Source organism: Leptosomus discolor, chromosome 26 (genome assembly GCF_034619465.1).
Source record: "Leptosomus discolor isolate bLepDis1 chromosome 26, bLepDis1.hap2, whole genome shotgun sequence".
Taxonomy (NCBI): Eukaryota; Metazoa; Chordata; class Aves; order Leptosomiformes; family Leptosomidae; genus Leptosomus; species Leptosomus discolor.
The window spans coordinates 4,200,444-4,777,159 of NC_141416.1; positions in this window are offsets into that span (position 1 = coordinate 4,200,444).

Sequence of the window (576,716 nt, forward strand, 5' to 3'; positions counted from 1 at the left end):
CTAGTCCTACAGACCAATGTCTGCAGGTAAAGCCCAACTTACAGAGGTGAAGGCAAACATCTAGATGTAAAACCCAAAATCTAGAGGTAAAGCCGAACATCATGAGGAAAAGCCAAATATATAGATTTAAAACCCAAAATCTGGAGATAAAGCCGAACATCTAAATGTAAAGCAAAATATCTAGATGTAAACCCCTATATCTAGAGGTAAAGTCCAATATATCGACTTAAAGACCAACATCTAGAGATAAAGCCCAACATCTAGAGGTAATGACCAACTTCTAGAGGAAAAGCCAGAAATCTAGTTTTAAACCCCAAAATCTGGAGGTAAAGCCCAAAATCTAGAGCTAAATCCCAAAATCTAGATGTAAAGCCCAACACCTGGAGGTAAATCCCAAAATCTAGATAGAAAGAACCACCTCTAGATATAAAGCCCTACATCTAGAGATAAATCCCAACTTCTAGAAGTAAAGCCTAACATCTAGATGTAAAACCCCACATCTAGAGTTAAAGCCCAATATTAGAGTAAAAGCGCATCGTCTAGAGTTAAAGCCCAACATCTAGAGGTAAAGCCCAACATCTAAATGTAAAGCAAAACATCTCGATGTAAAACCCTACATCTAGAGGTAAAGTCCATTATCTAGACTTAAAGACCAACATCTAGAGGTAAAACCCAACATCCAGAGGTAAGGCCCAACGTCTGGAGGTAAAGCCCAGATTCTAGAGAGAAGCCAAAAATCCAGATGTAAAACCCAAAATCTAGAGGTAAAGCCCAACATCTAGAGGTAAAGCCAAATATATAAATTTAAAACCCAAAATCTAGAGGTAAAGCCCAATATCTAGACATAAAGCCCAAAATCTATATGTAAAGCCCAACTTCTAGATCTAACGCCCAAAATCTAGAGATAAAGACCACTATCTAGAGGTAAATCCCAAAATCTAGAGGAAAGGCACAACTTCTAGATCTAAATCCCAACATCTAGAGGTAAAGACCAATATCTAGACGTTAAGCCCAAAATCTAGATGTAAAGCCCAACTTCTTGATCTAAAGCCCAAAATCTAGATGTAAAGCCCAACTTCTAGATCGAACGCTCAAAATCTAGAGAAAAGACCAATATCTAGAGGTAACTCCCAACATCTAGAGGTGAAGCCAGATATCTAGAGGTAAAGCCCAACATCTAGAGGAAAAGCAAAATATATAGATTTCAAACCCAAATTCTAGAGTTAAATCCCAACATCTAGAGGTAAAGCCCAAAGTCTAGATGTAAAGCCCAACTTCCAGATTTAAAGTCAAAAATCTAAATGTAAATACCAATACCTAGTGGTAGAGCCCAAAATGTAGAGTTAAAGCCCAAGATCTAGAGATAAAGCCAGATATCTAGAGGTAAAGCCAAACATCTACAGGTGAAGCCCAATATCTAGACGTAAAGCCCAAGATCTAGATGTAAAGCCCAACTTCTAGATCTAAAGCCCAAAATCTAGATGTAAAGCCCAACTTCTAAATCTAAACCCCAACATCTAGAGGTAAAGCCCAATTTTTAGAGGTTAAGCGCTTCATTTAGAGGTAAAGCCCAAAATCTAGATGTAAAGCCCAACTTCTAGAGGTAAAGCCCATCATCTAGTCCTACAGCCCAATGTCTGCAGGTAAAGCCCAACTTACAGAGCTGAAGTCAAACATCTAGATGTAAAACCCCAAATCTAGATGTAAAGCCCAACATCTAGAGGAAAAGTCATATATATATATTTAAAACCCAAAATCTAGAGGTAAAGCCCAATATCTAGGCCTAACGCCCAAAATCTAGATGTAAAGCCCAACTTCTAGATCTAAAGCCCAAAACCTACATGTAAAGCCCAAATTCTAGATCTAACACCCAAAATCAAGAGGTAAAGACCAATATCTAGAGGTACAACGCAACATCTAGAGGTAAAGTCAGATATCTAGAGGTAAAGCCCAACATCTAGAGGAAAAGCAGAATATATAGTTTTCAAACCCATATTCTAGAGTTAAATCCCAACATCTAGAGGTAAAGCCCAACTTCCAGAGTTAAAGTCCAAAATCTAGAGGTAAACACCAATACCTAGAGTTAGAGCCCAAAATCTAGAGATAAAGCCCAACATCTAGAGATAAAGACAGATATATAGATTTAAAATCCAAAATCTGGAGGTAAAGCCCAACATCTAGAGCTAAAGCCCCAAATCTAGATGTAAAGCCCAATTGCTAGATCTAAAGCCAAATAACCTAGAGGTAAAGCCCAACATGTAGAGGTAAAGACTAAGATCTAGAGGTGAATTCCAATATCTAGTGTTAAAGCCCGACACCTACAGTTAAAGCCAAACATCTAGATGTAAAACCCAACTTCTAGAGGGAAAGCCGAATATCTAGAGTTAAAGCGCATCCTTTAGAGTAAAGCCCAAAATCTAGAGTTAAAGCCCAACATCTAGAGGGAAAGCCCAGAATCTAGATGTAAAGCCTAACATCTAGAGGTGAATTCCAAAATCAAGTGTTAAGGCCTGACATCTACAGTTAAATACAACCATATAGATATAACCCCCAACTTCTAGAGGTAAGGCCCAAAATCTAGAGGTAAAGCCCAACAGCTAGAGTTAAAGCCGAACGTCTTGAGGTAAAGCCCAAAGTCTAGAGTTAAAGCCCAACTTCAAGAGGTAAAGCCCAAAATCTAGAGGTAAAGACCGAGACCTATTGGTAGAGCCCAAAATCTAGAGGTAAAGCCCAATATCTAGACATAAAGCCAGATATCTGACGGTAAATCCCAACATCTAGAGGAAAAGCCAAATATATAGATTTAAAACCCAAAATCTAGAGATAAAGCCCAACATCTAAATGTAAAGCAAAACATCTAGATGTAAAACCCTACGTCTAGAGGTAAAGTCCAATATCTAGACTTAAAGACCAACATCTAGAGGTAAATTCCAACATCTAGTGGTAAAGCACAACGTCTGGAGGTAAAGCCCATATATCTAGGGGTAAAGCCCAACATCTAGAGGAAAAGCCAAATATATAGATATAAAACACAAAATCTAGAGGTAAAGCCCAATATCTAGACGTAAAGCCCAAAGTCTAGATATAAAGCACAACTTCTAGATTTAAAGCCCAACATCTAGAGGTAAAGACCAATATCTAGAGGTAAAACCCAACATCTAGAGGTAAAGCCAGATATCTAGAGGTAAAGCCCAACGTCTGGAGGTAAAGCAAAATATATAGATTTCAAACCCAAATTCTAGAGTTAGATCCCAACATCTAGAGGTAAAGGCCAAAGTCTAGATGTAAAGCCAAATATCTAGATTTAAATCCCAATGTCTAGAGGTAAAGCCCAAATTCTAGTGGTAAAGCCAAATATCTAGATTTAAATCCCAAAATCTAGAGGTAAAGCCCAACATCTAGAGGTAAAGCCAGATATCTAGAGGTAAAGCCCAACATCTAGAGGAAAAGCCAAATATATATATTTAAAACCCAAAATCTAGAGATAAAGCCCAACATCTAGAGGAAAAGCCAAATATATAGATTTAAAACCCAAAATCTAGAGATAAAGGCCAACATCTAAATGTAAAGCAAAACATCTAGACATAAAACCCTACATCTAGAGGTTAAGTCCAATATTTAGACGTAAAGACCAACATCTAGAGGTAAACCCCAACATCTAGAGGTAAAGCCCAACGTCTGGAGCTGAAGCCAAGATTCTAGAGAGAAGCCAACAATCCAAATTGAAAACCCAAAAGCTAGAGTTAAATCCCAACATCTAGAGGGAAAGCCCAGAATCCACATGTAAAGCCTAACATGTAGAGGTGAATTCCAAAAACTAGTGTTGAGGCCCAACATCTACAGCTAAAGGCAAACATATAGATGTAACCCCCAACTTCTAGAGGTAAAGTCCAAAATATAGAGGTAAAGCCCAAGACCTAGTGGTAGAGCCCAAAATCTAGAGGTAAAGCCCAACATCTAGACGTAAAGCCAGATATCCAGAGGTAAAGCCCAACATCTAGAGGAAATGTCATATATATAGATTTAAAACCCAAAATCTAGAGGTAAAGCCCAATATCTAGACGTAAAGACCAAAATCTAGATGTAAAGCTCAACTTCCAGATTTAAATTCAAAAATCTAAATGTAAATACCAATACCTAGAGGTAGAGCCCAAAATGTAGAGGTAAAGCCCAACATCTAGAGATAAAGCCAGATATATAGATTTAAAATCCCAAATCTGGAGGTAAAGCCCAACATCTAGCGCTAAAGCCCCAAATCTAGATGTAAAGCCCAATTGCTAGATCTAAAGCCAAATACTCTAGAGGTAAAGCCCAACATGTAGAGGTAAAGACTAAGATCTAGAGGTGAATTCCAATATCTAGTGTTAAAGCCTGACACCTACAGTTAAAGCCAAACATCTAGATGTAAAACCCAACTTCTAGAGGTAAAGCCGAATATCTAGAGTTAAAGTGCATCCTTTAGAGTAAAGCCCAAAATCTAGAGTTAAAGCCCAACATCTAGAGGGAAAGCCCAGAATCTAGATGTAAAGCCTAACATCTAGAGGTGAATTCCAAAATCAAGTGTTAAGGCCTGACATATACAGTTAAATCCAACCATATAGATATAACCCCCAACTTCTAGAGGTAAGGCCCAAAATCTAGAGGTAAAGCCCAACAGCTAGAGTTAAAGGCGAACGTCTTGAGGTAATACGCAAAGTCTAGAGTTAAAGCCCAACTTCTACAGGTAAAGCCCAACATCTAGAGGTAAAGCCAGATATCTAGGGGTAAAGCCCAACATCTAGAGAAAAAGCCAAATATATAGATTTAAAACCCAAAATCTAGAGGTAAAGCCCAATATCAAGACGTAAAGCCCAAAATCTAGATGTAAAGCCCAAATTCTAGATCTAACGCCCAAAATCTAGAGATAAAGACCAATATCTAGAGGTAAAACCCAACATCTAGAGGTAAAGCCAGATATCTAGAGGTAAAGCCCAACATCTAGAGGAAAAGCAAAATATATAGATTTCAAACCCAAATTCTAGAGTTAAATCCCAACACCTAGAGGTAAATCCCAAAGTCTAGATGTAAAGCTCAACTTCCAGATTTAAAGTCAAAAATCTAAACGTAAATACCAATACCTAGAGGTAGAGCCCAAAATGTAGAGTTAAAGCCCAACATCTAGAGATAAAGCCAGATATATAGATCTAAAACCCAAAATCTAGACGTGAACCCCAATATCTAGACGTAAAGCCCAAAATCTAGATGTAAAGCCCAACTTCTAGATCTAAAGCCCAAAATCTAGACGTAAAGCCCAACTTCTAAATCTAAAGCCCAACATCTAGAGGTAAAGCCCAATATCTAGACGTAAAGCCCAAAATCTAGATGAAAAGCACAACTTCTAGATCTAAAGCCCAACATCTAGAGGTAAAGATCAATATCTAGAGGTAAAACCCAACATCTAGAGGTAAAGCCAGATATCTAGAGGTAAAGCCCAACGTCTGGAGGTAAAGCCCATCATCTAGTCCTACAGCCCAATGTCTGCAGGTAAAGCCAAACTTACAGAGGTGAAGGCAAACATCTAGATGTAAAACACCAAATCTAGAGGTAAAGCCCAACATCTAGAGGAAAAGCCAAATATAAATATATTTAAAACCCAAAATCTAGAGGTAAAGCCCAACATCTACAGGTAAATCCAGATACCTAGGGGTAAAGCCCAACATCTAGAGGAAAAGCCAAATATATAGATATAAAACCCAAAAGCTAGAGGTAAAGCCCAATATCTAGACGTAAAGCCCAAAATCTAGATATAAAGCACAACTTCTAGATTTAAAGCCCAACATCTAGAGGTAAAGACCAATATCTAGAGGTAAAACCCAACATCTAGAGGTAAAGCCCAAATTCTAGTGGTAAAGCCAAATATCTAGATTTAAATCCCAAAATCTAGAGGTAAAGCCCAACATCTAGAGGTAAAGCCAGATATCTAGAGGTAAAGCCCAACATCTAGAGGAAAAGCCAAATATATAGATTTAAAACCCAAAATCTAGAGATAAAGGCCAACATCTAAATGTAAAGCAAAACATCTAGACATAAAACCCTACATCTAGAGGTTAAGTCCAATATTTACACTTAAAGACCAACATCTAGAGGTAAACCCCAACATCTAGAGGTAAAGCCCAACGTCTGGAGCTGAAGCCAAGATTCTAGAGAGAAGCCAACAATCCAAATTGAAATCCCAAAAGCTAGAGGTAAATCCCAACATCTAGAGGGAAAGCCCAGAATCCAGATGTAAGCCTAACATGTAGAGGTGAATTCCAATAACTAGTGTTGAGGCCCAACATCTACAGCTAAAGGCAAACATATAGATGTAACCCCCAACTTCTAGAGGTAAAGTCCAAAATCTAGAGGTAAAGCCCAAGACCTAGTGGTAGAGCCCAAAATGTAGAGGTAAAGCCCAACATCTAGAGATAAAGCCAGATATATAGATCTAAACCCCAAAATCTAGAGGTGAAGCCCAATATCTAGACGTAAAGCCCAAAATCTAGATGTAAAGCCCAACTTCTAGATCTAAAGCCCAAAATATAGATGTAAATCCCAACTTCTAAATCTAAAGCCCAACATCTAGAGGTAAAGCCCAATATTTAGAGTTTAAGCACATCATTTAGAGGTAAAGCCCAAAATCTAGATGTAAAGCCCAAAATCTAGAGATAAAGACCAATATCTAGAGGTAAAAAGCAACATCTAGAGGAAAAGCCAGATATATAGATTTCAAACCCAAATTCTAGAGTTAAATCCCAACATCTAGAGGTACAGCCCAACTTCCAGAGTTAAAGTCCAAAATCTAGAGGTAAACACCAATACCTAGAGGTAGAGCCCAAAATCTAGAGATAAAGCCCAACATCTAGAGATAAAGCCCAACATCTAGAAATAAAGCCAGATATATAGATTTAAAATCCAAAATCTGGAGGTAAAGCCCAACATCTAGATCCCAATTGCTAGATCTAAAGCCAAATACTCTAGAGATAAAGCCCAACATATAGAGGTAAAGACTAAGATCTAGAGGTGAATTCCAATATCTAGTGTTAAAACCCGACACCTATAGTTAAAGCCAAACCTCTAGATGTAAAACCCAACTTCTAGAGGTAAAGCCGAATATCTAGAGCTAAAGCGAATCCTTTAGAGTAAAGCCCAAAATCTAGAGTTAAAGCCCAACATCTAGAGGGAAAGCCCAGAATCTAGATGTAAAGCCTAACATCTAGAGGTGATTCCAAAATCAAGTGTTAAGGCCTGACATCTACAGTTAAATCCAACCATATAGATATAACCCCCAACTTCTAGAGGTAAGGCCCAAAATCTAGAGGTAAAGCCCAACAGCTAGAGTTAAAGCCGAACGTCTTGAGGTAAAGCCCAAAGTCGAGAGTTAAAGCCCAACTTCTAGAGGTAAAGCCCAACATCTAGTGGTAAAGCCAGATATCTAGGGGTAAAGCCCAACATCTAGAGGAAAAGCCAAATATATATATATTTAAAACCCAAAATCTAAAGGTAAAGCTCAACATCTAGAGGTAAAGCCAGATATCTGACGGTAAAGCCCAACATCTAGAGGAAAAGCCAAATATATAGATTTAAAAACCAAAATCTAGAGGTAAAGCCCAATATCAAGACGTAAAGCTCAAAATCTAGATGTAAAGCCCAACTTCTAGATGTAAAGCCCAACGTCTAGATCTAAAGCCCAAAATCTAGATCTAAAGCCCAAATTCTAGATCTAACGCCCAACATCTAGAGATAAAGACCAATATCTAGACGTAAAGCCCAAAATCTAGATGAAAAGCACAACTTCTAGATCTAAAGCCCAACATCTGGAGATAAAGACCAATATCTAGAGGTTAAACCCAACATCTAGAGGTAAAGCCAGATATCTAGAGGTAAAGCCCAACATCTAGAGGAAAAGACAAATATATAGATTTAAAAACCAAAATCTAGAGGTAAAGCCCAATATCTAGACGTAAAGCCCAAAATCTAGATGTAAACCCCAATTTCTGGATCTAAAGCCCAAAATCTAGATGTAAAGCCCAAATTCTAGATCTAACGCCCAACATCAAGAGATAAAGACCAATATCTAGAGGTTAAACCCAACATCTAGAGGTAAAACAAGATATCTAGAGGTAAAGCCCAACATATAGAGGAAAAGCCAAATATATATACATTTAAAACCCAAAATCTAGAGGTAAAGCCCAATATCTAGACGTAAAGACCAAAATCTAGATGTAAAGCTCAACTTCCAGATTTAAAGTCAAAAATCTAAATGTAAATACCAATACCTAGAGGTAGAGCCCAAAATGTAGAGGTAAAGCCCAACATCTAGAGATAAAGCCAGATATATAGATTTAAACCACAAAATCTCAAGGTGAAGCCCAATATCTAGACGTAAAGCCCAAAATCTAGATGTAAAGTCCAACTTCTAGATCTAAAGCCCAAAATATAGATGTAAATCCCAACTTCTAAATCTAAAGCCCAACATCTAGAGGTAAAGCCCAATATTTAGAGTTTAAGCGCATCATTTAGAGGTAAAGCCCATAATCTAGATGTAAAGCCCAACTTCTAGAGGTAAAGCCCATCATCTAGTCCTACAGCCCAATGTCTGTAGGTAAAGCCCAACTTACAGAGCAGAAGTCAAACATCTAGATGTAAAACCCAAAATCTAGAGGTAAAGCCCAACATCTAGACGTAAAGCCCAAAGTCTAGATGTAAAGCCCAACTTCTAGATCTAAAGCCCAAAATCTAGATCTAACACCCAAAATCTAGAGGTAAAGACCAATATCTAGAGGTACAACCCAACATCTAGAGGTAAAGCCAGATATCTAGAGGTAAAGCCCAACATCTAGAGGAAAAGCCAAATATATAGATTTCAAACCCAAATTCTAGAGTTAAATCCCAACATCTAGAGGTACAGCCCAACTTCCAGAGTTAAAGTCCAAAATCTAGAGGTAAACACCAATACCTAGAGGTAGAGCCCAAAATCTAGAGATAAAGCCCAACATCTAGAGATAAAGCCCAACATCTAGAAATAAAGCCAGATATATAGATTTAAAATCCAAAATCTGGAGGTAAAGCCCAACATCTAGATCCCAATCGCTAGATCTAAAGCCAAATACTCGAGAGATAAAGCCCAACATATAGAGGTAAAGACTAAGATCTAGAGGTGAATTCCAATATCTAGTGTTAAAACCCGACACCTATAGTTAAAGCCAAACCTCTAGATGTAAAACCCAACTTCTAGAGGTAAAGCTGAATATCTAGAGTTAAAGCGCATCCTTTAGAGTAAAGCCCAAACTCTAGAGGTAAAGCCCAACATCTAGAGGGAAAGCCCAGAATCTAGATGTAAAGCCTAACATCTAGAGGTGAATTCCAAAATCAAGTGTTAAGGCCTGATAACTACAGTTAAATCCAACCATATAGATATAACCCCCAACTTCTAGAGGTAAGGCCCAAAATCTAGAGGTAAAGCCCAACAGCTAGAGTTAAAGCCGAACGTCTTGAGGTAAAGCCCAAAGTCTAGAGTTAAAGCCCAACTTCTAGAGGTAAAGCCCAACATCTAGAGGTAAAGCCCGATATCTGACGGTAAAGCACAACATCTAGAGGAAAAGCCAAATATATAGATTTAAAACCCAAAATCTAGAGGTAAAGCCCAATATCTAGACGTAAAGCCCAAAATCTAGATGTAAACCCCAAATTCTAGAGGTAAAGCCCATCATCTAGTCCTACAGCCCAATGTCTGCAGGTAAAGCCCAACTTACAGAGCTGAAGTCAAACATCTAGATGTAAAGCCCAAAATCTAGAGGTAAAGCCCAACAGCTAGAGTTAAAGCCGAACGTCTTGAGGTAAAGCCCAAAGTCTAGATTTAAAGCCCAACTTCTAGATCTAAAGCCCAAAATCTAGATCTAACACCCAAAATCTAGAGGTAAAGACCAATATCTAGAGGTACAACCCAACATCTAGAGGTAAAGCCAGATATCTAGAGGTAAAGCCAGATATCTAGAGGTAAAGCCCAACATCTAGAGGAAAAGCAAAATATATAGATTTCAAACCCAAATTCTAGAGTTAAATCCCAACATCTAGAGTTACAGCCCAACTTCCAGAGTTAAAGTCCAAAATCTAGAGGTAAACACCAATACCTAGAGGTAGAGCCCAAAATCTAGAGATAAAGCCCAACATCTAGAGATAAAGCCAGATATATAGATCTAAACCCCAAAATCTAGAGGTGAAGCCCAATATCTAGACATAAAGCCCAAAATCTAGATGTAAAGCCCGACTTCTAGATCTAAAGCCCAAAATCTAGATGTAAAGCCCAAATTCTAGATCTAACGCCCAACATCTAGAGATAAAGACCAATATCTAGAGGTTAAACCCAACATCTAGAGGTAAAGCCAGATATCTAGAGGTAAAGCCCAACGTCTGGAGGTAAAGCAAAATATATAGATTTCAAACCCAAATTCTAGAGTTAGATCCCAACATCTAGAGGTAAAGGCCAAAGTCTAGATGTAAAGCCAAATATCTAGATTTAAATCCCAATGTCTAGAGGTAAAGCCCAAATTCTAGTGGTAAAGCCAAATATCTAGATTTAAATCCCAAAATCTAGAGGTAAAGCCCAACATCTAGAGGTAAAGCCAGATATCTAGAGGTAAAGCCCAACATCTAGAGGAAAAGCCAAATATATATATTTAAAACCCAAAATCTAGAGATAAAGCCCAACATCTAGAGGAAAAGCCAAATATATAGATTTAAAACCCAAAATCTAGAGATAAAGGCCAACATCTAAATGTAAAGCAAAACATCTAGACATAAAACCCTACATCTAGAGGTTAAGTCCAATATTTAGACGTAAAGACCAACATCTAGAGGTAAACCCCAACATCTAGAGGTAAAGCCCAACGTCTGGAGCTGAAGCCAAGATTCTAGAGAGAAGCCAACAATCCAAATTGAAAACCCAAAAGCTAGAGTTAAATCCCAACATCTAGAGGGAAAGCCCAGAATCCACATGTAAAGCCTAACATGTAGAGGTGAATTCCAAAAACTAGTGTTGAGGCCCAACATCTACAGCTAAAGGCAAACATATAGATGTAACCCCCAACTTCTAGAGGTAAAGTCCAAAATATAGAGGTAAAGCCCAAGACCTAGTGGTAGAGCCCAAAATCTAGAGGTAAAGCCCAACATCTAGACGTAAAGCCAGATATCCAGAGGTAAAGCCCAACATCTAGAGGAAATGTCATATATATAGATTTAAAACCCAAAATCTAGAGGTAAAGCCCAATATCTAGACGTAAAGACCAAAATCTAGATGTAAAGCTCAACTTCCAGATTTAAAGTCAAAAATCTAAATGTAAATACCAATACCTAGAGGTAGAGCCCAAAATGTAGAGGTAAAGCCCAACATCTAGAGATAAAGCCAGATATATAGATTTAAACCACAAAATCTCAAGGTGAAGCCCAATATCTAGACGTAAAGCCCAAAATCTAGATGTAAAGTCCAACTTCTAGATCTAAAGCCCAAAATATAGATGTAAATCCCAACTTCTAAATCTAAAGCCCAACATCTAGAGGTAAAGCCCAATATTTAGAGTTTAAGCGCATCATTTAGAGGTAAAGCCCATAATCTAGATGTAAAGCCCAACTTCTAGAGGTAAAGCCCATCATCTAGTCCTACAGCCCAATGTCTGTAGGTAAAGCCCAACTTACAGAGCAGAAGTCAAACATCTAGATGTAAAACCCAAAATCTAGAGGTAAAGCCCAACATCTAGACGTAAAGCCCAAAGTCTAGATGTAAAGCCCAACTTCTAGATCTAAAGCCCAAAATCTAGATCTAACACCCAAAATCTAGAGGTAAAGACCAATATCTAGAGGTACAACCCAACATCTAGAGGTAAAGCCAGATATCTAGAGGTAAAGCCCAACATCTAGAGGAAAAGCCAAATATATAGATTTCAAACCCAAATTCTAGAGTTAAATCCCAACATCTAGAGGTACAGCCCAACTTCCAGAGTTAAAGTCCAAAATCTAGAGGTAAACACCAATACCTAGAGGTAGAGCCCAAAATCTAGAGATAAAGCCCAACATCTAGAGATAAAGCCCAACATCTAGAAATAAAGCCAGATATATAGATTTAAAATCCAAAATCTGGAGGTAAAGCCCAACATCTAGATCCCAATCGCTAGATCTAAAGCCAAATACTCGAGAGATAAAGCCCAACATATAGAGGTAAAGACTAAGATCTAGAGGTGAATTCCAATATCTAGTGTTAAAACCCGACACCTATAGTTAAAGCCAAACCTCTAGATGTAAAACCCAACTTCTAGAGGTAAAGCTGAATATCTAGAGTTAAAGCGCATCCTTTAGAGTAAAGCCCAAACTCTAGAGGTAAAGCCCAACATCTAGAGGGAAAGCCCAGAATCTAGATGTAAAGCCTAACATCTAGAGGTGAATTCCAAAATCAAGTGTTAAGGCCTGATAACTACAGTTAAATCCAACCATATAGATATAACCCCCAACTTCTAGAGGTAAGGCCCAAAATCTAGAGGTAAAGCCCAACAGCTAGAGTTAAAGCCGAACGTCTTGAGGTAAAGCCCAAAGTCTAGAGTTAAAGCCCAACTTCTAGAGGTAAAGCCCAACATCTAGAGGTAAAGCCCGATATCTGACGGTAAAGCACAACATCTAGAGGAAAAGCCAAATATATAGATTTAAAACCCAAAATCTAGAGGTAAAGCCCAATATCTAGACGTAAAGCCCAAAATCTAGATGTAAACCCCAAATTCTAGAGGTAAAGCCCATCATCTAGTCCTACAGCCCAATGTCTGCAGGTAAAGCCCAACTTACAGAGCTGAAGTCAAACATCTAGATGTAAAGCCCAAAATCTAGAGGTAAAGCCCAACAGCTAGAGTTAAAGCCGAACGTCTTGAGGTAAAGCCCAAAGTCTAGATTTAAAGCCCAACTTCTAGATCTAAAGCCCAAAATCTAGATCTAACACCCAAAATCTAGAGGTAAAGACCAATATCTAGAGGTACAACCCAACATCTAGAGGTAAAGCCAGATATCTAGAGGTAAAGCCAGATATCTAGAGGTAAAGCCCAACATCTAGAGGAAAAGCAAAATATATAGATTTCAAACCCAAATTCTAGAGTTAAATCCCAACATCTAGAGTTACAGCCCAACTTCCAGAGTTAAAGTCCAAAATCTAGAGGTAAACACCAATACCTAGAGGTAGAGCCCAAAATCTAGAGATAAAGCCCAACATCTAGAGATAAAGCCAGATATATAGATCTAAACCCCAAAATCTAGAGGTGAAGCCCAATATCTAGACATAAAGCCCAAAATCTAGATGTAAAGCCCGACTTCTAGATCTAAAGCCCAAAATCTAGATGTAAAGCCCAAATTCTAGATCTAACGCCCAACATCTAGAGATAAAGACCAATATCTAGAGGTTAAACCCAACATCTAGAGGTAAAGCCAGATATCTAGAGGTAAAGCCCAACGTCTGGAGGTAAAGCAAAATATATAGATTTCAAACCCAAATTCTAGAGTTAGATCCCAACATCTAGAGGTAAAGGCCAAAGTCTAGATGTAAAGCCAAATATCTAGATTTAAATCCCAATGTCTAGAGGTAAAGCCCAAATTCTAGTGGTAAAGCCAAATATCTAGATTTAAATCCCAAAATCTAGAGGTAAAGCCCAACATCTAGAGGTAAAGCCAGATATCTAGAGGTAAAGCCCAACATCTAGAGGAAAAGCCAAATATATATATTTAAAACCCAAAATCTAGAGATAAAGCCCAACATCTAGAGGAAAAGCCAAATATATAGATTTAAAACCCAAAATCTAGAGATAAAGGCCAACATCTAAATGTAAAGCAAAACATCTAGACATAAAACCCTACATCTAGAGGTTAAGTCCAATATTTAGACGTAAAGACCAACATCTAGAGGTAAACCCCAACATCTAGAGGTAAAGCCCAACGTCTGGAGCTGAAGCCAAGATTCTAGAGAGAAGCCAACAATCCAAATTGAAAACCCAAAAGCTAGAGTTAAATCCCAACATCTAGAGGGAAAGCCCAGAATCCACATGTAAAGCCTAACATGTAGAGGTGAATTCCAAAAACTAGTGTTGAGGCCCAACATCTACAGCTAAAGGCAAACATATAGATGTAACCCCCAACTTCTAGAGGTAAAGTCCAAAATATAGAGGTAAAGCCCAAGACCTAGTGGTAGAGCCCAAAATCTAGAGGTAAAGCCCAACATCTAGACGTAAAGCCAGATATCCAGAGGTAAAGCCCAACATCTAGAGGAAATGTCATATATATAGATTTAAAACCCAAAATCTAGAGGTAAAGCCCAATATCTAGACGTAAAGACCAAAATCTAGATGTAAAGCTCAACTTCCAGATTTAAATTCAAAAATCTAAATGTAAATACCAATACCTAGAGGTAGAGCCCAAAATGTAGAGGTAAAGCCCAACATCTAGAGATAAAGCCAGATATATAGATTTAAAATCCCAAATCTGGAGGTAAAGCCCAACATCTAGCGCTAAAGCCCCAAATCTAGATGTAAAGCCCAATTGCTAGATCTAAAGCCAAATACTCTAGAGGTAAAGCCCAACATGTAGAGGTAAAGACTAAGATCTAGAGGTGAATTCCAATATCTAGTGTTAAAGCCTGACACCTACAGTTAAAGCCAAACATCTAGATGTAAAACCCAACTTCTAGAGGTAAAGCCGAATATCTAGAGTTAAAGTGCATCCTTTAGAGTAAAGCCCAAAATCTAGAGTTAAAGCCCAACATCTAGAGGGAAAGCCCAGAATCTAGATGTAAAGCCTAACATCTAGAGGTGAATTCCAAAATCAAGTGTTAAGGCCTGACATATACAGTTAAATCCAACCATATAGATATAACCCCCAACTTCTAGAGGTAAGGCCCAAAATCTAGAGGTAAAGCCCAACAGCTAGAGTTAAAGGCGAACGTCTTGAGGTAATACGCAAAGTCTAGAGTTAAAGCCCAACTTCTACAGGTAAAGCCCAACATCTAGAGGTAAAGCCAGATATCTAGGGGTAAAGCCCAACATCTAGAGAAAAAGCCAAATATATAGATTTAAAACCCAAAATCTAGAGGTAAAGCCCAATATCAAGACGTAAAGCCCAAAATCTAGATGTAAAGCCCAAATTCTAGATCTAACGCCCAAAATCTAGAGATAAAGACCAATATCTAGAGGTAAAACCCAACATCTAGAGGTAAAGCCAGATATCTAGAGGTAAAGCCCAACATCTAGAGGAAAAGCAAAATATATAGATTTCAAACCCAAATTCTAGAGTTAAATCCCAACACCTAGAGGTAAATCCCAAAGTCTAGATGTAAAGCTCAACTTCCAGATTTAAAGTCAAAAATCTAAACGTAAATACCAATACCTAGAGGTAGAGCCCAAAATGTAGAGTTAAAGCCCAACATCTAGAGATAAAGCCAGATATATAGATCTAAAACCCAAAATCTAGACGTGAACCCCAATATCTAGACGTAAAGCCCAAAATCTAGATGTAAAGCCCAACTTCTAGATCTAAAGCCCAAAATCTAGACGTAAAGCCCAACTTCTAAATCTAAAGCCCAACATCTAGAGGTAAAGCCCAATATCTAGACGTAAAGCCCAAAATCTAGATGAAAAGCACAACTTCTAGATCTAAAGCCCAACATCTAGAGGTAAAGATCAATATCTAGAGGAAAAGCCAAATATATAGATTTAAAACCCAAAATCTAGAGATAAAGGCCAACATCTAAATGTAAAGCAAAACATCTAGACATAAAACCCTACATCTAGAGGTTAAGTCCAATATTTAGACTTAAAGACCAACATCTAGAGGTAAACCCCAACATCTAGAGGTAAAGCCCAACGTCTGGAGCTGAAGCCAAGATTCTAGAGAGAAGCCAACAATCCAAATTGAAATCCCAAAAGCTAGAGGTAAATCCCAACATCTAGAGGGAAAGCCCAGAATCCAGATGTAAGCCTAACATGTAGAGGTGAATTCCAATAACTAGTGTTGAGGCCCAACATCTACAGCTAAAGGCAAACATATAGATGTAACCCCCAACTTCTAGAGGTAAAGTCCAAAATCTAGAGGTAAAGCCCAAGACCTAGTGGTAGAGCCCAAAATGTAGAGGTAAAGCCCAACATCTAGACGTAAAGCCAGATATCCAGAGGTAAAGCCCAACATCTAGAGGAAATGTCATATATATAGATTTAAAACCCAAAATCTAGAGGTAAAGCCCAATATCTAGACGTAAAGACCAAAATCTAGATGTAAAGCTCAACTTCCAGATTTAAAGTCAAAAATCTAAATGTAAATACCAATACCTAGAGTTAGAGCCCAAAATGTAGAGGTAAAGCCCAACATCTAGAGATAAAGCCAGATATATAGATCTAAACCCCAAAATCTAGAGGTGAAGCCCAATATCTAGACGTAAAGCCCAAAATCTAGATGTAAAGCCCAACTTCTAGATCTAAAGCCCAAAATATAGATGTAAATCCCAACTTCTAAATCTAAAGCCCAACATCTAGAGGTAAAGCCCAATATTTAGAGTTTAAGCACATCATTTAGAGGTAAAGCCCAAAATCTAGATGTAAAGCCCAAAATCTAGAGATAAAGACCAATATCTAGAGGTAAAAAGCAACATCTAGAGGAAAAGCCAGATATATAGATTTCAAACCCAAATTCTAGAGTTAAATCCCAACATCTAGAGGTACAGCCCAACTTCCAGAGTTAAAGTCCAAAATCTAGAGGTAAACACCAATACCTAGAGGTAGAGCCCAAAATCTAGAGATAAAGCCCAACATCTAGAGATAAAGCCCAACATCTAGAAATAAAGCCAGATATATAAATTTAAAATCCAAAATCTGGAGGTAAAGCCCAACATCTAGATCCCAATTGCTAGATCTAAAGCCAAATACTCTAGAGATAAAGCCCAACATATAGAGGTAAAGACTAAGATCTAGAGGTGAATTCCAATATCTAGTGTTAAAACCCGACACCTATAGTTAAAGCCAAACCTCTAGATGTAAAACCCAACTTCTAGAGGTAAAGCCGAATATCTAGAGCTAAAGCGAATCCTTTAGAGTAAAGCCCAAAATCTAGAGTTAAAGCCCAACATCTAGAGGGAAAGCCCAGAATCTAGATGTAAAGCCTAACATCTAGAGGTGATTCCAAAATCAAGTGTTAAGGCCTGACATCTACAGTTAAATCCAACCATATAGATATAACCCCCAACTTCTAGAGGTAAGGCCCAAAATCTAGAGGTAAAGCCCAACAGCTAGAGTTAAAGCCGAACGTCTTGAGGTAAAGCCCAAAGTCGAGAGTTAAAGCCCAACTTCTAGAGGTAAAGCCCAACATCTAGTGGTAAAGCCAGATATCTAGGGGTAAAGCCCAACATCTAGAGGAAAAGCCAAATATATATATATTTAAAACCCAAAATCTAAAGGTAAAGCTCAACATCTAGAGGTAAAGCCAGATATCTGACGGTAAAGCCCAACATCTAGAGGAAAAGCCAAATATATAGATTTAAAAACCAAAATCTAGAGGTAAAGCCCAATATCAAGACGTAAAGCTCAAAATCTAGATGTAAAGCCCAACTTCTAGATGTAAAGCCCAACGTCTAGATCTAAAGCCCAAAATCTAGATCTAAAGCCCAAATTCTAGATCTAACGCCCAACATCTAGAGATAAAGACCAATATCTAGACGTAAAGCCCAAAATCTAGATGTAAAGCCCAAATTCTAGATCTAACGCCCAACATCAAGAGATAAAGACCAATATCTAGAGGTTAAACCCAACATCTAGAGGTAAAACAAGATATCTAGAGGTAAAGCCCAACATATAGAGGAAAAGCCAAATATATATACATTTAAAACCCAAAATCTAGAGGTAAAGCCCAATATCTAGACGTAAAGACCAAAATCTAGATGTAAAGCTCAACTTCCAGATTTAAAGTCAAAAATCTAAATGTAAATACCAATACCTAGAGGTAGAGCCCAAAATGTAGAGGTAAAGCCCAACATCTAGAGATAAAGCCAGATATATAGATTTAAACCACAAAATCTCAAGGTGAAGCCCAATATCTAGACGTAAAGCCCAAAATCTAGATGTAAAGTCCAACTTCTAGATCTAAAGCCCAAAATATAGATGTAAATCCCAACTTCTAAATCTAAAGCCCAACATCTAGAGGTAAAGCCCAATATTTAGAGTTTAAGCGCATCATTTAGAGGTAAAGCCCATAATCTAGATGTAAAGCCCAACTTCTAGAGGTAAAGCCCATCATCTAGTCCTACAGCCCAATGTCTGTAGGTAAAGCCCAACTTACAGAGCAGAAGTCAAACATCTAGATGTAAAACCCAAAATCTAGAGGTAAAGCCCAACATCTAGACGTAAAGCCCAAAGTCTAGATGTAAAGCCCAACTTCTAGATCTAAAGCCCAAAATCTAGATCTAACACCCAAAATCTAGAGGTAAAGACCAATATCTAGAGGTACAACCCAACATCTAGAGGTAAAGCCAGATATCTAGAGGTAAAGCCCAACATCTAGAGGAAAAGCCAAATATATAGATTTCAAACCCAAATTCTAGAGTTAAATCCCAACATCTAGAGGTACAGCCCAACTTCCAGAGTTAAAGTCCAAAATCTAGAGGTAAACACCAATACCTAGAGGTAGAGCCCAAAATCTAGAGATAAAGCCCAACATCTAGAGATAAAGCCCAACATCTAGAAATAAAGCCAGATATATAGATTTAAAATCCAAAATCTGGAGGTAAAGCCCAACATCTAGATCCCAATCGCTAGATCTAAAGCCAAATACTCGAGAGATAAAGCCCAACATATAGAGGTAAAGACTAAGATCTAGAGGTGAATTCCAATATCTAGTGTTAAAACCCGACACCTATAGTTAAAGCCAAACCTCTAGATGTAAAACCCAACTTCTAGAGGTAAAGCTGAATATCTAGAGTTAAAGCGCATCCTTTAGAGTAAAGCCCAAACTCTAGAGGTAAAGCCCAACATCTAGAGGGAAAGCCCAGAATCTAGATGTAAAGCCTAACATCTAGAGGTGAATTCCAAAATCAAGTGTTAAGGCCTGATAACTACAGTTAAATCCAACCATATAGATATAACCCCCAACTTCTAGAGGTAAGGCCCAAAATCTAGAGGTAAAGCCCAACAGCTAGAGTTAAAGCCGAACGTCTTGAGGTAAAGCCCAAAGTCTAGAGTTAAAGCCCAACTTCTAGAGGTAAAGCCCAACATCTAGAGGTAAAGCCCGATATCTGACGGTAAAGCACAACATCTAGAGGAAAAGCCAAATATATAGATTTAAAACCCAAAATCTAGAGGTAAAGCCCAATATCTAGACGTAAAGCCCAAAATCTAGATGTAAACCCCAAATTCTAGAGGTAAAGCCCATCATCTAGTCCTACAGCCCAATGTCTGCAGGTAAAGCCCAACTTACAGAGCTGAAGTCAAACATCTAGATGTAAAGCCCAAAATCTAGAGGTAAAGCCCAACAGCTAGAGTTAAAGCCGAACGTCTTGAGGTAAAGCCCAAAGTCTAGATTTAAAGCCCAACTTCTAGATCTAAAGCCCAAAATCTAGATCTAACACCCAAAATCTAGAGGTAAAGACCAATATCTAGAGGTACAACCCAACATCTAGAGGTAAAGCCAGATATCTAGAGGTAAAGCCAGATATCTAGAGGTAAAGCCCAACATCTAGAGGAAAAGCAAAATATATAGATTTCAAACCCAAATTCTAGAGTTAAATCCCAACATCTAGAGTTACAGCCCAACTTCCAGAGTTAAAGTCCAAAATCTAGAGGTAAACACCAATACCTAGAGGTAGAGCCCAAAATCTAGAGATAAAGCCCAACATCTAGAGATAAAGCCAGATATATAGATCTAAACCCCAAAATCTAGAGGTGAAGCCCAATATCTAGACATAAAGCCCAAAATCTAGATGTAAAGCCCGACTTCTAGATCTAAAGCCCAAAATCTAGATGTAAAGCCCAAATTCTAGATCTAACGCCCAACATCTAGAGATAAAGACCAATATCTAGAGGTTAAACCGAACATCTAGAGGTAAAGCCAGATATCTAGAGGTAAAGCCCAACGTCTGGAGGTAAAGCAAAATATATAGATTTCAAACCCAAATTCTAGAGTTAGATCCCAACATCTAGAGGTAAAGGCCAAAGTCTAGATGTAAAGCCAAATATCTAGATTTAAATCCCAATGTCTAGAGGTAAAGCCCAAATTCTAGTGGTAAAGCCAAATATCTAGATTTAAATCCCAAAATCTAGAGGTAAAGCCCAACATCTAGAGGTAAAGCCAGATATCTAGAGGTAAAGCCCAACATCTAGAGGAAAAGCCAAATATATATATTTAAAACCCAAAATCTAGAGATAAAGCCCAACATCTAGAGGAAAAGCCAAATATATAGATTTAAAACCCAAAATCTAGAGATAAAGGCCAACATCTAAATGTAAAGCAAAACATCTAGACATAAAACCCTACATCTAGAGGTTAAGTCCAATATTTAGACGTAAAGACCAACATCTAGAGGTAAACCCCAACATCTAGAGGTAAAGCCCAACGTCTGGAGCTGAAGCCAAGATTCTAGAGAGAAGCCAACAATCCAAATTGAAAACCCAAAAGCTAGAGTTAAATCCCAACATCTAGAGGGAAAGCCCAGAATCCACATGTAAAGCCTAACATGTAGAGGTGAATTCCAAAAACTAGTGTTGAGGCCCAACATCTACAGCTAAAGGCAAACATATAGATGTAACCCCCAACTTCTAGAGGTAAAGTCCAAAATATAGAGGTAAAGCCCAAGACCTAGTGGTAGAGCCCAAAATCTAGAGGTAAAGCCCAACATCTAGACGTAAAGCCAGATATCCAGAGGTAAAGCCCAACATCTAGAGGAAATGTCATATATATAGATTTAAAACCCAAAATCTAGAGGTAAAGCCCAATATCTAGACGTAAAGACCAAAATCTAGATGTAAAGCTCAACTTCCAGATTTAAATTCAAAAATCTAAATGTAAATACCAATACCTAGAGGTAGAGCCCAAAATGTAGAGGTAAAGCCCAACATCTAGAGATAAAGCCAGATATATAGATTTAAAATCCCAAATCTGGAGGTAAAGCCCAACATCTAGCGCTAAAGCCCCAAATCTAGATGTAAAGCCCAATTGCTAGATCTAAAGCCAAATACTCTAGAGGTAAAGCCCAACATGTAGAGGTAAAGACTAAGATCTAGAGGTGAATTCCAATATCTAGTGTTAAAGCCTGACACCTACAGTTAAAGCCAAACATCTAGATGTAAAACCCAACTTCTAGAGGTAAAGCCGAATATCTAGAGTTAAAGTGCATCCTTTAGAGTAAAGCCCAAAATCTAGAGTTAAAGCCCAACATCTAGAGGGAAAGCCCAGAATCTAGATGTAAAGCCTAACATCTAGAGGTGAATTCCAAAATCAAGTGTTAAGGCCTGACATATACAGTTAAATCCAACCATATAGATATAACCCCCAACTTCTAGAGGTAAGGCCCAAAATCTAGAGGTAAAGCCCAACAGCTAGAGTTAAAGGCGAACGTCTTGAGGTAATACGCAAAGTCTAGAGTTAAAGCCCAACTTCTACAGGTAAAGCCCAACATCTAGAGGTAAAGCCAGATATCTAGGGGTAAAGCCCAACATCTAGAGAAAAAGCCAAATATATAGATTTAAAACCCAAAATCTAGAGGTAAAGCCCAATATCAAGACGTAAAGCCCAAAATCTAGATGTAAAGCCCAAATTCTAGATCTAACGCCCAAAATCTAGAGATAAAGACCAATATCTAGAGGTAAAACCCAACATCTAGAGGTAAAGCCAGATATCTAGAGGTAAAGCCCAACATCTAGAGGAAAAGCAAAATATATAGATTTCAAACCCAAATTCTAGAGTTAAATCCCAACACCTAGAGGTAAATCCCAAAGTCTAGATGTAAAGCTCAACTTCCAGATTTAAAGTCAAAAATCTAAACGTAAATACCAATACCTAGAGGTAGAGCCCAAAATGTAGAGTTAAAGCCCAACATCTAGAGATAAAGCCAGATATATAGATCTAAAACCCAAAATCTAGACGTGAACCCCAATATCTAGACGTAAAGCCCAAAATCTAGATGTAAAGCCCAACTTCTAGATCTAAAGCCCAAAATCTAGACGTAAAGCCCAACTTCTAAATCTAAAGCCCAACATCTAGAGGTAAAGCCCAATATCTAGACGTAAAGCCCAAAATCTAGATGAAAAGCACAACTTCTAGATCTAAAGCCCAACATCTAGAGGTAAAGATCAATATCTAGAGGAAAAGCCAAATATATAGATTTAAAACCCAAAATCTAGAGATAAAGGCCAACATCTAAATGTAAAGCAAAACATCTAGACATAAAACCCTACATCTAGAGGTTAAGTCCAATATTTAGACTTAAAGACCAACATCTAGAGGTAAACCCCAACATCTAGAGGTAAAGCCCAACGTCTGGAGCTGAAGCCAAGATTCTAGAGAGAAGCCAACAATCCAAATTGAAATCCCAAAAGCTAGAGGTAAATCCCAACATCTAGAGGGAAAGCCCAGAATCCAGATGTAAGCCTAACATGTAGAGGTGAATTCCAATAACTAGTGTTGAGGCCCAACATCTACAGCTAAAGGCAAACATATAGATGTAACCCCCAACTTCTAGAGGTAAAGTCCAAAATCTAGAGGTAAAGCCCAAGACCTAGTGGTAGAGCCCAAAATGTAGAGGTAAAGCCCAACATCTAGACGTAAAGCCAGATATCCAGAGGTAAAGCCCAACATCTAGAGGAAATGTCATATATATAGATTTAAAACCCAAAATCTAGAGGTAAAGCCCAATATCTAGACGTAAAGACCAAAATCTAGATGTAAAGCTCAACTTCCAGATTTAAAGTCAAAAATCTAAATGTAAATACCAATACCTAGAGTTAGAGCCCAAAATGTAGAGGTAAAGCCCAACATCTAGAGATAAAGCCAGATATATAGATCTAAACCCCAAAATCTAGAGGTGAAGCCCAATATCTAGACGTAAAGCCCAAAATCTAGATGTAAAGCCCAACTTCTAGATCTAAAGCCCAAAATATAGATGTAAATCCCAACTTCTAAATCTAAAGCCCAACATCTAGAGGTAAAGCCCAATATTTAGAGTTTAAGCACATCATTTAGAGGTAAAGCCCAAAATCTAGATGTAAAGCCCAAAATCTAGAGATAAAGACCAATATCTAGAGGTAAAAAGCAACATCTAGAGGAAAAGCCAGATATATAGATTTCAAACCCAAATTCTAGAGTTAAATCCCAACATCTAGAGGTACAGCCCAACTTCCAGAGTTAAAGTCCAAAATCTAGAGGTAAACACCAATACCTAGAGGTAGAGCCCAAAATCTAGAGATAAAGCCCAACATCTAGAGATAAAGCCCAACATCTAGAAATAAAGCCAGATATATAAATTTAAAATCCAAAATCTGGAGGTAAAGCCCAACATCTAGATCCCAATTGCTAGATCTAAAGCCAAATACTCTAGAGATAAAGCCCAACATATAGAGGTAAAGACTAAGATCTAGAGGTGAATTCCAATATCTAGTGTTAAAACCCGACACCTATAGTTAAAGCCAAACCTCTAGATGTAAAACCCAACTTCTAGAGGTAAAGCCGAATATCTAGAGCTAAAGCGAATCCTTTAGAGTAAAGCCCAAAATCTAGAGTTAAAGCCCAACATCTAGAGGGAAAGCCCAGAATCTAGATGTAAAGCCTAACATCTAGAGGTGATTCCAAAATCAAGTGTTAAGGCCTGACATCTACAGTTAAATCCAACCATATAGATATAACCCCCAACTTCTAGAGGTAAGGCCCAAAATCTAGAGGTAAAGCCCAACAGCTAGAGTTAAAGCCGAACGTCTTGAGGTAAAGCCCAAAGTCGAGAGTTAAAGCCCAACTTCTAGAGGTAAAGCCCAACATCTAGTGGTAAAGCCAGATATCTAGGGGTAAAGCCCAACATCTAGAGGAAAAGCCAAATATATATATATTTAAAACCCAAAATCTAAAGGTAAAGCTCAACATCTAGAGGTAAAGCCAGATATCTGACGGTAAAGCCCAACATCTAGAGGAAAAGCCAAATATATAGATTTAAAAACCAAAATCTAGAGGTAAAGCCCAATATCAAGACGTAAAGCTCAAAATCTAGATGTAAAGCCCAACTTCTAGATGTAAAGCCCAACGTCTAGATCTAAAGCCCAAAATCTAGATCTAAAGCCCAAATTCTAGATCTAACGCCCAACATCTAGAGATAAAGACCAATATCTAGACGTAAAGCCCAAAATCTAGATGTAAAGCCCAAATTCTAGATCTAACGCCCAACATCAAGAGATAAAGACCAATATCTAGAGGTTAAACCCAACATCTAGAGGTAAAACAAGATATCTAGAGGTAAAGCCCAACATATAGAGGAAAAGCCAAATATATATACATTTAAAACCCAAAATCTAGAGGTAAAGCCCAATATCTAGACGTAAAGACCAAAATCTAGATGTAAAGCTCAACTTCCAGATTTAAAGTCAAAAATCTAAATGTAAATACCAATACCTAGAGGTAGAGCCCAAAATGTAGAGGTAAAGCCCAACATCTAGAGATAAAGCCAGATATATAGATTTAAACCACAAAATCTCAAGGTGAAGCCCAATATCTAGACGTAAAGCCCAAAATCTAGATGTAAAGTCCAACTTCTAGATCTAAAGCCCAAAATATAGATGTAAATCCCAACTTCTAAATCTAAAGCCCAACATCTAGAGGTAAAGCCCAATATTTAGAGTTTAAGCGCATCATTTAGAGGTAAAGCCCATAATCTAGATGTAAAGCCCAACTTCTAGAGGTAAAGCCCATCATCTAGTCCTACAGCCCAATGTCTGTAGGTAAAGCCCAACTTACAGAGCAGAAGTCAAACATCTAGATGTAAAACCCAAAATCTAGAGGTAAAGCCCAACATCTAGACGTAAAGCCCAAAGTCTAGATGTAAAGCCCAACTTCTAGATCTAAAGCCCAAAATCTAGATCTAACACCCAAAATCTAGAGGTAAAGACCAATATCTAGAGGTACAACCCAACATCTAGAGGTAAAGCCAGATATCTAGAGGTAAAGCCCAACATCTAGAGGAAAAGCCAAATATATAGATTTCAAACCCAAATTCTAGAGTTAAATCCCAACATCTAGAGGTACAGCCCAACTTCCAGAGTTAAAGTCCAAAATCTAGAGGTAAACACCAATACCTAGAGGTAGAGCCCAAAATCTAGAGATAAAGCCCAACATCTAGAGATAAAGCCCAACATCTAGAAATAAAGCCAGATATATAGATTTAAAATCCAAAATCTGGAGGTAAAGCCCAACATCTAGATCCCAATCGCTAGATCTAAAGCCAAATACTCGAGAGATAAAGCCCAACATATAGAGGTAAAGACTAAGATCTAGAGGTGAATTCCAATATCTAGTGTTAAAACCCGACACCTATAGTTAAAGCCAAACCTCTAGATGTAAAACCCAACTTCTAGAGGTAAAGCTGAATATCTAGAGTTAAAGCGCATCCTTTAGAGTAAAGCCCAAACTCTAGAGGTAAAGCCCAACATCTAGAGGGAAAGCCCAGAATCTAGATGTAAAGCCTAACATCTAGAGGTGAATTCCAAAATCAAGTGTTAAGGCCTGATAACTACAGTTAAATCCAACCATATAGATATAACCCCCAACTTCTAGAGGTAAGGCCCAAAATCTAGAGGTAAAGCCCAACAGCTAGAGTTAAAGCCGAACGTCTTGAGGTAAAGCCCAAAGTCTAGAGTTAAAGCCCAACTTCTAGAGGTAAAGCCCAACATCTAGAGGTAAAGCCCGATATCTGACGGTAAAGCACAACATCTAGAGGAAAAGCCAAATATATAGATTTAAAACCCAAAATCTAGAGGTAAAGCCCAATATCTAGACGTAAAGCCCAAAATCTAGATGTAAACCCCAAATTCTAGAGGTAAAGCCCATCATCTAGTCCTACAGCCCAATGTCTGCAGGTAAAGCCCAACTTACAGAGCTGAAGTCAAACATCTAGATGTAAAGCCCAAAATCTAGAGGTAAAGCCCAACAGCTAGAGTTAAAGCCGAACGTCTTGAGGTAAAGCCCAAAGTCTAGATTTAAAGCCCAACTTCTAGATCTAAAGCCCAAAATCTAGATCTAACACCCAAAATCTAGAGGTAAAGACCAATATCTAGAGGTACAACCCAACATCTAGAGGTAAAGCCAGATATCTAGAGGTAAAGCCCAACATCTAGAGGAAAAGCAAAATATATAGATTTCAAACCCAAATTCTAGAGTTAAATCCCAACATCTAGAGTTACAGCCCAACTTCCAGAGTTAAAGTCCAAAATCTAGAGGTAAACACCAATACCTAGAGGTAGAGCCCAAAATCTAGAGATAAAGCCCAACATCTAGAGATAAAGCCAGATATATAGATCTAAACCCCAAAATCTAGAGGTGAAGCCCAATATCTAGACATAAAGCCCAAAATCTAGATGTAAAGCCCGACTTCTAGATCTAAAGCCCAAAATCTAGATGTAAAGCCCAAATTCTAGATCTAACGCCCAACATCTAGAGATAAAGACCAATATCTAGAGGTTAAACCCAACATCTAGAGGTAAAGCCAGATATCTAGAGGTAAAGCCCAACGTCTGGAGGTAAAGCAAAATATATAGATTTCAAACCCAAATTCTAGAGTTAGATCCCAACATCTAGAGGTAAAGGCCAAAGTCTAGATGTAAAGCCAAATATCTAGATTTAAATCCCAATGTCTAGAGGTAAAGCCCAAATTCTAGTGGTAAAGCCAAATATCTAGATTTAAATCCCAAAATCTAGAGGTAAAGCCCAACATCTAGAGGTAAAGCCAGATATCTAGAGGTAAAGCCCAACATCTAGAGGAAAAGCCAAATATATATATTTAAAACCCAAAATCTAGAGATAAAGCCCAACATCTAGAGGAAAAGCCAAATATATAGATTTAAAACCCAAAATCTAGAGATAAAGGCCAACATCTAAATGTAAAGCAAAACATCTAGACATAAAACCCTACATCTAGAGGTTAAGTCCAATATTTAGACGTAAAGACCAACATCTAGAGGTAAACCCCAACATCTAGAGGTAAAGCCCAACGTCTGGAGCTGAAGCCAAGATTCTAGAGAGAAGCCAACAATCCAAATTGAAAACCCAAAAGCTAGAGTTAAATCCCAACATCTAGAGGGAAAGCCCAGAATCCACATGTAAAGCCTAACATGTAGAGGTGAATTCCAAAAACTAGTGTTGAGGCCCAACATCTACAGCTAAAGGCAAACATATAGATGTAACCCCCAACTTCTAGAGGTAAAGTCCAAAATATAGAGGTAAAGCCCAAGACCTAGTGGTAGAGCCCAAAATCTAGAGGTAAAGCCCAACATCTAGACGTAAAGCCAGATATCCAGAGGTAAAGCCCAACATCTAGAGGAAATGTCATATATATAGATTTAAAACCCAAAATCTAGAGGTAAAGCCCAATATCTAGACGTAAAGACCAAAATCTAGATGTAAAGCTCAACTTCCAGATTTAAATTCAAAAATCTAAATGTAAATACCAATACCTAGAGGTAGAGCCCAAAATGTAGAGGTAAAGCCCAACATCTAGAGATAAAGCCAGATATATAGATTTAAAATCCCAAATCTGGAGGTAAAGCCCAACATCTAGCGCTAAAGCCCCAAATCTAGATGTAAAGCCCAATTGCTGGATCTAAAGCCAAATACTCTAGAGGTAAAGCCCAACATGTAGAGGTAAAGACTAAGATCTAGAGGTGAATTCCAATATCTAGTGTTAAAGCCTGACACCTACAGTTAAAGCCAAACATCTAGATGTAAAACCCAACTTCTAGAGGTAAAGCCGAATATCTAGAGTTAAAGTGCATCCTTTAGAGTAAAGCCCAAAATCTAGAGTTAAAGCCCAACATCTAGAGGGAAAGCCCAGAATCTAGATGTAAAGCCTAACATCTAGAGGTGAATTCCAAAATCAAGTGTTAAGGCCTGACATATACAGTTAAATCCAACCATATAGATATAACCCCCAACTTCTAGAGGTAAGGCCCAAAATCTAGAGGTAAAGCCCAACAGCTAGAGTTAAAGGCGAACGTCTTGAGGTAATACGCAAAGTCTAGAGTTAAAGCCCAACTTCTACAGGTAAAGCCCAACATCTAGAGGTAAAGCCAGATATCTAGGGGTAAAGCCCAACATCTAGAGAAAAAGCCAAATATATAGATTTAAAACCCAAAATCTAGAGGTAAAGCCCAATATCAAGACGTAAAGCCCAAAATCTAGATGTAAAGCCCAAATTCTAGATCTAACGCCCAAAATCTAGAGATAAAGACCAATATCTAGAGGTAAAACCCAACATCTAGAGGTAAAGCCAGATATCTAGAGGTAAAGCCCAACATCTAGAGGAAAAGCAAAATATATAGATTTCAAACCCAAATTCTAGAGTTAAATCCCAACACCTAGAGGTAAATCCCAAAGTCTAGATGTAAAGCTCAACTTCCAGATTTAAAGTCAAAAATCTAAACGTAAATACCAATACCTAGAGGTAGAGCCCAAAATGTAGAGTTAAAGCCCAACATCTAGAGATAAAGCCAGATATATAGATCTAAAACCCAAAATCTAGACGTGAACCCCAATATCTAGACGTAAAGCCCAAAATCTAGATGTAAAGCCCAACTTCTAGATCTAAAGCCCAAAATCTAGACGTAAAGCCCAACTTCTAAATCTAAAGCCCAACATCTAGAGGTAAAGCCCAATATCTAGACGTAAAGCCCAAAATCTAGATGAAAAGCACAACTTCTAGATCTAAAGCCCAACATCTAGAGGTAAAGATCAATATCTAGAGGAAAAGCCAAATATATAGATTTAAAACCCAAAATCTAGAGATAAAGGCCAACATCTAAATGTAAAGCAAAACATCTAGACATAAAACCCTACATCTAGAGGTTAAGTCCAATATTTAGACTTAAAGACCAACATCTAGAGGTAAACCCCAACATCTAGAGGTAAAGCCCAACGTCTGGAGCTGAAGCCAAGATTCTAGAGAGAAGCCAACAATCCAAATTGAAATCCCAAAAGCTAGAGGTAAATCCCAACATCTAGAGGGAAAGCCCAGAATCCAGATGTAAGCCTAACATGTAGAGGTGAATTCCAATAACTAGTGTTGAGGCCCAACATCTACAGCTAAAGGCAAACATATAGATGTAACCCCCAACTTCTAGAGGTAAAGTCCAAAATCTAGAGGTAAAGCCCAAGACCTAGTGGTAGAGCCCAAAATGTAGAGGTAAAGCCCAACATCTAGACGTAAAGCCAGATATCCAGAGGTAAAGCCCAACATCTAGAGGAAATGTCATATATATAGATTTAAAACCCAAAATCTAGAGGTAAAGCCCAATATCTAGACGTAAAGACCAAAATCTAGATGTAAAGCTCAACTTCCAGATTTAAAGTCAAAAATCTAAATGTAAATACCAATACCTAGAGTTAGAGCCCAAAATGTAGAGGTAAAGCCCAACATCTAGAGATAAAGCCAGATATATAGATCTAAACCCCAAAATCTAGAGGTGAAGCCCAATATCTAGACGTAAAGCCCAAAATCTAGATGTAAAGCCCAACTTCTAGATCTAAAGCCCAAAATATAGATGTAAATCCCAACTTCTAAATCTAAAGCCCAACATCTAGAGGTAAAGCCCAATATTTAGAGTTTAAGCACATCATTTAGAGGTAAAGCCCAAAATCTAGATGTAAAGCCCAAAATCTAGAGATAAAGACCAATATCTAGAGGTAAAAAGCAACATCTAGAGGAAAAGCCAGATATATAGATTTCAAACCCAAATTCTAGAGTTAAATCCCAACATCTAGAGGTACAGCCCAACTTCCAGAGTTAAAGTCCAAAATCTAGAGGTAAACACCAATACCTAGAGGTAGAGCCCAAAATCTAGAGATAAAGCCCAACATCTAGAGATAAAGCCCAACATCTAGAAATAAAGCCAGATATATAGATTTAAAATCCAAAATCTGGAGGTAAAGCCCAACATCTAGATCCCAATCGCTAGATCTAAAGCCAAATACTCTAGAGATAAAGCCCAACATATAGAGGTAAAGACTAAGATCTAGAGGTGAATTCCAATATCTAGTGTTAAAACCCGACACCTATAGTTAAAGCCAAACCTCTAGATGTAAAACCCAACTTCTAGAGGTAAAGCTGAATATCTAGAGTTAAAGCGCATCCTTTAGAGTAAAGCCCAAACTCTAGAGGTAAAGCCCAACATCTAGAGGGAAAGCCCAGAATCTAGATGTAAAGCCTAACATCTAGAGGTGAATTCCAAAATCAAGTGTTAAGGCCTGATAACTACAGTTAAATCCAACCATATAGATATAACCCCCAACTTCTAGAGGTAAGGCCCAAAATCTAGAGGTAAAGCCCAACAGCTAGAGTTAAAGCCGAACGTCTTGAGGTAAAGCCCAAAGTCTAGAGTTAAAGCCCAACTTCTAGAGGTAAAGCCCAACATCTAGAGGTAAAGCCCGATATCTGACGGTAAAGCACAACATCTAGAGGAAAAGCCAAATATATAGATTTAAAACCCAAAATCTAGAGGTAAAGCCCAATATCTAGACGTAAAGCCCAAAATCTAGATGTAAACCCCAAATTCTAGAGGTAAAGCCCATCATCTAGTCCTACAGCCCAATGTCTGCAGGTAAAGCCCAACTTACAGAGCTGAAGTCAAACATCTAGATGTAAAGCCCAAAATCTAGAGGTAAAGCCCAACAGCTAGAGTTAAAGCCGAACGTCTTGAGGTAAAGCCCAAAGTCTAGATTTAAAGCCCAACTTCTAGATCTAAAGCCCAAAATCTAGATCTAACACCCAAAATCTAGAGGTAAAGACCAATATCTAGAGGTACAACCCAACATCTAGAGGTAAAGCCAGATATCTAGAGGTAAAGCCCAACATCTAGAGGAAAAGCAAAATATATAGATTTCAAACCCAAATTCTAGAGTTAAATCCCAACATCTAGAGTTACAGCCCAACTTCCAGAGTTAAAGTCCAAAATCTAGAGGTAAACACCAATACCTAGAGGTAGAGCCCAAAATCTAGAGATAAAGCCCAACATCTAGAGATAAAGCCAGATATATAGATCTAAACCCCAAAATCTAGAGGTGAAGCCCAATATCTAGACATAAAGCCCAAAATCTAGATGTAAAGCCCGACTTCTAGATCTAAAGCCCAAAATCTAGATGTAAAGCCCAAATTCTAGATCTAACGCCCAACATCTAGAGATAAAGACCAATATCTAGAGGTTAAACCGAACATCTAGAGGTAAAGCCAGATATCTAGAGGTAAAGCCCAACGTCTGGAGGTAAAGCAAAATATATAGATTTCAAACCCAAATTCTAGAGTTAGATCCCAACATCTAGAGGTAAAGGCCAAAGTCTAGATGTAAAGCCAAATATCTAGATTTAAATCCCAATGTCTAGAGGTAAAGCCCAAATTCTAGTGGTAAAGCCAAATATCTAGATTTAAATCCCAAAATCTAGAGGTAAAGCCCAACATCTAGAGGTAAAGCCAGATATCTAGAGGTAAAGCCCAACATCTAGAGGAAAAGCCAAATATATATATTTAAAACCCAAAATCTAGAGATAAAGCCCAACATCTAGAGGAAAAGCCAAATATATAGATTTAAAACCCAAAATCTAGAGATAAAGGCCAACATCTAAATGTAAAGCAAAACATCTAGACATAAAACCCTACATCTAGAGGTTAAGTCCAATATTTAGACGTAAAGACCAACATCTAGAGGTAAACCCCAACATCTAGAGGTAAAGCCCAACGTCTGGAGCTGAAGCCAAGATTCTAGAGAGAAGCCAACAATCCAAATTGAAAACCCAAAAGCTAGAGTTAAATCCCAACATCTAGAGGGAAAGCCCAGAATCCACATGTAAAGCCTAACATGTAGAGGTGAATTCCAAAAACTAGTGTTGAGGCCCAACATCTACAGCTAAAGGCAAACATATAGATGTAACCCCCAACTTCTAGAGGTAAAGTCCAAAATATAGAGGTAAAGCCCAAGACCTAGTGGTAGAGCCCAAAATCTAGAGGTAAAGCCCAACATCTAGACGTAAAGCCAGATATCCAGAGGTAAAGCCCAACATCTAGAGGAAATGTCATATATATAGATTTAAAACCCAAAATCTAGAGGTAAAGCCCAATATCTAGACGTAAAGACCAAAATCTAGATGTAAAGCTCAACTTCCAGATTTAAATTCAAAAATCTAAATGTAAATACCAATACCTAGAGGTAGAGCCCAAAATGTAGAGGTAAAGCCCAACATCTAGAGATAAAGCCAGATATATAGATTTAAAATCCCAAATCTGGAGGTAAAGCCCAACATCTAGCGCTAAAGCCCCAAATCTAGATGTAAAGCCCAATTGCTGGATCTAAAGCCAAATACTCTAGAGGTAAAGCCCAACATGTAGAGGTAAAGACTAAGATCTAGAGGTGAATTCCAATATCTAGTGTTAAAGCCTGACACCTACAGTTAAAGCCAAACATCTAGATGTAAAACCCAACTTCTAGAGGTAAAGCCGAATATCTAGAGTTAAAGTGCATCCTTTAGAGTAAAGCCCAAAATCTAGAGTTAAAGCCCAACATCTAGAGGGAAAGCCCAGAATCTAGATGTAAAGCCTAACATCTAGAGGTGAATTCCAAAATCAAGTGTTAAGGCCTGACATATACAGTTAAATCCAACCATATAGATATAACCCCCAACTTCTAGAGGTAAGGCCCAAAATCTAGAGGTAAAGCCCAACAGCTAGAGTTAAAGGCGAACGTCTTGAGGTAATACGCAAAGTCTAGAGTTAAAGCCCAACTTCTACAGGTAAAGCCCAACATCTAGAGGTAAAGCCAGATATCTAGGGGTAAAGCCCAACATCTAGAGAAAAAGCCAAATATATAGATTTAAAACCCAAAATCTAGAGGTAAAGCCCAATATCAAGACGTAAAGCCCAAAATCTAGATGTAAAGCCCAAATTCTAGATCTAACGCCCAAAATCTAGAGATAAAGACCAATATCTAGAGGTAAAACCCAACATCTAGAGGTAAAGCCAGATATCTAGAGGTAAAGCCCAACATCTAGAGGAAAAGCAAAATATATAGATTTCAAACCCAAATTCTAGAGTTAAATCCCAACACCTAGAGGTAAATCCCAAAGTCTAGATGTAAAGCTCAACTTCCAGATTTAAAGTCAAAAATCTAAACGTAAATACCAATACCTAGAGGTAGAGCCCAAAATGTAGAGTTAAAGCCCAACATCTAGAGATAAAGCCAGATATATAGATCTAAAACCCAAAATCTAGACGTGAACCCCAATATCTAGACGTAAAGCCCAAAATCTAGATGTAAAGCCCAACTTCTAGATCTAAAGCCCAAAATCTAGACGTAAAGCCCAACTTCTAAATCTAAAGCCCAACATCTAGAGGTAAAGCCCAATATCTAGACGTAAAGCCCAAAATCTAGATGAAAAGCACAACTTCTAGATCTAAAGCCCAACATCTAGAGGTAAAGATCAATATCTAGAGGAAAAGCCAAATATATAGATTTAAAACCCAAAATCTAGAGATAAAGGCCAACATCTAAATGTAAAGCAAAACATCTAGACATAAAACCCTACATCTAGAGGTTAAGTCCAATATTTAGACTTAAAGACCAACATCTAGAGGTAAACCCCAACATCTAGAGGTAAAGCCCAACGTCTGGAGCTGAAGCCAAGATTCTAGAGAGAAGCCAACAATCCAAATTGAAATCCCAAAAGCTAGAGGTAAATCCCAACATCTAGAGGGAAAGCCCAGAATCCAGATGTAAGCCTAACATGTAGAGGTGAATTCCAATAACTAGTGTTGAGGCCCAACATCTACAGCTAAAGGCAAACATATAGATGTAACCCCCAACTTCTAGAGGTAAAGTCCAAAATCTAGAGGTAAAGCCCAAGACCTAGTGGTAGAGCCCAAAATGTAGAGGTAAAGCCCAACATCTAGACGTAAAGCCAGATATCCAGAGGTAAAGCCCAACATCTAGAGGAAATGTCATATATATAGATTTAAAACCCAAAATCTAGAGGTAAAGCCCAATATCTAGACGTAAAGACCAAAATCTAGATGTAAAGCTCAACTTCCAGATTTAAAGTCAAAAATCTAAATGTAAATACCAATACCTAGAGTTAGAGCCCAAAATGTAGAGGTAAAGCCCAACATCTAGAGATAAAGCCAGATATATAGATCTAAACCCCAAAATCTAGAGGTGAAGCCCAATATCTAGACGTAAAGCCCAAAATCTAGATGTAAAGCCCAACTTCTAGATCTAAAGCCCAAAATATAGATGTAAATCCCAACTTCTAAATCTAAAGCCCAACATCTAGAGGTAAAGCCCAATATTTAGAGTTTAAGCACATCATTTAGAGGTAAAGCCCAAAATCTAGATGTAAAGCCCAAAATCTAGAGATAAAGACCAATATCTAGAGGTAAAAAGCAACATCTAGAGGAAAAGCCAGATATATAGATTTCAAACCCAAATTCTAGAGTTAAATCCCAACATCTAGAGGTACAGCCCAACTTCCAGAGTTAAAGTCCAAAATCTAGAGGTAAACACCAATACCTAGAGGTAGAGCCCAAAATCTAGAGATAAAGCCCAACATCTAGAGATAAAGCCCAACATCTAGAAATAAAGCCAGATATATAGATTTAAAATCCAAAATCTGGAGGTAAAGCCCAACATCTAGATCCCAATCGCTAGATCTAAAGCCAAATACTCTAGAGATAAAGCCCAACATATAGAGGTAAAGACTAAGATCTAGAGGTGAATTCCAATATCTAGTGTTAAAACCCGACACCTATAGTTAAAGCCAAACCTCTAGATGTAAAACCCAACTTCTAGAGGTAAAGCTGAATATCTAGAGTTAAAGCGCATCCTTTAGAGTAAAGCCCAAACTCTAGAGGTAAAGCCCAACATCTAGAGGGAAAGCCCAGAATCTAGATGTAAAGCCTAACATCTAGAGGTGAATTCCAAAATCAAGTGTTAAGGCCTGATAACTACAGTTAAATCCAACCATATAGATATAACCCCCAACTTCTAGAGGTAAGGCCCAAAATCTAGAGGTAAAGCCCAACAGCTAGAGTTAAAGCCGAACGTCTTGAGGTAAAGCCCAAAGTCTAGAGTTAAAGCCCAACTTCTAGAGGTAAAGCCCAACATCTAGAGGTAAAGCCCGATATCTGACGGTAAAGCACAACATCTAGAGGAAAAGCCAAATATATAGATTTAAAACCCAAAATCTAGAGGTAAAGCCCAATATCTAGACGTAAAGCCCAAAATCTAGATGTAAAGCCCAAATTCTAGAGGTAAAGCCCATCATCTAGTCCTACAGCCCAATGTCTGCAGGTAAAGCCCAACTTACAGAGCTGAAGTCAAACATCTAGATGTAAAGCCCAAAATCTAGAGGTAAAGCCCAACAGCTAGAGTTAAAGCCGAACGTCTTGAGGTAAAGCCCAAAGTCTAGATTTAAAGCCCAACTTCTAGATCTAAAGCCCAAAATCTAGATCTAACACCCAAAATCTAGAGGTAAAGACCAATATCTAGAGGTACAACCCAACATCTAGAGGTAAAGCCAGATATCTAGAGGTAAAGCCCAACATCTAGAGGAAAAGCAAAATATATAGATTTCAAACCCAAATTCTAGAGTTAAATCCCAACATCTAGAGTTACAGCCCAACTTCCAGAGTTAAAGTCCAAAATCTAGAGGTAAACACCAATACCTAGAGGTAGAGCCCAAAATCTAGAGATAAAGCCCAACATCTAGAGATAAAGCCAGATATATAGATCTAAACCCCAAAATCTAGAGGTGAAGCCCAATATCTAGACATAAAGCCCAAAATCTAGATGTAAAGCCCGACTTCTAGATCTAAAGCCCAAAATCTAGATGTAAAGCCCAAATTCTAGATCTAACGCCCAACATCTAGAGATAAAGACCAATATCTAGAGGTTAAACCCAACATCTAGAGGTAAAGCCAGATATCTAGAGGTAAAGCCCAACGTCTGGAGGTAAAGCAAAATATATAGATTTCAAACCCAAATTCTAGAGTTAGATCCCAACATCTAGAGGTAAAGGCCAAAGTCTAGATGTAAAGCCAAATATCTAGATTTAAATCCCAATGTCTAGAGGTAAAGCCCAAATTCTAGTGGTAAAGCCAAATATCTAGATTTAAATCCCAAAATCTAGAGGTAAAGCCCAACATCTAGAGGTAAAGCCAGATATCTAGAGGTAAAGCCCAACATCTAGAGGAAAAGCCAAATATATATATTTAAAACCCAAAATCTAGAGATAAAGCCCAACATCTAGAGGAAAAGCCAAATATATAGATTTAAAACCCAAAATCTAGAGATAAAGGCCAACATCTAAATGTAAAGCAAAACATCTAGACATAAAACCCTACATCTAGAGGTTAAGTCCAATATTTAGACGTAAAGACCAACATCTAGAGGTAAACCCCAACATCTAGAGGTAAAGCCCAACGTCTGGAGCTGAAGCCAAGATTCTAGAGAGAAGCCAACAATCCAAATTGAAAACCCAAAAGCTAGAGTTAAATCCCAACATCTAGAGGGAAAGCCCAGAATCCACATGTAAAGCCTAACATGTAGAGGTGAATTCCAAAAACTAGTGTTGAGGCCCAACATCTACAGCTAAAGGCAAACATATAGATGTAACCCCCAACTTCTAGAGGTAAAGTCCAAAATCTAGAGGTAAAGCCCAAGACCTAGTGGTAGAGCCCAAAATCTAGAGGTAAAGCCCAACATCTAGACGTAAAGCCAGATATCCAGAGGTAAAGCCCAACATCTAGAGGAAATGTCATATATATAGATTTAAAACCCAAAATCTAGAGGTAAAGCCCAATATCTAGACGTAAAGACCAAAATCTAGATGTAAAGCTCAACTTCCAGATTTAAATTCAAAAATCTAAATGTAAATACCAATACCTAGAGGTAGAGCCCAAAATGTAGAGGTAAAGCCCAACATCTAGAGATAAAGCCAGATATATAGATTTAAAATCCCAAATCTGGAGGTAAAGCCCAACATCTAGCGCTAAAGCCCCAAATCTAGATGTAAAGCCCAATTGCTAGATCTAAAGCCAAATACTCTAGAGGTAAAGCCCAACATGTAGAGGTAAAGACTAAGATCTAGAGGTGAATTCCAATATCTAGTGTTAAAGCCTGACACCTACAGTTAAAGCCAAACATCTAGATGTAAAACCCAACTTCTAGAGGTAAAGCCGAATATCTAGAGTTAAAGTGCATCCTTTAGAGTAAAGCCCAAAATCTAGAGTTAAAGCCCAACATCTAGAGGGAAAGCCCAGAATCTAGATGTAAAGCCTAACATCTAGAGGTGAATTCCAAAATCAAGTGTTAAGGCCTGACATATACAGTTAAATCCAACCATATAGATATAACCCCCAACTTCTAGAGGTAAGGCCCAAAATCTAGAGGTAAAGCCCAACAGCTAGAGTTAAAGGCGAACGTCTTGAGGTAATACGCAAAGTCTAGAGTTAAAGCCCAACTTCTACAGGTAAAGCCCAACATCTAGAGGTAAAGCCAGATATCTAGGGGTAAAGCCCAACATCTAGAGAAAAAGCCAAATATATAGATTTAAAACCCAAAATCTAGAGGTAAAGCCCAATATCAAGACGTAAAGCCCAAAATCTAGATGTAAAGCCCAAATTCTAGATCTAACGCCCAAAATCTAGAGATAAAGACCAATATCTAGAGGTAAAACCCAACATCTAGAGGTAAAGCCAGATATCTAGAGGTAAAGCCCAACATCTAGAGGAAAAGCAAAATATATAGATTTCAAACCCAAATTCTAGAGTTAAATCCCAACACCTAGAGGTAAATCCCAAAGTCTAGATGTAAAGCTCAACTTCCAGATTTAAAGTCAAAAATCTAAACGTAAATACCAATACCTAGAGGTAGAGCCCAAAATGTAGAGTTAAAGCCCAACATCTAGAGATAAAGCCAGATATATAGATCTAAAACCCAAAATCTAGACGTGAACCCCAATATCTAGACGTAAAGCCCAAAATCTAGATGTAAAGCCCAACTTCTAGATCTAAAGCCCAAAATCTAGACGTAAAGCCCAACTTCTAAATCTAAAGCCCAACATCTAGAGGTAAAGCCCAATATCTAGACGTAAAGCCCAAAATCTAGATGAAAAGCACAACTTCTAGATCTAAAGCCCAACATCTAGAGGTAAAGATCAATATCTAGAGGAAAAGCCAAATATATAGATTTAAAACCCAAAATCTAGAGATAAAGGCCAACATCTAAATGTAAAGCAAAACATCTAGACATAAAACCCTACATCTAGAGGTTAAGTCCAATATTTAGACTTAAAGACCAACATCTAGAGGTAAACCCCAACATCTAGAGGTAAAGCCCAACGTCTGGAGCTGAAGCCAAGATTCTAGAGAGAAGCCAACAATCCAAATTGAAATCCCAAAAGCTAGAGGTAAATCCCAACATCTAGAGGGAAAGCCCAGAATCCAGATGTAAGCCTAACATGTAGAGGTGAATTCCAATAACTAGTGTTGAGGCCCAACATCTACAGCTAAAGGCAAACATATAGATGTAACCCCCAACTTCTAGAGGTAAAGTCCAAAATCTAGAGGTAAAGCCCAAGACCTAGTGGTAGAGCCCAAAATGTAGAGGTAAAGCCCAACATCTAGACGTAAAGCCAGATATCCAGAGGTAAAGCCCAACATCTAGAGGAAATGTCATATATATAGATTTAAAACCCAAAATCTAGAGGTAAAGCCCAATATCTAGACGTAAAGACCAAAATCTAGATGTAAAGCTCAACTTCCAGATTTAAAGTCAAAAATCTAAATGTAAATACCAATACCTAGAGTTAGAGCCCAAAATGTAGAGGTAAAGCCCAACATCTAGAGATAAAGCCAGATATATAGATCTAAACCCCAAAATCTAGAGGTGAAGCCCAATATCTAGACGTAAAGCCCAAAATCTAGATGTAAAGCCCAACTTCTAGATCTAAAGCCCAAAATATAGATGTAAATCCCAACTTCTAAATCTAAAGCCCAACATCTAGAGGTAAAGCCCAATATTTAGAGTTTAAGCACATCATTTAGAGGTAAAGCCCAAAATCTAGATGTAAAGCCCAAAATCTAGAGATAAAGACCAATATCTAGAGGTAAAAAGCAACATCTAGAGGAAAAGCCAGATATATAGATTTCAAACCCAAATTCTAGAGTTAAATCCCAACATCTAGAGGTACAGCCCAACTTCCAGAGTTAAAGTCCAAAATCTAGAGGTAAACACCAATACCTAGAGGTAGAGCCCAAAATCTAGAGATAAAGCCCAACATCTAGAGATAAAGCCCAACATCTAGAAATAAAGCCAGATATATAGATTTAAAATCCAAAATCTGGAGGTAAAGCCCAACATCTAGATCCCAATTGCTAGATCTAAAGCCAAATACTCTAGAGATAAAGCCCAACATATAGAGGTAAAGACTAAGATCTAGAGGTGAATTCCAATATCTAGTGTTAAAACCCGACACCTATAGTTAAAGCCAAACCTCTAGATGTAAAACCCAACTTCTAGAGGTAAAGCCGAATATCTAGAGCTAAAGCGAATCCTTTAGAGTAAAGCCCAAAATCTAGAGTTAAAGCCCAACATCTAGAGGGAAAGCCCAGAATCTAGATGTAAAGCCTAACATCTAGAGGTGATTCCAAAATCAAGTGTTAAGGCCTGACATCTACAGTTAAATCCAACCATATAGATATAACCCCCAACTTCTAGAGGTAAGGCCCAAAATCTAGAGGTAAAGCCCAACAGCTAGAGTTAAAGCCGAACGTCTTGAGGTAAAGCCCAAAGTCGAGAGTTAAAGCCCAACTTCTAGAGGTAAAGCCCAACATCTAGTGGTAAAGCCAGATATCTAGGGGTAAAGCCCAACATCTAGAGGAAAAGCCAAATATATATATATTTAAAACCCAAAATCTAAAGGTAAAGCTCAACATCTAGAGGTAAAGCCAGATATCTGACGGTAAAGCCCAACATCTAGAGGAAAAGCCAAATATATAGATTTAAAAACCAAAATCTAGAGGTAAAGCCCAATATCAAGACGTAAAGCTCAAAATCTAGATGTAAAGCCCAACTTCTAGATGTAAAGCCCAACGTCTAGATCTAAAGCCCAAAATCTAGATCTAAAGCCCAAATTCTAGATCTAACGCCCAACATCTAGAGATAAAGACCAATATCTAGACGTAAAGCCCAAAATCTAGATGAAAAGCACAACTTCTAGATCTAAAGCCCAACATCTGGAGATAAAGACCAATATCTAGAGGTTAAACCCAACATCTAGAGGTAAAGCCAGATATCTAGAGGTAAAGCCCAACATCTAGAGGAAAAGACAAATATATAGATTTAAAAACCAAAATCTAGAGGTAAAGCCCAATATCTAGACGTAAAGCCCAAAATCTAGATGTAAACCCCAATTTCTGGATCTAAAGCCCAAAATCTAGATGTAAAGCCCAAATTCTAGATCTAACGCCCAACATCAAGAGATAAAGACCAATATCTAGAGGTTAAACCCAACATCTAGAGGTAAAACAAGATATCTAGAGGTAAAGCCCAACATATAGAGGAAAAGCCAAATATATATACATTTAAAACCCAAAATCTAGAGGTAAAGCCCAATATCTAGACGTAAAGACCAAAATCTAGATGTAAAGCTCAACTTCCAGATTTAAAGTCAAAAATCTAAATGTAAATACCAATACCTAGAGGTAGAGCCCAAAATGTAGAGGTAAAGCCCAACATCTAGAGATAAAGCCAGATATATAGATTTAAACCACAAAATCTCAAGGTGAAGCCCAATATCTAGACGTAAAGCCCAAAATCTAGATGTAAAGTCCAACTTCTAGATCTAAAGCCCAAAATATAGATGTAAATCCCAACTTCTAAATCTAAAGCCCAACATCTAGAGGTAAAGCCCAATATTTAGAGTTTAAGCGCATCATTTAGAGGTAAAGCCCATAATCTAGATGTAAAGCCCAACTTCTAGAGGTAAAGCCCATCATCTAGTCCTACAGCCCAATGTCTGTAGGTAAAGCCCAACTTACAGAGCAGAAGTCAAACATCTAGATGTAAAACCCAAAATCTAGAGGTAAAGCCCAACATCTAGACGTAAAGCCCAAAGTCTAGATGTAAAGCCCAACTTCTAGATCTAAAGCCCAAAATCTAGATCTAACACCCAAAATCTAGAGGTAAAGACCAATATCTAGAGGTACAACCCAACATCTAGAGGTAAAGCCAGATATCTAGAGGTAAAGCCCAACATCTAGAGGAAAAGCCAAATATATAGATTTCAAACCCAAATTCTAGAGTTAAATCCCAACATCTAGAGGTACAGCCCAACTTCCAGAGTTAAAGTCCAAAATCTAGAGGTAAACACCAATACCTAGAGGTAGAGCCCAAAATCTAGAGATAAAGCCCAACATCTAGAGATAAAGCCCAACATCTAGAAATAAAGCCAGATATATAGATTTAAAATCCAAAATCTGGAGGTAAAGCCCAACATCTAGATCCCAATCGCTAGATCTAAAGCCAAATACTCGAGAGATAAAGCCCAACATATAGAGGTAAAGACTAAGATCTAGAGGTGAATTCCAATATCTAGTGTTAAAACCCGACACCTATAGTTAAAGCCAAACCTCTAGATGTAAAACCCAACTTCTAGAGGTAAAGCCGAATATCTAGAGTTAAAGCGCATCCTTTAGAGTAAAGCCCAAACTCTAGAGGTAAAGCCCAACATCTAGAGGGAAAGCCCAGAATCTAGATGTAAAGCCTAACATCTAGAGGTGAATTCCAAAATCAAGTGTTAAGGCCTGATAACTACAGTTAAATCCAACCATATAGATATAACCCCCAACTTCTAGAGGTAAGGCCCAAAATCTAGAGGTAAAGCCCAACAGCTAGAGTTAAAGCCGAACGTCTTGAGGTAAAGCCCAAAGTCTAGAGTTAAAGCCCAACTTCTAGAGGTAAAGCCCAACATCTAGAGGTAAAGCCCGATATCTGACGGTAAAGCACAACATCTAGAGGAAAAGCCAAATATATATATATTTAAAACCCAAAATCTAGAGGTAAAGCCCAACATCTAGAGGTAAAGCCAGATATCTAGGGGTAAAGCCCAACATCTAGAGGAAAAGCCAAATATATATTTAAAACCCAAAATCTAGAGGTAAAGCCCAATATCTAGACGTAAAGCCCAAAATCTAGATGTAAAGCCCAACTTCTAGATCTAAAGCCCAAAATCTAGATGTAAAGCCCAAATTCTAGATCTAACGCCCAACATCTAGAGAGAAAGACCAATATCTAGAGGTAAAACCCAACATCTAGAGGTAAAGCCAGATATCTAGAGGTAAAGCCCAACATCTAGAGGAAAAGCCAAATATATATATATTTAAAACCCAAAATCTAGAGGTAAAGCCCAACATCTAGAGGTAAAGCCTGATATCTAGGTGTAAAGCCCAACATCTAGAGGAAAAGCCAAATATATAGATTTAAAACCCAAAATCTAGAGGTAAAGCCCAATAACTAGACGTAAAGCCCAAAATCTAGATGTAAAGCCCAACTTCTAGATCTAAAGCCCAAAATCTAGATGTAAAGCCCAAATTCTAGATCTAACGCCCAACATCTAGAGATAAAGACCAATATTTAGAGTTTAAGCGCATCATTTAGAGGTAAAGCCCAAAATCTAGATGTAAAGCCAAACTTCTAGAGGTAAAGCCCATCATCTAGTCCTACAGCCCAATGTCTGGAGGTAAAGCCCAACTTACAGAGGTGAAGGCAAACATCTAGATGTAAAACCCAAAATCTAGAGGTAACGCCCAACATCTAGAGGAAAAGCCAAATAACAGCCCAATGTCTGCAGGTAAAGCCCAACTTACAGAGGTGAAGTCAAACATCTAGATGTAAAACCCAAAATCTAGAGGTAAAGCCCAACATCTAGAGGTAAAGCCAGATATCTGACGGTAAAGCCCAACATCTAGAGGAAAAGCCAAATATATAAATTTAAAACCAAAAATCTAGAGGTAAAGCCCAATATCTAGACGTAAAGCCCAAAATCTTGATGTAAAGCCCAAATTCTAGAGGTAAAGCCCATCATCTAGTCCTACAGCCCAATGTCTGCAGGTAAAGCCCAACTTACAGAGGTGAAGTCAAACATCTAGATGTAAAACCCAAAATCTAGAGGTAAAGCCCAACATCTAGACTTAAAGCCCAAAGTCTAGATGTAAAGCCCAACTTCTAGATCTAAAACCCAAAATCTAGATCTAACACCCAAAATCTAGAGGTAAAGACCAATATCTAGAGGTACAACCCAACATCTAGAGGTAAAGCCAGATATCTAGAGGTAAAGCCCAACATCTAGAGGAAAAGCCAAATATATAGATTTCAAACCCAAATTCTAGAGTTAAATCCCAACATCTAGAGTTACAGCCCAACTTCCAGAGTTAAAGTCCAAAATCTAGAGGTAAACACCAATACCTAGAGGTAGAGCCCAAAATCTAGAGATAAAGCCCAACATCTAGAGATAAAGCCCAACATCTAGAAATAAAGCCAGATATATAGATTTAAAATCCAAAATCTGGAGGTAAAGCCCAACATCTAGATCCCAATCGCTAGATCTAAAGCCAAATACTCGAGAGATAAAGCCCAACATATAGAGGTAAAGACTAAGATCTAGAGGTGAATTCCAATATCTAGTGTTAAAACCCGACACCTATAGTTAAAGCCAAACCTCTAGATGTAAAACCCAACTTCTAGAGGTAAAGCCGAATATCTAGAGTTAAAGCGCATCCTTTAGAGTAAAGCCCAAACTCTAGAGGTAAAGCCCAACATCTAGAGGGAAAGCCCAGAATCTAGATGTAAAGCCTAACATCTAGAGGTGAATTCCAAAATCAAGTGTTAAGGCCTGATAACTACAGTTAAATCCAACCATATAGATATAACCCCCAACTTCTAGAGGTAAGGCCCAAAATCTAGAGGTAAAGCCCAACAGCTAGAGTTAAAGCCGAACGTCTTGAGGTAAAGCCCAAAGTCTAGAGTTAAAGCCCAACTTCTAGAGGTAAAGCCCAACATCTAGAGGTAAAGCCCGATATCTGACGGTAAAGCACAACATCTAGAGGAAAAGCCAAATATATAGATTTAAAACCCAAAATCTAGAGGTAAAGCCCAATATCTAGACGTAAAGCCCAAAATCTAGATGTAAAGCCCAACTTCTAGAGGTAAAGCCCATCATCTAGTCCTACAGCCCAATGTCTGCAGGTAAAGCCCAACTTACAGAGCTGAAGTCAAACATCTAGATGTAAAGCCCAAAATCTAGAGGTAAAGCCCAACAGCTAGAGTTAAAGCCGAACGTCTTGAGGTAAAGCCCAAAGTCTAGATTTAAAGCCCAACTTCTAGATCTAAAGCCCAAAATCTAGATCTAACACCCAAAATCTAGAGGTAAAGACCAATATCTAGAGGTACAACCCAACATCTAGAGGTAAAGCCAGATATCTAGAGGTAAAGCCCAACATCTAGAGGAAAAGCAAAATATATAGATTTCAAACCCAAATTCTAGAGTTAAATCCCAACATCTAGAGTTACAGCCCAACTTCCAGAGTTAAAGTCCAAAATCTAGAGGTAAACACCAATACCTAGAGGTAGAGCCCAAAATCTAGAGATAAAGCCCAACATCTAGAGATAAAGCCAGATATATAGATCTAAACCCCAAAATCTAGAGGTGAAGCCCAATATCTAGACATAAAGCCCAAAATCTAGATGTAAAGCCCGACTTCTAGATCTAAAGCCCAAAATCTAGATGTAAAGACCAAATTCTAGATCTAACGCCCAACATCTAGAGATAAAGACAAATATCTAGAGGTTAAACCCAACATCTAGAGGTAAAGCCAGATATCTAGAGGTAAAGCCCAACATCTAGAGGAAAAGCCAAATATATATATATTTAAAACCCAAAATCTAGAGGTAAAGCCCAACATCTAGAGGTAAAGCCTGATATCTAGGTGTAAAGCCCAACATCTAGAGGAAAAGCCAAATATATAGATTTAAAACCCAAAATCTAGAGGTAAAGCCCAATAACTAGACGTAAAGCCCAAAATCTAGATGTAAAGCCCAACTTCTAGATCTAAAGCCCAAAATCTAGATGTAAAGCCCAAATTCTAGATCTAACGCCCAACATCTAGAGATAAAGACCAATATTTAGAGTTTAAGCGCATCATTTAGAGGTAAAGCCCAAAATCTAGATGTAAAGCCAAACTTCTAGAGGTAAAGCCCATCATCTAGTCCTACAGCCCAATGTCTGGAGGTAAAGCCCAACTTACAGAGGTGAAGGCAAACATCTAGATGTAAAACCCAAAATCTAGAGGTAAAGCCCAACATCTAGAGGAAAAGCCAAATAACAGCCCAATGTCTGCAGGTAAAGCCCAACTTACAGAGGTGAAGTCAAACATCTAGATGTAAAACCCAAAATCTAGAGGTAAAGCCCAACATCTAGAGGTAAAGCCAGATATCTGACGGTAAAGCCCAACATCTAGAGGAAAAGCCAAATATATAGATTTAAAACCCAAAATCTCGAGGTAAAGCCCAATATCTAGACGTAAAGCCCAAAATCTAGATGTAAAGCCCAAATTCTAGAGGTAAAGCCCATCATCTAGTCCTACAGCCCAATGTCTGCAGGTAAAGCCCAACTTACAGAGGTGAAGTCAAACATCTAGATGTAAAACCCAAAATCTAGAGGTAAAGCCCAACATCTAGACTTAAAGCCCAAAGTCTAGATGTAAAGCCCAACTTCTAGATCTAAAGCCCAAAATCTAGATCTAACACCCAAAATCTAGAGGTAAAGACCAATATCTAGAGGTAAAACCCAACATCTAGAGGTAAAGCCAGATATCTAGAGGTAAAGCCCAACATCTAGAGGAAAAGCCAAATATATAGATTTCAAACCCAAATTCTAGAGTTAAATCCCAACATCTAGAGTTACAGCCCAACTTCCAGAGTTAAAGTCCAAAATCTAGAGGTAAACACCAATACCTAGAGGTAGAGCCCAAAATCTAGAGATAAAGCCCAACATCTAGAGATAAAGCCAGATATGTAGATTTAAAATCCAAAATCTGGAGGTAAAGCCCAACATCTAGAGCTAAAGCCCCAAATCTAGATGTAAAGCCCAATTGCAGGATCTAAAGCCAAATACTCTAGAGGTAAAGCCCAACATGTAGAGGTAAAGACTAAGATCTAGAGGTGAATTCCAATATCTAGTGTTAAAGGCCGACACCTATAGTTAAAGCCAAACCTCTAGATGTAAAACCCAACTTCTAGAGGTAAAGCCGAATATCTAGAGTTAAAGCGCATCCTTTAGAGTAAAGCCCAAAATCTAGAGTTAAAGCCCAACATCTAGAGGGAAAGCCCAGAACCTAGATGTAAAGCCTAACATCTAGAGGTGAATTCCAAAATCAAGTGTTAAGGCCTGACATCTACAGTTAAATCCAACCATATAGATATAACCCCCAACTTCTAGAGGTAAGGCCCAAAATCTAGAGGTAAAGCCCAACAGATAGAGTTAAAGCCGAACGTCTTGAGGTAAACCCAAAGTCTAGATTTAAAGCCCAACTTCTAGAGGTAAAGCCCAACATCTAGAGGTAAAGCCCGATATCTGACGGTAAAGCCCAACATCTAGAGGAAAAGCCAAATATATAGATTTAAAACCCAAAATCTAGAGGTAAAGCCCAAAATCTAGACGTAAAGCCCAAAATCTAGATGTAAAGCCCAACTTCTAGATCTAAAGCCCAAAATATAGATGTAAAGCCCAACTTCTAAATCTAAAGCCCAACATCTAGAGGTAAATCCCAATATCTAGATGTAAAGCCCAAAATCTAGATGAAAAGCACAACTTATAGATCTAAAACCCAACATCTAGAGTTAAAGCCAGATATCTAGAGGTAAAGCCCAACGTCTGGAGGTAAAGCCCATCATCTAGTCCTACAGCCCAATGTCTGCAGGTAAAGCCCAACTTACAGAGGTGAAGGCAAACATCTAGATGTAAAACCCCAAATCTAGAGGTAAAGCCCAACATCTAGAGGAAAAGCCAAATATATATATATTTAAAACCCAAAATCTAGAGGTAAAGCCCAACATCTAGAGGTAAAGCCAGATATCTAGGGGTAAAGCCCAACATCTAGAGGAAAAGCCAAATATATATTTAAAACCCAAAATCTAGAGGTAAAGCCCAATATCTAGACGTAAAGCCCAAAATCTAGATGTAAAGCCCAACTTCTAGATCTAAAGCCCAAAATCTAGATGTAAAGCCCAAATTCTAGATCTAACGCCCAACATCTAGAGATAAAGACCAATATCTAGAGGTAAAACCCAACATCTAGAGGTAAAGCCAGATATCTAGAGGTAAAGCCCAACATCTAGAGGGAAAGAAAAATAGATAGATTTCAAACCCAAATTCTAGAGTTAAATCCCAACATCTAGAGGTATATCCCAAAGTCTAGATGTAAAGCTCAACTTCCAGATTTAAAGTCAAAAATCTAAATGTAAATACCAATACCTAGAGGTAGAGCCCAAAATGTAGAGGTAAAGCCCAACATCTAGAGATAAAGCCAGATATATAGATTTAAACCACAAAATCTCAAGGTGAAGCCCAATATCTAGACGTAAAGCCCAAAATCTAGATGTAAAGTCCAACTTCTAGATCTAAAGCCCAAAATATAGATGTAAATCCCAACTTCTAAATCTAAAGCCCAACATCTAGAGGTAAAGCCCAATATTTAGAGTTTAAGCGCATCATTTAGAGGTAAAGCCCATAATCTAGATGTAAAGCCCAACTTCTAGAGGTAAAGCCCATCATCTAGTCCTACAGCCCAATGTCTGGAGGTAAAGCCCAACTTACAGAGCAGAAGTCAAACATCTAGATGTAAAACCCAAAATCTAGAGGTAAAGCCCAACATCTAGACGTAAAGCCCAAAGTCTAGATGTAAAGCCCAACTTCTAGATCTAAAGCCCAAAATCTAGATCTAACACCCAAAATCTAGAGGTAAAGACCAATATCTAGAGGTACAACCCAACATCTAGAGGTAAAGCCAGATATCTAGAGGTAAAGCCCAACATCTAGAGGAAAAGCCAAATATATAGATTTCAAACCCAAATTCTAGAGTTAAATCCCAACATCTAGAGGTACAGCCCAACTTCCAGAGTTAAAGTCCAAAATCTAGAGGTAAACACCAATACCTAGAGGTAGAGCCCAAAATCTAGAGATAAAGCCCAACATCTAGAGATAAAGACCAACATCTAGAAATAAAGCCAGATATATAGATTTAAAATCCAAAATCTGGAGGTAAAGCCCAACATCTAGATCCCAATTGCTAGATCTAAAGCCAAATACTCTAGAGATAAAGCCCAACATATAGAGGTAAAGACTAAGATCTAGAGGTGAATTCCAATATCTAGTGTTAAAACCCGACACCTATAGTTAAAGCCAAACCTCTAGATGTAAAACCCAACTTCTAGAGGTAAAGCCGAATATCTAGAGTTAAAGCGCATCCTTTAGAGTAAAGCCCAAACTCTAGAGGTAAAGCCCAACATCTAGAGGGAAAGCCCAGAATCTAGATGTAAAGCCTAACATCTAGAGGTGAATTCCAAAATCAAGTGTTAAGGCCTGATAACTAGAGTTAAATCCAACCATATAGATATAACCCCCAACTTCTAGAGGTAAGGCCCAAAATCTAGAGGTAAAGCCCAACAGCTAGAGTTAAAGCCGAACGTCTTGAGGTAAAGCCCAAAGTCTAGAGTTAAAGCCCAACTTCTAGAGGTAAAGCCCAACATCTAGACGTAAAGCCAGATATCTGACGGTAAAGCCCAACATCTAGAGGAAAAGCCAAATATATAGATTTAAAACCCAAAATCTCGAGGTAAAGCCCAATATCTAGACGTAAAGCCCAAAATCTAGATGTAAAGCCCAAATTCTAGAGGTAAAGCCCATCATCTAGTCCTACAGCCCAATGTCTGCAGGTAAAGCCCAACTTACAGAGGTGAAGTCAAACATCTAGATGTAAAACCCAAAATCTAGAGGTAAAGCCCAACATCTAGACTTAAAGCCCAAAGTCTAGATGTAAAGCCCAACTTCTAGATCTAAAGCCCAAAATCTAGATCTAACACCCAAAATCTAGAGGTAAAGACCAATATCTAGAGGTAAAACCCAACATCTAGAGGTAAAGCCAGATATCTAGAGGTAAAGCCCAACATCTAGAGGAAAAGCAAAATATATAGATTTCAAACCCAAATTCTAGAGTTAAATCCCAACATCTAGAGTTACAGCCCAACTTCCAGAGTTAAAGTCCAAAATCTAGAGGTAAACACCAATACCTAGATGTAGAGCCCAAAATCTAGAGATAAAGCCCAACATCTAGAGATAAAGCCAGATATATAGATCTAAACCCCAAAATCTAGAGGTGAAGCCCAATATCTAGACGTAAAGCCCAAAATCTAGATGTAAAGCCCGACTTCTAGATCTAAAGACCAAAATCTAGATGTAAAGCCCAAATTCTAGATCTAACGCCCAACATCTAGAGATAAAGACCAATATCTAGAGGTTAAACCGAACATCTAGAGGTAAAGCCAGATATCTAGAGGTAAAGCCCAACATCTAGAGGAAAAGCCTGATATCAAGGTGTAAAGCCCAACATCTAGAGGAAAAGCCAAATATATAGATTTAAAACCCAAAATCTAGAGGTGAAGCCCAATATCTAGACGTAAAGCCCAAAATCTAGATGTAAAGTCCAACTTCTAGATCTAAAGCCCAAAATATAGATGTAAATCCCAACTTCTAAATCTAAAGCCCAACATCTAGAGGTAAAGCCCAATATTTAGAGTTTAAGCGCATCATTTAGAGGTAAAGCCCAAAATCTAGATGTAAAGCCAAACTTCTAGAGGTAAAGCCCATCATCTAGTCCTACAGCCCAATGTCTGGAGGTAAAGCCCAACTTACAGAGGTGAAGGCAAACATCTAGATGTAAAACCCAAAATCTAGAGGTAAAGCCCAACATCTAGAGGAAAAGCCAAATAACAGCCCAATGTCTACAGGTAAAGCCCAACTTACAGAGGTGAAGTCAAACATCTAGATGTAAAACCCAAAATCTAGAGGTAAAGCCCAACATCTAGAGGTAAAGCCAGATATCTGACGGTAAAGCCCAACATCTAGAGGAAAAGCCAAATATATAGATTTAAAACCCAAAATCTAGAGGTAAAGCCCAATATCTAGACGTAAAGCCCAAAATCTAGATGTAAAGCCCAACTTCTAGAGGTAAAGCCCATCATCTAGTCCTACAGCCCAATGCCTGCAGGTAAAGCCCAACTTACAGAGGTGAAGTCAAACATCTAGATGTAAAACCCAAAATCTAGAGGTAAAGCCCAACATCTAGACTTAAAGCCCAAAGTCTAGATGTAAAGCCCAACTTCTAGATCTAAAGCCCAAAATCTAGATCTAACACCCAAAATCTAGAGATAAAAACCAATATCTAGAGGTAAAACCCAACATCTAGAGGTAAAGCCAGATATCTAGAGGTAAAGCCCAACATCTAGAGGAAAAGCCAAATATATAGATTTCAAACCCAAATTCTAGAGTTAAATCCCAACATCTAGAGTTACAGCCCAACTTCCAGAGTTAAAGTCCAAAATCTAGAGGTAAACACCAATACCTAGAGGTAGAGCCCAAAATCTAGAGATAAAGCCCAACATCTAGAGATAAAGCCAGATATGTAGATTTAAAATCCAAAATCTGGAGGTAAAGCCCAACATCTAGAGCTAAAGCCCCAAATCTAGATGTAAAGCCCAATTGCAGGATCTAAAGCCAAATACTCTAGAGGTAAAGCCCAACATGTAGAGGTAAAGACTAAGATCTAGAGGTGAATTCCAATATCTAGTGTTAAAGGCCGACACCTATAGTTAAAGCCAAACCTCTAGATGTAAAACCCAACTTCTAGAGGTAAAGCCGAATATCTAGAGTTAAAGCGCATCCTTTAGAGTAAAGCCCAAAATCTAGAGTTAAAGCCCAACATCTAGAGGGAAAGCCCAGAACCTAGATGTAAAGCCTAACATCTAGAGGTGAATTCCAAAATCAAGTGTTAAGGCCTGATATCTACAGTTAAATCCAACCATATAGATATAACCCCCAACTTCTAGAGGTAAGGCCCAAAATCTAGAGGTAAAGCCCAACAGATAGAGTTAAAGCCGAACGTCTTGAGGTAAACCCAAAGTCTAGATTTAAAGCCCAACTTCTAGAGGTAAAGCCCAACATCTAGAGGTAAAGCCCGATATCTGACGGTAAAGCCCAACATCTAGAGGAAAAGCCAAATATATAGATTTAAAACCCAAAATCTAGAGGTAAAGCCCAAAATCTAGACGTAAAGCCCAAAATCTAGATGTAAAGCCCAACTTCTAGATCTAAAGCCCAAAATATAGATGTAAAGCCCAACTTCTAAATCTAAAGCCCAACATCTAGAGGTAAATCCCAATATCTAGATGTAAAGCCCAAAATCTAGATGAAAAGCACAACTTATAGATCTAAAACCCAACATCTAGAGTTAAAGCCAGATATCTAGAGGTAAAGCCCAACGTCTGGAGGTAAAGCCCATCATCTAGTCCTACAGCCCAATGTCTGCAGGTAAAGCCCAACTTACAGAGGTGAAGGCAAACATCTAGATGTAAAACCCCAAATCTAGAGGTAAAGCCCAACATCTAGAGGAAAAGCCAAATATATATATATTTAAAACCCAAAATCTAGAGGTAAAGCCCAACATCTAGAGGTAAAGCCAGATATCTAGGGGTAAAGCCCAACATCTAGAGGAAAAGCCAAATATATATTTAAAACCCAAAATCTAGAGGTAAAGCCCAATATCTAGACGTAAAGCCCAAAATCTAGATGTAAAGCCCAACTTCTAGATCTAAAGCCCAAAATCTAGATGTAAAGCCCAAATTCTAGATCTAACGCCCAACATCTAGAGATAAAGACCAATATCTAGAGGTAAAACCCAACATCTAGAGGTAAAGCCAGATATCTAGAGGTAAAGCCCAACATCTAGAGGGAAAGAAAAATAGATAGATTTCAAACCCAAATTCTAGAGTTAAATCCCAACATCTAGAGGTATATCCCAAAGTCTAGATGTAAAGCTCAACTTCCAGATTTAAAGTCAAAAATCTAAATGTAAATACCAATACCTAGAGGTAGAGCCCAAAATGTAGAGGTAAAGCCCAACATCTAGAGATAAAGCCAGATATATAGATTTAAACCACAAAATCTCAAGGTGAAGCCCAATATCTAGACGTAAAGCCCAAAATCTAGATGTAAAGTCCAACTTCTAGATCTAAAGCCCAAAATATAGATGTAAATCCCAACTTCTAAATCTAAAGCCCAACATCTAGAGGTAAAGCCCAATATTTAGAGTTTAAGCGCATCATTTAGAGGTAAAGCCCATAATCTAGATGTAAAGCCCAACTTCTAGAGGTAAAGCCCATCATCTAGTCCTACAGCCCAATGTCTGGAGGTAAAGCCCAACTTACAGAGCAGAAGTCAAACATCTAGATGTAAAACCCAAAATCTAGAGGTAAAGCCCAACATCTAGACGTAAAGCCCAAAGTCTAGATGTAAAGCCCAACTTCTAGATCTAAAGCCCAAAATCTAGATCTAACACCCAAAATCTAGAGGTAAAGACCAATATCTAGAGGTACAACCCAACATCTAGAGGTAAAGCCAGATATCTAGAGGTAAAGCCCAACATCTAGAGGAAAAGCCAAATATATAGATTTCAAACCCAAATTCTAGAGTTAAATCCCAACATCTAGAGGTACAGCCCAACTTCCAGAGTTAAAGTCCAAAATCTAGAGGTAAACACCAATACCTAGAGGTAGAGCCCAAAATCTAGAGATAAAGCCCAACATCTAGAGATAAAGACCAACATCTAGAAATAAAGCCAGATATATAGATTTAAAATCCAAAATCTGGAGGTAAAGCCCAACATCTAGATCCCAATTGCTAGATCTAAAGCCAAATACTCTAGAGATAAAGCCCAACATATAGAGGTAAAGACTAAGATCTAGAGGTGAATTCCAATATCTAGTGTTAAAACCCGACACCTATAGTTAAAGCCAAACCTCTAGATGTAAAACCCAACTTCTAGAGGTAAAGCCGAATATCTAGAGTTAAAGCGCATCCTTTAGAGTAAAGCCCAAACTCTAGAGGTAAAGCCCAACATCTAGAGGGAAAGCCCAGAATCTAGATGTAAAGCCTAACATCTAGAGGTGAATTCCAAAATCAAGTGTTAAGGCCTGATAACTAGAGTTAAATCCAACCATATAGATATAACCCCCAACTTCTAGAGGTAAGGCCCAAAATCTAGAGGTAAAGCCCAACAGCTAGAGTTAAAGCCGAACGTCTTGAGGTAAAGCCCAAAGTCTAGAGTTAAAGCCCAACTTCTAGAGGTAAAGCCCAACATCTAGACGTAAAGCCAGATATCTGACGGTAAAGCCCAACATCTAGAGGAAAAGCCAAATATATAGATTTAAAACCCAAAATCTCGAGGTAAAGCCCAATATCTAGACGTAAAGCCCAAAATCTAGATGTAAAGCCCAAATTCTAGAGGTAAAGCCCATCATCTAGTCCTACAGCCCAATGTCTGCAGGTAAAGCCCAACTTACAGAGGTGAAGTCAAACATCTAGATGTAAAACCCAAAATCTAGAGGTAAAGCCCAACATCTAGACTTAAAGCCCAAAGTCTAGATGTAAAGCCCAACTTCTAGATCTAAAGCCCAAAATCTAGATCTAACACCCAAAATCTAGAGGTAAAGACCAATATCTAGAGGTAAAACCCAACATCTAGAGGTAAAGCCAGATATCTAGAGGTAAAGCCCAACATCTAGAGGAAAAGCAAAATATATAGATTTCAAACCCAAATTCTAGAGTTAAATCCCAACATCTAGAGTTACAGCCCAACTTCCAGAGTTAAAGTCCAAAATCTAGAGGTAAACACCAATACCTAGATGTAGAGCCCAAAATCTAGAGATAAAGCCCAACATCTAGAGATAAAGCCAGATATATAGATCTAAACCCCAAAATCTAGAGGTGAAGCCCAATATCTAGACGTAAAGCCCAAAATCTAGATGTAAAGCCCGACTTCTAGATCTAAAGACCAAAATCTAGATGTAAAGCCCAAATTCTAGATCTAACGCCCAACATCTAGAGATAAAGACCAATATCTAGAGGTTAAACCGAACATCTAGAGGTAAAGCCAGATATCTAGAGGTAAAGCCCAACATCTAGAGGAAAAGCCTGATATCAAGGTGTAAAGCCCAACATCTAGAGGAAAAGCCAAATATATAGATTTAAAACCCAAAATCTAGAGGTGAAGCCCAATATCTAGACGTAAAGCCCAAAATCTAGATGTAAAGTCCAACTTCTAGATCTAAAGCCCAAAATATAGATGTAAATCCCAACTTCTAAATCTAAAGCCCAACATCTAGAGGTAAAGCCCAATATTTAGAGTTTAAGCGCATCATTTAGAGGTAAAGCCCAAAATCTAGATGTAAAGCCAAACTTCTAGAGGTAAAGCCCATCATCTAGTCCTACAGCCCAATGTCTGGAGGTAAAGCCCAACTTACAGAGGTGAAGGCAAACATCTAGATGTAAAACCCAAAATCTAGAGGTAAAGCCCAACATCTAGAGGAAAAGCCAAATAACAGCCCAATGTCTGCAGGTAAAGCCCAACTTACAGAGGTGAAGTCAAACATCTAGATGTAAAACCCAAAATCTAGAGGTAAAGCCCAACATCTAGACGTAAAGCCAGATATCTGACGGTAAAGCCCAACATCTAGAGGAAAAGCCAAATATATAGATTTAAAACCCAAAATCTAGAGGTAAAGCCCAATATCTAGACGTAAAGCCCAAAATCTAGATGTAAAGCCCAACTTCTAGAGGTAAAGCCCATCATCTAGTCCTACAGCCCAATGCCTGCAGGTAAAGCCCAACTTACAGAGGTGAAGTCAAACATCTAGATGTAAAACCCAAAATCTAGAGGTAAAGCCCAACATCTAGACTTAAAGCCCAAAGTCTAGATGTAAAGCCCAACTTCTAGATCTAAAGCCCAAAATCTAGATCTAACACCCAAAATCTAGAGATAAAAACCAATATCTAGAGGTAAAACCCAACATCTAGAGGTAAAGCCAGATATCTAGAGGTAAAGCCCAACATCTAGAGGAAAAGCCAAATATATAGATTTCAAACCCAAATTCTAGAGTTAAATCCCAACATCTAGAGTTACAGCCCAACTTCCAGAGTTAAAGTCCAAAATCTAGAGGTAAACACCAATACCTAGAGGTAGAGCCCAAAATCTAGAGATAAAGCCCAACATCTAGAGATAAAGCCAGATATGTAGATTTAAAATCCAAAATCTGGAGGTAAAGCCCAACATCTAGAGCTAAAGCCCCAAATCTAGATGTAAAGCCCAATTGCAGGATCTAAAGCCAAATACTCTAGAGGTAAAGCCCAACATGTAGAGGTAAAGACTAAGATCTAGAGGTGAATTCCAATATCTAGTGTTAAAGGCCGACACCTATAGTTAAAGCCAAACCTCTAGATGTAAAACCCAACTTCTAGAGGTAAAGCCGAATATCTAGAGTTAAAGCGCATCCTTTAGAGTAAAGCCCAAAATCTAGAGTTAAAGCCCAACATCTAGAGGGAAAGCCCAGAACCTAGATGTAAAGCCTAACATCTAGAGGTGAATTCCAAAATCAAGTGTTAAGGCCTGACATCTACAGTTAAATCCAACCATATAGATATAACCCCCAACTTCTAGAGGTAAGGCCCAAAATCTAGAGGTAAAGCCCAACAGATAGAGTTAAAGCCGAACGTCTTGAGGTAAACCCAAAGTCTAGATTTAAAGCCCAACTTCTAGAGGTAAAGCCCAACATCTAGAGGTAAAGCCCGATATCTGACGGTAAAGCCCAACATCTAGAGGAAAAGCCAAATATATAGATTTAAAACCCAAAATCTAGAGGTAAAGCCCAAAATCTAGACGTAAAGCCCAAAATCTAGATGTAAAGCCCAACTTCTAGATCTAAAGCCCAAAATATAGATGTAAAGCCCAACTTCTAAATCTAAAGCCCAACATCTAGAGGTAAATCCCAATATCTAGATGTAAAGCCCAAAATCTAGATGAAAAGCACAACTTATAGATCTAAAACCCAACATCTAGAGTTAAAGCCAGATATCTAGAGGTAAAGCCCAACGTCTGGAGGTAAAGCCCATCATCTAGTCCTACAGCCCAATGTCTGCAGGTAAAGCCCAACTTACAGAGGTGAAGGCAAACATCTAGATGTAAAACCCCAAATCTAGAGGTAAAGCCCAACATCTAGAGGAAAAGCCAAATATATATATATTTAAAACCCAAAATCTAGAGGTAAAGCCCAACATCTAGAGGTAAAGCCAGATATCTATGGGTAAAGCCCAACATCTAGAGGAAAAGCCAAATATATATTTAAAACCCAAAATCTAGAGGTAAAGCCCAATATCTAGACGTAAAGCCCAAAATCTAGATGTAAAGCCCAACTTCTAGATCTAAAGCCCAAAATCTAGATGTAAAGCCCAAATTCTAGATCTAACGCCCAACATCTAGAGATAAAGACCAATATCTAGAGGTAAAACCCAACATCTAGAGGTAAAGCCAGATATCTAGAGGTAAAGCCCAACATCTAGAGGGAAAGAAAAATAGATAGATTTCAAACCCAAATTCTAGAGTTAAATCCCAACATCTAGAGGTATATCCCAAAGTCTAGATGTAAAGCTCAACTTCCAGATTTAAAGTCAAAAATCTAAATGTAAATACCAATACCTAGAGGTAGAGCCCAAAATGTAGAGGTAAAGCCCAACATCTAGAGATAAAGCCAGATATATAGATTTAAACCACAAAATCTCAAGGTGAAGCCCAATATCTAGACGTAAAGCCCAAAATCTAGATGTAAAGTCCAACTTCTAGATCTAAAGCCCAAAATATAGATGTAAATCCCAACTTCTAAATCTAAAGCCCAACATCTAGAGGTAAAGCCCAATATTTAGAGTTTAAGCGCATCATTTAGAGGTAAAGCCCATAATCTAGATGTAAAGCCCAACTTCTAGAGGTAAAGCCCATCATCTAGTCCTACAGCCCAATGTCTGTAGGTAAAGCCCAACTTACAGAGGTGAAGGCAAACATCTAGATGTAAAACCCAAAATCTAGAGGTAAAGCCCAACATCTAGACGTAAAGCCCAAAGTCTAGATGTAAAGCCCAACTTCTAGATCTAAAGCCCAAAATCTAGATCTAACACCCAAAATCTAGAGGTAAAGACCAATATCTAGAGGTACAACCCAACATCTAGAGGTAAAGCCAGATATCTAGAGGTAAAGCCCAACATCTAGAGGAAAAGCCAAATATATAGATTTCAAACCCAAATTCTAGAGTTAAATCCCAACATCTAGAGGTACAGCCCAACTTCCAGAGTTAAAGTCCAAAATCTAGAGGTAAACACCAATACCTAGAGGTAGAGCCCAAAATCTAGAGATAAAGCCCAACATCTAGAGATAAAGACCAACATCTAGAAATAAAGCCAGATATATAGATTTAAAATCCAAAATCTGGAGGTAAAGCCCAACATCTAGATCCCAATTGCTAGATCTAAAGCCAAATACTCTAGAGATAAAGCCCAACATATAGAGGTAAAGACTAAGATCTAGAGGTGAATTCCAATATCTAGTGTTAAAACCCGACACCTATAGTTAAAGCCAAACCTCTAGATGTAAAACCCAACTTCTAGAGGTAAAGCCGAATATCTAGAGTTAAAGCGCATCCTTTAGAGTAAAGCCCAAACTCTAGAGGTAAAGCCCAACATCTAGAGGGAAAGCCCAGAATCTAGATGTAAACCCTAACATCTAGAGGTGAATTCCAAAATCAAGTGTTAAGGCCTGATAACTACAGTTAAATCCAACCATATAGATATAACCCCCAACTTCTAGAGGTAAGGCCCAAAATCTAGAGGTAAAGCCCAACAGCTAGAGTTAAAGCCGAACGTCTTGAGGTAAAGCCCAAAGTCTAGAGTTAAAGCCCAACTTCTAGAGGTAAAGCCCAACATCTAGACGTAAAGCCAGATATCTGACGGTAAAGCCCAACATCTAGAGGAAAAGCCAAATATATAGATTTAAAACCCAAAATCTAGAGGTAAAGCCCAATATCTAGACGTAAAGCCCAAAATCTAGATGTAAACCCCAAATTCTAGAGGTAAAGCCCATCATCTAGTCCTACAGCCCAATGTCTGCAGGTAAAGCCCAACTTACAGAGGTGAAGTCAAACATCTAGATGTAAAACCCAAAATCTAGAGGTAAAGCCCAACATCTAGACTTAAAGCCCAAAGTCTAGATGTAAAGCCCAACTTCTAGATCTAAAGCCCAAAATCTAGATCTAACACCCAAAATCTAGAGGTAAAGACCAATATCTAGAGGTAAAACCCAACATCTAGAGGTAAAGCCAGATATCTAGAGGTAAAGCCCAACATCTAGAGGAAAAGCAAAATATATAGATTTCAAACCCAAATTCTAGAGTTAAATCCCAACATCTAGAGTTACAGCCAAACTTCCAGAGTTAAAGTCCAAAATCTAGAGGTAAACACCAATACCTAGATGTAGAGCCCAAAATCTAGAGATAAAGCCCAACATCTAGAGATAAAGCCAGATATATAGATCTAAACCCCAAAATCTAGAGGTGAAGCCCAATATCTAGACGTAAAGCCCAAAATCTAGATGTAAAGCCCGACTTCTAGATCTAAAGCCCAAAATCTAGATGTAAAGCCCAAATTCTAGATCTAACGCCCAACATCTAGAGATAAAGACCAATATCTAGAGGTTAAACCGAACATCTAGAGGTAAAGCCAGATATCTAGAGGTAAAGCCCAACATCTAGAGGAAAAGCCAAATATATATATATTTAAAACCCAAAATCTAGAGGTAAAGCCCAACATCTAGAGGTAAAGCCTGATATCTAGGTGTAAAGCCCAACATCTAGAGGAAAAGCCAAATATATAGATTTAAAACCCAAAATCTAGAGGTAAAGCCCAATATCTAGACGTAAAGCCCAAAATCTAGATATAAAGCCCAACTTCTAGATCTAGATCCCAAAATCTAGATGTAAAGCCCAAATTCTAGATCTAACGCCCAACATCTAGAGATAAAGACCAATATCTAGAGGTAAAACCCAACATCTAGAGGTAAAGCCAGATATCTAGAGGTAAAGCCCAACATCTAGAGGAAAAGCAAAATATATAGATTGCAAACCCAAATTCTAGAGTTAAATCCCAACATCTAGAGGTAAATCCCAAAGTCTAGATGTAAAGCTCAACTTCCAGATTTAAAGTCAAAAATCTAAATGTAAATACCAATACCTAGAGGTAGAGCCCAAAATGTAGAGGTAAAGCCCAACATCTAGAGATAAAGCCAGATATATAGATTTAAACCCCAAAATCTAGAGGTGAAGCCCAATATCTAGACGTAAAGCCCAAAATCTAGATGTAAAGTCCAACTTCTAGATCTAAAGCCCAAAATATAGATGTAAATCCCAACTTCTAAATCTAAAGCCCAACATCTAGAGGTAAAGCCCAATATTTAGAGTTTAAGCGCATCATTTAGAGGTAAAGCCCAAAATCTAGATGTAAAGCCAAACTTCTAGAGGTAAAGCCCATCATCTAGTCCTACAGCCCAATGTCTGGAGGTAAAGCCCAACTTACAGAGGTGAAGGCAAACATCTAGATGTAAAACCCAAAATCTAGAGGTAAAGCCCAACATCTAGAGGAAAAGCCAAATAACAGCCCAATGTCTGCAGGTAAAGCCCAACTTACAGAGGTGAAGTCAAACATCTAGATGTAAAACCCAAAATCTAGAGGTAAAGCCCAACATCTAGAGGTAAAGCCAGATATATAGATTTAAAACCCAAAATCTAGAGGTAAAGCCCAATATCTAGACGTAAAGCCCAAAATCTAGATGTAAAGCCCAACTTCTAGAGGTAAAGCCCATCATCTAGTCCTACAGCCCAATGTCTGCAGGTAAAGCCCAACTTACAGAGGTGAAGTCAAACATCTAGATGTAAAACCCAAAATCTAGAGGTAAAGCCCAACATCTAGACTTAAAGCCCAAAGTCTAGATGTAAAGCCCAACTTCTAGATCTAAAGCCCAAAATCTAGATCTAACACCCAAAATCTAGAGATAAAAACCAATATCTAGAGGTAAAACCCAACATCTAGAGGTAAAGCCAGATATCTAGAGGTAAAGCCCAACATCTAGAGGAAAAGCAAAATATATAGATTTCAAACCCAAATTCTAGAGTTAAATCCCAACATCTAGAGTTACAGCCCAACTTCCAGAGTTAAAGTCCAAAATCTAGAGGTAAACACCAATACCTAGAGGTAGAGCCCAAAATCTAGAGATAAAGCCCAACATGTAGAGATAAAGCCAGATATGTAGATTTAAAATCCAAAATCTGGAGGTAAAGCCCAACATCTAGAGCTAAAGCCCCAAATCTAGATGTAAAGCCCAATTGCTAGATCTAAAGCCAAATACTCTAGAGGTAAAGCCCAACATGTAGAGGTAAAGACTGAGATCTAGAGGTGAATTCCAATATCTAGTGTTAAAGGCCGACACCTATAGTTAAAGCCAAACCTCTAGATGTAAAACCCAACTTCTAGAGGTAAAGCCGAATATCTAGAGTTAAAGCGCATCCTTTAGAGTAAAGCCCAAAATCTAGAGTTAAAGCCCAACATCTAGAGGGAAAGCCCAGAACCTAGATGTAAAGCCTAACATCTAGAGGTGAATTCCAAAATCAAGTGTTAAGGCCTGACATCTACAGTTAAATCCAACCATATAGATATAACCCCCAACTTCTAGAGGTAAGGCCCAAAATCTAGAGGTAAAGCCCAACAGATAGAGTTAAAGCCGAACGTCTTGAGGTAAACCCAAAGTCTAGAGCTAAAGCCCAACTTCTAGAGGTAAAGCCCAACATCTAGAGGTAAAGCCCGATATCTGACGGTAAAGCCCAACATCTAGAGGAAAAGCCAAATATATAGATTTAAAACCCAAAATCTAGAGGTAAAGCCCAAAATCTAGACGTAAAGCCCAAAATCTAGATGTAAAGCCCAACTTCTAGATCTAAAGCCCAAAATATAGATGTAAAGCCCAACTTCTAAATCTAAAGCCCAACATCTAGAGGTAAATCCCAATATCTAGATGTAAAGCCCAAAATCTAGATGAAAAGCACAACTTCTAGATCTAAAGCCCAACATCTAGAGGTAAAGACCAATATCTAGAGGTAAAACCCAACATCTAGAGGTAAAGGCAGATATCTAGAGGTAAAGCCCAACGTCTGGAGGTAAAGCCCATCATCTAGTCCTACAGCCCAATGTCTGCAGGTAAAGCCCAACTTACAGAGGTGAAGGCAAACATCTAGATGTAAAACCCCAAATCTAGAGGTAAAGCCCAACATCTAGAGGAAAAGCCAAATATATATATATTTAAAACCCAAAATCTAGAGGTAAAGCCCAACATCTAGAGGTAAAGCCAGATATCTAGGGGTAAAGCCCAACATCTAGAGGAAAAGCCAAATATATATTTAAAACCCAAAATCTAGAGGTAAAGCCCAATATCTAGACGTAAAGCCCAAAATCTAGATGTAAAGCCCAACTTCTAGATCTAAAGCCCAAAATCTAGATGTAAAGCCCAAATTCTAGATCTAACGCCCAACATCTAGAGAGAAAGACCAATATCTAGAGGTAAAACCCAACATCTAGAGGTAAAGCCAGATATCTAGAGGTAAAGCCCAACATCTAGAGGGAAAGAAAAATATATAGATTTCAAACCCAAATTCTAGAGTTAAATCCCAACATCTAGAGGTATATCCCAAAGTCTAGATGTAAAGCTCAACTTCCAGATTTAAAGTCAAAAATCTAAATGTAAATACCAATACCTAGAGGTAGAGCCCAAAATGTAGAGGTAAAGCCCAACATCTAGAGATAAAGCCAGATATATAGATTTAAACCACAAAATCTCAAGGTGAAGCCCAATATCTAGACGTAAAGCCCAAAATCTAGATGTAAAGTCCAACTTCTAGATCTAAAGCCCAAAATATAGATGTAAATCCCAACTTCTAAATCTAAAGCCCAACATCTAGAGGTAAAGCCCAATATTTAGAGTTTAAGCGCATCATTTTAGAGGTAAAGCCCAAAATCTACATGTAAAGCCCAACTTCTAGAGGTAAAGCCCATCATCTAGTCCTACAGCCCAATGTCTGTAGGTAAAGCCCAACTTACAGAGGTGAAGGCAAACATCTAGATGTAAAACCCAAAATATAGAGGTAAAGCCCAACATCTAGACGTAAAGCCCAAAGTCTAGATGTAAAGCCCAACTTCTAGATCTAAAGCCCAAAATCTAGATCTAACACCCAAAATCTAGAGGTAAAGACCAATATCTAGAGGTACAACCCAACATCTAGAGGTAAAGCCAGATATCTAGAGGTAAAGCCCAACATCTAGAGGAAAAGCCAAATATATAGATTTGAAACCCAAATTCTAGAGTTAAATCCCAACATCTAGAGGTACAGCCCAACTTCCAGAGTTAAAGTCCAAAATCTAGAGGTAAACACCAATACCTAGAGGTAGAGCCCAAAATCTAGAGATAAAGCCCAACATCTAGAGATAAAGACCAACATCTAGAAATAAAGCCAGATATATAGATTTAAAATCCAAAATCTGGAGGTAAAGCCCAACATCTAGATCCCAATTGCTAGATCTAAATCCAAATACTCTAGAGATAAAGCCCAACATATAGAGGTAAAGACTAAGATCTAGAGGTGAATTCCAATATCTAGTGTTAAAACCCGACACCTATAGTTAAAGCCAAACCTCTAGATGTAAAACCCAACTTCTAGAGGTAAAGCCGAATATCTAGAGTTAAAGCGCATCCTTTAGAGTAAAGCCCAAACTCTAGAGGTAAAGCCCAACATCTAGAGGGAAAGCCCAGAATCTAGATGTAAAGCCTAACATCTAGAGGTGAATTCCAAAATCAAGTGTTAAGGCCTGATAACTAGAGTTAAATCCAACCATATAGATATAACCCCCAACTTCTAGAGGTAAGGCCCAAAATCTAGAGGTAAAGCCCAACAGCTAGAGTTAAAGCCGAACGTCTTGAGGTAAAGCCCAAAGTCTAGAGTTAAAGCCCAACTTCTAGAGGTAAAGCCCAACATCTAGACGTAAAGCCAGATATCTGACGGTAAAGACCAACATCTAGAGGAAAAGCCAAATATATAGATTTAAAACCCAAAATCTAGAGGTAAAGCCCAATATCTAGACGTAAAGCCCAAAATCTAGATGTAAAGCCAAACTTCTAGAGGTAAAGCCCATCATCTAGTCCTACAGCCCAATGTCTGGAGGTAAAGCCCAACTTACAGAGGTGAAGGCAAACATCTAGATGTAAAACCCAAAATCTAGAGGTAAAGCCCAACATCTAGAGGAAAAGCCAAATAACAGCCCAATGTCTGCAGGTAAAGCCCAACTTACAGAGGTGAAGTCAAACATCTAGATGTAAAACCCAAAATCTAGAGGTAAAGCCCAACATCTAGAGGTAAAGCCAGATATATAGATTTAAAACCCAAAATCTAGAGGTAAAGCCCAATATCTAGACGTAAAGCCCAAAATCTAGATGTAAAGCCCAACTTCTAGAGGTAAAGCCCATCATCTAGTCCTACAGCCCAATGTCTGCAGGTAAAGCCCAACTTACAGAGGTGAAGTCAAACATCTAGATGTAAAACCCAAAATCTAGAGGTAAAGCCCAACATCTAGACTTAAAGCCCAAAGTCTAGATGTAAAGCCCAACTTCTAGATCTAAAGCCCAAAATCTAGATCTAACACCCAAAATCTAGAGATAAAAACCAATATCTAGAGGTAAAACCCAACATCTAGAGGTAAAGCCAGATATCTAGAGGTAAAGCCCAACATCTAGAGGAAAAGCAAAATATATAGATTTCAAACCCAAATTCTAGAGTTAAATCCCAACATCTAGAGTTACAGCCCAACTTCCAGAGTTAAAGTCCAAAATCTAGAGGTAAACACCAATACCTAGAGGTAGAGCCCAAAATCTAGAGATAAAGCCCAACATGTAGAGATAAAGCCAGATATGTAGATTTAAAATCCAAAATCTGGAGGTAAAGCCCAACATCTAGAGCTAAAGCCCCAAATCTAGATGTAAAGCCCAATTGCTAGATCTAAAGCCAAATACTCTAGAGGTAAAGCCCAACATGTAGAGGTAAAGACTGAGATCTAGAGGTGAATTCCAATATCTAGTGTTAAAGGCCGACACCTATAGTTAAAGCCAAACCTCTAGATGTAAAACCCAACTTCTAGAGGGAAAGCCGAATATCTAGAGTTAAAGCGCATCCTTTAGAGTAAAGCCCAAAATCTAGAGTTAAAGCCCAACATCTAGAGGGAAAGCCCAGAACCTAGATGTAAAGCCTAACATCTAGAGGTGAATTCCAAAATCAAGTGTTAAGGCCTGACATCTACAGTTAAATCCAACCATATAGATATAACCCCCAACTTCTAGAGGTAAGGCCCAAAATCTAGAGGTAAAGCCCAACAGATAGAGTTAAAGCCGAACGTCTTGAGGTAAACCCAAAGTCTAGAGCTAAAGCCCAACTTCTAGAGGTAAAGCCCAACATCTAGAGGTAAAGCCCGATATCTGACGGTAAAGCCCAACATCTAGAGGAAAAGCCAAATATATAGATTTAAAACCCAAAATCTAGAGGTAAAGCCCAAAATCTAGACGTAAAGCCCAAAATCTAGATGTAAAGCCCAACTTCTAGATCTAAAGCCCAAAATATAGATGTAAAGCCCAACTTCTAAATCTAAAGCCCAACATCTAGAGGTAAATCCCAATATCTAGATGTAAAGCCCAAAATCTAGATGAAAAGCACAACTTCTAGATCTAAAGCCCAACATCTAGAGGTAAAGACCAATATCTAGAGGTAAAACCCAACATCTAGAGGTAAAGGCAGATATCTAGAGGTAAAGCCCAACGTCTGGAGGTAAAGCCCATCATCTAGTCCTACAGCCCAATGTCTGCAGGTAAAGCCCAACTTACAGAGGTGAAGGCAAACATCTAGATGTAAAACCCCAAATCTAGAGGTAAAGCCCAACATCTAGAGGAAAAGCCAAATATATATATATTTAAAACCCAAAATCTAGAGGTAAAGCCCAACATCTAGAGGTAAAGCCAGATATCTAGGGGTAAAGCCCAACATCTAGAGGAAAAGCCAAATATATATTTAAAACCCAAAATCTAGAGGTAAAGCCCAATATCTAGACGTAAAGCCCAAAATCTAGATGTAAAGCCCAACTTCTAGATCTAAAGCCCAAAATCTAGATGTAAAGCCCAAATTCTAGATCTAACGCCCAACATCTAGAGAGAAAGACCAATATCTAGAGGTAAAACCCAACATCTAGAGGTAAAGCCAGATATCTAGAGGTAAAGCCCAACATCTAGAGGGAAAGAAAAATATATAGATTTCAAACCCAAATTCTAGAGTTAAATCCCAACATCTAGAGGTATATCCCAAAGTCTAGATGTAAAGCTCAACTTCCAGATTTAAAGTCAAAAATCTAAATGTAAATACCAATACCTAGAGGTAGAGCCCAAAATGTAGAGGTAAAGCCCAACATCTAGAGATAAAGCCAGATATATAGATTTAAACCCCAAAATCTAGAGGTGAAGCCCAATATCTAGACGTAAAGCCCAAAATCTAGATGTAAAGTCCAACTTCTAGATCTAAAGCCCAAAATATAGATGTAAATCCCAACTTCTAAATCTAAAGCCCAACATCTAGAGGTAAAGCCCAATATTTAGAGTTTAAGCGCATCATTTAGAGGTAAAGCCCAAAATCTACATGTAAAGCCCAACTTCTAGAGGTAAAGCCCATCATCTAGTCCTACAGCCCAATGTCTGTAGGTAAAGCCCAACTTACAGAGGTGAAGGCAAACATCTAGATGTAAAACCCAAAATCTAGAGGTAAAGCCCAACATCTAGACGTAAAGCCCAAAGTCTAGATGTAAAGCCCAACTTCTAGATCTAAAGCCCAAAATCTAGATCTAACACCCAAAATCTAGAGATAAAAACCAATATCTAGAGGTACAACCCAACATCTAGAGGTAAAGCCAGATATCTAGAGGTAAAGCCCAACATCTAGAGGAAAAGCCAAATATATAGATTTGAAACCCAAATTCTAGAGTTAAATCCCAACATCTAGAGGTACAGCCCAACTTCCAGAGTTAAAGTCCAAAATCTAGAGGTAAACACCAATACCTAGAGGTAGAGCCCAAAATCTAGAGATAAAGCCCAACATCTAGAGATAAAGACCAACATCTAGAAATAAAGCCAGATATATAGATTTAAAATCCAAAATCTGGAGGTAAAGCCCAACATCTAGATCCCAATTGCTAGATCTAAAGCCAAATACTCTAGAGATAAAGCCCAACATATAGAGGTAAAGACTAAGATCTAGAGGTGAATTCCAATATCTAGTGTTAAAACCCGACACCTATAGTTAAAGCCAAACCTCTAGATGTAAAACCCAACTTCTAGAGGTAAAGCCGAATATCTAGAGTTAAAGCGCATCCTTTAGAGTAAAGCCCAAACTCTAGAGGTAAAGCCCAACATCTAGAGAGAAAGCCCAGAATCTAGATGTAAAGCCTAACATCTAGAGGTGAATTCCAAAATCAAGTGTTAAGGCCTGATAACTAGAGTTAAATCCAACCATATAGATATAACCCCCAACTTCTAGAGGTAAGGCCCAAAATCTAGAGGTAAAGCCCAACAGCTAGAGTTAAAGCCGAACGTCTTGAGGTAAAGCCCAAAGTCTAGAGTTAAAGCCCAACTTCTAGAGGTAAAGCCCAACATCTAGACGTAAAGCCAGATATCTGACGGTAAAGACCAACATCTAGAGGAAAAGCCAAATATATAGATTTAAAACCCAAAATCTAGAGGTAAAGCCCAATATCTAGACGTAAAGCCCAAAATCTAGATGTAAAGCCCAAATTCTAGAGGTAAAGCCCATCATCTAGTCCTACAGCCCAATGTCTGCAGGTAAAGCCCAACTTACAGAGGTGAAGTCAAACATCTAGATGTAAAACCCAAAATCTAGAGGTAAAGCCCAACATCTAGACTTAAAGCCCAAAGTCTAGATGTAAAGCCCAACTTCTAGATCTAAAGCCCAAAATCTAGATCTAACACCCAAAATCTAGAGGTAAAGACCAATATCTAGAGGTAAAACCCAACATCTAGAGGTAAAGCCAGATATCTAGAGGTAAAGCCCAACATCTAGAGGAAAAGCAAAATATATAGATTTCAAACCCAAATTCTAGAGTTAAATCCCAACATCTAGAGTTACAGCCCACTTCCAGAGTTAAAGTCCAAAATCTAGATGTAAACACCAATACCTAGAGGTAGAGCCCAAAATCTAGAGATAAAGCCCAACATCTAGAGAGAAAGCCAGATATATAGATCTAAACACCAAAATCTAGAGGTGAAGCCCAATATCTAGACGTAAAGCCCAAAATCTAGATGTAAAGCCCGACTTCTAGATCTAAAGCCCAAAATCTAGATGTAAAGCCCAAATTCTAGATCTAACGCCCAACATCTAGAGATAAAGACCAATATCTAGAGGTTAAACCGAACATCTAGAGGTAAAGCCAGATATCTAGAGGTAAAGCCCAACATCTAGAGGAAAAGCCAAATATATATATATTTAAAACCCAAAATCTAGAGGTAAAGCCCAACATCTAGAGGTAAAGCCTGATATCTAGGTGTAAAGCCCAACATCTAGAGGAAAAGCCAAATATATAGATTTAAAACCCAAAATCTAGAGGTAAAGCCCAATATCTAGACGTAAAGCCCAAAATCTAGATATAAAGCTCAACTTCTAGATCTAGATCCCAAAATCTAGATGTAAAGCCCAAATTCTAGATCTAACACCCAAAATCTAGAGGTAAAGACCAATATCTAGAGGTAAAACCCAACATCTAGAGGTAAAGCCAGATATCTAGAGGTAAAGCCCAACATCTAGAGGAAAAGCAAAATATATAGATTTCAAACCCAAATTCTAGAGTTAAATCCCAACATCTAGAGTTACAGCCCAACTTCCAGAGTTAAAGTCCAAAATCTAGAGGTAAACACCAATACCTAGATGTAGAGCCCAAAATCTAGAGATAAAGCCCAACATCTAGAGATAAAGCCAGATATATAGATCTAAACCCCAAAATTTAGAGGTAAAGCCCGACTTCTAGATCTAAAGCCCAAAATCTAGATGTAAAGCCCAAATTCTAGATCTAACGCCCAACATCTAGAGATAAAGACCAATATCTAGAGGTTAAACCGAACATCTAGAGGTAAAGCCAGATATCTAGAGGTAAAGCCCAACATCTAGAGGAAAAGCCAAATATATATATATTTAAAACCCAAAATCTAGAGTTAAAGCCCAACATCTAGAGGTAAAGCCAGATATCTAGGGGTAAAGCCCAACATCTAGAGGAAAAGCCAAATATATATTTAAAACCCAAAATCTAGAGGTAAAGCCCAATATCTAGACGTAAAGCCCAAAATCTAGATGTAAAGCCCAACTTCTAGATCTAAAGCCCAAAATATAGATGTAAAGCCCAAATTCTAGATCTAACGCCCAACATCTAGAGATAAAGACCAATATCTAGAGGTAAAACCCAACATCTAGAGGTAAAGCCAGATATCTAGAGGTAAAGCCCAACATCTAGAGGGAAAGAAAAATAGATAGATTTCAAACCCAAATTCTAGAGTTAAATCCCAACATCTAGAGGTATATCCCAAAGTCTAGATGTAAAGCTCAACTTCCAGATTTAAAGTCAAAAATCTAAATGTAAATACCAATACCTAGAGGTAGAGCCCAAAATGTAGAGGTAAAGCCCAACATCTAGAGATAAAGCCAGATATATAGATTTAAACCACAAAATCTCAAGGTGAAGCCCAATATCTAGACGTAAAGCCCAAAATCTAGATGTAAAGTCCAACTTCTAGATCTAAAGCCCAAAATATAGATGTAAATCCCAACTTCTAAATCTAAAGCCCAACATCTAGAGGTAAAGCCCAATATTTAGAGTTTAAGCGCATCATTTAGAGGTAAAGCCCATAATCTAGATGTAAAGCCCAACTTCTAGAGGTAAAGCCCATCATCTAGTCCTACAGCCCAATGTCTGTAGGTAAAGCCCAACTTACAGAGGTGAAGGCAAACATCTAGATGTAAAACCCAAAATCTAGAGGTAAAGCCCAACATCTAGACGTAAAGCCCAAAGTCTAGATTTAAAGCCCAACTTCTAGATCTAAAGCCCAAAATCTAGATCTAACACCCAAAATCTAGAGGTAAAGACCAATATCTAGAGGTACAACCCAACATCTAGAGGTAAAGCCAGATATCTAGAGGTAAAGCCCAACATCTAGAGGAAAAGCCAAATATATAGATTTCAAACCCAAATTCTAGAGTTAAATCCCAACATCTAGAGGTACAGCCCAACTTCCAGAGTTAAAGTCCAAAATCTAGAGGTAAACACCAATACCTAGAGGTAGAGCCCAAAATCTAGAGATAAAGCCCAACATCTAGAGATAAAGACCAACATCTAGAAATAAAGCCAGATATATAGATTTAAAATCCAAAATCTGGAGGTAAAGCCCAACATCTAGATCCCAATTGCTAGATCTAAAGCCAAATACTCTAGAGATAAAGCCCAACATATAGAGGTAAAGACTAAGATCTAGAGGTGAATTCCAATATCTAGTGTTAAAACCCGACACCTATAGTTAAAGCCAAACCTCTAGATGTAAAACCCAACTTCTAGTGGTAAAGCCGAATATCTAGAGTTAAAGCGCATCCTTTAGAGTAAAGCCCAAACTCTAGAGGTAAAGCCCAACATCTAGAGGGAAAGCCCAGAATCTAGATGTAAAGCCTAACATCTAGAGGTGAATTCCAAAATCAAGTGTTAAGGCCTGATAACTACAGTTAAATCCAACCATATAGATATAACCCCCAACTTCTAGAGGTAAGGCCCAAAATCTAGAGGTAAAGCCCAACAGCTAGAGTTAAAGCCGAACGCCTTGAGGTAAAGCCCAAAGTCTAGAGTTAAAGCCCAACTTCTAGAGGTAAAGCCCAACATCTAGACGTAAAGCCAGATATCTGACGGTAAAGACCAACATCTAGAGGAAAAGCCAAATATATAGATTTAAAACCCAAAATCTAGAGGTAAAGCCCAATATCTAGACGTAAAGCCCAAAATCTAGATGTAAAGCCCAAATTCTAGAGGTAAAGCCCATCATCTAGTCCTACAGCCCAATGTCTGCAGGTAAAGCCCAACTTACAGAGGTGAAGTCAAACATCTAGATGTAAAACCCAAAATCTAGAGGTAAAGCCCAACATCTAGACTTAAAGCCCAAAGTCTAGATGTAAAGCCCAACTTCTAGATCTAAAGCCCAAAATCTAGATCTAACACCCAAAATCTAGAGGTAAAAACCAATATCTAGAGGTAAAACCCAACATCTAGAGGTAAAGCCAGATATCTAGAGGTAAAGCCCAACATCTAGAGGAAAAGCAAAATATATAGATTTCAAACCCAAATTCTAGAGTTAAATCCCAACATCTAGAGGTACAGCCCAACTTCCAGAGTTAAAGTCCAAAATCTAGAGGTAAACACCAATACCTAGAGGTAGAGCCCAAAATCTAGAGATAAAGCCCAACATCTAGAGATAAAGCCCAACATCTAGAAATAAAGCCAGATATATAGATTTAAAATCCAAAATCTGGAGGTAAAGCCCAACATCTAGATCCCAATTGCTAGATCTAAAGCCAAATACTCTAGAGATAAAGCCCAACATATAGAGGTAAAGACTAAGATCTAGAGGTGAATTCCAATATCTAGTGTTAAAACCCGACACCTATAGTTAAAGCCAAACCTCTAGATGTAAAACCCAACTTCTAGAGGTAAAGCCGAATATCTAGAGTTAAAGCGCATCCTTTAGAGTAAAGCCCAAACTCTAGAGGTAAAGCCCAACATCTAGAGGGAAAGCCCAGAATCTAGATGTAAAGCCTAACATCTAGAGGTGAATTCCAAAATCAAGTGTTAAGGCCTGATAACTACAGTTAAATCCAACCATATAGATATAACCCCCAACTTCTAGAGGTAAGGCCCAAAATCTAGAGGTAAAGCCCAACAGCTAGAGTTAAAGCCGAACGTCTTGAGGTAAAGCCCAAAGTCTAGAGTTAAAGCCCAACTTCTAGAGGTAAAGCCCAACATCTAGACGTAAAGCCAGATATCTGACGGTAAAGCACAACATCTAGAGGAAAAGCCAAATATATAGATTTAAAACCCAAAATCTAGAGGTAAAGCCCAATATCTAGACGTAAAGCCCAAAATCTAGATGTAAAGCCCAAATTCTAGAGGTAAAGCCCATCATCTAGTCCTACAGCCCAATGTCTGCAGGTAAAGCCCAACTTACAGAGGTGAAGTCAAACATCTAGATGTAAAGCCCAAAATCTAGAGGTAAAGACCAACATGTAGACGTAAAGCCCAAAGTCTAGATTTAAAGCCCAACTTCTAGATCTAAAGCCCAAAATCTAGATCTAACACCCAAAATCTAGAGGTAAAGACCAATATCTAGAGGTACAACCCAACATCTAGAGGTAAAGCCAGATATCTAGAGGTAAAGCCCAACATCTAGAGGAAAAGCAAAATATATAGATTTCAAACCCAAATTCTAGAGTTAAATCCCAACATCTAGAGTTACAGCCCAACTTCCAGAGTTAAAGTCCAAAATCTAGAGGTAAACACCAATACCTAGAGGTAGAGCCCAAAATCTAGAGATAAAGCCCAACATCTAGAGATAAAGCCAGATATATAGATCTAAACCCCAAAATCTAGAGGTGAAGCCCAATATCTAGACGTAAAGCCCAAAATCTAGATGTAAAGCCCGACTTCTAGATCTAAAGCCCAAAATCTCGATGTAAAGCCCAAATTCTAGATCTAACGCCCAACATCTAGAGATAAAGACCAATATCTAGAGGTTAAACCGAACATCTAGAGGTAAAGCCAGATATCTAGAGGTAAAGCCCAACATCTAGAGGAAAAGCCAAATATATAGATTTCAAACCCAAATTCTAGAGTTAAATCCCAACATCTAGAGGTAAAGCCCAAAGTCTAGATGTAAAGCTCAACTTCCAGATTTAAAGTCAAAAATCTAAATGTAAATACCAATACCTAGAGGTAGAGCCCAAAATGTAGAGGTAAAGCCCAACATCTAGAGATAAAGCCAGATATATAGATTTAAACCCCAAAATCTAGAGGTGAAGCCCAATATCTAGACGTAAAGCCCAAAATCTAGATGTAAAGTCCAACTTCTAGATCTAAAGCCCAAAATATAGATGTAAATCCCAACTTCTAAATCTAAAGCCCAACATCTAGAGGTAAAGCCCAATATTTAGAGTTTAAGCGCATCATTTAGAGGTAAAGCCCAAAATCTAGATGTAAAGCCAAACTTCTAGAGGTAAAGCCCATCATCTAGTCCTACAGCCCAATGTCTGGAGGTAAAGCCCAACTTACAGAGGTGAAGGCAAACATCTAGATGTAAAACCCAAAATCTAGAAGTAAAGCCCAACATCTAGAGGAAAAGCCAAATAACAGCCCAATGTCTGCAGGTAAAGCCCAACTTACAGAGGTGAAGTCAAACATCTAGATGTAAAACCCAAAATCTAGAGGTAAAGCCCAACATCTAGAGGTAAAGCCAGATATCTGACGGTAAAGCCCAACATCTAGAGGAAAAGCCAAATATATAGATTTAAAACCCAAAATCTAGAGGTAAAGCCCAATATCTAGACGTAAAGCCCAAAATCTAGATGTAAAGCCCATATTCTAGAGGTAAAGCCCAACATCTAGACTTAAAGCCCAAAGTCTAGATGTAAAGCCCAACTTCTAGATCTAAAGCCCAAAATCTAGATCTAACACCCAAAATCTAGAGGTAAAGACCAATATCTAGAAGTAAAACCCAACATCTAGAGGTAAAGCCAGATATCTAGAGGTAAAGCCCAACATCTAGAGGAAAAGCAAAATATATAGATTTCAAATCCAAATTCTAGAGTTAAATCCCAACATCTAGAGTTACAGCCCAACTTCCAGAGTTAAAGTCCAAAATCTAGAGGTAAACACCAATACCTAGAGGTAGAGCCCAAAATCTAGAGATAAAGCCCAACATCTAGAGATAAAGCCAGATATGCAGATTTAAAATCCAAAATCTGGAGGTAAAGCCCAACATCTAGAGCTAAAGCCCCAAATCTAGATGTAAAGCCCAATTGCTAGATCTAAAGCCAAATACTCTAGAGGTAAAGCCCAACATGTAGAGGTAAAGACTAAGATCTAGAGGTGAATTCCAATATCTAGTGTTAAAGGCCGACACCTATAGTTAAAGCCAAACCTCTAGATGTAAAACCCAACTTCTAGAGGTAAAGCCGAATATCTAGAGTTAAAGCGCATCCTTTAGAGTAAAGGCCAAAATCTAGAGTTAAAGCCCAACATCTAGAGGGTAAGCCCAGAACCTAGATGTAAAGCCTAACATCTAGAGGTGAATTCCAAAATCAAGTGTTAAGGCCTGACATCTACAGTTAAATCCAACCATATAGATATAACCCCCAACTTCTAGAGGTAAGGCCCAAAATCTAGAGGTAAAGCCCAACAGATAGAGTTAAAGCCGAACGTCTTGAGGTAAACCCAAAGTCTAGAGCTAAAGCCCAACTTCTAGAGGTAAAGCCCAACATCTAGAGGTAAAGCCCGATATCTGACGGTAAAGCCCAACATCTAGAGGAAAAGCCAAATATATAGATTTAAAACCCAAAATCTAGAGGTAAAGCCCAAAATCTAGACGTAAAGCCCAAAATCTAGATGTAAAGCCCAACTTCTAGATCTAAAGCCCAAAATATAGATGTAAAGCCCAACTTCTAAATCTAAAGCCCAACATCTAGAGGTAAATCCCAATATCTAGATGTAAAGCCCAAAATCTAGATGAAAAGCACAACTTCTAGATCTAAAGCCCAACATCTAGAGGTAAAGACCAATATCTAGAGGTAAAACCCAACATCTAGAGGTAAAGCTAGATATCTAGAGGTAAAGCCCAACGTCTGGAGGTAAAGCCCATCATCTAGTCCTACAGCCCAATGTCTGCAGGTAAAGCCCAACTTACAGAGGTGAAGGCAAACATCTAGATGTAAAACCCCAAATCTAGAGGTAAAGCCCAACATCTAGAGGAAAATCCAAATATATACATATTTAAAACCCAAAATCTAGAGTTAAAGCCCAACATCTAGAGGTAAAGCCAGATATCTAGGGGTAAAGCCCAACATCTAGAGGAAAAGCCAAATATATATTTAAAACCCAAAATCTAGAGGTAAAGCCCAATATCTAGACGTAAAGCCCAAAATCTAGATTTAAAGCCCAACTTCTAGATCTAAAGCCCAAAATCTAGATGTAAAGCCCAAATTCTAGATCTAACGCCCAACATCTAGAGATAAAGACCAATATCTAGAGGTAAAACCCAACATCTAGAGGTAAAGCCAGATATCTAGAGGTAAAGCCCAACATCTAGATGGAAAGAAAAATATATAGATTTCAAACCCAAATTCTAGAGTTAAATCCCAACATCTAGAGTTACAGCCCAACTTCCAGAGTTAAAGTCCAAAATCTAGAGGTAAACACCAATACCTAGAGGTAGAGCCCAAAATCTAGAGATAAAGCCCAACATCTAGAGATAAAGCCCAACATCTAGAAATAAAGCCAGATATATAGATTTAAAATCCAAAATCTGGAGGTAAAGCCCAACATCTAGATCTCAATTTCTAGATCTAAAGCCAAATACTCTAGAGATAAAGCCCAACATATAGAGGTAAAGACTAAGATCTAGAGGTGAATTCCAATATCTAGTGTTAAAACCCGACACTTATAGTTAAAGCCAAACCTCTAGATGTAAAACCCAACTTCTAGAGGTAAAGCCGAATATCAAGAGTTAAAGCGCATCCTTTAGAGTAAAGCCCAAACTCTAGAGGTAAAGCCCAACATCTAGAGGGAAAGCCCAGAATCTAGATGTAAAGCCTAACATCTAGAGGTGAATTCCAAAATCAAGTGTTAAGGCCTGACATCTACAGTTAAATCCAACCATATAGATATAACCCCCAACTTCTAGAGGTAAGGCCCGAAATCTAGAGGTAAAGCCCAATAGCTAGAGTTAAAGCCGAACGTCTTGAGGTAAAGCCCAAAGTCTAGAGTTAAAGCCCAACTTCTAGAGGTAAAGCCCAACATCTAGAGGTAAAGCCAGGTATCTGAAGGTAAAGCCCAACATCTAGAGGAAAAGCCAAATATATATATTTAAAACCCAAAATCTAGAGGTAAAGCCCAATATCTAGATGTAAAGCCCAAAATCTAGATGTAAAGCCCAACTTCTAGATCTAAAGCCCAAAATCTAGATCTAAAGCCCAAATTCTAGATCTAACGCCCAACATCTAGAGATAAAGACCAATATCTAGAGGTTAAACCCAACATCTAGAGGTAAAGCCAGATATCTAGAGGTAAAGCCCAACATCTAGAGGAAAAGCCAAATATATATATATTTAAAACCAAAAATCTAGAGGTAAAGCCCAACATCTAGAGGTAAAGCCTGATATCTAGGTGTAAAGCCCAACATCTAGAGGAAAAGCCAAATATATATATATTTAAAACCCAAAATCTAGAGGTAAAGCCCAATATCTAGACGTAAAGCCCAAAATCTAGAAGTAAAGCCCAAATTCTAGATCTAACGCCCAACATCTAGAGATAAAGACCAATATCTAGAGGTAAAACCCAACATCTAGAGGTAAAGCCAGATATCTAGAGGTAAAGCCCAACATCTAGAGGAAAAGCAAAATATATAGATTTCAAACCCAAATTCTAGAGTAAAATCCCAACATCTAGAGGTAAAGCCCAAAGTCTAGATGTAAAGCTCAACTTCCGGATTTAAAGTCAAAAATCTAAATGTAAATACCAATACCTAGAGGTAGAGCCCAAAATGTAGAGGTAAAGCCCAACATCTAGAGATAAAGCCAGATATATAGATCTAAACCCCAAAATCTAGAGTTGAAGCCCAATATCTAGAAGTAAAGCCCAAAATTTAGATGTAAAGCCCAACTTCTAGATCTAAAGCCCAACATATAGAGGTAAAGCCCAATATCTAGACGTAAAGCCCAAAATCTAGATGAAAAGCACAACTTCTAGATCTAAAGCCCAAAATCTAGAGGTAAAGTCCAATATCTAGAGCTAAAACCCAACATCTAGAGGTAAAGCCAGATATCTAGAGGTAAAGCCCAACATCTAGAGGAAAAGCCAAATAACAGCCCAATGTCTGCAGGTAAAGCCCAACTTACAGAGGTGAAGTCAAATATCTAGACGTAAAGCCCAAAATCTAGAGGTAAACCCCAACATCTAGAGGAAAAGCCAAATATATAGATTTAAAAACCAAAATCTAGAGGTAAAGCCCAATATCTAGACGTAAAGCCCAAAGTCTAGATGTAAAGCCCAACTTCTAGATCTAAAGCCCAAAATCTAGATCTAACACCCAAAATCTAGAGGTAAAGACCAATATCTAGAGGTACAAGCCAACATCTAGAGGGAAAGCCAGATATCTAGAGGTAAAGCCCAACATCTAGAGGAAAAGCCAAATATATAGATTTCAAACCCAAATTCTAGAGTTAAATCCCAACATCTAGAGGTACAGCCCAACTTCCAGAGGTAAAGTCCAAAATCAAGAGGTAAACACCAATACCTAGAGTTAGAGCCCAAAATCTAGAGATAAAGCCCAACATCTACAGATAAAGCCAGATATATAGATTTAAAATCCAAAATCTGGAGGTAAAGCCCAACATCTAGAGCTAAAGCCCCAAATCTAGATGTAAAGCCCAATTGCTAGATCTAAAGCCAAATACTCTAGAGGTAAAGCCCAACATGTAGAGGTAAAGACTAAGATCTAGAGGTGAATTCCAATATCTAGTGTTAAAGGCCGACACCTTTAGTTAAAGCCAAACCTCTAGATGTAAAACCCAACTTCTAGAGGTAAAGCCGAATATCTAGAGTTAAAGCGCATCCTTTAGAGTAAAGGCCAAAATCTAGAGTTAAAGCCCAACACCTAGACGGAAAGCCCAGAATCTAGATGTAAAGCCTAACATCTAGAGGTGAATTCCAAAATCAAGTGTTAAGGCCTGACATCTAAAGCTAAATCCAACCATATAGATATAACCCCCAACTTCTACAGGTAAGGCCCAAAATCTAGAGGTAAAGCCCAACAGCTAGAGTTAAAGCCGAACGTCTTGAGTTAAAGCCCAAAGTCTAGAGTTAAAGCCCAACTTCTAGAGGTAAAGCCCAACATCTAGAGGAAAAGCCAAATATATAGATTTAAAACCCAAAATCTAGAGGTAAAGCCCAATATCTAGACGTAAAGACCAAAATCTAGATGTAAAGCCCAACTTCTAGATCTAAAGCCCAAAATCTAGATCTAAAGCCCAAATTCTAGATCTAACGCCCAAAATCTAGAGCTAAAGACCAATATCTAGAGGTTAAACCCAACATCTAGAGGTAAAGCCAGATATCTAGAGGTAAAGCCCAACATCTAGAGGAAAAGACAAATATATAGATATAAAACCCAAAATCTAGAGGTAAAGCCCAATATCTAGACGTAAAGGCCAAAATCTAGATGTAAAGCCCAAATTCTAGATCTAAAGCCCAAAATATAGATGTAAAGCCCAACATCTCGAGGTAAAGCCCAATATTTAGAGTTTAAGCGCATCATTTAGAGGTAAAGCCCAAAATCTAGATTTAAAGCCCAACTTCTAGAGGTAAAGCCCATCATCTAGTCCTACAGACCAATGTCTGCAGGTAAAGCCCAACTTACAGAGGTGAAGGCAAACATCTAGATGTAAAACCCAAAATGTAGAGGTAAAGCCCAACATCTAGAGGAAAAGCCAAATATATAGATTTAAAACCCAAAATCTAGAGGTAAAGCCCAATATCTAGACCTAAAGCCCAAAATCTAGATGTAAAGCCCAGCTTCTAGATCTAAAGCCCAAAATCTAGATGTAAAGCCCAACTTCTAGATCTAAAGCCCAAAATCTACAGGTAAAGCCCAACATCTAGAGGAAAAGCAAAAAATATAGATTTCAAACCCAAATTCTAGAGTTAAATCCCAACATCTAGAGGTAAATCCCAAAGTCTAGATGTAAAGCTCAACTTTCGGATTTAAAGTCAAAAATCTAAATGTAAATACCAATACCTAGAGGTAGAGCCCAAAATGTAGAGGTAAAGCCCAACATCTAGAGATAAAGCCAGATACATAGATTTAAACCCCAAAATCTAGAGGCGAAGCCGAATATCTAGACGTAAAGCCCAAAATCTAGATGTAAAGTCCAACTTCTAGATCTAAAGCCCAAAATATAGATGTAAATCCCAACCTCTAAATCTAAAGCCCAACATCTAGAGGTAAAGCCCAATATTTAGAGTTTAAGCGCATCATTTAGAGGTAAAGCCCATAATCTAGATGTAAAGACCACCTTCTAGAGGTAAAGCCCATCACCTAGTCCTACAGCCCAATGTCTGCAGGTAAAGCCCAACTTACAGAGGTGAAGGCAAACATCTAGATGTAAAACCCAAAATCTAGTGGTAAAGCCCAACATCTAGAGGAAAAGCCAAATATATATATATTTAAAACCCAAAATCTAGTTGTAAAGCCAGATATCTAGGGGTAAAGCCCAACATCTAGAGGAAAAGCCAAATATATAGATTTAAAACCCAAAATCTAGAGGTAAAGCCCAATATCTAGACCTAAAGCCCAAAGTCTAGATGTAAAGCCCAACTTCTAGATCTAAAGCCCAAAATCTAGATCTAACACCCAAAATCTAGAGGTAAAGACCAATATCTAGAGGTACAACCCAACATCTAGAGGTAAAGCCAGATATCTAGAGGTAAAGCCCAACATCTAGAGGAAAAGCCAAATATATAGATTTCAAACCCAAATTCTAGAGTTAAATCCCAACATCTAGAGGTACAGCCCAACTTCCAGAGGTAAAGTCCAAAATCTAGAGGTAAACACCAATACCTAGAGGTAGAGCCCAAAATCTAGAGATAAAGCCCAACATCTAGAGATAAAGCCAGATATATAGATTTAAAATCCAAAATCTGGAGGTAAAGCCCAACATCTAGAGCTAAAGCCCCAAATCTAGATGTAAAGCCCAATTGCTAGATCTAAAGCCAAATACTCTAGAGATAAAGCCCAACATATAGAGGTAAAGACTAAGATCTAGAGGTGAATTCCAATATCTAGTGTTAAAGCCCGACACCTACAGTTAAAGCCAAACATCTAGATGTAAAACCCAACTTCTAGAGGTAAAGCCGAATATCTAGAGTTAAAGCGCATCCTTTAGAGTAAAGGCCAAAATCTAGAGTTAAAGCCCAACATCTAGAGGGAAAGCCCAGAATCTAGATGTAAAGCCTAACATCTAGAGGTGAATTCCAAAAGCAAGTGTTAAGGCCTGACATCTACAGTTAAATCCAACCATATAGATATAACCCCCAACTTCTAGAGGTAAGGCCCAAAATCTAGAGGTAAAGCCCAACAGCTAGAGTTAAAGCCGAACATCTTGAGGTAAAGCCCAAAGTCTAGAGTTAAAGCCCAACTTCTAGAGGTAAAGCCCAACATCTAGAGGTAAAGCCAGATATCTAGGGGTAAAGCCCAACATCTAGAGGAAAAGCCAAATATATAGATTTAAAACCCAAAATCTAGAGGTAAAGCCCAATATCTAGACCTAAAGCCCAAAATGTAGATGTAAAGCCCAAATTCTAGATCTAACGCCCAAAATCTAGAGGTAAAGACCAATATCTAGAGGTAAAACCCAACATCTAGAGGTAAAGCCAGATATCTAGAGGTAAAGCCCAACATCTAGAGGAAAAGCCAAATATATAGATTTCAAACCCAAATTCTAGAGTTAAATCCCAACATCTAGAGGTAAATCCCAAAGTCTAGATGTAAAGCTCAACTTTCGGATTTAAAGTCAAAAATCTAAATGTAAATACCAATACCTAGAGGTAGAGCCCAAAATGTAGAGGTAAAGCCCAACATCTAGAGATAAAGCCAGATACATAGATTTAAACCCCAAAATCTAGAGGCGAAGCCGAATATCTAGACGTAAAGCCCAAAATCTAGATGTAAAGTCCAACTTCTAGATCTAAAGCCCAAAATATAGATGTAAATCCCAACCTCTAAATCTAAAGCCCAACATCTAGAGGTAAAGCCCAATATTTAGAGTTTAAGCGCATCATTTAGAGGTAAAGCCCATAATCTAGATGTAAAGACCACCTTCTAGAGGTAAAGCCCATCACCTAGTCCTACAGCCCAATGTCTGCAGGTAAAGCCCAACTTACAGAGGTGAAGGCAAACATCTAGATGTAAAACCCAAAATCTAGAGGTAAAGCCCAACATCTAGAGGAAAAGCCAAATATATATATATTTAAAACCCAAAATCTAGTTGTAAAGCCAGATATCTAGGGGTAAAGCCCAACATCTAGAGGAAAAGCCAAATATATAGATTTAAAACCCAAAATCTAGAGGTAAAGCCCAATATCTAGACCTAAAGCCCAAAGTCTAGATGTAAAGCCCAACTTCTAGATCTAAAGCCCAAAATCTAGATCTAACACCCAAAATCTAGAGGTAAAGACCAATATCTAGAGGTACAACCCAACATCTAGAGGTAAAGCCAGATATCTAGAGGTAAAGCCCAACATCTAGAGGAAAAGCCAAATATATAGATTTCAAACCCAAATTCTAGAGTTAAATCCCAACATCTAGAGGTACAGCCCAACTTCCAGAGGTAAAGTCCAAAATCTAGAGGTAAACACCAATACCTAGAGGTCGAGCCCAAAATCTAGAGATAAAGCCCAACATCTAGAGATAAAGCCAGATATATAGATTTAAAATCCAAAATCTGGAGGTAAAGCCCAACATCTAGAGCTAAAGCCCCAAATCTAGATGTAAAGCCCAATTGCTAGATCTAAAGCCAAATACTCTAGAGATAAAGCCCAACATATAGAGGTAAAGACTAAGATCTAGAGGTGAATTCCAATATCTAGTGTTAAAACCCGACACCTATAGTTAAAGCCAAACCTCTAGATGTAAAACCCAACTTCTAGAGGTAAAGCCGAATATCTAGAGTTAAAGCGCATCCTTTAAAGTAAAGCCCAAACTCTAGAGGTAAAGCCCAACATCTAGAGGGAAAGCCCAGAATCTAGATGTAAAGCCTAACATCTAGAGGTGAATTCCAAAATCAAGTGTTAAGGCCTGATAACTACAGTTAAATCCAACCATATAGATATAACCCCCAACTTCTAGAGGTAAGGCCCAAAATCTAGAGTTAAAGCCCAACAGCTAGAGTTAAAGCCGAACGTCTTGAGGTAAAGCCCAAAGTCTAGAGTTAAAGCCCAACTTCTAGAGGTAAAGCCCAACATCTAGACGTAAAGCCCGATATCTGACGGTAAAGCACAACATCTAGAGGAAAAGCCAAATATATAGATTTAAAACCCAAAATCTAGAGGTAAAGCCCAATATCTAGACGTAAAGCCCAAAATCTAGATGTAAACCCCAAATTCTAGAGGTAAAGCCCATCATCTAGTCCTACAGCCCAATGTCTGCAGGTAAAGCCCAACTTACAGAGGTGAAGTTAAACATCTAGATGTAAAGCCCAAAATCTAGAGGTAAAGACCAACATGTAGACGTAAAGCCCAAAGTCTAGATTTAAAGCCCAACTTCTAGATCTAAAGCCCAAAATCTAGATCTAACACCCAAAATCTAGAGGTAAAGACCAATATCTAGAGGTACAACCCAACATCTAGAGGTAAAGCCAGATATCTAGAGGTAAAGCCCAACATCTAGAGGAAAAGCAAAATATATAGATTTCAAACCCAAATTCTAGAGTTAAATCCCAACATCTAGAGTTACAGCCCAACTTCCAGAGTTAAAGTCCAAAATCTAGAGGTAAACACCAATACCTAGAGGTAGAGCCCAAAATCTAGAGATAAAGCCCAACATCTAGAGATAAAGCCAGATATATAGATCTAAACCCCAAAATCTAGAGGTGAAGCCCAATATCTAGACGTAAAGCCCAAAATCTAGATGTAAAGCCCAACTTCTAGATCTAAAGCCCAAAATCTAGATGTAAAGCCCAAATTCTAGATCTAACGCCCAACATCTAGAGATAAAGACCAATATCTAGAGGTAAAGCCAGATATCTAGAGGTAAAGCCGAATATATAGATTTAAAACCCAAAATCTAGAGGTAAAGCCCAATATCTAGACGTAAAGCCCAAAATCTAGATGTAAAGCCCAACTTCTAGATCTAAAGCCCAAAATCTAGATGTAAAGCCCAAATTCTAGATCTAACGCCCAACATCTAGAGATAAAGACCAATATCTAGAGGTAAAACCCAACATCTAGAGGTAAAGCCAGATCTCTAGATGTAAAGCCCAACATCTAGAGGGAAAGAAAAATATATAGATTTCAAACCCAAATTCTAGAGTTAAATCCCAACATCTAGAGGTAAATCCCAAAGTCTAGATGTAAAGCTCAACTTTCGGATTTAAAGTCAAAAATCTAAATGTAAATACCAATACCTAGATGTAGGGCCCAAAATGTAGAGGTAAAGCCCAACATCTAGAGATAAAGCCAGATATATAGATTTAAACCACAAAATCTCGAGGTGAAGCCCAATATCTAGACGTAAAGCCCAAAATCTAGATGTAAAGTCCAACTTCTAGATCTAAAGCCCAAAATATAGATGTAAATCCCAACTTCTAAATCTAAAGCCCAACATCTAGAGGTAAAGCCCAATATTTAGAGTTTAAGCGCATCATTTAGAGGTAAAGCCCATAATCTAGATGTAAAGCCCAACTTCTAGAGGTAAAGCCCATCATCTAGTCCTACAGCCCAATGTCTGTAGGTAAAGCCCAACTTACAGAGCAGAAGTCAAACATCTAGATGTAAAACCCAAAATCTAGAGGTAAAGCCCAACATCTAGACGTAAAGCCCAAAGTCTAGATGTAAAGCCCAACTTCTAGATCTAAAGCCCAAAATCTAGATCTAACACCCAAAATCTAGAGGTAAAGACCAATATCTAGAGGTACAACCTAACATCTAGAGGTAAAGCCAGATATCTAGAGGTAAAGCCCAACATCTAGAGGAAAAGCCAAATATATAGATTTCAAACCCAAATTCTAGAGTTAAATCCCAACATCTAGAGGTACAGCCCAACTTCGAGAGGTAAAGTCCAAAATCTAGAGGTAAACACCAATACCTAGAGGTAGAGCCCAAAATCTAGAGATAAAGCCCAACATCTAGAGATAAAGCCAGATATATAGATTTAAAATCCAAAATCTGGAGGTAAAGCCCAACATCTAGAGCTAAAGCCCCAAATCTAGATGTAAAGCCCAATTGCTAGATCTAAAGCCAAATACTCTAGAGATAAAGCCCAACATATAGAGGTAAAGACTAAGATCTAGAGGTGAATTCCAATATCTAGTGTTAAAGCCCGACACCTACAGTTAAAGCCAAACATCTAGATGTAAAACCCAACTTCTAGAGGTAAAGCCGAATATCTAGAGTTAAAGCGCATCTTTTAGAGTAAAGGCCAAAATCTAAAGCCCAACATCTAGAGGGAAAGCCCAGAATCTAGATGTAAAGCCTAACATATAGAGGTGAATTCCAAAATCAAGTGTTAAGGCCTGACATCTACAGTTAAATCCAACCATATAGATATAACCCCCAACTTCTAGAGGTAAGGCCCAAAATCTAGATGTAAAGCCCAATAGCTAGAGTTAAAGCCGAACATCTTGAGGTAAACCCAAAGTCTAGAGTTAAAGACCAACTTCTAGAGGTAAAGCCCAACATCTAGAGGTAAAGCCAGATATCTAGGGGTAAAGCCCAACATCTAGAGGAAAAGCCAAATATATAGATTTAAAACCCAAAATCTAGAGGTAAAGCCCAATATCTAGACGTAAAGCCCAAAATCTAGATGTAAAGCCCAACTTCTAGATCTAGAGCCCAAAATCTAGATGTAAAGCCCAAATTCTAGATCTAACGCCCAACATCTAGAGATAAAGATCAATATCTAGAGGTAAAACCCAACATATAGAGGTAAAGCCAGATATCTAGAGGTAAAGCCCAACATCTAGAGGAAAAGCAAAATATATAGATTTCAAACCCAAATTCTAGAGTTACATCCCAACATCTAGAGGTAAAGCCCAAAGTCTAGATGTAAAGCTCAACTTCTTGATTTAAAGTCAAAAATCTAAATGTAAATACCAATACCTAGAGGTAGAGCCCAAAATGTAGAGGTAAAGCCCAACATCTAGAGATAAAGCCAGATATATAGATCTAAACCCCAAAATCTAGAGGTGAAGCCCAATATCTAGACGTAAAGCCCAAAATCTAGATGTAAAGCCCGACTTCTAGATCTAAAGCCCAAAATCTAGATGTAAAGCCCAAATTCTATATCTAACACCCAAAATCTAGAGGTAAAGACCAATATCTAGACGTAAAGCCCAAAATCTAGATGTAAAGCCCAAATTCTAGATCTAACGCCCAAAATCTAGAGATAAAGACCAATATCTAGAGGTAAAAAGCAACATCTAGAGGAAAAGCCAGATATATAGATTTCAAATCCAAATTCTAGAGTTAAATCCCAACATCTAGAGGTACAGCCCAACTTCCAGAGTTAAAGTCCAAAATCTAGAGGTAAACACCAATACCTAGAGGTAGAGCCCAAAATCTAGAGATAAAGCCCAACATCTAGAGATAAAGCCCAACATCTAGAAATAAAGCCAGATATATAGATGTAAAATCCAAAATCTGGAGGTAAAGCCCAACATCTAGATCCCAATTGCTAGATCTAAAGCCAAATACTCGAGAGATAAAGCCCAACATATAGAGGTAAAGACTAAGATCTAGAGGTGAATTCCAATATCTAGTGTTAAAACCCGACACCTATAGTTAAAGCCAAACCTCTAGATGTAAAACCCAACTTCTAGAGGTAAAGCCGAATATCTAGAGTTAAAGCGCATCCTTTAGAGTAAAGCCCAAACTCTAGAGGTAAAGCCCAACATCTAGAGGGAAAGCCCAGAATCTAGATGTAAAGCCTAACATCTAGAGGTGAATTCCAAAATCAAGTGTTAAGGCCTGATAACTACAGTTAAATCCAACCATATAGATATAACCCCCAACTTCTAGAGGTAAGGCCCAAAATCTAGAGGTAAAGCCCAACAGCTAGAGTTAAAGCCGAACGTCTTGAGGTAAAGCCCAAAGTCTAGAGTTAAAGCCCAACTTCTAGAGGTAAAGCCCAACATCTAGACGTAAAGCCAGATATCTGACGGTAAAGCCCAACATCTAGAGGAAAAGCCAAATATATAGATTTAAAACCCAAAATCTAGAGGTAAAGCCCAATATCTAGACGTAAAGCCCAAAATCTAGATGTAAACCCCAAATTCTAGAGGTAAAGCCCATCATCTAGTCCTACAGCCCAATGTCTGCAGGTAAAGCCCAACTTACAGAGGTGAAGTCAAACATCTAGATGTAAAACCCAAAATCTAGAGGTAAAGCCCAACATCTAGACTTAAAGCCCAAAGTCTAGATGTAAAGCCCAACTTCTAGATCTAAAGCCCAAAATCTAGATCTAACACCCAAAATCTAGAGGTAAAGACCAATATCTAGAGGTACAACCCAACATCTAGAGGTAAAGCCAGATATCTAGAGGTAAAGCCCAACATCTAGAGGAAAAGCAAAATATATAGATTTCAAACCCAAATTCTAGAGTTAAATCCCAACATCTAGAGTTACAGCCCAACTTCCAGAGTTAAAGTCCAAAATCTAGAGGTAAACACCAATACCTAGAGGTAGAGCCCAAAATCTAGAGATAAAGCCCAACATCTAGAGATAAAGCCAGATATATAGATCTAAACCCCAAAATCTAGAGGTGAAGCCCAATATCTAGACGTAAAGCCCAAAATCTAGATGTAAAGCCCGACTTCTAGATCTAAAGCCCAAAATCTCGATGTAAAGCCCAAATTCTAGATCTAACGCCCAACATCTAGAGATAAAGACCAATATCTAGAGGTTAAACCGAACATCTAGAGGTAAAGCCCAACATCTAGAGGTAAAGCCCAACATCTAGAGGAAAAGCCAAATATATATATATTTAAAATCCAAAATCTAGAGGTAAAGCCCAACATCTAGAGGTAAAGCCTGATATCTAGGTGTAAAGCCCAACATCTAGAGGAAAAGCCAAATATATAGATTTAAAACCCAAAATCTAGAGGTAAAGCCCAATATCTAGACGTAAAGCCCAAAATCTAGATGTAAAGCCCAACTTCTAGATCTAAAGCCCAAAATCTAGATGTAAAGCCCAAATTCTAGATCTAACGCCCAACATCTAGAGATAAAGACCAATATCTAGAGGTAAAACCCAACATCTAGAGGTAAAGCCAGATATCTAGAGGTAAAGCCCAACATCTAGAGGAAAAGCAAAATATATAGATTTCAAACCCAAATTCTAGAGTTACATCCCAACATCTAGAGGTAAAGCCCAAAGTCTAGATGTAAAGCTCAACTTCCAGATTTAAAGTCAAAAATCTAAATGTAAATACCAATACCTAGAGGTAGAGCCCAAAATGTAGAGGTAAAGCCCAACATCTAGAGGTAAAGCCCAATATCTAGACGTAAAGCCCAAAATCTAGATGAAAAGCAAATTTCTAGATCTAAAGCCCAACATCTAGAGGTAAAGACCAATATCTAGAGGTAAAACCCAACATCTAGAGGTAAAGCCAGATATCTAGAGGTAAAGCCCAACGTCTGGAGGTAAAGCCCATCATCTAGTCCTACAGCCCAATGTCTGCAGGTAAAGCCCAACTTACAGAGGTGAAGGCAAACATCTAGATGTAAAACCCCAAATCTAGAGGTAAAGCCCAACATCTAGAGGTAAAGCCAGATATCTAGGTGTAAAGCCCAACATCTAGAGGAAAAGACAAATATATAGATTTAAAACCCAAAAATCTAGAGGTAAAGCCCAATATCTAGACGTAAAGCCCAAAATCTAGATGTAAAGCCCAACTTCTAGATCTAAAGCCCAAAATCTAGATGTAAAGCCCAAATTCTAGATCTAACGCCCAACATCTAGAGATAAAGACCAATATCGAGAGGTAAAACACAACATCTAGAGGTAAAGCCAGATATCTAGAGGTAAAGCCCAACATCTAGAGGAAAAGCCAAATATATAGATTTAAAACCCAAATTCTAGAGTTAAATCCCAACATCTAGAGGTAAATCCCAAAGTCTAGATGTAAAGCTCAACTTCCAGATTTAAAGTCAAAAATCTAAATGTAAATACCAATACCTAGAGGTAGAGCCCAAAATGTAGAGGTAAAGCCCAACATCTAGAGATAAAGCCAGATATATAGATTTAAACCCCAAAATCTAGAGGTGAAGCCCAATATCTAGACGTAAAGCCCAAAATCTAGATGTAAAGTCCAACTTCTAGATCTAAAGCCCAAAATATAGATGTAAATCCCAACTTCTAAATCTAAAGCCCAACATCTAGAGGTAAAGCCCAATATTTAGAGTTTAAGCGCATCATTTAGAGGTAAAGCCCAAAATCTAGATGTAAAGCCCAACTTCTAGAGGTAAAGCCCATCATCTAGTCCTACAGCCCAATGTCTGGAGGTAAAGCCCAACTTACAGAGGTTAAGGCAAACATCTAGATGTAAAACCCAAAATCTAGAGGTAAAGCCCAACATCTAGAGGAAAAGCCAAATAACAGCCCAATGTCTGCAGGTAAAGCCCAACTTACAGAGGTGAAGTCAAACATCTAGATGTAAAACCCAAATCTAGAGGTAAAGCCCAACATCTAGAGGTAAAGCCAGATATCTGACGGTAAAGCCCAACATCTAGAGGAAAAGCCAAATATATAGATTTAAAACCCAAAATCTAGAGGTAAAGCCCCATATCTAGACGTAAAGCCCAAAATCTAGATGTAAAGCCCAAATTCTAGAGGTAAAGCCCAACATCTAGACTTAAAGCCCAAAGTCTAGATGTAAAGCCCAACTTCTAGATCTAAAGCCCAAAATCTAGATCTAACACCCAAAATCTAGAGGTAAAGACCAATATCTAGAGGTAAAACCCAACATCTAGAGGTAAAGCCAGATATCTAGAGGTAAAGCCCAACATCTAGAGGAAAAGCAAAATATATAGATTTCAAATCCAAATTCTAGAGTTAAATCCCAACATCTAGAGTTACAGCCCAACTTCCAGAGTTAAAGTCCAAAATCTAGAGGTAAACACCAATACCTAGAGGTAGAGCCCAAAATCTAGAGATAAAGCCCAACATCTAGAGATAAAGCCAGATATGTAGATTTAAAATCCAAAATCTGGAGGTAAAGCCCAACATCTAGAGCTAAAGCCCCAAATCTAGATGTAAAGCCCAATTGCTAGATCTAAAGCCAAATACTCTAGAGGTAAAGCCCAACATGTAGAGGTAAAGACTAAGATCTAGAGGTGAATTCCAATATCTAGTGTTAAAGGCCGACACCTATAGTTAAAGCCAAACCTCTAGATGTAAAACCCAACTTCTAGAGGTAAAGCCGAATATCTAGAGTTAAAGCGCATCCTTTAGAGTAAAGCCCAAAATCTAGAGTTAAAGCCCAACATCTAGAGGGAAAGCCCAGAACCTAGATGTAAAGCCTAACATCTAGAGGTGAATTCCAAAATCAAGTGTTAAGGCCTGACATCTACAGTTAAATCCAACCATATAGATATAACCCCCAACTTCTAGAGGTAAGGCCCAAAATCAAGAGGTAAAGCCCAACAGATAGAGTTAAAGCCGAAAGTCTTGAGGTAAACCCAAAGTCTAGAGCTAAAGCCCAACTTCTAGAGGTAAAGCCCAAAATCTAGACGTAAAGCCCAAAATCTAGATGTAAAGCCCAACTTCTAGATCTAAAGCCCAAAATATAGATGTAAAGCCCAACTTCTAAATCTAAAGCCCAACATCTAGAGGTAAATCCCAATATCTAGATGTAAAGCCCAAAATCTAGATGAAAAGCACAACTTCTAGATCTAAAGCCCAACATCTAGAGGTAAAGACCAATATCTAGAGGTAAAACCCAACATCTAGAGGTAAAGCCAGATATCTAGAGGTAAAGCCCAACGTCTGGAGGTAAAGCCCATCATCTAGTCCTACAGCCCAATGTCTGCAGGTAAAGCCCAACTTACAGAGGTGAAGGCAAACATCTAGTTGTAAAACCCCAAATCTAGAGGTAAAGCCCAACATCTAGAGGAAAAGCCAGATATCTAGGGGTAAAGCCCAACATCTAGAGGAAAAGCCAAATATATATTTAAAACCCAAAATCTAGAGGTAAAGCCCAATATCTAGACGTAAAGCCCAAAATCTAGATTTAAAGCCCAACTTCTAGATCTAAAGCCCAAAATCTAGATGTAAAGCCCAAATTCTAGATCTAACGCCCAACATCTAGAGATAAAGACCAATATCTAGAGGTAAAACCCAACATCTAGAGGTAAAGCCAGATATCTAGAGGTAAAGCCCAACATCTAGAGGGAAAGAAAAATATATAGATTTCAAACCCAAATTCTAGAGTTAAATCCCAACATCTAGAGGTAAATCCCAAAGTCTAGATGTAAAGCTCAACTTCCAGATTTAAAGTCAAAAATCTAAATGTAAATACCAATACCTAGAGGTAGAGCCCAAAATGTAGAGGTAAAGCCCAACATCTAGAGATAAAGCCAGATATATAGATCTAAACCCCAAAATCTAGATGTGAAGTCCAATATCTAGACGTAAAGCCCAAAATCTAGATGTAAAGCACAACTTCTAGATCTAAAGCCCAACATCTAGAGGTAAAGACCAATATCTAGAGGTAAAACCCAACATCTAGAGGTAAAGCCAGATATCTAGAGGTAAAGCCCAACATCTAGAGGAAAAGCAAAATATATAGATTTCAAATCCAAATTCTAGAGTTAAATCCCAACATCTAGAGTTACAGCCCAACTTCCAGAGTTAAAGTCCAAAATCTAGAGGTAAACACCAATACCTAGAGGTAGAGCCCAAAATCTAGAGATAAAGCCCAACATCTAGAGATAAAGCCAGATATGTAGATTTAAAATCCAAAATCTGGAGGTAAAGCCCAACATCTAGAGCTAAAGCCCCAAATCTAGATGTAAAGCCCAATTGCTAGATCTAAAGCCAAATACTCTAGAGGTAAAGCCCAACATGTAGAGGTAAAGACTAAGATCTAGAGGTGAATTCCAATATCTAGTGTTAAAGGCCGACACCTATAGTTAAAGACAAACCTCTAGATGTAAAACCCAACTTCTAGAGGTAAAGCCGAATATCTAGAGTTAAAGCGCATCCTTTAGAGTAAAGCCCAAAATCTAGAGTTAAAGCCCAACATCTAGAGGGAAAGCCCAGAACCTAGATGTAAAGCCTAACATCTAGAGGTGAATTCCAAAATCAAGTGTTAAGGCCTGACATCTACAGTTAAATCCAACCATATAGATATAACCCCCAACTTCTAGAGGTAAGGCCCAAAATCTAGAGGTAAAGCCCAACAGATAGAGTTAAAGCCGAACGTCTTGAGGTAAACCCAAAGTCTAGAGCTAAAGCCCAACTTCTAGAGGTAAAGCCCAACATCTAGAGGTAAAGCCCGATATCTGACGGTAAAGTCCAACATCTAGAGGAAAAGCCAAATATATAGATTTAAAAACCAAAATCTAGAGGTAAAGCCCAATATCTAGACGTAAAGCCCAAAATCTAGATGTAAAGCCCAACTTCTAAATCTAAAGCCCAACATCTAGAGGTAAATCCCAATATCTAGATGTAAAGCCCAAAATCTAGATGAAAAGCACAACTTCTAGATCTAAAGCCCAACATCTAGAGGTAAAGACCAATATCTAGAGGTAAAACCCAACATCTAGAGGTAAAGCCAGATATCTAGAGGTAAAGCCCAACGTCTGGAGGTAAAGCCCATCATCTAGTCCTACAGCCCAATGTCTGCAGGTAAAGCCCAACTTACAGAGGTGAAGGCAAACATCTAGATGTAAAACCCCAAATCTAGAAGTAAAGCCCAACATCTAGAGGAAAAGCCAAATATATACATATTTAAAACCCAAAATCTAGAGTTAAAGCCCAACATCTAGAGGTAAAGCCAGATATCTAGGGGTAAAGCCCAACATCTAGAGGAAAAGCCAAATATATATTTAAAAACCAAAATCTAGAGGTAAAGCCCAATATCTAGACGTAAAGCCCAAAATCTAGATTTAAAGCCCAACTTCTAGATCTAAAGCCCAAAATCTAGATGTAAAGCCCAAATTCTAGATCTAACGCCCAACATCTAGAGATAAAGACCAATATCTAGAGGTAAAACACAACATCTAGAGGTAAAGCCAGATCTCTAGAGGTAAAGCCCAACATCTAGAGGGAAAGAAAAATATATAGATTTCAAACCCAAATTCTAGAGTTAAATCCCAACATCTAGAGGTAAATCCCAAAGTCTAGATGTAAAGCTCAACTTTCGGATTTAAAGTCAAAAATCTAAATGTAAATACCAATACCTAGATGTAGGGCCCAAAATGTAGAGGTAAAGCCCAACATCTAGAGATAAAGCCAGATATATAGATTTAAACCACAAAATCTCGAGGTGAAGCCCAATATCTAGACGTAAAGCCCAAAATCTAGATGTAAAGTCCAACTTCTAGATCTAAAGCCCAAAATATAGATGTAAATCCCAACTTCTAAATCTAAAGCCCACCATCTAGAGGTAAAGCCCAATATTTAGAGTTTAAGCGCATCATTTAGAGGTAAAGCCCATAATCTAGATGTAAAGCCCAACTTCTAGAGGTAAAGCCCATCATCTAGTCCTACAGCACAATGTCTGTAGGTAAAGCCCAACTTACAGAGCAGAAGTCAAACATCTAGATGTAAAACCCAAAATCTAGAGGTAAAGCCCAACATCTAGACGTAAAGCCCAAAGTCTAGATGTAAAGCCCAACTTCTAGATCTAAAGCCCAAAATCTAGATCTAACACCCAAAATCTAGAGGTAAAGACCAATATCTAGAGGTACAACCCAACATCTAGAGGTAAAGCCAGATATCTAGAGGTAAAGCCCAACATCTAGAGGAAAAGCAAAATATATAGATTTCAAACCCAAATTCTAGAGTTAAATCCCAACATCTAGAGGTACAGCCCAACTTCGAGAGGTAAAGTCCAAAATCTAGAGGTAAACACCAATACCTTGAGGTAGAGCCCAAAATCTAGAGATAAAGCCCAACATCTAGAGATAAAGCCAGATATATAGATTTAAAATCCAAAATCTGGAGGTAAAGCCCAACATCTAGAGCTAAAGCCCCAAATCTAGATGTAAAGCCCAATTGCTAGATCTAAAGCCAAATACTCTAGAGATAAAGCCCAACATATAGAGGTAAAGACTAAGATCTAGAGGTGAATTCCAATATCTAGTGTTAAAGCCCGACACCTACAGTTAAAGCCAAACATCTAGATGTAAAACCCAACTTCTAGAGGTAAAGCCGAATATCTAGAGTTAAAGCGCATCCTTTAGAGTAAAGGCCAAAATCTAAAGCCCAACATCTAGAGGGAAAGCCCAGAATCTAGATGTAAAGCCTAACATCTAGAGGTGAATTCCAAAATCAAGTTTTAAGGCCTGACATCTACAGTTAAATCCAACCATATAGATATAACCCCCAACTTCTAGAGGTAAGGCCCAAAATCTAGAGGTAAAGCCCAACAGCTAGAGTTAAAGCCGAACATCTTGAGGTAAAGCGCAAAGTCTAGAGTTAAAGCCCAACTTCTAGAGGTAAAGCCCAACATCTAGAGGTAAAGCCAGATATCTAGGGGTAAAGCCCAACATCTAGAGGAAAAGCCAAATATATAGATTTAAAACCCAAAATCTAGAGGTAAAGCCCAATATCTAGACGTAAAGCCCAAAATCTAGATGTAAAGCCCAACTTCTAGATCTAAAGCCCAAAATATAGATGTAAAGCCCAACTTCTAAATCTAAAGCCCAACATCTAGAGGTAAATCCCAATATCTAGATGTAAAGCCCAAAATCTAGATGAAAAGCACAACTTCTAGATCTAAAGCCCAACATCTAGAGGTAAAGACCAATATCTAGAGGTAAAACCCAACATCTAGAGGTAAAGCCAGATATCTAGAGGTAAAGCCCAACGTCTGGAGGTAAAGCACATCATCTAGTCCTACAGCCCAATGTCTGCAGATAAAGCCCAACTTACAGAGGTGAAGGCAAACATCTAGATGTAAAACCCCAAATCTAGAGGTAAAGCCCAACATCTAGAGGAAAAGCCAAATATATACATATTTAAAACCCAAAATCTAGAGTTAAAGCCCAACATCTAGAGGTAAAGCCAGATATCTAGGGGTAAAGCCCAACATCTAGAGGAAAAGCCAAATATATATTTAAAACCCAAAATCTAGAGGTAAAGCCCAATATCTAGACGTAAAGCCCAAAATCTAGATTTAAAGCCCAATTTCTAGATCTAAAGCCCAAAATCTAGATGTAAAGCCCAAATTCTAGATCTAACGCCCAACATCTAGAGATAAAGACCAATATCTAGAGGTAAAACCCAACATCTAGAGGTAAAGCCAGATCTCTAGAGGTAAAGCCCAACATCTAGAGGGAAAGAAAAATATATAGATTTCAAACCCAAATTCTAGAGTTAAATCCCAACATCTAGAGGTAAATCCCAAAGTCTAGATGTAAAGCTCAACTTTCAGATTTAAAGTCAAAAATCTAAATGTAAATACCAATACCTAGATGTAGGGCCCAAAATGTAGAGGTAAAGCCCAACATCTAGAGATAAAGCCAGATATATAGATTTAAACCACAAAATCTCGAGGTGAAGCCCAATATCTAGACGTAAAGCCCAAAATCTAGATGTAAAGTCCAACTTCTAGATCTAAAGCCCAAAATATAGATGTAAATCCCAACTTCTAAATCTAAAGCCCAACATCTAGAGGTAAAGCCCAATATTTAGAGTTTAAGCGCATCATTTAGAGGTAAAGCCCATAATCTAGATGTAAAGCCCAACTTCTAGAGGTAAAGCCCAACATCTAGAGGTAAAGCCAGATATCTAGGGGTAAAGCCCAACATCTAGAGGAAAAGCCAAATATATAGATTTAAAACCCAAAATCTAGAGGTAAAGCCCAATATCTAGACGTAAAGCCCAAAATCTAGATGTAAAGCCCAACTTCTAGATCTAGAGCCCAAAATCTAGATGTAAAGCCCAAATTCTAGATCTAACGCCCAACATCTAGAGATAAAGACCAATATCTAGAGGTAAAACCCAACATATAGAGGTAAAGCCAGATATCTAGAGGTAAAGCCCAACATCTAGAGGAAAAGCAAAATATATAGATTTCAAACCCAAATTCTAGAGTTAAATCCCAACATCTAGAGGTAAAGCCCAAAGTCTAGATGTAAAGCTCAACTTCCAGATTTAAAGTCAAAAATCTAAATGTAAATACCAATACCTAGAGGTAGAGCCCAAAATGTAGAGGTAAAGCCCAACATCTAGAGATAAAGCCAGATATGTAGATCTAAACCCCAAAATCTAGAGGTGAAGCCCAATATCTAGACGTAAAGCCCAAAATCTAGATGTAAAGCCCGACTTCTAGATCTAAAGCCCAAAATCTAGATGTAAAGCCCAAATTCTAGATCTAACACCCAAAATCTAGAGGTAAAGACCAATATCTAGACGTAAAGCCCAAAATCTAGATGTAAAGCCCAAATTCTAGATCTAACGCCCAAAATCTAGAGATAAAGACCAATATCTAGAGGTAAAAAGCAACATCTAGAGGAAAAGCCAGATATATAGATTTCAAATCCAAATTCTAGAGTTAAATCCCAACATCTAGAGGTACAGCCCAACTTCCAGAGTTAAAGTCCAAAATCTAGAGGTAAACACCAATACCTAGAGGTAGAGCCCAAAATCTAGAGATAAAGCCCAACATCTAGAGATAAAGCCCAACATCTAGAAATAAAGCCAGATATATAGATTTAAAATCCAAAATCCGGAGGTAAAGCCCAACATCTAGATCCCAATCGCTAGATCTAAAGCCAAATACTCTAGAGATAAAGCCCAACATATAGAGGTAAAGACTAAGATCTAGAGGTGAATTCCAATATCTAGTGTTAAAACCCGACACCTATAGTTAAAGCCAAACCTCTAGATGTAAAACCCAACTTCTAGAGGTAAAGCCGAATATCTAGAGTTAAAGCGCATCCTTTAGAGTAAAGCCCAAACTCTAGAGGTAAAGCCCAACATCTAGAGGGAAAGCCCAGAATCTAGATGTAAAGCCTAACATCTAGAGGTGAATTCCAAAATCAAGTGTTAAGGCCTGATAACTACAGTTAAATCCAACCATATAGATATAACCCCCAACTTCTAGAGGTAAGGCCCAAAATCTAGAGGTAAAGCCCAACAGCTAGAGTTAAAGCCGAACGTCTTGAGGTAAAGCCCAAAGTCTAGAGTTAAAGCCCAACTTCTAGAGGTAAAGCCCAAAATCTAGAGGTAAAGCCCGATATCTGATGGTAAAGCCCAACATCTAGAGGAAAAGCCAAATATATAGATTTAAAACCCAAAATCTAGAGGTAAAGCCCAATATCTAGACGTAAAGCCCAAAATCTAGATGTAAACCCCAAATTCTAGAGGTAAAGCCCATCATCTAGTCCTACAGCCCAATGTCTGCAGGTAAAGCCCAACTTACAGAGGTGAAGTCAAACATCTAGATGTAAAACCCAAAATCTAGAGGTAAAGCCCAACATCTAGACTTAAAGCCCAAAGTCTAGATGTAAAGCCCAACTTCTAGATCTAAAGCCCAAAATCTAGATCTAACACCCAAAATCTAGAGGTAAAGACCAATATCTAGAGGTACAACCCAACATCTAGAGGTAAAGCCAGATATCTAGAGGTAAAGCCCAACATCTAGAGGAAAAGCAAAATATATAGATTTCAAACCCAAATTCTAGAGTTAAATCCCAACATCTAGAGTTACAGCCCAACTTCCAGAGTTAAAGTCCAAAATCTAGAGGTAAACACCAATACCTAGAGGTAGAGCCCAAAATCTAGAGATAAAGCCCAACATCTAGAGATAAAGCCAGATATATAGATCTAAACCCCAAAATCTAGAGGTGAAGCCCAATATCTAGACGTAAAGCCCAAAATCTAGATGTAAAGCCCGACTTCTAGATCTAAAGCCCAAAATCTCGATGTAAAGCCCAAATTCTAGATCTAACGCCCAACATCTAGAGATAAAGACCAATATCTAGAGGTTAAACCGAACATCTAGAGGTAAAGCCCAACATCTAGAGGTAAAGCCCAACATCTAGAGGAAAAGCCAAATATATATATATTTAAAATCCAAAATCTAGAGGTAAAGCCCAACATCTAGAGGTAAAGCCTGATATCTAGGTGTAAAGCCCAACATCTAGAGGAAAAGCCAAATATATAGATTTAAAACCCAAAATCTAGAGGTAAATCCAATATCTAGACGTAAAGCCCAAAATCTAGATGTAAAGCCCAACTTCTAGATCTAAAGCCCAAAATCTAGATGTAAAGCCCAAATTCTAGATCTAACGCCCAACATCTAGAGATAAAGACCAATATCTAGAGGTAAAACCCAACATCTAGATGTAAAGCCAGATATCTAGAGGTAAAGCCCAACATCTAGAGGAAAAGCAAAATATATAGATTTCAAACCCAAATTCTAGAGTTAAATCCCAACATCTAGAGGTAAAGCCCAAAGTCTAGATGTAAAGCTCAACTTCCAGATTTAAAGTCAAAAATCTAAATGTAAATAACAATACCTAGAGGTAGAGCCCAAAATGTAGAGGTAAAGCCCAACATCTAGAGATAAAGCCAGATATATAGATTTAAAATCCAAAATCTAGAGGTAAAGCCCAACATCTAGAGGTAAAGCCTGATATCTAGGTGTAAAGCCCAACATCTAGAGGAAAAGCCGAATATATAGATTTAAAACCCAAAATCTAGAGGTAAATCCAATATCTAGACGTAAAGCCCAAAATCTAGATGTAAAGCCCAACTTCTAGATCTAAAGCCCAAAATCTAGATGTAAAGCCCAAATTCTAGATCTAACGCCCAACATCTAGAGATAAAGACCAATATCTAGAGGTAAAACCCAACATCTAGATGTAAAGCCAGATATCTAGAGGTAAAGCCCAACATCTAGAGGAAAAGCAAAATATATAGATTTCAAACCCAAATTCTAGAGTTAAATCCCAACATCTAGAGGTAAAGCCCAAAGTCTAGATGTAAAGCTCAACTTCCAGATTTAAAGTCAAAAATCTAAATGTAAATAACAATACCTAGAGGTAGAGCCCAAAATGTAGAGGTAAAGCCCAACATCTAGAGATAAAGCCAGATATATAGATTTAAAACCCAAAATCTAGAGGTGAAGCCCAATATCTAGAAGTGAAGCCCAAAATTTAGATGTAAAGCCCAACTTCTAGATCTAAAGCCCAACATCTAGAGGTAAAGCCCAATATCTAGACGTAAAGCCCAAAATCTAGATGAAAAGCACAACTTCTAGATCTAAAGCCCAACATCTAGAGGTAAAGACCAATATCTAGAGGTAAAACCCAACATCTAGAGGTAAAGCCAGATATCTAGAGGTAAAGCCCAACGTCTGGAGGTAAAGCCCATCATCTAGTCCTACAGCCCAATGTCTGCAGGTAAAGCCCAACTTACAGAGGTGAAGGCAAACATCTAGATGTAAAACCCCAAATCTAGAGGTAAAGCCCAACATCTAGAGGTAAAGCCAGATATCTAGGGGTAAAGCCCAACATCTAGAGGAAAAGACAAATATATAGATTTAAAACCCAAAATCTAGAGGTAAAGCCCAATATCTAGACGTAAAGCCCAAAATCTAGATGTAAAGCCCAACTTCTAGATCTAAAGCCCAAAATCTAGATGTAAAGCCCAAATTCTAGATCTAACGCCCAACATCTAGGGATAAAGACCAATATCTAGAGGTAAAACACAACATCTAGAGGTAAAGCCAGATATCTAGAGGTAAAGCCCAACATCTAGAGGAAAAGCCAAATATATAGATTTAAAACCCAAATTCTAGAGTTAAATCCCAACATCTAGAGGTAAATCCCAAAGTCTAGATGTAAAGCTCAACTTCCAGATTTAAAGTCAAAAATCTAAATGTAAATACCAATACCTAGAGGTAGAGCCCAAAATGTAGAGGTAAAGCCCAACATCTAGAGATAAAGCCAGATATATAGATTTAAACCCCAAAATCTAGAGGTGAAGCCCAATATCTAGACATAAAGCCCAAAATCTAGATGTAAAGTCCAACTTCTAGATGTAAAGCCCAAAATATAGATGTAAATCCCAACTTCTAAATCTAAAGCCCAACATCTAGAGGTAAAGCCCAATATTTAGAGTTTAAGCGCATCATTTAGAGGTAAAGCCCAAAATCTAGATGTAAAGCCAAACTTCTAGAGGTAAAGCCCATCATCTAGTCCTACAGCCCAATGTCTGGAGGTAAAGCCCAACTTACAGAGGTGAAGTCAAACATCTAGATGTAAACCCCAAAATCTAGAGGTAAAGACCAACATCTAGAGGAAAAGCCAAATAACTGCCCAATGTCTGCAGGTAAAGCCCAACTTACAGAGGTGAAGTCAAACATCTAGATGTAAAACCCAAAATCTAGAGGTAAAGCCCAACATCTAGAGGTAAAGCCAGATATCTGACGGTAAAGCCCAACATCTAGAGGAAAAGCCAAATATATAGATTTAAAACCCAAAATCTAGAGGTAAAGCCCAATATCTAGATGTAAAGCCCAAAATCTAGATGTAAAGCCCAAATTCTAGAGGTAAAGCCCAACATCTAGATCTAACACCCAAAATCTAGAGGTAAAGACCAATATCTAGAGGTAAAACCCAAAATCTAGAGGTAAAGCCAGATATCTAGAGGTAAAGCCCAACATCTAGAGGAAAAGCAAAATATATAGATTTCAAATCCAAATTCTAGAGTTAAATCCCAACATCTAGAGTTACAGCCCAACTTCCAGAGTTAAAGTCCAAAATCTAGAGGTAAACACCAATACCTAGAGGTAGAGCCCAAAATCTAGAGATAAAGCCCAACATCTAGAGATAAAGCCAGATATGTAGATTTAAAATCCAAAATCTGGAGGTAAAGCCCAACATCTAGAGCTAAAGCCCCAAATCTAGATGTAAAGCCCAATTGCTAGATCTAAAGCCAAATACTCTAGAGGTAAAGCCCAACATGTAGAGGTAAAGACTAAGATCTAGAGGTGAATTCCAATATCTAGTGTTAAAGGCCGACACCTATAGTTAAAGACAAACCTCTAGATGTAAAACCCAACTTCTAGAGGTAAAGCCGAATATCTAGAGTTAAAGCGCATCCTTTAGAGTAAAGCCCAAAATCTAGAGTTAAAGCCCAACATCTAGAGGGAAAGCCCAGAACCTAGATGTAAAGCCTAACATCTAGAGGTGAATTCCAAAATCAAGTGTTAAGGCCTGACATCTACAGTTAAATCCAACCATATAGATATAACCCCCAACTTCTAGAGGTAAGGCCCAAAATCTAGAGGTAAAGCCCAACAGATAGAGTTAAAGCCGAACGTCTTGAGGTAAACCCAAAGTCTAGAGCTAAAGCCCAACTTCTAGAGGTAAAGCCCAACATCTAGAGGTAAAGCCCGATATCTGACGGTAAAGTCCAACATCTAGAGGAAAAGCCAAATATATAGATTTAAAAACCAAAATCTAGAGGTAAAGCCCAATATCTAGACGTAAAGCCCAAAATCTAGATGTAAAGCCCAACTTCTAAATCTAAAGCCCAACATCTAGAGGTAAATCCCAATATCTAGATGTAAAGCCCAAAATCTAGATGAAAAGCACAACTTCTAGATCTAAAGCCCAACATCTAGAGGTAAAGACCAATATCTAGAGGTAAAACCCAACATCTAGAGGTAAAGCCAGATATCTAGAGGTAAAGCCCAACGTCTGGAGGTAAAGCCCATCATCTAGTCCTACAGCCCAATGTCTGCAGGTAAAGCCCAACTTACAGAGGTGAAGGCAAACATCTAGATGTAAAACCCCAAATCTAGAAGTAAAGCCCAACATCTAGAGGAAAAGCCAAATATATACATATTTAAAACCCAAAATCTAGAGTTAAAGCCCAACATCTAGAGGTAAAGCCAGATATCTAGGGGTAAAGCCCAACATCTAGAGGAAAAGCCAAATATATATTTAAAAACCAAAATCTAGAGGTAAAGCCCAATATCTAGACGTAAAGCCCAAAATCTAGATTTAAAGCCCAACTTCTAGATCTAAAGCCCAAAATCTAGATGTAAAGCCCAAATTCTAGATCTAACGCCCAACATCTAGAGATAAAGACCAATATCTAGAGGTAAAACACAACATCTAGAGGTAAAGCCAGATCTCTAGAGGTAAAGCCCAACATCTAGAGGGAAAGAAAAATATATAGATTTCAAACCCAAATTCTAGAGTTAAATCCCAACATCTAGAGGTAAATCCCAAAGTCTAGATGTAAAGCTCAACTTTCGGATTTAAAGTCAAAAATCTAAATGTAAATACCAATACCTAGATGTAGGGCCCAAAATGTAGAGGTAAAGCCCAACATCTAGAGATAAAGCCAGATATATAGATTTAAACCACAAAATCTCGAGGTGAAGCCCAATATCTAGACGTAAAGCCCAAAATCTAGATGTAAAGTCCAACTTCTAGATCTAAAGCCCAAAATATAGATGTAAATCCCAACTTCTAAATCTAAAGCCCACCATCTAGAGGTAAAGCCCAATATTTAGAGTTTAAGCGCATCATTTAGAGGTAAAGCCCATAATCTAGATGTAAAGCCCAACTTCTAGAGGTAAAGCCCATCATCTAGTCCTACAGCACAATGTCTGTAGGTAAAGCCCAACTTACAGAGCAGAAGTCAAACATCTAGATGTAAAACCCAAAATCTAGAGGTAAAGCCCAACATCTAGACGTAAAGCCCAAAGTCTAGATGTAAAGCCCAACTTCTAGATCTAAAGCCCAAAATCTAGATCTAACACCCAAAATCTAGAGGTAAAGACCAATATCTAGAGGTACAACCCAACATCTAGAGGTAAAGCCAGATATCTAGAGGTAAAGCCCAACATCTAGAGGAAAAGCAAAATATATAGATTTCAAACCCAAATTCTAGAGTTAAATCCCAACATCTAGAGGTACAGCCCAACTTCGAGAGGTAAAGTCCAAAATCTAGAGGTAAACACCAATACCTTGAGGTAGAGCCCAAAATCTAGAGATAAAGCCCAACATCTAGAGATAAAGCCAGATATATAGATTTAAAATCCAAAATCTGGAGGTAAAGCCCAACATCTAGAGCTAAAGCCCCAAATCTAGATGTAAAGCCCAATTGCTAGATCTAAAGCCAAATACTCTAGAGATAAAGCCCAACATATAGAGGTAAAGACTAAGATCTAGAGGTGAATTCCAATATCTAGTGTTAAAGCCCGACACCTACAGTTAAAGCCAAACATCTAGATGTAAAACCCAACTTCTAGAGGTAAAGCCGAATATCTAGAGTTAAAGCGCATCCTTTAGAGTAAAGGCCAAAATCTAAAGCCCAACATCTAGAGGGAAAGCCCAGAATCTAGATGTAAAGCCTAACATCTAGAGGTGAATTCCAAAATCAAGTTTTAAGGCCTGACATCTACAGTTAAATCCAACCATATAGATATAACCCCCAACTTCTAGAGGTAAGGCCCAAAATCTAGAGGTAAAGCCCAACAGCTAGAGTTAAAGCCGAACATCTTGAGGTAAAGCGCAAAGTCTAGAGTTAAAGCCCAACTTCTAGAGGTAAAGCCCAACATCTAGAGGTAAAGCCAGATATCTAGGGGTAAAGCCCAACATCTAGAGGAAAAGCCAAATATATAGATTTAAAACCCAAAATCTAGAGGTAAAGCCCAATATCTAGACGTAAAGCCCAAAATCTAGATGTAAAGCCCAACTTCTAGATCTAAAGCCCAAAATATAGATGTAAAGCCCAACTTCTAAATCTAAAGCCCAACATCTAGAGGTAAATCCCAATATCTAGATGTAAAGCCCAAAATCTAGATGAAAAGCACAACTTCTAGATCTAAAGCCCAACATCTAGAGGTAAAGACCAATATCTAGAGGTAAAACCCAACATCTAGAGGTAAAGCCAGATATCTAGAGGTAAAGCCCAACGTCTGGAGGTAAAGCACATCATCTAGTCCTACAGCCCAATGTCTGCAGATAAAGCCCAACTTACAGAGGTGAAGGCAAACATCTAGATGTAAAACCCCAAATCTAGAGGTAAAGCCCAACATCTAGAGGAAAAGCCAAATATATACATATTTAAAACCCAAAATCTAGAGTTAAAGCCCAACATCTAGAGGTAAAGCCAGATATCTAGGGGTAAAGCCCAACATCTAGAGGAAAAGCCAAATATATATTTAAAACCCAAAATCTAGAGGTAAAGCCCAATATCTAGACGTAAAGCCCAAAATCTAGATTTAAAGCCCAATTTCTAGATCTAAAGCCCAAAATCTAGATGTAAAGCCCAAATTCTAGATCTAACGCCCAACATCTAGAGATAAAGACCAATATCTAGAGGTAAAACCCAACATCTAGAGGTAAAGCCAGATCTCTAGAGGTAAAGCCCAACATCTAGAGGGAAAGAAAAATATATAGATTTCAAACCCAAATTCTAGAGTTAAATCCCAACATCTAGAGGTAAATCCCAAAGTCTAGATGTAAAGCTCAACTTTCAGATTTAAAGTCAAAAATCTAAATGTAAATACCAATACCTAGATGTAGGGCCCAAAATGTAGAGGTAAAGCCCAACATCTAGAGATAAAGCCAGATATATAGATTTAAACCACAAAATCTCGAGGTGAAGCCCAATATCTAGACGTAAAGCCCAAAATCTAGATGTAAAGTCCAACTTCTAGATCTAAAGCCCAAAATATAGATGTAAATCCCAACTTCTAAATCTAAAGCCCAACATCTAGAGGTAAAGCCCAATATTTAGAGTTTAAGCGCATCATTTAGAGGTAAAGCCCATAATCTAGATGTAAAGCCCAACTTCTAGAGGTAAAGCCCAACATCTAGAGGTAAAGCCAGATATCTAGGGGTAAAGCCCAACATCTAGAGGAAAAGCCAAATATATAGATTTAAAACCCAAAATCTAGAGGTAAAGCCCAATATCTAGACGTAAAGCCCAAAATCTAGATGTAAAGCCCAACTTCTAGATCTAGAGCCCAAAATCTAGATGTAAAGCCCAAATTCTAGATCTAACGCCCAACATCTAGAGATAAAGACCAATATCTAGAGGTAAAACCCAACATATAGAGGTAAAGCCAGATATCTAGAGGTAAAGCCCAACATCTAGAGGAAAAGCAAAATATATAGATTTCAAACCCAAATTCTAGAGTTAAATCCCAACATCTAGAGGTAAAGCCCAAAGTCTAGATGTAAAGCTCAACTTCCAGATTTAAAGTCAAAAATCTAAATGTAAATACCAATACCTAGAGGTAGAGCCCAAAATGTAGAGGTAAAGCCCAACATCTAGAGATAAAGCCAGATATGTAGATCTAAACCCCAAAATCTAGAGGTGAAGCCCAATATCTAGACGTAAAGCCCAAAATCTAGATGTAAAGCCCGACTTCTAGATCTAAAGCCCAAAATCTAGATGTAAAGCCCAAATTCTAGATCTAACACCCAAAATCTAGAGGTAAAGACCAATATCTAGACGTAAAGCCCAAAATCTAGATGTAAAGCCCAAATTCTAGATCTAACGCCCAAAATCTAGAGATAAAGACCAATATCTAGAGGTAAAAAGCAACATCTAGAGGAAAAGCCAGATATATAGATTTCAAATCCAAATTCTAGAGTTAAATCCCAACATCTAGAGGTACAGCCCAACTTCCAGAGTTAAAGTCCAAAATCTAGAGGTAAACACCAATACCTAGAGGTAGAGCCCAAAATCTAGAGATAAAGCCCAACATCTAGAGATAAAGCCCAACATCTAGAAATAAAGCCAGATATATAGATTTAAAATCCAAAATCCGGAGGTAAAGCCCAACATCTAGATCCCAATCGCTAGATCTAAAGCCAAATACTCTAGAGATAAAGCCCAACATATAGAGGTAAAGACTAAGATCTAGAGGTGAATTCCAATATCTAGTGTTAAAACCCGACACCTATAGTTAAAGCCAAACCTCTAGATGTAAAACCCAACTTCTAGAGGTAAAGCCGAATATCTAGAGTTAAAGCGCATCCTTTAGAGTAAAGCCCAAACTCTAGAGGTAAAGCCCAACATCTAGAGGGAAAGCCCAGAATCTAGATGTAAAGCCTAACATCTAGAGGTGAATTCCAAAATCAAGTGTTAAGGCCTGATAACTACAGTTAAATCCAACCATATAGATATAACCCCCAACTTCTAGAGGTAAGGCCCAAAATCTAGAGGTAAAGCCCAACAGCTAGAGTTAAAGCCGAACGTCTTGAGGTAAAGCCCAAAGTCTAGAGTTAAAGCCCAACTTCTAGAGGTAAAGCCCAAAATCTAGAGGTAAAGCCCGATATCTGATGGTAAAGCCCAACATCTAGAGGAAAAGCCAAATATATAGATTTAAAACCCAAAATCTAGAGGTAAAGCCCAATATCTAGACGTAAAGCCCAAAATCTAGATGTAAACCCCAAATTCTAGAGGTAAAGCCCATCATCTAGTCCTACAGCCCAATGTCTGCAGGTAAAGCCCAACTTACAGAGGTGAAGTCAAACATCTAGATGTAAAACCCAAAATCTAGAGGTAAAGCCCAACATCTAGACTTAAAGCCCAAAGTCTAGATGTAAAGCCCAACTTCTAGATCTAAAGCCCAAAATCTAGATCTAACACCCAAAATCTAGAGGTAAAGACCAATATCTAGAGGTACAACCCAACATCTAGAGGTAAAGCCAGATATCTAGAGGTAAAGCCCAACATCTAGAGGAAAAGCAAAATATATAGATTTCAAACCCAAATTCTAGAGTTAAATCCCAACATCTAGAGTTACAGCCCAACTTCCAGAGTTAAAGTCCAAAATCTAGAGGTAAACACCAATACCTAGAGGTAGAGCCCAAAATCTAGAGATAAAGCCCAACATCTAGAGATAAAGCCAGATATATAGATCTAAACCCCAAAATCTAGAGGTGAAGCCCAATATCTAGACGTAAAGCCCAAAATCTAGATGTAAAGCCCGACTTCTAGATCTAAAGCCCAAAATCTCGATGTAAAGCCCAAATTCTAGATCTAACGCCCAACATCTAGAGATAAAGACCAATATCTAGAGGTTAAACCGAACATCTAGAGGTAAAGCCCAACATCTAGAGGTAAAGCCCAACATCTAGAGGAAAAGCCAAATATATATATATTTAAAATCCAAAATCTAGAGGTAAAGCCCAACATCTAGAGGTAAAGCCTGATATCTAGGTGTAAAGCCCAACATCTAGAGGAAAAGCCAAATATATAGATTTAAAACCCAAAATCTAGAGGTAAATCCAATATCTAGACGTAAAGCCCAAAATCTAGATGTAAAGCCCAACTTCTAGATCTAAAGCCCAAAATCTAGATGTAAAGCCCAAATTCTAGATCTAACGCCCAACATCTAGAGATAAAGACCAATATCTAGAGGTAAAACCCAACATCTAGATGTAAAGCCAGATATCTAGAGGTAAAGCCCAACATCTAGAGGAAAAGCAAAATATATAGATTTCAAACCCAAATTCTAGAGTTAAATCCCAACATCTAGAGGTAAAGCCCAAAGTCTAGATGTAAAGCTCAACTTCCAGATTTAAAGTCAAAAATCTAAATGTAAATAACAATACCTAGAGGTAGAGCCCAAAATGTAGAGGTAAAGCCCAACATCTAGAGATAAAGCCAGATATATAGATTTAAAATCCAAAATCTAGAGGTAAAGCCCAACATCTAGAGGTAAAGCCTGATATCTAGGTGTAAAGCCCAACATCTAGAGGAAAAGCCGAATATATAGATTTAAAACCCAAAATCTAGAGGTAAATCCAATATCTAGACGTAAAGCCCAAAATCTAGATGTAAAGCCCAACTTCTAGATCTAAAGCCCAAAATCTAGATGTAAAGCCCAAATTCTAGATCTAACGCCCAACATCTAGAGATAAAGACCAATATCTAGAGGTAAAACCCAACATCTAGATGTAAAGCCAGATATCTAGAGGTAAAGCCCAACATCTAGAGGAAAAGCAAAATATATAGATTTCAAACCCAAATTCTAGAGTTAAATCCCAACATCTAGAGGTAAAGCCCAAAGTCTAGATGTAAAGCTCAACTTCCAGATTTAAAGTCAAAAATCTAAATGTAAATAACAATACCTAGAGGTAGAGCCCAAAATGTAGAGGTAAAGCCCAACATCTAGAGATAAAGCCAGATATATAGATTTAAAACCCAAAATCTAGAGGTGAAGCCCAATATCTAGAAGTGAAGCCCAAAATTTAGATGTAAAGCCCAACTTCTAGATCTAAAGCCCAACATCTAGAGGTAAAGCCCAATATCTAGACGTAAAGCCCAAAATCTAGATGAAAAGCACAACTTCTAGATCTAAAGCCCAACATCTAGAGGTAAAGACCAATATCTAGAGGTAAAACCCAACATCTAGAGGTAAAGCCAGATATCTAGAGGTAAAGCCCAACGTCTGGAGGTAAAGCCCATCATCTAGTCCTACAGCCCAATGTCTGCAGGTAAAGCCCAACTTACAGAGGTGAAGGCAAACATCTAGATGTAAAACCCCAAATCTAGAGGTAAAGCCCAACATCTAGAGGTAAAGCCAGATATCTAGGGGTAAAGCCCAACATCTAGAGGAAAAGACAAATATATAGATTTAAAACCCAAAATCTAGAGGTAAAGCCCAATATCTAGACGTAAAGCCCAAAATCTAGATGTAAAGCCCAACTTCTAGATCTAAAGCCCAAAATCTAGATGTAAAGCCCAAATTCTAGATCTAACGCCCAACATCTAGGGATAAAGACCAATATCTAGAGGTAAAACACAACATCTAGAGGTAAAGCCAGATATCTAGAGGTAAAGCCCAACATCTAGAGGAAAAGCCAAATATATAGATTTAAAACCCAAATTCTAGAGTTAAATCCCAACATCTAGAGGTAAATCCCAAAGTCTAGATGTAAAGCTCAACTTCCAGATTTAAAGTCAAAAATCTAAATGTAAATACCAATACCTAGAGGTAGAGCCCAAAATGTAGAGGTAAAGCCCAACATCTAGAGATAAAGCCAGATATATAGATTTAAACCCCAAAATCTAGAGGTGAAGCCCAATATCTAGACATAAAGCCCAAAATCTAGATGTAAAGTCCAACTTCTAGATGTAAAGCCCAAAATATAGATGTAAATCCCAACTTCTAAATCTAAAGCCCAACATCTAGAGGTAAAGCCCAATATTTAGAGTTTAAGCGCATCATTTAGAGGTAAAGCCCAAAATCTAGATGTAAAGCCAAACTTCTAGAGGTAAAGCCCATCATCTAGTCCTACAGCCCAATGTCTGGAGGTAAAGCCCAACTTACAGAGGTGAAGTCAAACATCTAGATGTAAACCCCAAAATCTAGAGGTAAAGACCAACATCTAGAGGAAAAGCCAAATAACTGCCCAATGTCTGCAGGTAAAGCCCAACTTACAGAGGTGAAGTCAAACATCTAGATGTAAAACCCAAAATCTAGAGGTAAAGCCCAACATCTAGAGGTAAAGCCAGATATCTGACGGTAAAGCCCAACATCTAGAGGAAAAGCCAAATATATAGATTTAAAACCCAAAATCTAGAGGTAAAGCCCAATATCTAGATGTAAAGCCCAAAATCTAGATGTAAAGCCCAAATTCTAGAGGTAAAGCCCAACATCTAGATCTAACACCCAAAATCTAGAGGTAAAGACCAATATCTAGAGGTAAAACCCAAAATCTAGAGGTAAAGCCAGATATCTAGAGGTAAAGCCCAACATCTAGAGGAAAAGCAAAATATATAGATTTCAAATCCAAATTCTAGAGTTAAATCCCAACATCTAGAGTTACAGCCCAACTTCCAGAGTTAAAGTCCAAAATCTAGAGGTAAACACCAATACCTAGAGGTAGAGCCCAAAATCTAGAGATAAAGCCCAACATCTAGAGATAAAGCCAGATATGTAGATTTAAAATCCAAAATCTGGAGGTAAAGCCCAACATCTAGAGCTAAAGCCCCAAATCTAGATGTAAAGCCCAATTGCTAGATCTAAAGCCAAATACTCTAGAGGTAAAGCCCAACATGTAGAGGTAAAGACTAAGATCTAGAGGTGAATTCCAATATCTAGTGTTAAAGGCCGACACCTATAGTTAAAGCCAAACCTCTAGATGTAAAACCCAACTTCTAGAGGTAAAGCCGAATATCTAGAGTTAAAGCGCATCCTTTAGAGTAAAGCCCAAAATCTAGAGTTAAAGCCCAACATCTAGAGGGAAAGCCCAGAACCTAGATGTAAAGCCTAACATCTAGAGGTGAATTCCAAAATCAAGTGTTAAGGCCTGACATCTACAGTTAAATCCAACCATATAGATATAACCCCCAACTTCTAGAGGTAAGGCCCAAAATCTAGAGGTAAAGCCCAACAGATAGAGTTAAAGCCGAACGTCTTGAGGTAAACCCAAAGTCTAGAGCTAAAGCCCAACTTCTAGAGGTAAAGCCCAACATCTAGAGGTAAAGCCCGATATCTGACGGTAAAGCCCAACATCTAGAGGAAAAGCCAAATATATAGATTTAAAACCCAAAATCTAGAGGTAAAGCCCAAAATCTAGACGTAAAGCCCAAAATCTAGATGTAAAGCCCAACTTCTAGATCTAAAGCCCAACATCTAGAGGTAAAGACCAATATCTAGAGGTAAAACCCAACATCTAGAGGTAAAGCCAGATATCTAGAGGTAAAGCCCAACGTCTGGAGGTAAAGCCCATCATCTAGTCCTACAGCCCAATGTCTGCAGGTAAAGCCCAACTTACAGAGGTGAAGGCAAACATCTAGATGTAAAACCCCAAATCTGGAGGTAAAGCCCAACATCTAGATCCCAATTGCTAGATCTAAAGCCAAATACTCTAGAGATAAAGCCCAACATATAGAGGTAAAGACTAAGATCTAGAGGTGAATTCCAATATCTAGTGTTAAAGCCCGACACCTACAGTTAAAGCCAAACATCTAGATGTAAAACCCAACTTCTAGAGGTAAAGCCGAATATCTAGAGTTAAAGCGCATCCTTTAGAGTAAAGCCCAAAATCTAGAGTTAAAGCCCAACATCTAGAGGGAAAGCCCAGAATCTAGATGTAAAGCCTAACATCTAGAGGTGAATTCCAAAATCAAGTGTTAAGGCCTGACATCTACAGTTAAATCCAACCATATAGATATAACCCCCAACTTCTAGAGGTAAGGCCCAAAATCTAGAGGTAAAGCCCAACAGCTAGAGTTAAAGCCGAACATCTTGAGGTAAAGCCCAAAGTTTAGAGTTAAAGCCCAACTTCTAGAGGTAAAGCCCAACATCTAGAGGAAAAGCCAAATATATATTTAAAACCCAAAATCTAGAGGTAAAGCCCAATATCTAGACGTAAAGCCCAAAATCTAGATGTAAAGCCCAACTTCTAGATCTAGAGCCCAAAATCTAGATGTAAAGCCCAAATTCTAGATCTAACGCCCAACATCTAGAGATAAAGACCAATATCTAGAGGTAAAACCCAACATATAGAGGTAAAGCCAGATATCTAGAGGTAAAGCCCAACATCTAGAGGAAAAGCAAAATATATAGATTTCAAACCCAAATTCTAGAGTTAAATCCCAACATCTAGAGGTAAAGCCCAAAGTCTAGATGTAAAGCTCAACTTCCAGATTTAAAGTCAAAAATCTAAATGTAAATACCAATACCTAGAGGTAGAGCCCAAAATGTAGAGGTAAAGCCCAACATCTAGAGATAAAGCCAGATATATAGATCTAAACCCCAAAATCTAGAGGTGAAGCCCAATATCTAGACGTAAAGCCCAAAATCTAGATGTAAAGCCCGACTTCTAGATCTAAAGCCCAAAATCTAGATGTAAAGCCCAAATTCTAGATCTAACACCCAAAATCTAGAGGTAAAGACCAATATCTAGACGTAAAGCCCAAAATCTAGATGTAAAGCCCAAATTCTAGATCTAACGCCCAAAATCTAGAGATAAAGACCAATATCTAGAGGTAAAAAGCAACATCTAGAGGAAAAGCCAGATATATAGATTTCAAATCCAAATTCTAGAGTTAAATCCCAACATCTAGAGGTACAGCCCAACTTCCAGAGTTAAAGTCCAAAATCTAGAGGTAAACACCAATACCTAGAGGTAGAGCCCAAAATCTAGAGATAAAGCCCAACATCTAGAGATAAAGCCCAACATCTAGAAATAAAGCCAGATATATAGATTTAAAATCCAAAATCTGGAGGTAAAGCCCAACATCTAGATCCCAATTGCTAGATCTAAAGCCAAATACTCGAGAGATAAAGCCCAACATATAGAGGTAAAGACTAAGATCTAGAGGTGAATTCCAATATCTAGTGTTAAAACCCGACACCTATAGTTAAAGACAAACCTCTAGATGTAAAACCCAACTTCTAGAGGTAAAGCCGAATATCTAGAGTTAAAGCGCATCCTTTAGAGTAAAGCCCAAACTCTAGAGGTAAAGCCCAACATCTAGAGGGAAAGCCCAGAATCTAGATGTAAAGCCTAACATCTAGAGGTGAATTCCAAAATCAAGTGTTAAGGCCTGATAACTACAGTTAAATCCAACCATATAGATATAACCCCCAACTTCTAGAGGTAAAGACCAATATCTAGAGGTAAAACCCAACATCTAGAGGTAAAGCCAGATATCTAGAGGTAAAGCCCAACGTCTGGAGGTAAAGCCCATCATCTAGTCCTACAGCCCAATGTCTGCAGGTAAAGCCCAACTTACAGAGGTGAAGGCAAACATCTAGATGTAAAACCCCAAATCTAGAGGTAAAGCCCAACATCTAGAGGTAAAGCCAGATATCTAGGGGTAAAGCCCAACATCTAGAGGAAAAGACAAATATATAGATTTAAAACCCAAAATCTAGAGGTAAAGCCCAATATCTAGACGTAAAGCCCAAAATCTAGTTGTAAAGCCCAACTTCTAGATCTAAAGCCCAAAATCTAGATGTAAAGCCCAAATTCTAGATCTAACGCCCAACATCTAGAGATAAAGACCAATATCTAGAGGTAAAACCCAACATCTAGAGGTAAAGCCAGATATCTAGAGGTAAAGCCCAACATCTAGAGGAAAAGCAAAATATATAGATTTCAAATCCAAATTCCAGAGTTAAATCCCAACATCTAGAGTTACAGCCCAGCTTCCAGAGTTAAAGTCCAAAATCTAGAGGTAAACACCAATACCTAGAGGTAGAGCCCAAAATCTAGAGATAAAGCCCAACATCTAGAGATAAAGCCAGATATGTAGATTTAAAATCCAAAATCTGGAGGTAAAGCCCAACATCTAGAGCTAAAGCCCCAAATCTAGATGTAAAGCCCAATTGCTAGATCTAAAGCCAAATACTCTAGAGGTAAAGCCCAACATGTAGAGGTAAAGACTAAGATCTAGAGGTGAATTCCAATATCTAGTGTTAAAGGCCGACACCTATAGTTAAAGCCAAACCTCTAGATGTAAAACCTAACTTCTAGAGGTAAAGCCGAATATCTAGAGTTAAAGCGCATCCTTTAGAGTAAAGCCCAAAATCTAGAGGTAAAGCCCAACATCTAGAGGGAAAGCCCAGAACCTAGATGTAAAGCCTAACATCTAGAGGTGAATTCCAAAATCAAGTGTTAAGGCCTGACATCTACAGTTAAATCCAACCATATAGATATAACCCCCAACTTCTAGAGGTAAGGCCCAAAATCTAGAGGTAAAGCCCAACAGATAGAGTTAAAGCCGAACGTCTTGAGGTAAACCCAAAGTCTAGAGCTAAAGCCCAACTTCTAGAGGTAAAGCCCAAAATCTAGAGGTAAAGCCCGATATCTGACGGTAAAGCCCAACATCTAGAGGAAAAGCCAAATATATAGATTTAAAACCCAAAATCTAGAGGTAAAGCCCAAAATCTAGACGTAAAGCCCAAAATCTAGATGTAAAGCCCAACTTCTAGATCTAAAGCCCAAAATATAGATGTAAAGCCCAACTTCTAAATCTAAAGCCCAACATCTAGAGGTAAATCCCAATATCTAGATGTAAAGCCCAAAATCTAGATGAAAAGCACAACTTCTAGATCTAAAGCCCAACATCTAGAGGTAAAGACCAATATCTAGAGGTAAAACCCAACATCTAGAGGTAAAGCCAGATATCTAGAGGTAAAGCCCAACGTCTGGAGGTAAAGCCCATCATCTAGTCCTACAGCCCAATGTCTGCAGGTAAAGCCCAACTTACAGAGGTGAAGGCAAACATCTAGATGTAAAACCCCAAATCTAGAGGTAAAGCCCAACATCTAGAGGAAAAGCCAGATATCTAGGGGTAAAGCCCAACATCTAGAGGAAAAGCCAAATATATATTTAAAACCCAAAATCTAGAGGTAAAGACCAATATCTAGACGTAAAGCCCAAAATCTAGATTTAAAGCCCAACTTCTAGATCTAAAGCCCAAAATCTAGATGTAAAGCCCAAATTCTAGATCTAACGCCCAACATCTAGAGATAAAGACCAATATCTAGAGGTAAAACCCAACATCTAGAGGTAAAGCCAGATATCTAGAGGTAAAGCCCAACATCTAGAGGGAAAGAAAAATATATAGATTTCAAACCCAAATTCTAGAGTTAAATCCCAACATCTAGAGGTAAATCCCAAAGTCTAGATGTAAAGCTCAACTTCCAGATTTAAAGTCAAAAATCTAAATGTAAATACCAATACCTAGAGGTAGAGCCCAAAATGTAGAGGTAAAGCCCAACATCTAGAGATAAAGCCAGATATATAGATCTAAACCCCAAAATCTAGATGTGAAGTCCAATATCTAGACGTAAAGCCCAAAATCTAGATGTAAAGCACAACTTCTAGATCTAAAGCCCAACATCTAGAGGTAAAGACCAATATCTAGAGGCAAAACCCAACATCTAGAGGTAAAGCCAGATATCTAGATGTAAAGCCCAACATCTAGAGGAAAAGCAAAATATATAGATTTCAAATCCAAATTCTAGAGTTAAATCCCAACATCTAGAGTTACAGCCCAACTTCCAGAGTTAAAGTCCAAAATCTAGAGGTAAACACCAATACCTAGAGGTAGAGCCCAAAATCTAGAGATAAAGCCCAACATCTAGAGATAAAGCCAGATATGTAGATTTAAAATCCAAAATCTGGAGGTAAAGCCCAACATCTAGAGCTAAAGCCCCAAATCTAGATGTAAAGCCCAATTGCTAGATCTAAAGCCAAATACTCTAGAGGTAAAGCCCAACATGTAGAGGTAAAGACTAAGATCTAGAGGTGAATTCCAATATCTAGTGTTAAAGGCCGACACCTATAGTTAAAGCCAAACCTCTAGATGTAAAACCCAACTTCTAGAGGTAAAGCCCAAAATCTAGAGTTAAAGCCCAACATCTAGAGAAAAGCCCAGAACCTAGATGTAAAGCCTAACATCTAGAGGTGAATTCCAAAATCAAGTGTTAAGGCCTGACATCTACAGTTAAATCCAACCATATAGATATAACCCCCAACTTCTAGAGGTAAGGCCCAAAATCTAGAGGTAAAGCCCAACAGATAGAGTTAAAGCCGAACGTCTTGAGGTAAACCCAAAGTCTAGAGCTAAAGCCCAACTTCTAGAGGTAAAGCCCAACATCTAGAGGTAAAGCCCGATATCTGACGGTAAAGCCCAACATCTAGAGGAAAAGCCAAATATATAGATTTAAAACCCAAAATCTAGAGGTAAAGCCCAATATCTAGACGTAAAGCCCAAAATCTAGATGTAAAGCCCAACTTCTAGATCTAAAGCCCAAAATATAGATGTAAAGCCCAACTTCTAAATCTAAAGCCCAACATCTAGAGGTAAATCCCAATATCTAGATGTAAAGCCCAAAATCTAGATGAAAAGCACAACTTCTAGATCTAAAGCCCAACATCTAGAGGTAAAGACCAATATCTAGAGGTAAAACCCAACATCTAGAGGTAAAGCCAGATATCTAGAGGTAAAGCCCAACGTCTGGAGGTAAAGCCCATCATCTAGTCCTACAGCCCAATGTCTGCAGGTAAAGCCCAACTTACAGAGGTGAAGGCAAACATCTAGATGTAAAACCCCAAATCTAGAGGTAAAGCCCAACATCTAGAGGAAAAGCCAAATATATACATATTTAAAACCCAAAATCTAGAGTTAAAGCCCAACATCTAGAGGTAAAGCCAGATATCTAGGGGTAAAGCCCAACATCTAGAGGAAAAGCCAAATATATATTTAAAACCCAAAATCTAGAGGTAAAGCCCAATATCTAGACGTAAAGCCCAAAATCTAGATTTAAAGCCCAACTTCTAGATCTAAAGCCCAAAATCTAGATGTAAAGCCCAAATTCTAGATCTAACGCCCAACATCTAGAGATAAAGACCAATATCTAGAGGTAAAACCCAACATCTAGAGGTAAAGCCAGATCTCTAGAGGTAAAGCCCAACATCTAGAGGGAAAGAAAAATATATAGATTTCAAACCCAAATTCTAGAGTTAAATCCCAACATCTAGAGGTAAATCCCAAAGTCTAGATGTAAAGCTCAACTTTCGGATTTAAAGTCAAAAATCTAAATGTAAATACCAATACCTAGATGTAGGGCCCAAAATGTAGAGGTAAAGCCCAACATCTAGAGATAAAGCCAGATATATAGATTTAAACCACAAAATCTCGAGGTGAAGCCCAATATCTAGACGTAAAGCCCAAAATCTAGATGTAAAGTCCAACTTCTAGATCTAAAGCCCAAAATATAGATGTAAATCCCAACTTCTAAATCTAAAGCCCAACATCTAGAGGTAAAGCCCAATATTTAGAGTTTAAGCGCATCATTTAGAGGTAAAGCCCATAATCTAGATGTAAAGCCGAACTTCTAGAGGTAAAGCCCATCATCTAGTCCTACAGCCCAATGTCTGTAGGTAAAGCCCAACTTACAGAGCAGAAGTCAAACATCTAGATGTAAAACCCAAAATCTAGAGGTAAAGCCCAACATCTAGACGTAAAGCCCAAAGTCTAGATGTAAAGCCCAACTTCTAGATCTAAAGCCCAAAATCTAGATCTAACACCCAAAATCTAGAGGTAAAGACCAATATCTAGAGGTACAACCCAACATCTAGAGGTAAAGCCAGATATCTAGAGGTAAAGCCCAACATCTAGAGGAAAAGCCAAATATATAGATTTCAAACCCAAATTCTAGAGTTAAATCCCAACATCTAGAGGTACAGCCCAACTTCGAGAGGTAAAGTCCAAAATCTAGAGGTAAACACCAATACCTAGAGGTAGAGCCCAAAATCTAGAGATAAAGCCCAACATCTAGAGATAAAGCCAGATATATAGATTTAAAATCCAAAATCTGGAGGTAAAGCCCAACATCTAGAGCTAAAGCCCCAAATCTAGATGTAAAGCCCAATTGCTAGATCTAAAGCTAAATACTCTAGAGATAAAGCCCAACATATAGAGGTAAAGACTAAGATCTAGAGGTGAATTCCAATATCTAGTGTTAAAGCCTGACACCTACAGTTAAAGCCAAACATCTAGATGTAAAACCCAACTTCTAGAGGTAAAGCCGAATATCTAGAGTTAAAGCGCATCTTTTAGAGTAAAGGCCAAAATCTAAAGCCCAACATCTAGAGGGAAAGCCCAGAATCTAGATGTAAAGCCTAACATATAGAGGTGAATTCCAAAATCAAGTGTTAAGGCCTGACATCTACAGTTAAATCCAACCATATAGATATAACCCCCAACTTCTAGAGGTAAGGCCCAAAATCTAGAGGTAAAGCCCAACAGCTAGAGTTAAAGCCGAACATCTTGAGGTAAAGCCCAAATTCTAGAGCTAAAGCCCAACTTCTAGAGGTAAAGCCCAACATCTAGAGGTAAAGCCCGATATCTGACGGTAAAGTCCAACATCTAGAGGAAAAGCCAAATATATAGATTTAAAACGCAAAATCTAGAGGTAAAGCCCAATATCTAGACGTAAAGACCAAAATCTAGATGTAAAGCCCAACTTCTAGATCTAGAGCCCAAAATCTAGATGTAAAGCCCAAATTCTAGATCTAAAGCCCAACATCTAGAGGTAAATCCCAATATCTAGATGTAAAGCCCAAAATCTATATGAAAAGCACAACTTCTAGATCTAAAGCCCAACATCTAGAGGTAAAGACCAATATCTAGAGGTAAAACCCAACATCTAGAGGTAAAGCCAGATATCTAGAGGTAAAGCCCAACGTCTGGAGGTAAAGCCCATCATCTAGTCCTACAGCCCAATGTCTGCAGGTAAAGCCCAACTTACAGAGGTGAAGGCAAACATCTAGATGTAAAACCCCAAATCTAGAGGTAAAGCCCAACATCTAGAGGAAAAGCCAAATATATACATATTTAAAACCCAAAATCTAGAGTTAAAGCCCAACATCTAGAGGTAAAGCCAGATATCTAGGGGTAAAGCCCAACATCTAGAGGAAAAGCCAAATATATATTTAAAACCCAAAATCTAGAGGTAAAGCCCAATATCTAGACGTAAAGCCCAAAATCTAGATTTAAAGCCCAACTTCTAGATCTAAAGCCCAAAATCTAGATGTAAAGCCCAAATTCTAGATCTAACGCCCAACATCTAGAGATAAAGACCAATATCTAGAGGTAAAACCCAACATCTAGAGGTAAAGCCAGATCTCTAGAGGTAAAGCCCAACATCTAGAGGGAAAGAAAAATATATAGATTTCAAACCCAAATTCTAGAGTTAAATCCCAACATCTAGAGGTAAATCCCAAAGTCTAGATGTAAAGCTCAACTTTCGGATTTAAAGTCAAAAATCTAAATGTAAATACCAATACCTAGATGTAGGGCCCAAAATGTAGAGGTAAAGCCCAACATCTAGAGATAAAGCCAGATATATAGATTTAAACCACAAAATCTCGAGGTGAAGCCCAATATCTAGACGTAAAGCCCAAAATCTAGATGTAAAGTCCAACTTCTAGATCTAAAGCCCAAAATATAGATGTAAATCCCAACTTCTAAATCTAAAGCCCAACATCTAGAGGTAAAGCCCAATATTTAGAGTTTAAGCGCATCATTTAGAGGTAAAGCCCATAATCTAGATGTAAAGCCCAACTTCTAGAGGTAAAGCCCATCATCTAGTCCTACAGCCCAATGTCTGTAGGTAAAGCCCAACTTACAGAGCAGAAGTCAAACATCTACATGTAAAACCCAAAATCTAGAGGTAAAGCCCAACATCTAGACGTAAAGCCCAAAGTCTAGATGTAAAGCCCAACTTCTAGATCTAAAGCCCAAAATCTAGATCTAACACCCAAAATCTAGAGGTAAAGACCAATATCTAGAGGTACAACCCAACATCTAGAGGTAAAGCCAGATATCTAGAGGTAAAGCCCAACATCTAGAGGAAAAGCCAAATATATAGATTTCAAACCCAAATTCTAGAGTTAAATCCCAACATCTAGAGGTACAGCCCAACTTCCAGAGGTAAAGTCCAAAATCTAGAGGTAAACACCAATACCTAGAGGTAGAGCCCAAAATCTAGAGATAAAGCCCAACATCTAGAGCTAAAGCCCCAAATCTAGATGTAAAGCCCAATTGCTAGATCTAAAGCCAAATACTCTAGAGGTAAAGCCCAACATGTAGAGGTAAAGACTAAGATCTAGAGTTGAATTCCAATATCTAGTGTTAAAGCCCGACACCTACAGTTAAAGCCAAACCTCTAGATGTAAAACCCAACTTCTAGAGGTAAAGCCGAATATCTAGAGTTAAAGCGCATCCTTTAGAGTAAAGGCCAAAATCTAAAGCCCAACATCTAGAGGGAAAGCCCAGAATCTAGATGTAAAGCCTAACATCTAGAGGTGAATTCCAAAATCAAGTGTTAAGGCCTGACATCTACAGTTAAATCCAACCATATAGATATAACCCCCAACTTCTAGAGGTAAGGCCCAAAATCTAGAGGTAAAGCCCAACAGCTAGAGTTAAAGCCGAACATCTTGAGGTAAAGCCCAAAGTCTAGAGTTAAAGCCCAACTTCTAGAGGTAAAGCCCAACATCTAGAGGTAAAGCCAGATATCTAGGGGTAAAGCCCAACATCTAGAGGAAAAGCCAAATATATAGATTTAAAACCCAAAATCTAGAGGTAAAGCCCAATATCTAGACGTAAAGCCCAAAATCTAGATGTAAAGCCCAACTTCTAGATCTAGAGCCCAAAATCTAGATGTAAACCCCAAATTCTAGATCTAACGCCCAACATCTAGAGATAAAGACCAATATCTAGAGGTAAAACCCAACATATAGAGGTAAAGCCAGATATCTAGAGGTAAAGCCCAACATCTAGAGGAAAAGCAAAATATATAGATTTCAAACCCAAATTCTAGAGTTAAATCCCGACATCTAGAGGTAAAGCCCAAAGTCTAGATGTAAAGCTCAACTTCCAGATTTAAAGTCAAAAATCTAAATGTAAATACCAATACCTAGAGGTAGAGCCCAAAATGTAGAGGTAAAGCCCAACATCTAGAGATAAAGCCAGATATATAGATCTAAACCCCAAAATCTAGAGGTGAAGCCCAATATCTAGACGTAAAGCCCAAAATCTAGATGTAAAGCCCGACTTCTAGATCTAAAGCCCAAAATCTAGATGTAAAGCCCAAATTCTAGATCTAACACCCAAAATCTAGAGGTAAAGACCAATATCTAGACGTAAAGCCCAAAATCTAGATGTAAAGCCCAAATTCTAGATCTAACGCCCAAAATCTAGAGATAAAGACCAATATCTAGAGGTAAAAAGCAACATCTAGAGGAAAAGCCAGATATATAGATTTCAAATCCAAATTCTAGAGTTAAATCCCAACATCTAGAGGTACAGCCCAACTTCCAGAGTTAAAGTCCAAAATCTAGAGATAAAGCCCAACATCTAGAGATAAAGCCCAACATCTAGAAATAAAGCCAGATATATAGATTTAAAATCCAAAATCTGGAGGTAAAGCCCAACATCTAGATCCCAATTGCTAGATCTAAAGCCAAATACTCTAGAGATAAAGCCCAACATATAGAGGTAAAGACTAAGATCTAGAGGTGAATTCCAATATCTAGTGTTAAAACCCGACACCTATAGTTAAAGCCAAACCTCTAGATGTAAAACCCAACTTCTAGAGGTAAAGCCGAATATCTAGAGTTAAAGCGCATCCTTTAGAGTAAAGCCCAAACTCTAGAGGTAAAGCCCAACATCTAGAGGGAAAGCCCAGAATCTAGATGTAAAGCCTAACATCTAGAGGTGAATTCCAAAATCAAGTGTTAAGGCCTGATAACTACAGTTAAATCCAACCATATAGATATAACCCCCAACTTCTAGAGGTAAGGCCCAAAATCTAGAGGTAAAGCCCAAAAGCTAGAGTTAAAGCCGAACGTCTTGAGGTAAAGCCCAAAGTCTAGAGTTAAAGCCCAACTTCTAGAGGTAAAGCCCAACATCTAGACGTAAAGCCAGATATCTGACGGTAAAGCACAACATCTAGAGGAAAAGCCAAATATATAGATTTAAAACCCAAAATCTAGAGGTAAAGCCCAATATCTAGACGTAAAGCCCAAAATCTAGATGTAAACCCCAAATTCTAGAGGTAAAGCCCATCATCTAGTCCTACAGAACAATGTCTGCAGGTAAAGCCCAACTTACAGAGGTGAAGTCAAACATCTAGACGTAAAGCCCAAAATCTAGAGGTAAAGCCCAACTTCTAGATCTAAAGCCCAAAATCTAGATGTAAAGCCCAAATTCTAGATCTAACGCCCAACATCTAGGGATAAAGAACAATATCTAGAGGTAAAACCCAACATATAGAGGTAAAGCCAGATATCTAGAGGTAAAGCCCAACATCTAGAGGAAAAGCCAAATATATAGATTTAAAACCCAAATTCTAGAGTTAAATCCCAACATCTAGAGGTAAATCCCAAAGTCTAGATGTAAAGCTCAACTTCCAGATTTAAAGTCAAAAATCTAAATGTAAATACCAATACCTAGAGGTAGAGCCCAAAATGTAGAGGTAAAGCCCAACATCTAGAGATAAAGCCAGATATATAGATTTAAACCCCAAAATCTAGAGGTGAAGCCCAATATCTAGACGTAAAGCCCAAAATCTAGATGTAAAGTCCAACTTCTAGATCTAAAGCCCAAAATATAGATGTAAATCCCAACTTCTAAATCTAAAGCCCAACATCTAGAGGTAAAGCCCAATATTTAGAGTTTAAGCGCATCATTTAGAGGTAAAGCCCAAAATCTAGATGTAAAGCCAAACTTCTAGAGGTAAAGCCCATCATCTAGTCCTACAGCCCAATGTCTGGAGGTAAAGCCCAACTTACAGAGGTGAAGGCAAACATCTAGATGTAAAACCCAAAATCTAGAGGTAAAGCCCAACATCTAGAGGAAAAGCCAAATAACAGCCCAATGTCTGCAGGTAAAGCCCAACTTACAGAGGTGAAGTCAAACATCTAGATGTAAAACCCAAAATCTAGAGTTAAAGCCCAACATCTAGAGGTAAAGCCAGATATCTGACGGTAAAGCCCAACATCTAGAGGAAAAGCCAAATATATAGATTTAAAACCCAAAATCTAGAGGTAAAGCCCAATATCTAGACGTAAAGCCCAAAATCTAGATGTAAAGCCCAAATTCTAGAGGTAAAGCCCAACATCTAGATCTAACACCCAAAATCTAGAGGTAAAGACCAATATCTAGAGGTAAAACCCAACATCTAGAGGTAAAGCCAGATATCTAGAGGTAAAGCCCAACATCTAGAGGAAAAGCAAAATATATAGATTTCAAATCCAAATTCTAGAGTTAAATCCCAACATCTAGAGTTACAGCCCAACTTCCAGAGTTAAAGTCCAAAATCTAGAGGTAAACACCAATACCTAGAGGTAGAGCCCAAAATCTAGAGATAAAGCCCAACATCTAGAGATAAAGCCAGATATGTAGATTTAAAATCCAAAATCTGGAGGTAAAGCCCAACATCTAGAGCTAAAGCCCCAAATCTAGATGTAAAGCCCAATTGCTAGATCTAAAGCCAAATACTCTAGAGGTAAAGCCCAACATGTAGAGGTAAAGACTAAGATCTAGAGGTGAATTCCAATATCTAGTGTTAAAGCCCGACACCTACAGTTAAAGCCAAACCTCTAGATGTAAAACCCAACATCTAGAGGTAAAGGCGAATATCTAGAGTTAAAGCGCATCCTTTAGAGTAAAGCCCAAAATCTAGAGTTAAAGCCCAACATCTAGAGGGAAAGCCCAGAACCTAGATGTAAAGCCTAACATCTAGAGGTGAATTCCAAAATCAAGTGTTAAGGCCTGACATCTACAGTTAAATCCAACCATATAGATATAACCCCCAACTTCTAGAGGTAAGGCCCAAAATCTAGAGGTAAAGCCCAACAGATAGAGTTAAAGCCGAACGTCTTGAGGTAAACCCAAAGTCTAGAGCTAAAGCCCAACTTCTAGAGGTAAAGCCCAACATCTAGAGGTAAAGCCCGATATCTGACGGTAAAGTCCAACATCTAGAGGAAAAGCCAAATATATAGATTTAAAACCCAAAATCTAGAGGTAAAGCCCAATATCTAGACGTAAAGCCCAAAATCTAGATGTAAAGCCCAACTTCTAGATCTAAAGCCCAACATCTAGAGGTAAAGACCAATATCTAGAGGTAAAACCCAACATCTAGAGGTAAAGCCAGATATCTAGAGGTAAAGCCCAACGTCTGGAGGTAAAGCCCATCATCTAGTCCTACAGCCCAATGTCTGCAGGTAAAGCCCAACTTACAGAGGTGAAGGCAAACATCTAGATGTAAAACCCCAAATCTGGAGGTAAAGCCCAACATCTAGATCCCAATTGCTAGATCTAAAGCCAAATACTCTAGAGATAAAGCCCAACATATAGAGGTAAAGACTAAGATCTAGAGGTGAATTCCAATATCTAGTGTTAAAGCCCGACACCTACAGTTAAAGCCAAACATCTAGATGTAAAACCCAACGTCTAGAAGTAAAGCCGAATATCTAGAGTTAAAGCGCATCCTTTAGAGTAAAGGCCAAAATCTAGAGTTAAAGCCCAACATCTAGAGGGAAAGCCCAGAATCTAGAGGTAAAGCCTAACATCTAGAGGTGAATTCCAAAATCAAGTGTTAAGGTCCGACATCTACAGTTAAAGCCAACCATATAGATGTAACCCCCAACTTCTAGAGGTAAGGCCCAAAATCTAGAGGTAAAGCCCAACAGCTAGAGTTAAAGCCGAACGTCTTGAGGTAAAGCCCAAAGTCTAGAGGTAAAGCCCAACTTCTAGAGGTAAAGTCCAAAATCTAGAGGTAAAGCCCAAGACCTAGTGGTAGAGCCCAAAATCTAGAGGTAAAGCCCAACATCTAGACGTAAAGCCAGATATCCAGAGGTAAAGCCCAACATCTAGAGGAAATGTCATATATATAGATTTAAAACCCAAAATCTAGAGGTAAAGCCCAATATCTAGACGTAAAGCCCAAAATCTAGATGTAAAGCCCAAATTCTAGATCTAACGCCCAACATCTAGAGATAAAGACCAATATCTAGAGGTAAAACCCAACATATAGAGGTAAAGCCAGATATCTAGAGGTAAAGCCCAACATCTAGAGGAAAAGCAAAATATATAGATTTCAAACCCAAATTCTAGAGTTAAATCCCAACATCTAGAGGTAAAGCCCAAAGTCTAGATGTAAAGCTCAACTTCCAGATTTAAAGTCAAAAATCTAAATGTAAATACCAATACCTAGAGGTAGAGCCCAAAATGTAGAGGTAAAGCCCAACATCTAGAGATAAAGCCAGATATATAGATCTAAACCCCAAAATCTAGAGGTGAAGCCCAATATCTAGACGTAAAGCCCAAAATCTAGATGTAAAGCCCGACTTCTAGATCTAAAGCCCAAAATCTAGATGTAAAGCCCAAATTCTAGATCTAACACCCAAAATCTAGAGGTAAAGACCAATATCTAGACGTAAAGCCCAAAATCTAGATGTAAAGCCGAAATTCTAGATCTAACGCCCAAAATCTAGAGATAAAGACCAATATCTAGAGGTAAAAAGCAACATCTAGAGGAAAAGCCAGATATATAGATTTCAAATCCAAATTCTAGAGTTAAATCCCAACATCTAGAGGTACAGCCCAACTTCCAGATTTAAAGTCCAAAATCTAGAGGTAAACACCAATACCTAGAGGTAGAGCCCAAAATCTAGAGATAAAGCCCAACATCTAGAGATAAAGCCCAACATCTAGAAATAAAGCCAGATATATAGATTTAAAATCCAAAATCTGGAGGTAAAGCCCAACATCTAGATCCCAATTGCTAGATCTAAAGCCAAATACTCGAGAGATAAAGCCCAACATATAGAGGTAAAGACTAAGATCTAGAGGTGAATTCCAATATCTAGTGTTAAAACCCGACACCTATAGTTAAAGCCAAACCTCTAGATGTAAAACCCAACTTCTAGAGGTAAAGCCGAATATCTAGAGTTAAAGCGCATCCTTTAGAGTAAAGCCCAAACTCTAGAGGTAAAGCCCAACATCTAGAGGGAAAGCCCAGAATCTAGATGTAAAGCCTAACATCTAGAGGTGAATTCCAAAATCAAGTGTTAAGGCCTGATAACTACAGTTAAATCCAACCATATAGATATAACCCCCAACTTCTAGAGGTAAGGCCCAAAATCTAGAGGTAAAGCCCAACAGCTAGAGTTAAAGCCGAACGTCTTGAGGTAAAGCCCAAAGTCTAGAGTTAAAGCCCAACTTCTAGAGGTAAAGCCCAACATCTAGACGTAAAGCCAGATATCTGACGGTAAAGCACAACATCTAGAGGAAAAGCCAAATATATAGATTTAAAACCCAAAATCTAGAGGTAAAGCCCAATATCTAGACGTAAAGCCCAAAATCTAGATGTAAAGCCCAAATTCTAGAGGTAAAGCCCATCATCTAGTCCTACAGCCCAATGTCTGCAGGTAAAGCCCAACTTACAGAGGTGAAGTCAAACATCTAGATGTAAAACCCAAAATCTAGAGGTAAAGCCCAACATCTAGACTTAAAGCCCAAAGTCTAGATGTAAAGCCCAACTTCTAGATCTAAAGCCCAAAATCTAGATCTAACACCCAAAATCTAGAGGTAAAGACCAATATCGAGACGTAAAGACCAAAATCTAGATGTAAAGCCCAACTTCTAGATCTAAAGCCTAAAATCTAGATGTAAAGCCCAACTTCTAGGTCTAACGCCCAACATCTAGAGATAAAGACCAATATCTAGAGGTTAAACCGAACATCTAGAGGTAAAGCCCAACATCTAGAGGTAAAGCCCAACATCTAGAGGAAAAGCCAAATATATATATATTTAAAATCCAAAATCTAGAGGTAAAGCCCAACATCTAGAGGTAAAGCCTGATATCTAGGTGTAAAGCCCAACATCTAGAGGAAAAGCCAAATATATAGATTTAAAACCCAAAATCTAGAGGTAAAGCCCAATATCTAGACGTAAAGCCCAAAATCTAGATGTAAAGCCCAACTTCTAGATCTAAAGCCCAAAATCTAGATGTAAAGCCCAAATTCTAGATCTAACGCCCAACATCTAGAGATAAAGACCAATATCTAGAGGTAAAACCCAACATCTAAAGGTAAAGCCAGATATCTAGAGGTAAAGCCCAACATCTAGAGGAAAAGCAAAATATATAGATTTCAAACCCAAATTCTAGAGTTAAATCCCAACATCTAGAGGTAAATCCCAAAGTCTAGATGTAAAGCTCAGCTTCCAGATTTAAAGTCAAAAATCTAAATGTAAATACCAATACCTAGAAGTAGAGCCCAAAATGTAGAGGTAAAACCCAACATCTAGAGATAAAGCCAGATATAGAGATTTAAACCCCAAAATCTAGAGGTGAAGCCCAATATCTAGACGTAAAGCCCAAAATCTAGATGTAAAGTCCAACTTCTAGATCTAAAGCCCAAAATATAGATGTAAATCCCAACTTCTAAATCTAAAGCCCAACATCTAGAGGTAAAGCCCAATATTTAGAGTTTAAGCGCATCATTTAGAGGTAAAGCCCATAATCTAGATGTAAAGCCCACCTTCTAGAGGTAAAGCCCATCATCTAGTCCTACAGCCCAATGTCTACAGGTAAAGCCCAACTTACAGAGGTGAAGGCAAACATCTAGATGTAAAACCCAAAATCTAGAGGTAAAGCCCAACATCTAGAGGTAAAGCCAGATATCTGACGGTAAAGCCCAACATCTAGAGGAAAAGCCAAATATATAGATTTAAAACTCAAAATCTAGAGGTAAAGCCCAATATCTAGACGTAAAGCCCAAAATCTAGATGTAAAGCCAAAATTCTAGAGGTAAAGCCCAACATCTAGACTTAAAGCCCAAAGTCTAGATGTAAAGCCCAACTTCTAGATCTAAAGCCCAAAATCTAGATCTAACACCCAAAATCTAGAGGTAAAGACCAATATCTAGAGGTAAAACCCAACATCTAGAGGTAAAGCCAGATATCTAGAGGTAAAGCCCAACATCTAGAGGAAAAGCAAAATATATAGATTTCAAATCCAAATTCTAGAGTTAAATCCCAACATCTAGAGTTACAGCCCAACTTCCAGAGTTAAAGTCCAAAATCTAGAGGTAAACACCAATACCTAGAGGTAGAGCCCAAAATCTAGAGATAAAGCCCAACATCTAGAGATAAAGCCAGATATGTAGATTTAAAATCCAAAATCTGGAGGTAAAGCCCAACATCTAGAGCTAAAGCCCCAAATCTAGATGTAAAGCCCAATTGCTAGATCTAAAGCCAAATACTCTAGAGGTAAAGCCCAACATGTAGAGGTAAAGACTAAGATCTAGAGGTGAATTCCAATATCTAGTGTTAAAGGCCGACACCTATAGTTAAAGCCAAACCTCTAGATGTAAAACCCAACTTCTAGAGGTAAAGCCGAATATCTAGAGTTAAAGCGCATCCTTTAGAGTAAAGCCCAAAATCTAGAGTTAAAGCCCAACATCTAGAGAAAAGCCCAGAACCTAGATGTAAAGCCTAACATCTAGAGGTGAATTCCAAAATCAAGTGTTAAGGCCTGACATCTACAGTTAAATCCAACCATATAGATATAACCCCCAACTTCTAGAGGTAAGGCCCAAAATCTAGAGGTAAAGCCCAACAGATAGAGTTAAAGCCGAACGTCTTGAGGTAAACCCAAAGTCTAGAGCTAAAGCCCAACTTCTAGAGGTAAAGCCCAACATCTAGAGGTAAAGCCCGATATCTGACGGTAAAGCCCAACATCTAGAGGAAAAGCCAAATATATAGATTTAAAACCCGAAATCTAGAGGTAAACCCAATATCTAGACGTAAAGCCCAAAATCTAGATGTAAAGCCCAACTTCTAGATCTAAAGCCCAAAATATAGATGTAAAGCCCAACTTCTAAATCTAAAGCCCAACATCTAGAGGTAAATCCCAATATCTAGATGTAAAGCCCAAAATCTAGATGAAAAGCACAAATTCTAGATCTAAAGCCCAACATCTAGAGGTAAAGACCAATATCTAGAGGTAAAACCCAACATCTAGAGGTAAAGCCAGATATCTAGAGGTAAAGCCCAACGTCTGGAGGTAAAGCCCATCATCTAGTCCTACAGCCCAATGTCTGCAGGTAAAGCCCAACTTACAGAGGTGAAGGCAAACATCTAGATGTAAAACCCCAAATCTAGAGGTAAAGCCCAACATCTAGAGGAAAAGCCAATATATACATATTTAAAACCCAAAATCTAGAGGTAAAGCCCAACATCTAGAGGTAAAGCCAGATATCTAGGGGTAAAGCCCAACATCTAGAGGAAAAGCCAAATATATATTCAAAACCCAAAATCTAGAAGTAAAGCCCAATATCTAGACGTAAAGCCCAAAATCTAGATTTAAAGCCCAACTTCTAGATCTAAAGCCCAAAATCTAGATGTAACGCCCAAATTCTAGATCTAACGCCCAACATCTAGAGATAAAGACCAATATCTAGAGGTAAAACCCAACATCTAGAGGTAAAGCCAGATCTCTAGAGGTAAAGCCCAACATCTAGAGGGAAAGAAAAATATATAGATTTCAAACCCAAATTCTAGAGTTAAATCCCAACATCTAGAGGTAAATCCCAAAGTCTAGATGTAAAGCTCAACTTTCGGATTTAAAGTCAAAAATCTAAATGTAAATACCAATACCTAGATGTAGGGCCCAAAATGTAGAGGTAAAGCCCAACATCTAGAGATAAAGCCAGATATATAGATTTAAACCACAAAATCTCGAGGTGAAGCCCAATATCTAGACGTAAAGCCCAAAATCTAGATGTAAAGCCCGACTTCTAGATCTAAAGCCCAAAATATAGATGTAAATCCCAACTTCTAAATCTAAAGCCCAACATCTAGAGGTAAAGCCCAATATTTAGAGTTTAAGCGCATCATTTAGAGGTAAAGCCCATAATCTAGATGTAAAGACCAACTTCTAGAGGTAAAGCCCATCATCTAGTCCTACAGCCCAATGTCTGTAGGTAAAGCCCAACTTACAGAGCAGAAGTCAAACATCTAGATGTAAAACCCAACATCTAGAGGTAAAGCCCAAAGTCTAGATGTAAAGCCCAACTTCTAGATCTAAAGCCCAAAATCTAGATCTAACACCCAAAATCTAGAGGTAAAGACCAATATCTAGAGGTACAACCCAACATCTAGAGGTAAAGCCAGATATCTAGAGGTAAAGCCCAACATCTAGAGGAAAAGCCAAATATATAGATTTCAAACCCAAATTCTAGAGTTAAATCCCAACATCTAGAGTTACAGCCCAACTTCCAGAGGTAAAGTCCAAAATCTAGAGGGAAACACCAATACCTAGAGGTAGAGCCCAAAATCTAGAGATAAAGCCCAACATCTAGAGATAAAGCCAGATATATAGATTTAAAATCCAAAATCTGGAGGTAAAGCCCAACATCTAGAGCTAAAGCCCCAAATCTAGATGTAAAGCCCAATTGCTAGATCTAAAGTCAAATACTCTAGAGGTAAAGCCCAACATGTAGAGGTAAAGACTAAGATCTAGAGGTGAATTCCAATATCTAGTGTTAAAGGCCGACACCTACAGTTAAAGCCAAACATCTAGATGTAAAACCCAACTTCTAGAGGTAAAGCCGAATATCTAGAGTTAAAGCGCATCCTTTAGAGTAAAGGCCAAAATCTAGAGTTAAAGCCCAACATCTAGAGGGAAAGCCCAGAATCTAGATGTAAAGCCTAACATCTAGAGGTGAATTCCAAAATCAAGTGTTAAGGCCTGACATCTACAGTTAAATCCAACCATATAGATATAACCCCCAACTTCTAGAGGTAAGGCCCAAAATCTAGAGGTAAAGCCCAACAGCTAGAGTTAAAGCCGAACGTCTTGAGGTAAAGCCCAAAGTCTAGAGTTAAAGCCCAACTTCTAGAGGTAAAGCCCAACATCTAGAGGAAAAGCCAAATATATAGATTTAAAACCCAAAATCTAGAGGTAAAGCCCAATATCTAGACGTAAAGACCAAAATCTAGATGTAAAGCCCAACTTCTAGATCTAAAGCCCAAAATCTAGATCTAAAGCCCAAATTCTAGATCTAACGCCCAAAATCTAGAGCTAAAGACCAATATCTAGAGTTTAAACCCAACATCTAGAGGTAAAGCCAGATATCTAGAGGTAAAGCCCAACATCTAGAGGAAAAGCCAAATATATAGATTTAAACCCCAAAATCTAGAGATAAAGCCGAACATCTAAATGTAAAGCAAAACATCTAGATGTAATCCAAACATCTAGAGGTAAAGCCTAACATCTGGAGGTGAAGCACAGCACATAGATGTACAACCCAACATCTAGAGGTAAAGCCCAAAATCTAGATGTAAAGCCCAACTTCTAGAGGTAAAGCCCATCATCTAGTCCTACAGCCCAATGTCTGCAGGTAAAGCCCAACTTACAGAGGTGAAGGCAAACATCTAGATGTAAAACCCAAAATCTAGAGGTAAAGCCCAACATCTAGAGGAAAAGCAAAATATATATATTTAAAACCCAAAATCTAGAGGTAAAGCCCAATATCTAGACGTAAAGCCCAAAGTCTAGATGTAAAGCCCAGCTTCTAGATCTAAAGCCCAAAATCTAGATGTAAAGCCCAACTTCTAGATCTAACGCCCAACATCTAGAGATAAAGACCAATATCTAGAGGTAAAACCCAACATCTAGAGGTAAAGCCAGATATCTAGAGGTAAAGCCCAACATCTAGAGGAAAAGAAAAATATATAGATTTCAAACCCAAATTCTAGAGTTAAATCCCAACATCTAGAGGTAAATCCCAAAGTCTAGATGTAAAGCTCAACTTCCAATTTTAAAGAAAAAATCTAAATGTAAATACCAATACCTAGAGGTAGAGCCCAAAATGTATAGGTAAAGCCCAACATCTAGAGATAAAGCCAGATATATAGATCTAAACCCCAAAATATAGAGGTGAAGCCCAATATCTAGACGTAAAGCCCAAAATCTAGATGTAAATCCCGACTTCTAGATCTAAAGCCCAAAATCTAGATGTAAAGCCCAAATTCTAGATCTAACACCCAAAATCTAGAGGTAAAGACCAATATCTAGACGTAAAACCCAACATCTAGAGGTAAAGCCAGATATCTAGACGTAAACCCCAACATCTAGAGGTAAAGCCCAAAGTCTAGAGGTAAAGCCAAACTTCCAGAGTTAAAGTCCAAAATCTAAAGGTAAACACCAATACCTAGAGTTAGAGCCCAAAATCTAGAGATAAAGCCCAACATCTAGAGATAAAGCCAGATATATAGATTTAAAATCCAAAATCTGGAGGTAAAGCCCAACGTCTAGAGCTAAAGACCCAAATCTAGATGTAAAGCCCAATTGCTAGATCTAAAGCCAAATACTCTAGAGATAAAGCCCAACATATAGAGGTAAAGACTAAGATCTAGAGGTGAATTCCAATATCTAGTGTTAAAGCCCGACACCTACAGTTAAAGCCAAACATCTAGATGTAAAACCCAACTTCTAGAGGTAAAGCCGAATATCTAGAGTTAAAGCGCATCCTTTAGAGTAAAGGCCAAAATCTAGAGTTAAAGCCCAACATCTAGAGGGAAAGCCCAGAATCTAGATGTAAAGCCTAACATCTAGAGGTGAATTCCAAAATCAAGTGTTAAGGCCTGACATCTACAGTTAAATCCAACCATATAGATATAACCCCCAACTTCTAGAGATAAGGCCCAAAATCTAGAGGTAAAGCCCAACAGCTAGAGTTAAAGCCGAACGTCTTGAGGTAAAGCCCAAAGTCTAGAGTTAAAGCCCAACTTCTAGAGGTAAAACCCAACATCTAGACGTAAACCAGATATCTGACGGTAAAGCCCAACATCTAGAGGAAAAGCCAAATATATAGATTTAAAACCCAAAATCTAGAGGTAAAGCCCAATATCTAGACGTAAAGCCCAAAATCTAGATGTAAAGCCCAAATTCTAGATCTAACGCCCAAAATCTAGAGATAAAGACCAATATCTAGAGGTAAAACGCAACATCTAGAGGAAAAGCCAGATATCTAGAGGTAAAGCCCAACATCTAGAGGAAAAGCAAAGTATATAGTTTTCAAACCCAAATTCTAGAGTTAAATCCCAACATCTAGAGGTAAATCCCAAAGTCTAGATGTAAAGCTCAACTTCCAGATTTAAAATCAAAAATCTAAATGTAAATACCAATACCTAGAGGTAGAGCCCAAACTGTAGAGGTAAAGCCCAACATCTAGTGATAAAGCCAGATATATAGATCTAAACCCGAAAATCTAGAGGTGAAGCCCAATATCTAGACGTAAAGCCCAAAATCTAGATGTAAAGCCCAAATTCTAGATCTAAAGCCCAAAATATAGATGTAAAGCCCAACATCTAGAGGTAAAGCCCAATATTTAGAGTTTAAGCGCATCATTTAGAGGTAAAGCCCAAAATCTAGATGTAAAGCCCAACTTCTAGAGGTAAAGCCCATCATCTAGTCCTACAGCCCAATGTCTGCAGGTAAAGCCCAGCTTACAGAGGTGAAGGCAAACATCTAGATGTAAAACCCAAAATGTAGAGGTAAAGCCCAACATCTAGAGGAAAAGCCAAATATATAGATTTAAAACCCAAAATCTAGAGGTAAAGCCCAATATCTAGACCTAAAGCCCAAAATCTAGATGTAAAGCCCAGCTTCTAGATCTAAAGCCCAAAATCTAGATGTAAAGCCCAACTTCTAGATCTAAAGCCCAAAATCTACAGGTAAAGCCCAACATCTAGAGGAAAAGCAAAATATATAGATTTCAAACCCAAATTCTAGAGTTAAATCCCAACATCTAGAGGTAAAGCCCAGCTTCCAGAGTTAAAGTCCAAAATCTAGAGTTAAACACCAATACCTAGAGTTAGAGCCCAAAATCTAGAGATAAAGCACAACATCTAGAGATAAAGCCAGATATATAGATTTAAAATCCAAAATCTGGAGGTAAAGCCCAACATCTAGAGCTAAAGCCCCAAATCTAGATGTAAAGCCCAATTGCTAGATCTAAAGCCAAATACTCTAGAGGTAAAGCCCAACATGTAGAGGTAAAGACTAAGATCTAGAGTTGAATTCCAATATCTAGTGTTAAAGCCCGACACCTACAGTTAAAGCCAAACCTCTAGATGTAAAACCCAACTTCTAGAGGTAAAGCCGAATATCTAGAGTTAAAGCGCATCCTTTAGAGTAAAGCCCAAAATCTAGAGTTAAAGCCCAACATCTAGAGGGAAAGCCCAGAACCTAGATGTAAAGCCTAACATCTAGAGGTGAATTCCAAAATCAAGTGTTAAGGCCTGACATCTACAGTTAAATCCAACCATATAGATATAACCCCCAACTTCTAGAGGTAAGGCCCAAAATCTATAGGTAAAGCCCAACAGCTAGAGTTAAAGCCGAACGTCTTGAGGTAAAGCCCAAAGTCTAGATTTAAAGCCCAACTTCTAGAGGTAAAGCCCAACATCTAGACGTAAAGCCAGATATCTGACGGTAAAGCCCAACATCTAGAGGAAAAGCCAAATATATAGATTTAAAACCCAAAATCTAGAGGTAAAGCCCAATATCTAGACGTAAAGCCAAAAATCTAGATGTAAAGCCCAACTTCTAGATCTAACGCCCAAAATCTAGAGATAAAGACCAATATATAGACGTAAAACCCAACATCTAGAGGTAAAGCTAGATATCTAGAGGTAAAGCCCAACATCTAGAGGAAAAGCCAAATATATAGATTTAAACCCCAAAATCTAGAGATAAAGCCGAACATTTAAATGTAAAGCAAAACATCTAGATGTAATCCAAACATCTAGAGGTAAAGCCTAACATCTAGAGGTGAAGCACAACATATAGATGTACAACCCAACATCTAGAGATAAAGACCAACATCTAAATGTAAAGCAAAACTTCTAGATGTAAAACCCTACATCTAGAGGTAAAGTCCAATATCTAGACCTAAAGACCAACATCTAGAGGTAAAACCCAACATCTAGTGGTAAAGCCCAACGTCTGGAGGTAAAGCCCAGATTCTAGAGAGAAGCCAAAAATCCAGATGGAAAACCCAAAATCTAGAGGTAAAGCCCAACATCTACAGGTAAATCCAGATATCTAGGGGTAAAACCCAACATCTAGAGGAAAAGCCAAATATATAGATATAAAAGCCAAAATCTAGAGCTAAACCCAATATCTAGACGTAAAGCCCAAAATCTAGATGAAAAGCAAAACTTCTAGATCTAAAGCCCAACATCTAGAGGTAAAGACCAATATCTAGAGGTAAAACCCAACATCTAGAGGTAAAGCCAGATATCTAGAGGTAAAGCTCAACGTCTGGAGGTAAAGCCCATCATCTAGTCCTACAGCCCAATGTTTGCAGGTAAAGCCCAACTTACAGAGGTGAAGGCAAACATCTAGATGTAAAACCCCAAATTTAGAGGTAAAGCCCAACATCTAGAGGAAAAGCCAAATATATATATATTTAAAATCCAAAATCTAGAGGTAAAGCCCAACATCTAGTGGTAAAGCCAGATATCTAGGGGTAAAGCCCAACATCTAGAGGAAAAGCCAAATATATAGATTTCAAACCCAAAATCTAGAGGTAAAGCCCAATATCTAGACGTAAAGCCCAAAATCTAGATGTAAAGCCCAACTTCTAGATCTAAAGCCCAAAATCTAGATGTAAAGCCCAAATTCTAGATCTAACGCCCAAAATCTAGAGATAAAGACCAATATCTAGAGGTAAAGCCCAACATCTAGAGGAAAAGCAAAATATATAGATTTCAAACCCAAATTCTAGAGTTAAATCCCAACATCTAGAGGTAAATCCCAAAGTCAAGATGTAAAGCTCAACTTCTGGATTTAAAGTCAAAAATCTAAATGTAAATACCAATACCTAGAGGTAGAGCCCAAAATGTAGAGGTAAAGCCCAACATCTAGAGATAAAGCCAGATATAGAGATTTAAACCCCAAAATCTAGAGGCGAAGCCCAATATCTAGACGTAAAGCCCAAAATCTAGATGTAAAGTCCAACTTCTAGATCTAAAGCCCAAAATATAGATGTAAATCCCAACTTCTAAATCTAAAGCCCAACATCTAGAGGTAAAGCCCAATATTTAGAGTTTAAGCGCATCATTTAGAGGTAAAGCCCATAATCTAGATGTAAAGCCCACCTTCTAGAGGTAAAGCCCATCATCTAGTCCTACAGCCCAATGTCTGCAGGTAAAGCCCAACTTACAGAGGTGAAGGCAAACATCTAGATGTAAAACCCAAAATCTAGAGGTAAAGCCCAACATCTAGAGGAAAAGCCAAATATATAGATTTAAAACCCAAAATCTAGAGGTAAAGCCCAATATCTAGACCTAAAGCCCAAAGTCTAGATGTAAAGCCCAACTTCTAGATCTAAAGCCCAAAATCTAGATCTAACACCCAAAATCTAGAGGTAAAGACCAATATCTAGAGGTACAACCCAACATCTAGAGGTAAAGCCAGATATCTAGAGGTAAAGCCCAACATCTAGAGGAAAAGCAAAATATATAGATTTCAAACCCAAATTCTAGAGTTAAATCCCAACATCTAGAGTTACAGCCCAACTTCCAGAGGTAAAGTCCAAAATCTAGAGGTAAACACCAATACCTAGAGGTAGAGCCCAAAATCTAGAGATAAAGCCCAACATCTAGAGATAAAGCCAGATATATAGATTTAAAATCCAAAATCTGGAGGTAAAGCCCAACATCTAGAGCTAAAGCCCCAAATCTAGATGTAAAGCCCAATTGCTAGATCTAAAGCCAAATACTCTAGAGATAAAGCCCAACATATAGAGGTAAAGACTAAGATCTAGAGGTGAATTCCAATATCTAGTGTTAAAGCCCGACACCTACAGTTAAAGCCAAACATCTAGATGTAAAACCCAACTTCTAGAGGTAAAGCCGAATATCTAGAGTTAAAGCGCATCCTTTAGAGTAAAGCCCAAAATCTAGAGTTAAAGCCCAACATCTAGAGGGAAAGCCCAGAATCTAGATGTAAAGCCTAACATCTAGAGGTGAATTCCAAAATCAAGTGTTAAGGCCTGACATCTACAGTTAAATCCAACCATATAGATATAACCCCCAACTTCTAGAGGTAAGGCCCAAAATCTAGAGGTAAAGCCCAACAGCTAGAGTTAAAGCCGAACATCTTGAGGTAAAGCCCAAAGTCTAGAGTTAAAGCCCAACTTCTAGAGGTAAAGCCCAACATCTAGAGGTAAAGCCAGATATCTGAAGGTAAAGCCCAACATCTAGAGGAAAAGCCAAATATATAGATTTAAAACCCAAAATCTAGAGGTAAAGCCCAATATCTAGACGTAAAGCCCAAAATCTAGATGTAAAGGCCAACGTCTAGATCTAAAGCCCAAAATCTAGATCTAAAGCCCAAATTCTAGATCTAACGCCCAACATCTAGAGATAAAGACCAATATCTAGAGGTTAAACCCAACATCTAGAGGTAAAGCCAGATATCTAGAGGTAAAGCCCAACATCTAGAGGAAAAGCAAAATATATAGATTTCAAACCCAAATTCTAGAGTTAAATCCCAACATCTAGAGGTAAAGCCCAAAGTCTAGATGTAAAGCTCAACTTCAGATTTAAAGTCAAAAATCTAAATGTAAATACCAATACCTAGAGGTAGAGCCCAAAATGTAGAGGTAAAGCCCAACATCTAGAGATAAAGCCAGATATATAGATCTAAAACCCAAAATCTAGAGGTGAAGCCCAATATCTAGAAGTAAAGCCCAAAATTTAGATGTAAAGCCCAACTTCTAGATCTAAAGCCCAACATCTAGAGGTAAAGCCCAATATCTAGACGTAAAGCCCAAAATCTAGATGAAAAGCACAACTTCTAGATCTAAAGCCCAACATCTAGAGGTAAAGACCAACATCTAGAGGTAAAGACCAATATCTAGAGGTAAAACCCAACATCTAGAGGTAAAGCCAGATATCAAGAGGTAAAGCCCAACATCTAGAGGAAAAGCCAAATATATATATATTTAAAACCCAAAATCTAGAGGTAAAGCCCAACATCTAGAGGGAAAGCCAGATATCTAGGGGTAAAGCCCAACATCTAGAGGAAAATCCAAATATATAGATTTAAAACCCAAAATCTAGAGGTAAAGCCCAACATCTAGAGGAAAAGCAAAATATATAGATTTCAAACCCAAATTCTAGAGTTAAATCCCAACATCTAGAGGTAAATCCCAAAGTCTAGATGTAAAGCTCAACTTCCAGATTTAAAGTCAATAATCTAAATGTAAATACCAATACCTAGAGGTAGAGCCCAAAATGTAGAGGGAAAGCCCAACATCTAGAGATAAAGCCAGATATATAGATCTAAACCCCAAAATCTAGAGGTGAAGCCCAATATCTAGATCTAAAGCCCAAAATCTAGAGGTAAAGCCCAAATTCTAGATCTAATGACCAAAATATAGAGATAAAGACCAATATCTAGAGGTAAAACCCAACATCTAGATGTAAAGCCATATATCTAGAGGTAAATCCCAACATCTAGAGGAAAAGCAAAATATATAGATTTCAAACCCAAATTCTAGAGTTAAATCCCAACACCTAGTGGTAAAGCCCAAAGTCTAGATGTAAAGCTCAACTTCCAGATTTAAAGTCAAAAATCTAAATGTAAATACCAATACCTAGAGGTAGAGCCCAAAATGTAGAGGTAAAGCCCAACATCTAGAGATAAAGCCAGATATATAGATCTAAAACCCAAAATCTAGAGGTGAAGCCCAATATCTAGAAGTAAAGCCCAAAATTTAGATGTAAAGCCCAACTTCTAGATCTAAAGCCCAACATCTAGAGATATAGCCCAATATCTAGACGTAAAGCCCAAAATCTAGATGAAAAGCACAACTTCTAGATCTAAAGCCCAACATCTAGAGGTAAAGACCAATATCTAGAGGTAAACCCCAACATCTAGAGGTAAATCCAGATATCTAGAGGTAAAGCCCAACTTCTGGAGGTAAAGCCCATCATCTAGACCTACAGCCCAATGTCTGCAGGTAAAGCCCAACTTACAGAGGTGAAGGCAAACATCTAGATGTAAAACCCCAAATCTAGAGGTAAAGCCCAACATCTAGAGGAAAAGCCAAATATATATATATTTAAAACCCAAAATCTAGAGGTAAAGCCCAACATCTAGAGGAAAAGACAAATATATAGATTTAAAACCCAAAATCTAGAGGTAAAGCCCAATATCTAGACGTAAAGCCCAAAGTCTAGATGTAAAGCCCAACTTCTAGATCTAAAGCCCAAAATCTAGATGTAAAGCCCAAATTCTAGATCTAACACCCAAAATCTAGAGTTAAAGACCAATATCTAGAGGTACAACCCAACATCTAGAGGTAAAGCCAGATATCTAGAGGTAAAGCCCAACATCTAGAGGAAAAGCAAAATATATAGATTTCAAACCCAAATTCTAGAGTTAAATCCCAACATCTAGAGTTACAGCCCAACTTCCAGAGTTAAAGTCCAAAATCTAGAGGTAAACATCAATACATAGAGGTAGAGCCCAAAATCTAGAGATAAAGCCCAACATCTAGAGATAAAGCCAGATATATAGATCTAAAACCCAAAATCTAGAGGTGAAGCCCAATATCTAGACGTAAAGCCCAAAATCTAGATGTAAAGCCCGACTTCTAGATCTAAAGCCCAACATCTAGAGGTAAAGACCAATATCTAGAGGTAAAACCCAACATCTAGAGGTAAAGCCAGATATCTAGGGGTAAAGCCCAACATCTAGAGGAAAAGCCAAACATATAGATTTAAAACCCAAAATCTAGAGGTAAAGCCCAATATCTAGACGTAAAGCCCAAAATCTAGATGTAAAGGCCAACGTCTAGATCTAAAGCCCAAAATCTAGATCTAAAGCCCAAATTCTAGATCTAACGCCCAACATCTAGAGATAAAGACCAATATCTAGAGGTTAAACCCAACATCTAGAGGTAAAGCCAGATATCTAGAGGTAAAGCCCAACATCTAGAGGAAAAGCAAAATATATAGATTTCAAACCCAAATTCTAGAGTTAAATCCCAACATCTAGAGGTAAAGCCCAAAGTCTAGATGTAAAGCTCAACTTCCAGATTTAAAGTCAAAAATCTAAATGTAAATACCAATACCTAGAGGTAGAGCCCAAAATGTAGAGGTAAAGCCCAACATCTAGAGATAAAGCCAGATATATAGATCTAAAACCCAAAATCTAGAGGTGAAGCCCAATATCTAGAAGTAAAGCCCAAAATTTAGATGTAAAGCCCAACTTCTAGATCTAAAGCCCAACATCTAGAGGTAAAGCCCAATATCTAGACGTAAAGCCCAAAATCTAGATGAAAAGCACAACTTCTAGATCTAAAGCCCAACATCTAGAGGTAAAGACCAACATCTAGAGGTAAAGACCAATATCTAGAGGTAAAACCCAACATCTAGAGGTAAAGCCAGATATCAAGAGATAAAGCCCAACATCTAGAGGAAAAGCCAAATATATATATATTTAAAACCCAAAATCTAGAGGTAAAGCCCAACATCTAGAGGTAAAGCCAGATATCTAGGGGTAAAGCCCAACATCTAGAGGAAAATCCAAATATATAGATTTAAAACCCAAAATCTAGAGGTAAAGCCCAATATCTAGAAGTAAAGCCCAAAATTTAGATGTAAAGCCCAACTTCTAGATCTAAAGCCCAACATCTAGAGATATAGCCCAATATCTAGACGTAAAGCCCAAAATCTAGATGAAAAGCACAACTTCTAGATCTAAAGCCCAACATCTAGAGGTAAAGACCAATATCTAGAGGTAAAACCCAACATCTAGAGGTAAATCCAGATATCTAGAGGTAAAGCCCAACTTCTGGAGGTAAAGCCCATCATCTAGACCTACAGCCCAATGTCTGCAGGTAAAGCCCAACTTACAGAGGTGAAGGCAAACATCTAGATGTAAAACCCCAAATCTAGAGGTAAAGCCCAACATCTAGAGGAAAAGCCAAATATATATATATTTAAAACCCAAAATCTAGAGGTAAAGCCCAACATCTAGAGGAAAAGACAAATATATATATTTAAAACCCAAAATCTAGAGGTAAAGCCCAATATCTAGACGTAAAGCCCAAAGTCTAGATGTAAAGCCCAACTTCTAGATCTAAAGCCCAAAATCTAGATGTAAAGCCCAAATTCTAGATCTAACACCCAAAATCTAGAGTTAAAGACCAATATCTAGAGGTACAACCCAACATCTAGAGGTAAAGCCAGATATCTAGAGGTAAAGCCCAACATCTAGAGGAAAAGCAAAATATATAGATTTCAAACCCAAATTCTAGAGTTAAATCCCAACATCTAGAGTTACAGCCCAACTTCCAGAGTTAAAGTCCAAAATCTAGAGGTAAACATCAATACATAGAGGTAGAGCCCAAAATCTAGAGATAAAGCCCAACATCTAGAGATAAAGCCAGATATATAGATTTAAAATCCAAAATCTGGAGGTAAAGCCCAACATCTAGAGCTAAAGCCCCAAATCTAGATGTAAAGCCCAATTGCTAGATTTAAAGCCAAATACTCTAGAGATAAAGCCCAACATATAGAGGTAAAGACTAAGATCTAGAGGTGAATTCCAATATCTAGTGTTAAAGCCCGACACCTACAGTTAAAGCCAAACATCTAGATGTAAAACCCAACTTCTAGAGGTAAAGCCGAATATCTAGAGTTAAAGCGCATCCTTTAGAGTAAAGGCCAAAATCTAGAGTTAAAGCCCAACATCTAGAGGGAAAGCCCAGAATCTAGATGTAAAGCCTAACATCTAGAGGTGAATTCCAAAATCAAGTGTTAAGGCCTGACATCTACAGTTAAATCCAACCATATAGATATAACCCCCAACTTCTAGAGGTAAGGCCCAAAATCTAGAGGTAAAGCCCAACAGCTAGAGTTAAAGCCGAACATCTTGAGGTAAAGCCCAAAGTCTAGAGTTAAAGCCCAACTTCTAGAGGTAAAGCCCAACATCTAGAGGTAAAGCCAGATATCTGAAGGTAAAGCCCAACATCTAGAGGAAAAGCCAAACATATAGATTTAAAACCCAAAATCTAGAGGTAAAGCCCAATATCTAGACGTAAAGCCCAAAATCTAGATGTAAAGGCCAACGTCTAGATCTAAAGCCCAAAATCTAGATCTAAAGCCCAAATTCTAGATCTAACGCCCAACATCTAGAGATAAAGACCAATATCTAGAGGTTAAACCCAACATCTAGAGGTAAAGCCAGATATCTAGAGGTAAAGCCCAACATCTAGAGGAAAAGCAAAATATATAGATTTCAAACCCAAATTCTAGAGTTAAATCCCAACATCTAGAGGTAAAGCCCAAAGTCTAGATGTAAAGCTCAACTTCCAGATTTAAAGTCAAAAATCTAAATGTAAATACCAATACCTAGAGGTAGAGCCCAAAATGTAGAGGTAAAGCCCAACATCTAGAGATAAAGCCAGATATATAGATCTAAAAACCAAAATCTAGAGGTGAAGCCCAATATCTAGAAGTAAAGCCCAAAATTTAGATGTAAAGCCCAACTTCTAGATCTAAAGCCCAACATCTAGAGGTAAAGCCCAATATCTAGACGTAAAGCCCAAAATCTAGATGAAAAGCACAACTTCTAGATCTAAAGCCCAACATCTAGAGGTAAAGACCAACATCTAGAGGTAAAGACCAATATCTAGAGGTAAAACCCAACATCTAGAGGTAAAGCCAGATATCAAGAGATAAAGCCCAACATCTAGAGGAAAAGCCAAATATATATATATTTAAAACCCAAAATCTAGAGGTAAAGCCCAACATCTAGAGGTAAAGCCAGATATCTAGGGGTAAAGCCCAACATCTAGAGGAAAATCCAAATATATAGATTTAAAACCCAAAATCTAGAGGTAAAGCCCAACATCTAGAGGAAAAGCAAAATATATAGATTTCAAACCCAAATTCTAGAGTTAAATCCCAACATCTAGAGGTAAATCCCAAAGTCTAGATGTAAAGCTCAACTTCCAGATTTAAAGTCAATAATCTAAATGTAAATACCAATACCTAGAGGTAGAGCCCAAAATGTAGAGGTAAAGCCCAACATCTAGAGATAAAGCCAGATATATAGATCTAAACCCCAAAATCTAGAGGTGAAGCCCAATATCTAGATCTAAAGCCCAAAATCTAGAGGTAAAGCCCAAATTCTAGATCTAACGACCAAAATATAGAGATAAAGACCAATATCTAGAGGTAAAACCCAACATCTAGATGTAAAGCCATATATCTAGAGGTAAATCCCAACATCTAGAGGAAAAGCAAAATATATAGATTTCAAACCCAAATTCTAGAGTTAAATCCCAACACCTAGTGGTAAAGCCCAAAGTCTAGATGTAAAGCTCAACTTCCAGATTTAAAGTCAAAAATCTAAATGTAAATACCAATACCTAGAGGTAGAGCCCAAAATGTAGAGGTAAAGCCCAACATCTAGAGATAAAGCCAGATATATTGATCTAAACCCCAAAATCTAGAGGTGAAGCCCAATATCTAGAAGTAAAGCTTAAAATTTAGATGTAAAGCCCAACTTCTAGATCTAAAGCCCAACATCTAGAGGTATAGCCCAATATCTAGACGTAAAGCCCAAAATCTAGATGAAAAGCACAACTTCTAGATCTAAAGCCCAACATCTAGAGGTAAAGACCAACATCTAGAGGTAAAGACCAATATCTAGAGGTAAAACCCAACATCTAGAGGTAAAGCCAGATATCAAGAGGTAAAGCCCAACATCTAGAGGAAAAGCCAAATATATATATATTTAAAACCCAAAATCTAGAGGTAAAGCCCAACATCTAGAGGGAAAGCCAGATATCTAGGGGTAAAGCCCAACATCTAGAGGAAAATCCAAATATATAGATTTAAAACCCAAAATCTAGAGGTAAAGCCCAACATCTAGAGGAAAAGCAAAATATATAGATTTCAAACCCAAATTCTAGAGTTAAATCCCAACATCTAGAGGTAAATCCCAAAGTCTAGATGTAAAGCTCAACTTCCAGATTTAAAGTCAATAATCTAAATGTAAATACCAATACCTAGAGGTAGAGCCCAAAATGTAGAGGGAAAGCCCAACATCTAGAGATAAAGCCAGATATATAGATCTAAACCCCAAAATCTAGAGGTGAAGCCCAATATCTAGATCTAAAGCCCAAAATCTAGAGGTAAAGCCCAAATTCTAGATCTAATGACCAAAATATAGAGATAAAGACCAATATCTAGAGGTAAAACCCAACATCTAGATGTAAAGCCATATATCTAGAGGTAAATCCCAACATCTAGAGGAAAAGCAAAATATATAGATTTCAAACCCAAATTCTAGAGTTAAATCCCAACACCTAGTGGTAAAGCCCAAAGTCTAGATGTAAAGCTCAACTTCCAGATTTAAAGTCAAAAATCTAAATGTAAATACCAATACCTAGAGGTAGAGCCCAAAATGTAGAGGTAAAGCCCAACATCTAGAGATAAAGCCAGATATATAGATCTAAAACCCAAAATCTAGAGGTGAAGCCCAATATCTAGAAGTAAAGCCCAAAATTTAGATGTAAAGCCCAACTTCTAGATCTAAAGCCCAACATCTAGAGATATAGCCCAATATCTAGACGTAAAGCCCAAAATCTAGATGAAAAGCACAACTTCTAGATCTAAAGCCCAACATCTAGAGGTAAAGACCAATATCTAGAGGTAAAACCCAACATCTAGAGGTAAATCCAGATATCTAGAGGTAAAGCCCAACTTCTGGAGGTAAAGCCCATCATCTAGACCTACAGCCCAATGTCTGCAGGTAAAGCCCAACTTACAGAGGTGAAGGCAAACATCTAGATGTAAAACCCCAAATCTAGAGGTAAAGCCCAACATCTAGAGGAAAAGCCAAATATATATATATTTAAAACCCAAAATCTAGAGGTAAAGCCCAACATCTAGAGGAAAAGACAAATATATAGATTTAAAACCCAAAATCTAGAGGTAAAGCCCAATATCTAGACGTAAAGCCCAAAGTCTAGATGTAAAGCCCAACTTCTAGATCTAAAGCCCAAAATCTAGATGTAAAGCCCAAATTCTAGATCTAACACCCAAAATCTAGAGTTAAAGACCAATATCTAGAGGTACAACCCAACATCTAGAGGTAAAGCCAGATATCTAGAGGTAAAGCCCAACATCTAGAGGAAAAGCAAAATATATAGATTTCAAACCCAAATTCTAGAGTTAAATCCCAACATCTAGAGTTACAGCCCAACTTCCAGAGTTAAAGTCCAAAATCTAGAGGTAAACATCAATACATAGAGGTAGAGCCCAAAATCTAGAGATAAAGCCCAACATCTAGAGATAAAGCCAGATATATAGATCTAAAACCCAAAATCTAGAGGTGAAGCCCAATATCTAGACGTAAAGCCCAAAATCTAGATGTAAAGCCCGACTTCTAGATCTAAAGCCCAACATCTAGAGGTAAAGACCAATATCTAGAGGTAAAACCCAACATCTAGAGGTAAAGCCAGATATCTAGGGGTAAAGCCCAACATCTAGAGGAAAAGCCAAACATATAGATTTAAAACCCAAAATCTAGAGGTAAAGCCCAATATCTAGACGTAAAGCCCAAAATCTAGATGTAAAGGCCAACGTCTAGATCTAAAGCCCAAAATCTAGATCTAAAGCCCAAATTCTAGATCTAACGCCCAACATCTAGAGATAAAGACCAATATCTAGAGGTTAAACCCAACATCTAGAGGTAAAGCCAGATATCTAGAGGTAAAGCCCAACATCTAGAGGAAAAGCAAAATATATAGATTTCAAACCCAAATTCTAGAGTTAAATCCCAACATCTAGAGGTAAAGCCCAAAGTCTAGATGTAAAGCTCAACTTCCAGATTTAAAGTCAAAAATCTAAATGTAAATACCAATACCTAGAGGTAGAGCCCAAAATGTAGAGGTAAAGCCCAACATCTAGAGATAAAGCCAGATATATAGATCTAAAACCCAAAATCTAGAGGTGAAGCCCAATATCTAGAAGTAAAGCCCAAAATTTAGATGTAAAGCCCAACTTCTAGATCTAAAGCCCAACATCTAGAGGTAAAGCCCAATATCTAGACGTAAAGCCCAAAATCTAGATGAAAAGCACAACTTCTAGATCTAAAGCCCAACATCTAGAGGTAAAGACCAACATCTAGAGGTAAAGACCAATATCTAGAGGTAAAACCCAACATCTAGAGGTAAAGCCAGATATCAAGAGATAAAGCCCAACATCTAGAGGAAAAGCCAAATATATATATATTTAAAACCCAAAATCTAGAGGTAAAGCCCAACATCTAGAGGTAAAGCCAGATATCTAGGGGTAAAGCCCAACATCTAGAGGAAAATCCAAATATATAGATTTAAAACCCAAAATCTAGAGGTAAAGCCCAATATCTAGAAGTAAAGCCCAAAATTTAGATGTAAAGCCCAACTTCTAGATCTAAAGCCCAACATCTAGAGATATAGCCCAATATCTAGACGTAAAGCCCAAAATCTAGATGAAAAGCACAACTTCTAGATCTAAAGCCCAACATCTAGAGGTAAAGACCAATATCTAGAGGTAAAACCCAACATCTAGAGGTAAATCCAGATATCTAGAGGTAAAGCCCAACTTCTGGAGGTAAAGCCCATCATCTAGACCTACAGCCCAATGTCTGCAGGTAAAGCCCAACTTACAGAGGTGAAGGCAAACATCTAGATGTAAAACCCCAAATCTAGAGGTAAAGCCCAACATCTAGAGGAAAAGCCAAATATATATATATTTAAAACCCAAAATCTAGAGGTAAAGCCCAACATCTAGAGGAAAAGACAAATATATATATTTAAAACCCAAAATCTAGAGGTAAAGCCCAATATCTAGACGTAAAGCCCAAAGTCTAGATGTAAAGCCCAACTTCTAGATCTAAAGCCCAAAATCTAGATGTAAAGCCCAAATTCTAGATCTAACACCCAAAATCTAGAGTTAAAGACCAATATCTAGAGGTACAACCCAACATCTAGAGGTAAAGCCAGATATCTAGAGGTAAAGCCCAACATCTAGAGGAAAAGCAAAATATATAGATTTCAAACCCAAATTCTAGAGTTAAATCCCAACATCTAGAGTTACAGCCCAACTTCCAGAGTTAAAGTCCAAAATCTAGAGGTAAACATCAATACATAGAGGTAGAGCCCAAAATCTAGAGATAAAGCCCAACATCTAGAGATAAAGCCAGATATATAGATTTAAAATCCAAAATCTGGAGGTAAAGCCCAACATCTAGAGCTAAAGCCCCAAATCTAGATGTAAAGCCCAATTGCTAGATTTAAAGCCAAATACTCTAGAGATAAAGCCCAACATATAGAGGTAAAGACTAAGATCTAGAGGTGAATTCCAATATCTAGTGTTAAAGCCCGACACCTACAGTTAAAGCCAAACATCTAGATGTAAAACCCAACTTCTAGAGGTAAAGCCGAATATCTAGAGTTAAAGCGCATCCTTTAGAGTAAAGGCCAAAATCTAGAGTTAAAGCCCAACATCTAGAGGGAAAGCCCAGAATCTAGATGTAAAGCCTAACATCTAGAGGTGAATTCCAAAATCAAGTGTTAAGGCCTGACATCTACAGTTAAATCCAACCATATAGATATAACCCCCAACTTCTAGAGGTAAGGCCCAAAATCTAGAGGTAAAGCCCAACAGCTAGAGTTAAAGCCGAACATCTTGAGGTAAAGCCCAAAGTCTAGAGTTAAAGCCCAACTTCTAGAGGTAAAGCCCAACATCTAGAGGTAAAGCCAGATATCTGAAGGTAAAGCCCAACATCTAGAGGAAAAGCCAAACATATAGATTTAAAACCCAAAATCTAGAGGTAAAGCCCAATATCTAGACGTAAAGCCCAAAATCTAGATGTAAAGGCCAACGTCTAGATCTAAAGCCCAAAATCTAGATCTAAAGCCCAAATTCTAGATCTAACGCCCAACATCTAGAGATAAAGACCAATATCTAGAGGTTAAACCCAACATCTAGAGGTAAAGCCAGATATCTAGAGGTAAAGCCCAACATCTAGAGGAAAAGCAAAATATATAGATTTCAAACCCAAATTCTAGAGTTAAATCCCAACATCTAGAGGTAAAGCCCAAAGTCTAGATGTAAAGCTCAACTTCCAGATTTAAAGTCAAAAATCTAAATGTAAATACCAATACCTAGAGGTAGAGCCCAAAATGTAGAGGTAAAGCCCAACATCTAGAGATAAAGCCAGATATATAGATCTAAAAACCAAAATCTAGAGGTGAAGCCCAATATCTAGAAGTAAAGCCCAAAATTTAGATGTAAAGCCCAACTTCTAGATCTAAAGCCCAACATCTAGAGGTAAAGCCCAATATCTAGACGTAAAGCCCAAAATCTAGATGAAAAGCACAACTTCTAGATCTAAAGCCCAACATCTAGAGGTAAAGACCAACATCTAGAGGTAAAGACCAATATCTAGAGGTAAAACCCAACATCTAGAGGTAAAGCCAGATATCAAGAGATAAAGCCCAACATCTAGAGGAAAAGCCAAATATATATATATTTAAAACCCAAAATCTAGAGGTAAAGCCCAACATCTAGAGGTAAAGCCAGATATCTAGGGGTAAAGCCCAACATCTAGAGGAAAATCCAAATATATAGATTTAAAACCCAAAATCTAGAGGTAAAGCCCAACATCTAGAGGAAAAGCAAAATATATAGATTTCAAACCCAAATTCTAGAGTTAAATCCCAACATCTAGAGGTAAATCCCAAAGTCTAGATGTAAAGCTCAACTTCCAGATTTAAAGTCAATAATCTAAATGTAAATACCAATACCTAGAGGTAGAGCCCAAAATGTAGAGGTAAAGCCCAACATCTAGAGATAAAGCCAGATATATAGATCTAAACCCCAAAATCTAGAGGTGAAGCCCAATATCTAGATCTAAAGCCCAAAATCTAGAGGTAAAGCCCAAATTCTAGATCTAACGACCAAAATATAGAGATAAAGACCAATATCTAGAGGTAAAACCCAACATCTAGATGTAAAGCCATATATCTAGAGGTAAATCCCAACATCTAGAGGAAAAGCAAAATATATAGATTTCAAACCCAAATTCTAGAGTTAAATCCCAACACCTAGTGGTAAAGCCCAAAGTCTAGATGTAAAGCTCAACTTCCAGATTTAAAGTCAAAAATCTAAATGTAAATACCAATACCTAGAGGTAGAGCCCAAAATGTAGAGGTAAAGCCCAACATCTAGAGATAAAGCCAGATATATTGATCTAAACCCCAAAATCTAGAGGTGAAGCCCAATATCTAGAAGTAAAGCTTAAAATTTAGATGTAAAGCCCAACTTCTAGATCTAAAGCCCAACATCTAGAGGTATAGCCCAATATCTAGACGTAAAGCCCAAAATCTAGATGAAAAGCACAACTTCTAGATCTAAAGCCCAACATCTAGAGGTAAAGACCAATATCTAGAGGTAAAACCCAACATCTAGAGGTAAATCCAGATATCTAGAGGTAAAGCCCAACTTCTGGAGGTAAAGCCCATCATCTAGACCTACAGCCCAATGTCTGCAGGTAAAGCCCAACTTACAGAGGTGAAGGCAAACATCTAGATGTAAAACCCCAAATCTAGAGGTAAAGCCCAACATCTAGAGGAAAAGCCAAATATATATATATTTAAAACCCAAAATCTAGAGGTAAAGCCCAACATCTAGAGGAAAAGACAAATATATAGATTTAAAACCCAAAATCTAGAGGTAAAGCCCAATATCTAGACGTAAAGCCCAAAGTCTAGATGTAAAGCCCAACTTCTAGATCTAAAGCCCAAAATCTAGATGTAAAGCCCAAATTCTAGATCTAACACCCAAAATCTAGAGTTAAAGACCAATATCTAGAGGTACAACCCAACATCTAGAGGTAAAGCCAGATATCTAGAGGTAAAGCCCAACATCTAGAGGAAAAGCAAAATATATAGATTTCAAACCCAAATTCTAGAGTTAAATCCCAACATCTAGAGTTACAGCCCAACTTCCAGAGTTAAAGTCCAAAATCTAGAGGTAAACATCAATACATAGAGGTAGAGCCCAAAATCTAGAGATAAAGCCCAACATCTAGAGATAAAGCCAGATATATAGATTTAAAATCCAAAATCTGGAGGTAAAGCCCAACATCTAGAGCTAAAGCCCCAAATCTAGATGTAAAGCCCAATTGCTAGATCTAAAGCCAAATACTCTAGAGATAAAGCCCAACATATAGAGGTAAAGACTAAGATCTAGAGGTGAATTCCAATATCTAGTGTTAAAGCCCGACACCTACAGTTAAAGCCAAACATCTAGATGTAAAACCCAACTTCTAGAGGTAAAGCCGAATATCTAGAGTTAAAGCGCATCCTTTAGAGTAAAGGCCAAAATCTAGAGTTAAAGCCCAACATCTAGAGGGAAAGCCCAGAATCTAGATGTAAAGCCTAACATCTAGAGGTGAATTCCAAAATCAAGTGTTAAGGCCTGACATCTACAGTTAAATCCAACCATATAGATATAACCCCCAACTTCTAGAGGTAAGGCCCAAAATCTAGAGGTAAAGCCCAACAGCTAGAGTTAAAGCCGAACATCTTGAGGTAAAGCCCAAAGTCTAGAGTTAAAGCCCAACTTCTAGAGGTAAAGCCCAACATCTAGAGGTAAAGCCAGATATCTGAAGGTAAAGCCCAACATCTAGAGGAAAAGCCAAACATATAGATTTAAAACCCAAAATCTAGAGGTAAAGCCCAATATCTAGACGTAAAGCCCAAAATCTAGATGTAAAGGCCAACGTCTAGATCTAAAGCCCAAAATCTAGATCTAAAGCCCAAATTCTAGATCTAACGCCCAACATCTAGAGATAAAGACCAATATCTAGAGGTTAAACCCAACATCTAGAGGTAAAGCCAGATATCTAGAGGTAAAGCCCAACATCTAGAGGAAAAGCAAAATATATAGATTTCAAACCCAAATTCTAGAGTTAAATCCCAACATCTAGAGGTAAAGCCCAAAGTCTAGATGTAAAGCTCAACTTCCAGATTTAAAGTCAAAAATCTAAATGTAAATACCAATACCTAGAGGTAGAGCCCAAAATGTAGAGGTAAAGCCCAACATCTAGAGATAAAGCCAGATATATAGATCTAAAAACCAAAATCTAGAGGTGAAGCCCAATATCTAGAAGTAAAGCCCAAAATTTAGATGTAAAGCCCAACTTCTAGATCTAAAGCCCAACATCTAGAGGTAAAGCCCAATATCTAGACGTAAAGCCCAAAATCTAGATGAAAAGCACAACTTCTAGATCTAAAGCCCAACATCTAGAGGTAAAGACCAACATCTAGAGGTAAAGACCAATATCTAGAGGTAAAACCCAACATCTAGAGGTAAAGCCAGATATCAAGAGATAAAGCCCAACATCTAGAGGAAAAGCCAAATATATATATATTTAAAACCCAAAATCTAGAGGTAAAGCCCAACATCTAGAGGTAAAGCCAGATATCTAGGGGTAAAGCCCAACATCTAGAGGAAAATCCAAATATATAGATTTAAAACCCAAAATCTAGAGGTAAAGCCCAACATCTAGAGGAAAAGCAAAATATATAGATTTCAAACCCAAATTCTAGAGTTAAATCCCAACATCTAGAGGTAAATCCCAAAGTCTAGATGTAAAGCTCAACTTCCAGATTTAAAGTCAATAATCTAAATGTAAATACCAATACCTAGAGGTAGAGCCCAAAATGTAGAGGTAAAGCCCAACATCTAGAGATAAAGCCAGATATATAGATCTAAACCCCAAAATCTAGAGGTGAAGCCCAATATCTAGATCTAAAGCCCAAAATCTAGAGGTAAAGCCCAAATTCTAGATCTAACGACCAAAATATAGAGATAAAGACCAATATCTAGAGGTAAAACCCAACATCTAGATGTAAAGCCATATATCTAGAGGTAAATCCCAACATCTAGAGGAAAAGCAAAATATATAGATTTCAAACCCAAATTCTAGAGTTAAATCCCAACACCTAGTGGTAAAGCCCAAAGTCTAGATGTAAAGCTCAACTTCCAGATTTAAAGTCAAAAATCTAAATGTAAATACCAATACCTAGAGGTAGAGCCCAAAATGTAGAGGTAAAGCCCAACATCTAGAGATAAAGCCAGATATATTGATCTAAACCCCAAAATCTAGAGGTGAAGCCCAATATCTAGAAGTAAAGCTTAAAATTTAGATGTAAAGCCCAACTTCTAGATCTAAAGCCCAACATCTAGAGGTATAGCCCAATATCTAGACGTAAAGCCCAAAATCTAGATGAAAAGCACAACTTCTAGATCTAAAGCCCAACATCTAGAGGTAAAGACCAATATCTAGAGGTAAAACCCAACATCTAGAGGTAAATCCAGATATCTAGAGGTAAAGCCCAACTTCTGGAGGTAAAGCCCATCATCTAGACCTACAGCCCAATGTCTGCAGGTAAAGCCCAACTTACAGAGGTGAAGGCAAACATCTAGATGTAAAACCCCAAATCTAGAGGTAAAGCCCAACATCTAGAGGAAAAGCCAAATATATATATATTTAAAACCCAAAATCTAGAGGTAAAGCCCAACATCTAGAGGAAAAGACAAATATATAGATTTAAAACCCAAAATCTAGAGGTAAAGCCCAATATCTAGACGTAAAGCCCAAAGTCTAGATGTAAAGCCCAACTTCTAGATCTAAAGCCCAAAATCTAGATGTAAAGCCCAAATTCTAGATCTAACACCCAAAATCTAGAGTTAAAGACCAATATCTAGAGGTACAACCCAACATCTAGAGGTAAAGCCAGATATCTAGAGGTAAAGCCCAACATCTAGAGGAAAAGCAAAATATATAGATTTCAAACCCAAATTCTAGAGTTAAATCCCAACATCTAGAGTTACAGCCCAACTTCCAGAGTTAAAGTCCAAAATCTAGAGGTAAACATCAATACATAGAGGTAGAGCCCAAAATCTAGAGATAAAGCCCAACATCTAGAGATAAAGCCAGATATATAGATTTAAAATCCAAAATCTGGAGGTAAAGCCCAACATCTAGAGCTAAAGCCCCAAATCTAGATGTAAAGCCCAATTGCTAGATCTAAAGCCAAATACTCTAGAGATAAAGCCCAACATATAGAGGTAAAGACTAAGATCTAGAGGTGAATTCCAATATCTAGTGTTAAAGCCCGACACCTACAGTTAAAGCCAAACATCTAGATGTAAAACCCAACTTCTAGAGGTAAAGCCGAATATCTAGAGTTAAAGCGCATCCTTTAGAGTAAAGGCCAAAATCTAGAGTTAAAGCCCAACATCTAGAGGGAAAGCCCAGAATCTAGATGTAAAGCCTAACATCTAGAGGTGAATTCCAAAATCAAGTGTTAAGGCCTGACATCTACAGTTAAATCCAACCATATAGATATAACCCCCAACTTCTAGAGGTAAGGCCCAAAATCTAGAGGTAAAGCCCAACAGCTAGAGTTAAAGCCGAACATCTTGAGGTAAAGCCCAAAGTCTAGAGTTAAAGCCCAACTTCTAGAGGTAAAGCCCAACATCTAGAGGTAAAGCCAGATATCTGAAGGTAAAGCCCAACATCTAGAGGAAAAGCCAAACATATAGATTTAAAACCCAAAATCTAGAGGTAAAGCCCAATATCTAGACGTAAAGCCCAAAATCTAGATGTAAAGGCCAACGTCTAGATCTAAAGCCCAAAATCTAGATCTAAAGCCCAAATTCTAGATCTAACGCCCAACATCTAGAGATAAAGACCAATATCTAGAGGTTAAACCCAACATCTAGAGGTAAAGCCAGATATCTAGAGGTAAAGCCCAACATCTAGAGGAAAAGCAAAATATATAGATTTCAAACCCAAATTCTAGAGTTAAATCCCAACATCTAGAGGTAAAGCCCAAAGTCTAGATGTAAAGCTCAACTTCCAGATTTAAAGTCAAAAATCTAAATGTAAATACCAATACCTAGAGGTAGAGCCCAAAATGTAGAGGTAAAGCCCAACATCTAGAGATAAAGCCAGATATATAGATCTAAAAACCAAAATCTAGAGGTGAAGCCCAATATCTAGAAGTAAAGCCCAAAATTTAGATGTAAAGCCCAACTTCTAGATCTAAAGCCCAACATCTAGAGGTAAAGCCCAATATCTAGACGTAAAGCCCAAAATCTAGATGAAAAGCACAACTTCTAGATCTAAAGCCCAACATCTAGAGGTAAAGACCAACATCTAGAGGTAAAGACCAATATCTAGAGGTAAAACCCAACATCTAGAGGTAAAGCCAGATATCAAGAGATAAAGCCCAACATCTAGAGGAAAAGCCAAATATATATATATTTAAAACCCAAAATCTAGAGGTAAAGCCCAACATCTAGAGGTAAAGCCAGATATCTAGGGGTAAAGCCCAACATCTAGAGGAAAATCCAAATATATAGATTTAAAACCCAAAATCTAGAGGTAAAGCCCAACATCTAGAGGAAAAGCAAAATATATAGATTTCAAACCCAAATTCTAGAGTTAAATCCCAACATCTAGAGGTAAATCCCAAAGTCTAGATGTAAAGCTCAACTTCCAGATTTAAAGTCAATAATCTAAATGTAAATACCAATACCTAGAGGTAGAGCCCAAAATGTAGAGGTAAAGCCCAACATCTAGAGATAAAGCCAGATATATAGATCTAAACCCCAAAATCTAGAGGTGAAGCCCAATATCTAGATCTAAAGCCCAAAATCTAGAGGTAAAGCCCAAATTCTAGATCTAACGACCAAAATATAGAGATAAAGACCAATATCTAGAGGTAAAACCCAACATCTAGATGTAAAGCCATATATCTAGAGGTAAATCCCAACATCTAGAGGAAAAGCAAAATATATAGATTTCAAACCCAAATTCTAGAGTTAAATCCCAACACCTAGTGGTAAAGCCCAAAGTCTAGATGTAAAGCTCAACTTCCAGATTTAAAGTCAAAAATCTAAATGTAAATACCAATACCTAGAGGTAGAGCCCAAAATGTAGAGGTAAAGCCCAACATCTAGAGATAAAGCCAGATATATTGATCTAAACCCCAAAATCTAGAGGTGAAGCCCAATATCTAGAAGTAAAGCTTAAAATTTAGATGTAAAGCCCAACTTCTAGATCTAAAGCCCAACATCTAGAGGTATAGCCCAATATCTAGACGTAAAGCCCAAAATCTAGATGAAAAGCACAACTTCTAGATCTAAAGCCCAACATCTAGAGGTAAAGACCAATATCTAGAGGTAAAACCCAACATCTAGAGGTAAATCCAGATATCTAGAGGTAAAGCCCAACTTCTGGAGGTAAAGCCCATCATCTAGACCTACAGCCCAATGTCTGCAGGTAAAGCCCAACTTACAGAGGTGAAGGCAAACATCTAGATGTAAAACCCCAAATCTAGAGGTAAAGCCCAACATCTAGAGGAAAAGCCAAATATATATATATTTAAAACCCAAAATCTAGAGGTAAAGCCCAACATCTAGAGGAAAAGACAAATATATAGATTTAAAACCCAAAATCTAGAGGTAAAGCCCAATATCTAGACGTAAAGCCCAAAGTCTAGATGTAAAGCCCAACTTCTAGATCTAAAGCCCAAAATCTAGATGTAAAGCCCAAATTCTAGATCTAACACCCAAAATCTAGAGTTAAAGACCAATATCTAGAGGTACAACCCAACATCTAGAGGTAAAGCCAGATATCTAGAGGTAAAGCCCAACATCTAGAGGAAAAGCAAAATATATAGATTTCAAACCCAAATTCTAGAGTTAAATCCCAACATCTAGAGTTACAGCCCAACTTCCAGAGTTAAAGTCCAAAATCTAGAGGTAAACATCAATACATAGAGGTAGAGCCCAAAATCTAGAGATAAAGCCCAACATCTAGAGATAAAGCCAGATATATAGATTTAAAATCCAAAATCTGGAGGTAAAGCCCAACATCTAGAGCTAAAGCCCCAAATCTAGATGTAAAGCCCAATTGCTAGATCTAAAGCCAAATACTCTAGAGATAAAGCCCAACATATAGAGGTAAAGACTAAGATCTAGAGGTGAATTCCAATATCTAGTGTTAAAGCCCGACACCTACAGTTAAAGCCAAACATCTAGATGTAAAACCCAACTTCTAGAGGTAAAGCCGAATATCTAGAGTTAAAGCGCATCCTTTAGAGTAAAGGCCAAAATCTAGAGTTAAAGCCCAACATCTAGAGGGAAAGCCCAGAATCTAGATGTAAAGCCTAACATCTAGAGGTGAATTCCAAAATCAAGTGTTAAGGCCTGACATCTACAGTTAAATCCAACCATATAGATATAACCCCCAACTTCTAGAGGTAAGGCCCAAAATCTAGAGGTAAAGCCCAACAGCTAGAGTTAAAGCCGAACATCTTGAGGTAAAGCCCAAAGTCTAGAGTTAAAGCCCAACTTCTAGAGGTAAAGCCCAACATCTAGAGGTAAAGCCAGATATCTGAAGGTAAAGCCCAACATCTAGAGGAAAAGCCAAACATATAGATTTAAAACCCAAAATCTAGAGGTAAAGCCCAATATCTAGACGTAAAGCCCAAAATCTAGATGTAAAGGCCAACGTCTAGATCTAAAGCCCAAAATCTAGATCTAAAGCCCAAATTCTAGATCTAACGCCCAACATCTAGAGATAAAGACCAATATCTAGAGGTTAAACCCAACATCTAGAGGTAAAGCCAGATATCTAGAGGTAAAGCCCAACATCTAGAGGAAAAGCAAAATATATAGATTTCAAACCCAAATTCTAGAGTTAAATCCCAACATCTAGAGGTAAAGCCCAAAGTCTAGATGTAAAGCTCAACTTCCAGATTTAAAGTCAAAAATCTAAATGTAAATACCAATACCTAGAGGTAGAGCCCAAAATGTAGAGGTAAAGCCCAACATCTAGAGATAAAGCCAGATATATAGATCTAAAAACCAAAATCTAGAGGTGAAGCCCAATATCTAGAAGTAAAGCCCAAAATTTAGATGTAAAGCCCAACTTCTAGATCTAAAGCCCAACATCTAGAGGTAAAGCCCAATATCTAGACGTAAAGCCCAAAATCTAGATGAAAAGCACAACTTCTAGATCTAAAGCCCAACATCTAGAGGTAAAGACCAACATCTAGAGGTAAAGACCAATATCTAGAGGTAAAACCCAACATCTAGAGGTAAAGCCAGATATCAAGAGATAAAGCCCAACATCTAGAGGAAAAGCCAAATATATATATATTTAAAACCCAAAATCTAGAGGTAAAGCCCAACATCTAGAGGTAAAGCCAGATATCTAGGGGTAAAGCCCAACATCTAGAGGAAAATCCAAATATATAGATTTAAAACCCAAAATCTAGAGGTAAAGCCCAACATCTAGAGGAAAAGCAAAATATATAGATTTCAAACCCAAATTCTAGAGTTAAATCCCAACATCTAGAGGTAAATCCCAAAGTCTAGATGTAAAGCTCAACTTCCAGATTTAAAGTCAATAATCTAAATGTAAATACCAATACCTAGAGGTAGAGCCCAAAATGTAGAGGTAAAGCCCAACATCTAGAGATAAAGCCAGATATATAGATCTAAACCCCAAAATCTAGAGGTGAAGCCCAATATCTAGATCTAAAGCCCAAAATCTAGAGGTAAAGCCCAAATTCTAGATCTAACGACCAAAATATAGAGATAAAGACCAATATCTAGAGGTAAAACCCAACATCTAGATGTAAAGCCATATATCTAGAGGTAAATCCCAACATCTAGAGGAAAAGCAAAATATATAGATTTCAAACCCAAATTCTAGAGTTAAATCCCAACACCTAGTGGTAAAGCCCAAAGTCTAGATGTAAAGCTCAACTTCCAGATTTAAAGTCAAAAATCTAAATGTAAATACCAATACCTAGAGGTAGAGCCCAAAATGTAGAGGTAAAGCCCAACATCTAGAGATAAAGCCAGATATATTGATCTAAACCCCAAAATCTAGAGGTGAAGCCCAATATCTAGAAGTAAAGCTTAAAATTTAGATGTAAAGCCCAACTTCTAGATCTAAAGCCCAACATCTAGAGGTATAGCCCAATATCTAGACGTAAAGCCCAAAGTCTAGATGTAAAGCCCAACTTCTAGATCTAAAGCCCAACATCTAGAGGTAAAGACCAATATCTAGAGGTAAAACCCAACATCTAGAGGTAAATCCAGATATCTAGAGGTAAAGCCCAACTTCTGGAGGTAAAGCCCATCATCTAGACCTACAGCCCAATGTCTGCAGGTAAAGCCCAACTTACAGAGGTGAAGGCAAACATCTAGATGTAAAACCCCAAATCTAGAGGTAAAGCCCAACATCTAGAGGAAAAGCCAAATATATATATATTTAAAACCCAAAATCTAGAGGTAAAGCCCAACATCTAGAGGAAAAGACAAATATATAGATTTAAAACCCAAAATCTAGAGGTAAAGCCCAATATCTAGACGTAAAGCCCAAAGTCTAGATGTAAAGCCCAACTTCTAGATCTAAAGCCCAAAATCTAGATGTAAAGCCCAAATTCTAGATCTAACACCCAAAATCTAGAGGTAAAGACCAATATCTAGACGTAAAACCCAACATCTAGAGGTAAAGCCAGATATCTAGAGGTAAAGCCCAACATCTAGAGGAAAAGCAAAATATATAGATTTCAAACCCAAATTCTAGAGTTAAATCCCAACATCTAGAGTTACAGCCCAACTTCCAGAGGTAAAGTCCAAAATCTAGAGGTAAACATCAATACATAGAGGTAGAGCCCAAAATCTAGAGATAAAGCCCAATATCTAGAGATAAAGCCAGATATATAGATTTAAAATCCAAAATCTGGAGGTAAAGCCCAACATCTAGAGCTAAAGCCCCAAATCTAGATGTAAAGCCCAATTGCTAGATCTAAAGTCAAATACTCTAGAGGTAAAGCCCAACATGTAGAGGTAAAGACTAAGATCTAGAGGTGAATTCCAATATCTAGTGTTAAAGGCCGACACCTACAGTTAAAGCCAAACATCTAGATGTAAAACCCAACTTCTAGAGGTAAAGCCGAATATCTAGAGTTAAAGCGCATCCTTTAGAGTAAAGCCCAAAATCTAGAGTTAAAGCCCAACATCTAGAGGGAAAGCCCAGAATCTAGATGTAAAGCCTAACATCTAGAGGTGAATTCCAAAATCAAGTGTTAAGGCCTGACATCTACAGTTAAATCCAACCATATAGATATACCCCCAACTTCTAGAGGTAAGGCCCAAAATCTAGAGGTAAAGCCCAACAGCTAGAGTTAAAGCCGAACATCTTGAGGTAAAGCCCAAAGTCTAGAGTTAAAGCCCAACTTCTAGAGGTAAAGCCCAACATCTAGAGGTAAAGCCAGATATCTGAAGGTAAAGCCCAACATCTAGAGGAAAAGCCAAACATATAGATTTAAAACCCAAAATCTAGAGGTAAAGCCCAATATCTAGACGTAAAGCCCAAAATCTAGATGTAAAGGCCAACGTCTAGATCTAAAGCCCAAAATCTAGATCTAAAGCCCAAATTCTAGATCTAACGCCCAACATCTAGAGATAAAGACCAATATCTAGAGGTTAAACCCAACATCTAGAGGTAAAGCCAGATATCTAGAGGTAAAGCCCAACATCTAGAGGAAAAGCAAAATATATAGATTTCAAACCCAAATTCTAGAGTTAAATCCCAACATCTAGAGGTAAAGCCCAAAGTCTAGATGTAAAGCTCAACTTCCAGATTTAAAGTCAAAAATCTAAATGTAAATACCAATACCTAGAGGTAGAGCCCAAAATGTAGAGGTAAAGCCCAACATCTAGAGATAAAGCCAGATATATAGATCTAAAACCCAAAATCTAGAGGTGAAGCCCAATATCTAGAAGTAAAGCCCAAAATTTAGATGTAAAGCCCAACTTCTAGATCTAAAGCCCAACATCTAGAGGTATAGCCCAATATCTAGACGTAAAGCCCAAAATCTAGATGAAAAGCACAACTTCTAGATCTAAAGCCCAACATCTAGAGGTAAAGACCAATATCTAGAGGTAAAACCCAACATCTAGAGGTAAATCCAGATATCTAGAGGTAAAGCCCAACTTCTGGAGGTAAAGCCCATCATCTAGACCTACAGCCCAATGTCTGCAGGTAAAGCCCAACTTACAGAGGTGAAGGCAAACATCTAGATGTAAAACCCCAAATCTAGAGGTAAAGCCCAACATCTAGAGGAAAAGCCAAATATATATATATTTAAAACCCAAAATCTAGAGGTAAAGCCCAACATCTAGAGGAAAAGACAAATATATAGATTTAAAACCCAAAATCTAGAGGTAAAGCCCAATATCTAGACGTAAAGCCCAAAGTCTAGATGTAAAGCCCAACTTCTAGATCTAAAGCCCAAAATCTAGATGTAAAGCCCAAATTTTAGATCTAACACCCAAAATCTAGAGTTAAAGACCAATATCTAGACGTAAAACCCAACATCTAGAGGTAAAGCCAGATATCTAGAGGTAAAGCCCAACATCTAGAGGAAAAGCAAAATATATAGATTTCAAACCCAAATTCTAGAGTTAAATCCCAACATCTAGAGTTACAGCCCAACTTCCAGAGGTAAAGTCCAAAATCTAGAGGTAAACATCAATACATAGAGGTAGAGCCCAAAATCTAGAGATAAAGCCCAATATCTAGAGATAAAGCCAGATATATAGATTTAAAATCCAAAATCTGGAGGTAAAGCCCAACATCTAGAGCTAAAGCCCCAAATCTAGATGTAAAGCCCAATTGCTAGATCTAAAGTCAAATACTCTAGAGGTAAAGCCCAACATGTAGAGGTAAGGACTAAGATCTAGAGGTGAATTCCAATATCTAGTGTTAAAGGCCGACACCTACAGTTAAAGCCAAACATCTAGATGTAAAACCCAACTTCTAGAGGTAAAGCCGAATATCTAGAGTTAAAGCGCATCCTTTAGAGTAAAGCCCAAAATCTAGAGTTAAAGCCCAACATCTAGAGGGAAAGCCCAGAATCTAGATGTAAAGCCTAACATCTAGAGGTGAATTCCAAAATCAAGTGTTAAGGCCTGACATCTACAGTTAAATCCAACCATATAGATATACCCCCAACTTCTAGAGGTAAGGCCCAAAATCTAGAGGTAAAGCCCAACAGCTAGAGTTAAAGCCGAACATCTTGAGGTAAAGCCCAAAGTCTAGAGTTAAAGCCCAACTTCTAGAGGTAAAGCCCAACATCTAGAGGTAAAGCCAGATATCTGAAGGTAAAGCCCAACATCTAGAGGAAAAGCCAAACATATAGATTTAAAACCCAAAATCTAGAGGTAAAGCCCAATATCTAGACGTAAAGCCCAAAATCTAGATGTAAAGGCCAACGTCTAGATCTAAAGCCCAAAATCTAGATCTAAAGCCCAAATTCTAGATCTAACGCCCAACATCTAGAGATAAAGACCAATATCTAGAGGTTAAACCCAACATCTAGAGGTAAAGCCAGATATCTAGAGGTAAAGCCCAACATCTAGAGGAAAAGCAAAATATATAGATTTCAAACCCAAATTCTAGAGTTAAATCCCAACATCTAGAGGTAAAGCCCAAAGTCTAGATGTAAAGCTCAACTTCCAGATTTAAAGTCAAAAATCTAAATGTAAACACCAATACCTAGAGGTAGAGCCCAAAATGTAGAGGTAAAGCCCAACATCTAGAGATAAAGCCAGATATATAGATCTAAAACCCAAAATCTAGAGGTGAAGCCCAATATCTAGAAGTAAAACCCAAAATTTAGATGTAAAGCCCAACTTCTAGATCTAAAGCCCAACATCTAGAGGTAAAGCCCAATATCTAGACTTAAAGCCCAAAATCTAGATGAAAAGCACAACTTCTAGATCTAAAGCCCAACATCTAGAGGTAAAGACCAACATCTAGAGGTAAAGACCAATATCTAGAGGTAAAACCCAACATCTAGAGCTAAAGCCAGATATCAAGAGGTAAAGCCCAACATCTAGAGGAAAAGCCAAATATATATATATTTAAAACCCAAAATCTAGAGGTAAAGCCCAACATCTAGAGGTAAAGCCAGATATCTAGGGGTAAAGCCCAACATCTAGAGGAAAAGCCAAATATATAGATTTAAAACCCAAAATCTAGAGGTAAAGCCCAACATCTAGAGGAAAAGCAAAATATATAGATTTCAAACCCAAATTCTAGAGTTAAATCCCAACATCTAGAGGTAAATCCCAAAGTCTAGATGTAAAGCTCAACTTCCAGATTTAAAGTCAATAATCTAAATGTAAATACCAATACCTAGAGGTAGAGCCCAAAATGTAGAGGTAAAGCCCAACATCTAGAGATAAAGCCAGATATATAGATCTAAACCCCAAAATCTAGAGGTGAAGCCCAATATCTAGACGTAAAGCCCAAAATCTAGATGTAAAGCCCGACTTCTAGATCTAAAGCCCAAAATCTAGATGTAAAGCCCAAATTCTAGATCTAACACGCAAAATCTAGAGGTAAAGCCCAATATCTAGACGTAAAGCCCAAAATCTAGATGAAAAGCACAACTTCTAGATCTAAAGCCCAACATCTAGAGGTAAAGACTAATATCTAGAGGTAAAACCCAAGATCTAGAGGTAAAGCCAGATATCTAGAGGTAAAGCCCAACTTCTGGAGGTAAAGTCCATCATCTAGTCCTACAGCCCAATGTCTGCAGGTAAAGCCCAACTTACAGAGGTGAAGGCAAACATCTAGATGTAAAACCCCAAATCTAGAGGTAAAGCCCAACATCTAGAGGAAAAGCCAAATATATATATATTTAAAACCCAAAATCTAGAGGTAAAGCCCAACATCTAGAGGAAAAGACAAATATATAGATTTAAAACCCAAAATCTAGAGGTAAAGCACAATATCTAGACGTAAAGCCCAAAGTCTAGATGTAAAGCCCAACTTCTAGATCTAAACTCCAAAATCTAGATGTAAAGCCCAAATTTTAGATCTAACACCCAAAATCTAGAGGTAAAGACCAATATCTAGAGGTAAAACCCAACATCTAGAGGTAAAGCCAGATATCTAGAGGTAAAGCCCAACATCTAGAGGAAAAGCAAAATATATAGATTTCAAACCCAAATTCTAGAGTTAAATCCCAACATCTAGAGGTAAAGCCCAGCTTCCAGAGTTAAAGTCCAAAATCTAGAGTTAAACACCAATACCTAGAGTTAGAGCCCAAAATCTAGAGATAAAGCACAACATCTAGAGATAAAGCCAGATATATAGATTTAAAATCCAAAATCTGGAGGTAAAGCCCAACATCTAGAGCTAAAGCCCCAAATCTAGATGTAAAGCCCAATTGCTAGATCTAAAGTCAAATACTCTAGAGGTAAAGCCCAACATGTAGAGGTAAAGACTAAGATCTAGAGGTGAATTCCAATATCTAGTGTTAAAGGCCGACACCTACAGTTAAAGCCAAACATCTAGATGTAAAACCCAACTTCTAGAGGTAAAGCCGAATATCTAGAGTTAAAGCGCATCCTTTAGAGTAAAGCCCAAAATCTAGAGTTAAAGCCCAACATCTAGAGGGAAAGCCCAGAATCTAGATGTAAAGCCTAACATCTAGAGGTGAATTCCAAAATCAAGTGTTAAGGCCTGACATCTACAGTTAAATCCAACCATATAGATATACCCCCAACTTCTAGAGGTAAGGCCCAAAATCTAGAGGTAAAGCCCAACAGCTAGAGTTAAAGCCGAACATCTTGAGGTAAAGCCCAAAGTCTAGAGTTAAAGCCCAACTTCTAGAGGTAAAGCCCAACATCTAGAGGTAAAGCCAGATATCTGAAGGTAAAGCCCAACATCTAGAGGAAAAGCCAAATATATAGATTTAAAACCCAAAATCTAGAGGTAAAGCCCAATATCTAGACGTAAAGCCCAAAATCTAGATGTAAAGCCCAACTTCTAGATCTAGAGCCCAAAATCTAGATCTAAAGCCCAAATTCTAGATCTAACGCCCAACATCTAGAGATAAAGACCAATATCTAGAGGTTAAACCCAACATCTAGAGGTAAAGCCAGATATCTAGAGGTAAAGCCCAACATCTAGAGGAAAAGCAAAATATATAGATTTCAAACCCAAATTCTAGAGTTAAATCCCAACATCTAGAGGTAAAGCCCAAAGTCTAGATGTAAAGCTCAACTTCCAGATTTAAAGTCAAAAATCTAAATGTAAACACCAATACCTAGAGGTAGAGCCCAAAATGTAGAGGTAAAGCCCAACATCTAGAGATAAAGCCAGATATATAGATCTAAAACCCAAAATCTAGAGGTGAAGCCCAATATCTAGAAGTAAAGCCCAAAATTTAGATGTAAAGCCCAACTTCTAGATCTAAAGCCCAACATCTAGAGGTAAAGCCCAATATCTAGACTTAAAGCCCAAAATCTAGATGAAAAGCACAACTTCTAGATCTAAAGCCCAACATCTAGAGGTAAAGACCAACATCTAGAGGTAAAGACCAATATCTAGAGGTAAAACCCAACATCTAGAGGTAAAGCCAGATATCAAGAGGTAAAGCCCAACATCTAGAGGAAAAGCCAAATATATATATATTTAAAACCCAAAATCTAGAGGTAAAGCCCAACATTAGAGGTAAAGCCAGATATCTAGGGGTAAAGCCCAACATCTAGAGGAAAAGCCAAATATATAGATTTAAAACCCAAAATCTAGAGGTAAAGCCCAACATCTAGAGGAAAAGCAAAATATATAGATTTCAAACCCAAATTCTAGAGTTAAATCCCAACATCTAGAGGTAAATCCCAAAGTCTAGATGTAAAGCTCAACTTCCAGATTTAAAGTCAATAATCTAAATGTAAATACCAATACCTAGAGGTAGAGCCCAAAATGTAGAGGTAAAGCCCAACATCTAGAGATAAAGCCAGATATATAGATCTAAACCCCAAAATCTAGAGGTGAAGCCCAATATCTAGACGTAAAGCCCAAAATCTAGATGTAAAGCCCGACTTCTAGATCTAAAGCCCAAAATCTAGATGTAAAGCCCAAATTCTAGATCTAACACGCAAAATCTAGAGGTAAAGCCCAATATCTAGACGTAAAGCCCAAAATCTAGATGAAAAGCACAACTTCTAGATCTAAAGCCCAACATCTAGAGGTAAAGACTAATATCTAGAGGTAAAACCCAAGATCTAGAGGTAAAGCCAGATATCTAGAGGTAAAGCCCAACTTCTGGAGGTAAAGTCCATCATCTAGTCCTACAGCCCAATGTCTGCAGGTAAAGCCCAACTTACAGAGGTGAAGGCAAACATCTAGATGTAAAACCCCAAATCTAGAGGTAAAGCCCAACATCTAGAGGAAAAGCCAAATATATATATATTTAAAACCCAAAATCTAGAGGTAAAGCCCAACATCTAGAGGAAAAGACAAATATATAGATTTAAAACCCAAAATCTAGAGGTAAAGCCCAATATCTAGACGTAAAGCCCAAAGTCTAGATGTAAAGCCCAACTTCTAGATCTAAAGCCCAAAATCTAGATGTAAAGCCCAAATTCTAGATCTAACACCCAAAATCTAGAGGTAAAGACCAATATCTAGACGTAAAACCCAACATCTAGAGGTAAAGCCAGATATCTAGAGGTAAAGCCCAACATCTAGAGGAAAAGCAAAATATATAGATTTCAAACCCAAATTCTAGAGTTAAATCCCAACACCTAGAGGTAAAGCCCAAAGTCTAGATGTAAAGCTCAACTTCCAGATTTAAAGTCAAAAATCTAAATGTAAATACCAATACCTAGAGGTAGAGCCCAAAATGTAGAGGTAAAGCCCAACATCTAGAGATAAAGCCAGATATATATATCTAAAACCCAAAATCTAGAGGTGAAGCCCAATATCTAGAAGTAAAGCCCAAAATTTAGATGTAAAGCCCAACTTCTAGATCTAAAGCCCAACATCTAGAGGTATAGCCCAATATCTAGACGTAAAGCCCAAAATCTAGATGAAAAGCACAACTTCTAGATCTAAAGCCCAACATCTAGAGGTAAAGACTAATATCTAGAGGTAAAACCCAACATCTAGAGGTAAATCCAGATATCTAGAGGTAAAGCCCAACTTCTGGAGGTAAAGCCCATCATCTAGACCTACAGCCCAATGTCTGCAGGTAAAGCCCAACTTACAGAGGTGAAGGCAAACATCTAGATGTAAAACCCCAAATCTAGAGGTAAAGCCCAACATCTAGAGGAAAAGCCAAATATATATATATTTAAAACCCAAAATCTAGAGGTAAAGCCCAACATCTAGAGGAAAAGACAAATATATAGATTTAAAACCCAAAATCTAGAGGTAAAGCCCAATATCTAGACGTAAAGCCCAAAGTCTAGATGTAAAGCCCAACTTCTAGATCTAAAGCCCAAAATCTAGATGTAAAGCCCAAATTTTAGATCTAACACCCAAAATCTAGAGTTAAAGACCAATATCTAGACGTAAAACCCAACATCTAGAGGTAAAGCCAGATATCTAGAGGTAAAGCCCAACATCTAGAGGAAAAGCAAAATATATAGATTTCAAACCCAAATTCTAGAGTTAAATCCCAACATCTAGAGTTACAGCCCAACTTCCAGAGGTAAAGTCCAAAATCTAGAGGTAAACATCAATACATAGAGGTAGAGCCCAAAATCTAGAGATAAAGCCCAATATCTAGAGATAAAGCCAGATATATAGATTTAAAATCCAAAATCTGGAGGTAAAGCCCAACATCTAGAGCTAAAGCCCCAAATCTAGATGTAAAGCCCAATTGCTAGATCTAAAGTCAAATACTCTAGAGGTAAAGCCCAACATGTAGAGGTAAGGACTAAGATCTAGAGGTGAATTCCAATATCTAGTGTTAAAGGCCGACACCTACAGTTAAAGCCAAACATCTAGATGTAAAACCCAACTTCTAGAGGTAAAGCCGAATATCTAGAGTTAAAGCGCATCCTTTAGAGTAAAGCCCAAAATCTAGAGTTAAAGCCCAACATCTAGAGGGAAAGCCCAGAATCTAGATGTAAAGCCTAACATATAGAGGTGAATTCCAAAATCAAGTGTTAAGGCCTGACATCTACAGTTAAATCCAACCATATAGATATACCCCCAACTTCTAGAGGTAAGGCCCAAAATCTAGAGGTAAAGCCCAACAGCTAGAGTTAAAGCCGAACATCTTGAGGTAAAGCCCAAAGTCTAGAGTTAAAGCCCAACTTCTAGAGGTAAAGCCCAACATCTAGAGGTAAAGCCAGATATCTGAAGGTAAAGCCCAACATCTAGAGGAAAAGCCAAACATATAGATTTAAAACCCAAAATCTAGAGGTAAAGCCCAATATCTAGACGTAAAGCCCAAAATCTAGATGTAAAGGCCAACGTCTAGATCTAAAGCCCAAAATCTAGATCTAAAGCCCAAATTCTAGATCTAACGCCCAACATCTAGAGATAAAGACCAATATCTAGAGGTTAAACCCAACATCTAGAGGTAAAGCCAGATATCTAGAGGTAAAGCCCAACATCTAGAGGAAAAGCAAAATATATAGATTTCAAACCCAAATTCTAGAGTTAAATCCCAACATCTAGAGGTAAAGCCCAAAGTCTAGATGTAAAGCTCAACTTCCAGATTTAAAGTCAAAAATCTAAATGTAAACACCAATACCTAGAGGTAGAGCCCAAAATGTAGAGGTAAAGCCCAACATCTAGAGATAAAGCCAGATATATAGATCTAAAACCCAAAATCTAGAGGTGAAGCCCAATATCTAGAAGTAAAACCCAAAATTTAGATGTAAAGCCCAACTTCTAGATCTAAAGCCCAACATCTAGAGGTAAAGCCCAATATCTAGACTTAAAGCCCAAAATCTAGATGAAAAGCACAACTTCTAGATCTAAAGCCCAACATCTAGAGGTAAAGACCAACATCTAGAGGTAAAGACCAATATCTAGAGGTAAAACCCAACATCTAGAGGTAAAGCCAGATATCAAGAGGTAAAGCCCAACATCTAGAGGAAAAGCCAAATATATATATATTTAAAACCCAAAATCTAGAGGTAAAGCCCAACATCTAGAGGTAAAGCCAGATATCTAGGGGTAAAGCCCAACATCTAGAGGAAAAGCCAAATATATAGATTTAAAACCCAAAATCTAGAGGTAAAGCCCAACATCTAGAGGAAAAGCAAAATATATAGATTTCAAACCCAAATTCTAGAGTTAAATCCCAACATCTAGAGGTAAATCCCAAAGTCTAGATGTAAAGCTCAACTTCCAGATTTAAAGTCAATAATCTAAATGTAAATACCAATACCTAGAGGTAGAGCCCAAAATGTAGAGGTAAAGCCCAACATCTAGAGATAAAGCCAGATATATAGATCTAAACCCCAAAATCTAGAGGTGAAGCCCAATATCTAGACGTAAAGCCCAAAATCTAGATGTAAAGCCCGACTTCTAGATCTAAAGCCCAAAATCTAGATGTAAAGCCCAAATTCTAGATCTAACACGCAAAATCTAGAGGTAAAGCCCAATATCTAGACGTAAAGCCCAAAATCTAGATGAAAAGCACAACTTCTAGATCTAAAGCCCAACATCTAGAGGTAAAGACTAATATCTAGAGGTAAAACCCAAGATCTAGAGGTAAAGCCAGATATCTAGAGGTAAAGCCCAACTTCTGGAGGTAAAGTCCATCATCTAGTCCTACAGCCCAATGTCTGCAGGTAAAGCCCAACTTACAGAGGTGAAGGCAAACATCTAGATGTAAAACCCCAAATCTAGAGGTAAAGCCCAACATCTAGAGGAAAAGCCAAATATATATATATTTAAAACCCAAAATCTAGAGGTAAAGCCCAACATCTAGAGGAAAAGACAAATATATAGATTTAAAACCCAAAATCTAGAGGTAAAGCACAATATCTAGACGTAAAGCCCAAAGTCTAGATGTAAAGCCCAACTTCTAGATCTAAACTCCAAAATCTAGATGTAAAGCCCAAATTTTAGATCTAACACCCAAAATCTAGAGGTAAAGACCAATATCTAGAGGTAAAACCCAACATCTAGAGGTAAAGCCAGATATCTAGAGGTAAAGCCCAACATCTAGAGGAAAAGCAAAATATATAGATTTCAAACCCAAATTCTAGAGTTAAATCCCAACATCTAGAGGTAAAGCCCAGCTTCCAGAGTTAAAGTCCAAAATCTAGAGTTAAACACCAATACCTAGAGTTAGAGCCCAAAATCTAGAGATAAAGCACAACATCTAGAGATAAAGCCAGATATATAGATTTAAAATCCAAAATCTGGAGGTAAAGCCCAACATCTAGAGCTAAAGCCCCAAATCTAGATGTAAAGCCCAATTGCTAGATCTAAAGTCAAATACTCTAGAGGTAAAGCCCAACATGTAGAGGTAAAGACTAAGATCTAGAGGTGAATTCCAATATCTAGTGTTAAAGGCCGACACCTACAGTTAAAGCCAAACATCTAGATGTAAAACCCAACTTCTAGAGGTAAAGCCGAATATCTAGAGTTAAAGCGCATCCTTTAGAGTAAAGCCCAAAATCTAGAGTTAAAGCCCAACATCTAGAGGGAAAGCCCAGAATCTAGATGTAAAGCCTAACATCTAGAGGTGAATTCCAAAATCAAGTGTTAAGGCCTGACATCTACAGTTAAATCCAACCATATAGATATACCCCCAACTTCTAGAGGTAAGGCCCAAAATCTAGAGGTAAAGCCCAACAGCTAGAGTTAAAGCCGAACATCTTGAGGTAAAGCCCAAAGTCTAGAGTTAAAGCCCAACTTCTAGAGGTAAAGCCCAACATCTAGAGGTAAAGCCAGATATCTGAAGGTAAAGCCCAACATCTAGAGGAAAAGCCAAATATATAGATTTAAAACCCAAAATCTAGAGGTAAAGCCCAATATCTAGACGTAAAGCCCAAAATCTAGATGTAAAGCCCAACTTCTAGATCTAGAGCCCAAAATCTAGATCTAAAGCCCAAATTCTAGATCTAACGCCCAACATCTAGAGATAAAGACCAATATCTAGAGGTTAAACCCAACATCTAGAGGTAAAGCCAGATATCTAGAGGTAAAGCCCAACATCTAGAGGAAAAGCAAAATATATAGATTTCAAACCCAAATTCTAGAGTTAAATCCCAACATCTAGAGGTAAAGCCCAAAGTCTAGATGTAAAGCTCAACTTCCAGATTTAAAGTCAAAAATCTAAATGTAAACACCAATACCTAGAGGTAGAGCCCAAAATGTAGAGGTAAAGCCCAACATCTAGAGATAAAGCCAGATATATAGATCTAAAACCCAAAATCTAGAGGTGAAGCCCAATATCTAGAAGTAAAGCCCAAAATTTAGATGTAAAGCCCAACTTCTAGATCTAAAGCCCAACATCTAGAGGTAAAGCCCAATATCTAGACTTAAAGCCCAAAATCTAGATGAAAAGCACAACTTCTAGATCTAAAGCCCAACATCTAGAGGTAAAGACCAACATCTAGAGGTAAAGACCAATATCTAGAGGTAAAACCCAACATCTAGAGGTAAAGCCAGATATCAAGAGGTAAAGCCCAACATCTAGAGGAAAAGCCAAATATATATATATTTAAAACCCAAAATCTAGAGGTAAAGCCCAACATTAGAGGTAAAGCCAGATATCTAGGGGTAAAGCCCAACATCTAGAGGAAAAGCCAAATATATAGATTTAAAACCCAAAATCTAGAGGTAAAGCCCAACATCTAGAGGAAAAGCAAAATATATAGATTTCAAACCCAAATTCTAGAGTTAAATCCCAACATCTAGAGGTAAATCCCAAAGTCTAGATGTAAAGCTCAACTTCCAGATTTAAAGTCAATAATCTAAATGTAAATACCAATACCTAGAGGTAGAGCCCAAAATGTAGAGGTAAAGCCCAACATCTAGAGATAAAGCCAGATATATAGATCTAAACCCCAAAATCTAGAGGTGAAGCCCAATATCTAGACGTAAAGCCCAAAATCTAGATGTAAAGCCCGACTTCTAGATCTAAAGCCCAAAATCTAGATGTAAAGCCCAAATTCTAGATCTAACACGCAAAATCTAGAGGTAAAGCCCAATATCTAGACGTAAAGCCCAAAATCTAGATGAAAAGCACAACTTCTAGATCTAAAGCCCAACATCTAGAGGTAAAGACTAATATCTAGAGGTAAAACCCAAGATCTAGAGGTAAAGCCAGATATCTAGAGGTAAAGCCCAACTTCTGGAGGTAAAGTCCATCATCTAGTCCTACAGCCCAATGTCTGCAGGTAAAGCCCAACTTACAGAGGTGAAGGCAAACATCTAGATGTAAAACCCCAAATCTAGAGGTAAAGCCCAACATCTAGAGGAAAAGCCAAATATATATATATTTAAAACCCAAAATCTAGAGGTAAAGCCCAACATCTAGAGGAAAAGACAAATATATAGATTTAAAACCCAAAATCTAGAGGTAAAGCCCAATATCTAGACGTAAAGCCCAAAGTCTAGATGTAAAGCCCAACTTCTAGATCTAAAGCCCAAAATCTAGATGTAAAGCCCAAATTCTAGATCTAACACCCAAAATCTAGAGGTAAAGACCAATATCTAGAGGTAAACCCCAACATCTAGAGGTAAAGCCAGATATCTAGAGGTAAAGCCCAACATCTAGAGGAAAAGCAAAATATATAGATTTCAAACCCAAATTCTAGAGTTAAATCCCAACATCTAGAGGGAAAGACCAATATCTAGAGGTAAAACCCAACATCTAGAGGTAAATCCAGATATCTAGAGGTAAAGCCCAACTTCTGGAGGTAAAGCCCATCATGTAGACCTACAGCCCAATGTCTGCAGGTAAAGCCCAACTTACAGAGGTGAAGGCAAACATCTAGATGTAAAACCCCAAATCTAGAGGTAAAGCCCAACATCTAGAGGAAAAGCCAAATATATATATATTTAAAACCCAAAATCTAGAGGTAAAGCCCAACATCTAGAGGAAAAGACAAATATATAGATTTAAAACCCAAAATCTAGAGGTAAAGCCCAATATCTAGACGTAAAGCCCAAAGTCTAGATGTAAAGCCCAACTTCTAGATCTAAAGCCCAAAATCTAGATGTAAAGCCCAAATTCTAGATCTAACACCCAAAATCTAGAGGTAAAGACCAATATCTAGACGTAAAACCCAACATCTAGAGGTAAAGCCAGATATCTAGAGGTAAAGCCCAACATCTAGAGGAAAAGCAAAATATATAGATTTCAAACCCAAATTCTAGAGTTAAATCCCAACACCTAGAGGTAAAGCCCAAAGTCTAGATGTAAAGCTCAACTTCCAGATTTAAAGTCAAAAATCTAAATGTAAATACCAATACCTAGAGGTAGAGCCCAAAATGTAGAGGTAAAGCCCAACATCTAGAGATAAAGCCAGATATATATATCTAAAACCCAAAATCTAGAGGTGAAGCCCAATATCTAGAAGTAAAGCCCAAAATTTAGATGTAAAGCCCAACTTCTAGATCTAAAGCCCAACATCTAGAGGTATAGCCCAATATCTAGACGTAAAGCCCAAAATCTAGATGAAAAGCACAACTTCTAGATCTAAAGCCCAACATCTAGAGGTAAAGACTAATATCTAGAGGTAAAACCCAACATCTAGAGGTAAATCCAGATATCTAGAGGTAAAGCCCAACTTCTGGAGGTAAAGCCCATCATCTAGACCTACAGCCCAATGTCTGCAGGTAAAGCCCAACTTACAGAGGTGAAGGCAAACATCTAGATGTAAAACCCCAAATCTAGAGGTAAAGCCCAACATCTAGAGGAAAAGCCAAATATATATATATTTAAAACCCAAAATCTATAGGTAAAGCCCAACATCTAGAGGAAAAGACAAATATATAGATTTAAAACCCAAAATCTAGAGGTAAAGCCCAATATCTAGACGTAAAGCCCAAAGTCTAGATGTAAAGCCCAACTTCTAGATCTAAAGCCCAAAATCTAGATGTAAAGCCCAAATTTTAGATCTAACACCCAAAATCTAGAGTTAAAGACCAATATCTAGACGTAAAACCCAACATCTAGAGGTAAAGCCAGATATCTAGAGGTAAAGCCCAACATCTAGAGGAAAAGCAAAATATATAGATTTCAAACCCAAATTCTAGAGTTAAATCCCAACATCTAGAGTTACAGCCCAACTTCCAGAGGTAAAGTCCAAAATCTAGAGGTAAACATCAATACATAGAGGTAGAGCCCAAAATCTAGAGATAAAGCCCAATATCTAGAGATAAAGCCAGATATATAGATTTAAAATCCAAAATCTGGAGGTAAAGCCCAACATCTAGAGCTAAAGCCCCAAATCTAGATGTAAAGCCCAATTGCTAGATCTAAAGTCAAATACTCTAGAGGTAAAGCCCAACATGTAGAGGTAAGGACTAAGATCTAGAGGTGAATTCCAATATCTAGTGTTAAAGGCCGACACCTACAGTTAAAGCCAAACATCTAGATGTAAAACCCAACTTCTAGAGGTAAAGCCGAATATCTAGAGTTAAAGCGCATCCTTTAGAGTAAAGCCCAAAATCTAGAGTTAAAGCCCAACATCTAGAGGGAAAGCCCAGAATCTAGATGTAAAGCCTAACATATAGAGGTGAATTCCAAAATCAAGTGTTAAGGCCTGACATCTACAGTTAAATCCAACCATATAGATATACCCCCAACTTCTAGAGGTAAGGCCCAAAATCTAGAGGTAAAGCCCAACAGCTAGAGTTAAAGCCGAACATCTTGAGGTAAAGCCCAAAGTCTAGAGTTAAAGCCCAACTTCTAGAGGTAAAGCCCAACATCTAGAGGTAAAGCCAGATATCTGAAGGTAAAGCCCAACATCTAGAGGAAAAGCCAAACATATAGATTTAAAACCCAAAATCTAGAGGTAAAGCCCAATATCTAGACGTAAAGCCCAAAATCTAGATGTAAAGGCCAACGTCTAGATCTAAAGCCCAAAATCTAGATCTAAAGCCCAAATTCTAGATCTAACGCCCAACATCTAGAGATAAAGACCAATATCTAGAGGTTAAACCCAACATCTAGAGGTAAAGCCAGATATCTAGAGGTAAAGCCCAACATCTAGAGGAAAAGCAAAATATATAGATTTCAAACCCAAATTCTAGAGTTAAATCCCAACATCTAGAGGTAAAGCCCAAAGTCTAGATGTAAAGCTCAACTTCCAGATTTAAAGTCAAAAATCTAAATGTAAACACCAATACCTAGAGGTAGAGCCCAAAATGTAGAGGTAAAGCCCAACATCTAGAGATAAAGCCAGATATATAGATCTAAAACCCAAAATCTAGAGGTGAAGCCCAATATCTAGAAGTAAAACCCAAAATTTAGATGTAAAGCCCAACTTCTAGATCTAAAGCCCAACATCTAGAGGTAAAGCCCAATATCTAGACTTAAAGCCCAAAATCTAGATGAAAAGCACAACTTCTAGATCTAAAGCCCAACATCTAGAGGTAAAGACCAACATCTAGAGGTAAAGACCAATATCTAGAGGTAAAACCCAACATCTAGAGGTAAAGCCAGATATCAAGAGGTAAAGCCCAACATCTAGAGGAAAAGCCAAATATATATATATTTAAAACCCAAAATCTAGAGGTAAAGCCCAACATCTAGAGGTAAAGCCAGATATCTAGGGGTAAAGCCCAACATCTAGAGGAAAAGCCAAATATATAGATTTAAAACCCAAAATCTAGAGGTAAAGCCCAACATCTAGAGGAAAAGCAAAATATATAGATTTCAAACCCAAATTCTAGAGTTAAATCCCAACATCTAGAGGTAAATCCCAAAGTCTAGATGTAAAGCTCAACTTCCAGATTTAAAGTCAATAATCTAAATGTAAATACCAATACCTAGAGGTAGAGCCCAAAATGTAGAGGTAAAGCCCAACATCTAGAGATAAAGCCAGATATATAGATCTAAACCCCAAAATCTAGAGGTGAAGCCCAATATCTAGACGTAAAGCCCAAAATCTAGATGTAAAGCCCGACTTCTAGATCTAAAGCCCAAAATCTAGATGTAAAGCCCAAATTCTAGATCTAACACGCAAAATCTAGAGGTAAAGCCCAATATCTAGACGTAAAGCCCAAAATCTAGATGAAAAGCACAACTTCTAGATCTAAAGCCCAACATCTAGAGGTAAAGACTAATATCTAGAGGTAAAACCCAAGATCTAGAGGTAAAGCCAGATATCTAGAGGTAAAGCCCAACTTCTGGAGGTAAAGTCCATCATCTAGTCCTACAGCCCAATGTCTGCAGGTAAAGCCCAACTTACAGAGGTGAAGGCAAACATCTAGATGTAAAACCCCAAATCTAGAGGTAAAGCCCAACATCTAGAGGAAAAGCCAAATATATATATATTTAAAACCCAAAATCTAGAGGTAAAGCCCAACATCTAGAGGAAAAGACAAATATATAGATTTAAAACCCAAAATCTAGAGGTAAAGCACAATATCTAGACGTAAAGCCCAAAGTCTAGATGTAAAGCCCAACTTCTAGATCTAAACTCCAAAATCTAGATGTAAAGCCCAAATTTTAGATCTAACACCCAAAATCTAGAGGTAAAGACCAATATCTAGAGGTAAAACCCAACATCTAGAGGTAAAGCCAGATATCTAGAGGTAAAGCCCAACATCTAGAGGAAAAGCAAAATATATAGATTTCAAACCCAAATTCTAGAGTTAAATCCCAACATCTAGAGGTAAAGCCCAGCTTCCAGAGTTAAAGTCCAAAATCTAGAGTTAAACACCAATACCTAGAGTTAGAGCCCAAAATCTAGAGATAAAGCACAACATCTAGAGATAAAGCCAGATATATAGATTTAAAATCCAAAATCTGGAGGTAAAGCCCAACATCTAGAGCTAAAGCCCCAAATCTAGATGTAAAGCCCAATTGCTAGATCTAAAGTCAAATACTCTAGAGGTAAAGCCCAACATGTAGAGGTAAAGACTAAGATCTAGAGGTGAATTCCAATATCTAGTGTTAAAGGCCGACACCTACAGTTAAAGCCAAACATCTAGATGTAAAACCCAACTTCTAGAGGTAAAGCCGAATATCTAGAGTTAAAGCGCATCCTTTAGAGTAAAGCCCAAAATCTAGAGTTAAAGCCCAACATCTAGAGGGAAAGCCCAGAATCTAGATGTAAAGCCTAACATCTAGAGGTGAATTCCAAAATCAAGTGTTAAGGCCTGACATCTACAGTTAAATCCAACCATATAGATATACCCCCAACTTCTAGAGGTAAGGCCCAAAATCTAGAGGTAAAGCCCAACAGCTAGAGTTAAAGCCGAACATCTTGAGGTAAAGCCCAAAGTCTAGAGTTAAAGCCCAACTTCTAGAGGTAAAGCCCAACATCTAGAGGTAAAGCCAGATATCTGAAGGTAAAGCCCAACATCTAGAGGAAAAGCCAAATATATAGATTTAAAACCCAAAATCTAGAGGTAAAGCCCAATATCTAGACGTAAAGCCCAAAATCTAGATGTAAAGCCCAACTTCTAGATCTAGAGCCCAAAATCTAGATCTAAAGCCCAAATTCTAGATCTAACGCCCAACATCTAGAGATAAAGACCAATATCTAGAGGTTAAACCCAACATCTAGAGGTAAAGCCAGATATCTAGAGGTAAAGCCCAACATCTAGAGGAAAAGCAAAATATATAGATTTCAAACCCAAATTCTAGAGTTAAATCCCAACATCTAGAGGTAAAGCCCAAAGTCTAGATGTAAAGCTCAACTTCCAGATTTAAAGTCAAAAATCTAAATGTAAACACCAATACCTAGAGGTAGAGCCCAAAATGTAGAGGTAAAGCCCAACATCTAGAGATAAAGCCAGATATATAGATCTAAAACCCAAAATCTAGAGGTGAAGCCCAATATCTAGAAGTAAAGCCCAAAATTTAGATGTAAAGCCCAACTTCTAGATCTAAAGCCCAACATCTAGAGGTAAAGCCCAATATCTAGACTTAAAGCCCAAAATCTAGATGAAAAGCACAACTTCTAGATCTAAAGCCCAACATCTAGAGGTAAAGACCAACATCTAGAGGTAAAGACCAATATCTAGAGGTAAAACCCAACATCTAGAGGTAAAGCCAGATATCAAGAGGTAAAGCCCAACATCTAGAGGAAAAGCCAAATATATATATATTTAAAACCCAAAATCTAGAGGTAAAGCCCAACATTAGAGGTAAAGCCAGATATCTAGGGGTAAAGCCCAACATCTAGAGGAAAAGCCAAATATATAGATTTAAAACCCAAAATCTAGAGGTAAAGCCCAACATCTAGAGGAAAAGCAAAATATATAGATTTCAAACCCAAATTCTAGAGTTAAATCCCAACATCTAGAGGTAAATCCCAAAGTCTAGATGTAAAGCTCAACTTCCAGATTTAAAGTCAATAATCTAAATGTAAATACCAATACCTAGAGGTAGAGCCCAAAATGTAGAGGTAAAGCCCAACATCTAGAGATAAAGCCAGATATATAGATCTAAACCCCAAAATCTAGAGGTGAAGCCCAATATCTAGACGTAAAGCCCAAAATCTAGATGTAAAGCCCGACTTCTAGATCTAAAGCCCAAAATCTAGATGTAAAGCCCAAATTCTAGATCTAACACGCAAAATCTAGAGGTAAAGCCCAATATCTAGACGTAAAGCCCAAAATCTAGATGAAAAGCACAACTTCTAGATCTAAAGCCCAACATCTAGAGGTAAAGACTAATATCTAGAGGTAAAACCCAAGATCTAGAGGTAAAGCCAGATATCTAGAGGTAAAGCCCAACTTCTGGAGGTAAAGTCCATCATCTAGTCCTACAGCCCAATGTCTGCAGGTAAAGCCCAACTTACAGAGGTGAAGGCAAACATCTAGATGTAAAACCCCAAATCTAGAGGTAAAGCCCAACATCTAGAGGAAAAGACAAATATATAGATTTAAAACCCAAAATCTAGAGGTAAAGCACAATATCTAGACGTAAAGCCCAAAGTCTAGATGTAAAGCCCAACTTCTAGATCTAAAGCCCAAAATCTAGATGTAAAGCCCAAATTCTAGATCTAACACCCAAAATCTAGAGGTAAAGACCAATATCTAGACGTAAAACCCAACATCTAGAGGTAAAGCCAGATATCTAGAGGTAAAGCCCAACATCTAGAGGAAAAGCAAAATATATAGATTTCAAACCCAAATTCTAGAGTTAAATCCCAACACCTAGAGGTAAAGCCCAAAGTCTAGATGTAAAGCTCAACTTCCAGATTTAAAGTCAAAAATCTAAATGTAAATACCAATACCTAGAGGTAGAGCCCAAAATGTAGAGGTAAAGCCCAACATCTAGAGATAAAGCCAGATATATATATCTAAAACCCAAAATCTAGAGGTGAAGCCCAATATCTAGAAGTAAAGCCCAAAATTTAGATGTAAAGCCCAACTTCTAGATCTAAAGCCCAACATCTAGAGGTATAGCCCAATATCTAGACGTAAAGCCCAAAATCTAGATGAAAAGCACAACTTCTAGATCTAAAGCCCAACATCTAGAGGTAAAGACTAATATCTAGAGGTAAAACCCAACATCTAGAGGTAAATCCAGATATCTAGAGGTAAAGCCCAACTTCTGGAGGTAAAGCCCATCATCTAGACCTACAGCCCAATGTCTGCAGGTAAAGCCCAACTTACAGAGGTGAAGGCAAACATCTAGATGTAAAACCCCAAATCTAGAGGTAAAGCCCAACATCTAGAGGAAAAGCCAAATATATATATATTTAAAACCCAAAATCTAGAGGTAAAGCCCAACATCTAGAGGAAAAGACAAATATATAGATTTAAAACCCAAAATCTAGAGGTAAAGCCCAATATCTAGACGTAAAGCCCAAAGTCTAGATGTAAAGCCCAACTTCTAGATCTAAAGCCCAAAATCTAGATGTAAAGCCCAAATTTTAGATCTAACACCCAAAATCTAGAGTTAAAGACCAATATCTAGACGTAAAACCCAACATCTAGAGGTAAAGCCAGATATCTAGAGGTAAAGCCCAACATCTAGAGGAAAAGCAAAATATATAGATTTCAAACCCAAATTCTAGAGTTAAATCCCAACATCTAGAGTTACAGCCCAACTTCCAGAGGTAAAGTCCAAAATCTAGAGGTAAACATCAATACATAGAGGTAGAGCCCAAAATCTAGAGATAAAGCCCAATATCTAGAGATAAAGCCAGATATATAGATTTAAAATCCAAAATCTGGAGGTAAAGCCCAACATCTAGAGCTAAAGCCCCAAATCTAGATGTAAAGCCCAATTGCTAGATCTAAAGTCAAATACTCTAGAGGTAAAGCCCAACATGTAGAGGTAAGGACTAAGATCTAGAGGTGAATTCCAATATCTAGTGTTAAAGGCCGACACCTACAGTTAAAGCCAAACATCTAGATGTAAAACCCAACTTCTAGAGGTAAAGCCGAATATCTAGAGTTAAAGCGCATCCTTTAGAGTAAAGCCCAAAATCTAGAGTTAAAGCCCAACATCTAGAGGGAAAGCCCAGAATCTAGATGTAAAGCCTAACATCTAGAGGTGAATTCCAAAATCAAGTGTTAAGGCCTGACATCTACAGTTAAATCCAACCATATAGATATACCCCCAACTTCTAGAGGTAAGGCCCAAAATCTAGAGGTAAAGCCCAACAGCTAGAGTTAAAGCCGAACATCTTGAGGTAAAGCCCAAAGTCTAGAGTTAAAGCCCAACTTCTAGAGGTAAAGCCCAACATCTAGAGGTAAAGCCAGATATCTGAAGGTAAAGCCCAACATCTAGAGGAAAAGCCAAACATATAGATTTAAAACCCAAAATCTAGAGGTAAAGCCCAATATCTAGACGTAAAGCCCAAAATCTAGATGTAAAGGCCAACGTCTAGATCTAAAGCCCAAAATCTAGATCTAAAGCCCAAATTCTAGATCTAACGCCCAACATCTAGAGATAAAGACCAATATCTAGAGGTTAAACCCAACATCTAGAGGTAAAGCCAGATATCTAGAGGTAAAGCCCAACATCTAGAGGAAAAGCAAAATATATAGATTTCAAACCCAAATTCTAGAGTTAAATCCCAACATCTAGAGGTAAAGCCCAAAGTCTAGATGTAAAGCTCAACTTCCAGATTTAAAGTCAAAAATCTAAATGTAAACACCAATACCTAGAGGTAGAGCCCAAAATGTAGAGGTAAAGCCCAACATCTAGAGATAAAGCCAGATATATAGATCTAAAACCCAAAATCTAGAGGTGAAGCCCAATATCTAGAAGTAAAACCCAAAATTTAGATGTAAAGCCCAACTTCTAGATCTAAAGCCCAACATCTAGAGGTAAAGCCCAATATCTAGACTTAAAGCCCAAAATCTAGATGAAAAGCACAACTTCTAGATCTAAAGCCCAACATCTAGAGGTAAAGACCAACATCTAGAGGTAAAGACCAATATCTAGAGGTAAAACCCAACATCTAGAGGTAAAGCCAGATATCAAGAGGTAAAGCCCAACATCTAGAGGAAAAGCCAAATATATATATATTTAAAACCCAAAATCTAGAGGTAAAGCCCAACATCTAGAGGTAAAGCCAGATATCTAGGGGTAAAGCCCAACATCTAGAGGAAAAGCCAAATATATAGATTTAAAACCCAAAATCTAGAGGTAAAGCCCAACATCTAGAGGAAAAGCAAAATATATAGATTTCAAACCCAAATTCTAGAGTTAAATCCCAACATCTAGAGGTAAATCCCAAAGTCTAGATGTAAAGCTCAACTTCCAGATTTAAAGTCAATAATCTAAATGTAAATACCAATACCTAGAGGTAGAGCCCAAAATGTAGAGGTAAAGCCCAACATCTAGAGATAAAGCCAGATATATAGATCTAAACCCCAAAATCTAGAGGTGAAGCCCAATATCTAGACGTAAAGCCCAAAATCTAGATGTAAAGCCCGACTTCTAGATCTAAAGCCCAAAATCTAGATGTAAAGCCCAAATTCTAGATCTAACACGCAAAATCTAGAGGTAAAGCCCAATATCTAGACGTAAAGCCCAAAATCTAGATGAAAAGCACAACTTCTAGATCTAAAGCCCAACATCTAGAGGTAAAGACTAATATCTAGAGGTAAAACCCAAGATCTAGAGGTAAAGCCAGATATCTAGAGGTAAAGCCCAACTTCTGGAGGTAAAGTCCATCATCTAGTCCTACAGCCCAATGTCTGCAGGTAAAGCCCAACTTACAGAGGTGAAGGCAAACATCTAGATGTAAAACCCCAAATCTAGAGGTAAAGCCCAACATCTAGAGGAAAAGCCAAATATATATATATTTAAAACCCAAAATCTAGAGGTAAAGCCCAACATCTAGAGGAAAAGACAAATATATAGATTTAAAACCCAAAATCTAGAGGTAAAGCACAATATCTAGACGTAAAGCCCAAAGTCTAGATGTAAAGCCCAACTTCTAGATCTAAACTCCAAAATCTAGATGTAAAGCCCAAATTTTAGATCTAACACCCAAAATCTAGAGGTAAAGACCAATATCTAGAGGTAAAACCCAACATCTAGAGGTAAAGCCAGATATCTAGAGGTAAAGCCCAACATCTAGAGGAAAAGCAAAATATATAGATTTCAAACCCAAATTCTAGAGTTAAATCCCAACATCTAGAGGTAAAGCCCAGCTTCCAGAGTTAAAGTCCAAAATCTAGAGTTAAACACCAATACCTAGAGTTAGAGCCCAAAATCTAGAGATAAAGCACAACATCTAGAGATAAAGCCAGATATATAGATTTAAAATCCAAAATCTGGAGGTAAAGCCCAACATCTAGAGCTAAAGCCCCAAATCTAGATGTAAAGCCCAATTGCTAGATCTAAAGTCAAATACTCTAGAGGTAAAGCCCAACATGTAGAGGTAAAGACTAAGATCTAGAGGTGAATTCCAATATCTAGTGTTAAAGGCCGACACCTACAGTTAAAGCCAAACATCTAGATGTAAAACCCAACTTCTAGAGGTAAAGCCGAATATCTAGAGTTAAAGCGCATCCTTTCGAGTAAAGCCCAAAATCTAGAGTTAAAGCCCAACATCTAGAGGGAAAGGCCAGAATCTAGATGTAAAGCCTAACATATAGAGGTGAATTCCAAAATCAAGTGTTAAGGCCTGACATCTACAGTTAAATCCAACCATATAGATATACCCCCAACTTCTAGAGGTAAGGCCCAAAATCTAGAGGTAAAGCCCAACAGCTAGAGTTAAAGCCGAACATCTTGAGGTAAAGCCCAAAGTCTAGAGTTAAAGCCCAACTTCTAGAGGTAAAGCCCAACATCTAGAGGTAAAGCCAGATATCTGAAGGTAAAGCCCAACATCTAGAGGAAAAGCCAAACATATAGATTTAAAACCCAAAATCTAGAGGTAAAGCCCAATATCTAGACGTAAAGCCCAAAATCTAGATGTAAAGGCCAACGTCTAGATCTAAAGCCCAAAATCTAGATCTAAAGCCCAAATTCTAGATCTAACGCCCAACATCTAGAGATAAAGACCAATATCTAGAGGTTAAACCCAACATCTAGAGGTAAAGCCAGATATCTAGAGGTAAAGCCCAACATCTAGAGGAAAAGCAAAATATATAGATTTCAAACCCAAATTCTAGAGTTAAATCCCAACATCTAGAGGTAAAGCCCAAAGTCTAGATGTAAAGCTCAACTTCCAGATTTAAAGTCAAAAATCTAAATGTAAACACCAATACCTAGAGGTAGAGCCCAAAATGTAGAGGTAAAGCCCAACATCTAGAGATAAAGCCAGATATATAGATCTAAAACCCAAAATCTAGAGGTGAAGCCCAATATCTAGAAGTAAAACCCAAAATTTAGATGTAAAGCCCAACTTCTAGATCTAAAGCCCAACATCTAGAGGTAAAGCCCAATATCTAGACTTAAAGCCCAAAATCTAGATGAAAAGCACAACTTCTAGATCTAAAGCCCAACATCTAGAGGTAAAGACCAACATCTAGAGGTAAAGACCAATATCTAGAGGTAAAACCCAACATCTAGAGGTAAAGCCAGATATCAAGAGGTAAAGCCCAACATCTAGAGGAAAAGCCAAATATATATATATTTAAAACCCAAAATCTAGAGGTAAAGCCCAACATTAGAGGTAAAGCCAGATATCTAGGGGTAAAGCCCAACATCTAGAGGAAAAGCCGAATATATAGATTTAAAACCCAAAATCTAGAGGTAAAGCCCAACATCTAGAGGAAAAGCAAAATATATAGATTTCAAACCCAAATTCTAGAGTTAAATCCCAACATCTAGAGGTAAATCCCAAAGTCTAGATGTAAAGCTCAACTTCCAGATTTAAAGTCAATAATCTAAATGTAAATACCAATACCTAGAGGTAGAGCCCAAAATGTAGAGGTAAAGCCCAACATCTAGAGATAAAGCCAGATATATAGATCTAAACCCCAAAATCTAGAGGTGAAGCCCAATATCTAGACGTAAAGCCCAAAATCTAGATGTAAAGCCCGACTTCTAGATCTAAAGCCCAAAATCTAGATGTAAAGCCCAAATTCTAGATCTAACACGCAAAATCTAGAGGTAAAGCCCAATATCTAGACGTAAAGCCCAAAATCTAGATGAAAAGCACAACTTCTAGATCTAAAGCCCAACATCTAGAGGTAAAGACTAATATCTAGAGGTAAAACCCAAGATCTAGAGGTAAAGCCAGATATCTAGAGGTAAAGCCCAACTTCTGGAGGTAAAGTCCATCATCTAGTCCTACAGCCCAATGTCTGCAGGTAAAGCCCAACTTACAGAGGTGAAGGCAAACATCTAGATGTAAAACCCCAAATCTAGAGGTAAAGCCCAACATCTAGAGGAAAAGCCAAATATATATATATTTAAAACCCAAAATCTAGAGGTAAAGCCCAACATCTAGAGGAAAAGACAAATATATAGATTTAAAACCCAAAATCTAGAGGTAAAGCACAATATCTAGACGTAAAGCCCAAAGTCTAGATGTAAAGCCCAACTTCTAGATCTAAACTCCAAAATCTAGATGTAAAGCCCAAATTTTAGATCTAACACCCAAAATCTAGAGGTAAAGACCAATATCTAGAGGTAAAACCCAACATCTAGAGGTAAAGCCAGATATCTAGAGGTAAAGCCCAACATCTAGAGGAAAAGCAAAATATATAGATTTCAAACCCAAATTCTAGAGTTAAATCCCAACATCTAGAGGTAAAGCCCAGCTTCTAGAGTTAAAGTCCAAAATCTAGAGTTAAACACCAATACCTAGAGTTAGAGCCCAAAATCTAGAGATAAAGCACAACATCTAGAGATAAAGCCAGATATATAGATTTAAAATCCAAAATCTGGAGGTAAAGCCCAACATCTAGAGCTAAAGCCCCAAATCTAGATGTAAAGCCCAATTGCTAGATCTAAAGTCAAATACTCTAGAGGTAAAGCCCAACATGTAGAGGTAAAGACTAAGATCTAGAGGTGAATTCCAATATCTAGTGTTAAAGGCCGACACCTACAGTTAAAGCCAAACATCTAGATGTAAAACCCAACTTCTAGAGGTAAAGCCGAATATCTAGAGTTAAAGCGCATCCTTTAGAGTAAAGCCCAAAATCTAGAGTTAAAGCCCAACATCTAGAGGGAAAGGCCAGAATCTAGATGTAAAGCCTAACATCTAGAGGTGAATTCCAAAATCAAGTGTTAAGGCCTGACATCTACAGTTAAATCCAACCATATAGATATACCCCCAACTTCTAGAGGTAAGGCCCAAAATCTAGAGGTAAAGCCCAACAGCTAGAGTTAAAGCCGAACATCTTGAGGTAAAGCCCAAAGTCTAGAGTTAAAGCCCAACTTCTAGAGGTAAAGCCCAACATCTAGAGGTAAAGCCAGATATCTGAAGGTAAAGCCCAACATCTAGAGGAAAAGCCAAATATATAGATTTAAAACCCAAAATCTAGAGGTAAAGCCCAATATCTAGACGTAAAGCCCAAAATCTAGATGTAAAGCCCAACTTCTAGATCTAGAGCCCAAAATCTAGATCTAAAGCCCAAATTCTAGATCTAACGCCCAACATCTAGAGATAAAGACCAATATCTAGAGGTTAAACCCAACATCTAGAGGTAAAGAAAGATATCTAGAGGTAAAGCCCAACATCTAGAGGAAAAGCAAAATATATAGATTTCAAACCCAAATTCTAGAGTTAAATCCCAACATCTAGAGGTAAAGCCCAAAGTCTAGATTTAAAGCTCAACTTCCAGATTTAAAGTCAAAAATCTAAATGTAAACACCAATACCTAGAGGTAGAGCCCAAAATGTAGAGGTAAAGCCCAACATCTAGAGATAAAGCCAGATATATAGATCTAAAACCCAAAATCTAGAGGTGAACTCCAATATCTAGAAGTAAAGCCCAAAATTTAGATGTAAAGCCCAACTTCTAGATCTAAAGCCCAACATCTAGAGGTAAAGCCCAATATCTAGACTTAAAGACCAAAATCTAGATGAAAAGCACAACTTCTAGATCTAAAGCCCAACATCTAGAGGTAAAGACCAACATCTAGAGGTAAAGACCAATATCTAGAGGTAAAACCCAACATCTAGAGGTAAAGCCAGATATCAAGAGGTAAAGCCCAACATCTAGAGGAAAAGCCAAATATATATATATTTAAAACCCAAAATCTAGAGGTAAAGCCCAACATCTAGAGGTAAAGCCAGATATCTAGGGGTAAAGCCCAACATCTAGAGGAAAAGCCAAATATATAGATTTAAAACCCAAAATCTAGAGGTAAAGCCCAACATCTAGAGGAAAAGCAAAATATATAGATTTCAAACTCAAATTCTAGAGTTAAATCCCAACATCTAGAGGTAAATCCCAAAGTCTAGATGTAAAGCTCAACTTCCAGATTTAAAGTCAATAATCTAAATGTAAATACCAATACCTAGAGGTAGAGCCCAAAATGTAGAGGTAAAGCCCAACATCTAGAGATAAAGCCAGATATATAGATCTAAACCCCAAAATCTAGAGGTGAAGCCCAATATCTAGACGTAAAGCCCAAAATCTAGATGTAAAGCCCGACTTCTAGATCTAAAGCCCAAAATCTAGATGTAAAGCCCAAATTCTAGATCTAACACCCAAAATCTAGAGGTAAAGCCCAATATCTAGACGTAAAGCCCAAAATCTAGATGAAAAGCACAACTTCTAGATCTAGAGCCCAAAATCTAGATGTAAAGTCCAAATTCTAGATCTAACGCCCAACATCTAGTGATAAAGACCAATATCTAGAGGTAAAACCCAACATCTAGAGGTAAAGCCAGATATCTAGAGGTAAAGCCCAACATCTAGAGGAAAAGCAAAATATATAGATTTAAAACCCAAATTCTAGAGTTAAATCCCAACATCTAGAGGTAAATCCCAAAGTCTAGATGTAAAGCTCAACTTTCGGATTTAAAGTCAAAAATCTAAATGTAAATACCAATACCTAGATGTAGGGCTCAAAATGTAGAGGTAAAGCCCAACATCTAGAGATAAAGCCAGATATATAGATCTAAAGCCCAACATCTAGAGGTGAAGCCCAATATCTAGATCTAAAGCCCAAAATCTAGATGTAAAGCCCAAATTCTAGATCTAACGCCCAAAATCTAGAGATAAAGACCGATATCTAGAGGTAAAATCCAACATCTAGAGGTAAAGCCAGATATCTAGAGGTAAAGCCCAACATCTAGAGGAAAAGCAAAATATATAGAATTCAAACCCAAATTCTAGAGTTAAATCCCAACATCTAGAGGTAAAGCCCAAAGTCTAGATGTAAAGCTCAACTTTCGGATTTAAAGTCAAAAATCAAAATGTAAATACCAATACCTAGATGTAGGGCCCAAAATGTAGAGGTAAAGCTCAACATCTAGAGATAAAGCCAGATATATAGATCTAAAGCCCAACATCTAGAGGTGAAGCCCAATATCTAGATCTAAAGCCCAAATTCTAGATCTAACGCCCAAAATCTAGAGATAAAGACCAATATCTAGAGGTAAAATCCAACATCTAGAGGTAAAGCCAGATATCTAGAGGTAAAGCCCAACATCTAGAGGTAAAGCCCAACATCTAGAGGAAAAGCAAAATATATAGATTTCAAACCCAAATTCTAGAGTTAAACCCCAACATCTAGATGTAAAGCCCAAAGTCTAGATGTAAAGCTCAACTTCCAGATTTAAAGTCAAAAATCTAAATGTAAATGCCAATACCTAGAGGTAGAGCCCAAAATGTAGAGGTAAAGCCCAACATCTAGAGATAAAGCCAGATATATTGATCTAAAACCCAAAATCTAGAGGTGAAGCCCAATATCTAGAAGTAAAGCCCAAAATTTAGATGTAAAGCCCAACTTCTAGATCTAAAGCCCAACATCTAGAGATAAAGCCAGATATATAGATCTAAACCCCAAAATCTAGAGGTGAAGCCCAATATTTAAATGTAAAGCCCAAAATCTAGATGTAAAGCCCAACTTCTAGATCTAAAGCCGAAAATATAGTTGTAAATCCCAACTTCTAAATCTAAAGCCCAACATCTGGAGGAAAAGCCCAATATTTAGAGTTTAAGCGCATCATTTAGAGGTAAAGCCAGATATCTAGAGGTAAAGCCCAACGTCTGGAGGTAAAGCCCATCATCTAGTCCTACAGCCCAATGTCTGCAGGTAAAGCCCAACTTACAGAGTTGAAGGCAAACATCTAGATGTAAAACCCCAAATCTAGATGTAAAGCCCAACATCTAGAGGAAAAGCCAAATATATATAGATTTAAAACCCAAAATCTAGAGGTAAAGCCCAATATCTAGACGTAAAGCCCAAAATCTAGATGTAAAGCCCAAATTCTAGATCTAACGCCCAAAATCAAGATGTAAAGCCCAAATTCTTGGTCTAACACCCAAAATCTAGAGTTAAAGACCAATATCTAGAGGTAAAACCCAACATCTAGAGGTAAAGCCAGATATCTAGAGGTAAAGCCCAACATCTAGAGGAAAAGCAAAATATATAGATTTCAAACCCAAGTTCTAGAGTTAAATCCCAACATCTAGGGGTAAACCCCAACTTCCAGAGTTAAAGTCCAAAATCTAGAGGTAAACACCAATACCTAGAGTTAGAGCCCAACATCTAGAGATATGCCAAATATATAGATTTAAAACCCAAAATCTAGAGATAAAGCCGAACATCTAAATGTAAAGCAAAACATCTAGATGTAATCCAAACATCTAGAGGTGAAGCCTAACATCTACAGGTAAATCCAGATATCTAGGGGTAAAGCCCAACATCTAGAGGAAAAGCCAAATATATAGATATAAAACCCAAAATCTAGAGGTAAAGCCCAATATCTAGACGTAAAGATCAAAATCTAGATATAAATCCCAACTTCTAGATCTAAAGCCCAAAATATAGATGTAAATCCCAACTTCTAAATCTAAAGCCCAACATCTAGAGGTAAAGCCCAATATTTAGAGTTTAAACGCATCATTTAGAGGTAAAGCCCAAAATCTAGATGTAAAGCTCAACTTCTAGAGGTAAAGCCCATCATCTAGTCCTACAGCCTAATGGCTGCAGGTAAAGCCCAGCTTACAGAGGTGAAGGCAAACATCAGGATGTAAAACCCAAAATCTAGAGGTAAGGCCCAACATCTAGAGGAAAAGCCAAATATATAGATTTAAAACCCAAAATCTAGAGGTAAAGCCCAATATCTAGACGTAAAGCCCAAAGTCTTGATGTAAAGCCCAACTTCTAGATCTAAAGCCCAAAATCTAGATCTAACACCCAAAATCTAGAGGTAAAGACCAATATCTAGAAGTACAACCCAACATCTAGAGGTAAAGCCAGATACCTAGAGTTAAAGCCCAACATCTAGAGGAAAAGCCCAACTTCCAGAGGTAAAGTCCAAAATCTAAAGGTAAACACCAATACCTAGAGTTAGAGCCCAAAATCTAGAGATAAAGCCCAACATATAGAAATAAAGCCAGATATATAGATTTAAAATCCAAAATCTGGAGGTAAAGCCCAACATCTAGAGCTAAAGCCCCAAATCTAGATGTAAAGCCCAATTGCTAGATCTAAAGCCAAATACTCTAGAGGTAAAGCCCAACAGCTAGAGTTAAAGCCGAACGTCTTGAGGTAAAGCCCAAAGTCTAGAGTTAAAGCCCAACTTCTAGAGGTAAAGCCCAACATCTAGACGTAAAGCCAGATATCTGACGGTAAGGCCCAACATCTAGAGGAAAAGCCAAATATATAGATTTAAAACCCAAAATCTAGAGGTAAAGCCCAATATCTAGACGTAAAGCCCAAAATCTAGATGTAAAGCCCAACGTCTAGATCTAAAGCCCAAAATCTAGATGTAAAGTCCAAATTCTAGATCTAACGCCCAACATCTAGAGATAAAGACCAATATCTAGAGGTTAAACCCAACATCTAGAGGTAAAGCCAGATATCTAGAGGTAAAGCCCAACATCTAGAGGAAAAGCCAAATATATATATATTTAAAACCCAAAATCTAGAGGTAAAGCCCAACATCTAGCGGTAAAGCCAGATATCTAGGGGTAAAGCCCAACATCTAGAGGAAAAGCCAAATATATATATATTTAAAACCCAAAATCTAGAGGTAAAGCCCAATATCTAGACGTAAAGCCCAAAATCTAGATGTAAAGCCCAACTTCTAGATCTAGAGCCCAAAATCTAGATGTAAAGTCCAAATTCTAGATCTAACGCCCAACATCTAGTGATAAAGACCAATATCTAGAGGTAAAACCCAACATCTAGAGGTAAAGCCAGATATCTAGAGGTAAAGCCCAACATCTAGAGGAAAAGCAAAATATATAGATTTAACCCCAAATTCTAGAGTTAAATCCCAACATCTAGAGGTAAATCCCAAAGTCTAGATGTAAAGCTCAACTTTCGGATTTAAAGTCAAAAATCTAAATGTAAATACCAATACCTAGATGTAGGGCTCAAAATGTAGAGGTAAAGCCCAACATCTAGAGATAAAGCCAGATATATAGATCTAAAGCCCAACATCTAGAGGTGAAGCCCAATATCTAGATCTAAAGCCCAAAATCTAGATGTAAAGCCCAAATTCTAGATCTAACGCCCAAAATCTAGAGATAAAGACCGATATCTAGAGGTAAAATCAAACATCTAGAGGTAAAGCCAGATATCTAGAGGTAAAGCCCAACATCTAGAGGAAAAGCAAAATATATAGAATTCAAACCCAAATTCTAGAGTTAAATCCCAACATCTAGAGGTAAAGCCCAAAGTCTAGATGTAAAGCTCAACTTTCGGATTTAAAGTCAAAAATCAAAATGTAAATACCAATACCTAGATGTAGGGCCCAAAATGTAGAGGTAAAGCCCAACATCTAGAGATAAAGCCAGATATATAGATCTAAAGCCCAACATCTAGAGGTGAAGCCCAATATCTAGATCTAAAGCCCAAATTCTAGATCTAACGCCCAAAATCTAGAGATAAAGACCAATATCTAGAGGTAAAATCCAACATCTAGAGGTAAAGCCAGATATCTAGAGGTAAAGCCCAACATCTAGAGGTAAAGCCCAACATCTAGAGGAAAAGCAAAATATATAGATTTCAAACCCAAATTCTAGAGTTAAACCCCAACATCTAGATGTAAAGCCCAAAGTCTAGATGTAAAGCTCAACTTCCAGATTTAAAGTCAAAAATCTAAATGTAAATGCCAATACCTAGAGGTAGAGCCCAAAATGTAGAGGTAAAGCCCAACATCTAGAGATAAAGCCAGATATATTGATCTAAAACCCAAAATCTAGAGGTGAAGCCCAATATCTAGAAGTAAAGCCCAAAATTTAGATGTAAAGCCCAACTTCTAGATCTAAAGCCCAACATCTAGAGATAAAGCCAGATATATAGATCTAAACCCCAAAATCTAGAGGTGAAGCCCAATATTTAAATGTAAAGCCCAAAATCTAGATGTAAAGCCCAACTTCTAGATCTAAAGCCGAAAATATAGTTGTAAATCCCAACTTCTAAATCTAAAGCCCAACATCTGGAGGAAAAGCCCAATATTTAGAGTTTAAGCGCATCATTTAGAGGTAAAGCCAGATATCTAGAGGTAAAGCCCAACGTCTGGAGGTAAAGCCCATCATCTAGTCCTACAGCCCAATGTCTGCAGGTAAAGCCCAACTTACAGAGGTGAAGGCAAACATCTAGATGTAAAACCCCAAATCTAGATGTAAAGCCCAACATCTAGAGGAAAAGCCAAATATATATAGATTTAAAACCCAAAATCTAGAGGTAAAGCCCAATATCTAGACGTAAAGCCCAAAATCTAGATGTAAAGCCCAAATTCTAGATCTAACGCCCAAAATCGAGATGTAAAGCCCAAATTCTTGGTCTAACACCCAAAATCTAGAGTTAAAGACCAATATCTAGAGGTAAAACCCAACATCTAGAGGTAAAGCCAGATATCTAGAGGTAAAGCCCAACATCTAGAGGAAAAGCAAAATATATAGATTTCAAACCCAAGTTCTAGAGTTAAATCCCAACATCTAGGGGTAAACCCCAACTTCCAGAGTTAAAGTCCAAAATCTAGAGGTAAACACCAATACCTAGAGTTAGAGCCCAACATCTAGAGATATGCCAAATATATAGATTTAAAACCCAAAATCTAGAGATAAAGCCGAACATCTAAATGTAAAGCAAAACATCTAGATGTAATCCAAACATCTAGAGGTGAAGCCTAACATCTACAGGTAAATCCAGATATCTAGGGGTAAAGCCCAACATCTAGAGGAAAAGCCAAATATATAGATATAAAACCCAAAATCTAGAGGTAAAGCCCAATATCTAGACGTAAAGATCAAAATCTAGATATAAATCCCAACTTCTAGATCTAAAGCCCAAAATATAGATGTAAATCCCAACTTCTAAATCTAAAGCCCAACATCTAGAGGTAAAGCCCAATATTTAGAGTTTAAACGCATCATTTAGAGGTAAAGCCCAAAATCTAGATGTAAAGCTCAACTTCTAGAGGTAAAGCCCATCATCTAGTCCTACAGCCTAATGGCTGCAGGTAAAGCCCAGCTTACAGAGGTGAAGGCAAACATCAGGATGTAAAACCCAAAATCTAGAGGTAAGGCCCAACATCTAGAGGAAAAGCCAAATATATAGATTTAAAACCCAAAATCTAGAGGTAAAGCCCAATATCTAGACGTAAAGCCCAAAATCTAGATGTAAAGCCCAACGTCTAGATCTAAAGCCCAAAATCTAGATGTAAAGTCCAAATTCTAGATCTAACGCCCAACATCTAGAGATAAAGACCAATATCTAGAGGTTAAACCCAACATCTAGAGGTAAAGCCAGATATCTAGAGGTAAAGCCCAACATCTAGAGGAAAAGCCAAATATATATATATTTAAAACCCAAAATCTAGAGGTAAAGCCCAACATCTAGCGGTAAAGCCAGATATCTAGGGGTAAAGCCCAACATCTAGAGGAAAAGCCAAATATATATATATTTAAAACCCAAAATCTAGAGGTAAAGCCCAATATCTAGACGTAAAGCCCAAAATCTAGATGTAAAGCCCAACTTCTAGATCTAGAGCCCAAAATCTAGATGTAAAGTCCAAATTCTAGATCTAACGCCCAACATCTAGTGATAAAGACCAATATCTAGAGGTAAAACCCAACATCTAGAGGTAAAGCCAGATATCTAGAGGTAAAGCCCAACATCTAGAGGAAAAGCAAAATATATAGATTTAAAACCCAAATTCTAGAGTTAAATCCCAACATCTAGAGGTAAATCCCAAAGTCTAGATGTAAAGCTCAACTTTCGGATTTAAAGTCAAAAATCTAAATGTAAATACCAATACCTAGATGTAGGGCTCAAAATGTAGAGGTAAAGCCCAACATCTAGAGATAAAGCCAGATATATAGATCTAAAGCCCAACATCTAGAGGTGAAGCCCAATATCTAGATCTAAAGCCCAAAATCTAGATGTAAACCCAAATTCTAGATCTAACGCCCAAAATCTAGAGATAAAGACCGATATCTAGAGGTAAAATCCAACATCTAGAGGTAAAGCCAGATATCTAGAGGTAAAGCCCAACATCTAGAGGAAAAGCAAAATATATAGAATTCAAACCCAAATTCTAGAGTTAAATCCCAACATCTAGAGGTAAAGCCCAAAGTCTAGATGTAAAGCTCAACTTTCGGATTTAAAGTCAAAAATCAAAATGTAAATACCAATACCTAGATGTAGAGCCCAAAATGTAGAGGTAAAGCCCAACATCTAGAGATAAAGCCAGATATATAGATCTAAAGCCCAACATCTAGAGGTGAAGCCCAATATCTAGATCTAAAGCCCAAATTCTAGATCTAACGCCCAAAATCTAGAGATAAAGACCAATATCTAGAGGTAAAATCCAACATCTAGAGGTAAAGCCAGATATCTAGAGGTAAAGCCCAACATCTAGAGGTAAAGCCCAACATCTAGAGGAAAAGCAAAATATATAGATTTCAAACCCAAATTCTAGAGTTAAACCCCAACATCTAGATGTAAAGCCCAAAGTCTAGATGTAAAGCTCAACTTCCAGATTTAAAGTCAAAAATCTAAATGTAAATGCCAATACCTAGAGGTAGAGCCCAAAATGTAGAGGTAAAGCCCAACATCTAGAGATAAAGCCAGATATATTGATCTAAAACCCAAAATCTAGAGGTGAAGCCCAATATCTAGAAGTAAAGCCCAAAATTTAGATGTAAAGCCCAACTTCTAGATCTAAAGCCCAACATCTAGAGATAAAGCCAGATATATAGATCTAAACCGCAAAATCTAGAGGTGAAGCCCAATATCTAGATCTAAAGCCCAAAATCTAGATGTAAAGCCCAACTTCTAAATCTAAAGCCCAACATCTAGAGGTAAAGCCCAATATTTAGAGTTTAAGCGCATCATTTAGAGGTAAAGCCAGATAACTAGAGGTAAAGCCCAACGTCTGGAGGTAAAGCCCATCATCTAGCCCTACAGCCCAATGTCTGCAGGTAAAGCCCAACTTACAGAGGTGAAGGCAAACATCTAGATGTAAATCCCAAAATCTAGAGGTAAAGCACAACATCTAGAGGAAAAGCCAAATATATATATATTTAAAACCGAAAACCTAGAGGTAAAGCCCAACATCTAGATGTAAAGCCAGATATCTAGGGGTAAAGCCCAACATCTAGAGGAAAAGGCAAATATATAGATTTAAAACACAAAATCTAGAGGTAAAGCCCAATATCTAGACCTAAAGCCCAAAATCTAGATGTAAACCCCAACTTCTAGATCTAAAGCCCAAAATATAGATGTAAACCCCAACTTCTAGATCTAAAGCCCAAAATCTAGATGTAAAGCCCAACTTCTAGATCTAAAGCCCAAAATATAGATGTAAAGACCAATATCTAGAGGTAAAACCCAACATCTAGAGGTAAAGCCAGATATCTAGAGGTAAAGCCCAACATCTAGAGGAAAAGCAAAATATATGGATTTCAAACCCAAATTCTAGAGTTCAATCCCAACATCTAGAGGTAAAGCCCAACTTCCAGAGTTAAAGTCCAAAGTCTAGAGGTAAACACCAATACCTAGAGTTAGAGCCCAAAATCTAGAGATATGCCAAATATATAGATTTAAAACCCAAAATCTAGAGATAAAGCTGAACGTCTAAATGTAAAGCAAAACGTCTAGATGTAATCCAAACATCTAGAGGTAAAGCCTAACATCTAGAGGTGAAGCACAACATATAGAGGTATAACCCAACATCTAGAGATAAAGACCAACATCTAAATGTAAAGCAAAACATCTAGATGTAAAACCCTACATCTAGAGGTAAAGTCCAATATCTAGACCTAAAGACCAACATCTAGAGGTAAAACCCAACATCTAGTGGTAAAGCCCAATGTCTGGAGGTAAAGCCCAGATTCAAGAGAGAAGCCAAAAATCCAGTTGGAAAACCCAAAATCTAGAGGTAAAGCCCAACATCTAGCGGAAAATACAAATATACAGATATAAAACCCAAAATCTAGAGGTAAAGCCCAATATCTAGACGTAAAGCCCAAAATCTAGATGTAAAGCACAACTTCTAGATCTAAAGCCCAACATCTAGAGGTAAAGACCAATATCTAGAGGTAAAACCCAACATCTAGAGGTAATACGAGATATCTAGAGGTAAAGCCCAACGTCTGGATGTAAAGCCCATCATCTAGTCCTACAGCCCAATGTCTGCAGGTAAAGCCCAACTTACAGAGGTGAAGGCAAACATCTAGATGTAAAACCCCAAAATCTAGAGGTAAAGCCCAACATCTAGAGGAAAAGCCAAATATATATATATTTAAAACCCAAAATCTAGAGGTAAAGCCCAACATCTAGAGGTAAAGCCAGATATCTAGGGGTAAAGCCCAACATCTAGAGGAAAAGCCAAATATATAGATTTAAAACCCAAAATCTAGAGGTAAAGCCCAATATCTAGACGTAAAGCACAAAATCTAGATGTAAAGCCCAGCTTCTAGATCTAAAGCCCAAAATCTAGATGTAAAGCCTAACATCTAGAGGTGAATTCCAAAATCAAGTGTTAAGGCCTGATATCTACAGTTAAATCCAACCATATAGATATAACCCCCAACTTCTAGAGATAAGGCCCAAAATCTAGAGGTAAAGCCCAACAGCTAGAGTTAAAGCCGAACGTCTTGTGGTAAAGCCAAAAGTCTAGAGTTAAAGCCCAACTTCTAGAGGTAAAGCCCAACTTCCAGAGTTAAAGTCCAAAATCTAGAGGTAAACACCTATCCCTACAGTTAGAGCCCAACATCTAGAGATATGCCAAATATATAGATTTAAAACCCAAAATCTAGAGATAAAGCCGAACATCTAAATGTAAAGCAAAACGTCTAGATGTAATCCAAACATCTAGAGGTAAAGCCTAACATCTAGAGGTGAAGCACAGCATATAGAGGTATAACCCAACATCTAGAGATAAAGACCAACATCTAAATGTAAAGCAAAACATCTAGATGTAAAACCCTACATCTAGAGGTAAAGACCAATATCTAGACCTAAAGACCAACATCTAGAGGTAAAACCCAACATCTAGTGGTAAAGCCCAACGTCTGGAGGTAAAGCCCAGATTCTGGAGAGAAGCCAAAAATCCAGATGGAAAACCTAAAATCTAGAGGTAAAGCCCAATATCTAGAGGTAAAGCCAGATATCTAGGGGTAAGGCCCAACATCTAGAGGAAAAGCTAAATATAGATTTAAAACCCAAAATCTAGAGGTAAAGCCCAACTTCTAGATCTAAAGCCCAAAATCTGGATGTAAAGCCCAAATTCTATATCTAACGCCCAAAATCTAGAGATAAAGACCAATATCTAGAGGTAAAATACAACATCTAGAGGTAAAGCCAGATATCTAGAGGTAAAGCCCAACATCTAGAGGAAAAGCAAAATATATAGATTTCAAACCCAAATTCTAGAGTTAAATCCCAACGTCTAGAGGTAAATCCCAAAGTCTAGATGTAAAGCTCAACTTCCAGATTTAAAGTCAAAAATCTAAATGTAAATACCAATACCTAGATGTAGAGCCCAAAATGTAGAGGTAAAGCACAACATCTAGAGATAAAGCCAGATATATAGATCTAAACCCCAACATCTAGAGGTAAAGCCCAATATTTAGAGTTTAAGCGCATCATTTAGAGGTAAAGCCCAAAATCTAGATGTAAAGCCCAACTTCTAGAGATAAAGCCCATCATCTAGTCCTACAGCCCAATGTCTGCAGGTAAAGCCCAACTTACAGAGGTGAAGGCAAACATCTAGATGTAAAACCCAAAATCTAGAGGTAAAGCCCAACTTACAGAGATGAAGGCAAACATCTAGATGTAAAACCCAAAATCTAGAGGTAAAGCCCAATATCTAGAGGTAAAACCCAAGATCTAGATGTAAAGCCAGATATCTAGAGGTAAAGCCCAACATCTAGAGGAAAAGCAAAATATATAGATTTCAAACTCAAATTCTAGAGTTAAATCCCAACATCTAGAGGTAAAGCCCAACTTCCAGAGTTAAAGTCCAAAATCTAGAGGTAAACACCAATACCTAGAGTTAGAGCCCAAAATCTAGAGATAAAGCCCAACATCTAGAGATAAAGCCAGATATATAGATTTAAAATCCAAAATCTGGAGGTAAAGACCAACATCTAGAGCTAAAGCCCCAAATCTAGATGTAAAGCCCAATTGCTAGATCTAAAGTCAAATACTCTAGAGGTAAAGCCCAACATGTAGAGGTAAAGACTAAGATCTAGAGGTGAATTCCAATATCTAGTGTTAAAGGCCGACACCTACAGTTAAAGCCAAACATCTAGATGTACAACCCAACTTCTAGAGGTAAAGCCGAATATCTAGAGTTAAAGCGCATCCTTTCGAGTAAAGCCCAAAATCTAGAGTTAAAGCCCAACATCTAGAGGGAAAGGCCAGAATCTAGATGTAAAGCCTAACATCTAGAGGTGAATTCCAAAATCAAGTGTTAAGGCCTGACATCTACAGTTAAATCCAACCATATAGATATAACCCCCAACTTCTAGAGGTAAGGCCCAAATCTAGAGGTAAAGCCCAACAGCTAGACGTAAAGCCAGATATCTGACGGTAAAGCCCAACATCTAGAGGAAAAGCCAAATATATATATATTTAAAACCCAAAATCTAGAGGTAAAGCCCAACATCTAGAGGTAAAGCCAGATATCTAGGTGTAAAGCCCAACATCTAGAGGAAAAGCCAAATATATAGATTTAAAACCCAAAATCTAGAGGTAAAGCCCAATATCTAGACGTAAAGCCCAAAATCTAGATGAAAAGCACAACTTCTAGATCGAAAGCCCAACATCTAGAGGTAAAGACCAATATCTAGAGGTAAAACCAAACATCTAGAGGTAAAGCCAGATATCTAGAGGTAAAGCCCAACATCTAGAGGAAAAGCAAAATATATAGATTTCAAACCCAAATTCTAGAGTTAAATCCCAAAATCTAGAGGTAAATCCCAAAGTCTAGATGTAAAGCTCAACTTCCAGATTTAAAGTCAAAAATCTAAATGTAAATACCAATACCTAGAGTTAGAGCCCAAAATGTAGAGGTAAAGCCCAACATCTAGAGATAAAGCCAGATATATAGATCTAAACCCCAAAATCTAGAGGTGAAGCCCAATATTTAGATGTAAACCCCAAAATCTAGATGTAAAGCCCAACTTCTAGATCTAAAGCCGAAAATATAGTTGCAAAGCCCAACTTCTAAATCTAAAGCCCAACATCTGGAGGAAAATCCCAATATTTAGAGTTTAAGCGCATCATTTAGAGGTAAAGCCAGATATCTAGAGGTAAAGCCCAACGTCTGGAGGTAAAGCCCATCATCTAGTCCTACAGCCCAATGTCTGCATGTGAAGCCATCTTACAGAGGTGCAGGCAAACATCTAGATGTAAAACCCCAAATCTAGATGTAAAGCCCAACATCTAGAGGAAAAGCCAAATATATATAGATTTAAAACCCGAAACCTAGAGGTAAAGCCCAATATCTAGACGTAAAGCCCAAAATCTAGATGTAAAGCCCAAATTCTAGATCTAACGCCCAAAATCTAGATGTAAAGCCCAAATTCTTGGTCTAACATCCAAAATCTAGAGGTAAAGACCAATATCTAGAGGTAAAACCCAACATCTAGAGGTAAAGCCAGATATCTAGAGGTAAAGCCCAACATCTAGAGGAAAAGCAAAATATATAGATTTCAAACCCAAATTCTAGAGTTAAATCCCAACATCTAGGGGTAAACCCCAACTTCCAGAGTTAAAGTCCAAAATCTAGAGGTAAACACCAATACCTAGAGTTAGAGCCCAACATCTAGAGATATGCGAAATATATAGATTTAAAACCCAAAATCTAGAGATAAAGCCGAACATCTAAATGTAAAGCAAAACATCTAGATGTAATCCAAACATCTAGAGGTAAAGCCTAACATCTACAGGTAAATCCAGATATCTAGGGGTAAAGCCCAACATCTAGAGGAAAACCCAAATATATAGATATAAAACCCAAAATCTAGAGGTAAAGCCCAATATCTAGACGTAAAGATCAAAATCTAGATATAAATCCCAACTTCTAGATCTAAAGCCCAAAATATAGATGTAAATCCCAACTTCTAAATCTAAAGCCCAACATCTAGAGGTAAAGCCCAATATTTAGAGTTTAAGCGCATCATTTAGAGGTAAAGCCCAAAATCTAGATGTAAAGCTCAACTTCTAGAGGTAAAGCCCATCATCTAGTCCTACAGCCTAATGGCTGCAGGTAAAGCCCAGCTTACAGAGGTGAAGGCAAACATCAGGATGTAAAACCCAAAATGTAGAGGTAAAGCCCAACATCTAGAGGAAAAGCCAAATATATAGATTTAAAACCCAAAATCTAGAGGTAAAGCCCAATATCTAGACGTAAAGCCCAAAATCTAGATGAAAAGCACAACTTCTAGATCTAAAGCCCAACATCTAGAGGTAAAGACCAATATCTAGAGGTAAAACCCAACATCTAGAGGTAAAGCCAGATATCTAGAGGTAAAGCCCAACGTCTGGAGGTAAAGCCCATCATCTAGTCCTACAGCCCAATGTCTGCAGGTAAAGCCCAACTTACAGAGGTGAAGGCAAACATCTAGATGTAAAACCCCAAATCTAGAGGTAAAGCCCAACATCTAGAGGAAAAGCCAAATATATATATATTTAAAACACAAAATCTAGAGGTAAAGCCCAACATCTAGAGGTAAAGCCAGATATCTAGAGGTAAAGGCCAACATCTAGAGGAAAAGCAAAATATATTGATTTCAAACCCAAATTCTAGAGTTAAATCCCAACATCTAGATGTAAAGCCCAACTTCCAAAGTTAAAGTCCAAAATCTAGAGGTAAACACCAATACCGAGTGCTAGAGCCCAAAATCTAGAGATAAAGCCCAACATCTAGAGGTAACGCCAGATATCTAGGGGTAAAGCCCAACATCTAGAGGAAAAGCCAGATATCTAGGGGTAAAGCCCAACATCTAGAGGAAAAGCCAAATATATAGATATAAAACCCAAAACCTAGAGGTAAAGCCCAACATCTAGAGGTAAAGCCAAACGTCTGGAGGTACAGCCCAGTTTCTAGAGAGAAAAATCCAGATGGAAAACCCAAAATCTAGAGGTAAAACCCAACATCTAGAGGTAAAGCCCCAAAATCTAGAGGTAAAGCCCAACATCTAGAGGAAAAGCCAAATATATATATATTTAAAACCCAAAATCTAGAGGTGAAGCCCAACATTTAGAGGTAAAGCCGGATATCTAGGGGTAAAGGCCAACATCTAGGGGAAAAGCCAAATATATAGATTTAAAAACCAAAATCTAGAGGTAAAGCCCAATATCTAGACGTAAAGCCCAAAATCTAGATGTAAAGCCCAGCTTCTAGATCTAAAGCCCAAAATCTAGATGTAAAGCCCAAATTCTAGATCTAACACATAAAATCTAGAGGTAAAGACCAATATCTAGAGGTAAAACCCAACATCTAGAGGTAAAGCCAGATATCTAGAGGTAAAGCCCAACATCTAGAGGAAAAGCAAAATATATAGATTTCAAACCCAAATTCTAGAGTTAAATCCCAACATCTAGGGGTAAACCCCAACTTCCAGAGTTAAAGTCCAAAATCTAGAGGTAAACACCAATACCTAGAGTTAGAGCCCAAAATCTAGAGATATGCCAAATACATAGATTTAAAACCCAAAATCTAGAGATAAAACCAAACGTCTAAATGTAAAGCAAAACATCTAGATGTAATCCAAACATCTAGAGGTAAAGCCTAACATCTAGAGGTGAAGCACAACATATAGAGGTATAACCCAACATCTAGAGATAAAGACCAACATCTAAATGTAAAGCAAAACATCTAGATGTAAAACCCAACATCTAGAGGTAAAGTCCAATATCTAGACCTAAAGACCAACATCTAGAGGTAAAATCCAACATCTAGTGGTAAAGCCCAACATCTGGAGGTAAAGCCCAGATTCTAGAGAGAAGCCAAATATCCAGATGGAAAACCCAAAATCTAGAGGTAAAGCCCAACATCTACAGGTAAATCCAGATATCTAGGGGTAAAGCCCAACATCTAGAGGAAAAGCCAAATATATAGATATAAAACCCAAAACCTAGAGGTAAAGCCCAACATCTAGAGGTAAAGACCAATATCTAGATGAAAAGCACAAATTCTAGATCTAAAGCCCAACATCTAGAGGTAAAGACCAATAGCTAGAGGTAAAACCCAACATCTAGAGGTAAAGCCAGATATCTAGAGGTAAAGCCCAACATCTAGAGGAAAAGCCAAATATATAGATTTAAAGCCCAAAATCTAGATGTAAAGCTCAACTTCTAGATCTAAAGCCCAAAATCTAGATGTAAAGCCCAAATTCTAGATCTAACGCCCAAAATCTAGAGGTAAAGGCCAATATCTAGACGTAAAGTCCAAAATCTAGGTGAAAAGCACAACTTCTAGATCGAAAGCCCAACACCTAGAGGCAAAGACCAATATCTAGAGGTAAAACCCAACATCTAGAGGTAAAGCCAGATATCTAGAGGTAAAGCCCAACATCTAGAGGAAAAGCAAAATATATAGATTTAAAACCCAAAATCTAGAGTTAAATCCCAACATCGAGAGGTAAATCCCAAAGTCTAGATGTAAAGCTCAACTTCCAGATTTAAAGTCAAAAAATCTAAATGTAAATACCAATACCTAGAGGTAGAGCCCAAAATGTAGAGGTAAAGCCCAACATCTAGAGAGAAAGCCAGATATATAGATCTAAACCCCAAAATCTAGAGTTGAAGCCCAATATCTAGACGTAAAGCCCAAAATCTAGATATAAAGCCCAACTTCTAGATCTAAAGCCCAAAATCTAGATGTAAAGCCCAACTTCTAAATCTAAAGCCCAACATCTAGAAGTAAAGCCCAATATTTAGAGTTTAAGCGCATCATTTAGAGGTAAACCCAAAATCTAGATGTAAAGCCCAACTTCTAGAGGTAAAGCCCATCATCTAGTCCTACAGCCCAATGTCTGCAGGTAAAGCCCAACTTACAGGGGTAAAGGTAAACATCTAAATGTAAAACCCAAAATCTAGAGGTAAAGCCCAATATCTAGAGTTATAGCCCAAATTCTAGAGATAAAGTCCAACGTCTAGAGTTAATCCCAACATCTAGAGGAAAAGCACAACATCTAGAGGTGAAGTACAACATATAGAGGTATAACCCAACGTCTAGAGATAAAGACCAACATCTAAATGTAAAGCAAAACATCTAGATGTAAAACCCTACATCTAGAGGTAAAGTCCAGTATCTAGACTTAAAGACCAACGTCTGGATGTAAAGCCCAAACTCTAGATGTAAAGCCCAACTTCCAGAGTTAAAGTCCAAAATCTAGAGTTAAACACCAATACCTATAGGTAGAGCCGAAAATCTGGAGATAAAGCCCAAGATCTAGAGCTAAAGCCAGATAGATATAACCTCCAACTTCTAGAGGTAAGGCCCAAAATCTAGAGGTAAAGCCCAACAGCTAGAGTTAAAGCCGAACGTCTTGAGGTAAAGCCCAAAATCTAGATGTAAAGCCCAACATCTAGACGCAAAGCCAGATATCTGATGGTAAAGCCCAACATCTAGAGGAAAAGCCAAATATATAGATGTAAAACCCAAAATACAGAGATAAAGCCCAACATCTAAATGTAAAGCAAACCATCTAGATGTAAAACCCGACATCTAGAGGTAAATTCCAATATCTAGATTAAAGACCAACATCTAGAGGTAAAACCCAACATCTAGAGGTAAAGCCAAACGTCTGGAGGTACAGCCCAGTTTCTAGAGAGAAGCCAAAAATCCAGATGGAAAACCCAAAATCTAGAGGTAAAGCCTAACATCTAGAGGTGAATTCCAAAATCTAGTGTTAAGGCACGACATCTACAGTTAAAGCCAAACATATAGATGTAAACCCCAATTTCTAGAGGTAAGGCCCAAAATCTAGAGGTAAAGCCCAACAGCTAGAGTTAAAGCCAAACATCTTGAAGTAAAGCCCAAAGTCTAGAGGTAAAGCCCAACTTCTAGAAGTAAAGTCCAAAATCTAGAGCTAAAGCCCAACATCTAGACGTAAATCCAGATATCTAGAGGTAAAGCCCAACATCTAGAGGAAAAGCCAAATATATAGATTTAAAACCCAAAATCTAGAGGTAAAGCCCAATATCTAGACATAAAGACCAAAATCTAGATGTAAAGTCCAGCTTCTAGATCTAAAGCCCAACATCTAGAGGTAAAGCCCAATATTTATATTTTAAGCGCATCATTTAGAGGTAAAGCCCAAAATCTAGATGTAAAGCCCAACTTCTAGAGGTAAAGCCCATCATCTAGACCTACAGCCCAATGTCTGCAGGTAAAGCCCAACTTACAGAGGTAAAGGTAAACATCTAGATGTAAAACACAAAATCTAGAGGTAAAGCCCAACATCTAGAGGTATAGCCCAAATTCTAGAGATAAGTCCAACGTCTAGATGTAATCGCAACATCTAGAGGTAAAGCACAACATCTAGATGTGAAGCACTACATATAGAGGTACAACCCAACGTCTAGAGATAAAGACCAACATCTAAATGTAAAGCAAAACATCCAGATGTAAAACCCTACATCTAGAGGTAAAGCCCAATATCTAGACGTAAAGACCAAAATCTAGATGTAAAGCCCAAATTCTAGAGGTAAAGCCGAAAATCTAGAGTTAAAGCGCATCATTTAGAGTAAAGCCCAAAATCTAGAGTTAAAGCTGAACATCTAGAGGGAAAGCCCAGAATCTAGAGGTAAAGCCTAACATCTAGAGCTGAATTCCAAAATCAAGTGTTAAGGCCCGACATCTACAGTTAAAGCCAACCATATAGATGTAACCCCCAACTTCTAGAGGTAAGGCCCAAAATCTAGAGGTAAAGCCCAACAGCTAGAGTTAAAGCCGAATGTCTTGAGGTAAAGCCCAAAGTCTAGAGGTAAAGCCCAACTTCTAGAGGTAAAGTCCAAAATCTAGAGGTAAAGCCCAAGACCTAGTGGTAGAGCCCAAAATCTAGAGGTAAAGCCCAACATCTAGACGTAAAGCCAGATATCTGACAGTAAAGCCCAACATCTAGAGGAAAAGCCAAATATATAGATTTAAAACCCAAAATCTAGAGACACAGCCCAACATCTAAATGTAAAGCAAAACATCTAGATGTAAAACCCTACATCTAGAGGTAAAGTCCAATATCTAGACTTAAAGACCAACATCTAGAGGTAAAACCCAACATCTAGAGGTAAAGCCCAACGTCTGGAGGTAAAGCCCAGATTCTAGAGAGAAGCCAAAAATACAGATGGAAAACCCAAAATCTAGAGGTAAAGCCCAACATCTAGAGGTAAAGCCCAGAGTCTAGAGGTAAAGCCTAACATCTAGAGGTGAATTCCAAAATCTATTCTTAAGGCCTGACATCTACAATTAAGGCCAAATATATATATATGTAACCCCCAACTTCTAGAGGTAAGACCCAAAATCTAGAGGTAAAGCCCAACATCTAGAGTTAAAGCCGAACGTCTTGAGGTAAAGTCCAAAGTCTAGAGGTAAAGACCTCCTTCTAGAGGTAAAGTCCGAAACCTAGAAGTAAAGCCCAAGACCTAGTGGTAGAGCCCAACATCTAGAGGTGAAGCCCAATATCTAGATCTAAAGCCCAAAATCTAGATGTAAAGCCAAAATTCTAGATCTAACGCCCAAAATCTAGAGATAAAGACCGATATCTAGAGGTAAAATCCAACATCTAGAGGTAAAGCCAGATATCTAGAGGTAAAGCCCAACATCTAGAGGAAAAGCAAAATATATAGAATTCAAACCCAAATTCTAGAGTTAAATCCCAACATCTAGAGGTAAAGCCCAAAGTCTAGATGTAAAGCTCAACTTTCGGATTTAAAGTCAAAAATCAAAATGTAAATACCAATACCTAGATGTAGGGCCCAAAATGTAGAGGTAAAGCTCAACATCTAGAGATAAAGCCAGATATATAGATCTAAAGCCCAACATCTAGAGGTGAAGCCCAATATCTAGATCTAAAGCCCAAATTCTAGATCTAACGCCCAAAATCTAGAGATAAAGACCAATATCTAGAGGTAAAATCCAACATCTAGAGGTAAAGCCAGATATCTAGAGGTAAAGCCCAACATCTAGAGGTAAAGCCCAACATCTAGAGGAAAAGCAAAATATATAGATTTCAAACCCAAATTCTAGAGTTAAACCCCAACATCTAGATGTAAAGCCCAAAGTCTAGATGTAAAGCTCAACTTCCAGATTTAAAGTCAAAAATCTAAATGTAAATGCCAATACCTAGAGGTAGAGCCCAAAATGTAGAGGTAAAGCCCAACATCTAGAGATAAAGCCAGATATATTGATCTAAAACCCAAAATCTAGAGGTGAAGCCCAATATCTAGAAGTAAAGCCCAAAATTTAGATGTAAAGCCCAACTTCTAGATCTAAAGCCCAACATCTAGAGATAAAGCCAGATATATAGATCTAAACCCCAAAATCTAGAGGTGAAGCCCAATATTTAAATGTAAAGCCCAAAATCTAGATGTAAAGCCCAACTTCTAGATCTAAAGCCGAAAATATAGTTGTAAATCCCAACTTCTAAATCTAAAGCCCAACATCTGGAGGAAAAGCCCAATATTTAGAGTTTAAGCGCATCATTTAGAGGTAAAGCCAGATATCTAGAGGTAAAGCCCAACGTCTGGAGGTAAAGCCCATCATCTAGTCCTACAGCCCAATGTCTGCAGGTAAAGCCCAACTTACAGAGTTGAAGGCAAACATCTAGATGTAAAACCCCAAATCTAGATGTAAAGCCCAACATCTAGAGGAAAAGCCAAATATATATAGATTTAAAACCCAAAATCTAGAGGTAAAGCCCAATATCTAGACGTAAAGCCCAAAATCTAGATGTAAAGCCCAAATTCTAGATCTAACGCCCAAAATCAAGATGTAAAGCCCAAATTCTTGGTCTAACACCCAAAATCTAGAGTTAAAGACCAATATCTAGAGGTAAAACCCAACATCTAGAGGTAAAGCCAGATATCTAGAGGTAAAGCCCAACATCTAGAGGAAAAGCAAAATATATAGATTTCAAACCCAAGTTCTAGAGTTAAATCCCAACATCTAGGGGTAAACCCCAACTTCCAGAGTTAAAGTCCAAAATCTAGAGGTAAACACCAATACCTAGAGTTAGAGCCCAACATCTAGAGATATGCCAAATATATAGATTTAAAACCCAAAATCTAGAGATAAAGCCGAACATCTAAATGTAAAGCAAAACATCTAGATGTAATCCAAACATCTAGAGGTGAATCCTAACATCTACAGGTAAATCCAGATATCTAGGGGTAAAGCCCAACATCTAGAGGAAAAGCCAAATATATAGATATAAAACCCAAAATCTAGAGGTAAAGCCCAATATCTAGACGTAAAGATCAAAATCTAGATATAAATCCCAACTTCTAGATCTAAAGCCCAAAATATAGATGTAAATCCCAACTTCTAAATCTAAAGCCCAACATCTAGAGGTAAAGCCCAATATTTAGAGTTTAAACGCATCATTTAGAGGTAAAGCCCAAAATCTAGATGTAAAGCTCAACTTCTAGAGGTAAAGCCCATCATCTAGTCCTACAGCCTAATGGCTGCAGGTAAAGCCCAGCTTACAGAGGTGAAGGCAAACATCAGGATGTAAAACCCAAAATCTAGAGGTAAGGCCCAACATCTAGAGGAAAAGCCAAATATATAGATTTAAAACCCAAAATCTAGAGGTAAAGCCCAATATCTAGACGTAAAGCCCAAAGTCTTGATGTAAAGCCCAACTTCTAGATCTAAAGCCCAAAATCTAGATCTAACACCCAAAATCTAGAGGTAAAGACCAATATCTAGAAGTACAACCCAACATCTAGAGGTAAAGCCAGATACCTAGAGTTAAAGCCCAACATCTAGAGGAAAAGCCCAACTTCCAGAGGTAAAGTCCAAAATCTAAAGGTAAACACCAATACCTAGAGTTAGAGCCCAAAATCTAGAGATAAAGCCCAACATATAGAAATAAAGCCAGATATATAGATTTAAAATCCAAAATCTGGAGGTAAAGCCCAACATCTAGAGCTAAAGCCCCAAATCTAGATGTAAAGCCCAATTGCTAGATCTAAAGCCAAATACTCTAGAGGTAAAGCCCAACAGCTAGAGTTAAAGCCGAACGTCTTGAGGTAAAGCCCAAAGTCTAGAGTTAAAGCCCAACTTCTAGAGGTAAAGCCCAACATCTAGAGGTAAAGCCAGATATCTAGGAGTAAAGCCCAACATCTAGAGGAAAAGCCAAATATATAGATTTAAAACCCAAAATCTAGAGGTAAAGCCCAATATCTAGACGTAAAGCCCAAAATCTAGATGTAAAGCCCAACGTCTAGATCTAAAGCCCAAAATCTAGATGTAAAGTCCAAATTCTAGATCTAACGCCCAACATCTAGAGATAAAGACCAATATCTAGAGGTTAAACCCAACATCTAGAGGTAAAGCCAGATATCTAGAGGTAAAGCCCAACATCTAGAGGAAAAGCCAAATATATATATATTTAAAACCCAAAATCTAGAGGTAAAGCCCAACATCTAGCGGTAAAGCCAGATATCTAGGGGTAAAGCCCAACATCTAGAGGAAAAGCCAAATATATATATATTTAAAACCCAAAATCTAGAGGTAAAGCCCAATATCTAGACGTAAAGCCCAAAATCTAGATGTAAAGCCCAACTTCTAGATCTAGAGCCCAAAATCTAGATGTAAAGTCCAAATTCTAGATCTAACGCCCAACATCTAGTGATAAAGACCAATATCTAGAGGTAAAACCCAACATCTAGAGGTAAAGCCAGATATCTAGAGGTAAAGCCCAACATCTAGAGGAAAAGCAAAATATATAGATTTAAAACCCAAATTCTAGAGTTAAATCCCAACATCTAGAGGTAAATCCCAAAGTCTAGATGTAAAGCTCAACTTTCGGATTTAAAGTCAAAAATCTAAATGTAAATACCAATACCTAGATGTAGGGCTCAAAATGTAGAGGTAAAGCCCAACATCTAGAGATAAAGCCAGATATATAGATCTAAAGCCCAACATCTAGAGGTGAAGCCCAATATCTAGATCTAAAGCCCAAATTCTAGATCTAACGCCCAAAATCTAGAGATAAAGACCAATATCTAGAGGTAAAATCCAACATCTAGAGGTAAAGCCAGATATCTAGAGGTAAAGCCCAACATCTAGAGGTAAAGCCCAACATCTAGAGGAAAAGCAAAATATATAGATTTCAAACCCAAATTCTAGAGTTAAACCCCAACATCTAGATGTAAAGCCCAAAGTCTAGATGTAAAGCTCAACTTCCAGATTTAAAGTCAAAAATCTAAATGTAAATGCCAATACCTAGAGGTAGAGCCCAAAATGTAGAGGTAAAGCCCAACATCTAGAGATAAAGCCAGATATATTGATCTAAAACCCAAAATCTAGAGGTGAAGCCCAATATCTAGAAGTAAAGCCCAAAATTTAGATGTAAAGCCCAACTTCTAGATCTAAAGCCCAACATCTAGAGATAAAGCCAGATATATAGATCTAAACCCCAAAATCTAGAGGTGAAGCCCAATATTTAAATGTAAAGCCCAAAATCTAGATGTAAAGCCCAACTTCTAGATCTAAAGCCGAAAATATAGTTGTAAATCCCAACTTCTAAATCTAAAGCCCAACATCTGGAGGAAAAGCCCAATATTTAGAGTTTAAGCGCATCATTTAGAGGTAAAGCCAGATATCTAGAGGTAAAGCCCAACGTCTGGAGGTAAAGCCCATCATCTAGTCCTACAGCCCAATGTCTGCAGGTAAAGCCCAACTTACAGAGTTGAAGGCAAACATCTAGATGTAAAACCCCAAATCTAGATGTAAAGCCCAACATCTAGAGGAAAAGCCAAATATATATAGATTTAAAACCCAAAATCTAGAGGTAAAGCCCAATATCTAGACGTAAAGCCCAAAATCTAGATGTAAAGCCCAAATTCTAGATCTAACGCCCAAAATCAAGATGTAAAGCCCAAATTCTTGGTCTAACACCCAAAATCTAGAGTTAAAGACCAATATCTAGAGGTAAAACCCAACATCTAGAGGTAAAGCCAGATATCTAGAGGTAAAGTCCAACATCTAGAGGAAAAGAAAAATATATAGATTTCAAACCCAAATTCTAGAGTTCAATCCCAACATCTAGAGGTAAAGCCCAACTTCCAGAGTTAAAGTCCAAAATCTAGAGGTAAACACCAATACCTAGAGTTAGAGCCCAACATCTAGAGATATGCCAAATATATAGATTTAAAACCCAAAATCTAGAGATAAAGCCGAACATCTAAATGTAAAGCAAAACATCTAGATGTAATCCAAACATCTAGAGGTGAAGCCTAACATCTACAGGTAAATCCAGATATCTAGGGGTAAAGCCCAACATCTAGAGGAAAAGCCAAATATATAGATATAAAACCCAAAATCTAGAGGTAAAGCCCAATATCTAGACGTAAAGTTCAAAATCTAGATATAAATCCCAACTTCTAGATCTAAAGCCCAAAATATAGATGTAAATCCCAACTTCTAAATCTAAATCCCAACATCTAGAGGTAAAGCCCAATATTTAGAGTTTAAACGCATCATTTAGAGGTAAAGCCCAAAATCTAGATGTAAAGCTCAACTTCTAGAGGTAAAGCCCATCATCTAGTCCTACAGCCTAATGGCTGCAGGTAAAGCCCAGCTTACAGAGGTGAAGGCAAACATCAGGATGTAAAACCCAAAATCTAGAGGTAAGGCCCAACATCTAGAGGAAAAGCCAAATATATAGATTTAAAACCCAAAATCTAGAGGTAAAGCCCAATATCTAGACGTAAAGCCCAAAATCTAGATGTAAAGCCCAACGTCTAGATCTAAAGCCCAAAATCTAGATGTAAAGTCCAAATTCTAGATCTAACGCCCAACATCTAGAGATAAAGACCAATATCTAGAGGTTAAACCCAACATCTAGAGGTAAAGCCAGATATCTAGAGGTAAAGCCCAACATCTAGAGGAAAAGCCAAATATATATATATTTAAAACCCAAAATCTAGAGGTAAAGCCCAACATCTAGCGGTAAAGCCAGATATCTAGGGGTAAAGCCCAACATCTAGAGGAAAAGCCAAATATATATATATTTAAAACCCAAAATCTAGAGGTAAAGCCCAATATCTAGACGTAAAGCCCAAAATCTAGATGTAAAGCCCAACTTCTAGATCTAGAGCCCAAAATCTAGATGTAAAGTCCAAATTCTAGATCTAACGCCCAACATCTAGTGATAAAGACCAATATCTAGAGGTAAAACCCAACATCTAGAGGTAAAGCCAGATATCTAGAGGTAAAGCCCAACATCTAGAGGAAAAGCAAAATATATAGATTTAAAACCCAAATTCTAGAGTTAAATCCCAACATCTAGAGGTAAATCCCAAAGTCTAGATGTAAAGCTCAACTTTCGGATTTAAAGTCAAAAATCTAAATGTAAATACCAATACCTAGATGTAGGGCTCAAAATGTAGAGGTAAAGCCCAACATCTAGAGATAAAGCCAGATATATAGATCTAAAGCCCAACATCTAGAGGTGAAGCCCAATATCTAGATCTAAAGCCCAAAATCTAGATGTAAAGCCCAAATTCTAGATCTAACGCCCAAAATCTAGAGATAAAGACCGATATCTAGAGGTAAAATCCAACATCTAGAGGTAAAGCCAGATATCTAGAGGTAAAGCCCAACATCTAGAGGAAAAGCAAAATATATAGAATTCAAACCCAAATTCTAGAGTTAAATCCCAACATCTAGAGGTAAAGCCCAAAGTCTAGATGTAAAGCTCAACTTTCGGATTTAAAGTCAAAAATCAAAATGTAAATACCAATACCTAGATGTAGAGCCCAAAATGTAGAGGTAAAGCCCAACATCTAGAGATAAAGCCAGATATATAGATCTAAAGCCCAACATCTAGAGGTGAAGCCCAATATCTAGATCTAAAGCCCAAATTCTAGATCTAACGCCCAAAATCTAGAGATAAAGACCAATATCTAGAGGTAAAATCCAACATCTAGAGGTAAAGCCAGATATCTAGAGGTAAAGCCCAACATCTAGAGGTAAAGCCCAACATCTAGAGGAAAAGCAAAATATATAGATTTCAAACCCAAATTCTAGAGTTAAACCCCAACATCTAGATGTAAAGCCCAAAGTCTAGATGTAAAGCTCAACTTCCAGATTTAAAGTCAAAAATCTAAATGTAAATGCCAATACCTAGAGGTAGAGCCCAAAATGTAGAGGTAAAGCCCAACATCTAGAGATAAAGCCAGATATATATATCTAAAACCCAAAATCTAGAGGTGAAGCCCAATATCTAGAAGTAAAGCCCAAAATTTAGATGTAAAGCCCAACTTCTAGATCTAAAGCCCAACATCTAGAGATAAAGCCAGATATATAGATCTAAACCGCAAAATCTAGAGGTGAAGCCCAATATCTAGATCTAAAGCCCAAAATCTAGATGTAAAGCCCAACTTCTAAATCTAAAGCCCAACATCTAGAGGTAAAGCCCAATATTTAGAGTTTAAGCGCATCATTTAGAGGTAAAGCCAGATAACTAGAGGTAAAGCCCAACGTCTGGAGGTAAAGCCCATCATCTAGCCCTACAGCCCAATGTCTGCAGGTAAAGCCCAACTTACAGAGGTGAAGGCAAACATCTAGATGTAAATCCCAAAATCTAGAGGTAAAGCACAACATCTAGAGGAAAAGCCAAATATATATATATTTAAAACCGAAAACCTAGAGGTAAAGCCCAACATCTAGATGTAAAGCCAGATATCTAGGGGTAAAGCCCAACATCTAGAGGAAAAGGCAAATATATAGATTTAAAACACAAAATCTAGAGGTAAAGCCCAATATCTAGACCTAAAGCCCAAAATCTAGATGTAAACCCCAACTTCTAGATCTAAAGCCCAAAATATAGATGTAAACCCCAACTTCTAGATCTAAAGCCCAAAATCTAGATGTAAAGCCCAACTTCTAGATCTAAAGCCCAAAATATAGATGTAAAGACCAATATCTAGAGGTAAAACCCAACATCTAGAGGTAAAGCCAGATATCTAGAGGTAAAGCCCAACATCTAGAGGAAAAGCAAAATATATGGATTTCAAACCCAAATTCTAGAGTTCAATCCCAACATCTAGAGGTAAAGCCCAACTTCCAGAGTTAAAGTCCAAAGTCTAGAGGTAAACACCAATACCTAGAGTTAGAGCCCAAAATCTAGAGATATGCCAAATATATAGATTTAAAACCCAAAATCTAGAGATAAAGCTGAACGTCTAAATGTAAAGCAAAACGTCTAGATGTAATCCAAACATCTAGAGGTAAAGCCTAACATCTAGAGGTGAAGCACAACATATAGAGGTATAACCCAACATCTAGAGATAAAGACCAACATCTAAATGTAAAGCAAAACATCTAGATGTAAAACCCTACATCTAGAGGTAAAGTCCAATATCTAGACCTAAAGACCAACATCTAGAGGTAAAACCCAACATCTAGTGGTAAAGCCCAATGTCTGGAGGTAAAGCCCAGATTCAAGAGAGAAGCCAAAAATCCAGTTGGAAAACCCAAAATCTAGAGGTAAAGCCCAACATCTAGCGGAAAATACAAATATACAGATATAAAACCCAAAATCTAGAGGTAAAGCCCAATATCTAGACGTAAAGCCCAAAATCTAGATGTAAAGCACAACTTCTAGATCTAAAGCCCAACATCTAGAGGTAAAGACCAATATCTAGAGGTAAAACCCAACATCTAGAGGTAATACGAGATATCTAGAGGTAAAGCCCAACGTCTGGATGTAAAGCCCATCATCTAGTCCTACAGCCCAATGTCTGCAGGTAAAGCCCAACTTACAGAGGTGAAGGCAAACATCTAGATGTAAAACCCCAAAATCTAGAGGTAAAGCCCAACATCTAGAGGAAAAGCCAAATATATATATATTTAAAACCCAAAATCTAGAGGTAAAGCCCAACATCTAGAGGTAAAGCCAGATATCTAGGGGTAAAGCCCAACATCTAGAGGAAAAGCCAAATATATAGATTTAAAACCCAAAATCTAGAGGTAAAGCCCAATATCTAGACGTAAAGCACAAAATCTAGATGTAAAGCCCAGCTTCTAGATCTAAAGCCCAAAATCTAGATGTAAAGCCTAACATCTAGAGGTGAATTCCAAAATCAAGTGTTAAGGCCTGATATCTACAGTTAAATCCAACCATATAGATATAACCCCCAACTTCTAGAGATAAGGCCCAAAATCTAGAGGTAAAGCCCAACAGCTAGAGTTAAAGCCGAACGTCTTGTGGTAAAGCCAAAAGTCTAGAGTTAAAGCCCAACTTCTAGAGGTAAAGCCCAACTTCCAGAGTTAAAGTCCAAAATCTAGAGGTAAACACCTATCCCTACAGTTAGAGCCCAACATCTAGAGATATGCCAAATATATAGATTTAAAACCCAAAATCTAGAGATAAAGCCGAACATCTAAATGTAAAGCAAAACGTCTAGATGTAATCCAAACATCTAGAGGTAAAGCCTAACATCTAGAGGTGAAGCACAGCATATAGAGGTATAACCCAACATCTAGAGATAAAGACCAACATCTAAATGTAAAGCAAAACATCTAGATGTAAAACCCTACATCTAGAGGTAAAGACCAATATCTAGACCTAAAGACCAACATCTAGAGGTAAAACCCAACATCTAGTGGTAAAGCCCAACGTCTGGAGGTAAAGCCCAGATTCTGGAGAGAAGCCAAAAATCCAGATGGAAAACCTAAAATCTAGAGGTAAAGCCCAATATCTAGAGGTAAAGCCAGATATCTAGGGGTAAGGCCCAACATCTAGAGGAAAAGCTAAATATAGATTTAAAACCCAAAATCTAGAGGTAAAGCCCAACTTCTAGATCTAAAGCCCAAAATCTGGATGTAAAGCCCAAATTCTATATCTAACGCCCAAAATCTAGAGATAAAGACCAATATCTAGAGGTAAAATACAACATCTAGAGGTAAAGCCAGATATCTAGAGGTAAAGCCCAACATCTAGAGGAAAAGCAAAATATATAGATTTCAAACCCAAATTCTAGAGTTAAATCCCAACGTCTAGAGGTAAATCCCAAAGTCTAGATGTAAAGCTCAACTTCCAGATTTAAAGTCAAAAATCTAAATGTAAATACCAATACCTAGATGTAGAGCCCAAAATGTAGAGGTAAAGCCCAACATCTAGAGATAAAGCCAGATATATAGATCTAAACCCCAACATCTAGAGGTAAAGCCCAATATTTAGAGTTTAAGCGCATCATTTAGAGGTAAAGCCCAAAATCTAGATGTAAAGCCCAACTTCTAGAGATAAAGCCCATCATCTAGTCCTACAGCCCAATGTCTGCAGGTAAAGCCCAACTTACAGAGGTGAAGGCAAACATCTAGATGTAAAACCCAAAATCTAGAGGTAAAGCCCAACTTACAGAGATGAAGGCAAACATCTAGATGTAAAACCCAAAATCTAGAGGTAAAGCCCAATATCTAGAGGTAAAACCCAAGATCTAGATGTAAAGCCAGATATCTAGAGGTAAAGCCCAACATCTAGAGGAAAAGCAAAATATATAGATTTCAAACTCAAATTCTAGAGTTAAATCCCAACATCTAGAGGTAAAGCCCAACTTCCAGAGTTAAAGTCCAAAATCTAGAGGTAAACACCAATACCTAGAGTTAGAGCCCAAAATCTAGAGATAAAGCCCAACATCTAGAGATAAAGCCAGATATATAGATTTAAAATCCAAAATCTGGAGGTAAAGACCAACATCTAGAGCTAAAGCCCCAAATCTAGATGTAAAGCCCAATTGCTAGATCTAAAGTCAAATACTCTAGAGGTAAAGCCCAACATGTAGAGGTAAAGACTAAGATCTAGAGGTGAATTTCAATATCTAGTGTTAAAGGCCGACACCTACAGTTAAAGCCAAACATCTAGATGTACAACCCAACTTCTAGAGGTAAAGCCGAATATCTAGAGTTAAAGCGCATCCTTTCGAGTAAAGCCCAAAATCTAGAGTTAAAGCCCAACATCTAGAGGGAAAGGCCAGAATCTAGATGTAAAGCCTAACATCTAGAGGTGAATTCCAAAATCAAGTGTTAAGGCCTGACATCTACAGTTAAATCCAACCATATAGATATAACCCCCAACTTCTAGAGGTAAGGCCCAAATCTAGAGGTAAAGCCCAACAGCTAGACGTAAAGCCAGATATCTGACGGTAAAGCCCAACATCTAGAGGAAAAGCCAAATATATATATATTTAAAACCCAAAATCTAGAGGTAAAGCCCAACATCTAGAGGTAAAGCCAGATATCTAGGTGTAAAGCCCAACATCTAGAGGAAAAGCCAAATATATAGATTTAAAACCCAAAATCTAGAGGTAAAGCCCAATATCTAGACGTAAAGCCCAAAATCTAGATGAAAAGCACAACTTCTAGATCGAAAGCCCAACATCTAGAGGTAAAGACCAATATCTAGAGGTAAAACCAAACATCTAGAGGTAAAGCCAGATATCTAGAGGTAAAGCCCAACATCTAGAGGAAAAGCAAAATATATAGATTTCAAACCCAAATTCTAGAGTTAAATCCCAAAATCTAGAGGTAAATCCCAAAGTCTAGATGTAAAGCTCAACTTCCAGATTTAAAGTCAAAAATCTAAATGTAAATACCAATACCTAGAGTTAGAGCCCAAAATGTAGAGGTAAAGCCCAACATCTAGAGATAAAGCCAGATATATAGATCTAAACCCCAAAATCTAGAGGTGAAACCCAATATTTAGATGTAAACCCCAAAATCTAGATGTAAAGCCCAACTTCTAGATCTAAAGCCGAAAATATAGTTGCAAAGCCCAACTTCTAAATCTAAAGCCCAACATCTGGAGGAAAATCCCAATATTTAGAGTTTAAGCGCATCATTTAGAGGTAAAGCCAGATATCTAGAGGTAAAGCCCAACGTCTGGAGGTAAAGCCCATCATCTAGTCCTACAGCCCAATGTCTGCATGTGAAGCCATCTTACAGAGGTGCAGGCAAACATCTAGATGTAAAACCCCAAATCTAGATGTAAAGCCCAACATCTAGAGGAAAAGCCAAATATATATAGATTTAAAACCCGAAACCTAGAGGTAAAGCCCAATATCTAGACGTAAAGCCCAAAATCTAGATGTAAAGCCCAAATTCTAGATCTAACGCCCAAAATCTAGATGTAAAGCCCAAATTCTTGGTCTAACATCCAAAATCTAGAGGTAAAGACCAATATCTAGAGGTAAAACCCAACATCTAGAGGTAAAGCCAGATATCTAGAGGTAAAGCCCAACATCTAGAGGAAAAGCAAAATATATAGATTTCAAACCCAAATTCTAGAGTTAAATCCCAACATCTAGGGGTAAACCCCAACTTCCAGAGTTAAAGTCCAAAATCTAGAGGTAAACACCAATACCTAGAGTTAGAGCCCAACATCTAGAGATATGCGAAATATATAGATTTAAAACCCAAAATCTAGAGATAAAGCCGAACATCTAAATGTAAAGCAAAACATCTAGATGTAATCCAAACATCTAGAGGTAAAGCCTAACATCTACAGGTAAATCCAGATATCTAGGGGTAAAGCCCAACATCTAGAGGAAAACCCAAATATATAGATATAAAACCCAAAATCTAGAGGTAAAGCCCAATATCTAGACGTAAAGATCAAAATCTAGATATAAATCCCAACTTCTAGATCTAAAGCCCAAAATATAGATGTAAATCCCAACTTCTAAATCTAAAGCCCAACATCTAGAGGTAAAGCCCAATATTTAGAGTTTAAGCGCATCATTTAGAGGTAAAGCCCAAAATCTAGATGTAAAGCTCAACTTCTAGAGGTAAAGCCCATCATCTAGTCCTACAGCCTAATGGCTGCAGGTAAAGCCCAGCTTACAGAGGTGAAGGCAAACATCAGGATGTAAAACCCAAAATGTAGAGGTAAAGCCCAACATCTAGAGGAAAAGCCAAATATATAGATTTAAAACCCAAAATCTAGAGGTAAAGCCCAATATCTAGACGTAAAGCCCAAAATCTAGATGAAAAGCACAACTTCTAGATCTAAAGCCCAACATCTAGAGGTAAAGACCAATATCTAGAGGTAAAACCCAACATCTAGAGGTAAAGCCAGATATCTAGAGGTAAAGCCCAACGTCTGGAGGTAAAGCCCATCATCTAGTCCTACAGCCCAATGTCTGCAGGTAAAGCCCAACTTACAGAGGTGAAGGCAAACATCTAGATGTAAAACCCCAAATCTAGAGGTAAAGCCCAACATCTAGAGGAAAAGCCAAATATATATATATTTAAAACACAAAATCTAGAGGTAAAGCCCAACATCTAGAGGTAAAGCCAGATATCTAGAGGTAAAGGCCAACATCTAGAGGAAAAGCAAAATATATTGATTTCAAACCCAAATTCTAGAGTTAAATCCCAACATCTAGATGTAAAGCCCAACTTCCAAAGTTGAAGTCCAAAATCTAGAGGTAAACACCAATACCGAGTGCTAGAGCCCAAAATCTAGAGATAAAGCCCAACATCTAGAGGTAACGCCAGATATCTAGGGGTAAAGCCCAACATCTAGAGGAAAAGCCAGATATCTAGGGGTAAAGCCCAACATCTAGAGGAAAAGCCAAATATATAGATATAAAACCCAAAACCTAGAGGTAAAGCCCAACATCTAGAGGTAAAGCCAAACGTCTGGAGGTACAGCCCAGTTTCTAGAGAGAAGCCAAAAATCCAGATGGAAAACCCAAAATCTAGAGGTAAAGCCTAACATCTAGAGGTGAATTCCAAAATCTAGTGTTAAGGCACGACATCTACAGTTAAAGCCAAACATATAGATGTAAACCCCAATTTCTAGAGGTAAGGCCCAAAATCTAGAGGTAAAGCCCAACAGCTAGAGTTAAAGCCGAACATCTTGAAGTAAAGCCCAAAGTCTAGAGGTAAAGCCCAACTTCTAGAAGTAAAGTCCAAAATCTAGAGCTAAAGCCCAACATCTAGACGTAAATCCAGATATCTAGAGGTAAAGCCCAACATCTAGAGGAAAAGCCAAATATATAGATTTAAAACCCAAAATCTAGAGGTAAAGCCCAATATCTAGACATAAAGACCAAAATCTAGATGTAAAGTCCAGCTTCTAGATCTAAAGCCCAACATCTAGAGGTAAAGCCCAATATTTATATTTTAAGCGCATCATTTAGAGGTAAAGCCCAAAATCTAGATGTAAAGCCCAACTTCTAGAGGTAAAGCCCATCATCTAGACCTACAGCCCAATGTCTGCAGGTAAAGCCCAACTTACAGAGGTAAAGGTAAACATCTAGATGTAAAACACAAAATCTAGAGGTAAAGCCCAACATCTAGAGGTATAGCCCAAATTCTAGAGATAAGTCCAACGTCTAGATGTAATCGCAACATCTAGAGGTAAAGCACAACATCTAGATGTGAAGCACTACATATAGAGGTACAACCCAACGTCTAGAGATAAAGACCAGCATCTAAATGTAAAGCAAAACATCCAGATGTAAAACCCTACATCTAGAGGTAAAGCCCAATATCTAGACGTAAAGACCAAAATCTAGATGTAAAGCCCAAATTCTAGAGGTAAAGCCGAAAATCTAGAGTTAAAGCGCATCATTTAGAGTAAAGCCCAAAATCTAGAGTTAAAGCTGAACATCTAGAGGGAAAGCCCAGAATCTAGAGGTAAAGCCTAACATCTAGAGCTGAATTCCAAAATCAAGTGTTAAGGCCCGACATCTACAGTTAAAGCCAACCATATAGATGTAACCCCCAACTTCTAGAGGTAAGGCCCAAAATCTAGAGGTAAAGCCCAACAGCTAGAGTTAAAGCCGAATGTCTTGAGGTAAAGCCCAAAGTCTAGAGGTAAAGCCCAACTTCTAGAGGTAAAGTCCAAAATCTAGAGGTAAAGCCCAAGACCTAGTGGTAGAGCCCAAAATCTAGAGGTAAAGCCCAACATCTAGACGTAAAGCCAGATATCTGACAGTAAAGCCCAACATCTAGAGGAAAAGCCAAATATATAGATTTAAAACCCAAAATCTAGAGACACAGCCCAACATCTAAATGTAAAGCAAAACATCTAGATGTAAAACCCTACATCTAGAGGTAAAGTCCAATATCTAGACTTAAAGACCAACATCTAGAGGTAAAACCCAACATCTAGAGGTAAAGCCCAACGTCTGGAGGTAAAGCCCAGATTCTAGAGAGAAGCCAAAAATCCAGATGGAAAACCCAAAATCTAGAGGTAAAGCCCAACATCTAGAGGTAAAGCCCAGAGTCTAGAGGTAAAGCCTAACATCTAGAGGTGAATTCCAAAATCTATTCTTAAGGCCTGACATCTACAATTAAGGCCAAATATATATATATGTAACCCCCAACTTCTAGAGGTAAGACCCAAAATCTAGAGGTAAAGCCCAACATCTAGAGTTAAAGCCGAACGTCTTGAGGTAAAGTCCAAAGTCTAGAGGTAAAGACCTCCTTCTAGAGGTAAAGTCCGAAACCTAGAAGTAAAGCCCAAGACCTAGTGGTAGAGCCCAAAATCTAGAGGTAAAGCCCAACATCTAGAGGAAAAGCCAAATATACAGATTTAAAACCCAAAATCTAGAGGTAAAGCCCAATATCTAGACGTAAAGACCAAAATCTAGATGTAAAGCCCAACTTCTAAATCTAAAGCCCAACATCTAGAGGTAAAGCCCAATATTTAAAGTTTAAGCGCATCCTTTAGAGTTAAAGCCCAAAATCTAAATGTGAAGTCCAACTTCTAGAGGTAAAGCCCATCATCTAGTCCTACAGCCCAATGTCTGCAGGTAAAGCCCAACTTACAGAGGTGAAGGCAAACATCTAGATGTAAAACCCAAAATCTAGAGGTAAAGCCCAATATCTAGACGTAAAGACCAAAATCTAGATGTAAAGCCCAACTTCTAGATCTAAAGCCCAAAATATAGATGTAAAGCCCAACTTCTAAATCTAAAGCCCAACATCTAGAGGTAAAGCCCAATATTTAGAGTTTAAGCGCATCCTATAGAGTTAAAGCCCAAAATCTAAATGTAAAGTCCAACTTCTAGAGGTAAAGCCCATCATCTAGTCCTACAGCCCTATGTCTGCAGGTAAAGCCCAACTTACAGAGGTAAAGGCAAACATCTAGATGTCAAACCCAAAATCTAGAGGTAAAGCCCAACATATAGAGGTATAGCCCAAATTCTAGAGATAAAGTCCAACGTCTAGATGTAATCCCAACATCTAGAGGTAAAGCCTAACATCTAGAGGTGAAGCACAACATATAGAGGTATAACCCAACGTCTATTGATAAAGACCAACATCTCAATGTAAAGCAAAACATCTAGATGTAAAACCCTACATCTAGAGGTAAAGCCCAATATCTAGACGTAAAGACCAAAATCTAGATGTAAAGCCCAACTTCTAGAGGTAAAGCCGAATATCTAGATTTAAAGCGCATCCTTTAGAGTAAAGCCCAAAATCTAGAGTTAAACCCAACATCTAGAGGGAAAGCTCAGAATCTAGATGTAAAGCCTAACATCTAGAGCTGAATTCCAAAAACAAGTGTTAAGGCCCGACATCTACAGTTAAAGCCAACCATATAGATGTAACCCCCAACTTCTAGAGGTAAGGCCCAAAATCTAGAGGTAAAGCCCAACAGCTAGAGTTAAAGCCGAACGTCTTGAGGTAAAGCCCAAAGTCTAGAGGTAAAGACCTACTTCTAGAGGTAAAGTCCGAAATCTAGAAGTAAAGACCAAGACCTAGTGGTAGAGCCCAAAATCTAGAGGTAAAGCCCAACATCTAGACGTAAAGCCAGATATCTGACCGTAAAGCCCAACATCTAGAGGAAAAGCCAAATATATAGATTTAAAACCCAAAATCTAGAGACACAGCCCAAGATCTAAATGTAAAGCAAAACATCTAGATGTAAAACCCTACATCTAGAGGTAAAGTCCAATATCTAGACTTAAAGACCAACATCTAGAGGTAAAACCCAACATCTAGAGGTAAAGCCCAACGTCTGGAGGTAAAGCCCAGATTCTATAGAGAAGCCAAAAATACAGATGGAAAACCCAAAATCTAGAGGTAAAGCCCAACATCTAGAGGTAAAGCCCAGAATCTATAGGTAAAGCCTAACATCTAGAGGTGAATTCCAAAATCTATTCTTAAGGCCTGAAATCTACAATTAAAGCCAAACATATAGATGTAACCCCCAACTTCTAGAGTTAAGACCCAAAATCTAGAGGTAAAGCCCAACATCTAGAGTTAAAGCCGAACGTCTTGAGGTAAAGTCCAAAGTCTAGAGGTAAAGACCTACTTCTAGAGGTAAAGTCCGAAATCTAGAAGTAAAGACCAAGACCTAGTGGTAGAGCCCAAAATCTAGAGGTAAAGCCCAACATCTAGAGGAAAAGCCAAATATACAGATTTAAAACCCAAAATCTAGAGGTAAAGACCAATATCTAGACGTAAAGACCAAAATCTAGATGTAAAGCCCAACTTCTAAATCTAAAGCCCAACATCTAGTGGTAAAGCCCAATATTTAGAGTTTAAGCACATCCTTTAGAGTTAAAGCCCAAAATCTAAATGTAAAGTCCAACTTCTAGAGGTAAAGCCCATCCTCTAGTCCTACAGCCCAATGTCTGCAGGTAAAGCCCAACTTACAGAGGTGAAGGCAAACATCTAGATGTAAAACCCAAATCTAAAGCCCAACATCTAGAGGTGAAGCACAACATATAGAGGTATCACCCAAATTCTAGAGATAAATTCCAAATTCTAGATGTAATCCCAACATCTAGAGGTAAAGCCTAAAATCTAGAGGTGAAGCACAACATATAGAGGTATAACCCAACATCTAGAGATAAAGACCAACATCTAAATGTAAAACAAAACATCTAGATGTAAAACCCTACATCTAGAGGTAAAGTCCAATATCTAGACTTAAAGACCAATATCTGGAGGTAAATCCCAATGTCTAGAGGTAATGACCAACTTCTAGAGCTAAACCCCCAAATCTAGATTTAAACCCCAACATCTAGAGATAAAGCCCAAGTTCTAGATCTAAGCCAGAAATCTAGTGGTAAAGCCCAACGTCTAGAGGAAAAGCCTAACATCTAGTGGTGAATTCAAAAATCTAGTGTTAAGGCCCGATATCCACAGTTAAAGGCAAACATATAGATGTAAACCCCAACTTCTAGAGGTAAGGTTCAAAATCTAGATGTAAAGCCCAACATCTAGAGTTAAAGCCCAACGTCTTGAGGTAAAGCCCAAAGTATAGAGATAAAGCCCAAATTTTAGAGGTAAAGCCAAATATCTAGATTTAAATCCCAAAATCTGGAGGTAAAGCTCAAATTCTAGATGTAAAGCCCAACTTTAGAGATAAGGTCCAAATTCTAGAGGCAAAGCCCAACACCTAGAGGTAGAGACCAAAATCTAGAGGTAAAGCCCAACTTCTAGAGGTAAAGTCCAAATTCTAGAGCTAAAGCCCAACATCGAGACGTAAAGCCAGACATCTAGATGTAAAGCCCAACATCTAGACGTAAAGCCTGATATCTAGAGGTAAAGCCCAACATCTAGAGGAAAAGCCAAATATATAGACTTAAAGACCAAAATCTAGAGGTAAAGCCCAATATCTAGAGGTAAAGCCCAAAGTATAGATGTAAAGCCCAACTTCCAGAGTTAAATTCCAAAATCTAGAGGTAAACACCAATACCTAGAGGTAGAGCCCAAAATCTAGAGGTAAAGCCCAACAGCTAGAGTTAAAGTCGAACGTCTTGAGGTAAAGCCCAAAGTCTAGAGGTAAAGCCCAACTTCTAGAGGCAAAGTCCAAAATCTAGAGGTAAAGCCCAAGACCTAGTGGTAGAGCCCAAAATCTAGAGGTAAAGCCCAACATCTAGAGGTAAAGCCAGATATCTGATGGTAAAGCCCAACATCTAGAGGAAAAGCCAAATATATAGATTTAAAACCCAAAATCTAGAGATAAAGCCCAACATCAAAATGTAAAGCAAAACATCTAGATGTAAAACCCTACATCTAGAGGTAAAGTCCAATGTCTAGACTTAAAGACCAACATCTAGAGGTAAAACCCAACATCTTGAGGTAAAGCCCAACGTCTGGAGGTACAGCCCAGATTCTAGAGAGAAGCCAAAAATCCACATGGAAAACCCAAAATCTAGAGGTAAAGCCCAACATCTAGAGGGAAAGCCCAGAATCTAGAGGTAAAGCCTAACATCTAGAGGTGAATTCCAAAATCAAGTGTTAAGGCCCGACATCTACAGTTAAAGCCAACCATATAGATGTAACCCTCAACTTCTAGAGGTAAGGCCGAAAATCTAGAGGTAAAGCCCAACATCTAGAGTTAAAGCCCAACGTCTTGAGATAAAGCCAAAGTCTAGAGGTAAAGCCCAACTTCTAGAGGTAAATCCCAAAATCTAGAGGTAAATTCCAAATTGCAGATGTAAAGCCCAACTTTTAGAGTTAAAGTCCAAATTCTAGAGGCAAAGCTCAATACCTAGAGGTAGAGCCCAAAATCTAGAGGTAAAGCCGAACATCTAGAGGAAAAGCCAAATATATAGATTTAAAACCCAAAATCTAGAGGTAAAGCCCAATAGCTAGACGTAAAGCCCAAAATCTAGATGTTAAGCCCAACTTCTAGATCTAAAGCCCAAAATCTAGATGTAAAGCCCAACTTCTAGAGGTAAAGCCGAATATCTAGAGTTAAAGCGCATCATTTAAAGCCCAAAATCTAGAGTTAAAGCCCCACATCTAGAGGGAAAGCCCAGAAGCTACTTGTAAAGCCTAACATCTAGAGGTGAATTCCAAAATCAAGTGTTAAGGCCCGACATCTACAGTTAAAGCCAACCATATAGATGTAACCCCCAACTTCTAGAGGTAAGGACCAAAATCTAGAGGTAAAGCCCAACAGCTAGAGTTAAAGCCGAACGTCTTGAGGTAAAGCCCAAAGTCTAGAGGTAAAGCCCAACTTCTAGAGGTAAAGTCCAAAATCTAGAGGTAAAGCCCAAGACCTAGTGGTAGAGCCCAAAATCTAGAGGTAAAGCCCAACATCTAGACGTAAAGCCAGATATCTGACGGTAAAGCCCAACATCTAGAGGAAAAGCCAAATATATAGATGTAAAACCCAAAATCTAGAGATAAAGCCCAACACATAAATGTAAAGCAAAACATCTAGATGTAAAACCCTACATCTAGAGGTAAAGTCCAATATCTAGACTTAAAGACCAACATCTAGAGGTAAAACCCAACATCTAGAGGTAAAGCCCAATATCTAGACGTTAAGTCCAAAATCTAGATGTAAAGCACAACTTCTAGATCTAAAGCCCAAAATATAGATGTAAAGCCCAACTTCTAAATCTAAAGCCCAACATCTAGAGGTAAAGCCCAATATTTCGAGTTTAAGCGCATCATTTAGAGGTAAAGCCCCAAATCTAGATGTAAAGCCCAACTTCTAGAGGTAAAGCCCATCATCTAGTCCTACAGCCCAATGTCTGCAGGTAAAGCATAACTTACAGAGGTAAAGGCAAACATCTAGATGTGAAACCCAAACTCTAGAGGTAAAGCCCAACTTATAGAGGTATAGCCCAAATTCTAGAGATAAAGTCCAACGTCTAGATGTAATCCCAACATCTAGAGGTAAAGCCTAACATCTAGAGGTGAAGCACAACATATAGAGGTATAACCCAACATCTAGAGATAAAGACCAACATCTAAATGTAAAGCAAAACATCTAGATGTAAAACCCTACATCTAGAGGTAAAGTCCAATATCTAGACTTAAAGACCAACATCTGGAGGTAAAGCCCAATGTCTAGAGGTAATGACCGACTTCCAGAGTTAAAAACCCAAATCTAGATTTAAACCCCAACATCTAGAGATAAAGCCCAACCTCTAGAGGTAAAGCCTAACATCTAGTGGTGAATTCCAAAATCTAGTGTTAAGGCCCAACATCTACAGTTAAAGCCAAACATATAGATGTAAAACCCAACTTCTAGAGGTAAGGCCCAAAACCTAGAGTTAAAGCCCAACATCTAGAGTTAAAGCCCAACGTCTTGAGGTAAAGCCCAAATTCTAGAGGTAAAGCCAAATATCTAGATTTAAATCCCAAAATCTAGACGTAAAGCCCAAATTGCAGATGTAAATCCCAACTTCTAGAGGTAAAGTCCAAATTCTAGAGGCAAAGCTCAACACCTAGAGGTAGAGCCCAAAATCTAGAGGTAAAGCCAGATATCTAGAGGTAAAGCCCGATATCTAGAGGTAAAGCCCAACATCTAGAGGAAAAGCCCAACATCTAGAGGAAAAGCCAAATATATAGATTTAAAACCCAGAATCTAGAGGTAAAGCCCAATATCTAGACGTAAAGCCCAAAATCTAGATGTAAAGCCCAACTTTTAGAGGTAAAGCCGAATATATAAAGCGCATCATTTAGAGTAAAGCCCAAAAATCTAGAGTTAAAGCCCCACATCTAGAGGGAAAGCCCAGAATCTAGAGGTAAAGCACAAGACCTAGTGGTAGAGCCCAAAATCTAGAGGTAAAGCCCAACATCTAGAGGTAAAGCCAGATATCTGATGGTAAAGCCCAACATCTAGAGGAAAAGCCAAATATATAGATTTAAAACCCAAAATCTAGAGATAAAGCCCAACATCAAAATGTAAAGCAAAACATCTAGATGTAAAACCCTACATCTAGAGGTAAAGTCCAATATCTAGACTTAAAGACCAACATCTAGAGGTAAAACCCAACATCTTGAGGTAAAGCCCAACGTCTGGAGGTACAGCCCAGATTCTAGAGAGAAGCCAAAAATCCAGATGGAAAACCCAAAATCTAGAGGTAAAGCCCAACATCTAGAGGGAAAGCCCAGAATCTAGAGGTAAAGCCTAACATCTAGAGGTGAATTCCAAAATCAAGTGTTAAGGCCCGACATCTACAGTTAAAGCCAACCATATAGATGTAACCCTCAACTTCTAGAGGTAAGGCCGAAAATCTAGAGGTAAAGCCCAACATCTAGAGTTAAAGCCCAACGTCTTGAGGTAAAGCCAAAGTCTAGAGGTAAAGCCCAACTTCTAGAGGTAAATCCCAAAATCTAGAGGTAAATTCCAAATTGCAGATGTAAAGCCCAACTTTTAGAGTTAAAGTCCAAATTCTAGAGGCAAAGCTCAACACCTAGAGGTAGAGCCCAAAATCTAGAGGTAAAGCCGAACATCTAGAGGAAAAGCCAAATATATAGATTTAAAACCCAAAATCTAGAGGTAAAGCCCAATAGCTAGACGTAAAGCCCAAAATCTAGATGTTAAGCCCAACTTCTAGATCTAAAGCCCAAAATCTAGATGTAAAGCCCAACTTCTAGAGGTAAAGCCGAATATCTAGAGTTAAAGCACATCATTTAAAGCCCAAAATCTAGAGTTAAAGCCCCACATCTAGAGGGAAAGCCCAGAAGCTACTTGTAAAGCCTAACATCTAGAGGTGAATTCCAAAATCAAGTGTTAAGGCCCGACATCTACAGTTAAAGCCAACCATATAGATGTAACCCCCAACTTCTAGAGGTAAGGCCCAAAATCTAGAGGTAAAGCCCAACAGCTAGAGTTAAAGCCGAACGTCTTGAGGTAAAGCCCAAAGTCTAGAGGTAAAGCCCAACTTCTAGAGGTAAAGTCCAAAATCTAGAGGTAAAGCCCAAGACCTAGTGGTAGAGCCCAAAATCTAGAGGTAAAGCCCAACATCTAGACGTAAAGCCAGATATCTGACGGTAAAGCCCAACATCTAGAGGAAAAGCCAAATATATAGATTTAAAACCCAAAATCTAGAGATAAAGCCCAACACCTAAATGTAAAGCAAAACATCTAGATGTAAAACCCTACATCTAGAGGTAAATTCCAACATCTAGACTTAAAGACCAACATCTAGAGGTAAAACCCAACATCTTGAGGTAAAGCCCAAAGTCTGGAGGTACAGCCCAGATTCTAGAGAGAAGCAAAAAATCCAGATTGAAAACCCAAAACCTAGAGCTAAAGCCCCACATCTAGAGGGAAAGCCCAGAATCTAGAGGTAAAGCCTAACATCTAGAGGTGAATTCCAAAATCTAGTCTTAAGGCCGACATCTACATTTAAAGCCAAACATATAGATGTAACCCCCAACTTCTAGAGGTAAGGCCCAAAATCTAGAGGTAAAGCCCAACTTCTAGAGGTAAAGTCCAAAATCTAGAGGTAAAGCCCAACATCTAGACGTAAAGTCATATATCTAGAAGTAAAGCCCAACATCTATAGGAAAAGCCAAATATATACATTTAAACCCCCAAATCTAGAGGTAAAGCCCAATATCTAGACGTAAAGACCAAAATCTAGATGTAAAGCACAACTTCTAGATCTAAAGCCCAACATCTAGAGGTAAAGCCCAATATTTAGAGTTTAAGCGCATCATTTAGAGGTAAAGCCCAAAATCTAGATGTAAAGCCCAACTTCTAGAGGTAAAGCCCATCATCTAGTCCTACAGCCCTATGTCTGCAGGTAAAGCATAACTTACAGAGGTAAAGGCAAACATCTAGATGTGAAACCCAAACTCTAGAGGTAAAGCCCAACATATAGAGGTATAGCCCAAATTCTAGAGATAAAGTCCAACGTCTAGATGTAATCCCAACATCTAGAGGAAAAGCCAAATATATAGATTTAAAACCCAAAATCTAGAGGTAAAGCCCGGTATCTAGACGTAAAGATCAAAATCTAGATGTAAAGCCCAACTTCTAGATCTAAAGCCCAAAATCTAGATGTAAAGCCCAACTTCTAGAGGTAAAGCCGAATATATAAAGCGCATCATTTAGAGTAAAGCCAAAACCTAGAGCTAAAGCCCCACATCTAGAGGGAAAGCCCAGAATCTAGAGGTAAAGCCTAACATCTAGAGGTGAATTCCAAAAACTAGTCTTAAGGCCGACATCTACATTTAAAGCCAACCATATAGATGTAACCCCCAACTTCTAGAGGTAAGGCCCAAAATCTAGAGGTAAAGCCCAACTTCCAGAGGTAAAGTCCAAAATCTAGAGGTAAAGCCCAAGATCTAGTGGTAGAGCCCAAAATCTAGAGGTAAAGCCCAACATCTAGACGTAAAGACATATATCTAGAAGTAAAGCCCAACATCTATAGGAAAAGCCAAATATATACATTTAAACCCCAACATCTAGAGGTAAAGCCCAATATCTAGACGTAAAGACCAAAATCTAGATGTAAAGCACAACTTCTAGATCTAAAGCTCAAAATATAGATGTAAAGCCCAACTTCTAAATCTAAAGCCCAACATCTAGAGGTAAAGCCCAATATTTAAAGCGCATCATTTAGAGGTAAAGCCCAAAATCTAGATGTAATGCCCAACTTCTAGAGGTAAAGCCCATCATCTAGTCCTACAGCCCAATGTCTGCAGGTAAAGCATAACTTACACAGGTAAAGGCAAACATCTAGATGTAAACCCCAAAATCTAGAGGTAAAGCCCAACATATAGAGGTATAGCCCAAATTCTAGAGATAAAGTCCAACGTCTAGATGTAATCCCAACATCTAGAGGTAAAGCCTAACATCTAGAGGTGAAGCACAACATATAGAGGTATAACCCAACATAAAGAGATAAAGACCAACATCTAAATGTAAAGCAAAACATCTAGATGTAAAACCCTACATCTAGAGGTAAAGTCCAATATCTAGACTTAAAGACCAACATCTGGAGGTAAAGCCCAATATCTAGAGGTAATGACCAAATTCCAGAGTTAAAACCCCAAATCTAGATTTAAACCCCAACATCTAGAGATAAAGCCCAACCTCTAGAGGTAAAGCCTAACATCTAGTGGTGAATTCCAAAATCTAGTGTTAAGGCCCAACATCTACAGTTAAAGCCAAACATATAGATGTAAAACCCAACTTCTAGAGGTAAGGCCCAAAACCTAGAGTTAAAGCCCAACATCTAGAGTTAAAGCCCAACGTCTTGAGGTAAAGCCCAAATTCTAGAGGTAAAGCAAAATATCTAGATTTAAATCCCAAAATCTAGACGTAAAGCCCAAATTGCAGATGTAAATCCCAACTTCTAGAGGTAAAGTCCAAATTCTAGAGGCAAAGCTCAACACCTAGAGGTAGAGCCCAAAATCTAGAGGTAAAGCCCGATATCTAGAGGTAAAGCCCGATATCTAGAGGTAAAGCCCAACATCTAGAGGAAAAGCCAAATATATAGATTTAAAACCCAGAATCTAGAGGTAAAGCCCAATATCTAGACGTAAAGCCCAAAATCTAGATGTGAAGCCCAACTTCTAGAGGTAAAGCCGAATATATAAAGCGCATCATTTAGAGTAAAGCCCAAAATCTAGAGTTAAAGCCCACATCTAGAGGGAAAGCCCAGAATCTAGATGTAAAGCCTAACATCTAGAGGTGAATTCCAAAATCAAGTGTTAAGGCCAGACATCTACAGTTAAAGCCAACCATATAGATGTAACCCTCAACTTCTAGAGGTAAGGCCCAAAATCTAGAGGTAAAGCCCAACATCTAGAGTTAAAGCCCAACGTCTTGAGGTAAAGCCAAAGTCTAGAGGTAAAGCCCAACTTCTAGAGGTAAATCCCAAAATCTAGAGGTAAATTCCAAATTGCAGATGTAAAGCCCAACTTTTAGAGTTAAAGTCCAAATTCTAGAGGCAAAGCTCAATACCTAGAGGTAGAGCCCAAAATCTAGAGGTAAAGCCGAACATCTAGAGGAAAAGCCAAATATATAGATTTAAAACCCAAAATCTAGAGGTAAAGCCCAATAGCTAGACGTAAAGCCCAAAATCTAGATGTTAAGCCCAACTTCTAGATCTAAAGCCCAAAATCTAGATGTAAAGCCCAACTTCTAGAGGTAAAGCCGAATATCTAGAGATAAGCGCATCATTTAAAGCGCAAAATCTAGAGTTAAAGCCCCACATCTAGAGGGAAAGCCCAGAAGCTACATGTAAAGCCTAACATCTAGAGGTGAATTCCAAAATCAAGTGTTAAGGCCCGACATCTACAGTTAAAGCCAAACATATAGATGTAACCCCCAACTTCTAGAGGTAAGGCCCAAAATCTAGAGGTAAAGCCCAACAGCTAGAGTTAAAGCCGAACGTCTTGAGGTAAAGCCCAAAGTCTAGAGGTAAAGCCCAACTTCTAGAGGTAAAGTCCAAAATCTAGAGGTAAAGCCCAAGACCTAGTGGTAGAGCCCAAAATCTAGAGGTAAAGCCCAACATCTAGACGTAAAGCCAGATATCTGATGGTAAAGCCCAACATCTAGAGGAAAAGCCAAATATATAGATTTAAAACCCAAAATCTAGAGATAAAGCCCAACACCTAAATGTAAAGCAAAACATCTAGATGTAAAACCCTACATCTAGAGGTAAAGTCCAATATCTAGACTTAAAGACCAACATCTAGAGGTAAAACCCAACATCTAGAGTTAAAGCCCAATATCTAGACGTTAAGTCCAAAATCTAGATGTAAAGCACAACTTCTAGATCTAAAGCTCAAAATATAGATGTAAAGCCCAACTTCTAAATCTAAAGCCCAACATCTAGAGGTAAAGCCCAATATTTAGAGTTTAAGCGCATCATTTAGAGGTAAAGCCCAAAATCTAGATGTAAAGCCCAACTTCTAGAGGTAAAGCCCATCATCTAGTCCTACAGCCCAATGTCTGCAGGTAAAGCATAACTTACACAGGTAAAGGCAAACATCTAGATGTAAAACCCAAAATCTAGAGGTAAAGCCCAACATATAGAGGTATAGCCCAAATTCTAGAGATAAAGTCCAACGTCTAGATGTAATCCCAACATCTAGAGGTAAAGCCTAACATCTAGAGGTGAAGCACAACATATAGAGGTATAACCCAACATCTAGAGATAAAGACGAACATCTAAATGTAAAGCTAAACATCTAGATGTAAAACCCTACATCTAGAGGTAAAGTCCAATATCTAGACTTAAAGACCAACATCTGGAGGTAAAGCCCAATGTCTAGAGGTAATGACCAACTTCCAGAGCTAAGACCCCAAATCTAGATTTAAACCCCAACATCTAGAGATAAAGCCCAAGTTCTAGATCTAACCCAAACATCTAGAAGTAAAGCCCAACATCTAGATGTAAAGCCTAACATCTAGTGGTGAATTCCAAAATCTAGTGTTAAGGCCCGACATCTACAGTTAAAGGCAAACATATAGATGTAAACCCCAACTTCTAGAGGTAAGGCCCAGAATCTAGAGGTAAAGCCCAACCTCTAGAGTCAAAGCCCGGCGTCTTGAGGTAAAGACAAATATATAGATTTAAAACCCAACATCTAGAGGTAAAGCCCAATATCTAGACGTAAAGCCCAACTTCTAGAGGAAAAGTCCAAATTCTAGAGGCAAAGCCCAACACCTAGAGGTAGAGCCCAAAATCTAGAGGTAAAGCAACATCTAGAGGTAAAGCCCGATATCTAGAGGTAAAGACCAACATCTAGAGGAAAAGCCAAATATATAAATTTAAAACCCAAAATATAGAGGTAAAGCCCGATATCTAGACGTAAAGATCAAAATCTAGATGTAAAGCCCAACTTCTAGATCTAAAGACCAAAATCTAGATGTAAAGCCCAACTTCTAGAGGTAAAGCCGAATATATAAAGCGCATCATTTAGAGTAAAGCCCAAAATCTAGAGCTAAAGCCCCACATCTAGAGGGAAAGCCCAGAATCTAGATGTAAGGCTTAACATCTAGAGGTGAATTCCAAAATCAAGTGTTAAGGCCCGACATCTACAGTTAAACCAAACATATAGATGTAACCCCCAACTTCTAGTGGTAAGGCCTAAAATCTAGAGGTAAAGCCCAACTTCTAGAGGTAAAGTCCAAAATCTAGAGGTAAAGCCCAAGACCTACTGGTAGAGCCCAAAATCTAGAGGTAAAGCCCAACATCTAGACGTAAAGACATATATCTAGAAGTAAAGCCCAACATCTATAGGAAAAGCCAAATATATACATTTAAACCCCAAAATCCAGAGGTAAAGCCCAATATCTAGACGTAAAGACCAAAATCTAGATGTAAAGCACAACTTCTAGATCTAAAGCCCAAAATATAGATGTAAAGCCCAACTTCTAAATCTAAAGCCCAACATCTAGAGGTAAAGCCCAATATTTAGAGTTTAAGCGCATCATTTAGAGGTAAAGCCCAAAATCTAGATGTAAAGCCCAACTTCTAGAGGTAAAGCCCATCATCTAGTCCTACAGCCCAATGTCTGCAGGTAAAGCATAACTTACACAGGTAAAGGCAAACATCTAGATGTAAAACCCAAAATCTAGAGGTAAAGCCCAACATATAGAGGTATAGCCCAAATTCTAGAGATAAAGTCCAACGTCTAGATGCAATCCCAACATCTAGAGGTAAAGCCTAACATCTAGAGGTGAAGCACAACATATAGAGGTATAACCCAACATCTAGAGATAAAGACCAACATCTAAATGTAAAGCAAAACATCTAGATGTAAAACCCTACATCTAGAGGTAAAGTCCAATATCTAGACTTAAAGACCAACATCTGGAGGTAAAGCCCAATGTCTAGAGGTAATGACCAACTTTAGAGCTAAACCCCGAAATCTAGATTTAAACCCCAACATCTAGAGATAAAGCTCAAGTTCTAGATCTAAGCCAAACATCTAGAGGTAAATCCCAACATCTAGAGGTAAAGCCTAACATCTAGTGGTGAATTCCAAAATCTAGTGTTAAGGCCCGACATCTACAGTTAAAGCAAACATATAGATGTAAACCCCAACTTCTAGAGGTAAGGCCAGAATCTAGAGGTAAAGCCCAACCTCTAGAGTTAAAGCCCAACGTCTTGAGGTAAAGACAAATATATAGATTTAAAACCCAACATCTAGAGGTAAAGCCCAATATCTAGACGTAAAGCCCAACTTCTAGAGGAAAAGTCCAAATTCTAGAGGCAAAGCCCAACACCTAGAGGTAGAGCCCAAAATCTAGAGGTAAAGCAACATCTAGAGGTAAAGCCAGATATCTAGAGGTAAAGACCAACATCTAGAGAAAAAGCCAAATATATAGATTTAAAACCCAAAATATAGAGGTAAAGCCCGATATCTAGACGTAAAGATCAAAATCTAGATGTAAAGCCCAACTTCTAGATCTAAAGACCAAAATCTAGATGTAAAGCCCAACTTCTAGAGGTAAAGCCGAAAATATAAAGCGCAACATTTTGAGTAAAGACCAAAACCTAGAGCTAAAGCCCCACATCTAGAGGGAAAGCCCAGAATCTAGAGGTAAAGCCTAACATCTAGAGTTGAATTCCAAAATCAAGTGTTAAGGCCCGACATCTACAGTTAAAGCCAAACATATAGATGTAACCCCCAACTTCTAGAGGAAAGGCCCAAAATCTAGAGGTAAAGCCCAACTTCTAGAGGTAAAGTCCAAAATCTAGAGGTAAAGCCCAAGATCTAGTGGTAGAGCCCAAAATCTAGAGGTAAAGCCCAACTTCTAGAGGTAAAGCCCATCATCTAGTCCTACAGCCCAATGTCTGCAGGTAAAGCATAACTTACAGAGGTAAAGGCAAACATCTAGATGTAAAACCCAAACTCTAGAGGTAAAGACCAACATATAGAGGTATAGCCCAAATTCTAGAGATAAAGTCCAACGTCTAGATGTAATCCCAACATCTAGAGGTAAAGCCTAACATCTAGAGGTGAAGCACAACATATAGAGGTATAACCCAACATCTAGAGATAAAGACGAACATCTAAATGTAAAGCAAAACATCTAGATGTAAAACCCTACATCTAGAGGTAAAGTCCAATATCTAGACTTAAAGACCAACATCTGGAGGTAAAGCCCAATGTCTACAGGTAATGACCAACTTCCAGAGCTAAAACCCCAAATCTAGATTTAAACCCCAACATCTAGAGATAAAGCCCAAGTTCTAGATCTAACCCAAACATCTAGAAGTAAAGCCCAACATCTAGAGGTAAAGCCTAACATCTAGTGGTGAATTCCAAAATCTAGTGTTAAGGCCCGACATCTACAGTTAAAGGCAAACATATAGATGTAAACCCCAACTTCTAGAGGTAAGGCCCAGAATCTAGCGGTAAAGCCCAACCTCTAGAGTTAAAGCCCAGCGTCTTGAGGTAAAGACAAATATATAGATTTAAAACCCAACATCTAGAGGTAAAGCCCAATATCTAGACGTAAAGCCCAACTTCTAGAGGAAAAGTCCAAATTCTAGAGGCAAAGCCCAACACCTAGAGGTAGAGCCCAAAATCTAGAGGTAAAGCAACATCTAGAGGTAAAGCCCGATATCTAGAGGTAAAGACCAACATCTAGAGGAAAAGCCAAATATATAGATTTAAAACCCAAAATATAGAGGTAAAGCCCGATATCTAGACGTAAAGATCAAAATCTAGATGTAAAGCCCAACTTCTAGATCTAAAGACCAAAATCTAGATGTAAAGCCCAACTACTAGAGGTAAAGCCGAATATATAAAGCGCATCATTTAGATTAAAGCCCAAAATCTAGAGCTAAAGCCCCAAATCTAGAGGGAAAGCCCAGAATCTAGATGTAAGGCCTAACATCTAGAGGTGAATTCCAAAATCAAGTGTTAAGGCCCGACATCTACAGTTAAAGCCAAACATATAGATGTAACCCCCAACTTCTAGAGGTAAGGCCCAAAATCTAGAGGTAAAGCCCAACTTCTAGAGGTAAAGTCCAAAATCTAGAGGTAAAGCCCAAGATCTAGTGGTAGAGCCCAAAATCTAGAGGTAAAGCCCAACATCTAGACGTAAAGACATATATCTAGAAGTAAAGCCCAACATCTATAGGAAAAGCCAAATATATACATTTAAACCCCAAAATCCAGAGGTAAAGCCCAATATCTAGACGTAAAGACCAAAATCTAGATGTAAAGCACAACTTATAGATCTAAAGCCCAAAATATAGATGTAAAGCCCAACTTCTAAATCTAAAGCCCAACATCTAGAGGTAAAGCCCAATATTTCGAGTTTAAGCGCATCATTTAGAGGTAAAGCCCAAAATCTAGATGTAAAGCCCAACTTCTAGAGGTAAAGCCCATCATCTAGTCCTACAGCCCAATGTCTGCAGGTAAAGCATAACTTACACAGGTAAAGGCAAACATCTAGATGTAAAACCCAAAATCTAGAGGTAAAGCCCAACATATAGAGGTATAGCCCAAATTCTAGAGATAAAGTCCAACGTCTAGATGTAATCCCAACATCTAGAGGTAAAGCCTAACATCTAGAGGTGAAGCACAATATATAGAGGTATAACCCAACATCTAGAGATAAAGACCAACATCTAAATGTAAAGCAAAACATCTAGATGTAAAACCCTACATCTAGAGGTAAAGTCCAATATCTAGACTTAAAGACCAACATCTGGAGGTAAAGCCCAATGTCTAGAGGTCATGACCAACTTCTAGAGCTAAAACCCCAAATCTAGATTTAAACCCCAACAACTAGAGATAAAGCCCAACTTCTAGATCTAACCCAAACATCTAGAGGTAAAGCCCAACATCTAGAGGTAAAGCCTAACATCTAGTGGTGAATTCCAAAATCTAGTGTTAAGGCCCAACATCTACAGTTAAAGCCAAACATATAGATGTAAACCCCAACTTCTAGAAGTAAGGCCCAGAATCTAGAGGTAAAGCCCAACATCTAGACGTAAAGCCAGATATCTGATGGTAAAGCCCAACATCTAGAGGAAAAGCCAAATATATAGATTTAAAACCCAAAATCTAGAGATAAAGCCCAAAACCTAAATGTAAAGCAAAACATCTAGATGTAAAACCCTACATCTAGAGGTAAAGTCCAATATCTAGACTTAAAGACCAACATCTAGAGGTAAAACCCAACATCTTGAGGTAAAGCCCAACGTCTGGAGGTAAAGCCAAATTCTAGAGGTAAAGCCCAACTTCTAGAGGTAAATCCCAAAATCTAGAGGGAAATTCCAAATTACAGATGTAAAGCCCAACTTTTAGAGTTAAAGTCCAAATTCTAGAGGCAAAGCTCAACACCTAGAGGTAGAGCCCAAAATCTAGAGGTAAAGCCGAACATCTAGAGGAAAAGCCAAATATATAGATTTAAACCCCAAAATCTAGAGGTAAAGCCCAATAGCTAGACGTAAAGCCCAAAATCTAGATGTTAAGCCCAACTTCTAGAGGTAAAGCTGAATATCTAGAGTTAAAGCGCATCATTTAAAGCCCAAAATCTAGAGTTAAAGCCCCACATCTAGAGGGAAAGCCCAGAAGCTACATGTAAAGCCTAACATCTAGAGGTGAATTCCAAAATCAAGTGTTAAGGCCCGACATCTACAGTTAAAGCCAACCATATAGATGTAACCCCCAACTTCTAGAGGTAAGGCCCAAAATCTAGAGGTAAAGCCCAACAGCTAGAGTTAAAGCCGAATGTCTTGAGGTAAAGCCCAAAGTCTAGAGGTAAAGACCAACTTCTAGAGGTAAAGTCCAAAATCTAGAGGTAAAGCCCAAGACTTAGTGGTAAAGCCCAAAATCTAGAGGTAAAGCCCAACATCTAGACGTAAAGCCAGATATCTGATGGTAAAGCCCAACATCTAGCGGAAAAGCCAAATATATAGATTTAAAACCCAAAATCTAGAGATAAAGCCCAACACCTAAATGTAAAGCAAAACATCTAGATGTAAAACCCTACATCTAGAGGTAAAGTCCAATATCTAGACTTAAAGACCAAAATCTAGATGTAAAGCCCAACTTTTAGATCTAAAGCCCAAAATCTAGATGTAAAGGCCAACTTCTAAATCTAAAGCCCAACATCTAGAGGTAAAGCCCAATATTTCGAGTTTAAGCGCATCATTTAGAGGTAAAGCCCAAAATCTAGATGTAAAGCCCAACTTCTAGAGGTAAAGCCCATCATCTAGTCCTACAGCCCAATGTCTGCAGGTAAAGCATAACTTACACAGGTAAAGGCAAACATCTAGATGTAAAACCCAAAATCTAGAGGTAAAGCCCAACATATAGAGGTATAGCCCAAATTCTAGAGATAAAGTCCAACGTCTAGATGTAATCCCAACATCTAGAGGTACAGCCTAACATCTAGAGGTGAAGCACAACATATAGAGGTATAACCCAACATCTAGAGATAAAGACCAACATCTAAATGTAAAGCAAAACATCTAGATGTAAAACCCTACATCTAGAGGTAAAGTCCAATATCTAGACTTAAAGACCAACATCTGGAGGTAAAGCCCAATGTCTAGAGGTAATGACCAACTTCCAGAGTTAAAACCCCAAATCTAGATTTAAACCCCAACATCTAGAGATAAAGCCCAACTTCTAGATCTAACCCAAACATCTAGAGGTAAAGCCCAACATCTAGAGGTAAAGCCTAACATCTAGTGGTGAATTCCAAAATCTAGTGTTAAGGCCCAACATCTACAGTTAAAGCCAAACATATAGATGTAAAGCCCAACTTCTAGAGGTAAGGACCAAAACCTAGAGTTAAAGCCCAACATCTAGAGTTAAAGCCCAACGTCTTGAGGTAAAGCCCAAATTCTAGAGGTAAAGCCAAATATCTAGATTTAAATCCCAAAATCTAGACGTAAAGCCCAAATTGCAGATGTAAATCCCAACTTCTAGAGTTAAAGTCCAAATTCTAGAGGCAAAGCTCAACACCTAGAGGTAGAGCCCAAAATCTAGAGGTAAAGCCGAACATCTAGACGTAAAGCTAGATATCTAGAGGTAAAGCCCAACATCTAGAGGTAAAGTCCAAAATCTAGAGGTAAAGATCAAGACCTAGTGGTAAAGCCCAAAATCTAGAGGTAAAGCCCAATAGCTAGACGTAAAGCCCAAAATCTAGATGTTAAGCCCAACTTCTAGAGGTAAAGCCCATCATCTAGTCCTACAGACCAATGTCTGCAGGTAAAGCATAACTTACAATGGTAAAGGCAAACATCTAGATGTAAAACCCAAACTCTAGAGGTAAAGCCCAACATCTAGAGGTAAAGCCCAGAATCCAGATGTAAAGCCTAACATCTAGAGGTGAATTCCAAATCTAGACTTAAGGCCCGACATCTGCTGTTAAAGCCAAACATATAAATGTAACCCCCAACTTCTACAGGTAAGGCCCAAAATCTAGAGGTAAAGCCCAACATCTAGAGTTAAAGCCGAATGTCTTGAGGTAAAGCCCAAAGTCTAGAGGTAAAGCCCAACTAGACGTAAAGTCCAAAATCTAGAGGTAAATTCCAACACCTAGTGGCGGATCCCAAAATCTAGAGGTAAAGCCCAACATCTGGAGGTAAAGCCAGATATCTATTGATAAAGCCCTACATCTAAAGGAAAAGCCAAATATATAGAAATAAACCCAAAATCTAGAGGTAAAGCCCAACATCTAGACGTAAAACGAAAATCTAGATGTAAAGCCCAACTTTTAGATCTAAAGCCCAAAATCTAGATGTAAAGCCCAACTTCTAGATCGAAAGCCCAAAATCTAGAGGTAAAGCCCAACATCTAGAGGTAAAGCCCAACATCTAGAGGTAAAGACTAACATCTAGAGGTGAAGCACAACATATAGAGATAAAGCCCAACGTCTTGAGGTAATGACCAAAGTCTAGAGGTAAAGCCCAACTTCTAGATGTAAAGCCAGATATCTAGAACTAAAGCCCAACATCTAGAGGAAAAGCCAAATATATAGATTTAAAACCCAAAATCTAGAGGGAAAGCCCAACATCTAGAGGTAAAGCCCAAAGTGTAGATGTAAAGACCAACTTCCAAAGGTAAAGTGCAAAATCTAGAGGTAAACACCAATAGCTAGAGGTAGAGCCCAAAATCTAGAGGTAAAGCCCAACACCTATAGATAAAGCCAGATATATAGACGTAAAGCCCAACATCTAGAGGAAAAGCCAAATATATATATTTAAAACCCAAAATCCAGAGGGAAAGCCCAACATCTAGAGCTAAAGCCCAAAATCTAGATGTAAAGCCCAATTTCTAGATCTAAAGCCAAACATATAGAAAAAGCCCAACATCTAGAGGAAAAGCCAAATATATAGACTTAAAAACCAAAATCTAGAGATAAAGCCGAATATATAGACGTGAAGCCCAAAATCGAGATGTAAAGCCCAATTTCTAGATCTAAAGCCCAACATCTAGAGGTAAAGCCCAACATCTATAGGTAAAGCCTAACATCTAGAGGTGAAGCACAACATATAGAGGTATAGCCCAACATCTACAGTTAAAGCCCAACGTCTAAATGTAAAGCAAAACCTCTAGATGTAAAACCCTACATCTAGAGGTAAAGTCCAATATCTAGACATAAAGACCAACATCTAGAGGTAAAACCCAACGTCTGGAGGTACAGCCAAGATTCTAGACAGAAGCCAAAAATTCAAATTGAAACCACAAAATCTAGAGGTAAATGCCAAAATCTAGAGGGAAAGCCCAGAATCTAGAGGTAAAGCCTAACATCTAGAGGTGAATTCCAAAATCTAGTCTTAAGGCCCGACATCTACAGTTAAAGCCATACATATAGATGTAAAGCCCAACTTCTAGAGGTAAGGCCCAAAATCTAGAGGTAAAGCCCAACTTCTAGAGGTAAAGACCAAAATCTAGATGTAAAGCCCAACTTCTAGATCTAAAGCCCAAAATCTAGATGTAAAGCCCAATTTCTAGATCTAAAGCCAAACATATAGAGGTAAAGCCGAACATGTAGAGGTAAAGCCAAATATCTAGATTTAAATCCCAAAATCTAGAGGTAAAAACCAACATCTAGAGGTAAAGCCAGATATCTAGATCTAAAGCCCAACATCTAGAGGAAAAGCCAAATATATAGATTTAAAAACCAAAATCTAGAGATAAAGCCCAAAATCTAGACGTAAAGACAAAAATCTAGAAGTAAAGCGCAACTTCTAGATCTAAAGTCCAAAATCTAGATGTAAATCCCAAATTATAGATCTAAAGCCCAACATCTAGAGGTAAAACCCAACATCTAGAGGTAAAGCCTAATGTCTGGAGGTAAAGCCCAGATTTTAGAGAGAAGCCAAAAATCCAGATGGAAAACCCAAAATCTAGAGGTAAATCCCAACATCTAGAGGTAAAGCCCAGAATCTAGATGTAAAGCCTAACATCTAGAGGTGAATTCCAAAATTTAGTGTTAAGGCCCGACATCTACAGTTAAAGCCAAACATATAGATGTAAAGCCCAACTTCTAGTGGTAAGGCCCAAACTCTAGAGGTAAAGCCCAACATCTAGAGGAAAAGCCAAATATATAGATTTAAAAGCCAAAATCTAAAGGTAAAGCCCAATATCTAGATGTAAAACCAAAATCTAGATGTAAAGCCCAACTTCTAGATCTAAAGCCCAAAATCTAGATGTAAAACCCAACTTCTAAATCTAAAGCCCAACATCTAAAGGTAAAGACCAATATCTAGAGGTAAAACCCAACATCTAGAGGTAAAGCAAGATATCTAGATATAAAGCCCAACATCTAGACGAAAAGCCAAAAATATAGATTTAAATCCCAAAATCTAGAGTTAAATCCCAATATCTAGACGTAAAGCCGAAATTCTAGATGTAAAGACCAACATCTAGAGGTAAAGCCCAAAATCTAGATGCAAAGCCCAAAATCTAGATGTAAAGCCCAATGTCTGCAGTTAAAGCCCAACTTACAGAGGTAAAGCCAAACATCTAGATGTAAAGCCAAACATCTAGAGGTAAAGCCTAACATCTAGAGGTGAAGCACAACATCTAGAGGTATAACCCAAAATCTAGAGATAAAGCCCAACATCTAAATATAAAGCAAAACATCTAGATGTAAAGCCCTACATCTAGAGGTAAAGTCCAATATCTAGCCTTAAAGACCAACATCTAGAGGTAAAGCCCAACGTCTGGAGGTAAAGCCCAGATTCTAGAGAGAAGCCAAAAATCCAGATGGAAAACCCAAAATCTAGAGGTAAAGCCCAACATCTAGAGGTAAAGCCCAGAATCCAGATGTAAAGCCTAACATCTAGAGGTGAATTCCAAATCTAGACTTAAGGCCCGACATCTACAGTTAAAGCCAAACATATAGATGTAACCCCCAACTTCTACAGGTAAGGCCCAAAATCTAGAGGTAAAGCCCAACATCTAGAGTTAAAGCCGAATGTCTTGAGGTAAAGCCCAAAGTCTAGAGGTAAAGCCCAACTAGACGTAAATCCAAAATCTAGAGGTAAATTCCAACACCTAGTGGTGGAGCCCAAAATCTAGAGGTAAAGCTCAACATCTGGAGATAAAGCCAGATATCTAGAGATAAAGCCCAACATCTAAAGGAAAAGCCAAATATATAGAAATAAACCCAAAATCTAGAGGTAAAGCCCAACATCTAGACGTAAAACCAAAATCTAGATGTAAAGCCCAACTTTTAGATCTAAAGCCCAAAATCTAGATGTAAAGCCCAACTTCTAGATCGAGAGCCCAAAATCTAGAGGTAAAGCCCAACATCTAGAGGTAAAGCCCAACATCTAGAGGTAAAGATTAACATCTAGAGGTGAAGCACAACATATAGAGGTAAAGCCCAACGTCTTGAGGTAATGACCAAAGTCTAGAGGTAAAGCCCAACTTCTTGATGTAAAGCCAGATATCTAGATGTAAAGCCCAACATCTAGAGGAAAAGCCAAATATATAGATTTAAAACCCAAAATCTAGAGGGAAAGCCCAACATCTAGAGCTAAAGACCAAAATCTAGATGTAAAGCCCAATTTCTAGATCTAAAGCCAAACATATAGAGGTAAAGCCCAACATCTAGAGGAAAAGCCAAATATATAGACTTAAAAACCAAAATCTAGAGATAAAGCCGAATACCTAGACGTGAAGACCAAAATCTAGATGTAAAGCCCAACTTCTAGATCTAAAGCCCAACATCTAGATGTAAAGCCCAACATCTAGAGGTAAAGCCTAACATGTAGAGGTGAAGCAGAACATACAGAGGTATAACGCAACATCTAGAGATAAAGCCCAACATCTAAATGTAAAGCAAAACCTCTAGATGAAAAACCCTACATCTAGAGGTAAAGTCCAATATCTAGACATAAAGACCAACATCTAGAGGTAAACCCCAACATCTAGAGGTAAAGCCCAACGTCTAGATGTACAGCCCAGATTCTAGAGAGAAGCCAAAAATCCAAATTGAAACCACAAAATCTAGAGGTAAATCCCAACATCTAGAGGGAAAGCCCAGAATCTAGAGGTAAAGCCTAACATGTAGAGGTGAATTCCAAAATCTAGTCTTAAGGCCCGACATCTACAGTTAAAGCCAAACATATAGATGTAAAGCCCAACTTCTAGAGGTAAGGCCCGAAATCTAGATGTAAAGCCCAACTTGAAAATCTAAAGCCCAACATCTAGAGGTAAAGACCAATATCTAGAGGTAAAACCCAACATCTAGAGGTAAAGCCAGATATCTAGAGGTAAAGCCCAACGGCTAGAGGAAAAGCCAAATATATAGATTTAAAAGCCAAAATCTAGAGTTAAATCCCAATATCTAGACGTAAAGCCGAAATTCTAGATTGAAAGCCCAACTTCTAGATGTAAAGCCCAAAATCTAGATGCTAAGCCCAAAATCTAGAGGTGAAGCCCAACATCTAGAGGTAAAGCCCAACACCTAGAGGTAAAGCCCAATATATAGTTTTAAAACCCAAAATCTACAGTTAAATCCCAACACCTAGATGTAAAGACGAAAGTATAGATGTAAAGCCCAACTTCCAGAGGTAAAGTGCAAAATCTAGAGGTAAACACCAATAGCTAGAGGTAGAGCCCAAAATCTAGAGGAAAAGCCAAATACATAGACTTAAAACACGAAATCTAGAGGAAAAGCCCAACATCTAGACGTAAAGCCGAAATTCTAGATGTAAAGCCCAACTTTCAGAGGTAAAGCCCAAAATCAAGATGTAAAGCCCAACTTCTAGATCTAAAGCCCAACATCTAGAGGTAAGGCCTAACATATAGAGGTAAAGACTAACATCTAGAGGTAAAGACTAACATCTAGATGTGAAGCACAACATGTAGAGGTAAAGCCCAACGTCTTGAGGTAAAGCCCAAAGTATTAGATGTAAAACCCAATTTCCAGAGGTAAAGTGAAAAATCTACAGGTAAACACCAATAGATAAATGTAGAGCCCAAAATCTAAAGGTAAAGCCCAACATATAGAAATAAAGCCAGATATATAGAGGTAAAGCCCAACAACTAGAGGAAAAGCCAAATATATAGATTTAAAACCCAAAATCTAGAGGTAAAGCCAGATATCTAGAGGTAAAGCCCAACATCTAGAGGTAAAGCCTAACATCTAGAGGTGAAGCACAAGATATAGAGGTATAACCCAACATCTAGAGATAAAGCCCAACATCTAAATGTAAAGCAAAATCTCTAGATGTAAAACCCTACATCTAGAGGTAAAGTCCAATATCTAGACTTAAAGACCAACATCTAGAGGTAAAACACAACATCTAGAGGTAAAGCCCAACGACTGTAGCTAAAGCCAAGGTTCTAGAGAGAAGCCAAAAATCCAAATGGAAAACCCAAAATCTAGAGGTAAACCCCAACATCTAGAGGGAAAGCCCAGAATCTAGATGTAAAGCCTAAAATCTAGAGGTGAATTCCAAAAACTTGTGTTAAGGCCCGACATCTACAGCTAAAGCCAAACATATAGATGTAAACCCCAACTTCTAGAGGTAAGGCCCAAAATCTAGAGTTAAACACAACATCTAGAGTTAAAGCCCCATGTCTTGAGGTAAAGCCCAAAGTATTAGATGTAAAACCCAATTTCCAGAGGTAAAGTGAAAAATCTAGAGGTAAACACCAATAGATAAATGTAGAGCCCAAAATCTAAAGGTAAAGCCCAACATATAGAAATAAAGCCAGATATATAGAGGTAAAGCCCAACAACTAGAGGAAAAGCCAAATATATAGATTTAAAACCCAAAATCTAGAGGTAAAGCCAGATATCTAGAGGTAAAGCCCAACATCTAGAGGTAAAGCCTAACATCTAGAGGTGAAGCACAAGATATAGAGGTATAACCCAACATCTAGAGTTAAAGCCCAACATCTAAATGTAAAGCAAAATCTCTAGATGTAAAACCCTACATCTAGAGGTAAAGTCCAATATCTAGACTTAAAGACCAACATCTAGAGGTAAAACACAACATCTAGAGGTAAAGCCCAACGACTGTAGCTAAAGCCAAGGTTCTAGAGAGAAGCCAAAAATCCAAATGGAAAACCCAAAATCTAGAGGTAAACCCCAACATTTAGAGGGAAAGCCCAGAATCTAGATGTAAAGCCTAAAATCTAGAGGTGAATTCCAAAAACTTGTGTTAAGGCCCGACATCTACAGCTAAAGCCAAACATATAGATGTAAACCCCAACTTCTAGAGGTAAGGCCCAAAATCTAGAGTTAAACACAACATCTAGAGTTAAAGCCCAACATCTTGAGGTAAAGCCCAAAGTCTAGCGGTAAAGCCCAACTTCTAGAGGTAATGACCAGCTTCTAAAACCCCAAATCTAGAATTAAACCCCAACATCTAGAGGTAAAGCTCAACTTCTAGATCTAAGCCAAACATCAAGAGGTAAAGCCCAACATCGAGAGGTAAAGCCTAACATCTAGATGTAAAACGCAACATCTAGAGGTAAAGCCCAATATTAGAGTTAAAGCGCATCGTCTAGGGGTAAAGCCCAACCTCTAGTCGTAAAGCCCAATGTTTGCAGTTAAAGCCCAACTTACAGAGGTAAAGCCAAACATCTAGATGTAAAGCCAAACATCTAGAGGTAAAGCCTAACATCTAGAGGTGAAGCACAACATCTAGAGGTATAACCCAAAATCTAGAGATAAAGCCCAACATCTAAATGTAAAGCAAAACATCTAGATGTAAAGCCCTACATCTAGAGGTAAAGTCCAATATCTAGCCTTAAAGACCAACATCTAGAGGTAAAGCCCAACGTCTGGAGGTAAAGCCCAGATTCTAGAGAGAAGCCAAAAATCCAGATGGAAAACCCAAAATCTAGAGGTAAAGCCCAACATCTAGAGGTAAAGCCCAGAATCCAGATGTAAAGCCTAACATCTAGAGGTGAATTCCAAATCTAGACTTAAGGCCCGACATCTACAGTTAAAGCCAAACATATAGATGTAACCCCCAACTTCTACAGGTAAGGCCCAAAATCTAGAGGTAAAGCCCAACATCTAGAGTTAAAGCCGAATGTCTTGAGGTAAAGCCCAAAGTCTAGAGGTAAAGCCCAACTCGACGTAAAGTCCAAAATCTAGAGGTAAATTCCAACACCTAATGGTGGAGCCCAAAATCTAGAGGTAAAGCCCAACATCTGGAGGTAAAGCCAGATATCTAGAGATAAAGCCCAATATCTAAAGGAAAAGCCAAATATATAGAAATAAACCCAAAATCTAGAGGTAAAGCCCAACATCTAGACGTAAAACCAAAATCTAGATGTAAAGCCCAACTTTTAGATCTAAAGCCCAAAATCTAGATGTAAAGCCCAACTTCTAGATCGAGAGCCCAAAATCTAGAGGTAAAGCCCAACATCTAGAGGTAAAGCCCAACATCTAGAGGTAAAGACTAACATCTAGAGGTGAAGCACAACATATAGAGGTAAAGCTCAACGTCTTGAGGTAAAGCCCAAAGTCTAGAGGTAAAGCCCAACTTCTAGATGTAAAGCCAGATATCTAGAGGTAAAGCCAAACATCTAGAGGAAAATCCAAATATATAGATTTAAAACCCAAAATCTAGAGTGAAATCCCAACATCTAGAGGTAAAGCCCAAAGTGTAGATGTAAAGACCAACTTCCAAAGGTAAAGACCATCATCTAGTCCTACAGCCCAAAGTCTGCAGGTAAAGCCCAACTTACAGAGGTGAAGGCAAACATCTAGATTTAAAACCCAAAATCAAGAGGTAAAGCCCAACATCTATAGATAAAGCCAGATATATAGAGGCAAAGCCCAACATCTAGAGGAAAAGCCAAATATATAGATTTAAAACCCAAAATCTAGAGGGAAAGCCCAACATCTAGAGCTAAAGACCAAAATCTAGATGTAAAGCCCAATTTCTAGATCTAAAGCCAAACATATAGAGGTAAAGCCCAACATGTAGAGGTAAAGCCAAATATCTAGATTTAAATCCCAAAATCTAGATGTAAAGCCCAATTTCTAGATCTAAAGCGAAACATATAGAGGTAAAGCCCAACATCTAGAGGAAAAGCCAAATATATAGATTTAAAAACCAAAATCTAGAGATAAAGCCCAAAATCTAGACGTAAAGACAAAAATCTAGAAGTAAAGCGCAACTTCTAGATCTAAAGTCCAAAATCTAGATGTAAATCCCAACTTATAGATCTAAAGCCCAACATCTAGAGGTAAAACCCAACATCTAGAGGTAAAGCCCAACGTCTGGAGGTAAAGCCCAGATTCTAGAGAGAAGCCAAAAATCCAGATGGAAAACCCAAAATCTAGAGGTAAATCCCAACATCTAGAGGTAAAGCCCAGAATCTAGATGTAAAGCCTAACATCTAGAGGTGAATTCCAAAATTTAGTGTTAAGGCCCGACATCTACAGTTAAAGCCAAACATATAGATGTAAAGCCCAACTTCTAGAGGTAAGGCCCAAAATCTAGAGTTAAACACAACATCTAGAGTTAAAGCCCAACATCTTGAGGTAAAGCCCAAAGTCTAGCGGTAAAGCCCAACTTCTAGAGGTAATGACCAGCTTCTAAAACCCCAAATCTAGAATTAAACCCCAACATCTAGAGGTAAAGCTCAACTTCTAGATCTAAGCCAAACATCAAGAGGTAAAGCCCAACATCGAGAGGTAAAGCCTAACATCTAGATGTAAAACGCAACATCTAGAGGTAAAGCCCAATATTAGAGTTAAAGCGCATCGTCTAGGGGTAAAGCCCAACCTCTAGTCGTAAAGCCCAATGTTTGCAGTTAAAGCCCAACTTACAGAGGTAAAGCCAAACATCTAGATGTAAAGCCAAACATCTAGAGGTAAAGCCTAACATCTAGAGGTGAAGCACAACATCTAGAGGTATAACCCAAAATCTAGAGATAAAGCCCAACATCTAAATGTAAAGCAAAACATCTAGATGTAAAGCCCTACATCTAGAGGTAAAGTCCAATATCTAGCCTTAAAGACCAACATCTAGAGGTAAAGCCCAACGTCTGGAGGTAAAGCCCAGATTCTAGAGAGAAGCCAAAAATCCAGATGGAAAACCCAAAATCTAGAGGTAAAGCCCAACATCTAGAGGTAAAGCCCAGAATCCAGATGTAAAGCCTAACATCTAGAGGTGAATTCCAAATCTAGACTTAAGGCCCGACATCTACAGTTAAAGCCAAACATATAGATGTAACCCCCAACTTCTACAGGTAAGGCCCAAAATCTAGAGGTAAAGCCCAACATCTAGAGTTAAAGCCGAATGTCTTGAGGTAAAGCCCAAAGTCTAGAGGTAAAGCCCAACTCGACGTAAAGTCCAAAATCTAGAGGTAAATTCCAACACCTAATGGTGGAGCCCAAAATCTAGAGGTAAAGCCCAACATCTGGAGGTAAAGCCAGATATCTAGAGATAAAGCCCAATATCTAAAGGAAAAGCCAAATATATAGAAATAAACCCAAAATCTAGAGGTAAAGCCCAACATCTAGACGTAAAACCAAAATCTAGATGTAAAGCCCAACTTTTAGATCTAAAGCCCAAAATCTAGATGTAAAGCCCAACTTCTAGATCGAGAGCCCAAAATCTAGAGGTAAAGCCCAACATCTAGAGGTAAAGCCCAACATCTAGAGGTAAAGACTAACATCTAGAGGTGAAGCACAACATATAGAGGTAAAGCTCAACGTCTTGAGGTAAAGCCCAAAGTCTAGAGGTAAAGCCCAACTTCTAGATGTAAAGCCAGATATCTAGAGGTAAAGCCAAACATCTAGAGGAAAATCCAAATATATAGATTTAAAACCCAAAATCTAGAGTGAAATCCCAACATCTAGAGGTAAAGCCCAAAGTGTAGATGTAAAGACCAACTTCCAAAGGTAAAGACCATCATCTAGTCCTACAGCCCAAAGTCTGCAGGTAAAGCCCAACTTACAGAGGTGAAGGCAAACATCTAGATTTAAAACCCAAAATCAAGAGGTAAAGCCCAACATCTATAGATAAAGCCAGATATATAGAGGCAAAGCCCAACATCTAGAGGAAAAGCCAAATATATAGATTTAAAACCCAAAATCTAGAGGGAAAGCCCAACATCTAGAGCTAAAGACCAAAATCTAGATGTAAAGCCCAATTTCTAGATCTAAAGCCAAACATATAGAGGTAAAGCCCAACATGTAGAGGTAAAGCCAAATATCTAGATTTAAATCCCAAAATCTAGATGTAAAGCCCAATTTCTAGATCTAAAGCGAAACATATAGAGGTAAAGCCCAACATCTAGAGGAAAAGCCAAATATATAGATTTAAAAACCAAAATCTAGAGATAAAGCCCAAAATCTAGACGTAAAGACAAAAATCTAGAAGTAAAGCGCAACTTCTAGATCTAAAGTCCAAAATCTAGATGTAAATCCCAACTTATAGATCTAAAGCCCAACATCTAGAGGTAAAACCCAACATCTAGAGGTAAAGCCCAACGTCTGGAGGTAAAGCCCAGATTCTAGAGAGAAGCCAAAAATCCAGATGGAAAACCCAAAATCTAGAGGTAAATCCCAACATCTAGAGGTAAATCCCAGAATGTAGATGTAAAGCCTAACATCTAGAGGTGAATTCCAAAATTTAGTGTTAAGGCCCGACATCTACAGTTAAAGCCAAACATATAGATGTAAAGCCCAACTTTTAGTGGTAAGGCCCAAACTCTAGAGGTAAAGCCCAACATCTAAAGGTAAAGACCAATATCTAGAGGTAAAACCCAACATCTAGAGGTAAAGCATGATATCTAGATATAAAGCCCAACATCTAGAAGAAAAGCCAAAAATATAGATTTAAAACCCAAAATCTAGAGTTAAATCCCAATATCTAGACGTAAAGCCGAAATTCTAGATGTAAAGACCAACTTCTAGAGGTAAAGCCCAAAATCTAGATGCTAAGCCCAAAATCTAGATGTAAAGCCCAATGTCTGCAGTTAAAGCCCAACTTACAGAGGTAAAGCCAAACATCTAGATGTAAAGCCAAACATCTAGAGGTAAAGCCTAACATCTAGAGGTGAAGCACAACATCTAGAGGTATAACCCAAAATCTAGAGATAAAGACCAACATCTAAATGTAAAGCAAAACATCTAGATGTAAAGCCCTACATCTAGAGGTAAAGTCCAATATCTAGCCTTAAAGACCAACATCTAGAGGTAAAGCCCAACGTCTGGAGGTAAAGCCCAGATTCTAGAGAGAAGCCAAAAATCCAGATGGAAAACCCAAAATCTAGAGGTAAAGCCCAACATCTAGAGGTAAAGCCCAGAATCCAGATGTAAAGCCTAACATCTAGAGGTGAATTCCAAATCTAGACTTAAGGCCCGACATCTACAGTTAAAGCCAAACATATAGATGTAACCCCCAACTTCTACAGGTAAGGCCCAAAATCTAGAGGTAAAGCCCAACATCTAGAGTTAAAGCCGAATGTCTTGAGGTAAAGCCCAAAGTCTAGAGGTAAAGCCCAACTAGACGTAAAGTCCAAAATCTAGAGGTAAATTCCAACATCTAGTGGTGGAGCCCAAAATCTAGAGGTAAAGCCCAACATCTGGAGGTAAAGCCAGATATCTAGAGATAAAGCCCAACATCTAAAGGAAAAGCCAAATATATAGAAATAAACCCAACATCTAGAGGTAAAGCCCAACATCTAGAGTTAAAGCCGAATGTCTTGAGGTAAAGCCCAAAGTCTAGAGGTAAAGCCCAACTCGACGTAAAGTCCAAAATCTAGAGGTAAATTCCAACACCTAGTGGTGGAGCCCAAAATCTAGAGGTAAAGCCCAACATCTGGAGGTAAAGCCAGATATCTAGAGATAAAGCCCATCATCTAAAGGAAAAGCCAAATAAATAGAAATAAACCCAAAATCTAGAGGTAAAGCCCAACATCTAGACGTAAAACCAAAATCTAGATGTAAAGCCCAACTTTTAGATCTAAAGCCCAAAATCTAGATGTAAAGCCCAACTTCTAGATCGAAAGCCCAACATCTAGAGGGAAAGCCCAACATCTAGAGGTAAAGACTAACATCTAGAGGTAAAGACTAACATCTAGAGGTGAAGCACAACATATAGAGGTAAAGCCCAATGTCTTGAGGTAATGACCAAAGTCTAGAGGTAAAGCCCAACTTCTAGATGTAAAGCCAGATATCTAGATGTAAAGCCCAACATCTAGAGGAAAAGCCAAATATATAGATTTAAAACCCAAAATCTAGAGGGAAAGCCCAACATCTAGAGCTAAAGCCCAAAATCTAGATGTAAAGCCCAATTTCTAGATCTAAAGCCAAACATATAGAGGTAAAGCCCAACATGTAGAGGTAAAGCCAAATATCTAGATTTAAATCCCAAAATCTAGATGTAAATCCCAAAATCTAGATGTAAAGCCCAATTTCTAGATCTAAAGCCCAACATCTAGAGGAAAAGCCAAATATATAGACTTAAAAACCAAAATCTAGAGATAAAGCCGAATATCTAGACGTGAAGACCAAAATCTAGATGTAAAGCCCAACTTCTAGATCTAAAGCCCAACATCTAGATGTAAAGCCCAACATCTAGAGGTAAACCCTAACTTTTAGAGGTGAAGCACAACATAAAGAGGTATAACGCAACATCTAGAGATAAAGCCCAACATCTAAATGTAAAGCAAAACCTCTAGATGTAAAACCCTACATCTAGAGGTAAAGTCCAATATCTAGACCTAAAGACCAACATCTAGAGGTAAAACACAACATCTAGAGGTAAAGCTCAACGTCTGTAGCTAAAGCCAAGGTTCTAGAGAGAAGCCAAAAATCCAAATGGAAAACCCAAAATCTAGAGGTAAACCCCAACATCTAGAGGGAAAGCCCAGAATCTAGATGTAAAGCCTAAAATCTAGAGGTGAATTCCAAAAACTTGTGTTAAGGCCCGACATCTACAGCTAAAGCCAAACATATAGATGTAAACCCCAACTTCTAGAGGTAAGGCCCAAAATATAGAGTTAAAGCCCAACATCTAGAGTTAAAGCCCAACGTCTTGAGGTAAAGCCCAAAGTCTAGCGGTAAAGCCCAACTTCTAGAGGTAATGACCAGCTTCTAAAACCGCAAATCTAGATTTAAACCCCAACATCTAGAGGTAAAGCTCAACTTCTAGATCTAAGCCAAACATCTAGAGGTAAAGCCCAACATCGAGAGGTAAAGCCTAACATCTAGATGTAAATCGCAACATCTAGAGGTAAAGCCCAATATTAGAGTTAAAGCGCATCGTCTAGAGGTAAAGCCCAACCTCTAGTCGTAAAGCCCAATGTCTGCAGTTAAAGCCCAACTTACAGAGGTAAAGCCAAACATCTAGATGTAAAGCCAAACATCTAGAGGTAAAGCCTAACATCTAGAGGTGAAGCACAACATCTAGAGGTATAACCCAAAATCTAGAGATAAATCCCAACATCTAAATGTAAAGCAAAACATCTACATGTAAAGCCCTACATCTAGAGGTAAAGTCCAATATCTAGCCTTAAAGACCAACATCTAGAGGTAAAGCCCAACGTCTGGAGGTAAAGCCCAGATTCTAGAGAGAAGCCAAAAATCCAGATGGAAAACCCAAAATCTAGAGGTAAAGCCCAACATCTAGAGGTAAAGCCCAGAATCCAGATGTAAAGCCTAACATCTAGAGGTGAATTCCAAATCAAGACTTAAGGCCCGACATCTACAGTTAAAGCCAAACATATAGATGTAACCCCCAACTTCTACAGGTGAGGCCCAAAATCTAGAGGTAAAGCCCAACATCTAGAGTTAAAGCCGAATGTCTTGAGGTAAAGCCCAAAGTCTAGAGGTAAAGCCCAACTAGACGTAAAGTCCAAAATCTAGAGGTAAATTCCAAGACCTAGTGGTGGAGCCCAAAATCTAGAGGTAAAGCCCAACATCTGGAGGTAAAGCCAGATATCTAGAGATAAAGCCCAACATCTAAAGGAAAAGCCAAATATATAGAAATAAACCCAAAATCTAGAGGTAAAGCCCAACATCTAGACGTAAAACCAAAATCTAGATGTAAAGCCCAACTTTTAGATCTAAAGCCCAAAATCTAGATGTAAAACCCAACTTCTAAATCTAAAGCCCAACATCTAGAGGTAAACCCCAATATTTCGAGTTTAAGCGCATCATTTAGAGGTAAAGCCCAAAATCTAGATGTAAAGCCCAACTTCTAGAGGTAAAGCCCATCATCTAGTCCTACAGCCCAATGTCTGCAGGTAAAGCATAACTTACACAGGTAAAGGCAAACATCTAGATGTAAAACCCAAAATCTAGAGGTAAAGCCCAACATATAGAGGTATAGCCCAAATTCTAGAGATAAAGTCCAACGTCTAGATGTAATCCCAACATCTAGAGGTAAAGCCTAACATCTAGAGGTGAAGCACAACATATAGAGGTATAACCCAACATCTAGAGATAAAGACCAACATCTAAATGTAAAGCAAAACATCTAGATGTAAAACCCTACATCCAGAGGTAAAGTCGAATATCTAGACTTAAAGACCAACATCTGGAGGTAAAGCCCAATGTCTAGAGGTAATGACCAACTTCCAGAGTTAAAACCCCAAATCTAGATTTAAACCCCAACATCTAGAGATAAAGCCCAACTTCTAGATCTAACCCAAACATCTAGAGGTAAAGCCCAACATCTAGAGGTAAAGCCTAACATCTAGTGGTGAATTCCAAAATCTAGTGTTAAGGCCCAACATCTACAGTTAAAGCCAAACATATAGATGTAAAGCCCAACTTCTAGAGGTAAGGACCAAAATCTAGAGGTGAATCCAAAGTCTAGAATTAAAGCCCAACTTCTAGAGGTAAAGACAAATATATAGATTTAAAACCCAACATCTAGAGGTAAAGCCCAATATCTAGACGTAAAGCCCAAAATCTAGATGTAAAGACCAACTTCTAGATCTAAAGCCTAACTTCTAGAGGTAAAGTCCAAAATCTAGACGTAAAGCCCAAGACCTAGTGGTAGAGCCCAAAATCTAGAGGTAAAGACCAACATCTAGACGTAAAGCCAGATATCTAGAGGTAAAGCCCAACATCTAGTGGTGAATTCCAAAATCTAGTGTTAAGGCCCAACATCTACAGTTAAAGCCAAACATATAGATGTAAAACCCAACTTCTAGAGGTAAGGCCCAAAACCTAGAGTTAAAGCCCAACATCTAGAGTTAAAGTCCAACGTCTTGAGGTAAAGCCCAAATTCTAGAGGTAAAGCCAAATATCTAGATTTAAATCCCAAAATCTAGACGTAAAGCCCAAATTGCAGATGTAAATCCCAACTTCTAGAGTTAAAGTCCAAATTCCAGAGGCAAAGCTCAACACCTAGAGGTAGAGCCCAAAATCTAGAGGTAAAGCCGAACATCTAGACGTAAAGCTAGATATCTAGAGGTAAAGCCCAACATCTAGAGGTAAAGTCCAAAATCTAGAGGTAAAGATCAAGACCTAGTGGTAAAGCCCAAAATCTAGAGGTAAAGCCCAATAGCCAGACGTAAAGCCCAAAATCTAGATGTTAAGCCCAACTTCTAGATCTAAAGCACAAAATCTAGATGTAAAGCCCAACTTCTAGAGGTAAAGCCGAATATCTAGAGTTAAAGCGCATCATTTAAATCCCAAAATCTAGATTTAAAGCCCCACATCTAGAGGGAAAGCCCAGAAGCTACATGTAAAGCCTAACATCTAGAGGTGAATTCCAAAATCAAGTGTTAAGGCCCGACATCTACAGTTAAAGCCAACCATATAGATGTAACCCCCAACTTCTAGAGGTAAGGCCCAAAATCTAGAGGTAAAGCCCAACTTCTAGAGGTAAAGTCCAAAATCTAGAGGTAAAGCCCAAGACATAGTGGTAGAGACCAAAATCTAGAGGTAAAACCCCAACATCTAGAGGTAAAGCCGAAGGTCTTGAGGTAAAGCCCAAAGTCTAGAGGTAAAGACCAACTTCTAGAGGTAAAGTCCAAAATCTAGAGGTAAAGCCCAAGACCTAGTGGTAAAGCCCAGAATCTAGAGGTAAAGCCCAACATCTAGACGTAAAGCCAGATATCTGATGGTAAACCCCAACATCTAGAGGTAAAGCCCAACATCTAGACGTAAAGCCAGATATCTGATGGTAAAGCCCAACATCTAGAGGAAAAGCCAAATATATAGATTTAAAACCCAAAATCTAGAGATAAAGCCCAACACCTAAATGTAAAGCAAAACATCTTGATGTAAAACCCTACATCTAGAGGTAAAGTCCAATATCTAGACTTAAAGACCAACATCTAGAGGTAAAACCCAACATCTAGAGGTAAAGCCCAATATCTAGACGTAAAGACCAAAATCTAGATGCAAAGCCAAACTTTTAGATCTAAAGCCCAAAATATAGATGTAAAGGCCAACTTCTAAATCTAAAGCCCAACATCTAGAAGTAAAGCCCAATATTTAGAGTTTAAGCGCATCATTTAGAGGTAAAGCCTAAAATCTAGATGTAAAGCCCAACTTCTAGAGGTAAAGCCCATCATCTAGTCCTACAGCCCAATGTCTGCAGGTAAAGCATAACTTACAGAGGTAAAGGCAAACATCTAGATGTAAAACCCAAACTCTAGAGGTAAAGCCCAACATATAGAGGTATAGCCCAAATTCTAGAGATAAAGTCCAACGTCTAGATGTAATCCCAACATCTAGAGGTAAAGCCTAACATCTAGAGGTGAAGCACAACATATAGAGGTATAACCCAACATCTAGAGATAAAGACCAACATCTAAATGTAAAGCAAAACATCTAGATGTAAAACCCTACATCTAGAGGTAAAGTCAAATATCTAGACTTAAAGACCAACATCTAGAAGTAAAGCCCAACATCTAGAGGTAAAGCCTAACATCTAGAGGTGAATTCCAAAATCTAGTCTTAAGGCCCGACATCTACAGTTAAAGCTAAACATATAGATGTAACCACCAACTTCTAGAGGTAAGGCCCAAAATCTAGAGATAAAGCCCAAGACCTAGTGGTAGAGCCCAAAATCTAGAGGTGAAGCCCAACATCTAGACGTAAAGACATATATCTAGAAGTAAAGCCCAACATCTATAGGAAAACCCAAATATATAGATTTGAACCCCAAAATGTAGAGGTAAAGCCCAATATCTAGACGTAAAGACCAAAATCTAGATGTAAAGCCCAACTTCTAGATCTAAAGCCCAAAATATAAATGTAAAGGCCAACTTCTAAATCTAAAGCCCAACATCTAGAGGTAAAGCCCAATATTTAGAGTTTATGCGCATCAGTTCGAGGTAAAGCCCAAAATCTAGATGTAAAGCCCAACTTCTAGAGGTAAAGCCCATCATCTAGTCCTACAGCCCAATGTCTGCAGGCAAAGCCCAACTTACAGAGGTAAAGGCAAACATCTAGATATAAAACCCAAACTCTAGAGGTAAAGCCCAACATATAGAGGTATAGCCCAACTTCTAGAGATAAAGTCCAACGTCTAGATGTAATCCCAACATCTAGAGGTAAAGACTAACATCTAGAGGTAAAGCCAGATATCTAGGCGTAAAGCCCAACATCTAGAGGAAAAGCCAAATATATAGATTTAAAACCCAAAATCTAGAGGTAAAGCCCAACATCTAGACGTAAAGCCGAAAATCTAGATGTAAAGCCCAACTTCTAGTGGTAAGGCCCAAAATCTAGAGGTAAAGCCCAACATCTAGAGGAAAAGTCAAATATATAGATTTAAAAGCCAAAATCTAGAGGTAAAGCCCAAGATCTAGATGTAAAACCAAAATCTAGATGTAAAGCCCAACTTCTAAATCTAAAGCCCAACATCTAAAGGTAAAGACCGATATCTAGAGGTAAAACCCAACATCTAGAGGTAAAGCAAGATATCTAGAGGTAAAGCCCAACATCTAGAGGAAAAGACAAATATATAGATTTAAAACCCAAAATCTAGAGATAAAGCCCAACATCAAAATGTAAAGCAAAACATCTAGATGTAAAACCCTACATCTAGAGGTAAAGTCCAATATCTAGACTTAAAGACCAACATCTAGAGGTAAAACCCAACATCTTGAGGTAAAGCCCAACGTCTGGAGGTACAGCCCAGATTCTAGAGAGAAGCCAAAAATCCAGATGGAAAACCCAAAATCTAGAGGTAAAGCCCAACATCTAGAGGGAAAGCCCAGAATCTAGAGGTAAAGCCTAACATCTAGAGGTGAATTCCAAAATCAAGTGTTAAGGCCCGACATCTACAGTTAAAGCCAACCGTATAGATGTAACCCTCAACTTCTAGAGGTCAGGCCGAAAATCTAGAGGTAAAGCCCAACATCTAGAGTTAAAGCCCAACGTCTTGAGGTAAAGCCAAAGTCTAGAGGTAAAGCCCAACTTCTAGAGGTAAATCCCAAAATCTAGAGGTAAATTCCAAATTGCAGATGTAAAGCCCAACTTTTAGAGTTAAAGTCCAAATTCTAGAGGCAAAGCTCAACACCTAGAGGTAGAGCCCAAAATCTAGAGGTAAAGCCGAACATCTAGAGGAAAAGCCAAATATATAGATTTAATACCCAAAATCTAGAGATAAAGCCCAACACCTAAATGTAAAGCAAAACATCTAGATGTAAAACCCTACATCTAGAGGTAAAGTCCAATATCTAGACTTAAAGACCAAAATCTAGAGGTAAAACCCAACATCTAGAGGTAAAGACCAATATCTAGACGTTAAGACCAAAATCTAGATGTAAAGCCAAACTTTTAGATCTAAAGCCCAAAATATAGATGTAAAGGCCAACTTCTAAATCTAAAGCCCAACATCTAGAGGTAAAGCCCAATATTTCGAGTTTAAGCGCATCATTTAGAGGTAAAGCCCAAAATCTAGATGTAAAGCCCAACTTCTAGAGGTAAAGCCCATCATCTAGTCCTACAGCCCAATGTCTGCAGGTAAAGCATAACTTACACATAAAGGCAAACATCTAGATGTAAAACCCAAACTCTAGAGGTAAAGCCCAACATATAGAGGTATAGCCCAAATTCTAGAGATAAAGTCCAACGTCTAGATGTAATCCCAACATCTAGAGGTAAAGCCTAACATCTAGAGGTGAAGCACAACATATAGAGGTATAACCCAACATCTAGAGATAAAGACCAACATCTAAATGTAAAGCAAAACATCTAGATGTAAAACCCTACATCTAGATGTAAAGTCCAATATCTAGACTTAAAGACCAACATCTAGAAGTAAAGCCCAACATCTAGAGGTAAAGCCTAACATCTAGTGGTGAATTCCAAAATCTAGTGTTAAGGCCCGACATCTACAGTTAAAGGCAAACATATAGATGTAAACCCCAACTTCTAGAGGTAAGGCCCAGAATCTAGAGGTAAAGCCCAACCTCTAGAGTTAAAGCCAAGCGTCTTGAGGTAAAGACAAATATATAGATTTAAAACCCAACATCTAGAGGTAAAGCCCAATATCTAGACGTAAAGCCCAACTTCTAGAGGAAAAGTCCAAATTCTAGAGGCAAAGCCCAACACCTAGAGGTAGAGCCCAAAATCTAGAGGTAAAGCACCATCTAGAGGTAAAGCCAGATATCTAGAGGTAAAGACCAACATCTAGAGGAAAAGCCAAATATATAGATATAAAACCCAAAATATAGAGGTAAAGCCCGATATCTAGACGTAAAGACTAAAATCTAGATGTAAAGCCCAACTTCTAGATCTAAAGCCCAAAATATAGATGTAAAGGCCAACTTCTAGAGGTAAAGCCGAATATACAAAGCGCACCATTTAGAGTAAAGCCCAAAATCTAGAGCTAAAGCCCCACACCTAGAGGGAAAACCCAGAATCTAGATGTAAAGCCTAACATCTAGAGGTGAATTCCAAAATCTAGTCTTAAGGCCCGACATCTACAGTTAAATCTAAACATATAGATGTAACCACCAACTTCTAGAGGTAAGGCCCAAAATCTAGAGGTAAAGCCCAAGACCTAGTGGTAGAGCCCAAAATCTAGAGGTGAAGCCCAACATCTAGACGTAAAGACATATATCTAGAAGTAAAGCCCAACATCTATAGGAAAACCCAAATATACAGATTTAAACCCCAAAATCTAGAGGTAAAGCCCAATATCTAGACATAAAGACCAAAATCTAGATGTAAAGCCCAACTTCTAGATCTAAAGCCCAAAATATAGATGTAAACGCCAACTTCTAAATCTAAAGCCCAACATCTAGAGGTAAAGCCCAATATTTAGAGTTTATGCGCATCAGTTCGAGGTAAAGCCCAAAATCTAGATGTAAAGCCCAACTTCTAGAGGTAAAGCCCATCATCTAGTCCTACAGCCCAATGTCTGCAGGCAAAGCCCAACTTACAGAGGTAAAGGCAAACATCTAGATATAAAACCCAAACTCTAGAGGTAAATCCCAACATATAGAGGTATAGCCCAACTTCTAGAGATAAAGTCCAACGTTTAGATGTAATCCCAACATCTAGAGGTAAAGACTAACATCTAGAGGTAAAGCCAGATATCTAGGGGTAAAGCCCAACATCTAGAGGAAAAGCCAAATATATAGATTTAAAACCCAAAATCTAGAGGTAAAGCCCAACATCTAGACGTAAAGCCGAAATTCTAGATGTAAAGCCCAACTTCTAGTGGTAAGGCCCAAAATCTAGAGGTAAAGCCCAACATCTAGAGGAAAAGCCAAATATATAGATTTAAAAGCCAAAATCTAGAGGTAAAGCCCAAGATCTAGATGTAAAACCAAAATCTAGATGTAAAGCCCAACTTCTAAATCTAAAGCCCAACATCTAAAGGTAAAGACCAATATCTAGAGGTAAAACCCAACATCTAGAGGTAAAGCAAGATATCTAGAGGTAAAGCCCAACATCTAGAGGAAAAGACAAATATATAGATTTAAAACCCAAAATCTAGAGTTAAATCCCAATATCTAGACTTAAAGCCGAAATTCTAGATGTAAAGCCCAACTTCTAGAGTTAAAGCCCAAAATCTAGATGTAAAGCCCAACATCTAGAGGTAAAGCCCAACATCTAGAGGTAAAGCCCAAAGTGTAGATGTAAAGACCAACTTCCAAAGGTAAAGCGCAAAATCTAGAGGTAAACACCAATAGCTAGACGTAGAGCCCAAAATCTAGAGGTAAAGACCAACATCTATAGGTAAAACCAGACATATAGAGGTAAAGCCCAACATCTAGAGGAAAAGCCAAATATATAGATTTAAAACCCAAAATCTAGAGATAAAGCCCAACACCTAAATGTAAAGCAAAACATCTAGATGTAAAACCCTACATCTAGAGGTAAATTCCAATATCTAGACTTAAAGACCAACATCTAGAGGTAAAACGTACATCTAGAGGTAAAGACCAATATCTAGACGTTAAGACCAAAATCTAGATGTAAAGCCAAACTTTTAGATCTAAAGCCCAAAATATAGATGTAAAGCCCAACTTCTAAATCTAAAGCCCAACATCTAGAGGTAAAGCCCAATATTTAGAGTTTAAGCGCATCATTTAGAGGTAAAGCCAGATATCTAGAGGTAAAGCCCAACGTCTGGAGGTAAAGCCCATCATCTAGTCCTGCAGCCCAATGTCTGCAGGTAAAGCCCAACTTACAGAGGTGAAGGCAAACATCTAGATGTAAAGCTCAAAGTCTAGAGGTAAAGCCCAACTAGACGTAAAGTCCAAAATCTAGAGGTAAATTCCAACACCTAGTGGTGGAGCCCAAAATCTAGAGGTAAAGCCCAACATCTGGAGGTAAAGCCCGATATCTATTGATAAAGCCCAACATCTAAAGGAAAAGCCAAATATATAGAAATAAACCCAAAATCTAGAGGTAAAGCCCAACATCTAGACGTAAAACCAAAATCTAGATGTAAAGCCCAACTTTTAGATCTAAAGCCCAAAATCTAGATGTAAAGCCCAACTTCTAGATCGAAAGCCCAAATTCTAGAGGTAAAGCCCAACATCTAGAGGTAAAGCCCAACATCTAGAGGTAAAGACTAACATCTAGAGGTGAAGCACAACATATAGAGGTAAAGCCCAACGTCTTGAGGTAATGACCAAAGTCTAGAGGTAAAGCCCAACTTCTAGATGTAAAGCCAGATGTCTAGAGGTAAAGCCCAACATCTAGAGGAAAAGCGAAATATATAGATTTAAAACCCAAAATCTAGAGGGAAATCCCAACATCTAGAGGTAAAGCCCAAAGTGTAGATGTAAAGACCAACTTCCAAAGGTAAAGTGCAAAATCTAGAGGTAAACACCAATAGCTAGAGGTAGAGCATAAATATCTAGAGGTAAAGCCCAACATCTATAGATAAAGCCAGATATATAGAGGTAAAGCCCAACATCTAGAGGAAAAGCCAAATATATAGATTTAAAACCCAAAATCTAGAGGGAAAGCCCAACATCTAGAGCTAAAGCCCAAAATCTAGATGTAAAGCCCAATTTCTAGATCTAAAGCCAAACATATAGAGGTAAAGCCCAACATGTAGAGGTAAAGCCAAATATCTAGATTTAAATCCCAAAATCTAGATGTAAAGCCCAATTTCTAGATGTAAAGCCCAATTTCTAGAACTAAAGCGAAACATATAGAGGTAAAGCCCAAGATCTAGAGGAAAAGCCAAATATATAGATTTAAAAACCAAAATCTTGAGATAAAGCCGAATATCTAGACGTGAAGACCAAAATCTAGATGTAAAGCCCAACTTCTAGATCTAAAGCCCAAAATCTAGATGTAAAGCCCAACTTCTAGATCTAAAGCCCAACATCTAGAGGTAAAGCCCAACATCTATAGGTAAAGCCTAACATCTAGAGGTGAAGCACAACATATAGAGGTATATCCCAACATCTAGAGATAAAGCCCAACGTCTAAATGTAAAGCAAAACCTCTAGATGTAAAACCCTACATCTAGAGGTAAAGTCCAATATCTAGACATAAAGACCAACATCTAGAGGTAAAACCCAACGTCTGGAGGTACAGCCAAGATTCTAGACAGAAGCTAAAAATTCAAATTGAAAACACAAAATCTAGAGGTAAATGCCAACATCTAGAGGGAAAGCCCAGAATATAGAGGTAAAGCCTAACATCTAGAGGTGGATTCCAAAATCTAGTCTTAAGGCCCGACATCTACAGTTAAAGCCAAACATATAGATGTAAAGCCCAACTTCTAGAGGTAAGGCCCAAAATCTAGATGTAAAGCCCAACTTCTAGAGGTAAAGCCCAATATCTAGACGTAAAGACCAAAATCTAGATGTAAAGCCCAACTTCTAGATCTAAAGCCCAAAATCTAGATGTAAAGCCCAATTTCTAGATCTAAAGCCAAACATATAGAGGTAAAGCCGAACATGTAGAGGTAAAGCCAAATATCTAGATTTAAATCCCAAAATCTAGAGGTAAAAACCAAAATCTAGAGGTAAAGCCAGATATCTAGATCTAAAGCCCAACATCTAGAGGAAAAGCCAAATATATAGATTTAAAAACCAAAATCTAGAGATAAAGCCCAAAATCTAGACGTAAAGACAAAAATCTAGAAGTAAAGCGCAACTTCTAGATCTAAAGTCCAAAATCTAGATGTAAATCCCAACTTATAGATCTAAAGCCCAACATCTAGAGGTAAAACCCAACATCTAGAGGTAAAGCCCAACGTCTGGAGGTAAAGCCCAATTCTAGACAGAAGCCAAAAATCCAGATGGAAAACCCAAAATCTAGAGGTAAATCCCAACATCTAGAGGTAAAGCCCAGAATCTAGATGTAAAGCCTAACATCTAGAGGTGAATTCCAAAATTTAGTGTTAAGGCCGGACATCTACAGTTAAAGCCAAACATATAGATGTAAAGCCCAACTTCTAGTGGTAAGGCCCAAACTCTAGAGGTAAAGCCCAACATCTAGAGGAAAAGCCAAATATATAGATTTAAAAGCCAAAATCTAGAGGTAAAGCCCAATATCTAGATGTAAAACCAAAATCTAGATGTAAAGCCCAACTTCTAGATCTAAAGCCCAAAATCTAGATGTAAAGCCCAACTTCTAAATCTGAAGCCCAACATCTAGAGGTAAAGACCAATATCTAGAGGTAAAACCCAACATCTAGAGGTAAAGCCAGATATCTAGAGGTAAAGCCCAACATCTAGAGGAAAAGCCAAATATATAGATTTAAAAGCCAAAATCTAGAGTTAAATCCCAATATCTAGACGTAAAGACCAAAATCTAGATGTAAAGCCCAACTTCTAAATCTAAAGCCCAACATCTAGTGTTAAAGCCCACTATTTAGAGTTTATGTGCATCAGTTAGAGGTAAAGCCCAAAATCTAGATGTAATCCCAACATCTAGAGGTAAAGCCCAACAGCTAGAGTTAAAGCCGAACGTCTTGAGGTAAATCCCAAAGTCTAGAGGTAAAGCCCAACTTCTAGAGGTAAAGTCCAAAATCTAGAGGTAAAGCCCAAGACCTAGTGGTAGAGACCAAAATCTAGAGGTAAAGCCCAACATCTAGACGTAAAGACATATATCTAGAAGTAAAGCCCAACATCTAGATGAAAAGCCAAATATATAGATTTAAACCCCAAAATCTAGAGGTAAAGCCCAATATCTAGACGTAAAGACCAAAATCTAGATGTAAAGCCCAACTTCTAGATCTAAAGCCCAAAATATAGATGTAAAGCCCAACTTCTAAATCGAAATCCCAACATCTAGAGTTAAAGCCCACTATTTAGAGTTTATGTGCATCAGTTAGAGGTAAAGCCCAAAATCTAGATGTAATCCCAACATCTAGAGGTAAAGCCCAACAGCTAGAGGTAAAGCCCAACATCTAGAGTTAAAGCCGAACGTCTTGAGGTAAAGCCCAAAGTCTAGAGGTAAAGACCAACTTCTAGAGGTAAAGTCCAAAATCTAGAGGTAAAGCCCAAGACCTAGTGGTAGAGCCCAAAATCTAGAGGTAAAGCCCAACATCTAGAGGTAAAGCCAGATATCTGATGGTAAAGCCCAACATCTAGAGGAAAAGCCAAATATATAGATTTAAAACCCAAAATCTAGAGATAAAGCCCAACATCTAAATGTAAAGTAAAACATCTAGAGGTAAAACCAAACATCTAGAGGTAAAGCCAAACGTCTGGAGGTAAAGCCCAGATTCTAGAGAGAAGCCAAAAATCCAGATGGAAAACCCAAAATCTAGAGGTAAAGCCCAACATCTAGAGGTAAAGCCCAGAATCTAGAGGTAAAGCCTAACATCTAGAGGTGAATTCCAAAATCCAGTCTTAAGGCCTGACATCTACAATTAAAACCAAACATATAGATGTAAACCCCAACTTCTAGAGGTAAGACCCAAAATCTAGAGGTAAAGCCCAACATCTAGAGTTAAAGCCGAACGTCTTGAGGTAAAGTCCAAAGTCTAGAGGTAAAGACCTACTTCTAGACGTAAAGTCCAAAATCTAGAGGTAAATTCCAACATCTAGTGGTGGAGCCCAAAACCTAGAGTTAAAGCCCAACATCTGGAGGTAAAGCCAGATATCTAGATGTAAAGCCCAACATCTAGACGTAAAGCCATATATCTAGAAGTAAAGCCCAACATCTATAGGAAAAGCCAAATATATAGATTTAAACCCCAAAATCTAGAGGTAAAGCCCAATATGTAGACGTAAAGACCAAAATCTAGATGTAAAGCCCAACTTCTAGATCTAAAGCCCAAAATATAGATGTAAAGGCCAACTTCTAAATATAAAGCCGAACATCTAGAGGTAAAGCCCAATATTTAGAGTTTATGCGCATCAGTTCGAGGTAAAGCCCAAAATCTAGATGTAAAGCCCAACTTCTAGAGGTAAAGCCCATCATCTAGTCCTACAGCCCAATGTCTGCAGGTAAAGCCCAACTTACAGAGGTAAATGCAAACATCTAGATGTAAAACCCAAACTCTAGAAGTAAAGCCCAACATATAGAGGTATAGCCCAAATTCTAGAATTAAAGTCCAACGTCTAGATGTAATCCCAACAACTAGAGGTAAAGCCTAACATCTAGAGGTGAAGTACAACATATAGAGGTATAAGCCAACATCTAGAGATAAAGACGAACATCTAAATGTAAAGCAAAAAATCTAGATGTAAAACCCTATATCTAGAGGTAAATCCCAATGTCTAGAGGTAATGACCAACTTCCACAGCTAAAACCCCAAATCTAGATTTAAACCCCAACATCTAGAAATAAAGCCCAACTTCTAGATCTAATCCAAAAATCTAGCGGTAAAGCCCAACATCTAGAGGTAAAGCCTACCATCCAGCGATGAATACCAAAATCTAGTGTTAAGGCCCGACATCTACAGTTAAAACCAAACATATAGATGTAAAACCCAACTTTTAGAGGTAAGGCCCAAAATCTAGAGGTAAAGCCCAACATCTAGAGTTCAAGCCCAAAGTCTTGAGGTAAAGCCCAAAGTCTAGATGTAAAGCCCAAATTCTAGAGGTAAAGCCAAATATCTAGATTTAAATCCCAAAATCTAGAGGTAAAGCCCAAATTGCAGATATAAAGCCCAACATCTAGAGGTACAGCCAGATATCTAGAAGTAAAGCCCAACATCTAGAGGAAAAGCCAAATATATAGATTTAAAACCCAAAATCTAGAGATAAAGCCCAACATCAAAATGTAAAGCAAAACATCTAGATGTAATCCAAACATCTAGAGGTAAAGCCTAACATCTAGAGGAAAAGCCAAATATACAGATTTAAAACCCAAAATCCAGAGGTAAAGCCCAATATATAGACGTAAAGCCCAAAATCTAGATGTAAAGCCCAACTTCTAGATCTAAGGCCCAAAATCTAGATGTAAAGCCCAACTTCTAGAGGTAAAGCCGAATATATAGAGTTAACGCGCATCATTTAGAGTAAAATCCAAAATCTAGAGTTAAAGCCCCACATCTAGAGGGAAAGCCCACAATCTAGATGTAAAGCCTAACATCAAGAGGTGAATTCCAAAATCAAGTGTTAAGGCCCGACATCTACAGTTAATTCCAAACATATAGATGAAACCCCCAACTTCTAGAGGTAAGGCCCAAAATCTAGAGGTAAAGGCCAAAGTCTAGAGGTAAAGCCCAACTTCTAGAGGTAAAGTCCAAAATCTAGAGTTAAAGCCCAAGACCTAGTGGTAGACGCCATAATCTAGAGGTAAAGCCCAACATCTAGAGGTAAAGCCAGATATCTGACGGTAAAGCCCAACATCTAGAGGAAAAGCCAAATATATAGATTTAAAACCCAAAATCTAGAAGTAAAGCCCAATAGCTAAACGTAAATCCCAAAATCTAGATGTAAAGCCCAACTTCTAGATCTAAAGCCCAAAATCTAGATGTAAAGGCCAACTTCTAAATCTATAGCCCAATTTCTAGAGGTAACGCCCAATATTTAGAGTTTAAGCGCATCATTTAGAGGTAAGGCCCAAAACCTAGAGTTAAAGCCCAGCTTCTAGAGGTAAAGCCCATCATCTAGTACTACAGCACAATGTCTGCAGGTAAAGCCCAATTTACAGAGGTAAATGCAAACATCTAGATGTAAAACCCAAAATCTAGAGGTAAAGCCCAACATACAGAGGTATAGCCCAACTTCTAGAGATAAAGTCCAACGTCTAGATGTAATCCCAACATCTAGAGGTAAAGCCTAACATCTAGAGGTGAAGCACAACATATAGAGGTATAACCCAACATCTAGAGATAAAGACCAACATCTAAATGTAAAGCAAAATATCTAGATGTAAAACCCTACATCTAGAGGTAAAGTCCAATATCTAGTCTTAAAGACCAACATCTGGAGGTAAATCCCAATGTCTAGAGGTAATGACCAACTTCCACAGCTAAAACCCCAAATCTAGATTTAAACCCCAACATCTAGAGATAAAGCCCAACTTCTAGGTCTAAGCCAAACATCTGGAGGTAAAGCCCAACATCTAGAGGAAAAGCCTACCATCTAGTGGTGAATTCCAAAATCTAGTGTTAAGGCCCAACATCTACAGTTAAAGCCAAACATATAGATGTAAAACCCAACTTCTAGAGGTAAGGCCCAAAACCTAGAGTTAAAGCCCACCTTCTAGAGGTAAAGCCCATCACCTAGTACTACAGCCCAATGTCTGCAGGTAAAGCCCAACTTACAGAGGTAAACGCAAACATCTAGATGTAAAACCCAAAATCTAGAGGTAAAGCCCAACATACAGAGGTATAGCCCAAATTCTAGAGATAAAGTCCAACTTCTAGATGTAATCCCAACATCTAGAGGTAAAGCCTAACATCTAGAGGTGAAGCACAATATATAGAGGTATAACACAACATCTAGAGATAAAGACCAACATCTAAATCTAAAGCAAAACATCTAGACGTAAAACCCTAAATCTAGAGGTAAAGTGCAAAATCTAGAGGTAAAGCCAGATATCTAGAGGTAAAGACCAACATCTAGACTTCAAGTCCAAAGTCTTGAGGTAAAGCCCAAAGTCTAGAGGTAAAGCCCAAATTCTAGAGGTAAAGTCCAAAATCTAGAGGTAAAGCCCAAGACCTAGTGGTAGAGACCAAAATCTAGAGGTAAAGCCCAACATCTAGACGTAAAGCCAGATATCTGATGGTTAATCCCAACATCTAGAGGAAAAGCCAAATATATAGATTTAAAACCCAAAATCTAGAGATAAAGCCCAACATCTAAATGTAAAGCAAAACATCTAGATGTAAAACCCTACATCTAGAAGTAAAGTCCAATATCTAGAGTTAAAGCCCAAAACCTAGTCGTAGAGCCCAAAATCTAGAGGTAAAGACCGACATCTTGAGGTAAAGCCAGATATCTGATGGTAAAGCCCAACATCTAGAGGAAAAGCCAAATATATAGATTTAAAACCCAAAATCTAGAAGTAAAGACCAATATCTAGACGTAAAGCCCAAAATCTGGATGTAAAGACCAACTTCTAGATCTAAAGCCCAAAATATAGATGTAAAGCCCAACTTCTAGAGGTAAAGCCCATCATCTAGTCCTACAGCCCAAGGTCTGCAGGTAAAGCCCAACTTACAGAGGTGAAGACAAACATCTATATGAAAACCCAAAATCTAGAGCTGAAGCCCAACATCTAGAGGTGAAGCACAACATATAGAGGTATAACACAACATCTAGAGATAAAGACCAACATCTAAAAGTAAAGCAAAACATCTAGATGTAAAACCCTACATCTAGAGGTAAAGTCCAGTATCTAGACTTAAAGACCAACATCTGGAGGTAAAGCCCAAAGTCTAGATGTAAAGCCCAACTTCCAGAGTTAAAGTCCAAAATCTAGAGGTAAACACCAATACCTAGAGGTAGAGCCCAAAATCTAGAGATAAAGACCAACATGTAGAGATAAAGCCAGATATATAGATTTAAAACCCAAAATCTGGAGGTAAAGCCCAACATCTAGAGCTGAAGCCCCAAATCTAGATGTAAAGCCCAATTTCTAGATCTAAAGCCAAATAATCTAGAGGTAAAGCCCAACATGTAGAGGTAAAGACTAAGATCTAGAGGTGAATTCCAATATCTAGTGTTAAAGCCCGACACCTACAGTTAAAGCCAAACATCTAGATGTACAACCCAACTTCTAGAGGTAAAGCCGAATATTTAGAGTTAAAGCGCATCCTTTAGAGTAAAGACCAAAGTCTAGAGTTAAAGCCCAAGATCTAGAGGGAAAGCCCAGAATCTAGATGTAAAGCCTAACATCTAGAGGTGAATTCCAAAATCTAGTTTTAAGGCCCGACATCTACAGTTAAAGCCAATCATATAGATGTAACCCCCAACTTCTAGAGGTAAGGCCCAAAATCTAGAGTTAAAGCCCAACAGCTAGAGTTAAAGCCGAACGTCTTGAGGTAAAGCCCAAAGTCTAGAGGTAAAGCCCAACTTCTAGAGGTAAAGTCCAAAATCTAGATGTAAAGCCCAAGACCTAGTGGTAAAGCCCAAAATCTAGAGGTAAATCCCAACATCTAGACGTAAAGCCAGATATCTAGAGGTAAAGCCCAACATCTAGAGGAAAAGCCAAATATATAGATTTAAAATCCAAAATCTAGAGGTAAAGCCCAATATCTAGACGTAAAGACCAAAATCTAGATGTAAAGCCCAACTTCTAGATCTAAAGCCCAAAATCTAGATGTAAAACCCAACTTCTAAATCTAAAGCCCAACATCTAGAGGAAAAGCCAAATATATAGATTTAAAACCCAAAATCTAGAGATAAAGCCCAACACCTAAATGTAAAGCAAAACATCTAGATGTAAAGCCCTACATCTAGAGGTAAATCCAATATCTAGACTTAAAGACCAACATCTGGAGGTAAAGCCCAATGTCTAGAGGTAATGACCAACTTCCAGAGCTAAAAAACCAAAACTAGATTTAAACCCCAACATCTAGAGATAAAGCCCAACTTCTAGATCTAAGCCAAACATCTAGAGGTAAAGCCCAACATCTAGAGGTAAAGCCTAACATCTAGTGGTGAATTCCAAAATCTAGTGTTAAGGCCCAACATCTACAGTTAAAGCCAAACATATAGATGTAAACCCCAACTTCTAGAGGTAAGGCCCAAAACCTAGAGTTAAAGCCCAAAATCTAGAGTTAAAGCCCAACATCTAGAGTTAAAGCCCAACATCTTGAGGTAAAGCCCAAATTCTAGAGGTAAAGCCAAATATCTAGATTTAAAACCCAAAATCTAGACGTAAAGCCCAAATTGCAGATGTAAATCCCAACTTCTAGAGGTAAAGTCCAAATTCTAGAGGCAAAGCACAACACCTAGAGGTAGCGCCCAGAATCTAGAGGTAAAGCCCAACATCTAGACGTAAAGACATATATCTAGAAGTAAAGCCCAACATCTAGAGGAAAAGCCAAATATATAGATTTAAAACCCAGAATCTAGAGGTAAAGCCCAATATCTAGACGTAAAGCCCAAAATCTAGATGTAAAGCCCAACTTCTAGAGGTAAAGCCGAATATATAAAGCGCATCATTTAGAGTAAAGCCCAAAATCTAGAGATAAGGCCCACATCTAGAGGGAAAGCCCAAAATCTAGAGGTAAAGCCCAACATCTAGAGGTAAAGCCAGATATCTGATGGTAAAGCCCAACATCTAGAGGAAAAGCCAAATATATAGATTTAAAACCCAAAATCTAGAGATAAAGCCCAACACCTAAATGTAAAGCAAAACATCTAGATGTAAAACCCTACATCTAGAGGTAAAGTCCAATATCTAGACTTAAAGACCAACATCTAGAGGTAAAACCCAACATCTAGAGGTAAAGCCCAACGTCTAGAGGTAAAGCCCAGAATCTAGAGGTAAAGCCTAACATCTAGAGGTGAATTCCAAAATCCAGTCTTAAGGCCTGACATCTACAATTAAAACCAAACATATAGATGTAAACCCCAACTTCTAGAGGTAAGACCCAAAATCTAGAGGTAAAGCCCAACATCTAGAGTTAAAGCCGAACGTCTTGAGGTAAAGTCCAAAGTCTAGAGGTAAAGACCTACTTCTAGACGTAAAGTCCAAAATCTAGAGGTAAATTCCAACATCTAGTGGTGGAGCCCAAAACCTAGAGTTAAAGCCCAACATCTGGAGGTAAAGCCAGATATCTAGATGTAAAGCCCAACATCTAGACGTAAAGCCATATATCTAGAAGTAAAGCCCAACATCTATAGGAAAAGCCAAATATATAGATTTAAACCCCAAAATCTAGAGGTAAAGCCCAATATGTAGACGTAAAGACCAAAATCTAGATGTAAAGCCCAACTTCTAGATCTAAAGCCCAAAATATAGATGTAAAGGCCAACTTCTAAATATAAAGCCGAACATCTAGAGGTAAAGCCCAATATTTAGAGTTTATGCGCATCAGTTCGAGGTAAAGCCCAAAATCTAGATGTAAAGCCCAACTTCTAGAGGTAAAGCCCATCATCTAGTCCTACAGCCCAATGTCTGCAGGTAAAGCCCAACTTACAGAGGTAAATGCAAACATCTAGATGTAAAACCCAAACTCTAGAAGTAAAGCCCAACATATAGAGGTATAGCCCAAATTCTAGAATTAAAGTCCAACGTCTAGATGTAATCCCAACAACTAGAGGTAAAGCCTAACATCTAGAGGTGAAGTACAACATATAGAGGTATAAGCCAACATCTAGAGATAAAGACGAACATCTAAATGTAAAGCAAAAAATCTAGATGTAAAACCCTATATCTAGAGGTAAATCCCAATGTCTAGAGGTAATGACCAACTTCCACAGCTAAAACCCCAAATCTAGATTTAAACCCCAACATCTAGAAATAAAGCCCAACTTCTAGATCTAATCCAAAAATCTAGCGGTAAAGCCCAACATCTAGAGGTAAAGCCTACCATCCAGCGATGAATACCAAAATCTAGTGTTAAGGCCCGACATCTACAGTTAAAACCAAACATATAGATGTAAAACCCAACTTTTAGAGGTAAGGCCCAAAATCTAGAGGTAAAGCCCAACATCTAGAGTTCAAGCCCAAAGTCTTGAGGTAAAGCCCAAAGTCTAGATGTAAAGCCCAAATTCTAGAGGTAAAGCCAAATATCTAGATTTAAATCCCAAAATCTAGAGGTAAAGCCCAAATTGCAGATATAAAGCCCAACATCTAGAGGTACAGCCAGATATCTAGAAGTAAAGCCCAACATCTAGAGGAAAAGCCAAATATATAGATTTAAAACCCAAAATCTAGAGATAAAGCCCAACATCAAAATGTAAAGCAAAACATCTAGATGTAATCCAAACATCTAGAGGTAAAGCCTAACATCTAGAGGAAAAGCCAAATATACAGATTTAAAACCCAAAATCCAGAGGTAAAGCCCAATATATAGACGTAAAGCCCAAAATCTAGATGTAAAGCCCAACTTCTAGATCTAAGGCCCAAAATCTAGATGTAAAGCCCAACTTCTAGAGGTAAAGCCGAATATATAGAGTTAACGCGCATCATTTAGAGTAAAATCCAAAATCTAGAGTTAAAGCCCCACATCTAGAGGGAAAGCCCACAATCTAGATGTAAAGCCTAACATCAAGAGGTGAATTCCAAAATCAAGTGTTAAGGCCCGACATCTACAGTTAATTCCAAACATATAGATGAAACCCCCAACTTCTAGAGGTAAGGCCCAAAATCTAGAGGTAAAGGCCAAAGTCTAGAGGTAAAGCCCAACTTCTAGAGGTAAAGTCCAAAATCTAGAGTTAAAGCCCAAGACCTAGTGGTAGACGCCATAATCTAGAGGTAAAGCCCAACATCTAGAGGTAAAGCCAGATATCTGACGGTAAAGCCCAACATCTAGAGGAAAAGCCAAATATATAGATTTAAAACCCAAAATCTAGAAGTAAAGCCCAATAGCTAAACGTAAATCCCAAAATCTAGATGTAAAGCCCAACTTCTAGATCTAAAGCCCAAAATCTAGATGTAAAGGCCAACTTCTAAATCTATAGCCCAATTTCTAGAGGTAACGCCCAATATTTAGAGTTTAAGCGCATCATTTAGAGGTAAGGCCCAAAACCTAGAGTTAAAGCCCAGCTTCTAGAGGTAAAGCCCATCATCTAGTACTACAGCACAATGTCTGCAGGTAAAGCCCAATTTACAGAGGTAAATGCAAACATCTAGATGTAAAACCCAAAATCTAGAGGTAAAGCCCAACATACAGAGGTATAGCCCAACTTCTAGAGATAAAGTCCAACGTCTAGATGTAATCCCAACATCTAGAGGTAAAGCCTAACATCTAGAGGTGAAGCACAACATATAGAGGTATAACCCAACATCTAGAGATAAAGACCAACATCTAAATGTAAAGCAAAATATCTAGATGTAAAACCCTACATCTAGAGGTAAAGTCCAATATCTAGTCTTAAAGACCAACATCTGGAGGTAAATCCCAATGTCTAGAGGTAATGACCAACTTCCACAGCTAAAACCCCAAATCTAGATTTAAACCCCAACATCTAGAGATAAAGCCCAACTTCTAGGTCTAAGCCAAACATCTGGAGGTAAAGCCCAACATCTAGAGGAAAAGCCTACCATCTAGTGGTGAATTCCAAAATCTAGTGTTAAGGCCCAACATCTACAGTTAAAGCCAAACATATAGATGTAAAACCCAACTTCTAGAGGTAAGGCCCAAAACCTAGAGTTAAAGCCCACCTTCTAGAGGTAAAGCCCATCACCTAGTACTACAGCCCAATGTCTGCAGGTAAAGCCCAACTTACAGAGGTAAACGCAAACATCTAGATGTAAAACCCAAAATCTAGAGGTAAAGCCCAACATACAGAGGTATAGCCCAAATTCTAGAGATAAAGTCCAACTTCTAGATGTAATCCCAACATCTAGAGGTAAAGCCTAACATCTAGAGGTGAAGCACAATATATAGAGGTATAACACAACATCTAGAGATAAAGACCAACATCTAAATCTAAAGCAAAACATCTAGACGTAAAACCCTAAATCTAGAGGTAAAGTGCAAAATCTAGAGGTAAAGCCAGATATCTAGAGGTAAAGACCAACATCTAGACTTCAAGTCCAAAGTCTTGAGGTAAAGCCCAAAGTCTAGAGGTAAAGCCCAAATTCTAGAGGTAAAGTCCAAAATCTAGAGGTAAAGCCCAAGACCTAGTGGTAGAGCCCAAAATCTAGATGTAAAGCCCAACATCTAGACGTAAAGCCAGATATCTGATGGTTAATCCCAACATCTAGAGGAAAAGCCAAATATATAGATTTAAAACCCAAAATCTAGAGATAAAGCCCAACATCTAAATGTAAAGCAAAACATCTAGATGTAAAACCCTACATCTAGAAGTAAAGTCCAATATCTAGAGTTAAAGCCCAAAACCTAGTCGTAGAGCCCAAAATCTAGAGGTAAAGACCGACATCTTGAGGTAAAGCCAGATATCTGATGGTAAAGCCCAACATCTAGAGGAAAAGCCAAATATATAGATTTAAAACCCAAAATCTAGAAGTAAAGACCAATATCTAGACGTAAAGCCCAAAATCTGGATGTAAAGACCAACTTCTAGATCTAAAGCCCAAAATATAGATGTAAAGCCCAACTTCTAGAGGTAAAGCCCATCATCTAGTCCTACAGCCCAAGGTCTGCAGGTAAAGCCCAACTTACAGAGGTGAAGACAAACATCTATATGAAAACCCAAAATCTAGAGCTGAAGCCCAACATCTAGAGGTGAAGCACAACATATAGAGGTATAACACAACATCTAGAGATAAAGACCAACATCTAAAAGTAAAGCAAAACATCTAGATGTAAAACCCTACATCTAGAGGTAAAGTCCAGTATCTAGACTTAAAGACCAACATCTGGAGGTAAAGCCCAAAGTCTAGATGTAAAGCCCAACTTCCAGAGTTAAAGTCCAAAATCTAGAGGTAAACACCAATACCTAGAGGTAGAGCCCAAAATCTAGAGATAAAGACCAACATGTAGAGATAAAGCCAGATATATAGATTTAAAACCCAAAATCTGGAGGTAAAGCCCAACATCTAGAGCTGAAGCCCCAAATCTAGATGTAAAGCCCAATTTCTAGATCTAAAGCCAAATAATCTAGAGGTAAAGCCCAACATGTAGAGGTAAAGACTAAGATCTAGAGGTGAATTCCAATATCTAGTGTTAAAGCCCGACACCTACAGTTAAAGCCAAACATCTAGATGTACAACCCAACTTCTAGAGGTAAAGCCGAATATTTAGAGTTAAAGCGCATCCTTTAGAGTAAAGACCAAAGTCTAGAGTTAAAGCCCAAGATCTAGAGGGAAAGCCCAGAATCTAGATGTAAAGCCTAACATCTAGAGGTGAATTCCAAAATCTAGTTTTAAGGCCCGACATCTACAGTTAAAGCCAATCATATAGATGTAACCCCCAACTTCTAGAGGTAAGGCCCAAAATCTAGAGTTAAAGCCCAACAGCTAGAGTTAAAGCCGAACGTCTTGAGGTAAAGCCCAAAGTCTAGAGGTAAAGCCCAACTTCTAGAGGTAAAGTCCAAAATCTAGATGTAAAGCCCAAGACCTAGTGGTAAAGCCCAAAATCTAGAGGTAAATCCCAACATCTAGACGTAAAGCCAGATATCTAGAGGTAAAGCCCAACATCTAGAGGAAAAGCCAAATATATAGATTTAAAATCCAAAATCTAGAGGTAAAGCCCAATATCTAGACGTAAAGACCAAAATCTAGATGTAAAGCCCAACTTCTAGATCTAAAGCCCAAAATCTAGATGTAAAACCCAACTTCTAAATCTAAAGCCCAACATCTAGAGGAAAAGCCAAATATATAGATTTAAAACCCAAAATCTAGAGATAAAGCCCAACACCTAAATGTAAAGCAAAACATCTAGATGTAAAGCCCTACATCTAGAGGTAAATCCAATATCTAGACTTAAAGACCAACATCTGGAGGTAAAGCCCAATGTCTAGAGGTAATGACCAACTTCCAGAGCTAAAAAACCAAAACTAGATTTAAACCCCAACATCTAGAGATAAAGCCCAACTTCTAGATCTAAGCCAAACATCTAGAGGTAAAGCCCAACATCTAGAGGTAAAGCCTAACATCTAGTGGTGAATTCCAAAATCTAGTGTTAAGGCCCAACATCTACAGTTAAAGCCAAACATATAGATGTAAACCCCAACTTCTAGAGGTAAGGCCCAAAACCTAGAGTTAAAGCCCAAAATCTAGAGTTAAAGCCCAACATCTAGAGTTAAAGCCCAACATCTTGAGGTAAAGCCCAAATTCTAGAGGTAAAGCCAAATATCTAGATTTAAAACCCAAAATCTAGACGTAAAGCCCAAATTGCAGATGTAAATCCCAACTTCTAGAGGTAAAGTCCAAATTCTAGAGGCAAAGCACAACACCTAGAGGTAGCGCCCAGAATCTAGAGGTAAAGCCCAACATCTAGACGTAAAGACATATATCTAGAAGTAAAGCCCAACATCTAGAGGAAAAGCCAAATATATAGATTTAAAACCCAGAATCTAGAGGTAAAGCCCAATATCTAGACGTAAAGCCCAAAATCTAGATGTAAAGCCCAACTTCTAGAGGTAAAGCCGAATATATAAAGCGCATCATTTAGAGTAAAGCCCAAAATCTAGAGATAAGGCCCACATCTAGAGGGAAAGCCCAAAATCTAGAGGTAAAGCCCAACATCTAGAGGTAAAGCCAGATATCTGATGGTAAAGCCCAACATCTAGAGGAAAAGCCAAATATATAGATTTAAAACCCAAAATCTAGAGATAAAGCCCAACACCTAAATGTAAAGCAAAACATCTAGATGTAAAACCCTACATCTAGAGGTAAAGTCCAATATCTAGACTTAAAGACCAACATCTAGAGGTAAAACCCAACATCTAGAGGTAAAGCCAAACGTCTAGAGGTAAAGCCCAGAATCTAGAGGTAAAGCCTAACATCTAGAGGTGAATTCCAAAATCTAGTCTTAAGGCCTGACATCTACAATTAAAACCAAACATATAGATGTAAACCCCAACTTCTAGAGGTAAGACCCAAAATCTAGAGGTAAAGCCCAACATCTAGAGTTGAAGCCGAACGTCTTGAGGTAAAGTCCAAAGTCTAGAGGTAAAGACCTACTTCTAGAAGTAAAGTCCGAAATCTAGAAGTAAAGCCCAAGACCTAGTGGTAGAGCCCAAAATCTAGAGGTAAAGCCCAACATCTAGACGTAAAGCCAGATATCTGATGGTAAAGCCCAACATCTAGAGGAAAAGCCAAATATATAGATTTAAAACCCAAAATCTAGAGATAAAGCCCAACACCTAAATGTAAAGCAAAACATCTAGATGTAAAACCCTACATCTAGAAGTAAAGTCCAATATCTAGACTTAAAGACCAACATCTGGAGGTAAAGCCCAATGTCTAGAGGTAATGACCAACTTCCAGAGTTAAAACCCCAAATCTAGATTTAAACCCCAACATCTAGAGATAAAGCCCAACTTCTAGATCTAAGCCAAACATCTAGAGGTAAAGCCCAACATCTAGAGGTAAAGCCTAACATCTAGTGGTGAATTCCAAAATCAAGTTTTAAGGCCCGACATCTACAGTTAAAGCCAATCATATAGATGTAACCCCCAACTTCTAGAGGTAAGGCCCAAAATCTAGAGCTAAAGCCCAACAGCTAGAGTTAAAGCCGAACGTCTTGAGGTAAAGTCCAAAGTCTAGAGGTAAAGCCCAACTTCTAGAGGTAAAGCCCAAGACCTAGTGGTAGAGCCCAAAATCTAGAGGTAAAGCCCAACATCTAGACGTAAAGCCAGATATCTGATGGTAAAGCCCAACATCTAGAGGAAAAGCCAAATATATAGATTTAAAACCCAAAATCTAGAGATAAAGCCCAACACCTAAATGTAAAGCAAAACATCTAGATGTAAAACCCTACATCTAGAAGTAAAGTCCAATATCTAGACTTAAAGACCAACATCTGGAGGTAAAGCCCAATGTCTAGAGGTAATGACCAACTTCCAGAGTTAAAACCCCAAATCTAGATTTAAACCCCAACATCTAGAGATAAAGCCCAACTTCTAGATCTAAGCCAAACATCTAGAGGTAAAGCCCAACATCTAGAGGTAAAGCCTAACATCTAGTGGTGAATTCCAAAATCTAGTGTTAAGGCCCAACATCTACAGTTAAAGCCAAACATATAGATGTTAACCCCAACTTCTAGAGGTAAGGCCCAAAACCTAGAGTTAAAGCCCAACATCTAGAGTTAAAGCCCAACGTCTTGAGGTAAAGCCCAAATTCTAGAGGAAAGCCAAATATCTAGATTTAAATCCCAAAATCTAGACGTAAAGCCCAAATTGCAGATGTAAATCCCAACTTCTAGAGGTAAAGTCCAAATTCTAGAGGCAAAGCACAACACCTAGAGGTAGCGCCCAGAATCTAGAGGTAAAGCCCAACATCTAGACGTAAAGACATATATCTAGAAGTAAAACCCAACATCTAGAGGAAAAGCCAAATATATAGATTTAAAACCCAGAATCTAGAGGTAAAGCCCAATATCTAGACGTAAAGCCCAAAATCTAGATGTAAAGCCCAACTTCTAGAGGTAAAGCAAGATATCTGATGGTAAAGCCCAACATCTAGAAGAAAAGCCAAATATATAGATTTAAAACCCAAAATCTAGAGATAAAGCCCAACACCTAAATGTAAAGCAAAACATCTAGATGTAAAACCCTACATCTAGAGGTAAAGTCCAATATCTAGACTTAAAGACCAACATCTAGAGGTAAAACCCAACATCTAGAGGTAAAGCCAAACGTCTGGAGGTAAAGCCCAGATTCTAGAGAGAAGCCAAAATTCCAGATGGGAAACCCAAAATCTAGAGGTAAAGCCCAACATCTAGAGGTAAAGCCCAGAATCTAGAGGTAAAGCCTAACATCTAGAGGTGAATTCCAAAATCTAGTCTTAAGGCCTGACATCTACAATTAAAACCAAACATATAGATGTAAACCCCAACTTCTAGAGGTAAGACCCAAAATCTAGAGGTAAAGCCCAACATCTAGAGTTAAAGCCGAACGTCTTGAGGTAAAGCCCAAAGTCTAGAGGTAAAGCCCAACTTCTAGAGGTAAAGTCCAAAATCTAGAGGTAAAGCCCAAGACCTAGTGGTAGAGCCCAAAATCTAGAGGTAAAGCCCAACATCTAGAGGTAAAGCCAGATATCTGATGGTAAAGCCCAACATCTAGAGGAAAAGCCAAATATATAGATTTAAATCCCAAAATCTAGAGATAAAGCCCAACATCAAAATGTAAAGCAAAACATCTAGATGTAAAACCCTACATCAAGAGGTAAAGTCCAATATCTAGACTTAAAGACAACATCTGGAGGTAAAACCCAACATCTAGAGGTAAAGCCCAATGTCTGGAGGTACAGCCCAGATTCTAGAGAGAAGCCAAAAATCCAGATGGAAAACCCAAAATCTAGAGGTAAAGCCCAACATCTAGAGGTAAAGCCATATATCTAGGGGTAAAGCCCAACATCTAGTGGAAAAGCCAAATATATAGATTTAAAACCCAAAATCTAGAGGTAAAGCCCAATATCTAGACGTAAAGCCCAAAATCTAGATGTAAAGCCCAACTTCTAGATCTAAAGCCCAACATCTAGAGGTAAAGCCTAACATCTAGTGGTGAATTCCAAAATCTAGTCTTAAGGCCCGACATCTACAGTTAAAGGCAAACATATAGATGTAAACCCCAACTTCTAGAGGTAAGGCCCAAAATCTAGTGGTAAAGCCAAAGTCTAGAATTAAAGCCCAACTTCTAGAGGTAAAGACAAATATATAGATTTAAAACCCAACATCTAGAGGTAAAGCCCAATATCTAGATGTAAAGCCCAACTTCTAGAGGAAAAGTCCAAATTCTAGAGGTAAAGCCCAAGACCTAGTGGTAGAGCCTAAAATCTAGAGGTGAAGCCATACATCTAGACGTAAAGCCAGATATCTGACGGTAAAGCCCAACATCTAGAGGAAAAGCCAAATATATAGATTTAAAACCCAAAATCTAGTGATAAAGCCCAACATCTAAATGTAAAGCAAAACATCTAGATGTAAAACCCTACATCTAGAGGTCAAGTCCAATATCTAGACTTAAAGACCAACATCTAGAGGTAAAGCCTAACATCTAGAGGTGAAGCACAACATATAGAGGTATAACCCAACATCTAGAGATAAAGACCAACATCTAAATGTAAAGCAAAATATCTAGATGTAAAACCCTACATCTAGAGGTAAAGTCCAATATCTAGTCTTAAAGACCAACATCTGGAGGTAAATCCCAATGTCTAGAGGTAATGACCAACTTCCACAGCTAAAACCCCAAATCTAGATTTAAACCCCAACATCTAGAGATAAAGCCCAACTTCTAGGTCTAAGCCAAACATCTGGAGGTAAAGCCCAACATCTAGAGGAAAAGCCTACCATCTAGTGGTGAATTCCAAAATCTAGTGTTAAGGCCCAACATCTACAGTTAAAGCCAAACATATAGATGTAAAACCCAACTTCTAGAGGTAAGGCCCAAAACCTAGAGTTAAAGCCCACCTTCTAGAGGTAAAGCCCATCACCTAGTACTACAGCCCAATGTCTGCAGGTAAAGCCCAACTTACAGAGGTAAACGCAAACATCTAGATGTAAAACCCAAAATCTAGAGGTAAAGCCCAACATACAGAGGTATAGCCCAAATTCTAGAGATAAAGTCCAACTTCTAGATGTAATCCCAACATCTAGAGGTAAAGCCTAACATCTAGAGGTGAAGCACAATATATAGAGGTATAACACAACATCTAGAGATAAAGACCAACATCTAAATCTAAAGCAAAACATCTAGACGTAAAACCCTAAATCTAGAGGTAAAGTGCAAAATCTAGAGGTAAAGCCAGATATCTAGAGGTAAAGACCAACATCTAGACTTCAAGTCCAAAGTCTTGAGGTAAAGCCCAAAGTCTAGAGGTAAAGCCCAAATTCTAGAGGTAAAGTCCAAAATCTAGAGGTAAAGCCCAAGACCTAGTGGTAGAGACCAAAATCTAGAGGTAAAGCCCAACATCTAGACGTAAAGCCAGATATCTGATGGTTAATCCCAACATCTAGAGGAAAAGCCAAATATATAGATTTAAAACCCAAAATCTAGAGATAAAGCCCAACATCTAAATGTAAAGCAAAACATCTAGATGTAAAACCCTACATCTAGAAGTAAAGTCCAATATCTAGAGTTAAAGCCCAAAACCTAGTCGTAGAGCCCAAAATCTAGAGGTAAAGACCGACATCTTGAGGTAAAGCCAGATATCTGATGGTAAAGCCCAACATCTAGAGGAAAAGCCAAATATATAGATTTAAAACCCAAAATCTAGAAGTAAAGACCAATATCTAGACGTAAAGCCCAAAATCTGGATGTAAAGACCAACTTCTAGATCTAAAGCCCAAAATATAGATGTAAAGCCCAACTTCTAGAGGTAAAGCCCATCATCTAGTCCTACAGCCCAAGGTCTGCAGGTAAAGCCCAACTTACAGAGGTGAAGACAAACATCTATATGAAAACCCAAAATCTAGAGCTGAAGCCCAACATCTAGAGGTGAAGCACAACATATAGAGGTATAACACAACATCTAGAGATAAAGACCAACATCTAAAAGTAAAGCAAAACATCTAGATGTAAAACCCTACATCTAGAGGTAAAGTCCAGTATCTAGACTTAAAGACCAACATCTGGAGGTAAAGCCCAAAGTCTAGATGTAAAGCCCAACTTCCAGAGTTAAAGTCCAAAATCTAGAGGTAAACACCAATACCTAGAGGTAGAGCCCAAAATCTAGAGATAAAGACCAACATGTAGAGATAAAGCCAGATATATAGATTTAAAACCCAAAATCTGGAGGTAAAGCCCAACATCTAGAGCTGAAGCCCCAAATCTAGATGTAAAGCCCAATTTCTAGATCTAAAGCCAAATAATCTAGAGGTAAAGCCCAACATGTAGAGGTAAAGACTAAGATCTAGAGGTGAATTCCAATATCTAGTGTTAAAGCCCGACACCTACAGTTAAAGCCAAACATCTAGATGTACAACCCAACTTCTAGAGGTAAAGCCGAATATTTAGAGTTAAAGCGCATCCTTTAGAGTAAAGACCAAAGTCTAGAGTTAAAGCCCAAGATCTAGAGGGAAAGCCCAGAATCTAGATGTAAAGCCTAACATCTAGAGGTGAATTCCAAAATCTAGTTTTAAGGCCCGACATCTACAGTTAAAGCCAATCATATAGATGTAACCCCCAACTTCTAGAGGTAAGGCCCAAAATCTAGAGTTAAAGCCCAACAGCTAGAGTTAAAGCCGAACGTCTTGAGGTAAAGCCCAAAGTCTAGAGGTAAAGCCCAACTTCTAGAGGTAAAGTCCAAAATCTAGATGTAAAGCCCAAGACCTAGTGGTAAAGCCCAAAATCTAGAGGTAAATCCCAACATCTAGACGTAAAGCCAGATATCTAGAGGTAAAGCCCAACATCTAGAGGAAAAGCCAAATATATAGATTTAAAATCCAAAATCTAGAGGTAAAGCCCAATATCTAGACGTAAAGACCAAAATCTAGATGTAAAGCCCAACTTCTAGATCTAAAGCCCAAAATCTAGATGTAAAACCCAACTTCTAAATCTAAAGCCCAACATCTAGAGGAAAAGCCAAATATATAGATTTAAAACCCAAAATCTAGAGATAAAGCCCAACACCTAAATGTAAAGCAAAACATCTAGATGTAAAGCCCTACATCTAGAGGTAAATCCAATATCTAGACTTAAAGACCAACATCTGGAGGTAAAGCCCAATGTCTAGAGGTAATGACCAACTTCCAGAGCTAAAAAACCAAAACTAGATTTAAACCCCAACATCTAGAGATAAAGCCCAACTTCTAGATCTAAGCCAAACATCTAGAGGTAAAGCCCAACATCTAGAGGTAAAGCCTAACATCTAGTGGTGAATTCCAAAATCTAGTGTTAAGGCCCAACATCTACAGTTAAAGCCAAACATATAGATGTAAACCCCAACTTCTAGAGGTAAGGCCCAAAACCTAGAGTTAAAGCCCAAAATCTAGAGTTAAAGCCCAACATCTAGAGTTAAAGCCCAACATCTTGAGGTAAAGCCCAAATTCTAGAGGTAAAGCCAAATATCTAGATTTAAAACCCAAAATCTAGACGTAAAGCCCAAATTGCAGATGTAAATCCCAACTTCTAGAGGTAAAGTCCAAATTCTAGAGGCAAAGCACAACACCTAGAGGTAGCGCCCAGAATCTAGAGGTAAAGCCCAACATCTAGACGTAAAGACATATATCTAGAAGTAAAGCCCAACATCTAGAGGAAAAGCCAAATATATAGATTTAAAACCCAGAATCTAGAGGTAAAGCCCAATATCTAGACGTAAAGCCCAAAATCTAGATGTAAAGCCCAACTTCTAGAGGTAAAGCCGAATATATAAAGCGCATCATTTAGAGTAAAGCCCAAAATCTAGAGATAAGGCCCACATCTAGAGGGAAAGCCCAAAATCTAGAGGTAAAGCCCAACATCTAGAGGTAAAGCCAGATATCTGATGGTAAAGCCCAACATCTAGAGGAAAAGCCAAATATATAGATTTAAAACCCAAAATCTAGAGATAAAGCCCAACACCTAAATGTAAAGCAAAACATCTAGATGTAAAACCCTACATCTAGAGGTAAAGTCCAATATCTAGACTTAAAGACCAACATCTAGAGGTAAAACCCAACATCTAGAGGTAAAGCCAAACGTCTAGAGGTAAAGCCCAGAATCTAGAGGTAAAGCCTAACATCTAGAGGTGAATTCCAAAATCTAGTCTTAAGGCCTGACATCTACAATTAAAACCAAACATATAGATGTAAACCCCAACTTCTAGAGGTAAGACCCAAAATCTAGAGGTAAAGCCCAACATCTAGAGTTGAAGCCGAACGTCTTGAGGTAAAGTCCAAAGTCTAGAGGTAAAGACCTACTTCTAGAAGTAAAGTCCGAAATCTAGAAGTAAAGCCCAAGACCTAGTGGTAGAGCCCAAAATCTAGAGGTAAAGCCCAACATCTAGACGTAAAGCCAGATATCTGATGGTAAAGCCCAACATCTAGAGGAAAAGCCAAATATATAGATTTAAAACCCAAAATCTAGAGATAAAGCCCAACACCTAAATGTAAAGCAAAACATCTAGATGTAAAACCCTACATCTAGAAGTAAAGTCCAATATCTAGACTTAAAGACCAACATCTGGAGGTAAAGCCCAATGTCTAGAGGTAATGACCAACTTCCAGAGTTAAAACCCCAAATCTAGATTTAAACCCCAACATCTAGAGATAAAGCCCAACTTCTAGATCTAAGCCAAACATCTAGAGGTAAAGCCCAACATCTAGAGGTAAAGCCTAACATCTAGTGGTGAATTCCAAAATCAAGTTTTAAGGCCCGACATCTACAGTTAAAGCCAATCATATAGATGTAACCCCCAACTTCTAGAGGTAAGGCCCAAAATCTAGAGCTAAAGCCCAACAGCTAGAGTTAAAGCCAAACGTCTTGAGGTAAAGTCCAAAGTCTAGAGGTAAAGCCCAACTTCTAGAGGTAAAGCCCAAGACCTAGTGGTAGAGCCCAAAATCTAGAGGTAAAGCCCAACATCTAGACGTAAAGCCAGATATCTGATGGTAAAGCCCAACATCTAGAGGAAAAGCCAAATATATAGATTTAAAACCCAAAATCTAGAGATAAAGCCCAACACCTAAATGTAAAGCAAAACATCTAGATGTAAAACCCTACATCTAGAAGTAAAGTCCAATATCTAGACTTAAAGACCAACATCTGGAGGTAAAGCCCAATGTCTAGAGGTAATGACCAACTTCCAGAGTTAAAACCCCAAATCTAGATTTAAACCCCAACATCTAGAGATAAAGCCCAACTTCTAGATCTAAGCCAAACATCTAGAGGTAAAGCCCAACATCTAGAGGTAAAGCCTAACATCTAGTGGTGAATTCCAAAATCTAGTGTTAAGGCCCAACATCTACAGTTAAAGCCAAACATATAGATGTTAACCCCAACTTCTAGAGGTAAGGCCCAAAACCTAGAGTTAAAGCCCAACATCTAGAGTTAAAGCCCAACGTCTTGAGGTAAAGCCCAAATTCTAGAGGAAAGCCAAATATCTAGATTTAAATCCCAAAATCTAGACGTAAAGCCCAAATTGCAGATGTAAATCCCAACTTCTAGAGGTAAAGTCCAAATTCTAGAGGCAAAGCACAACACCTAGAGGTAGCGCCCAGAATCTAGAGGTAAAGCCCAACATCTAGACGTAAAGACATATATCTAGAAGTAAAACCCAACATCTAGAGGAAAAGCCAAATATATAGATTTAAAACCCAGAATCTAGAGGTAAAGCCCAATATCTAGACGTAAAGCCCAAAATCTAGATGTAAAGCCCAACTTCTAGAGGTAAAGCAAGATATCTGATGGTAAAGCCCAACATCTAGAAGAAAAGCCAAATATATAGATTTAAAACCCAAAATCTAGAGATAAAGCCCAACACCTAAATGTAAAGCAAAACATCTAGATGTAAAACCCTACATCTAGAGGTAAAGTCCAATATCTAGACTTAAAGACCAACATCTAGAGGTAAAACCCAACATCTAGAGGTAAAGCCAAACGTCTGGAGGTAAAGCCCAGATTCTAGAGAGAAGCCAAAATTCCAGATGGGAAACCCAAAATCTAGAGGTAAAGCCCAACATCTAGAGGTAAAGCCCAGAATCTAGAGGTAAAGCCTAACATCTAGAGGTGAATTCCAAAATCTAGTCTTAAGGCCTGACATCTACAATTAAAACCAAACATATAGATGTAAACCCCAACTTCTAGAGGTAAGACCCAAAATCTAGAGGTAAAGCCCAACATCTAGAGTTAAAGCCGAACGTCTTGAGGTAAAGTCCAAAGTCTAGAGGTAAAGACCTACTTCTAGAAGTAAAGTCCGAAATCTAGAAGTAAAGCCCAAGACCTAGTGGTAGAGCCCAAAATCTAGAGGTAAAGCCAGACATCTAGACGTAAAGCCAGATATCTAGTGGTAAAGCCCAACATCCATAGGAAAAGCCAAATATATAGATTTAAAACCCAAAATCTAGAGGTAAAGCCCGATATCTAGATGTAAAGACCAAAATCTAGATGTAAAGCCAAACTTCTACATCTAAAGCCCAAAATCTAGATGTAAAGCCCAACTTCTAGAGGTAAAGCCCATCATCTAGTCCTACAGCCCAATATCTGCAGGTAAAGCCCAACTTACAGAGGTGAAGGCAAACATCTAGATGAAAACCCAAAATCTAGAGCTGAAGCCCAACATCTAGAGGTGAAGCACAACATATAGAGGTATAACCCAACATCTAGAGATAAAGACCAACATCTAAATATAAAGCAAAACATCTAGATGTAAAACCTTACATCTAGAGGTAAAGTCCAATAACTAGACTTAAAGACCAACATCTGGAGCTAAAGCCCAATGTCTAGAGGTAATGACCAACTTCTAGAGCTAAAAACCCTAATCTAGATTTAAGCCCAACATCTAGAGATAAAGACCAACATCTAAAAGTAAAGCAAAACATCTAGATGTAAAACCCTACATCTAGAGGTAAAGTCCAGTATCTAGACTTAAAGACCAACATCTGGAGGTAAAGCCCAAAGTCTAGATGTAAAGCCCAACTTCCAGAGTTAAAGTCCAAAATCTAGAGGTAAACACCAATACCTAGAGGTAGAGCCCAAAATCTAGAGATAAAGCCCAACATCTAGAGATGAAGCCAGAAATATAGATTTAAAACCCAAAATCTGGAGGTAAAGTCCAACATATAGAGCTGAAGCCCCAAATCTAGATGTAAAGCCCAATTTCTAGATCTAAAGCCAAATAATCTAGACGTAAAGCCCAACATGTAGAGGTAAAGACTAAGATCTAGAGGTGAATTCCAATATCTAGTGTTAAAGCCCGACACCTAAAGTTAAAGCCAAACATCTAGATGTAAAACCCAACTTCTAGAGGTAAAGCCGAATATCAAGAGTTAAAGCGCATCCTTTAGAGTAAAGCCCAAAATCTAGAGTTAAAGCCCAACATCTAGAGGGAAAGCCCAGAATCTAGATGTAAAGCCTAACATCTAGAGGTGAATTCCAAAATCAAGTTTTAAGGAACGACATCTACAGTTAAAGCCAATCATATAGATGTAACCCCCAACTTCTAGAGGTAAGGCCCAAAATCTAGAGGTAAAGCCCAACTTCTAGAGGTAAAGTCCAAAATCTAGAGGTAAAGCCCAAGACATAGTGGTAGAGACCAAAATCTAGAGGTAAAACCCCAACATCTAGACGTAAAGACATATATCTAGAAGTAAAGCCCAACATCTAGATGAAAAGACAAATATATAGATTTAAACCCCAAAATCTAGAGGTAAAGCCCAATATCTAGACGTAAAGACCAAAATCTAGATGTAAAGCCCAACTTCTAAATCTAAAGCCCAACATCTAATGTTAAAGCCCACTATTTAGAGTTTATGTGCATCAGTTAGAGGTAAAGCCCAAAATCTAGATGTAATCCCAACATCTAGAGGTAAAGCCCAACAGCTAGAGTTAAAGCCGAACGTCTTGAGGTAAAGCCCAAAGTCTAGAGGTAAAGCCCAACTTCTAGAGGTAAAGTCCAAAATCTAGAGGTAAAGCCCAAGACCTAGTGGTAGAGACCAAAATCTAGAGGTAAAGCCCAACATCTAGACGTAAAGACATATATCTAGAAGTAAAGCCCAACATCTAGATGAAAAGCCAAATATATAGATTTAAACCCCAAAATCTAGAGGTAAAGCCCAATATCTAGACGTAAAGACCAAAATCTAGATGTAAAGCCCAACTTCTAGATCTAAAGCCCAAAATATAGATGTAAAGCCCAACTTCTAAATCTAAATCCCAACATCTAGAGTTAAAGCCCACTATTTAGAGTTTATGTGCATCAGTTAGAGGTAAAGCCCAAAATCTAGATGTAATCCCAACATCTAGAGGTAAAGCCCAACAGCTAGAGGTAAAGCCCAACATCTAGAGTTAAAGCCGAACGTCTTGAGGTAAAGCCCAAAGTCTAGAGGTAAAGACCAACTTCTAGAGGTAAAGTCCAAAATCTAGAGGTAAAGACCAAGACCTAGTGGTAGAGCCCAAAATCTAGAGGTAAAGCCCAACATCTAGAGGTAAAGCCAGATATCTGATGGTAAAGCCCAACATCTAGAGGAAAAGCCAAATATATAGATTTAAAACCCAAAATCTAGAGATAAAGCCCAACATCTAAATGTAAAGTAAAACATCTAGAGGTAAAACCCAACATCTAGAGGTAAAGCCAAACGTCTGGAGGTAAAGCCCAGATTCTAGAGAGAAGCCAAAAATCCAGATGGAAAACCCAAAATCTAGAGGTAAAGCCCAACATCTAGAGGTAAAGCCCAGAATCTAGAGGTAAAGCCTAACATCTAGAGGTGAATTCCAAAATCCAGTCTTAAGGCCTGACATCTACAATTAAAACCAAACATATAGATGTAAACCCCAACTTCTAGAGGTAAGACCCAAAATCTAGAGGTAAAGCCCAACATCTAGAGTTAAAGCCGAACGTCTTGAGGTAAAGTCCAAAGTCTAGAGGTAAAGACCTACTTCTAGACGTAAAGTCCAAAATCTAGAGGTAAATTCCAACATCTAGTGGTGGAGCCCAAAACCTAGAGTTAAAGCCCAACATCTGGAGGTAAAGCCAGATATCTAGATGTAAAGCCCAACATCTAGACGTAAAGCCATATATCTAGAAGTAAAGCCCAACATCTATAGGAAAAGCCAAATATATAGATTTAAACCCCAAAATCTAGAGGTAAAGCCCAATATGTAGACGTAAAGACCAAAATCTAGATGTAAAGCCCAACTTCTAGATCTAAAGCCCAAAATATAGATGTAAAGGCCAACTTCTAAATATAAAGCCGAACATCTAGAGGTAAAGCCCAATATTTAGAGTTTATGCGCATCAGTTCGAGGTAAAGCCCAAAATCTAGATGTAAAGCCCAACTTCTAGAGGTAAAGCCCATCATCTAGTCCTACAGCCCAATGTCTGCAGGTAAAGCCCAACTTACAGAGGTAAATGCAAACATCTAGATGTAAAACCCAAACTCTAGAAGTAAAGCCCAACATATAGAGGTATAGCCCAAATTCTAGAGATAAAGTCCAACGTCTAGATGTAATCCCAACAACTAGAGGTAAAGCCTAACATCTAGAGGTGAAGTACAACATATAGAGGTATAAGCCAACATCTAGAGATAAAGACGAACATCTAAATGTAAAGCAAAAAATCTAGATGTAAAACCCTATATCTAGAGGTAAATCCCAATGTCTAGAGGTAATGACCAACTTCCACAGCTAAAACCCCAAATCTAGATTTAAACCCCAACATCTAGAAATAAAGCCCAACTTCTAGATCTAATCCAAAAATCTAGCGGTAAAGCCCAACATCTAGAGGTAAAGCCTACCATCCAGCGATGAATACCAAAATCTAGTGTTAAGGCCCGACATCTACAGTTAAAACCAAACATATAGATGTAAAACCCAACTTTTAGAGGTAAGGCCCAAAATCTAGAGGTAAAGCCCAACATCTAGAGTTCAAGCCCAAAGTCTTGAGGTAAAGCCCAAAGTCTAGATGTAAAGCCCAAATTCTAGAGGTAAAGCCAAATATCTAGATTTAAATCCCAAAATCTAGAGGTAAAGCCCAAATTGCAGATATAAAGCCCAACATCTAGAGGTACAGCCAGATATCTAGAAGTAAAGCCCAACATCTAGAGGAAAAGCCAAATATATAGATTTAAAACCCAAAATCTAGAGATAAAGCCCAACATCAAAATGTAAAGCAAAACATCTAGATGTAATCCAAACATCTAGAGGTAAAGCCTAACATCTAGAGGAAAAGCCAAATATACAGATTTAAAACCCAAAATCCAGAGGTAAAGCCCAATATATAGACGTAAAGCCCAAAATCTAGATGTAAAGCCCAACTTCTAGATCTAAGGCCCAAAATCTAGATGTAAAGCCCAACTTCTAGAGGTAAAGCCGAATATATAGAGTTAACGCGCATCATTTAGAGTAAAATCCAAAATCTAGAGTTAAAGCCCCACATCTAGAGGGAAAGCCCACAATCTAGATGTAAAGCCTAACATCAAGAGGTGAATTCCAAAATCAAGTGTTAAGGCCCGACATCTACAGTTAATTCCAAACATATAGATGAAACCCCCAACTTCTAGAGGTAAGGCCCAAAATCTAGAGGTAAAGGCCAAAGTCTAGAGGTAAAGCCCAACTTCTAGAGGTAAAGTCCAAAATCTAGAGTTAAAGCCCAAGACCTAGTGGTAGAGCCCATAATCTAGAGGTAAAGCCCAACATCTAGAGGTAAAGCCAGATATCTGACGGTAAAGCCCAACATCTAGAGGAAAAGCCAAATATATAGATTTAAAACCCAAAATCTAGAAGTAAAGCCCAATAGCTAAACGTAAATCCCAAAATCTAGATGTTAAGCCCAACTTCTAGATCTAAAGCCCAAAATCTAGATGTAAAGGCCAACTTCTAAATCTATAGCCCAATTTCTAGAGGTAACGCCCAATATTTAGAGTTTAAGCGCATCATTTAGAGGTAAGGCCCAAAACCTAGAGTTAAAGCCCAGCTTCTAGAGGTAAAGCCCATCATCTAGTACTACAGCACAATGTCTGCAGGTAAAGCCCAACTTACAGAGGTAAATGCAAACATCTAGATGTAAAACCCAAAATCTAGAGGTAAAGCCCAACATACAGAGGTATAGCCCAACTTCTAGAGATAAAGTCCAACGTCTAGATGTAATCCCAACATCTAGAGGTAAAGCCTAACATCTAGAGGTGAAGCACAACATATAGAGGTATAACCCAACATCTAGAGATAAAGACCAACATCTAAATGTAAAGCAAAATATCTAGATGTAAAACCCTACATCTAGAGGTAAAGTCCAATATCTAGTCTTAAAGACCAACATCTGGAGGTAAATCCCAATGTCTAGAGGTAATGACCAACTTCCACAGCTAAAACCCCAAATCTAGATTTAAACCCCAACATCTAGAGATAAAGCCCAACTTCTAGGTCTAAGCCAAACATCTGGAGGTAAAGCCCAACATCTAGAGGAAAAGCCTACCATCTAGTGGTGAATTCCAAAATCTAGTGTTAAGGCCCAACATCTACAGTTAAAGCCAAACATATAGATGTAAAACCCAACTTCTAGAGGTAAGGCCCAAAACCTAGAGTTAAAGCCCACCTTCTAGAGGTAAAGCCCATCACCTAGTACTACAGCCCAATGTCTGCAGGTAAAGCCCAACTTACAGAGGTAAACGCAAACATCTAGATGTAAAACCCAAAATCTAGAGGTAAAGCCCAACATACAGAGGTATAGCCCAAATTCTAGAGATAAAGTCCAACTTCTAGATGTAATCCCAACATCTAGAGGTAAAGCCTAACATCTAGAGGTGAAGCACAATATATAGAGGTATAACACAACATCTAGAGATAAAGACCAACATCTAAATCTAAAGCAAAACATCTAGACGTAAAACCCTAAATCTAGAGGTAAAGTGCAAAATCTAGAGGTAAAGCCAGATATCTAGAGGTAAAGACCAACATCTAGACTTCAAGTCCAAAGTCTTGAGGTAAAGCCCAAAGTCTAGAGGTAAAGCCCAAATTCTAGAGGTAAAGTCCAAAATCTAGAGGTAAAGCCCAAGACCTAGTGGTAGAGCCCAAAATCTAGATGTAAAGCCCAACATCTAGACGTAAAGCCAGATATCTGATGGTTAATCCCAACATCTAGAGGAAAAGCCAAATATATAGATTTAAAACCCAAAATCTAGAGATAAAGCCCAACATCTAAATGTAAAGCAAAACATCTAGATGTAAAACCCTACATCTAGAAGTAAAGTCCAATATCTAGAGTTAAAGCCCAAAACCTAGTCGTAGAGCCCAAAATCTAGAGGTAAAGACCGACATCTTGAGGTAAAGCCAGATATCTGATGGTAAAGCCCAACATCTAGAGGAAAAGCCAAATATATAGATTTAAAACCCAAAATCTAGAAGTAAAGACCAATATCTAGACGTAAAGCCCAAAATCTAGATGTAAAGACCAACTTCTAGATCTAAAGCCCAAAATATAGATGTAAAGCCCAACTTCTAGAGGTAAAGCCCATCATCTAGTCCTACAGCCCAAGGTCTGCAGGTAAAGCCCAACTTACAGAGGTGAAGACAAACATCTATATGAAAACCCAAAATCTAGAGCTGAAGCCCAACATCTAGAGGTGAAGCACAACATATAGAGGTATAACACAACATCTAGAGATAAAGACCAACATCTAAAAGTAAAGCAAAACATCTAGATGTAAAACCCTACATCTAGAGGTAAAGTCCAGTATCTAGACTTAAAGACCAACATCTGGAGGTAAAGCCCAAAGTCTAGATGTAAAGCCCAACTTCCAGAGTTAAAGTCCAAAATCTAGAGGTAAACACCAATACCTAGAGGTAGAGCCCAAAATCTAGAGATAAAGACCAACATGTAGAGATAAAGCCAGATATATAGATTTAAAACCCAAAATCTGGAGGTAAAGCCCAACATCTAGAGCTGAAGCCCCAAATCTAGATGTAAAGCCCAATTTCTAGATCTAAAGCCAAATAATCTAGAGGTAAAGCCCAACATGTAGAGGTAAAGACTAAGATCTAGAGGTGAATTCCAATATCTAGTGTTAAAGCCCGACACCTACAGTTAAAGCCAAACATCTAGATGTACAACCCAACTTCTAGAGGTAAAGCCGAATATTTAGAGTTAAAGCGCATCCTTTAGAGTAAAGACCAAAGTCTAGAGTTAAAGCCCAAGATCTAGAGGGAAAGCCCAGAATCTAGATGTAAAGCCTAACATCTAGAGGTGAATTCCAAAATCTAGTTTTAAGGCCCGACATCTACAGTTAAAGCCAATCATATAGATGTAACCCCCAACTTCTAGAGGTAAGGCCCAAAATCTAGAGTTAAAGCCCAACAGCTAGAGTTAAAGCCGAACGTCTTGAGGTAAAGCCCAAAGTCTAGAGGTAAAGCCCAACTTCTAGAGGTAAAGTCCAAAATCTAGATGTAAAGCCCAAGACCTAGTGGTAAAGCCCAAAATCTAGAGGTAAATCCCAACATCTAGACGTAAAGCCAGATATCTAGAGGTAAAGCCCAACATCTAGAGGAAAAGCCAAATATATAGATTTAAAATCCAAAATCTAGAGGTAAAGCCCAATATCTAGACGTAAAGACCAAAATCTAGATGTAAAGCCCAACTTCTAGATCTAAAGCCCAAAATCTAGATGTAAAACCCAACTTCTAAATCTAAAGCCCAACATCTAGAGGTAAACCCCATTATTTAGAGTTTAAGCACATCATTTAGAGGTAAAGCCCAAAATCTAGATGTAAAGCCCAACTTCTAGAGGTAAAGCCCATCATCTAGTCCTACAGCCCAATGTCTGCAGGTAAAGCATAACTTACACAGGTAAAGGCAAACATCTAGATGTAAAACCCAAAATCTAGAGGTAAAGCCCAACATCTAGAGGTGAAGCACAACATATAGAGTTATAAACCAACATCTAGAGATAAAGACCAACATCTAAATGTAAACCAAAACATCTAGATGTAAAACCCTACATCTAGAGGTAAAGTCCAGTATCTAGACTTAAAGACCAAAATCCGGAGGTAAAGCCCAAAGTCTAGATGTAAAGCCCAACTTCCAGAGTTAAAGTCCAAAATCTAGAGGTAAACACCAATACCTAGAGGTAGAGTCCAAAATCTAGAAATAAAGCCCAACATCTAGAGATAAAGCCAGATATATAGATTTAAAACCCAAAATCTGGAGGTAAAGTCCAACATCTAGAGCTAAAGCCCCAAATCTAGATGTAAAGCCCAATTTCCAGATCTAAAGCCAAATAATCTAGAGGTAAAGCCCAACATGTAGAGGTAAAGACTAAGATCTAGAGGTGAATTCCAGTACCTAGTGTTAAAGCCCGACAGCTACAGTTAAAGCCAAACATCTAAATGTAAAACCCAACTTCTAGAGGTAAAGCCGAAAATCTAGAGTTAAAGCGCATTTTTTAGAGTAAAGCCCAAAATCCAGAGTTAAAGCCCAACATCTAGAGGGAAAGCCCAGAATCTAGATGTAAAGCCTAACATCTAGAGGTGAATTCCAAAATCAAGTGTTAAGGTCCGACATCTAAAGTTAAAGCCAACCATATAGATGTAAGCCCAACTTCTAGAGGTAGGGCCGAAAATCTAGAGGTAAAGCCCAACAGCTAGAGTTAAAGCCGAACGTCTTGAGGTAAAGCCCAAAGTCTAGAGGTAAAGCCCAACTTCTAGAGGTAAAGTCCAAAATCTAGAGGTAAAGCCCAAGACCTAGTGGTAGAGCCCAAAATCTAGAGGTAAAGCCCAACATCTAGAGGTAAAGCCAGATATCTGATGGTAAAGCCCAACATCTAGAGGAAAAGCCAAATATATAGATTTAAATCCCAAAATCTAGAGATAAAGCCCAACATCAAAATGTAAAGCAAAACATCTAGATGTAAAACCCTACATCAAGAGGTAAAGTCCAATATCTAGACTTAAAGACAACATCTGGAGGTAAAGCCCAACAGCTAGAGGTAAAGCCCAATGTCTGGAGGTACAGCCCAGATTCTAGAGAGAAGCCAAAAATCCAGATGGAAAACCCAAAATCTAGAGGTAAAGCCCAACATCTAGAGGTAAAGCCATATATCTAGGGGTAAAGCCCAACATCTAGTGGAAAAGCCAAATATATAGATTTAAAACCCAAAATCTAGAGGTAAAGCCCAATATCTAGACGTAAAGCCCAAAATCTAGATGTAAAGCCCAACTTCTAGATCTAAAGCCCAACATCTAGAGGTAAAGCCTAACATCTAGTGGTGAATTCCAAAATCTAGTCTTAAGGCCCGACATCTACAGTTAAAGGCAAACATATAGATGTAAACCCCAACTTCTAGAGGTAAGGCCCAAAATCTAGTGGTAAAGCCAAAGTCTAGAATTAAAGCCCAACTTCTAGAGGTAAAGACAAATATATAGATTTAAAACCCAACATCTAGAGGTAAAGCCCAATATCTAGATGTAAAGCCCAACTTCTAGAGGAAAAGTCCAAATTCTAGAGGTAAAGCCCAAGACCTAGTGGTAGAGCCTAAAATCTAGAGGTGAAGCCATACATCTAGACGTAAAGCCAGATATCTGACGGTAAAGCCCAACATCTAGAGGAAAAGCCAAATATATAGATTTAAAACCCAAAATCTAGTGATAAAGCCCAACATCTAAATGTAAAGCAAAACATCTAGATGTAAAACCCTACATCTAGAGGTCAAGTCCAATATCTAGACTTAAAGACCAACATCTAGAGGTAAAACCCAACATCTTGAGGTAAAGCCCAACGTCTGGAGGTACAGCCCAGATTCTAGAGAGAAGCCAAAAATCCAGATGGAAAACCCAAAATCTAGAGGTAAAGCCCAACATCTAGAGAAAAAGCCAAATATATAGATTTAAAACCCAAAATCTAGAGGTAAAGACCAATATCTAGACATGAAGCCCAAAATCTAGATGTAAAGCCCAACTTCTAGATCTAAAGCCCAACATCTACAGGTAAAGCCTAACATCTAGTGGTGAATTCCAAAATCTAGTGTTAAGGCCCGACATCTACAGTTAAAGGCAAACATATAGATGTAAACCCCAACTTCTAGAGGTAAGGCCCAAAATCTAGAGGTAAATCCAAAGTCTAGAATTAAAGCCCAACTTCTAGAGGTAAAGACAAATATATAGATTTAAAACCCAACATCTAGAGGTAAAGCCCAATATCTAGACGTAAAGCCCAACTTCTAGAGGAAAAGTCCAAATTCTAGAGGCAAAGCCCAACACCTAGAGGTAGAGCCCAAAATCTAGAGGTAAAGGAACATCTAGAGGTAAAGCCAGATATCTAGAGGTAAAGCCCAACATCTAGAGGAAAAGCCAAATATATAGATTTAAAACCCAAAATCTAGAGGTAAAGCCCGATATCTAGACGTAAAGACCAAAATCTAGATGTAAAGCCCAACTTCCAGAGTTAAAGTCCAAAATCTAGAGGTAAACACCAATACCTAGAGGTAGAGTCCAAAATCTAGAAATAAAGCCCAACATCTAGAGATAAAGCCAGATATATAGATTTAAAACCCAAAATCTGGAGGTAAAGTCCAACATCTAGAGCTAAAGCCCCAAATCTAGATGTAAAGCCCAATTTCTAGATCTAAAGCCAAATAATCTAGAGGTAAAGCCCAACATGTAGAGGTAAAGACTAAGATCTAGAGGTGAATTCCAGTACCTAGTGTTAAAGCCCGACAGCTACAGTTAAAGCCAAACATCTAAATGTAAAACCCAACTTCTAGAGGTAAAGCCGAAAATCTAGAGTTAAAGCGCATTTTTTAGAGTAAAGCCCAAAATCCAGAGTTAAAGCCCAACATCTAGAGGGAAAGCCCAGAATCTAGATGTAAAGCCTAACATCTAGAGGTGAATTCCAAAATCAAGTGTTAAGGTCCGACATCTAAAGTTAAAGCCAACCATATAGATGTAAGCCCAACTTCTAGAGGTAGGGCCGAAAATCTAGAGGTAAAGCCCAACAGCTAGAGTTAAAGCCGAACGTCTTGAGGTAAAGCCCAAAGTCTAGAGGTAAAGCCCAACTTCTAGAGGTAAAGTCCAAAATCTAGAGGTAAAGCCCAAGACCTAGTGGTAGAGCCCAAAATCTAGAGGTAAAGCCCAACATCTAGAGGTAAAGCCAGATATCTGATGGTAAAGCCCAACATCTAGAGGAAAAGCCAAATATATAGATTTAAATCCCAAAATCTAGAGATAAAGCCCAACATCAAAATGTAAAGCAAAACATCTAGATGTAAAACCCTACATCAAGAGGTAAAGTCCAATATCTAGACTTAAAGACAACATCTGGAGGTAAAGCCCAACATCTAGAGGTAAAGCCCAATGTCTGGAGGTACAGCCCAGATTCTAGAGAGAAGCCAAAAATCCAGATGGAAAACCCAAAATCTAGAGGTAAAGCCCAACATCTAGAGGTAAAGCCATATATCTAGGGGTAAAGCCCAACATCTAGTGGAAAAGCCAAATATATAGATTTAAAACCCAAAATCTAGAGGTAAAGCCCAATATCTAGACGTAAAGCCCAAAATCTAGATGTAAAGCCCAACTTCTAGATCTAAAGCCTATCTTCTAGTGGTGAAGTCCAAAATCTAGAGGTAAAGCCCAAGACCTAGTGGTAGAGCCCAAAATCTAGAGTTAAAGCCCAACATCTAGAGTTAAAGCCCAACATCTTGAGGTAAAGCCCAAATTCTAGAGGTAAAGCCAAATATCTAGATTTAAAACCCAAAATCTAGACGTAAAGCCCAAATTGCAGATGTAAATCCCAACTTCTAGAGGTAAAGTCCAAATTCTAGAGGCAAAGCACAACACCTAGAGGTAGCGCCCAGAATCTAGAGGTAAAGCCCAACATCTAGACGTAAAGACATATATCTAGAAGTAAAGCCCAACATCTAGAGGAAAAGCCAAATATATAGATTTAAAACCCAGAATCTAGAGGTAAAGCCCAATATCTAGACGTAAAGCCCAAAATCTAGATGTAAAGCCCAACTTCTAGAGGTAAAGCCGAATATATAAAGCGCATCATTTAGAGTAAAGCCCAAAATCTAGAGATAAGGCCCACATCTAGAGGGAAAGCCCAAAATCTAGAGGTAAAGCCCAACATCTAGAGGTAAAGCCAGATATCTGATGGTAAAGCCCAACATCTAGAGGAAAAGCCAAATATATAGATTTAAAACCCAAAATCTAGAGATAAAGCCCAACACCTAAATGTAAAGCAAAACATCTAGATGTAAAACCCTACATCTAGAGGTAAAGTCCAATATCTAGACTTAAAGACCAACATCTAGAGGTAAAACCCAACATCTAGAGGTAAAGCCAAACGTCTAGAGGTAAAGCCCAGAATCTAGAGGTAAAGCCTAACATCTAGAGGTGAATTCCAAAATCTAGTCTTAAGGCCTGACATCTACAATTAAAACCAAACATATAGATGTAAACCCCAACTTCTAGAGGTAAGACCCAAAATCTAGAGGTAAAGCCCAACATCTAGAGTTGAAGCCGAACGTCTTGAGGTAAAGTCCAAAGTCTAGAGGTAAAGACCTACTTCTAGAAGTAAAGTCCGAAATCTAGAAGTAAAGCCCAAGACCTAGTGGTAGAGCCCAAAATCTAGAGGTAAAGCCCAACATCTAGACGTAAAGCCAGATATCTGATGGTAAAGCCCAACATCTAGAGGAAAAGCCAAATATATAGATTTAAAACCCAAAATCTAGAGATAAAGCCCAACACCTAAATGTAAAGCAAAACATCTAGATGTAAAACCCTACATCTAGAAGTAAAGTCCAATATCTAGACTTAAAGACCAACATCTGGAGGTAAAGCCCAATGTCTAGAGGTAATGACCAACTTCCAGAGTTAAAACCCCAAATCTAGATTTAAACCCCAACATCTAGAGATAAAGCCCAACTTCTAGATCTAAGCCAAACATCTAGAGGTAAAGCCCAACATCTAGAGGTAAAGCCTAACATCTAGTGGTGAATTCCAAAATCAAGTTTTAAGGCCCGACATCTACAGTTAAAGCCAATCATATAGATGTAACCCCCAACTTCTAGAGGTAAGGCCCAAAATCTAGAGCTAAAGCCCAACAGCTAGAGTTAAAGCCGAACGTCTTGAGGTAAAGTCCAAAGTCTAGAGGTAAAGCCCAACTTCTAGAGGTAAAGCCCAAGACCTAGTGGTAGAGCCCAAAATCTAGAGGTAAAGCCCAACATCTAGACGTAAAGCCAGATATCTGATGGTAAAGCCCAACATCTAGAGGAAAAGCCAAATATATAGATTTAAAACCCAAAATCTAGAGATAAAGCCCAACACCTAAATGTAAAGCAAAACATCTAGATGTAAAACCCTACATCTAGAAGTAAAGTCCAATATCTAGACTTAAAGACCAACATCTGGAGGTAAAGCCCAATGTCTAGAGGTAATGACCAACTTCCAGAGTTAAAACCCCAAATCTAGATTTAAACCCCAACATCTAGAGATAAAGCCCAACTTCTAGATCTAAGCCAAACATCTAGAGGTAAAGCCCAACATCTAGAGGTAAAGCCTAACATCTAGTGGTGAATTCCAAAATCTAGTGTTAAGGCCCAACATCTACAGTTAAAGCCAAACATATAGATGTTAACCCCAACTTCTAGAGGTAAGGCCCAAAACCTAGAGTTAAAGCCCAACATCTAGAGTTAAAGCCCAACGTCTTGAGGTAAAGCCCAAATTCTAGAGGAAAGCCAAATATCTAGATTTAAATCCCAAAATCTAGACGTAAAGCCCAAATTGCAGATGTAAATCCCAACTTCTAGAGGTAAAGTCCAAATTCTAGAGGCAAAGCACAACACCTAGAGGTAGCGCCCAGAATCTAGAGGTAAAGCCCAACATCTAGACGTAAAGACATATATCTAGAAGTAAAACCCAACATCTAGAGGAAAAGCCAAATATATAGATTTAAAACCCAGAATCTAGAGGTAAAGCCCAATATCTAGACGTAAAGCCCAAAATCTAGATGTAAAGCCCAACTTCTAGAGGTAAAGCAAGATATCTGATGGTAAAGCCCAACATCTAGAAGAAAAGCCAAATATATAGATTTAAAACCCAAAATCTAGAGATAAAGCCCAACACCTAAATGTAAAGCAAAACATCTAGATGTAAAACCCTACATCTAGAGGTAAAGTCCAATATCTAGACTTAAAGACCAACATCTAGAGGTAAAACCCAACATCTAGAGGTAAAGCCAAACGTCTGGAGGTAAAGCCCAGATTCTAGAGAGAAGCCAAAATTCCAGATGGGAAACCCAAAATCTAGAGGTAAAGCCCAACATCTAGAGGTAAAGCCCAGAATCTAGAGGTAAAGCCTAACATCTAGAGGTGAATTCCAAAATCTAGTCTTAAGGCCTGACATCTACAATTAAAACCAAACATATAGATGTAAACCCCAACTTCTAGAGGTAAGACCCAAAATCTAGAGGTAAAGCCCAACATCTAGAGTTAAAGCCGAACGTCTTGAGGTAAAGCCCAAAGTCTAGAGGTAAAGCCCAACTTCTAGAGGTAAAGTCCAAAATCTAGAGGTAAAGCCCAAGACCTAGTGGTAGAGCCCAAAATCTAGAGGTAAAGCCCAACATCTAGAGGTAAAGCCAGATATCTGATGGTAAAGCCCAACATCTAGAGGAAAAGCCAAATATATAGATTTAAATCCCAAAATCTAGAGATAAAGCCCAACATCAAAATGTAAAGCAAAACATCTAGATGTAAAACCCTACATCAAGAGGTAAAGTCCAATATCTAGACTTAAAGACAACATCTGGAGGTAAAACCCAACATCTAGAGGTAAAGCCCAATGTCTGGAGGTACAGCCCAGATTCTAGAGAGAAGCCAAAAATCCAGATGGAAAACCCAAAATCTAGAGGTAAAGCCCAACATCTAGAGGTAAAGCCATATATCTAGGGGTAAAGCCCAACATCTAGTGGAAAAGCCAAATATATAGATTTAAAACCCAAAATCTAGAGGTAAAGCCCAATATCTAGACGTAAAGCCCAAAATCTAGATGTAAAGCCCAACTTCTAGATCTAAAGCCCAACATCTAGAGGTAAAGCCTAACATCTAGTGGTGAATTCCAAAATCTAGTCTTAAGGCCCGACATCTACAGTTAAAGGCAAACATATAGATGTAAACCCCAACTTCTAGAGGTAAGGCCCAAAATCTAGTGGTAAAGCCAAAGTCTAGAATTAAAGCCCAACTTCTAGAGGTAAAGACAAATATATAGATTTAAAACCCAACATCTAGAGGTAAAGCCCAATATCTAGATGTAAAGCCCAACTTCTAGAGGAAAAGTCCAAATTCTAGAGGTAAAGCCCAAGACCTAGTGGTAGAGCCTAAAATCTAGAGGTGAAGCCATACATCTAGACGTAAAGCCAGATATCTGACGGTAAAGCCCAACATCTAGAGGAAAAGCCAAATATATAGATTTAAAACCCAAAATCTAGTGATAAAGCCCAACATCTAAATGTAAAGCAAAACATCTAGATGTAAAACCCTACATCTAGAGGTCAAGTCCAATATCTAGACTTAAAGACCAACATCTAGAGGTAAAGCCTAACATCTAGAGGTGAAGCACAACATATAGAGGTATAACCCAACATCTAGAGATAAAGACCAACATCTAAATGTAAAGCAAAATATCTAGATGTAAAACCCTACATCTAGAGGTAAAGTCCAATATCTAGTCTTAAAGACCAACATCTGGAGGTAAATCCCAATGTCTAGAGGTAATGACCAACTTCCACAGCTAAAACCCCAAATCTAGATTTAAACCCCAACATCTAGAGATAAAGCCCAACTTCTAGGTCTAAGCCAAACATCTGGAGGTAAAGCCCAACATCTAGAGGAAAAGCCTACCATCTAGTGGTGAATTCCAAAATCTAGTGTTAAGGCCCAACATCTACAGTTAAAGCCAAACATATAGATGTAAAACCCAACTTCTAGAGGTAAGGCCCAAAACCTAGAGTTAAAGCCCACCTTCTAGAGGTAAAGCCCATCACCTAGTACTACAGCCCAATGTCTGCAGGTAAAGCCCAACTTACAGAGGTAAACGCAAACATCTAGATGTAAAACCCAAAATCTAGAGGTAAAGCCCAACATACAGAGGTATAGCCCAAATTCTAGAGATAAAGTCCAACTTCTAGATGTAATCCCAACATCTAGAGGTAAAGCCTAACATCTAGAGGTGAAGCACAATATATAGAGGTATAACACAACATCTAGAGATAAAGACCAACATCTAAATCTAAAGCAAAACATCTAGACGTAAAACCCTAAATCTAGAGGTAAAGTGCAAAATCTAGAGGTAAAGCCAGATATCTAGAGGTAAAGACCAACATCTAGACTTCAAGTCCAAAGTCTTGAGGTAAAGCCCAAAGTCTAGAGGTAAAGCCCAAATTCTAGAGGTAAAGTCCAAAATCTAGAGGTAAAGCCCAAGACCTAGTGGTAGAGACCAAAATCTAGAGGTAAAGCCCAACATCTAGACGTAAAGCCAGATATCTGATGGTTAATCCCAACATCTAGAGGAAAAGCCAAATATATAGATTTAAAACCCAAAATCTAGAGATAAAGCCCAACATCTAAATGTAAAGCAAAACATCTAGATGTAAAACCCTACATCTAGAAGTAAAGTCCAATATCTAGAGTTAAAGCCCAAAACCTAGTCGTAGAGCCCAAAATCTAGAGGTAAAGACCGACATCTTGAGGTAAAGCCAGATATCTGATGGTAAAGCCCAACATCTAGAGGAAAAGCCAAATATATAGATTTAAAACCCAAAATCTAGAAGTAAAGACCAATATCTAGACGTAAAGCCCAAAATCTGGATGTAAAGACCAACTTCTAGATCTAAAGCCCAAAATATAGATGTAAAGCCCAACTTCTAGAGGTAAAGCCCATCATCTAGTCCTACAGCCCAAGGTCTGCAGGTAAAGCCCAACTTACAGAGGTGAAGACAAACATCTATATGAAAACCCAAAATCTAGAGCTGAAGCCCAACATCTAGAGGTGAAGCACAACATATAGAGGTATAACACAACATCTAGAGATAAAGACCAACATCTAAAAGTAAAGCAAAACATCTAGATGTAAAACCCTACATCTAGAGGTAAAGTCCAGTATCTAGACTTAAAGACCAACATCTGGAGGTAAAGCCCAAAGTCTAGATGTAAAGCCCAACTTCCAGAGTTAAAGTCCAAAATCTAGAGGTAAACACCAATACCTAGAGGTAGAGCCCAAAATCTAGAGATAAAGACCAACATGTAGAGATAAAGCCAGATATATAGATTTAAAACCCAAAATCTGGAGGTAAAGCCCAACATCTAGAGCTGAAGCCCCAAATCTAGATGTAAAGCCCAATTTCTAGATCTAAAGCCAAATAATCTAGAGGTAAAGCCCAACATGTAGAGGTAAAGACTAAGATCTAGAGGTGAATTCCAATATCTAGTGTTAAAGCCCGACACCTACAGTTAAAGCCAAACATCTAGATGTACAACCCAACTTCTAGAGGTAAAGCCGAATATTTAGAGTTAAAGCGCATCCTTTAGAGTAAAGACCAAAGTCTAGAGTTAAAGCCCAAGATCTAGAGGGAAAGCCCAGAATCTAGATGTAAAGCCTAACATCTAGAGGTGAATTCCAAAATCTAGTTTTAAGGCCCGACATCTACAGTTAAAGCCAATCATATAGATGTAACCCCCAACTTCTAGAGGTAAGGCCCAAAATCTAGAGTTAAAGCCCAACAGCTAGAGTTAAAGCCGAACGTCTTGAGGTAAAGCCCAAAGTCTAGAGGTAAAGCCCAACTTCTAGAGGTAAAGTCCAAAATCTAGATGTAAAGCCCAAGACCTAGTGGTAAAGCCCAAAATCTAGAGGTAAATCCCAACATCTAGACGTAAAGCCAGATATCTAGAGGTAAAGCCCAACATCTAGAGGAAAAGCCAAATATATAGATTTAAAATCCAAAATCTAGAGGTAAAGCCCAATATCTAGACGTAAAGACCAAAATCTAGATGTAAAGCCCAACTTCTAGATCTAAAGCCCAAAATCTAGATGTAAAACCCAACTTCTAAATCTAAAGCCCAACATCTAGAGGTAAACCCCATTATTTAGAGTTTAAGCACATCATTTAGAGGTAAAGCCCAAAATCTAGATGTAAAGCCCAACTTCTAGAGGTAAAGCCCATCATCTAGTCCTACAGCCCAATGTCTGCAGGTAAAGCATAACTTACACAGGTAAAGGCAAACATCTAGATGTAAAACCCAAAATCTAGAGGTAAAGCCCAACATCTAGAGGTGAAGCACAACATATAGAGTTATAAACCAACATCTAGAGATAAAGACCAACATCTAAATGTAAACCAAAACATCTAGATGTAAAACCCTACATCTAGAGGTAAAGTCCAGTATCTAGACTTAAAGACCAAAATCCGGAGGTAAAGCCCAAAGTCTAGATGTAAAGCCCAACTTCCAGAGTTAAAGTCCAAAATCTAGAGGTAAACACCAATACCTAGAGGTAGAGTCCAAAATCTAGAAATAAAGCCCAACATCTAGAGATAAAGCCAGATATATAGATTTAAAACCCAAAATCTGGAGGTAAAGTCCAACATCTAGAGCTAAAGCCCCAAATCTAGATGTAAAGCCCAATTTCCAGATCTAAAGCCAAATAATCTAGAGGTAAAGCCCAACATGTAGAGGTAAAGACTAAGATCTAGAGGTGAATTCCAGTACCTAGTGTTAAAGCCCGACAGCTACAGTTAAAGCCAAACATCTAAATGTAAAACCCAACTTCTAGAGGTAAAGCCGAAAATCTAGAGTTAAAGCGCATTTTTTAGAGTAAAGCCCAAAATCCAGAGTTAAAGCCCAACATCTAGAGGGAAAGCCCAGAATCTAGATGTAAAGCCTAACATCTAGAGGTGAATTCCAAAATCAAGTGTTAAGGTCCGACATCTAAAGTTAAAGCCAACCATATAGATGTAAGCCCAACTTCTAGAGGTAGGGCCGAAAATCTAGAGGTAAAGCCCAACAGCTAGAGTTAAAGCCGAACGTCTTGAGGTAAAGCCCAAAGTCTAGAGGTAAAGCCCAACTTCTAGAGGTAAAGTCCAAAATCTAGAGGTAAAGCCCAAGACCTAGTGGTAGAGCCCAAAATCTAGAGGTAAAGCCCAACATCTAGAGGTAAAGCCAGATATCTGATGGTAAAGCCCAACATCTAGAGGAAAAGCCAAATATATAGATTTAAATCCCAAAATCTAGAGATAAAGCCCAACATCAAAATGTAAAGCAAAACATCTAGATGTAAAACCCTACATCAAGAGGTAAAGTCCAATATCTAGACTTAAAGACAACATCTGGAGGTAAAGCCCAACAGCTAGAGGTAAAGCCCAATGTCTGGAGGTACAGCCCAGATTCTAGAGAGAAGCCAAAAATCCAGATGGAAAACCCAAAATCTAGAGGTAAAGCCCAACATCTAGAGGTAAAGCCATATATCTAGGGGTAAAGCCCAACATCTAGTGGAAAAGCCAAATATATAGATTTAAAACCCAAAATCTAGAGGTAAAGCCCAATATCTAGACGTAAAGCCCAAAATCTAGATGTAAAGCCCAACTTCTAGATCTAAAGCCCAACATCTAGAGGTAAAGCCTAACATCTAGTGGTGAATTCCAAAATCTAGTCTTAAGGCCCGACATCTACAGTTAAAGGCAAACATATAGATGTAAACCCCAACTTCTAGAGGTAAGGCCCAAAATCTAGTGGTAAAGCCAAAGTCTAGAATTAAAGCCCAACTTCTAGAGGTAAAGACAAATATATAGATTTAAAACCCAACATCTAGAGGTAAAGCCCAATATCTAGATGTAAAGCCCAACTTCTAGAGGAAAAGTCCAAATTCTAGAGGTAAAGCCCAAGACCTAGTGGTAGAGCCTAAAATCTAGAGGTGAAGCCATACATCTAGACGTAAAGCCAGATATCTGACGGTAAAGCCCAACATCTAGAGGAAAAGCCAAATATATAGATTTAAAACCCAAAATCTAGTGATAAAGCCCAACATCTAAATGTAAAGCAAAACATCTAGATGTAAAACCCTACATCTAGAGGTCAAGTCCAATATCTAGACTTAAAGACCAACATCTAGAGGTAAAACCCAACATCTTGAGGTAAAGCCCAACGTCTGGAGGTACAGCCCAGATTCTAGAGAGAAGCCAAAAATCCAGATGGAAAACCCAAAATCTAGAGGTAAAGCCCAACATCTAGAGAAAAAGCCAAATATATAGATTTAAAACCCAAAATCTAGAGGTAAAGACCAATATCTAGACATGAAGCCCAAAATCTAGATGTAAAGCCCAACTTCTAGATCTAAAGCCCAACATCTACAGGTAAAGCCTAACATCTAGTGGTGAATTCCAAAATCTAGTGTTAAGGCCCGACATCTACAGTTAAAGGCAAACATATAGATGTAAACCCCAACTTCTAGAGGTAAGGCCCAAAATCTAGAGGTAAATCCAAAGTCTAGAATTAAAGCCCAACTTCTAGAGGTAAAGACAAATATATAGATTTAAAACCCAACATCTAGAGGTAAAGCCCAATATCTAGACGTAAAGCCCAACTTCTAGAGGAAAAGTCCAAATTCTAGAGGCAAAGCCCAACACCTAGAGGTAGAGCCCAAAATCTAGAGGTAAAGGAACATCTAGAGGTAAAGCCAGATATCTAGAGGTAAAGCCCAACATCTAGAGGAAAAGCCAAATATATAGATTTAAAACCCAAAATCTAGAGGTAAAGCCCGATATCTAGACGTAAAGACCAAAATCTAGATGTAAAGCCCAACTTCCAGAGTTAAAGTCCAAAATCTAGAGGTAAACACCAATACCTAGAGGTAGAGTCCAAAATCTAGAAATAAAGCCCAACATCTAGAGATAAAGCCAGATATATAGATTTAAAACCCAAAATCTGGAGGTAAAGTCCAACATCTAGAGCTAAAGCCCCAAATCTAGATGTAAAGCCCAATTTCTAGATCTAAAGCCAAATAATCTAGAGGTAAAGCCCAACATGTAGAGGTAAAGACTAAGATCTAGAGGTGAATTCCAGTACCTAGTGTTAAAGCCCGACAGCTACAGTTAAAGCCAAACATCTAAATGTAAAACCCAACTTCTAGAGGTAAAGCCGAAAATCTAGAGTTAAAGCGCATTTTTTAGAGTAAAGCCCAAAATCCAGAGTTAAAGCCCAACATCTAGAGGGAAAGCCCAGAATCTAGATGTAAAGCCTAACATCTAGAGGTGAATTCCAAAATCAAGTGTTAAGGTCCGACATCTAAAGTTAAAGCCAACCATATAGATGTAAGCCCAACTTCTAGAGGTAGGGCCGAAAATCTAGAGGTAAAGCCCAACAGCTAGAGTTAAAGCCGAACGTCTTGAGGTAAAGCCCAAAGTCTAGAGGTAAAGCCCAACTTCTAGAGGTAAAGTCCAAAATCTAGAGGTAAAGCCCAAGACCTAGTGGTAGAGCCCAAAATCTAGAGGTAAAGCCCAACATCTAGAGGTAAAGCCAGATATCTGATGGTAAAGCCCAACATCTAGAGGAAAAGCCAAATATATAGATTTAAATCCCAAAATCTAGAGATAAAGCCCAACATCAAAATGTAAAGCAAAACATCTAGATGTAAAACCCTACATCAAGAGGTAAAGTCCAATATCTAGACTTAAAGACAACATCTGGAGGTAAAGCCCAACATCTAGAGGTAAAGCCCAATGTCTGGAGGTACAGCCCAGATTCTAGAGAGAAGCCAAAAATCCAGATGGAAAACCCAAAATCTAGAGGTAAAGCCCAACATCTAGAGGTAAAGCCATATATCTAGGGGTAAAGCCCAACATCTAGTGGAAAAGCCAAATATATAGATTTAAAACCCAAAATCTAGAGGTAAAGCCCAATATCTAGACGTAAAGCCCAAAATCTAGATGTAAAGCCCAACTTCTAGATCTAAAGCCCAACATCTAGAGGTAAAGCCTAACATCTAGTGGTGAATTCCAAAATCTAGTCTTAAGGCCCGACATCTACAGTTAAAGGCAAACATATAGATGTAAACCCCAACTTCTAGAGGTAAGGCCCAAAATCTAGTGGTAAAGCCAAAGTCTAGAATTAAAGCCCAACTTCTAGAGGTAAAGACAAATATATAGATTTAAAACCCAACATCTAGAGGTAAAGCCCAATATCTAGATGTAAAGCCCAACTTCTAGAGGAAAAGTCCAAATTCTAGAGGTAAAGCCCAAGACCTAGTGGTAGAGCCTAAAATCTAGAGGTGAAGCCATACATCTAGACGTAAAGCCAGATATCTGACGGTAAAGCCCAACATCTAGAGGAAAAGCCAAATATATAGATTTAAAACCCAAAATCTAGTGATAAAGCCCAACATCTAAATGTAAAGCAAAACATCTAGATGTAAAACCCTACATCTAGAGGTCAAGTCCAATATCTAGACTTAAAGACCAACATCTAGAGGTAAAACCCAACATCTTGAGGTAAAGCCCAACGTCTGGAGGTACAGCCCAGATTCTAGAGAGAAGCCAAAAATCCAGATGGAAAACCCAAAATCTAGAGGTAAAGCCCAACATCTAGAGAAAAAGCCAAATATATAGATTTAAAACCCAAAATCTAGAGGTAAAGACCAATATCTAGACATGAAGCCCAAAATCTAGATGTAAAGCCCAACTTCTAGATCTAAAGCCCAACATCTACAGGTAAAGCCTAACATCTAGTGGTGAATTCCAAAATCTAGTGTTAAGGCCCGACATCTACAGTTAAAGGCAAACATATAGATGTAAACCCCAACTTCTAGAGGTAAGGCCCAAAATCTAGAGGTAAATCCAAAGTCTAGAATTAAAGCCCAACTTCTAGAGGTAAAGACAAATATATAGATTTAAAACCCAACATCTAGAGGTAAAGCCCAATATCTAGACGTAAAGCCCAACTTCTAGAGGAAAAGTCCAAATTCTAGAGGCAAAGCCCAACACCTAGAGGTAGAGCCCAAAATCTAGAGGTAAAGGAACATCTAGAGGTAAAGCCAGATATCTAGAGGTAAAGCCCAACATCTAGAGGAAAAGCCAAATATATAGATTTAAAACCCAAAATCTAGAGGTAAAGCCCGATATCTAGACGTAAAGACCAAAATCTAGATGTAAAGCCCAACTTCTAGAGGTAAAGCCGAATATATAAAGCGCATCATTTAGAGTAAAGCCCAAAATCTAGAGTTGAAGCCCCACATCTAGAGGGAAAGCCCAGAATCTAGATGTAAAGCCTAACATCTAGAGGTGAATTCCAAAATCAAGTGTTAAGGCCCGACATCTACAGTTAAAGCCAAACATATAGATGCAACCCCCAACTTCTAGAGGTAAGGCCCAAAATCTAGAGGTAAAGCCCAACTTCTAGAGGTAAAGTCCAAAATCTAGAGGTAAAGCCCAAGACCTAGTGGTAGAGCCCAAAATCTAGAGGTAAAGCCCAAGATCTAGACATAAAGCCAGATATCTAGGGGTAAAGCCCAACATCTAGAGGAAAAGCCAAATATATAGATTTAAAACCCAAAATCTAGAGGTAAAGACCAATATCTAGACTTAAAGCCCAAAATCTAGATGTAAAGCCCAACTTCTAGATCTAAAGCCTATCTTCTAGTGGTGAAGTCCAAAATCTAGAGGTAAAGCCCAAGACCTAGTGGTAGAGCCCAAAATCTAGAGGTAAAGCCCAACATCTAGAGGTAAAACCAGATATCTACAGGTAAAGGCAACATCTAGAGGAAAAGCCAAATATATAGATTTAAAACCCAAAATCTAGAGGTAAAGACCAATATCTAGACTTAAAGCCCAAAATCTAGATGTAAAGCCCAACTTCTAGATCTAAAGCCTATCTTCTAGTGGTGAAGTCCAAAATCTAGAGGTAAAGCCCAAGACCTAGTGGTAGAGCCCAAAATCTAGAGGTAAAGCCCAACATCTAGAGGTAAAACCAGATATCTAGAGGTAAAGGCAACATCTAGAGGAAAAGCCAAATATATAGATTTAAAACCCAAAATCTAGAGGTAAAGACCAATATCTAGACATAAAGACCAATATCTAGATGTAAAGCCCAACTTCTAGATCTAAAGCCCAAAATCTAGATGTAAAGCCCAACTTCTAGAGGTAAAGGCGAATATCTAGAGTTAAAGCGCATCATTTAGAGTAAAGCCCAAAATCTAGAGTTAAAAAACAACATCTAGAGGGAAAGCCCAGAATCCAGAGGTAAAGCCGAACATCTAGAGGTGAATTCCAAAATCAAGTGTTAAGGCCCGACATCTACAGTTAAATCCAAACATATAGATGTAACCCCCAACTTCCAGACCTAAGGCCCAAAAACTAGAGTTAAAGCGCAATATCTAGAGGTAAAGCCGAACATCTTGAGGTAAAGCACAAAGTCTAGATATAAAGCCCAACTTCTAGAGGTAAAGTCCAAAATCTAGAGGTAAAGATCAAGACCTAGTGCTAGAGCCCAAAATGTAGAGGTAAAGCCCAACATCTATAGGAAAAGCCAAATATATAGATTTAAAACCCAAAATCTAGAGATAAAGCCCAACATCTAAATGTAAAGCAAAACATCTAGATGTAAAACCCGACATCTAGAGGTAAAGTCCAATATCTAGACTTAAAGACCAACATCTAGAGGTAAAACCCAACATCTTGAGGTAAAGCCCAACGTCTGGAGGTACAGCCCAGATTCTAGAGAGAAGCCAAAAATCCAGATGGAAAACCCAAAATCTAGAGGTAAAGCCCAACATCTAGAGGTAAAGCCAGATATCTAGGGGTAAAGCCCAACATCTAGAGGAAAAGCCAAATATATAGATTTAAAACCCAAAATCTAGAGGTAAAGCCCAATATCTAGACGTAAAGCCCAAAATCTAGATGTAAAGCCCAACTTCTAGATCTAAAGCCCAACATCTAGAGGTAAAGCCTAACATCTAGTGGTGAATTCCAAAATCTAGTCTTAAGGCCCGACATCTACAGTTAAAGGCAAACATATAGATGTAAACCCCAACTTCTAGAGGTAAGGCCCAAAATCTAGTGGTAAAGCCAAAGTCTAGAATTAAAGCCCAACTTCTAGAGGTAAAGCCAAATACATAGATTTAAAACCCAACATCTAGAGGTAAAGCCCAATATCTAGACGTAAAGCCCAACTTCTAGAGGAAAAGTCCAAATTCTAGAGGTAAAGCCCAAGACCTAGTGGTAGAGCCTAAAATCTAGAGGTAAAGCCATACATCTAGACGTAAAGCCAGATATCTGACGGTAAAGCCCAACATCTAGAGGAAAAGCCAAATATATAGATTTAAAACCAAAAATCTAGAGATAAAGCCCAACATCTAAATGTAAAGCAAAACATCTAGATGTAAAACCCGACATCTAGAGGTAAAGTCCAATATCTAGACTTAAAGACCAACATCTAGAGGTAAAACCCAAGATCTAGAGGTAAAGCCCAACATCTGGAGGTAAAGCCCAGATTCTAGAGAGAAGCCAAAAATCCAGATGGAAAACCCAAAATCTAGAGGTAAAGCCCAACATCTAGAGAAAAAGCCAAATATATAGATTTAAAACCCAAAATCTAGAGGTAAAGACCAATATCTAGACATGAAGCCCAAAATCTAGATGTAAAGCCCAACTTCTAGATCTAAAGCCCAACATCTACAGGTAAAGCCTAACATCTAGTGGTGAATTCCAAAATCTAGTGTTAAGGCCCGACATCTACAGTTAAAGGCAAACATATAGATGTAAACCCCAACTTCTAGAGGTAAGGCCCAAAATCTAGAGGTAAATCCAAAGTCTAGAATTAAAGCCCAACTTCTAGAGGTAAAGACAAATATATAGATTTAAAACCCAACATCTAGAGGTAAAGCCCAATATCTAGACGTAAAGCCCAACTTCTAGAGGAAAAGTCCAAATTCTAGAGGCAAAGCCCAACACCTAGAGGTAGAGCCCAAAATCTAGAGGTAAAGGAACATCTAGAGGTAAAGCCAGATATCTAGAGGTAAAGCCCAACATCTAGAGGAAAAGCCAAATATATAGATTTAAAACCCAAAATCTAGAGGTAAAGCCCGATATCTAGACGTAAAGACCAAAATCTAGATGTAAAGCCCAACTTCTAGAGGTAAAGCCGAATATATAAAGCGCATCATTTAGAGTAAAGCCCAAAATCTAGAGTTGAAGCCCCACATCTAGAGGGAAAGCCCAGAATCTAGATGTAAAGCCTAACATCTAGAGGTGAATTCCAAAATCAAGTGTTAAGGCCCGACATCTACAGTTAAAGCCAAACATATAGATGCAACCCCCAACTTCTAGAGGTAAGGCCCAAAATCTAGAGGTAAAGCCCAAGACCTAGTGGTAGAGCCCAAAATCTAGAGGTAAAGCCAGATATCTGGAGGTAAAGACCAACATCTAGAGGAAAAGCCAAATATATAGATTTAAAACCCAAAATCTAGAGGTAAAGACCAATATCTAGACTTAAAGCCCAAAATCTAGATGTAAAGCCCAACTTCTAGATCTAAAGCCTATCTTCTAGTGGTGAAGTCCAAAATCTAGAGGTAAAGCCCAAGACCTAGTGGTAGAGCCCAAAATCTAGAGGTAAAGCCCAACATCTAGAGGTAAAGCCATACATCTAGACGTAAAGCCAGATATCTGATTGTAAAGCCCAACATCTAGAGGAAAAGCCAAATATATAGATTTAAAACCCAAAATCTAGAGATAAGGCCCAACATCTAAATGTAAAGCAAAACATCTAGATGTAAAACCCGACATCTAGAGGTAAATTCCAATATCTAGACTTAAAGACCAACATCTAGAGGTAAAACCCAACATCTTGAGGTAAAGCCCAACGTCTGGAGGTACAGCCCAGATTCTAGAGAGAAGCAAAAAATCCAGATTGAAAACCCAAAACCTAGAGCTAAAGCCCCACATCTAGAGGGAAAGCCCAAAATCTAGAGGTAAAGCCCAACATCTAGAGAAAAAGCCAAATATATAGATTTAAAACCCAAAATCTAGAGGTAAAGCCCAATATCTAGACGTAAAGCCCAAAATCTAGATGTAAAGCCCAACTTCTAGATCTAAAGCCCAACATCTAGAGGTAAAGCCTAACATCTAGTGGTGAATTCCAAAATCTATTCTTAAGGCCCGACATCTACAGTTAAAGGCAAACATATAGATGTAAACCCCAACTTCTAGAGGTAAGGCCCAAAATCTAGTGGTAAAGCCAAAGTCTAGAATTAAAGCCCAACTTCTAGAGGAAAAGCCAAATATATAGATTTAAAACCCAACATCTAGAGGTAAAGCCCAATATCTAGACGTAAAGCCCAACTTCTAGAGGAAAAGTCCAAATTCTAGAGGTAAAGCCCAAGACCTAGTGGTAGAGCCTAAAATCTAGAGGTAAAGCCATACATCTAGACGTAAAGCCAGATATCTGACGGTAAAGCCCAACATCTAGAGGAAAAGCCAAATATATAGATTTAAAACCCAAAATCTAGAGATAAAGCCCAACATCTAAATGTAAAGCAAAACATCTAGATGTAAAACCCGACATCTAGAGGTAAAGTCCAATATCTAGACTTAAAGACCAACATCTAGAGGTAAAACCCAAGATCTAGAGGTAAAGCCCAACATCTGGAGGTAAAGCCCAGATTCTAGAGAGAAGCCAAAAATCCAGATGGAAAACCCAAAATCTAGAGGTAAAGCCCAACATCTAGAGAAAAAGCCAAATATATAGATTTAAAACCCAAAATCTAGAGGTAAAGACCAATATCTAGACTTAAAGCCCAAAATCTAGATGTAAAGCCCAACTTCTAGATCTAAAGCCTATCTTCTAGTGGTGAAGTCCAAAATCTAGAGGTAAAGCCCAAGACCTAGTGGTAGAGCCCAAAATCTAGAGGTAAAGCCCAACATGTAGAGGTAAAACCAGATATCTAGAGGTAAAGGCAACATCTAGAGGAAAAGCCAAATATATAGATTTAAAACCCAAAATCTAGAGGTAAAGACCAATATCTAGACTTAAAGCCCAAAATCTAGATGTAAAGCCCAACTTCTAGATCTAAAGCCTATCTTCTAGTGGTGAAGTCCAAAATCTAGAGGTAAAGCCCAAGACCTAGTGGTAGAGCCCAAAATCTAGAGGTAAAGCCCAACATGTAGAGGTAAAACCAGATATCTAGAGGTAAAGGCAACATCTAGAGGAAAAGCCAAATATATAGATTTAAAACCCAAAATCTAGAGGTAAAGCCCAATATCTAGACGTAAAGCCCAAAATCTAGATGTAAAGCCCAACTTCTAGATCTAAAGCCCAACATCTACAGGTAAAGCCTAACATCTAGTGGTGAATTCCAAAATCTAGTGTTAAGGCCCGACATCTACAGTTAAAGGCAAACATATAGATGTAAACCCCAACTTCTAGAGGTAAGGCCCAAAATCTAGAGGTAAATCCAAAGTCTAGAATTAAAGCCCAACTTCTAGAGGTAAAGACAAATATATAGATTTAAAACCCAACATCTAGAGGTAAAGCCCAATATCTAGACGTAAAGCCCAACTTCTAGAGGAAAAGTCCAAATTCTAGAGGCAAAGCCCAACACCTAGAGGTAGAGCCCAAAATCTAGAGGTAAAGGAACATCTAGAGGTAAAGCCAGATATCTAGAGGTAAAGCCCAACATCTAGAGGAAAAGCCAAATATATAGATTTAAAACCCAAAATCTAGAGGTAAAGCCCGATATCTAGACGTAAAGACCAAAATCTAGATGTAAAGCCCAACTTCTAGAGGTAAAGCCGAATATATAAAGCGCATCATTTAGAGTAAAGCCCAAAATCTAGAGTTGAAGCCCCACATCTAGAGGGAAAGCCCAGAATCTAGATGTAAAGCCTAACATCTAGAGGTGAATTCCAAAATCAAGTGTTAAGGCCCGACATCTACAGTTAAAGCCAAACATATAGATGCAACCCCCAACTTCTAGAGGTAAGGCCCAAAATCTAGAGGTAAAGCCCAAGACCTAGTGGTAGAGCCCAAAATCTAGAGGTAAAGCCAGATATCTGGAGGTAAAGACCAACATCTAGAGGAAAAGCCAAATATATAGATTTAAAACCCAAAATCTAGAGGTAAAGACCAATATCTAGACTTAAAGCCCAAAATCTAGATGTAAAGCCCAACTTCTAGATCTAAAGCCTATCTTCTAGTGGTGAAGTCCAAAATCTAGAGGTAAAGCCCAAGACCTAGTGGTAGAGCCCAAAATCTAGAGGTAAAGCCCAACATCTAGAGGTAAAGCCATACATCTAGACGTAAAGCCAGATATCTGATTGTAAAGCCCAACATCTAGAGGAAAAGCCAAATATATAGATTTAAAACCCAAAATCTAGAGATAAGGCCCAACATCTAAATGTAAAGCAAAACATCTAGATGTAAAACCCGACATCTAGAGGTAAATTCCAATATCTAGACTTAAAGACCAACATCTAGAGGTAAAACCCAACATCTTGAGGTAAAGCCCAACGTCTGGAGGTACAGCCCAGATTCTAGAGAGAAGCAAAAAATCCAGATTGAAAACCCAAAACCTAGAGCTAAAGCCCCACATCTAGAGGGAAAGCCCAAAATCTAGAGGTAAAGCCCAACATCTAGAGAAAAAGCCAAATATATAGATTTAAAACCCAAAATCTAGAGGTAAAGCCCAATATCTAGACGTAAAGCCCAAAATCTAGATGTAAAGCCCAACTTCTAGATCTAAAGCCCAACATCTAGAGGTAAAGCCTAACATCTAGTGGTGAATTCCAAAATCTATTCTTAAGGCCCGACATCTACAGTTAAAGGCAAACATATAGATGTAAACCCCAACTTCTAGAGGTAAGGCCCAAAATCTAGTGGTAAAGCCAAAGTCTAGAATTAAAGCCCAACTTCTAGAGGAAAAGCCAAATATATAGATTTAAAACCCAACATCTAGAGGTAAAGCCCAATATCTAGACGTAAAGCCCAACTTCTAGAGGAAAAGTCCAAATTCTAGAGGTAAAGCCCAAGACCTAGTGGTAGAGCCTAAAATCTAGAGGTAAAGCCATACATCTAGACGTAAAGCCAGATATCTGACGGTAAAGCCCAACATCTAGAGGAAAAGCCAAATATATAGATTTAAAACCCAAAATCTAGAGATAAAGCCCAACATCTAAATGTAAAGCAAAACATCTAGATGTAAAACCCGACATCTAGAGGTAAAGTCCAATATCTAGACTTAAAGACCAACATCTAGAGGTAAAACCCAAGATCTAGAGGTAAAGCCCAACATCTGGAGGTAAAGCCCAGATTCTAGAGAGAAGCCAAAAATCCAGATGGAAAACCCAAAATCTAGAGGTAAAGCCCAACATCTAGAGAAAAAGCCAAATATATAGATTTAAAACCCAAAATCTAGAGGTAAAGACCAATATCTAGACTTAAAGCCCAAAATCTAGATGTAAAGCCCAACTTCTAGATCTAAAGCCTATCTTCTAGTGGTGAAGTCCAAAATCTAGAGGTAAAGCCCAAGACCTAGTGGTAGAGCCCAAAATCTAGAGGTAAAGCCCAACATGTAGAGGTAAAACCAGATATCTAGAGGTAAAGGCAACATCTAGAGGAAAAGCCAAATATATAGATTTAAACCCCAAAATCTAGAGGTAAAGACCAATATCTAGACTTAAAGCCCAAAATCTAGATGTAAAGCCCAACTTCTAGATCTAAAGCCTATCTTCTAGTGGTGAAGTCCAAAATCTAGAGGTAAAGCCCAAGACCTAGTGGTAGAGCCCAAAATCTAGAGGTAAAGCCCAACATGTAGAGGTAAAACCAGATATCTAGAGGTAAAGGCAACATCTAGAGGAAAAGCCAAATATATAGATTTAAAACCCAAAATCTAGAGGTAAAGCCCAATATCTAGACGTAAAGCCCAAAATCTAGATGTAAAGCCCAACTTCTAGATCTAAAGCCCAACATCTACAGGTAAAGCCTAACATCTAGTGGTGAATTCCAAAATCTAGTGTTAAGGCCCGACATCTACAGTTAAAGGCAAACATATAGATGTAAACCCCAACTTCTAGAGGTAAGGCCCAAAATCTAGAGGTAAATCCAAAGTCTAGAATTAAAGCCCAACTTCTAGAGGTAAAGACAAATATATAGATTTAAAACCCAACATCTAGAGGTAAAGCCCAATATCTAGACGTAAAGCCCAACTTCTAGAGGAAAAGTCCAAATTCTAGAGGCAAAGCCCAACACCTAGAGGTAGAGCCCAAAATCTAGAGGTAAAGGAACATCTAGAGGTAAAGCCAGATATCTAGAGGTAAAGCCCAACATCTAGAGGAAAAGCCAAATATATAGATTTAAAACCCAAAATCTAGAGGTAAAGCCCGATATCTAGACGTAAAGACCAAAATCTAGATGTAAAGCCCAACTTCTAGAGGTAAAGCCGAATATATAAAGCGCATCATTTAGAGTAAAGCCCAAAATCTAGAGTTGAAGCCCCACATCTAGAGGGAAAGCCCAGAATCTAGATGTAAAGCCTAACATCTAGAGGTGAATTCCAAAATCAAGTGTTAAGGCCCGACATCTACAGTTAAAGCCAAACATATAGATGCAACCCCCAACTTCTAGAGGTAAGGCCCAAAATCTAGAGGTAAAGCCCAACTTCTAGAGGTAAAGTCCAAAATCTAGAGGTAAAGCCCAAGACCTAGTGGTAGAGCCCAAAATCTAGAGGTAAAGCCCAACATCTAGACGTAAAGCCAGATATCTAGGGGTAAAGCCCAACATCTAGAGGAAAAGCCAAATATATAGATTTAAAACCCAAAATCTAGAGGTAAAGACCAATATCTAGACTTAAAACCCAAAATCTAGAGGTAAAGACCAACTTCTAGATCTAAAGCCTATCTTCTAGTGGTGAAGTCCAAAATCTAGAGGTAAAGCCCAAGACCTAGTGGTAGAGCCCAAAATCTAGAGGTAAAGCCCAACATCTAGAGGTAAAACCAGATATCTAGAGGTAAAGGCAACATCTAGAGGAAAAGCCAAATATATAGATTTAAAACCCAAAATCTAGAGGTAAAGACCAATATCTAGACTTAAAGCCCAAAATCTAGATGTAAAGCCCAACTTCTAGATCTAAAGCCTATCTTCTAGTGGTGAAGTCCAAAATCTAGAGGTAAAGCCCAAGACCTAGTGGTAGAGCCCAAAATCTAGAGGTAAAGCCCAACATCTAGAGGTAAAACCAGATATCTAGAGGTAAAGGCAACATCTAGAGGAAAAGCCAAATATATAGATTTAAAACCCAAAATCTAGAGGTAAAGACCAATATCTAGACATAAAGACCAATATCTAGATGTAAAGCCCAACTTCTAGATCTAAAGCCCAAAATCTAGATGTAAAGCCCAACTTCTAGAGGTAAAGGCGAATATCTAGAGTTAAAGCGCATCATTTAGAGTAAAGCCCAAAATCTAGAGTTAAAAAACAACATCTAGAGGGAAAGCCCAGAATCCAGAGGTAAAGCCGAACATCTAGAGGTGAATTCCAAAATCAAGTGTTAAGGCCCGACATCTACAGTTAAATCCAAACATATAGATGTAACCCCCAACTTCCAGACCTAAGGCCCAAAAACTAGAGTTAAAGCGCAATATCTAGAGGTAAAGCCGAACATCTTGAGGTAAAGCCCAAAGTCTAGATATAAAGCCCAACTTCTAGAGGTAAAGTCCAAAATCTAGAGGTAAAGATCAAGACCTAGTGGTAGAGCCCAAAATGTAGAGGTAAAGCCCAACATCTATAGGAAAAGCCAAATATAAAGATTTAAAACCCAAAATCTAGAGATAAAGCCCAACATCTAAATGTAAAGCAAAACATCTAGATGTAAAACCCGACATCTAGAGGTAAAGTCCAATATCTAGACTTAAAGACCAACATCTAGAGGTAAAACCCAACATCTTGAGGTAAAGCCCAACGTCTGGAGGTACAGCCCAGATTCTAGAGAGAAGCCAAAAATCCAGATGGAAAACCCAAAATCTAGAGGTAAAGCCCAACATCTAGAGGTAAAGCCAGATATCTAGGGGTAAAGCCCAACATCTAGAGGAAAAGCCAAATATATAGATTTAAAACCCAAAATCTAGAGGTAAAGCCCAATATCTAGACGTAAAGCCCAAAATCTAGATGTAAAGCCCAACTTCTAGATCTAAAGCCCAACATCTAGAGGTAAAGCCTAACATCTAGTGGTGAATTCCAAAATCTAGTCTTAAGGCCCGACATCTACAGTTAAAGGCAAACATATAGATGTAAACCCCAACTTCTAGAGGTAAGGCCCAAAATCTAGTGGTAAAGCCAAAGTCTAGAATTAAAGCCCAACTTCTAGAGGTAAAGACAAATATATAGATTTAAAACCCAACATCTAGAGGTAAAGCCCAATATCTAGACGTAAAGCCCAACTTCTAGAGGAAAAGTCCAAATTCTAGAGGTAAAGCCCAAGACCTAGTGGTAGAGCCTAAAATCTAGAGGTAAAGCCATACATCTAGACGTAAAGCCAGATATCTGACGGTAAAGCCCAACATCTAGAGGAAAAGCCAAATATATAGATTTAAAACCCAAAATCTAGAGATAAAGCCCAACATCTAAATGTAAAGCAAAACATCTAGATGTAAAACCCGACATCTAGAGGTAAAGTCCAATATCTAGACTTAAAGACCAACATCTAGAGGTAAAACCCAAGATCTAGAGGTAAAGCCCAACATCTGGAGGTAAAGCCCAGATTCTAGAGAGAAGCCAAAAATCCAGATGGAAAACCCAAAATCTAGAGGTAAAGCCCAACATCTAGAGAAAAAGCCAAATATATAGATTTAAAACCCAAAATCTAGAGGTAAAGACCAATATCTAGACATGAAGCCCAAAATCTAGATGTAAAGCCCAACTTCTAGATCTAAAGCCTATCTTCTAGTGGTGAAGTCCAAAATCTAGAGGTAAAGCCCAAGACCTAGTGGTAGAGCCCAAAATCTAGAGGTAAAGCCCAACATCTAGAGGTAAAACCAGATATCTAGAGGTAAAGGCAACATCTAGAGGAAAAGCCAAATATATAGATTTAAAACCCAAAATCTAGAGGTAAAGACCAATATCTAGACATAAAGACCAATATCTAGATGTAAAGCCCAACTTCTAGATCTAAAGCCCAACATCTAGATGTAAAGCCCAACTTCTAGAGGTAAAGGCGAATATCTAGAGTTAAAGCGCATCATTTAGAGTAAAGCCCAAAATCTAGAGTTAAAAAACAACATCTAGAGGGAAAGCCCAGAATCCAGAGGTAAAGCCGAACATCTAGAGGTGAATTCCAAAATCAAGTGTTAAGGCCCGACATCTACAGTTAAATCCAAACATATAGATGTAACCCCCAACTTCCAGACCTAAGGCCCAAAAACTAGAGTTAAAGCGCAATATCTAGAGGTAAAGCCGAACATCTTGAGGTAAAGCACAAAGTCTAGATATAAAGCCCAACTTCTAGAGGTAAAGTCCAAAATCTAGAGGTAAAGATCAAGACCTAGTGCTAGAGCCCAAAATGTAGAGGTAAAGCCCAACATCTATAGGAAAAGCCAAATATATAGATTTAAAACCCAAAATCTAGAGATAAAGCCCAACATCTAAATGTAAAGCAAAACATCTAGATGTAAAACCCGACATCTAGAGGTAAAGTCCAATATCTAGACTTAAAGACCAACATCTAGAGGTAAAACCCAACATCTTGAGGTAAAGCCCAACGTCTGGAGGTACAGCCCAGATTCTAGAGAGAAGCCAAAAATCCAGATGGAAAACCCAAAATCTAGAGGTAAAGCCCAACATCTAGAGGTAAAGCCAGATATCTAGGGGTAAAGCCCAACATCTAGAGGAAAAGCCAAATATATAGATTTAAAACCCAAAATCTAGAGGTAAAGCCCAATATCTAGACGTAAAGACCAAAATCTAGATGTAAAGCCCAACTTCTAGATCTAAAGCCCAACATCTAGAGGTAAAGCCTAACATCTAGTGGTGAATTCCAAAATCTAGTCTTAAGGCCCGACATCTACAGTTAAAGGCAAACATATAGATGTAAACCCCAACTTCTAGAGGTAAGGCCCAAAATCTAGTGGTAAAGCCAAAGTCTAGAATTAAAGCCCAACTTCTAGAGGTAAAGACAAATATATAGATTTAAAACCCAACATCTAGAGGTAAAGCCCAATATCTAGACGTAAAGCCCAACTTCTAGAGGAAAAGTCCAAATTCTAGAGGTAAAGCCCAAGACCTAGTGGTAGAGCCTAAAATCTAGAGGTAAAGCCATACATCTAGACGTAAAGCCAGATATCTGACGGTAAAGCCCAACATCTAGAGGAAAAGCCAAATATATAGATTTAAAACCCAAAATCTAGAGATAAAGCCCAACATCTAAATGTAAAGCAAAACATCTAGATGTAAAACCCGACATCTAGAGGTAAAGTCCAATATCTAGACTTAAAGACCAACATCTAGAGGTAAAACCCAAGATCTAGAGGTAAAGCCCAAAATCTGGAGGTAAAGCACAGATTCTAGAGAGAAGCCAAAAATCCAGATGGAAAACCCAAAATCTAGAGGTAAAGCCCAACATCTAGAGAAAAAGCCAAATATATAGATTTAAAACCCAAAATCTAGAGGTAAAGACCAATATCTAGACTTAAAGCCCAAAATCTAGATGTAAAGCCCAACTTCTAGATCTAAAGCCTATCTTCTAGTGGTGAAGTCCAAAATCTAGAGGTAAAGCCCAAGACCTAGTGGTAGAGCCCAAAATCTAGAGGTAAAGCCCAACATGTAGAGGTAAAACCAGATATCTAGAGGTAAAGGCAACATCTAGAGGAAAAGCCAAATATATAGATTTAAAACCCAAAATCTAGAGATAAAGCCCAACATCTAAATGTAAAGCAAAACATCTAGATGTAAAACCCGACATCTAGAGGTAAAGTCCAATATCTAGAATTAAAGACCAACATCAAGAGGTAAAACCCAAGATCTAGAGGTAAAGCCCAACATCTGGAGGTACAGCCCAGATTCTAGAGAGAAGCCAAAAATCCAGATGGAAAACCCAAAATCTAGAGGTAAAGCCCAACATCTAGAGAAAAAGCCAAATATATAGATTTAAAACCCAAAATCTAGAGGTAAAGACCAATATCTAGACATGAAGCCCAAAATCTAGATGTAAAGCCCAACTTCTAGATCTAAAGCCCAACATCTACAGGTAAAGCCTAACATCTAGTGGTGAATTCCAAAATCTAGTGTTAAGGCCCGACATCTACAGTTAAAGGCAAACATATAGATGTAAACCCCAACTTCTAGAGGTAAGGCCCAAAATCTAGAGGTAAATCCAAAGTCTAGAATTAAAGCCCAACTTCTAGAGGTAAAGACAAATATATAGATTTAAAACCCAACATCTAGAGGTAAAGCCCAATATCTAGACGTAAAGCCCAACTTCTAGAGGAAAAGTCCAAATTCTAGAGGCAAAGCCCAACACCTAGAGGTAGAGCCCAAAATCTAGAGGTAAAGGAACATCTAGAGGTAAAGCCAGATATCTAGAGGTAAAGCCCAACATCTAGAGGAAAAGCCAAATATATAGATTTAAAACCCAAAATCTAGAGGTAAAGCCCGATATCTAGACGTAAAGACCAAAATCTAGATGTAAAGCCCAACTTCTAGAGGTAAAGCCGAATATATAAAGCGCATCATTTAGAGTAAAGCCCAAAATCTAGAGTTGAAGCCCCACATCTAGAGGGAAAGCCCAGAATCTAGATGTAAAGCCTAACATCTAGAGGTGAATTCCAAAATCAAGTGTTAAGGCCCGACATCTACAGTTAAAGCCAAACATATAGATGCAACCCCCAACTTCTAGAGGTAAGGCCCAAAATCTAGAGGTAAAGCCCAACTTCTAGAGGTAAAGTCCAAAATCTAGAGGTAAAGCCCAAGACCTAGTGGTAGAGCCCAAAATCTAGAGGTAAAGCCCAACATCTAGACGTAAAGCCAGATATCTAGGGGTAAAGCCCAACATCTAGAGGAAAAGCCAAATATATAGATTTAAAACCCAAAATCTAGAGGTAAAGACCAATATCTAGACTTAAAGCCCAAAATCTAGATGTAAAGCCCAACTTCTAGATCTAAAGCCTATCTTCTAGTGGTGAAGTCCAAAATCTAGAGGTAAAGCCCAAGACCTAGTGGTAGAGCCCAAAATCTAGAGGTAAAGCCCAACATCTAGAGGTAAAACCAGATATCTAGAGGTAAAGCCGAACATCTAGAGGAAAAGCCAAATATATAGATTTAAAACCCAAAATCTAGAGGTAAAGACCAATATCTAGACATAAAGACCAATATCTAGATGTAAAGCCCAACTTCTAGAGGTAAAGGCGAATATCTAGAGTTAAAGCGCATCATTTAGAGTAAAGCCCAAAATCTAGAGTTAAAAAACAACATCTAGAGGGAAAGCCCAGAATCCAGAGGTAAAGCCGAACATCTAGAGGTGAATTCCAAAATCAAGTGTTAAGGCCCGACATCTACAGTTAAATCCAAACATATAGATGTAACCCCCAACTTCCAGACCTAAGGCCCAAAAACTAGAGTTAAAGCGCAATATCTAGAGGTAAAGCCGAACATCTTGAGGTAAAGCCCAAAGTCTAGATATAAAGCCCAACTTCTAGAGGTAAAGTCCAAAATCTAGAGGTAAAGATCAAGACCTAGTGGTAGAGCCCAAAATGTAGAGGTAAAGCCCAACATCTATAGGAAAAGCCAAATATATAGATTTAAAACCCAAAATCTAGAGATAAAGCCCAACATCTAAATGTAAAGCAAAACATCTAGATGTAAAACCCGACATCTAGAGGTAAAGTCCAATATCTAGACTTAAAGACCAACATCAAGAGGTAAAACCCAAGATCTAGAGGTAAAGCCCAACATCTGGAGTTAAAGCCCAGATTCTAGAGAGAAGCCAAAAATCCAGATGGAAAACCCAAAATCTAGAGGTAAAGCCCAACATCTAGAGGTAAAGCCAGATATCTAGGGGTAAAGCCCAACATCTAGAGGTAAAGACAAATATATAGATTTAAAACCCAACATCTAGAGGTAAAGCCCAATATCTAGACGTAAAGCCCAACGTCTAGAAGAAAAGTCCAAATTCTAGAGGCAAAGCCCAACACCTAGAGGTAGAGCCCAAAATCTAGAGGTAAAGGAACATCTAGAGGTAAAGCCAGATATCTAGAGGTAAAGCCCAACATCTAGAGGAAAAGCCAAATATATAGATTTAAAACCCAAAATCTAGAGGTAAAGCCCGATATCTAGACGTAAAGACCAAAATCTAGATGTAAAGCCCAACTTCTAGAGGTAAAGCCGAATATATAAAGCGCATCATTTAGAGTAAAGCCCAAAATCTAGAGTTGAAGCCCCACATCTAGAGGGAAAGCCCAGAATCTAGATGTAAAGCCTAACATCTAGAGGTGAATTCCAAAATCAAGTGTTAAGGCCCGACATCTACAGTTAAAGCCAAACATATAGATGCAACCCCCAACTTCTAGAGGTAAGGCCCAAAATCTAGAGGTAAAGCCCAACTTCTAGAGGTAAAGTCCAAAATCTAGAGGTAAAGCCCAAGACCTAGTGGTAGAGCCCAAAATCTAGAGGTAAAGCCAAACATCTAGACGTAAAGCCAGATATCTGATGGTAAAGCCCAACATCTAGAGGAAAAGCCAAATATATAGATTTAAAACCCAAAATCTAGAGATAAAGCCCAACATCTAAATGTAAAGCAAAACATCTAGATGTAAAACCCGACATCTAGAGGTAAATTCCAATATCTAGACTTAAAGACCAACATCTAGAGGTAAAACCCAACATCTTGAGGTAAAGCCCAACGTCTGGAGGTACAGCCCAGATTCTAGAGAGAAGCCAAAAATCCAGATGGAAAACCCAAAATCTAGAGGTAAAGCCCAACATCTAGAGGTAAAGCCAGATATCTAGGGGTAAAGCCCAACATCTAGAGGAAAAGCCAAATATATAGATTTAAAACCCAACATCTAGAGGTAAAGCCCAATATCTAGACGTAAAGACCAAAATCTAGATGTAAAGCCCAACTTCTAGATCAAAAGCCCAACATCTAGAGGTAAAGCCTAACATCTAGTGGTGAATTCCAAAATCTAGTCTTAAGGCCCGACATCTACAGTTAAAGGCAAACATATAGATGTAAACCCCAACTTCTAGAGGTAAGGCCCAAAATCTAGAGGTAAATCCAAAGTCTAGAATTAAAGCCCAACTTCTAGAGGTAAAGACAAATATATAGATTTAAAACCCAACATCTAGAGGTAAAGCCCAATATCTAGACGTAAAGCCCAACTTCTAGAGGAAAAGTCCAAATTCTAGAGGCAAAGCCCAACACCTAGAGGTAGAGCCCAAAATCTAGAGGTAAAGGAACATCTAGAGGTAAAGCCAGATATCTAGAGGTAAAGCCCAACATCTAGAGGAAAAGCCAAATATATAGATTTAAAACCCAAAATCTAGAGGTAAAGCCCAATATCTAGACGTAAAGACCAAAATCTAGATGTAAAGCCCAACTTCTATAGGTAAAGCCGAATATATAAAGCGCATCATTTAGAGTAAAGCCCAAAATCTAGAGTTGAAGCCCCACACCTAGAGGGAAAGCCCAGAATCTAGATGTAAAGCCTAACATCTAGAGGTGAATTCCAAAATCAAGTGTTAAGGCCCGACATCTACAGTTAAAGCCAAACATATAGATGCAACCCCCAACTTCTAGAGGTAAGGCCCAAAATCTAGAGGTAAAGCCCAACTTCTAGAGGTAAAGTCCAAAATCTAGAGGTAAAGCCCAAGACCTAGTGGTAGAGCCCAAAATCTAGAGGTAAAGCCCAACATCTAGACGTAAAGCCAGATATCTAGGGGTAAAGCCCAACATCTAGAGGAAAAGCCAAATATATAGATTTAAAACCCAAAATCTAGAGGTAAAGACCAATATCTAGACTTAAAGCCCAAAATCTAGATGTAAAGCCCAACTTCTAGATCTAAAGCCTATCTTCTAGTGGTGAAGTCCAAAATCTAGAGGTAAAGCCCAAGACCTAGTGGTAGAGCCCAAAATCTAGAGGTAAAGCCCAACATCTAGAGGTAAAACCAGATATCTAGAGGTAAAGGCAACATCTAGAGGAAAAGCCAAATATATAGATTTAAAACCCAAAATCTAGAGGTAAAGCCCAACTTCTAGATCTAAAGCCTATCTTCTAGTGGTGAAGTCCAAAATCTAGAGGTAAAGCCCAAGACCTAGTGGTAGAGCCCAAAATCTAGAGGTAAAGCCATACATCTAGACGTAAAGCCAGATATCTGATGGTAAAGCCCAACATCTAGAGGAAAAGCCAAATATATAGATTTAAAACCCAAAATCTAGAGATAAAGCCCAACATCTAAATGTAAAGCAAAACATCTAGATGTAAAACCCGACATCTAGAGGTAAATTCCAATATCTAGACTTAAAGACCAACATCTAGAGGTAAAACCCAACATCTTGAGGTAAAGCCCAACGTCTGGAGGTACAGCCCAGATTCTAGAGAGAAGCCAAAAATCCAGATGGAAAACCCAAAATCTAGAGGTAAAGCCCAACATCTAGAGGTAAAGCCAGATATCTAGGGGTAAAGCCCAACATCTAGAGGAAAAGCCAAATATATAGATTTAAAACCGAACATCTAGAGGTAAAGCCCAATATCTAGACGTAAAGACCAAAATCTAGATGTAAAGCCCAACTTCTAGATCTAAAGCCCAACATCTAGAGGTAAAGCCTAACATCTAGTGGTGAATTCCAAAATCTAGTCTTAAGGCCCGACATCTACAGTTAAAGGCAAACATATAGATGTAAACCCCAACTTCTAGAGGTAAGGCCCAAAATCTAGTGGTAAAGCCAAAGTCTAGAATTAAAGCCCAACTTCTAGAGGTAAAGACAAATATATAGATTTAAAACCCAACATCTAGAGGTAAAGCCCAATATCTAGACGTAAAGCCCAACTTCTAGAGGAAAAGTCCAAATTCTAGAGGTAAAGCCCAAGACCTAGTGGTAGAGCCTAAAATCTAGAGGTAAAGCCATACATCTAGACGTAAAGCCAGATATCTGACGGTAAAGCCCAACATCTAGAGGAAAAGCCAAATATATAGATTTAAAACCCAAAATCTAGAGATAAAGCCCAACATCTAAATGTAAAGCAAAACATCTAGATGTAAAACCCGACATCTAGAGATAAAGTCCAATATCTAGACTTAAAGACCAACATCTAGAGGTAAAACCCAAGATCTAGAGGTAAAGCCCAACATCTGGAGGTAAAGCCCAGATTCTAGAGAGAAGCCAAAAATCCAGATGGAAAACCCAAAATCTAGAGGTAAAGCCCAACATCTAGAGAAAAAGCCAAATATATAGATTTAAAACCCAAAATCTAGAGGTAAAGACCAATATCTAGACATGAAGCCCAAAATCTAGATGTAAAGCCCAACTTCTAGATCTAAAGCCCAACATCTACAGGTAAAGCCTAACATCTAGTGGTGAATTCCAAAATCTAGTGTTAAGGCCCGACATCTACAGTTAAAGGCAAACATATAGATGTAAACCCCAACTTCTAGAGGTAAGGCCCAAAATCTAGAGGTAAATCCAAAGTCTAGAATTAAAGCCCAACTTCTAGAGGTAAAGACAAATATATAGATTTAAAACCCAACATCTAGAGGTAAAGCCCAATATCTAGACGTAAAGCCCAACTTCTAGAGGAAAAGTCCAAATTCTAGAGGCAAAGCCCAACACCTAGAGGTAGAGCCCAAAATCTAGAGGTAAAGGAACATCTAGAGGTAAAGCCAGATATCTAGAGGTAAAGCCCAACATCTAGAGGAAAAGCCAAATATATAGATTTAAACCCCAAAATCTAGAGGTAAAGCCCGATATCTAGACGTAAAGACCAAAATCTAGATGTAAAGCCCAACTTCTAGAGGTAAAGCCGAATATATAAAGCGCATCATTTAGAGTAAAGCCCAAAATCTAGAGTTGAAGCCCCACATCTAGAGGGAAAGCCCAGAATCTAGATGTAAAGCAAAACATCTAGATGTAAAACCCGACATCTAGAGGTAAAGTCCAATATCTAGACTTAAAGACCAACATCTAGAGGTAAAACCCAAGATCTAGAGGTAAAGCCCAACATCTGGAGGTAAAGCACAGATTCTAGAGAGAAGCCAAAAATCCAGATGGAAAACCCAAAATCTAGAGGTAAAGCCCAACATCTAGAGAAAAAGCCAAATATATAGATTTAAAACCCAAAATCTAGAGGTAAAGACCAATATCTAGACATGAAGCCCAAAATCTAGATGTAAAGCCCAACTTCTAGATCTAAAGCCTATCTTCTAGTGGTGAAGTCCAAAATCTAGAGGTAAAGCCCAAGACCTAGTGGTAGAGCCCAAAATCTAGAGGTAAAGCCCAACATCTAGAGGTAAAACCAGATATCTAGAGGTAAAGGCAACATCTAGAGGAAAAGCCAAATATATAGATTTAAAACCCAAAATCTAGAGGTAAAGACCAATATCTAGACATAAAGACCAATATCTAGATGTAAAGCCCAACTTCTAGATCTAAAGCCCAACATCTAGATGTAAAGCCCAACTTCTAGAGGTAAAGGCGAATATCTAGAGTTAAAGCGCATCATTTAGAGTAAAGCCCAAAATCTAGAGTTAAAAAACAACATCTAGAGGGAAAGCCCAGAATCCAGAGGTAAAGCCGAACATCTAGAGGTGAATTCCAAAATCAAGTGTTAAGGCCCGACATCTACAGTTAAATCCAAACATATAGATGTAACCCCCAACTTCCAGACCTAAGGCCCAAAAACTAGAGTTAAAGCGCAATATCTAGAGGTAAAGCCGAACATCTTGAGGTAAAGCACAAAGTCTAGATATAAAGCCCAACTTCTAGAGGTAAAGTCCAAAATCTAGAGGTAAAGATCAAGACCTAGTGCTAGAGCCCAAAATGTAGAGGTAAAGCCCAACATCTATAGGAAAAGCCAAATATATAGATTTAAAACCCAAAATCTAGAGATAAAGCCCAACATCTAAATGTAAAGCAAAACATCTAGATGTAAAACCCGACATCTAGAGGTAAAGTCCAATATCTAGACTTAAAGACCAACATCAAGAGGTAAAACCCAAGATCTAGAGGTAAAGCCCAACATCTGGAGTTAAAGCCCAGATTCTAGAGAGAAGCCAAAAATCCAGATGGAAAACCCAAAATCTAGAGGTAAAGCCCAACATCTAGAGGTAAAGCCAGATATCTAGGGGTAAAGCCCAACATCTAGAGGTAAAGACAAATATATAGATTTAAAACCCAACATCTAGAGGTAAAGCCCAATATCTAGACGTAAAGCCCAACGTCTAGAAGAAAAGTCCAAATTCTAGAGGCAAAGCCCAACACCTAGAGGTAGAGCCCAAAATCTAGAGGTAAAGGAACATCTAGAGGTAAAGCCAGATATCTAGAGGTAAAGCCCAACATCTAGAGGAAAAGCCAAATATATAGATTTAAAACCCAAAATCTAGAGGTAAAGCCCGATATCTAGACGTAAAGACCAAAATCTAGATGTAAAGCCCAACTTCTAGAGGTAAAGCCGAATATATAAAGCGCATCATTTAGAGTAAAGCCCAAAATCTAGAGTTGAAGCCCCACATCTAGAGGGAAAGCCCAGAATCTAGATGTAAAGCCTAACATCTAGAGGTGAATTCCAAAATCAAGTGTTAAGGCCCGACATCTACAGTTAAAGCCAAACATATAGATGCAACCCCCAACTTCTAGAGGTAAGGCCCAAAATCTAGAGGTAAAGCCCAACTTCTAGAGGTAAAGTCCAAAATCTAGAGGTAAAGCCCAAGACCTAGTGGTAGAGCCCAAAATCTAGAGGTAAAGCCATACATCTAGACGTAAAGCCAGATATCTGATGGTAAAGCCCAACATCTAGAGGAAAAGCCAAATATATAGATTTAAAACCCAAAATCTAGAGATAAAGCCCAACATCTAAATGTAAAGCAAAACATCTAGATGTAAAACCCGACATCTAGAGGTAAATTCCAATATCTAGACTTAAAGACCAACATCTAGAGGTAAAACCCAACATCTTGAGGTAAAGCCCAACGTCTGGAGGTACAGCCCAGATTCTAGAGAGAAGCCAAAAATCCAGATGGAAAACCCAAAATCTAGAGGTAAAGCCCAACATCTAGAGGTAAAGCCAGATATCTAGGGGTAAAGCCCAACATCTAGAGGAAAAGCCAAATATATAGATTTAAAACCGAACATCTAGAGGTAAAGCCCAATATCTAGACGTAAAGACCAAAATCTAGATGTAAAGCCCAACTTCTAGATCTAAAGCCCAACATCTAGAGGTAAAGCCTAACATCTAGTGGTGAATTCCAAAATCTAGTCTTAAGGCCCGACATCTACAGTTAAAGGCAAACATATAGATGTAAACCCCAACTTCTAGAGGTAAGGCCCAAAATCTAGTGGTAAAGCCAAAGTCTAGAATTAAAGCCCAACTTCTAGAGGTAAAGACAAATATATAGATTTAAAACCCAACATCTAGAGGTAAAGCCCAATATCTAGACGTAAAGCCCAACTTCTAGAGGAAAAGTCCAAATTCTAGAGGTAAAGCCCAAGACCTAGTGGTAGAGCCTAAAATCTAGAGGTAAAGCCATACATCTAGACGTAAAGCCAGATATCTGACGGTAAAGCCCAACATCTAGAGGAAAAGCCAAATATATAGATTTAAAACCCAAAATCTAGAGATAAAGCCCAACATCTAAATGTAAAGCAAAACATCTAGATGTAAAACCCGACATCTAGAGATAAAGTCCAATATCTAGACTTAAAGACCAACATCTAGAGGTAAAACCCAAGATCTAGAGGTAAAGCCCAACATCTGGAGGTAAAGCCCAGATTCTAGAGAGAAGCCAAAAATCCAGATGGAAAACCCAAAATCTAGAGGTAAAGCCCAACATCTAGAGAAAAAGCCAAATATATAGATTTAAAACCCAAAATCTAGAGGCAAAGACCAATATCTAGACATGAAGCCCAAAATCTAGATGTAAAGCCCAACTTCTAGATCTAAAGCCCAACATCTACAGGTAAAGCCTAACATCTAGTGGTGAATTCCAAAATCTAGTGTTAAGGCCCGACATCTACAGTTAAAGGCAAACATATAGATGTAAACCCCAACTTCTAGAGGTAAGGCCCAAAATCTAGAGGTAAATCCAAAGTCTAGAATTAAAGCCCAACTTCTAGAGGTAAAGACAAATATATAGATTTAAAACCCAACATCTAGAGGTAAAGCCCAATATCTAGACGTAAAGCCCAACTTCTAGAGGAAAAGTCCAAATTCTAGAGGCAAAGCCCAACACCTAGAGGTAGAGCCCAAAATCTAGAGGTAAAGGAACATCTAGAGGTAAAGCCAGATATCTAGAGGTAAAGCCCAACATCTAGAGGAAAAGCCAAATATATAGATTTAAAACCCAAAATCTAGAGGTAAAGCCCGATATCTAGACTTAAAGACCAAAATCTAGATGTAAAGCCCAACTTCTAGAGGTAAAGCCGAATATATAAAGCGCATCATTTAGAGTAAAGCCCAAAATCTAGAGTTGAAGCCCCACATCTAGAGGGAAAGCCCAGAATCTAGATGTAAAGCCCAACATCTAGAGGTAAAACCAGATATCTAGAGGTAAAGGCAACATCTAGAGGAAAAGCCAAATATATAGATTTAAAACCCAAAATCTAGAGGTAAAGCCCAACTTCTAGATCTAAAGCCTATCTTCTAGTGGTGAAGTCCAAAATCTAGAGGTAAAGCCCAAGACCTAGTGGTAGAGCCCAAAATCTAGAGGTAAAGCCCAACATCTAGAGGTAAAACCAGATATCTAGAGGTAAAGCCGAACATCTAGAGGAAAAGCCAAATATATAGATTTAAAACCCAAAATCTAGAGGTAAAGACCAATATCTAGACATAAAGACCAATATCTAGATGTAAAGCCCAACTTCTAGAGGTAAAGGCGAATATCTAGAGTTAAAGCGCATCATTTAGAGTAAAGCCCAAAATCTAGAGTTAAAAAACAACATCTAGAGGGAAAGCCCAGAATCCAGAGGTAAAGCCGAACATCTAGAGGTGAATTCCAAAATCAAGTGTTAAGGCCCGACATCTACAGTTAAATCCAAACATATAGATGTAACCCCCAACTTCCAGACCTAAGGCCCAAAAACTAGAGTTAAAGCGCAATATCTAGAGGTAAAGCCGAACATCTTGAGGTAAAGCCCAAAGTCTAGATATAAAGCCCAACTACTAGAGGTAAAGTCCAAAATCTAGAGGTAAAGATCAAGACCTAGTGGTAGAGCCCAAAATGTAGAGGTAAAGCCCAACATCTATAGGAATAGCCAAATATATAGATTTAAAACCCAAAATCTAGAGATTATGCCCAACATCTAAATGTAAAGCAAAACATCTAGATGTAAAACCCGACATCTAGAGGTAAAGTCCAATATCTAGACTTAAAGACCAACATCAAGAGGTAAAACCCAAGATCTAGAGGTAAAGCCCAACATCTGGAGTTAAAGCCCAGATTCTAGAGAGAAGCCAAAAATCCAGATGGAAAACCCAAAATCTAGAGGTAAAGCCCAACATCTAGAGGTAAAGCCAGATATCTAGGGGTAAAGCCCAACATCTAGAGGTAAAGACAAATATATAGATTTAAAACCCAACATCTAGAGGTAAAGCCCAATATCTAGACGTAAAGCCCAACGTCTAGAAGAAAAGTCCAAATTCTAGAGGCAAAGCCCAACACCTAGAGGTAGAGCCCAAAATCTAGAGGTAAAGGAACATCTAGAGGTAAAGCCAGATATCTAGAGGTAAAGCCCAACATCTAGAGGAAAAGCCAAATATATAGATTTAAAACCCAAAATCTAGAGGTAAAGCCCGATATCTAGACGTAAAGACCAAAATCTAGATGTAAAGCCCAACTTCTAGAGGTAAAGCCGAATATATAAAGCGCATCATTTAGAGTAAAGCCCAAAATCTAGAGTTGAAGCCCCACATCTAGAGGGAAAGCCCAGAATCTAGATGTAAAGCCTAACATCTAGAGGTGAATTCCAAAATCAAGTGTTAAGGCCCGACATCTACAGTTAAAGCCAAACATATAGATGCAACCCCCAACTTCTAGAGGTAAGGCCCAAAATCTAGAGGTAAAGCCCAACTTCTAGAGGTAAAGTCCAAAATCTAGAGGTAAAGCCCAAGACCTAGTGGTAGAGCCCAAAATCTAGAGGTAAAGCCATACATCTAGACGTAAAGCCAGATATCTGATGGTAAAGCCCAACATCTAGAGGAAAAGCCAAATATACAGATTTAAAACCCAAAATCTAGAGATAAAGCCCAACATCTAAATGTAAAGCAAAACATCTAGATGTAAAACCCGACATCTAGAGGTAAATTCCAATATCTAGACTTAAAGACCAACATCTAGAGGTAAAACCCAACATCTTGAGGTAAAGCCCAACGTCTGGAGGTACAGCCCAGATTCTAGAGAGAAGCCAAAAATCCAGATGGAAAACCCAAAATCTAGAGGTAAAGCCCAACATCTAGAGGTAAAGCCAGATATCTAGGGGTAAAGCCCAACATCTAGAGGAAAAGCCAAATATATAGATTTAAAACCGAACATCTAGAGGTAAAGCCCAATATCTAGACGTAAAGACCAAAATCTAGATGTAAAGCCCAACTTCTAGATCAAAAGCCCAACATCTAGAGGTAAAGCCTAACATCTAGTGGTGAATTCCAAAATCTAGTCTTAAGGCCCGACATCTACAGTTAAAGGCAAACATATAGATGTAAACCCCAACTTCTAGAGGTAAGGCCCAAAATCTAGTGGTAAAGCCAAAGTCTAGAATTAAAGCCCAACTTCTAGAGGTAAAGACAAATATATAGATTTAAAACCCAACATCTAGAGGTAAAGCCCAATATCTAGACGTAAAGCCCAACTTCTAGAGGAAAAGTCCAAATTCTAGAGGTAAAGCCCAAGACCTAGTGGTAGAGCCTAAAATCTAGAGGTAAAGCCATACATCTAGACGTAAAGCCAGATATCTGACGGTAAAGCCCAACATCTAGAGGAAAAGCCAAATATATAGATTTAAAACCCAAAATCTAGAGATAAAGCCCAACATCTAAATGTAAAGCAAAACATCTAGATGTAAAACCCGACATCTAGAGATAAAGTCCAATATCTAGACTTAAAGACCAACATCTAGAGGTAAAACCCAAGATCTAGAGGTAAAGCCCAACATCTGGAGGTAAAGCCCAGATTCTAGAGAGAAGCCAAAAATCCAGATGGAAAACCCAAAATCTAGAGGTAAAGCCCAACATCTAGAGAAAAAGCCAAATATATAGATTTAAAACCCAAAATCTAGAGGCAAAGACCAATATCTAGACATGAAGCCCAAAATCTAGATGTAAAGCCCAACTTCTAGATCTAAAGCCCAACATCTACAGGTAAAGCCTAACATCTAGTGGTGAATTCCAAAATCTAGTGTTAAGGCCCGACATCTACAGTTAAAGGCAAACATATAGATGTAAACCCCAACTTCTAGAGGTAAGGCCCAAAATCTAGAGGTAAATCCAAAGTCTAGAATTAAAGCCCAACTTCTAGAGGTAAAGACAAATATATAGATTTAAAACCCAACATCTAGAGGTAAAGCCCAATATCTAGACGTAAAGCCCAACTTCTAGAGGAAAAGTCCAAATTCTAGAGGCAAAGCCCAACACCTAGAGGTAGAGCCCAAAATCTAGAGGTAAAGGAACATCTAGAGGTAAAGCCAGATATCTAGAGGTAAAGCCCAACATCTAGAGGAAAAGCCAAATATATAGATTTAAAACCCAAAATCTAGAGGTAAAGCCCGATATCTAGACTTAAAGACCAAAATCTAGATGTAAAGCCCAACTTCTAGAGGTAAAGCCGAATATATAAAGCGCATCATTTAGAGTAAAGCCCAAAATCTAGAGTTGAAGCCCCACATCTAGAGGGAAAGCCCAGAATCTAGATGTAAAGCCCAACATCTAGAGGTAAAACCAGATATCTAGAGGTAAAGGCAACATCTAGAGGAAAAGCCAAATATATAGATTTAAAACCCAAAATCTAGAGGTAAAGCCCAACTTCTAGATCTAAAGCCTATCTTCTAGTGGTGAAGTCCAAAATCTAGAGGTAAAGCCCAAGACCTAGTGGTAGAGCCCAAAATCTAGAGGTAAAGCCCAACATCTAGAGGTAAAACCAGATATCTAGAGGTAAAGCCGAACATCTAGAGGAAAAGCCAAATATATAGATTTAAAACCCAAAATCTAGAGGTAAAGACCAATATCTAGACATAAAGACCAATATCTAGATGTAAAGCCCAACTTCTAGAGGTAAAGGCGAATATCTAGAGTTAAAGCGCATCATTTAGAGTAAAGCCCAAAATCTAGAGTTAAAAAACAACATCTAGAGGGAAAGCCCAGAATCCAGAGGTAAAGCCGAACATCTAGAGGTGAATTCCAAAATCAAGTGTTAAGGCCCGACATCTACAGTTAAATCCAAACATATAGATGTAACCCCCAACTTACAGACCTAAGGCCCAAAAACTAGAGTTAAAGCGCAATATCTAGAGGTAAAGCCGAACATCTTGAGGTAAAGCCCAAAGTCTAGATATAAAGCCCAACTACTAGAGGTAAAGTCCAAAATCTAGAGGTAAAGATCAAGACCTAGTGGTAGAGCCCAAAATGTAGAGGTAAAGCCCAACATCTATAGGAAAAGCCAAATATATAGATTTAAAACCCAAAATCTAGAGATAAAGCCCAACATCTAAATGTAAAGCAAAACATCTAGATGTAAAACCCGACATCTAGAGGTAAAGTCCAATATCTAGACTTAAAGACCAACATCAAGAGGTAAAACCCAAGATCTAGAGGTAAAGCCCAACATCTGGAGTTAAAGCCCAGATTCTAGAGAGAAGCCAAAAATCCAGATGGAAAACCCAAAATCTAGAGGTAAAGCCCAACATCTAGAGGTAAAGCCAGATATCTAGGGGTAAAGCCCAACATCTAGAGGAAAAGCCAAATATATAGATTTAAAACCCAACATCTAGAGGTAAAGCCCAATATCTAGACGTAAAGCCCAACGTCTAGAAGAAAAGTCCAAATTCTAGAGGCAAAGCCCAACACCTAGAGGTAGAGCCCAAAATCTAGAGGTAAAGGAACATCTAGAGGTAAAGCCAGATATCTAGAGGTAAAGTCCAACATCTAGAGGAAAAGCCAAATATATAGATTTAAAACCCAAAATCTAGAGGTAAAGCCCGATATCTAGACGTAAAGACCAAAATCTAGATGTAAAGCCCAACTTCTAGAGGTAAAGCCGAATATATAAAGCGCATCATTTAGAGTAAAGCCCAAAATCTAGAGTTGAAGCCCCACATCTAGAGGGAAAGCCCAGAATCTAGATGTAAAGCCTAACATCTAGAGGTGAATTCCAAAATCAAGTGTTAAGGCCTGACATCTACAGTTAAAGCCAAACATATAGATGCAACCCCCAACTTCTAGAGGTAAGGCCCAAAATCTAGAGGTAAAGCCCAACTTCTAGAGGTAAAGTCCAAAATCTAGAGGTAAAGCCCAAGACCTAGTGGTAGAGCCCAAAATCTAGAGGTAAAGCCCAACATCTAGACGTAAAGCCAGATATCTAGGGGTAAAGCCCAACATCTAGAGGAAAAGCCAAATATATAGATTTAAAACCCAAAATCTAGAGGTAAAGACCAATATCTAGACTTAAAGCCCAAAATCTAGATGTAAAGCCAAACTTCTGGATCTAAAGCCTATCTTCTAGTGATGAAGTCCAAAATCTAGAGGTAAAGCCCAAGATCTAGTGGTAGAGCCCAAAATCTAGAGGTAAAACCCAACATCTAGAGGTAAAACCAGATATCTAGAGGTAAAGGCAACATCTAGAGGAAAAGCCAAATATATAGATTTAAAACCCAAAATCTAGAGGTAAAGCCCAACTTCTAGATCTAAAGCCTATCTTCTAGTGGTGAAGTCCAAAATCTAGAGGTAAAGCCCAAGACCTAGTGGTAGAGCCCAAAATCTAGAGGTAAAGCCCAACATCTAGAGGTAAAACCAGATATCTAGAGGTAAAGCCGAACATCTAGAGGAAAAGCCAAATATATAGATTTAAAACCCAAAATCTAGAGGTAAAGACCAATATCTAGACATAAAGACCAATATCTAGATGTAAAGCCCAACTTCTAGAGGTAAAGGCGAATTTCTAGAGTTAAAGCGCATCATTTAGAGTAAAGCCCAAAATCTAGAGTTAAAAAACAACATCTAGAGGGAAAGCCCAGAATCCAGAGGTAAAGCCGAACATCTAGAGGTGAATTCCAAAATCAAGTGTTAAGGCCCGACATCTACAGTTAAATCCAAACATATAGATGTAACCCCCAACTTCCAGACCTAAGGCCCAAAAAATAGAGTTAAAGCGCAATATCTAGAGGTAAAGCCGAACATCTTGAGGTAAAGCCCAAAGTCTAGATATAAAGCCCAACTACTAGAGGTAAAGTCCAAAATCTAGAGGTAAAGATCAAGACCTAGTGGTAGAGCCCAAAATGTAGAGGTAAAGCCCAACATCTATAGGAAAAGCCAAATATATAGATTTAAAACCCAAAATCTAGAGATAAAGCCCAACATCTAAATGTAAAGCAAAACATCTAGATGTAAAACCCGACATCTAGAGGTAAAGTCCAATATCTAGACTTAAAGACCAACATCAAGAGGTAAAACCCAAGATCTAGAGGTAAAGCCCAACATCTGGAGTTAAAGCCCAGATTCTAGAGAGAAGCCAAAAATCCAGATGGAAAACCCAAAATCTAGAGGTAAAGCCCAACATCTAGAGGTAAAGCCAGATATCTAGGGGTAAAGCCCAACATCTAGAGGTAAAGACAAATATATAGATTTAAAACCCAACATCTAGAGGTAAAGCCCAATATCTAGACGTAAAGCCCAACGTCTAGAAGAAAAGTCCAAATTCTAGAGGCAAAGCCCAACACCTAGAGGTAGAGCCCAAAATCTAGAGGTAAAGGAACATCTAGAGGTAAAGCCAGATATCTAGAGGTAAAGCCCAACATCTAGAGGAAAAGCCAAATATATAGATTTAAAACCCAAAATCTAGAGGTAAAGCCCGATATCTAGACGTAAAGACCAAAATCTAGATGTAAAGCCCAACTTCTAGAGGTAAAGCCGAATATATAAAGCGCATCATTTAGAGTAAAGCCCAAAATCTAGAGTTGAAGCCCCACATCTAGAGGGAAAGCCCAGAATCTAGATGTAAAGCCTAACATCTAGAGGTGAATTCCAAAATCAAGTGTTAAGGCCCGACATCTACAGTTAAAGCCAAACATATAGATGCAACCCCCAACTTCTAGAGGTAAGGCCCAAAATCTAGAGGTAAAGCCCAACTTCTAGAGGTAAAGTCCAAAATCTAGATGTAAAGCCCAAGACCTAGTGGTAGAGCCCAAAATCTAGAGGTAAAGCCAAACATCTAGACGTAAAGCCAGATATCTGATGGTAAAGCCCAACATCTAGAGGAAAAGCCAAATATATAGATTTAAAACCCAAAATCTAGAGATAAAGCCCAACATCTAAATGTAAAGCAAAACATCTAGATGTAAAACCCGACATCTAGAGGTAAATTCCAATATCTAGACTTAAAGACCAACATCTAGAGGTAAAACCCAACATCTTGAGGTAAAGCCCAACGTCTGGAGGTACAGCCCAGATTCTAGAGAGAAGCCAAAAATCCAGATGGAAAACCCAAAATCTAGAGGTAAAGCCCAACATCTAGAGGTAAAGCCAGATATCTAGGGGTAAAGCCCAACATCTAGAGGAAAAGCCAAATATATAGATTTAAAACCCAACATCTAGAGGTAAAGCCCAATATCTAGACGTAAAGACCAAAATCTAGATGTAAAGCCCAACTTCTAGATCTAAAGCCCAACATCTAGAGGTAAAGCCTAACATCTAGTGGTGAATTCCAAAATCTAGTCTTAAGGCCCGACATCTACAGTTAAAGGCAAACATATAGATGTAAACCCCAACTTCTAGAGGTAAGGCCCAAAATCTAGTGGTAAAGCCAAAGTCTAGAATTAAAGCCCAACTTCTAGAGGTAAAGACAAATATATAGATTTAAAACCCAACATCTAGAGGTAAAGCCCAATATCTAGACGTAAAGCCCAACTTCTAGAGGAAAAGTCCAAATTCTAGAGGTAAAGCCCAAGACCTAGTGGTAGAGCCTAAAATCTAGAGGTAAAGCCATACATCTAGACGTAAAGCCAGATATCTGACGGTAAAGCCCAACATCTAGAGGAAAAGCCAAATATATAGATTTAAAACCCAAAATCTAGAGATAAAGCCCAACATCTAAATGTAAAGCAAAACATCTAGATGTAAAACCCGACATCTAGAGGTAAAGTCCAATATCTAGACTTAAAGACCAACATCTAGAGGTAAAACCCAAGATCTAGAGGTAAAGCCCAACATCTGGAGGTAAAGCCCAGATTCTAGAGAGAAGCCAAAAATCCAGATGGAAAACCCAAAATCTAGAGGTAAAGCCCAACATCTAGAGAAAAAGCCAAATATATAGATTTAAAACCCAAAATCTAGAGGTAAAGACCAATATCTAGACATGAAGCCCAAAATCTAGATGTAAAGCCCAACTTCTAGATCTAAAGCCCAACATCTACAGGTAAAGCCTAACATCTAGTGGTGAATTCCAAAATCTAGTGTTAAGGCCTGACATCTACAGTTAAAGGCAAACATATAGATGTAAACCCCAACTTCTAGAGGTAAGGCCCAAAATCTAGAGGTAAATCCAAAGTCTAGAATTAAAGCCCAACTTCTAGAGGTAAAGACAAATATATAGATTTAAAACCCAACATCTAGAGGTAAAGCCCAATATCTAGACGTAAAGCCCAACTTCTAGAGGAAAAGTCCAAATTCTAGAGGCAAAGCCCAACACCTAGAGGTAGAGCCCAAAATCTAGAGGTAAAGGAACATCTAGAGGTAAAGCCAGATATCTAGAGGTAAAGCCCAACATCTAGAGGAAAAGCCAAATATATAGATTTAAAACCCAAAATCTAGAGGTAAAGCCCGATATCTAGACGTAAAGACCAAAATCTAGATGTAAAGCCCAACTTCTAGAGGTAAAGCCGAATATATAAAGCGCATCATTTAGAGTAAAGCCCAAAATCTAGAGTTGAAGCCCCACATCTAGAGGGAAAGCCCAGAATCTAGATGTAAAGCCTAACATCTAGAGGTGAATTCCAAAATCAAGTGTTAAGGCCCGACATCTACAGTTAAAGCCAAACATATAGATGCAACCCCCAACTTCTAGAGGTAAGGCCCAAAATCTAGAGGTAAAGCCCAACTTCTAGAGGTAAAGTCCAAAATCTAGAGGTAAAGCCCAAGACCTAGTGGTAGAGCCCAAAATCTAGAGGTAAAGCCCAACATCTAGACGTAAAGCCAGATATCTAGGGGTAAAGCCCAACATCTAGAGGAAAAGCCAAATATATAGATTTAAAACCCAAAATCTAGAGGTAAAGACCAATATCTAGACTTAAAGCCCAAAATCTAGATGTAAAGCCCAACTTCTAGATCTAAAGCCTATCTTCTAGTGGTGAAGTCCAAAATCTAGAGGTAAAGCCCAAGATCTAGTGGTAGAGCCCAAAATCTAGAGGTAAAGCCCAACATCAAGAGGTAAAACCAGATATCTAGAGGTAAAGGCAACATCTAGAGGAAAAGCCAAATATATAGATTTAAAACCCAAAATCTAGAGGTAAAGCCCAACTTCTAGATCTAAAGCCTATCTTCTAGTGGTGAAGTCCAAAATCTAGAGGTAAAGCCCAAGACCTAGTGGTAGAGCCCAAAATCTAGAGGTAAAGCCCAACATCTAGAGGTAAAACCAGATATCTAGAGGTAAAGCCGAACATCTAGAGGAAAAGCCAAATATATAGATTTAAAACCCAAAATCTAGAGGTAAAGACCAATATCTAGACATAAAGACCAATATCTAGATGTAAAGCCCAACTTCTAGAGGTAAAGGCGAATATCTAGAGTTAAAGCGCATCATTTAGAGTAAAGCCCAAAATCTAGAGTTAAAAAGCAACATCTAGAGGGAAAGCCCAGAATCCAGAGGTAAAGCCGAACATCTAGAGGTGAATTCCAAAATCAAGTGTTAAGGCCCGACATCTACAGTTAAATCCAAACATATAGATGTAACCCCCAACTTCCAGACCTAAGGCCCAAAAACTAGAGTTAAAGCGCAATATCGAGAGGTAAAGCCGAACATCTTGAGGTAAAGCCCAAAGTCTAGATATAAAGCCCAACTTCTAGAGGTAAAGTCCAAAATCTAGAGGTAAAGATCAAGACCTAGTGGTAGAGCCCAAAATGTAGAGGTAAAGCCCAACATCTTTAGGAAAAGCCAAATATATAGATTTAAAACCCAAAATCTAGAGATAAAGCCCAACATCTAAATGTAAAGCAAAACATCTAGATGTAAAACCCGACATCTAGAGGTAAAGTCCAATATCTAGACTTAAAGACCAACATCAAGAGGTAAAACCCAAGATCTAGAGGTAAAGCCCAACATCTGGAGTTAAAGCCCAGATTCTAGAGAGAAGCCAAAAATCCAGATGGAAAACCCAAAATCTAGAGGTAAAGCCCAACATCTAGAGGTAAAGCCAGATATCTAGGGGTAAAGCCCAACATCTAGAGGTAAAGACAAATATATAGATTTAAAACCCAACATCTAGAGGTAAAGCCCAATATCTAGACGTAAAGCCCAACGTCTAGAAGAAAAGTCCAAATTCTAGAGGCAAAGCCCAACACCTAGAGGTAGAGCCCAAAATCTAGAGGTAAAGGAACATCTAGAGGTAAAGCCAGATATCTAGAGGTAAAGCCCAACATCTAGAGGAAAAGCCAAATATATAGATTTAAAACCCAAAATCTAGAGGTAAAGCCCGATATCTAGACGTAAAGACCAAAATCTAGATGTAAAGCCCAACTTCTAGAGGTAAAGCCGAATATATAAAGCGCATCATTTAGAGTAAAGCCCAAAATCTAGAGTTGAAGCCCCACATCTAGAGGGAAAGCCCAGAATCTAGATGTAAAGCCTAACATCTAGAGGTGAATTCCAAAATCAAGTGTTAAGGCCCGACATCTACAGTTAAAGCCAAACATATAGATGCAACCCCCAACTTCTAGAGGTAAGGCCCAAAATCTAGAGGTAAAGCCCAACTTCTAGAGGTAAAGTCCAAAATCTAGAGGTAAAGCCCAAGACCTAGTGGTAGAGCCCAAAATCTAGAGGTAAAGCCCAACATCTAGAGGTAAAACCAGATATCTAGAGGTAAAGCCCAACATCTAGAGGAAAAGCCAAATATATAGATTTAAAACCCAAAATCTAGAGGTAAAGACCAATATCTAGACTTAAAGCCCAAAATCTAGATGTAAAGCCCAACTTCTAGATCTAAAGCCTATCTTCTAGTGGTGAAGTCCAAAATCTAGAGGTAAAGCCCAAGACCTAGTGGTAGAGCCCAAAATCTAGAGGTAAAGCCCAACATCTAGAGGTAAAACCAGATATCTAGAGGTAAAGGCAACATCTAGAGGAAAAGCCAAATATATAGATTTAAAACCCAAAATCTAGAGGTAAAGACCAATATCTAGACATAAAGACCAATATCTAGATGTAAAGCCCAACTTCTAGAGGTAAAGGCGAATATCTAGAGTTAAAGCGCATCATTTAGAGTAAAGCCCAAAATCTAGAGTTAAAAAACAACATCTAGAGGGAAAGCCCAGAATCCAGAGGTAAAGCCGAACATCTAGAGGTGAATTCCAAAATCAAGTGTTAAGGCCCGACATCTACAGTTAAATCCAAACATATAGATGTAACCCCCAACTTCCAGACCTAAGGCCCAAAAACTAGAGTTAAAGCGCAATATCTAGAGGTAAAGCCGAACATCTTGAGGTAAAGCCCAAAGTCTAGATATAAAGCCCAACTTCTAGAGGTAAAGTCCAAAATCTAGAGGTAAAGATCAAGACCTAGTGGTAGAGCCCAAAATGTAGAGGTAAAGCCCAACATCTATAGGAAAAGCCAAATATATAGATTTAAAACCCAAAATCTAGAGATAAAGCCCAACATCTAAATGTAAAGCAAAACATCTAGATGTAAAACCCGACATCTAGAGGTAAAGTCCAATATCTAGACTTAAAGACCAACATCAAGAGGTAAAAACCAAGATCTAGAGGTAAAGCCCAACATCTGGAGTTAAAGCCCAGATTCTAGAGAGAAGCCAAAATTCCAGATGGAAAACCCAAAATCTAGAGGTAAAGCCCAACATCTAGAGGTAAAGCCAGATATCTAGGGGTAAAGCCCAACATCTAGAGGTAAAGACAAATATATAGATTTAAAACCCAACATCTAGAGGTAAAGCCCAATATCTAGACGTAAAGCCCAACTTCTAGAGGAAAAGTCCAAATTCTAGAGGCAAAGCCCAACACCTAGAGGTAGAGCCCAAAATCTAGAGGTAAAGGAACATCTAGAGGTAAAGCCAGATATCTAGAGGTAAAGCCCAACATCTAGAGGAAAAGCCAAATATATAGATTTAAAACCCAAAATCTAGAGGTAAAGCCCGATATCTAGACGTAAAGACCAAAATCTAGATGTAAAGCCCAACTTCTAGAGGTAAAGCCGAATATATAAAGCGCATCATTTAGAGTAAAGCCCAAAATCTAGAGTTGAAGCCCCACATCTAGAGGGAAAGCCCAGAATCTAGATGTAAAGCCTAACATCTAGAGGTGAATTCCAAAATCAAGTGTTAAGGCCCGACATCTACAGTTAAAGCCAAACATATAGATGCAACCCCCAACTTCTAGAGGTAAGGCCCAAAATCTAGAGGTAAAGCCCAACTTCTAGAGGTAAAGTCCAAAATCTAGAGGTAAAGCCCAAGACCTAGTGGTAGAGCCCAAAATCTAGAGGTAAAGCCATACATCTAGACGTAAAGCCAGATATCTGATGGTAAAGCCCAACATCTAGAGGAAAAGCCAAATATATAGATTTAAAACCCAAAATCTAGAGATAAAGCCCAACATCTAAATGTAAAGCAAAACATCTAGATGTAAAACCCGACATCTAGAGGTAAATTCCAATATCTAGACTTAAAGACCAACATCTAGAGGTAAAACCCAACATCTAGAGGTAAAGCCCAACGTCTGGAGGTACAGCCCAGATTCTAGAGAGAAGCCAAAAATCCAGATGGAAAACCCAAAATCTAGAGGTAAAGCCCAACATCTAGAGGTAAAGCCAGATATCTAGGGGTAAAGCCCAACATCTAGAGGAAAAGCCAAATATATAGATTTAAAACCCAACATCTAGAGGTAAAGCCCAATATCTAGACGTAAAGACCAAAATCTAGATGTAAAGCCCAACTTCTAGATCAAAAGCCCAACATCTAGAGGTAAAGCCTAACATCTAGTGGTGAATTCCAAAATCTAGTCTTAAGGCCCGACATCTACAGTTAAAGGCAAACATATAGATGTAAACCCCAACTTCTAGAGGTAAGGCCCAAAATCTAGTGGTAAAGCCAAAGTCTAGAATTAAAGCCCAACTTCTAGAGGTAAAGACAAATATATAGATTTAAAACCCAACATCTAGAGGTAAAGCCCAATATCTAGACGTAAAGCCCAACTTCTAGAGGAAAAGTCCAAATTCTAGAGGTAAAGCCCAAGACCTAGTGGTAGAGCCTAAAATCTAGAGGTAAAGCCATACATCTAGACGTAAAGCCAGATATCTGACGGTAAAGCCCAACATCTAGAGGAAAAGTCAAATATATAGATTTAAAACCCAAAATCTAGAGATAAAGCCCAACATCTAAATGTAAAGCAAAACATCTAGATGTAAAACCCGACATCTAGAGGTAAAGTCCAATATCTAGACTTAAAGACCAACATCTAGAGGTAAAACCCAAGATCTAGAGGTAAAGCCCAACATCTGGAGGTAAAGCCCAGATTCTAGAGAGAAGCCAAAAATCCAGATGGAAAACCCAAAATCTAGAGGTAAAGCCCAACATCTAGAGAAAAAGCCAAATATATAGATTTAAAACCCAAAATCTAGAGGTAAAGACCAATATCTAGACATGAAGCCCAAAATCTAGATGTAAAGCCCAACTTCTAGATCTAAAGCCCAACATCTACAGGTAAAGCCTAACATCTAGTGGTGAATTCCAAAATCTAGTGTTAAGGCCCGACATCTACAGTTAAAGGCAAACATATAGATGTAAACCCCAACTTCTAGAGGTAAGGCCCAAAATCTAGAGGTAAATCCAAAGTCTAGAATTAAAGCCCAACTTCTAGAGGTAAAGACAAATATATAGATTTAAAACCCAACATCTAGAGGTAAAGCCCAATATCTAGACGTAAAGCCCAACTTCTAGAGGAAAAGTCCAAATTCTAGAGGCAAAGCCCAACACCTAGAGGTAGAGCCCAAAATCTAGAGGTAAAGGAACATCTAGAGGTAAAGCCAGATATCTAGAGGTAAAGCCCAACATCTAGAGGAAAAGCCAAATATATAGATTTAAAACCCAAAATCTAGAGGTAAAGCCCGATATCTAGACGTAAAGACCAAAATCTAGATGTAAAGCCCAACTTCTAGAGGTAAAGCCGAATATATGAAGCGCATCATTTAGAGTAAAGCCCAAAATCTAGAGTTGAAGCCCCACATCTAGAGGGAAAGCCCAGAATCTAGATGTAAAGCCTAACATCTAGAGGTGAATTCCAAAATCAAGTGTTAAGGCCCGACATCTACAGTTAAAGCCAAACATATAGATGCAACCCCCAACTTCTAGAGGTAAGGCCCAAAATCTAGAGTTAAAGCCCAACTTCTAGAGGTAAAGTCCAAAATCTAGAGGTAAAGCCCAAGACCTAGTGGTAGAGCCCAAAATCTAGAGGTAAAGCCCAACATCTAGAGGTAAAACCAGATATCTAGAGGTAAAGCCCAACATCTAGAGGAAAAGCCAAATATATAGATTTAAAACCCAAAATCTAGAGGTAAAGACCAATATCTAGACTTAAAGCCCAAAATCTAGATGTAAAGCCCAACTTCTAGATCTAAAGCCTATCTTCTAGTGGTGAAGTCCAAAATCTAGAGGTAAAGCCCAAGACCTAGTGGTAGAGCCCAAAATCTAGAGGTAAAGCCCAACATCTAGAGGTAAAACCAGATATCTAGAGGTAAAGGCAACATCTAGAGGAAAAGCCAAATATATAGATTTAAAACCCAAAATCTAGAGGTAAAGCCCAACTTCTAGATCTAAAGCCTATCTTCTAGTGGTGAAGTCCAAAATCTAGAGGTAAAGCCCAAGACCTAGTGGTAGAGCCCAAAATCTAGAGGTAAAGCCCAACATCTAGAGGTAAAACCAGATATCTAGAGGTAAAGCCGAACATCTAGAGGAAAAGCCAAATATATAGATTTAAAACCCAAAATCTAGAGGTAAAGACCAATATCTAGACATAAAGACCAATATCTAGATGTAAAGCCCAACTTCTAGAGGTAAAGGCGAATATCTAGAGTTAAAGCGCATCATTTAGAGTAAAGCCCAAAATCTAGAGTTAAAAAGCAACATCTAGAGGGAAAGCCCAGAATCCAGAGGTAAAGCCGAACATCTAGAGGTGAATTCCAAAATCAAGTGTTAAGGCCCGACATCTACAGTTAAATCCAAACATATAGATGTAACCCCCAACTTCCAGACCTAAGGCCCAAAAACTAGAGTTAAAGCGCAATATCTAGAGGTAAAGCCGAACATCTTGAGGTAAAGCCCAAAGTCTAGATATAAAGCCCAACTTCTAGAGGTAAAGTCCAAAATCTAGAAGTAAAGATCAAGACCTAGTGGTAGAGCCCAAAATGTAGAGGTAAAGCCCAACATCTATAGGAAAAGCCAAATATATAGATTTAAAACCCAAAATCTAGAGATAAAGCCCAACATCTAAATGTAAAGCAAAACATCTAGATGTAAAACCCGACATCTAGAGGTAAAGTCCAATATCTAGACTTAAAGACCAACATCAAGAGGTAAAACCCAAGATCTAGAGGTAAAGCCCAACATCTGGAGTTAAAGCCCAGATTCTAGAGAGAAGCCAAAAATCCAGATGGAAAACCCAAAATCTAGAGGTAAAGCCCAACATCTAGAGGTAAAGCCAGATATCTAGGGGTAAAGCCCAACATCTAGAGGTAAAGACAAATATATAGATTTAAAACCCAACATCTAGAGGTAAAGCCCAATATCTAGACGTAAAGCCCAACGTCTAGAAGAAAAGTCCAAATTCTAGAGGCAAAGCCCAACACCTAGAGGTAGAGCCCAAAATCTAGAGGTAAAGGAACATCTAGAGGTAAAGCCAGATATCTAGAGGTAAAGCCCAACATCTAGAGGAAAAGCCAAATATATAGATTTAAAACCCAAAATCTAGAGGTAAAGCCCGATATCTAGACGTAAAGACCAAAATCTAGATGTAAAGCCCAACTTCTAGAGGTAAAGCCGAATATATAAAGCGCATCATTTAGAGTAAAGCCCAAAATCTAGAGTTGAAGCCCCACATCTAGAGGGAAAGCCCAGTATCTAGATGTAAAGCCTAACATCTAGAGGTGAATTCCAAAATCAAGTGTTAAGGCCCGACATCTACAGTTAAAGCCAAACATATAGATGCAACCCCCAACTTCTAGAGGTAAGGCCCAAAATCTAGAGGTAAAGCCCAACTTCTAGAGGTAAAGTCCAAAATCTAGAGGTAAAGCCCAAGACCTAGTGGTAGAGCCCAAAATCTAGAGGTAAAGCCCAACATCTAGACGTAAAGCCAGATATCTAGGGGTAAAGCCCAACATCTAGAGGAAAAGCCAAATATATAGATTTAAAACCCAAAATCTAGAGATAAAGCCCAACATCTAAATGTAAAGCAAAACATCTAGATGTAAAACCCGACATCTAGAGGTAAATTCCAATATCTAGACTTAAAGACCAACATCTAGAGGTAAAACCCAACATCTTGAGGTAAAGCCCAACGTCTGGAGGTACAGCCCAGATTCTAGAGAGATGCCAAAAATCCAGATGGAAAACCCAAAATCTAGAGGTAAAGCCCAACATCTAGAGGTAAAGCCAGATATCTAGGGGTAAAGCCCAACATCTAGAGGAAAAGCCAAATATATAGATTTAAAACCGAACATCTAGAGGTAAAGCCCAATATCTAGACGTAAAGACCAAAATCTAGATGTAAAGCCCAACTTCTAGATCTAAAGCCCAACATCTAGAGGTAAAGCCTAACATCTAGTGGTGAATTCCAAAATCTAGTCTTAAGGCCCGACATCTACAGTTAAAGGCAAACATATAGATGTAAACCCCAACTTCTAGAGGTAAGGCCCAAAATCTAGTGGTAAAGCCAAAGTCTAGAATTAAAGCCCAACTTCTAGAGGTAAAGACAAATATATAGATTTAAAACCCAACATCTAGAGGTAAAGCCCAATATCTAGACGTAAAGCCCAACTTCTAGAGGAAAAGTCCAAATTCTAGAGGTAAAGCCCAAGACCTAGTGGTAGAGCCTAAAATCTAGAGGTAAAGCCATACATCTAGACGTAAAGCCAGATATCTGACGGTAAAGCCCAACATCTAGAGGAAAAGCCAAATATATAGATTTAAAACCCAAAGTCTAGAGATAAAGCCCAACATCTAAATGTAAAGCAAAACATCTAGATGTAAAACCCGACATCTAGAGATAAAGTCCAATATCTAGACTTAAAGACCAACATCTAGAGGTAAAATCCAAGATCTAGAGGTAAAGCCCAACATCTGGAGGTAAAGCCCAGATTCTAGAGAGAAGCCAAAAATCCAGATGGAAAACCCAAAATCTAGAGGTAAAGCCCAACATCTAGAGAAAAAGCCAAATATATAGATTTAAAACCCAAAATCTAGAGGTAAAGACCAATATCTAGACATGAAGCCCAAAATCTAGATGTAAAGCCCAACTTCTAGATCTAAAGCCCAACATCTACAGGTAAAGCCTAACATCTAGTGGTGAATTCCAAAATCTAGTGTTAAGGCCCGACATCTACAGTTAAAGGCAAACATATAGATGTAAACCCCAACTTCTAGAGGTAAGGCCCAAAATCTAGAGGTAAATCCAAAGTCTAGAATTAAAGCCCAACTTCTAGAGGTAAAGACAAATATATAGATTTAAAACCCAACATCTAGAGGTAAAGCCCAATATCTAGACGTAAAGCCCAACTTCTAGAGGAAAAGTCCAAATTCTAGAGGCAAAGCCCAACACCTAGAGGTAGAGCCCAAAATCTAGAGGTAAAGGAACATCTAGAGGTAAAGCCAGATATCTAGAGGTAAAGCCCAACATCTAGAGGAAAAGCCAAATATATAGATTTAAAACCCAAAATCTAGAGGTAAAGCCCGATATCTAGACGTAAAGACCAAAATCTAGATGTAAAGCCCAACTTCTAGAGGTAAAGCCGAATATATAAAGCGCATCATTTAGAGTAAAGCCCAAAATCTAGAGTTGAAGCCCCACATCTAGAGGGAAAGCCCAGAATCTAGATGTAAAGCCTAACATCTAGAGGTGAATTCCAAAATCAAGTGTTAAGGCCCGACATCTACAGTTAAAGCCAAACATATAGATGCAACCCCCAACTTCTAGAGGTAAGGCCCAAAATCTAGAGGTAAAGCCCAACTTCTAGAGGTAAAGTCCAAAATCTAGAGGTAAAGCCCAAGACCTAGTGGTAGAGCCCAAAATCTAGAGGTAAAGCCATACATCTAGACGTAAAGCCAGATATCTGATGGTAAAGCCCAACATCTAGAGGAAAAGCCAAATATATAGATTTAAAACCCAAAATCTAGAGATAAAGCCCAACATCTAAATGTAAAGCAAAACATCTAGATGTAAAACCCGACATCTAGAGGTAAATTCCAATATCTAGACTTAAAGACCAACATCTAGAGGTAAAACCCAACATCTTGAGGTAAAGCCCAACGTCTGGAGGTACAGCCCAGATTCTAGAGAGAAGCCAAAAATCCAGATGGAAAACCCAAAATCTAGAGGTAAAGCCCAACATCTAGAGGTAAAGCCAGATATCTAGGGGTAAAGCCCAACATCTAGAGGAAAAGCCAAATATATAGATTTAAAACCCAACATCTAGAGGTAAAGCCCAATATCTAGACGTAAAGACCAAAATCTAGATGTAAAGCCCAACTTCTAGATCAAAAGCCCAACATCTAGAGGTAAAGCCTAACATCTAGTGGTGAATTCCAAAATCTAGTCTTAAGGCCCGACATCTACAGTTAAAGGCAAACATATAGATGTAAACCCCAACTTCTAGAGGTAAGGCCCAAAATCTAGTGGTAAAGCCAAAGTCTAGAATTAAAGCCCAACTTCTAGAGGTAAAGACAAATATATAGATTTAAAACCCAACATCTAGAGGTAAAGCCCAATATCTAGACGTAAAGCCCAACTTCTAGAGGAAAAGTCCAAATTCTAGAGGTAAAGCCCAAGACCTAGTGGTAGAGCCTAAAATCTAGAGGTAAAGCCATACATCTAGACGTAAAGCCAGATATCTGACGGTAAAGCCCAACATCTAGAGGAAAAGTCAAATATATAGATTTAAAACCCAAAATCTAGAGATAAAGCCCAACATCTAAATGTAAAGCAAAACATCTAGATGTAAAACCCGACATCTAGAGGTAAAGTCCAATATCTAGACTTAAAGACCAACATCTAGAGGTAAAACCCAAGATCTAGAGGTAAAGCCCAACATCTGGAGGTAAAGCCCAGATTCTAGAGAGAAGCCAAAAATCCAGATGGAAAACCCAAAATCTAGAGGTAAAGCCCAACATCTAGAGAAAAAGCCAAATATATAGATTTAAAACCCAAAATCTAGAGGTAAAGACCAATATCTAGACATGAAGCCCAAAATCTAGATGTAAAGCCCAACTTCTAGATCTAAAGCCCAACATCTACAGGTAAAGCCTAACATCTAGTGGTGAATTCCAAAATCTAGTGTTAAGGCCCGACATCTACAGTTAAAGGCAAACATATAGATGTAAACCCCAACTTCTAGAGGTAAGGCCCAAAATCTAGTGGTAAATCCAAAGTCTAGAATTAAAGCCCAACTTCTAGAGGTAAAGACAAATATATAGATTTAAAACCCAACATCTAGAGGTAAAGCCCAATATCTAGACGTAAAGCCCAACTTCTAGAGGAAAAGTCCAAATTCTAGAGGCAAAGCCCAACACCTAGAGGTAGAGCCCAAAATCTAGAGGTAAAGGAACATCTAGAGGTAAAGCCAGATATCTAGAGGTAAAGCCCAACATCTAGAGGAAAAGCCAAATATATAGATTTAAAACCCAAAATCTAGAGGTAAAGCCCGATATCTAGACGTAAAGACCAAAATCTAGATGTAAAGCCCAACTTCTAGAGGTAAAGCCGAATATATAAAGCGCATCATTTAGAGTAAAGCCCAAAATCTAGAGTTGAAGCCCCACATCTAGAGGGAAAGCCCAGAATCTAGATGTAAAGCCTAACATCTAGAGGTGAATTCCAAAATCAAGTGTTAAGGCCCGACATCTACAGTTAAAGCCAAACATATAGATGCAACCCCCAACTTCTAGAGGTAAGGCCCAAAATCTAGAGGTAAAGCCCAACTTCTAGAGGTAAAGTCCAAAATCTAGAGGTAAAGCCCAAGACCTAGTGGTAGAGCCCAAAATCTAGAGGTAAAGCCATACATCTAGACGTAAAGCCAGATATCTGATGGTAAAGCCCAACATCTAGAGGAAAAGCCAAATATATAGATTTAAAACCCAAAATCTAGAGATAAAGCCCAACATCTAAATGTAAAGCAAAACATCTAGATGTAAAACCCGACATCTAGAGGTAAATTCCAATATCTAGACTTAAAGACCAACATCTAGAGGTAAAACCCAACATCTAGAGGTAAAGCCCAACGTCTGGAGGTACAGCCCAGATTCTAGAGAGAAGCCAAAAATCCAGATGGAAAACCCAAAATCTAGAGGTAAAGCCCAACATCTAGAGGTAAAGCCAGATATCTAGGGGTAAAGCCCAACATCTAGAGGAAAAGCCAAATATATAGATTTAAAACCCAACATCTAGAGGTAAAGCCCAATATCTAGACGTAAAGACCAAAATCTAGATGTAAAGCCCAACTTCTAGATCAAAAGCCCAACATCTAGAGGTAAAGCCTAACATCTAGTGGTGAATTCCAAAATCTAGTCTTAAGGCCCGACATCTACAGTTAAAGGCAAACATATAGATGTAAACCCCAACTTCTAGAGGTAAGGCCCAAAATCTAGTGGTAAAGCCAAAGTCTAGAATTAAAGCCCAACTTCTAGAGGTAAAGACAAATATATAGATTTAAAACCCAACATCTAGAGGTAAAGCCCAATATCTAGACGTAAAGCCCAACTTCTAGAGGAAAAGTCCAAATTCTAGAGGTAAAGCCCAAGACCTAGTGGTAGAGCCTAAAATCTAGAGGTAAAGCCATACATCTAGACGTAAAGCCAGATATCTGACGGTAAAGCCCAACATCTAGAGGAAAAGTCAAATATATAGATTTAAAACCCAAAATCTAGAGATAAAGCCCAACATCTAAATGTAAAGCAAAACATCTAGATGTAAAACCCGACATCTAGAGGTAAAGTCCAATATCTAGACTTAAAGACCAACATCTAGAGGTAAAACCCAAGATCTAGAGGTAAAGCCCAACATCTGGAGGTAAAGCCCAGATTCTAGAGAGAAGCCAAAAATCCAGATGGAAAACCCAAAATCTAGAGGTAAAGCCCAACATCTAGAGAAAAAGCCAAATATATAGATTTAAAACCCAAAATCTAGAGGTAAAGACCAATATCTAGACATGAAGCCCAAAATCTAGATGTAAAGCCCAACTTCTAGATCTAAAGCCCAACATCTACAGGTAAAGCCTAACATCTAGTGGTGAATTCCAAAATCTAGTGTTAAGGCCCGACATCTACAGTTAAAGGCAAACATATAGATGTAAACCCCAACTTCTAGAGGTAAGGCCCAAAATCTAGAGGTAAATCCAAAGTCTAGAATTAAAGCCCAACTTCTAGAGGTAAAGACAAATATATAGATTTAAAACCCAACATCTAGAGGTAAAGCCCAATATCTAGACGTAAAGCCCAACTTCTAGAGGAAAAGTCCAAATTCTAGAGGCAAAGCCCAACACCTAGAGGTAGAGCCCAAAATCTAGAGGTAAAGGAACATCTAGAGGTAAAGCCAGATATCTAGAGGTAAAGCCCAACATCTAGAGGAAAAGCCAAATATATAGATTTAAAACCCAAAATCTAGAGGTAAAGCCCGATATCTAGACGTAAAGACCAAAATCTAGATGTAAAGCCCAACTTCTAGAGGTAAAGCCGAATATATGAAGCGCATCATTTAGAGTAAAGCCCAAAATCTAGAGTTGAAGCCCCACATCTAGAGGGAAAGCCCAGAATCTAGATGTAAAGCCTAACATCTAGAGGTGAATTCCAAAATCAAGTGTTAAGGCCCGACATCTACAGTTAAAGCCAAACATATAGATGCAACCCCCAACTTCTAGAGGTAAGGCCCAAAATCTAGAGTTAAAGCCCAACTTCTAGAGGTAAAGTCCAAAATCTAGAGGTAAAGCCCAAGACCTAGTGGTAGAGCCCAAAATCTAGAGGTAAAGCCCAACATCTAGAGGTAAAACCAGATATCTAGAGGTAAAGCCCAACATCTAGAGGAAAAGCCAAATATATAGATTTAAAACCCAAAATCTAGAGGTAAAGACCAATATCTAGACTTAAAGCCCAAAATCTAGATGTAAAGCCCAACTTCTAGATCTAAAGCCTATCTTCTAGTGGTGAAGTCCAAAATCTAGAGGTAAAGCCCAAGACCTAGTGGTAGAGCCCAAAATCTAGAGGTAAAGCCCAACATCTAGAGGTAAAACCAGATATCTAGAGGTAAAGGCAACATCTAGAGGAAAAGCCAAATATATAGATTTAAAACCCAAAATCTAGAGGTAAAGCCCAACTTCTAGATCTAAAGCCTATCTTCTAGTGGTGAAGTCCAAAATCTAGAGGTAAAGCCCAAGACCTAGTGGTAGAGCCCAAAATCTAGAGGTAAAGCCCAACATCTAGAGGTAAAACCAGATATCTAGAGGTAAAGCCGAACATCTAGAGGAAAAGCCAAATATATAGATTTAAAACCCAAAATCTAGAGGTAAAGACCAATATCTAGACATAAAGACCAATATCTAGATGTAAAGCCCAACTTCTAGAGGTAAAGGCGAATATCTAGAGTTAAAGCGCATCATTTAGAGTAAAGCCCAAAATCTAGAGTTAAAAAGCAACATCTAGAGGGAAAGCCCAGAATCCAGAGGTAAAGCCGAACATCTAGAGGTGAATTCCAAAATCAAGTGTTAAGGCCCGACATCTACAGTTAAATCCAAACATATAGATGTAACCCCCAACTTCCAGACCTAAGGCCCAAAAACTAGAGTTAAAGCGCAATATCTAGAGGTAAAGCCGAACATCTTGAGGTAAAGCCCAAAGTCTAGATATAAAGCCCAACTTCTAGAGGTAAAGTCCAAAATCTAGAAGTAAAGATCAAGACCTAGTGGTAGAGCCCAAAATGTAGAGGTAAAGCCCAACATCTATAGGAAAAGCCAAATATATAGATTTAAAACCCAAAATCTAGAGATAAAGCCCAACATCTAAATGTAAAGCAAAACATCTAGATGTAAAACCCGACATCTAGAGGTAAAGTCCAATATCTAGACTTAAAGACCAACATCAAGAGGTAAAACCCAAGATCTAGAGGTAAAGCCCAACATCTGGAGTTAAAGCCCAGATTCTAGAGAGAAGCCAAAAATCCAGATGGAAAACCCAAAATCTAGAGGTAAAGCCCAACATCTAGAGGTAAAGCCAGATATCTAGGGGTAAAGCCCAACATCTAGAGGTAAAGACAAATATATAGATTTAAAACCCAACATCTAGAGGTAAAGCCCAATATCTAGACGTAAAGCCCAACGTCTAGAAGAAAAGTCCAAATTCTAGAGGCAAAGCCCAACACCTAGAGGTAGAGCCCAAAATCTAGAGGTAAAGGAACATCTAGAGGTAAAGCCAGATATCTAGAGGTAAAGCCCAACATCTAGAGGAAAAGCCAAATATATAGATTTAAAACCCAAAATCTAGAGGTAAAGCCCGATATCTAGACGTAAAGACCAAAATCTAGATGTAAAGCCCAACTTCTAGAGGTAAAGCCGAATATATAAAGCGCATCATTTAGAGTAAAGCCCAAAATCTAGAGTTGAAGCCCCACATCTAGAGGGAAAGCCCAGTATCTAGATGTAAAGCCTAACATCTAGAGGTGAATTCCAAAATCAAGTGTTAAGGCCCGACATCTACAGTTAAAGCCAAACATATAGATGCAACCCCCAACTTCTAGAGGTAAGGCCCAAAATCTAGAGGTAAAGCCCAACTTCTAGAGGTAAAGTCCAAAATCTAGAGGTAAAGCCCAAGACCTAGTGGTAGAGCCCAAAATCTAGAGGTAAAGCCCAACATCTAGACGTAAAGCCAGATATCTAGGGGTAAAGCCCAACATCTAGAGGAAAAGCCAAATATATAGATTTAAAACCCAAAATCTAGAGATAAAGCCCAACATCTAAATGTAAAGCAAAACATCTAGATGTAAAACCCGACATCTAGAGGTAAATTCCAATATCTAGACTTAAAGACCAACATCTAGAGGTAAAACCCAACATCTTGAGGTAAAGCCCAACGTCTGGAGGTACAGCCCAGATTCTAGAGAGATGCCAAAAATCCAGATGGAAAACCCAAAATCTAGAGGTAAAGCCCAACATCTAGAGGTAAAGCCAGATATCTAGGGGTAAAGCCCAACATCTAGAGGAAAAGCCAAATATATAGATTTAAAACCGAACATCTAGAGGTAAAGCCCAATATCTAGACGTAAAGACCAAAATCTAGATGTAAAGCCCAACTTCTAGATCTAAAGCCCAACATCTAGAGGTAAAGCCTAACATCTAGTGGTGAATTCCAAAATCTAGTCTTAAGGCCCGACATCTACAGTTAAAGGCAAACATATAGATGTAAACCCCAACTTCTAGAGGTAAGGCCCAAAATCTAGTGGTAAAGCCAAAGTCTAGAATTAAAGCCCAACTTCTAGAGGTAAAGACAAATATATAGATTTAAAACCCAACATCTAGAGGTAAAGCCCAATATCTAGACGTAAAGCCCAACTTCTAGAGGAAAAGTCCAAATTCTAGAGGTAAAGCCCAAGACCTAGTGGTAGAGCCTAAAATCTAGAGGTAAAGCCATACATCTAGACGTAAAGCCAGATATCTGACGGTAAAGCCCAACATCTAGAGGAAAAGCCAAATATATAGATTTAAAACCCAAAGTCTAGAGATAAAGCCCAACATCTAAATGTAAAGCAAAACATCTAGATGTAAAACCCGACATCTAGAGATAAAGTCCAATATCTAGACTTAAAGACCAACATCTAGAGGTAAAATCCAAGATCTAGAGGTAAAGCCCAACATCTGGAGGTAAAGCCCAGATTCTAGAGAGAAGCCAAAAATCCAGATGGAAAACCCAAAATCTAGAGGTAAAGCCCAACATCTAGAGAAAAAGCCAAATATATAGATTTAAAACCCAAAATCTAGAGGTAAAGACCAATATCTAGACATGAAGCCCAAAATCTAGATGTAAAGCCCAACTTCTAGATCTAAAGCCCAACATCTACAGGTAAAGCCTAACATCTAGTGGTGAATTCCAAAATCTAGTGTTAAGGCCCGACATCTACAGTTAAAGGCAAACATATAGATGTAAACCCCAACTTCTAGAGGTAAGGCCCAAAATCTAGAGGTAAATCCAAAGTCTAGAATTAAAGCCCAACTTCTAGAGGTAAAGACAAATATATAGATTTAAAACCCAACATCTAGAGGTAAAGCCCAATATCTAGACGTAAAGCCCAACTTCTAGAGGAAAAGTCCAAATTCTAGAGGCAAAGCCCAACACCTAGAGGTAGAGCCCAAAATCTAGAGGTAAAGGAACATCTAGAGGTAAAGCCAGATATCTAGAGGTAAAGCCCAACATCTAGAGGAAAAGCCAAATATATAGATTTAAAACCCAAAATATAGAGGTAAAGCCCGATATCTAGACGTAAAGACCAAAATCTAGATGTAAAGCCCAACTTCTAGAGGTAAAGCCGAATATATAAAGCGCATCATTTAGAGTAAAGCCCAAAATCTAGAGTTGAAGCCCCACATCTAGAGGGAAAGCCCAGAATCTAGATGTAAAGCCTAACATCTAGAGGTGAATTCCAAAATCAAGTGTTAAGGCCCGACATCTACAGTTAAAGCCAAACATATAGATGCAACCCCCAACTTCTAGAGGTAAGGCAAAAAATCTAGAGATAAAGCCCAACTTCTAGAGGTAAAGTCCAAAATCTAGAGGTAAATCCCAAGACCTAGTGGTAGAGCCCAAAATCTAGAGGTAAAGCCCAACATCTAGAGGTAAAACCAGATATCTAGAGGTAAAGCCCAACATCTAGAGGAAAAGCCAAATATATAGATTTAAAACCCAAAATCTAGAGGTAAAGACCAATATCTAGACTTAAAGCCCAAAATCTAGATGTAAAGCCCAACTTCTAGATCTAAAGCCTATCTTCTAGTGGTGAAGTCCAAAATCTAGAGGTAAAGCCCAAGACCTAGTGGTAGAGCCCAAAATCTAGAGGTAAAGCCCAACATCTAGAGGTAAAACCAGATATCTAGAGGTAAAGGCAACATCTAGAGGAAAAGCCAAATATATAGATTTAAAACCCAAAATCTAGAGGTAAAGACCAATATCTAGACATAAAGACCAATATCTAGATGTAAAGCCCAACTTCTAGAGGTAAAGGCGAATATCTAGAGTTAAAGCGCATCATTTAGAGTAAAGCCCAAAATCTAGAGTTAAAAAACAACATCTAGAGGGAAAGCCCAGAATCCAGAGGTAAAGCCGAACATCTAGAGGTGAATTCCAAAATCAAGTGTTAAGGCCCGACATCTACAGTTAAATCCAAACATATAGATGTAACCCCCAACTTCCAGACCTAAGGCCCAAAAACTAGAGTTAAAGCGCAATATCTAGAGGTAAAGCCGAACATCTTGAGGTAAAGCCCAAAGTCTAGATATAAAGCCCAACTTCTAGAGGTAAAGTCCAAAATCTAGAGGTAAAGATCAAGACCTAGTGGTAGAGCCCAAAATGTAGAGGTAAAGCCCAACATCTATAGGAAAAGCCAAATATATAGATTTAAAACCCAAAATCTAGAGATAAAGCCCAACATCTAAATGTAAAGCAAAACATCTAGATGTAAAACCCGACATCTAGAGGTAAAGTCCAATATCTAGACTTAAAGACCAACATCAAGAGGTAAAACCCAAGATCTAGAGGTAAAGCCCAACATCTGGAGTTAAAGCCCAGATTCTAGAGAGAAGCCAAAAATCCAGATGGAAAACCCAAAATCTAGAGGTAAAGCCCAACATCTAGAGGTAAAGCCAGATATCTAGGGGTAAAGCCCAACATCTAGAGGTAAAGACAAATATATAGATTTAAAACCCAACATCTAGAGGTAAAGCCCAATATCTAGACGTAAAGCCCAACGTCTAGAAGAAAAGTCCAAATTCTAGAGGCAAAGCCCAACACCTAGAGGTAGAGCCCAAAATCTAGAGGTAAAGGAACATCTAGAGGTAAAGCCAGATATCTAGAGGTAAAGCCCAACATCTAGAGGAAAAGCCAAATATATAGATTTAAAACCCAAAATCTAGAGGTAAAGCCCGATATCTAGACGTAAAGACCAAAATCTAGATGTAAAGCCCAACTTCTAGAGGTAAAGCCGAATATATAAAGCGCATCATTTAGAGTAAAGCCCAAAATCTAGAGTTGAAGCCCCACATCTAGAGGGAAAGCCCAGTATCTAGATGTAAAGCCTAACATCTAGAGGTGAATTCCAAAATCAAGTGTTAAGGCCCGACATCTACAGTTAAAGCCAAACATATAGATGCAACCCCCAACTTCTAGAGGTAAGGCCCAAAATCTAGAGGTAAAGCCCAACTTCTAGAGGTAAAGTCCAAAATCTAGAGGTAAAGCCCAAGACCTAGTGGTAGAGCCCAAAATCTAGAGGTAAAGCCATACATCTAGACGTAAAGCCAGATATCTGATGGTAAAGCCCAACATCTAGAGGAAAAGCCAAATATATAGATTTAAAACCCAAAATCTAGAGATAAAGCCCAACATCTAAATGTAAAGCAAAACATCTAGATGTAAAACCCGACATCTAGAGGTAAATTCCAATATCTAGACTTAAAGACCAACATCTAGAGGTAAAACCCAACATCTAGAGGTAAAGCCCAACGTCTGGAGGTACAGCCCAGATTCTAGAGAGATGCCAAAAATCCAGATGGAAAACCCAAAATCTAGAGGTAAAGCCCAACATCTAGAGGTAAAGCCAGATATCTAGGGGTAAAGCCCAACATCTAGAGGAAAAGCCAAATATATAGATTTAAAACCCAAAATCTAGAGGTAAAGCCCAATATCTAGACGTAAAGACCAAAATCTAGATGTAAAGCCCAACTTCTAGATCTAAAGCCCAACATCTAGAGGTAAAGCCTAACATCTAGTGGTGAATTCCAAAATCTAGTCTTAAGGCCCGACATCTACAGTTAAAGGCAAACATATAGATGTAAACCCCAACTTCTAGAGGTAAGGCCCAAAATCTAGTGGTAAAGCCAAAGTCTAGAATTAAAGCCCAACTTCTAGAGGTAAAGACAAATATATAGATTTAAAACCCAACATCTAGAGGTAAAGCCCAATATCTAGACGTAAAGCCCAACTTCTAGAGGAAAAGTCCAAATTCTAGAGGTAAAGCCCAAGACCTAGTGGTAGAGCCTAAAATCTAGAGGTAAAGCCATACATCTAGACGTAAAGCCAGATATCTGACGGTAAAGCCCAACATCTAGAGGAAAAGCCAAATATATAGATTTAAAACCCAAAATCTAGAGATAAAGCCCAACATCTAAATGTAAAGCAAAACATCTAGATGTAAAACCCGACATCTAGAGATAAAGTCCAATATCTAGACTTAAAGACCAACATCTAGAGGTAAAACCCAAGATCTAGAGGTAAAGCCCAACATCTGGAGGTAAAGCCCAGATTCTAGAGAGAAGCCAAAAATCCAGATGGAAAACCCAAAATCTAGAGGTAAAGCCCAACATCTAGAGAAAAAGCCAAATATATAGATTTAAAACCCAAAATCTAGAGGTAAAGACCAATATCTAGACATGAAGCCCAAAATCTAGATGTAAAGCCCAACTTCTAGATCTAAAGCCCAACATCTACAGGTAAAGCCTAACATCTAGTGGTGAATTCCAAAATCTAGTGTTAAGGCCCGACATCTACAGTTAAAGGCAAACATATAGATGTAAACCCCAACTTCTAGAGGTAAGGCCCAAAATCTAGAGGTAAATCCAAAGTCTAGAATTAAAGCCCAACTTCTAGAGGTAAAGACAAATATATAGATTTAAAACCCAACATCTAGAGGTAAAGCCCAATATCTAGACGTAAAGCCCAACTTCTAGAGGAAAAGTCCAAATTCTAGAGGCAAAGCCCAACACCTAGAGGTAGAGCCCAAAATCTAGAGGTAAAGGAACATCTAGAGGTAAAGCCAGATATCTAGAGGTAAAGCCCAACATCTAGAGGAAAAGCCAAATATATAGATTTAAAACCCAAAATCTAGAGGTAAAGCCCGATATCTAGACGTAAAGACCAAAATCTAGATGTAAAGCCCAACTTCTAGAGGTAAAGCCGAATATATAAAGCGCATCATTTAGAGTAAAGCCCAAAATCTAGAGTTGAAGCCCCACATCTAGAGGGAAAGCCCAGAATCTAGATGTAAAGCCTAACATCTAGAGGTGAATTCCAAAATCAAGTGTTAAGGCCCGACATCTACAGTTAAAGCCAAACATATAGATGCAACCCCCAACTTCTAGAGGTAAGGCCCAAAATCTAGAGGTAAAGCCCAACTTCTAGAGGTAAAGTCCAAAATCTAGAGGTAAAGCCCAAGACCTAGTGGTAGAGCCCAAAATCTAGAGGTAAAGCCATACATCTAGACGTAAAGCCAGATATCTGATGGTAAAGCCCAACATCTAGAGGAAAAGCCAAATATATAGATTTAAAACCCAAAATCTAGAGATAAAGCCCAACATCTAAATGTAAAGCAAAACATCTAGATGTAAAACCCGACATCTAGAGGTAAATTCCAATATCTAGACTTAAAGACCAACATCTAGAGGTAAAACCCAACATCTAGAGGTAAAGCCCAACGTCTGGAGGTACAGCCCAGATTCTAGAGAGATGCCAAAAATCCAGATGGAAAACCCAAAATCTAGAGGTAAAGCCCAACATCTAGAGGTAAAGCCAGATATCTAGGGGTAAAGCCCAACATCTAGAGGAAAAGCCAAATATATAGATTTAAAACCCAAAATCTAGAGGTAAAGCCCAATATCTAGACGTAAAGACCAAAATCTAGATGTAAAGCCCAACTTCTAGATCAAAAGCCCAACATCTAGAGGTAAAGCCTAACATCTAGTGGTGAATTCCAAAATCTAGTCTTAAGGCCCGACATCTACAGTTAAAGGCAAACATATAGATGTAAACCCCAACTTCTAGAGGTAAGGCCCAAAATCTAGTGGTAAAGCCAAAGTCTAGAATTAAAGCCCAACTTCTAGAGGTAAAGACAAATATATAGATTTAAAACCCAACATCTAGAGGTAAAGCCCAATATCTAGACGTAAAGCCCAACTTCTAGAGGAAAAGTCCAAATTCTAGAGGCAAAGCCCAACACCTAGAGGTAGAGCCCAAAATCTAGAGGTAAAGGAACATCTAGAGGTAAAGCCAGATATCTAGAGGTAAAGCCCAACATCTAGAGGAAAAGCCAAATATATAGATTTAAAACCCAAAATCTAGAGATAAAGCCCAACATCTAAATGTAAAGCAAAACATCTAGATGTAAAACCCGACATCTAGAGATAAAGTCCAATATCTAGACTTAAAGACCAACATCTAGAGGTAAAACCCAAGATCTAGAGGTAAAGCCCAACATCTGGAGGTAAAGCCCAGATTCTAGAGAGAAGCCAAAAATCCAGATGGAAAACCCAAAATCTAGAGGTAAAGCCCAACATCTAGAGAAAAAGCCAAATATATAGATTTAAAACCCAAAATCTAGAGGTAAAGACCAATATCTAGACATGAAGCCCAAAATCTAGATGTAAAGCCCAACTTCTAGATCTAAAGCCCAACATCTACAGGTAAAGCCTAACATCTAGTGGTGAATTCCAAAATCTAGTGTTAAGGCCCGACATCTACAGTTAAAGGCAAACATATAGATGTAAACCCCAACTTCTAGAGGTAAGGCCCAAAATCTAGAGGTAAATCCAAAGTCTAGAATTAAAGCCCAACTTCTAGAGGTAAAGACAAATATATAGATTTAAAACCCAACATCTAGAGGTAAAGCCCAATATCTAGACGTAAAGCCCAACTTCTAGAGGAAAAGTCCAAATTCTAGAGGCAAAGCCCAACACCTAGAGGTAGAGCCCAAAATCTAGAGGTAAAGGAACATCTAGAGGTAAAGCCAGATATCTAGAGGTAAAGCCCAACATCTAGAGGAAAAGCCAAATATATAGATTTAAAACCCAAAATCTAGAGGTAAAGCCCGATATCTAGACGTAAAGACCAAAATCTAGATGTAAAGCCCAACTTCTAGAGGTAAAGCCGAATATATAAAGCGCATCATTTAGAGTAAAGCCCAAAATCTAGAGTTGAAGCCCCACATCTAGAGGGAAAGCCCAGAATCTAGATGTAAAGCCTAACATCTAGAGGTGAATTCCAAAATCAAGTGTTAAGGCCCGACATCTACAGTTAAAGCCAAACATATAGATGCAACCCCCAACTTCTAGAGGTAAGGCCCAAAATCTAGAGGTAAAGCCCAACTTCTAGAGGTAAAGTCCAAAATCTAGAGGTAAAGCCCAAGACCTAGTGGTAGAGCCCAAAATCTAGAGGTAAAGCCCAACATCTAGACGTAAAGCCAGATATCTAGAGGTAAAGCCCAACATCTAGAGGAAAAGCCAAATATATAGATTTAAAACCCAAAATCTAGAGGTAAAGACCAATATCTAGACTTAAAGCCCAAAATCTAGATGTAAAGCCCAACTTCTAGATCTAAAGCCTATCTTCTAGTGGTGAAGTCCAAAATCTAGAGGTAAAGCCCAAGACCTAGTGGTAGAGCCCAAAATCTAGAGGTAAAGCCCAACATCTAGAGGTAAAACCAGATATCTAGAGGTAAAGGCAACATCTAGAGGAAAAGCCAAATATATAGATTTAAAACCCAAAATCTAGAGGTAAAGCCCAACTTCTAGATCTAAAGCCTATCTTCTAGTGGTGAAGTCCAAAATCTAGAGGTAAAGCCCAAGACCTAGTGGTAGAGCCCAAAATCTAGAGGTAAAGCCCAACATCTAGAGGTAAAACCAGATATCTAGAGTTAAAGCCGAACATCTAGAGGAAAAGCCAAATATATAGACTTAAAACCCAAAATCTAGAGGTAAAGACCAATATCTAGACATAAAGACCAATATCTAGATGTAAAGCCCAACTTCTAGAGGTAAAGGCGAATATCTAGAGTTAAAGCGCATCATTTAGAGTAAAGCCCAAAATCTAGAGTTAAAAAACAACATCTAGAGGGAAAGCCCAGAATCCAGAGGTAAAGCCGAACATCTAGAGGTGAATTCCAAAATCAAGTGTTAAGGCCCGACATCTACAGTTAAATCCAAACATATAGATGTAACCCCCAACTTCCAGACCTAAGGCCCAAAAACTAGAGTTAAAGCGCAATATCTAGAGGTAAAGCCGAACATCTTGAGGTAAAGCCCAAAGTCTAGATATAAAGCCCAACTTCTAGAGGTAAAGTCCAAAATCTAGAGGTAAAGATCAAGACCTAGTGGTAGAGCCCAAAATGTAGAGGTAAAGCCCAACATCTATAGGAAAAGCCAAATATATAGATTTAAAACCCAAAATCTAGAGATAAAGCCCAACATCTAAATGTAAAGCAAAACATCTAGATGTAAAACCCGACATCTAGAGGTAAAGTCCAATATCTAGACTTAAAGACCAACATCAAGAGGTAAAACCCAAGATCTAGAGGTAAAGCCCAACATCTGGAGTTAAAGCCCAGATTCTAGAGAGAAGCCAAAAATCCAGATGGAAAACCCAAAATCTAGAGGTAAAGCCCAAAATCTAGAGGTAAAGCCAGATATCTAGGGGTAAAGCCCAACATCTAGAGGTAAAGACAAATATATAGATTTAAAACCCAACATCTAGAGGTAAAGCCCAATATCTAGACGTAAAGCCCAACGTCTAGAAGAAAAGTCCAAATTCTAGAGGCAAAGCCCAACACCTAGAGGTAGAGCCCAAAATCTAGAGGTAAAGGAACATCTAGAGGTAAAGCCAGATATCTAGAGGTAAAGCCCAACATCTAGAGGAAAAGCCAAATATATAGATTTAAAACCCAAAATCTAGAGGTAAAGCCCGATATCTAGACGTAAAGACCAAAATCTAGATGTAAAGCCCAACTTCTAGAGGTAAAGCCGAATATATAAAGCGCATCATTTAGAGTAAAGCCCAAAATCTAGAGTTGAAGCCCCACATCTAGAGGGAAAGCCCAGAATCTAGATGTAAAGCCTAACATCTAGAGGTGAATTCCAAAATCAAGTGTTAAGGCCCGACATCTACAGTTAAAGCCAAACATATAGATGCAACCCCCAACTTCTAGAGGTAAGGCCCAAAATCTAGAGGTAAAGCCCAACTTCTAGAGGTAAAGTCCAAAATCTAGAGGTAAAGCCCAAGACCTAGTGGTAGAGCCCAAAATCTAGAGGTAAAGCCAAACATCTAGACGTAAAGCCAGATATCTGATGGTAAAGCCCAACATCTAGAGGAAAAGCCAAATATATAGATTTAAAACCCAAAATCTAGAGATAAAGCCCAACATCTAAATGTAAAGCAAAACATCTAGATGTAAAACCCGACATCTAGAGGTAAATTCCAATATCTAGACTTAAAGACCAACATCTAGAGGTAAAACCCTACATCTTGAGGTAAAGCCCAACGTCTGGAGGTACAGCCCAGATTCTAGAGAGAAGCCAAAAATCCAGATGGAAAACCCAAAATCTAGAGGTAAAGCCCAACATCTAGAGGTAAAGCCAGATATCTAGGGGTAAAGCCCAACATCTAGAGGAAAAGCCAAATATATAGATTTAAAACCGAACATCTAGAGGTAAAGCCCAATATCTAGACGTAAAGACCAAAATCTAGATGTAAAGCCCAACTTCTAGATCTAAAGCCCAACATCTAGAGGTAAAGCCTAACATCTAGTGGTGAATTCCAAAATCTAGTCTTAAGGCCCGACATCTACAGTTAAAGGCAAACATATAGATGTAAACCCCAACTTCTAGAGGTAAGGCCCAAAATCTAGTGGTAAAGCCAAAGTCTAGAATTAAAGCCCAACTTCTAGAGGTAAAGACAAATATATAGATTTAAAACCCAACATCTAGAGGTAAAGCCCAATATCTAGACGTAAAGCCCAACTTCTAGAGGAAAAGTCCAAATTCTAGAGGTAAAGCCCAAGACCTAGTGGTAGAGCCTAAAATCTAGAGGTAAAGCCATACATCTAGACGTAAAGCCAGATATCTGACGGTAAAGCCCAACATCTAGAGGAAAAGCCAAATATATAGATTTAAAACCCAAAATCTAGAGATAAAGCCCAACATCTAAATGTAAAGCAAAACATCTAGATGTAAAACCCGACATCTAGAGATAAAGTCCAATATCTAGACTTAAAGACCAACATCTAGAGGTAAACCCCAAGATCTAGAGGTAAAGCCCAACATCTGGAGGTAAAGCCCAGATTCTAGAGAGAAGCCAAAAATCCAGATGGAAAACCCAAAATCTAGAGGTAAAGCCCAACATCTAGAGAAAAAGCCAAATATATAGATTTAAAACCCAAAATCTAGAGGTAAAGACCAATATCTAGACATGAAGCCCAAAATCTAGATGTAAAGCCCAACTTCTAGATCTAAAGCCCAACATCTACAGGTAAAGCCTAACATCTAGTGGTGAATTCCAAAATCTAGTGTTAAGGCCCGACATCTACAGTTAAAGGCAAACATATAGATGTAAACCCCAACTTCTAGAGGTAAGGCCCAAAATCTAGAGGTAAATCCAAAGTCTAGAATTAAAGCCCAACTTCTAGAGGTAAAGACAAATATATAGATTTAAAACCCAACATCTAGAGGTAAAGCCCAATATCTAGACGTAAAGCCCAACTTCTAGAGGAAAAGTCCAAATTCTAGAGGCAAAGCCCAACACCTAGAGGTAGAGCCCAAAATCTAGAGGTAAAGGAACATCTAGAGGTAAAGCCAGATATCTAGAGGTAAAGCCCAACATCTAGAGGAAAAGCCAAATATATAGATTTAAAACCCAAAATCTAGAGGTAAAGCCCGATATCTAGACGTAAAGACCAAAATCTAGATGTAAAGCCCAACTTCTAGAGGTAAAGCCGAATATATAAAGCGCATCATTTAGAGTAAAGCCCAAAATCTAGAGTTGAAGCCCCACATCTAGAGGGAAAGCCCAGAATCTAGATGTAAAGCCTAACATCTAGAGGTGAATTCCAAAATCAAGTGTTAAGGCCCGACATCTACAGTTAAAGCCAAACATATAGATGCAACCCCCAACTTCTAGAGGTAAGGCAAAAAATCTAGAGGTAAAGCCCAACTTCTAGAGGTAAAGTCCAAAATCTAGAGGTAAAGCCCAAGACCTAGTGGTAGAGCCCAAAATCTAGAGGTAAAGCCCAACATCTAGACGTAAAGCCAGATATCTAGAGGTAAAGCCCAACATCTAGAGGAAAAGCCAAATATATAGATTTAAAACCCAAAATCTAGAGGTAAAGACCAATATCTAGACTTAAAGCCCAAAATCTAGATGTAAAGCCCAACTTCTAGATCTAAAGCCTATCTTCTAGTGGTGAAGTCCAAAATCTAGAGGTAAAACCCAAGACCTAGTGGTAGAGCCCAAAATCTAGAGGTAAAGCCCAACATCTAGAGGTAAAACCAGATATCTAGAGGTAAAGGCAACATCTAGAGGAAAAGCCAAATATATAGATTTAAAACCCAAAATCTAGAGGTAAAGCCCAACTTCTAGATCTAAAGCCTATCTTCTAGTGGTGAAGTCCAAAATCTAGAGGTAAAGCCCAAGACCTAGTGGTAGAGCCCAAAATCTAGAGGTAAAGCCCAACATCTAGAGGTAAAACCAGATATCTAGAGTTAAAGCCGAACATCTAGAGGAAAAGCCAAATATATAGATTTAAAACCCAAAATCTAGAGGTAAAGACCAATATCTAGACATAAAGACCAATATCTAGATGTAAAGCCCAACTTCTAGAGGTAAAGGCGAATATCTAGAGTTAAAGCGCATCATTTAGAGTAAAGCCCAAAATCTAGAGTTAAAAAGCAACATCTAGAGGGAAAGCCCAGAATCCAGAGGTAAAGCCGAACATCTAGAGGTGAATTCCAAAATCAAGTGTTAAGGCCCGACATCTACAGTTAAATCCAAACATATAGATGTAACCCCCAACTTCCAGACCTAAGGCCCAAAAACTAGAGTTAAAGCGCAATATCTAGAGGTAAAGCCGAACATCTTGAGGTAAAGCCCAAAGTCTAGATATAAAGCCCAACTTCTAGAGGTAAAGTCCAAAATCTAGAGGTAAAGATCAAGACCTAGTGGTAGAGCCCAAAATGTAGAGGTAAAGCCCAACATCTATAGGAAAAGCCAAATATATAGATTTAAAACCCAAAATCTAGAGATAAAGCCCAACATCTAAATGTAAAGCAAAACATCTAGATGTAAAACCCGACATCTAGAGGTAAAGTCCAATATCTAGACTTAAAGACCAACATCAAGAGGTAAAACCCAAGATCTAGAGGTAAAGCCCAACATCTGGAGTTAAAGCCCAGATTCTAGAGAGAAGCCAAAAATCCAGATGGAAAACCCAAAATCTAGAGGTAAAGCCCAACATCTAGAGGTAAAGCCAGATATCTAGGGGTAAAGCCCAACATCTAGAGGTAAAGACAAATATATAGATTTAAAACCCAACATCTAGAGGTAAAGCCCAATATCTAGACGTAAAGCCCAACGTCTAGAAGAAAAGTCCAAATTCTAGAGGCAAAGCCCAACACCTAGAGGTAGAGCCCAAAATCTAGAGGTAAAGGAACATCTAGAGGTAAAGCCAGATATCTAGAGGTAAAGCCCAACATCTAGAGGAAAAGCCAAATATATAGATTTAAAACCCAAAATCTAGAGGTAAAGCCCGATATCTAGACGTAAAGACCAAAATCTAGATGTAAAGCCCAACTTCTAGAGGTAAAGCCGAATATATAAAGCGCATCATTTAGAGTAAAGCCCAAAATCTAGAGTTGAAGCCCCACATCTAGAGGGAAAGCCCAGAATCTAGATGTAAAGCCTAACATCTAGAGGTGAATTCCAAAATCAAGTGTTAAGGCCCGACATCTACAGTTAAAGCCAAACATATAGATGCAACCCCCAACTTCTAGAGGTAAGGCCCAAAATCTAGAGGTAAAGCCCAACTTCTAGAGGTAAAGTCCAAAATCTAGAGGTAAAGCCCAAGACCTAGTGGTAGAGCCCAAAATCTAGAGGTAAAGCCAAACATCTAGACGTAAAGCCAGATATCTGATGGTAAAGCCCAACATCTAGAGGAAAAGCCAAATATATAGATTTAAAACCCAAAATCTAGAGATAAAGCCCAACATCTAAATGTAAAGCAAAACATCTAGATGTAAAACCCGACATCTAGAGGTAAATTCCAATATCTAGACTTAAAGACCAACATCTAGAGGTAAAACCCAACATCTAGAGGTAAAGCCCAACGTCTGGAGGTACAGCCCAGATTCTAGAGAGAAGCCAAAAATCCAGATGGAAAACCCAAAATCTAGAGGTAAAGCCCAACATCTAGAGGTAAAGCCAGATATCTAGGGGTAAAGCCCAACATCTAGAGGAAAAGCCAAATATATAGATTTAAAACCGAACATCTAGAGGTAAAGCCCAATATCTAGACGTAAAGACCAAAATCTAGATGTAAAGCCCAACTTCTAGATCTAAAGCCCAACATCTAGAGGTAAAGCCTAACATCTAGTGGTGAATTCCAAAATCTAGTCTTAAGGCCCGACATCTACAGTTAAAGGCAAACATATAGATGTAAACCCCAACTTCTAGAGGTAAGGCCCAAAATCTAGTGGTAAAGCCAAAGTCTAGAATTAAAGCCCAACTTCTAGAGGTAAAGACAAATATATAGATTTAAAACCCAACATCTAGAGGTAAAGCCCAATATCTAGACGTAAAGCCCAACTTCTAGAGGAAAAGTCCAAATTCTAGAGGTAAAGCCCAAGACCTAGTGGTAGAGCCTAAAATCTAGAGGTAAAGCCATACATCTAGACGTAAAGCCAGATATCTGACGGTAAAGCCCAACATCTAGAGGAAAAGCCAAATATATAGATTTAAAACCCAAAATCTAGAGATAAAGCCCAACATCTAAATGTAAAGCAAAACATCTAGATGTAAAACCCGACATCTAGAGATAAAGTCCAATATCTAGACTTAAAGACCAACATCTAGAGGTAAACCCCAAGATCTAGAGGTAAAGCCCAACATCTGGAGGTAAAGCCCAGATTCTAGAGAGAAGCCAAAAATCCAGATGGAAAACCCAAAATCTAGAGGTAAAGCCCAACATCTAGAGAAAAAGCCAAATATATAGATTTAAAACCCAAAATCTAGAGGTAAAGACCAATATCTAGACATGAAGCCCAAAATCTAGATGTAAAGCCCAACTTCTAGATCTAAAGCCCAACATCTACAGGTAAAGCCTAACATCTAGTGGTGAATTCCAAAATCTAGTGTTAAGGCCCGACATCTACAGTTAAAGGCAAACATATAGATGTAAACCCCAACTTCTAGAGGTAAGGCCCAAAATCTAGAGGTAAATCCAAAGTCTAGAATTAAAGCCCAACTTCTAGAGGTAAAGACAAATATATAGATTTAAAACCCAACATCTAGAGGTAAAGCCCAATATCTAGACGTAAAGCCCAACTTCTAGAGGAAAAGTCCAAATTCTAGAGGCAAAGCCCAACACCTAGAGGTAGAGCCCAAAATCTAGAGGTAAAGGAACATCTAGAGGTAAAGCCAGATATCTAGAGGTAAAGCCCAACATCTAGAGGAAAAGCCAAATATATAGATTTAAAACCCAAAATCTAGAGGTAAAGCCCGATATCTAGACGTAAAGACCAAAATCTAGATGTAAAGCCCAACTTCTAGAGGTAAAGCCGAATATATAAAGCGCATCATTTAGAGTAAAGCCCAAAATCTAGAGTTGAAGCCCCACATCTAGAGGGAAAGCCCAGAATCTAGATGTAAAGCCTAACATCTAGAGGTGAATTCCAAAATCAAGTGTTAAGGCCCGACATCTACAGTTAAAGCCAAACATATAGATGCAACCCCCAACTTCTAGAGGTAAGGCAAAAAATCTAGAGGTAAAGCCCAACTTCTAGAGGTAAAGTCCAAAATCTAGAGGTAAATCCCAAGACCTAGTGGTAGAGCCCAAAATCTAGAGGTAAAGCCCAACATCTAGAGGTAAAACCAGATATCTAGAGGTAAAGCCCAACATCTAGAGGAAAAGCCAAATATATAGATTTAAAACCCAAAATCTAGAGGTAAAGACCAATATCTAGACTTAAAGCCCAAAATCTAGATGTAAAGCCCAACTTCTAGATCTAAAGCCTATCTTCTAGTGGTGAAGTCCAAAATCTAGAGGTAAAGCCCAAGACCTAGTGGTAGAGCCCAAAATCTAGAGGTAAAGCCCAACATCTAGAGGTAAAACCAGATATCTAGAGGTAAAGGCAACATCTAGAGGAAAAGCCAAATATATAGATTTAAAACCCAAAATCTAGAGGTAAAGACCAATATCTAGACATAAAGACCAATATCTAGATGTAAAGCCCAACTTCTAGAGGTAAAGGCGAATATCTAGAGTTAAAGCGCATCATTTAGAGTAAAGCCCAAAATCTAGAGTTAAAAAAAAACATCTAGAGGGAAAGCCCAGAATCCAGAGGTAAAGCCGAACATCTAGAGGTGAATTCCAAAATCAAGTGTTAAGGCCCGACATCTACAGTTAAATCCAAACATATAGATGTAACCCCCAACTTCCAGACCTAAGGCCCAAAAACTAGAGTTAAAGCGCAATATCTAGAGGTAAAGCCGAACATCTTGAGGTAAAGCCCAAAGTCTAGATATAAAGCCCAACTTCTAGAGGTAAAGTCCAAAATCTAGAGGTAAAGATCAAGACCTAGTGGTAGAGCCCAAAATGTAGAGGTAAAGCCCAACATCTATAGGAAAAGCCAAATATATAGATTTAAAACCCAAAATCTAGAGATAAAGCCCAACATCTAAATGTAAAGCAAAACATCTAGATGTAAAACCCGACATCTAGAGGTAAAGTCCAATATCTAGACTTAAAGACCAACATCAAGAGGTAAAACCCAAGATCTAGAGGTAAAGCCCAACATCTGGAGTTAAAGCCCAGATTCTAGAGAGAAGCCAAAAATCCAGATGGAAAACCCAAAATCTAGAGGTAAAGCCCAACATCTAGAGGTAAAGCCAGATATCTAGGGGTAAAGCCCAACATCTAGAGGTAAAGACAAATATATAGATTTAAAACCCAACATCTAGAGGTAAAGCCCAATAACTAGACGTAAAGCCCAACGTCTAGAAGAAAAGTCCAAATTCTAGAGGCAAAGCCCAACACCTAGAGGTAGAGCCCAAAATCTAGAGGTAAAGGAACATCTAGAGGTAAAGCCAGATATCTAGAGGTAAAGCCCAACATCTAGAGGAAAAGCCAAATATATAGATTTAAAACCCAAAATCTAGAGGTAAAGCCCGATATCTAGACGTAAAGACCAAAATCTAGATGTAAAGCCCAACTTCTAGAGGTAAAGCCGAATATATAAAATGCATCATTTAGAGTAAAGCCCAAAATCTAGAGTTGAAGCCCCACATCTAGAGGGAAAGCCCAGAATCTAGATGTAAAGCCTAACATCTAGAGGTGAATTCCAAAATCAAGTGTTAAGGCCCGACATCTACAGTTAAAGCCAAACATATAGATGCAACCCCCAACTTCTAGAGGTAAGGCCCAAAATCTAGAGGTAAAGCCCAACTTCTAGAGGTAAAGTCCAAAATCTAGAGGTAAAGCCCAAGACCTAGTGGTAGAGCCCAAAATCTAGAGGTAAAGCCATACATCTAGACGTAAAGCCAGATATCTGATGGTAAAGCCCAACATCTAGAGGAAAAGCCAAATATATAGATTTAAAACCCAAAATCTAGAGATAAAGCCCAACATCTAAATGTAAAGCAAAACATCTAGATGTAAAACCCGACATCTAGAGGTAAATTCCAATATCTAGACTTAAAGACCAACATCTAGAGGTAAAACCCAACATCTAGAGGTAAAGCCCAACGTCTGGAGGTACAGCCCAGATTCTAGAGAGATGCCAAAAATCCAGATGGAAAACCCAAAATCTAGAGGTAAAGCCCAACATCTAGAGGTAAAGCCAGATATCTAGGGGTAAAGCCCAACATCTAGAGGAAAAGCCAAATATATAGATTTAAAACCCAAAATCTAGAGGTAAAGCCCAATATCTAGACGTAAAGACCAAAATCTAGATGTAAAGCCCAACTTCTAGATCTAAAGCCCAACATCTAGAGGTAAAGCCTAACATCTAGTGGTGAATTCCAAAATCTAGTCTTAAGGCCCGACATCTACAGTTAAAGGCAAACATATAGATGTAAACCCCAACTTCTAGAGGTAAGGCCCAAAATCTAGTGGTAAAGCCAAAGTCTAGAATTAAAGCCCAACTTCTAGAGGTAAAGACAAATATATAGATTTAAAACCCAACATCTAGAGGTAAAGCCCAATATCTAGACGTAAAGCCCAACTTCTAGAGGAAAAGTCCAAATTCTAGAGGTAAAGCCCAAGACCTAGTGGTAGAGCCTAAAATCTAGAGGTAAAGCCATACATCTAGACGTAAAGCCAGATATCTGACGGTAAAGCCCAACATCTAGAGGAAAAGCCAAATATATAGATTTAAAACCCAAAATCTAGAGATAAAGCCCAACATCTAAATCTAAAGCAAAACATCTAGATGTAAAACCCGACATGTAGAGGTAAAGTCCAATATCTAGACTTAAAGACCAACATCTAGAGGTAAAACCCAAGATCTAGAGGTAAAGCCCAACATCTGGACGTAAAGCCCAGATTCTAGAGAGAAGCCAAAAATCCAGATGGAAAACCCAAAATCTAGAGGTAAAGCCCAACATCTAGAGAAAAAGCCAAATATATAGATTTAAAACCCAAAATCTAGAGGTAAAGACCAATATCTAGACATGAAGCCCAAAATCTAGATGTAAAGCCCAACTTCTAGATCTAAAGCCCAACATCTACAGGTAAAGCCTAACATCTAGTGGTGAATTCCAAAATCTAGTGTTAAGGCCCGACATCTACAGTTAAAGGCAAACATATAGATGTAAACCCCAACTTCTAGAGGTAAGGCCCAAAATCTAGAGGTAAATCCAAAGTCTAGAATTAAAGCCCAACTTCTAGAGGTAAAGACAAATATATAGATTTAAAACCCAACATCTAGAGGTAAAGCCCAATATCTAGATGTAAAGCCCAACTTCTAGAGGTAAAGGCGAATATCTAGAGTTAAAGCGCATCATTTAGAGTAAAGCCCAAAATCTAGAGTTAAAAAACAACATCTAGAGGGAAAGCCCAGAATCCAGAGGTAAAGCCGAACATCTAGAGGTGAATTCCAAAATCAAGTGTTAAGGCCCGACATCTACAGTTAAATCCAAACATATAGATGTAACCCCCAACTTCCAGACCTAAGGCCCAAAAACTAGAGTTAAAGCGCAATATCTAGAGGTAAAGCCGAACATCTTGAGGTAAAGCCCAAAGTCTAGATATAAAGCCCAACTTCTAGAGGTAAAGTCCAAAATCTAGAGGTAAAGATCAAGACCTAGTGGTAGAGCCCAAAATGTAGAGGTAAAGCCCAACATCTAGAGGAAAAGCCAAATATATAGATTTAAAACCCAAAATCTAGAGATAAAGCCCAACATCTAAATGTAAAGCAAAACATCTAGATGTAAAACCCGACATCTAGAGGTAAAGTCCAATATCTAGACTTAAAGACCAACATCAAGAGGTAAAACCCAAGATCTAGAGGTAAAGCCCAACATCTGGAGTTAAAGCCCAGATTCTAGAGAGAAGCCAAAAATCCAGATGGAAAACCCAAAATCTAGAGGTAAAGCCCAACATCTAGAGGTAAAGCCAGATATCTAGGGGTAAAGCCCAACATCTAGAGGTAAAGACAAATATATAGATTTAAAACCCAACATCTAGAGGTAAAGCCCAATATCTAGACGTAAAGCCCAACGTCTAGAAGAAAAGTCCAAATTCTAGAGGCAAAGCCCAACACCTAGAGGTAGAGCCCAAAATCTAGAGGTAAAGGAACATCTAGAGGTAAAGCCAGATATCTAGAGGTAAAGCCCAACATCTAGAGGAAAAGCCAAATATATAGATTTAAAACCCAAAATCTAGAGGTAAAGCCCGATATCTAGACGTAAAGACCAAAATCTAGATGTAAAGCCCAACTTCTAGAGGTAAAGCCGAATATATAAAATGCATCATTTAGAGTAAAGCCCAAAATCTAGAGTTGAAGCCCCACATCTAGAGGGAAAGCCCAGAATCTAGATGTAAAGCCTAACATCTAGAGGTGAATTCCAAAATCAAGTGTTAAGGCCCGACATCTACAGTTAAAGCCAAACATATAGATGCAACCCCCAACTTCTAGAGGTAAGGCCCAAAATCTAGAGGTAAAGCCCAACTTCTAGAGGTAAAGTCCAAAATCTAGAGGTAAAGCCCAAGACCTAGTGGTAGAGCCCAAAATCTAGAGGTAAAGCCATACATCTAGACGTAAAGCCAGATATCTGATGGTAAAGCCCAACATCTAGAGGAAAAGCCAAATATATAGATTTAAAACCCAAAATCTAGAGATAAAGCCCAACATCTAAATGTAAAGCAAAAAATCTAGATGTAAAACCCGACATCTAGAGGTAAATTCCAATATCTAGACTTAAAGACCAACATCTAGAGGTAAAACCCAACATCTAGAGGTAAAGCCCAACGTCTGGAGGTACAGCCCAGATTCTAGAGAGATGCCAAAAATCCAGATGGAAAACCCAAAATCTAGAGGTAAAGCCCAACATCTAGAGGTAAAGCCAGATATCTAGGGGTAAAGCCCAACATCTAGAGGAAAAGCCAAATATATAGATTTAAAACCCAAAATCTAGAGGTAAAGCCCAATATCTAGACGTAAAGACCAAAATCTAGATGTAAAGCCCAACTTCTAGATCTAAAGCCCAACATCTAGAGGTAAAGCCTAACATCTAGTGGTGAATTCCAAAATCTAGTCTTAAGGCCCGACATCTACAGTTAAAGGCAAACATATAGATGTAAACCCCAACTTCTAGAGGTAAGGCCCAAAATCTAGTGGTAAAGCCAAAGTCTAGAATTAAAGCCCAACTTCTAGAGGTAAAGACAAATATATAGATTTAAAACCCAACATCTAGAGGTAAAGCCCAATATCTAGACGTAAAGCCCAACTTCTAGAGGAAAAGTCCAAATTCTAGAGGTAAAGCCCAAGACCTAGTGGTAGAGCCTAAAATCTAGAGGTAAAGCCATACATCTAGACGTAAAGCCAGATATCTGACGGTAAAGCCCAACATCTAGAGGAAAAGCCAAATATATAGATTTAAAACCCAAAATCTAGAGATAAAGCCCAACATCTAAATGTAAAGCAAAACATCTAGATGTAAAACCCGACATCTAGAGGTAAAGTCCAATATCTAGACTTAAAGACCAACATCTAGAGGTAAAACCCAAGATCTAGAGGTAAAGCCCAACATCTGGAGGTAAAGCCCAGATTCTAGAGAGAAGCCAAAAATCCAGATGGAAAACCCAAAATCTAGAGGTAAAGCCCAACATCTAGAGAAAAAGCCAAATATATAGATTTAAAACCCAAAATCTAGAGGTAAAGACCAATATCTAGACATGAAGCCCAAAATCTAGATGTAAAGCCCAACTTCTAGATCTAAAGCCCAACATCTACAGGTAAAGCCTAACATCTAGTGGTGAATTCCAAAATCTAGTGTTAAGGCCCGACATCTACAGTTAAAGGCAAACATATAGATGTAAACCCCAACTTCTAGAGGTAAGGCCCAAAATCTAGAGGTAAATCCAAAGTCTAGAATTAAAGCCCAACTTCTAGAGGTAAAGACAAATATATAGATTTAAAACCCAACATCTAGAGGTAAAGCCCAATATCTAGATGTAAAGCCCAACTTCTAGAGGTAAAGGCGAATATCTAGAGTTAAAGCGCATCATTTAGAGTAAAGCCCAAAATCTAGAGTTAAAAAACAACATCTAGAGGGAAAGCCCAGAATCCAGAGGTAAAGCCGAACATCTAGAGGTGAATTCCAAAATCAAGTGTTAAGGCCCGACATCTACAGTTAAATCCAAACATATAGATGTAACCCCCAACTTCCAGACCTAAGGCCCAAAAACTAGAGTTAAAGCGCAATATCTAGAGGTAAAGCCGAACATCTTGAGGTAAAGCCCAAAGTCTAGATATAAAGCCCAACTTCTAGAGGTAAAGTCCAAAATCTAGAGGTAAAGATCAAGACCTAGTGGTAGAGCCCAAAATGTAGAGGTAAAGCCCAACATCTAGAGGAAAAGCCAAATATATAGATTTAAAACCCAAAATCTAGAGATAAAGCCCAACATCTAAATGTAAAGCAAAACATCTAGATGTAAAACCCGACATCTAGAGGTAAAGTCCAATATCTAGACTTAAAGACCAACATCAAGAGGTAAAACCCAAGATCTAGAGGTAAAGCCCAACATCTGGAGTTAAAGCCCAGATTCTAGAGAGAAGCCAAAAATCCAGATGGAAAACCCAAAATCTAGAGGTAAAGCCCAACATCTAGAGGTAAAGCCAGATATCTAGGGGTAAAGCCCAACATCTAGAGGTAAAGACAAATATATAGATTTAAAACCCAACATCTAGAGGTAAAGCCCAATATCTAGACGTAAAGCCCAACGTCTAGAAGAAAAGTCCAAATTCTAGAGGCAAAGCCCAACACCTAGAGGTAGAGCCCAAAATCTAGAGGTAAAGGAACATCTAGAGGTAAAGCCAGATATCTAGAGGTAAAGCCCAACATCTAGAGGAAAAGCCAAATATATAGATTTAAAACCCAAAATCTAGAGGTAAAGCCCGATATCTAGACGTAAAGACCAAAATCTAGATGTAAAGCCCAACTTCTAGAGGTAAAGCCGAATATATAAAATGCATCATTTAGAGTAAAGCCCAAAATCTAGAGTTGAAGCCCCACATCTAGAGGGAAAGCCCAGAATCTAGATGTAAAGCCTAACATCTAGAGGTGAATTCCAAAATCAAGTGTTAAGGCCCGACATCTACAGTTAAAGCCAAACATATAGATGCAACCCCCAACTTCTAGAGGTAAGGCCCAAAATCTAGAGGTAAAGCCCAACTTCTAGAGGTAAAGTCCAAAATCTAGAGGTAAAGCCCAAGACCTAGTGGTAGAGCCCAAAATCTAGAGGTAAAGCCATACATCTAGACGTAAAGCCAGATATCTGATGGTAAAGCCCAACATCTAGAGGAAAAGCCAAATATATAGATTTAAAACCCAAAATCTAGAGATAAAGCCCAACATCTAAATGTAAAGCAAAAAATCTAGATGTAAAACCCGACATCTAGAGGTAAATTCCAATATCTAGACTTAAAGACCAACATCTAGAGGTAAAACCCAACATCTTGAGGTAAAGCCCAACGTCTGGAGGTACAGCCCAGATTCTAGAGAGATGCCAAAAATCCAGATGGAAAACCCAAAATCTAGAGGTAAAGCCCAACATCTAGAGGTAAAGCCAGATATCTAGGGGTAAAGCCCAACATCTAGAGGAAAAGCCAAATATATAGATTTAAAACCCAAAATCTAGAGGTAAAGCCCAATATCTAGACGTAAAGACCAAAATCTAGATGTAAAGCCCAACTTCTAGATCTAAAGCCCAACATCTAGAGGTAAAGCCTAACATCTAGTGGTGAATTCCAAAATCTAGTCTTAAGGCCCGACATCTACAGTTAAAGGCAAACATATAGATGTAAACCCCAACTTCTAGAGGTAAGGCCCAAAATCTAGTGGTAAAGCCAAAGTCTAGAATTAAAGCCCAACTTCTAGAGGTAAAGACAAATATATAGATTTAAAACCCAACATCTAGAGGTAAAGCCCAATATCTAGACGTAAAGCCCAACTTCTAGAGGAAAAGTCCAAATTCTAGAGGTAAAGCCCAAGACCTAGTGGTAGAGCCTAAAATCTAGAGGTAAAGCCATACATCTAGACGTAAAGCCAGATATCTGACGGTAAAGCCCAACATCTAGAGGAAAAGCCAAATATATAGATTTAAAACCCAAAATCTAGAGATAAAGCCCAACATCTAAATGTAAAGCAAAACATCTAGATGTAAAACCCGACATCTAGAGGTAAAGTCCAATATCTAGACTTAAAGACCAACATCTAGAGGTAAAACCCAAGATCTAGAGGTAAAGCCCAACATCTGGACGTAAAACCCAGATTCTAGTGAGAAGCCAAAAATCCAGATGGAAAACCCAAAATCTAGAGGTAAAGCCCAACATCTAGAGAAAAAGCCAAATATATAGATTTAAAACCCAAAATCTAGAGGTAAAGACCAATATCTAGACATGAAGCCCAAAATCTAGATGTAAAGCCCAACTTCTAGATCTAAAGCCCAACATCTACAGGTAAAGCCTAACATCTAGTGGTGAATTCCAAAATCTAGTGTTAAGGCCCGACATCTACAGTTAAAGGCAAACATATAGATGTAAACCCCAACTTCTAGAGGTAAGGCCCAAAATCTAGAGGTAAATCCAAAGTCTAGAATTAAAGCCCAACTTCTAGAGGTAAAGACAAATATATAGATTTAAAACCCAACATCTAGAGGTAAAGCCCAATATCTAGACGTAAAGCCCAACTTCTAGAGGAAAAGTCCAAATTCTAGAGGCAAAGCCCAACACCTAGAGGTAGAGCCCAAAATCTAGAGGTAAAGGAACATCTAGAGGTAAAGCCAGATATCTAGAGGTAAAGCCCAACATCTAGAGGAAAAGCCAAATATATAGATTTAAAACCCAAAATATAGAGGTAAAGCCCGATATCTAGACGTAAAGACCAAAATCTAGATGTAAAGCCCAACTTCTAGAGGTAAAGCCGAATATATAAAGCGCATCATTTAGAGTAAAGCCCAAAATCTAGAGTTGAAGCCCCACATCTAGAGGGAAAGCCCAGAATCTAGATGTAAAGCCTAACATCTAGAGGTGAATTCCAAAATCAAGTGTTAAGGCCCGACATCTACAGTTAAAGCCAAACATATAGATGCAACCCCCAACTTCTAGAGGTAAGGCAAAAAATCTAGAGATAAAGCCCAACTTCTAGAGGTAAAGTCCAAAATCTAGAGGTAAATCCCAAGACCTAGTGGTAGAGCCCAAAATCTAGAGGTAAAGCCCAACATCTAGAGGTAAAACCAGATATCTAGAGGTAAAGCCCAACATCTAGAGGAAAAGCCAAATATATAGATTTAAAACCCAAAATCTAGAGGTAAAGACCAATATCTAGACTTAAAGCCCAAAATCTAGATGTAAAGCCCAACTTCTAGATCTAAAGCCTATCTTCTAGTGGTGAAGTCCAAAATCTAGAGGTAAAGCCCAAGACCTAGTGGTAGAGCCCAAAATCTAGAGGTAAAGCCCAACATCTAGAGGTAAAACCAGATATCTAGAGGTAAAGGCAACATCTAGAGGAAAAGCCAAATATATAGATTTAAAACCCAAAATCTAGAGGTAAAGACCAATATCTAGACATAAAGACCAATATCTAGATGTAAAGCCCAACTTCTAGAGGTAAAGGCGAATATCTAGAGTTAAAGCGCATCATTTAGAGTAAAGCCCAAAATCTAGAGTTAAAAAACAACATCTAGAGGGAAAGCCCAGAATCCAGAGGTAAAGCCGAACATCTAGAGGTGAATTCCAAAATCAAGTGTTAAGGCCCGACATCTACAGTTAAATCCAAACATATAGATGTAACCCCCAACTTCCAGACCTAAGGCCCAAAAACTAGAGTTAAAGCGCAATATCGAGAGGTAAAGCCGAACATCTTGAGGTAAAGCCCAAAGTCTAGATATAAAGCCCAACTTCTAGAGGTAAAGTCCAAAATCTAGAGGTAAAGATCAAGACCTAGTGGTAGAGCCCAAAATGTAGAGGTAAAGCCCAACATCTATAGGAAAAGCCAAATATATAGATTTAAAACCCAAAATCTAGAGATAAAGCCCAACATCTAAATGTAAAGCAAAACATCTAGATGTAAAACCCGACATCTAGAGGTAAAGTCCAATATCTAGACTTAAAGACCAACATCTAGAGGTAAAACCCAAGATCTAGAGGTAAAGCCCAACATCTGGAGTTAAAGCCCAGATTCTAGAGATAAGCCAAAAATCCAGATGGAAAACCCAAAATCTAGAGGTAAAGCCCAACATCTAGAGGTAAAGCCAGATATCTAGGGGTAAAGCCCAACATCTAGAGGTAAAGACAAATATATAGATTTAAAACCCAACATCTAGAGGTAAAGCCCAATATCTAGACGTAAAGCCCAACTTCTAGAAGAAAAGTCCAAATTCTAGAGGCAAAGCCCAACACCTAGAGGTAGAGCCCAAAATCTAGAGGTAAAGGAACATCTAGAGGTAAAGCCCAACATCTAGAGGAAAAGCCAAATATATAGATTTAAAACCCAAAATATAGAGGTAAAACCCGATATCTAGACGTAAAGCCCAAAATCTAGATGTAAAGCCCAACTTCTAGATCTAGAGCCTAACTTCTAGAGGTAAAGTCCAAAATCTAGATGTAAAGCCCAAGACCTAGTGGTAGAGCCCAAAATGTAGAGGTAAAGACCAATATCTAGACGTAAAACCAGATATCTAGAGGTAAAGCCCAACATCTAGAGGAAAAGCCAAATATATAGATTTAAAACCCAAAATATAGAGGTAAAGCCCGATATCTAGACGTAAAGCCCAAAATCTAGATGAAAAGCCCAACTTCTAGAGGTAAAGCCGAATATATAAAGCGCATCATTTAGAGAAAAGCCCAAAATCTAGAGTTGAAGCCCCACATCTAGAGGGAAAACCCAGAATCTAGAGGTAAAGCCTAACATCTAGAGGTGAATTCCAAAATCAAGTGTTAAGGCCCGACATCTACAGTTAAAGCCAAACATATAGATGTAACCCCCAACTTCTAGAGGTAAGGCCCAAAATCTAGAGGTAAAGCCCAACTTCTAGAGGTAAAGTCCAAAATCTAGAGGTAAAGCCCAAGACCTAGTGGTAGAGCCCAAAATCTAGAGGTAAAGCCATACATCTAGACGTAAAGCCAGATATCTGATGGTAAAGCCCAACATCTAGAGGAAAAGCCAAATATATAGATTTAAAACCCAAAATCTAGAGATAAAGCCCAACATCTAAATGTAAAGCAAAACATCTAGATGTAAAACACGACATCTAGAGGTAAAGTCCAATATCTAGACTTAAAGACCAACATCTAGAGGTAAAACCCAACATCTTGAGGTAAAGCCCAACGTCTGGAGGTACAGCCCAGATTCTAGAGAGAAGCCAAAAATCCAGATGGAAAACCCAAAATCTAGAGGTAAAGCCCAACATCTAGAGGTAAAGCCAGATATCTAGGGGTAAAGCCCAACATCTAGAGGAAAAGCCAAATATATAGATATAAAACCCAAAATCTAGAGGTAAAGCCCAATATCTAGACGTAAAGCCCAAAATCTAGATATAAAGCCCAACTTCTAGATCTAAAGCCCAACATCTAGAGGTAAAGCCTAACATCTAGTGGTGAATTCCAAAATCTAGTCTTAAGGCCCGACATCTACAGTTAAAGGCAAACATATAGATGTAAACCCCAACTTCTAGAGGTAAGGCCCAAAATCTAGTGGTAAAGCCAAAGTCTAGAATTAAAGCCCAACTTCTAGAGGTAAAGACAAATATATAGATTTAAAACCCAACACCTAGAGGTAAAGCCCAATATCTAGACATAAAGCCCAACTTCTAGAGGAAAAGTCCAAATTCTAGAGGTAAAGCCCAAGACCTAGTGGTAGAGCCTAAAATCTAGAGGTAAAGCCATACATCTAGACGTAAAGCCAGATATCTGACGGTAAAGCCCAACATCTAGAGGAAAAGCCAAATATATAGATTTAAAACCCAAAATCTAGAGATAAAGCCCAACATCTAAATGTAAAGCAAAACATCTAGATGTAAAACCCGACATCTAGAGGTAAAGTCCAATATCTAGACTTAAAGACCAACATCTAGAGGTAAAACCCAAGATCTAGAGGTAAAGCCCAACATCTGGAGGTAAAGCCCAGATTCTAGAGAGAAGCCAAAAATCCAGATGGAAAACCCAAAATCTAGAGGTAAAGCCCAACATCTAGAGAAAAAGCCAAATATATAGATTTAAAACCCAAAATCTAGAGGTAAAGACCAATATCTAGACATGAAGCCCAAAATCTAGATGTAAAGCCCAACTTCTAGATCTAAAGCCCAACATCTACAGGTAAAGCCTAACATCTAGTGGTGAATTCCAAAATCTAGTGTTAAGGCCCGACATCTACAGTTAAAGGCAAACATATAGATGTAAACCCCAACTTCTAGAGGTAAGGCCCAAAATCTAGAGGTAAATCCAAAGTCTAGAATTAAAGCCCAACTTCTAGAGGTAAAGACAAATATATAGATTTAAAACCCAACATCTAGAGGTAAAGCCCAATATCTAGACGTAAAGCCCAACTTCTAGAGGAAAAGTCCAAATTCTAGAGGCAAAGCCCAACACCTAGAGGTAGAGCCCAAAATCTAGAGGTAAAGGAACATCTAGAGGTAAAGCCAGATATCTAGAGGTAAAGCCCAACATCTAGAGGAAAAGCCAAATATATAGATTTAAAACCCAAAATCTAGAGGTAAAGCCCGATATCTAGACGTAAAGACCAAAATCTAGATGTAAAGCCCAAGTTCTAGAGGTAAAGCCGAATATATAAAGCGCATCATTTAGAGTAAAGCCCAAAATCTAGAGTTGAAGCCCCACATCTAGAGGGAAAGCCCAGAATCTAGATGTAAAGCCTAACATCTAGAGGTGAATTCCAAAATCAAGTGTTAAGGCCCGACATCTACAGTTAAAGCCAAACATATAGATGCAACCCCCAACTTCTAGAGGTAAGGCCCAAAATCTAGAGGTAAAGCCCAAGACCTAGTGGTAGAGCCCAAAATCTAGAGGTAAAGCCAGATATCTAGAGGTAAAGCCCAACTTCTAGAGGTAAAGACAAATATATAGATTTAAAACCCAACACCTAGAGGTAAAGCCCAATATCTAGACGTAAAGCCCAACTTCTAGAGGAAAAGTCCAAATTCTAGAGGTAAAGCCCAAGACCTAGTGGTAGAGCCTAAAATCTAGAGGTAAAGCCATACATCTAGACGTAAAGCCAGATATCTGATGGTAAAGCCCAACATCTAGAGGAAAAGCCAAATATATAGATTTAAAACCCAAAATCTAGAGATAAAGCCCAACATCTAAATGTAAAGCAAAACATCTAGATGTAAAACCCGACATCTAGAGGTAAATTCCAATATCTAGACTTAAAGACCAACATCTAGTGGTAAAACCCAACATCTTGAGGTAAAGCCCAACGTCTGGAGGTACAGCCCAGATTCTAGAGAGAAGCAAAAAATCCAGATTGAAAACCCAAAACCTAGAGCTAAAGCCCCACATCTAGAGGGAAAGCCCAAAATCTAGAGGTAAAGCCCAACATCTAGAGAAAAAGCCAAATATATAGATTTAAAACCCAAAATATAGAGGTAAAGCCCGATATCTAGACGTAAAGACCAAAATCTAGATGTAAAATCCAACTTCTAGAGGTAAAGCCGAATATATAAAGCGCATCATTTAGAGTAAAGCCCAAAATCTAGAGTTGAAGCCCCACATCTAGAGGGAAAGCCCAGAATCTAGATGTAAAGCCTAACATCTAGAGGTGAATTCCAAAATCAAGTGTTAAGGCCCGACATCTACAGTTAAAGCCAAACATATAGATGCAACCCCCAACTTCTAGAGGTAAGGCCCAAAATCTAGAGGTAAAGCCCAACTTCTAGAGGTAAAGTCCAAAATCTAGAGGTAAAGATCAAGACCTAGTGGTAGAGCCCAAAATGTAGAGGTAAAGCCCAACATCTAGAGGAAAAGCCAAATATATAGATTTAAAACCCAAAATCTAGAGATAAAGCCCAACATCTAAATGTAAAGCAAAACATCTAGATGTAAAACCCGACATCTAGAGGTAAAGTCCAATATCTAGACTTAAAGACCAACATCAAGAGGTAAAACCCAAGATCTAGAGGTAAAGCCCAACATCTGGAGTTAAAGCCCAGATTCTAGAGAGAAGCCAAAAATCCAGATGGAAAACCCAAAATCTAGAGGTAAAGCCCAACATCTAGAGGTAAAGCCAGATATCTAGGGGTAAAGCCCAACATCTAGAGGTAAAGACAAATATATAGATTTAAAACCCAACATCTAGAGGTAAAGCCCAATATCTAGACGTAAAGCCCAACATCTAGAAGAAAAGTCCAAATTCTAGAGGCAAAGCCCAACACCTAGAGGTAGAGCCCAAAATCTAGAGGTAAAGGAACATCTAGAGGTAAAGCCAGATATCTAGAGGTAAAGCCCAACATCTAGAAGAAAAGCCAAATCTATAGATTTAAAACCCAAAATATAGAGGTAAAGCCCGATATCTAGACGTAAAGACCAAAATCTAGATGTAAAGCCCAACTTCTAGAGGTAAAGCCGAATATATAAAGCGCATCATTTAGAGAAAAGCCCAAAATCTAGAGTTGAAGCCCCACATCTAGAGGGAAAACCCAGAATCTAGATGTAAAGCCTAACATCTAGAGGTGAATTCCAAAATCAAGTGTTAAGGCCCGACATCTACAGTTAAAGCCAAACATATAGATGTAACCCCCAACTTCTAGAGGTAAGGCCCAAAATCTAGAGGTAAAGCCCAACTTCTAGAGGTAAAGTCCAAAATCTAGAGGTAAAGCCCAAGACCTAGTGGTAGAGCCCAAAATCTAGAGGTAAAGCCATACATCTAGACGTAAAGCCAGATATCTGATGGTAAAGCCCAACATCTAGAGGAAAAGCCAAATATATAGATTTAAAACCCAAAATCTAGAGATAAAGCCCAACATCTAAATGTAAAGCAAAACATCTAGATGTAAAACCCGACATCTAGAGGTAAAGTCCAATATCTAGACTTAAAGACCAACATCTAGAGGTAAAACCCAACATCTTGAGGTAAAGCCCAACGTCTGGAGTTAAAGCCCAGATTCTAGAGAGAAGCCAAAAATCCAGATGGAAAACCCAAAATCTAGAGGTAAAGCCCAACATCTAGAGGTAAAGCCAGATATCTAGGGGTAAAGCCCAACATCTAGAGGTAAAGACAAATATATAGATTTAAAACCCAACATCTAGAGGTAAAGCCCAATATCTAGACGTAAAGCCCAACATCTAGAAGAAAAGTCCAAATTCTAGAGGCAAAGCCCAACACCTAGAGGTAGAGCCCAAAATCTAGAGGTAAAGGAACATCTAGAGGTAAAGCCAGATATCTAGAGGTAAAGCCCAACATCTAGAAGAAAAGCCAAATCTATAGATTTAAAACCCAAAATATAGAGGTAAAGCCCGATATCTAGACGTAAAGACCAAAATCTAGATGTAAAGCCCAACTTCTAGAGGTAAAGCCGAATATATAAAGCGCATCATTTAGAGAAAAGCCCAAAATCTAGAGTTGAAGCCCCACATCTAGAGGGAAAACCCAGAATCTAGATGTAAAGCCTAACATCTAGAGGTGAATTCCAAAATCAAGTGTTAAGGCCCGACATCTACAGTTAAAGCCAAACATATAGATGTAACCCCCAACTTCTAGAGGTAAGGCCCAAAATCTAGAGGTAAAGCCCAACTTCTAGAGGTAAAGTCCAAAATCTAGAGGTAAAGCCCAAGACCTAGTGGTAGAGCCCAAAATCTAGAGGTAAAGCCATACATCTAGACGTAAAGCCAGATATCTGATGGTAAAGCCCAACATCTAGAGGAAAAGCCAAATATATAGATTTAAAACCCAAAATCTAGAGATAAAGCCCAACATCTAAATGTAAAGCAAAACATCTAGATGTAAAACCCGACATCTAGAGGTAAAGTCCAATATCTAGACTTAAAGACCAACATCTAGAGGTAAAACCCAACATCTTGAGGTAAAGCCCAACGTCTGGAGGTACAGCCCAGATTCTAGAGAGAAGCCAAAAATCCAGATGGAAAACCCAAAATCTAGAGGTAAAGCCCAACATCTAGAGGTAAAGCCAGATATCTAGGGGTAAAGCCCAACATCTAGAGGAAAAGCCAAATATATAGATTTAAAACCCAAAATCTAGAGGTAAAGCCCAATATCTAGACGTAAAGCCCAAAATCTAGATGTAAAGCCCAACTTCTAGATCTAAAGCCCAACATCTAGAGGTAAAGCCTAACATCTAGTGGTGAATTCCAAAATCTAGTCTTAAGGCCCAACCTCTACAGTTAAAGGCAAACATATAGATGTAAACCCCAACTTCTAGAGGTAAGGCCCAAAATCTAGTGGTAAAGCCAAAGTCTAGAATTAAAGCCCAACTTCTAGAGGTAAAGACAAATATATAGATTTAAAACCCAACACCTAGAGGTAAAGCCCAATATCTAGACGTAAAGCCCAACTTCTAGAGGAAAAGTCCAAATTCTAGAGGTAAAGCCCAAGACCTAGTGGTAGAGCCTAAAATCTAGAGGTAAAGCCATACATCTAGACGTAAAGCCAGATATCTGACGGTAAAGCCCAACATCTAGAGGAAAAGCCAAATATATAGATTTAAAACCCAAAATCTAGAGATAAAGCCCAACATCTAAATGTAAAGCAAAACATCTAGATGTAAAACCCGACATCTAGAGGTAAAGTCCAATATCTAGACTTAAAGACCAACATCTAGAGGTAAAACCCAAGATCTAGAGGTAAAGCCCAACATCTGGAGGTAAAGCCCAGATTCTAGAGAGAAGCCAAAAATCCAGATGGAAAACCCAAAATCTAGAGGTAAAGCCCAACATCTAGATAAAAAGCCAAATATATAGATTTAAAACCCAAAATCTAGAGGTAAAGACCAATATCTAGACATGAAGCCCAAAATCTAGATGTAAAGCCCAACTTCTAGATCTAAAGCCCAACATCTACAGGTAAAGCCTAACATCTAGTGGTGAATTCCAAAATCTAGTGTTAAGGCCCGACATCTACAGTTAAAGGCAAACATATAGATGTAAACCCCAACTTCTAGAGGTAAGGCCCAAAATCTAGAGGTAAATCCAAAGTCTAGAATTAAAGCCCAACTTCTAGAGGTAAAGACAAATATATAGATTTAAAACCCAACATCTAGAGGTAAAGCCCAATATCTAGACGTAAAGCCCAACTTCTAGAGGAAAAGTCCAAATTCTAGAGGCAAAGCCCAACACCTAGAGGTAGAGCCCAAAATCTAGAGGTAAAGGAACATCTAGAGGTAAAGCCAGATATCTAGAGGTAAAGCCCAACATCTAGAGGAAAAGCCAAATATATAGATTTAAAACCCAAAATCTAGAGGTAAAGCCCGATATCTAGACGTAAAGACCAAAATCTAGATGTAAAGCCCAACTTCTAGAGGTAAAGCCGAATATATAAAGCGCATCATTTAGAGTAAAGCCCAAAATCTAGAGTTGAAGCCCCACATCTAGAGGGAAAGCCCAGAATCTAGATGTAAAGCCTAACATCTAGAGGTGAATTCCAAAATCAAGTGTTAAGGCCCGACATCTACAGTTAAAGCCAAACATATAGATGCAACCCCCAACTTCTAGAGGTAAGGCCCAAAATCTAGAGGTAAAGCCCAAGACCTAGTGGTAGAGCCCAAAATCTAGAGGTAAAGCCAGATATCTAGAGGTAAAGACCAACATCTAGAGGAAAAGCCAAATATATAGATTTAAAACCCAAAATCTAGAGGTAAAGACCAATATCTAGACTTAAAGCCCAAAATCTAGATGTAAAGCCCAACTTCTAGATCTAAAGCCTATCTTCTAGTGGTGAAGTCCAAAATCTAGAGGTAAAGCCCAAGACCTAGTGGTAGAGCCCAAAATCTAGAGGTAAAGCCCAACATCTAGAGGTAAAGCCATACATCTAGACGTAAAGCCAGATATCTGATTGTAAAGCCCAACATCTAGAGGAAAAGCCAAATATATAGATTTAAAACCCAAAATCTAGAGATAAAGCTCAACATCTAAATGTAAAGCAAAACATCTAGATGTAAAACCCGACATCTAGAGGTAAATTCCAATATCTAGACTTAAAGACCAACATCTAGTGGTAAAACCCAACATCTTGAGGTAAAGCCCAACGTCTGGAGGTACAGCCCAGATTCTAGAGAGAAGCAAAAAATCCAGATTGAAAACCCAAAACCTAGAGCTAAAGCCCCACATCTAGAGGGAAAGCCCAAAATCTAGAGGTAAAGCCCAACATCTAGAGAAAAAGCCAAATATATAGATTTAAAACCCAAAATATAGAGGTAAAGCCCGATATCTAGACGTAAAGACCAAAATCTAGATGTAAAGCCCAACTTCTAGAGGTAAAGCCGAATATATAAAGCGCATCATTTAGAGTAAAGCCCAAAATCTAGAGTTGAAGCCCCACATCTAGAGGGAAAGCCCAGAATCTAGATGTAAAGCCTAACATCTAGAGGTGAATTCCAAAATCAAGTGTTAAGGCCCGACATCTACAGTTAAAGCCAAACATATAGATGCAACCCCCAACTTCTAGAGGTAAGGCCCAAAATCTAGAGGTAAAGCCCAACTTCTAGAGGTAAAGTCCAAAATCTAGAGGTAAAGATCAAGACCTAGTGCTAGAGCCCAAAATGTAGAGGTAAAGCCCAACATCTAGAGGAAAAGCCAAATATATAGATTTAAAACCCAAAATCTAGAGATAAAGCCCAACATCTAAATGTAAAGCAAAACATCTAGATGTAAAACCCGACATCTAGAGGTAAAGTCCAATATCTAGACTTAAAGACCAACATCAAGAGGTAAAACCCAAGATCTAGAGGTAAAGCCCAACATCTGGAGTTAAAGCCCAGATTCTAGAGAGAAGCCAAAAATCCAGATGGAAAACCCAAAATCTAGAGGTAAAGCCCAACATCTAGAGGTAAAGCCAGATATCTAGGGGTAAAGCCCAACATCTAGAGGTAAAGACAAATATATAGATTTAAAACCCAACATCTAGAGGTAAAGCCCAATATCTAGACGTAAAGCCCAACTTCTAGAAGAAAAGTCCAAATTCTAGAGGCAAAGCCCAACACCTAGAGGTAGAGCCCAAAATCTAGAGGTAAAGGAACATCTAGAGGTAAAGCCAGATATCTAGAGGTAAAGCCCAACATCTAGAGGAAAAGCCAAATATATAGATTTAAAACCCAAAATCTAGAGGTAAAGCCCAACATCTAGAGCTAAAGCCCCAAATCTAGATGTAAAGCCCAACTTCTAGAGGTAAAGCCGAATATATAAAGCGCATCACTTACAGAAAAGCCCAAAATCTAGAGTTGAAGCCCCACATCTAGAGGGAAAACCCAGAATCTAGATGTAAAGCCTAACATCTAGAGGTGAATTCCAAAATCAAGTGTTAAGGCCCGACATCTTCAGTTAACGCCAAACATATAGATGTAACCCCCAACTTCTAGAGGTAAGGCCCAAAATCTAGAGGTAAAGCCAAAGTCTAGAATTAAAGCCCAGCTTCTAGTGGTAAAGCCCAAGACCTAGTGGTAGAGCCCAAAATCTAGAGGTAAAGCCATACATCTAGACGTAAAGCCAGATATCTGATGGTAAAGCCCAACATCTAGAGGATAAGCCAAATATATAGATTTAAAACCCAAAATCTAGAGATAAAGCCCAACATCTAAATGTAAAGCAAAACATCTAGATGTTAAACCCTACATCTAGAGGTCAAGTCCAATATCTAGACTTAAAGACCAACATCTAGAGGTAAAACCCAACATCTTGAGGTAAAGCCCAACGTCTGGAGGTACAGCCCAGATTCTAGAGAGAAGCCAAAAATCCAGATGGAAAACCCAAAATCTAGTGTTAAAGCCCAACATATAGAGGTAAAGCCCAGGATCTAGAGGTAAAGCCTACCATCTAGAGGTGAATTACAAAATCAAGTGTTAAGGACCGACATCTACAGTTAAAGCCAAACATATAGATGTAACCCCCGACTTCTAGAGGTAAGGCCCAAAATCTAGATGTAAAGCCCAACTTCTAGATGTAAAGCCGAATATATAAAGCGCATCATTTAGAGTAAAGCCCAAAATCTAGAGTTAAAGCCCAACATCTAGAGGTAAAGCCCAGAATCTAGATGTAAAGCCTAACATCTAGAGGTAAAGCCGAACGTCTTGAGGTAAAGATAAATATATAGATTTAAAACCCAACATCTAGAGGTAAAGCCCAATATCTAGACGTAAAGCCGAACTTATAGAGGAAAAGTCCAAATTCTGGAGGCAAAGCCCAACACCTAGAGGTAGAGCCCAAAAACTAGACTTAAAGACAAACATCTGGAGGCAAAGCCCAATGTCTAGAGGTAATGACCAACTTCTAGAGCTAAAAGCCCAAATCTAGATTTAAACCCCAACATGTAGAGATAAAGCCCAACTTATAGATCTAAGCCAAATATCTAGAGGTAAAGCCCAACATCTAGAGGTAAAGCCTAACATCTAGTGGTGAATTCCAAAATCTAGTGTTAAGGCCCGACATCTACAGTTAAAGGCAAACATATAGATGTAAACCCCAACTTCTATAGGTAAGGCCCAAAATCTAGAGGTAAAGCCCAAAATCTAGAGTTAAAGCCCAACGTCTTGAGGTAAAGACAAATATATAGATTTAAAACCCAACATCTAGAGGTAAAGCACAATATCTAGACGTAAAGTCCAACATCTAGAGGAAAAGTCCAAATTCTGGAGGCAAAGCCCAACACCTAGAGGTTGAGCCCAAAATCTAGAGGTAAAGCAACATCTAGAGTTAAAGCCAGATATCTAGAGGTAAAGCCCAACATCTAGAGGAAAAGCCAAATATATAGATTTATAACCCAAAATATAGAGGTAAAGCCCGATATCTAGACGGAAAGACCAAAATCTAGATGTAAAGCCCAACTTCTAGATCTAAAGCCTAAAATCTAGATGTAAAGCCCAACTTCTAGAGGTAAAGCCGAATATATAAAGCGCATCATTTAGAGTAAAGCCCAAAATCTAGAGTTGAAGCCCCACATCCAGAGGGAAAGCCCAGAATCTAGATGTAAAGCCTAACATCTAGAGGTGAATTCCAAAATCAAGTGTTAAGGCCCGACATCTACAGTTAAAGCCAAACATATTGATGCAACCCCCAACTTCTAGAGTTAAGGCCGAAAATCTAGAGGTAAAGCCCAACTTCTAGAGGTAAAGTTCAAAATCTAGAGGTAAAGCCCAACATCTAGACGTAAAGCCAGATATCTAGGGGTAAAGCCCAACATCTAGAGGAAAAACCAAATATATAGATTTAAAACCCAAATTCTAGAGGTAAAGTCCAATATCTAGACTTAAAGCCCAAAATCTAGATGTAAAGCCCAACTTCTAGATCTAAAGCCTAACTTCTAGAGGTAAAGTCCAAAATCTAGAGGTAAAGCCCAAGACCTAGTGGTAGAGCCCAAAATCTAGAGGTAAAGCCAGATATCTAGAGGTAAAGTCCAACATCTAGAGGAAAAGCCAAATATATAGATTTAAATCCCAAAATCTAGAGGTAAAGTCCAATATCGAGACGTAAAGCCCAAAATCTAGATGTAAAGCCCAACTTCTAGATCTAAAGCCTAACTTCTAGAGGTAAAGTCCAAAATCTAGATGTAAAGCCCAAGACTTAGTGGTAGAGCCCAAATTGTAGAGGTAAAGCCCAACATCTAGACGTAAAACCAGATATCTAGAGGTAAAGCCCAACATCTAGAGGAAAAGCCAAATATATAGATTTAAACCCCAAAATCTAGAGGTAAAGCCCAATATCTAGACGTAAAGACCAATATCTAGATGTAAAGCCCAACTTCTAGATCTAAAGCCCAAAATCTAGATGTAAAGCCAACTTCTAGTGGTAAAGGCGAATATCTAGAGTTAAAGCGCATCATTTAGAGTAAAGCCCATATCTAGAGTTGAAGAACAACATCTAGAGGGAAAGCCCAGAATCTAGAGGTAAAGCCTAACATCTAGAGGTGAATTCCAAAATCAAGTGTTAAGGCCCGACATCTACAGTTAAAGCCAAACATATAGATGTAACCCCCAACTTCTAGACGTAAGGCCCAAAAAATAGAGGTAAAGCCCAACATCTAGAGGTAAAGCCGAAAGTCTTGAGGTAAAGCCCAAAGTCTAGATGTAAAGCCCAACTTCTAGAGGTAAAGTCCAAAATCTAGAGGTAAAGATCAAGACCTAGTGGTAGAGCCCAAAATGTAGAGGTAAAGCCCAACATCTAGAGGAAAAGCCAAATATAGAGATTTAAAACCCAAAATCTAGAGATAAAGCCCAACATCTAAATGTAAAGCAAAATATCTAGATGTAAAACCCGACATCTAGAGGTAAAGTCCAATATCTAGACTTAAAGACCAACATCTAGAGGTAAAACCCAACATCTTGAGGTAAAGCCCAACATCTGGAGGTAAAGCCCAGATTCTAGAGAGAAGCCAAAAATCCAGATGGAAAACCCAAAATCTAGAGGTAAAACCCAAAATCTAGAGGTAAAGCCAGATATCTAGAGGTAAAGCCCAACATCTAGAGGAAAAGCCAAATATATAGATTTAAAACCCAAAATCTAGAGGTAAAGCCCAATATCTAGACGTAAAGCCCAAAATTTAGAGGTAAAGCCCAACATCTAGAGTTAAAGTTGAACGTCTTGAGGTAAAGCCAAAGTCTAGAGATAAAGCCCAACTTCTAGAGGTAAAGTCCAAAATCTAGAGGTAAAGCCCAACATCTAGATGTAAAGCCAGATATCTAGAGGTAAAGCCCAACATCTAGAAAAAGCCAAATATATAGATTTAAAACCCAACATCTAGAGGTAGAGACCAATATCTAGACGTAAAGCCCAAAATCTAGATGTAAAGCCCAACTTCTAGATCTAAAGCCTAACTTCTAGAGGTAAAGTCCAAAATCTAGAGGTAAAGCCCAAGACCTAGTGGTAGACCCCAAAATCTAGAAGTAAAGCCCAACATTTAGACGTAAAGCCAGATATCTAGAGGTAAAGCCCAACATCTAGAGGAAAAGCCAAATATATAGATTTAAAACCCAAAATCTAGAGGTAAAGCCCAATATCTAGACGTAAAGACCAATATCTAGATGTAAAGCCCAACTTCTAGATCTAAAGCCCAAATATATAGATGTAGAGCACAATTTCTTATTCTAAAGCCCAACATCTAGAGGTAAAGCCCAATATTTAGAGTTTAAGCCCATCATTTAGAGGTAAAGCCCAAAATCTAGATGTAAAGCCCAACTTCTAGAGGTAAAGCCCACCATCTAGTCCTACAGCCCAATGTCTGCAGGTAAAGCATAACTTACAGAGGTAAAGGCAAACATCTAGATGTAAAACCCAAACTCTAGAGGTAAAGCCCAACATATAGGGGTATAGCCCAAATTCTAGAGATAAAGTCCAACGTCTAGATGTAATCCCAACATCTAGAGGTAAAGCCTAATATCTAGAGGTGAAGCACAGCATATAGAGGTATAACCCAACATCTAGAGATAAAGACCAACATCTAAATGTAAAGCAAAACATCTAGATGTAAAACCCTACATCTAGAGGTAAAGTCCAATATCTAGACTTAAAGACCAACATCTGGAGGTAAAGTCCAATGTCTAAAGGTAATGACCAACTTCTAGAGCTAAAACCCCAAATCTAGATCTAAACCCCAACATCTAGAGATAAAGCCCAACTTCTAGATCTAAGCCAAACATCTAGAGGTAAAGCCCAACATCTAGAGGTAAAGCCTAACATCTAGTGGTGAATTCCAAAGTCTAGTGTTAAGGCCCGACATCTACAGTTAAAGACAAACATATAGATGTAAACCCCAACATCTAGAGGTAAGGCCCAAAATCTAGAGGTAAAGCCCAATATCTAGAGTTAAAGCCCAACGTCTTGAGGTAAAGACAAATATATAGATTTAAAACCCAACATCTAGAGGTAAAGCCCAATATCTAGACGTAAAGCCCAACTTCTAGAGGAAAAGTTCAAATTCTGGAGGCAAAGCCCAACATCTAGAGGTAGAGCCCAAAATCTAGAGGTAGAGCAACATCTAGAGGTAAAGCCGGATATCTACATGTAAAGCCCAACATCTAGAGGAAAAGCCAAATATATAGATTTATAACCCAAAATATAGAGGTAAAGCCCGATATCTAGACGTAAAGACCAAAATCTAGATGTAAAGCCCAACTTCTAGTTCTAAAGCCTAAAATCTAGATGTAAAGCCCAACTTCTAGAGTTAAAGCCGAATATATAAAGCGCATCATTTAGAGTAAAGCCCAAAATTCAGAGTTGAAGCCCCACATCTAGAGGCAAAGCCCAGAATCTAGATGTAAAGCCTAACATCTAGAGGTGAATTCCAAAATCAAGTGTTAAGGCCCGACATCTACAGTTAAAGCCAAACATATAGATGCAACCCCCAACTTCTAGAGGTAAGGCCCAAAATCTAGAGGTAAAGCCCAACTTCTAGAGGTAAAGTCCAAAATCTAGAGGTAAAGCCACACATCTAGAAGTAAAGCCATATATCTAGAGGTAAAGCCCAACATCTATAGGAAAAGCCAAATATATAGATTTAAAACCCAAAATCTAACGATAAAGCCCAACATCTAAATGTAAAGCAAAACATCTAGATGTAAAACCCGACATCTAGAGGTAAAGACCAACATCTAGAGGAAAAGCCAAATATATATATTTAAATCCCAAAATCTAGAGGTAAAGTCCAATATCGAGAGGTAAAGCCCAAAATCTAGATGTAAAGCCCAACTTCTAGATCTAAAGCCTAACTTCTAGAGGTAAAGTCCAAAATCTAGATGTAAAGCCCCAGACCTAGTGGTAGAGCCCAAAATGTAGAGGTAAAGACCAACATCTAGACGTAAAACCAGATATCTAGAGGTAAAGCCCAACATCTAGAGGAAAAGCCAAATATATATATTTAAATCCCAAAATCTAGAGGTAAAGCCCAATATCTAGACGTAAAGCCCAATATCTAGATATAAAGCCCAACTTCTAGATCTAAAGCCCAAAATCTAGATGTAAAGCCCAACTTCTAGTGGTAAAGGTGAATATCTAGAGTTAAAGCGCATCATTTAGAGTAAAGCCCATATCTAGAGTTAAAGAACAACATCTAGAAGGAAAGCCCAGAATCTAGAGGTAAAGGCTAACATCTAGAGGTGAATTCCAAAATCAAGTGTTAAGGCCCGACATCTACAGTTAAAGCCAAACATATAGATGTAACCCCCAACTCCTAGACGTAAGGCCCAAAAAATAGAGGTAAAGCCCAACATCTAGAGGTAAAGCCGAACGTCTTGAGGTAAAGCCCAAAGTCTAGATGTAAAGCCCAACTTCCAGAGGTAAAGTCCAAAATCTAGAGGTAAAGATCAAGACCTAGTGGTAGAGACCAAAATGTAGCGGTAAAGCCCAACATCTATAGGAAAAGCCAAATATATAGATTTAAAACCCAAAATCTAGAGATAAAGCCCAACATCTAAATGTAAAGCAAAACATCTAGATGTAAAACCCGACATCTAGAGGTAAAGTCCAATATCTAGACTTAAAGACCAACATCTAGAGGTAAAACCCAAGATCTAGAGGTAAAGCCCAACATGTGGAGGTAAAGCCCAGATTCTAGAGAGAAGCCAAAAATCCAGATGGAAACCCAAAATCTAGAGGTAAAGCCCAACATCTAGAGGTAACGCCAGATATCTAGGAGTAAAGCCCAACATCTAGAGGAAAAGTCAAATATATAGATTTAAAACCCAAAATCTAGAGGTAAAGACCAATATCTAGACGTAAAGCCCAAAATCTATATGTAAAGCCCAACTTCTAGATCTAAAGCCCAACTTCTAGAGGTAAAGTCCAAAATCTAGAGGTAAAGCCCAACATCTAGATGTAAAGCCAGATATCTAGAGGTAAAGCCCAACATCTAGAAAAAGCCAAATATATAGATTTAAAACCCAACATCTAGAGGTAGAGACCAATATCTAGACGTAAAGCCCAAAATCTAGATGTAAAGCCCAAATTCTAGATCTAAAGCCTAACTTCTAGAGGTAAAGTCCAAAATCTAGAGGTAAAGCCCAAGACCTAGTGGTAGACCCCAAAATCTAGAAGTAAAGCCCAACATTTAGACGTAAAGCCAGATATCTAGAGGTAAAGCCCAACATCTAGAGGAAAAGCCAAATATATAGATTTAAAACCCAAAATCTAGAGGTAAAGCCCAATATCTAGACGTAAAGACCAATATCTAGATGTAAAGCCCAACTTCTAGATCTAAAGCCCAAATATATAGATGTAGAGCACAATTTCTTATTCTAAAGCCCAACATCTAGAGGTAAAGCCCAATATTTAGAGTTTAAGCCCATCATTTAGAGGTAAAGCCCAAAATCTAGATGTAAAGCCCAACTTCTAGAGGTAAAGCCCACCATCTAGTCCTACAGCCCAATGTCTGCAGGTAAAGCATAACTTACAGAGGTAAAGGCAAACATCTAGATGTAAAACCCAAACTCTAGAGGTAAAGCCCAACATATAGGGGTATAGCCCAAATTCTAGAGATAAAGTCCAACGTCTAGATGTAATCCCAACATCTAGAGGTAAAGCCTAATATCTAGAGGTGAAGCACAGCATATAGAGGTATAACCCAACATCTAGAGATAAAGACCAACATCTAAATGTAAAGCAAAACATCTAGATGTAAAACCCTACATCTAGAGGTAAAGTCCAATATCTAGACTTAAAGACCAACATCTGGAGGTAAAGTCCAATGTCTAAAGGTAATGACCAACTTCTAGAGCTAAAACCCCAAATCTAGATCTAAACCCCAACATCTAGAGATAAAGCCCAACTTCTAGATCTAAGCCAAACATCTAGAGGTAAAGCCCAACATCTAGAGGTAAAGCCTAACATCTAGTGGTGAATTCCAAAGTCTAGTGTTAAGGCCCGACATCTACAGTTAAAGACAAACATATAGATGTAAACCCCAACATCTAGAGGTAAGGCCCAAAATCTAGAGGTAAAGCCCAATATCTAGAGTTAAAGCCCAACGTCTTGAGGTAAAGACAAATATATAGATTTAAAACCCAACATCTAGAGGTAAAGCCCAATATCTAGACGTAAAGCCCAACTTCTAGAGGAAAAGTTCAAATTCTGGAGGCAAAGCCCAACATCTAGAGGTAGAGCCCAAAATCTAGAGGTAGAGCAACATCTAGAGGTAAAGCCGGATATCTACATGTAAAGCCCAACATCTAGAGGAAAAGCCAAATATATAGATTTATAACCCAAAATATAGAGGTAAAGCCCGATATCTAGACGTAAAGACCAAAATCTAGATGTAAAGCCCAACTTCTAGTTCTAAAGCCTAAAATCTAGATGTAAAGCCCAACTTCTAGAGTTAAAGCCGAATATATAAAGCGCATCATTTAGAGTAAAGCCCAAAATTCAGAGTTGAAGCCCCACATCTAGAGGCAAAGCCCAGAATCTAGATGTAAAGCCTAACATCTAGAGGTGAATTCCAAAATCAAGTGTTAAGGCCCGACATCTACAGTTAAAGCCAAACATATAGATGCAACCCCCAACTTCTAGAGGTAAGGCCCAAAATCTAGAGGTAAAGCCCAACTTCTAGAGGTAAAGTCCAAAATCTAGAGGTAAAGCCACACATCTAGAAGTAAAGCCATATATCTAGAGGTAAAGCCCAACATCTATAGGAAAAGCCAAATATATAGATTTAAAACCCAAAATCTAACGATAAAGCCCAACATCTAAATGTAAAGCAAAACATCTAGATGTAAAACCCGACATCTAGAGGTAAAGACCAACATCTAGAGGAAAAGCCAAATATATATATTTAAATCCCAAAATCTAGAGGTAAAGTCCAATATCGAGAGGTAAAGCCCAAAATCTAGATGTAAAGCCCAACTTCTAGATCTAAAGCCTAACTTCTAGAGGTAAAGTCCAAAATCTAGATGTAAAGCCCCAGACCTAGTGGTAGAGCCCAAAATGTAGAGGTAAAGACCAACATCTAGACGTAAAACCAGATATCTAGAGGTAAAGCCCAACATCTAGAGGAAAAGCCAAATATATATATTTAAATCCCAAAATCTAGAGGTAAAGCCCAATATCTAGACGTAAAGCCCAATATCTAGATATAAAGCCCAACTTCTAGATCTAAAGCCCAAAATCTAGATGTAAAGCCCAACTTCTAGTGGTAAAGGTGAATATCTAGAGTTAAAGCGCATCATTTAGAGTAAAGCCCATATCTAGAGTTAAAGAACAACATCTAGAAGGAAAGCCCAGAATCTAGAGGTAAAGGCTAACATCTAGAGGTGAATTCCAAAATCAAGTGTTAAGGCCCGACATCTACAGTTAAAGCCAAACATATAGATGTAACCCCCAACTCCTAGACGTAAGGCCCAAAAAATAGAGGTAAAGCCCAACATCTAGAGGTAAAGCCGAACGTCTTGAGGTAAAGCCCAAAGTCTAGATGTAAAGCCCAACTTCCAGAGGTAAAGTCCAAAATCTAGAGGTAAAGATCAAGACCTAGTGGTAGAGACCAAAATGTAGCGGTAAAGCCCAACATCTATAGGAAAAGCCAAATATATAGATTTAAAACCCAAAATCTAGAGATAAAGCCCAACATCTAAATGTAAAGCAAAACATCTAGATGTAAAACCCGACATCTAGAGGTAAAGTCCAATATCTAGACTTAAAGACCAACATCTAGAGGTAAAACCCAAGATCTAGAGGTAAAGCCCAACATGTGGAGGTAAAGCCCAGATTCTAGAGAGAAGCCAAAAATCCAGATGGAAACCCAAAATCTAGAGGTAAAGCCCAACATCTAGAGGTAACGCCAGATATCTAGGAGTAAAGCCCAACATCTAGAGGAAAAGTCAAATATATAGATTTAAAACCCAAAATCTAGAGGTAAAGACCAATATCTAGACGTAAAGCCCAAAATCTATATGTAAAGCCCAACTTCTAGATCTAAAGCCTAACTTCTAGAGGTAAAGTTCAAAATCTAGAGGTAAAGCCCAAGACCTAGTGGTAGAGTCAAAATCCAGAGGTAAAGCCAGATATCTAGAGGTAAAGCCCAACATCTAGAGGAAAAGTTAAATATATAGATTTAAAACCCAAAATCTAGAGGTAAAGCCCAATATCTAGACGTAAAGCCCAAAATCTAGAGGTAAAGCCCAACATCTAGAGGTAAAGCCAGATATCTAGAGGTAAAGCCCAACATCTAGAGGAAAAGCCAAATATATAGGTTTAAAACCCAACATCTAGAGATAAAGTCCAACATCTAAATGTAAAGCAATACTTTTAGATCTAAAACCCGACATCTAGAGGTAAAGTCCTATATCTAGACTTAAAGACCAACATCTAGAGGTAAAACTCAACATCTAGAGGTAAAGCCCAACGTCTGGAGGTAAAGCCCAGATTCTAGAGAGAAGCCAAAAATCCATATGGAAAACCCAAAATCTAGAGGTAAAGCCCAACATCTAGAGGTAAAGCCAGATATCTAGGGGTAAAGCCCAACATCTAGAGGAAAAGCCAAATATATAGATTTAAAACCCAAAATCTAGAGATAAAGACCAATATCTAGACGTAAAGCCCAAAATCTAGATGTAAAGCCGAACTTCTAGATCTAAAGCCCAACATCTAGAGGTAAAGCCTAACATCTAGAGTTGAATTCCAAAATCAAGTGTTAAGGCCCGACATCTACAGTTAAAGCCAAACATATAGATGTAAACCCCAACTTCTAGAGGTAAGGCCCAAAATCTAGAGGTAAAGCCCAACATCTAGAATTAAAGCCCAACGTCTTGAGGTAAAGACAAATATATAGATTTAAAACCCAACATCTAGAGGTAAGCCAAATATCTAGACGTAAAGCCCAAAATATAGAGGTAAAGCCCAACATCTAGAGCTAAAGTTGAACGTCTTGAGGTAAAGCCAAAGTCTAGAGGTAAAGCCCAACTTCTAGAGGTAAAGTCCAAAATCTAGAGGTAAAGCCACACATCTAGAAGTAAAGCCATATATCTAGAGGTAAAGCCCAACATCTATAGGAAAAGCCAAATATATAGATTTAAAACCCAAAATCTAACGATAAAGCCCAACATCTAAATGTAAAGCAAAACATCTAGATGTAAAACCCGACATCTAGAGGTAAAGACCAACATCTAGAGGAAAAGCCAAATATATAGATTTAAATCCCAAAATCTAGAGGTAAAGTCCAATATCGAGAGGTAAAGTCCAAAATCTAGATGTAAAGCCCAAGACCTAGTGGTAGACCCCAAAATGTAGAGGTAAAGACCAACATCTAGACGTAAAACCAGATATCTAGAGGTAAAGCCCAACATCTAGAGGAAAAGCCATATGTATAGATTTAAAACCCAAAATCTAGAGGTAAAGCCCAATATCTAGACGTAAAGCCCAATATCTAGATGTAAAGCCCAACTTCTAGATCTAAAGCCCAAAATCTAGATGTAAAGCCCAACTTCTAGTGGTAAAGGCGAATATCTAGAGTTAAAGCGCATCATTTAGAGTAAAGCCCATATCTAGAGTTAAAGAACAACATCTAGAGGGAAAGCCCAGAATCTAGAGGTAAAGCCTAACGTCTAGAGGTGAATTCCAAAATCAATTGTCAAGGCCCGACATCTACAGTTAAAGCCAAACATATAGATGTAACCCCCAACTTCTAGACGTAAGGCCCAAAAAATAGAGGTAAAGCCCAACATCTAGAGGTAAAGCCGAACGTCTTGAGGTAAAGCCCAAAGTCTAGATGTAAAGCCCAACTTCTAGAGGTAAAGTCCAAAATCTAGAGGTAAAGATCAAGACGTAGTGGTAGAGCCCAAAATGTAGCGGTAAAGCCCAACATCTATAGGAAAAGCCAAATATATAGATTTAAAACCCAAAATCTAGAGATAAAGCCCAACATCTAAATGTAAAGCAAAACATCTAGATGTAAAACCCGACATCTAGAGGTAAAGTCCAATATCTAGACTTAAAGACCAACATCTAGAGGTAAAACCCAAGATCTAGAGGTAAAGCCCAACATCTGGAGGTAAACCCCAGATTCTAGAGAGAAGCCAAAAATCCAGATGGAAAACCCAAAATCTAGAGGTAAAGCCCAACATCTAGAGGTAACGCCAGATATCTAGGAGTAAAGCCCAACATCTAGAGGAAAAGTCAAAAATATAGATTTAAAACCCAAAATCTAGAGGTAAAGACCAATATCTAGACGTAAAGCCCAAAATCTAGATGTAAAGCCCAACTTCTAGATCTAAAGCCTAACTTCTAGAGGTAAAGTCCAAAATCTAGAGGTAAAGCCCAAGACCTAGTGGTAGAGCCCAAAATCTAGAGGTAAAGCCAGATATCTAGAGGTAAAGCCCAACATCTAGAGGAAAAGCCAAATATATAGATTTAAAACCCAAAATCTAGATGTAAAGCCCAACTTCTAAATCTAAAGCCCAACATCTAGAGGTAAAGCCCAATATTTAGAGTTTAAGCGCATCATTTAGAGGTAAAGCCAGATATCTAGAGGTAAAGCCCAACGTCTGGAGGTAAAGCCCATCATCTAGTCCTACAGCCCAATGTCTGCAGGTAAAGCCCAACTTACAGAGGTGAAGGCAAACATCTAGATTTAAAACCCAAAATCTAGAGGTAAAGCCCAACATATAGAGGAAAAGCCAAATATATATATATTTAAAACCCAAAATCTAGAGGTAAAGCCCAACATCTAGAGGTAAAGCCAGATATCTAGGGGTAAAGCCCAACATCTAGACGAAAAGCCAAATATATAGATTTAAAACCCAAAATCTAGAGGTAAAGCCCAATATCTAGACGTAAAGCCCAAAATCTAGATGTAAAGCCCAACTTCTAGATCTGAAGCCCGAAATCTAGATGTAAAGCCCAACTTCTAGAGTTAAAGCCGAATATATAAAGCGCATCATTTAGAGTAAAGCCCAAAATCTAGAGTTGAAGCCCCACATCTAGAGGGAAAGCCCAGAATCTAGATGTAAAGCCTAACATCTAGAGGTGAATTCCAAAATCAAGTGTTAAGGCCCGACATCTACAGTTAAAGCCAAACATATTGATGCAACCCCCAACTTCTAGAGGTAAGGCCCAAAATCTAGAGGTAAAGCCACACATCTAGAAGTAAAGCCATATATCTAGAGGTAAAGCCCAACATCTATAGGAAAAGCCAAATATATAGATTTAAACCCCAAAATCTAGCGATAAAGCCCAACATCTAAATGTAAAGCAAAACATCTAGATGTAAAACCCGACATCTAGAGGTAAAGACCAACATCTAGACGAAAAGCCAAATATATAGATTTAAATCCCAAAATCTAGAGGTAAAGTCCAATATCGAGAGGTAAAGCCCAAAATCCAGATGTAAAGCCCAACTTCTAGATCTAAAGCCTAACTTCTAGAGGTAAAGTCCAAAATCTAGAGGTAAAGCCCAAGACCTAGTGGTAGACCCCAAAATCTAGAGGTAAAGCGCAACATCTAGACGTAAAGCCAGATATCTAGAGGTAAAGCCCAACATCTAGAGGAAAAGCCAAATATAGAGATTTAAAACCCAAAATCTAGAGATAAAGCCCAACATCTAAATGTAAAGCAAAACATCTAGATGTAAAACCCTACATCTAGAGGTAAATTCCAATATCTAGACTTAAAGACCAACATCTATAGGTAAAACCCAACATCCTGAGGTAAAGCCCAACGTCTGGAGGTACAGCCCAGATTCTAGAGAGAAGCCAAAAATCCAGATGGAAAACCCAAAATCTAGTGTTAAAGCCCAACATCTAGAGGTAAAGCCCAGAATCTAGAGGTAAAGCCTAATATCTAGAGGTGAATTCTTAAATCTAGTCTTAAGGCCCGACATCTACAGTTAAAGCCAAAGATATAGATTTAACCCCCAACTTCTAGAGGTAAGGCCCAAAATCTAGATGTAAAGCCCAACTTCTAGATGTAAAGCCGAATATATAAAGCGCATCATTTAGAGTAAAGCCCAAAATCTAGAGTTAAAGCCCAACATCTAGAGGTAAAGCCCAGAATCTAGATGTAAAGCCTAACATCTAGAGGTAAAGCCGAAAGTCTTGAGGTAAAGACAAATATATAGATTCAAAACCCAACATCTAGAGGTAAAGCCCAGAATCTAGATGTAAAGCCTAACATCTAGAGGTAATGCCGAAAGTCTTGAGGTAAAGATAAATATATAGATTTAAAACCCAACATCTAGAGGTAAAGCCCAATATCTAGACGTAAAGCCCAACTTCTAGAGGAAAAGTCCAAATTCTGGAGGCAAAGCCCAACACCTAGAGGTAGAGCCCAAAATCTAGACTTAAAGACAAACATCTGGAGATAAAGCCCAATGTCTAGAGGTAATGACCAACTTCTAGAGCTAAAACCCCAAATCTAGATTTAAACCCCAACATCTAGAGATAAAGCCCAACTTCTAGATCTAAGCCAAACATCTAGAGGTAAAGCCCAACATCTAGAGGTAAAGCCTAACATCTAGTGGTGAATTCCAAAATCTAGTGTTAAGGCCCGACATCTACAGTTAAAGGCAAACATATAGATGTAACCCCCAACTTCTAGAGGTAAGGCCCAAAATCTAGAGGTAAAGCCCAACTTCTAGAGTTAAAGCCCAATGTCTTGAGGTAAAGACAAATATATAGATTTAAAACCCAACATCTAGAGGTAAAGCCCAATATCTAGACGTAAAGCCCAACATCTAGAGGAAAAGTCCAAATTCTGGAGGCAAAGCCCAACACCTAGAGGTAGAGCCCAAAATCTAGAGGTAAAGGAACATCTAGAGGTAAAGCCAGATATCTAGAGGTAAAGCCCAACATCTAGAGGAAAAGCCAAATATATAGATTTAAAACCCAAAATGTAGAGGTAAAGCCCGATATCTAGACGTAAAGACCAAAATCTAGATGTAAAGCCCAACTTCTAGAGGTAAAGCCGAATATATAAAGCACATCACTTACAGAAAAGCCCAAAATCTAGAGTTGAAGCCCCACATCTAGAGGGAAAACCCAGAATCTAGATGTAAAGCCTAACATCTAGAGGTGAATTCCAAAATCAAGTGTTAAGGCCCGACATCTACAGTTAAAGCCAAACATATAGATGTAACCCCCAACTTCTAGAGGTAAGGCCCAAAATCTAGAGGTAAAGCCCAACTTCTAGAGGTAAAGTCCAAAATCTAGAGGTAAAGCCCAAGACCTAGTGGTAGAGCCCAAAATCTAGAGGTAAAGCCATACATCTAGACGTAAAGCCAGATATCTGATGGTAAAGCCCAACATCTAGAGGAAAAGCCAAATATAGAGATTTAAAACCCAAAATCTAGAGATAAAGCCCAACATCTAAATGTAAAGCAAAACATCTAGATGTAAAACTTGACATCTAGAGGTAAAGTCCAATATCTAGACTTAAAGACCAACATCGAGAGGTAAAACCCAACATCTTGAGGTAAAGCCCAACGTCTGGAGGTACAGCCCAGATTCTAGAGAGAAGCCAAAAATCCAGATGGAAAACCCAAAATCTAGAGGTAAAACCCAAAATCTAGAGGTAAAGCCAGATATCTAGAGGTAAAGCCTAATATCTAGAGGTGAATTCTTAAATCTAGTCTTAAGGCCTGACATCTACAGTTAAAGCCAAAGATATAGATGTAACCCCCAACTTCTAGAGGTAAGGCCCAAAATCTAGAGGTAAAGCCCAACTTCTAGAGGTAAAGTCCAAAATCTAGAGGTAAAGCCCAAGACCTAGTGGTAGAGCCCAAAATCTAGAGGTAAAGCCATACATCTAGACGTAAAGCCAGATATCTGATGATAAAGCCCAACATCTAGAGGAAAAGCCAAATATATAGATTTAAATCCCAAAATCTAGAGGTAAAGTCCAATATCGAGAGGTAAAGCCCAAAATCTAGATGTAAAGCCCAACTTCTAGATCTAAAGCCCAACATCTACAGGTAAAGCCTAACATCTAGTGGTGAATTCCAAAATCTAGTGTTAAGGCCCGACATCTACAGTTAAAGTCAAACATATAGATGTAACCCCCAACTTCTAGAGGTAAGGCCCAAAATCTAGATGTAAAGCCCAACTTCTAGATGTAAAGCCGAATATATAAAGCGCATCATTTAGAGTAAAGCCCAAAATCTAGAGTTAAAGCCCAACATCTAGAGGTAAAGCCCAGAATCTAGATGTAAAGCCTAACATCTAGAGGTAATGCCGAAAGTCTTGAGGTAAAGATAAATATATAGATTTAAAACCCAACATCTAGAGGTAAAGCCCAATATCTAGACGTAAAGCCCAACTTCTAGAGGAAAAGTCCAAATTCTGGAGGCAAAGCCCAACACCTAGAGGTAGAGCCCAAAATCTAGACTTAAAGACCAACATCTGGAGGTAAAGCCCAATGTCTAGAGGTAATGACCAACTTCTAGAGCTAAAACCCCAAATCTAGATCTAAACCCCAACATCTAGAGATAAAGCCCAACTTCTAGATCTAAGCCAAACATCTAGAGGTAAAGCCCAACATCTAGAGGTAAAGCCTAACATCTAGTGGTGAATTCCAAAATCTAGTGTTAAGGCCCGACATCTACAGTTAAAGGCAAACATATAGATGTAAACCCCAACTTCTAGAGGTAAGGCCCAAAATCTAGAGGTAAAGCCCAACATCTAGAGTTAAAGCCCAACGTCTTGAGGTAAAGACAAATATATAGATTTAAAAACCAACATCTAGAGGTAAAGCCCAATATCTAGACGTAAAGCCCAACTTCTAGAGGAAAAGTTCAAATTCTGGAGGCAAAGCCCAACATCTAGAGGTAGAGCCCAAAATCTAGAGGTAGAGCAACATCTAGAGGTAAAGCCGGATATCTACATGTAAAGCCCAACATCTAGAGGAAAAGCCAAATATATAGATTTATAACCCAAAATATAGAGGTAAAGCCCGATATCTAGACGTAAAGACCAAAATCTAGATGTAAAGCCCAACTTCTAGTTCTAAAGCCTAAAATCTAGATGTAAAGCCCAACTTCTAGAGTTAAAGCCGAATATATAAAGCGCATCATTTAGAGTAAAGCCCAAAATTCAGAGTTGAAGCCCCACATCTAGAGGCAAAGCCCAGAATCTAGATGTAAAGCCTAACATCTAGAGGTGAATTCCAAAATCAAGTGTTAAGGCCCGACATCTACAGTTAAAGCCAAACATATAGATGCAACCCCCAACTTCTAAAGGTAAGGCCCAAAATCTAGAGGTAAAGCCCAACTTCTAGAGGTAAAGTCCAAAATCTAGAGGTAAAGCCACACATCTAGAAGTAAAGCCATATATCTAGAGGTAAAGCCCAACATCTATAGGAAAAGCCAAATATATAGATTTAAAACCCAAAATCTAACGATAAAGCCCAACATCTAAATGTAAAGCAAAAATCTAGATGTAAAACCCGACATCTAGAGGTAAAGACCAACATCTAGAGGAAAAGCCAAATATATAGATTTAAATCCCAAAATCTAGAGGTAAAGTCCAATATCGAGAGGTAAAGCCCAAAATCTAGATGTAAAGCCCAACTTCTAGATCTAAAGCCTAACTTCTAGAGGTAAAGTCCAAAATCTAGATGTAAAGCCCCAGACCTAGTGGTAGAGCCCAAAATGTAGAGGTAAAGACCAACATCTAGACGTAAAACCAGATATCTAGAGGTAAAGCCCAACATCTAGAGGAAAAGCCAAATATATAGATTTAAAACCCAAAAAATAGAGGTAAAGCCCAACATCTAGAGGTAAAGCCGAACGTCTTGAGGTAAAGCCCAAAGTCTAGATGTAAAGCCCAACTTCTAGAGGTAAAGTCCAAAATCTAGAGGTAAAGATCAAGACCTAGTGGTAGAGACCAAAATGTAGAGGTAAAGCCCAACATCTATAGGAAAAGCCAAATATATAGATTTAAAACCCAAAATCTAGAGATAAAGCCCAACATCTAAATGTAAAGCAAAACATCTAGATGTAAAACCCGACATCTAGAGGTAAAGTCCAATATCTAGACTTAAAGACCAACATCTAGAGGTAAAACCCAAGATCTAGAGGTAAAGCCCAACATCTGGAGGTAAAGCCCAGATTCTAGAGAGAAGCCAAAAATCCAGATGGAAACCCAAAATCTAGAGGTAAAGCCCAACATCTAGAGGTAACGCCAGATATCTAGGAGTAAAGCCCAACATCTAGAGGAAAAGTCAAATATATAGATTTAAAACCCAAAATCTAGAGGTAAAGACCAATATCTAGACGTAAAGCCCAAAATCTATATGTAAAGCCCAACTTCTAGATCTAAAGCCTAACTTCTAGAGGTAAAGTTCAAAATCTAGAGGTAAAGCCCAAGACCTAGTGGTAGAGTCAAAATCTAGAGGTAAAGCCAGATATCTAGAGGTAAAGCCCAACATCTAGAGGAAAAGTTAAATATATAGATTTAAAACCCAAAATCTAGAGGTAAAGCCCAATATCTAGACGTAAAGCCCAAAATCTAGAGGTAAAGCCCAACATCTAGAGGTAAAGCCAGATATCTAGAGGTAAAGCCCAACATCTAGAGGAAAAGCCAAATATATAGGTTTAAAACCCAACATCTAGAGATAAAGTCCAACATCTAAATGTAAAGCAATACTTTTAGATCTAAAACCCGACATCTAGAGGTAAAGTCCTATATCTAGACTTAAAGACCAACATCTAGAGGTAAAACTCAACATCTAGAGGTAAAGCCCAACGTCTGGAGGTAAAGCCCAGATTCTAGAGAGAAGCCAAAAATCCATATGGAAAACCCAAAATCTAGAGGTAAAGCCCAACATCTAGAGGTAAAGCCAGATATCTAGGGGTAAAGCCCAACATCTAGAGGAAAAGCCAAATATATAGATTTAAAACCCAAAATCTAGAGATAAAGACCAATATCTAGACGTAAAGCCCAAAATCTAGATGTAAAGCCGAACTTCTAGATCTAAAGCCCAACATCTAGAGGTAAAGCCTAACATCTAGAGTTGAATTCCAAAATCAAGTGTTAAGGCCCGACATCTACAGTTAAAGCCAAACATATAGATGTAAACCCCAACTTCTAGAGGTAAGGCCCAAAATCTAGAGGTAAAGCCCAACATCTAGAATTAAAGCCCAACGTCTTGAGGTAAAGACAAATATATAGATTTAAAACCCAACATCTAGAGGTAAGCCAAATATCTAGACGTAAAGCCCAAAATATAGAGGTAAAGCCCAACATCTAGAGCTAAAGTTGAACGTCTTGAGGTAAAGCCAAAGTCTAGAGGTAAAGCCCAACTTCTAGAGGTAAAGTCCAAAATCTAGAGGTAAAGCCACACATCTAGAAGTAAAGCCTTATATCTAGAGGTAAAGCCCAACATCTATAGGAAAAGCCAAATAAATAGATTTAAAACCCAAATCTAGCGATAAAGCCCAACATCTAAATGTAAAGCAAAACATCTAGATGTAATACCCGACATCTAGAGGTAAAGACCACCATCTAGAGGAAAAGCCAAATATATAGATTTAAATCCCAAAATCTAGAGGTAAAGTCCAATATCGAGACGTAAAGCCCAAAATCTAGATGTAAAGCCCAACTTCTAGATCTAAAGCCTAACTTCTAGAGGTAAAGTCCAAAATCTAGACGTAAAGCCCAAGACCTAGTGGTAGAGCCCAAAATCTAGGGGTAAAGTCCAACATCTAGACGTAAAGACATATCTCTAGAGGTAAAGCCCAAAATCTAGAGGTAAAGCCAAATATATAGATTTAAAACCCAAAATCTAGAGGTAAAGACAAATATCTAGACGTAAAGACCAAAATCTAGATGTAAAGCCCAACTTCTATATCTAAAGCCTAACTTCTAGAGGTAAAGTCCAAAATCTAGAGGTAAAGCCCCAGACCTAGTGGTAGAGCCCAAAATCTAGAGGTAAAGCGCAACATCTAGACGTAAAGCCAGATATCTAGAGGTAAAGCCCAACATCTAGAGGAAAAGCGAAATATATAGATTTAAAACCCAAAATCTAGAGGTAAAGCCCGATATCTAGACGTAAAGACCAAAATCTAGATGTAAAGCCCAACTTCTAGATCTAAAGCCCAACATCTAGAGGTAAAGCCTAACATCTAGAGGTGAATTCCAATATCAAGTGTTAAGGCCCGACATCTACAGTTAAAGCCAAACATATAGATGTAAACCCCAACTTCTAGAGGTAAGGCCCAAAATCTAGAGGTAAAGCCACACATCTAGAAGTAAAGCCATATATCTAGAGGTAAAGCCCAACATCTATAGGAAAAGCCAAATATATAGATTTAAACCCCAAAATCTAGCGATAAAGCCCAACATCTAAATGTAAAGCAAAACATCTAGATGTAAAACCCGACATCTAGAGGTAAAGACCAACATCTAGACGAAAAGCCAAATATATAGATTTAAATCCCAAAATCTAGAGGTAAAGTCCAATATCGAGAGGTAAAGCCCAAAATCCAGATGTAAAGCCCAACTTCTAGATCTAAAGCCTAACTTCTAGAGGTAAAGTCCAAAATCTAGAGGTAAAGCCCAAGACCTAGTGGTAGACCCCAAAATCTAGAGGTAAAGCGCAACATCTAGACGTAAAGCCAGATATCTAGAGGTAAAGCCCAACATCTAGAGGAAAAGCCAAATATAGAGATTTAAAACCCAAAATCTAGAGATAAAGCCCAACATCTAAATGTAAAGCAAAACATCTAGATGTAAAACCCTACATCTAGAGGTAAATTCCAATATCTAGACTTAAAGACCAACATCTATAGGTAAAACCCAACATCCTGAGGTAAAGCCCAACGTCTGGAGGTACAGCCCAGATTCTAGAGAGAAGCCAAAAATCCAGATGGAAAACCCAAAATCTAGTGTTAAAGCCCAACATCTAGAGGTAAAGCCCAGAATCTAGAGGTAAAGCCTAATATCTAGAGGTGAATTCTTAAATCTAGTCTTAAGGCCCGACATCTACAGTTAAAGCCAAAGATATAGATTTAACCCCCAACTTCTAGAGGTAAGGCCCAAAATCTAGATGTAAAGCCCAACTTCTAGATGTAAAGCCGAATATATAAAGCGCATCATTTAGAGTAAAGCCCAAAATCTAGAGTTAAAGCCCAACATCTAGAGGTAAAGCCCAGAATCTAGATGTAAAGCCTAACATCTAGAGGTAAAGCCGAAAGTCTTGAGGTAAAGACAAATATATAGATTCAAAACCCAACATCTAGAGGTAAAGCCCAGAATCTAGATGTAAAGCCTAACATCTAGAGGTAATGCCGAAAGTCTTGAGGTAAAGATAAATATATAGATTTAAAACCCAACATCTAGAGGTAAAGCCCAATATCTAGACGTAAAGCCCAACTTCTAGAGGAAAAGTCCAAATTCTGGAGGCAAAGCCCAACACCTAGAGGTAGAGCCCAAAATCTAGACTTAAAGACAAACATCTGGAGATAAAGCCCAATGTCTAGAGGTAATGACCAACTTCTAGAGCTAAAACCCCAAATCTAGATTTAAACCCCAACATCTAGAGATAAAGCCCAACTTCTAGATCTAAGCCAAACATCTAGAGGTAAAGCCCAACATCTAGAGGTAAAGCCTAACATCTAGTGGTGAATTCCAAAATCTAGTGTTAAGGCCCGACATCTACAGTTAAAGGCAAACATATAGATGTAACCCCCAACTTCTAGAGGTAAGGCCCAAAATCTAGAGGTAAAGCCCAACTTCTAGAGTTAAAGCCCAATGTCTTGAGGTAAAGACAAATATATAGATTTAAAACCCAACATCTAGAGGTAAAGCCCAATATCTAGACGTAAAGCCCAACATCTAGAGGAAAAGTCCAAATTCTGGAGGCAAAGCCCAACACCTAGAGGTAGAGCCCAAAATCTAGAGGTAAAGGAACATCTAGAGGTAAAGCCAGATATCTAGAGGTAAAGCCCAACATCTAGAGGAAAAGCCAAATATATAGATTTAAAACCCAAAATGTAGAGGTAAAGCCCGATATCTAGACGTAAAGACCAAAATCTAGATGTAAAGCCCAACTTCTAGAGGTAAAGCCGAATATATAAAGCACATCACTTACAGAAAAGCCCAAAATCTAGAGTTGAAGCCCCACATCTAGAGGGAAAACCCAGAATCTAGATGTAAAGCCTAACATCTAGAGGTGAATTCCAAAATCAAGTGTTAAGGCCCGACATCTACAGTTAAAGCCAAACATATAGATGTAACCCCCAACTTCTAGAGGTAAGGCCCAAAATCTAGAGGTAAAGCCCAACTTCTAGAGGTAAAGTCCAAAATCTAGAGGTAAAGCCCAAGACCTAGTGGTAGAGCCCAAAATCTAGAGGTAAAGCCATACATCTAGACGTAAAGCCAGATATCTGATGGTAAAGCCCAACATCTAGAGGAAAAGCCAAATATAGAGATTTAAAACCCAAAATCTAGAGATAAAGCCCAACATCTAAATGTAAAGCAAAACATCTAGATGTAAAACACGACATCTAGAGGTAAAGTCCAATATCTAGACTTAAAGACCAACATCTAGAGGTAAAACCCAACATCTTGAGGTAAAGCCCAACGTCTGGAGGTACAGCCCAGATTCTAGAGAGAAGCCAAAAATCCAGATGGAAAACCCAAAATCTAGAGGTAAAACCCAAAATCTAGAGGTAAAGCCAGATATCTAGAGGTAAAGCCTAATATCTAGAGGTGAATTCTTAAATCTAGTCTTAAGGCCTGACATCTACAGTTAAAGCCAAAGATATAGATGTAACCCCCAACTTCTAGAGGTAAGGCCCAAAATCTAGAGGTAAAGCCCAACTTCTAGAGGTAAAGTCCAAAATCTAGAGGTAAAGCCCAAGACCTAGTGGTAGAGCCCAAAATCTAGAGGTAAAGCCATACATCTAGACGTAAAGCCAGATATCTGATGATAAAGCCCAACATCTAGAGGAAAAGCCAAATATATAGATTTAAATCCCAAAATCTAGAGGTAAAGTCCAATATCGAGAGGTAAAGCCCAAAATCTAGATGTAAAGCCCAACTTCTAGATCTAAAGCCCAACATCTACAGGTAAAGCCTAACATCTAGTGGTGAATTCTTAAATCTAGTCTTAAGGCCCGACATCTACAGTTAAAGCCAAAGATATAGATTTAACCCCCAACTTCTAGAGGTAAGGCCCAAAATCTAGATGTAAAGCCCAACTTCTAGATGTAAAGCCGAATATATAAAGCGCATCATTTAGAGTAAAGCCCAAAATCTAGAGTTAAAGCCCAACATCTAGAGGTAAAGCCCAGAATCTAGATGTAAAGCCTAACATCTAGAGGTAATGCCGAAAGTCTTGAGGTAAAGATAAATATATAGATTTAAAACCCAACATCTAGAGGTAAAGCCCAATATCTAGACGTAAAGCCCAACTTCTAGAGGAAAAGTCCAAATTCTGGAGGCAAAGCCCAACACCTAGAGGTAGAGCCCAAAATCTAGACTTAAAGACCAACATCTGGAGGTAAAGCCCAATGTCTAGAGGTAATGACCAACTTCTAGAGCTAAAACCCCAAATCTAGATTTAAACCCCAACATCTAGAGATAAAGCCCAACTTCTAGATCTAAGCCAAACATCTAGAGGTAAAGCCCAACATCTAGAGGTAAAGCCTAACATCTAGTGGTGAATTCCAAAATCTAGTGTTAAGGCCCGACATCTACAGTTAAAGGCAAACATATAGATGTAAACCCCAACTTCTAGAGGTAAGGCCCAAAATCTAGAGGTAAAGCCCAACATCTAGAGTTAAAGCCCAACGTCTTGAGGTAAAGACAAATATATAGATTTAAAAACCAAAATCTAGAGGTAAAGCCCAATATCTAGACGTAAAGCCCAACATCTAGAGGAAAAGTCCAAATTCTGGAGGCAAAGCCCAACACCTAGAGGTTGAGCCCAAAATCTAGAGGTAAAGCAACATCTAGAGTTAAAGCCAGATATCTAGAGGTAAAGCCCAACATCTAGAGGAAAAGCCAAATATATAGATTTATATCCCAAAATATAGAGGTAAAACCCGATATCTAGACGTAAAGACCAAAATCTAGATGTAAAGCCCAACTTCTAGATCTAAACTCCAAAATCTAGATGTAAAGCCCAAATTCTAGTGGTAAAGGCGAATATCTAGAGTTAAAGCGCATCATTTAGAGTAAAGCCCATATCTAGAGTTAAAGAACAACATCTAGAAGGAAAGCCCAGAATCTAGAGGTAAAGGCTAACATCTAGAGGTGAATTCCAAAATCAAGTGTTAAGGCCCGACATCTACAGTTAAAGCCAAACATATAGATGTAACCCCCAACTCCTAGACGTAAGGCCCAAAAAATAGAGGTAAAGCCCAACATCTAGAGGTAAAGCCGAACGTCTTGAGGTAAAGCCCAAAGTCTAGATGTAAAGCCCAACTTCTAGAGGTAAAGTCCAAAATCTAGAGGTAAAGATCAAGACCTAGTGGTAGAGACCAAAATGTAGAGGTAAAGCCCAACATCTATAGGAAAAGCCAAATATATAGTTTTAAAACCCAAAATCTAGAGATAAAGCCCAACATCTAAATGTAAAGCAAAACATCTAGATGTAAAACCCGACATCTAGAGGTAAAGTCCAATATCTAGACTTAAAGACCAACATCTAGAGGTAAAACCCAAGATCTAGAGGTAAAGCCCAACATCTGGAGGTAAAGCCCAGATTCTAGAGAGAAGCCAAAAATCCAGATGGAAACCCAAAATCTAGAGGTAAAGCCCAACATCTAGAGGTAACGCCAGATATCTAGGAGTAAAGCCCAACATCTAGAGGGAAAGTCAAATATATAGATTTAAAACCCAAAATCTAGAGGTAAAGACCAATATCTAGACGTAAAGCCCAAAATCTATATGTAAAGCCCAACTTCTAGATCTAAAGCCTAACTTCTAGAGGTAAAGTCCAAAATCTAGAGGTAAAGCCCAAGACCTAGTGGTAGAGTCAAAATCTAGAGGTAAAGCCAGATATCTAGAGGTAAAGCCCAACATCTAGAGGAAAAGTTAAATATATAGATTTAAAACCCAAAATCTAGAGGTAAAGCCCAATATCTAGACGTAAAGCCCAAAATCTAGAGGTAAAGCCCAACATCTAGAGGTAAAGCCAGATATCTAGAGGTAAAGCCCAACATCTAGAGGAAAAGCCAAATATATAGGTTTAAAACCCAACATCTAGAGATAAAGCCCAACATCTAAATGTAAAGCAAAACATCTAGATGTAAAACCCGACATCTAGAGGTAAAGTCCAATATCTAGACTTAAAGACCAACATCAAGAGGTAAAACCCAACATCTTGAGGTAAAGGCCAACGTCTGGAGGTACAGCCCAGATTCTAGAGAAGCCTAAAATCCAGATGGAAAACCCAAAATCTAGAGGTAAAGCCCAACATCTAGAGGTAAAGCCAGATATCTAGGGGTAAAGCCCAACATCTAGAGGAAAAGCCAAATATATAGATTTAAAACCCAACATCTAGAGGTAAAGCCCAATATCTAGACGTAAAGACCAATATCTAGATGTAAAGCCCAACTTCTAGATCTAAAGCCCAAATATATAGATGTAGAGCACAATTTCTAATTCTAAAGCCCAACATCTAGAGGTAAACCCAATATTTAGAGTTTAAGCGCATCATTTAGAGGTAAAGCCAGATATCTAGATGTAAAGCCCAACTTCTAGAGGTAAAGCCCATCATCTAGTCCTACAGCCCAATGTATGCAGGTAAAGCATAAATTACAGAGGTAAAGGCAACCATTTAGATGTAAAACCCAACATCTAGAGGTAAAGCCCTACGTCTGGAGGTAAAGCCCAGATTCTAGAGAGAAGCCAAAAATCCAGATGGAAAACCCAAAATCTAGTGGAAAAGCCCAACATCTAGAGGTAAAGCCAGATATCTAGGAGTAAAGCCCAACATCTAGAGGAAAAGCCAAATATATAGATTTAAAACCCAAAATCTAGAGTTAAAGCCCAATATCTAGACGTAAAGCCCAAAATCTAGAGGTAAAGCCCAACATCCAGAGTTAAAGTTGAACATCTTGAGGTAAAGCCAAAGTCTAGAGGTAAAGCCCAACTTCTAGAGGTAAAGTCCAAAATCTAGAGGTAAAGCCCATCATCTAGAGGTAAAGCCAGATATCTAGGGGTAAAGCCCAACATCTAGAGGAAAAGCCAAATATATAGATTTAAATCCCAAAATCTAGAAGTAAAGTCCAATATCGAGACGTAAAGCCCAACTTCTAGATCCAAAGCCTAACTTCTAGAGGTAAAGTCCAAAATCTAGAGGTAAAGCCCAAGATCTAGTGGTAGAGCCCAAAATCTAGAGGTAAAGCCCAATATCTAGACGTAAAGCCAGATATCTAGAGGTAAAGGCCAACATCTAGAGGAAAAGCCAAATATATAGATTTAAAAACCAAAATCTAGAGGTAAAGCCCAATATCTAGACGTAAAGACCAATATCTAGATATAAAGCCCAACTTCTAGATCTAAAGACCAAATATATAGATGTAGAGCACAATTTCTAATTCTAAAGCCCAACATGTAGAGGTAAAGCCCAATATTTAGAGTTTAAGCGCATCATTTAAGGTAAACCCAAAATCTAGATGTAAAGCCCAACTTCTAGAGGTAAAGCCCATCATCTAGTCCTTCAGCCAAATGTCTGCAGGTAAAGCATAAGTTACAGAGGTAAAGGCAAACATCTAGATATAAAAGCCAAACTCTAGATGTAAAGCCCAACATATAGAGGTATAGCCCAAATTCTAGAGATAAAGTCCAACGTCTAGATGTAATCCCAACATCTAGAGGTAAAGCCCAGAATCTAGAGGTAAAGCCTAACATCTAGAGGTGAATTCCAAAATCAAGTGTTAAGGCCCGACATCTACAGTTAAAGCCAACCATATAGATGTAAACCTCAACTTCTAGAGGCAAGGCCCAAAATCTAGAGGTAGAGCCCAACATCTAGATTTAAAGCCAGATATCTAGAGGTAAAGCCCAACATCTAGAGGAAAAGCCAAATATAGAGATTTAAAACCCAAAATCTAGAGATAAAGCCCAACATCTAAATGTAAAGCAAAACATCTAGATGTAAAACCCGACATCTAGAGGTAAAGTCCAATATCTAGACTTAAAGACCAACATCTAGAGGTAAAACCCAACATCTAGAGGTAAAGCCCAACGTCTGGAGGTAAAGCCCAGATTCTAGAGAGAAGCCAAAAATCCAGATGGAAAACCCAAAATCTAGAGGTAAAGCCACACATCTAGAGGTAAAGCCAGATATCTAGGGGTAAAGCCCAACATCTAGAGGAAAAGCCAAATATATAGATTTAAAACCCAAAATCTAGAGGTAAAGACCAATATCGAGACGTAAAGCCCAAAATCTAGATGTAAAGCCCAACTTCTAGATCTGAAGCCTAACTTCTAGAGGTAAAGTCCAAAATCTAGAGGTAAAGCCCCAGACCTAGTGGTAGAGCCCAAAATCTAGAGGTAAAGTGCAACATCTAGACGTAAAGCCAGATATCTAGAGGTAAAGCCCAACATCTAGAGGAAAAGCAAAATATATAGATTTAAAACCCAAAATCTAGAGGTAAAGCCCAAAATCTAGATATAAAGGCCAACTTCTAGATCTAAGGCCCAAAATATAGATGTAAAGCCCAACTTCTAGAGGTAAAGCCGAATATCTAGAGTTAAAGCGCATCATTTAGAGTAAAGCCCAAAATCTAGAGTTAAAGCCCCACATCTAGTGGGAAAGCCCACAATCTAGATGTAAAGCCTATCATCTAGAGGTGAATTCCAAAATCAAGTGTTAAGGCCCGACATCTACAGTTAAAGCCAACCATATAGATGTAACCCCCAACTTCTAGAGATAAGGCCCAAAATCTAGAGGTCAAGCCCAACATCTAGAGGTAAAGCTGAACGTCTTGAGGTAAAGACAAATATATAGATTTAAAACCCAAAATCGAGATGTAAAGCCCAACATCTAGAGGAAAAGCCAAATATATAGATTTAAAAACCAAAATCTAGAGGTAGAGCCCAACATCCAGAGTTAAAGTTGAACGTCTTGAGGTAAAGCCAAAGTCTAGAGGTAAAGCCCAAATTCTAGAGGTAAAGTCCAAAATCTAGAGGTAAAGTCCAACATCCTAATGTAAAGCAAAACATCTAGATGTAAAACCCGACATCTAGAGGTAAAGTCCAATATCTAGACTTAAAGACCAACATCTAGAGGTAAAACCCAACATATAGAGGTAAAGCCCAACGTCTGGAGGTAAAGCCCAGATTCTAGAGAGAAGCCAAAAATCCAGATGGAAAACCCAAAATCTAGAGGTAAAGCCCATCATCTAGAGGTAAAGCCAGATATCTAGGAGTAAAGCCCAACATCTAGAGGAAAAGTCAAATATATAGATTTAAATCCCAAAATCTAGAGGTAAAGTCCAATATCGAGACGTAAAGCCCAACTTCTAGATCCAAAGCCTAACTTCTAGACGTAAAGTCCAAAATCTAGAGGTAAAGCCCAATATCTAGACGTAAAGCCAGATATCTAGAGGTAAAGCCCAAAATCTATAGGAAAAGCCAAATATATAGATTTAAAACCCAAAATCTAGAGGTAAAGCCCAATATCTAGACGTAAAGACCAATATCTAGATGTAAAGCCCAACTTCTAGATCTAAAGCCTAACTTCTAGAGGTAAAGTCCAAAATCTAGAGGTAAAGCCCCAGACCTAGTGGTAGAGCCCAAAATCTAGAGGTAAAGCGCAACATCTAGACGTAAAGCCAGATATCTAGAGGTAAAGCCCAACATCTAGAGGAAAAGCGAAATATATAGATTTAAAACCCAAAATCTAGAGGTAAAGCCCGATATCTAGACGTAAAGACCAAAATCTAGATGTAAAGCCCAACTTCTAGATCTAAAGCCCAACATCTAGAGGTAAAGCCTAACATCTAGAGGTGAATTCCAATATCAAGTGTTAAGGCCCGACATCTACAGTTAAAGCCAAACATATAGATGTAAACCCCAACTTCTAGAGGTAACGCCCAAAATCTAGATGTAAAGCCACACATCTAGAAGTAAAGCCTTATATCTAGAGGTAAAGCCCAGCATCTATAGGAAAAGCCAAATATATAGATTTAAAACCCAAATCTAGCGATAAAGCCCAATATCTAAATGTAAAGCAAAACATCTAGATGTAAAACCCGACATCTAGAGGTAAAGACCAACGTCTAGAGGAAAAGCCAAATATATAGATTTAAATCCCAAAATCTAGAGGTAAAGTCCAATATCGAGACGTAAAGCCCAAAATCTAGATGTAAAGCCCAACTTCTAGATCTAAAGCCCAACATCTAGAGGTAAAGCCTAACATCTAGAGGTAAAGCCTAACATCTAGAGGTGAATTCCAATATCAAGTGTTAAGGCCCGACATCTACAGTTAAAGCCAAACATATAGATGTAAACCCCAACTTCTAGAGGTAACGCCCAAAATCTAGATGTAAAGCCACACATCTAGAAGTAAAGCCTTATATCTAGAGGTAAAGCCCAGCATCTATAGGAAAAGCCAAATATATAGATTTAAAACCCAAATCTAGCGATAAAGCCCAATATCTAAATGTAAAGCAAAACATCTAGATGTAAAACCCGACATCTAGAGGTAAAGACCAACGTCTAGAGGAAAAGCCAAATATATAGATTTAAATCCCAAAATCTAGAGGTAAAGTCCAATATCGAGACGTAAAGCCCAAAATCTAGATGTAAAGCCCAAAATCTAGAGGTAAAGCCTAACTTCTAGAGGTAAAGTCCAAAATCTAGAGGTAAAGCCCAACTTCTAGATCTAAAGCCTAACTTCTAGAGGTAAAGTCCAAAATCTAGACGTAAAGCCCAAGACCTAGTGGTAGAGCCCAAAATCTAGAGGTAAAGCCAAATATATAAATTTAAAACCCAAAATCTAGAGGTAAAGACCAATATCTAGACGTAAAGCCCAAAATCTAGATGTAAAGCCCAACTTCTAGATCTAAAGCCTAACTTCTAGAGGTAAAGTCCAAAATCTAGAGGTAAAGCCCAAGACCTAGTGGTAGAGACCAAAATCTAGGGGTAAAGTCCAACATCTAGACGTAAAGACATATCTCTAGAGGTAAAGCCCAACATCTAGAGGTAAAGCCAAATATATAGATTTAAAACCCAAAATCTAGATGTAAAGACCAATATCTAGACGTAAAGCCCAAAATCTAGATGTAAAGCCCAACTTCTAGATCTAAAGCCTAACTTCTAGAGGTAAAGTCCAAAATCTAGAGGTAAAGCCCCAGACCTAGTGGTAGAGCCCAAAATCTAGAGGTAAAGCGCAACATCTAGACGTAAAGCCAGATATCTAGAGGTAAATCCCAACATCTAGAGGAAAAGCGAAATATATAGATTTAAAACCCAAAATTTAGAGGTAAAGCCCGATATCTAGACGTAAAGACCAAAATCTAGATGTAAAGCCCAACTTCTAGATCTAAAGCCCAACATCTAGAGGTAAAGCCTAACATCTAGAGGTGAATTCCAATATCAAGTGTTAAGGCCCGACATCTACAGTTAAAGCCAAACATATAGATGTAAACCCCAACTTCTAGAGGTAACGCCCAAAATCTAGATGTAAAGCCACACATCTAGAAGTAAAGCATTATATCTAAAGGTAAAGCCCAACATCTATAGGAAAAGCCAAATATATAGATTTAAAACCCAAATGTAGCGATAAAGCCCAACATCTAAATGTAAAGCAAAACATCTAGATGTAATACCCGACATCTAGAGGTAAAGACCACAATCTAGAGGAAAAGCCAAATATATAGATTTAAATCCCAAAATCTAGAGGTAAAGTCCAATATCGAGACGTAAAGCCCAAAATCTAGATGTAAAGCCCAACTTCTAGATCTAAAGCCTAACTTCTAGAGGTAAAGTCCAAAATCTAGACGTAAAGCCCAAGACCTAGTGGTAGAGCCCAAAATCTAGAGGTAAAGCCCAACATCTAGACGTAAAGCCAGATATCTACAGGTAAAGCCCAACATCTAGAGGTAAAGTCCAAAATCTAGAGGTAAAGATCAAGACCTAGTGGTAGAGCCCAAAATGTAGAGGTAAAGCCTAACTAATATAGGAAAAGCCAAATATATGGATTTAAAACCCAAAATCTAGCGATAAAGCCCAACATCTAAATGTAAAGCAAAACATCTAGATGTAATACCCGACATCTAGAGGTAAAGACCAACGTCTAGAGGAAAAGCCAAATATATAGATTTAAATCCCAAAATCTAGAGGTAAAGTCCAATATCGAGACGTAAAGCCCAAAATCTAGATTTAAAGCCCAACTTCTAGATCTAAAGCCTAACTTCTAGAGGTAAAGTCCATAATCTACACGTAAAGCCCAAGACCTAGTGGTAGAGCCCAAAATCTAGAGGTAAAGCCCAACATCTAGAGGTAAAGTCCAAAATCTAGAGGTAAAGATCAAGACCTAGTGGTAGAGCCCAAAATGTAGAGGTAAAGCCCAACTAATATAGGAAAAGCCAAATATATAGATTTAAAACCCAAAATCTAGAGATAAGGCCCAACATCTAAATGTAAAGCAAAAAATCTAGATGTAAAACCCGACATCTAGAGGTAAAGTCCAATATCTAGACTTAAAGACCAACATCTAGAGGTAAAACCCAACATCTTGAGGTAAAGGCCAACGTCTGGAGGTACAGCCCAGATTCTAGAGAGAAACCAAAAATCCAGATGGAAAACCCAAAATCTAGAGGTAAAGCCCAACTTCTAGAGGTAAAGCCAGATATCTAGGGGTAAAGCCCAACATCTAGACTTAAAGACATATCTCTAGAGGTAAAGCCCAACATCTAGAGGTAAAGCCAAATATATAGATTTAAAACCCAAAATCTAGAGGTAAAGACCAATATCTAGACGTAAAGCCCAAAATCTAGATGTAAAGCCCAACTTCTAATCTAAAGCCTAACTTCTAGAGGTAAAGTCCAAAATCTAGAGGTAAAGCCCAAGACCTAGTGGTAGAGACCAAAATCTAGGGGTAAAGTCCAACATCTAGACGTAAAGACATATCTCTAGAGGTAAAGCCCAACATCTAGAGGTAAAGCCAAATATATAGATTTAAAACCCAAAATCTAGAGGTAAAGACCAATATCTAGACGTAAAGCCCAAAATCTAGATGTAAAGCCCAACTTCTAGATCTAAAGCCTAACTTCCAGAGGTAAAGTCCAAAATCTAGAGGTAAAGCCCCAGACCTAGTGGTAGAGCCCAAAATCTAGAGGTAAAGCGCAACATCTTGACGTAAAGCCAGATATCTAGAGGTAAAGCCCAACATCTAGAGGAAAAGCGAAATATATAGATTTAAAACCCAAAATCTAGAGGTAAAGCCCGATATCTAGACGTAAAGACCAAAATCTAGATGTAAAGCCCAACTTCTAGATCTAAAGCCCAACATCTAGAGGTAAAGCCTAACATCTAGAGGTGAATTCCAATATCAAGTGTTAAGGCCCGACATCTACAGTTAAAGCCAAACATATAGATGTAAACCCCAACTTCTAGAGGTAACGCCCAAAATCTAGATGTAAAGCCACACATCTAGAAGTAAAGCCTTATATCTAGAGGTAAAGCCCAACATCTATAGGAAAAGCCAAATATATAGATTTAAAACCCAAATCTAGCGATAAAGCCCAACATCTAAATGTAAAGCAAAACATCTAGATGTAATACCCGACATCTAGAGGTAAAGACCACCATCTAGAGGAAAAGCCAAATATATAGATTTAAATCCCAAAATCTAGAGGTGAAGTCCAATATCGAGACGTAAAGCACAAAATCTAGATGTAAAGCCCAACTTCTAGATCTAAAGCCTAACTTCTAGAGGTAAAGTCCAAAATCTAGACGTAAAGCCCAAGACCTAGTGGTAGAGCCCAAAATCTAGAGGTAAAGCCCAACATCTAGACGTAAAGCCAGATATCTACAGGTAAAGCCCAACATCTAGAGGTAAAGTCCAAAATCTAGAGGTAAAGATCAAGACCTAGTGGTAGAGCCCAAAATGTAGAGGTAAAGCCTAACTAATATAGGAAAAGCCAAATATATAGATTTAAAACCCAAAATCTAGAGGTAAAGTCCAATATCGAGACATAAAGCCCAAAATCTAGATGTAAAGCCCAACTTCTAGATCTAAAGCCTAACTTCTAGAGGTAAAGTCCAAAATCTAGAGGTAAAGATCAAGACCTAGTGGTAGAGCCCAAAATGTAGAGGTAAAGCCCAACTAATATAGGAAAAGCCAAATATATAGATTTAAAACCCAAAATCTAGAGATAAGGCCCAACATCTAAATGTAAAGCAAAACATCTAGATGTAAAACCCGACATGTAGAGGTAAAGTCCAATATCTAGACTTAAAGACCAACATCTAGAGGTAAAACCCAACATCTTGAGGTAAAGGCCAACGTCTGGAGGTACAGCCCAGATTCTAGAGAGAAGCCAAAAATCCAGATGGAAAACCCAAAATCTAGAGGTAAAGCCCAACATCTAGAGGTAAAGCCAGATATCTAGGGGTAAAGCCCAACATCTAGAGGAAAAGCCAAATATATAGATTTAAAACCCAAAATCTAGAGGTAAAGACCAATATCTAGACGTAAAGCCCAAAATCTAGATGTAAAGCCCAACTTCTAGATCTAAAGCCTAACTTCTAGAGGTAAAGTCCAAAATCTAGAGGTAAAGCCCCAGACCTAGTGGTAGAGCCCAAAATCTAGAGGTAAAGCGCAACATCTAGACGTAAAGCCAGATATCTAGAGGTAAAGCCCAACATCTAGAGGAAAAGCGAAATATATAGATTTAAAACCCAAAATCTAGAGGTAAAGCCCGATATCTAGACGTAAAGACCAAAATCTAGATGTAAAGCCCAACTTCTAGATCTAAAGCCCAACATCTAGAGGTAAAGCCTAACATCTAGAGGTGAATTCCAATATCAAGTGTTAAGGCCCGACATCTACAGTTGAAGCCAAACATTTAGATGTAAACCCCAACTTCTAGAGGTAACGCCCAAAATCTAGATGTAAAGCCACACATCTAGAAGTAAAGCCTTATATCTAGAGGTAAAGCCCAACATCTATAGGAAAAGCCAAATATATAGATTTAAAACCCAAATCTAGCGATAAAGCCCAACATCTAAATGTAAAGCAAAACATCTAGATGTAATACCCGACATCTAGAGGTAAAGACCACCATCTAGAGGAAAAGCCAAATATATAGATTTAAATCCCAAAATCTAGAGGTGAAGTCCAATATCGAGACGTAAAGCACAAAATCTAGATGTAAAGCCCAACTTCTAGATCTAAAGCCTAACTTCTAGAGGTAAAGTCCAAAATCTAGACGTAAAGCCCAAGACCTAGTGGTAGAGCCCAAAATCTAGAGGTAAAGCCCAACATCTAGACGTAAAGCCAGATATCTACAGGTAAAGCCCAACATCTAGAGGAAAAGCCAAATATATAGATTTAAAACCCAAAATCTAGAGGTAAAGTCCAATATCTAGACGTAAAGCCCAAAATCTAGATGTAAAGCCCAACTTCTAGATCTAAAGCCTAACTTCTAGAGGTAAAGTCCAAAATCTAGAGGTAAAGCCCCAGACCTAGTTGAAGAGCCCAAAATCTAGGGGTAAAGTCCAACATCTAGACGTAAAGACATATCTCTAGAGGTAAAGCCCAACATCTACAGGAAAAGACAAATATATAGATTTAAACCCCAAAATCTAGAGGTAAAGCCCGATATCTTGACGTAAAGACCAAAATCTAGATGTAAAGCCCAACTTCTAGATCTAAAGCCCAAAATATAGATGTAAAGCCCAACTTCTAAATCTAAAGCCCAACATCTAGAGGTAAAGCCCAATATTTAGAGTTTAAGCGCATCATTTAGAGGTAAACCCAAAATCTAGATGTAAAGCCCAACTTCTAGAGGTAAAGCCCATCATCTAGTCCTACAGCCCAATGTCTGCAGGTAAAGCATAACTTACAGAGGTAAAGGCAAACATCTAGATATAAAACCCAAACTCTAGAGGTAAAGCCCAACATATAGAGGTATAACCCAAATTCTAGAGATAAAGTCCAACGTCTAGATGTAATCCCAACATCTAGAGGTAAAGTCCAGAATCTAGAGGTAAAGCCTAACTTCTAGAGGTGAATTCCAAAATCAAGTGTTAAGGCCCGACATCTACAGTTAAAGCCAACCATATAGATGTAACCCTCAACTTCTAGAGGTAAGGCCCAAAATCTAGAGGTAGAGCCCAACATCTAGATTTAAAGCCAGATATCTAGAGGTAAAGCCCAACATCTAGAGGAAAAGCCAAATATATAGATTTAAAACCCAAAATCTAGAGATAAAGCCCAACATCTAAATGTAAAGCAAAACATCTAGATGTAAAACCCGACATCTAGAGGTAAAGTCCAATATCTAGACTTAGAGACCAACATCTAGAGGTAAAACCCAACATCTAGAGGTAAAGCCCAACGTCTGGAGGTACAGCCCAGATTCTAGAGAGAAGCCAAAAATCCAGATGGAAAACCCAAAATCTATAGGTAAAGCCCATCATCTAGAGGTAAAGCCAGATATCTAGGAGTAAAGCCCAACATCTAGAGGAAAAGCCAAATATATAGATTTAAAACCCAAAATCTAGAGGTAAAGCCCAATATCTAGACGTAAAGCCCAAAATCTAGAGGTAAAGCCCAACATCCAGAGTTAAAGTTGAACGTCTTGAGGTAAAGCCAAAGTCTAGAGGTAAAGCCCAACTTCTAGAGGTAAAGTCCAAAATCTAGAGGTAAAGCCACACATCTAGACGTAAAGCCAGATATCTAGAGGTAAAGCCCAACATCTAGAGGAAAAGCCAAATATATAGATTTAAAACCCAAAATCTAGAGATAAAGCCCAAAATCTAAATGTAAAGCAAAACATCTAGATGTAAAACCCGACATCTAGAGGTAAAGTCCAATATCTAGACTTAAAGACCAACATCTAGAGGTAAAACCCAACATCTAGAGGTAAAGCCCAACGTCTGGAGGTAAAGCCCAGATTCTAGAGAGAAGCCAAAAATCAAGATGGAAAAATCAAAATCTAGAGGTAAAGCCCAACATCTAGAGGTAAAGCCAGATATCTAGGAGTAAAGCCCAACATCTAGAGGTAAAGCCAAATATATAGATTTAAAACCCAAAATCTAGAGATAAAGCCCAACATCTAAATGTAAAGCAAAACATCTAGATTTAAAATCCGACATCTAGAGGTAAAGTCCAATATCTAGTCTTAAAGACCAACATCTAGAGGTAAAGCCCAACATCTAGAGGTAAAGCCAGATATCTAGAGGTAAAGCCCAAAATCTATAGGAAAAGCCAAATATATAGATTTAAAACCCAAAATCTAGAGGTAAAGCCCAATATCTAGACGTAAAGACCAATATCTAGATGTAAAGCCCAACTTCTAGATCTAAAGCCCAAATATATACATGTAGAGCCCAACTTCTAAATCTAAAGCCCAACATCTAGAGGTAAAGCCCAATATTTAGAGTTTAAGTGCATCATTTAGAGGTAAAGCCCAAAATCTAGATGTAAAGCCCAACTTCTAGATCTAAAGCCTAACTTCTAGAGGTAAAGTCCAAAATCTAGACGTAAAGCCCAAGACCTAGTGGTAGAGCCCAAAATCTAGAGGTAAAGACCAACATCTAGACGTAAAGCCAGATATCTAGAGGTAAAGCCCAACATCTAGAGGTAAAGTCCAAAATCTAGAGGTAAAGATCAAGACCTAGTGGTAGAGCCCAAAATGTAGAGGTAAAGCCCAACTAATATAGGAAAAGCCAAATATATAGATTTAAAACCCAAAATCTAGAGATAAGGCCCAAGATCTAAATGTAAAGCAAAACATCTAGATGTAAAACCCGACATCTAGAGGTAAAGTCCAATATCTAGACTTAAAGACCAACATCTAGAGGTAAAACCCAACATCTTGAGGTAAAGGCCAACGTCTGGAGGTACAGCCCAGATTCTAGAGAGAAGCCAAAAATCCAGATGGAAAACCCAAAATCTAGAGGTAAAGCCCAACATCTAGAGGTAAAGCCAGATATCTAGGAGTAAAGCCCAACATCTAGAGGTAAAGCCAAATATATAGATTTAAAACCCAAAATCTAGAGATAAAGCCCAACATCTAAATGTAAAGCAAAACATCTAGATTTAAAATCCGACATCTAGAGGTAAAGTCCAATATCTAGTCTTAAAGACCAACATCTAGAGGTAAAGCCCAACATCTAGAGGTAAAGCCAGATATCTAGAGGTAAAGCCCAAAATCTATAGGAAAAGCCAAATATATAGATTTAAAACCCAAAATCTAGAGGTAAAGCCCAATATCTAGACGTAAAGACCAATATCTAGATGTAAAGCCCAACTTCTAGATCTAAAGCCCAAATATATACATGTAGAGCCCAACTTCTAAATCTAAAGCCCAACATCTAGAGGTAAAGCCCAATATTTAGAGTTTAAGTGCATCATTTAGAGGTAAAGCCCAAAATCTAGATGTAAAGCCCAACTTCTAGATCTAAAGCCTAACTTCTAGAGGTAAAGTCCAAAATCTAGACGTAAAGCCCAAGACCTAGTGGTAGAGCCCAAAATCTAGAGGTAAAGACCAACATCTAGACGTAAAGCCAGATATCTAGAGGTAAAGCCCAACATCTAGAGGTAAAGTCCAAAATCTAGAGGTAAAGATCAAGACCTAGTGGTAGAGCCCAAAATGTAGAGGTAAAGCCCAACTAATATAGGAAAAGCCAAATATATAGATTTAAAACCCAAAATCTAGAGATAAGGCCCAACATCTAAATGTAAAGCAAAACATCTAGATGTAAAACCCGACATCTAGAGGTAAAGTCCAATATCTAGACTTAAAGACCAACATCTAGAGGTAAAACCCAACATCTTGAGGTAAAGGCCAACGTCTGGAGGTACAGCCCAGATTCTAGAGAGAAGCCAAAAATCCAGATGGAAAACCCAAAATCTAGAGGTAAAGCCCAACATCTAGAGGTAAAGCCAGATATCTAGGGGTAAAGCCCAACATCTAGAGGAAAAGCCAAATATATAGATTTAAAACCCAAAATCTAGAGGTAAAGACCAATATCTAGACGTAAAGCCCAAAATCTAGATGTAAAGCCCAACTTCTAGATCTAAAGCCTAACTTCTAGAGGTAAAGTCCAAAATCTAGAGGTAAAGCCCCAGACCTAGTGGTAGAGCCCAAAATCTAGAGGTAAAGCGCAACATCTAGACGTAAAGCCAGATATCTAGAGGTAAAGCCCAACATCTATAGGAAAAGCGAAATATATAGATTTAAAACCCAAAATCTAGAGGTAAAGCCCGATATCTAGACGTAAAGACCAAAATCTAGATGTAAAGCCCAACTTCTAGATCTAAAGCCCAACATCTAGAGGTAAAGCCTAACATCTAGAGGTGAATTCCAATATCAAGTGTTAAGGCCCGACATCTACAGTTAAAGCCAAACATATAGATGTAAACCCCAACTTCTGGAGGTAACGCCCAAAATCTAGATGTAAAGCCACACATCTAGAAGTAAAGCCTTATATCTAGAGGTAAAGCCCAACATCTATAGGAAAAGCCAAATATATAGATTTAAAACCCAAATCTAGCGATAAAGCCCAACATCTAAATGTAAAGCAAAACATCTAGATGTAATACCCGACATCTAGAGGTAAAGACCACCATCTAGAGGAAAAGCCAAATATATAGATTTAAATCCCAAAATCTAGAGGTAAAGCCCAACTTCTAGATCTAAAGCCTAACTTCTAGAGGTAAAGTCCAGAATCTAGACGTAAAGCCCAAGACCTAGTGGTAGAGCCCAAAATGTAGAGGTAAAGCCCAACTAATATAGGAAAAGCCAAATATATAGATTTAAAACCCAAAATCTAGAGATAAGGCCCAACATCTAAATGTAAAGCAAAACATCTAGATGTAAAACCCGACATCTAGAGGTAAAGTCCAATATCTAGACTTAAAGACCAACATCTAGAGGTAAAACCCAACATCTTGAGGTAAAGGCCAACGTCTGGAGGTACAGCCCAGATTCTAGAGAGAAGCCAAAAATCCAGATGGAAAACCCAAAATCTAGAGGTAAAGCCCAACATCTAGAGGTAAAGCCAGATATCTAGGAGTAAAGCCCAACATCTAGAGGAAAAGCCAAATATATAGATTTAAAACCCAAAATCTAGAGGTAAAGTCCAATATCTAGACGTAAAGCCCAAAATCTAGATGTAAAGCCCAACTTCTAGATCTAAAGCCTAACTTCTAGAGGTAAAGTCCAAAATCTAGAGGTAAAGCCCCAGACCTAGTTGTAGAGCCCAAAATCTAGGGGTAAAGTCCAACATCTAGACGTAAAGACATATCTCTAGAGGTAAAGCCCAACATCTACAGGAAAAGCCAAATATATAGATTTAAACCCCAAAATCTAGAGGTAAAGCCCGATATCTTGACGTAAAGACCAAAATCTAGATGTAAAGCCCAACTTCTAGATCTAAAGCCCAAAATATAGATGTAAAGCCCAACTTCTAAATCTAAAGCCCAACATCTAGAGGTAAAGCCCAATATTTAGAGTTTAAGCGCATCATTTAGAGGTAAACCCAAAATCTAGATGTAAAGCCCAACTTCTAGAGGTAAAGCCCATCATCTAGTCCTACAGCCCAATGTCTGCAGGTAAAGCATAACTTACAGAGGTAAAGGCAAACATCTAGATATAAAACCCAAACTCTAGAGGTAAAGCCCAACATATAGAGGTATAGCCCAAATTCTAGAGATAAAGTCCAACGTCTAGATGTAATCCCAACATCTGGAGGTAAAGTCCAGAATCTAGAGGTAAAGCCTAACTTCTAGAGGTGAATTCCAAAGTCAAGTGTTAAGGCCCGACATCTACAGTTAAAGCCAACCATATAGATGTAACCCTCAACTTCTAGAGGTAAGGCCCAAAATCTAGAGGTAGAGCCCAACATCACGATTTAAAGCCAGATATCTAGAGGTAAAGCCCAACATCTAGAGGAAAAGCCAAATATACAGATTTAAAACCCAAAATCTAGAGATAAAGCCCAACATCTAAATGTAAAGCAAAACATCTAGATGTAAAACCCGACATCTAGAGGTAAAGTCCAATATCTAGACTTAGAGACCAACATCTAGAGGTAAAACCCAACATCTAGAGGTAAAGCCCAACGTCTGGAGGTACAGCCCAGATTCTAGAGAGAAGCCAAAAATCCAGATGGAAAACCCAAAATCTATAGGTAAAGCCCATCATCTAGAGGTAAAGCCAGATATCTAGGAGTAAACCCCAACATCTAGAGGAAAAGCCAAATATATAGATTTAAAACCCAAAATCTAGAGGTAAAGCCCAATATCTAGACGTAAAGCCCAAAATCTAGAGGTAAAGCCCAACATCCAGAGTTAAAGTTGAACGTCTTGAGGTAAAGCCAAAGTCTAGAGGTAAAGCCCAACTTCTAGAGGTAAAGTCCAAAATCTAGAGGTAAAGCCACACATCTAGACGTAAAGCCAGATATCTAGAGGTAAAGCCCAACATCTAGAGGAAAAGCCAAATATATAGATTTAAAACCCAAAATCTAGAGATAAAGCCCAAAATCTAAATGTAAAGCAAAACATCTAGATGTAAAATCCGACATCTAGAGGTAAAGTCCAATATCTAGTCTTAAAGACCAACATCTAGAGGTAAAGCCCAACATCTAGAGGTAAAGCCAGATATCTAGAGGTAAAGCACAAAATCTATAGGAAAAGCCAAATATATAGATTTAAAACCCAAAATCTAGAGGTAAAGCCCAATATCTAGACGTAAAGACCAATATCTAGATGTAAAGCCCAACTTCTAGATCTAAAGCCCAAATATATACATGTAGAGCCCAACTTCTAAATCTAAAGCCCAACATCTAGAGGTAAAGCCCAATATTTAGAGTTTAAGTGCATCATTTAGAGGTAAAGCCCAAAATCTAGATGTAAAGCCCAACTTCTAGATCTAAAGCCTAACTTCTAGAGGTAAAGTCCAAAATCTAGACGTAAAGCCCAAGACCTAGTGGTAGAGCCCAAAATCTAGAGGTAAAGACCAACATCTAGACGTAAAGCCAGATATCTAGAGGTAAAGCCCAACATCTAGAGGTAAAGTCCAAAATCTAGAGGTAAAGATCAAGACCTAGTGGTAGAGCCCAAAATGTAGAGGTAAAGCCCAACTAATATAGGAAAAGCCAAATATATAGATTTAAAACCCAAAATCTAGAGATAAGGCCCAACATCTAAATGTAAAGCAAAACATCTAGATGTAAAACCCGACATCTAGAGGTAAAGTCCAATATCTAGACTTAAAGACCAACATCTAGAGGTAAAACCCAACATCTTGAGGTAAAGGCCAACGTCTGGAGGTACAGCCCAGATTCTAGAGAGAAGCCAAAAATCCAGATGGAAAACCCAAAATCTAGAGGTAAAGCCCAACATCTAGAGGTAAAGCCAGATATCTAGGGGTAAAGCCCAACATCTAGAGGAAAAGCCAGATATCTAGGAGTAAAGCCCAACATCTAGAGGAAAAGCCAAATATATAGATTTAAAACCCAAAATCTAGAGGTAAAGCCCAATATCTAGACGTAAAGCCCAAAATCTAGAGGTAAAGCCCAACATCCAGACTTAAAGTTGAACGTCTTGAGGTAAAGCCAAAGTCTAGAGGTAAAGCCCAACTTCTAGAGGTAAAGTCCAAAATCTAGAGGTAAAGCCACACATCTAGACGTAAAGCCAGATATCTAGAGGTAAAGCCCAACATCTAGAGGAAAAGCCAAATATATAGATTTAAAACCCAAAATCTAGAGATAAAGCCCAAAATCTAAATGTAAAGCAAAACATCTAGATGTAAAACCCGACATCTAGAGGTAAAGTCCAATATCTAGACTTAAAGACCAACATCTAGAGGTAAAGCCCAACATCTAGAGGTAAAGCCAGATATCTAGAGGTAAAGCCCAAAATCTATAGGAAAAGCCAAATATATAGATTTAAAACCCAAAATCTAGAGGTAAAGCCCAATATCTAGACGTAAAGACCAATATCTAGATGTAAAGCCCAACTTCTAGATCTAAAGCCCAAATATATACATGTAGAGCCCAACTTCTAAATCTAAAGCCCAACATCTAGAGGTAAAGCCCAATATTTAGAGTTTAAGTGCATCATTTAGAGGTAAAGCCCAAAATCTAGATGTAAAGCCCAACTTCTAGATCTAAAGCCTAACTTCTAGAGATAAAGTCCAAAATCTAGAGGTAAAGCCCAAGACCTAGTGGTAGAGCCCAAAATCTAGGGGTAAAGTCCAACATCTAGACGTAAAGACATATCTCTAGAGGTAAAGCCCAACATCTAGAGGTAAAGCCAAATATATAGATTTAAAACCCAAAATCTAGAGGTAAAGACCAATATCTAGACGTAAAGCCCAAAATCTAGAGGTAAAGCCCAACTTCTAGATCTAAAGCCTAACTTCTAGAGGTAAAGTCCAAAATCTAGACGTAAAGCCCAAGACCTAGTGGTAGAGCCCAAAATCTAGAGGTAAAGACCAACATCTAGACGTAAAGCCAGATATCTAGAGGTAAAGCCCAACATCTAGAGGTAAAGTCCAAAATCTAGAGGTAAAGATCAAGACCTAGTGGTAGAGCCCAAAATGTAGAGGTAAAGCCCAACTAATATAGGAAAAGCCAAATATATAGATTTAAAACCCAAAATCTAGAGATAAGGCCCAACATCTAAATATAAAGCAAAACATCTAGATGTAAAACCCGACATCTAGAGGTAAAGTCCAATATCTAGACTTAAAGACCAACATCTAGAGGTAAAACCCAACATCTTGAGGTAAAGGCCAACGTCTGGAGGTACAGCCCAGATTCTAGAGAGAAGCCAAAAATCCAGATGGAAAACCCAAAATCTAGAGGTAAAGCCCAACATCTAGAGGTAAAGCCAGATATCTAGGGGTAAAGCCCAACATCTAGAGGAAAAGCCAGATATCTAGGAGTAAAGCCCAACATCTAGAGGAAAAGCCAAATATATAGATTTAAAACCCAAAATCTAGAGGTAAAGCCCAATATCTAGACGTAAAGCCCAAAATCTAGAGGTAAAGCCCAACATCCAGAGTTAAAGTTGAACGTCTTGAGGTAAAGCCAAAGTCTAGAGGTAAAGCCCAACTTCTAGAGGTAAAGTCCAAAATCTAGAGGTAAAGCCACACATCTAGACGTAAAGCCAGATATCTAGAGGTAAAGCCCAACATCTAGAGGAAAAGCCAAATATATAGATTTAAAACCCAAAATCTAGAGATAAAGCCCAAAATCTAAATGTAAAGCAAAACATCTAGATGTAAAACCCGACATCTAGAGGTAAAGTCCAATATCTAGACTTAAAGACCAACATCTAGAGGTAAAGCCCAACATCTAGAGGTAAAGCCAGATATCTAGAGGTAAAGCCCAAAATCTATAGGAAAAGCCAAATATATAGATTTAAAACCCAAAATCTAGAGGTAAAGCCCAATATCTAGACGTAAAGACCAATATCTAGATGTAAAGCCCAACTTCTAGATCTAAAGCCCAAATATATACATGTAGAGCCCAACTTCTAAATCTAAAGCCCAACATCTAGAGGTAAAGCCCAATATTTAGAGTTTAAGTGCATCATTTAGAGGTAAAGCCCAAAATCTAGATGTAAAGCCCAACTTCTAGATCTAAAGCCTAACTTCTAGAGATAAAGTCCAAAATCTAGAGGTAAAGCCCAAGACCTAGTGGTAGAGCCCAAAATCTAGGGGTAAAGTCCAACATCTAGACGTAAAGACATATCTCTAGAGGTAAAGCCCAACATCTAGAGGTAAAGCCAAATATATAGATTTAAAACCCAAAATCTAGAGGTAAAGACCAATATCTAGACGTAAAGCCCAAAATCTAGATGTAAAGACCAACTTCTAGATCTAAAGCCTAACTTCCAGAGGTAAAGTCCAAAATCTAGAGGTAAAGCCCCAGACCTAGTGGTAGAGCCCAAAATCTAGAGGTAAAGCGCAACATCTAGACGTAAAGCCAGATATCTAGATGTAAAGCCCAACATCTACAGGAAAAGCCAAATATATAGATTTAAAACCCAAAATCTAGAGGTAAAGCCCGATATCTAGACGTAAAGACCAAAATCTAGATGTAAAGCCCAACTTCTAGATCTAAAGCCCAACATCTAGAGGTAAAGCCTAACATCTAGAGGGAATTCCAATATCAAGTGTTAAGGCCCGACATCTACAGTTAAAGCCAAACATATAGATGTAAACCCCAACTTCTAGAGGTAACGCCCAAAATCTAGATGTAAAGCCACACATCTAGAAGTGAAGCCTTATATCTAGAGGTAAAGCCCAACATCTATAGGAAAAGCCAAATATATAGATTTAAAACCCAAAACTAGCGATAAAGCCCAACATCTAAATGTAAAGTAAAACATCTAGATGTAATACCCGACATCTAGAGGTAAAGACCACCATCTAGAGGAAAAGCCAAATATCTAGATTTAAATCCCAAAATCTAGAGGTAAAGTCCAATATCGAGACGTAAAGCCCAAAATCTAGATGTAAAGCCCAACTTCTAGATCTAAAGCCTAACTTCTAGAGGTAAAGTCCAAAATCGAGACGTAAAGCCCAAGACCTAGTGGTAGAGCCCAAAATCTAGAGGTAAAGATCAACATCTAGACGTAAAGCCAGATATCTAGAGGTAAAGCCCAACATCTAGAGGTAAAGTCCAAAATCTAGAGGTAAAGATCAAGACCTAGTGGTAGAGCCCAAAATGTAGAGGTAAAGCCCAACTAATATAGGAAAAGCCAAATATATAGATTTAAAACCCAAAATCTAGCGATAAAGCCCAACATCTAAATGTAAAGCAAAACATCTAGATGTAAAACCCGACATCTAGAGGTAAAGACCAACGTCTAGAGGAAAAGCCAAATATATAGATTTAAATCCCAAAATCTAGAGGTAAAGTCCAATATCGAGACGTAAAGCCCAAAATCTAGATGTAAAGCCCAACTTCTAGATCTAAAGCCTAACTTCTAGAGGTAAAGTCCAAAATCTAGAGGTAAAGCCCAAGACCTAGTGGTAGAGCCCAAAATCTAGAGGTAAAGACCAACATCTAGACGTAAAGCCAGATATCTAGAGGTAAAGCCCAACATCTAGAGGTAAAGTCCAAAATCTAGAGGTAAAGATCAAGACCTAGTGGTAGAGCCCAACATCCAGAGTTAAAGTTGAACGTCTTGAGGTAAAGCCAAAGTCTAGAGGTAAAGCCCAACTTCTAGAGGTAAAGTCCAAAATCTAGAGGTAAAGCCACACATCTAGACGTAAAGCCAGATATCTAGAGGTAAAGCCCAACATCTAGAGGAAAAGCCAAATATATAGATTTAAAACCCAAAATCTAGAGATAAAGCCCAAAATCTAAATGTAAAGCAAAACATCTAGATGTAAAACCCGACATCTAGAGGTAAAGTCCAATATCTAGACTTAAAGACCAACATCTAGAGGTAAAGCCCAACATCTAGAGGTAAAGCCAGATATCTAGAGGTAAAGCCCAAAATCTATAGGAAAAGCCAAATATATAGATTTAAAACCCAAAATCTAGAGGTAAAGCCCAATATCTAGACGTAAAGACCAATATCTAGATGTAAAGCCCAACTTCTAGATCTAAAGCCCAAATATATACATGTAGAGCCCAACTTCTAAATCTAAAGCCCAACATCTAGAGGTAAAGCCCAATATTTAGAGTTTAAGTGCATCATTTAGAGGTAAAGCCCAAAATCTAGATGTAAAGCCCAACTTCTAGATCTAAAGCCTAACTTCTAGAGATAAAGTCCAAAATCTAGAGGTAAAGCCCAAGACCTAGTGGTAGAGCCCAAAATCTAGGGGTAAAGTCCAACATCTAGACGTAAAGACATATCTCTAGAGGTAAAGCCCAACATCTAGAGGTAAAGCCAAATATATAGATTTAAAACCCAAAATCTAGAGGTAAAGACCAATATCTAGACGTAAAGCCCAAAATCTAGATGTAAAGACCAACTTCTAGATCTAAAGCCTAACTTCCAGAGGTAAAGTCCAAAATCTAGAGGTAAAGCCCCAGACCTAGTGGTAGAGCCCAAAATCTAGAGGTAAAGCGCAACATCTAGACGTAAAGCCAGATATCTAGATGTAAAGCCCAACATCTACAGGAAAAGCCAAATATATAGATTTAAAACCCAAAATCTAGAGGTAAAGCCCGATATCTAGACGTAAAGACCAAAATCTAGATGTAAAGCCCAACTTCTAGATCTAAAGCCCAACATCTAGAGGTAAAGCCTAACATCTAGAGGGAATTCCAATATCAAGTGTTAAGGCCCGACATCTACAGTTAAAGCCAAACATATAGATGTAAACCCCAACTTCTAGAGGTAACGCCCAAAATCTAGATGTAAAGCCACACATCTAGAAGTGAAGCCTTATATCTAGAGGTAAAGCCCAACATCTATAGGAAAAGCCAAATATATAGATTTAAAACCCAAAACTAGCGATAAAGCCCAACATCTAAATGTAAAGTAAAACATCTAGATGTAATACCCGACATCTAGAGGTAAAGACCACCATCTAGAGGAAAAGCCAAATATCTAGATTTAAATCCCAAAATCTAGAGGTAAAGTCCAATATCGAGACGTAAAGCCCAAAATCTAGATGTAAAGCCCAACTTCTAGATCTAAAGCCTAACTTCTAGAGGTAAAGTCCAAAATCGAGACGTAAAGCCCAAGACCTAGTGGTAGAGCCCAAAATCTAGAGGTAAAGATCAACATCTAGACGTAAAGCCAGATATCTAGAGGTAAAGCCCAACATCTAGAGGTAAAGTCCAAAATCTAGAGGTAAAGATCAAGACCTAGTGGTAGAGCCCAAAATGTAGAGGTAAAGCCCAACTAATATAGGAAAAGCCAAATATATAGATTTAAAACCCAAAATCTAGCGATAAAGCCCAACATCTAAATGTAAAGCAAAACATCTAGATGTAAAACCCGACATCTAGAGGTAAAGACCAACGTCTAGAGGAAAAGCCAAATATATAGATTTAAATCCCAAAATCTAGAGGTAAAGTCCAATATCGAGACGTAAAGCCCAAAATCTAGATGTAAAGCCCAACTTCTAGATCTAAAGCCTAACTTCTAGAGGTAAAGTCCAAAATCTAGAGGTAAAGCCCAAGACCTAGTGGTAGAGCCCAAAATCTAGAGGTAAAGACCAACATCTAGACGTAAAGCCAGATATCTAGAGGTAAAGCCCAACATCTAGAGGTAAAGTCCAAAATCTAGAGGTAAAGATCAAGACCTAGTGGTAGAGCCCAAAATGTAGAGGTAAAGCCCAACTAATATAGGAAAAGCCAAATATATAGATTTAAAACCCAAAATCTAGAGATAAGGCCCAACATCTAAATGTAAAGCAAAACATCTAGATGTAAAACCCGACATCTAGAGGTAAAGTCCAATATCTAGACTTAAAGACCAACATCTAGAGGTAAAACCCAACATCTTGAGGTAAAGGCCAACGTCTGGAGGTACAGCCCAGATTCTAGAGAGAAGCCAAAAATCCAGATGGAAAACCCAAAATCTAGAGGTAAAGCCCAACATCTAGAGGTAAAGCCAGATATCTAGGGGTAAAGCCCAACATCTAGAGGAAAAGCCAAATATATAGATTTAAAACCCAAAATCTAGAGGTAAAGTCCAATATCTAGACGTAAAGCCCAAAATCTAGATGTAAAGCCCAACTTCTAGATCTAAAGCCTAACTTCTAGAGGTAAAGTCCAAAATCTAGAGGTAAAGCCCCAGACCTAGTGGTAGAGCCCAAAATCTAGGGGTAAAGTCCAACATCTAGACGTAAAGATATATCTCTAGAGGTAAAGCCCAACATCTACAGGAAAAGCCAAATATATAGATTTAAACCCCAAAATCTAGAGGTAAAGCCCGATATCTAGACGTAAAGACCAAAATCTAGATGTAAAGCCCAACTTCTAGATCTAAAGCCCAAAATATAGATGTAAAGCCCAACTTCTAAATCTAAAGCCCAACATCTAGAGGTAAAGCCCAATATTTAGAGTTTAAGCGCATCATTTAGAGGTAAACCCAAAATCTAGATGTAAAGCCCAACTTCTAGAGGTAAAGCCCATCATCTAGTCCTACAGCCAAATGTCTGCAGGTAAAGCATAACTTACAGAGGTAAAGGCAAACATCTAGATATAAAACCCAAACTCTAGAGGTAAAGCCCAACATATAGAGGTATAGCCCAAATTCTAGAGATAAAGTCCAACGTCTAGATGTAATCCCAACATCTAGAGGTAAAGCCCAGAATCTAGAGGTAAAGCCTAACATCTAGAGGTGAATTCCAAAATCAAGTGTTAAGGCCCGACATCTACAGTTAAAGCCAACCATATAGATGTAACCCTCAACTTCTAGAGGTAAGGCCCAAAATCTAGAGGTAGAGCCCAACATCTAGATTTAAAGCCAGATATCTAGAGGTAAAGCTCAACATCTAGAGGAAAAGCCAAATATATAGATTTAAAACCCAAAATCTAGAGATAAAGCCCAACATCTAAATGTAAAGCAAAACATCTAGATGTAAAACCCGACATCTAGAGGTAAAGTCCAATATCTAGACTTAGAGACCAACATCTAGAGGTAAAACCCAACATCTAGAGGTAAAGCCCAACGTCTGGAGGTACAGCCCAGATTCTAGAGAGAAGCCAAAAATCCAGATGGAAAACCCAAAATCTAGAGGTAAAGCCCATCATCTAGAGGTAAAGCCAGATATCTAGGAGTAAAGCCCAACATCTAGAGGAAAAGCCAAATATATAGATTTAAAACCCAAAATCTAGAGGTAAAGCCCAATATCTAGACGTAAAGCCCAAAATCTAGAGGTAAAGCCCAACATCCAGAGTTAAAGTTGAACGTCTTGAGGTAAATCCAAAGTCTAGAGGTAAAGCCCAACTTCTAGAGGTAAAGTCCAAAATCTAGAGGTAAAGCCACTCATCTAGATGTAAAGCCAGATATCTAGAGGTAAAGCCCAACATCTAGAGGAAAAGCCAAATATATAGATTTAAAACCCAAAATCTAGAGATAAAGCCCAACATCTAAATGTAAAGCAAAACATCTAGATGTAAAACCCGACATCTAGAGGTAAAGTCCAATATCTAGACTTAAAGACCAACATCTAGAGGTAAAACCCAACATCAAGAGGTAAAGCCCAACGTCTGGAGGTAAAGCCCAGATTCTAGAGAGAAGCCAAAAATCAAGATGGAAAAATCAAAATCTAGAGGTAAAGCCCAACATCTAGAGGTAAAGCCAGATATCTAGGAGTAAAGCCCAACTTCTAGATCTAAAGCCCAAATATATACATGTAGAGCCCAACTTCTAAATCTAAAGCCCAACATCTAGAGGTAAAGCCCAATATTTAGAGTTTAAGTGCATCATTTAGAGGTAAAGCCCAAAATCTAGATGTAAAGCCCAACTTCTAGATCTAAAGCCTAACTTCTAGAGATAAAGTCCAAAATCTAGAGGTAAAGCCCAAGACCTAGTGGTAGAGCCCAAAATCTAGGGGTAAAGTCCAACATCTAGACGTAAAGACATATCTCTAGAGGTAAAGCCCAACATCTAGAGGTAAAGCCAAATATATAGATTTAAAACCCAAAATCTAGAGGTAAAGCCCGATATCTAGACGTAAAGACCAAAATCTAGATGTAAAGCCCAACTTCTAGATCTAAAGCCTAACTTCTAGAGGTAAAGTCCAAAATCTAGAGGTAAAGCCCCAGACATAGTGGTAGAGCCCAAAATCTAGAGGTAAAGCGCAACATCTAGACGTAAAGCCAGATATCTAGAGGTAAAGCCCAACATCTAGAGGAAAAGCCAAATATCTAGAGGTAAAGATCAAGACCTAGTGGTAGAGCCCAAAATCTAGAGGTAAAGATCAACATCTAGACGTAAAGCCAGATATCTAGAGGTAAAGCCCAACATCTAGAGGTAAAGTCCAAAATCTAGAGGTAAAGATCAAGACCTAGTGGTAGAGCCCAAAATGTAGAGGTAAAGCCCAACTAATATAGGAAAAGCCAAATATATAGATTTAAAACCCAAAATCTAGCGATAAAGCCCAACATCTAAATGTAAAGCAAAACATCTAGATGTAAAACCCGACATCTAGAGGTAAAGACCAACGTCTAGAGGAAAAGCCAAATATATAGATTTAAATCCCAAAATCTAGAGGTAAAGTCCAATATCGAGACGTAAAGCCCAAAATCTAGATGTAAAGCCCAACTTCTAGATCTAAAGCCTAACTTCTAGAGGTAAAGTCCAAAATCTAGAGGTAAAGCCCAAGACCTAGTGGTAGAGCCCAAAATCTAGAGGTAAAGACCAACATCTAGACGTAAAGCCAGATATCTAGAGGTAAAGCCCAACATCTAGAGGTAAAGTCCAAAATCTAGAGGTAAAGATCAAGACCTAGTGGTAGAGCCCAAAATGTAGAGGTAAAGCCCAACTAATATAGGAAAAGCCAAATATATAGAATTAAAACCCAAAATCTAGAGATAAGGCCCAACATCTAAATGTAAAGCAAAACATCTAGATGTAAAATCCGACATCTAGAGGTAAAGTCCAATATCTAGTCTTAAAGACCAACATCTAGAGGTAAAGCCCAACATCTAGAGGTAAAGCCAGATATCTAGACGTAAAGCCCAAAATCTATAGGAAAAGCCAAATATATAGATTTAAAACCCAAAATCTAGAGGTAAAGCCCAATATCTAGACGTAAAGACCAATATCTAGATGTAAAGCCCAACTTCTAGATCTAAAGCCCAAATATATACATGTAGAGCCCAACTTCTAAATCTAAAGCCCAACATCTAGAGGTAAAGCCCAATATTTAGAGTTTAAGTGCATCATTTAGAGGTAAAGCCCAAAATCTAGATGTAAAGCCCAACTTCTAGATCTAAAGCCTAACTTCTAGAGATAAAGTCCAAAATCTAGAGGTAAAGCCCAAGACCTAGTGGTAGAGCCCAAAATCTAGGGGTAAAGTCCTACATCTAGACGTAAAGACATATCTCTAGAGGTAAAGCCCAACATCTACAGGAAAAGCCAAATATATAGATTTAAACCCCAAAATCTAGAGGTAAAGCCCGATATCTACACGTAAAGACCAAAATCTAGATGTAAAGCCCAAATTCTAGATCTAAAGCCTAACTTCTAGAGGTAAAGTCCAAAATCTAGAGGTAAAGCCCCAGACCTAGTGGTAGAGCCCAAAATCTAGAGGTAAAGTGCAACATCTAGACGTAAAGCCAGATATCTAGAGGTAAAGCCCAACATCTAGAGGAAAAGCGAAATATATAGATTTAAAACCCAAAATCTAGAGGTAAAGCCCGATATCTAGACGTAAAGACCAAAATCTAGATGTAAAGCCCAACTTCTAGATCTAAAGCCCAACATCTAGAGGTAAAGCCTAACATCTAGAGGTGAATTCCAATATCAAGTGTTAAGGCCCGACATCTACAGTTAAAGCCAAACATATAGATGTAAACCCCAACTTCTAGAGGTAACGCCCAAAATCTAGATGTAAAGCCACACATCTAGAAGTGAAGCCTTATATCTAGAGGTAAAGCCCAACATCTAGAGGAAAAGCCAAATATATAGATTTAAAACCCAAAACTAGCGATAAAGCCCAACATCTAAATGTAAAGTAAAACATCTAGATGTAATACCCGACATCTAGAGGTAAAGACCACCATCTAGAGGAAAAGCCAAATATATAGATTTAAATCCCAAAATCTAGACGTAAAGTCCAATATCGAGACGTAAAGCCCAAAATCTAGATGTAAAGCCCAACTTCTAGATCTAAAGCCTAACTTCTAGAGGTAAAGTCCAAAATCGAGACGTAAAGCCCAAGACCTAGTGGTAGAGCCCAAAATCTAGAGGTAAAGACCAACATCTAGACGTAAAGCCAGATATCTAGAGGTAAAGCCCAACATCTAGAGGTAAAGTCCAAAATCTAGAGGTAAAGATCAAGACCTAGTGGTAGAGCCCAAAATGTAGAGGTAAAGCCCAACTAATATAGGAAAAGCCAAATATATAGATTTAAAACCCAAAATCTAGCGATAAAGCCCAACATCTAAATGTAAAGCAAAACATCTAGATGTAAAACCCGACATCTAGAGGTAAAGACCAACGTCTAGAGGAAAAGCCAAATATATAGATTTAAATCCCAAAATCTAGAGGTAAAGTCCAATATGTAGACGTAAAGCCCAAAATCTAGATGTAAAGCCCAACTTCTAGATCTAAAGCCTAACTTCTAGAGGTAAAGTCCAAAATCTAGAGGTAAAGCCCAAGACCTAGTGGTACAGCCCAAAATCTAGGGGTAAAGTCCAACATCTAGACGTAAAGACATATCTCTAGAGGTAAAGCCCAACATCTACAGGAAAAGCCAAATATATAGATTTAAACCCCAAAATCTAGAGGTAAAGCCCGATATCTAGACGTAAAGACCAAAATCTAGATGTAAAGCCCAACTTCTAGATCTAAAGCCCAAAATATAGATGTAAAGCCCAACTTCTAAATCTAAAGCCCAACATCTAGAGGTAAAGCCCAATATTTAGAGTTTAAGCGCATCATTTAGAGGTAAACCCAAAATCTAGATGTAAAGCCCAACTTCTAGAGGTAAAGCCCATCATCTAGTCCTACAGCCCAATGTCTGCAGGTAAAGCATAACTTACAGAGGTAAAGGCAAACATCTAGATATAAAACCCAAACTCTAGAGGTAAAGCCCAACATATAGAGGTATAACCCAAATTCTAGAGATAAAGTCCAACGTCTAGATGTAATCCCAACATCTAGAGGTAAAGTCCAGAATCTAGAGGTAAAGCCTAACTTCTAGAGGTGAATTCCAAAATCAAGTGTTAAGGCCCGACATCTACAGTTAAAGCCAACCATATAGATGTAACCCTCAACTTCTAGAGGTAAGGCCCAAAATCTAGAGGTAGAGCCCAACATCTAGATTTAAAGCCAGATATCTAGAGGTAAAGCCCAACATCTAGAGGAAAAGCCAAATATATAGATTTAAAACCCAAAATCTAGAGATAAAGCCCAACATCTAAATGTAAAGCAAAACATCTAGATGTAAAACCCGACATCTAGAGGTAAAGTCCAATATCTAGACTTAGAGACCAACATCTAGAGGTAAAACCCAACATCTAGAGGTAAAGCCCAACGTCTGGAGGTACAGCCCAGATTCTAGAGAGAAGCCAAAAATCCAGATGGAAAACCCAAAATCTATAGGTAAAGCCCATCATCTAGAGGTAAAGCCAGATATCTAGGAGTAAAGCCCAACATCTAGAGGAAAAGCCAAATATATAGATTTAAAACCCAAAATCTAGAGGTAAAGCCCAATATCTAGACGTAAAGCCCAAAATCTAGAGGTAAAGCCCAACATCCAGAGTTAAAGTTGAACGTCTTGAGGTAAAGCCAAAGTCTAGAGGTAAAGCCCAACTTCTAGAGGTAAAGTCCAAAATCTAGAGGTAAAGCCACACATCTAGACGTAAAGCCAGATATCTAGAGGTAAAGCCCAACATCTAGAGGAAAAGCCAAATATATAGATTTAAAACCCAAAATCTAGAGATAAAGCCCAAAATCTAAATGTAAAGCAAAACATCTAGATGTAAAACCCGACATCTAGAGGTAAAGTCCAATATCTAGACTTAAAGACCAACATCTAGAGGTAAAACCCAACATCTAGAGGTAAAGCCCAACGTCTGGAGGTAAAGCCCAGATTCTAGAGAGAAGCCAAAAATCAAGATGGAAAAATCAAAATCTAGAGGTAAAGCCCAACATCTAGAGGTAAAGCCAGATATCTAGGAGTAAAGCCCAACATCTAGAGGTAAAGCCAAATATATAGATTTAAAACCCAAAATCTAGAGATAAAGCCCAACATCTAAATGTAAAGCAAAACATCTAGATGTAAAATCCGACATCTAGAGGTAAAGTCCAATATCTAGTCTTAAAGACCAACATCTAGAGGTAAAGCCCAACATCTAGAGGTAAAGCCAGATATCTAGATGTAAAGCCCAAAATCTATAGGAAAAGCCAAATATATAGATTTAAAACCCAAAATCTAGAGGTAAAGCCCAATATCTAGACGTAAAGACCAATATCTAGATGTAAAGCCCAACTTCTAGATCTAAAGCCCAAATATATACATGTAGAGCCCAACTTCTAAATCTAAAGCCCAACATCTAGAGGTAAAGCCCAATATTTAGAGTTTAAGTGCATCATTTAGAGGTAAAGCCCAAAATCTAGATGTAAAGCCCAACTTCTAGATCTAAAGCCTAACTTCTAGAGGTAAAGTCCAAAATCTAGAGGTAAAGCCCAAGACCTAGTGGTAGAGCCCAAAATCTAGGGGTAAAGTCCAACATCTAGACGTAAAGACATATCTCTAGAGGTAAAGCCCAACATCTACAGGAAAAGCCAAATATATAGATTTAAAACCCAAAATCTAGAGGTAAAGACCAATATCTAGACGTAAAGGCCAAAATCCAGATGTAAAGCCCAACTTCTAGATCTAAAGCCTAACTTCTAGAGGTAAAGTCCAAAATCTAGAGGTAAAGCCCCAGACCTAGTGGTAGAGCCCAAAATCTAGAGGTAAAGCGCAACATCTAGACGTAAAGCCAGATATCTAGAGGTAAAGCCCAACATCTAGAGGAAAAGCGAAATATATAGATTTAAAACCCAAAATCTAGAGGTAAAGCCCGATATCTAGACGTAAAGACCAAAATCTAGATGTAAAGCCCAACTTCTAGATCTAAAGCCCAACATCTAGAGGTAAAGCCTAACATCTAGAGGTGAATTCCAATATCAAGTGTTAAGGCCCGACATCTACAGTTAAAGCCAAACATATAGATGCAAACCCCAACTTCTAGAGGTAACGCCCAAAATCTAGATGTAAAGCCACACATCTAGAAGTGAAGCCTTATATCTAGATGTAAAGCCCAACATCTATAGGAAAAGCCAAATATATAGATTTAAAACCCAAAACTAGCGATAAAGCCCAACATCTAAATGTAAAGCAAAACATCTAGATGTAAAACCCGACATCTAGAGGTAAAGACCAACGTCTAGAGGAAAAGCCAAATATATAGATTTAAATCCCAAAATCTAGAGGTAAAGTCCAATATCGAGACGTAAAGCCCAAAATCTAGATGTAAAGCCCAACTTCTAGATCTAAAGCCTAACTTCTAGAGGTAAAGTCCAAAATCTAGAGGTAAAGCCCAAGACCTAGTGGTAGAGCCCAAAATCTAGAGGTAAAGACCAACATCTAGACGTAAAGCCAGATATCTAGAGGTAAAGCCCAACATCTAGAGGTAAAGTCCAAAATCTAGAGGTAAAGATCAAGACCTAGTGGTAGAGCCCAAAATGTAGAGGTAAAGCCCAACTAATATAGGAAAAGCCAAATATATAGATTTAAAACCCAAAATCTAGAGATAAGGCCCAACATCTAAATGTAAAGCAAAACATCTAGATGTAAAACCCGACATCTAGAGGTAAAGTCCAATATCTAGACTTAAAGACCAACATCTAGAGGTAAAACCCAACATCTTGAGGTAAAGGCCAACGTCTGGAGGTACAGCCCAGATTCTAGAGAGAAGCCAAAAATCCAGATGGAAAACCCAAAATCTAGAGGTAAAGCCCAACATCTAGAGGTAAAGCCAGATATCTAGGGGTAAAGCCCAACATCTAGAGGAAAAGCCAAATATATAGATTTAAAACCCAAAATCTAGAGGTAAAGTCCAATATCTAGACGTAAAGCCCAAAATCTAGATGTAAAGCCCAACTTCTAGATCTAAAGCCTAACTTCTAGAGGTAAAGTCCAAAATCTAGAGGTAAAGCCCAAGACCTAGTGGTACAGCCCAAAATCTAGGGGTAAAGTCCAACATCTAGACGTAAAGACATATCTCTAGAGGTAAAGCCCAACATCTACAGGAAAAGCCAAATATATAGATTTAAAACCCAAAATCTAGAGGTAAAGCCCGATATCTAGACGTAAAGACCAAAATCTAGATGTAAAGCCCAACTTCTAGATCTAAAGCCCAAAATATAGATGTAAAGCCCAACTTCTAAATCTAAAGCCCAACATCTAGAGGTAAAGCCCAATATTTAGAGTTTAAGCGCATCATTTAGAGGTAAACCCAAAATCTAGATGTAAAGCCCAACTTCTAGAGGTAAAGCCCATCATCTAGTGCTACAGCCCAATGTCTGCAGGTAAAGCATAACTTACAGAGGTAAAGGCAAACATCTAGATATAAAACCCAAACTCTAGAGGTAAAGCCCAACATATAGAGGTATAACCCAAATTCTAGAGATAAAGTCCAACGTCTAGATGTAATCCCAACATCTAGAGGTAAAGTCCAGAATCTAGAGGTAAAGCCTAACTTCTAGAGGTGAATTCCAATATCAAGTGTTAAGGCCCGACATCTACAGTTAAAGCCAACCATATAGATGTAACCCTCAACTTCTAGAGGTAAGGCCCAAAATCTAGAGGTAGAGCCCAACATCTAGATTTAAAGCCAGATATCTAGAGGTAAAGCCCAACATCTAGAGGAAAAGCCAAATATATAGATTTAAAACCCAAAATCTAGAGATAAAGCCCAACATCTAAATGTAAAGCAAAACATCTAGATGTAAAACCCGACATCTAGAGGTAAAGTCCAATATCTAGACTTAGAGACCAACATCTAGAGGTAAAACCCAACATCTAGAGGTAAAGCCCAACGTCTGGAGGTACAGCCCAGATTCTAGAGAGAAGCCAAAAATCCAGATGGAAAACCCAAAATCTAGAGGTAAAGCCCATCATCTAGAGGTAAAGCCAGATATCTAGGAGTAAAGCCCAACATCTAGAGGAAAAGCCAAATATATAGATTTAAAACCCAAAATCTAGAGGTAAAGCCCAATATCTAGACATAAAGCCCAAAATCTAGAGGTAAAGCCCAACATCCAGAGTTAAAGTTGAACGTCTTGAGGTAAAGCCAAAGTCTAGAGGTAAAGCCCAACTTCTAGAGGTAAAGTCCAAAATCTAGAGGTAAAGCCACACATCTAGACGTAAAGACAAATATCTAGAGGTAAAGCCCAACATCTAGAGGAAAAGACAAATATATAGATTTAAAACCCAAAATCTAGAGATAAAGCCCAAAATCTAAATGTAAAGCAAAACATCTAGATGTAAAACCCGACATCTAGAGGTAAAGTCCAATATCTAGACTTAAAGACCAACATCTAGAGGTAAAACCCAACATCTAGAGGTAAAGCCCAACGTCTGGAGGTAAAGCCCAGATTCTAGAGAGAAGCCAAAAATCAAGATGGAAAAATCAAAATCTAGAGGTAAAGCCCAACATCTAGAGGTAAAGCCAGATATCTAGGAGTAAAGCCCAACATCTAGAGGTAAAGCCAAATATATAGATTTAAAACCCAAAATCTAGAGATAAAGCCCAAAATCTAAATGTAAAGCAAAACATCTAGATGTAAAATCCGACATCTAGAGGTAAAGTCCAATATCTAGTCTTAAAGACCAACATCTAGAGGTAAAACCCAACATCTAGAGGTAAAGCCAGATATCTAGAGGTAAAGCCCAAAATCTATAGGAAAAGCCAAATATATAGATTTAAAACCCAAAATCTAGAGGTAAAGCCCAATATCTAGACGTAAAGACCAATATCTAGATGTAAAGCCCAACTTCTAGATCTAAAGCCCAAATATATACATGTAGAGCCCAACTTCTAAATCTAAAGCCCAACATCTAGAGGTAAAGCCTAACATCTAGAGGTGAATTCCAATATCAAGTGTTAAGGCCCGACATCTACAGTTAAAGCCAAACATAGAGATGTAAACCCCAACTTCTAGAGGTAACGCCCAAAATCTAGATGTAAAGCCACACATCTAGAAGTAAAGCCTTATATCTAGAGGTAAAGCCCAACATCTATAGGAAAAGCCAAATATATAGATTTAAAACCCAAAACTAGCGATAAAGCCCAACATCTAAATGTAAAGTAAAACATCTAGATGTAATACCCGACATCTAGAGGTAAAGACCACCATCTAGAGGAAAAGCCAAATATATAGATTTAAATCCCAAAATCTAGAGGTAAAGCCCAAAATCTAAATGTAAAGCAAAACATCTAGATGTAAAACCCGACATCTAGAGGTAAAGTCCAATATCTAGACTTAAAGACCAACATCTAGAGGTAAAACCCAACATCTAGAGGTAAAGCCCAACGTCTGGAGGTAAAGCCCAGATTCTAGAGAGAAGCCAAAAATTAAGATGGAAAACCCAAAATCTAGAGGTAAAGCCCATCATCTAGAGGTAAAGCCAGATATCTAGGAGTAAAGCCCAACATCTAGAGGAAAAGTCAAATATATAGATTTAAATCCCAAAATCTAGAGGTAAAGTCCAATATCGAGACGTAAAGGCCAAAATCTAGATGTAAAGCCCAACTTCTAGATCTAAAGCCTAACTTCTAGAGGTAAAGTCCATAATCTACACGTAAAGCCCAAGACCTAGTGGTAGAGCCCAAAATCTAGAGGTAAAGACCAACTAATATAGGAAAAGCCAAATATATAGATTTAAAACCCAAAATCTAGCGATAAGGCCCAATATCTAAATGTAAAGCAAAACATCTAGATGTAAAACCCGACATCTAGAGGTAAAGTCCAATATCTAGACTTAAAGACCAACATCTAGAGGTAAAACCCAACATCTTGAGGTAAAGGCCAACGTCTGGAGGTACAGCCCAGATTCTAGAGAGAAGCCAAAAATCCAGATGGAAAACCCAAAATCTAGAGGTAAAGCCCATCATCTAGAGGTAAAGCCAGATATCTAGGGGTAAAGCCCAACATCTAGAGGAAAAGACAAATATATAGATTTAAACCCCAAAATCTAGCGATAAAGCCCAACATCTAAATGTAAAGCAAAACATCTAGATGTAATACCCGACATCTAGAGGTAAAGACCAACATCTAGAGGAAAAGCCAAATATATAGATTTAAATCCCAAAATCTAGAGGTAAAGTCCAATATCGAGACGTAAAGCCCAAAATCTAGATGTAAAGCCCAACTTCTAGATCTAAAGCCTAACTTCTAAGGTAAAGTCCAAAATTTAGAGGTAAAGCCCCAGACCTAGTGGTAGAGCCCAAAATCTAGAGGTAAAGCGCAACATCTAGACGTAAAGCCAGATATCTAGAGGTAAAGCCCAACATCTAGAGGAAAAGCGAAATATATAGATTTAAAACCCAAAATCTAGAGGTAAAGCCCGATATCTAGACGTAAAGACCAAAATCTAGATGTAAAGCCCAACTTCTAGATCTAAAGCCCAACATCTAGAGGTAAAGCCTAACATCTAGACGTGAATTCCAATATCAAGTGTTAAGGCCCGACATCTACAGTTAAAGCCAAACATATAGATGTAAACCCCAACTTCTGGAGGTAACGCCCAAAATCTAGATGTAAAGCCACACATCTAGAAGTAAAGCCTTATATCTAGAGGTAAAGCCCAACATCTATAGGAAAAGCCAAATATATAGATTTAAAAAACAAAATCTGGAGATAAAGCCCAACATCTAAATGTAAAGCAAAACATCTAGATGTAAAACCCGACATCTAGAGGTAAAGACCAACGTGTAGAGGAAAAGCCAAATATATAGATTTAAATCCCAAAATCTAGAGGTAAAGTCCAATATCGAGACGTAAAGCCCAAAATCTAGATGTAAAGCCCAACTTCTAGATCTAAAGCCTAACTTCTAGAGGTAAAGTCCAAAATCTAGACGTAAAGCCCAAGACCTAGTGGTAGAGCCCAAAATCTAGAGGTAAAGACCAACATCTAGACGTAAAGCCAGATATCTAGAGGTAAAGCTCAACATCTAGAGGTAAAGTCCAAAATCTAGAGGTAAAGATCAAGACCTAGTGGTAGAGCCCAAAATGTAGAGGTAAAGCCTAACTAATATAGGAAAAGCCAAATATATAGATTTAAAACCCAAAATCTAGAGATAAGGCCCAACATCTAAATGTAAAGCAAAACATCTAGATGTAAAACCCGACATCTAGAGGTAAAGTCCAATATCTAGACTTAAAGACCAACATCTAGAGGTAAAACCCAACATCTAGAGGTAAAGCCCAACGTCTGGAGGTAAAGCCCAGATTCTAGAGAGAAGCCAAAAATTAAGATGGAAAACCCAAAATCTAGAGGTAAAGCCCATCATCTAGAGGTAAAGCCAGATATCTAGGAGTAAAGCCCAACATCTAGAGGAAAAGTCAAATATATAGATTTAAATCCCAAAATCTAGAGGTAAAGTCCAATATCGAGACGTAAAGGCCAAAATCTAGATGTAAAGCCCAACTTCTAGATCTAAAGCCTAACTTCTAGAGGTAAAGTCCATAATCTACACGTAAAGCCCAAGACCTAGTGGTAGAGCCCAAAATCTAGAGGTAAAGACCAACTAATATAGGAAAAGCCAAATATATAGATTTAAAACCCAAAATCTAGCGATAAGGCCCAATATCTAAATGTAAAGCAAAACATCTAGATGTAAAACCCGACATCTAGAGGTAAAGTCCAATATCTAGACTTAAAGACCAACATCTAGAGGTAAAACCCAACATCTTGAGGTAAAGGCCAACGTCTGGAGGTACAGCCCAGATTCTAGAGAGAAGCCAAAATTCCAGATGGAAAACCCAAAATCTAGAGGTAAAGCCCAACATCTAGAGGTAAAGCCAGATATCTAGGGGTAAAGCCCAACATCTAGAGGAAAAGCCAAATATATAGATTTAAAACCCAAAATCTAGAGGTAAAGACCAATATCGAGACGTAAAGCCCAAAATCTAGATGTAAAGCCCAACTTCTAGATCTAAAGCCTAACTTCTAGAGGTAAAGTCCAAAATCTAGAGGTAAAGCCCAAGACCTAGTGGTAGAGCCCAAAATCTAGGGTTAAAGTCCAACATCTAGACGTAAAGACATATCTCTAGAGGTAAAGCCCAACATCTAGAGGTAAAGCCAAATATATAGATTTAAAACCCAAAATCTAGAGTTAAAGCCCGATATCTAGACGTAAAGACCAAAATCTAGATGTAAAGCCCAACTTCTAGATCTAAAGCCCAACATCTAGAGGTAAAGCCTAACATCTAGAGGTGAATTCCAATATCAAGTGTTAAGGCCCGACATCTACAGTTGAAGCCAAACATATAGATGTAAACCCCAACTTCTAGAGGTAACGCCCAAAATCTAGATGTAAAGCCACACATCTAGAAGTAAAGCCTTATATCTAGAGGTAAAGCCCAACATCTATAGGAAAAGCCAAATAAATAGATTTAAAACCCAAATCTAGCGATAAAGCCCAACATCTAAATGTAAAGCAAAACATCTAGATGTAATACCCGACATCTAGAGGTAAAGACCACCATCTAGAGGAAAAGCCAAATATATAGATTTAAATCCCAAAATCTAGAGGTAAAGTCCAATATCGAGACGTAAAGCCCAAAATCTAGATGTAAAGCCCAACTTCTAGATCTAAAGCCTAACTTCTAGAGGTAAAGTCCAAAATCTAGACGTAAAGCCCAAGACCTAGTGGTAGAGCCAAAATCTAGAGGTAAAGACCAACATCTAGACGTAAAGCCAGATATCTAGAGGTAAAGCCCAACATCTAGAGGTAAAGTCCAAAATCTAGAGGTAAAGATCAAGACCTAGTGGTAGAGCCCAAAATGTAGAGGTAAAGCCCAACTAATATAGGAAAAGCCAAATATATAGATTTAAAACCCAAAATCTAAAGATAAAGCCCAACATCTAAATGTAAAGCAAAACATCTAGATGTAAAACCCGACATCTAGAGGTAAAGACCAACGTCTAGAGGAAAAGCCAAATATATAGATTTAAATCCCAAAATCTAGAGGTAAAGTCCAATATCGAGACGTAAAGCCCAAAATCTAGATGTAAAGCCCAACTTCTAGATCTAAAGCCTAACTTCTAGAGGTAAAGTCCAAAATCTAGACGTAAAGCCCAAGACCTAGTGGTAGAGCCCAAAATCTAGAGGTAAAGACCAACATCTAGACGTAAAGCCAGATATCTAGAGGTAAAGCCCAACATCTAGAGGTAAAGTCCAAAATCTAGAGGTAAAGATCAAGACCTAGTGGTAGAGCCCAAAATGTAGAGGTAAAGCCCAACTAATATAGGAAAAGCCAAATATATAGATTTAAAACCCAAAATCTAGAGATAAGGCCCAACATCTAAATGTAAAGCAAAACATCTAGATGTAAAACCCGACATCTAGAGGTAAAGTCCAATATCTAGACTTAAAGACCAACATCTAGAGGTAAAACCCAACATCTTGAGGTAAAGGCCAACGTCTGGAGGTACAGCCCAGATTCTAGAGAGAAGCCAAAAATCCAGATGGAAAACCCAAAATCTAGAGGTAAAGCCCAACATCTAGAGGTAAAGCCAGATATCTAGGGGTAAAGCCCAGCATCTAGAGGAAAAGCCAAATATATAGATTTAAAACCCAAAATCTAGAGGTAAAGACAAATATCTAGACGTAAAGACCAAAATCTAGATGTAAAGCCCAACTTCTATATCTAAAGCCTAACTTCTAGAGGTAAAGTCCAAAATCTAGAGGTAAAGCCCCAGACCTAGTGGTAGAGCCCAAAATCTAGAGGTAAAGCGCAACATCTAGACGTAAAGCCAGATATCTAGAGGTAAAGCCCAACATCTAGAGGAAAAGCGAAATATATAGATTTAAAACCCAAAATCTAGAGGTAAAGCCCGATATCTAGACGTAAAGACCAAAATCTAGATGTAAAGCCCAACTTCTAGATCTAAAGCCCAACATCTAGAGGTAAAGCCTAACATCTAGAGGTGAATTCCAATATCAAGTGTTAAGGCCCGACATCTACAGTTAAAGCCATACATATAGATGTAAACCCCAACTTCTAGAGGTAACGCCCAAAATCTAGATGTAAAGCCACACATCTAGAAGTAAAGCCTTATATCTAGAGGTAAAGCCCAACATCTATAGGAAAAGCCAAATAAATAGATTTAAAACCCAAATCTAGCGATAAAGCCCAACATCTAAATGTAAAGCAAAACATCTAGATGTAAAACCCGACATCTAGAGGTAAAGACCAACGTCTAGAGGAAAAGCCAAATATATAGATGTAAATCCCAAAATCTAGAGGTAAAGTCCAATATCGAGACGTAAAGCCCAAAATCTAGATGTAAAGCCCAACTTCTAGATCTAAAGCCTAACTTCTAGAGGTAAAGTCCAAAATCTAGACGTAAAGCCCAAGACCTAGTGGTAGAGCCCAAAATCTAGGGGTAAAGTCCAACATCTAGACGTAAAGCCAGATATCTAGAGGTAAAGCCCAACATCTAGAGGTAAAATCCAAAATCTAGAGGTAAAGATCAAGACCTAGTGGTAGAGCCCAAAATGTAGAGGTAAAGCCCAACTAATATAGGAAAAGCCAAATATATAGATTTAAAACCCAAAATCTAGCGATAAAGCCCAACATCTAAATGTAAAGCAAAACATCTAGATGTAAAACCCGACATCTAGAGGTAAAGACCAACGTCTAGAGGAAAAGCCAAATATATAGATGTAAATCCCAAAATCTAGAGGTAAAGTCCAATATCGAGACGTAAAGCCCAAAATCTAGATGTAAAGCCCAACTTCTAGATCTAAAGCCTAACTTCTAGAGGTAAAGTCCAAAATCTAGACGTAAAGCCCAAGACCTAGTGGTAGAGCCCAAAATCTAGGGGTAAAGTCCAACATCTAGACGTAAAGACATATCTCTAGAGGTAAAGCCCAACATCTAGAGGTAAAGCCAAATATATAGATTTAAAACCCAAAATCTAGAGCTAAAGACAAATATCTAGACGTAAAGACCAAAATCTAGATGTAAAGCCCAACTTCTATATCTAAAGCCTAACTTCTAGAGGTAAAGTCCAAAATCTAGAGGTAAAGCCCCATACCTAGTGGTAGAGCCCAAAATCTAGAGGTAAAGCGCAACATCTAGACGTAAAGCCAGATATCTAGAGGTAAAGCCCAACATCTAGAGGAAAAGCGAAATATATAGATTTAAAACCCAAAATCTAGAGGTAAAGCCCGATATCTAGACGTAAAGACCAAAATCTAGATGTAAAGCCCAACTTCTAGATCTAAAGCCCAACATCTAGAGGTAAAGCCTAACATCTAGAGGTGAATTCCAATATCAAGTGTTAAGGCCCGACATCTACAGTTAAAGCCAAACATATAGAAGTAAACCCCAACTTCTAGAGGTAACGCCCAAAATCTAGATGTAAAGGCACACATCTAGAAGTAAAGCCTTATATCTAGAGGTAAAGCCCAACATCTATAGGAAAAGCCAAATATATAGATTTAAAACCCAAATCTAGCGATAAAGCCCAACATCTAAATGTAAAGCAAAACATCTAGATGTAATACCCGACATCTAGAGGTAAAGACCACCATCTAGAGGAAAAGCCAAATATATAGATTTAAATCCCAAAATCTAGAGGTAAAGTCCAATATCGAGACGTAAAGCCCAAAATCTAGATGTAAAGCCAAACTTCTAGATCTAAAGCCTAACTTCTAGAGGTAAAGTCCAAAAACTAGACGTAAAGCCCAAGACCTAGTGGTAGAGCCCAAAATCTAGAGGTAAAGCCCAACATCTAGACGTAAAGCCAGATATCTACAGGTAAAGCCCAACATCTAGAGGTAAAGTCCAAAATCTAGAGGTAAAGATCAAGACCTAGTGGTAGAGCCCAAAATGTAGAGGTAAAGCCCAACTAATATAGGAAAAGCCAAATATATAGATTTAAAACCCAAAATCTAGAGATAAGGCCCAACATCTAAATGTAAAGCAAAACATCTAGATGTAAAACCCGACATCTAGAGGTAAAGTCCAATATCTAGACTTAAAGACCAACATCTAGAGGTAAAACCCAACATCTTGAGGTAAAGGCCAACGTCTGGAGGTACAGCCCAGATTCTAGAGAGAAGCCAAAAATCCAGATGGAAAACCCAAAATCTAGAGGTAAAGCCCAACATCTAGAGGTAAAGCCAGATATCTAGGGGTAAAGCCCAACATCTAGAGGAAAAGCCAAATATATAGATTTAAAACCCAAAATCTAGAGGTAAAGTCCAATATCTAGACGTAAAGCCCAAAATCTAGATGTAAAGCCCAACTTCTAGATCTAAAGCCTAACTTCTAGAGGTAAAGTCCAAAATCTAGAGGTAAAGCCCAAGACCTAGTGGTACAGCCCAAAATCTAGGGGTAAAGTCCAACATCTAGACGTAAAGACATATCTCTAGAGGTAAAGCCCAACATCTACAGGAAAAGCCAAATATATAGATTTAAAACCCAAAATCTAGAGGTAAAGCCCGATATCTAGACGTAAAGACCAAAATCTAGATGTAAAGCCCAACTTCTAGATCTAAAGCCCAAAATATAGATGTAAAGCCCAACTTCTAAATCTAAAGCCCAACATCTAGAGGTAAAGCCCAATATTTAGAGTTTAAGCGCATCATTTAGAGGTAAACCCAAAATCTAGATGTAAAGCCCAACTTCTAGAGGTAAAGCCCATCATCTAGTGCTACAGCCCAATGTCTGCAGGTAAAGCATAACTTACAGAGGTAAAGGCAAACATCTAGATATAAAACCCAAACTCTAGAGGTAAAGCCCAACATATAGAGGTATAACCCAAATTCTAGAGATAAAGTCCAACGTCTAGATGTAATCCCAACATCTAGAGGTAAAGTCCAGAATCTAGAGGTAAAGCCTAACTTCTAGAGGTGAATTCCAAAATCAAGTGTTAAGGCCCGACATCTACAGTTAAAGCCAACCATATAGATGTAACCCTCAACTTCTAGAGGTAAGGCCCAAAATCTAGAGGTAGAGCCCAACATCTAGATTTAAAGCCAGATATCTAGAGGTAAAGCCCAACATCTAGAGGAAAAGCCAAATATATAGATTTAAAACCCAAAATCTAGAGATAAAGCCCAACATCTAAATGTAAAGCAAAACATCTAGATGTAAAACCCGACATCTAGAGGTAAAGTCCAATATCTAGACTTAGAGACCAACATCTAGAGGTAAAACCCAACATCTAGAGGTAAAGCCCAACGTCTGGAGGTACAGCCCAGATTCTAGAGAGAAGCCAAAAATCCAGATGGAAACCCCAAAATCTAGAGGTAAAGCCCATCATCTAGAGGTAAAGCCAGATATCTAGGAGTAAAGCCCAACATCTAGAGGAAAAGCCAAATATATAGATTTAAAACCCAAAATCTAGAGGTAAAGCCCAATATCTAGACATAAAGCCCAAAATCTAGAGGTAAAGCCCAACATCCAGAGTTAAAGTTGAACGTCTTGAGGTAAAGCCAAAGTCTAGAGGTAAAGCCCAACTTCTAGAGGTAAAGTCCAAAATCTAGAGGTAAAGCCACACATCTAGACGTAAAGACAAATATCTAGAGGTAAAGCCCAACATCTAGAGGAAAAGACAAATATATAGATTTAAAACCCAAAATCTAGAGATAAAGCCCAAAATCTAAATGTAAAGCAAAACATCTAGATGTAAAACCCGACATCTAGAGGTAAAGTCCAATATCTAGACTTAAAGACCAACATCTAGAGGTAAAACCCAACATCTAGAGGTAAAGCCCAACGTCTGGAGGTAAAGCCCAGATTCTAGAGAGAAGCCAAAAATCAAGATGGAAAAATCAAAATCTAGAGGTAAAGCCCAACATCTAGAGGTAAAGCCAGATATCTAGGAGTAAAGCCCAACATCTAGAGGTAAAGCCAAATATATAGATTTAAAACCCAAAATCTAGAGATAAAGCCCAAAATCTAAATGTAAAGCAAAACATCTAGATGTAAAATCCGACATCTAGAGGTAAAGTCCAATATCTAGTCTTAAAGACCAACATCTAGAGGTAAAACCCAACATCTAGAGGTAAAGCCAGATATCTAGAGGTAAAGCCCAAAATCTATAGGAAAAGCCAAATATATAGATTTAAAACCCAAAATCTAGAGGTAAAGCCCAATATCTAGACGTAAAAACCAATATCTAGATGTAAAGCCCAACTTCTAGATCTAAAGCCCAAATATATACATGTAGAGCCCAACTTCTAAATCTAAAGCCCAACATCTAGAGGTAAAGCCTAACATCTAGAGGTGAATTCCAATATCAAGTGTTAAGGCCCGACATCTACAGTTAAAGCCAAACATAGAGATGTAAACCCCAACTTCTAGAGGTAACGCCCAAAATCTAGATGTAAAGCCACACATCTAGAAGTAAAGCCTTATATCTAGAGGTAAAGCCCAACATCTATAGGAAAAGCCAAATATATAGATTTAAAACCCAAAACTAGCGATAAAGCCCAACATCTAAATGTAAAGTAAAACATCTAGATGTAATACCCGACATCTAGAGGTAAAGACCACCATCTAGAGGAAAAGCCAAATATATAGATTTAAATCCCAAAATCTAGAGGTAAAGCCCAAAATCTAAATGTAAAGCAAAACATCTAGATGTAAAACCCGACATCTAGAGGTAAAGTCCAATATCTAGACTTAAAGACCAACATCTAGAGGTAAAACCCAACATCTAGAGGTAAAGCCCAACGTCTGGAGGTAAAGCCCAGATTCTAGAGAGAAGCCAAAAATTAAGATGGAAAACCCAAAATCTAGAGGTAAAGCCCATCATCTAGAGGTAAAGCCAGATATCTAGGAGTAAAGCCCAACATCTAGAGGAAAAGTCAAATATATAGATTTAAATCCCAAAATCTAGAGGTAAAGTCCAATATCGAGACGTAAAGGCCAAAATCTAGATGTAAAGCCCAACTTCTAGATCTAAAGCCTAACTTCTAGAGGTAAAGTCCATAATCTACACGTAAAGCCCAAGACCTAGTGGTAGAGCCCAAAATCTAGAGGTAAAGACCAACTAATATAGGAAAAGCCAAATATATAGATTTAAAACCCAAAATCTAGCGATAAGGCCCAATATCTAAATGTAAAGCAAAACATCTAGATGTAAAACCCGACATCTAGAGGTAAAGTCCAATATCTAGACTTAAAGACCAACATCTAGAGGTAAAACCCAACATCTTGAGGTAAAGGCCAACGTCTGGAGGTACAGCCCAGATTCTAGAGAGAAGCCAAAAATCCAGATGGAAAACCCAAAATCTAGAGGTAAAGCCCATCATCTAGAGGTAAAGCCAGATATCTAGGGGTAAAGCCCAACATCTAGAGGAAAAGACAAATATATAGATTTAAACCCCAAAATCTAGCGATAAAGCCCAACATCTAAATGTAAAGCAAAACATCTAGATGTAATACCCGACATCTAGAGGTAAAGACCAACATCTAGAGGAAAAGCCAAATATATAGATTTAAATCCCAAAATCTAGAGGTAAAGTCCAATATCGAGACGTAAAGCCCAAAATCTAGATGTAAAGCCCAACTTCTAGATCTAAAGCCTAACTTCTAAGGTAAAGTCCAAAATTTAGAGGTAAAGCCCCAGACCTAGTGGTAGAGCCCAAAATCTAGAGGTAAAGCGCAACATCTAGACGTAAAGCCAGATATCTAGAGGTAAAGCCCAACATCTAGAGGAAAAGCGAAATATATAGATTTAAAACCCAAAATCTAGAGGTAAAGCCCGATATCTAGACGTAAAGACCAAAATCTAGATGTAAAGCCCAACTTCTAGATCTAAAGCCCAACATCTAGAGGTAAAGCCTAACATCTAGACGTGAATTCCAATATCAAGTGTTAAGGCCCGACATCTACAGTTAAAGCCAAACATAGAGATGTAAACCCCAACTTCTAGAGGTAACGCCCAAAATCTAGATGTAAAGCCACACATCTAGAAGTAAAGCCTTATATCTAGAGGTAAAGCCCAACATCTATAGGAAAAGCCAAATATATAGATTTAAAAAACAAAATCTGGAGATAAAGCCCAACATCTAAATGTAAAGCAAAACATCTAGATGTAAAACCCGACATCTAGAGGTAAAGACCAACGTGTAGAGGAAAAGCCAAATATATAGATTTAAATCCCAAAATCTAGAGGTAAAGTCCAATATCGAGACGTAAAGCCCAAAATCTAGATGTAAAGCCCAACTTCTAGATCTAAAGCCTAACTTCTAGAGGTAAAGTCCAAAATCTAGACGTAAAGCCCAAGACCTAGTGGTAGAGCCCAAAATCTAGAGGTAAAGACCAACATCTAGACGTAAAGCCAGATATCTAGAGGTAAAGCTCAACATCTAGAGGTAAAGTCCAAAATCTAGAGGTAAAGATCAAGACCTAGTGGTAGAGCCCAAAATGTAGAGGTAAAGCCTAACTAATATAGGAAAAGCCAAATATATAGATTTAAAACCCAAAATCTAGAGATAAGGCCCAACATCTAAATGTAAAGCAAAACATCTAGATGTAAAACCCGACATCTAGAGGTAAAGTCCAATATCTAGACTTAAAGACCAACATCTAGAGGTAAAACCCAACATCTTGAGGTAAAGGCCAACGTCTGGAGGTACAGCCCAGATTCTAGAGAGAAGCCAAAATTCCAGATGGAAAACCCAAAATCTAGAGGTAAAGCCCAACATCTAGAGGTAAAGCCAGATATCTAGGGGTAAAGCCCAACATCTAGAGGAAAAGCCAAATATATAGATTTAAAACCCAAAATCTAGAGGTAAAGACCAATATCGAGACGTAAAGCCCAAAATCTAGATGTAAAGCCCAACTTCTAGATCTAAAGCCTAACTTCTAGAGGTAAAGTCCAAAATCTAGAGGTAAAGCCCAAGACCTAGTGGTAGAGCCCAAAATCTAGGGTTAAAGTCCAACATCTAGACGTAAAGACATATCTCTAGAGGTAAAGCCCAACATCTAGAGGTAAAGCCAAATATATAGATTTAAAACCCAAAATCTAGAGTTAAAGCCCGATATCTAGACGTAAAGACCAAAATCTAGATGTAAAGCCCAACTTCTAGATCTAAAGCCCAACATCTAGAGGTAAAGCCTAACATCTAGAGGTGAATTCCAATATCAAGTGTTAAGGCCCGACATCTACAGTTGAAGCCAAACATATAGATGTAAACCCCAACTTCTAGAGGTAACGCCCAAAATCTAGATGTAAAGCCACACATCTAGAAGTAAAGCCTTATATCTAGAGGTAAAGCCCAACATCTATAGGAAAAGCCAAATAAATAGATTTAAAACCCAAATCTAGCGATAAAGCCCAACATCTAAATGTAAAGCAAAACATCTAGATGTAATACCCGACATCTAGAGGTAAAGACCACCATCTAGAGGAAAAGCCAAATATATAGATTTAAATCCCAAAATCTAGAGGTAAAGTCCAATATCGAGACGTAAAGCCCAAAATCTAGATGTAAAGCCCAACTTCTAGATCTAAAGCCTAACTTCTAGAGGTAAAGTCCAAAATATAGACGTAAAGCCCAAGACCTAGTGGTAGAGCCAAAATCTAGAGGTAAAGACCAACATCTAGACGTAAAGCCAGATATCTAGAGGTAAAGCCCAACATCTAGAGGTAAAGTCCAAAATCTAGAGGTAAAGATCAAGACCTAGTGGTAGAGCCCAAAATGTAGAGGTAAAGCCCAACTAATATAGGAAAAGCCAAATATATAGATTTAAAACCCAAAATCTAAAGATAAAGCCCAACATCTAAATGTAAAGCAAAACATCTAGATGTAAAACCCGACATCTAGAGGTAAAGACCAACGTCTAGAGGAAAAGCCAAATATATAGATTTAAATCCCAAAATCTAGAGGTAAAGTCCAATATCGAGACGTAAAGCCCAAAATCTAGATGTAAAGCCCAACTTCTAGATCTAAAGCCTAACTTCTAGAGGTAAAGTCCAAAATCTAGACGTAAAGCCCAAGACCTAGTGGTAGAGCCCAAAATCTAGAGGTAAAGACCAACATCTAGACGTAAAGCCAGATATCTAGAGGTAAAGCCCAACATCTAGAGGTAAAGTCCAAAATCTAGAGGTAAAGATCAAGACCTAGTGGTAGAGCCCAAAATGTAGAGGTAAAGCCCAACTAATATAGGAAAAGCCAAATATATAGATTTAAAACCCAAAATCTAGAGATAAGGCCCAACATCTAAATGTAAAGCAAAACATCTAGATGTAAAACCCGACATCTAGAGGTAAAGTCCAATATCTAGACTTAAAGACCAACATCTAGAGGTAAAACCCAACATCTTGAGGTAAAGGCCAACGTCTGGAGGTACAGCCCAGATTCTAGAGAGAAGCCAAAAATCCAGATGGAAAACCCAAAATCTAGAGGTAAAGCCCAACATCTAGAGGTAAAGCCAGATATCTAGGGGTAAAGCCCAGCATCTAGAGGAAAAGCCAAATATATAGATTTAAAACCCAAAATCTAGAGGTAAAGACAAATATCTAGACGTAAAGACCAAAATCTAGATGTAAAGCCCAACTTCTATATCTAAAGCCTAACTTCTAGAGGTAAAGTCCAAAATCTAGAGGTAAAGCCCCAGACCTAGTGGTAGAGCCCAAAATCTAGAGGTAAAGCGCAACATCTAGACGTAAAGCCAGATATCTAGAGGTAAAGCCCAACATCTAGAGGAAAAGCGAAATATATAGATTTAAAACCCAAAATCTAGAGGTAAAGCCCGATATCTAGACGTAAAGACCAAAATCTAGATGTAAAGCCCAACTTCTAGATCTAAAGCCCAACATCTAGAGGTAAAGCCTAACATCTAGAGGTGAATTCCAATATCAAGTGTTAAGGCCCGACATCTACAGTTAAAGCCAAACATAGAGATGTAAACCCCAACTTCTAGAGGTAACGCCCAAAATCTAGATGTAAAGCCACACATCTAGAAGTAAAGCCTTATATCTAGGGGTAAAGCCCAACATCTATAGGAAAAGCCAAATAAATAGATTTAAAACCCAAATCTAGCGATAAAGCCCAACATCTAAATGTAAAGCAAAACATCTAGATGTAATACCCGACATCTAGAGGTAAAGACCACCATCTAGAGGAAAAGCCAAATATATAGATTTAAATCCCAAAATCTAGAGGTAAAGTCCAATATCGAGACGTAAAGCCCAAAATCTAGATGTAAAGCCCAACTTCTAGATCTAAAGCCTAACTTCTAGAGGTAAAGTCCAAAATCTAGACGTAAAGCCCAAGACCTAGTGGTAGAGCCAAAATCTAGAGGTAAAGACCAACATCTAGACGTAAAGCCAGATATCTAGAGGTAAAGCCCAACATCTAGAGGTAAAATCCAAAATCTAGAGGTAAAGATCAAGACCTAGTGGTAGAGCCCAAAATGTAGAGGTAAAGCCCAACTAATATAGGAAAAGCCAAATATATAGATTTAAAACCCAAAATCTAGCGATAAAGCCCAACATCTAAATGTAAAGCAAAACATCTAGATGTAAAACCCGACATCTAGAGGTAAAGACCAACGTCTAGAGGAAAAGCCAAATATATAGATGTAAATCCCAAAATCTAGAGGTAAAGTCCAATATCGAGACGTAAAGCCCAAAATCTAGATGTAAAGCCCAACTTCTAGATCTAAAGCCTAACTTCTAGAGGTAAAGTCCAAAATCTAGACGTAAAGCCCAAGACCTAGTGGTAGAGCCCAAAATCTAGGGGTAAAGTCCAACATCTAGACGTAAAGCCAGATATCTAGAGGTAAAGCCCAACATCTAGAGGTAAAATCCAAAATCTAGAGGTAAAGATCAAGACCTAGTGGTAGAGCCCAAAATGTAGAGGTAAAGCCCAACTAATATAGGAAAAGCCAAATATATAGATTTAAAACCCAAAATCTAGCGATAAAGCCCAACATCTAAATGTAAAGCAAAACATCTAGATGTAAAACCCGACATCTAGAGGTAAAGACCAACGTCTAGAGGAAAAGCCAAATATATAGATGTAAATCCCAAAATCTAGAGGTAAAGTCCAATATCGAGACGTAAAGCCCAAAATCTAGATGTAAAGCCCAACTTCTAGATCTAAAGCCTAACTTCTAGAGGTAAAGTCCAAAATCTAGACGTAAAGCCCAAGACCTAGTGGTAGAGCCCAAAATCTAGGGGTAAAGTCCAACATCTAGACGTAAAGACATATCTCTAGAGGTAAAGCCCAACATCTAGAGGTAAAGCCAAATATATAGATTTAAAACCCAAAATCTAGAGCTAAAGACAAATATCTAGACGTAAAGACCAAAATCTAGATGTAAAGCCCAACTTCTATATCTAAAGCCTAACTTCTAGAGGTAAAGTCCAAAATCTAGAGGTAAAGCCCCATACCTAGTGGTAGAGCCCAAAATCTAGAGGTAAAGCGCAACATCTAGACGTAAAGCCAGATATCTAGAGGTAAAGCCCAACATCTAGAGGAAAAGCGAAATATATAGATTTAAAACCCAAAATCTAGAGGTAAAGCCCGATATCTAGACGTAAAGACCAAAATCTAGATGTAAAGCCCAACTTCTAGATCTAAAGCCCAACATCTAGAGGTAAAGCCTAACATCTAGAGGTGAATTCCAATATCAATTGTTAAGGCCCGACATCTACAGTTAAAGCCAAACATATAGAAGTAAACCCCAACTTCTAGAGGTAACGCCCAAAATCTAGATGTAAAGGCACACATCTAGAAGTAAAGCCTTATATCTAGAGGTAAAGCCCAACATCTATAGGAAAAGCCAAATATATAGATTTAAAACCCAAATCTAGCGATAAAGCCCAACATCTAAATGTAAAGCAAAACATCTAGATGTAATACCCGACATCTAGAGGTAAAGACCACCATCTAGAGGAAAAGCCAAATATATAGATTTAAATCCCAAAATCTAGAGGTAAAGTCCAATATCGAGACGTAAAGCCCAAAATCTAGATGTAAAGCCAAACTTCTAGATCTAAAGCCTAACTTCTAGAGGTAAAGTCCAAAAACTAGACGTAAAGCCCAAGACCTAGTGGTAGAGCCCAAAATCTAGAGGTAAAGCCCAACATCTAGACGTAAAGCCAGATATCTACAGGTAAAGCCCAACATCTAGAGGTAAAGTCCAAAATCTAGAGGTAAAGATCAAGACCTAGTGGTAGAGCCCAAAATGTAGAGGTAAAGCCCAACTAATATAGGAAAAGCCAAATATATAGATTTAAAAAACAAAATCTAGAGATAAAGCCCAACATCTACATGTAAAGCAAAACATCTAGATGTAAAACCCGACATCTAGAGGTAAAGACCAACGTCTAGAGGAAAAGCCAAATATATAGATTTAAATCCCAAAATCTAGAGGTAAAGTCCAATATCGAGACGTAAAGCCCAAAATCTAGATGTAAAGCCCAACTTCTAGATCTAAAGCCTAACTTCTAGAGGTAAAGTCCAAAATCTAGACGTAAAGCCCAAGACCTAGTGGTAGAGCCCAAAATCTAGAGGTAAAGACCAACATCTAGACGTAAAGCCAGATATCTAGAGGTAAAGCCCAACATCTAGAGGTAAAGTCCAAAATCTAGAGGTAAAGATCAAGACCTAGTGGTAGAGCCCAAAATGTAGAGGTAAAGCCCAACTAATATAGGAAAAGCCAAATATATAGATTTAAAACCCAAAATCTAGAGATAAGGCCCAACATCTAAATGTAAAGCAAAACATCTAGATGTAAAACCCGACATCTAGAGGTAAAGTCCAATATCTAGACTTAAAGACCAACATCTAGAGGTAAAACCCAACATCTTGAGGTAAAGGCCAACGTCTGGAGGTACAGCCCAGATTCTAGAGAGAAGCCAAAAATCCAGATGGAAAACCCAAAATCTAGAGGTAAAGCCCAACATCTAGAGGTAAAGCCAGATATCTAGGGGTAAAGCCCAGCATCTAGAGGAAAAGCTAAATATATAGATTTAAAACCCAAAATCTAGAGGTAAAGACCAACATCTAGACGTAAAGCCAGATATCTAGAGGTAAAGCCCAACATCTAGAGGTAAAGCCCAACATCTAGAGGTAAAGCCAAATATATAGATTTAAAACCCAAAACCTAGAGGTAAAGACAAATATCTAGACGTAAAGACCAAAATCTAGATGTAAAGCCCAACTTCTATATCTAAAGCCTAACTTCTAGAGGTAAAGTCCAAAATCTAGAGGTAAAGCCCCAGACCTAGTGGTAGAGCCCAAAATCTAGAGGTAAAGCGCAACATCTAGACGTAAAGCCAGATATCTAGAGGTAAAGCCCAACATCTAGAGGAAAAGCGAAATATATAGATTTAAAACCCAAAATCTAGAGGTAAAGCCCGATATCTAGACGTAAAGACCAAAATCTAGATGTAAAGCCCAACTTCTAGATCTAAAGCCCAACATCTAGAGGTAAAGCCTAACATCTAGAGTTGAATTCCAAAATCAAGTGTTAAGGCCCGACATCTACAGTTAAAGCCAAACATATAGATGTAAACCCCAACTTCTAGAGGTAACGCCCAAAATCTAGATGTAAAGCCACACATCTAGAAGTAAAGCCTTATATCTAGAGGTAAAGCCCAACATCTATAGGAAAAGCCAAATAAATAGATTTAAAACCCAAATCTAGCGATAAAGCCCAACATCTAAATGTAAAGCAAAACATCTAGATGTAATACCCGACATCTAGAGGTAAAGACCACCATCTAGAGGAAAAGCCAAATATATAGATTTAAATCCCAAAATCCAGAGGTAAAGTCCAATATCGAGACGTAAAGCCCAAAATCTAGATGTAAAGCCCAACTTCTAGATCTAAAGCCTAACTTCTAGAGGTAAAGTCCAAAATCTAGACGTAAAGCCCAAGACCTAGTGGTAGAGCCAAAATCTAGAGGTAAAGACCAACATCTAGACGTAAAGCCAGATATCTAGAGGTAAAGCCCAACATCTAGAGGTAAAATCCAAAATCTAGAGGTAAAGATCAAGACCTAGTGGTAGAGCCCAAAATGTAGAGGTAAAGCCCAACTAATATAGGAAAAGCCAAATATATAGATTTAAAACCCAAAATCTAGCGATAAAGCCCAACATCTAAATGTAAAGCAAAACATCTAGATGTAAAACCCGACATCTAGAGGTAAAGACCAACGTCTAGAGGAAAAGCCAAATATATAGATGTAAATCCCAAAATCTAGAGGTAAAGTCCAATATCGAGACGTAAAGCCCAAAATCTAGATGTAAAGCCCAACTTCTAGATCTAAAGCCTAACTTCTAGAGGTAAAGTCCAAAATCTAGACGTAAAGCCCAAGACCTAGTGGTAGAGCCCAAAATCTAGGGGTAAAGTCCAACATCTAGACGTAAAGACATATCTCTAGAGGTAAAGCCCAAAATCTAGAGGTAAAGCCAAATATATAGATTTAAAACCCAAAATCTAGAGGTAAAGACAAATATCTAGACGTAAAGACCAAAATCTAGATGTAAAGCCCAACTTCTATATCTAAAGCCTAACTTCTAGAGGTAAAGTCCAAAATCTAGAGGTAAAGCCCCAGACCTAGTGGTAGAGCCCAAAATCTAGAGGTAAAGCGCAACATCTAGACGTAAAGCCAGATATCTAGAGGTAAAGCCCAACATCTAGAGGAAAAGCGAAATATATAGATTTAAAACCCAAAATCTAGAGGTAAAGCCCGATATCTAGACGTAAAGACCAAAATCTAGATGTAAAGCCCAACTTCTAGATCTAAAGCCCAACATCTAGAGGTAAAGCCTAACATCTAGAGGTGAATTCCAATATCAAGTGTTAAGGCCCGACATCTACAGTTAAAGCCAAACATATAGATGTAAACCCCAACTTCTAGAGGTAACGCCCAAAATCTAGATGTAAAGCCACACATCTAGAAGTAAAGCCTTATATCTAGAGGTAAAGCCCAACATCTATAGGAAAAGCCAAATAAATAGATTTAAAACCCAAATCTAGCGATAAAGCCCAACATCTAAATGTAAAGCAAAACATCTAGATGTAATACCCGACATCTAGAGGTAAAGACCACCATCTAGAGGAAAAGCCAAATATATAGATTTAAATCCCAAAATCTAGAGATAAAGTCCAATATCGAGACGTAAAGCCCAAAATCTAGATGTAAAGCCCAACTTCTAGATCTAAAGCCTAACTTCTAGAGGTAAAGTCCAAAATCTAGACGTAAAGCCCAAGACCTAGTGGTAGAGCCCAAAATCTAGAGGTAAAGCCCAACATCTAGACGTAAAGCCAGATATCTACAGGTAAAGCCCAACATCTAGAGGTAAAGTCCAAAATCTAGAGGTAAAGATCAAGACCTAGTGGTAGAGCCCAAAATGTAGAGGTAAAGCCCAACTAATATAGGAAAAGCCAAATATATAGATTTAAAACCCAAAATCTAGAGATAAGGCCCAACATCTAAATGTAAAGCAAAACATCTAGATGTAAAACCCGACATCTAGAGGTAAAGACCAACGTCTAGAGGAAAAGCCAAATATATAGATGTAAATCCCAAAATCTAGAGGTAAAGTCCAATATCGAGACGTAAAGCCCAAAATCTAGATGTAAAGCCCAACTTCTAGATCTAAAGCCTAACTTCTAGAGGTAAAGTCCAAAATCTAGACGTAAAGCCCAAGACCTAGTGGTAGAGCCCAAAATCTAGGGTTAAAGTCCAACATCTAGACGTAAAGACATATCTCTAGAGGTAAAGCCCAACATCTAGAGGTAAAGCCAAATATATAGATTTAAAACCCAAAATCTAGAGGTAAAGACAAATATCTAGACGTAAAGACCAAAATCTAGATGTAAAGCCCAACTTCTATATCTAAAGCCTAACTTCTAGAGGTAAAGTCCAAAATCTAGAGGTAAAGCCCCAGACCTAGTGGTAGAGCCCAAAATCTAGAGGTAAAGCGCAACATCTAGACGTAAAGCCAGATATCTAGAGGTAAAGCCCAACATCTAGAGGAAAAGCGAAATATATAGATTTAAAACCCAAAATCTAGAGGTAAAGCCCGATATCTAGACGTAAAGACCAAAATCTAGATGTAAAGCCCAACTTCTAGATCTAAAGCCCAACATCTAGAGGTAAAGCCTAACATCTAGAGGTGAATTCCAATATCAAGTGTTAAGGCCCGACATCTACAGTTAAAGCCAAACATATAGATGTAAACCCCAACTTCTAGAGGTAACGCCCAAAATCTAGATGTAAAGCCACACATCTAGAAGTAAAGCCTTATATCTAGAGGTAAAGCCCAACATCTATAGGAAAAGCCAAATAAATAGATTTAAAACCCAAATCTAGCGATAAAGCCCAACATCTAAATGTAAAGCAAAACATCTAGATGTAATACCCGACATCTAGAGGTAAAGACCACCATCTAGAGGAAAAGCCAAATATATAGATTTAAATCCCAAAATCTAGAGGTAAAGTCCAATATCGAGACGTAAAGCCCAAAATCTAGATGTAAAGCCCAACTTCTAGATCTAAAGCCTAACTTCTAGAGGTAAAGTCCAAAATCTAGACGTAAAGCCCAAGACCTAGTGGTAGAGCCCAAAATCTAGGGGTAAAGTCCAACATCTAGACGTAAAGACATATCTCTAGAGGTAAAGCCCAAAATCTAGAGGTAAAGCCAAATATATAGATTTAAAACCCAAAATCTAGAGGTAAAGACAAATATCTAGACGTAAAGACCAAAATCTAGATGTAAAGCCCAACTTCTATATCTAAAGCCTAACTTCTAGAGGTAAAGTCCAAAATCTAGAGGTAAAGCCCCAGACCTAGTGGTAGAGCCCAAAATCTAGAGGTAAAGCGCAACATCTAGACGTAAAGCCAGATATCTAGAGGTAAAGCCCAACATCTAGAGGAAAAGCGAAATATATAGATTTAAAACCCAAAATCTAGAGGTAAAGCCCGATATCTAGACGTAAAGACCAAAATCTAGATGTAAAGCCCAACTTCTAGATCTAAAGCCCAACATCTAGAGGTAAAGCCTAACATCTAGAGGTGAATTCCAATATCAAGTGTTAAGGCCCGACATCTACAGTTAAAGCCAAACATATAGATGTAAACCCCAACTTCTAGAGGTAACGCCCAAAATCTAGAGGTAAAGCCACACATCTAGAAGTAAAGCCTTATATCTAGAGGTAAAGCCCAACATCTATAGGAAAAGCCAAATATATAGATTTAAAACCCAAATCTAGCGATAAAGCCCAACATCTAAATGTAAAGCAAAACATCTAGATGTAATACCCGACATCTAGAGGTAAAGACCACCATCTAGAGGAAAAGCCAAATATATAGATTTAAATCCCAAAATCTAGAGATAAAGTCCAATATCGAGACGTAAAGCCCAAAATCTAGATGTAAAGCCCAACTTCTAGATCTAAAGCCTAACTTCTAGAGGTAAAGTCCAAAATCTAGACGTAAAGCCCAAGACCTAGTGGTAGAGCCCAAAATCTAGAGGTAAAGCCCAACATCTAGACTTAAAGCCAGATATCTACAGGTAAAGCCCAACATCTAGAGGTAAAGTCCAAAATCTAGAGGTAAAGATCAAGACCTAGTGGTAGAGCCCAAAATGTAGAGGTAAAGCCCAACTAATATAGGAAAAGCCAAATATATAGATTTAAAACCCAAAATCTAGAGATAAGGCCCAACATCTAAATGTAAAGCAAAACATCTAGATGTAAAACCCGACATCTAGAGGTAAAGACCAATATCTAGACGTAAAGCCCAAAATCTAGATGTAAAGCCCAACTTCTAGATCTAAAGCCTAACTTCTAGAGGTAAAGTCCAAAATCTAGAGGTAAAGCCCAAGACCTAGTGGTAGAGCCCAAAATCTAGGGTTAAAGTCCAACATCTAGACGTAAAGACATATCTCTAGAGGTAAAGCCCAACATCTAGAGGTAAAGCCAAATATATAGATTTAAACCCCAAAATCTAGAGGTAAAGCCCGATATATAGACGTAAAGACCAAAATCTAGATGTAAAGCCCAACTTCTAGATCTAAAGCCCAAAATATAGATGTAAAGCCCAACTTCTAAATCTAAAGCCCAATATCTAGAGGTAAAGCCCAATATTTAGAGTTTAAGCGCATCATTTAGAGGTAAACCCAAAATCTAGATGTAAAGCCCAACTTCTAGAGGTAAAGCCCATCATCTAGTGCTACAGCCCAATGTCTGCAGGTAAAGCATAACTTACAGAGGTAAAGGCAAACATCTAGATATAAAACCCAAACTCTAGAGGTAAAGCCCAACATATAGAGGTATAGCCCAAATTCTAGAGATAAAGTCCAACGTCTAGATGTAATCCCAACATCTAGAGGTAAAGCCCAGAATCTAGAGGTAAAGCCTAACATCTAGAGGTGAATTCCAAAATCAAGTGTTAAGGCCCGACATCTACAGTTAAAGCCAACCATATAGATGTAACCCTCAACTTCTAGAGGTAAGGCCCAAAATCTAGAGGTAGAGCCCAACATCTAGATTTAAAGCCAGATATCTAGAGGTAAAGCCCAACATCTAGAGGAAAAGCCAAATATATAGATTTAAAACCCAAAACCTAGAGATAAAGCCCAACATCTAAATGTAAAGCAAAACATCTAGATGTAAAACCCGACATCTAGAGGTAAAGTCCAATATCTAGACTTAAAGACCAACATCTAGAGGTAAAACCAAACATCTAGAGGTAAAGCCCAACGTCTGGAGGTACAGCCCAGATTCTAGAGAGAAGCCAAAAATCCAGATGGAAAACCCAAAATCTAGAGGTAAAGCCCATCATCTAGAGGTAAAGCCAGATATCTAGGAGTAAAGCCCAACATCTAGAGGAAAAGCCAAATATATAGATTTAAAACCCAAAATCTAGAGGTAAAGCCCAATATCTAGACGTAAAGCCCAAAATCTAGAGGTAAAGCCCAACATCCAGAGTTAAAGTTGAACGTCTTGAGGTAAAGCCAAAGTCTAGAGGTAAAGCCCAACTTCTAGAGGTAAAGTCCAAAATCTAGAGGTAAAGCCACACATCTAGAAGTAAAGCCTTATATCTAGAGGTAAAGCCCAACATCTATAGGAAAAGCGAAATATATAGATTTAAAACCCAAATCTAGCGATAAAGCCCAACATCTAAATGTAAAGCAAAACATCTAGATGTAAAACCCGACATCTAGAGGTAAAGACCACCATCTAGAGGAAAAGCCAAATATATAGATTTAAATCCCAAAATCTAGAGGTAAAGTCCAATATCGAGACGTAAAGCCCAAAATCTAGATGTAAAGCCCAACATCTAGACGTAAAGCCGGATATCTACAGGTAAAGCCCAACATCTAGAGGTAAATTCCAAAATCTAGAGGTAAAGATCAAGACCTAGTGGTAGAGCCCAAAATGTAGAGGTAAAGCCCAACTAATATAGGAAAAGCCAAATATATAGATTTAAAACCCAAAATCTAGAGATAAGGCCCAACATCTAAATGTAAAGCAAAACATCTAGATGTAAAACCCGACATCTAGAGGTAAAGTCCAATATCTAGACTTAAAGACCAACATCTAGAGGTAAAACCCAACATCTTGAGGTAAAGGCCAACGTCTGGAGGTACAGCCCAGATTCTAGAGAGAAGCCAAAAATCCAGATGGAAAACCCAAAATCTAGAGGTAAAGCCCAACATCTAGAGGTAAAGCCAGATATCTAGGGGTAAAGCCCAACATCTAGAGGAAAAGCCAAATATATAGATTTAAAACCCAAAATCTAGAGGTAAAGTCCAATATCTAGACGTAAAGCCCAAAATCTAGATGTAAAGCCCAACTTCTAGATCTAAAGCCTAACTTCTAGAGGTAAAGTCCAAAATCTAGAGGTAAAGCCCAAGACCTAGTGGTACAGCCCAAAATCTAGGGGTAAAGTCCAACATCTAGACGTAAAGACATATCTCTAGAGGTAAAGCCCAACATCTACAGGAAAAGCCAAATATATAGATTTAAACCCCAAAATCTAGAGGTAAAGCCCGATATCTAGACGTAAAGACCAAAATCTAGATGTAAAGCCCAACTTCTAGATCTAAAGCCCAAAATATAGATGTAAAGCCCAACTTCTAAATCTAAAGCCCAACATCTAGAGGTAAAGCCCAATATTTAGAGTTTAAGCGCATCATTTAGAGGTAAACCCAAAATCTAGATGTAAAGCCCAACTTCTAGAGGTAAAGCCCATCATCTAGTCCTACAGCCCAATGTCTGCAGGTAAAGCATAACTTACAGAGGTGAAGGCAAACATCTAGATATAAAACCCAAACTCTAGAGGTAAAGCCCAACATATAGAGGTATAGCCCAAATTCTAGAGATAAAGTCCAACGTCTAGATGTAATCCCAACATCTAGAGGTAAAGTCCAGAATCTAGAGGTAAAGCCTAACTTCTAGAGGTGAATTCCAAAATCAAGTGTTAAGGCCCGACATCTACAGTTAAAGCCAACCATATAGATGTAACCCTCAACTTCTAGAGATAAGGCCCAAAATCTAGAGTTAGAGCCCAACATCTAGATTTAAAGCCAGATATCTAGAGGTAAAGCCCAACATCTAGAGGAAAAGCCAAATATATAGATTTAAAACCCAAAATCTAGAGATAAAGCCCAACATCTAAATGTAAAGCAAAACATCTAGATGTAAAACCCGACATCTAGAGGTAAAGTCCAATATCTAGACTTAAAGACCAACATCTAGAGGTAAAACCCAACCTCTAGAGGTAAAGCCCATCGTCTGGAGGTACAGCCCAGATTCTAGAGAGAAGCCAAAAATCCAGATGGAAAACCCAAAATCTAGAGGTAAAGCCCATCATCTAGAGGTAAAGCCAGATATCTAGGAGTAAAGCCCAACATCTAGAGGAAAAGCCAAATATATAGATTTAAAACCCAAAATCTAGAGGTAAAGCCCAATATCTAGACGTAAAGCCCAAAATCTAGAGGTAAAGCCCAACATCCAGAGTTAAAGTTGAACGTCTTGAGGTAAAGTCCAAAATCTAGAGGTAAAGCCCCAGACCTAGTGGTAGAGCCCAAAATCTAGAGGTAAAGCGCAACATCTAGACGTAAAGCCAGATATCTAGAGGTAAAGCCCAACATCTAGAGGAAAAGCGAAATATGTAGATTTAAAACCCAAAATCTAGAGGTAAAGCCCGATATCTAGACGTAAAGCCCAAAATCTAGATGTAAAGCCCAACTTCTAGATCTAAAGCCCAACATCTAGAGGTAAAGCCTAACATCTAGAGGTGAATTCCAATATCAAGTGTTAAGGCCCGACATCTACAGTTAAAGCCAAACATATAGAAGTAAACCCATACTTCTAGAGGTAACGCCCAAAATCTAGATGTAAAGCCACACATCTAGAAGTAAAGCCTTACATCTAGAGGTAAAGCCCAACATCTATAGGAAAAGCCAAATATATAGATTTAAAACCCAAATCTAGCGATAAAGCCCAACATCTAAATGTAAAGTAAAACATCTAGATGTAATACCCGACATCTAGAGGTAAAGACCACCATCTAGAGGAAAAGCCAAATATATAGATTTAAATCCCAAAATCTAGAGGTAAAGTCCAATATCGAGACGTAAAGCCCAAAATCTAGATGTAAAGCCCAACTTCTAGATCTAAAGCCTAACTTCTAGAGGTAAAGTCCAAAATCTAGACGTAAAGCCCAAGACCTAGTGGTAGAGCCCAAAATCTAGAGGTAAAGCCCAACATCTAGACGTAAAGCCAGATATCTACAGGTAAAGCCCAACATCTAGAGGTAAAGTCCAAAATCTAGAGGTAAAGATCAAGACCTAGTGGTAGAGCCCAAAATGTAGAGGTAAAGCCCAACTAATATAGGAAAAGCCAAATATATAGATTTAAAACCCAAAATCTAGCGATAAAGCCCAACATCTAAATGTAAAGCAAAACATCTAGATGTAAAACCCGACATCTAGAGGTAAAGACCAACGTCTAGAGGTAAAGCCAAACATATAGATGTAAACCCCAACTTCTAGAGGTAACGCCCAAAATCTAGATGTAAAGCCACACATCTAGAAGTGAAGCCTTATATCTAGGGGTAAAGCCCAACATCTATAGGAAAAGCCAAATATATAGATTTAAAACCCAAAACTAGCGATAAAGCCCAACATCTAAATGTAAAGTAAAACATCTAGATGTAATACCCGACATCTAGAGGTAAAGACCACCATCTAGAGGAAAAGCCAAATATATAGATTTAAATCCCAAAATCCAGAGGTAAAGTCCAATATCGAGACGTAAAGCCCAAAATCTAGATGTAAAGCCCAACTTCTAGATCTAAAGCCTAACTTCTAGAGGTAAAGTCCAAAATCTAGAGGTAAAGCCCCAGACCTAGTGGTAGAGCCCAAAATCTAGAGGTAAAGACCAACATCTAGACGTAAAGCCAGATATCTAGAGGTAAAGCCCAACATCTAGAGGTAAAGTCCAAAATCTAGAGGTAAAGATCAAGACCTAGTGGTAGAGCCCAAAATGTAGAGGTAAAGCCCAACTAATATAGGAAAAGCCAAATATATAGATTTAAAACCCGAAATCTAGCGATAAAGCCCAACATCTAAATGTAAAGCAAAACATCTAGATGTAAAACCCGACATCTAGAGGTAAAGACCAATGTCTAGAGGAAAAGCCAAATATATAGATTTAAATCCCAAAATCTAGAGGTAAAGTCCAATATCGAGACGTAAAGCCCAAAATCTAGATGTAAAGCCCAACTTCTAGATCTAAAGCCTAACTTCTAGAGGTAAAGTCCAAAATCTAGACGTAAAGCCCAAGACCTAGTGGTAGAGCCCAAAATCTAGAGGTAAAGCGCAACATCTAGACGTAAAGCCAGATATCTAGAGGTAAAGCCCAACATCTAGAGGTAAAGTCCAAAATCTAGAGGTAAAGATCAAGACCTAGTGGTAGAGCCCAAAATGTAGAGGTAAAGCCCAACTAATATAGGAAAAGCCAAATATATAGATTTAAAACCCAAAATCTAGAGATAAGGCCCAAGATCTAAATGTAAAGCAAAACATCTAGATGTAAAACCCGACATCTAGAGGTAAAGTCCAATATCTAGACTTAAAGACCAACATCTAGAGGTAAAACCCAACATCTTGAGGTAAAGGCCAACGTCTGGAGGTACAGCCCAGATTCTAGAGAGAAGCCAAAAATCCAGATGGAAAACCCAAAATCTAGAGGTAAAGCCCAACATCTAGAGGTAAAGCCAGATATCTAGGGGTAAAGCCCAACATCTAGAGGAAAAGCCAAATATATAGATTTAAATCCCAAAATCTAGAGGTAAAGTCCAATATCTAGACGTAAAGCCCAAAATCTAGATGTAAAGCCCAACTTCTAGATCTAAAGCCTAACTTCTAGAGGTAAAGTCCAAAATCTAGAGGTAAAGCCCAAGACCTAGTGGTAGAGCCCAAAATCTAGGGGTAAAGTCCAACATCTAGACGTAAAGACATATCTCTAGAGGTAAAGCCCAACATCTACAGGAAAAGCCAAATATATAGATTTAAACCCCAAAATCTAGAGGTAAAGCCCGATATCTAGACGTAAAGACCAAAATCTAGATGTAAAGCCCAACTTCTAGATCTAAAGCCCAAAATATAGATGTAAAGCCCAACTTCTAAATCTAAAGCCCAACATCTAGAGGTAAAGCCCAATATTTAGAGTTTAAGCGCATCATTTAGAGGTAAACCCAAAATCTAGATGTAAAGCCCAACTTCTAGAGGTAAAGCCCATCATCTAGTCCTACAGCCCAATGTCTGCAGGTAAAGCATAACTTACAGAGGTAAAGGCAAAAATCTAGATATAAAACCTAAACTCTAGAGGTAAAGCCCAACATATAGAGGTATAACCCAAATTCTAGAGATAAAGTCCAACGTCTAGATGTAATCCCAACATCTAGAGGTAAAGTCCAGAATCTAGAGGTAAAGCCTAACTTCTAGAGGTGAATTCCAAAATCAAGTGTTAAGGCCCGACACCTACAGTTAAAGCCAACCATATAGATGTAACCCTCAACATCTAGAGGTAAGGCCCAAAATCTAGAGGTAGAGCCCAACATCTAGATTTAAAGCCAGATATCTAGAGGTAAAGCCCAACATCTAGAGGAAAAGCCAAATATATAGATTTAAAACCCAAAATCTAGAGATAAAGCCCAACATCTAAATGTAAAGCAAAACATCTAGATGTAAAACCCGACATCTAGAGGTAAAGTCCAATATCTAGACTTAAAGACCAACATCTAGAGGTAAAACCCAACATCTAGAGGTAAAGCCCATCGTCTGGAGGTACAGCACAGATTCTAGAGAGAAGCCAAAAATCCAGATGGAAAACCCAAAATCTAGAGGTAAAGCCCATCATCTAGAGGTAAAGCCAGATATCTAGGATTAAAGCCCAACATCTAGAGGAAAAGCCAAATATATAGATTTAAAACCCAAAATCTAGAGGTAAAGTCCAATATCGAGACGTAAAGCCCAAAATCTAGATGTAAAGCCCAACTTCTAGATCTAAAGCCTAACTTCTAGAGGTAAAGTCCAAAATCTAGACGTAAAGCCCAAGACCTAGTGGTAGAGCCCAAAATCTAGAGGTAAAGCCCAACATCTAGACGTAAAGCCAGATATCTACAGGTAAAGCCCAACATCTAGAGGTAAAGTCCAAAATCTAGAGGTAAAGATCAAGACCTAGTGGTAGAGCCCAAAATGTAGAGGTAAAGCCCAACTAATATAGGAAAAGCCAAATATATAGATTTAAAACCCAAAATCTAGCGGTAAAGCCCAACATCTTAATGTAAAGCAAAACATCTAGATGTAAAACCCGACATCTAGAGGTAAAGACCAACGTCTAGAGGTAAAGCCAAACATATAGATGTAAACCCCAACTTCTAGAGGTAACGCCCAAAATCTAGATGTAAAGCCACACATCTAGAAGTGAAGCCTTATATCTAGAGGTAAAGCCCAACATCTATAGGAAAAGCCAAATATATAGATTTAAAACCCAAAACTAGCGATAAAGCCCAACATCTAAATGTAAAGTAAAACATCTAGATGTAATACCCGACATCTAGAGGTAAAGACCACCATCTAGAGGAAAAGCCAAATATATAGATTTAAATCCCAAAATCTATAGGTAAAGTCCAATATCGAGACGTAAAGCCCAAAATCTAGATGTAAAGCCCAACTTCTAGATCTAAAGCCTAACTTCTAGAGGTAAAGTCCAAAATCTAGAGGTAAAGCCCCAGACCTAGTGGTAGAGCCCAAAATCTAGAGGTAAAGACCAACATCTAGACGTAAAGCCAGATATCTAGAGGTAAAGCCCAACATCTAGAGGTAAAGTCCAAAATCTAGAGGTAAAGATCAAGACCTAGTGGTAGAGCCCAAAATGTAGAGGTAAAGCCCAACATCTACAGGAAAAGCCAAATATATAGATTTAAAACCCAAAATCTAGAGGTAAAGCCCGATATCTAGACGTAAAGACCAAAATCTAGATGTAAAGCCCAACTTCTAGATCTAAAGCCCAAAATATAGATGTAAAGCCCAACTTCTAAATCTAAAGCCCAACATCTAGAGGTAAAGCCCAATATTTAGAGTTTAAGCGCATCATTTAGAGGTAAACCCAAAATCTAGATGTAAAGCCCAACTTCTAGAGGTAAAGCCCATCATCTAGTCCTACAGCCCAATGTCTGCAGGTAAAGCATAACTTACAGAGGTAAAGGCAAACATCTAGATATAAAACCCAAACTCTAGAGGTAAAGCCCAACATATAGAGGTATAGCCCAAATTCTAGAGATAAAGTCCAACGTCTAGATGTAATCCCAACATCTAGAGGTAAAGTCCAGAATCTAGAGGTAAAGCCTAACTTCTAGAGGTGAATTCCAAAATCAAGTGTTAAGGCCCGACATCTACAGTTAAAGCCAACCATATAGATGTAACCCTCAACTTCTAGAGGTAAGGCCCAAAATCTAGAGGTAGAGCCCAACATCTAGATTTAAAGCCAGATATCTAGAGGTAAAGCCCAACATCTAGAGGAAAAGCCAAATATATAGATTTAAAACCCAAAATCTAGAGATAAAGCCCAACATCTAAATGTAAAGCAAAACATCTAGATGTAAAACCCGACATCTAGAGGTAAAGTCCAATATCTAGACTTAAAGACCAACATCTAGAGGTAAAACCCAACATCTAGAGGTAAAGCCCATCGTCTGGAGGTACAGCCCAGATTCTAGAGAGAAGCCAAAAATCCAGATGGAAAACCCAAAATCTAGAGGTAAAGCCCATCATCTAGAGGTAAAGCCAGATATCTAGGAGTAAAGCCCAACATCTAGAGGAAAAGCCAAATATATAGATTTAAAACCCAAAATCTAGAGGTAAAGCCCAATATCTAGACGTAAAGCCCAAAATCTACAGGTAAAGCCCAACATCCAGAGTTAAAGTTGAACGTCTTGAGGTAAAGTCCAAAATCTAGAGGTAAAGCCCCAGACCTAGTGGTAGAGCCCAAAATCTAGAGGTAAAGCGCAACATCTAGACGTAAAGCCAGATATCTAGAGGTAAAGCCCAACATCTAGAGGAAAAGCGAAATATGTAGATTTAAAACCCAAAATCTAGAGGTAAAGCCCGATATCTAGACGTAAAGCCCAAAATCTAGATGTAAAGCCCAACTTCTAGATCTAAAGCCCAACATCTAGAGGTAAAGCCTAACATCTAGAGGTGAATTCCAATATCAAGTGTTAAGGCCCGACATCTACAGTTAAAGCCAAACATATAGAAGTAAACCCATACTTCTAGAGGTAACGCCCAAAATCTAGATGTAAAGCCACACATCTAGAAGTAAAGCCTTACATCTAGAGGTAAAGCCCAACATCTATAGGAAAAGCCAAATATATAGATTTAAAACCCAAATCTAGCGATAAAGCCCAACATCTAAATGTAAAGTAAAACATCTAGATGTAATACCCGACATCTAGAGGTAAAGACCACCATCTAGAGGAAAAGCCAAATATATAGATTTAAATCCCAAAATCTAGAGGTAAAGTCCAATATCGAGACGTAAAGCCCAAAATCTAGATGTAAAGCCCAACTTCTAGATCTAAAGCCTAACTTCTAGAGGTAAAGTCCAAAATCTAGACGTAAAGCCCAAGACCTAGTGGTAGAGCCCAAAATCTAGAGGTAAAGCCCAACATCTAGACGTAAAGCCAGATATCTACAGGTAAAGCCCAACATCTAGAGGTAAAGTCCAAAATCTAAAGATCAAGACCTAGTGGTAGAGCCCAAAATGTAGAGGTAAAGCCCAACTATTATAGGAAAAGCCAAATATATAGATTTAAAACCCAAAATCTAGCGATAAAGCCCAACATCTTAATGTAAAGCAAAACATCTAGATGTAAAACCCGACATCTAGAGGTAAAGACCAAAGTCTAGAGGTAAAGCCAAACATATAGGTGTAAACCCCAACTTCTAGAGGTAACGCCCAAAATCTAGATGTAAAGCCACACATCTAGAAGTGAAGCCTTATATCTAGAGGTAAAGCCCAACATCTAGAGGAAAAGCCAAATACATAGATTTAAAACCCAAAACTAGCGATAAAGCCCAACATCTAAATGTAAAGTAAAACATCTAGATGTAATACCCGACATCTAGAGGTAAAGACCACCATCTAGAGGAAAAGCCAAATATATAGATTTAAATCCCAAAATCTAGAGGTAAAGTCCAATATCGAGACGTAAAGCCCAAAATCTAGATGTAAAGCCCAACTTCTAGATCTAAAGCCTAACTTCTAGAGGTAAAGTCCAAAATCTAGACATAAAGCCCAAGACCTAGTGGTAGAGCCCAAAATCTAGAGGTAAAGACCAACATCTAGACGTAAAGCCAGATATCTAGAGGTAAAGCCCAACATCTAGAGGTAAAGTCCAAAATCTAGAGGTAAAGATCAAGACCTAGTGGTAGAGCCCAAAATGTAGAGGTAAAGCCCAACTAATATAGGAAAAGCCAAATATATAGATTTAAAACCCAAAATCTAGCGATAAAGCCCAACATCTAAACGTAAAGCAAAACATCTAGATGTAAAACCCGACATCTAGAGGTAAAGACCAACGTCTAGAGGAAAAGCCAAATATATAGATTTAAATCCCAAAATCTAGAGGTAAAGTCCAATATCGAGACGTAAAGCCCAAAATCTAGATGTAAAGCCCAACTTCTAGATCTAAAGCCTAACTTCTAGAGGTAAAGTCCAAAATCTAGACGTAAAGCCCAAGACCTAGTGGTAGAGCCCAAAATCTAGAGGTAAAGACCAACATCTAGACGTAAAGCCAGATATCTAGAGGTAAAGCCCAACATCTAGAGGTAAAGTCCAAAATCTAGAGGTAAAGATCAAGACCTAGTGGTAGAGCCCAAAATGTAGAGGTAAATCCCAACTAATATAGGAAAAGCCAAATATATAGATTTAAAACCCAAAATCTAGAGATAAGGCCCAACATCTAAATGTAAAGCAAAACATCTAGATGTAAAACCCGACAACTAGAGGTAAAGTCCAATATCTAGACTTAAAGACCAACATCTAGAGGTAAAACCCAACATCTTGAGGTAAAGGCCAACGTCTGGAGGTACAGCCCAGATTCTAGAGAGAAGCCAAAAATCCAGATGGAAAACCCAAAATCTAGAGGTAAAGCCCAACATCTAGAGGTAAAGCCGGATATCTAGGGATAAAGCCCAACATCTAGAGGAAAAGCCAAATATATAGATTTAAAACCCAAAATCTAGAGGTAAAGTCCAATATCTAGACGTAAAGCCCAAAATCTAGATGTAAAGCCCAACTTCTAGATCTAAAGCCCAAAATATAGATGTAAAGCCCAACTTCTAAATCTAAAGCCCAACATCTAGAGGTAAAGCCCAATATTTAGAGTTTAAGCGCATCATTTAGAGGTAAACCCAAAATCTAGATGTAAAGCCCAACTTCTAGAGTTAAAGCCCATCATCTAGTCCTACAGCCCAATGTCTGCAGGTAAAGCATAACTTACAGAGGTAAAGGCAAACATCTAGATATAAAACCCAAACTCTAGAGGTAAAGCCCAACATATAGAGGTATAGCCCAAATTCTAGAGATAAAGTCCAACGTCTAGATGTAATCCCAACATCTAGAGGTAAAGTCCAGAATCTAGAGGTAAAGCCTAACTTCTAGAGGTGAATTCCAAAATCAAGTGTTAAGGCCCGACATCTACAGTTAAAGCCAACCATATAGATGTAACCCTCAACTTCTAGAGGTAAGGCCCAAAATCTAGAGGTAGAGCCCAACATCTAGATTTAAAGCCAGATATCTAGAGGTAAAGCCCAACATCTAGAGGAAAAGCCAAATATATAGATTTAAAACCCAAAACCTAGAGATAAAGCCCAACATCTAAATGTAAAGCAAGACATCTAGATGTAAAACCCGACATCTAGAGGTAAAGTCCAATATCTAGACTTAGAGACCAACATCTAGAGGTAAAACCCAACATCTAGAGGTAAAGCCCAACGTCTGGAGGTACAGCCCAGATTCTAGAGAGAAGCCAAAAATCCAGATGGAAAACCCAAAATCTATAGGTAAAGCCCATCATCTAGAGGTAAAGCCAGATATCTAGGAGTAAAGCCCAACATCTAGAGGAAAAGCCAAATATATAGATTTAAAACCCAAAATCTAGAGGTAAAGCCCAATATCTAGACGTAAAGCCCAAAATCTAGACGTAAAGCCCAACATCCAGAGTTAAAGTTGAACGTCTTGAGGTAAAGCCAAAGTCTAGAGGTAAAGCCCAACTTCTAGAGGTAAAGTCCAAAATCTAGAGGTAAAGCCACACATCTAGACGTAAAGCCAGATATCTAGAGGTAAAGCCCAACATCTAGAGGAAAAGCCAAATATATAGATTTAAAACCCAAAATCTAGAGATAAAGCCCAAAATCTAAATGTAAAGCAAAACATCTAGATGTAAAACCCGACATCTAGAGGTAAAGTCCAATATCTAGACTTAAAGACCAACATCTGGAGGGAAAACCCAACATCTAGAGGTAAAGCCCAACGTCTGGAGGTAAAGCCCAGATTCTAGAGAGAAGCCAAAAATTAAGATGGAAAACCCAAAATCTAGAGGTAAAGCCCATCATCTAGAGGTAAAGCCAGATATCTAGGGGTAAAGCCCAACATCTAGAGGAAAAGTCAAATATATAGATTTAAATCCCAAAATCTAGAGGTAAAGTCCAATATTGAGACGTAAAGCCCACCTTCTAGATCTAAAGCCTAACTTCTAGACGTAAAGTCCAAAATCTAGAGTTAAAGAACAAGATCTAGCGGTAGAGCCCAAAATCTAGAGGTAAAGATCAAGACCTAGTGGTAGAGCCAGATATCTAGGAGTAAAGCCCAACATCTAGAGGTAAAGCCAAGTATATAGATTTAAATCCCAAAATCTAGAGATAAAGCCCAACATCTAAATGTAAAGCAAAACATCTAGATGTAAAATCCGACATCTAGAGGTAAAGTCCAATATCTAGTCTTAAAGACCAACATCTAGAGGTAAAGCCCAACATCTAGAGGTAAAGCCAGATATCTAGAGGTAAAGCCCAAAATCTATAGGAAAAGCCAAATATATAGATTTAAATCCCAAAATCTAGAGGTAAAGCCCAATATCTAGACGTAAAGAACAATATCTAGATGTAAAGCCCAACTTCTAGATCTAAAGCCCAAATATATACATGTAGAGCACAATTTCTAATTCTAAAGCCCAACATCTAGAGGTAAAGCCCAATATTTAGAGTTTAAGCGCATCATTTAGAGGTAAAGACAAAATCTAGATGTAAAGCCCAACTTCTAGATCTAAAGCCTAACTTCTAGAGGTAAAGTCCAAAATCTAGACGTAAAGCCCAAGACCTAGTGGTAGAGCCCAAAATCTAGAGGTAAAGACCAACATCTAGACGTAAAGCCAGATATCTAGAGGTAAAGCCCAACATCTAAAGTCCAAAATCTAGAGGTAAAGATCAAGACCTAGTGGTAGAGCCCAAAATGTAGATGTAAAGCCCAACTAATATAGGAAAAGCCAAATATATAGATTTAAAACCCAAAATCTAGCGATAAAGCCCAACATCTAAATGTAAAGCAAAACATCTAGATGTAAAACCCGACATCTAGAGGTAAAGACCAACGTCTAGAGGAAAAGCCAAATATATAGATTTAAATCCCAAAATCTAGAGGTAAAGTCCAATATCGAGACGTAAAGCCCAAAATCTAGATGTAAAGCCCAACTTCTAGATCTAAAGCCTAACTTCTAGAGGTAAAGTCCAAAATCTAGAGGTAAAGCCCAAGACCTAGTGGTAGAGCCCAAAATCTAGAGGTAAAGACCAACATCTAGACGTAAAGCCAGATATCTAGAGGTAAAGCCCAACATCTAGAGGTAAAGTCCAAAATCTAGAGGTAAAGATCAAGACCTAGTGGTAGAGCCCAAAATGTAGAGGTAAATCCCAACTAATATAGGAAAAGCCAAATATATAGATTTAAAACCCAAAATCTAGAGATAAGGCCCAACATCTAAATGTAAAGCAAAACATCTAGATGTAAAACCCGACATCTAGAGGTAAAGTCCAATATCTAGACTTAAAGACCAACATCTAGAGGTAAAACCCAACATCTTGAGGTAAAGGCCAACGTCTGGAGGTACAGCCCAGATTCTAGAGAGAAGCCAAAAATCCAGATGGAAAACCCAAAATCTAGAGGTAAAGCCCAACATCTAGAGGTAAAGCCGGATATCTAGGGATAAAGCCCAACATCTAGAGGAAAAGCCAAATATATAGATTTAAAACCCAAAATCTAGAGGTAAAGTCCAATATCTAGACGTAAAGCCCAAAATCTAGATGTAAAGCCCAACTTCTAGATCTAAAGCCCAAAATATAGATGTAAAGCCCAACTTCTAAATCTAAAGCCCAACATCTAGAGGTAAAGCCCAATATTTAGAGTTTAAGCGCATCATTTAGAGGTAAACCCAAAATCTAGATGTAAAGCCCAACTTCTAGAGTTAAAGCCCATCATCTAGTCCTACAGACCAATGTCTGCAGTTAAAGCCCAACTGACAGAGGTGAAGGCAAACATCTAGAAGTAAAACCCAAAATCTAGAGGTAAAGCCCAACATATAGAGGTATAGCCGAAATTCTAGAGATAAAGTCCAACGTCTAGATGTAATCCCAACATCTAGAGGTAAAGTCCAGAATCTAGAGGTAAAGCCTAACTTCTAGAGGTGAATTCCAAAATCAAGTGTTAAGGCCCGACATCTACAGTTAAAGCCAACCATATAGATGTAACCCTCAACTTCTAGAGGTAAGGCCCAAAATCTAGAGGTAGAGCCCAACATCTAGATTTAAAGCCAGATATCTAGAGGTAAAGCCCAACATCTAGAGGAAAAGCCAAATATATAGATTTAAAACCCAAAACCTAGAGATAAAGCCCAACATCTAAATGTAAAGCAAAACATCTAGATGTAAAACCCGACATCTAGAGGTAAAGTCCAATATCTAGACTTAAAGACCAACGTCTAGAGGTAAAACCCAACATCTAGAGGTAAAGCCCAACGTCTGGAGGTACAGCCCAGATTCTAGAGAGAAGCCAAAAATTCAGATGGAAAACCCAAAATCTAGAGGTAAAGCCCATCATCTAGAGGTAAAGCCAGATATCTAGGAGTAAAGCCCAACATCTAGAGGAAAAGCCAAATATATAGATTTAAAACCCAAAATCTAGAGGTAAAGCCCAATATCTAGACGTAAAGCCCAAAATCTAGAGGTAAAGCCCAACATCCAGAGTTAAAGTTGAACGTCTTGAGGTAAAGCCAAAGTCTAGAGGTAAAGCCCAACTTCTAGAGGTAAAGTCCAAAATCTAGAGGTAAAGCCACACATCTAGACGTAAAGCCAGATATCTAGAGGTAAAGCCCAACATCTAGAGGAAAAGCCAAATATATAGATTTAAAACCCAAAATCTAGAGATAAAGCCCAAAATCTAAATGTAAAGCAAAACATCTAGATGTAAAACCCGACATCTAGAGGTAAAGTCCAATATCTAGACTTAAAGACCAACATCTGGAGGGAAAACCCAACATCTAGAGGTAAAGCCCAACGTCTGGAGGTAAAGCCCAGATTCTAGAGAGAAGCCAAAAATTAAGATGGAAAACCCAAAATCTAGAGGTAAAGCCCATCATCTAGAGGTAAAGCCAGATATCTAGGGGTAAAGCCCAACATCTAGAGGAAAAGTCAAATATATAGATTTAAATCCCAAAATCTAGAGGTAAAGTCCAATATTGAGACGTAAAGCCCAACTTCTAGATGTAAAGCCCAACTTCTAGATCTAAAGCCTAACTTCTAGACGTAAAGTCCAAAATCTAGAGGTAAAGAACAAGATCTAGCGGTAGAGCCCAAAATCTAGAGATAAAGCCCAACATCTAAATGTAAAGCAAAACATCTAGATGTAAAATCCGACATCTAGAGGTAAAGTCCAATATCTAGTCTTAAAGACCAACATCTAGAGGTAAAGCCCAACATCTAGAGGTAAAGCCAGATATCTAGAGGTAAAGCCCAAAATCTATAGGAAAAGCCAAATATATAGATTTAAATCCCAAAATCTAGAGGTAAAGCCCAATATCTAGACGTAAAGAACAATATCTAGAGGTAAAGCCCAATATCTAGACGTAAAGAACAATATCTAGATGTAAAGCCCAACTTCTAGATCTAAAGCCCAAATATATACATGTAGAGCACAATTTCTAATTCTAAAGCCCAACATCTAGAGGTAAAGCCCAATATTTAGAGTTTAAGCGCATCATTTAGAGGTAAAGCCCAAAATCTAGATGTAAAGCCCAACTTCTAGATCTAAAGCCTAACTTCTAGAGGTAAAGTCCAAAATCTAGACGTAAAGCCCAAGACCTAGTGGTAGAGCCCAAAATCTAGAGGTAAAGACCAACATCTAGACGTAAAGCCAGATATCTAGAGGTAAAGCCCAACATCTAGAGGTAAAGTCCAAAATCTAGAGGTAAAGATCAAGACCTAGTGGTAGAGCCCAAAATGTAGAGGTAAAGCCCAACTAATATAGGAAAAGCCAAATATATAGATTTTAAACCCAAAATCTAGCGATAAAGCCCAACATCTAAATGTAAAGCAAAACATCTAGATGTAAAACCCGACATCTAGAGGTAAAGACCAACGTCTAGAGGAAAAGCCAAATATATAGATTTAAATCCCAAAATCTAGAGGTAAAGTCCAATATCGAGACGTAAACCCAAAATCTAGATGTAAAGCCCAACTTCTAGATCTAAAGCCTAACTTCTAGAGGTAAAGTCCAAAATCTAGACGTAAAGCCCAAGACCTAGTGGTAGAGCCCAAAATCTAGAGGTAAAGACCAACATCTAGACGTAAAGCCAGATATCTAGAGGTAAAGCCCAACATCTAGAGGTAAAGTCCAAAATCTAGTGGTAAAGATCAAGACCTAGTGGTAGAGCCCAAAATGTAGAGGTAAAGCCCAACTAATATAGGAAAAGCCAAATATATAGATTTAAAACCCAAAATCTAGCGATAAAGCCCAACATCTAAATGTAAAGCAAAACATCTAGATGTAAAGCCCGACAACTAGAGGTAAAGTCCAATATCTAGACTTAAAGACCAACATCTAGAGGTAAAACCCAACATCTTGTGGTAAAGGCCAACGTCTGGAGGTACAGCCCAGATTCTAGAGAGAAGCCAAAAATCCAGATGGAAAACCCAAAATCTAGAGGTAAAGCCCAACATCTAGAGGTAAAGCCAGATATCTAGGGGTAAAGCCCAACATCTAGAGGAAAAGCCAAATATATAGATTTAAAACCCAAAATCTAGAGGTAAAGACCAATATCTAGACGTAAAGCCCAAAATCTAGATGTAAAGCCCAACTTCTAGATCTAAAGCCTAACTTCTAGAGGTAAAGTCCAAAATCTAGAGGTAAAGCCCCAGCCCTAGTGGTAGAGCTCAAAATCTAGGTGTAAAGTCCAACATCTAGACGTAAAGACATATCTCTAGAGGTAAAGCCCAACATCTACAGGAAAAGCCAAATATATAGATTTAAACCCCAAAATCTAGAGGTAAAGCCCGATATCTAGACGTAAAGACCAAAATCTAGATGTAAAGCGCAACTAACTTCTAGATCTAAAGCCCAAAATATAGATGTAAAGCCCAACTTCTAAATCTAAAGCCCAACATCTGGAGGTAAAGCCCAATATTTAGAGTTTAAGCGCATCATTTAGAGGTAAACCCAAAATCTAGATGTAAAGCCCAACTTCTAGACGTAAAGCCCATCATCTAGTCCTACAGCCCAATGTCTGCAGGTAAAGCATAACTTACAGAGGTAAAGGCAAACATCTAGATATAAAACCCAAACTCTAGAGGTAAAGCCCAACATATAGAGGTATAGCCCAAATTCTAGAGATAAAGTCCAACGTCTAGATGTAATCCCAACATCTAGAGCTAAAGCCCAGAATCTAGAGGTAAAGCCCAACATCTAGAGGAAAAGCCAAATATATAGATTTAAAACCCAAAATCTAGAGGTAAAGCCCAAAATCTAGATATAAAGGCCAACTTCTAGATCTAAGGCCCAAAATATAGATGTAAAGCCCAACTTCTAGAGGTAAAGCCGAATATCTAGAGTTAAAGCGCATCATTTAGAGTAAAGCCCAAAATCTAGAGTTAAAGCCCCACATCTAGTGGGAAAGCCCACAATCTAGATGTAAAGCCTATCATCTAGAGGTGAATTCCAAAATCAAGTGTTAAGGCCCGACATCTACAGTTAAAGCCAACCATATAGATGTAACCCCCAACTTCTAGAGATAAGGCCCAAAATCTAGAGGTAAAGCCCAACTTCTAGAGGTAAAATCCAAAATCTAGAGGTAAAGGCCAACGTCTAGAGGTAAAGCCAGATATCTAGGGGTAAAGCCCAACATCTAGAGGAAAAGCCAAATATATAGATTTAAAACCCAAAATCTAGAGGTAAAGACCAACATCTAGACGTAAAGCCCAAAATCTAGATGTAAAGCCCAACTTCTAGATCTAAACCCTAACTTCTAGAGGTAAAGCCCAACATCTAGAGTTAAAGCCCAACGTCTTGAGGTAAAGACAAATATATAGATTTAAAACCCAAGATCTAGAGGTAAAGCCCAATATCTAGACGTAAAGCCCAAAATATAGAGGTAAAGCCCAACATCTAGAGTTAAAGTTGAACGTCTTGAGGTAAAGCCAAAGTCTAGGGGTAAAGCCCAACTCCTAGAGGTAAAGTCCAAAATCTAGAGGTAAAGCCACACATCTAGAATTAAAGCCATATATCTAGAGGTAAAGCCCAACATCTAGAGGAAAAGCCAAATATATAGATTTAAAACCCAAAATCTAGAGGTAAAGACCAATATCTAGACGTAAAGCCCAAAATCTAGATGTAAAGTCCAACTTCTAGATCTAAAGCCTAACTTCTAGAGGTAAAGTCCAAAATCTAGAGGTAAAGCCCCTGACCTAGTGGTAGAGCCCAAAATCTAGAGGTAAAGCGCAACATCTAGACGTAAAGCCAGATATCTAGAGGTAAAGCCCAACATCTAGAGGAAAAGCCAAATATATAGATTTAAAACCCAAAATCTAGAGGTAAAGCCCGATATCTAGACGTAAAGACCAAAATCTAGATGTAAAGCCCAACTTCTAGATCTAAAGCCCAACATCTAGACGTAAAGCCTAACATCTAGAGGTGAATTCCAATATCAAGTGTTAAGGCCCGACATCTACAGTTAAAGCCAACCATATAGATGTAAACCCCAACTTCTAGAGGTAACGCCCAAAATCTAGATGTAAAGCCACACATCTAGAAGTAAAGCCTTATATCTAGAGGTAAAGCCCAACATCTATAGGAAAAGCCAAATATATAGATTTAAAACCCAAAATCTAGCGATAAAGCCCAACATCTAAATATAAAGCAAAACATCTAGATGTAATACCGGACATCTAGAGGTAAAGTCCAATATCTAGACTTAAAGACCAACATCTAGAGGTAAAACCCAACATCTTGAGGTAAAGCCCAACGTCTGGAGGTACAGCCCAGATTCTAGAGAGAAACCAAAAATCCAGATGGAAAAACCAAAATCTAGAGGTAAAGCCACACATCTAGAGGTAAAGCCAGATATCTAGGGGTAAAGCCCAACATCTAGAGGAAAAGCCAAATATATAGATTTAAAACCCAAAATCTAGAGGTAAAGCCCAATATCTAGACGTAAAGCCCAAAATCTAGATGTAAAGCCCAACTTCTAGATCTAAAGCCTAACTTCTAGAGGTAAAGTCCAAAATCTAGAGGTAAAGCCACAGACCTAGTGGTAGAGCCCAAAATCTAGAGGTAAAGCGCAACATCTAGACGTAAAGCAGATATCTAGAGGTAAAGCCCAACATCTAGAGGAAAAGCCAAATATATAGATTTAAAACCCAAAATCTAGAGATAAAGCCCAACATCTAAATGTAAAGCAAAACATCTAGATGTAAAATCCGACATCTAGAGGTAAAGTCCAATATCTAGTCTTAAAGACCAACATCTAGAGGTAAAGCCCAACATCTAGAGGAAAAGTCAAATATATAGATTTAAATCCCAAAATCTAGAGGTAAAGTCCAATATTGAGACGTAAAGCCCAACTTCTAGATGTAAAGCCCAACTTCTAGATCTAAATCCTAACTTCTAGACGTAAAGTCCAAAATCTAGAGGTAAAGCCCAAGATCTAGTGGTAGAGCCCAAAATCTAGAGGTAAAGCCCAACATCTAGACATAAAGCCAGATATCTAGAGGTAAAGCCCAACATCTAGAGGAAAAGCCAAATATATAGATTTAAAACCCAAAATCTAGAGGTAAAGACCAACATCTAGACGTAAAGCCCAAAATCTAGATGTAAAGCCCAACTTCTAGATCTAAAGCCTAACTTCTAGAGGTAAAGCCCAACATCTAGAGTTAAAGCCCAACGTCTTGAGGTAAAGACAAATATATAGATTTAAAACCCAAGATCTAGAGGTAAAGCCCAATATCTAGACGTAAAGCCCAAAATATAGAGGTCAAGCCCAACATCTAGAGTTAAAGTTGAACGTCTTGAGGTAAAGCCAAAGTCTAGAGGTAAAGCCCAACTTCTAGAGGTAAAGTCCAAAATCTAGAGGTAAAGCCACACATCTAGAATTAAAGCCATATATCTAGAGGTAAAGCCCAACATCTAGAGGAAAAGCCAAATATATAGATTTAAAACCCAAAATCTAGAGGTAAAGACCAATATCTAGACGTAAAGCCCAAAATCTAGATGTAAAGCCCAACTTCTAGATCTAAAGCCCAACTTCTAGAGGTAAAGCCTAACATCTAGAGGTGAATTCCAATATCAAGTGTTAAGGCCCGACATCTACAGTTAAAGCCAAACATATAGATGTAAACCCCAACTTCTAGAGGTAACGCCCAAAATCTAGATGTAAAGCCACACATCTAGAAGTAAAGCCTTATATCTAGAGGTAAAGCCCAACATCTATAGGAAAAGCCAAATATATAGATTTAAAACCCAAATCTAGCGATAAAGCCCAACATCTAAATGTAAAGCAAAACATCTAGATGTAAAACCCGACATCTAGAGGTAAAGACCAACGTCTAGAGGAAAAGTCAAATATATAGATTTAAATCCCAAAATCTAGAGGTAAAGTCCAACTTCTAGATCTAAAGCCTAACTTCTAGAAGTAAAGTCCAAAATCTAGACGTAAAGCCCAAGACCTAGTGGTAGAGCCCAAAATCTAGAGGTAAAGACCAACATCTAGACGTAAAGCCAGATATCTAGAGGTAAAGCCCAACATCTAGAGGTAAAGTCCAAAATTTAGAGGTAAAGATCAAGACCTAGTGGTAGAGCCCAAAATGTAGAGGTAAAGCCCAACTAATATAGGAAAAGCCAAATATATAGATTTAAAACCCAAAATCTAGAGATAAGGCCCGACATCTAAATGTAAAGCAAAACATCTAGATGTAAAACCCGACATCTAGAGGGAAAGTCCAATATCTAGACTTAAAGACCAACATCTAGAGGTAAAACCCAACATCTTGAGGTAAAGGCCAACGTCTGGAGGTACAGCCCAGATTCTAGAGAGAAGCCAAAAATCCAGATGGAAAACCCAAAATCTAGAGGTAAAGCCCAACATCTAGAGGTAAAGCCAGATATCTAGGGGTAAAGCCCAACATCTAGAGGAAAAGCCAAATATATAGATTTAAAACCCAAAATCTAGAGGTAAAGCCCAATATCTAGACGTAAAGCCCAAAATCTAGATGTAAAGCCCAACTTCTAGATCTAAAGCCTAACTTCTAGAGGTAAAGTCCAAAATCTAGAGGTAAAGCCCCAGACCTAGTGGTAGAGCCCAAAATCTAGAGGTAAAGCGCAACATCTAGACGTAAAGCCAGATATCTAGAGGTAAAGCCCAACATCTAGAGGGAAAGCCAAATATATAGATTGAAAACCCAAAATCTAGAGGTAAAGTCCAAAATCTAGAGGTAAAGCCCCAGACCTAGTGGTAGAGCCCAAAATCTAGAGGTAAAGCGCAACATCTAGACGTAAAGCCAGATATCTAGAGGTAAAGCCCAACATCTAGAGGAAAAGCCAAATATATAGATTTAAAACCCAAAATCTAGAGGTAAAGCCCAAAATTTAGATATAAAGGCCAACTTCTAGATCTAAGGCCCAAAATATAGATGTAAAGCCCAACTTCTAGAGGTAAAGCCGAATATCTAGAGTTAAAGCGCATCATTTAGAGTAAAGCCCAAAATCTATTGTTAAAGCCCCACATCTAGTGGGAAAGCCCACAATCTGGATATAAAGCCTATCATCTAGAGGTGAATTCCAAAATCAAGTGTTAAGGCCCGACATCTACATTTAAAGCCAACCATATAGATGTAACCCCCAACTTCTAGAGATAAGGCCCAAAATCTAGAGGTAAAGCCCAACTTCTAGAGGTAAAGTTAAAAATCTAGAGGTAAAGGCCAAAGTCTAGAGGTAAAGCCAGATATCTAGGGGTAAAGCCCAACATCTAGAGGAAAAGTCAAATATATAGATTTAAATCACAAAATCTAGAGGTAAAGTCCAATATTGAGACGTAAATCCCAACTTCTAGATTTAAAGCCCAACTTCTAGATCTAAAGCCTAACTTCTTGACGTAAAGTCCAAAATCTAGAGGAAAAGCCCAAGATCTAGTGGTAGAGCCCAAAATCTAGAGGTAAAGCCCAACATCTAGACGTAAAGCCAGATATCTAGAGGTAAAGCCCAACATCTAGAGGAAAAGCCAAATATATAGATTTAAAACCCAAAATCTAGAGGTAAAGTCCAAAATCTAGAGGTAAAGCCACACATCTAGAAGTAAAGCCATATATCTAGAGGTAAAGCCCAACATCTAGAGGAAAAGCCAAATATATAGATTTAAAACCCAAAATCTAGAGGTAAAGACCAATATCTAGACGTAAAGGCCAAAATCCAGATGTAAAGCCCAACTTCTAGATCTAAAGCCTAACTTCTAGAGGTAAAGTCCAAAATCTAGAGGTAAAGCCCCAGACCTAGTGGTAGAGCCCAAAATCTGGAGGTAAAGCGCAACATCTAGACGTAAAGCCAGATATCTAGAGGTAAAGCCCAACATCTAGAGGAAAAGCCAAATATATAGATTTAAAACCCAAAATCTAGAGGTAAAGCCCGATATCTAGACGTAAAGACCAAAATCTAGATGTAAAGCCCAACTTCTAGATCTAAAGCCCAACATCTAGAGGTAAAGCCTAACATCTAGAGGTGAATTCCAATATCAAGTGTTAAGGCCCGACATCTACAGTTAAAGCCAAACATATAGATGTAAACCCCAATTTCTAGAGGTAACGCCCAAAATCTAGATGTAAAGCCACACATCTAGAAGTAAAGCCTTATATCTAGAGGTAAAGCCCAACATCTATAGGAAAAGCCAAATATATAGATTTAAAACCCAAATCTAGCGATAAAGCCCAACATCTAAATGTAAAGCAAAACATCTAGATGTAAAACCCGACATCTAGAGGTAAAGACCAACGTCTAGAGGAAAAGCCAAATATATAGATTTAAATCCCAAAATCTAGAGGTAAAGACCAATATCTAGACGTAAAGCCCAAAATCTAGATGTAAAGCCCAACTTCTAGATCTAAAGCCTAACTTCTAGGGGTAAAGTCCAAAATCTAGACGTAAAGCCCAAGACCTAGTGGTAGAGCCCAGAATCTAGAGGTAAAGACCAACATCTAGACGTAAAGCCAGATATCTAGAGGTAAAGCCCAACATCTAGAGGTAAAGTCCAAAATCTAGAGGTAAAGATCAAGACCTAGTGGTAGAGCCCAAAATGTAGAGGTAAAGCCCAACTAATATAGGAAAAGCCAAATATATAGATTTAAAACCCAAAATCTAGAGATAAGGCCCAACATCTAAATGTAAAGCAAAACATCTAGATGTAAAGCCCGACATCTAGAGGTAAAGTCCAATATCTAGACTTAAAGACCAACATCTAGAGGTAAAACCCAACATCTTGAGGTAAAGGCCAACGTCTGGAGGTACAGCCCAGATTCTAGAGAGAAGCCAAAAATCCAGATGGAAAACCCAAAATCTAGAGGTAAAGCCCAACATCTAGAGGTAAAGCCAGATATCTAGGGGTAAAGCCCAACATCTAGAGGAAAAGCCAAATATATAGATTTAAAACCCAAAATCTAGAGGTAAAGCCCAATATCTAGACGTAAAGCCCAAAATCTAGATGTAAAGCCCAACTTCTAGATCTAAAGCCTAATATCTAGACGTAAAGTCCAAAATCTAGAGGTAAAGCCCAAGACCTAGTGGTAGAGCCCAAAATCTAGGGGTAAAGTCCAACATCTAGACGTAAAGACATATCTCTAGAGGTAAAGCCCAACATCTACAGGAAAAGCCAAATATATAGATTTAAACCCCAAAATCTAGAGGTAAAGCCCGATATCTAGACGTAAAGACCAAAATCTAGATGTAAAGCCCAACTTCTAGATCTAAAGCCCAAAATATAGATGTAAAGCCCAACTTCTAAATCTAAAGCCCAACATCTAGAGGTAAAGCCCAATATTTAGAGTTTAAGCGCATCATTTAGAGGTAAACCCAAAATCTAGATGTAAAGCCCAACTTCTAGAGGTAAAGCCCATCATCTAGTCCTACAGCCCAATGTCTGCAGGTAAAGCATAACTTACAGAGGTAAAGGCAAACATCTAGATATAAAACCCAAACTCTAGAGGTAAAGCCCAACATATAGAGGTATAGCCCAAATTCTAGAGATAAAGTCCAACGTCTAGATGTAATCCCAACATCTAGAGGTAAAGCCCAGAATCTAGAGGTAAAGCCTAACATCTAGAGGTGAATTCCAAAATCAAGTGTTAAGGCCCGACATCTACAGTTAAAGCCAACCATAGAGATGTAACCCTCAACTTCTAGAGGTAAGGCCCAAAATCTAGAGGTAGAGCCCAACATCTAGATTTAAAGCCAGATATCTAGAGGTAGAGCCCAACATCTAGAGGAAAAGCCAAATATATAGATTTAAAACCCAAGATCTAGAGATAAAGCCCAACATCTAAATGTAAAGCAAAACATCTAGATGTAAAACCCGACATCTAGAGGTAAAGTCCAATATCTAGACTTAAAGACCAACATCTAGAGGTAAAACCCAACATCTTGAGGTAAAGCCCAACGTCTGGAGGTACAGCCCAGATTCTAGAGAGAAGCCAAAAATACAGATGGAAAACCCAAAATCTAGAGGTAAAGCCCAACATCTAGAGGTAAAGACAGATATCTAGGGGTAAAGCCCAACATCTAGAGGAAAAGCCAAATATATAGATTTAAAACCCAAAATCTAGAGGTAAAGCCCAATATCTAGACGTAAAGCCCAAAATCTAGATGTAAAGCCCAACTTCTAGATCTAAAGCCTAACTTCTAGAGGTAAAGTCCAAAATCTAGAGGTAAAGCCCCAGACCTAGTGGTAGAGCCCAAAATCTAGAGGTAAAGCACAACATCTAGACGTAAAGCCAGATATCTAGAGGTAAAGCCCAACATCTAGAGGAAAAGCCAAATATATAGATTTAAAACCCAAAATCTAGAGGTAAAGCCCAAAATTTAGATATAAAGGCCAACTTCTAGATCTAAGGCCCAAAATATAGATGTAAAGCCCAACTTCTAGAGGTAAAGCCGAATATCTAGAGTTAAAGCGCATCATTTAGAGTAAAGCCCAAAATCTAGAGTTAAAGCCCCACATCTAGTGGGAAAGCCCACAATCTAGATGTAAAGCCTATCATCTAGAGGTGAATTCCAAAATCAAGTGTTAAGGCCCGACATCTACATTTAAAGCCAACCATATAGATGTAACCCCCAACTTCTAGAGATAAGGCCCAAAATCTAGAGGTAAAGCCCAACTTCTAGAGGTAAAGTTAAAAATCTAGAGGTAAAGGCCAAAGTCTAGAGGTAAAGCCAGATATCTAGGGGTAAAGCCCAACATCTAGAGGAAAAGTCAAATATATAGATTTAAAACCCAAAATCTAGAGGTAAAGTCCAATATTGAGACGTAAATCCCAACTTCTAGATTTAAAGCCCAACTTCTAGATCTAAAGCCTAACTTCTAGACGTAAAGTCCAAAATCTAGAGGAAAAGCCCAAGATCTAGTGGTAGAGCCCAAAATCTACAGGTAAAGCCAAACATCTAGACGTAAAGCCCAAAATCTAGAGGTAAAGCCCAACATCTAGAGGAAAAGCCAAATATATAGATTTAAAACCCAAAATCTAGAGGTAAAGTACAAAATCTAGAGGTAAAGCCACACATCTAGAAGTAAAGCCATATATCTAGAGGTAAAGCCCAACATCTAGAGGAAAAGCCAAATATATAGATTTAAAACCCAAAATCTAGAGGTAAAGACCAATATCGAGACGTAAAGGCCAAAATCCAGATGTAAAGCCCAACTTCTAGATCTAAAGCCTAACTTCTAGAGGTAAAGTCCAAAATCTAGAGGTAAAGCCCCAGACCTAGTGGTAGAGCCCAAAATCTGGAGGTAAAGCGCAACATCTAGACGTAAAGCCAGATATCTAGAGGTAAAGCCCAACATCTAGAGGAAAAGCCAAATATATAGATTTAAAACCCAAAATCTAGAGGTAAAGCCCGATATCTAGACGTAAAGACCAAAATCTAGATGTAAAGCCCAACTTCTAGATCTAAAGCCCAACATCTAGAGGTAAAGCCTAACATCTAGAGGTGAATTCCAATATCAAGTGTTAAGGCCCGACATCTACAGTTAAAGCCAAACATATAGATGTAAACCCCAATTTCTAGAGGTAACGCCCAAAATCTAGATGTAAAGCCACACATCTAGAAGTAAAGCCTTATATCTAGAGGTAAAGCCCAATATCTATAGGAAAAGCCAAATATATAGATTTAAAACCCAAATCTAGTGATAAAGCCCAACATCTAAATGTAAAGCAAAACATCTAGATGTAAAACCCGACATCTAGAGGTAAAGACCAACGTCTAGAGGAAAAGCCAAATATATAGATTTAAATCCCAAAATCTAGAGGTAAAGTCCAATATCGAGACGTAAAGCCCAAAATCTAGATGTAAAGCCCAACTTCTAGATCTAAAGCCTAACTTCTAGGGGTAAAGTCCAAAATCTAGACGTAAAGCCCAAGACCTAGTGGTAGAGCCCAGAATCTAGAGGTAAAGACCAACATCTAGACGTAAAGCCAGATATCTAGAGGTAAAGCCCAACATCTAGAGGTAAAGTCCAAAATCTAGAGGTAAAGATCAAGACCTAGTGGTAGAGCCCAAAATGTAGAGGTAAAGCCCAACTAATATAGGAAAAGCCAAATATATAGATTTAAAACCCAAAATCTAGAGATAAGGCCCAACATCTAAATGTAAAGCAAAACATCTAGATGTAAAGCCCGACATCTAGAGGTAAAGTCCAATATCTAGACTTAAAGACCAACATCTAGAGGTAAAACCCAACATCTTGAGGTAAAGGCCAACGTCTGGAGGTACAGCCCAGATTCTAGAGAGAAGCCAAAAATCCAGATGGAAAACCCAAAATCTAGAGGTAAAGCCCAACATCTAGAGGTAAAGCCAGATATCTAGGGGTAAAGCCCAACATCTAGAGGAAAAGCCAAATATATAGATTTAAAACCCAAAATCTAGAGGTAAAGACCAATATCTAGACGTAAAGCCCAAAATCTAGATGTAAAGCCCAACTTCTAGATCTAAAGCCTAATATCTAGACGTAAAGTCCAAAATCTAGAGGTAAAGCCCAAGACCTAGTGGTAGAGCCCAAAATCTAGGGGTAAAGTCCAACATCTAGACGTAAAGACATATCTCTAGAGGTAAAGCCCAACATCTACAGGAAAAGCCAAATATATAGATTTAAACCCCAAAATCTAGAGGTAAAGCCCGATATCTAGACGTAAAGCCCAAAATCTAGATGTAAAGCCCAACTTCTAGATCTAAAGCCTAATATCTAGACGTAAAGTCCAAAATCTAGAGGTAAAGCCCAAGACCTAGTGGTAGAGCCCAAAATCTAGGGGTAAAGTCCAACATCTAGACGTAAAGACATATCTCTAGAGGTAAAGCCCAACATCTACAGGAAAAGCCAAATATATAGATTTAAACCCCAAAAACTAGAGGTAAAGCCCGATATCTAGACGTAAAGACCAAAATCTAGATGTAAAGCCCAGCTTCTAGATCTAAAGCCCAACATCTAGAGGTAAAGCCCAATATTTAGAGTTTAAGCGCATCATTTAGAGGTAAACCCAAAGTCTAGAGGTAAAGCCCAACTTCTAGAGGTAAAGTCCAAAATCTAGATGTAAAGCCACACATCTAGATGTAAAGCCAGATATGTACAGGTAAAGCCCAACATCTATAGGAAAAGCCAAATATATAGATTTAAAACCCAAAATCTAGCGATAAAGCCCAACATCTAAATGTAAAGCAAAACATCTAGATGTAAAACCCGACATCTAGAGGTAAAGTCCAATATCTAGACTTAAAGACCAACATCTAGAGGTAAAACCCAACATCTTGAGGTAAAGGCCAACGTCTGGAAGCACAGCCAGATTCTAGAGAGAAGCCAAAAATCCAGATGGAAAACCCAAAATCTAAAGGTAAAGCCCAACATTTAGAGGTAAAGCCAGATATCTAGGGGTAAAGCCCAACATCTAGAGGTAAAGCCAGATATCTAGGGGTAAAGCCCAACATCTAGAGGAAAAGCCAAATATATAGATTTAAAGCCCAAAATCTAGAGGTAAAGACCAATATCTAGACGTAAAGCCCAAAATCTAGATGTAAAGCCCAACTTCTAGATCTAAAGCCTAACTTCTAGATGTAAAGTCCAAAATCTAGAGGTAAAGCCCCAGACCTAGTGGTAGAGCCCAAAATCTAGAGGTAAAGCGCAACATCTAGACGTAAAGCCAGATATCTAGAGGTAAAGCCCAACATCTAGAGGAAAAGCCAAATATATAAATTTAAACCCCAAAATCTAGAGGTAAAGCCCGATATCTAGACGTAAAGACCAAAATCTAGATGTAAAGCCCAACTTCTAGATCTAAAGCCCAAAATATAGATGTAAAGCCCAACTTCTAAATCTAAAGCCCAACATCTAGAGGTAAAGCCCAATATTTAGAGTTTAAGCGCATCATTTAGAGGTAAATGCAAAATCTAGATGTAAAGCCCAACTTCTAGAGGTAAAGCCCATCATCTAGTCCTACAGCCCAATGTCTGCAGTTAAAGCATAACTTACAGAGGTAAAGGCAAACATCTAGATTTAAAACCCAACATCTAGAGGTAAAGCCCAACATCTAGAGGAAAAGCCCAGATTCTAGAGAGAAGTCAAAAATCCAGATGGAAAACCCAAAATCTAGAGGTAAAGCCCAACATCTAGAGGTAAAGCCTAACATCTAGAGGTGAATTCCAAAATCAAGTGTTAAGGCCCGATATCTACAGTTAAAGCCAACCATATAGATGTAACCCTCAACGTCTAGAGGTAAGGCCCAAAATCTAGAGGTAGAGCCCAACATCTAGATTTAAAGCCAGATATCTAGAGGTAATGCCCAACATCTAGAGGAAAATCTAAATATATAGATTTAAAACCCAATATCTAGAGGTAAAGCCCGATATCTAGACGTAAATACCAAAATCTAGATTTAAAGCCCAACTTCTAAATCTAAAGCCCAACATCTAGAGGTAAACCCAATATTTAGAGTTTAAGCGCATCATTTAGAGGTAAAGCCCAAAATCTAGATGTAAAGCCCAACTTCTAGTGGTAAAGCCCATCATCTAGTCCTACAGCCCAATGTATGCAGGTAAAGCATAAATTACAGAGGTAAAGGCAAACATCTAGATGTAAAACCCAACATCTAGAGGTAAAGCCCAACGTCTGAAGGTAAAGCCCAGATTCTAGAGAGAAGCCAAAAATCCAGATGGAAAACCCAAAATCTAGAGGTAAAGCCCAACATCTAGAGGTAAAGCCAGATATCTAGGAGTAAAGCCCAACATTTAGAGGAAAAGCCAAATATATAGATTTAAAACCCAAAATCTAGAGGTAAAGCCCAATATCTAGACGTAAAGCGCAAAATCTAGAGGTAAAGCCCAACATCCAGAGTTAAAGTTGAACGTCTTGAGGTAAAGCCCAAGTCTAGAGGTAAAGCCCAAGACCTAGTGGTAGAGCCCAAAATCTAGAGGTAAAGCCCAACATCTAGACGTAAATAGAGATATATAGAGGTAAAGCCCAACATCTAGAGGAAAAGCCAAATATATAGATTTAAAACCCAAAATATAGAGATAAAGCCCAACATCTAAATGTAAAGCAAAATATCTAGATGTAAAACCCGACATGTAGAGGTAAAGTCCAATATCTAGACTTAAAGACCAACATCTAGAGGTAAAACCCAACATCTAGAGGTAAAGCCCAAAGTCTGGAGGTAAAGCCCACATTCTAGAGAGAAGCCAAAAATCCAGATGGAAAACCCAAAATCTAGAGTTAAAGCCCATCATCTAGAGGTAAAGCCAGATATCTAGGGGTAAAGCCCAACATCTAGAGGAAAAGCCAAATATATAGATTTAAAACCCAAAATCTATAGGTAAAGACCAATATCTAGACGTAAAGACCAAAATCTAGATGTAAAGCCCAACTTCTAGATCTAAAGCCTAACTTCTAGTGGTAAAGTCCAAAATCAAGAGGAAAAGCCCAAGACCTAGTGGTAGAGCCCAAAATCTAGAGGTAAAGCGCAACATCTAGACGTAAAGCCAGATATCTAGAGGTAAAGCCCAACATCTAGAGGAAAAGCCAAATATATAGATTTAAAACCCAAAATCTAGAGGTAAAGCCCAACTTCTAGAGGTAAAGCCCAAAATCTAGAGGTAAAGCCCAAGACCTAGTGGTAGAGCCCAAAATATAGAGGTAAAGCCCAACTTCTAGATCTAAAGCCCAACATCTAGAGGTAAAGCGCAACAACTAGAGTTAAAGCCCAACGTCTTGAAGTAAAGACAAATATATAGATTTAAAACCCAAGATCTAGAGGTAAAGCCCAATATCTAGACGTAAAGCCCAAAATATAGAGGTAAAGCCCAACATCTAGAGTTAAAGTTGAACGTCTTGAGGTAAAGCCGAAGTCTAGAGGTAAAGCCCAACTTCTAGAGGTAAAGTCCAAAATCTAGAGCTAAAGCCCAACATCTAGAGGTAAAGCCAGATATCTAGGGGTAAAGCCCAACATCTAGAGGAAAAGCCAAATATATAGATTTAAAACCAAAAATCTAGAGGTAAAACCAATATCTAGACATAAAGCCCAAAATCTAGATGTAAAGCCCAACTTCTAGATCTAAAGCCTAACTTCTAGAGGTAAAGCCTAACTTCTAGAGGTAAAGTCCAAAATCTAGAGGTAAAATCCCAAGACCTAGTGGTAGAGCCCAAAATCTAGTGGTAAAGTCCAACATCTAGACGTAAAGGCATATCTCTAGAATTAAAGCCCAACATCTACAGGAAAAGCCAAATATATAGATTTAAACCCCAACATCTAGAGGTAAAGCCCGATATCTAGACGTAAAGACCAATCTAGATGTAAAGCCCAACTTCTAGATCTAAAGCCCAAAATATAGATGTAAAGCCCAACTTCTAAATCTAAAGCCCAACATCTAGAGGTAAAGCCCAATATTTAGAGTTTAAGCGCATCATTTAGAGGTAAACCCAAAATCTAGAGGTAAAGCCCAACGTCTGGAGGTAAAGCCCAGATTCTAGAGAGAAGCCAAAAATCCAGATGGAAAACCCAAAATCTAGAGGTAAAGCCCATCATCTAGAGGTAAAGCCAGATATCTAGGGGTAAAGCCCAACATCTAGAGGAAAAGCCAAATATATAGATTTAAAACCCAAAATATAGAGGTAAAGCCCAATATCTAGACGTAAAGACCAAAATCTAGATGTAAAGAAAAACTTCTAGATCTAAAGCCTAACTTCTAGTGGTAAAGTCCAAAATCTAGAGGAAAAGCCCAAGACCTACTGGTAGAGCCCAAAATCTAGTGGTAAAGTCCAATATCTAGACGTAAAGACATATCTCTAGAAGTAAAGCCCAACATCTACAGGAAAAGCCAAATATATAGATTTAAACCCCAAAATCTAGAGGTAAAGCCCGATATCTAGACGTAAAGACCAAAATCTAGATGTAAAGCCCAACTTCTAGATCTAAAGCCCAAAATATAGATGTAAAGCCCAACTTCTAAATCTAAAGCCCAACATCTAGAGGTAAAGCCCAATATTTAGAGTTTAAGCGCATCATTCAGAGGTAAACCCAAAATCTAGAGGTAAAGCCCAACGTCTGGAGGTAAAGCCCAGATTCTAGAGAGAAGCCAAAAATCCAGATGGAAAACCCAAAATCTAGAGGTAAAGCCCAACATCTAGAGGAAAAGCCAAATATATAGATTTAAAACCCAAAATGTAGAGGTAAAGCCCAATATCTAGACGTAAAGCCCAAAATCTAGAGGTAAAGCCCAACATCCAGAGTTAAAGTTGAACGTCTTGAGGTAAAGCCAAAGTCTAGAGGTAAAGCCTAACTTCTAGAGGTAAAGTCCAAAATCTAGAGGTAAAGCCACACATCTAGACGTAAAGCCAGATATCTAGAGGTAAAGCCCAACATCTAGAGGAAAATCCAAATATATAGATTTAAAACCCAAAATCTAGAGATAAAGCCCAACATCTAAATGTAAAGCAAAATATCTAGATGTAAAACCCGACATCTAGAGGTAAAGTCCAATATCTAGACTTAAAGACCAACATCTAGAGGTAAACCCCAACATCTAGAGGTATAGCCCAACGTCTGGAGGTAAAGCCCAGATTCTAGAGAGAAGCCAAAAATCCAGATTGAAAACCCAAAATCTAGAGGTAAAGCCCATCATCTAGAGGTAAAGCCAGATATCTAGGGGTAAAGCCCAACATCTAGAGGAAAAGCCAAATATATAGATTTAAAAACCAAAATCTAGAGGTAAAGACCAATATCTAGACGTAAAGACCAAAATCTAGATGTAAAGCCAAACTTCTAGATCTAAAGCCTAACTTCTAGTGGTAAAGTCCAAAATCTAGAGGAAAAGCCCAAGACCTAGTGGTAGAGCCCAAAATCTAGTGGTAAAGTCCAACATCTAGACGTAAAGACATATCTCTAGAAGTAAAGCCCAACATCTACAGGAAAAGCCAAATATATAGATTTAAACCCCAAAATCTAGAGGTAAAGCCCGATATCTAGACGTAAAGACCAAAATCTAGATGTAAAGCCCAACTTCTAGATCTAAAGCCCAAAATATAGATGTAAAGCCCAACTTCTAAATCTAAAGCCCAACATCTAGAGGTAAAGCCCAATATTTAGAGTTTAAGCGCATCATTTAGAGGTAAACCCAAAATCTAGAGGTAAAGCCCAACGTCTGGAGGTAAAGCCCAGATTCTAGAGAGAAGCCAAAAATCCAGATGGAAAACCCAAAATCTAGAGGTAAAGCCCATCATCTAGAGGTAAAGCCAGATATCTAGGGGTAAAGCCCAACATCTAGAGGAAAAGCCAAATATATAGATTTAAATCCCAAAATCTAGAGGTAAAGCCCAATATCTAGACGTAAAGACCAAAATCTACATGTAAAGCCAAACTTCTAGATCTAAAGCCTAACTTCTAGTGGTAAAGTCCAAAATCTAGAGGAAAAGCCCAAGACCTACTGGTAGAGCCCAAAATCTAGTGGTAAAGTCCAATATCTAGACGTAAAGACATATCTCTAGAAGTAAAGCCCAACATCTACAGGAAAAGCCAAATATATAGATTTAAACCCCAAAATCTAGAGGTAAAGCCCGATATCTAGACGTAAAGACCAAAATCTAGATGTAAAGCCCAACTTCTAGATCTAAAGCCCAAAATATAGATGTAAAGCCCAACTTCTAAATCTAAAGCCCAACATCTAGAGGTAAAGCCCAATATTTAGAGTTTAAGCGCATCATTTAGAGGTAAACCCAAAATCTAGAGGTAAAGCCCAACGTCTGGAGGTAAAGCCCAGATTCTAGAGAGAAGCCAAAAATCCAGATGGAAAACCCAAAATCTAGAGGTAAAGCCCAACATCTAGAGGAAAAGCCAAATATATAGATTTAAAACCCAAAATGTAGAGGTAAAGCCCAATATCTAGACGTAAAGCCCAAAATCTAGAGGTAAAGCCCAACATCCAGAGTTAAAGTTGAACGTCTTGAGGTAAAGCCAAAGTCTAGAGGTAAAGCCTAACTTCTAGAGGTAAAGTCCAAAATCTAGAGGTAAAGCCACACATCTAGACGTAAAGCCAGATATCTAGAGGTAAAGCCCAACATCTAGAGGAAAATCCAAATATATAGATTTAAAACCCAAAATCTAGAGATAAAGCCCAACATCTAAATGTAAAGCAAAATATCTAGATGTAAAACCCGACATCTAGAGGTAAAGTCCAATATCTAGACTTAAAGACCAACATCTAGAGGTAAACCCCAACATCTAGAGGTATAGCCCAACGTCTGGAGGTAAAGCCCAGATTCTAGAGAGAAGCCAAAAATCCAGATTGAAAACCCAAAATCTAGAGGTAAAGCCCATCATCTAGAGGTAAAGCCAGATATCTAGGGGTAAAGCCCAACATCTAGAGGAAAAGCCAAATATATAGATTTAAAAACCAAAATCTAGAGGTAAAGCCCAATATCTAGACGTAAAGACCAATATCTAGATGTAAAGCCCAACTTCTAGATCTAAAGCCCAAATATATACATGTAGAGCCCAACTTCTAAATCTAAAGCCCAACATCTAGAGGTAAAGCCCAATATTTAGAGTTTAAGCGCATCATTTAGAGGTAAACCCAAAATCTAGAGGTAAAGCCCAACGTCTGGAGGTAAAGCCCAGATTCTAGAGAGAAGCCAAAAATCCAGATGGAAAACCCAAAATCTAGTGTTAAAGCCCAACATCTAGAGGTAAAGCCCAGAATCTAGAGGTAAAGCCTAATATCTAGAGGTGAATTACAAAATCAAGTGTTAAGGCCCGACATCTACAGTTAAAGCCAAACATATAGATGTAACCCCCAATTTCTAGAGGTAAGGCCCAAAATCTAGATGTAAAGCCCAACTTCTAGATGTAAAGCCGAATATATAAAGCGCATCATTTAGAGTAAAGCCCAAAATCTAGAGTTAAAGCCCAACATCTAGAGGTAAAGCCCAGAATCTAGATGTAAAGCCTAACATCTAGAGGTGAATTCCAAAATCAAGTGTTAAGGCCCGACAGCTACAGTTAAAGACAAACATATAGATGTAACCCCCAACTTCTAGAGGTAAGGCCCAAAATCTAGAGGTAAAGCCCGACTTCTAGAGGTAAAGCCAGATATCTAGGGGTAAAGCCCAACATCTAGAGGAAAAGCCAAATATATAGATTTAAAACCCAAAATCTAGAGGTAAAGACCAATATCTAGACTTAAAGACCAACATCTAGAGGTAAAACCCAACATCTAGAGGTAAAGCCCAACGTCTGGAGGTAAAGCCCAGATTCTAGAGAGAAGCCAAAAATCCAGATGGAAAACCCAAAATCTAGAGGTAAAGCCCATCATCTAGAGGTAAAGCCAGATATCTAGGGGTAAAGCCCAACATCTAGAGGAAAAGCCAAATATATAGATTTAAACCCCAAAATCTAGAGGTAAAGACCAATATCTAGACGTAAAGACCAAAATCTAGATGTAAAGCCAAACTTCTAGATCTAAAGCCTAACTTCTAGTGGTAAAGTCCAAAATCTAGAGGAAAAGCCCAAGACCTACTGGTAGAGCCCAAAATCTAGTGGTAAAGTCCAATACCTAGACGTAAAGACATATCTCTAGAAGTAAAGCCCAACATCTACAGGAAAAGCCAAATATATAGATTTAAACCCCAAAATCTAGAGGTAAAGCCCGATATCTAGACGTAAAGACCAAAATCTAGATGTAAAGCCCAACTTCTAGATCTAAAGCCCAAAATATAGATGTAAAGCCCAACTTCTAAATCTAAAGCCCAACATCTAGAGGTAAAGCCCAATATTTAGAGTTTAAGCGCATCATTTAGAGGTAAACCCAAAATCTAGAGGTAAAGCCCAACGTCTGGAGGTAAAGCCCAGATTCTAGAGAGAAGCCAAAAATCCAGATGGAAAACCCAAAATCTAGTGTTAAAGCCCAACATCTAGAGGTAAAGCCCAGAATCTAGAGGTAAAGCCTAATATCTAGAGGTGAATTACAAAATCAAGTGTTAAGGCCCGACAGCTACAGTTAAAGACAAACATATAGATGTAACCCCCAACTTCTAGAGGTAAGGCCCAAAATCTAGAGGTAAAGCCCAACTTCTAGAGGTAAAGCCAGATATCTAGGGGTAAAGCCCAACATCTAGAGGAAAAGCCAAATATATAGATTTAAAACCCAAAATCTAGAGGTAAAGACCAATATCTAGACTTAAAGACCAACATCTAGAGGTAAAACCCAACATCTTGAGGTAAATCCCAAGGTCTGGAGGTACAGCCCAGATTCTAGAGAGAAGCCAAAAATCCAGATGGAAAACCCAAAATCTAGAGGTAAAGCCCAAGACCTAGTGGTAGAGCCCAAAATCTAGAGGTAAAGCCCAACATCTAGACGTAAAGCCAGATATCTAGGGGCAAAGCCCAACATCTAGAGGAAAAGCCAAATATATAGATTTAAAACCCAAAATCTAGAGGTAAAGCCCAATATCTAGACGTAAAGACCAAAATCTAGATGTAAAGCCCAAATTCTAGATCTAAAGCCCAATATCTAGAGGTAAAGCCTAACATCTAGAGGTGAATTCCAAAATCAAGTGTTAAGGCCCGACATCTACAGTTAAAGCCAAACATATAGATGTAAACCCCAACTTCTAGAGGTAAGGCCCAACATCTAGAGTTAAAGCCCAACGTCTTGAGGTAAAGACAAATATATAGATTTAAAACCCAAAATCTAGAGGTCAAGCCCAACATCTAGAGTTAAATTTGAATGTCTTGAGGTAAATCCAAAGTCTAGAGGTAAAGCCCAACTTCTAGAGGTAAAGTCCAAAATCTAGAGGTAAAGCCACACATCTAGAAGTAAAGCCATTTATCTGGAGGTAAAGCCCAACATCTATAGGAAAAGCCAAATATATAGATTTAAAACCCAAAATCTAGAGATAAAGCCCAACATCTAAATGTAAAGCAAAACATCTAGATGTAAAACCCGACATCTAGAGGTAAAGTCCAATATCTAGTCTTAAAGACCAACATCTAGAGGTAAAGCCCAACGTCTGGAGGTAAAGCCCCGATTCTAGAGAGAAGCCAAAAATCCAGATGGAAAACCCGAAATCTAGAGGTAAAGCCCATCATCTAGAGGTAAAGCCAGATATCTAGGGGTAAAGCCCAACACCTAGAGGAAAAGTCAAATATATAGATTTAAAACCCAAAATCTAGAGGTAAAGTCCAATATCGAGACGTAAAGCCCAACTTCTAGATCTAAAGCCCAACTTCTAGATCTAAAGCCCAAATATATAGATGTAAACCACAACTTCTAATTCTAAAGCCCAACATCTAGAGGTAAAGCCCAATATTTAGAGTTTAAGCGCATCATTTAGAGGTAAAGCCCAAAATCTAGATGTAAATCCCAACTTCTAGAGGTAAAGCCCATCATCTAGTCCTACAGCCCAATGTCTGCAAGTAAAGCCCAACTTACAGAGGTAAAGGCAAACATCTAGATGTAAAACCCAAACTCTAGAGGTAAAGCCCAACATATAGAGGTATAGCCCAAATTCTAGAGATAAAGTCCAACGTCTAGATGTAATCCCAACATCTAGAGGAAAAGCCCAGAATCTAGAGGTAAAGCCTAACATCTAGAGGTGAATTCCAAAATCAAGTGTTAAGGCCCGACATCTACAGTTAAAGCCAACCATATAGATGTAACCCTCAACTTCTAGAGGTAAGGCCCAAAATCTAGAGGTAGAGTCCAACATCTAGAGGAAAAGCCAAATATATAGATTTAAAACCCAAAATCTAGAGATAAAGCCCAACATCTAAATGTAAAGCAAAACATCTAGATGTAAAACCCGACATCTAGAGGTAAAGTCCAATATCTAGACTTAAAGACCAACATCTAGAGGTAAAACCCAACATCTAGAGGTAAATCCCAACGTCTGGAGGTACAGCCCAGATTCTAGAGAGAAGCCAAAAATCCAGATGGAAAACCCAAAATCTAGAGGTAAAGCCCATCATCTAGAGGTAAAGCCAGATATATAGATTTAAAACCCAAAATCTAGAGGTAAAGCCCAATATCTAGACGTATAGCCCAAAATCTAGAGGTAAAGCCCAACATCCAGAGTTAAAGTTGAACTTCTTGAGATAAAGCCAAAGTCTAGAGGTAAAGCCCAACTTCTAGAGGTAAAGTCCAAAATCTAGAGGTAAAGCCACACATCTAAACGTAAAGCCAGATATCTAGAGGTAAAGCCCAACATCTAGAGGAAAAGCCAAATATATAGATTTAAAACCCAAAATCTAGAGGTAAAGAGCAATATCTAGACGTAAAGCCCAAAATCTAGATGTAAAGCCCAACTTCTAGATCTAAAGCCTAACTTCTAGAGGTAAAGTCCAAAATCTAGAGGTAAAGCCCCAGACCTAGTGGTAGAGACCAAAATCTAGAGGTAAAGCGCAATATCTAGACGTAAAGCCAGATATCTAGAGGTAAAGCCCAACATCTAGAGGAAAAGCCAAATATATAGATTTAAAACCCAAAATCTAGAGGTAAAGCCCAAAATCTAGATATAAAGGCCAACTTCTAGATCTAAGGCCCAAAATATAGATGTAAAGCCCAACTTCTAGAGGTAAAGCCGAATATCTAGAGTTAAAGCGCATCATTTAGAGTAAAAACCAAAATCTAGAGTTAAAGCCCCACATCTAGTGGGAAAGCCCACAATCTAGTTGTAAAGCCTATCATCAAGAGGTGAGTTCCAAAATCAAGTGTTAAGGCCCGACATCTACAGTTAAAGCCAACCATATAGATGTAACCCCCAACTTCTAGAGTTAAGGCCCAAAATCTAGAGGGAAAGCACAACTTCTAGAGGTAAAGTCCAAAATCTAGAGGTAAAGGCCAAAGTCTAGAGGTAAAACCAGATATCTAGGGGTAAAACCCAATATCTAGAGGAAAAGTCAAATATATAGATTTAAATCCCAAAATCTAGAGGTAAAGTCCAATATCGAGACGTAAAGCCCAACTTCTAGATGTAAAGCCCAACTTCTAGATCTAAAGCCTAACTTCTAGAGGTAAAGTCCAAAATATAGAGGAAAAGCCCAAGACCTAGTGGTAGAGCCCAAAAACTAGATGTGAAGCCCAACTTCTAGATCTAAAGCCTAACTACTAGAGGTAAAGTCCAAAATCTAGACGTAAAGCCCAAGACCTAGTGGTAGAGCCCAAAATCTAGAGGTAAAGACCAACATCTAGACGTAAAGCCAAATATATAGATTTAAAACCCAAAATCTAGAGGTAAAGACCAATATCTAGACGTAAAGCCCAAAATATAGAGGTGAAGTCCAACATCTAGAGTTAAAGTTGAACGTCTTGAGATAAAGCCAAAGTCTAGAGGTAAAGCCCAACTTCTAGAGGTAAATCCACACATCTAGAAGTAAAGCCATATATCTAGAGGTAAAGCCCAACGTCTAGAGGAAAAGCCAAATATATAGTTTTAAAACCCAAAATCTAGAGGTAAAGCCCGATATCTAGACTTAAAGACCAAAATCTAGTTGTAAAGCCCAACTTCTAGATCTAAAGCCCAAAATATAGATGTAAAGCCCAACTTCTAAATCTAAAGCCCAACATCTAGAGGTAAAGCCCAATATTTAGAGTTTAAGCGCATCATTTAGAGGTAAACCCAAAATCCAGATGTAAAGCCCAACTTCTAGAGGTAAAGCCCATCATCTAGTCCTACAGCCCAATGTCTGCAGGTAAAGCATAACTTACAGAGGTAAAGGCAAACATCTAGATATAAAACCCAAACTCTAGAGGTAAAGCCCAACATATAGAGGTATAGCCCAAATTCTAGAGATAAAGTCCAACGTCTAGATGTAATCCCAACATCTAGAGGTAAAGCCCAGAATCTAGAGGTAAAGCCTAACATCTAGAGGTGAATTCCAAAATCAAGTGTTAAGGCCCGACATCTACAATTAAAGCCAACCATATAGATGTAACCCTCAACTTCTAGAGGTAAGGCCCAAAATCTAGAGGTAGAGCCCAACATCTAGAGGAAAAGCCAAATATATAGATTTAAAACCCAAAATCTAGAGATAAAGCCCAACATCTAAATGTAAAGCAAAACATCTAGATGTAAAACCCGACATCTAGAGGTAAAGACCAATATCTAGACTTAAAGACCAACATCTAGAGGTAAAACCCAACATCTAGAGGTAAAGCCCAAAGTCTGGAGGTAAAGCCCAGATTCTAGAGAGAAGCCAAAAATCCAGATGGAAAACCCAAAATCTAGAGGTAAAGTCCAACATCTACAGGTAACTCCAGATATCTAGGGGTAAAGCCCAACATTTAGAGGAAAAGCCAAATATATAGATATAAAACCCAAAATCTAGAGTTAAAGCCCAATAACTAGACGTAAAGATCAAAATCTAGATGTAAAGCCCAACTTCTAGATCTAAAGCCTAACTTCTAGTGGTAAAGTCCAAAATCAAGAGGAAAAGCCCAAGACCTAGTGGTAGAGCCCAAAATCTAGAGGTAAAGCGCAACATCTAGACGTAAAGCCAGATATCTAGAGGTAAAGCCCAACATCTAGAGGAAAAGCCAAATATATAGATTTAAAACCCAAAATCTAGAGGTAAAGCCCAACTTCTAGAGGTAAAGCCCAAAATCTAGAGGTAAAGCCCAAGACCTAGTGGTAGAGCCCAAAATATAGAGGTAAAGCCCAACTTCTAGATCTAAAGCCCAACATCTAGAGGTAAAGCGCAACAACTAGAGTTAAAGCCCAACGTCTTGAAGTAAAGACAAATATATAGATTTAAAACCCAAGATCTAGAGGTAAAGCCCAATATCTAGACGTAAAGCCCAAAATATAGAGGTAAAGCCCAACATCTAGAGTTAAAGTTGAACGTCTTGAGGTAAAGCCGAAGTCTAGAGGTAAAGCCCAACTTCTAGAGGTAAAGTCCAAAATCTAGAGCTAAAGCCCAACATCTAGAGGTAAAGCCAGATATCTAGGGGTAAAGCCCAACATCTAGAGGAAAAGCCAAATATATAGATTTAAAACCAAAAATCTAGAGGTAAAACCAATATCTAGACATAAAGCCCAAAATCTAGATGTAAAGCCCAACTTCTAGATCTAAAGCCTAACTTCTAGAGGTAAAGCCTAACTTCTAGAGGTAAAGTCCAAAATCTAGAGGTAAAATCCCAAGACCTAGTGGTAGAGCCCAAAATCTAGTGGTAAAGTCCAACATCTAGACGTAAAGGCATATCTCTAGAATTAAAGCCCAACATCTACAGGAAAAGCCAAATATATAGATTTAAACCCCAACATCTAGAGGTAAAGCCCGATATCTAGACGTAAAGACCAATCTAGATGTAAAGCCCAACTTCTAGATCTAAAGCCCAAAATATAGATGTAAAGCCCAACTTCTAAATCTAAAGCCCAACATCTAGAGGTAAAGCCCAATATTTAGAGTTTAAGCGCATCATTTAGAGGTAAACCCAAAATCTAGAGGTAAAGCCCAACGTCTGGAGGTAAAGCCCAGATTCTAGAGAGAAGCCAAAAATCCAGATGGAAAACCCAAAATCTAGAGGTAAAGCCCATCATCTAGAGGTAAAGCCAGATATCTAGGGGTAAAGCCCAACATCTAGAGGAAAAGCCAAATATATAGATTTAAAACCCAAAATATAGAGGTAAAGCCCAATATCTAGACGTAAAGACCAAAATCTAGATGTAAAGAAAAACTTCTAGATCTAAAGCCTAACTTCTAGTGGTAAAGTCCAAAATCTAGAGGAAAAGCCCAAGACCTACTGGTAGAGCCCAAAATCTAGTGGTAAAGTCCAATATCTAGACGTAAAGACATACCTCTAGAAGTAAAGCCCAACATCTACAGGAAAAGCCAAATATATAGATTTAAACCCCAAAATCTAGAGGTAAAGCCCGATATCTAGACGTAAAGACCAAAATCTAGATGTAAAGCCCAACTTCTAGATCTAAAGCCCAAAATATAGATGTAAAGCCCAACTTCTAAATCTAAAGCCCAACATCTAGAGGTAAAGCCCAATATTTAGAGTTTAAGCGCATCATTTAGAGGTAAACCCAAAATCTAGAGGTAAAGCCCAACGTCTGGAGGTAAAGCCCAGATTCTAGAGAGAAGCCAAAAATCCAGATGGAAAACCCAAAATCTAGAGGTAAAGCCCAACATCTAGAGGAAAAGCCAAATATATAGATTTAAAACCCAAAATGTAGAGGTAAAGCCCAATATCTAGACGTAAAGCCCAAAATCTAGAGGTAAAGCCCAACATCCAGAGTTAAAGTTGAACGTCTTGAGGTAAAGCCAAAGTCTAGAGGTAAAGCCTAACTTCTAGAGGTAAAGTCCAAAATCTAGAGGTAAAGCCACACATCTAGACGTAAAGCCAGATATCTAGAGGTAAAGCCCAACATCTAGAGGAAAATCCAAATATATAGATTTAAAACCCAAAATCTAGAGATAAAGCCCAACATCTAAATGTAAAGCAAAATATCTAGATGTAAAACCCGACATCTAGAGGTAAAGTCCAATATCTAGACTTAAAGACCAACATCTAGAGGTAAACCCCAACATCTAGAGGTATAGCCCAACGTCTGGAGGTAAAGCCCAGATTCTAGAGAGAAGCCAAAAATCCAGATTGAAAACCCAAAATCTAGAGGTAAAGCCCATCATCTAGAGGTAAAGCCAGATATCTAGGGGTAAAGCCCAACATCTAGAGGAAAAGCCAAATATATAGATTTAAAAACCAAAATCTAGAGGTAAAGACCAATATCTAGACGTAAAGACCAAAATCTAGATGTAAAGCCAAACTTCTAGATCTAAAGCCTAACTTCTAGTGGTAAAGTCCAAAATCTAGAGGAAAAGCCCAAGACCTAGTGGTAGAGCCCAAAATCTAGTGGTAAAGTCCAACATCTAGACGTAAAGACATATCTCTAGAAGTAAAGCCCAACATCTACAGGAAAAGCCAAATATATAGATTTAAACCCCAAAATCTAGAGGTAAAGCCCGATATCTAGACGTAAAGACCAAAATCTAGATGTAAAGCCCAACTTCTAGATCTAAAGCCCAAATATATACATGTAGAGCCCAACTTCTAAATCTAAAGCCCAACATCTAGAGGTAAAGCCCAATATTTAGAGTTTAAGCGCATCATTTAGAGGTAAACCCAAAATCTAGAGGTAAAGCCCAACGTCTGGAGGTAAAGCCCAGATTCTAGAGAGAAGCCAAAAATCCAGATGGAAAACCCAAAATCTAGTGTTAAAGCCCAACATCTAGAGGTAAAGCCCAGAATCTAGAGGTAAAGCCTAATATCTAGAGGTGAATTACAAAATCAAGTGTTAAGGCCCGACATCTACAGTTAAAGCCAAACATATAGATGTAACCCCCAATTTCTAGAGGTAAGGCCCAAAATCTAGATGTAAAGCCCAACTTCTAGATGTAAAGCCGAATATATAAAGCGCATCATTTAGAGTAAAGCCCAAAATCTAGAGTTAAAGCCCAACATCTAGAGGTAAAGCCCAGAATCTAGATGTAAAGCCTAACATCTAGAGGTGAATTCCAAAATCAAGTGTTAAGGCCCGACAGCTACAGTTAAAGACAAACATATAGATGTAACCCCCAACTTCTAGAGGTAAGGCCCAAAATCTAGAGGTAAAGCCCAACTTCTAGAGGTAAAGCCAGATATCTAGGGGTAAAGCCCAACATCTAGAGGAAAAGCCAAATATATAGATTTAAAACCCAAAATCTAGAGGTAAAGACCAATATCTAGACTTAAAGACCAACATCTAGAGGTAAAACCCAACATCTAGAGGTAAAGCCCAACGTCTGGAGGTAAAGCCCAGATTCTAGAGAGAAGCCAAAAATCCAGATGGAAAACCCAAAATCTAGAGGTAAAGCCCATCATCTAGAGGTAAAGCCAGATATCTAGGGGTAAAGCCCAACATCTAGAGGAAAAGCCAAATATATAGATTTAAACCCCAAAATCTAGAGGTAAAGACCAATATCTAGACGTAAAGACCAAAATCTAGATGTAAAGCCAAACTTCTAGATCTAAAGCCTAACTTCTAGTGGTAAAGTCCAAAATCTAGAGGAAAAGCCCAAGACCTACTGGTAGAGCCCAAAATCTAGTGGTAAAGTCCAATACCTAGACGTAAAGACATATCTCTAGAAGTAAAGCCCAACATCTACAGGAAAAGCCAAATATATAGATTTAAACCCCAAAATCTAGAGGTAAAGCCCGATATCTAGACGTAAAGACCAAAATCTAGATGTAAAGCCCAACTTCTAGATCTAAAGCCCAAAATATAGATGTAAAGCCCAACTTCTAAATCTAAAGCCCAACATCTAGAGGTAAAGCCCAATATTTAGAGTTTAAGCGCATCATTTAGAGGTAAACCCAAAATCTAGAGGTAAAGCCCAACGTCTGGAGGTAAAGCCCAGATTCTAGAGAGAAGCCAAAAATCCAGATGGAAAACCCAAAATCTAGTGTTAAAGCCCAACATCTAGAGGTAAAGCCCAGAATCTAGAGGTAAAGCCTAATATCTAGAGGTGAATTACAAAATCAAGTGTTAAGGCCCGACAGCTACAGTTAAAGACAAACATATAGATGTAACCCCCAACTTCTAGAGGTAAGGCCCAAAATCTAGAGGTAAAGCCCAACTTCTAGAGGTAAAGCCAGATATCTAGGGGTAAAGCCCAACATCTAGAGGAAAAGCCAAATATATAGATTTAAAACCCAAAATCTAGAGGTAAAGACCAATATCTAGACTTAAAGACCAACATCTAGAGGTAAAACCCAACATCTTGAGGTAAATCCCAAGGTCTGGAGGTACAGCCCAGATTCTAGAGAGAAGCCAAAAATCCAGATGGAAAACCCAAAATCTAGAGGTAAAGCCCAAGACCTAGTGGTAGAGCCCAAAATCTAGAGGTAAAGCCCAACATCTAGACGTAAAGCCAGATATCTAGGGGCAAAGCCCAACATCTAGAGGAAAAGCCAAATATATAGATTTAAAACCCAAAATCTAGAGGTAAAGCCCAATATCTAGACGTAAAGACCAAAATCTAGATGTAAAGCCCAAATTCTAGATCTAAAGCCCAATATCTAGAGGTAAAGCCTAACATCTAGAGGTGAATTCCAAAATCAAGTGTTAAGGCCCGACATCTACAGTTAAAGCCAAACATATAGATGTAAACCCCAACTTCTAGAGGTAAGGCCCAACATCTAGAGTTAAAGCCCAACGTCTTGAGGTAAAGACAAATATATAGATTTAAAACCCAAAATCTAGAGGTCAAGCCCAACATCTAGAGTTAAATTTGAATGTCTTGAGGTAAATCCAAAGTCTAGAGGTAAAGCCCAACTTCTAGAGGTAAAGTCCAAAATCTAGAGGTAAAGCCACACATCTAGAAGTAAAGCCATTTATCTGGAGGTAAAGCCCAACATCTATAGGAAAAGCCAAATATATAGATTTAAAACCCAAAATCTAGAGATAAAGCCCAACATCTAAATGTAAAGCAAAACATCTAGATGTAAAACCCGACATCTAGAGGTAAAGTCCAATATCTAGTCTTAAAGACCAACATCTAGAGGTAAAGCCCAACGTCTGGAGGTAAAGCCCCGATTCTAGAGAGAAGCCAAAAATCCAGATGGAAAACCCGAAATCTAGAGGTAAAGCCCATCATCTAGAGGTAAAGCCAGATATCTAGGGGTAAAGCCCAACACCTAGAGGAAAAGTCAAATATATAGATTTAAAACCCAAAATCTAGAGGTAAAGTCCAATATCGAGACGTAAAGCCCAACTTCTAGATCTAAAGCCCAACTTCTAGATCTAAAGCCCAAATATATAGATGTAAACCACAACTTCTAATTCTAAAGCCCAACATCTAGAGGTAAAGCCCAATATTTAGAGTTTAAGCGCATCATTTAGAGGTAAAGCCCAAAATCTAGATGTAAATCCCAACTTCTAGAGGTAAAGCCCATCATCTAGTCCTACAGCCCAATGTCTGCAAGTAAAGCCCAACTTACAGAGGTAAAGGCAAACATCTAGATGTAAAACCCAAACTCTAGAGGTAAAGCCCAACATATAGAGGTATAGCCCAAATTCTAGAGATAAAGTCCAACGTCTAGATGTAATCCCAACATCTAGAGGAAAAGCCCAGAATCTAGAGGTAAAGCCTAACATCTAGAGGTGAATTCCAAAATCAAGTGTTAAGGCCCGACATCTACAGTTAAAGCCAACCATATAGATGTAACCCTCAACTTCTAGAGGTAAGGCCCAAAATCTAGAGGTAGAGTCCAACATCTAGAGGAAAAGCCAAATATATAGATTTAAAACCCAAAATCTAGAGATAAAGCCCAACATCTAAATGTAAAGCAAAACATCTAGATGTAAAACCCGACATCTAGAGGTAAAGTCCAATATCTAGACTTAAAGACCAACATCTAGAGGTAAAACCCAACATCTAGAGGTAAATCCCAACGTCTGGAGGTACAGCCCAGATTCTAGAGAGAAGCCAAAAATCCAGATGGAAAACCCAAAATCTAGAGGTAAAGCCCATCATCTAGAGGTAAAGCCAGATATATAGATTTAAAACCCAAAATCTAGAGGTAAAGCCCAATATCTAGACGTATAGCCCAAAATCTAGAGGTAAAGCCCAACATCCAGAGTTAAAGTTGAACTTCTTGAGATAAAGCCAAAGTCTAGAGGTAAAGCCCAACTTCTAGAGGTAAAGTCAAAAATCTAGAGGTAAAGCCACACATCTAGACGTAAAGCCAGATATCTAGAAATAAAGCCCAACATCTATAGGAAAAGTCAAATATATAGATTTAAAACCCAAAATCTAGAGGTAAAGAGCAATATCTAGACGTAAAGCCCAAAATCTAGATGTAAAGCCCAACTTCTAGATCTAAAGCCTAACTTCTAGAGGTAAAGTCCAAAATCTAGAGGTAAAGCCCCAGACCTAGTGGTAGAGACCAAAATCTAGAGGTAAAGCGCAATATCTAGACGTAAAGCCAGATATCTAGAGGTAAAGCCCAACATCTAGAGGAAAAGCCAAATATATAGATTTAAAACCCAAAATCTAGAGGTAAAGCCCAAAATCTAGATATAAAGGCCAACTTCTAGATCTAAGGCCCAAAATATAGATGTAAAGCCCAACTTCTAGAGGTAAAGCCGAATATCTAGAGTTAAAGCGCATCATTTAGAGTAAAAACCAAAATCTAGAGTTAAAGCCCCACATCTAGTGGGAAAGCCCACAATCTAGTTGTAAAGCCTATCATCAAGAGGTGAGTTCCAAAATCAAGTGTTAAGGCCCGACATCTACAGTTAAAGCCAACCATATAGATGTAACCCCCAACTTCTAGAGTTAAGGCCCAAAATCTAGAGGGAAAGCACAACTTCTAGAGGTAAAGTCCAAAATCTAGAGGTAAAGGCCAAAGTCTAGAGGTAAAACCAGATATCTAGGGGTAAAACCCAATATCTAGAGGAAAAGTCAAATATATAGATTTAAATCCCAAAATCTAGAGGTAAAGTCCAATATCGAGACGTAAAGCCCAACTTCTAGATGTAAAGCCCAACTTCTAGATCTAAAGCCTAACTTCTAGAGGTAAAGTCCAAAATATAGAGGAAAAGCCCAAGACCTAGTGGTAGAGCCCAAAAACTAGATGTAAAGCCCAACTTCTAGATCTAAAGCCTAACTTCTAGAGGTAAAGTCCAAAATCTAGACGTAAAGCCCAAGACCTAGTGGTAGAGCCCAAAATCTAGAGGTAAAGACCAACATCTAGACGTAAAGCCAAATATATAGATTTAAAACCCAAAATCTAGAGGTAAAGACCAATATCTAGACGTAAAGCCCAAAATATAGAGGTAAAGTCCAACATCTAGAGTTAAAGTTGAACGTCTTGAGATAAAGCCAAAGTCTAGAGGTAAAGCCCAACTTCTAGAGGTAAAGCCACACATCTAGAAGTAAAGCCATATATCTAGAGGTAAAGCCCAACGTCTAGAGGAAAAGCCAAATATATAGTTTTAAAACCCAAAATCTAGAGGTAAAGCCCGATATCTAGACTTAAAGACCAAAATCTAGTTGTAAAGCCCAACTTCTAGATCTAAAGCCCAAAATATAGATGTAAAGCCCAACTTCTAAATCTAAAGCCCAACATCTAGAGGTAAAGCCCAATATTTAGAGTTTAAGCGCATCATTTAGAGGTAAACCCAAAATCCAGATGTAAAGCCCAACTTCTAGAGGTAAAGCCCATCATCTAGTCCTACAGCCCAATGTCTGCAGGTAAAGCATAACTTACAGAGGTAAAGGCAAACATCTAGATATAAAACCCAAACTCTAGAGGTAAAGCCCAACATATAGAGGTATAGCCCAAATTCTAGAGATAAAGTCCAACGTCTAGATGTAATCCCAACATCTAGAGGTAAAGCCCAGAATCTAGAGGTAAAGCCTAACATCTAGAGGTGAATTCCAAAATCAAGTGTTAAGGCCCGACATCTACAATTAAAGCCAACCATATAGATGTAACCCTCAACTTCTAGAGGTAAGGCCCAAAATCTAGAGGTAGAGCCCAACATCTAGAGGAAAAGCCAAATATATAGATTTAAAACCCAAAATCTAGAGATAAAGCCCAACATCTAAATGTAAAGCAAAACATCTAGATGTAAAACCCGACATCTAGAGGTAAAGACCAATATCTAGACTTAAAGACCAACATCTAGAGGTAAAACCCAACATCTAGAGGTAAATCCCAATGTCTGGAGGTACAGCCCAGATTCTAGAGAGAAGCCAAAAATCCAGATGGAAAACCCAAAATGTAGAGGTAAAGCCCATCATCTAGAGGTAAAGCCAGATATATAGATTTAAAACCCAAAATCTAGAGGTAAAGCCCAATATCTAGACGTAAAGCCCAAAATCTAGAGGTAAAGCCCAACATCCAGAGTTAAAGTTGAACGTCTTGAGGTAAAGCCAAAGTCTAGAGGTAAAGCCCAACTTCTAGAGGTAAAGTCCAAAATCTAGAGGTAAAGCGCAATATCTAGACGTAAAGCCAGATATCTAGAGGTAAAGCCCAACATCTAGAGGAAAAGCCAAATATATAGATTTAAAACCCAAAATCTAGAGGTAAAGCCCAAAATCTAGATATAAAGGCCAACTTCTAGATCTAAGGCCCAAAATATAGATGTAAAGCCCAACTTCTAGAGGTAAAGCCGAATATCTAGAGTTAAAGCGCATCATTTAGAGTAAAAACCAAAATCTAGAGTTAAAGCCCCACATCTAGTGGGAAAGCCCACAATCTAGATGTAAAGCCTATCATCAAGAGGTGAGTTCCAAAATCAAGTGTTAAGGCCCGACATCTACAGTTAAAGCCAACCATATAGATGTAACCCCCAACTTCTAGAGTTAAGGCCCAAAATCTAGAGGGAAAGCACAACTTCTAGAGGTAAAGTCCAAAATCTAGAGGTAAAGGCCAAAGTCTAGAGGTAAAACCAGATGTCTAGGGGTAAAACCCAATATCTAGAGGAAAAGTCAAATATATAGATTTAAATCCCCAAACCTAGAGGTAAAGTCCAATATCGAGACGTAAAGCCCAACTTCTAGATGTAAAGCCCAACTTCTAGATCTAAAGCCTAACTTCTAGAGGTAAAGTCCAAAATATAGAGGAAAAGCCCAAGACCTAGTGGTAGAGCCCAAAATCTAGATGTAAAGCCCAACTTCTAGATCTAAAGCCTAACTTCTAGAGGTAAAGTCCAAAATCTAGACGTAAAGCCCAAGACCTAGTGGTAGAGCCCAAAATCTAGAGGTAAAGACCAACATCTAGACGTAAAGCCAGATATCTAGAGGTAAAGCCCAACATCTAGAGGTAAAGTCCAAAATCTAGAGGTAAAGATCAAGACCTAGTGGTAGAGCCCAAAATGTAGAGGTAAAGCCCAACTAATATAGGAAAAGCCAAATATATAGATTTAAAACCCAAAATCTAGAGATAAGGCCCAACATCTAAATGTAAAGCAAAAAATCTAGATGTAAAACTCGACATCTAGAAGTAAAGTCCAATATCTAGACTTAAAGACCAACATCTAGAGGTAAAACCCAACATCTTGAGGTAAAGGCCAACGTCTGGAGGTACAGCCCAGATTCTAGAGAGAAGCCAAAAATCCAGATGGAAAACCCAAAACCTAGAGGTAAAGCCCAACATCTAGAGGTAAAGCCAGATATCTAGGGGTAAAACCCAACATCTAGAGGAAAAGCCAAATATATAGATTTAAAACCCAAAATCTAGAGGTAAAGACCAATATCTAGACGTAAAGCCCAAAATATAGAGGTGAAGTCCAACATCTAGAGTTAAAGTTGAACGTCTTGAGATAAAGCCAAAGTCTAGAGGTAAAGCCCAACTTCTAGAGGTAAAGCCACACATCTAGAAGTAAAGCCATATATCTAGAGGTAAAGCCCAACATCTAGAGGAAAAGCCAAATATATAGTTTTAAAACCCAAAATCTAGAGGTAAAGCCCGATATCTAGACGTAAAGACCAAAATCTAGATGTAAAGCCCAACTTCTAGATCTAAAGCCCAAAATATAGATGTAAAGCCCAACTTCTAAATCTAAAGCCCAACATCTAGAGGTAAAGCCCAATATTTAGAGTTTAAGCGCATCATTTAGAGGTAAACCCAAAATCTAGATGTAAAGCCCAACTTCTAGAGGTAAAGCCCATCATCTAGTACTACAGCCCAATGTCTGCAGGTAAAGCATAACTTACAGAGGTAAAGGCAAACATCTAGATATAAAACCCAAACTCTAGAGGTAAAGCCCAACATATAGAGGTATAGCCCAAATTCTAGAGATAAAGTCCAACGTCTAGATGTAATCCCAACATCTAGAGGTAAAGCCCAGAATCTAGAGGTAAAGCCTAACATCTAGAGGTGAATTCCAAAATCAAGTGTTAAGGCCCGACATCTACAGTTAAAGCCAACCATATAGATGTAACCCTCAACTTCTAGAGGTAAGGCCCAAAATCTAGAGGTAGAGCCCAACATCTAGAGGAAAAGCCAAATATATAGATTTAAAACCCAAAATCTAGAGATAAAGCCCAACATCTAAATGTAAAGCAAAACATCTAGATGTAAAACCCGACATCTAGAGGTAAAGACCAATATCTAGACTTAAAGACCAACATCTAGAGGTAAAACCCAACATCTAGAGGTAAATCCCAACGTCTGGAGGTACAGCCCAGATTCTAGAGAGAAGCCAAAAATCCAGATGGAAAACCCAAAATGTAGAGGTAAAGCCCATCATCTAGAGGTAAAGCCAGATATATAGATTTAAAACCCAAAATCTAGAGGTAAAGCCCAATATCTAGACGTAAAGCCCAAAATCTAGAGGTAAAGCCCAACATCCAGAGTTAAAGTTGAACGTCTTGAGGTAAAGCCAAAGTCTAGAGGTAAAGCCCAACTTCTAGAGGTAAAGTCCAAAATCTAGAGGTAAAGCGCAATATCTAGACGTAAAGCCAGATATCTAGAGGTAAAGCCCAACATCTAGAGGAAAAGCCAAATATATAGATTTAAAACCCAAAATCTAGAGGTAAAGCCCAAAATCTAGATATAAAGGCCAACTTCTAGATCTAAGGCCCAAAATATAGATGTAAAGCCCAACTTCTAGAGGTAAAGCCGAATATCTAGAGTTAAAGCGCATCATTTAGAGTAAAAACCAAAATCTAGAGTTAAAGCCCCACATCTAGTGGGAAAGCCCACAATCTAAATGTAAAGCCTATCATCAAGAGGTGAGTTCCAAAATCAAGTGTTAAGGCCCGACATCTACAGTTAAAGCCAACCATATAGATGTAACCCCCAACTTCTAGAGTTAAGGCCCAAAATCTAGAGGGAAAGCACAACTTCTAGAGGTAAAGTCCAAAATCTAGAGGTAAAGGCCAAAGTCTAGAGGTAAAACCAGATATCTAGGGGTAAAACCCAATATCTAGAGGAAAAGTCAAATATATAGATTTAAATCCCAAAATCTAGAGGTAAAGTCCAATATCGAGACGTAAAGCCCAACTTCTAGATGTAAAGCCCAACTTCTAGATCTAAAGCCTAACTTCTAGACGTAAAGTCCAAAATATAGAGGAAAAGCCCAAGACCTAGTGGTAGAGCCCAAAATCTAGAGGTAAAGCCCAACATCTAGACGTAAAGAGAGATATATAGAGGTAAAGTCCAACATCTAGAGGAAAAGCCAAATATATAGATTTAAAACCCAAAATCTAGAGGTAAAGACCAATATCTAGACGTAAAGACCAAAATCTAGAGGTAAAGCCCAAGACCTAGTGGTAGAGCCCAAAATCTAGAGGTAAAGCCCAACATCTAGACGTAAAGCCAGATATCTAGGGGCAAAGCCCAACATCTAGAGGTAAAGCCAAATATATAGATTTAAAACCCAAAATCTAGAGGTAAAGACCAATATCTAGACGTAAAGACCAAAATCTAGATGTAAAGCCCAACTTCTAGATCTAAAGCCCAATATCTAGAGGTAAAGCCTAACATCTAGAGGTGAATTCCAAAATCAAGTGTTAAGGCCCGACATCTACAGTTAAAGCCAAACATATAGATGTAAACCCCAACTTCTAGAGGTAAGGCCCAACATCTAGAGTTAAAGCCCAACGTCTTGAGGTAAAGACAAATATATAGACTTAAAACCCAAAATCTAGAGGTCAAGCCCAACATCTAGAGTTAAAGTTGAAAGTCTTGAGGTAAAGCCAAAGTCTAGAGGTAAAGCCCAACTTGTAGAGGTAAAGTCCAAAATCTAGAGGTAAAGCCACACATCTAGAAGTAAAGCCATATATCTGGAGGTGAAGCCCAACATCTATAGGAAAAGCCAAATATATAGATTTAAAACCCAAAATCTAGCGATAAAGCCCAACATCTAAATGTAAAACAAAACATCTAGATGTAAAACCCGACATCTAGAGGTAAAGCCCAACATCTAGAGGAAAAGCCCAACATCTAGAGGAAAAGCCAAATATATAGATTTAAAACCCAAAATCTAGAGGTAAAGTCCAATATCGAGACGTAAAGCCCAAAATCTAGATGTAAAGCCCAACTTCTAGATCTAAAGCCTAACTTCTAGAGGTAAACTCCAAAATCTAGACGTAAAGCCCAAGACCTAGTGGTAGAGCCCAAAATCTAGAGGTAAAGACCAACATCTAGACTTAAAGCCAGATATCTAGAGGTAAAGCCCAACATCTAGAGGTAAAGTCCAAAATCTAGAGGTAAAGATCAAGACCTAGTGGTAGAGCCCAAAATGTAGAGGTAAAGCCCAACTAATATAGGAAAAGCCAAATATATAGATTTAAACCCCAAAATCTAGAGATAAGGCCCAACATCTAAATGTAAAGCAAAACATCTAGATGTAAAACTCGACATCTAGAGGTAAAGTCCAAAATCTAGACTTAAAGACCAACATCTAGAGGTAAAACCCAACATCTTGAGGTAAAGGCCAACGTCTGGAGGTACAGCCCAGATTCTAGAGAGAAGCCAAAAATCCAGATGGAAAACCCAAAACCTAGAGGTAAAGCCCAACATCTAGAGGTAAAGCCAGATATCTAGGGGTAAAGCCCAACATCTAGAGGAAAAGCCAAATATATTGATTTAAAACCCAAAATCTAGAGGTAAAGACCAATATCTAGACGTAAAGCCCAAAATCTAGATGTAAAGCCCAACTTCTAGATCTAAAGCCTAACTCCTAGACGTAAAGTCCAAAATCTAGAGGTAAAGCCCAAGACCTAGTGGTAGAGCCCAAAATCTAGGGGTAAAGTCCAACATCTAGACGTAAAGACATATCTCTAGAAGTGAAGCCCAACATCTACAGGAAAGCCAAATATATAGATTTAAAACCCAAAATCTAGAGGTAAAGCCCGATATGTAGACGTAAATACCAAAATCTAGAGGTAAAGCCCAAGACCTAGTGGTAGAGCCCAAAATATAGAGGTAAAGCCCAACTTCTAGATTTAAACTTGAACGTCTTGAAGTAAAGCCAAAGTCTAGAGGTAAAGCCCAACTTCTAGATGTAAAGCCAGATATCTAGGGGTAAAGCCCAACATCTAGAGGAAAAGCCAAATATATAGATTTAAAACCCAAAATCTAGAGGTAAAGACCAATATCTAGACATAAAGACCAAAATCTAGATGTAAAGCCCAACTTCTAGATATAAAGCCTAACTTATAGAGGTAAAGTCCAAAATCTAGAGGTAAAGCCCAAGACCTAGTGGTAGAGCCCAAAATCTAGAGGTAAAGCGCAACATCTAGACGTAAAGCCAGATATCTAGGGGTAAAGCCCAACATCTAGAGGAAAAGCGAAATATATAGATTTAAAACCCAAAATCTAGTGGTAAAGCCCGATATCTAGACGTAAAGACCAAAATCTAGATGTAAAGCCCAGCTTCTAGATCTAAAGCCCAAAATATAGATGTAAAGCCCAACTTCTAAATCTAAAGCCCAACATCTAGAGGTAAAGCCCAATATTTAGAGTTTAAGCGCATCATTTAGAGGTAAACCCAAAATCTAGAGGTAAAGCCCAATATCTAGACGTAAAGCCCAAAATCTAGATGTAAAGCCCAACTTCTAGATGTAAAGCCTAACTTCTAGAGGTAAAGTCCAAAATCTAGACGTAAAGCCCAAGACCTAGTGGTAGAGCCCAAAATCTAGAGGTAAAGACCAACATCTAGACGTAAAGCCAGATATCTAAGGTAAAGCCCAACATCTAGAGGTAAAGTCCAAAATCTAGAGGTAAAGATCAAGACCTAGTGGTAGAGCCCAAAATGTAGAGGTAAAGCCCAACTAATATAGGAAAAGCCAAATATATAGATTTAAAACCCAAAATCTAGAGATAAGGCCCAACATCTAAATGTAAAGCAAAACATCTAGATGTAAAACCCGACATCTAGAGGTAAAGTCCAATATCTAGACTTAAAGACCAACATCTAGAGGTAAAACCCAACATCTTGAGGTAAAGGCCAACGTCTGGAGGTACAGCCCAGATTCTAGAGAGAAGCCAAAAATCCAGATGGAAAACCCAAAACCTAGAGGTAAAGCCCAACATCTAGAGGTAAAGCCAGATATCTAGGGGTAAAGCCCAACATCTAGAGGAAAAGCCAAATATATTGATTTAAAACCCAAAATCTAGAGGTAAAGACCAATATCTAGACGTAAAGCCCAAAATCTAGATGTAAAGCCCAACTTCTAGATCTAAAGCCTAACTCCTAGACGTAAAGTCCAAAATCTAGAGGTAAAGCCCAAGACCTAGTGGTAGAGCCCAAAATCTAGGGGTAAAGTCCAACATCTAGACGTAAAGACATATCTCTAGAAGTGAAGCCCAACATCTACAGGAAAGCCAAATATATAGATTTAAAACCCAAAATCTAGAGGTAAAGCCCGATATGTAGACGTAAATACCAAAATCTAGAGGTAAAGCCCAAGACCTAGTGGTAGAGCCCAAAATATAGAGGTAAAGCCCAACTTCTAGATTTAAACTTGAACGTCTTGAAGTAAAGCCAAAGTCTAGAGGTAAAGCCCAACTTCTAGATGTAAAGCCAGATATCTAGGGGTAAAGCCCAACATCTAGAGGAAAAGCCAAATATATAGATTTAAAACCCAAAATCTAGAGGTAAAGACCAATATCTAGACATAAAGACCAAAATCTAGATGTAAAGCCCAACTTCTAGATATAAAGCCTAACTTATAGAGGTAAAGTCCAAAATCTAGAGGTAAAGCCCAAGACCTAGTGGTAGAGCCCAAAATCTAGAGGTAAAGCGCAACATCTAGACGTAAAGCCAGATATCTAGGGGTAAAGCCCAACATCTAGAGGAAAAGCGAAATATATAGATTTAAAACCCAAAATCTAGTGGTAAAGCCCGATATCTAGACGTAAAGACCAAAATCTAGATGTAAAGCCCAGCTTCTAGATCTAAAGCCCAAAATATAGATGTAAAGCCCAACTTCTAAATCTAAAGCCCAACATCTAGAGGTAAAGCCCAATATTTAGAGTTTAAGCGCATCATTTAGAGGTAAACCCAAAATCTAGAGGTAAAGCCCAATATCTAGACGTAAAGCCCAAAATCTAGATGTAAAGCCCAACTTCTAGATGTAAAGCCTAACTTCTAGAGGTAAAGTCCAAAATCTAGACGTAAAGCCCAAGACCTAGTGGTAGAGCCCAAAATCTAGAGGTAAAGACCAACATCTAGACGTAAAGCCAGATATCTAAGGTAAAGCCCAACATCTAGAGGTAAAGTCCAAAATCTAGAGGTAAAGATCAAGACCTAGTGGTAGAGCCCAAAATGTAGAGGTAAAGCCCAACTAATATAGGAAAAGCCAAATATATAGATTTAAAACCCAAAATCTAGAGATAAGGCCCAACATCTAAATGTAAAGCAAAACATCTAGATGTAAAACCCGACATCTAGAGGTAAAGTCCAATATCTAGACTTAAAGACCAACATCTAGAGGTAAAACCCAACATCTTGAGGTAAAGGCCAACGTCTGGAGGTACAGCCCAGATTCTAGAGGGAAGCCAAAAATCCAGATGGAAAACCCAAAATCTAGAGGTAAAGCCCAACATCTAGAGGTAAAGCCAGATATCTAGGGGTAAAGCCCAACATCTAGAGGTAAAGCCCAAAATCTAGATATAAAGGCCAACTTCTAGATCTAAGGCCCAAAATATAGATGTAAAGCCCAACTTCTAGAGGTAAAGCCGAATATCTAGAGTTAAAGCGCATCATTTAGAGTAAAAACCAAAATCTAGAGTTAAAGCCCCACATCTAGTGGGAAAGCCCACAATCTAAATGTAAAGCCTATCATCAAGAGGTGAGTTCCAAAATCAAGTGTTAAGGCCCGACATCTACAGTTAAAGCCAACCATATAGATGTAACCCCCAACTTCTAGAGTTAAGGCCCAAAATCTAGAGGGAAAGCACAACTTCTAGAGGTAAAGTCCAAAATCTAGAGGTAAAGGCCAAAGTCTAGAGGTAAAACCAGATATCTAGGGGTAAAACCCAATATCTAGAGGAAAAGTCAAATATATAGATTTAAATCCCAAAATCTAGAGGTAAAGTCCAATATCGAGACGTAAAGCCCAACTTCTAGATGTAAAGCCCAACTTCTAGATCTAAAGCCTAACTTCTAGACGTAAAGTCCAAAATATAGAGGAAAAGCCCAAGACCTAGTGGTAGAGCCCAAAATCTAGAGGTAAAGCCCAACATCTAGACGTAAAGAGAGATATATAGAGGTAAAGTCCAACATCTAGAGGAAAAGCCAAATATATAGATTTAAAACCCAAAATCTAGAGGTAAAGACCAATATCTAGACGTAAAGACCAACATCTAGACGTAAAGCCAGATATCTAGAGGTAAAGCCCAAAATCTAGAGGTAAAGTCCAAAATCTAGAGGTAAAGATCAAGACCTAGTGGTAGAGCCCAAAATGTAGAGGTAAAGCCCAACTAATATAGGAAAAGCCAAATATATAGATTTAAACCCCAAAATCTAGAGATAAGGCCCAACATCTAAATGTAAAGCAAAACATCTAGATGTAAAACTCGACATCTAGAGGTAAAGTCCAAAATCTAGACTTAAAGACCAACATCTAGAGGTAAAACCCAACATCTTGAGGTAAAGGCCAACGTCTGGAGGTACAGCCCAGATTCTAGAGAGAAGCCAAAAATCCAGATGGAAAACCCAAAACCTAGAGGTAAAGCCCAACATCTAGAGGTAAAGCCAGATATCTAGGGGTAAAGCCCAACATCTAGAGGAAAAGCCAAATATATTGATTTAAAACCCAAAATCTAGAGGTAAAGACCAATATCTAGACGTAAAGCCCAAAATCTAGATGTAAAGCCCAACTTCTAGATCTAAAGCCTAACTCCTAGACGTAAAGTCCAAAATCTAGAGGTAAAGCCCAAGACCTAGTGGTAGAGCCCAAAATCTAGGGGTAAAGTCCAACATCTAGACGTAAAGACATATCTCTAGAAGTGAAGCCCAACATCTACAGGAAAGCCAAATATATAGATTTAAAACCCAAAATCTAGAGGTAAAGCCCGATATGTAGACGTAAATACCAAAATCTAGAGGTAAAGCCCAAGACCTAGTGGTAGAGCCCAAAATATAGAGGTAAAGCCCAACTTCTAGATCTAAAGCCCAACTTCTAGATCTAAAGCCCAACATCTAGAGGTAAAGCCTAACATCTAGAGACGAATTCCAAAATCAAGTGTTAAGGCCCGACATCTACAGTTAAAGCCAAACATATAGATGTAAACCCCAACTTCTAGAGGTAAGGCCCAAAATCTAGAGGTAAAGCCCAACATCTAGTGTTAAAGCCCAACGTCTTGAAGTAAAGACAAATATATAGATTTAAAACCCAAAATCTAGAGGTAAAGCCCAACTTCTAGATTTAAACTTGAACGTCTTGAAGTAAAGCCAAAGTCTAGAGGTAAAGCCCAACTTCTAGATGTAAAGCCAGATATCTAGGGGTAAAGCCCAACATCTAGAGGAAAAGCCAAATATATAGATTTAAAACCCAAAATCTAGAGGTAAAGACCAATATCTAGACATAAAGACCAAAATCTAGATGTAAAGCCCAACTTCTAGATATAAAGCCTAACTTATAGAGGTAAAGTCCAAAATCTAGAGGTAAAGCCCAAGACCTAGTGGTAGAGCCCAAAATCTAGAGGTAAAGCGCAACATCTAGACGTAAAGCCAGATATCTAGGGGTAAAGCCCAACATCTAGAGGAAAAGCGAAATATATAGATTTAAAACCCAAAATCTAGTGGTAAAGCCCGATATCTAGACGTAAAGACCAAAATCTAGATGTAAAGCCCAGCTTCTAGATCTAAAGCCCAAAATATAGATGTAAAGCCCAACTTCTAAATCTAAAGCCCAACATCTAGAGGTAAAGCCCAATATTTAGAGTTTAAGCGCATCATTTAGAGGTAAACCCAAAATCTAGATGTAAAGCCCAACTTCTAGAGGTAAAGCCCATCATCTAGTTCTACAGCCCAATGTCTGCAGGTAAAGCATAACTTACAGAGGTAAAGGCAAACATCTAGATATAAAACCCAAACTCTAGAGGTAAAGCCCAACATATAGAGGTATAGCCCAAATTCTAGAGATAAAGTCCAACGTCTAGATGTAATCCCAACATCTAGAGGTAAAGTCCAGAATCTAGAGGTAAAGCCTAACATCTAGAGGTGAATTCCAAAATCAAGTGTTAAGGCCCGACATCTACAGTTAAAGCCAAACATATAGATGTAACCCCCAACTTCCAGAGGTAAGGCCCAAAATCTAGAGGTAAAGGCCAACTTCTAGAGGTAAAGTCCAAAATCTAGAGGTAAAGCCCAACATCTAGATGTAAAGCCAGATATCTAGGGGTAAAGCCCAAAATCTAGAGGAAAAGCCCAACATCTAGAGGAAAAGCCAAATATATAGATTTAAACCCCAAAATCTAGAGGTAAAGACCAATATCTAGACATAAAGCCCAAAATCTAGATGTAAAGCCCAACTTCTAGATATAAAGCCTAACTTATAGAGGTAAAGTCCAAAATCTAGAGGTAAAGCCCAAGACCTACTGGTAGAGCCCAAAATCTAGAGGTAAAGCGCAACATCTAGACGTAAAGCCAGATATCTAGAGGTAAAGCCCAACATCTAGAGGAAAAGCCAAATATATAGATTTAAAAACCAAACTCTAGAGGTAAAGCCCAAAATCTAGATATAAAGGCCAACTTCTAGATCTAAGGCCCAAAATATAGATGTAAAGCCCAACTTCTAGAGGTAAAGCCAAATATCTAGAGTTAAAGCGCATCATTTAGAGTAAAGCCCAAAATCTAGATTTAAAGCCCCACATCCAGTGGGAAAGCTCACAATCTAGATGTAAAGCCTATCATCTAGAGGTGAATTCCAAAATCAAGTGTTAATGCCCGACATCTACAGTTAAAGCCAACCATATAGATGTAACCCCCAACTTCTAGAGATAAGGACCAAAATCTAGAGGTAAAGCCCAACTTCTAGAGGTAAAGTCCAAAATCTAGAGGTAAAGCACAAGATCTAGTGGTAGAGCCCAAGATCTAGTGGTAGAGCCCAAAATCTAGAGGTAAAGCCCAACATGTAGACGTAAAGCCAGATATCTAGAGGTAAAGCCCAACATCTAGAGGAAAAGCCAAATATATAGATTTAAAACACAAAATCTAGAGGTAAAGCCCAATATCTAGACGTAAAGACCAATATCTAGACGTAAAGCCCAAAATCTAGATGTAAAGCCTAACTTCTAGATCTAAAGCCTAACTTCTAGTGGTAAAGTCCAAAATCTAGAGGTAAAAGCCCAAGACCTAGTGGTAGAGCCCAAAATCTAGAGGTAAAGCCCAACATCTAGACGTAAAGCCAGATATCTAGAGGTAAAGCCCAACATCTAGAGGAAAAACCAAATATATAGATTTAAAACCCAAAATCTAGAGGTAAAGCCCAATATCTAGACGTAAAGCCCAAAATCTAGATGTAAAGCCCAACTTCTAGATGTAAAGCCTAACTTCTAGAGGTAAAGTCCAAAATCTAGACGTAAAGCCCAAGACCTAGTGGTAGAGCCCAAAATCTAGAGGTAAAGACCAACATCTAGACGTAAAGCCAGATATCTAAGGTAAAGCCCAACATCTAGAGGTAAAGTCCAAAATCTAGAGGTAAAGATCAAGACCTAGTGGTAGAGCCCAAAATGTAGAGGTAAAGCCCAACTAATATAGGAAAAGCCAAATATATAGATTTAAAACCCAAAATCTAGAGATAAGGCCCAACATCTAAATGTAAAGCAAAACATCTAGATGTAAAACCCGACATCTAGAGGTAAAGTCCAATATCTAGACTTAAAGACCAACATCTAGAGGTAAAACCCAACATCTTGAGGTAAAGGCCAACGTTTGGAGGTACAGCCCAGATTCTAGAGGGAAGCCAAAAATCCAGATGGAAAACCCAAAATCTAGAGGTAAAGCCCAACATCTAGAGGTAAAGCCAGATATCTAGGGGTAAAGCCCAACATCTAGAGGAAAAGCCAAATATATAGATTTAAAACCCAAAATCTAGAGGTAAAGCCCAAAATATAGATGTAAAGCCCAACTTCTAGAGGTAAAACCGAATATCTAGAGTTAAAGCGCATCATTTAGAGTAAAGCCCAAAATCTAGAGTTAAAGCCCCACATCTAGTGGGAAAGCCCACAATCTAGATGTAAAGCCTAATATCAAGGGGTGAATTCCAAAATCAAGTGTTAAGGCCCGACATCTACAGTTAAAGCCAACCATATAGATGTAACCCCCAACTTCTAGAGGTAAGGCCCAAAATCTAGAGGTAAAGCCCAACTTCTAGAGGTAAAGTCCAAAATCTAGAGGTAAAGGCCAAAGTCTAGAGGGAAAGCCAGATATCTAGGGGTAAATCCCAACATCTAGAGGAAAAGTCAAATATATAGATTTAAATCCCAAAATCTAGAGGTAAAGTCCAATATCGAGACGTAAAGCCCAACTTCTAGATGTAAAGCCCAACTTCTAGATCTAAAGCCTAACTTCTAGACGTAAAGTCCAAAATCTAGAGGTAAAGCCCAAGATCTAGTGGTAGAGCCCAAAATCTAGAGGTAAAGCCCAACATCTAGACGTAAAGCCAGATATCTAGAGGTAAAGCCCAACATCTAGAGGAAAAGCCAAACATATAGATTTAAAACCCAAAATCTAGAGGTAAAGACCAATATCTAGACGTAAAGCCCAAAATCTAGATGTAAAGCCCAACTTCTAGATCTAAAGCCTAACTTCTAGTGGTAAAGTCCAAAATCTAGAGGAAAAGCCCAAGACATAGTGGTAGAGCCCAAAATCTAGAGGTAAAGCCCAACATCTAGACGTAAAGCCAGATATCTAGAGGTAAAGCCCAACATCTAGAGGAAAAGACAAATATATAGATTTAAATCCCAAAATCTAGAGGTAAAGTCCAATATCGAGACGTAAAGCCCAACTTCTAGATGTAAAGCCCAACTTCTAGATCCAAAGCCTAACTTCTAGACATAAAGTACAAAATCTAGAGGTAAAGCCCAACATCTAGACGTAAAGCCAGATATCGAGAGGTAAAGCCCAACATCTAGAGGAAAAGCCAAATATATAGATTTAAAACCCAAAATTTAAAGGTAAAGACCAATATCTAGACGTAAAGACCAATATCTAGACGTAAAGCCCAAAATCTAGATGTAAAGCCTAACTTCTAGATCTAAAGCCTAACTTCTAGAGGTAAAGTCCAAAATCTAGAGGTAAAGCCCCAGACCTAGTGGTAGAGCCCAAAATCTAGAGGTAAAGCGCAACATCTAGACGTAAAGCCAGATACCTAGAGGTAAAGCCCAACATCTAGAGGAAAAGCCAAATACATAGATGTAAAACCCAAACTCTAGAGGTAAAGCCCAAAATCTAGATATAAAGGCCAACTTCTAGATCTAAGGGCCAAAATATAGATGTAAAGCCCAACTTCTAGAGGTAAAGCCGAATATCTAGATTTAAAGCGCATCATTTAGAGTAAAGCCCAAAATCTAGAGTTGTAGCCCCACATCTAGTGGGAAAGCCAACAATCTAGATGTAAAGCCTGTCATCTAGAGGTGAATTCCAAAATCAAGTGTTAAGGCCCGACATCTACAGTTAAAGCCAACCATATAGATGTAACCCCCAACTTCTAGAGATAAGGCCCAAAATCTAGAGGTAAAGCCCAACTTCTAGAGGTAAAGTCCAAAATCTAGAGGTAAAGCCCAAGACCTAGTGGTAGAGCCCAAAATCTAGAGGTAAAGACCTAACTCTAGATGTAAAGCCAGATATCTAGAGGTAAAGCCCAACATCTAGAGGTAAAGTCCAAAATCTAGAGGTTAAAGATCCAGACCTAGTGGTAGAGCCCAAAATGTAGAGGTAAAGCCCAACTAATAGAGGAAAAGCCAAATATATAGATTTAAAACCCAAAATCTAGAGATAAGGCCCAACATCTAAATGTAAAGCAAAACATCTAGATGTAAAACCCGACATCTAGAGGTAAAGTCCAATATCTAGACTAAAAGACCAACATCTAGAGGTAAAACCCAACATCTAGAGGTAAAGCCCAACGTCTGGAGGTAAAGCCCCGATTCTAGAGAGAAGCCAAAAATCCAGATGGAAAACCCAAAATCTAGAGGTAAAGCCCATCATCTAGAGGTAAAGCCAGATATCTAGGGGTAAAGCCCAACATCTAGAGGAGAAGTCAAATATATAGATTTAAATCCCAAAATCTAGAGGTAAAGTCCAATATCGAGATGTAAAGCCCAACTTCTAGATCTAAAGCCCAACTTCTAGATCTAAAGCCCAAATATATAGATGTAAACCACAACTTCTAATTCTAAAGCCCAACATCTAGAGGTAAAGCCCAATATTTAGAGTTTAAGCGCATCATTTAGAGGTAAAGCCCAAAATCTAGATGTAAATCCCAACTTCTAGAGGTAAAGCCCATCATCTAGTCCTACAGCCCAATGTCTGCAAGTAAAGCCCAACTTACAGAGGTAAAGGCAAACATCTAGATGTAAAACCCAAACTCTAGAGGTAAAGCCCAACATATAGAGGTATAGCCCAAATTCTAGAGATAAAGTCCAACGTCTAGATGTAATCCCAACATCTAGAGGTAAAGCCTAACATCTAGAGGTGAAGCACAAAATATAGAGGTATAACCCAACATCTAGAGATAAAGACCAACATCTAAATGTAAAGCAAAACATCTAGATGTAAAACCCTACATCTAGAGGGAAAGTCCAATATCTAGACTTAAAGACCAACATCTAGAGGTAAAACCCAACATCTTGAGGTAAAGCCAGATATCTAGGGGTAAAGCCCAACATCTAGAGGAAAAGCCAAATATATAGATTTAAAACCCAAAATCTAGAGGTAAAGACCAATATCTAGACGTAAAGCCCAAAATCTAGATGTAAAGCCTAACTTCTAGATCTAAAGCCTAACTTCTAGAGGTAAAGAACAAAATCTAGATGTAAAGCCCCAGACCTACTGGTAGAGCCCAAAATCTAGAGGTAAAGCGCAACATCTAGACGTAAAGCCAGATATCTAGAGGTAAAGCCCAACATCTAGAGGAAAAGCCAAATATATAGATTTAAAACACAAAATCTAGAGGTAAAGCCCAATATCTAGACGTAAAGACCAATATCTAGACGTAAAGCCCAAAATCTAGATGTAAAGCCTAACTTCTAGATCTAAAGCCTAACTTCTAGTGTTAAAGTCCAAAATCTAGAGGTAAAAGCCCAAGACCTAGTGGTAGAGCCCAAAATCTAGAGGTAAAGCCCAACATCTAGACGTAAAGCCAGATATCTAGAGGTAAAGCCCAACATCTAGAGGAAAAACCAAATATATAGATTTAAAACCCAAAATCTAGAGGTAAAGCCCAATATCTAGACGTAAAGACCAAAATCTAGAGGTAAAGCCCAAGACCTAGTGGTAGAGCCTAAAATCTAGGGGTAAAGCCCAACATCTAGAGGAAAAGCCAAATATATAGATTTAAAACCCAAAATCTAGAGGTAAAGCCCAATATCTAGACGTAAAGCCCAAAATCTAGATGTAAAGCCCAACTTCTAGATGTAAAGCCTACCTTCTAGAGGTAAAGTCCAAAATCTAGACGTAAAGCCCAAGACCTAGTGGTAGAGCCCAAAATCTAGAGGTAAAGACCAACATCTAGACGTAAAGCCAGATATCTAAGGTAAAGCCCAACATCTAGAGGTAAAGTCCAAAATCTAGAGGTAAAGATCAAGACCTAGTGGTAGAGCCCAAAATGTAGAGGTAAAGCCCAACTAATATAGGAAAAGCCAAATATATAGATTTAAAACCCAAAATCTAGAGATAAGGCCCAACATCTAAATGTAAAGCAAAACATCTAGATGTAAAACCCGACATCTAGAGGTAAAGTCCAATATCTAGACTTAAAGACCAACATCTAGAGGTAAAACCCAACATCTTGAGGTAAAGGCCAACGTCTGGAGGTACAGCCCAGATTCTAGAGGGAAGCCAAAAATCCAGATGGAAAACCCAAAATCTAGAGGTAAAGCCCAACATCTAGAGGTAAAGCCAGATATCTAGGGGTAAAGCCCAACATCTAGAGGAAAAGCCAAATATATAGATTTAAAACCCAAAATCTAGAGGTAAAGCCCAAAATATAGATGTAAAGCCCAACTTCTAGAGGTAAAACCGAATATCTAGAGTTAAAGCGCATCATTTAGAGTAAAGCCCAAAATCTAGAGTTAAAGCCCCACATCTAGTGGGAAAGCCCACAATCTAGATGTAAAGCCTAATATCAAGGGGTGAATTCCAAAATCAAGTGTTAAGGCCCGACATCTACAGTTAAAGCCAACCATATAGATGTAACCCCCAACTTCTAGAGATAAGGCCCAAAATCTAGAGGTAAAGCCCAACTTCTAGAGGTAAAGTCCAAAATCTAGAGGTAAAGGCCAAAGTCTAGAGGGAAAGCCAGATATCTAGGGGTAAATCCCAACATCTAGAGGAAAAGTCAAATATATAGATTTAAATCCCAAAATCTAGAGGTAAAGTCCAATATCGAGACGTAAAGCCCAACTTCTAGATGTAAAGCCCAACTTCTAGATCTAAAGCCTAACTTCTAGACGTAAAGTCCAAAATCTAGAGGTAAAGCCCAAGATCTAGTGGTAGAGCCCAAAATCTAGAGGTAAAGCCCAACATCTAGACGTAAAGCCAGATATCTAGGGGTAAAGCCAAACATCTAGAGGAAAAGCCAAATATATAGATTTAAAACCCAAAATCTAGAGGTAAAGCCCAATATCTAGACGTAAAGCCCAAAATCTAGATGTAAAGCCCAACTTCTAGATGTAAAGCCTACCTTCTAGAGGTAAAGTCCAAAATCTAGACGTAAAGCCCAAGACCTAGTGGTAGAGCCCAAAATCTAGAGGTAAAGACCAACATCTAGACGTAAAGCCAGATATCTAAGGTAAAGCCCAACATCTAGAGGTAAAGTCCAAAATCTAGAGGTAAAGATCAAGACCTAGTGGTAGAGCCCAAAATGTAGAGGTAAAGCCCAACTAATATAGGAAAAGCCAAATATATAGATTTAAAACCCAAAATCTAGAGATAAGGCCCAACATCTAAATGTAAAGCAAAACATCTAGATGTAAAACCCGACATCTAGAGGTAAAGTCCAATATCTAGACTTAAAGACCAACATCTAGAGGTAAAACCCAACATCTTGAGGTAAAGGCCAACGTCTGGAGGTACAGCCCAGATTCTAGAGGGAAGCCAAAAATCCAGATGGAAAACCCAAAATCTAGAGGTAAAGCCCAACATCTAGAGGTAAAGCCAGATATCTAGGGGTAAAGCCCAACATCTAGAGGAAAAGCCAAATATATAGATTTAAAACCCAAAATCTAGAGGTAAAGCCCAAAATATAGATGTAAAGCCCAACTTCTAGAGGTAAAACCGAATATCTAGAGTTAAAGCGCATCATTTAGAGTAAAGCCCAAAATCTAGAGTTAAAGCCCCACATCTAGTGGGAAAGCCCACAATCTAGATGTAAAGCCTAATATCAAGGGGTGAATTCCAAAATCAAGTGTTAAGGCCCGACATCTACAGTTAAAGCCAACCATATAGATGTAACCCCCAACTTCTAGAGATAAGGCCCAAAATCTAGAGGTAAAGCCCAACTTCTAGAGGTAAAGTCCAAAATCTAGAGGTAAAGGCCAAAGTCTAGAGGGAAAGCCAGATATCTAGGGGTAAATCCCAACATCTAGAGGAAAAGTCAAATATATAGATTTAAATCCCAAAATCTAGAGGTAAAGTCCAATATCGAGACGTAAAGCCCAACTTCTAGATGTAAAGCCCAACTTCTAGATCTAAAGCCTAACTTCTAGACGTAAAGTCCAAAATCTAGAGGTAAAGCCCAAGATCTAGTGGTAGAGCCCAAAATCTAGAGGTAAAGCCCAACATCTAGACGTAAAGCCAGATATCTAGAGGTAAAGCCCAACATCTAGAGGAAAAGCCAAACATATAGATTTAAAACCCAAAATCTAGAGGTAAAGACCAATATCTAGACGTAAAGCCCAAAATCTAGATGTAAAGCCCAACTTCTAGATCTAAAGCCTAACTTCTAGTGGTAAAGTCCAAAATCTAGAGGAAAAGCCCAAGACATAGTGGTAGAGCCCAAAATCTAGAGGTAAAGCCCAACATCTAGACGTAAAGCCAGATATCTAGAGGTAAAGCCCAACATCTAGAGGAAAAGACAAATATATAGATTTAAATCCCAAAATCTAGAGGTAAAGTCCAATATCGAGACGTAAAGCCCAACTTCTAGATGTAAAGCCCAACTTCTAGATCCAAAGCCTAACTTCTAGACATAAAGTACAAAATCTAGAGGTAAAGCCCAACATCTAGACGTAAAGCCAGATATCGAGAGGTAAAGCCCAACATCTAGAGGAAAAGCCAAATATATAGATTTAAAACCCAAAATCTAAAGGTAAAGACCAATATCTAGACGTAAAGACCAATATCTAGACGTAAAGCCCAAAATCTAGATGTAAAGCCTAACTTCTAGATCTAAAGCCTCACTTCTAGAGGTAAAGTCCAAAATCTAGAGGTAAAGCCCCAGACCTAGTGGTAGAGCCCAAAATCTAGAGGTAAAGCGCAACATCTAGACGTAAAGCCAGATACCTAGAGGTAAAGCCCAACATCTAGAGGAAAAGCCAAATACATAGATGTAAAACCCAAACTCTAGAGGTAAAGCCCAAAATCTAGATATAAAGGCCAACTTCTAGATCTAAGGGCCAAAATATAGATGTAAAGCCCAACTTCTAGAGGTAAAGCCGAATATCTAGATTTAAAGCGCATCATTTAGAGTAAAGCCCAAAATCTAGAGTTGTAGCCCCACATCTAGTGGGAAAGCCAACAATCTAGATGTAAAGCCTGTCATCTAGAGGTGAATTCCAAAATCAAGTGTTAAGGCCCGACATCTACAGTTAAAGACAACCATATAGATGTAACTCCCAACTTCTAGAGATAAGGCCCAAAATCTAGAGGTAAAGCCCAACTTCTAGATCTAAAGTCCAAAATCTAGAGGTAAAGCCCAAGACCTAGTGGTAGAGCCCAAAATCTAGAGGTAAAGACCTAACTCTAGATGTAAAGCCAGATATCTAGAGGTAAAGCCCAACATCTAGAGGTAAAGTCCAAAATCTAGAGGTTAAAGATCCAGACCTAGTGGTAGAGCCCAAAATGTAGAGGTAAAGCCCAACTAATAGAGGAAAAGCCAAATATATAGATTTAAAACCCAAAATCTAGAGATAAGGCCCAACATCTAAATGTAAAGCAAAACATCTAGATGTAAAACCCGACATCTAGAGGTAAAGTCCAATATCTAGACTTAAAGACCAACATCTAGAGGTAAAACCCAACATCTAGAGGTAAAGCCCAACGTCTGGAGGTAAAGCCCCGATTCTAGAGAGAAGCCAAAAATCCAGATGGAAAACCCAAAATCTAGAGGTAAAGCCCATCATCTAGAGGTAAAGCCAGATATCTAGGGGTAAAGCCCAACATCTAGAGGAGAAGTCAAATATATAGATTTAAATCCCAAAATCTAGAGGTAAAGTCCAATATCGAGATGTAAAGCCCAACTTCTAGATCTAAAGCCCAACTTCTAGATCTAAAGCCCAAATATATAGATGTAAACCACAACTTCTAATTCTAAAGCCCAACATCTAGAGGTAAAGCCCAATATTTAGAGTTTAAGCGCATCATTTAGAGGTAAAGCCCAAAATCTAGATGTAAATCCCAACTTCTAGAGGTAAAGCCCATCATCTAGTCCTACAGCCCAATGTCTGCAAGTAAAGCCCAACTTACAGAGGTAAAGGCAAACATCTAGATGTAAAACCCAAACTCTAGAGGTAAAGCCCAACATATAGAGGTATAGCCCAAATTCTAGAGATAAAGTCCAACGTCTAGATGTAATCCCAACATCTAGAGGTAAAGCCTAACATCTAGAGGTGAAGCACAAAATATAGAGGTATAACCCAACATCTAGAGATAAAGACCAACATCTAAATGTAAAGCAAAACATCTAGATGTAAAACCCTACATCTAGAGGGAAAGTCCAATATCTAGACTTAAAGACCAGCATCTAGAGGTAAAACCCAACATCTTGAGGTAAAGCCAGATATCTAGGGGTAAAGCCCAACATCTAGAGGAAAAGCCAAATATATAGATTTAAAACCCAAAATCTAGAGGTAAAGACCAATATCTAGACGTAAAGCCCAAAATCTAGATGTAAAGCCTAACTTCTAGATCTAAAGCCTAACTTCTAGAGGTAAAGAACAAAATCTAGATGTAAAGCCCCAGACCTACTGGTAGAGCCCAAAATCTAGAGGTAAAGCGCAACATCTAGACGTAAAGCCAGATATCTAGAGGTAAAGCCCAACATCTAGAGGAAAAGCCAAATATATAGATTTAAAACACAAAATCTAGAGGTAAAGCCCAATATCTAGACGTAAAGACCAATATCTAGACGTAAAGCCCAAAATCTAGATGTAAAGCCTAACTTCTAGATCTAAAGCCTAACTTCTAGTGGTAAAGTCCAAAATCTAGAGGTAAAAGCCCAAGACCTAGTGGTAGAGCCCAAAATCTAGAGGTAAAGCCCAACATCTAGACGTAAAGCCAGATATCTAGAGGTAAAGCCCAACATCTAGAGGAAAAACCAAATATATAGATTTAAAACCCAAAATCTAGAGGTAAAGCCCAATATCTAGACGTAAAGACCAAAATCTAGAGGTAAAGCCCAAGACCTAGTGGTAGAGCCTAAAATCTAGGGGTAAAGCCCAACATCTAGAGGAAAAGCCAAATATATAGATTTAAAACCCAAAATCTAGAGGTAAAGCCCAATATCTAGACGTAAAGCCCAAAATCTAGATGTAAAGCCCAACTTCTAGATGTAAAGCCTACCTTCTAGAGGTAAAGTCCAAAATCTAGACGTAAAGCCCAAGACCTAGTGGTAGAGCCCAAAATCTAGAGGTAAAGACCAACATCTAGACGTAAAGCCAGATATCTAAGGTAAAGCCCAACATCTAGAGGTAAAGTCCAAAATCTAGAGGTAAAGATCAAGACCTAGTGGTAGAGCCCAAAATGTAGAGGTAAAGCCCAACTAATATAGGAAAAGCCAAATATATAGATTTAAAACCCAAAATCTAGAGATAAGGCCCAACATCTAAATGTAAAGCAAAACATCTAGATGTAAAACCCGACATCTAGAGGTAAAGTCCAATATCTAGACTTAAAGACCAACATCTAGAGGTAAAACCCAACATCTTGAGGTAAAGGCCAACGTCTGGAGGTACAGCCCAGATTCTAGAGAGAAGCCAAAAATCCAGATGGAAAACCCAAAACCTAGAGGTAAAGCCCAACATCTAGAGGTAAAGCCAGATATCTAGGGGTAAAGCCCAACATCTAGAGGAAAAGCCAAATATATTGATTTAAAACCCAAAATCTAGAGGTAAAGACCAATATCTAGACGTAAAGCCCAAAATCTAGATGTAAAGCCCAACTTCTAGATCTAAAGCCTAACTCCTAGACGTAAAGTCCAAAATCTAGAGGTAAAGCCCAAGACCTAGTGGTAGAGCCCAAAATCTAGGGGTAAAGTCCAACATCTAGACGTAAAGACATATCTCTAGAAGTGAAGCCCAACATCTACAGGAAAGCCAAATATATAGATTTAAAACCCAAAATCTAGAGGTAAAGCCCGATATGTAGACGTAAATACCAAAATCTAGAGGTAAAGCCCAAGACCTAGTGGTAGAGCCCAAAATATAGAGGTAAAGCCCAACTTCTAGATTTAAACTTGAACGTCTTGAAGTAAAGCCAAAGTCTAGAGGTAAAGCCCAACTTCTAGATGTAAAGCCAGATATCTAGGGGTAAAGCCCAACATCTAGAGGAAAAGCCAAATATATAGATTTAAAACCCAAAATCTAGAGGTAAAGACCAATATCTAGACATAAAGACCAAAATCTAGATGTAAAGCCCAACTTCTAGATATAAAGCCTAACTTATAGAGGTAAAGTCCAAAATCTAGAGGTAAAGCCCAAGACCTAGTGGTAGAGCCCAAAATCTAGAGGTAAAGCGCAACATCTAGACGTAAAGCCAGATATCTAGGGGTAAAGCCCAACATCTAGAGGAAAAGCGAAATATATAGATTTAAAACCCAAAATCTAGTGGTAAAGCCCGATATCTAGACGTAAAGACCAAAATCTAGATGTAAAGCCCAGCTTCTAGATCTAAAGCCCAAAATATAGATGTAAAGCCCAACTTCTAAATCTAAAGCCCAACATCTAGAGGTAAAGCCCAATATTTAGAGTTTAAGCGCATCATTTAGAGGTAAACCCAAAATCTAGAGGTAAAGCCCAATATCTAGAGGAAAAGCCAAACATATAGATTTAAAACCCAAAATCTAGAGGTAAAGACCAATATCTAGACGTAAAGCCCAAAATCTAGATGTAAAGCCCAACTTCTAGATCTAAAGCCTAACTTCTAAGGTAAAGTCCAAAATCTAGAGGTAAAGCCCCAGACCTAGTGGTAGAGCCCAAAATCTAGAGGTAAAGCGCAACATCTAGACGTAAAGCCAGATACCTAGAGGTAAAGCCCAACATCTAGAGGAAAAGCCAAATACATAGATGTAAAACCCAAACTCTAGAGGTAAAGCCCAAAATCTAGATATAAAGGCCAACTTCTAGATCTAAGGGCCAAAATATAGATGTAAAGCCCAACTTCTAGAGGTAAAGCCGAATATCTAGATTTAAAGCGCATCATTTAGAGTAAAGCCCAAAATCTAGAGTTGTAGCCCCACATCTAGTGGGAAAGCCAACAATCTAGATGTAAAGCCTGTCATCTAGAGGTGAATTCCAAAATCAAGTGTTAAGGCCCGACATCTACAGTTAAAGACAACCATATAGATGTAACTCCCAACTTCTAGAGATAAGGCCCAAAATCTAGATGTAAAGCCCAACTTCTAGATCTAAAGTCCAAAATCTAGAGGTAAAGCCCAAGACCTAGTGGTAGAGCCCAAAATCTAGAGGTAAAGACCTAACTCTAGATGTAAAGCCAGATATCTAGAGGTAAAGCCCAACATCTAGAGGTAAAGTCCAAAATCTAGAGGTTAAAGATACAGACCTAGTGGTAGAGCCCAAAATGTAGAGGTAAAGCCCAACTAATAGAGGAAAAGCCAAATATATAGATTTAAAACCCAAAATCTAGAGATAAGGCCCAACATCTAAATGTAAAGCAAAACATCTAGATGTAAAACCCGACATCTAGAGGTAAAGTCCAATATCTAGACTTAAAGACCAACATCTAGAGGTAAAACCCAACATCTAGAGGTAAAGCCCAACGTCTGGAGGTAAAGCCCCGATTCTAGAGAGAAGCCAAAAATCCAGATGGAAAACCCAAAATCTAGAGGTAAAGCCCAATATCTAGACGTAAAGACCAATATCTAGACGTAAAGCCCAAAATCTAGATGTAAAGCCTAACTTCTAGATCTAAAGCCTAACTTCTAGATCTAAAGCCTAACTTCTAGTGGTAAAGTCCAAAATCTAGAGGTAAAAGCCCAAGACCTAGTGGTAGAGCTTAAAATCTAGAGGTAAAGCCCAACATCTAGACGTAAAGCCAGATATCTAGAGGTAAAGCCCAACATCTAGAGGTAAAGTCCAAAATCTAGAGGTAAAAGCCCAAGACGTAGTGGTAGAGCTTAAAATCTAGAGGTAAAGACCAACATCTAGACGTAAAGCCAGATATCTAAGGTAAAGCCCAACATCTAGAGGTAAAGTCCAAAATCTAGAGGTAAAGATCAAGACCTAGTGGTAGAGCCCAAAATGTAGAGGTAAAGCCCAACTAATAGAGGAAAAGACAAATATATAGATTTAAAACCCAAAATCTAGAGATAAGGCCCAACATCTAAATGTAAAGCAAAACATCTAGATGTAAAACCCGACATCTAGAGGTAAAGTCCAATATCTAGACTTAAAGACCAACATCTAGAGGTAAAACCCAACATCTAGAGGTAAAGCCCAACGTCTGGAGGTACAGCCCAGATTCTAGAGAGAAGCCAAAAATCCAGATGGAAAACCCAAAATCTAGAGGTAAAGCCCATCATCTAGAGGTAAAGCCAGATATCTAGGGGTAAAGCCCAACATCTAGAGGAAAAGCCAAATATATAGATTTAAAAGCCAAAATCTAGAGGTAAAGCCCAATATCTAGACGTAAAGCCCAAAATCTAGATGTAAAGCCCAACTTCTAGATCTAAAGCCTAACTTCTAGTGGTAAAGTCCAAAATCTAGAGGTAAAGCCCAAGAAATAGTGGTAGAGCCCAAAATCTAGGGGTAAAGTCCAACATCTAGACGTAAAGACATATCTCTAGAAGTAAAGCCCAACATCTAGAGGAAAAGCAAAATATATAGATTTAAAACCCAAAATCTAGAGGTAAAGCCCAACATCTAGACGTAAAGCCAGATATCTAGAGGTAAAGCCCAACATCTAGAGGAAAAACCAAATATATAGATTTAAAACCCAAAATCTAGAGGTAAAGCCCAATATCTAGACGTAAAGACCAAAATCTAGAGGTAAAGCCCAAGACCTAGTGGTAGAGCCTAAAATCTAGGGGTAAAGCCCAACATCTAGAGGAAAAGCCAAATATATAGATTTAAAACCCAAAATCTAGAGGTAAAGCCCAATATCTAGACGTAAAGCCCAAAATCTAGATGTAAAGCCCAACTTCTAGATGTAAAGCCTAACTTCTAGAGGTAAAGTCCAAAATCTAGACGTAAAGCCCAAGACCTAGTGGTAGAGCCCAAAATCTAGAGGTAAAGACCAACATCTAGACGTAAAGCCAGATATCTAAGGTAAAGCCCAACATCTAGAGGTAAAGTCCAAAATCTAGAGGTAAAGATCAAGACCTAGTGGTAGAGCCCAAAATGTAGAGGTAAAGCCCAACTAATATAGGAAAAGCCAAATATATAGATTTAAAACCCAAAATCTAGAGATAAGGCCCAACATCTAAATGTAAAGCAAAACATCTAGATGTAAAACCCGACATCTAGAGGTAAAGTCCAATATCTAGACTTAAAGACCAACATCTAGAGGTAAAACCCAACATCTTGAGGTAAAGGCCAACGTTTGGAGGTACAGCCCAGATTCTAGAGGGAAGCCAAAAATCCAGATGGAAAACCCAAAATCTAGAGGTAAAGCCCAACATCTAGAGGTAAAGCCAGATATCTAGGGGTAAAGCCCAACATCTAGAGGAAAAGCCAAATATATAGATTTAAAACCCAAAATCTAGAGGTAAAGCCCAAAATATAGATGTAAAGCCCAACTTCTAGAGGTAAAACCGAATATCTAGAGTTAAAGCGCATCATTTAGAGTAAAGCCCAAAATCTAGAGTTAAAGCCCCACATCTAGTGGGAAAGCCCACAATCTAGATGTAAAGCCTAATATCAAGGGGTGAATTCCAAAATCAAGTGTTAAGGCCCGACATCTACAGTTAAAGCCAACCATATAGATGTAACCCCCAACTTCTAGAGATAAGGCCCAAAATCTAGAGGTAAAGCCCAACTTCTAGAGGTAAAGTCCAAAATCTAGAGGTAAAGGCCAAAGTCTAGAGGGAAAGCCAGATATCTAGGGGTAAATCCCAACATCTAGAGGAAAAGTCAAATATATAGATTTAAATCCCAAAATCTAGAGGTAAAGTCCAATATCGAGACGTAAAGCCCAACTTCTAGATGTAAAGCCCAACTTCTAGATCTAAAGCCTAACTTCTAGACGTAAAGTCCAAAATCTAGAGGTAAAGCCCAAGATCTAGTGGTAGAGCCCAAAATCTAGAGGTAAAGCCCAACATCTAGACGTAAAGCCAGATATCTAGAGGTAAAGCCCAACATCTAGAGGAAAAGCCAAACATATAGATTTAAAACCCAAAATCTAGAGGTAAAGACCAATATCTAGACGTAAAGCCCAAAATCTAGATGTAAAGCCCAACTTCTAGATCTAAAGCCTAACTTCTAGTGGTAAAGTCCAAAATCTAGAGGAAAAGCCCAAGACATAGTGGTAGAGCCCAAAATCTAGAGGTAAAGCCCAACATCTAGACGTAAAGCCAGATATCTAGAGGTAAAGCCCAACATCTAGAGGAAAAGACAAATATATAGATTTAAATCCCAAAATCTAGAGGTAAAGTCCAATATCGAGACGTAAAGCCCAACTTCTAGATGTAAAGCCCAACTTCTAGATCCAAAGCCTAACTTCTAGACATAAAGTACAAAATCTAGAGGTAAAGCCCAACATCTAGACGTAAAGCCAGATATCGAGAGGTAAAGCCCAACATCTAGAGGAAAAGCCAAATATATAGATTTAAAACCCAAAATTTAAAGGTAAAGACCAATATCTAGACGTAAAGACCAATATCTAGACGTAAAGCCCAAAATCTAGATGTAAAGCCTAACTTCTAGATCTAAAGCCTAACTTCTAGAGGTAAAGTCCAAAATCTAGAGGTAAAGCCCCAGACCTAGTGGTAGAGCCCAAAATCTAGAGGTAAAGCGCAACATCTAGACGTAAAGCCAGATACCTAGAGGTAAAGCCCAACATCTAGAGGAAAAGCCAAATACATAGATGTAAAACCCAAACTCTAGAGGTAAAGCCCAAAATCTAGATATAAAGGCCAACTTCTAGATCTAAGGGCCAAAATATAGATGTAAAGCCCAACTTCTAGAGGTAAAGCCGAATATCTAGATTTAAAGCGCATCATTTAGAGTAAAGCCCAAAATCTAGAGTTGTAGCCCCACATCTAGTGGGAAAGCCAACAATCTAGATGTAAAGCCTGTCATCTAGAGGTGAATTCCAAAATCAAGTGTTAAGGCCCGACATCTACAGTTAAAGCCAACCATATAGATGTAACCCCCAACTTCTAGAGATAAGGCCCAAAATCTAGAGGTAAAGCCCAACTTCTAGAGGTAAAGTCCAAAATCTAGAGGTAAAGCCCAAGACCTAGTGGTAGAGCCCAAAATCTAGAGGTAAAGACCTAACTCTAGATGTAAAGCCAGATATCTAGAGGTAAAGCCCAACATCTAGAGGTAAAGTCCAAAATCTAGAGGTTAAAGATCCAGACCTAGTGGTAGAGCCCAAAATGTAGAGGTAAAGCCCAACTAATAGAGGAAAAGCCAAATATATAGATTTAAAACCCAAAATCTAGAGATAAGGCCCAACATCTAAATGTAAAGCAAAACATCTAGATGTAAAACCCGACATCTAGAGGTAAAGTCCAATATCTAGACTAAAAGACCAACATCTAGAGGTAAAACCCAACATCTAGAGGTAAAGCCCAACGTCTGGAGGTAAAGCCCCGATTCTAGAGAGAAGCCAAAAATCCAGATGGAAAACCCAAAATCTAGAGGTAAAGCCCATCATCTAGAGGTAAAGCCAGATATCTAGGGGTAAAGCCCAACATCTAGAGGAGAAGTCAAATATATAGATTTAAATCCCAAAATCTAGAGGTAAAGTCCAATATCGAGATGTAAAGCCCAACTTCTAGATCTAAAGCCCAACTTCTAGATCTAAAGCCCAAATATATAGATGTAAACCACAACTTCTAATTCTAAAGCCCAACATCTAGAGGTAAAGCCCAATATTTAGAGTTTAAGCGCATCATTTAGAGGTAAAGCCCAAAATCTAGATGTAAATCCCAACTTCTAGAGGTAAAGCCCATCATCTAGTCCTACAGCCCAATGTCTGCAAGTAAAGCCCAACTTACAGAGGTAAAGGCAAACATCTAGATGTAAAACCCAAACTCTAGAGGTAAAGCCCAACATATAGAGGTATAGCCCAAATTCTAGAGATAAAGTCCAACGTCTAGATGTAATCCCAACATCTAGAGGTAAAGCCTAACATCTAGAGGTGAAGCACAAAATATAGAGGTATAACCCAACATCTAGAGATAAAGACCAACATCTAAATGTAAAGCAAAACATCTAGATGTAAAACCCTACATCTAGAGGGAAAGTCCAATATCTAGACTTAAAGACCAACATCTAGAGGTAAAACCCAACATCTTGAGGTAAAGCCAGATATCTAGGGGTAAAGCCCAACATCTAGAGGAAAAGCAAAATATATAGATTTAAAACCCAAAATCTAGAGGTAAAGACCAATATCTAGACGTAAAGCCCAAAATCTAGATGTAAAGCCTAACTTCTAGATCTAAAGCCTAACTTGTAGAGGTAAAGAACAAAATCTAGATGTAAAGCCCCAGACCTACTGGTAGAGCCCAAAATCTAGAGGTAAAGCGCAACATCTAGACGTAAAGCCAGATATCTAGAGGTAAAGCCCAACATCTAGAGGAAAAGCCAAATATATAGATTTAAAACACAAAATCTAGAGGTAAAGCCCAATATCTAGACGTAAAGACCAATATCTAGACGTAAAGCCCAAAATCTAGATGTAAAGCCTAACTTCTAGATCTAAAGCCTAACTTCTAGTGGTAAAGTCCAAAATCTAGAGGTAAAAGCCCAAGACCTAGTGGTAGAGCCCAAAATCTAGAGGTAAAGCCCAACATCTAGACGTAAAGCCAGATATCTAGAGGTAAAGCCCAACATCTAGAGGAAAAACCAAATATATAGATTTAAAACCCAAAATCTAGAGGTAAAGCCCAATATCTAGACGTAAAGACCAAAATCTAGAGGTAAAGCCCAAGACCTAGTGGTAGAGCCTAAAATCTAGGGGTAAAGCCCAACATCTAGAGGAAAAGCCAAATATATAGATTTAAAACCCAAAATCTAGAGGTAAAGCCCAATATCTAGACGTAAAGCCCAAAATCTAGATGTAAAGCCCAACTTCTAGATGTAAAGCCTACCTTCTAGAGGTAAAGTCCAAAATCTAGACGTAAAGCCCAAGACCTAGTGGTAGAGCCCAAAATCTAGAGGTAAAGACCAACATCTAGACGTAAAGCCAGATATCTAAGGTAAAGCCCAACATCTAGAGGTAAAGTCCAAAATCTAGAGGTAAAGATCAAGACCTAGTGGTAGAGCCCAAAATGTAGAGGTAAAGCCCAACTAATATAGGAAAAGCCAAATATATAGATTTAAAACCCAAAATCTAGAGATAAGGCCCAACATCTAAATGTAAAGCAAAACATCTAGATGTAAAACCCGACATCTAGAGGTAAAGTCCAATATCTAGACTTAAAGACCAACATCTAGAGGTAAAACCCAACATCTTGAGGTAAAGGCCAACGTCTGGAGGTACAGCCCAGATTCTAGAGGGAAGCCAAAAATCCAGATGGAAAACCCAAAATCTAGAGGTAAAGCCCAACATCTAGAGGTAAAGCCAGATATCTAGGGGTAAAGCCCAACATCTAGAGGAAAAGCCAAATATATAGATTTAAAACCCAAAATCTAGAGGTAAAGCCCAAAATATAGATGTAAAGCCCAACTTCTAGAGGTAAAACCGAATATCTAGAGTTAAAGCGCATCATTTAGAGTAAAGCCCAAAATCTAGAGTTAAAGCCCCACATCTTGTGGGAAAGCCCACAATCTAGATGTAAAGCCTAATATCAAGGGGTGAATTCCAAAATCAAGTGTTAAGGCCCGACATCTACAGTTAAAGCCAACCATATAGATGTAACCCCCAACTTCTAGAGATAAGGCCCAAAATCTAGAGGTAAAGCCCAACTTCTAGAGGTAAAGTCCAAAATCTAGAGGTAAAGGCCAAAGTCTAGAGGGAAAGCCAGATATCTAGGGGTAAATCCCAACATCTAGAGGAAAAGTCAAATATATAGATTTAAATCCCAAAATCTAGAGGTAAAGTCCAATATCGAGACGTAAAGCCCAACTTCTAGATGTAAAGCCCAACTTCTAGATCTAAAGCCTAACTTCTAGACGTAAAGTCCAAAATCTAGAGGTAAAGCCCAAGATCTAGTGGTAGAGCCCAAAATCTAGAGGTAAAGCCCAACATCTAGACGTAAAGCCAGATATCTAGAGGTAAAGCCCAACATCTAGAGGAAAAGCCAAACATATAGATTTAAAACCCAAAATCTAGAGGTAAAGACCAATATCTAGACGTAAAGCCCAAAATCTAGATGTAAAGCCCAACTTCTAGATCTAAAGCCTAACTTCTAGTGGTAAAGTCCAAAATCTAGAGGAAAAGCCCAAGACATAGTGGTAGAGCCCAAAATCTAGAGGTAAAGCCCAACATCTAGACGTAAAGCCAGATATCTAGAGGTAAAGCCCAACATCTAGAGGAAAAGACAAATATATAGATTTAAATCCCAAAATCTAGAGGTAAAGTCCAATATCGAGACGTAAAGCCCAACTTCTAGATGTAAAGCCCAACTTCTAGATCCAAAGCCTAACTTCTAGACATAAAGTACAAAATCTAGAGGTAAAGCCCAACATCTAGACGTAAAGCCAGATATCGAGAGGTAAAGCCCAACATCTAGAGGAAAAGCCAAATATATAGATTTAAAACCCAAAATCTAAAGGTAAAGACCAATATCTAGACGTAAAGACCAATATCTAGACGTAAAGCCCAAAATCTAGATGTAAAGCCTAACTTCTAGATCTAAAGCCTCACTTCTAGAGGTAAAGTCCAAAATCTAGAGGTAAAGCCCCAGACCTAGTGGTAGAGCCCAAAATCTAGAGGTAAAGCGCAACATCTAGACGTAAAGCCAGATACCTAGAGGTAAAGCCCAACATCTAGAGGAAAAGCCAAATACATAGATGTAAAACCCAAACTCTAGAGGTAAAGCCCAAAATCTAGATATAAAGGCCAACTTCTAGATCTAAGGGCCAAAATATAGATGTAAAGCCCAACTTCTAGAGGTAAAGCCGAATATCTAGATTTAAAGCGCATCATTTAGAGTAAAGCCCAAAATCTAGAGTTGTAGCCCCACATCTAGTGGGAAAGCCAACAATCTAGATGTAAAGCCTGTCATCTAGAGGTGAATTCCAAAATCAAGTGTTAAGGCCCGACATCTACAGTTAAAGACAACCATATAGATGTAACTCCCAACTTCTAGAGATAAGGCCCAAAATCTAGATGTAAAGCCCAACTTCTAGATCTAAAGTCCAAAATCTAGAGGTAAAGCCCAAGACCTAGTGGTAGAGCCCAAAATCTAGAGGTAAAGACCTAACTCTAGATGTAAAGCCAGATATCTAGAGGTAAAGCCCAACATCTAGAGGTAAAGTCCAAAATCTAGAGGTTAAAGATCCAGACCTAGTGGTAGAGCCCAAAATGTAGAGGTAAAGCCCAACATCTAGAGGAAAAGCCAAATATATAGATTTAAAACCCAAAATCTAGAGCTAAAGCCCAACATCTAAATTTAAAGCAAAACATCTAGATGTAAAACCCGACATCTAGAGGTAAAGTCCAATATCTAGACTTAAAGACCAACATCTAGAGGTAAAACCCAACATCTAGAGGTAAAGCCCAACGTCTGGAGGTAAAGCCCCGATTCTAGAGAGAAGCCAAAAATCCAGATGGAAAACCCAAAATCTAGAGGTAAAGCCCATCATCTAGAGGTAAAGCCAGATATCTAGGGGTAAAGCCCAACATCTAGAGGAAAAGTCAAATATATAGATTTAAATCCCAAAATCTAGAGGTAAAGTCCAATATCGAGACGTAAAGCCCAACTTCTAGATCTAAAGCCCAACTTCTAGATCTAAAGCCCAAATATATAGATGTAAACCACAACTTCTAATTCTAAAGCCCAACATCTAGAGGTAAAGCCCAATATTTAGAGTTTAAGCGCATCATTTAGAGGTAAAGCCCAAAATCTAGATGTAAATCCCAACTTCTAGAGGTAAAGCCCATCATCTAGTCCTACAGCCCAATGTCTGCAAGTAAAGCCCAACTTACAGAGGTAAAGGCAAACATCTAGATGTAAAACCCAAACTCTAGAGGTAAAGCCCAACATATAGAGGTATAGCCCAAATTCTAGAGATAAAGTCCAACGTCTAGATGCAATCCCAACATCTAGAGGTAAAGCCTAACATCTAGAGGTGAAGCACAAAATATAGAGGTATAACCCAACATCTAGAGATAAAGACCAACATCTAAATGTAAAGCAAAACATCTAGATGTAAAACCCTACATCTAGAGGGAAAGTCCAATATCTAGACTTAAAGACCAGCATCTAGAGGTAAAACCCAACATCTTGAGGTAAAGCCAGATATCTAGGGGTAAAGCCCAACATCTAGAGGAAAAGCCAAATATATAGATTTAAAACCCAAAATCTAGAGGTAAAGACCAATATCTAGACGTAAAGCCCAAAATCTAGATGTAAAGCCTAACTTCTAGATCTAAAGCCCAAAATCTAGATGTAAAGCCCAAATTCTAGATCTAACACCCAAAATCTAGAGGTAAAGACCAATATCTAGACGTAAAGACCAATATCTAGACGTAAAGCCCAAAATCTAGATGTAAAGCCTAACTTCTAGATCTAAAGCCTAACTTCTAGTGGTAAAGTCCAAAATCTAGAGGTAAAAGCCCAAGACCTAGTGGTAGAGCTTAAAATCTAGAGGTAAAGCCCAACATCTAGACGTAAAGCCAGATATCTAGAGGTAAAGCCCAACATCTAGAGGTAAAGTCCAAAATCTAGAGGTAAAAGCCCAAGACGTAGTGGTAGAGCTTAAAATCTAGAGGTAAAGACCAACATCTAGACGTAAAGCCAGATATCTAAGGTAAAGCCCAACATCTAGAGGTAAAGTCCAAAATCTAGAGGTAAAGATCAAGACCTAGTGGTAGAGCCCAAAATGTAGAGGTAAAGCCCAACTAATAGAGGAAAAGACAAATATATAGATTTAAAACCCAAAATCTAGAGATAAGGCCCAACATCTAAATGTAAAGCAAAACATCTAGATGTAAAACCCGACATCTAGAGGTAAAGTCCAATATCTAGACTTAAAGACCAACATCTAGAGGTAAAACCCAACATCTAGAGGTAAAGCCCAACGTCTGGAGGTACAGCCCAGATTCTAGAGAGAAGCCAAAAATCCAGATGGAAAACCCAAAATCTAGAGGTAAAGCCCATCATCTAGAGGTAAAGCCAGATATCTAGGGGTAAAGCCCAACATCTAGAGGAAAAGCCAAATATATAGATTTAAAAGCCAAAATCTAGAGGTAAAGCCCAATATCTAGACGTAAAGCCCAAAATCTAGATGTAAAGCCCAACTTCTAGATCTAAAGCCTAACTTCTAGTGGTAAAGTCCAAAATCTAGAGGTAAAGCCCAAGAAATAGTGGTAGAGCCCAAAATCTAGGGGTAAAGTTCAACATCTAGACGTAAAGACATATCTCTAGAAGTAAAGCCCAACATCTAGAGGAAAAGCAAAATATATAGATTTAAAACCCAAAATCTAGAGGTAAAGCCCGATATCTAGACGTAAAGACCAAAATCTAGATGTAAAGCCCAGCTTCTAGATCTAAAGCCCAAAATATAGATGTAAAGCCCAACTTCTAAATCTAAAGCCCAACATCTAGAGGTAAAGCCCAATATTTAGAGTTTAAGCGCATCATTTAGAGGTAAACCCAAAATCTAGATGTAAAGCCCAACTTCTAGAGGTAAAGCCCATCATCTAGTCCTACAGCCCAATGTCTGCAGGTAAAGCATAACTTACAGAGGTAAAGGCAAACATCTAGATATAAAACCCAAACTCTAGAGGTAAAGCCCAACATATAGAGGTATAGCCCAAATTCTAGAGATAAAGTCCAACGTCTAGATGTAATCCCAACATCTAGAGGTAAAGCCCAGAATCTAGAGGTAAAGCCTAACATCTAGAGGTGAATTCCAAAATCAAGTGTTAAGGCCCGACATCTACAGTTAAAGACAACCATATAGATGTAACCCCCAACTTCTAGAGATAAGGCCAAAAATCTAGATGTAAAGCCCAACTTCTAGATCTAAAGTCCAAAATCTAGAGGTAAAGCCCAAGACCTAGTGGTAGAGCCCAAAATCTAGAGGTAAAGACCTACATCTAGACGTAAAGCCAGATATCTAGAGGTAAAGCCCAACATCTAGAGGTAAAGTCCAAAATCTAGAGGTTAAAGATCCAGACCTAGTGGTAGAGCCCAAAATGTAGAGGTAAAGCCCAACTAATAGAGGAAAAGCCAAATATATAGATTTAAAACCCAAAATCTAGAGATAAGGCCCAACATCTAAATGTAAAGCAAAACATCTAGATGTAAAACCCGACATCTAGAGGTAAAGTCCAATATCTAGACTTAAAGACCAACATCTAGAGGTAAAACCCAACATCTTGAGGTAAAGGCCAACGTCTGGAGGTACAGCCCAGATTCTAGAGAGAAGCCAAAAATCCAGATGGAAACCCCAAAATCTAGAGGTAAAGCCCAACATCTAGAGGTAAAGCCAGATATCTAGGGGTAAAGCCCAACATCTAGAGGAAAAGTCAAATATATAGATTTAAATCCCAAAATCTAGAGGTAAAGTCCAATATCGAGACGTAAAGCCCAACTTCTAGATATAAAGCCCAACTTCTAGATCCAAAGCCTAACTTCTAGACGTAAAGTCCAAAATCTAGAGGTAAAGCCCAACATCTAGACGTAAAGCCAGATATCTAGAGGTAAAGCCCAACATCTAGACGTAAAGCCAGATATCTAGAGGTAAAGCCCAACATCTAGAGGAAAAGCCAAATATATAGATTTAAAACCCAAAATCTAGAGGTAAAGACCAATATCTAGACGTAAAGACCAATATCTAGATGTAAAGCTTAAAATCTAGACGTAAAGCCTAACTTCTAGATCTAAAGCCTAACTTCTAGACGTAAAGTCCAAAATCTAGAGGTAAAGCCCAAGATCTAGTGGTAGAGCCCAAAATCTAGAGGTAAAGCCCAACATCTAGTGGGAAAGCCCACAATCTAGATGTAAAGCCTGTCATCTAGAGGTGAATTCCAAAATCAAGTGTTAAGGCCCGACATCTACAGTTAAAGCCAAACATATAGATGTAACCCCCAACTTCTAGTGATAAGGCCCAAAATCTAGAGGTAAAGCCCAAGACCTAGTGGTAGAGCCCAAAATCTAGAGGTAAAGGCCGAAGTCTAGACGTAAAGCCAGATATCTAGAGGTAAAGCCCAACATCTAGAGGTAAAGTCCAATATCTAGAGGTTAAAGATCCAGACCTAGTGGTAGAGCCCAAAATGTAGAGGTAAAGCCCAACTAATAGAGGAAAAGCCAAATATATAGATTTAAAACCCAAAATCTAGAGATAAGGCCCAACATCTAAATGTAAAGCAAAACATCTAGATGTAAAACCCAACATCTAGAGGTAAAGTCCGATATCTAGACTTAAAGACCAACATCTAGAGGTAAAACCCAACATCTTGAGGTAAAGCCCAACGTCTGGAGGTACAGCCCAGATTCTAGAGAGAAGCCAAAAATCCAGATGGAAAACCCAAAATCTAGAGGTAAAGCCCAACATCTAGAGGTAAAGCCAGATATCTAGGGGTAAAGCCCAACATCTAGAGGAAAAGCCAAATATATAGATTTTAAACCCAAAATCTAGAGGTAAAGCCCAATATCTAGACGTAAAGCCCAAACTCTAGATGTAAAGCCCAACTTCTAGATCTAAAGCCCAACATCTAGAGGTAAAGCCTAACATCTAGAGGTGAATTCCAAAATCAAGTGTTAAGGCCCGACATCTACAGTTAAAGCCAAACATATAGATATAAACCCCAACTTCTAGAGGTAAGGCCCAAAATCTAGAGGTAAACTCAACATCTAGAATTAAAGCCCTACGTCTTCAGGTAAAGACAAATATATAGATTTAAAACCCAAAATCTAGAGGTAAAGCCCAATATCTAGAAGTAAAGCCCAAAATACAGAGGTCAAGCCCAACATCTAGAGTTAAAGTTGAACGTCTTGAGGTAAAGCCAAAGTCTAGAGGTAAAGCCCAACTTCTAGAGGTAAATCCAAAATCTAGAGGTAAAGCCACACATCTAGAAGTAAAGCCATATATCTGGAGGTAAAGCCCAACATCTATAGGAAAAGCCAAATATATAGATTTAAAACCTAAAATCTAGCGATAAAGCCCAACATCTAAATGTAAAGCAAAACATCTAGATGTAAAACCCGACATCTAGAGGTAAAGACCAACATCTAGAGGAAAAGCCAAATATATAGATTTAAATCCCAAAATCTGGAGTTAAAGTTCAATATCGAGACGTAAAGCCCAAAATCTAGATGTAAAGCCCAACTTCTAGATCTAAAGCCTAACTTCTAGAGGTAAAGTCCAAAATCTAGACGTAAAGCCCAAGACCTAGTGGTAGAGCCCAAAATCTAGAGGTAAAGACCAACATCTAGACGTAAAGCCAGATATCTAGAGGTAAAGCCCAACATCTAGAGGTAAAGTCCAAAATCTAGAGGTAAAGATCAAGACCTAGTGGTAGAGCCCAAAATGTAGAGGTAAAGACCAACTAATATAGGAAAAGCCAAATATATAGATTTAAAACCCAAAATCTAGAGATAAGGCCCAACATCTAAATGTAAAGCAAAACATCTAGATGTAAAACCCGACATCTAGAGGTAAAGTCCGATATCTAGACTTAAAGACCAACATCTAGAGGTAAAACCCAACATCTTGAGGTAAAGCCCAACGTCTGGAGGTACAGCCCAGATTCTAGAGAGAAGCCAAAAATCCAGATGGTAAACCCAAAATCTAGAGGTAAAGCCCAACATCTAGAGGTAAAGCCAGATATCTAGGGGTAAAGCCCAACATCTAGAGGAAAAGCCAAATATATAGATTTAAAACCCAAAATCTAGAGGTAAAGCCCAATATCTAGACGTAAAGCCCAAAATCTAGATGTAAAGCCCAACTTCTAGATCTAAAGCCCAACATCTAGAGGTAAAGCCTAACATCTAGAGGTGAATTCCAAAATCAAGTGTTAAGGCCCGACATCTACAGTTAAAGCCAAACATATAGATATAAACCCCAACTTCTAGAGGTAAGGCCCAAAATCTAGAGGTAAAGCTCAACATCTAGAGTTAAAGCCCTACGTCTTCAGGTAAAGACAAATATATAGATTTAAAACCCAAAATCTAGAGGTAAAGCCCAATATCTAGAAGTAAAGCCCAAAATACAGAGGTCAAGCCCAACATCTAGAGTTAAAGTTGAACGTCTTGAGGTAAAGCCAAAGTCTAGAGGTAAAGCCCAACTTCTAGAGGTAAATCCAAAATCTAGAGGTAAAGCCACACATCTAGAAGTAAAGCCATATATCTGGAGGTAAAGCCCAACATCTATAGGAAAAGCCAAATATATAGATTTAAAACCTAAAATCTAGTGATAAAGCCCAACATCTAAATGTAAAGCAAAACATCTAGATGTAAAACCCGACATCTAGAGGTAAAGACCAACATCTAGAGGAAAAGCCAAATATATAGATTTAAATCCCAAAATCTGGAGGTAAAGTTCAATATCGAGACGTAAAGCCCAAAATCTAGATGTAACGCCCAACTTCTAGATCTAAAGCCTAACTTCTAGAGGTAAAGTCCAAAATCTAGACGTAAAGCCCAAGACCTAGTGGTAGAGCCCAAAATCTAGAGGTAAAGACCAACATCTAGAGGTAAAGCCAGATATCTAGGGGTAAAGCCCAACATCTATAGGAAAAGCCAAATATATAGATTTAAAACCCAAAATCTAGAGATAAAGCCCAACATCTAAATGTAAAGCAAAACATCTAGATGTAAAACCCGACATCTAGAGTTAAAGTCCAATATCTAGACTTAAAGACCAACATCTAGAGGTAAAACCCAACATCTAGAGGTAAAGCCCAACGTCTGGAGGTAAAGCGCAGATTCTAGAGAGAAGCCAAAAATCCAGATGGAAAACCCAAAATCTAGAGGTAAAGCCCATCATCTAGAGGTAAAGCCAGATATCTAGGGGTAAAGCCCAACATCTAGAGGAAAAGTCAAATATATAGATTTAAATCCCAGAATCTAGAGGTAAAGTCCAATATCGAGACGTAAAGCCCAACTTCTAGATGTAAAGCCCAACTTCTAGATCCAAAGCCTAACTTCTAGACGTAAAGTCCAAAATCTAGAGGTAAAGCCCAACATCTAGACGTAAAGCCAGATATCTAGAGGTAAAGCCCAACATCTAGAGGAAAAGCCAAATATATAGATTTAAAACCCAAAATCTAGAGGTAAAGACCAATATCTAGAAGTAAAGCCCAAATTCTAGATGTAAAGCCCAAGACCTAGTGGTAGAGCCCAAAATCTAGAGTTAAAGCCCAACATCTAGACGTAAAGCCAGATATCTAGAGGTAAAGCCCAACATCTAGAGGAAAAGCCAAATATATAGATTTAAAACCCAAAATCTAGAGGTAAAGCCCAACTTCTAGATCTAAAGCCTAACTTCTAGACGTAAAGTCCAAAATCTAGAGGTAAAGCCCAAGACCTAGTGGTAGAGCCCAAAATCTAGAGGTAAAGCACAACATCTAGACGTAAAGCCAGATATCTAGAGGTAAAGCCCAAAATCTAGAGGAAAAGCCAAATATATAGATTTAAAAAACAAAATCTAGAGGTAAAGACCAATATCTAGTTGTAAAGCCCAAAATCTAGATGTAAAGCCCAACTTCTAGATCTAAAGCCCAACATCTAGAGGTAAAGCCTAACATCTAGAGGTGAATTCCAAAATCAAGTGTTAAGGCCCGACATCTACAGTTAAAGCCAAACATATAGATATAAACCCCAACTTCTAGAGGTAAGGCCCAAAATCTAGAGGTAAAGCTCAACATCTAGAGTTAAAGCCCTACGTCTTCAGGTAAAGACAAATATATAGATTTAAAACCCAAAATCTAGAGGTAAAGCCCAATATCTAGAAGTAAAGCCCAAAATACAGAGGTCAAGCCCAACATCTAGAGTTAAAGTTGAACATCTTGAGGTAAAGCCAAAGTCTAGAGGTAAAGCCCAACTTCTAGAGGTAAATCCAAAATCTAGAGGTAAAGCCACACATCTAGAAGTAAAGCCATATATCTGGAGGTAAAGCCCAACATCTATAGGAAAAGCCAAATATATAGATTTAAAACCTAAAATCTAGTGATAAAGCCCAACATCTAAATGTAAAGCAAAACATCTAGATGTAAAACCCGACATCTAGAGGTAAAGACCAACATCTAGAGGAAAAGCCAAATATATAGATTTAAATCCCAAAATCTGGAGGTAAAGCCCAATATCTAGACGTAAAGCCCAAAATCTAGATGTAAAGCCCAACTTCTAGATCTAAAGCCCAACATCTAGAGGTAAAGCCTAACATCTAGAGGTGAATTCCAAAATCAAGTGTTAAGGCCCGACATCTACAGTTAAAGCCAAACATATAGATATAAACCCCAACTTCTAGAGGTAAGGCCCAAAATCTAGAGGTAAAGCTCAACATCTAGAGTTAAAGCCCTACGTCTTCAGGTAAAGACAAATATATAGATTTAAAACCCAAAATCTAGAGGTAAAGCCCAATATCTAGAAGTAAAGCCCAAAATACAGAGGTCAAGCCCAACATCTAGAGTTAAAGTTGAACATCTTGAGGTAAAGCCAAAGTCTAGAGGTAAAGCCCAACTTCTAGAGGTAAATCCAAAATCTAGAGGTAAAGCCACACATCTAGAAGTAAAGCCATATATCTGGAGGTAAAGCCCAACATCTATAGGAAAAGCCAAATATATAGATTTAAAACCTAAAATCTAGTGATAAAGCCCAACATCTAAATGTAAAGCAAAACATCTAGATGTAAAACCCGACATCTAGAGGTAAAGACCAACATCTAGAGGAAAAGCCAAATATATAGATTTAAATCCCAAAATCTGGAGGTAAAGTTCAATATCGAGACGTAAAGCCCAAAATCTAGATGTAACGCCCAACTTCTAGATCTAAAGCCTAACTTCTAGAGGTAAAGTCCAAAATCTAGACGTAAAGCCCAAGACCTAGTGGTAGAGCCCAAAATCTAGAGGTAAAGACCAACATCTAGAGGTAAAGCCAGATATCTAGGGGTAAAGCCCAACATCTATAGGAAAAGCCAAATATATAGATTTAAAACCCAAAATCTAGAGATAAAGCCCAACATCTAAATGTAAAGCAAAACATCTAGATGTAAAACCCGACATCTAGAGTTAAAGTCCAATATCTAGACTTAAAGACCAACATCTAGAGGTAAAACCCAACATCTAGAGGTAAAGCCCAACGTCTGGAGGTAAAGCGCAGATTCTAGAGAGAAGCCAAAAATCCAGATGGAAAACCCAAAATCTAGAGGTAAAGCCCATCATCTAGAGGTAAAGCCAGATATCTAGGGGTAAAGCCCAACATCTAGAGGAAAAGTCAAATATATAGATTTAAATCCCAGAATCTAGAGGTAAAGTCCAATATCGAGACGTAAAGCCCAACTTCTAGATGTAAAGCCCAACTTCTAGATCCAAAGCCTAACTTCTAGACGTAAAGTCCAAAATCTAGAGGTAAAGCCCAACATCTAGACGTAAAGCCAGATATCTAGAGGTAAAGCCCAACATCTAGAGGAAAAGCCAAATATATAGATTTAAAACCCAAAATCTAGAGGTAAAGACCAATATCTAGAAGTAAAGCCCAAATTCTAGATGTAAAGCCCAAGACCTAGTGGTAGAGCCCAAAATCTAGAGTTAAAGCCCAACATCTAGACGTAAAGCCAGATATCTAGAGGTAAAGCCCAACATCTAGAGGAAAAGCCAAATATATAGATTTAAAACCCAAAATCTAGAGGTAAAGCCCAACTTCTAGATCTAAAGCCTAACTTCTAGACGTAAAGTCCAAAATCTAGAGGTAAAGCCCAAGACCTAGTGGTAGAGCCCAAAATCTAGAGGTAAAGCACAACATCTAGACGTAAAGCCAGATATCTAGAGGTAAAGCCCAAAATCTAGAGGAAAAGCCAAATATATAGATTTAAAAAACAAAATCTAGAGGTAAAGACCAATATCTAGTTGTAAAGCCCAAAATCTAGATGTAAAGCCCAACTTCTAGATCTAAAGCCTAACTTCTAGAGGTAAAGTCCAAAATCTAGACTTAAAGCCCAAGACCTAGTGGTAGAGCCCAAAATCTAGAGGTAAAGCCCAACATCTAGAGGTAAAGCCAGATATCTAGAGGTAAAGCCCAACTAATATAGGAAAAGCCAAATATATAGATTTAAAACCCAAAATCTAGAGATAAGGCCCAACATCTAAATGTAAAGCAAAACATCTAGATGTAAAACCCGACATCTAGAGGTAAAGTCCGATATCTAGACTTAAAGACCAACATCTAGAGGTAAAACCCAACATCTTGAGGTAAAGGCCAACGTCTGGAGGTACAGCCCAGATTCTAGAGAGAAGCCAAAAATCAAGATGGAAAACCCAAAACCTAGAGGTAAAGCCCAACATCTAGAGGTAAAGCCAGATATCTAGGGGTAAAGCCCAACATCTATAGGAAAAGCCAAATATATAGATTTAAAACCCAAAATCTAGAGGTAAAGCCCAATATCTAGACGTAAAGACCAATATCTAGATGTAAAGCCCAACTTCTAGATCTAAAGCCCAAATATATAGATGTAGAGCACAATTTCTAATTCTAAAGCCCAACATCTAGAGGTAAAGCCCAATATTTAGAGTTTAAGTGCATCATTTAGAGGTAAAGCCCAAAATCTAGATGTAAATCCCAACTTCTAGAGGTAAAGCCCATCATCTAGTCCTACAGCCCAATGTCTGCAAGTAAAGCCCAACTTACAGAGGTAAAGGCAAACATCTAGCTGTAAAACCCAAACTCTAGAGTTAAAGCCCAACATATAGAGGTATAGCCCAAATTCTAGAGATAAAGTCCAACATCTAGATGTAATCGCAACATCTAGAGGTAAAGCCTAACATCTAGAGGTGAAGCACAACATATAGAGGTATAACCCAACATCTAGAGATAAAGACCAACATCTAAATGTAAAGCAAAACATCTAGATGTAAAACCCTACATCTAGAGGTAAAGTCCAATATCTAGAATTAAAGACCATAATCTAGAGGTAAAACCCAACATCTTGAGGTAAAGCCAAATATCTAGGGGTAAAGCCCAACATCTAGAGGAAAAGCCAAATATATAGATTTAAAACCCAAAATCTAGAGGTAAAGACCAATATCTAGACATAAAGCCCAAAATCTAGATGTAAAGCCGAACTTCTAGATCTAAAGCCCAACATCTACAGGTAAAGCCTAACATCTAGAGGTGAATTCCAAAATCAAGTGTTAAGGCCCGACATCTACAGTTAAAGCCAAACATATAGATGTAAACCCCAACTTCTAGACGTAAGGCCCAAAATCTAGAGGTAAAGCTCAACATCTAGAGTTAAAGCCCTACGTCTTCAGGTAAAGACAAATATATAGATTTAAAACCCAAAATCTAGAGGTAAAGCCCAATATCTAGACGTAAAGCCCAACTTCTAGAGAAAAAGTCTAAATTCTAGAGGCAAAGCCCAACACCTAGATGTAGAGCCGAAAATCTAGAGGTAAAGCCCAACATCTAGAGGTAAAGACAGATATCTAGAGGTAAAGCCCAACATCTAGAGGAAAATCTAAATATATAGATTTAAAACCCAATATCTAGACGTAAAGCCCGATCTCTAGACGTAAATACCAAAATCTAGATATGAAGCCCAATTTCTAGATTTAAAGCCCAACTTCTAAATCTAAAGCCCAACATCTAGAGGTAAACCAAATATTTAGAATTTAAGCGCATCATTTAGAGGTAAAGCCCAAAATCTAGATGTAAAGCCCAACTTCTAGAGGTAAAGACCATCATCTAGTCCTACAGCCCAATGTATGCAGGTAAAGCATAAATTACAGAGGTAAAGGCAAACATCTAGATGTAAAACCCAACATCTAGAGGTAAAGCCCAACGTCTGGAGGTAAAGCCCAGATTCTAGAGAGAAGCCAAAAATCCAGATGGAAAACCCAAAATCTAGAGGTAAAGCCCAACATCTAGAGGTAAAGCCGGATATCTAGGAGTAAAGCCCAACATCTAGAGGAAAAGCCAAATATATAGATTTAAAACCCAAAATCTAGAGGTAAAGCCCAATATCTAGACGTAAAGCCCAAAATCTAGAGGTAAAGCCCAACATCCAGAGTTAAAGTTGAACGTCTTGAGGTAAAGCCAAAGTCTAGAGGTAAAGCCCAACTTCTAGAGGTAAAGTCCAAAATCTAGAGGTAAAGCGCAACATCTAGACGTAAAGCCAGATATCTAGAGGTAAAGCCCAACATCTAGAGGAAAAGCCAAATATATAGATTTAAAACCCAAAATCTAGAGATAAAGCCCAACATCTAAATGTAAAGCAAAACATCTAGATGTAAAACCCGACATCTAGAGGTAAAGTCCAATATCTAGACTAAAAGACCAACATCTAGAGGTAAAAGCCAACATCTTGAGGTAAAGCCCAACGTCTGAGGTAAAGCCCAGATTCTAGAGAGAAGCCAAAAATCCAGATGGAAAACCCAAAATCTAGAGGTAAAGCCCATCATCTAGAGGTAAAGCCAGATATCTAGGGGTAAAGCCCAACATCTAGAGGAAAAGTCAAATATATAGATTTAAATCCCAAAATCTAGAGGTAAAGTCCAATATCGAGACGTAAAGCCCAACTTCTAGATGTAAAGCCCAACTTCTAGATCTAAAGCCTAACTTCTAGACGTAAAGTCCAAAATCTAGAGGTAAAGCCCAAGATCTAGTGGTAGAGCCCAAAATCTAGAGGTAAAGCCCAACATCTAGACGTAAAGCCAGATATCTAGAGGTAAAGCCCAACATCTAGAGGAAAAGCCAAAGATATAGATTTAAAACCCAAAAACTAGAGGTAAAGCCCAATATCTAGACGTAAAGCCCAAAATCTAGATGTAAAGCCCAACTTCTAGATCTAAAGCCTAACTTCTAGTGGTAAAGTCCAAAATCTAGAGGAAAAGCCCAAGACCTAGTGGTAGAGCCCAAAATCTAGAGGTAAAGCCCAACATCTAGACGTAAAGCCAGATATCTAGGGATAAAGCCCAACATCTTGAGGAAAAGCCAAATATATAGATTTAAAACCCAAAATCTAGAGGTAAAGACCAATATCTAGACTTAAAGACCAAAATCTAGAGGTAAAGCCCAAGACCTAGTGGTAGAGCCCAAAATCTAGAGGTAAAGCCCAACATCTAGACGTAAAGCCAGATATCTAGGGATAAAGCCCAACATCTAGAGGAAAAGCCAAATATATAGATTTAAAACCCAAAATCTAGAGGTAAAGCCCAATATCTAGACGTAAAGCCCAAACTCTAGATGTAAAGCCCAACTTCTAGATCTAAAGCCCAACATCTAGAGGTAAAGCCTAACATCTAGAGGTGAATTAAAAAATCAAGTGTTAAGGCCCGACATATACAGCTAAAGCCAAACATATAGATATAAACCCCAACTTCTAGAGGTAAGGCCCAAAATCTAGAGGTAAAGCTCAACATCTAGAGTTAAAGCCCAACATCTAGAGGAAAAGCCAAATATATAGATTTAAAACCCAAAATCTAGAGGTAAAGCCCAATATCTAGACGTAAAGCCCAAACTCTAGATGTAAAGCCCAACTTCTAGATCTAAAGCCCAACATCTAGAGGTAAAGCCTAACATCTAGAGGTGAATTCCAAAATCAAGTGTTAAGGCCCGACATCTACAGTTAAAGCCAAACATATAGATATAAACCCCAACTTCTAGAGGTAAGGCCCAAAATCTAGAGGTAAAGCTCAACATCTAGAGTTAAAGCCCTACGTCTTCAGGTAAAGACAAATATATAGATTTAAAACCCAAAATCTAGAGGTAAAGCCCAATATCTAGAAGTAAAGCCCAAAATACAGAGGTCAAGCCCAACATCTAGAGTTAAAGTTGAACGTCTTGAGGTAAAGCCAAAGTCTAGAGGTAAAGCCCAACTTCTAGAGGTAAATCCAAAATCTAGAGGTAAAGCCACACATCTAGAAGTAAAGCCATATATCTGGAGGTAAAGCCCAACATCTATAGGAAAAGCCAAATATATAGATTTAAATCCCAAAATCTGGAGGTAAAGTTCAATATCGAGACGTAAAGCCCAAAATCTAGATGTAAAGCCCAACTTCTAGATCTAAAGCCTAACTTCTAGAGGTAAAGTCCAAAATCTAGACGTAAAGCCCAAGACCTAGTGGTAGAGCCCAAAATCTAGAGGTAAAGACCAACATCTAGACGTAAAGCCAGATATGTAGAGGTAAAGCCCAACATCTAGAGGTAAAGTCCAAAATCTAGAGGTAAAGATCAAGACCTAGTGGTAGAGCCCAAAATGTAGAGGTAAAGACCAACTAATATAGGAAAAGCCAAATATATAGATTTAAAACCCAAAATCTAGAGATAAGGCCCAACATCTAAATGTAAAGCAAAACATCTAGATGTAAAACCCGACATCTAGAGGTAAAGTCCGATATCTAGACTTAAAGACCAACATCTAGAGGTAAAACCCAACATCTTGAGGTAAAGCCAACCGTCTGAGGTAAAGCCCAGATTCTAGAGAGAAGCCAAAAATCCAGATGGAAAACCCAAAACCTAGAGGTAAAGCCCAACATCTAGAGGTAAAGCCAGATATCTAGGGGTAAAGCCCAACATCTAGAGGAAAAGTCAAATATATATATTTAAATCCCAAAATCTAGAGGTAAAGTCCAATATCGAGACGTAAAGCCCAACTTCTAGATGTAAAGCCCAACTTCTAGATCTAAAGCCTAACTTCTAGACCTAAAGTCCAAAATCTAGAGGTAAAGCCCAAGATCTAGTGGTAGAGCCCAAAATCTAGAGGTAAAGCCCAACATCTAGACGTAAAGCCAGATATCTAGAGGTAAAGCCCAACATCTAGAGGAAAAGCCAAATATATAGATTTAAAACCCAAAATCTAGAGGTAAAGACCAATATCTAGACTTAAAGACCAAAATCTAGAGGTAAAGCCCAAGACCTAGTGGTAGAGCCCAAAATCTAGAGGTAAAGCCCAACATCTAGACGTAAAGCCAGATATCTAGGGATAAAGCCCAACATCAAGAGGAAAAGCCAAATATATAGATTTAAAACCCAAAATCTAGAGGTAAAGCCCAATATCTAGACGTAAAGCCCAAACTCTAGATGTAAAGCCCAACTTCTAGATCTAAAGCCCAACATCTAGAGGTAAAGCCTAACATCTAGAGGTGAATTCCAAAATCAAGTGTTAAGGCCCGACATCTACAGCTAAAGCCAAACATATAGATATAAACCCCAACTTCTAGAGGTAAGGCTTAAAATCTAGAGGTAAAGCTCAACATCTAGAGTTAAAGCCCAACGTCTTGAGGTAAAGACAAATATAGAGATTTAAAACCCAAAATCTAGAGGTAAAGCCCAATATCTAGACGTAAAGCCCAAACTCTAGATGTAAAGCCCAACTTCTAGATCTAAAGCCCAACATCTAGAGGTAAAGCCTAACATCTAGAGGTGAATTCCAAAATCAAGTGTTAAGGCCCGACATCTACAGTTAAAGCCAAACATATAGATATAAACCCCAACTTCTAGAGGTAAGGCCCAAAATCTAGAGGTAAAGCTCAACATCTAGAGTTAAAGCCCTACGTCTTCAGGTAAAGACAAATATATAGATTTAAAACCCAAAATCTAGAGGTAAAGCCCAATATCTAGAAGTAAAGCCCAAAATACAGAGGTCAAGCCCAACATCTAGAGTTAAAGTTGAACGTCTTGAGGTAAAGCCAAAGTCTAGAGGTAAAGCCCAACTTCTAGAGGTAAATCCAAAATCTAGAGGTAAAGCCACACATCTAGAAGTAAAGCCATATATCTGGAGGTAAAGCCCAACATCTATAGGAAAAGCCAAATATATAGATTTAAAACCTAAAATCTAGCGAAAAAGCCCAACATCTAAATGTAAAGGAAAACATCTAGATGTAAAACCCGACATCTAGAGGTAAAGACCAACATCTAGAGGAAAAGCCAAATATACAGATTTAAAACCTAAAATCTAGTGATAAAGCCCAACATCTAAATGTAAAGCAAAACATCTAGATGTAAAACCCGACATCTAGAGGTAAAGACCAACGTCTAGAGGAAAAGCCAAATATATAGATTTAAATCCCAAAATCTGGAGGTAAAGTTCAATATCGAGACGTAAAGCCCAAAATCTAGATGTAAAGCCCAACTTCTAGATCTAAAGCCTAAATTCTAGAGGTAAAGTCCAAAATCTAGACGTAAAGCCCAAGACCTAGTGGTAGAGCCCAAAATCTAGAGGTAAAGACCAACATCTAGAGGTAAAGACCAACATCTAGACGTAAAGCCAGATATCTAGAGGTAAAGCCCAAAATCCAGAGGTAAAGTCCAAAATCTAGAGGTAAAGATCAAGACCTAGTGGTAGAGCCCAAAATGTAGAGGTAAAGCCCAACTAATATAGGAAAAGCCAAATATATAGATTTAAAACCCAAAATCTAGAGATAAGGCCCAACATCTAAATGTAAAGCAAAACATCTAGATGTAAAACCCGACATCTAGAGGTAAAGTCTGATATCTAGACTTAAAGACCAACATCTAGAGGTAAAACCCAACATCTTGAGGTAAAGCCCAACGTCTGGAGGTACAGCCCAGATTCTAGAGAGAAGCCAAAAATCCAGATGGAAAACCCAATATCTAGAGGTAAAGCCCAACATCTAGACGTAAAGCCAGATATCTAGGGGTAAAGCCCAACATCTAGAGGAAAAGCCAAATATATAGATTTAAAACCCAAAATCTAGAGGTAAAGCCCAATATCTAGACGTAAAGCCCAAACTCTAGATGTAAAGCCCAACTTCTAGATCTAAAGCCCAACATCTAGAGGTAAAGCCTAACATCTAGAGGTGAATTCCAAAATCAAGTGTTAAGGCCCGACATCTACAGTTAAAGCCAAACATATAGATATAAACCCCAACTTCTAGAGGTAAGGCCCAAAATCTAGAGGTAAAGCTCAACATCTAGAGTTAAAGCCCTACGTCTTCAGGTAAAGACAAATATATAGATTTAAAACCCAAAATCTAGAGGTAAAGCCCAATATCTAGAAGTAAAGCCCAAAATACAGAGGTCAAGCCCAACATCTAGAGTTAAAGTTGAACGTCTTGAGGTAAAGCCAAAGTCTAGAGGTAAAGCCCAACTTCTAGAGGTAAATCCAAAATCTAGAGGTAAAGCCACACATCGAGAAGTAAAGCCATATATCTGGAGGTAAAGCCCAACATCTATAGGAAAAGCCAAATATATAGATTTAAAACCTAAAATCTAGTGATAAAGCCCAACATCTAAATGTAAAGCAAAACATCTAGATGTAAAACCCGACATCTAGAGGTAAAGACCAACATCTAGAGGAAAAGCCAAATATATAGATTTAAATCCCAAAATCTGGAGGTAAAGTTCAATATCGAGACGTAAAGCCCAAAATCTAGATGTAAAGCCCAACTTCTAGATCTAAAGCCTAACTTCTAGAGGTAAAGTCCAAAATCTAGACGTAAAGCCCAAGACCTAGTGGTAGAGCCCAAAATCTAGAGGTAAAGACCAACATCTAGACGTAAAGCCAGATATCTAGAGGTAAAGCCCAACATCTAGAGGTAAAGTCCAAAATCTAGAGGTAAAGATCAAGACCTAGTGGTAGAGCCCAAAATGTAGAGGTAAAGCCCAACTAATATAGGAAAAGCCAAATATATAGATTTAAAACCCAAAATCTAGAGATAAGGCCCAACATCGAAATGTAAAGGAAAACATCTAGATGTAAAACCCGACATCTAGAGGTAAAGTCCGATATCTAGACTTAAAGACCAACATCTAGAGGTAAAACCCAACATCTTGAGGTAAAGCCAAATATCTAGGGGTAAAGCCCAACATCTAGAGGAAAAGCCAAATATATAGATTTAAAACCCAAAATCTAGAGGTAAAGACCAATATCTAGACATAAAGCCCAAAATCTAGATGTAAAGCCGAACTTCTAGATCTAAAGCCCAACATCTACAGGTAAAGCCTAACATCTAGAGGTGAATTCCAAAATCAAGTGTTAAGGCCCGACATCTACAGTTAAAGCCAAACATATAGATGTAAACCCCAACTTCTAGACGTAAGGCCCAAAATCTAGAGGTAAAGCTCAACATCTAGAGTTAAAGCCCTACGTCTTCAGGTAAAGACAAATATATAGATTTAAAACCCAAAATCTAGAGGTAAAGCCCAATATCTAGACGTAAAGCCCAACTTCTAGAGAAAAAGTCTAAATTCTAGAGGCAAAGCCCAACACCTAGATGTAGAGCCGAAAATCTAGAGGTAAAGCCCAACATCTAGAGGTAAAGACAGATATCTAGAGGTAAAGCCCAACATCTAGAGGAAAATCTAAATATATAGATTTAAAACCCAATATCTAGACGTAAAGCCCGATCTCTAGACGTAAATACCAAAATCTAGATATGAAGCCCAATTTCTAGATTTAAAGCCCAACTTCTAAATCTAAAGCCCAACATCTAGAGGTAAACCAAATATTTAGAATTTAAGCGCATCATTTAGAGGTAAAGCCCAAAATCTAGATGTAAAGCCCAACTTCTAGAGGTAAAGACCATCATCTAGTCCTACAGCCCAATGTATGCAGGTAAAGCATAAATTACAGAGGTAAAGGCAAACATCTAGATGTAAAACCCAACATCTAGAGGTAAAGCCCAACGTCTGGAGGTAAAGCCCAGATTCTAGAGAGAAGCCAAAAATCCAGATGGAAAACCCAAAATCTAGAGGTAAAGCCCAACATCTAGAGGTAAAGCCGGATATCTAGGAGTAAAGCCCAACATCTAGAGGAAAAGCCAAATATATAGATTTAAAACCCAAAATCTAGAGGTAAAGCCCAATATCTAGACGTAAAGCCCAAAATCTAGAGGTAAAGCCCAACATCCAGAGTTAAAGTTGAACGTCTTGAGGTAAAGCCAAAGTCTAGAGGTAAAGCCCAACTTCTAGAGGTAAAGTCCAAAATCTAGAGGTAAAGCGCAACATCTAGACGTAAAGCCAGATATCTAGAGGTAAAGCCCAACATCTAGAGGAAAAGCCAAATATATAGATTTAAAACCCAAAATCTAGAGATAAAGCCCAACATCTAAATGTAAAGCAAAACATCTAGATGTAAAACCCGACATCTAGAGATAAAGTCCAATATCTAGACTAAAAGACCAACATCTAGAGGTAAAAGCCAACATCTTGAGGTAAAGCCCAACGTCTGAGGTAAAGCCCAGATTCTAGAGAGAAGCCAAAAATCCAGATGGAAAACCCAAAATCTAGAGGTAAAGCCCATCATCTAGAGGTAAAGCCAGATATCTAGGGGTAAAGCCCAACATCTAGAGGAAAAGTCAAATATATAGATTTAAATCCCAAAATCTAGAGGTAAAGTCCAATATCGAGACGTAAAGCCCAACTTCTAGATGTAAAGCCCAACTTCTAGATCTAAAGCCTAACTTCTAGACGTAAAGTCCAAAATCTAGAGGTAAAGCCCAAGATCTAGTGGTAGAGCCCAAAATCTAGAGGTAAAGCCCAACATCTAGACGTAAAGCCAGATATCTAGAGGTAAAGCCCAACATCTAGAGGAAAAGCCAAAGATATAGATTTAAAACCCAAAAACTAGAGGTAAAGCCCAATATCTAGACGTAAAGCCCAAAATCTAGATGTAAAGCCCAACTTCTAGATCTAAAGCCTAACTTCTAGTGGTAAAGTCCAAAATCTAGAGGAAAAGCCCAAGACCTAGTGGTAGAGCCCAAAATCTAGAGGTAAAGCCCAACATCTAGACGTAAAGCCAGATATCTAGGGATAAAGCCCAACATCTTGAGGAAAAGCCAAATATATAGATTTAAAACCCAAAATCTAGAGGTAAAGACCAATATCTAGACTTAAAGACCAAAATCTAGAGGTAAAGCCCAAGACCTAGTGGTAGAGCCCAAAATCTAGAGGTAAAGCCCAACATCTAGACGTAAAGCCAGATATCTAGGGATAAAGCCCAACATCTAGAGGAAAAGCCAAATATATAGATTTAAAACCCAAAATCTAGAGGTAAAGCCCAATATCTAGACGTAAAGCCCAAACTCTAGATGTAAAGCCCAACTTCTAGATCTAAAGCCCAACATCTAGAGGTAAAGCCTAACATCTAGAGGTGAATTAAAAAATCAAGTGTTAAGGCCCGACATATACAGCTAAAGCCAAACATATAGATATAAACCCCAACTTCTAGAGGTAAGGCCCAAAATCTAGAGGTAAAGCTCAACATCTAGAGTTAAAGCCCAACATCTAGAGGAAAAGCCAAATATATAGATTTAAAACCCAAAATCTAGAGGTAAAGCCCAATATCTAGACGTAAAGCCCAAACTCTAGATGTAAAGCCCAACTTCTAGATCTAAAGCCCAACATCTAGAGGTAAAGCCTAACATCTAGAGGTGAATTCCAAAATCAAGTGTTAAGGCCCGACATCTACAGTTAAAGCCAAACATATAGATATAAACCCCAACTTCTAGAGGTAAGGCCCAAAATCTAGAGGTAAAGCTCAACATCTAGAGTTAAAGCCCTACGTCTTCAGGTAAAGACAAATATATAGATTTAAAACCCAAAATCTAGAGGTAAAGCCCAATATCTAGAAGTAAAGCCCAAAATACAGAGGTCAAGCCCAACATCTAGAGTTAAAGTTGAACGTCTTGAGGTAAAGCCAAAGTCTAGAGGTAAAGCCCAACTTCTAGAGGTAAATCCAAAATCTAGAGGTAAAGCCACACATCTAGAAGTAAAGCCATATATCTGGAGGTAAAGCCCAACATCTATAGGAAAAGCCAAATATATAGATTTAAATCCCAAAATCTGGAGGTAAAGTTCAATATCGAGACGTAAAGCCCAAAATCTAGATGTAAAGCCCAACTTCTAGATCTAAAGCCTAACTTCTAGAGGTAAAGTCCAAAATCTAGACGTAAAGCCCAAGACCTAGTGGTAGAGCCCAAAATCTAGAGGTAAAGACCAACATCTAGACGTAAAGCCAGATATGTAGAGGTAAAGCCCAACATCTAGAGGTAAAGTCCAAAATCTAGAGGTAAAGATCAAGACCTAGTGGTAGAGCCCAAAATGTAGAGGTAAAGACCAACTAATATAGGAAAAGCCAAATATATAGATTTAAAACCCAAAATCTAGAGATAAGGCCCAACATCTAAATGTAAAGCAAAACATCTAGATGTAAAACCCGACATCTAGAGGTAAAGTCCGATATCTAGACTTAAAGACCAACATCTAGAGGTAAAACCCAACATCTTGAGGTAAAGCCAACCGTCTGAGGTAAAGCCCAGATTCTAGAGAGAAGCCAAAAATCCAGATGGAAAACCCAAAACCTAGAGGTAAAGCCCAACATCTAGAGGTAAAGCCAGATATCTAGGGGTAAAGCCCAACATCTAGAGGAAAAGTCAAATATATATATTTAAATCCCAAAATCTAGAGGTAAAGTCCAATATCGAGACGTAAAGCCCAACTTCTAGATGTAAAGCCCAACTTCTAGATCTAAAGCCTAACTTCTAGACGTAAAGTCCAAAATCTAGAGGTAAAGCCCAAGATCTAGTGGTAGAGCCCAAAATCTAGAGGTAAAGCCCAACATCTAGACGTAAAGCCAGATATCTAGAGGTAAAGCCCAACATCTAGAGGAAAAGCCAAAAATATAGATTTAAAACCCAAAAACTAGAGGTAAAGCCCAATATCTAGACGTAAAGCCCAAAATCTAGATGTAAAGCCCAACTTCTAGATCTAAAGCCTAACTTCTAGTGGTAAAGTCCAAAATCTAGAGGAAAAGCCCAAGACCTAGTGGTAGAGCCCAAAATCTAGAGGTAAAGCCCAACATCTAGACGTAAAGCCAGATATCTAGAGGTAAAGCCCAACATCTAGAGGAAAAGCCAAATATATAGATTTAAAACCCAAAATCTAGAGGTAAAGACCAATATCTAGACTTAAAGACCAAAATCTAGAGGTAAAGCCCAAGACCTAGTGGTAGAGCCCAAAATCTAGAGGTAAAGCCCAACATCTAGACGTAAAGCCAGATATCTAGGGATAAAGCCCAACATCAAGAGGAAAAGCCAAATATATAGATTTAAAACCCAAAATCTAGAGGTAAAGCCCAATATCTAGACGTAAAGCCCAAACTCTAGATGTAAAGCCCAACTTCTAGATCTAAAGCCCAACATCTAGAGGTAAAGCCTAACATCTAGAGGTGAATTCCAAAATCAAGTGTTAAGGCCCGACATCTACAGCTAAAGCCAAACATATAGATATAAACCCCAACTTCTAGAGGTAAGGCTTAAAATCTAGAGGTAAAGCTCAACATCTAGAGTTAAAGCCCAACGTCTTGAGGTAAAGACAAATATAGAGATTTAAAACCCAAAATCTAGAGGTAAAGCCCAATATCTAGACGTAAAGCCCAAACTCTAGATGTAAAGCCCAACTTCTAGATCTAAAGCCCAACATCTAGAGGTAAAGCCTAACATCTAGAGGTGAATTCCAAAATCAAGTGTTAAGGCCCGACATCTACAGTTAAAGCCAAACATATAGATATAAACCCCAACTTCTAGAGGTAAGGCCCAAAATCTAGAGGTAAAGCTCAACATCTAGAGTTAAAGCCCTACGTCTTCAGGTAAAGACAAATATATAGATTTAAAACCCAAAATCTAGAGGTAAAGCCCAATATCTAGAAGTAAAGCCCAAAATACAGAGGTCAAGCCCAACATCTAGAGTTAAAGTTGAACGTCTTGAGGTAAAGCCAAAGTCTAGAGGTAAAGCCCAACTTCTAGAGGTAAATCCAAAATCTAGAGGTAAAGCCACACATCTAGAAGTAAAGCCATATATCTGGAGGTAAAGCCCAACATCTATAGGAAAAGCCAAATATATAGATTTAAAACCTAAAATCTAGCGAAAAAGCCCAACATCTAAATGTAAAGGAAAACATCTAGATGTAAAACCCGACATCTAGAGGTAAAGACCAACATCTAGAGGAAAAGCCAAATATACAGATTTAAAACCTAAAATCTAGTGATAAAGCCCAACATCTAAATGTAAAGCAAAACATCTAGATGTAAAACCCGACATCTAGAGGTAAAGACCAACGTCTAGAGGAAAAGCCAAATATATAGATTTAAATCCCAAAATCTGGAGGTAAAGTTCAATATCGAGACGTAAAGCCCAAAATCTAGATGTAAAGCCCAACTTCTAGATCTAAAGCCTAAATTCTAGAGGAAAAGTCCAAAATCTAGACGTAAAGCCCAAGACCTAGTGGTAGAGCCCAAAATCTAGAGGTAAAGACCAACATCTAGAGGTAAAGACCAACATCTAGACGTAAAGCCAGATATCTAGAGGTAAAGCCCAAAATCCAGAGGTAAAGTCCAAAATCTAGAGGTAAAGATCAAGACCTAGTGGTAGAGCCCAAAATGTAGAGGTAAAGCCCAACTAATATAGGAAAAGCCAAATATATAGATTTAAAACCCAAAATCTAGAGATAAGGCCCAACATCTAAATGTAAAGCAAAACATCTAGATGTAAAACCCGACATCTAGAGGTAAAGTCTGATATCTAGACTTAAAGACCAACATCTAGAGGTAAAACCCAACATCTTGAGGTAAAGCCCAACGTCTGGAGGTACAGCCCAGATTCTAGAGAGAAGCCAAAAATCCAGATGGAAAACCCAATATCTAGAGGTAAAGCCCAACATCTAGACGTAAAGCCAGATATCTAGGGGTAAAGCCCAACATCTAGAGGAAAAGCCAAATATATAGATTTAAAACCCAAAATCTAGAGGTAAAGCCCAATATCTAGACGTAAAGCCCAAACTCTAGATGTAAAGCCCAACTTCTAGATCTAAAGCCCAACATCTAGAGGTAAAGCCTAACATCTAGAGGTGAATTCCAAAATCAAGTGTTAAGGCCCGACATCTACAGTTAAAGCCAAACATATAGATATAAACCCCAACTTCTAGAGGTAAGGCCCAAAATCTAGAGGTAAAGCTCAACATCTAGAGTTAAAGCCCTACGTCTTCAGGTAAAGACAAATATATAGATTTAAAACCCAAAATCTAGAGGTAAAGCCCAATATCTAGAAGTAAAGCCCAAAATACAGAGGTCAAGCCCAACATCTAGAGTTAAAGTTGAACGTCTTGAGGTAAAGCCAAAGTCTAGAGGTAAAGCCCAACTTCTAGAGGTAAATCCAAAATCTAGAGGTAAAGCCACACATCGAGAAGTAAAGCCATATATCTGGAGGTAAAGCCCAACATCTATAGGAAAAGCCAAATATATAGATTTAAAACCTAAAATCTAGTGATAAAGCCCAACATCTAAATGTAAAGCAAAACATCTAGATGTAAAACCCGACATCTAGATGTAAAGACCAACATCTAGAGGAAAAGCCAAATATATAGATTTAAATCCCAAAATCTGGAGGTAAAGTTCAATATCGAGACGTAAAGCCCAAAATCTAGATGTAAAGCCCAACTTCTAGATCTAAAGCCTAACTTCTAGAGGTAAAGTCCAAAATCTAGACGTAAAGCCCAAGACCTAGTGGTAGAGCCCAAAATCTAGAGGTAAAGACCAACATCTAGACGTAAAGCCAGATATCTAGAGGTAAAGCCCAACATCTAGAGGTAAAGTCCAAAATCTAGAGGTAAAGATCAAGACCTAGTGGTAGAGCCCAAAATGTAGAGGTAAAGCCCAACTAATATAGGAAAAGCCAAATATATAGATTTAAAACCCAAAATCTAGAGATAAGGCCCAACATCGAAATGTAAAGGAAAACATCTAGATGTAAAACCCGACATCTAGAGGTAAAATCCGATATCTAGACTTAAAGACCAACATCTAGAGGTAAAACCCAACATCTTGAGGTAAAGCCAAATATCTAGGGGTAAAGCCCAACATCTAGAGGAAAAGCCAAATATATAGATTTAAAACCCAAAATCTAGAGGTAAAGACCAATATCTAGACATAAAGCCCAAAATCTAGATGTAAAGCCGAACTTCTAGATCTAAAGCCCAACATCTACAGGTAAAGCCTAACATCTAGAGGTGAATTCCAAAATCAAGTGTTAAGGCCCGACATCTACAGTTAAAGCCAAACATATAGATGTAAACCCCAACTTCTAGACGTAAGGCCCAAAATCTAGAGGTAAAGCTCAACATCTAGAGTTAAAGCCCTACGTCTTCAGGTAAAGACAAATATATAGATTTAAAACCCAAAATCTAGAGGTAAAGCCCAATATCTAGACGTAAAGCCCAACTTCTAGAGAAAAAGTCTAAATTCTAGAGGCAAAGCCCAACACCTAGATGTAGAGCCGAAAATCTAGAGGTAAAGCCCAACATCTAGAGGTAAAGACAGATATCTAGAGGTAAAGCCCAACATCTAGAGGAAAATCTAAATATATAGATTTAAAACCCAATATCTAGACGTAAAGCCCGATCTCTAGACGTAAATACCAAAATCTAGATATGAAGCCCAATTTCTAGATTTAAAGCCCAACTTCTAAATCTAAAGCCCAACATCTAGAGGTAAACCAAATATTTAGAATTTAAGCGCATCATTTAGAGGTAAAGCCCAAAATCTAGATGTAAAGCCCAACTTCTAGAGGTAAAGACCATCATCTAGTCCTACAGCCCAATGTATGCAGGTAAAGCATAAATTACAGAGGTAAAGGCAAACATCTAGATGTAAAACCCAACATCTAGAGGTAAAGCCCAACGTCTGGAGGTAAAGCCCAGATTCTAGAGAGAAGCCAAAAATCCAGATGGAAAACCCAAAATCTAGAGGTAAAGCCCAACATCTAGAGGTAAAGCCGGATATCTAGGAGTAAAGCCCAACATCTAGAGGAAAAGCCAAATATATAGATTTAAAACCCAAAATCTAGAGGTAAAGCCCAATATCTAGACGTAAAGCCCAAAATCTAGAGGTAAAGCCCAACATCCAGAGTTAAAGTTGAACGTCTTGAGGTAAAGCCAAAGTCTAGAGGTAAAGCCCAACTTCTAGAGGTAAAGTCCAAAATCTAGAGGTAAAGCGCAACATCTAGACGTAAAGCCAGATATCTAGAGGTAAAGCCCAACATCTAGAGGAAAAGCCAAATATATAGATTTAAAACCCAAAATCTAGAGATAAAGCCCAACATCTAAATGTAAAGCAAAACATCTAGATGTAAAACCCGACATCTAGAGGTAAAGTCCAATATCTAGACTAAAAGACCAACATCTAGAGGTAAAAGCCAACATCTTGAGGTAAAGCCCAACGTCTGAGGTAAAGCCCAGATTCTAGAGAGAAGCCAAAAATCCAGATGGAAAACCCAAAATCTAGAGGTAAAGCCCATCATCTAGAGGTAAAGCCAGATATCTAGGGGTAAAGCCCAACATCTAGAGGAAAAGTCAAATATATATATTTAAATCCCAAAATCTAGAGGTAAAGTCCAATATCGAGACGTAAAGCCCAACTTCTAGATGTAAAGCCCAACTTCTAGATCTAAAGCCTAACTTCTAGACGTAAAGTCCAAAATCTAGAGGTAAAGCCCAAGATCTAGTGGTAGAGCCCAAAATCTAGAGGTAAAGCCCAACATCTAGACGTAAAGCCAGATATCTAGAGGTAAAGCCCAACATCTAGAGGAAAAGCCAAAGATATAGATTTAAAACCCAAAAACTAGAGGTAAAGCCCAATATCTAGACGTAAAGCCCAAAATCTAGATGTAAAGCCCAACTTCTAGATCTAAAGCCTAACTTCTAGTGGTAAAGTCCAAAATCTAGAGGAAAAGCCCAAGACCTAGTGGTAGAGCCCAAAATCTAGAGGTAAAGCCCAACATCTAGACGTAAAGCCAGATATCTAGGGATAAAGCCCAACATCTTGAGGAAAAGCCAAATATATAGATTTAAAACCCAAAATCTAGAGGTAAAGACCAATATCTAGACTTAAAGACCAAAATCTAGAGGTAAAGCCCAAGACCTAGTGGTAGAGCCCAAAATCTAGAGGTAAAGCCCAACATCTAGACGTAAAGCCAGATATCTAGGGATAAAGCCCAACATCTAGAGGAAAAGCCAAATATATAGATTTAAAACCCAAAATCTAGAGGTAAAGCCCAATATCTAGACGTAAAGCCCAAACTCTAGATGTAAAGCCCAACTTCTAGATCTAAAGCCCAACATCTAGAGGTAAAGCCTAACATCTAGAGGTGAATTAAAAAATCAAGTGTTAAGGCCCGACATATACAGCTAAAGCCAAACATATAGATATAAACCCCAACTTCTAGAGGTAAGGCCCAAAATCTAGAGGTAAAGCTCAACATCTAGAGTTAAAGCCCAACATCTAGAGGAAAAGCCAAATATATAGATTTAAAACCCAAAATCTAGAGGTAAAGCCCAATATCTAGACGTAAAGCCCAAACTCTAGATGTAAAGCCCAACTTCTAGATCTAAAGCCCAACATCTAGAGGTAAAGCCTAACATCTAGAGGTGAATTCCAAAATCAAGTGTTAAGGCCCGACATCTACAGTTAAAGCCAAACATATAGATATAAACCCCAACTTCTAGAGGTAAGGCCCAAAATCTAGAGGTAAAGCTCAACATCTAGAGTTAAAGCCCTACGTCTTCAGGTAAAGACAAATATATAGATTTAAAACCCAAAATCTAGAGGTAAAGCCCAATATCTAGAAGTAAAGCCCAAAATACAGAGGTCAAGCCCAACATCTAGAGTTAAAGTTGAACGTCTTGAGGTAAAGCCAAAGTCTAGAGGTAAAGCCCAACTTCTAGAGGTAAATCCAAAATCTAGAGGTAAAGCCACACATCTAGAAGTAAAGCCATATATCTGGAGGTAAAGCCCAACATCTATAGGAAAAGCCAAATATATAGATTTAAATCCCAAAATCTGGAGGTAAAGTTCAATATCGAGACGTAAAGCCCAAAATCTAGATGTAAAGCCCAACTTCTAGATCTAAAGCCTAACTTCTAGAGGTAAAGTCCAAAATCTAGACGTAAAGCCCAAGACCTAGTGGTAGAGCCCAAAATCTAGAGGTAAAGACCAACATCTAGACGTAAAGCCAGATATGTAGAGGTAAAGCCCAACATCTAGAGGTAAAGTCCAAAATCTAGAGGTAAAGATCAAGACCTAGTGGTAGAGCCCAAAATGTAGAGGTAAAGACCAACTAATATAGGAAAAGCCAAATATATAGATTTAAAACCCAAAATCTAGAGATAAGGCCCAACATCTAAATGTAAAGCAAAACATCTAGATGTAAAACCCGACATCTAGAGGTAAAGTCCGATATCTAGACTTAAAGACCAACATCTAGAGGTAAAACCCAACATCTTGAGGTAAAGCCAACCGTCTGAGGTAAAGCCCAGATTCTAGAGAGAAGCCAAAAATCCAGATGGAAAACCCAAAACCTAGAGGTAAAGCCCAACATCTAGAGGTAAAGCCAGATATCTAGGGGTAAAGCCCAACATCTAGAGGAAAAGTCAAATATATATATTTAAATCCCAAAATCTAGAGGTAAAGTCCAATATCGAGACGTAAAGCCCAACTTCTAGATGTAAAGCCCAACTTCTAGATCTAAAGCCTAACTTCTAGACGTAAAGTCCAAAATCTAGAGGTAAAGCCCAAGATCTAGTGGTAGAGCCCAAAATCTAGAGGTAAAGCCCAACATCTAGACGTAAAGCCAGATATCTAGAGGTAAAGCCCAACATCTAGAGGAAAAGCCAAATATATAGATTTAAAACCCAAAATCTAGAGGTAAAGACCAATATCTAGACTTAAAGACCAAAATCTAGAGGTAAAGCCCAAGACCTAGTGGTAGAGCCCAAAATCTAGAGGTAAAGCCCAACATCTAGACGTAAAGCCAGATATCTAGGGATAAAGCCCAACATCAAGAGGAAAAGCCAAATATATAGATTTAAAACCCAAAATCTAGAGGTAAAGCCCAATATCTAGACGTAAAGCCCAAACTCTAGATGTAAAGCCCAACTTCTAGATCTAAAGCCCAACATCTAGAGGTAAAGCCTAACATCTAGAGGTGAATTCCAAAATCAAGTGTTAAGGCCCGACATCTACAGCTAAAGCCAAACATATAGATATAAACCCCAACTTCTAGAGGTAAGGCTTAAAATCTAGAGGTAAAGCTCAACATCTAGAGTTAAAGCCCAACGTCTTGAGGTAAAGACAAATATAGAGATTTAAAACCCAAAATCTAGAGGTAAAGCCCAATATCTAGACGTAAAGCCCAAACTCTAGATGTAAAGCCCAACTTCTAGATCTAAAGCCCAACATCTAGAGGTAAAGCCTAACATCTAGAGGTGAATTCCAAAATCAAGTGTTAAGGCCCGACATCTACAGTTAAAGCCAAACATATAGATATAAACCCCAACTTCTAGAGGTAAGGCCCAAAATCTAGAGGTAAAGCTCAACATCTAGAGTTAAAGCCCTACGTCTTCAGGTAAAGACAAATATATAGATTTAAAACCCAAAATCTAGAGGTAAAGCCCAATATCTAGAAGTAAAGCCCAAAATACAGAGGTCAAGCCCAACATCTAGAGTTAAAGTTGAACGTCTTGAGGTAAAGCCAAAGTCTAGAGGTAAAGCCCAACTTCTAGAGGTAAATCCAAAATCTAGAGGTAAAGCCACACATCTAGAAGTAAAGCCATATATCTGGAGGTAAAGCCCAACATCTATAGGAAAAGCCAAATATATAGATTTAAAACCTAAAATCTAGCGAAAAAGCCCAACATCTAAATGTAAAGGAAAACATCTAGATGTAAAACCCGACATCTAGAGGTAAAGACCAACATCTAGAGGAA